We start from the raw sequence: 493,241 nt of genomic DNA, 5'->3' as shown, positions 1-493,241 counted from the left end.
TCCTTCTACTTTAATATTAAGTAGTTCTATTTCTCATTATATCTATTATATATTAAATGGTTCTTTAATAATATATAGTTGCTTCTTAATCCTCTATAGGATTCTAAGTTGATTTATAAATATAGGTATAATAAGGTTTATCTATACTCCTCTATCTATTAATATAAAGGCTTCAATCTTCCTCTATTATACTATAATCCAGAGCCTATTATCTGATTTAGTGCTTTATATAGCAGCTACTTTGTGTTTGTCTACTGGGAGGTTGTTATAAGGCTTCTACTTATGTTAGTTCTTCCTATACTATACAGCCTATCTTCGTTATTATAGAGTTAAAGATTTCCGGGCCCTTCAGAGGGCCCTAAGCCGTTTCCTAAACTCTTATAGTATTTCAAAGTATCCCTATCCGCACCTTGGCTTACAGTATCAATCGTCTAGTATTCTTAGAGCTATTAGGCTACCTATACCTTAATTAGGTACATCTTGTTCCTTTGAAATACTCTTATCCTCTAGTATAGCTTCCTCTAGGATTACTATTCTATATATCCCTAGATTTTCTCGTCGGTGTATAATAGGCAGTCTATACTTCGGTATTCGTCAACTCCTACACCTATTATATAGCATTGGGGCTAGGCTACTTTAGGCTTAACCTTTAGCCTACCTTTATAAGTATATTAGGTATCCTATAATATGCTTACGGGAGTGTTGCTACTATTGTATACCCATTTAATAGGTAGGGGTTATATTCCCTTTTCTTCTCTTATAGGCTAGAAACTATTATAAAATTTATCCTAGAAGTAGTACTAATATTTATATATAATATACTAGAACTAGAGTAGGTAGATATAACTTTCTTTTTATAGGTCTACCCACTTATAGTCTTCTAATAATAACTGGAATCCCTCTATATTATTCTCACCCTAAAAACCCTACTATTTAAGGTTGGAGGTTTATCGTCCGGTATATACGATATACTGATGTTGCATCCAGTATTCTTCCTAGTTCTACTGTTTTCTTCCTTTCGCTACATTCTATTCCTATATATAGTTGAAAAGTTGTTTAGGGTATTATACTCCGTTTTTATATCCTTCCGCCTCTTTAGTAGGTCTATCCTACAGTATATAGTATAGAAGTACCTAGTAGATATTATTCTATAAGGCCTATACCTCTCTTAATATCTTTTCAATGTAATCCCTAGCCCTATTGTTGGCCTTAGTAATCTCTTAGACTTATTCCTTAGTAAAATCGAATTCTATATAAAGTTGTCTATACTAGTTGTTCCTTCTTTAGAGAAGTTGCTTAAGTTGTTCTTTCTCTCTTAATAACTCCTTAATCCTTTACCATTAGCTTAGAACCTTCTATTATAGAAAAATAAGGTTCGGGCTAACTCCTCCTTTACCCTTATAGGTTTACTATTACCCATCCTCTTACTAAACTAAGGTAATACCCTAGTTCTTAACAACTTATCGGATATACTATAAAGGAGCTAGTTCTCCCTTATTATCTGTTTTAATAAAAGTATAATAGGTAGTATTATCTCCCTTCTAATAGTTACTACTTATTAAGTCTTCTTAATCCAAATTGGTAAGTTCATTATCTTATTCGATAATTCGGTTAATATCGATTTCAAGGTTGTTCTATATATAGCTAGCAGCTACAACCTCTAGAAATCGGGTTCTTCTTCCGACTATACCCTAGTTGATAGTAGCGGCTTCCTTTCCTAGAACTAGTCTCTACTCTTTCTTACTATAGTAGTCTCGTTTAAAGTATCCCTTCTTACTATAATTATAGCAAGTAATACCTAATTTATCCTTAATACCATCTCTCTTTCCTACCTACTATATCTAGATAGTACTAACATCTATAAGTTCTATATAAATGCTATACACTGTGACGAGAAGCAGATATTCCATGGGGTCAGGCCACCAGTCAATACAACTATAATATCGAAACTGAGACAAAGAGAAAAAGAGAGGTGGTGGGATCGCTAGCGATCGTTTCGTGGGGAAGTAGGGCGAGGCGCTATGCGCGCTAACCCCGATTGAGCCACAGTGCCATCACAGGCAACCACCTCTCGTGACAACCCCCCCCCTCCACGAAAAAGCTCGTCCGCGAGCTTTTGCTCGGAAAAGGTCCATCACTTTTTCTTCCTGTTGGATCGCCTCAACGGCGCGCCCACCATGACTGGTTCGTTGTCATCCTCATGATCCGCCGCGAACTCGTCGCGTTCGGCCATTTCCAACCATATTTGCAATCGTGTGGGCGGGCCAGACTTGTCGGGGTTCGCGTCATGGAACTGTTTCAACGCTTCCGGCGAGTTCTTGAAGTCGGCCGCGGGATACCATTCGGGGTCGGCTGCCCAGCCCTTCCAACGGACTTGGTACTGCAATTTTCCATAGTAAACACGGCTCGCCAAGAGTTGTTCGACCTCCCATTCCATGTCTTGATTCGGACCAACCTCTTCGGCATCCGGGGACTCGGGTGCTTGGCCAGGAAGAGGGTTGTTTAGGTGTAATCGTAGTCGGTCGGGAGGGAACGTGTCGGTTCCCTTCCACGAAGCTGGGACTTCCAAACGGTACGCGTGGCCAACCTTCTCGATGATGCGGAAGTGCTGCCGCGTAACGGGGAAATCGAGCTTATCGCTGGGTCTGCTCGTCATTTCGGTGCGCTTGATGATCACGACGTGGTCGTCGACGTCGAAATCTGGTACGCGGCGATGTCGATTCGCCTGCTCTGCTTGCTTCTCCTGCGCTTTAAGGATGTTGGACCGCGCGAAGTCCCCAAATTCCTGGATCTGGCGCGCCCTCCGCTGGGCCTCTTCGCGATTGAGACGCTCTTCGTGCGGCAGATCTGTCAGTCCGGTTCGTGATTCCCAGTCGAATGGTAAGGGCATCGCGAACCCAAACATCACTTCGTGGGGCGACAATCCGGTGCTGTCGTGCGGGAGGCTCGACTGTACCGCGTCAAGAGCTGGGATTGCCCGGGACCAGTTGTCTTGGTAATGGCTTACAAACGGTCGTAACCGTTGGTTAATATACTGGTTAAGGTTCTCGACTTGGCCCGCGGTCTGCGAATGACCGGGTGTGGCCAGTTTCCAATTGATCCCCAGAATCTTTGACAGTTCGTTGGTAAAGTCGGCTCGAAACTGCGGCCCCTGGTCACTGATGACCTCCATCGGGAGACCGTAGACTCGATACGGGCCTTCATAGTACATCTTCGCCGCATCGCGAGCCGTGGCTCCCTTCGTGCAGGGAATAGTCCATGAAGCTTTCGTGAGGCGGTCAATCATGACCAGAGCGTTGTCAAATCCGTACTTGTCTTTCGGAAGTTCGTTGAAATCCATCACAACGCTCTGCCATGCTCGCTGCGAGGGGGGGATTGGGTGTAGCAATCCGGGGGTCTTGTCTCTCGGGTGCTTCGCGGCGCGGCACACACAGTTAGCGATATACTGATCGATATCGCTGCCCATTCGGGGCCACCAGTACCGGGTGTTGATCAACTTGCGCGTCTTGTTTATGCCCGGGTGGGCGGTCGTCAAGCGCGAGTGTGCCTCAGTAATGATGCGGGTCCGCAGATGGTTGACGGCTGGGACCACCAATCTACCGCTCATCAACAGCAAGCGGCCATCCAGGAGCGAGTATTCGGAATCCTGCTCGCTGCGGGCCTTCTCACGGTATGGCTCCAACTCCAGGGCAGATTGGTTGTAACGGAGGAGCTCGTCGATGAGCTCGAAACCCGAGTCTGCGGGCGCCTCTATCTCCTCGTCAAGCGCCATCAACTCAACTTCAAGATCATCAGTGCGGGTTGCTGCGCCATCCTCCAGCACGGGGGTGAAGATTTGCAAGGTGCGATAGGCTTCCCTCTTCGCCTTCTGCGTCACTGTATCCTCGCTCTTGCGGGAGAGAGCGTCTGCCGCAGCATTCTCTTTGCCCGGCCGGTACGTGATTTGGAAATGGTACTGCGCGAGCAGCTCAGCCCATCCGGCTTGTCTAGCGTTGAGCAGGCGCTTCGTGCCAAAATACTTCAACGCTTCGTGGTCCGTGATGATCAGGAACGGGTCGTCCCCTTGGAGGCCAACAAGCTCGGCTCGCCAGCACTGCAGCGCGCGGATCACCGCCAGGAGTTCCTTGTCATGGATATGGTAGTTATGTTCCGCGCCGTGCATTGTCTCTGAGAAAAAGGCGATAGGATGCCATTCGCCGTCCGGCTGTTGCTGGGTAAGTACGCCTGCTACCACTCCCTGTGACGCGTCGGTTTCGACGCGGGTTGGCTTGTCGTGAGAGAAATGGGCTAAAACAGGCGCGTTAAGTAGCCGGTCTTTCAGCTCCTCGAAGGCACACTGGCAATCCGCATTCCAGTCAAATGGTACGTCTTTCCTTGTGAGGTTGTTTAGTGGGCGCGCTGTTCGACCGTATTCGCGAACGAAGCGTCGATAGAAGTTGCAGAAGCCAAGGAACGATTGGACTCCCTTGACAGTAGTCGGCTGTTCCCAATCCCGAACAGTTTCAATCTTCTTTGGGTCGACAGCGATGCCGTCGGTTCCAATAATGAATCCCAAGAACTTGGTGCTGGTGACGTGGAATTCGCATTTATCGATGTCGGCCTGTAAGCCCGCCTCGCGGAGGCGCTCCAGAACCTTCCCGACGTGCTCCTTGTGCTCCCGGAGGTTGTTCGAAAAGATCAGGATGTCATCGATGTATGCGCTACAGAAATCGTCCAAATAACCCATCAAAGTGTTGTTGATGAACCGTTGAAAGGTCGCTGGGCCGTTGGTCAAGCCGAACGGCATCACTTTGTACTTGTACGCGCCGTATCTCGTGCGGAACGTTGTGAGTTCTTCGTGTTCCGGGTTGATCCGGATGCGGTGGAAGGCTTGGCGAATATCGATCTTAGAAAAGATTTTGGCTTGGGAGACCCGCGCCAGAGTCTCGTCGATCAGCGGTAATGGGTACCGGTCCTTCCTTGTGATCGCGTTGAGCTTTCGGTAGTCGACGCAGAAGCGTAGTCCACCGTTAGCCTTGATCGCGAACAGGATGGGCGCGGCCCACGGGGAATCGCTTGGTTCAATGAAGCCTTTCCGCAGGTTCTCGGTGATATATTTCCGAGCGGCTTCCAATTCCTCCAAAGAGAGCTTGTACAGCGGCGAATATCCCAGATCCTCCGGCCTGCCAGTGACATCGATCTTATGGTCGACTTGCGGGCGGTATGGGGGCATATCGTCGGATTCCGCCTTGCTGAACACGTCGAGGAAGTCATGGTACTCGCTCGGGATCGCGTTGACTGCTTTCTGACGCAGGTCGTGATCATCTCGGGGCATCGACTCTGCGAGCTTGTCCTCAATCATCCTGTCGATCTCGTGAAGAGTGACGCAGCCGGTGGGCAGGTTGCGCGCAATCTGCCTGAATGCAATGGCACCGATAACGGCCATATCGGGTGGGCGATCCTTGTACCAGCCGATGCTATCCCTACGTAGAGTGTACGGTCCGTATTTATCTGTGCCACGCTTGTAGTCGATCGCGGGTTCCTTTCGCCGAACGCGTGGTTTAGGAGGCTGCTCCTTTGGCGGGGGAGGAAGGCCTTGCAGCGCGCGCTGCATCTTCTGCTGTTCAGGGGGATCGAACCGAACGGTCTTGGGTATCGGGTCGGATCGCGATAGGAGGTGGGTAATCGGGGACGCAGATGACGTCGGCGGCCGCGGAACAGGCTGGCGGCTCGCCTGCGCTTCCAGCTGTGCGATTCGCTGCGCGACAGCTCGCCCATCGCGCCTTCGTTGGTCTTCCTTTTCCATCAATGCTTCGCGGCGCTGAATGTCTTCCATTATAGCAGGATCGGGGCGTCCGGTCGGGGGTGCGCCGAGCTCGATATCAGCCTTCTTCCACCATCCTGGATCAGGGAGCCATTCAGTAGGGAAGATCAGTCTCCGGCGTCGGCTGTCGGTAAGGATGTCGTGATAGTCAAGCCACTTGTCACCAACGATCACATCGTGCTTGGAATCAATTACCAGCAGCGGTTCGTCGCGGAGAGTGCGGTTCTGGATGGTAAAATGCCCGACGAGCACCACGTCGACCAATTGGCACGCGCCTTTGTTGTCAAACCCGCCCACGGGTCGGGGCGTGAAGTCGGTTCGAGTCTTCAATTTCAACTGCTTCAACAGTCGTTCTGCATAGGCAACACTCACAAAGAGGTAGCCATTGGCTCCCGTATCAACCAAAACGTCGGTGGTGGTTAACGAAACTCCATTATTCGCTATGGAACAAGAGGTGAGAAAGGGTCTTCCTCCCAGCAACTTGCTAACGAAATCCGGTCGAGCTTCTGTCACACCGACTGTTGATACCAACCCTGAGAGGGAGTCGAGACTACCCAGGGTATCTAGTTTTCCGAGTCGGAGGCGCTGTCAGGCAGCTCAACCACCTTCGCAAGCTTCTTCTTGTTGGAGGCGGGTGCTCGGGGAGTGGCAGGCTCCTCAGCAGGCTCCTTCGCCGCCCAACGGCTTTGCAGGTTCGCAATGCGGGACTCGCGCTGCGCTTTCCAGTCTCCAGCTGCGGCTCCGCCGCCTGTCTTCTGCGGGCATTCCCGGGACGTATGTCCCTTCTCGCGGCAGACGAAGCAGCGGCCTTCATCATAGAGCTTGCGCACCTCCTCGGGTGAGAGCTGGGGAGCCGGGCTCTTGGCTTTGGGAGCTGCAGGTCTGGGATCCGAGATCTTCGGGGTCTTCGCGGCGCGTGGCGCGCCATCGCGGCGCGGGGCATGGCCATTGCCTGTCTGGCGGTAGGAATGCGAGATCTCTGCGCCAAGTCGGACATACTGATCGAACGTAACAGCGGGATCGAGGTACGACGGTGCCAACGCTCTCTGGAGGGTGCCGGGAAGTCGGCGCTTGAACTCAGCCTTCCACTCAACCTTGCTCTTGCCACATTCACCAGCAAGTCGTACAAAGTCGTTTTTAAAAGCAGTGAAGCTGTCACCCGGCTTCATCTCTAGCTCGATGAAGTCTGTCAGGGACTTCTCGGATTGGAGCGGGTCGTTGTATTCCGACCAGAGGTGAGCCATCAGCTTCTCGGACGTGTTGATTACGTCAGGGTGGGTTTCGCGGAGATAGGGAGCGAGCTCGCGAGCTGCCTTCCCACCTACCCTCCCCTCGATGTACCCTTGTCTAGCAGCATCGTTCGAGAAGTGGTCGCCATTGGCGGCGAGCTTATTCTGGAGGTTGCGGTACCAGGTCTCAAAGGTCGTAGTATCTTTAGCCCCGTCGTTGAGGAAGATAGGCGGGTCGGGTTGCTTTGCGCTGCGCCCCTTGCTCCCGCCAGATGCGGTTTCAGTGCTGCGAATAGAATGGTGGGTAGCGACCGTTCCCTCGCGCGCTTGCATCATGAGATCGGCGATGATCTGGTTAAGGCCCACGACCTCTTCGGTTCGGCTGTTCAAGTCTGCGTCATGGGTCGTCTTCAGATTGTCGGCGATGATCGGGACCCAATCGTGGATGTACTTCAAGTTACGGTCCAGGTCTTTGGCGATAGTATGGAGCTCTTCGACTTGCTCCGCGTATGCTGCGGTCAACAGTCCGCGCATCTTGACTTCCTTGAATACTTCGTCGGGGAAACGGGCAGCGAGATCCGCGAATTCGGTGGCATTGACTGTGCCATTGATCACGCCCGCGAACATGGCATCCGGTTTCTTGGGGTCGTCGTCGACCATCCGGGTAAACGGCATCGCAGGAGCCTTGTCCTTGTACTTGCCAGCGAAGTGGTCGGCAAATGCAACAAGCTTCGCACGCAGGTCTTCCACAAGGCTCTCGCGCGTCTCAGTGTAACGCACGTCTGGGAGTTGTGTAGTGACATCGCGGGTGAACTTCTCAATCGTAGCCGGCTCGGCGTCTTCGTCATCTTCGGCCACGAGGGGCTCTGCCTGGTTCAGCGGCACGTCGTGGATTGCCGACGAGCGGCGGCGCAACGGGGTATCTTTCTTGAGATCGTGACGATTGATCTCTTCGATCACGAACCGTACTTCCTTCCGGGCGCGATCGTCAGCGGCTGACTCGCGTGCCATCTTGGCGGTCTTCGGTATCCAACCCGGTTGGTTCGGCTAAACGCAGGTGGATGGATTTGGTTTGTCGGGTCGATTGAAACAACGCTTTCAATCTTTGATCTTCGGTTCTTCGGTGGGATATTAATTATACCTTCCCAGGTAAGAGAGATTGGTCTCAGTTTGTGACGAGAAGCAGATATTCCATGGGGTCAGGCCACCAGTCAATACAACTATAATATCGAAACTGAGACAAAGAGAAAAAGAGAGGTGGTGGGATCGCTAGCGATCGTTTCGTGGGGAAGTAGGGCGAGGCGCTATGCGCGCTAACCCCGATTGAGCCACAGTGCCATCACAGGCAACCACCTCTCGTGACATACACTATACTCTAGTATTGGTATTTCTTTTTATTATTAGGCTTATAATAGCCTACGGATTGTTAAATCTTAATACCCTTCTTCTATTATTTATAAGTGAACTATCGGTTGTTAATCCGAACAGCTATAGTAATAAACTTATTAAGTATATCAGGTCTATCTTCTTTATAGAGCTTATCCTTAACCTCCTCCTTTAACCTTCTATAAAATAGATATATCAGCCCTTCGTTATTAATCTCCACCCTTATCGAGTCTTAACGGAAAATTGTAGTATAGGCGGTAGCCGACTTAGTCTATCTTAGCCGTCCTAATCTATCTTAGGTGTATAGCTTTTCATCTGTATCCTTAAATACCTTCTAGATCTCCTCCTCGAACTAGGAATAGTTTATAAAGACTTTAATAGTAAAGTTATCCTAGTCCTTATCTTTAATATTATTAAGATAGTCCTTTAAAGTCGGTTCGAACTACCGGAGTACCTTATCCTTAAGACAGGAGGTGGTGAAACGAATCTTCATAGCTTTATTAGTAAATATACCGTTATAGTACTCTATATAGGACTTTATCTATATAAAGAATCCTATAAGGGCCTCCTTCTTACCTCCGTACTTCTTAGGTATATCGAACTTAATATTTTTAACTTAGAACTTTTAATATACCTTGTTAATAAACTACTATATAATAGTACACTCTTATTATAGGGTAGTATACTCCTATTCGAGGCTATTAATCCTCGTTTACAGTACGAGAAGAGCGGCTTACAGTCCCTCAGCAGTCGGAAATAAAGTAGTCGACGGGGTTGCTGTCACGAATATGCCCACAAGTGGGACCCCCGAGGCGCGGGACGCCCCGAGCCAGTCGTTTAACGAACCAATCACAGGGTGCTCTATGGAACACCCGGGAGCCAGGAAAGGGGGCGGCCAGTCAGGAGCTGCTCTCATGGGCTCTCGAGAGCTATCAAGAGCGGCGAGCTCTAGAGGGCTCTCGAGAGCTGTCTAGAGCTCAGGAATTAGATAGTATATAGTCACTCGTTCTGGAGAGCTCTGGGAGTTCTCCAGTTAGCAATCACAACTACAGTTCGCTACAAGCTCGAGAGCCTACTGTTGAGACAAGTCTTTGTTGTGCACCCTTTGGCTGCACCGAACCTAAGCACCCTTGAGAGAATACCTTCGACCGATACTGAACCCTAACAGGACGGGTCCAGAGACAGGTTCGTCACACGTTGCTAACTCCCTTTGATCTGTTACAGTTCAGGCTCGAAGGTAAAACGACATGGCAACTCAACCGACGCCGGGCCAGATCACGGCCGCGCTTCAGAGAGTCACCGAACGACTCGACGAAACTGAAGAAGAGCTTGCGAAGACCAAGGCCAGCAACGCGGCATTGGCAGCCCGACTTGCGGCGACCGAGGTCCACACCAAGGACCCGGCCAAGACGAAGGTCAAATTGGAGCAACCCGAGAAGTACGGGGGCGACCAGGAAGCCTTGCCAGGTTGGATCACGGAGATGCGGAACTATCTCGACCACAACTCGCACCAGTTCGCCACTGAGGAATCCAAGACCAGATACGCCGCCACCCGACTCAAGGACAAGGCCCTCAAGTGGTTCACGGGAACACTGAGTGATTTCCTCGGCGGAGCAATCCACAAACCCTTCACCAAAAAGGTCTTCGAGAACTACTCCGAGTTCGAGAGTGAGATTCAGAAGGTGTTCGGTGACAAGGACGAGAAGTTACACGCCCAGGAACGGCTAGGACGGCTGAAGCAGACTAGGTCAGCCACCGCCTACGCCACGATTTTCCGACAAGACTCCATGAAGGCAGAAATAGACGACGAGGGGCTGATGCACCTGTTCTACGGAGGACTGAAGGAGGAGGTCAAGGACGAGCTCTACAAGGAGAGCCGACCTGACACGCTCGACGAGTACATCGCCATGGCTGTCAAAATTGACGACCGACAGTTCGCCCGCAAACAACAGAAGAAGGGCAGCGAGATTCAGCGATCCGCAGGCTACCACAAGCCCAACGACAAAAAGAAACGCCAGCACCAGAGCACGTCATACGGCACGCACTCGGGACCCATGGACGTCAGCGCTGCCCAGGCACAATGGGCAGGAAAGAGAGATGGTGCCAAGGACAAATCAGGCATCACTTGTTACAATTGCGGCAAGAAGGGGCACTTCAAACGAGACTGCCGCAGCAAGAAAGAGTGGAGACCGGTTCCAGGGAAGGAAGCTGCCACCATCGACCAAAACACGGTCGGAAGAAGAACCCGGTTTCTGGAGGTCGCAGCCGCCAGCTACACGCAGGACGACCTCGAAATCGACATTGACCGAGTCATCGAGCAGGACGATGAACTCACCGACTCGGATCAAGAAGACTTGATGAGCAGCAACCACCAGGAGGGAAACGACACCGCCCACCATGCTTTCATCGAAACGAATGACGAGGGAGAACTGGCTCCCCCGCGGCACATCCGACAAGTCGCTGAGGACTGGGGCATCACCCTGGTTCAGCAAGAGGACGGGCAATGGCGAACCCACGAGGGTGAAGGAGGAGTCAGCCCGAACCTCATTTTTCTGCAACAGAAGGTCCTAAGCCAACGACAAAGGATCGAGGAGTTGTCAAGAGAGAAAGAAGAACTCGAGCAACTTCTCCAGAGAAGGAACGACCAGTACGGACGACTTTGCGCGGAACTCGATTTCGCCAGGGAACGAGTCCAAGAGATCACCGAGGCCAACAACAGGGCCGGGGATCACGTCGAAAAGACATTAAGAGAGGCACAGGCCTTGCAGGACGACATCCGCCAGGCACTTCCGCACCACACACCGTGGGATGGACCCACCGAAGAGGCGGAAGGATACGAAAACGGAGTACGATACCCCGAGCAACTTTTCGACTACGCACAGGAACAGAATGCGGCGAAAGGAAGAAAACAGCAGAGCTGGGAAGAATACTGGACGCGACATCAGCACATCGTGCGCGCCGGACGACAGACCTCCGACCTTGAATGGTGGGGTTTTCGGGGCGAGAACAACACGGAGGGATTCCAGTTGTTATCAGAAGACCACGAGCGGGTGGACCCACGAAAAGAAAGTCACATCTACCTGCCCTGGTTCCAGTGCATCACGCACGAATGTCGGTACCACTTCCAGGACAAATTTCGCAACAGTTTCTGGCCCACAAGAGAAGAAAAGGGAATGCAACCCCTGCCCATCAGATGGGTATACGACAGCGGCGACGCTCCCGCAGGCATGTTGTGGGACACCCAACGCACTCACGAGGGCAGGCTGAGGGTTAAACCCAAGGCAGCCTGGCCTCGACGCTGTATGACAGGCGTAGGAGTCGACGAATGCCGAAGCGCAGACTGCCTATCACACGCCGACGAGAAGATCTGGGGATACATGGAACAGCAATCCCAGAGGAAGCCACACCAGAGGACGAGAGCATCCCGAAGGAACGAGAGGCGCCCAGTTGAGGCATGGGCGGCCCAATGGCTCCAAGAACACCAGACGATTGACGCCGCAAGCCAAGGTGCGGACAGGGACGCCTTGAAACACCACGAGAGCTTGGGAAACGGCTCAGGGCCCTCCGAGGGGCCCGGAAATCTTTAACTCCACAACAACGAAGACAGGCTGCGCAGTACAGGAAGAACTGGCGCAAGCAGAAGCCTTACAACGACCTCCCAGCAGACGAACATGAAGTAGCTGCTGTACGAAGCACCAAGCCAGACAACAGGCTCTGGATCACAGCGCGATGGGGGAAGATCGAAGCCCTCGCGTTAGTGGATGGAGGAGCGCAGATGGATCTCATCTCGCCCACATTTGTGAATCAACTCAGAATCCCATGGAGGATCAAGAAGCAACCACACGTCGTCAAAGGACCATTCGACACACAATGGGTACGACGAGAGACAGAACCACTCGACATTGAGGTGGAAGGGAAAACCACCCAAGTGGTATTCGACATCGTGAACATGGGGCCGAAGAAAGACATGATTCTCGGACGCCCATGGCATGAGGATTACGACCCAGACATCAGCTGGAAGGGAGATGGCCATCTGCGACCGCGGAAACAACGGGAGCATCCGACCAGCTTGATGGGAGAACGCGCAGAACAGGAGCCACGGAAGAGCAGCGGGTCAGAACGAACCCCCTCTACGGGCCCACCGCAGGAAGCAGCCAGTGCAGAACCACGCACTCTGGAGTCCGGAAGAAGCGGCACACGACGAAAGAAGCAGGCACGGGAGGAACGAACCATCGCCGTCGTCTCAGTCGACGAGCACGGAATGCTCAAACATGAACAATGGGTCAATCAGCTCGAAGCGGCAAGCATCGAGCTGGCAGCAGAAGAAGTCAGGGAACTCGAAGCAGCAAGCATCGAGCCTGGGAACAACAAGTTCGCGTACTACGAAGGTACGGCGAAGAACGCAAAGACGGGGCAGATCCCAGACGACTACAAGGGGCACCCGGCGTTCACGGCAAAACATCTTGCAGGGCTACCAGACCACGGACCTTGGGATCACGAGATCAAACTCAAGGAAGGAGCCCAGTTGAAGTTTTTCAAGGTGTACCACACCAACGAGAAGCAAGATGCAGAGTTGAGGAGTTATCTCGAAAAGAATCTCGAGATAGGACACATCAGACCATCGACATCTCCAGCAGGCTACCCAGTCCTCTTCGTTCCAAAGAAAGATGGGAAGCTCAGGATGTGTGTGGACTACCGACAGTTGAACAACGAGACGGTGAAGAACCGATACCCGCTGCCACTGATTTCGAGGCTTCGAGATCAGCTGTCAGGAGCACAACACTTCACACGACTCGACCTTCCAACAGCGTACGCCCACATCCGCATCAAGGAAGGAGACGAATGGAAGACGGCTTTTCGGACACCCTACGGGCACTACGAGTACCTCGTCATGCCGTTCGGGTTGACCAACGCACCAGCGACATTTCAAGCCGCTATCGACCACGCAATTCGACATTGCCTCGATAAATTTGCAGTCTGTTACTTGGATGACATTCTCATCTACTCCAAGACACTCGAAGAACACAAGAGACACGTGCGGCAGGTGCTGGACGCACTGCACGAGCACAAATTGTCAGTCAACAAGGACAAGAGCGAGTTTCATGTCAAGAAAACAGTGTTTCTGGGTTACGAAATCTCCCCGGGATGGGTCAAGATCGAACCCGAGAAACTGGAAGCTGTCAAGACGTGGCCGACACCGACGAACGCCACGGAGGTCAGAGGATTTATCGGATTCGCCAACTTCGTCAGAATGTTCATCAAGAATTTTGGCGACTTCGCGAGACCTCTGCACGAACTTACCAAAAAGGATGCCACATTCCAGTGGAAGCAGGAGCACGAGCAGGCTTTCCAGCGGATCCGCGATGCGATCATCGCCGACCCGGTGCTCATGCTGCCTGATCCAAGCACACCTTTCGAAGTCGAGGCTGATGCTTCGGACTTCGCGATCGGAGGACAACTTGGTCAGAGGGACAAGGACGGCAAGCTTCACCCAGTTGCGTTCTTCTCCAAGAAACTCGAAGGACCAAGGCTTAACTACCCGATCCACGACAAGGAGCTTCTCGCAATCATCGAAGCATTTCAGGAATGGAGACCATACCTCAGCGGCACGACACACGAAGTCCAGGTGTACACGGACCACAAGAACTTACGGTACTTCACCACCACCAAGGTGCTGAACGGACGACAAACTCGGTGGGCAGAATTTCTGTCCGAATTCAACTTCACGATCCACTACAAGAAAGGCTCAGAAAACGCACGAGCGGATGCCTTGAGTAGGAGAGCGGATCACCACGACAACACGTCTGAAGCCTCACCACCATTGCTACATCAACAGACAGACGGATCGCTACGGCACGCTTCCCAACCGACTGAAGACTACGAGATCGCAGCACTTCAGCAGCAGTCGGAAGATCCCGAAGCCAGGCCTCTGCAACCGTTTGTAGAATGCTGTGCGGCCTTCAGAGAACAAAGATTGGAACAAGACTTCCAAGGAATCATCGCGGACGACGAACGCGATGCATGGCAAGAAGAGCCAGAATCCAAGATCGCGGGATTGCGACTTGAAGGAACGAGACTCTGGTACCACGACAAGGCCTATGTCAGGCTGGGTGACCAAAAGGAGCTCATTCGAAAGATCCACGAGTCGAGACTCGGAGGACACATGGGAATCAGCAAGACAATTGCGAAAGTCAAGCAGAACTACGACTTCCCAGGAATCAAGCAGACGGCAGAAGAGGTCCGGGCGGAATGCGACCTCTGCAAGCGGAGCAAGCCAGGACGACACAAGCCGTACGGGCTACTACAGCCATTGCCAGTTGCAGAACGACCATGGAGTTCGGTGACGATGGACTTCATCACCAAACTGCCAGTCTCCAAGGACTCAGTAACGGGAGTGGAATACGACAGCATCCTCACAATGGTGGACAGACTCACCAAGTGGAGTTACTTCCTCCCTTACAAGGAGACATGGTCAGCAGAACAACTCGCGGACGTGATCTATCGCAACATCACCTCGGTCCACGGATGGCCGGAGGAATGGATCACAGACAGAGACACGAAGTTCGCATCAAAGTTTTGGCAAGCTCTGATGACGAAGCTGGGTACGAAGAGTAAGCTTTCGACTGCTTATCACCCACAAACGGACGGACAGACGGAACGACTCAACCAGATCGTTGAACAATACCTACGGTTGTACGTCAACTTCCAGCAGGACGATTGGGTCGAGCTGTTGCCAACGGCACAACTCGCCTACAACACCACCGTCACGGAGACCACGAAGGTCACGCCATTCTTCGCGAATTACGGCTACGAAGCAGATTTGCGACAAGGGCCCGAAGTCTCGGTGCCCAGAGCGGCAGTCAAAGCCGACAAAATGAGCTCGCTACACGCGATGCTCAAGGAAGAACTCGAATTCGTGCGAGCACGCATGAAAAAGTTCTACGACAGAACCAGGCTCGAGGGACCTCGCCTGGAGGAGGGGGATAAAGTTTATCTCATTTCTCGAAATCTTCGCACAAAACGACCAAGCAGGAAGCTCGATTTTCGCAAAATTGGACCGTTCAAAATCGACAAAAGAATTTCGGAGAACAATTACGCACTCGCGTTACCCTCAACAATGCGACTACGGACCAACGTTTTCCACATCTCGCTTCTGGAACCAGCGCCCAAAAACGCACGACTCGGCAAGGACGTCGAGGCAGAAGACGAAGAGGAGGAATGGGACGTTGAGGAAGTCCTAGATTCACGCATCACGGAAGGACAGTTGGAGTATTTGGTCAAATGGTTGGACTTCGGCCCAGAAGACAATTCATGGCAACCAGCTACAAATCTCAACTGCCCCGAGAAGCTTCAGGAGTTCCACCAGAGGAACCCGGACCGGCCAAGAAGGGCCCCGCCAAAAGGTCAACTCCGGCAAGGAAAAGGTCGTCGGAAGAACTAAGCAAGTCAGCGGCAGGGACGGAAGGAGGTCAGGGTAGGACAAACCCCTGAACCCAAGCAGGATCAAACAAAGAAGAATCGGCGCCCGAGGAGCTAACGGGTGGAACGTCGGCGGAGGACGGAGGGCCCGAACTGGAGGATGCCTCTTCCTGCGCCACCTCCGAAATGTCCCGCAGTTCGCGAGAGACGGCTTTCTGCACGCGCTCCTCCAAGGCACGCTTCTGCTTGCGCAGACGCAACAACTTGGCTAGCGTCTCCTCCTCTTCAAGGTCCAGTTTACTTTTCTCCGCCACAAACGCTCGAACTGGAAGATGGTCAGAAACCAGAAATCGGCGACAAGGAACACACGTACAAGCACCCGGATCAATTCCCCAGACGTCGCAGGACGGACGGTTGAAAAGGTTGCAGGGACCACAGCGCTTGGAAGTGCCGGAGACACTGCAGTCCAGCCCCTTCTCGAGACAATAAGAACACTTGGGCATTAGGAAGGAGGAAGTGGTATTGGCGAGACGGACGCGGCGTTCAGTACTCGTTCCACTTCCGCGCTTTCGTTTCTTTACACTGTCAGTCATGATGAAAGGACAGAAGTGGGGAGGAGAGGAGGAATTACCAACCAGATTGGACCGGGGTTGTTGGCACTATTTCAGAAGAAGGCTGGGAACATGGACGACGGGACGTCGACCCTGGAGGGGGGGCATCGTGTCACGAATATGCCCACAAGTGGGACCCCCGAGGCGCGGGACGCCCCGAGCCAGTCGTTTAACGAACCAATCACAGGGTGCTCTATGGAACACCCGGGAGCCAGGAAAGGGGGCGGCCAGTCAGGAGCTGCTCTCATGGGCTCTCGAGAGCTATCAAGAGCGGCGAGCTCTAGAGGGCTCTCGAGAGCTGTCTAGAGCTCAGGAATTAGATAGTATATAGTCACTCGTTCTGGAGAGCTCTGGGAGTTCTCCAGTTAGCAATCACAACTACAGTTCGCTACAAGCTCGAGAGCCTACTGTTGAGACAAGTCTTTGTTGTGCACCCTTTGGCTGCACCGAACCTAAGCACCCTTGAGAGAATACCTTCGACCGATACTGAACCCTAACAGGACGGGTCCAGAGACAGGTTCGTCACAGTTGCTATAACGTTATAGTACCTTCAATCCTAAACTATAACAGATCAAAGGGAGTTAGCAATATATAACAAACCTATCTCTAAACCCATCCTATTAGGGTTCAGTATCGGTCGAAGGTATTCTCTCAAAGGTATTTAGGTTCGGTACAGCCAAAGGGTATACAATAAAGACTTATCTCAATAGTAGGCTCTCAAGCTTATAGCAAACTGTAGTTATAATTACTAACTAGAGAACTCCTAAAGCTCTCCAGAACGAGTAACTATATACTATCTAAGTCCCTGGGCTCTAAGCAGCTCCCAAGAGCTCACTAGAGCCAGCGGCTCTCGGGGGCTCTTGAGAGCCCTCAGGAGCAGCTTCTAACTAGCCGCCCTTCTAAGCTCTTAGGTACTCCTTGGAGCACCCTGTGATTGGTTCGTTAAATGACTGGCCCGGGGCGTCCCGCACCCCCGGGGTCCCACTTGTTGGGTCATTCGTGACAGATATAAAGGTATAATAAAAAATATTATTATAAAAACTAGGATATCCTTATCCTTATAGTAGAAAATAATATCTTTAAATACTATACTAAGATTAAGAAAATAGTAAAGAGGTAATATAAGAGGAATAACTTCCTAGTATTTAGGTTAGGTAAAATATCTACTAAACTTAAATAGCTAACTAAGCTATATTTTCCTAAATCTTAGATTAATAAAGGATATAATGATTAATATACTATATAATTAAATTTAAAGGCTTTATATAGAGTAAAAGAGTATATATAGCCTTTATTAACCTATAATAGAAAATAGTTTTCTAAATATTTAATATAATAATAGAAGTTTATAGAAAACTAATATTGTTATTATCAAATATTATTAAGATATTTTATAATAGTAGAGGTTTAATTAGCCTAGTTCCATCTATATATATTTAGGTCTAGATTTTAGACTTTATATTAATTTAGTATTATATTACGTTTCTAGTAAAAGGTTTCTATAATAGTTATACTAATAGTTTCGAAGTTATTTATCTATTTAATTAAATGTAAAGAGAATCTAATTAAAAACTTAATAGTAAATTGTTAAAGATCTTCTATAAATATTTACTATAAATCTTAAAGCTATTCTTTTTTATCGGTAATATATTATAGATTTAGTAAAATATATAAGGTTTTTTACCTTAATAGTATATCTATAACTATAAAAACCAAATAAAAAGTTTAAACTTTATATTTATTTTATTAATTACTTATTTAAACATAGCCTAAATTATCCTTATAACTTCTATTATTAGGTTTATATCTATTATAGCTATTATAAATCTTAAATTTAATGTTAAACTTATTCTAAAGGCAATGTAGTAAATAGTAAAGGAAAAGGCTATTTGTGACGAACCTGTCTCTGGACCCGTCCTGTTAGGGTTCAGTATCGGTCGAAGGTATTCTCTCAAGGGTGCTTAGGTTCGGTGCAGCCAAAGGGTGCACAACAAAGACTTGTCTCAACAGTAGGCTCTCGAGCTTGTAGCGAACTGTAGTTGTGATTGCTAACTGGAGAACTCCCAGAGCTCTCCAGAACGAGTGACTATATACTATCTAGGTCCGTAGGTACCTTCGTACCTATGCCTCCTGGATCGTCTTATCCTCAAGACGATCCATCCTGGATCGTCTTATCTATTCCACGATCCCATGGATCGTGAATTCTCCCACACGATCCGCTTCTTATTGGCTGACGCTCCCATCCTTGACGATTGGCTCGGGGCGTCCCGCGCCCCGCTTCCGTGCGTCTGGCACAGTGATCATGACACGATGCCCCTCCTCCGTGCCTTTCGACCCGAAAGGCCCCAACAACCTTTCTGCTTAAGTAGCGCCAGTCAGCCCATCCCTGATGTGCGTGGTTCCCTGTCCTTCTTTCTGTCCTCGCCTTACTGCCGCGATGATGCTGACAAGATGTCGAACCGCGTAAGCAAAACGAAACCCAAACCCTCTACGCCTCATCCCAAAACTATTAAACGTGACGAGTTGCTAGCGCGTATCTTGCGCCTAGGAGTCATTATGCACAAGCCTTGTTCTCGGTGCGAGGAGTTCGGTATTGAGTGCAAGGTGTCCTCCGACGATTCTTTTTCTTGTTACGAATGCACTCGTCGACACGAACCGTTTTGTGATGCCTTGGGTGTAACAGCCCAAATGTTTCAGCGTATCGTGGCTCAACATGATCAAGTTGAGTCGGATCTGGAGCAGGCGGAGGCTCTGGCGGAGGCAGCCAACGCCAAAGTGCGTCGTCTCCGAAATCTGAAAAGAACGTGGCTGGTGAAGATGCAGCGCGCCATTGCTCGGGGGCTCGATTCCATCGAGGAGCTGGAGAAACTGGAGCGCAAGGAGGCGGAGGAGGCGGCGGCAAAAGCAGCTGCCGGTCCCCCGTCGGCAGACCCTTCTTCCGTCGGGCTCCCTCACGACCCTGCGTGGCTTTCAAGGTTCGTTTCTCTTGTTCCCCCCCGTTGTTGGTTGCTGACGATTGACTTAGTTCCTCTGGCGACCCTTCCTCCGGGTTCGATTGGTCCTTGGGTGACCCTCTTGCTGGGGTCGACCTGTCCGTGGGGTTCCCGTTGGTCGATCCGGGTTCCTCTGGTGGAACTCCTGAAGTTTCTCGGGGCAGTTGAGATTGGTAGCTGGTTGCCATGAATTGTCTTCTGGGCCGAAGTCCAGCCATTTGACCAAATACTCCAACCGTCCTTTCGTGATGCGTGAATCTAGGACTTCCTCAACGTCCCACTCTTCCTCTTCGTCTTCTGCCTCGGCGTCCTTGTCGAGTCGTGCGCCCTTGGGCGCTGGTTCCAGAAGTGAGATGTGGAAAACGTTGGTCCGTAGTCGCATTGTCGAGGGTAACGCGAGAGCGTAATTGTTCTCCGAAATCTTTTTGTCGATCTTGAACGGTCCGACTTTGCGAAAGTCGAGCTTCCTGCTTGGTCGCTTCGTGCGAAGATTTCGAGAAATGAGGTAGACTTTGCCCCCCTCCTCTAGGCGAGGTCCCTCGAGCCTGTTTCTGTCGTAGAACTTCTTCATCCGTGTTCGTACGAATTCGAGTTCTTCCTTGAGCATCGCGTGCAGCGAGCTCATTTTGTCGGCTTTGACTGCCGCTCTGGGCACCGAAACTTCGGGCCCTTGTCGCAAATCTGCTTCGTAGCCGAAATTCGCGAAGAATGGTGTGACCCTGGTGGTCTCCGTGACGGTGGTGTTGTAGGCGAGTTGCGCTGTCGGCAGCAGCTCGACCCAGTCATCCTGCTGGAAATTGACGTACAACCGTAGGTATTGTTCGACGACCTGGTTGAGTCGTTCCGTCTGTCCGTCCGTCTGTGGGTGGTAAGCGGTTGAGAGCTTACTTTTCGTACCCAGTCTCGTCATCAGAGCCTGCCAAAACTTTGATGCGAACTTGGTGTCTCTGTCCGTGATCCATTCCTCCGGCCAGCCGTGGACCGAGGTGATGTTGCGGTAGATCACATCTGCGAGTTGTTCTGCTGACCATGTCTCCTTGTAAGGGAGGAAGTAACTCCACTTGGTGAGTCTGTCCACCATCGTGAGGATGCTGTCGTATTCTACTCCCGTTACTGAGTCCTTGGATAGTGGCAGTTTGGTGATGAAGTCCATCGTCACCGAACTCCATGGTCGTTCCGCGACTGGCAATGGCTGCAATAGCCCGTATGGCTTGTGTCGTGGCGGTTTGCTTCGTCCGCAGAGGTCACACTCTGCCAGGACTTCTTCTGTCGCCTGCTTGATTCCTGGGAAGTCGTAATTCTGCCTGACTTTTGCAATTGTTTTGCTGATTCCCACGTGTCCTCCGAGTTTCGACTCGTGGATTTTCCGAATGAGCTCCTTTTGGTCACCCAGCCTGACATAGGCCTTGTCGTGGTACCAGAGTCTCGTTCCTTCAAGTCGCAATCCCGCGATCTTGGATTCTGGCTCTTCTTGCCATGCATCGCGTTCGTCGTCCGCGATGATTCCTTGGAAGTCTTGTTCCAATCTTTGTTCTCTGAAGGCCGCACAGCATTCTACAAACGGTTGCAGAGGCCTGGCTTCGGGATCTTCCGACTGCTGCTGAAGTGCTGCGATCTCGTAGTCTTCAGTCGGTTGGGAAGCGTGCCGTAGCGATCCGTCTGTCTGTTGATGTAGCAATGGTGGTGAGGCTTCAGACGTGTTGTCGTGGTGATCCGCTCTCCTACTCAAGGCATCCGCTCGTGCGTTTTCTGAGCCTTTCTTGTAGTGGATCGTGAAGTTGAATTCGGACAGAAATTCTGCCCACCGAGTTTGTCGTCCGTTCAGCACCTTGGTGGTGGTGAAGTACCGTAAGTTCTTGTGGTCCGTGTACACCTGGACTTCGTGTGTCGTGCCGCTGAGGTATGGTCTCCATTCCTGAAATGCTTCGATGATTGCGAGAAGCTCCTTGTCGTGGATCGGGTAGTTAAGCCTTGGTCCTTCGAGTTTCTTGGAGAAGAACGCAACTGGGTGAAGCTTGCCGTCCTTGTCCCTCTGACCAAGTTGTCCTCCGATCGCGAAGTCCGAAGCATCAGCCTCGACTTCGAAAGGTGTGCTTGGATCAGGCAGCATGAGCACCGGGTCGGCGATGATCGCATCGCGGATCCGCTGGAAAGCCTGCTCGTGCTCCTGCCTCCACTGGAATGTGGCATCCTTTTTGGTAAGTTCGTGCAGAGGTCTCGCGAAGTCGCCAAAATTCTTGATGAACATTCTGACGAAGTTGGCGAATCCGATAAATCCTCTGACCTCCGTGGCGTTCGTCGGTGTCGGCCACGTCTTGACAGCTTCCAGTTTCTCGGGTTCGATCTTGACCCATCCCGGGGAGATTTCGTAACCCAGAAACACTGTTTTCTTGACATGAAACTCGCTCTTGTCCTTGTTGACTGACAATTTGTGCTCGTGCAGTGCGTCCAGCACCTGCCGCACGTGTCTCTTGTGTTCTTCGAGTGTCTTGGAGTAGATGAGAATGTCATCCAAGTAACAGACTGCAAATTTATCGAGGCAATGTCGAATTGCGTGGTCGATAGCGGCTTGAAATGTCGCTGGTGCGTTGGTCAACCCGAACGGCATGACGAGGTACTCGTAGTGCCCGTAGGGTGTCCGAAAAGCCGTCTTCCATTCGTCTCCTTCCTTGATGCGGATGTGGGCGTACGCTGTTGGAAGGTCGAGTCGTGTGAAGTGTTGTGCTCCTGACAGCTGATCTCGAAGCCTCGAAATCAGTGGCAGCGGGTATCGGTTCTTCACCGTCTCGTTGTTCAACTGTCGGTAGTCCACACACATCCTGAGCTTCCCATCTTTCTTTGGAACGAAGAGGACTGGGTAGCCTGCTGGAGATGTCGATGGTCTGATGTGTCCTATCTCGAGATTCTTTTCGAGATAACTCCTCAACTCTGCATCTTGCTTCTCGTTGGTGTGGTACACCTTGAAAAACTTCAACTGGGCTCCTTCCTTGAGTTTGATCTCGTGATCCCAAGGTCCGTGGTCTGGTAGCCCTGCAAGATGTTTTGCCGTGAACGCCGGGTGTCCCTTGTAATCGTCTGGAATCTGTCCCGTTTTCGCGTTCTTCGCCGTACCTTCGTAGTACGCGAACTTGCTGTTTCCAGGCTCGATGCTTGCTGCTTCGAGTTCCCTGACTTCTTCTGCTGCTAGCTCGATGTTTGCCGCTTCGAGCTGATTGACCCATTGTTCGTGTTTGAGCATTCCGTGCTCGTCGACTGAGACGACGGCGATGGTTCGTTCCTCCCGTGTCTGCTTCTTTCGTCGTGTGCCGCTTCTTCCGGATTCCAGAGTGCGTGGTTCTGCACTGGCTGCTTCCTGCGGTGGGCCCGTAGAGGGGGTTCGTTCTGACCCGCTGCTCTCCCGTGGCTCCTGTTCTGCGCGTTCTCCCATCAAGTTGGTCGGATGCTCCCGCTGTTCCCGCGGTCGCAGATGGCCATCTCCCTTCCAACTGATGTCTGGGTCGTAATCCTCATGCCATGGGCGTCCGAGAATCATGTCTTTCTCTGGTCCCATGTTCACGATGTCGAACACCACTTGGGTGGTTTTCCCTTCCACCTCGATGTCGAGTGGTTCTGTTTCTCGTCGTACCCATTGCGTGTCGAATGGTCCTTTGACGACGTGTGGTTGCTTCTTGATCCTCCATGGGATTCTGAGTTGATTCACAAATGCGGGCGAGATGAGATCCATCTGCGCTCCTCCATCCACTAACGCGAGGGCTTCGATCTTCCCCCATCGCGCTGTGATCCAGAGCCTGTTGTCTGGCTTGGTGCTTCGTACAGCAGCTACTTCGTGTTCGTCTGCTGGGAGGTCGTTGTAAGGCTTCTGCTTGCGCCAGTTCTTCCTGTACTGCGCAGCCTGTCTCCGTTGCTGTGGAGTTAGCGGTTTCCGGGCCCCTCGGAGGGCCCTGAGCCGTTTCCCAAGCTCTTGTGGTGTTTCAAGGCGTCCCTGTCCGCACCTTGGCTTGCGGCGTCAATCGTCTGGTGTTCTTGGAGCCATTGGGCCGCCCATGCCTCAACTGGGCGCCTCTCGTTCCTTCGGGACGCTCTCGTCCTCTGGTGTGGCTTCCTCTGGGATTGCTGTTCCATGTATCCCCAGATTTTCTCGTCGGCGTGTGATAGGCAGTCTGCGCTTCGGCATTCGTCGACTCCTACACCTGTCATACAGCGTCGGGGCCAGGCTGCCTTGGGTTTAACCCTCAGCCTGCCCTCGTGAGTGCGTTGGGTGTCCCACAACATGCCTGCGGGAGCGTCGCCGCTGTCGTATACCCATCTGATGGGCAGGGGTTGCATTCCCTTTTCTTCTCTTGTGGGCCAGAAACTGTTGCGAAATTTGTCCTGGAAGTGGTACCGACATTCGTGCGTGATGCACTGGAACCAGGGCAGGTAGATGTGACTTTCTTTTCGTGGGTCCACCCGCTCGTGGTCTTCTGATAACAACTGGAATCCCTCCGTGTTGTTCTCGCCCCGAAAACCCCACCATTCAAGGTCGGAGGTTTGTCGTCCGGCGCGCACGATGTGCTGATGTCGCGTCCAGTATTCTTCCCAGCTCTGCTGTTTTCTTCCTTTCGCCGCATTCTGTTCCTGTGCGTAGTCGAAAAGTTGCTCGGGGTATCGTACTCCGTTTTCGTATCCTTCCGCCTCTTCGGTGGGTCCATCCCACGGTGTGTGGTGCGGAAGTGCCTGGCGGATGTCGTCCTGCAAGGCCTGTGCCTCTCTTAATGTCTTTTCGACGTGATCCCCGGCCCTGTTGTTGGCCTCGGTGATCTCTTGGACTCGTTCCCTGGCGAAATCGAGTTCCGCGCAAAGTCGTCCGTACTGGTCGTTCCTTCTCTGGAGAAGTTGCTCGAGTTCTTCTTTCTCTCTTGACAACTCCTCGATCCTTTGCCGTTGGCTTAGGACCTTCTGTTGCAGAAAAATGAGGTTCGGGCTGACTCCTCCTTCACCCTCGTGGGTTCGCCATTGCCCGTCCTCTTGCTGAACCAGGGTGATGCCCCAGTCCTCAGCGACTTGTCGGATGTGCCGCGGGGGAGCCAGTTCTCCCTCGTCATCCGTTTCGATGAAAGCGTGATGGGCGGTGTCATTTCCCTCCTGGTGGTTGCTGCTCATCAAGTCTTCTTGATCCGAGTCGGTGAGTTCATCGTCCTGCTCGATGACTCGGTCAATGTCGATTTTGAGGTCGTCCTGCGTGTAGCTGGCGGCTGCGACCTCCAGAAACCGGGTTCTTCTTCCGACCGTGTTTTGGTCGATGGTGGCAGCTTCCTTCCCTGGAACCGGTCTCCACTCTTTCTTGCTGCGGCAGTCTCGTTTGAAGTGCCCCTTCTTGCCGCAATTGTAACAAGTGATGCCTGATTTGTCCTTGGCACCATCTCTCTTTCCTGCCCATTGTGCCTGGGCAGCGCTGACGTCCATGGGTCCCGAGTGCGTGCCGTATGACGTGCTCTGGTGCTGGCGTTTCTTTTTGTCGTTGGGCTTGTGGTAGCCTGCGGATCGCTGAATCTCGCTGCCCTTCTTCTGTTGTTTGCGGGCGAACTGTCGGTCGTCAATTTTGACAGCCATGGCGATGTACTCGTCGAGCGTGTCAGGTCGGCTCTCCTTGTAGAGCTCGTCCTTGACCTCCTCCTTCAGTCCTCCGTAGAACAGGTGCATCAGCCCCTCGTCGTCTATTTCTGCCTTCATGGAGTCTTGTCGGAAAATCGTGGCGTAGGCGGTGGCTGACCTAGTCTGCTTCAGCCGTCCTAGCCGTTCCTGGGCGTGTAACTTCTCGTCCTTGTCACCGAACACCTTCTGAATCTCACTCTCGAACTCGGAGTAGTTCTCGAAGACCTTTTTGGTGAAGGGTTTGTGGATTGCTCCGCCGAGGAAATCACTCAGTGTTCCCGTGAACCACTTGAGGGCCTTGTCCTTGAGTCGGGTGGCGGCGTATCTGGTCTTGGATTCCTCAGTGGCGAACTGGTGCGAGTTGTGGTCGAGATAGTTCCGCATCTCCGTGATCCAACCTGGCAAGGCTTCCTGGTCGCCCCCGTACTTCTCGGGTTGCTCCAATTTGACCTTCGTCTTGGCCGGGTCCTTGGTGTGGACCTCGGTCGCCGCAAGTCGGGCTGCCAATGCCGCGTTGCTGGCCTTGGTCTTCGCAAGCTCTTCTTCAGTTTCGTCGAGTCGTTCGGTGACTCTCTGAAGCGCGGCCGTGATCTGGCCCGGCGTCGGTTGAGTTGCCATGTCGTTTTACCTTCGAGCCTGAACTGTAACAGATCAAAGGGAGTTAGCAACGTGTGACGAACCTGTCTCTGGACCCGTCCTGTTAGGGTTCAGTATCGGTCGAAGGTATTCTCTCAAGGGTGCTTAGGTTCGGTGCAGCCAAAGGGTGCACAACAAAGACTTGTCTCAACAGTAGGCTCTCGAGCTTGTAGCGAACTGTAGTTGTGATTGCTAACTGGAGAACTCCCAGAGCTCTCCAGAACGAGTGACTATATACTATCTAGGTCCGTAGGTACCTTCGTACCTATGCCTCCTGGATCGTCTTATCTATTCCACGATCCCATGGATCGTGAATTCTCCCACACGATCCGCTTCTTATTGGCTGACGCTCCCATCCTTGACGATTGGCTCGGGGCGTCCCGCGCCCCGCTTCCGTGCGTCTGGCACAGTGATCATGACACTATTAATTTAATAAATGTTAAAAGAATATATTTAAATAGCTTCTTAACTATAATTAAAGTTTAGAAGAGAACCTTCTCGGTAACCCTTTATTACTACTTCAGCCAAGAATCAGTAGTATCTCATTTAGTAAGGTAAGAAGCATCGGAACTTATTATAGAACTCTAGCTAAGAACTAAACTCTATAAAGAACTATTAAATAAGATACTAATATATATATAGACTATATAACTAAGGTAAATTATAACCGAAGACAGATTGAATTCCTAGCTAAAGACTCTTATTCAGACCTTATATTAGGTCTGGAGGATAACTGAAACTAATCCTTGGGGAGCTTCCCCAGGATTGGGCTCGCCTACGTTTAAGAACCTTCTTGCCGAGCCTTGTAACATTATCACTTTGAAGTCTGCAGCTCTGGGGCCCTATTCTGTAACAAAGACCATCTATATATATAAGTTTAGATAACTATCATTATATTGCTTAGTATAGGTAATTTAATAGCTATTTAAAAATAGTTATTTTATTTTATTTACCTTACTTATATATATAAGTATTATATTCTATACCTATATTCAAATAACTTATATAACTTTACCGGCCGCAACATAGTTTATTATGATATTCTAACAGCTTACATCGTTGTATAGTCTATGAGTGTGGTGTATGAGGGCCCGCTGCTGCTCTTGTTAGGCCTTGATGCCTGTAATCTCGGCCCTTATATGGGCCTCGCGCTCCCCTTGTTGCTCCCTCGGCCACGCAGTCTCTGACCTTAGCAGGGTCTCGCGCTGCTGCTACTAGGGTCTCGCACTTTCCACCAACCCCTTAGGCCATTGATCTGCTTCTTCGGATTCTCTTTAGTATTAGCCTAGCGGTCCTCGTATCGGCAGTGCTCATTTCTTTGCTAGTACTGGTAAGAGGGTGTTCCACTGGCACACTGTTACACTGTTAGGGGGGTGCGTACGCTATCAAAGGTAGTCCAGACCATTTCAAGGTTGGCGGGGGGGGGGGGGGGGGGGGGGGGGGAGGACAGGATGTGGCTGCGCCCTGCAGGGCGGAAGCGATGCTTTATCACACCAGTTTCTAACTATTGATTAAGACTTAGTGATAGGGCGTAGGTATGCACCGATAATCAGCGGAACGGCGAGTAATTTGGCCGAGTTCTGCTCGTTGAGGATGTTGCGCGTCCCTATTCTTTTGGCTAGGCCCACGACGCACACTTTCGAGGCGCATTTCCCGCCGTTCTAACGAGACCTGGTGGTACTGCGGATGTCTTAAGTTTGCAAGGTAAGCCTAATGCTCTGAACCCGGACTGGAGCCTAGGGATGTCCGGGTGATAGGTAACTGGTCGACTAAGCAAATCGTGCAGCTGATTTTGCAACGTCCGCACTCGACCGAATGGCCGGTGTGGTGTGTGTGTGTATCACAAATGCCCGGAGAGGCGTCTACAGTATAACCTGTGCTCAGAGGTGAGTACCGCTGGGCGATGCGCAGAGGTGCGTCAACGGTGACCTGGTGCCAACACGAACCTCGGCGAGGGTTGATTCCTTATGAAACATGTGATATATAGTTCTGATAAGAGCAAGCTAGACTGAGTATGGTAGCTGCGCTGTTCTTCCTCGGGGCAAGCCGAGTGCTACTAGTGAGCGGCGACAAATGGCACCCACAGCGTGTTAGGGATATTTCATATCCTGTAGGTTTCACGTAGATGGTCCGGCCTACACGCCGAACAATTCCAAGCGTCCACACTGCTAGGTACGGTAGCTGAGTGGTCCCCGTGCGCCTATAAGTCCCCGCTTGGGCGTATGTGCGTGTGTGTGTGATTGACAATTGTCGACTGGGTTTGGACCTCTCAAGGGTTACGGACACCCGTGGTCAGATACCCCAAGAGGCCAAGAACCGTATGACATGGAGGCGTGGGTTGTGTATTATATTCCCGAGAGACCGGGAACAGAGGGTTTGCAGGCTTCAATGGATCCGACTGGTACCTCATCGTCGCGGGCTTGGAAGCAGGAAAGGACCTAGTTAAGGTATCCGTACCGAGGGTACTTTCGTACATGGTACTCGGGGTGTGCAGCCCGCTTCGCGGGCTGGTTGATTGGATTTGTTGTTTTTTATAGCGTTTTATAGCGTTTTGAGAGTTTTTGCGCGCAACGTAATTAAGCGATTTTAAGCGATCGCTAACCATCCCACAATTCAATTCCACAACCACGATCGCCCACATCTTGGAGTCGTGTTTTCTCCCGCAACCAAGCCCGCAGAACCCATAAAAATCCAGGGTACATCCGGTAAGTATTGCTGAGATCGGTTTAATTTTTTTTTTAATTTTTTTTTTTGGCGGCGTTCTGACGACTGCGCGTGCAGCGTGTAGATGCCATTCTTCGATACCGAATACGACCTGCAGAACCTCCAAGCCGATATCGCTGAATCGGCTGCTGCAGACCACCAAGCCGGAGACCCCCAAGCCGCAGGCCCCCGAGCCGCAGACCAAGCCGCAGGCCCCCGAGCCGCAGACCAAGCCGCAGACCCCTAGGCCGCACTCTCCCAAACAAAGACAGCAGGCGTCGATACGACGAAGGAGCGAGGGTCGGCATCAACGGCTTCCACGCCTGCGATCATCCACATAAATATCTCACGTGATAGCAGCCCCACACCACTTTGTCGCGACCTGCGATTTTCGCCAGCTCGTCAAGACTGCCGCGCTTCAGCACGACTTTGCGGCATCAATAACGATTGTACCGTTGATTTGCCCATCATGCAGCCGACACGGTGTCTGCTCAAGCGGTCGGTCTGGAAAGGTAATGTGTCTTAATCCTCTTCCTTGTTTCGTTCCCCACTGCTCGGGTCGGATGGCCCTCCGTTCTAGTTACTGCTGGCTTCGCAACTAACCCCATTGTCTCCAGGGCCGCACATCGTTCCGTAAGAGCCCCCTTCCATCCTGGCCCGAATTGTGCTCCCGACCTCGCCCCTTTCTCCTTCCCAGCCCCGTACCGTCCGGCCACCCGACTACCGAAGCGCTCTGACCATTTCCCGCGTTTAGACTCCCAATTGTACGGCCCGAACCGGGAAAGAGGATTGCGCCCATTCGGACGCAGGCGAGGTCGGCAACCATTTTGCCGAACTTCGTCGGCCTCAAGTTCCAGGTGCACAACGGAAAGGTCTACCATGACGTAACAATTACCGAGGAGATGGTGGGCCACAAGCTGGGCGAGTTCTCTCCGTACGCTATATCCGTCGCACCGCCCAGAAGCTTTAAAGTACATACCAACTGACACGGTGGATCATAGGACACGGAAGACGTTCATTTGGGATAGGAAATAAACCGATCCGTAGGGATAAAAATCGGGATGTCCCGATCATGGGGGTACTCGCGGCGCCATGTACAACAGTATAAGGATCTGAGACGAGGGTGTGACCATTTGCGCTGAGAGCGTAACGCCCGGTGTCCGCTGCCAAAATAGGCAGAGGGATAGATACTGCTAGCGGCCAGCAAGGATAGCCCTGAAATTGACGGCTAGGAAGTTCTCCGGCTGGAGATATAAATATAGATCAAGATAATGGGGATAGTATCCGATAAGTAAGAATTCGGATCCAAAATGAATTATAAGTCTACGGAGAGCTCTGCTTACGTTCTCTGGAACCCGGACCCCGAATGAGACCAACCAACGCCATTGTTGTTGTTGTTGTTATTGACCATGCGAGGCCTTTCCATGTGACCAACCAGCCCAAGAGAGAAGGAAAACAAGAACAATACTATCTTGTCATGGGCAACCAAGTACCTAACCACCCAGTAACGCCAATAGGGCCGCCCCTCCTAACGGGCGCGGTGCCAGCCCTCCTAGTAGAGGAAATGAAGATTGTCCACCTTGTGACAGACACCATCTTGCGAAAGGGAGTCCCGTTCCGCCCCCCATCCCTCGCTTTAGCGGTAGAATTCGCTCCGCTTTACGTTGACGCCAAACTCGCCCACGGCCATGCCCAGATCCTCCATGGTCAGCACCGTACGATTCTGACTGCCGCCTTGTCCGCCACCGCCATAGCCAGGCCGTTGGATACCCAATGGTCCACCGCGGCCTTGGTCTTTGTTACCGGGCTGGTTGGTTGGTTGTCCGGGGATGGGAAACCCGGCCGCAGCGCCTAGGTTGCCCATTGGGTTGTTGGCATTAGTGTTGCTCGCGCGGATCCGACTATATTGGTAGGCGTCGGCGGCAATGTCGGCGATGAACTTTTGCGTTGCTAGGGCCAGCAGCCGTGCGAGGCGCTGGTCGGTCTGCGGCGGCGGTGGGAGGCCGGCGCGTGTCATATAGTAGTTGGTAACTGCGTCGGGGATCTGTGGGTCGCCTTTATGTTAGCATACAACCGGATGATGCGAGAAATGTGGCATACTATCGGCGCATAGTCGTCCATCTTGTTCAAGAATTCCTTTAGCGACGCATCTTTGCGCGTCGGCAATCTGGGTTCCGTAATGGGCGGCGGCGCCGTGTCGTCGTCTGCATTTGCTCCCGTTGTCTCGTTCGGCTGCGCGCCGTTTGGATTTGCGACTGGAGCCGTCATTTGCTCTGCGTTTTCCGCCGCGAGATTAGCTGCCATTGTTATGGATGGGGTGGGGTGATGTTTGCGATTTCCTCGCCTAGCAGGATGGTGATGCAGGAAGTCGGTCGGAGGTTCGAGGTGAGGGCGGGTTGCGAGAAGAGGTAGTCACGTGATATTGAAGCAGGTTGTGGACTGGCGGTCTTTAATGGTCATTCCTGGCTTTCACGGCGATTCCGCTCGATCCTCTCTCTGATACTGCTGTTTACTGGTTATAGGTAAACCGGGAAAACCGTATACTACGTGTTCGAGTACGTAGTCAAGGCCAGCCGCCGTTGTCAGGCCACGGGGTTTATTCACATTATCTGCTATATGGGAACAGACAACCTTAATAATGGCCGGGATGCATTCAGAAACCGCAAATCAGTAGATTTTAACAAATCAAGAATCCATTATCATCTACAATGGTCATTTGCTCCTAGTGTGTAAAACCCTTTCTGCCACAAAGCTCATGAATGAGTTGCTACCAACGTGCTACTTAACCACGACGATGCCCAATTCCCAGACGGTCGTTCACCGTCGCCGGCTTCGTGTAGCTGGCATCGACTCGAAGGCGTCATCCTCAGAGATCTCGTCATCGCTAATCTCAACGGGCTTCTGTGACGCCTTGGGCTTCTGAGACTGAGAAAAGTTGATGGTCGTTTGCCGCGCTTTGGTAGCACCACCACGGCTCCGAGTAGATCTTGCCGGTGCCCTTGCGGGCGGGTCTGGTTCCACGTCGTCTTCCATAATGACATCTTCCTCCTCTTCCCCTTCCTCCTCCTCGCTGTCTTGGAACGGATTCGCTTTCTTCCGGCCCCGTGCCGGAGCTCTCTTCGGAGCGGCCGCCTTCTTGGCTGGGGCTGCCTTCTTAGCTGGGACCGTCTTTTTTGTGGGCTTTGTTACTTTTGCGGCCACTCGCTTGGCTGGTGCTTCGTCATCCGGTAGCTCTTCGTCGCCGTCGCTAAATAGGGCTCCTGGGTTCGGTCGTGTGCGCCCCCGTCCCTTAACAGGCTCCGGGGATGCCGGGACTTCCTCGATAGCACCGGGCTGCGCTGTCCAGTGGCCGTCCAAGTCGGAGTCCCAGCCGTCAGGCTTCTCCTTAAACCGCTTCTTACGTTGGGCCTGTTTCCGCTGCCCCGAAACAAAGCTTTTCTCCATAACCTTTCGGAAATCGTCGATGTGGGCGTCGAGGCCTTCTGTGATCCTGTCGTCATCGAGCTGCAGCAAGCCCTTGACTTGGGAAGAGAGGGAATCTATCACAAACATCTCGACCGCGTGTTTGTCGTCCTTGCTGACGAACTGGTTGACGGCATCTCCAAATGGCGCCTGCGGGAGGATCTTGAGCGATTGTTGCGCGAAGAACTCTTGCACTAGCGTGTCGACCTTGACGGTGTCTACGGATTCAAGGGTTTCTGCCACGCCACTCGGGAGTGTATTTCCATCCTTGGCTTTCCCTGCAGGTCAGTGATGTCAGCGTTGTTGTCCCAATGTCGCAAGCGGAGACATGTGCCTACTTGAAGTTCCCGTTTTCTTCCGGTAGAAATACACAACGTCGTTTTGGTTTGCTACTTTCCCCGCGAACCTGTTAGAGAAACGCTGCGGATTCTCGACCTCGTATTTTGACCCTTCCGGGGCCGTATACTCCACCTTGAGCCGGATCAAGGGCAGTGGCTGCCCCTCGTCTTCGTCCTCGTATGCCTCGCCTTCGCTGTGGATGGACCGCCATTTCGCGTTAGCCTCCTCGATCATATCGTCCACAATTAGCATGAGCCGTTTCGTAATATCTTGACGGTTGTCTTGTTTCTTTTCGAGTCCCTTGAAACGCTTGTCGTTGGCCAGCGTGATTTCCTGGGTGACGAATGGTCGGACCGTCTTCAACGGGATCTTGTCCACCTCAAAAGACTTGCCCGTAATGCTGAGAACCGCAACCTGTTTGGTTACAGCCTCGCCAGGTACGAGGGATGTCGCCACCGACGAGCCAGGTTGCATGACGTGAAAACCCGTCTCTGAATTCCGCTGGGGGTCAATCAGACATTCGTGTTCGTGCCCCCATAGCACGAGGTCCAGGAAATCCGGCAGCATGTTCTCAGGAAGGTAACTGGTCGGCGTGTGTGCATAATGGTTCTGGTGCACCGCCAAGAGGTTGAAGAAATCGGCCTTCTGCTGGCCCGGTCGGTAAAACCTGACCTTGTTATCCCTGAATGTGCGGTGCATACGCTCGTCGCGGACATTGCTTAGCCCGTAGAGGGCCAGTTTCGTTTTCCCCTTCTGGAGGAGGATGGGTTTGACCTGAATATTGTCCGCCTCGGGAACGCGGCCAAAGTAGTTGACTAATCCCGCTACCTGGAGCAGGTCGAGTGAACAATAATGGCCATCGCCGCTTGGGTCGTCATGGTTCCCATGAATGGAGAAAACAGGTGTGGATATGTTGATGTCGGGGTCCTGGTAGTTGACATGGGGAAACGCGCCCTCGAAGACTTCTGCCGCGTCGCTTAGGAACTCGAGCTCACAGGGCTTCATGCCGAGGCAATTCTTCCGAAGTGAACGCATAACTTGATACATGGACTTGCGCGACGGCTTGTTGTCGTGGAATAGGTCCCCACCGAGGAGGACCATATCGACATCGCGGGTGCGGGCGAGCTGCATGATCTCATCGAAGGTGCGCCAGCTGTCATCCTTCCGGATAGGGTCTCGCTCCTCAAATCCGACATGGTTATCGGTTGAAATCAGAATACGGATAGTATCGGAGTCTACAGACATGACGTTAGAGTCAGGGCAAGCTCCGCCGTTGGTTTGGATCGTCGTGCAAAGCGGTGGCTAGCAAGGCAAAAACGAAGGCACCTACCAGAATCTTGCGGCATCTTGCGGAACCCCAAACTCGACCAAACAATCAGGGTTGTGCTTTGTAGGTGGGGATACTGGAGCTTGCTACCTGATGTACAAACTTGTCGGCGGGGTGGTGGTATCTTGGAGTGTGGAGCTGCAACGCGTTGGTTGCGTCGCGAACGAAGCACGCGGTCACATGGGTGCCGTTGATGAGGAGAGCGGTCAAGCGTGGCGGAAATGAGCTGGTGGGCGTGATGCGGGCAGGGCTTTCTTGGCGTTCTGGACGGCTGTTGCCCTGCACGAATATCAGCTCCAGCTTTGTTGCATGCCCAGTCAGCAACCCTGGGAATCCCAGAAACACAACCATATCCGATCTTCACATGTGAGGGCTAAGTCAAAGCTCCTGGAATTCAGAGATCGCACCCTCCAGGTGTGGAAACGATTTTCATCGTCGTTTTTGTCTGGCTCACCCTGAAGGCGACCTTCAACCAAGGGTCCAGTCCAGAGACCGGATCGACCCTGTGCTTCGCCATGCCCCGTTGTAAGTCATGACCTCAACCCCAACGATCTCAACGAACTCCTAGGTCCGTTACATGTCTCTTACTCTGATGTCGGACTACCTGCATCGTGGTTTCATTTTCCGTTATTTATCTAGCCACCTGCGAGCTGATTTCAACGAATTCCTTATGTTCGTCGCAATTCCGAACTATCTTACTTCAGGTCACCTCTCTTCTTCCCTGCTTAAGCTTTTGCTTTCGGGGGACTCGATTACAGGCTATGTTTCTGTGACCAAATTTACTCTTCTGGCGGTCTTCAGTTCACAATACCGCCTCCCCCGCCCAAATGTTTCCTGTGTCGAGGATCCCGTTGGATCCTACAGGGGTTTAATCCTTTGGGAAGGGTTAAAACACCCCTCGTGGATCGCGCAAGCGGGATCCCAGGGTGTCTAACACCAGGAAACTAAAGCCTCTGCCCTTACGCCTAGCTACATGCATGACTTAAACGAGGTGAAGGCACTAACTAACTTTCGTTTTCTCCCCCCTGCAGCGGCTATGACAGACCACGACTTCTCAAATGACGATGACGGCCATTTTGCGAGTGGTGCATACGAGCACGGCGAAATAAGCGACGAGGAGCTGATGGAAGGCCTGGGGGAAGTCGACGATGAGCTGCTTGGGGATGCCATAACCGAAGACCTGGGCGACGAGATGAGTGATGGCAATGATGAGGATCCCCATTCCGAAGACGAACTGGACGGCGATCCCTTCAATCCTATGGACCTAGGCCTAAAGGAGATCAACAACCTCGCCCACTTCGGCGTCAGCAGCCATCGCCCCGGAAATGGGGTAGCCGAGTTGCTCAGCGACGACCTTGATAAGTACTGGCAGTATGTAACACCCCACCTACCGTAGCTTCTCGAGCTGCTTGTTTACCAGAAGTCGATAGGTCGGATGGTCAGCAGCCGCACCTGCTCACCATTCACTTTTTACGCCGCGTCGAGATCCGGGCAATCCGCTTTTACGTCGACTATAACCAGGACGAGTCCTACACCCCGACCCATATTGTCTTCTACGCCGGCACTGGCCACCATGACTTGATCCAGTTTGCGGAAGCCCCCCTCACCAACCCGGCTGGATGGCAGGATGTCCCCATCGCAGACAGCGGCGGAGGTGCCGACGGCCACTCACTGTGCTGCTGGATGGTGCAAATGCACATCAAAGAGAATCACCAGAACGGGAAGGATACTCACATTCGCGGCATCAAGGTTTATGCCATGGACGATCACTCGCTGGGCGGCACCGCACATGAGTCGGCTCGCGGCCCGAGGACCGATCTCGACGACGACCACGCCCGCGCGCGGACAGCACAGGGCCTAGACGATCAGTCTCTGCAAGAGCTTTTAGATGCGTTTGAACGTCACCCTATCACCCCGTCTAACTTTGATACAGTACGGGAGCCGACCATCCGCTAAAGGAATGCCCCGAGGAGGGGATCATAAGCTAGGGGGGGTTGTGGCAGGTATGGAGCCTAGCAGCGGCAGTTGGCGACGGAAACGGTGGGGAATGGCGTTGTTCTATTGAAATGGACATAACGCCATCATGATTAGGAAAGGGTGGGGGGTGCTACGTGATTAATCGTGCATGGTCGTCCGGGCGTTAGGGAATGTACTCGTGTGGTGGATTGGTTGACGGGTTTGAGAGAGACTTGATACCCATTCTTATTCGGCATTTACTGGTAGGTAGTTGAGGTAGCGTTTCTGACCCATGGCAGGCGCGGAATCTACTCCAGCATCCAAACCAGGAACCTCATGTCTCTCCAGGTCTGGAGGGGGCGGGGGGTCGGAAAACTGCCTTGAAACAGGACAGCGAGGGCGAAGTGCTTGTTATCGGTACATCTTTCACCACCTAACCAAAAGCTACCTTACATTGTAGGTACCTAGTGTACGAGACGGATCGTTTTCGGAAAGTGGTCTCAAGAACCGGACCGAGCCGTGCTCGGACCATCGTTGGGGAAAGGGGTTGGGGACCACGTGGGGGCGTTGGGTGAAACCCCGCCCCCTCTTTCTTTGCGCCCACTCAGCCATTCCCGTCCGCTCGTTGATACCGGAGCCGCATGCCGACACGACAAATAGGAGAAGACCCGACATGTGATCTGATAATGCAATCCAACGAATCGCCCGTACCCAAGCACTCGATGCCTCCCAATCCATCATTTTCAGCTCGCCCCGCTGCTGCCTTCTTCAGCCGAGCCCTCTCGTCATTCCAGAGCTCCGGGTCCACGATCCAAGTCATCTGCACTGCCGCTCCGGCACTGCACCACAAAAACCACGATCATGGCCATCCAACACCGCTCCCTCCCCGTTTCCCACCACAGAGCTTGGTTGTGCTCGATTCTTCCTTCAACCCGCCGACGCGCGCGCACCTGCGCATGGCGACATCCGCGATACAGGAACTCATGCACAAGCAAAGCCAGAGGCCCGGCGCATTGCGACTGTTGCTGTTGCTCTCGATCAATAACGCCGATAAGGACGCCAAACCCGCCGCTTTCGATAAACGGTTAGCCATGATGTGGGCGTTCGCAGGAGACGTGCAGCGCAGTTTGCAAGCGGACCCTGGGGAGGAGCAGGCGAGTTCGGAAGTAGAGCCACTGAGCGTCGACCTGGGCCTCTCCACGGCGCCTTATTTTTACGAGAAGAGTGCCGCGTTGGCCGAGGGCGGTTTCTATAATGGGGAACGGGGCATGGGCGGTAGCACCGAGACAGAGCAGGTCTTCCTCGTCGGGTATGACGCCCTGGTTCGCATATTCGACCCGAAGTATTACGGATCTTTCGATCCAGAAGACCAAGTCTCCACGGCCGGGACTCCGCCGATACGGAAGGCGCTCGACCCGTTCTTCAACCGTGCCAAGCTGCGCGTGACAATGCGGACAGGTGATGAATGGGGCGAGGCCGACGAACAGGCAGCGTACGTCGATGACTTGCTGCATGCGGGAGGTTTGAGTGATATAGGCGGCAGCACGAACTGGGGTAGTAGGATACACATGACCGAGGGACGCAAGCCCGGGGAGGATGTTATTAGTAGTACTTACGTGAGGGCCGCGGTAAAGGCTGGGGACTCCGAACAACTTAACCTAATGGTTACCCCAGAAGTGAGATGGTGGATAGAGCAAGAAAGCTTGTATACAGAGTGAGATAGACATGTTACGGCCAGAGTCACCCGCGTCTGTAAACTCCGGTCGACCTTCATCCGCGGCCATGGTTTAGGTTCGCCGGCGATATTCGGTATCTAGGGTCTCAAATATCAGATTCGGTTCCTAGAAGCAACTGAAACGGGCCATTCCACAGCTCGTTCGGGCAAATGCACACTGCTCCGCGGTGAGGCACGAGTTATGCTTGAGTTTCCCGGCGATCTATGTGGTGGCATCGGGGTAGTTCATGAGGCATCGTCGTTCGACAATCAATGCCGGTTCTACAGACGTTTACTCCAACTTGCAGAGTTTCGAATCGAAGCAGTAACCAAATAATACTGCTATCACCCACTCTCTCCTTCACACCCCGTGTGTTGCTTGGGGGCAGAGGCTGGCCCTCGCAAGAAATTTTGGCGGTCTTGTGCGGCAGTACTGTGCCCCACGTTTCCTGCCAAATCTCAGCAGAAAATGTTGCAGAGCGGGATCGGGGTCCAGGTGGGGCCTTGCAGAATGGCGTCGTGCACAGACCCCTGACCAGTGCCTATATATTGAGCGCGCTCCTCCCACCATTTCGATTTTCTTTTCTTTTTTTCTTCATGTCGACAATACTTCAGAGAATCATTTCTATAGTATTCGTCCTCTTTTGTGTTCCCTAAAGGAGCCACAGATCCCACCCGGGTTGATGAACGATATCCTCGGCACCCTACAGTGAGAATCCTTTTTACTCTCGTCCTGCCTGCAAAGGCGGCGGTCGCTGCTTCGTGCTGCGGCTGTATAGAGAGTGGCGATGATCTGTACCCCGGCTTTCCTGAGGACTTGCCCTCGGGCGCTCAGGCGGGGTGGGTGTCGATGGAAGTCTGACCGGCCTTTTCTTTTTTTCATTACGATCTTGGGGCTAGCTCCCGGGACGTGAAGAAGAAATTTCTTGACAGAAGAGGCATCTTTGCTCGTGACACAGTAACAGCAGTGAATCACTAGTGGCTTGTCTTAAATTAAGCTGTAACTAGATGCCGCATATTTCAGTGTGGCTTTGCTGTGTTGACATGCGCTGTCGTGAGACATCCCAGTACAAGGACGCCGACACCAACGTCACCGGTTTGCTTCGTCGGGTAGCCAGCAATGCATGCATTGGAATGGCGGGTCGTTCTGGAGAATCTGGCACTCAACCCGCCCCCCCCCCCCCCGGGCCCCGCCCGTGGTACTGAAATATGGTCCGATTCCAGTTCCCCTTGAATCACTCAACAACGTTGCCGTTCGGAAGACAAGGCCCTCTTCGACATGACACCCCGGTCACGGCATCCGGACAAGCCGAATTGCGAGCTCTTCTCCGCCGTGGTCCAGTCGGAGATATTCGGCATCTTAGATTGCCACCAACCCCGTCCATGGGGCAGCAGCGAACTTTTCACGAGTGGTATTGAGCACGCAGTTAGCTGAGCAGTACGAAAGGTTAAGCAGGAGAGACAAGGTGAGAGAGTCATTCGCTTCGTTGAATCAGCTAAATAACTATCTCGTTACAATTAACACATGCCACCACACCACCTCGCTTCTTCATCCCCCCCTCCCTCTCTCCACCTCGTGTCAGAGGGCTGCTAAGAAAACTCGAAACGCCGAACTCCATACGCGATCCCATCACTTCATAGTCAATCCCCTTACTGTTTCGGTGACATCATCATTTCCTCGTTTTCTGCGATCGGTGCCGGCCTGTTGATGCTCTTGTTGAACTGGTTCTCGCCAACGACGTTGCGGGTACCTTCCAATTCCAGGTGGTAGTCCGTATCCGGCTTGTTCGTGGTTACGACATACTCCTCGTTGTCGATGTGCCGGAAGGTAACGTAGAAAACGATGGTCATGATGCCGCCTGCAATGGCGGTGCCACCAAAGTCCCACAACAAATACGGGTCTGTGATGACGGACGAACAGGCCAGGCCAATAGCGTATGCAATGGCCGTGTTGAACAGGTTGAGGGCTGATACAAGACCACGCATGTTGACGGGGGCACGGGAGTAAGCCAAGCCGTATGCTGGGACGTTAACGAACAGTTCCGAGATGCCGCCGATGGCGTAAGGAATGGCCATCCACCAGATGCTGATGGGGGCAACGCCACTGCCCTTCTTGCAGTCGCTCGAACCGTACTCTCCGCACGGAGATTGTTGGTACGCGTAATAATTTATAAGGGTGTAACCGACGCCTCCGAGGCTAGACATGGCCAGGCCGGTAGTGATGCGCGCGACGGGGCCATAATGGAAATTGAACTTCCGCAGAAACGGGTACAGGCCATAGTTCAGAATGGGCGCGAATGCGATGATACTGAGCGAGTTGAAGTTGGAAATGACGTCGTTGGGCACACCGTTGGTCTCCAGCATGGTTGTCAGGAAGCTGGCCGCGGCACCAATACCATTATCGTTGAGATACTGGATCGGGAAGAAGCAGAAGATGCCCGTTGCTTGGAAGGTCCGGCGGACATCCTCGACGAATTCGTCGTTCCACGGTGTCGGGTAGGTGCTGGTAAGTCCCGCAGCAGCAATGTCGGAGGGCTTAGCAAGGTCCCAGAAACCATGGCGGCCGACCCTCTTGATGCCTCCACGGCGAAAGCATATGCCGAGGATCTTGAAGACGTTGGGCAGATCACTACCGCCAGGAGGGTGGAGGACGATGCGCTTGTGCAGGAACCAGAGCAGGAGCGGAAGGGGAAGGTATAGGATGAGGGGGATCACGAAAGCGAGCCACCACTACACGCCGTCAGTATCTAGTCTGGGGACCGCGTCGGTATGCAGCGAGAAGCACTTACGCCGACATATTTCTCCGAGTACGCCGTAGCCACACCCATGAAACCGCCGATGTTAATCATGAGGTAGAACCAGAGCATGACGCGCTCCGTGGTGGACTCGGGGTCTTCAATGACCCGCTCGCCAGTTTTGAGCGTGATCACCTTGGGCACGGTGGTTGTGACCTGGTCGAGTAGCAGGGGCGAGACGTTTGGCTTGAACATGGCTGGCGAGCTGATCAGAACGTGGCTACCGTGCGCGGATGTGGAACGGAATCGGGGGCGGGGTGGGGGCACTTACCGGCACCGATGGAGAGGACGTAGACCGAGATGAAGTAGGGAGCCTTGGCCGTTCCGTTGGCCAAAAGGTCCTTGGAACCGGCGGCGACCATGAGAACATGGGCAATGCCGAAGACACCAACGCCCCAGCAAATGAGCTTGAAGCGGCCCGTCTTTGCGTCGGCCATCCAGCCGAACAGTAGAGGCAGGGCGTAAGCAAGCATGCTGAAGGACTGCGTCACAGCATTGGCAACAACAGTTCCCATACCGAGGGCACCAGCGGTGTCTTGGCTGCCGGCGCGCGGGGCACCCCAGCCGTTTCCGTCCGTAGGAAACGGCCGGTTGACGTAGTTGCTAATTAGAGGTTGTACGCCGTAGTACGATGCTCGCTCGCAGAACTCGACTACGCAAATGAGGTAGGCGAGAACGGGAATCGAGCCAGGCACACGACGCAAAACGCTCAATTCCTCCTCGGTCGGCTTGCCCTCGTAGTCTTCTTCCATCACGGAAGGGTCGAGGTATGGCGCATGGCTATCGCCGGGAGGGGTGTGTGGCTGCTTCTCCAAGTCGCCCATCGTAACGGAAGGGGAGGCGATCGAGTCCGCACCGGACGAGGGCGGTTTCTCCGCTGTCAAACCATCGAGTGTAAGCCACAGACTCATGGATGTGCCCGGTCTTCACGAGCACTTACTCATTTATATTTTAACCAGTCGGTTACTTTCGCGTTGGCGATGTCGGTGACGGAGTGTAAACTCGGAGGCTCCTTCAGAGTTGTGCGCAGATCGGGAAAGGGGAATGAGAGCGAGCGGCTGAAGCAGCGGATTCACGATTCGGGCCCTAGTTTTATGGGGGAGGGGGGGATTTAGTGCGGGCTACTAGTGAGAGATACAACCAAGTATATGCCCGTGTGCAGGTGGCCTTCCGTGGCTTTCCGTGGCTCGATGCATGATCCATTTTGTCCAAAGAATGGCGTTTTGTGGAGTGCATACTTCGCATGCGCTTCCAGGGACCGGAGCTGCAGCCAACCCGGCTACGGGCCCGGGGTCTTGCTCCCTCTCGAGGCTCCCGTACCTTACTATCCTGTCTTAGTGGCCGTCATGGCCGATGGTGCCTTCCCTCCTCGGTGCCCCTGGCCACACATCCACAGCGCAATCGCGCAACAGGAATCCTTTCGGTACGCGAGTAAGGAGCCTCCATTTTGTCAGCTCAATTCGGAGGAGGTGGGGCCAACTGTAACTGTCTTTTTTCTCATCCTCCCCATCCTCCCCGCTCTTCTCATTTGCCTAGGCATCTTTTTACTCGCAGCGATGCGCTGAGTGGTGCCGACTGTTCCGCGGCTCCGTTCCGCGGTGCCTTTCGCCTGTCTCGGTTCGACCGAACCGTCGCTTTCGATCTAGTGAACCCGGAGCGCGCCGAAACGCCTCTCCATCGACGGCGAGACTGGGTGGCTGGTCAAGGATGTTGCCTGCTTCGGGAATATTCACCACAGGAAGAGCGATACCGTGTGCGCGCGATAATGCTGGTATCCCCGGGAAGACTCGAGGAACTTTCGATAAGGGACGAACTCCCCGCACATGGCGTACTGCGACACTCACAGGGACACTACCCAGCGGGCCTGGCTGCCACGGCGATCTCTGCCCCTACCCGAGAATTCTCGTATACAGATTACAATGCATCGCATCGCCCGCCGCTTATCCCGCGTATCGCGGTCCCGTTTACCCGCCGGGGAATCGACCCTCGGGGGGCTGTTGAGGCTCCCTCGCGCATACCGACGACCCGGACGGCAAATGTGGACAAATCGGACGGATGCCCAAGTAGGAAGGTCGCAACAACCCCGACTCCTGGAGCTTTCGTTTGTGGGGGGTCGACATACGCCCTCGACCAGTTTGCCATGAGTTTTATAGAACACCTGTGAGGTTTGTTCATTCGTTGTTGAGACATCACAGCCTTGCCAAGTAAGAGACGTTCGACCGAGCCCATGCTTGACGTCGCGAGTTGGGCGGGAAAAGGCTTGTCTCCCTGCGCCAAGTCGTGCCGCGACCTTGGCCGCCGCCACCGTTTATCTTGGCGCCTTCCCCTTCGGGTAACTTACACGGATTCACATTTTGGCCGTATTGGTCCAAGCGTCGGCCCCAACTCGGGCAAGCACGCGCCTGATTCCTGAGAGCATCCAAGTACCTTCCATTCTCTCATCAAATCAACTCCCTACCTGGCAAACCCGAAAATCCCCGCTGCCGGATTCCCGGTCCCCGCATTCTTATCATTGACGCCGTTTTTGTCACGTGCATTTCAGGTTTTGATCAATGATCTGCTCTTGCTGATTATCTTCTGGAACTTTGGCACGTTGCGATGATAGGGGGAACCTCCTCCGCCCAGCCAGGCAGGTCGTCCCGTTTGGGTTTCGACCACAAGGGGCGGCGAACTCGCCGATGTTACCCCCAGACACCGCCAAGCAGGAAGAGCGTTGATATCCCACGCCGGGGACATCAAAACGTGATGTGCCACTGTGGACTGTGGAGATGGGATTCAGGCATGAAGTATGTACCTACCCAGTCACCCAACCATCATAGAAAACCCAGCGAGGTTCAGCTTCCATCTCATCTCATCTTGTTCCTCGCATCGGTGTTTTACGGGCCTGTTCATTTAGTTCTCTCAAACGGAGCGGAGACCAGAATCACGAATGGGTCTCTCAGGTGTTCAACTCAGTTAACATGCTCAAACTATGGTACTTAAATAAAGCGGAAATGGCCATTAGCTGCTAATATACTCGAGAACGCAAGCCGTTGAAGCAACCTTTGTGATCTCACGCACTGCATAGGTAGGTAGGTAAGCAACGTCCGTGTTTCCGGCCAGCGCAGACCTCCCCAAAACCTATACGCCCTGTCACGTCATCGACCTTGAACCCTAAGCAGGAACACCTACCCCACTCATCACACCATTCTGGGATGCACGCCCATCGCTGCGCTCATCGTTATCAGGCACATCACTCTTCCAGAGGCTTGTTCGCCCACCCAATGGTCGGCGGCTCCTCGCCGTTGAACACGACAAACGCGGCCTTTAGGGCGACATCACCCCAGATATTGATACCGATCCCACTGCTGCTCTGGAGCCCGCCGAAGCATGTGGGCGACCCGTCGGTCACGGCCGCATAGCTCATGTACGACGGGGGGATTGTGAACTTGGCTTCACCGATGCCGAAGACGAAGGGCGGCAGCGTCGAGTTGCAGGGGAACACATACCCGCCGTAGCTCCGGCTGTTGGTCGCCCCCTCCACCTGGCGGTAGTAGGCTGTGACAATGGCCGTCGGCAAGTACACGAGCGAGGTGCCCGTGTCGGCGATGCCCGTGATCGGGGACGAGCTGAAGGTTCCCGACCCCACGCCATAGCCGGACGATGTGAAGGTCCAGTAGCCTGGGTCTGTGTCGACGGGCACGTAGGTGATCTCGCCCGTGTACTTGCTCTCGTCGATAAACCCAAAATCGTACGTGCCCTCTGCGTGAAAGGAAGCACGTTAGTACTGACCATCGGCCGACGAACCGAACTGATCGGCACGCTATCACCTACCTTTCATGTACTTCAGATCGGCCGTGAACACCGGGGCATCCAGCTTCGGCTTGGCGTTGTCGAAGAAGGTCAATTGACCCTCGGGACTGACCGTGTTCAGGGTGCTGAATCCAAGTCCCACGAGCCCATCAATGTTGTCCTCAGTGGTGAAGCTCGACGACACTTCCTCGGCAGTCTCGACCGCCTGGGTTTCCACCATGATGCCGCCAATAGCGAAGTTATCGGTATACACGTTGCCGCGGGACCCGGACCCGTCGCCGTATCTGATGCTCCACGTGTGCCCGTCGAGCAGCTTGGATGTCGTGGACTTGTCTGGCGAATATATCTGCTGACCACGGACCTGGGAGGCCGGCGTGTGGCTCGAAAAAACCCAAAGGTCGGATGAACCAGTGTCAAGGTCGAGCTGGAGCGTCTGAGGAGGGGTTCCAATGGTGACGGGGGTCACGTATGCAATGTCAAACCTCGGGTCGATCGGCGTTGCTGCGGCGCTGCCAGTGTCGCGTTTCACCGCGGCAGCATTAAGCGCATCAGTGTGGGCTACGGCCCTGACGAGGTCGTCGGGCGCCGGGACACCGTATTTCAGATACGTTCTGTACACTTGTCGGGCGCCATTGAAGCGGTAGTTCGGGCGGGGAACTTGGTTAAGAGTGGCTCTGCCGTTCCCATGGCCGATATTGGTGGCGCCGATTTTCGGGGGTAGGGCCGAGCCAAGGCCTAGTCCGGCGAGGATGCTGGTCAGTACGAGGTTCGTGATGGTCACCATCCTGGCGGTGTTGGGGGTCGGGCTGGGGTAAGACGCCGAAGGTTCGAAGGGGATTTGTCCGGGGGCCTTGTGTTTGCTGCTCGGCAGGAGAGGGGGTAGGCGGCAGAACCAAAAGGCGGGCGACTTTGATCTCCCTGGTCGGCGGCAGGGGAGGTGTTGCTGGGCGAGGACGAGCTTATCTACCCTCTTGCCGTCTCCGCTCGCTGGGCAATATCTATCGACATGGCGATAGTCGACCCTAAGAGCACGAATGGCGGGCCATGTCTTGAACGTTGGACCGGAAAACCGACCCGAAAGGCGGGTCTGCTAGTTCCCGAGGCCTTCAACACCCGAAGGGGTAATGCTCCAGGCCTCGTCGACTGGGCCGGTGGGGCAGGGAGTGTGACGCGAGCCAGATCCGGGCTATGTGAGATCGCTAGACGTTGTATTCGCCCCGGCAAAAGGTTGCAGTGTCGCTTTCGAGTCCCTTCCCCAGTTTGCCGCTTACGACAACGGGCCCCAGCGCTGCCGCCGGATCCAGTACATACTGTGTACATATACCGCCGCCTTGACTTGGGAATCCACGCGCAGCGTGGGCGATAGAAATGAGGTGCTCCGTGGGATGACCTGGGAGGCGAATTAGACGCCGCTGTTGTTTATTGCAGGCTTGCAACTCCCGTAACACGGCCTCGGCAGTTTAGCCAGATCCCACCCACCAGACCGGTAGTAGCCTATCACATGAAGTGGGAGCTTCCCCAGCTTGCTGATCATAGCTGCCGTGAAGGGAATACCACAGTCAATATCTACATTTCCTGGCTCCCAACGGCGTTGGTCGTGCCGTGCCCAACTGTTGGTGGTCTGGCCGTGTCTTGCATAAAGAGCCAAGACGCGCTTTGCGGCATTTGCAACCCCTCTCCCGCTCTCACATCTTGATACTGACGATGCCGTAGGTGGAATCGTCTTCACTTTGTTCGGTTGATATGAGGGGATAAGCGCTGTTATCTACACAGTAAGCGAAACAATGGCGATTGTTCTGGGTCCGTTCCCGCCATATTGTTGGGAGACCCAGGCGGAGGAGTGGCCGGGACGTTCAACCGGTCGAGCCGTATAATCTCAGAGGATTGTGCAGGGCCTCGATCGGTGTTAGGAGGAAACTCACTCCAACAATATGTCCGTGACACGGCCGAGTCGTCTGTGGCACAAGACGAATACGCTCTCTTATCCATCCAAGCCATTTGCTGCCGTGCGCCCAGTGATACGGCACATCCTTGCGGTAATGCTTCATCTCGAAAAGGGCCAGATTCAAGGCGGGGGTACCAAGTCTTCATTGACATAGAAACTAAACACGAATTAGTATGTGGTCCTCCGCTTTGAACCACAAACCGAAGCCAACACCGGACATAACCTAGGATGGCCAGATTCTAGGTTTATACACAATACTTTGCCAATCGTACATTCCGTTACACTGAAGTCCTGTCGATCGTGTCATTGGGCCCCCCTCCCCGGTTGACCTTTCGCCGGGCCCATCTCCCGAGAACCTTGTTGGCGGCGGCAGGTGAGACAAACGGCGTCCCCGCACCGATCATCCTCTAGCGCAGCCGCGCTGCTGATACGAGCTCTCGTGTAACCCGACCCCTCCCCCCTCCCTCCTTCTTAGCGGTATCAGCCCCCAACTCCGTTATTCATCCTCGACAAGCGGATGCGCGACACGGGTGCATCCCAACCCCCGCCCCATGAGCGATTCTCCGCAGAGCGTGACGTACGCGAAAACAGCACGGTAACCAGCTCCTCTTCCTCCTCGTAGCGGGGTGGTTGCGGAAACTATCGCGCAAAGACCTTGACCACTCCGTCGCCGCCGCCGCTCACCACCCATTTGCCGTCCTGACTCCAGACGACGGTGCAGACGCCCTCGCCACGCATGACACGGTGGTTGGTGATTTCCTGGGTGCAGGATCGCTTCTCCAACGACCAGAACCGCAGGGAAGCATCATGACCCGCGCTGACTAGCTCCCGACCGTCGGGGCTGAGCGACAGGCTGGAGATGGAGGCTGGGTGAGCGACCATGTTGTACGTGCATTGGCCTATTCAGGTGGGGTTAGTTTAGTCTCAGTGCGAGTCGGGGCGGGGATGCCACCGGGACAACTTACCGCTGTTGGCATCAAAGAACCGCACGTAACAGTCCTCGTGGCCGGAGATGATGACACCTTCGACCCCGGATCCGGCCATAGCTCGACCACCGCCGGTTGGCCCACCGCCAGCTGTGTCCTCCTCGCTCAAACCTTGATGGGGTTGATGATCCAGTCCGGCGGTCGTCGCAACGACTGCGTTCACGCTGGTCGACACTGTGCCGTCGTATGTTTCTAGGCTTGCCATGGTGCCGATTTCCTCACCGGAGCGTGTGTCATAGACAATAATGGCAGCATCTGAGTAGCTAACCACAAAGGTTTCACCGTTCAGGCTTAGCGGCGTGATGCATGTCGGGCTTGCTTTCGAGTTTTGGCGCGAGATGGTGTGGATCAGCGTATGATGGCACGGCGAATTCGAGGCTGTTGTGGGTTGCGGCGAGTTGGGGAAGGCCGAACCAGAGCTCATTGAGTTGCCCCTGACACGACCGCCTTGTGCGCGGCGTCCACCAGTAGGCTGCGGCGAGGTAAGCTGCGGAGGCGAGCTGACTGCCCACACCTTCACGCAGCCATCCGCCGCCCCGGACACGAGCAAGATGCGGTCTGGTGTCCCGTATGCGTTCGACTGGCCGAAGATGGCCCCCAAGTTTGCCGGGAGAACGCAGAGCCCCCAGACAGCGTCGGTGTGGCCGTCCAAAGTCGACTTGGGATCTACCCTCCCGCGCTCCCAGATCCGGATCGTTGCATCTTGCCCGCCGGAAAAGATCCAGCCGTCGCCCTGCGCGCGGCCTCCTGTTGCGAAGTTCGGGGACGGCGACCAGGATGTCAGTGAGAGGACTGCTCCGGCATGGCCACGATGTGTAAAGTCTGCAACGACGTCAAGGTCGGAGCCGCTAGCACCCATGTGCCCGGGATGCCGATCGGGAATGTGGAACCGCTTGATCGTCCCGTCATCCCCGGCAGTGCAGATCTCGGGTTCGCCGGGGCTTCCGCCGCCGGAGAAGATCACGGTCCGGACCGTGTCTAGATGACCGCGCAGACCAAACTTGAGCTTGAAGTTGGAGCTTTCAGCCTTCGGGCCTAGGGCGTTGAGGGATAGCTCGTGGTCTGCGCTCCTCCTACGGGCCATTGAACTTGAGCTCTTCCTCCGGTGTGCGAGCGGTGCGCGGTTTGGCGATCGCGGAATGTTCTCCGCCGTCGGAAATACATCGGTATCTGGGCGGGTGGTTGAGGCCTGTTGGGGCTGATTGGGCGCAGCAGTGTCTGGGAAGTTGCCATCATTAAAATCCCAGCTATCCGCCTCATCCACGGTGCGTTTCTCGGCGCCGTCTCCCTTCTCTTCGGTTTCGTTTATATGTTGGGGTTGGTTGACCAGCTCGGTCCCCTGCTCTGTCGTCGGCCTCACAGGCGCGGGCCCCTGCGCTGGCCACTCGGCGGAGTTTCCGTACCCTGCGGGAGGATGTTCGGTGTTCGAATTGCGGCCCAGTGGTGCGGGCTGGGTATCGAGCGGTTTGACCGGGAAGTTTCCGGACGCTGGAGGTGCGGGCGCCTGGCTGTTCGGGACTGGGGCTGGGCGCGACTGCGCTTGTGCCGTGACGTACTCGCGGACGTTGTTCTGTTGTTGCTGCTGTTGCTGTCGTAAGCCCTGCTGGTAGGACTGGTCCAAGAGCGGCTGGCCGAATGCGTCCCCCTCTCGTAGATCTTCGATTATCGGGAGCGGCGGAGACTCTCTAGGGGCTATCGGGTTCGCAGGAGTGATCATTAGGTAGGTAAATTCGGCTTGACACTGGTCGAGGAATGATTTCAGCTCGTTGCGCGAGGCCTCTTCGTCAGCGAGACCGGCTTCGAGCGAGCCGCCCTCCATCGAAGGCGCGCTGGGTTTCTCCAACGACGCTGCGTGTCCATGCATCTATTAGCTTCGCGATCATTGGCCGAGGCGCAGAGAGCGTGGCTTCAAACGGGACTTACGCCGTAGTTTCTCCTGGAGCAGCGAAGCGCGATCCAGCTTAGGATCCGCTTCGGTCGGCTTATCAGATTTCAACAAGGCCGACTGGTCCTTGACCTTCTTTTCGAGGATTGTGACATATTTTTTTAGCGCCTTTTGTGTCGCGTCGGCTCTCCGTGTCTGACCCTCGAGGCTGGCTATCCTGCTCTTCATTTCCTGCTTCTCGATTTCCCAGGCGTTGCGGTCGCGTTCGTGGCGGTGCCATTCTGTTTGGAGAAAGCGCATGACACCTGTGTGCCCCAGGTTAGCTCTTGACGCCCTCTCTCTGGCCTTGAACGCTGCACCGACCTTGTAGGGTGTACTCGGTGGTTGGCGGTTGGTTGGCGTTGTTCCCCATCATGCCGCCCGTCTCGCCCAGCCCGCTGCCTCCGTTTGTGCCCATGGCGGCGACCGGGGCCTAGTTTAAACGTCGCAAGCGTCCAAGTCGATCACTCTGGCCATGGACAGGCCGGCGTGGGATAAGAGTGTTGTTGGAGGCTGGGTAGAGAGCTCTGGGCGGGAGCTCCGACCTAGGTGGGTAGTGTTGTCGCTCAGGGGAATGAACGAATGTTCCTGTAGCTGAAGCAAATCCGGCGGGTGCGCTCGAGAAGCACAGCGCGCCGATGTCGTGGGACGATGGGCTCGAGGATCGGGACGTTGAAAGGGGGTCATGCGCGCGCGTAGGAATAAATTTTCGGGTCTGCCAAATCAGTCTGCAGCAGGGCGGCAACGCTCGCCTGTGCCTGGTGATGCTGGCCAAAAGTGGCAGGCCCGCAGGCCAGGAGCTTGTTGGGGCCCACAGATTGCTGGCACGGCTGGCGAATTACAGTTCTTTGTGCGCCATGAGGCTGCAAGGCACGCTAACCTGAAATTTCCGTTATCGGGTTTTTAAACCCTTGCTGAGAGTGATTCTCGAGTGTTCCTCTTTGGAAATTACAAGAGGAACACTTGAGGATTTGAGTCTGGTTACAAGTGCAAGTGCACCTGAAAGAACAACTTGGGAGTTCATTATCATGGGGTGCAAAGACAAAATGATAGTTCCCTTTCCAGGCCATTCATAACCTGCACCGTCCTGTCTTCCAAAAGGGGCAGTATATTGATTGCCATGGAACTTTGGCGCGTTGGTCTGTTGGCTTGATCTTAACTCAGCTTGACGTTCACTCGAGACATCAATTTACCAGACGGGCCACGCTACATTGGATAAAGATTGCCCAGGTGCGATTGCTGAAAGTTGGGTGGTTCGAAACAATGAGTTGTCGATGGATAACAACCAGAATCAGGAATCAGATTTCCAAGCGGCAACAGACGAGGAACTCGCGCGATGATTAAAATGTTATCCCTCAATAATTCTCCCTCAAGACGCTCCGAGGTGGCGTGATGTCTTCACAGCTCTAGCTCTTCGACTTCCATATCACAGGTCAAGCATGTCTTCACCGTCATTCCATCCTCGTTTTCGACGGTCCGCCCCCATTCATGCACATGTTTCCCGCCGCCGCCGATGGTATCCCCGAATTTAGTCGCCTTGCCTATCCCACCTCCCCCGGCGCTGCTCCCAGCCTTTGCATTGTTTCGGCGAAATGCATCTGTCCTAGTTTTTCGCTTCAGGTCCAGGAGTTTCTCTTTGAACTTCGCCTCCTTGCGCCTCTTCTTATCTGCCTCGCGCTTCTCGAACTCGGCATCCAGCGCTTCGGTCGAACCCCACTTCTGGTTGAATGCGTAGTCCTCGACCTGGTAGCGGAGGAAGAGCATCATGTCATGCCAGTGAGACTTGTGTGGATTCGGCTTAGATAGGTGCGGGAGGAGTTCATCGTCTTTAAGTTCGGCTGGAGGACGGTGGTTAGCGCTGCGGTGCATGTCAAGGCCTCCCGTTGCCAGATTCACTTACGCTCCGTCAACAAATAATCCTCCTTGCACTCTGTCTTGGTGAGCAAACTATATTTCTCCGGATACTTTTCCTTGCAAGTGTTGCACACGGCGCAGCCAAAAACCTCCTCCCAGACAAAGTCGATCTCCACGGTGCGACACTCGCGGCATCGTTTCTTGGTCTTCTCGTCGGCGAGGACGCTCAACGAGGGCTCAAACGGCCCTGACTTGTTGCGTTGCAACTTTCTGAGCAGCTGCATCCGCTCCCACTCAGCCGCCGACATATGCGCCGGCTTCTGCTCGGCACCCGGCGGGCCGGATGCGGAGACACCTGTAGACATGCTCTTGTTCCAAGGATCATCCTCTGTGCTTAGAAAGCCGCCCTTGGTGTCGGTCATGGCACTGAAGTTGTAATCGACATATTTGCTAAACTTGCGCGACATGGGCGGCAGCTCGGAGCCCCCTGTGCCGGCCCCATCTTTGGAGGCAGTTGTGCGCGCATCGCGCTTCGTTGTCGGCACCTCAGTTCGTGAGATGGATGTGTACGGCCGCTTCTTCCCGGCGGGGCCGGCGAGCCGAATATCGTCTGTCGCGACAAAGCCGGAGGCTGTTCGGGGTTCGGGCTGGACTCCAGCGGATCTTTGCTCTTTGTCGCGCTGGTCGCGAATGGCTTTGGCGCGCAGTCGCGACTCTTCCTACGATTCAAAATGTCAGCGTAAATCGACGGAAAGGGGAGACGAGGGACTCACTATCCGGCGGGTGACATCGGGTGTTGGCGGGGATGGTGGCCGTCTCGAGGCTGGTGCTCCTTGAGGTTGCGGTGGGGTGCCAGGGCGGTCCATGTCGAGGCGGGGATTTCTAGGTTGTTAGCCGATGCGCGCGAGGTGGTGACATGTCCTGTGTATATATAATGGACCCCAAAAAGAACCCAGGACACTGGGCCCAACTTTACTTGTCTGAATGCGCGAGAAGAATGAGTTGGCAAGATGGCTGGAGGTTGTTGAAATGCTAAAGTTCTGAACAGCCCGGACCCCAACCCGGCAGGCAACAATGTTGGGGAACTTAAAACTCGGCACGAACAAGTATCTCACGCACGACATATGTTGGGATTGAGGCGCACTGCACGTACATCAAAGAAAACCACTTTAGAGCGCAGTTTGGTTTCATCTTTCGTCGTGGTGGGCCATTGGGGTGCCCGAATTAGCTCGCCGTGGATAACCTTGACCGTTTCGCAGGTTCCTTGATCGTTCCGTGGGTTGTTATCGTCTAGTCACGTCTTCATCTATTAATTACCACTACCATCATGTCCGTAATCATGCGTTGTATTGTACAAAACTGGTTCAGGTTGTTGACCCGGCCCGTCGCCGCCAGTCTCGTTCTGATTACTCCTCCTTGGCACCGCCACGGCCAGCGCGCTCGGCCGCCTCAACCGCCTTCTTGTCAGCCTGGGCGGGGCCGCCCTGGAGTCCGCTCATCAAGCCGGCAGCCTGCTTAAACGGCCTCTTGAGATCACCAGAAGCCGGCTTGCCCCAGATGTGGATCTTGGTCAAGTTCGCCTCGAGGGCGCCCTTGAGAGGGATGATGCTCTGGATGAGGAGAGGGTTGGTGTACTTGAAGTAGATGTGCATGACGCCCATCATGAGAACACCCATACCCTGCGAGCGCAGGAGGGTCTTGAGCTGGCCAATGTCGTAGGCGTGGACGGTCGTGGTGACGAGCTTGCCCTCCTCGCTTGAGCCCATCGGCGCCGGCTCGACGTACTTGAGCGTGGTCATATCTAGGAGACACGACGGTTAGCATCACCGGATCGGTAGGAGCATGGTGGTTGTGCGCTGTTCGGGCCTGGACCTAAACATACCCTTCTTCTTGTCGATGACGACCTTGATGTAGATGTTGATGCTCAGGATGATCAGGTTGCTAGCGATGTAGATGGCGCGGCAGATGTTGAGCACGTTCGGATCCTCAAACGGGATCCTCTTCGCGACCTGCATCATCCCCAGGATGATGATCAGGTTCGTTCTGCGCGACGTCCACGTTAGCCATTCCGTCGCTGTCCACCTGTATTCTTCCGGCTGAGCTCGCGTGTCCTTACATCTGGGGGCTGAGACCGGCCATTGTGACTAATTGTGTCGAGCGTCGCGAAGAAGAAGCGGGTTTGTGTCTTCGCGATTTGGGCGCGACTGTTTTGCGGATGCCAGCGTGGAAGGTTGAGTAGGGGGCAACGCCGCGAGTTTTTTTGGATCTGGAAATGTCCCCACAAATGGGCTGCCGCAATCTGATTTCGAAGGAGGCAATTGACAGTTGAACTGACCGAACCAGCTCCACTTCTCTCCGTGTCCCCCGGTCCCTGTTGGCTTCAGCTTCAGGCCCAGTGCTGGGCACCGGCGTTGCGGTTCTTCCGTGGCTGATCCCCCCCGGAGACAAAGAACCCGGCCGCCTTACTGGCTCCAGCGCTGGCCCAGGCCCACCACGCACGCCCCAACAGCACGAAAAGGCCACGTTCGCGTTTGGTTGAGGGCTTCTTCCATCTTCCACGATCAGGGAACCCATCGTGGACCCAGCGCGTTCCCACGTGAGAACCACCCCATTGGTTTCTTTCGAACGGACGTTTGTCAAAAGGGTGACGAAGTACGAAGCACCTACTATGTACATACGAAGTAACATTAGACGAACTGCCTTCACGTTAGCAAGCGGCTTGAGCTGCCGAGGCTGCTCCCGTAGTTGCTCGACCAGATGTTTGGGAGGAAGTGCCGGAACTCTCGAGAAATACGGTACCACCGGTTTCTGGTGAGGTCCATTCCCGGGCTGTATTCGAGCTAAAATTCTGCTGAAAGGAAGGTACCTAAAGCCGAGCTTGGGGAAGGAGCAATAAGCATCAAGGCACCTAACGAGTAGCCTCCCGCACTAATGCATCCAAGCTCGAATGCCCACCGAGTCCATGGCAACCACATCCATCTGACTCTACTGGGTGCTAGTAGTTGGGTACCTGCCTAGGTGTATGCCACCCTACCTATCTCGTCGCCCTCTAGGTAAAAAAAGCCGAACTCCAAAAAGGAAAATAAGAAACTAAGCATTGAGTGAAAGAAATCGGGAAAACAAATCAAACAAATTGGGGGCATTTGGATGGCTTTCGTTTCGTTCCGACAGTCGACGGTTTGTCGACGGCTGCGCTTGGGAAGTGCTCGCGACCAAGACACCTCTCGAATCTTTCGTTACCGCTAATTAGTTCTTGTCTCAGTAAAGGGTAGACCTGCGGTTCCTCTTACACAGGGGGATGCGGCACTGAACCAAAGGACCTGGTCATTTCGTACCGTGATGCTCCATCGGTTGTGTGGTTTTCGAGAAGAATTTAGTAACGGGGCCAACATGAGGATACAACACTCCATAGACGAAGTAGCGGATTCCAGTTATAAGGGAGGCGCGCTACGGGTGCCCAGTCGACATCTAAACAGTATGTACATACATCGCCAAGGTGATGGTCTCGTTTTTCCTGGAGCCCATGGTGCTGCACCTGAATCACGGTTACACCATGATAGACCCTGAGTACCTAGACAGGGCGAACGGCTCCCCTGACCATCACTCTGATTAGATCTGCAAGCAGCCCGTGCCTGCACGGCTCGCTGCATCCCCGAGACGGGTTGCGGGGTCTTGACATCCCAGCGCTGAGGATCTGCCGTGATGTCGGTTCCCGCGTTCTTTTTCAGCCGGGAAGAGCCCGAGGAACAGACGACGAACCAGGAGATAGTTTATTCAGCCCGTACTCCACCCTCCACGAGCCACGGCATTAGATATAGATCCAGCCCGGGGCTCGACTTAATTCTCCGTAGGGTTGATGCCCAGGTACGCTAGGTTGTCATTCTAGACTCAGCTTCCTTCACGGCGCCTGGACAAGGTGAAATGTGCCGGACTGGTCTGAGATTCAGCCTATGATCCTCGGGATAAACTCAGAGGACAAATGAAAAAAGGGGCGCTCTCAAAGAGGCAACCACCCCCGACTTGGCTCCTCGCTGGTGGCTGCCATGTGCTATCACCCCTCTCGACCCCAGTTCCATCGTAGGAGCAATTGACCAGTGAATGTAATCCTGTTCCTGGGCCGGGGTCGCTGCTCGCCAATAGGAGAGATCGGAGGGGGGAAAGACGGACAGGCCGACATGAGAGAGTTCCTCGGTGGAACTTGGCATCACGAGCAAGGAGGGAGGAAGCTTGGTAAGAGATGTGGAATACCAGCATTAATATATACCCCAGCTACTTGGGAGGGTTCCCCGCTCGAATAGATTGAAAGGATGCACCCCGGACATGCTCGTTGGAGCGAGCCGCGCATGCTGACTGCCACGTTCTGCTCTCCCGCACTCTCGGCTAATAGAGTACCCCAAACTTGACCGAAGACTTTGAGGAAATCTCCGCACTCAACTCTGGGGAAAATGTGGGGGTCTTGACCCCGACGGCGAGCCCCTGGATCGGTCGGCCTTTGGGGAAGCCGGCTCGGGCTGGGGTTTAAGAAGTCCTGGTTCCTCTTGGATGGTCGGGGAAAGATCTGGTACTCTGTACTCGACCATCCACCAAGCCCCTTGCCGAGCCGAGTCCTCTTCCATCCATCCGCGTATTCCGACTTGAGTCGATATGCACGCCGTTTCCAAGTTGGTGGCGGCCGGGGGCGCTCTGGCGCTCTGTAAGTGAAACCCGCACCGTCAAGCCCCGGCCGCTTCGTCTAATGACATTTCCTAGGGCTGCAGCCGGCGGCCGCGCAGGCACAATGTGCCAACGTCTCTTCGACCGAGACGTACGACTACATTATTGTAGGATCCGGTGCGGGCGGCATTCCCATCGCGGACCGCCTGAGCGAGGCCGGCCACAAGGTGCTTCTGATCGAAAAGGGGCCGCCGTCGACCGGCCAATGGGGCGGAATAATGAAGCCGGACTGGCTGATCGACACGAGTCTGACTCGCTTTGATGTCCCCGGTCTGTGCAATCAGATCTGGGCCGACCCGACCGGCGCGATATGTACCGACGTCGATCAGATGGCCGGTTGCATGCTCGGCGGCGGAACCGCGGTCAACGCGGGACTGTGGTGGAAGCCGCACCCTGACGATTGGGACGTCAACTTCCCCGAGGGTTGGCACAGCGGTGATCTAGAGGCCGCCACGGAACGGGTCTTCTCTCGAATTCCCGGCACCATCGCGCCTTCAATGGACGGCGAGCGATACTTGTCGCAGGGCTTCGACATGCTGGGCAACAGCCTCGAGACAGCGGGCTGGGAGTACCTAGTCCCGAACGACCACCCGGATAAGAAGAACCGCACCTACGGGCACAGCACCTTCATGTATTCCGGTGGCGAGAGAGGCGGGCCGTTGGCCACCTATCTTGTGTCGGCATTCGAGCGCGAGAGCTTCACTCTCTGGATGAACACAACCGTGAAGCGGGTGATTCGGGAGGGCGGACATGCTACCGGCGTCGAGGTAGAGTGCAGCCGCGGCGGAGTAGGCCATGCTGGGACCGTCGCGCTCACCCCCAACACGGGTCGCGTGATTATTGCGGCGGGAGCATTCGGCTCCGCGAAGCTGCTTTTCAGGAGTAAGCTTTTCCATTTCGACTGCCACTAGACGACGTGTTGGACTGACCAAAAGTACCTAATCAGGCGGTATTGGGCCGACGGACCAGCTGAACGTTGTCAAGAACTCGACCGATGGCCCAACCATGATTGATTCGGAGCAGTGGATCAACTTGCCGGTCGGCCACAACCTGAACGACCATGTCGGGGTAAGCTCTTTCCTTCTCAGTCGTTGCGCGGTGACATGCAAAACAAGACAAAGAGGAAGCCGGACACCGCTGACTGACCGGGGTTGATCACCCCTTAATAGACGGATATCGAGATTGCGCACCCGGACGTGGTTTTCTACGACTACTATGGCGCCTGGGACGAGCCGATCATTCCCGACACCGAGTCTTACTTGGGTAGGTTGCTTGACGAATCCCGAGCCGTGACTAGGGGGCCGAGGAAGCTGACGATACGCAGCCAACAGGACTGGTCCGTTGGCCCAGGCCGCCCCTAATATTGGACCGATTGTAAGTCAAAGTCCTGTCGGAAAGGGGCCGCTATCTCTTCTGTTTACTAACCGCGTGACATAGTTCTGGGAGATCATCACAGGAAGCGACGGTATCTCTCGCCACCTCCAATGGCAGGCTCGCGTCGAAGGAACACTCAACAGTGAGTCCCAATGATGGCGCCGAGCGAGCGGGCAGCAAGGGCATACTAACTGGCATAGCGTCCATGACGGTCACCCAGTACTTGGGCACAGGCACTCTGTCCAGAGGCCGGATGACCATCACGAGACAGTTGAACACCATCGTCTCTACCCCCCCTTACCTCCGTGACGAATTCGACAGGGAGGCAGTTATCCAGGGAATCACCAACCTCCGAGAGTCGCTAAAGGGTGTGGCCAACCTGACGTGGATTACCCCTCCCTCGAACGTCACGGTCGAGGCTTTTGTAGACTCGGTGAGCAAGAGTCCAAGCCTGCCTCTGGCCTTCGGGCGGCTGGGATATATGCTGATACGGGTGCTCTATAACAGATACCGGCTACCCCTGCGAAACGTTGCGCAAACCACTGGATTGGTAAGACCTTCTCACCGGCTGCCGTTGTTGTAGATATAAACTGACAGTTTTTGGTGTCAGGTACGGCCAAGCTGGGCACCGACGACGGACGGACCGGTGGCACCTCGGTGGTGGACCTCGACACCAAGGTGTACGGGACTGACAACATCTTTGTCGTCGACGCCTCCATCTTCCCTGGCCACATCACAGGCAACCCATCGGCTGCCATCGTCATTGCGGCCGAGCACGCAGCGGCCAAGATTATGGCGTTACCGGCACCGGAACCCGCGGAATCTTCGTAGTCTTTTCTACTTGCTGTTGGCTAAGAGCCCAAGACTCAGCTCGGGCACCGGGGGGTAGCTTTATTATCTGAATCGTCAGTCGGAAACATGTATTCAGGTCGGATTTCCAGATAGCTGTATCCAAGGTACCGGTTTGTCGCGGGCTACCTACATGTATCTGGCTCTAGGTGAATATTATTCGTCTTCGCACTCCGCGCCACGCTTAAGTGGTGTTACTCCTCGTCGTATGTCGGAGAGCAGCATCGTAATGAGTGATGACCAGATCGGGATTACTGGTCGGTCGTAAGTTAGCAACGGCCGGCAAGACAGTATCAGCTCAGGACGAACCGTCTCCTGTGGGTGCCGGAATACGCCTTCGACAAAAGAAAAGGGATAAACAGGGTTTCAATAAGGACTGGGGGATTTGTTTTCATACCTTCCTCGAACTCGGTGCTGTAACGTGGCACTCGGGGGGAGGTATGCCAGTGTTCCTCGCCGTCCACCTAAGAAGGACAAGCGTGGAGTACCAATCTGGCTGGAGTATTATGGTCCCGGAGTCGAAGCACAGTGCCAGACCACAGAGTAACTTCTGTCCCCAAGTGACGCGTAATTCGTTGTTTGCGTTAATAATGGCAAATATTGCGCAACCAACCTGGATGGAGGTTTGAAAACAGGAAACCGGCACACTTCACACCCGCTCGCTATCACCTGGGGCCTTCGAATTAATCAATATACCACCTCATCTTGGGCTGCCTATCAAGGCCATTGGCTATTGGTCAAACCCGCCCTGTCGCGCAGAGCGCCTCCTTAATCGGGGAGAAAAGTACCTCACCAGACTCGAACCGCGCCAATTGCCAGCGTATACCCGCGGGGATGGCAGCTTGTGCCCAACAACGAGGCCGTGAAGCGGACGGTTGGTTTGACACCATCTCAGGATAAGTTCCCGGGAGCTCCGAGCCTGGCAAGGGAACGTTCTAAATCGAGCGAGAATATTCGTACCCATGCCCATTTTTATTTCATGGCCGGGGCATCAACGTGGGGGACAAGGGGGGGTATGACCGTGAACTTGACATCTCGAAGCCTCGGGGTGGGCACAATACATGTACATACACACGCCGGCAGAAAGATACCGAACGCTGGAGCCCCTTGTTGCGCCCTGGCGCCGATCACCAACAATGCTAAAGATAGCAATGTGCATACAGCGCGTCATGGCGGTCTAGCTGATCATGGAAGGGCGGAAGGACGGTCACGGAGACGTCTGGTATTCGGACCGTTTGGCAGTGATTCCGCGCCGCAGTGAAGAGGAAGGGGCTGGCTTTGTGGAGCGTCTATGCATCACCACGCCGCCAGCGGTCTGCCCAAGCTCTGGGCGGAGGTGCTCTTAGCCTGCCCGGGGAGTGCTGGGCCACCCATGCATCGGGGCGCACGCAAAGGTCTCGGCCCAAAAGCCAAGAGGTGACGCGAGCCCCCAGACTACTCGGTTCGAATCTTTTGGTTTCCAGGACCAGCAACCCCATGTCGCTTTGTGCGGGATTCATGCACTCCACAACGCACCCGCAGGGGCCGTGTTAGTGGACCGTGGGACAGGTGGACGCGGAGCGAAGTGCCGTTGTTCTGTTTTAGAAAGTCAACAATATCAGCACCTCTTGTAAGTGGCCGGAGCTGCACTTTAGCCGGCCGGGCCAAGGCGGCAGACGGCAACCGGGACCCAGGACGGGCAGCTCTGGATAGAATCCGGGAATTCCAGCTTTGCCAAGGAGAGAAATTCAGTCCATCGACGGAGCCAACCCGATCTGGGGAGGATGTGCAATACCGACGATGGCGGTCGGGGGTGGGGGGAGGGCGGCAAGGGTGGCAGCTGTGAGGCCTGGCAGTATTAGTATAAAACAGAGTCCTCATACCGATAACCCGGGAGAGAAGACCAGCCACTGACGTCGTGTTCCACCGCCAGACACTCTTCTTATTGTGAAACCCCAACACAAGGAGAACAGCGCAGTCTTCACCATGTTGACCACCACCTTCGCTCTCCTGGGGGCTGCCCTCGGCGCTAGCGCCCACTACACCCTCCCCAAGGTTGGAAGCGGCTCCGACTGGCAGCACGTCCGCCGGGCCGACAACTGGCAGAACAACGGCTTCGTCGGCGATGTCAACTCGGCTCAGATTCGCTGCTTCCAGTCGAGCCCTTCCGCCGCCCAGGAGGTCTACAGTGTCGCGGCTGGCTCCTCGGTGTCCTACTCCGCTAGCCCTAACATCTACCACCCGGGCCCCATGCAGTTTTACCTCGCCCGCGTCCCTGACGGACAGGACATCAAGTCGTGGAACGGCGATGGCGCCGTGTGGTTCAAGGTGTCCCACGAGCAGCCCAACTTCGGCTCCCAGCTCACGTGGCCCAGCAACGGTATGTCCCTCCCCTCCACCGAGTGGCCTGCAAGACTGCAAGCCCTGCGACTCGGTGACACGGCGCCACTGACAATTCTCCCTTTATAGGCAAGAGCTCGTTCGACGTCCCCATCCCGAGCTGCATCAAGGCCGGCAAGTACCTCCTCCGCGCTGAGCACATCGGACTGCACGTCGCCCAGAGCGCAGGTGGCGCTCAGTTTTACATCAGCTGCGCCCAGCTCGATGTCACCGGTGGCGGCAGCACTGAGCCGTCCAACAAGGTCGCCTTCCCCGGCGCGTACAAGGCTTCGGACCCCGGCATCCAGATCAACGTCAACTGGCCGATCCCGACCTCGTACCAGAACCCCGGCCCCCCGGTCTTCAAGTGCTAAGCTGCTATGCTGCTAAGCTGCTAGAGAGAATGAACTGGCAGGAAGAAGTTGGTGGGTGGTGGGTGGGCCTTGTCCACTCGCTGAGAGTGAAATAAGCCTTGGTTTTATTCCTAGGCGACGACACCCACTCGACGGGTGATCAGCTAGGTCGCCAACCCAATCTGTATATAGATATCTTCAACCTTGAACATACATCGTAGCATTGGCTCAAACACATTCAAAAATGACAGCGACCCAGTGACACCAAACCCAACCCCTGAATATTGCTCGGAACATGCGGGGCCTTGGTTATTGAACGCGTTATACACATTCTTACCATCCGCAGGACTAATAAAACTGGCTTACAGATACTGAAAACGTGTAAGAATGACACAAGCCCAAGAGCAGCTGGAACAAACTCTGAAAAACAAAGCAGGTTTGGCATCACGGCTACAGCGAAGTGTGATCTGAGCTCCGAGAAGAACTCTGAAGAGAGGCCCATGGTGGTGGTTAGGTATAGTCGGAGCCATGGGCCCCAGAGGCGTTGTTAGTGACTGTCTTCTGTGGTGACTGTCTCCTGTGGGATAAATGACCTGCGGCCATCTCGGGGGCACTCCTTGGGGGGTTGGGATACACCCTCCGGAAACCCTCGCGTGTGCCGAAGTGTTAATATAAGTTAATATCTGACTCCCTTGTGACCCGTGTTCCAAGCACCCAGATTTGACGTACCCCAGGATTCGGCAGTTGCACCCCGGGATTGGGTAAACTCACTTGGTTCGGTGGTCCAACACCCAGGGCACGGCATCCCGATGCAGTAATGTTGCAATGTTCAATGACACCAAATACACTCTATTTGGGGATCAACGCAGGGGACATGCTAGCATGGATTTGACCTGCCGATCAATGGAGCCACTGCCCTGCGAGCCCGCCAAAGGCTATAAGAGACGTCGATCTTGACCCTCCCCCCGACCTAGGTCTCATGTGTTTGTACCACTCGCGCCCATAGTCATCCAAAAAGCCTCCAACCCCCCGAGAACACCAAAAACAACTCCCAGGATGCAGCTTATCACTGGGTTGTTGCTCGCAGCTACGGCTGTCCAAGCACACTGTATGCCCCCTTCCCCCTTGGCCAGACACCTGGTTCAGGGCATACGGTTAATGCCTCTAAATAGACACCTTCCCAAGGCTGGTGGTTAATGGAAAGTCCGAGGACAAGGACTGGTCCGCCACCCGCATGACCAAGAACGCGCAAAGCAAACAGGGAGTCGAGAACCCAACTAGCGGTGACATCCGCTGCTACTCGTCGCAGACGGCGTCTAACGTGGTGACGGTGCCGGCCGGGGCCACTGTCAACTACGTCTCGACGCAGCAGATCAACCACCCGGGGCCGACACAGTACTATCTCGCCAAGGTCCCTGCCGGGTCGTCGGCCAAGACGTTCGACGGTTCGGGGGCTGTCTGGTTCAAGATCGCGACCACGATGCCGACCACCGAAAACAATCAGCTGGTTTGGCCGGGGCAGAGTATGGCGCGCCGCTTCCAATTCCTGTTTGGAACAAGCAGTTGCTGACCCCGATCACAGACACCTACGAGACCACCAAGGCTACCATTCCCGCCGACACCCCCGACGGCGAGTACCTCCTCCGGGTTGAGCAGATCGCGCTGCACATGGCGTCGCAGCCCAACAAGGCCCAGTTCTACCTTGCCTGCTCGCAAATCCAGATCACCGGGGGCGGCAGCGGCACGCCAGGCCCGCTGGTTTCGCTGCCGGGGGCTTACTCGAGCAGCGACCCGGGCATTCTAGTCAACATCTATTCCATCCAGCCGGATTCGTACACGCCCCCAGGCCCCGCCGTGTGGAGCAGCTGAGCGAGTATACAGTGTGGAGGGGAGTCAATGACCTGTGGCCGTGGGCAGTTGGACTCGGTGGGAGCAGGATGGTTATAAAATATGGCGGTGGATGAACGAATGAATCAATATCATCGGAAACCTGTTAAATAGCAACGAAGTGTGTATCTAACGTGGCTCGCTCAGCTTTTGATAGTCATCCGCCTGGTCGGGCTGGACGCCCCTGAATCCCTTTTGTTTTCCATTTTCTTTCCACTTCTCATAAGATGCACCAATGGTCAGCACTTCTCACCACATTCACCGGATCCCCCCTCACTATTTTGCTTCCCCGTCTCTGCCTCCGCTTCAATTAACACGTGGAGGTGGCGGCGGCACCGGGGCTGCCCTGGGAGGTGGTGGATAGCCCGTGGCGCCCCCCGAGCTGACCGGAGGTGGAAAGGGCGGTACAACCGGCGGAGGCGGCCCAAAGGAAAACGAGACAGGCGGCGGAACAGGAGGCAGCGGACTTGTGGTCGGTTCTAGCCCAGCGGTTGATGCACTAGACCCACTGCTCTCGTAAGTCGCGGACGAGCTCGGTGAAGAGTTCGATTTTGAGTGCCCTGACGAGCTTGTCGCGTAGCCGTGTAGCCGGCGGCGCATGGCGATGGCGAAACGGACGATGCAGAAGCAGACTACAAAGCCGAGAGCTGTATAAGCGAGTATAATCAGCGCGAGGGCGTCGTTGCTTTTCATCTTTGTGGCGGTTGGTTAGGTGCTTGGAGTTGGTGGTGTTTGTTGGCGACCTAAGTGTTGCCCATCATGATCATCTAGAAACAGAAAAGAAACGTAGGTCATTTGAACGGCAAATGGGCTAACCACGGAGAAAATAAACATCTAAAGCCACCCCCGTGACATATGGGTTCTGCAACGCATATGGCCTTGTCTCCTGGGGTAACGATGTGATGTGTACATCGCGCCACAGCAGTTCCACGGCGTCTACACAATTCCGATAAGGGAGCCGAAGTCGAGGCCACGCTGAGGTCGAATGCCAAGTGATCACGCGTCCAGAACGCGCACCAAATGCGCACAGGATACGTTTCTCTTTTTGTTTTGGTATCACGGCTTCGGGAGCATACATGAGCTACTTGGGTCGGAAGGAGAACCGCATAGCGTTGATGCTGTGCCACTTGAGGTTTGAAGACGCGAGAAACGAAGTGAGCATAGTAGCGTCGGACTACAATGTATTGCTCGAACCTCAGCTTCACCCAGTTTGTTTGGGTCCGCAGCTATCTGACCAAGGAAGTGCAGACCGGGAACGCCGAATGCAGGTCTCAGCTGGTAGCATGCGTGCGCTGCTGCGGGGGCGAGGGATTTAGATCTTTGGGGGCTTTAGAGGTTTGGGGGCGACATCCGCCGCTCGGTGCCTTGCCTCGTCACACAAACGTCTCATGTGTTGGCAAAGCGGTGCGGCGCCTGTACATGCATGTACGTACCAGGATAGGGGTGATATCGGCCATTCCGTCAGGAAAGGGTGTGTGGACGTGCCAGAACCAGCGCAGGACACCGACCGGTAAGCTACTATGTTTGACGAGCAAGGCCCCGTTCACCCAAGTCTGTGGCTCGAAAAACGGCCTTTGTCCTCCTATCAATTTAAGATCTTGGAAACATGGCTGGAGATGGTATGAAAGCGGATGGTAACTGCCTATACAGGACCTCATAATTTCCAATGCAATCAAAAAAGCATGACGCAATGACACCCCGAAAAAACCGGCCCCCAAATGCGTTGGAGGAAGGGGGGGGGGGATGGTTTTAGGAGAACTTGGTACTCAAACCGACTTTTTGACAATCGCGGCTTCCCACAGCGTCGCGCTCCTCAGCAGATCCTTGCCGAACTGCCGCTGCAAGCTCGTCATCTTGTCAATCAGATGACTGGTAGCAATCGATTTTGGCCCCCAAACAACTAGTGCTATCGATGCCGCGCGCTCCAGCCAGGTGATGCATTGCTCCAGGTCCCCGCGTCGCTGGTGAATCTCGGCAATATCCTCCATAGTGTGCGCAGCAATACCGTCCTGGTAGAAGGTGGGCTCATCCTGCGACGCTGCGGCTGAGGTTGGTGGTCTCGTAATCACGGACATACAGTGGCTGAGTGCCAAATCGGGCTCGCCGCTTAGCATGTAAAAGTGGGCGAGTTCGTTCTCGACTGAGCGCACTTGGTCCGAATTTGGCCCGAATACTGGGCGGGATGAGTTGAGCAGCTCCGTAATGATCTCCAGGCCCGCGTGATATTCGCCACTTCGGCGGAGAAGGGTAGCGAGCGAGTCGAGGAGTTTGAAAGTGATAGCCCTCGATCGTCCAAGCCGGGTGTTGAAGATGTCGAGCATGCACTGCAGGCTGCGTTGCGAGATCTCCTGGCAGCCTTCATCCTGCTGCAGCTCCTTGCAAATCTGGGTGATTGGGTGGTTGGAGGAGAGGCTGCTCTGGGCCTCGCTGCTGAGGAACCGGAGTAGGATGCCTCGGAGTTCTGGGCGGGCGCTGGTGTTGACTGGGGAGAGCGTAGCAAAGAGGTTCCGCAGGAAGTCGAACGGTTGGGTGGCCATGGCCCCCGCCGCGAGACAGCCTGCCTCAGAAAAGGCAGACCACGCTCGTCGGTCGGGGCGATCGTCGAGGTCTTCGATAGAACCGGAAGCCGAACCGGCCGAGATTTTAACGAGATAGATAGCGTCCTTGATGGTATTCCAATAGCGCGTGGATTCATCAGGGGATCTGCGCCCCAGATACTCATCAGGGAGGACACCTTCCGGGATGTTATTAAGTTGCCAGTCATAATACTCCCGAAGCTTCAAGGTAATGATGCCCATAGTTCGTGTTTGCGAGTCTGGGGAAATGGACTGGGGAGGGGCGTTGAACAGATGCTGGAGCTGCTCCTTGTAAGCGGCGATGCCGGGGCCTGGCGAGTCGGATACGACGAGGGCAGTCCGGTCGTCTTGCCCTTGGTCGCTCTCGGCCGAAGATCTGGGACTTGAACCAGTGGTAATGCTTGGGGTACTGGGTGGTGAGAATGGCGTGCGTGAGGATCCTCCTTGACGAGGCAAGCTGGAGGCGGCGCCCCCCTGCGGGTCATCTTCAGGCTTGATCAAGTCCGAGATGCTGATGCTCCGTCGCGGCGGCCTGTACTGTGGTGGTGGAGTTGCGGCCCGGGCGTCGACAGGGGTGGGGGGTGTGCTTGTTGATGCCATCGGCCTTCCCCCCTGCTGAATCGTCCTGGCGCATCGGAGGGTTCTGCGCAAGTCTTCCTTGCTAAAGTTCTCGCCGTCTTCCTGTCTCGGGGGCGACAAAGGTGCAGAGCCCGGAGCCCGCCGCGCAGCCCGCGCTCTCTCGTCGCTGTTGACGTTCTTAAAGACATGCCATTCCCGGAATCGCTTGTCATACATGCGCTTGCTGTCGTGGGAATCAGCGAGGCGGATCAGTGTCATGGTGGAGAGGTGAAGTGAAGTTTTTGGGGGCGAAACTGCGGGACAGCGTCTACACAGGAGAGCTAGGGAGCAGGACGAAGACCCAAGAAAGAGGAAGCCGACAAGTGGGTGGTATCCCCCTCCCCCCCCTCCTTCCCCTGGGAAGTCTGATTATAAGAAGAGATCATCGAAGAGATCATCAGGCGGCTGGGCCTACTAAAGCGGCCACCTTGGCCGGCAACGGCAACGAGGAAAAGAAGACGTCCATTGGCGGCCGACACGAGTCCACTAGGACCCTCGGTTGACTGAGTAAGGTGCAGCGTGGTACTTTGTGTGTGCAGGTGCAGGCCGCGATGACGGGGGAATGCGCCGAGCATCCCACAGACAACCACTAGGTTGTGTTGTGCTGTTGTGCTTCGGCCCACACTAGCCCGTGCCCTGCGGCGGGGAATCGGGGACTTCCAAGACTTGGTCAAAGAAGAAGAGCAAGAAGGAGATGAGGGAAAAAAAGGCCGACCATAACAGCGACCAGACGGGCATACCTTGCCGAGAAGCCATAATGTTTCCTCATGATCTCGCTAACCCGCTTCAACGGGTACTGCCTGTATAGGCCGACGATGGTCTCGCGGTGCCTTGCCCAGTCAGCGGCCGACGGGCCCTGGAGCGTGCGGGATTTCCCCTCCAGGCCCGCGGTGTCCGGCATGGTGGCTTGCGCTGTTGGCGTCGAGCTTGTCGGGTTCGGGGTCGGTCTCGGGGGCGTCGCCCCAAGATGGGGAAGCACAGTGTTTGCCGGGCCCGACGAGACGGGCGCTACTGCACGGTTCTCGGGCACGATCATGGTCGAGCGGTGGAAAACCCGTGGTTTTGTCTCATTTTGGAAGCCCCTGGGAGTAAGAAACGCACACATGTCAGATGTAAATGCTTATAGGACAAATCAATTGAAACGACTCGAAGCGCAGCGGAGCGGGGTGGCTCGTTGCAGATGGCAGTTTCGGGCGAAGCTGAGGGATTGCGGCACAGCAGGATGCGAACCAAGAAGAACCTTGCAGGCGCGTCATGGCACCCTGCCAGGCTGCCATCATCCGGCTGATCACTGATTGGCGTGCTGTGGTTACGGCAGGCCTGACCGACGCGATTCTGGGGCAGGTCCCATCCATCACCCGGCTTGGGTTCCTTCCCTGCAATGTGCGACATGAACCCTGCATCGACCTCCGAGTCGCCAGACCGCAACTTGGTCGGTGAGCGGGAGCTCGGGACGTTGGGGAACGGGTAAAAAGGAGAGAGTCCCATGTAGAGATCTGTAGATACGGGAAGCTGCCATCTGGCCTGCCTTTGTGGGCACACACCGAACGTGAGCTCGGATTCTCTGATTTCGGTAGTTAGAAATCACGGATATTCGTTAGGGCAACGGTCCCTGCATGGAGTCAAAGGGAGGCAGGGCGAGAGCGAGAGTCCACCGCACGTTGAGAGTAAAAAAAGGTCCCGGGCAACTTGAACGCAACCGACTTCAAGTCGTTGTTGTATGAATGGGGTCCACGGTCTCGTTCTGGGAAAGAAAAAAAGGAATCCCACCTCGGTGCGACCCTGTGCCTATGTAGGACCCGGTCCTGCGAGACCTGCCGGGCTTGCATCAATGAGATGCAGGTTCCGTGCATCCCCTCTGATCTTTGGTAGGAGAGCCCGTTGTAACCTCTTTAACTTTTATGACGAGTACCATGCGTACCCTAACCTTAGTTATCACGCTCCAACGTTCCTAATACGGCCTTGTAGAGACAAGAGTATCTAATATTGTGTTATTTCAAACCACTAGTACGCAAACCGACAGTTTGAACTGTCATCCGAGGTATATCGTATCAACCGGAAACGCCAAATCCCGCGAGGATCAATGTCTAACCTTCCGGCGCCACGAGACTCGGTGCTCTGTTGCTCCTCTGTATAGCGCCGGAAAAAAAAGAAAAAAAGAAACCCCAATAAAAATACTACGCCCACGAAATGAATTCAAATGATTAACGCCGCCTAAACATCATACCCCTCACGTTTAGTCAAGAAGGTCTTTGCCCTCTCTATAGTTCTTAACCGCATCGCAGACGGCTATTGAGAACACTAGCGGCCTGTAACTGGTCAGTTCTGGAACCTCTAAACGACTAAGATTCGCGGGGATCGGAAGCTGGGGAGTCAGGGACTAAACTTACGCCTGGACGTAGGTGCATAGTAGTGGAGCAAGCAATGCCTTAGAATCCGTCGCCTTGATGCCCAAACTGGCAGCCAGGCATACTCCTCCGCCTGCCAAAAGCAGATTGAGCAAGCAGCCGAAAAGCGTGACGATCTGCCTACGCCAATGCTGCTCGCCCTCGGTCAAGCTGATCCTGTTCGGCTCAACGACAAGGAGTAAGGCAAGGAGGATGATGTTGATCGTGAACCCGAGGGATCCCTGAGTGACGGAAGAGACCGATAACATCAGTAAGCCTTTTCTCCAATGGATTTTGTGGACAATGCCAGGCGAGCTTACCACGACGAGGCAAGCCTTGAGCAACGCTTGAGTAGACCGGTCAAACGTGAACCCGTTGTTCGAACCGGCCGATAGAGCAAGCCTACACGGCCCGGGGTTCATCTCGGCGGCTGTTGAATGGACCCAGGGTATTGACCTTGCGGTTTTGTCTAGATCGTAGATATAGCTAATGGCAACCGCGACGACGAGCCCTAGGTGGGCCAGGATACCCCAAAGGTGCATCATCTTCCATCTAAAGTTTTTGGTCCGGTACATGCTGGCGGGTTTAGACGCGGAGGATGATGGATCTTCGAAGGCTCGAGTCAGACGGGAAGGCGGATAAGGATTGCCAAACGAGCGGCCCGAAGGATGTGAGATGGTGGGCAGCGGGCCTTGTGGCCCTGGTCGACGTGGGAGGATTTGTAGGAGGGCGGCTTTGCGACAGAAGAGAGCAGAGGTGGTGAAGTTATCCTCGCTTGGGATGGATTAGAGACCACGGCGCAATGGTATGGCCGAGTGACTCTCCAGTTTCGGGGATAATTTGTATTTTCAATCCACCTTGGATATTTACGGATTGTCGCAGGATCTTACAACGCAGCTGTACATACATCGTTCGGTGACGCCCGGGACTGGCGTCAAGAAATACCACCCGCAAAGGGCGTCTTCAAGGGAGAATCCTTTGGCACTATACGGCTGGGTCCTGGAGGGCGAGGGCCCAGCAACTTAGGCTGCCACTTTTTTCCCATCGCGATACCACCGCCAGCCCCCTCCTTGTGTTCTGGCCGCCACTTGCTCTGCCATAACTGCTCGCTCGCCGCAGGACAAGCCACCCACGTCGTTCGCTTAGGCTGTTCCCCACTCACGTCTTGGGGGCAAAGAACACCGGAGGATCCGTGCCGGATCGCAGTTGGGCACGTGATACGGCTTGGGTCCTGCTGTTGGCTTCGGGTCTGGCCCCGAAGGACACGCTAAATGCTACCTTAGCCATGCCCAGTGAGGAGGATGGGCGTTTCGTGCTCCTCTGTCTAGCATCATCTGTGCCGGCGCGATCCGGCGCCATGGCAGCATCGCCCCCCGGAGACCCGTGTTCGGCTCATGCGATCGCCCAATCAGAATTTCTTGGGCCCAAATCGGTTGCTGATTGGTCGGTGAGCAATGAGATGAGATTCAGTCATCTCAGTCACTCGATCGACTTCGCATTCGTGCCTGTGTTGATTGCTCCAATCATGTTCAATAAAGTGTCGAAAGAGGAGACATTGTAACGAAACTTGTGGTTGCACACCGGAACTCGGTAAGCCTTTGCCTCGGTGCCTGCTTTGAGCCGAAATAGTCGAATTGGTGGATGCCCCAGGGCGTTGCTGGTGCAGGAGGGACGGAGAACAGAAAAAGCCCGAACAGGGAGTGCCGAGTAGAGTGTGACTGGAGGCACAGACTAAAATCGTTGGTTGAGAGCTGGGTGAGTGCGTGGTGGGGGCGAGGTGGACATAGGGCTGAGACCCCCGCGCCTAATTTAGCGCCATTAGCGCAACCATGCCACATCTGTCCAGATGCTGCCACAACCCTTTCACCTGTCCCTTCCATCCAAATTCAACCTGCCCACTTCCAAATCTGCCTGCTCTGTGCAACTGTCCGTGCCCAGCACAGGTTCCGGCTGAGAGTTTGCGACTGGGATAGTGACATCCCGGTTCCATGCCCGATCCGCTTCCCAACCTGGGGCGGTTTCAGGTTACCAGTACCCATAATACGGGCTAATTCGTCAAGCCGCAGTCAAGCTGCGACCGGTACACGCAACCGCGGTCACGGACTCTCCGGATACCGCTTCGGTTGGCGGTTCCCCACCACCGCCCGCGCGGCGACCGTGCCCGAGCCACACGGTTTTCATTTGGAGATAATTGTTTCGGAAATTTCATGAAACAGCATTGGCAACTTTTCTCCCTAGGGGCGGATAGGCGTAACGGTATGGAAGGTTCAAAATTGCCTACTGCCGCCCGCCGAGTCGGATCAACCCGCAGGCCCTGGAGGCGGAAGCAGGTGCCCGCAATGCACGAAATTGGGAAACGTTTCATCGTCGGGATTTTGGATGCTCAGGGGCCGATGGTAAAAAGGCAACCTTCCTTGGTTTGGCCCTTCCATCGGCGCCGAGCCGACGCCGGGTGGCCCTGAATAGCGCCTTGGGGTTTGGCAAAAACTGCCATCCGAACAAAAAGATCAGCTCGTGCCTATCACATTCCACAGCCTCACTCCCACTGGTGGGTCCCGCACCGTGCCGTTGCATAGCCGCCGCGGCCCGGACGATGGTGCCTCGGATCTGGATTCTCAGCCAGGGCCCGTTCCCGGGACCTCCTGATCGATCGTAATCTCAGCATTGTTTTCCGGGACGTTGTCACGTCACCCGAGTTGGGGTACCAAAACACGGCATCCTTCCCGTCGGAACAGGGCCCCTTGGTGTACCCGTTGGCTCAAGTTCGCTCACCTGCGGCTGCCGACGTTTAGATTCGCGCGCCTCGGCGAGTGACGCTACGGAGAATCCAAGCCCCCAAAGGGACTGGCTACGCCTGACTCCTACATCACAACCCGGCATGCCCTGAAGTTCTCTTGCACACTTAATAGGGCCGGGATGCCTTCTCCCCAGGGGCCCCTTGCACCAAGCTCTCATCCTTCCCACTTCTCGGGTAGCCCCTATATCCCTAGACGTTTGTGATTATGTTGACTCAATCAATGCCCGAACGCCATACGCGGCGTGCGATGGATTCGATGTGGGATTTGTTCCGAGCATCGATTCCAAGTTCTGGTCTTCTGTGGGCCATATCGGATGGAGATCCCCAACGCCAGTGCAGAGGATGTCGCGAGATATGCCAGCTCATCCGCTGGGGCGAGGTGCAGCGGAGACGGAACAGCGCTTTCCAAGGCACCTCGTCTTCTCGTATCCTTCACAGCAGCTATTCCGAACTCGACGTTTCCGCCGGCCGGTCAGGCTGCGAGTCCTGCCGTCTTATACGACGGGCTTTTCTCCTGGAGCATATCACTCGTCGAGACGCAGACCGACTGGCACATTCCAGCAATCAATGGCCCATCCATGCGGTGCTGAATCTCAGTTCATCCGGCGATAGTGTCTTGGAACTGGCCGTCAAGTCTCCCAAAGCCGTCCTGTTCTCTGCAACCGTCCACCTGAGCAACGATCCCCGATCATTACCCCGGAATCAGTCAAAAGGGGTTACCGGGGTGCGCTCCGATCTCAGTGCGCTGCGGCGGGTCATCGACGACTGCCACCTAAACCACGAATGCTCCTCGAGGTATCGCTGGTCACGCCGGAACCCCACCTGGCTCCTCAGAATCCTTCCTGATAACTTTGTTCAACTCGTGGAAGGCCCATCAAACCCCGTCGACTACGTTGTCCTTAGTTACACATGGGGCGATCCCGCGACTATGCCCACCGCCGAATGGGCGAGGATCAAGGGAGCAGGCACTAAAACAATCAACGGACGGCCTGTCCCTGAGCGATTGAGCCCTTTTCGGGTGTGGGAGCTACCAGAAACGATGCAAGACGCCATCACGATATCCGCGTCCCTTGGGGTTTTCTACATCTGGATCGACAACGTCTGTATCCCCAAGGGCACCAACTGGGACACGGAAGCCTCGTTGATGCACGAGGTATACGGCAATTCCGCCTTCACGCTTGTTGCGTCTTCGAGCGCCAAGGCCACCGACCGCTTGCTGCACGACCGGGTAGCATGGACGCACCCCAGCAAGGCATGCCAGCTGCGCGAAATGTGGTGGCTTCAGAACACCCAAACGCCTTTAGACCGAGTGCGGTTCGAAGCACCGGTATCGATGCGAGCCTGGACGCTACAGGAAGAGCGGCTCTCGCCGAGGATTGTGTACTGGGCAGGTCAGCGGTGGTATTGGTCCTGTCCCGAGTGTCAGGTTGTCGAGACCGGTGAGCTTGAATGGGCCCCTTCCGCAGCCGACGAAACACCCCGGAGCTGTCCTCAGCGGTTTTTGGAGCTTTGCCGGACGGGGGACGAACACCTGCTCCACGGGGAGTGGCTTGATATTGTTGAGGCTTACACTCGTCGGGACCTGGTCGCCCCCAGAGACCGGTTTCTAGCCATTGCTGGCCTCGCAGTTCGCTTTTACAATGCCAAAGCAGGAACCGGCGGGGCGGTTGTCACTGAGGATTATCTGGCGGGCCTCTGGAAGGACAACTTTGCCAGGCACCTTGCCTGGTCCGTAGCAGGCGCCGTCGATTCTCAGCATAACCTGCAGCACATTGCGCCATCGTGGTCCTGGGCATCGCTGCCACTCCGAGTACACACCGATACAAAGGCTCTATTCAAGACGTCGGAGCACTTTAAATTCATTGCGGTCAAGCACATTGACCCAGCTAGCGCCAGCACAACGTTCACCCGGCCAGAAACGGGGGACCGCTCTACAGACTACATTAACCGTGGCCGAGCCGTTGAAGAGCGAGGCAGAGGTGTCAAAGTGGTCGAAGTGCAAGGCCGCTTCCGCCGTTTTATTTCTCAGGACGCCATGGATGTTTCGTGGGACGACATCGAGTGGAAACGTGGTGAAAAGTCCAGCTTCAACTTTGGCGCTTTTCCGGGACAGGGAATTTACGCGCGTAATAGGGCCAGCGGGAAAATTATATCCAAGGACGCTCACATCGGTGAAGTTGTTGGACAGCTGGATTATCTCGTGCCGCCGGATGGCAAACCGAGAGATGGGCCCACGCCCTATATCCGGCCAGGCGGCGAAAAGGAGATTGTGTGTCTTGAACTCGGCGAGCTGGCTATGCTCTTGCTGGTACCCATTGAGAAATGCGGTCAGCCCGAGTCGTATCAGCGTGTTGGGGTTGCTATTGGGTACACCAACCGGAAAGGCTTTTTTTACGGCAGCGAGACGAGAAGGATCCTCTTAGCTTGAAGTGATTACGGCTCTCCTTGTGCTAACACGACGACGTATGTCTTGATTCTGTTTTTTCTCCTCTTTTTCTTTTTTTTCTGGAATAGGGGGATTAATAAGGCCAAACTTCCCCCTTTTTGTCTTGATAGAAAGAGGGCGAGAGCGATTACTTTTCTTGTAACACCGTGTTTGTATCAGTGTCGCCAATTAGGTATGCAATATGCACAGTCTTTCGATCAAGAGGCCACGGGCTATGAATCTCCGAGATGCGTGGAGAAGGACTTATTTTTACAATTCAAGCTTATCTCTTCTAATTATTGTTATTTCCGGAATTTAAATCCCAAGGTTTTCCGCAAACGCCTGATCGCATCATGGATCGATGGTACTGTACACTGTACTATGAATAATTGTACAATTGACACAGTTAAACGAGTTGGGGGCTGAAAAACAAGTTTCAGGTCCTATACTTATCTTTCTCGTATCTCGTCATCCTTCTGCCCTGAAACACTGCGCCGTAGGGTCCTGCGCGCGCGAAGGATACATGGAATCGACACTTTACCACAGCTTACGACCTCCCGAGGCGCATTGCATGGGTGTATCCGAGTCACCTGTGCCCTGCATAAACAGAGGCCTGTGGCGAAGCACGCACATAGGTACACAGCCCGCCGTCTGTCTTAACATCTTACAGGTAGCTAAATGGGTAACTCGGGGCTCCGGCAAATAAATGAATGCAAGGAAGACGAGAGGAAGTCAAGCACAATGAATGAGCCACAGCATACAACACCGGATTCGCTGGTCGTCGGGGCTCCAAGTACTGGCTCGGACCGAGTTTTTAAGGGGTGGCCGAAATTGTTGATTGCCTCCCTGACCAAGCAAACGAGCATTTACGAACATATCAGGATAGCAGCCGTTCTCCAGTACTCATTTTCACCGTCCCCGTCTCTGCGCCCTCGAGCCCGGTCCTCAACCACCTTTCACCGCCCGACCTTGAACGTACACTTGGACAATGTTCCTGTCATCCCCCGTCATGATGAATTTCTCAAATACAGTTTTGAGGTTGTCGTCTTCTTCGACGACGGTCATGACACCTTGGTCGGCTCCCCGAGTCCCAACGACAATCGCATCGAAGGCTTTGCCCACCTCGAAATTGCCAATCTTTTCGTTCAGACCGCAGACCTGAGCGCCGCCCAAAGTGGCCAAGTAGAATACCTCATCGATGGATAACCCTTTGTCCTCACCCTTGGACGTGACCTCGCGTGCGTGGCTTGCAATCATGGCCTGGCGCATCGCATCAAGGATGCTGCTGGAGAAGCCGCCTCCGCTGTCGGTCCCCAGCCCAACCTTGATCCCCCGCCGCATGAAATCGCGTATGGGGGCGGCCATGAACCCGCCGCCCACGGTCATGTTGGAGATGGGACAGTGCGCGACGCCGCAGTCGAGCGTCTTGAGTCGCTCCATCTCGTACTCGGTCATGTAGCAACAGTGTGCCAGGATGGACCGCTTGCCTAGCAGGCCGTAGTGTTCGTATAAGTCCGCCTCGTTGGTGAACTGCGGAAAGAGCTCCATGGTAGCTTTCATCTCCTGCTCGGCCTCGTTGAAGTGCGTCTGGATAGGCAGATCGGGGTTGTTGCGGGCAATGGCCCCCAGGCCCTGCAGCACCTCGGCATCGCAGGAAATGGCGAAGCGCGGAGTGAGGACGTGTTGGACGAGCTTCCCCGCGGGATCGATCGACCTGATGTGGGCAATACAATCCTCGGTCACCCGCAAACTCTCCTCAACCGACGCATCCAGATAATAATCCGGTGCGTTGCGCGTCATGTTACACTTGCCCACCAGCGCGCGCTGGCCCTTCTCGAGACAGAGGTCGGCCAGGATCTTGGTGGCCTCGCCGTGGATGGAGCCATAGTATGAGGCAGTGGTAATTCCCTGGCGCAGGAAGCCGTCGACGCAGCTCGCGTAGATGCGGCGGGCGTAGTCTGGGTCACGAAACCGGGCTTCGTTAGGGAAGGTGATGGCATCGAGCCAGTCGAGGATGTGCATGCCCTGGCCCAGGCCGCGCTGCGCCCATTGTGGAGCGTGGTTGTGTGTGTCAACGAAGCCTGGAATGAGGATCTGACCCGGGGTGAGGTGGTGAATCGTGACGAGGTCGGGAGAGAAGTTTAGGCCATCGAGTGTCTCTTTGATTTGTTGAGGATCGACATTTCGGACGAAGGCTGCAATCTCCCCGGAGTTGTTGACCGTGAGAAGAGCAGACGGAAGTATTTCGAGTTCGGAGGCCGAAAGAGAATGGATCATGGGACCAACAAATGCTCTTCCAGTTTGGGCCATGATGAGACGTAATTGGCAATACCCGACTATTACTCGTCCATTCGAAGTGTTGATGTTGTTAATTCGAAAGTTAGGTGAGGAAACGCAACGAGGTGACACCAAGTAGCAGCCCAACGCGGGGTACTGGGCTTGCCATGTCTCTCCTCTGAGTACCTTGCCTAGGTGGTAGGTACCTAACCTAAGGTATTTCGTCCTACCTAACCTTGAAAGATACCGCGGGTAATCCCTGGGGACCAATTCGCGAAGTCGCCCTTGACCACCAATTGGCTTTGCGACTAATAGGTAGAAAGCTTTGTGTTGCAGCCCTCACCCTAACCAAGAATTCAGACCCACTGGACTTCGTAGATTTTCTAGTTTCCGACTCGCTCAAGTCCAAGCGGGATGTTGGACACGCAAGATGTCTTGGAGGCATGAAAATAAACGACGCCTTTGTTCAGTGATGCTTGCGAATGCCATTATTTAACCTACCTAGGTATTGAGGTACGGGTACTAATGATTGACGTTGTGAATTCGAGACTGGCGAGCTGGTGCTGGTAGGATATCACGTGACCTTTCCCAACCCGCCATCGAAGATCGAGTTCAGTTCAGTTTCTGTTCTTCACCAATTCAAAGCTCGACTTACAGAAAGAACAACCGTATAACCAAAAAGCCCCAACAAAGCCGCAACCACCGCCAAACATACGGGATCAATCACCCGTACACGCGATCTCTTTACACTTTTATGAAACAGATGACTCATGAAAGCTTCCTCGCTGCTACCGTCCTGACGGAGGATGGGCCCACGGCTCGGGCGATTCTCTGCGGCGTCACCGAATCCCGTGAGCGGCATTACTACACCCGTGTCCAGCATTACAAACCCCAGAACTCGGCCACGCAAGGACTTTCCACCATCAAACAGCTACAGAAAGAGCGGAGGCCGACGGCCGCTCAATGGCACGAGTTGCATCAGATCCTCGCCAAGCAGCCATCTGTTGTGCAGGTGCGCACCGACATCACAGAGGAGGCCGAGAATGTCATGAATGCCGCCGCCATGGAAGGGTAAGTCCCAGATTCTAGCTCATTTTGGTGCGCGTGTTCCCTTTGTGTCCTTGCTTGTCGTCGCTGACATGTGTCTGCGATTAGGGGGGAAGCTGCATCAGCCAGCAGCATCCTTGCCAGTAAACCTTGTGCTCTCAGGTGGGTCGACATGCCCGATCCGCCGAGTCCGCAACGGCCCCCTTCAATCACCCAGCGCAGGGTTGTCGACATCGATGACCCCAGGGCCGCATCGATCCTGGTTGACAACGGTTTCGGGTTCGTCGGCCAAAATAATATCTCCTGTCTTGCCTTGCTTAACCGTTCCCGCCTAGGCTCCAATCGGACTTGATCGAGGAGTCATACTGCTGGTGGCTCGAGGGCATTGAATATTCCTTGACTCGGATGTTCGTGGCATCGTTGAATCCAGACCCGATGGTACCACAGCAGGTTCCCAACCCGGGGACACTCCAACCCGTTGGCAATTTTTGGATCCTCTATGTCCGTGCCAAGGTCGATTCTTTCCCGGCGGCCACGATGCCGGATCGCGTCAAACAAGCTCAGGCACAGCTGCGCCGAGTCCAGGAGCAATTCAGGGGTGTTTTCGACTTTCCCGTCTTTGACCGGCGTTGTCACGACACCCGGGCTCCTCCTTGAAGGGCGGTTGAGGAGCCTAGAAGCCGTGACAATATTACTCCGAAGCCCTGCCAACTAACTAATTGTTCACTCAGAACGTGAAAGTTGTCAAGACGTTGACGAAGGATGTGGATGAGGCACAGGGGTGACAAGACGCCAGGGGAAAATAATAATGGCCGCATTGGCTTCGGGCTAACTTTGCCGACCGTTATCACAACCCCCGCCACTGCAATGCTCCGGTCGTTGGCGGGAAGTTTACCAAACGGGAGAGCGATACGTTTGAACCTTTTTTATGGCTTCCACGATCCTCAGGAGTCGAACTCAACGGTCTGACCGTTATATCTGTGTTCTCTGTCCCATGATCTCTCCCGAGTCCCATGTCAACCCTTGTTTGCTGATCGACGCATCGACCGTGCTTGATTCCACTCTCTGGAAAGCCGGAGCCGCTAGCGGTAGGCGAGCGAGCCGATTGGTTTCCCAATTGAACCCCTGAACCGTGGTGGGGCTTGTTCCATTTCAGGATCGCGACGTCTCAGCCCGCGCGAATGTGTGACGAGTCCGCATCGCAACTCGACAGGTCATGAGACGACCCCGCAAGCCCAAGAAGGAGGATTAGAATTGCGCTCAAGCTGGCCGTTGGCGTCGGCAAACAACCGGCAGAGAAGTTGTAGTGTTCGCTACATATGCCCGCCCGAGATGGTCTACGGTGGGAAGCCCTCCCGGGGCTGTCGGACCTGCCGCGCACGCCGCATCAAAGTGGGTTCAGTTCCAATCTCTTGTCCTTGTGCTTTTTTTTGGCGGGTATGGCTACGGCGAGGTTACAAGTACAGCACTGGGGCAGTGCGAGGGCAGGTTTATCGCCATCAACTCATTCTGACCACACTCGACTAGTGCGACGAGGGCAAACCGACCTGCAAACGGTGTGAAAAATCGAGGAGAGAATGCGGTGGGTACCGGCCCGAGTTTGAGATTGTTCACCGTGACCAGACCGGGTCGACAGTGCGGCGGTTGCGCAAGGCCGGCGATGCCCAGCAGCAACAGCCCACGACTCCTCGCCCCTTTGTTTTCATTCAGGAAGAACCGCAGCCATGGCGACGGCGGCAGAGCCCAAGCCCGTCCCCAGTATCGGCACTGACTATTCCCCTCGCTCACCGGGCTTCATGTTACTTCGCCTCCAACTTCATCCTCGTGCCTGTCGGCGTCGCCCCGCACGGCTTCATGGAATACCTAGTTCCGCTGATGGACACAGAACCTTCAGAGAGCGCACTTCGTTACGCCTTCAACGCCTGTGCCTTTGCGCTGCTGGGCAACCGCGCTAGGGCCGACAGCATCAACCTCGCCCAGCTGTCCCTGAAAGAGCATACCCTGGCTCTGGCCCAAACGCACAAGGCACTCGGCCATCCCGCCGCTGCCAGTACTGATTCAACACTGGCAGCGGTTCTGCTGCTATGTTTGTACGAGGTAAGTCCTTTGGCTCTCCTAATACCCGGGAAATAAAGCGTGTGGTTGACGTCCATCCTCTCAGAGCATAACGGCCATTAAGGAGAGTAGGATGTTGGCGTGGCGCACACATATTGATGGCGCTGTTCACATTGTCCAGACCCGCGGCCGTGAAGATATGTGCCGGACCCGGCTAGGCACGCTTTTGTTCACGGCTGTGCGGCATCACCTAGTAAGTCCTGCCCTAACGTTTATCACTCTTCGGGCGAAGGTGGAACGTTTGTATCTAGACATACCTGGCCAGCACCCTGACCCACACCTATCAGGTCTCCCGCGTCTTATCTTCCGGCTTACAGCTGCCCTTCGGTGCCGACTGGTGGATGTCAGGAGGCGATACTGAGTCGCTCTTCGCAAATTGTCAGCGTTTCAACCTCAAGTTCAGTGAACTCAGAGCCGAGGCAAACCAGCTCCTAGCCAACGCTTCGAGGTCACCCGAGTCACTTGCGCAAATGCACGAGACGGCAAAGCGAATCCAAGGTTTAGACCAGGAGGTCGCCAGTTGGCTCGCATCCATTCCAGGCGAGTTTCGGTTCCGGACTGTGTGCTTGGTGCCTGCAGACGGCCCCGAGACGCCGAGCGGGAACTTTGGCGAGAAAGAGGCATTCCCAGGGCGCGTCGATGTCTATCCTGATTTCGTCTCCGCCATGGCGTGGAACATGGCGCGAGTCTCTCGCTTGCTCATTGCCTCGCTCAACATCCGGATCGCTGCTCGGGTCTGCGCGCCAGCAGACTACCGCACCACTCCCGAGTACAAAACCTCAAAACGTATCTGCGAAGGCACTATCACAGACATCATTGCCTCCGTGCCATATCATTTAGGCTGGCGCATGCATGGCAAGGGGTTAGGCGGGCCAGGGTTGTCAACCTTCGCCTGCGGTGAGGAGGGGACCTGCAAAGCTCTACCGGGTTTGTTTTTGATATGGACCCTGACATGCGTCAAAAATCACGATATGTCAACCGAGAAACAGCGTGAATGGGCGAAGGGCCGCCTTAAATTCATCGCCGAAGAAGTTGGTTTGAAATACGCCCATATCGTCAACGAGGTGAGCCTCTCCTTCGTTGTGTATAAGGTAGCCGGCGGTATCACTAACAACTCCTAGGCCAACCTCCGCTTTCCGTCCATGATGATTCGCAGGGACGGTATGTTAGCGACGGGTCTGGACCCGTTGCAAGTAATAAACGAGGCGAGGATGGCCAAGGCTGTCCCTCACACGCCAGAGAGCATGACTTCTCCATCACCAAGACCTTCTGGCTGAGAGCGGTCTAAGATCGATATTTTCTAAACGGAACTGTTGGTTGGCCCATCAAGACCGACACAATGCTGCGCTTCAACGTGCTAGCTCAGTTTGGAAGGGCTCGTATCGTGTCCGGCTGTTCAAGAACACAACGTGAAGCACCGCGTTTAGGTTATATCATGCGTCTCTCACAGCGGCCGGACTAACCTACCCACGCCACCTTTCGACTGGCTGCGGTGGTTAGGAAACCTTCCATCATATTCAAATCAACCAACACATGGCATCGGCGCAAGTCCCTCGCCTAAACGAGCGAGCCTCGAGAATTCATACCCACAGGGAGTCGATAGATGTCGAATACTTGAATAACATCACATACCTAATTGTTCGATCATGCCTCATCATTTGTTGTTGGCGTGTGGCATGACACTACATTTCGTGACAAGAACAGCCCCTAGCGTACACCCCCCAGATCCGTCTCGTCGCTCTAGTCAGAGGCGTCCCCATACTTTGAAATCAACTTCTGCATGATGGACATGGCGCCACTCCGATACCCCCCGCCAAATAACGCGTAGTGGTTGAGGTGATGGTATCTACAAAACTGTCAGCACATATTACCCTAGTGATCTCCCACGCCCCGGGAGACAAACAGGCACGGAGGAAACTCACAGTTCATACAACGCAATCCGGTCGTCCCACTCCTCCTTCGGCTCGGCCTTTGGAACCAAGCTCTCATACTCCCTCCAGAACGCGCTCCCAAACCCCCCAAACATGCGCATAATCCCCAGCTCATACTCAGAATGCCCATACACACAGGCCGGGTCAAACACGACCTCCTCAACCCCTCCCTTGCCGGCAATCCTCGCCCGCCCATGATTCCCACTCCACAAGTCCCCATGCACCAGCACGGGCCTCGCCCCCTTCAGATGGCCATCCCCAAGCAACCGCGGCACCACCACGCCCGCCACCTTGCCCACCGCATCGGCCAGCTCCCGGTCCCGACCGTTCCTGCGCGCCCCCTCGGCCAGCACGGCGCGCAGCCGGCGCTCGGCGTAGAAGTCGGCCCACGACTCGGTCCAGGCGTTGTCCTGGCGCGTCGCGCCGCAGCACGTCGGCACGGGGAAGCCGTACGCCGGCCGCGCGAAGCCCTCCGGCACCGGTGCCGCCGCCGTCGTGGTGTGCAGCCGCGCCAGCTTGGCTGCGAGCGAGAGGCCGGTGCCGCCTGATGCGGTCGATCGCATGTCCAGGAAGTCGGTCGCCAGGAAGAACTTGCCCGGTGAGCTGTGTAGGGCGCCGTGCGCGTGGGAGCGCGGGGCGAGGTGTAGGGAGGGGTCGGCCGCGTGGAGGGCGTTGAGGGAGGCGTGCTCGCCTGGTGGGTAGGGGGGACGGCGGGTGTTAGTTGGTGGGGATGAAACTTAGGCTGGGGGGGAGGAGGGCACGGGGAAAAAGGAAAAAGAAGTAAAAGGGGAAATAGGGGGGTTTTACCTCGAAACATGAGCTCGGCGTTGGGGCCGGTGCCGGTCTTGATGAAGAAAGTGAGCTCTTGGCCGTCTTTGGTGGCCATTAGCTTGTATGTGGAAGAGAAACCTGAGCCTCCGTGAGATACTAGCTTTGAGCTAGTTGCTTCGAGGCCTAGGGCCTCGAGGATGGCCGCATCAATGTTGGGGAGCATCGTTGGGAGTGAAATGGCGTGTGAACCTATCAGAGACCCCAAGGTTTGAAGTGACGTCAGTCGCGTTCGCATTCTGACATTTGTGACTTGAAAATGTTCAAGGGGAGCTCGCCAAACCTTACAGAATGTTCAGGGGGGTTCCGGATTCACAAAGAAGACCATGAATGACTCGAGGATATGGAGTGCTTGTTGTTTGTGCTTGGAAGTGAGTGAGGATCAGGGTGTGAGATGGGAGAATCTATGATGGGATGGATGCTCGGAAGTGGAGAGTGGGAACATGCAATCATTGGTGAACGGCCATAGACGAGCAATTCACACGGTGTATCATCTTTGGCTTTCGAAATGTTATTCCTTTAATTTCACACTGTGTTGTGATTCTATAGAAATTATCCTGATTTGAGATACTATCCATCATGGGAGCAATGAGGCTGCTGAGAAACGGAATGCAATTCGTAGGGTAAAGACTACACACCTATAAGTTAGGTTATAGTTTTTTTTCTTTTTCTCTCTTTCCTTCTTTTTCTCTCTTTCCTTCTTTTTCTCTCTTTCCTTCTTTTTCTCTCTTTCCTTCTTTTTCTCTCTTTGCTTCTTTTTCCTTTTTCTTTTTCTTCTTCTTTTTCTTATTTTTTGGTGACCTTAAGCTTTTTTTTAGAAAAGATAAACAAGTGACAAATGATTTAGTATTAAATAGTCAGCTTTATTAAGCTCGTGTCAGCAATGTCGTTGACTCTAAGCTCCGCCCTAGAAGGCGCCGGACCAAATTACACTGAAAGCTGGAAGCTGCTGAAGGGTGCTGCACGAGCCCGGAGTCCTCAGCACAAGGATCCAGAGGGGGACCAGAAGTCGGCGGAAGAAAGACGTGATCGCGGACTGTCTCGATGTGAGTCTGAACGAAGGTTACCCTCTTGACAGAGATGGACATCTCGGAGCTCACCCTCGGAATTCCCTATAATAATATCTTGTCTGAAAGCCATCTAATACCCTCCGCGTATCCCACTCTAGTGGTTACTGAGCACATGAATACCTTGATTGTTCGGTTTTCAATCTCGTGCACCCGAAGTCGATCCCAAATGTCCTGCGCTGACGTGACTATTCGATGCCATTAGGACATAAAGCGGCAATTAATTCAACAAGCGTTGGGGGATTATCACGTACTTGCGCCAGGGCGGTCAATTTTGTTTCCTAGCACTAAGAAGGGGACCCCGTCGAGTCCCTCAGCAGCAGATAGAGCATGGAGTTCTGCTGCGGCCTCGTCAAATCGCTCAACATCCTGGGCGTCGACCATATAGATGATAGCCGACGCCCCACAGATGCTCTTTGTCCATAGCTCCCGGTTTCGGTGGTGACCGCCGACGTCGAGAGCGGTGAATAAAACAATGCCCTTGGTTAGCGTCTCTGTGCCGGTGTTCGATGTGGCTACAGCGAAGCCTGGCAGATTGTCTGCACAGTTTTGAAGCAGGCTCGATTTCCCGGCGTTGTTGAGCCCAACGAAAACGAACTTCGCTGGCCGGTAAAGTCCAAGATATGAGAGGAAGGCGTAAAACCAGTCTGATACGCCCATTATGCGTGAGGAGGTCATTGCCTCGACACCCTTTGACCCAAAAATAGCGGAATTCGAAAAGAGCTCAAGAAATCAAGCAAAAAAGAAACGAATAAAAGGAATCGAGTGAAATTAATGCAAATAGAGTAAATACCGTTTGTTCTTTGGGATTCCTGATGTCTTTCGGATGGCTTCCGTTTTCAAAACGTTGCGAGGTTTGGTCGTCATCCAACCAGACATTACTTCGCGGCCATTGGCTGCAACGCAATGGAAACAGCTGTCGTTGCCGTATGACGTCTTCCACGGGTCACCCGCTCTAGCCTCCTGCGAGCACTCAGACCAAATCGCCCTCAGCCGACCGCAGCCACGTGGGAGTTCACTTTAGTGCAACACCATGAATTAGTCACCTCCGTCCGTTACTCATGTAACCATGAGTAACGTTCACGGGTGGCATGCGTCCTCGGGATATTGTCAACAAATTCCAAAGCTAAGGAGGAATTCTAACCAGGTAGGTTGGTATTAGGGAGGATCTAACTATCAAGCCACAACTTTATGAATTCGGCCGTTGTTTTAATGAGGTAGGATAGTTTCATAGCTGAGGATTCCAATAGTTCATTTCACGAATTCGGTAGTATAATACTCAGCCAAGTCTTGGGTCTATTCTTGAACATCAAGTTCTACGCTGAGCCCATCGGGTTAGATTTAAGGCAGCTCTAGGTCAAGAAGTCTGTTACCTATGCTGTTAGTGTTTAGACATTCAATCCATCAAGCACGCAGCTTTGTTTGGGTCGCAATTCGCCTGACCTTGGTACCCTCGGTTGCCAGCCGCATGGAACGAACTAAAGTGCTTGTCCACGGGTACCGGTACCCTCTGGCTAAAAAAGCCGAACTCGAAAGGAAACCAAAGGCAAAAATAAAAAAGAAAATAAAAAGAAATCAAGTAGAAGAAATGAGGTAAAAGAAAAGTAAATGGAGTAAACCTGGTTTCTTTGGACTCCAAGACGGCTTCCGTTTCGTTTCGACAGCCGAGGATTTGGGGTTTCCATGGTCGACCGACCCATGGCTGTTTTGGGCTGGCGGTGACGGGCACGACGGGGCACCAGGAACGAACAAAATTTAGGTGGGTACGCTGAGCTATGATTGGCGGGCGCTTTGGCCAGGCCAAGCGCGGCCGACCAGTCAGAAAACGGAAGCCTCGACGGCAGCGCATGGCTTTTGATTACGGCGCCCCCTGGCTGCATTCGGTTACTGCATCATGGCACGTTTCGCCGCGCCGGACTTAGTTAAGAACACCTGCAGCTACCAAGCTCTTTACTCTCCCTTTCCCCATCGCATAGCACCACTCAGACTACCGCCGCCGCGATGAATGGCCACTTTGCGGCAGTCGGCGACGGGCCGACAGCTCAACAATACGAGCACGGCATCCAGGTCATCGACGAGGAGAAAGCATTCAAGTTCGTGAAATATCCGCCACGCTGTCCGCTCGCTCCGGGAAGGAAGGAAGGGACGCAACGCAGCTAACCAAGCCCTCGCTTTGCAGCACGAATCTCAATGACTACCTCGGCGAGACCCGCGTCGCCGAGGCCGGCTTCAATTACCACCTGATCTCCGTCTTCGGCTCGCAGTCGACGGGCAAGTCGACCCTTCTCAACCACCTGTTCAAGACCGAGTTCAGCGTCATGTCCGAGTCGGCGCGCCGCCAAACAACCAAGGGAATATGGATGTCCAAGAACAAGCGCGCCGATACAAACGGGGATGCTGCCACCATGGCTGACAATATCCTCGTCATGGATGTCGAGGGTACCGATGGCCGTGAGCGCGGCGAAGACCAAGACTTTGAGCGCAAGAGCGCGCTCTTTGCCCTGGCGACGAGTGAGGTTTTGATCGTCAACATCTGGGAACATCAGATTGGTTTGTACCAGGGCGCAAACATGGGTCTGCTCAAGACCGTGTTTGAGGTCAACCTGCAACTTTTCTTAAAGGACAGGCAGTAAGTGTTTTCTTCCCTATTCCTTCGTCCCCATAGCTCGAAAATATTAACACCAACTCCAAGGTCGCAGACAAGGTCCCTCCTCTTCTTCGTCATTCGCGACCACGTTGGAAACACTCCCCTGGCCAACCTGCGCGACACCCTGGTTCAGGACTTGACCAAGATCTGGTCGACCCTTTCCAAGCCCCAAGGGCTCGAGAACTCTAGCATCGAGGACTACTTCGACTTTGCCTTCGCCGCGCTCCCGCACAAGATCCTTCAGCCCGAAAAGTTCTTGGAGGAGGCCAACAAGCTCAGCACCCGCTTCACGACCGGCCACCGCTCCGCCAAGGACCAGGAATTTGTCGGAGGCGTCTTTCTGCCCGAGTACCACAGGAGAATCCCGGCCGACGGCCTGTCCGTGTACGCCGAAGGCGTCTGGGACCAGATTGTCAACAACAAGGACCTCGACCTCCCGACCCAGCAGGAACTCCTCGCCCAGTTCCGCTGCGACGAGATCTCGCGCGAAGTCCTCGTCGGATTCGACACCGTCGTCGTCCCCCTCGAGGAGCAGCAAGCCGAAGCTACCCGCCTTGGCAAAGCCACCGTCCTGCCCGATCTCGGCGCCACCGGCGCCGGCACCCGAGAGAAGTGCGTCAAGGCGTTCGAGACGCAGGCTAGCAGGTACCACAAGGGTGTGTACACAATGAAGCGCGGCGAGCTCGAGAGCAAGATCGACGCGCGCCTCAAGGCGCTGTATCAAACACAGTTGTCGGCAGCGCACAAGGCCGGCGTAGCGGCTTTCAGCGACGCCGTCACGAACGCGGTGAAGGCGGGTCAAAAGGCCGGCGGTGTGTATGAGTTTGCCGAGATTGTCGACAACCAGAAGAAGAAGACGCTCGAGTTTTTCAAAAAGGAGGCACAGAGCCTGCTCATTCAGGGCGTCGCGTGGACCAACTTTAAGCCGCAGTACCGGCTGTTCGAGAAGGAGCTGGACGAGGTCAGTGCGCGCCTGCGCAAGGAGGAGATGAGGCGGCTGGCCAACCGCGTCGAGAGATGGGTCAAGTCTCGGCTTGGCGATGCTATCGGTGTTGAGTTCAACAAGATCGGTTCTGGCAGGGGTGGGTCCGGAGCGCCTGAGGATGGCGAGAAGCCGGCGACGGAGAAGGATCTCTGGGACCGTATCTGGAATGGCTTCAGTGGCATCGTCAGGGAGGCCGAGACAAGGTTTGCCGACAGGGCTAAGAGTTTCGAGGCGAGTTCCGAGGAGGTCGAGGTCGGCCTTTGGCGGCTCAGGCGCAAGAGCTGGGTCGCGCTCAGGGAGAAGATTGAGGAGGAGATGATGGAGAGCAATATCCTTATGAAGCTCCGCGAGAACTTTGAGGACAAGTTCCGGTACGATGAAGAGGGCGTCCCCCGCATTTGGCGCCCGACCGACGATATTGAGGGCATCTACACCCGGGCCCGCGAATCCACGCTGGGCTTGATTCCGCTGCTAGCGAGGTTCAGGTTAGCCGAGACATACGCCCCGCCGGACTTGCCAGCTTTCGTTGGCCCTCAACCTGCCGGCGCCGAGCCCGAGGACGAGGAGGACCTGGCCCCTATTGGCGGCGTGGATGAGGAAGAGGGTAAGAGCCTCGAGGAGGAGATGACGGTGCTGAGCGAAAGCAAGCGCCAGGACCTCGTCGTTCGGTTCAAAAAGATGGCCGATGGGGTTTACGTCGAGGCCAAGCGGAGCGCCATCGGGGGCATCACCCAGGTGCCGTTCTATTTCTATGTCGTCCTTTTGATCTTCGGGTGGAACGAGATCATCATGGGTAAGTCCTCCGTTATTGTTGACCTAAGAGCAGTCCACTAACATTTCCTAGTCCTGCGCAATCCCATGCTCTTCATGCTCCTCCTCGTCATGGGAGGTGGCACATACGTGGCTTACACTCTCAACCTTCTCGGCCCGATGATGCAGATGGCCAACGCGGCGTCTAACCAGGCCGTCGAGATTGGCAAGGAGAAGCTCCGCGACTTTGTTGAGAGCAACCAGACGATTAGACAAGCTATCGCGATGCCGCCGAGAGAGCAGCACAGAGGGGTCGGTATGGATAGGCTGGATAGCCGCGGCAAGAAGGTGCAGGAGGCCGAAGAGTACGATGATATTTAGATACGGTTAGGAATGGCGTAACGCCGGTGTTTACATAGCTGATTTGTTTGTTATTCTTGTTGTATAAGAGGCAGTGGTCAACTGCCACACAGGATATCTTTATTATTACTCCCGAACTCCAACGCCGGTCCCGATTATCCAACATGATTGCAAGTACAATTTGTTTACCCATGTTCAAAATGCTTCCAACCCGGCCGGTGTGCCAAACCATGTCCCCAGTTCGTCCCCGTCCTTCTCCTGGCCCGCGGAGGCAAAATAGTCGGTCAACCGTTGGGTGTCGGCGTCCTCGTCGACCGGCCACTCCACGTTGACGCCACCCCCTTTCGCCGGGGTCGCTTCCAGCATGTCTTTCGCCGTCCCCCAACTAAACCTGCACTCGGGCCCCCAGCCCCAGACAGGATGCATGTTACCCTTCAGCCATGTGACACATCTCCCGTCCGACGGGTAACCCGACCCCCAACCCATAGTTTCCTCCGCTCCCTCTCCCTCCTCCCCGCTGCCGCCCCTAGCCTTCCAGAGCGTCTCCAGGGCGACATCCCTCGTCACCTTGGCGCACACACTGGCGGCGCTGACGCTCGGGTACAGGCTGTCGGCCTTCTTGGCCACGGTGACCTTGGCGGCGGGGAAGATGCGGGCCAGCTTGGCCTGGTAGGCGGCCGGCTGGCCGATGGTGTCGACGTAGATCTCGCGCACGTTGACCCCGCGCGCGTACACGCCCTTGATCAGCTCCACCGTCGCGTCCATGGCCTGCGCGTTGAGGTTGTACGCCGCCAGCCCGCTCCGCAGCATGCCCGCGCCGATGTCCCGCGCCGAGAGCGCGTCCACCGCCCACCCGCACGACTCGTACAGGTCGCTGGTCGGCGTGCACAGCGTCTGCATCAGCGACGCGCGCACCGCCGGGGTGAGGACCTTGCTGTCGTCGAAGTGGTGCGTCGTGCGCAGGAGCGGGTCGGAGAGCGGGATCGGCAGGTAGAAGACGCCGTAGACCATCGGGCCGAGGACGGGACCGCGGCCGGCTTCGTCGACGCCGAGCGCGCACGGGGGCCCGGTGGCGGAGGGCGGGGAGTCGGGTGGTGGTAGGAGAGAGGGTGGGACGGGGGAGTAGTAGGAATAGGAGTCTCCGGCGAGGAGGGCGGTTTCGTTGATTGAGGGTGGGATGAAGACGGATGGGGGAGGGGTTTCGAGGGTAACATCCTCGGTTTGTTCTGAATTGTCCATGTTGCCGAAATGTTTTGTCTACCGACTCAATCCTGAGTGTCGATAACTCCAGTCCAAGTTCCTGTCAGTGTCAAAAAGTTGAAAAGTGCCTTGGACGGGTTTTGCGGCGAACATGCATGTGCAGCACCCACACCCCCTGTCATGTCTCCCTGGAGGGGCCGAGCTTGACGCGTGCCCGCCGTCGAAACGCGTCACGGGTTAAGCCAATCAGCGAGGCATTTCAGCGGCCATTTACACACAGTGCCGACAAAATCCATGGCAGTACAACACTGCAGCGACATCGCGCGCGACACCCACTCTCCATTCCCTTGGGCGAAGTAAACAACCACACCACGATATCCCACTTTTTCCGCTTATCGTCGACCCCTCGGCCGCCTGAATCTGCGCTGCTCGCATTTCCCTACGCGACGCGCCCGAGAACCATTCGAATTGCTGCCAACTTTAAGCTCTAACGCGTCTCGGCCCCGAAACTCGTCGCCGACGTCGCCGACATGGCGCCCCGACCGTCCCTGGCGCGCCGCACGCTCGCGCCACAGGGCGAACATATTTACGAACTCGGTGTGGTGGGGAGGTACGTCAGAGGCGCATAACGAGGGGAGGAAATGGATTCAGGTTGGCTAACACCGGGGCACAGGAAAACCGGCGTCACGGTTCCCGACTCGGGGGTACGCGATGAACATGGCATGGAGCCGATTGAGACCCTTTTTTCGTCGCCCGGCAAGTCGGACCACGAGGACCAGCAGGATGAAGGATCCGACGATTACGGAAGCGGCGAGGAGATGGATATCACTACAAGTACGGTCCCAGGACAACGCAGCCAAACAAAGAAAGGTCGCTAACCTTGGTTCTAGCATCTGGAATTGGCCCGGCGGCGCTGCTCAACGGCCAGGGGAGTAGGTTACCCGTGCCCTTGTCGCGCGTCCGGTCACCAGCCAAGCCGCTGCTCAACTCACCCGCCCAACGAAACCGATTCCTCGCGCGGAACTCCTCATCGCCAGCCCGTGGTGCCGTCATTAGAAATGACGGTCCCCGATCCAGTAGCCAGCCGACGGGCGATCAAACCGCAACCAAGCGCCGATTAGACTTCCGCAGTGTCGCAAACGGGGGTCCACACTCGTTATCGCAGCCCCAGGCTCACGGCAATCGCCTGCAGCCATTGCAACACGATTCCGAAGAGGAGGAGGAGGCGCAAAGCGAAGGTGGTCATGCAGCAGATGAAGACGAGGTTAACGACTTCGTCGAAGAATCCATGGCCATGCTGAACGAAGGGGAAGACTACGACCTTGCCGAACAAGAACCGGGACCAGCGCAAAGCGAGGCCGAAGAGGAGCAGGCGTCAGTAATAGAGGACGAGGACCCGCCAGCTCCTGCTGCCAAAAGGAGGCCGGGCCGACCACCGAAACAGAAGGCAGCCGCACCAGCTAAGGCGGCGAAACCTCAGAAGAAGCCTGTCCAGCAAGTCGTGGAAGAAGAGGAGGAAGAGGAGGACCCAGAAGAGGACGGCGGGCACTCGGAGGAGGAACAAGAGCCGACGCCTAAACCACAAAAACCAACACCTGGGAAACGCGGTCGGCCCCCCAAGGCCGGCAAGGCCTCAGCTGCAGCAGCGCAACCCCCTGCCCGCGGCTCTAAGAAGCGCCGCTCGTTAGACGAAGAGTCCGCAGCGGCCGAGGAGCCCTCACCAGAGCCACAGCCAAAACGCCAGCGCACATCCCCCGCCGCCAACGCGAAGAAACCCGGCCCTAAGAAGGCCGCCGCTCCAGGCAAGAAGGCGCCCCAACCGGCGGCGGCCACGGCCCCAGCCCCGAAACCCCGCGGCCGAAAGCGCAAGTCCTCCATCGACGCGGGCGACGTGTCCCAAGTAGCCATGGCGCGGGGCCCGCCGCTGCCCAAGTCGCGCGGCCTGCTGATCAACCGGCGCGAGGTGCCGGGCGACCCGGGCTCGTCCATGAGCCGCACGCGGTCCGGGCGCACCTCGTTCAAGCCGCTCGCCTACTGGCGCAACGAGCGCGTCGAGTTCGACAAGGACGAGGCCGAGGACGCTTTCGTCGGCCGCAAGCGCACCTCCCGCTTCGTCCTCTCCAGCGTCAACGCCGTCCACCGCGTCGACGAGCCTGAGCCCGAGGTCCGCGCCAAGTCCCGCCGCGGTGGTGGTGGTGGTGGTGGTGGGGTTGGGAAGAGGGGAGGTCCCGCGAAGCGCGGGCGGCGGAGGCGGAGTGGTGGGTTTGAGGAGGCTGATGATGGGGAGGATGATGGGCCCGCCGAGGTGTGGGAGCTCGACCCGGGGACGGTCACGGGCGAGGTGGTGGTGTGGCAGCCCGAGTACGAATTCAACCCCCCCGCGCCGAACGACCTCGTCAGCGTCATGGACAAGCAGCTCGCCATCAGCGGGCCGGCCATCAAGACGACCGAAGTGGTGGGCGGCGAGTTCCGCTACGCCAAGGTGTTCAGCGAGGGCTTCATCGGCGCCGGCGTGGTCGACCTGCCGCCGGGGGCCATCAAGCGGCTCAAGAACTCGCGCAAGGTTTTCATGATCTTTTTTGTGCATGCCGGCCGGGTGCTGGTAACCGTTCAGGAGACGAGTTTCCGCATCAGCAAGGGCGGGATATTCATCGTGCCTAGGTGTATGTTTACCTTCAACCTCCCTTTCCCATTCCCGCTTGGCTACTGATTGTTTGCTTACTGACTTGCGCTTCTTCCCAGACAACGAATACACAATAAACAATGACTACGACCAGCCAGCCCGCATCTTCTTCGCGCAAGGGCAAGAAATGCCTGTAAACGCGCCGCCCGAAGAAGATGTCGCCGAGGATGATGACGTGGACGAAGAGGTGGAGGTGAGCGAAGGCGAGGAGATGGAGAGCGAAGAGGAGTAAGAAGCGGCATGCAGCTGTCGGACTGTTGAATGGAAGAGTGTATGGGTCGGGAGTAAAGGGCAAATTTGCTGGGAGGAGCGTTTGCTTCACTCTTGTTAGTCTACAGGTAACTGGCCACATGGCCCGGGGACGGAACGGGGTGTCCAATAATGACACCACAGTCGCTCACCGCTTCAAAATATACCAGTGCTTGCTTGTATAATACAGCTTTCTTTCTAACTGAGGGGCTCCGGCTACAAATCGAAGTTGAGAAGGGTATCCAACGCCACCGCTATTGCTCGCGCGCTAAACACTTGGATAAGAAGCCCTCAAGCCTCCTCGGACAACACCTTTTTCAACCCAGCCATCTCCTTCTCATACGCCACGATCTTCTGCTGGCTCTTCTGCAGCTTCGCTAAAAGGTAGTTGATCCGGTCGGTAGTCTCGTACGGTTGCGAGGGCAAACTTCCAAGCACGCTGAGCTCCCCTTCGGCCTTGTCGATAATCTTCGCCTCGATCTTGGCCAGCTCAGTCAGCAACGCCAGGTCCATCCGCGCGTTAACGACTGCGTCGTTGAGCAGCCTATTGAAGGCTGCCTGGTACACAGGCTTCCCGGCACGAATGGTGGCGGGTCGGCCGTTGCGCGACTTGACCGTGATCAGCTCGGCAGTGGCGAGACTCTCGAGGGCAGCCTCGGCGTTGCCAGCGCCGGCGGTGGTGGACGAGGCAAAGGTGTTGGAGAGCAGAACTTCGTTGTAGCGTAGGTTTTCCTTGGAGGCAATCTCCTTGATCAGATACCAGGCCTGCTCGGTCGACCACTTCTTGTCGTCGGAGCCGGCAGCACCTTTGTTGGCGAGGAGAAACATGCGCAGGATCTCGGACGCGCTCTGCTCGATGATGTCTGAAACGGCCTTCTTCGGGCTCTGGCCAACTTTAAGTCTGCGGGCCAGGACTTGTAGGTCGGTTAGGCGGCCGCCCAGGGCGTCAATACACTCGTCCAGCTCCTGGAGGTCCCTCCGGAGTTGCTTCTCGCTGATGGAAGGAGAGGCATGGTTCACCTTCTTGTCGGAATCGTCGTCGGTTTCGAGTTGCGACACCACGAAGTGCTTTGCGACTTCGGGAGTGAGGTCACCTAGGGTAATCTGGTGGAAAACACGATCCGGAAGTGCCTTCGAAAGGGGCTTCGAAAACGATGTATCGGTAGTTAGGAAGATGACGTGGGCGATATTGGCCTGCACAAGGGCAGAAGCCCATTCCGAGATCTTGTCGTATACGATAGCCTTCTCCTCGCTCTTGTGTAAGAAGTTGTCTATCACGATGACGGGCCGCCTCTCCGGGTGGGCCTCTAAATAGGCATCGTCTGTGAGGCTCGCATCCCTATCGCTCTTCCTGCGAGCGAGCGAAACATCCTTGAGGGCTTCGGCGGTGGTCTGGAGGATCTTGGTGACTTGTGATTCGAGAGTCTCGGAAAACCCAGTTTTGACTCCCGTGGTGCCTTGGATGGCGAGGTCGACCATGCTGCTGAGGTTGTTGGCCCAGGAGAATACAGGGCGGTAGCCGACCTGATTAGCCAGCTTCCTGATGGTTCCCGCCTCGCCCCGTGCTTCCACCACCTGCCTGCAGTCTACCACCAACACATCGCGCCGCCCCTCAAGCACTTGGTCCATAACAAGTTCCCGGCCTCCAGAACCACGTGGTCCTTGAACGACGATGAATGTCCCCACGGTTTCAAGTAGGTTATTTTGTATTGAGTCGATCAGGTCCCTTCGGTGGGTAAATAGGGCACTGAGGCCCGCGTCGTCGTCTCCCCGCTTGTGGAAGGTGAGGATGTCGGAGGTTTGCCGTTTCAACCATTTGTACAGTTTACTATCGGTGAACTCGAAAGACCTTTGTACATGCACCTAAATATAGTTAGGTTTCGTGCTTCAACAATTAGCAATCCTTGGGGAGGAGCAGACGCACCTTGACGAAAAACTCGCGGATCGGGTCGAAGACGGCAACGGTAAAGGCGGCCAAAAAGGCAGCAATTATGGGGATGACGATCCGCGGGTGGTTCGTGACCCAGTTCCAAATTTGGTGAGCCTTTACTCGTTGTTCGTACGACAAGCGCAGGCGGGTTAGGCTCTTGCTCCCTTCCTCTTGGAGGACAAACCCATGGATGCAGTTCCGGGCTAGAATGGCGTCCCGGACCAAGACAAAGTCCACATATGCAAACTTGGGCAGAACCTTGGAGTCGGGGGGTTGAGAGGTAATGTCAGAGATCTTCCCATATCGGCGAAACAGGCTGTACAGGGACTCCTGTGATAATTCGGTTGGCGGTTCGGAGTTCCTGGCGGGCACAAACTCGATCCTGAGGCGGTTCTTCGGGAGGCGGTAGAGGTCTTCTAGCCACGGCCGGCCAAGGACAAGGCGCGACTTGATATGGCGGAAGGGGTTGAACCACGGCTTGATGGGTGTTTTGTCGAGAGATTTGACCAGTTGATCTGATGGTTTGTGTAAGCGTCCTGCCAACGGGGGTAAGAGCAGTAGGGTATATGTCCTGAGGGTGAATGAATACCTTCTATGTCCGCGGGCGATATGTTGTCAGGATAGGTAAACTTGACGTAAGCCCCGCCTTCTTTGAGCCGCGGGATGATCTCGGTGACCTTGATCGGGGCGCTTTCGGGGATTGCCCGCTTGACGAGGCCAATGGGGTCAAGGAAACTCAAGGACGCGCTGTTGAATCGCCTGAGCAGTTCATTCGTCTCCCAAGCTCTCCAGAGCAGTACTGAGCTGAGCTTGAGGGGGAAGATATCTAGAGAAGGTCAGAAGCTGGCGATGTTGTGAGATTGTTGCTTGTTTCTTTCTTGGAGCTTACTGTCAAAAAAGAGGATTGCCTCGTTGGGTTGTGTGTCGATATGTCCCGAGTTGTCGCTCCCAACAGTTCCCGATGTGCTCTCCCATCTCCGAATCAGACGCCTCGGCTGGCCCAGTCTTGTAGTTACCGGCGATCGGTGTCGAAGAGCGCAGGTTGTTGTAACCAGGCATGGCGGGGGCCTGAGCCCGTGCCCGCCGACCGGCCGAAACAAGACTCGTCCTGGTATCATTGCTTCATGGCAACACAAATGTCGTGAAATCAAAGGCCCCGGTGACTACGCGTGAAAAATGTCGTCCGATGAGAATTTAGATATTCCCGGGTTGGTGGTTGTTTAACAAGTCCCCCACGTCGGGTGCGACGACGAAGCGGGAGGTGGTGGCCCTGGTTCAATGAGGTCATTGGGCCCTGGTTTCGACTGACAAGACTAACGAACCGTGTTCTGGTTCATAGTAACTGCGACTTTCCGGTCTTGACAAATTTAAACCTCTCATTTGAATATCATATTTATGTAGGTATACACTGATTCAATCCATCCCTTTTCTCAAGACTCTGTTTTCTGTCCTCTGCGTCTTGTTTTCTCGGGAAGCACCGTCGACTTCAGGCCCTAGCTGGCTGGCCGCCAAGTATGGTGCCAAGCTACCCCACCACTGTCTTCGGACGGCGCGCCAATCACTGCCGGCCGGATGCAAGAGAATCTTTAACTGGCTGCAAGCCCTTTGACATCCAGACCACCCGGCGCGCTGGGACACCCTCCCGCGGAAGACCGACCTGCCCCTCACTTCCCCTCTCCTATCCGGTACATTGAGCAATTGAACATTGTTGCAACCAGGATTTCAAGCAGCAACGTGCATCTCCACCAAACATCCACCGACGTCGAAGCGATCATCACCATGGGCTGGTTCTGGCAGACCTCCTCGTCGCCGAAGCCCGAGGGCTCACGCGACAGTGCATCCCCAGCATCGACCACTCCCACACCACCAACACCGACTGCACCAACCCAAGCACCACCTGCCGAGGCCTCGTCTAACTCAGCCGACCGCGAGATGGCTATGTTTATGGACATGCTCCTGAAGGACACCCAATCGTCCTCTCAACCCAAGACCCAACAACCACCACAACCACCACCATCCAATTCCTCCTCCTCCTGGCTCCCCTGGTCATCCACAAAACCCGACGACACCCCCACCGCCGAACAACTTGCCCCCCCAAAAGAGACGCGCACCCCCCAATCCCTCGCCATGTCCGAGCACCTCCTCCCGACCAGCATGTCCTGCCGCGACGCATTCGACTACGCGTGGCACTGCCACACGCCCGGATCGCAATGGAACGCGGTGTACCGGTACGGGTCCGTGCGGGCGTGCTCGGAGCTGTGGGACGACTTCTGGTTCTGCATGCGGACCAAGTCGTACTCGCCCGAGCTGAAGGCGGCGGCGGTGCGCGAGCACTACCGGCTCAAGGAGGAGGCCAAGTACGGCGGCGGCCGGCCCAGCAGCGAGGACGTGTGGGCGAGCCGCGAGGAGCGCGTCGCGCCGGGGACCGCCTTCCAGCAGCGCTTCGAGGCGCCCGCGATAGACGATGCCGAGCTGCAGAGGATGGATGCCGAGCGGCGGAGGCAGATTCGGGAGATGACGGAAGGGGCAGAGGGGAATAATAGATAGTGATCATAGGAAGAAGGAGTGACATGGACTCGGCTTTGATAGTTTATTAGCGACCTAATTCCATCTCTACTACTGATACCCAACCGCACAATGATTCATGATCGGACACCAAGCGTCCATGTAGCTAGGGTGCGATGAATGGAAAGAACTACGGACTATGAACAAACTCAGCGTATGCATAAGGAAAGGAAACCCTCGCCGTTCTTACTACGCCCTATGAGAAAAGCGGACGGCTCCGCCAATACCAACTTAGACTCCGGCGCCCCAGCTCAGTTCACACGGAAGGAGAGGAACTCTCGACATGTCACAAGCACACATTATAGCAACTTGTGTAAGTATGAAATTTCCTTTGTTCATTGCAAGGAAACGGGAATCGTAACTAAAGTACAGTCCATGCAGCCTCCCACCTGCTTTTCCCCTGTATCATGATCATCAAAGAGAAACCAGATCTAGGTGTTACCCCATACCCCATATCCGCATCCCAAGAGAGCGCAATTCCGCAGCTCGTTGACGCGGATCCAATCTACTAGCGCATAGAAAAGCAGAAACGCCGGCCCAAATGTCAACCACCCGTTTAGTCGACCTCCTCGACGGTGGGGCCATCGTTGTCGTGGCCGGCACCGCCGGGAGCACCACCGGGGAAGCCACCAGGGGCGCCACCGGGCATGCCGCCGGGCATACCGCCAGGCATGCCACCAGGAGCACCACCAGCACCGTAGAACTTCATCATGATGGGGTTGGCGACACCCTCAAGCTCCTTCTGGTGCTCCTCGTACTCCTCGCGGGTAGCCTGCTGGCTCTCGTCGAGCCAGGTGACGATCTTGTCGATCTCGGTGCGGAGGGTCTCCTTGTCAGCCGCGTCGAGCTTCTCGTCGACCTTGGGGTCGCTGAGTGTGTTGCGAAGCGAGTAGGCGTACGACTCGAGGCCGTTCTTGGCCGAGACACGGCTGGCCTCGGCCTCATCCTCCTCCTTGAACTTCTCGGCCTCCGCAAGCATGCGCTCGATATCCTCCTTGGACAGACGACCCTTGTCATTGGTAATGACAATCTGGTTCGTCTTACCAGTGCCCTTCTCGAGAGCCGAGACGTTCATGATGCCGTTGGCATCCAGGTCGAAGGTGACCTCAATCTGGGGCACACCGCGAGGGGCGGGCGGGATACCAGTGAGCTCGAACTTGCCGAGCAGGTTGTTGTCCTTGGTGCGCTGGCGCTCACCCTCGTAGACCTGGATAAGCACACCAGGCTGGTTGTCAGAGAAGGTCGAGAAGACCTCGGACTTCTTGGTCGGGATGGTGGTGTTGCGGGGAATGAGCTTGGTCATCATGCCACCGGCAGTCTCGATACCGAGCGAAAGAGGGGCAACGTCGAGCAGGAGGATCTCGTTGGTCGACTTGGACGAAGTGTCGCCGGACAGAATGGCAGCCTGGACGGCGGCACCGTAGGCAACGGCCTCATCGGGGTTGATCGACTTGTTGGGTTCCTTGCCGTTGAAGTAGTCGCTGATGAGCTTCTGGATACGGGGGATACGAGTGGAGCCACCGACGAGGACGATCTCGTGGACCTGGGCCTTGTCGATCTTAGCATCCGTCAGGACACGGTCCACGGGCTGGAGGGTCGAGCGGAAAAGATCCTGGCACAGCTCCTCGAAGCGGGCACGAGTGATGGAGGTGTAGAAATCGATACCCTCGAAGAGAGAGTCGATCTCGATCGAGGTCTGAGCCGACGACGAAAGAGTGCGCTTGGCACGCTCGCAAGCAGTGCGCAGGCGGCGGAGCGCACGGGCGTTGGTGGAAAGGTCTGAGCAGAGGGATGTCAGTATCAGAACTTGAACTGCCGGCCATATGCCGTGGGAAAGGGGGGGGGAAATAACTTACCCTTCTTGAACTTGCGCTTGAACTCCATGACGAAGTGGTTGACAAGACGGTTGTCGAAGTCCTCACCACCCAAGTGGGTGTCACCAGCAGTCGACTTGACCTCGAAGATACCCTCCTCAATGGTAAGGAGGGACACATCGAAGGTACCACCACCGAGATCGAAGATGAGGACGTTGCGCTCGCCCTCGACCTTCTTGTCGAGACCATAGGCAATGGCGGCAGCAGTGGGCTCGTTGATGATACGCAGGACGTTGAGACCGGCGATGAGACCGGCGTCCTTGGTGGCCTGACGCTGGGAGTCGTTGAAGTAGGCAGGAACGGTGACAACAGCGTTGTTGACAGTGCCACCGAGGTAAGACTCAGCGGTCTCGCGCATCTTGGTCAGGACCATGGAGGAGACCTCCTCCGGGGTGAAGGTCTTCTGCTCGCCCTTGAACTCGACCTCGATGATGGGCTTGCCAGCACGGTCGATGATCTTGAAGGGGAAGTGCTTCATATCAGCCTGAACCTCGCCATCGGCGAACTTGCGACCAATGAGGCGCTTGGCGTCGAAGACGGTGTTGTGAGGGTTCATGGCGACCTGGTTCTTGGCGGCATCTCCAATAAGACGCTCGGTGTCCGTGAAGGCAACGAACGATGGGGTGGTCCGGTTACCCTGGTCATTGGCAATGATTTCGCAACTGCGGAGAGTTGGTTAGCATACTGTCCTTATTGCCATAGGGGGCCGCCCAAAGACAAAACCAGCTCGAGGGGCCGGACTCGACAACCCGGGGGCCAACTCATGGGATCGGTCGGTTGATGTCAACCAGCCAACCTATAAAGTGGCCCACCAAGCTGCGAGGCATGCCGATCACGAGCGATCCGTCTTCGAGAATCACTGTTGAACTTACCGATCCTCACGGAACACGCCCACACACGAGTAGGTCGTGCCCAAGTCGATACCGACGGCGGGAGCCATCTTGTCTGTGTGCTCGATCGACAAATCAAATGGGAATTAAGTAGTGTAGAGAGTTAGAACGTTCGTTGAAGATTCCCGGAAATGTGGTGGGAATTCGTGAATGGGTTGCAAGAAGAATTGGTGGGATGGGGAGTGTGGGAGTGGAAGGAGGGGCAGAAGAGCTTTTAGAATTTAAGCGCAGCTTGAACTTTGGTCGCTGTTTCCACGGCCTTCGGTGGGTTTCTCCAACCCCACCAACCAAAGGTACCGCCAGCTACTTCTCGATTGACCTGGCAACCTGGCGCAGCCTCTCGACCACTCCACACAGCACTGGAATGTTCTACCGGGCTCTTGCAGCATCAGCAGCCTTGCGTCCAGTCTCTTTGTGTTTCTCTCGTACCTCGACCGGTACTGTCCCTGCAGCTCTTTGACAGGCAAGGGGGGTTACCTTCTTGAAGTAAATACCTAGGTATTCATACGGAAATTCCACCGGCATGCTTCCTAGCAGGGGCGCCAATCTAGAGGCAAAGCACCTCCCCGGTGGCGGATGATTCTTGCAGGCACGCAGGATCGGAAATCATGGACGGGCAGTTCCATGTCCGTGGTCAGGCAGAAAGTCAGTGCCCGAGTTGGGAGCATCCATCATGATTGATGGGCGAAGCTGACCATACACACACATCTCACCCTACCTTTCGAGCTACCCAGCTTCCAACCATTTGAGGGCCGTTTTCATCAGAAGCGGTACCACAAACTGCACGCTCTGAGACGGGTTGAGGCGCGGCAGCCGCAAACCACCCCCTTTGGTGGCACTGCTGCATGAAATTTCACCCCTTTGAGTGTGGCCATGTACCCCAAAGTACCCCGCAGGACCCACTCGCGATCTTGCAGGGTCTTGGCTCAGCGTTCCAGGTTGCGGTCTGGGTGCCTGAAGCACCGCCATCGGCAAACCTCTTTGTCCACCAAGCCCCTCCCTGCCTTGAAGTGCCCAATGGGCCAGACTCGTGGACGCGTTTCTTTCTTTTGTTAAACGGTATCAAGCTGACTTTCCAACTGTACCTAGGTATTTTCAACGGTTTCAGAACGGCAATTTGTTCTTGCCCCCTAGGGTCCTCTATAGCGTCATTTCAGGGTTCCCCGCCACCGCCATCCGGTAATGAAGTCATGAGGCGATAAGATAATGCTCGGCTGCCCCGCAATCAGCTTTCCCCTCCAGATGCCAGAGAGCGGGGCATGGCTCAGTGATGCACTGGCGTGACTGGCAGAGCAGAGCTATTTTCAGGGGCAGGAACAACATCACCAAAAAAAAGTCCGTTTTGCTTGAGCCCTATAGACTCTTTTGTCGTCCATTTGAGAATAGCTTAACACAATTGCATGCAGTTTGGAAAAAAATTCACCTCTCCAACCAAATAACTTTTGCCCGCCATGTTGATTAAGGAGAGCTTTGCTGATGTGGAAACATTGGTCGATGGCAAGGAAGGCTCGATGAGTGAGTTCCCACCAACTTGGGCTCAAACTCAGCATTCAACTTGGCATTATCAAACTGACATGGTCAACTGCCAGGAATCTTCCTGTTCCATCCCACCATCGCCGGTTATCCCAACGCGTGAGTTAGGCCACGCCATTCAGAGCCTCACTCGCTTCCATGTACTTGACAGCTTACAAGCTCCATCCCCTAGCCGCTTCCCCGGAGTTGTGCTTTTCAGCGAGATCTACCAGGGTGAGATGTAATTCTCTCTTGCCAGTGACCAACAACTCATCATGAGCGGCGGGTTTGCGAGATAGTTACTGGTCCAGTTGCTCGGTTCGCAAGACAGATTGCCGGTCAGGGCTACATCGTGGCCGCTCCTAGCAGCTACCATGACTTTACCGGCCCCGAGCCTCTGGCATACGACGTGCCGGGAACCGACAAGGGGAACGAGTGGAAGATAACCAAGGTGGGGGAGCTCCAAGCCTTGCCTCTTTGTAGACCCCCAATTAATGAGAAACATTCAGACCCTCGAGTCCTACGATGAAGACTCGAACCGATCAGTCGACCACCTCCTCTCGCTGCCCACCTGCACCGGCCGTATCGGTGCAACAGGCATGTGTCTAGGTGGACATCTAGCCCTGCGTGCAAGCGTATGCCTTCTCTATTTCCCAGGTCTCTTAACCCCAAACTAACCCTCCACCCCCCCTGCTTTCCAGCTCGACCCCCGCATAACCGCCTCGGTCTGCTATTTCCCCACGGACATCCACACGCGCACGCTCGGCCCCTACACGGAAGCCAACTCGTCCGCCACGGCGCCCTCCCCCGACAGCCTGCACACGCTGGACCAACTCGCACGGATCCACGGCGAGGTCTCGCTGATCTTCGGGGTCAAGGACACGCACGTGCCCGACGCCGGGCGCGACCTGATCCGGCTCAAGATGCGCGAGGCCGGGGTCACGGCCAGCTTCCACGAGTTCGCGTGGGCGCAGCACGCCTTCATCCGCGACGAGCTCAGCAAGGGCCGCTACGACCCCGCCGTCAGCCGGGCCTGCTTCGAGGTGCTGCTCGAGGTGTTTGGCCGCGTGCTGCGGACCGAGCTGGGCGCGCCCGAGGGCGGCGTGCCCGCCGTGGTGCATGCCTGCTGAGCTACCGATGGGCGGCTCGCGCGCCGCGTTGGTAGTGGCGGGGTGGGGGTGGTACTGCTGCCAGTTGGCGGAGAGACGTTACTGATGATGGCTTGTCTCCTATCATAACTGTTGAACGCTGCGAAAGGGCATGGAGACCCGGGCAACCAATTCGGTCAGTTCAAAATGTCAAGTTGGCTCTCTAAAGTTTATGTTTATGTCTATACACACAAAAACAAGACCTGTTGTTGGCCATGCAACATGCAGATGCAACGTAATGTGAGCGCAATGTTTGTTCCCCAAACCCCCAAACCTCTTCACCAAAATCTGTAACAGAATCTCCAAACTTCTAAGCACCCAACTCCATTAGTTGTCTTTTAGAAACCCAAACGATCACTCCATAAACCGCGCACTAAATTCAGTTCGGATGTTCCCATTCTCATTCCCATCATTAATAAGATCGGCACCTGGCCCTAACTGGCCTCTCAATCATCCTTTTGGGTAGATGCTTTCCGTCTCTTCAATATACCTTCAGATCCTACCCGGGGGTCCTGAAGGCCCAGGCTGCCCTTGGGGCTGGCTCACACTCGACCCTCTTGGCCTCGCGCCAACCAGTGTCCTCCCGGACGTCGTGCCTTGGGGCTGCGCTCCCGGCTGTTGGACAGCCAGATGCGTGGGGGCTCCGGTAGGTGGGGGAGGGCTCCCGTATACGCCCTGCGGATGGGGGGCACCGGCGTCACTGGGCATTGGGCTGGGCGCCTGCGCGTTGTACGCGGACCAGGTGTTGTACGGCGACCCCGCCGGGGGTGGGATGCCCGCCTGTCTCTCGACGTCAAACGACTGGTTGTCTGGGCGGGTGGATGTGGACGTCCGCGTCAGATGGACAGCCGGCATGTTGGGATCATCACCCATTGAATGCGGAGGGAGCGTGTCGCCGGCCCTGCGGCGCCCGCGCTGGGATTCGCGAGCGCTCACACCGCCGACAGTATCGGAGCGGGATACGGTGGCCGCCGCACCGGCGTTCGCGGGGCGGTCGGCTGAGGGATCACGGCTGGCGAGCGTGTTTTCGTACCCCCAGTCGTCGAGCGCTTCGACCACGGGGTTGGATGTGTTAATGTTATCAGCTGCTCGTTTCTCGGTCGGATCAGCATTGGCATTGGCAGCCTCCTCGGCCGTCTGGTTCGCTAGCTTCTTAGCCTCCTTGTCCTTCTCGGACTTGGCACGGGCATCGGTGGCGAAGGTATCCGTGACGGCGACGCTGTATGTTGGGTTGGCAGGTCCGCCGAGGGCATCACCACCACCTCCCGGACCGTTGATTGGCACGCGCCTGAGGGCCATAGTGAGAGCACACATGAATTTGGAGCGGCGCGTGGCTCGGACGGCGTCGTTGTGCCAGTTGGACTTGTGCTTGATGGCGATCTTGAGTGTGAGTTTGTCGCAGTCGCCAACGCCGCCGACACCAATGGCGATGTCGGGCTGGAAGTCCCGGCTGTTGTCTGGTGACTGCACAAACTGCTCCAATTCGACGCGCAGCAGCTCAATATCCTCGAACGACGTGTCAAAGGCAACATTGACATCAATGACCTCCTTCATGGCTTTGCTTCGTGTCACGTTCTCGACCCAAGCGTTATTCAGCACGATGTTGGGAACCTAACTGGTTAGCTACCAATGTTGGGAGAAGGGGCATCAGGGGAGGCCTACCTGGACGACCTGCATCTTGTCGATACGGGTAAATACGGTGTAGAGGAGAGAGATCCTCTCAACGATCAACTGCTCCTTCTCCGGGCCGGTGATATCCACACGGTCGCCGACATCATACGGATGCTTGACAAAGAGGAAGATGCAGGAACCCAAGAACTCTTGCGTCGTGACGGCGAAGACGAAGGACAGTGAGAGAAGCGTGGTGCCAGCCGTAGCAAGGGTGGTAACGAAGCTGCTCTGGAAGACGATCACTGGGGATAGTTAGCGGGTGAACGTGGCCGAAAACAGAATTGAACGTACGGAAAATGATAATGACGATGATCAACACGACGAAGAGAAGGACCCTGTCGAAAACGGCGAGCGCCTGGCCAATATCCTTCATGCTGTGCCCAATGGCCTTCCGCTCCTTCCCGATCTCGACAATCTTGCGGATCATCTCGTCCAGACTGATATCACCATTCTGGTCGGCATCAATGGCGTTGAAACACTCTGTAGCTTCTTCGCGGTGGGCGGGGCCCATGACCTCGATAATGTCGTCCAGTGAGAGCGCGTCTTGACCTTCGACGACAAATGACATCCAGAGACGACGAGCCATAGCCTCAGAACTGCGGACCCTCTCCAGTGCTTCGAGCACGACGGAGTGGGCGGAATTAGGGTTGAAGACTTGCTTTCCCGTAATCTCAGAGGCGATGTTGCCGAACACAGACGTGATCTTGCCACCAAAACGGCCGACATCGCCAACGATCCTCATTGCAGCAGGGCCCTGCTTGCCGTTGCCCTTGGCACGGGCAAGCATGACCTCGATGCTGTCGGCGATGATGAGGTCCTCGTCGGCGAACTCGGGGCAGTACATGGGGAAGAGGGTCCGGGAAGCTTCGTACATGAGACCCAGGAGGAAGATGTCGCGCTTGGAGTCCTGGATGCGGTTCGCAAAAGATCGCTGGTGGTAACTGATACTAATGAGCTGCACCAGAAACTTTTCTCCTAGGAGGACCGCGGACGAGATGAAGAGCGACAGCAGGATGCGCACAATGACGGTTGACCACTGTCTGTCGGCGCCATCCCACATAAACTTGAAGGAGAGCCATGACGCGAGACCCCAGAAGAAGAGCGAAAGCGGGATTTCGAGGGCGCGTATCACGGTGGCATACTTTTTCGTGCCTGAACTGACGACACCGCTCAGGAACATGAAGACGTACGGCAGGGTGTGGGCGACCAGCTTCCCCGCCCAGAGGGTGAGCCATGAGATCTCAATCCATAGAAACAGCAGGAACAGGCTGTGGCGCTGTCCGCTACCCAGTCTGATGCGGTCCTTGTCTCCTGTAAGTGGGAGGACGATGATGGGGACGGCAAGCAGAAGGGCGACGGGGATGATGTAGACGAGATAGCGCATGATGGCGGAGAAGCCGACGACCTTCTGGTAGAAACGGCCCAAGGCGTTAAGTGAGGCATCCTCAGACGAGCCAGACGAGCCGGAGCGCTGCAGGTCGTTCCGGATGCGCCTCCTGCCCGCTGGACCACCGACGGCCTTGTCGAAGAGGGCATGTTTCTCATCCATGCGCTCGGTGTTGACTCTTCGGGAGCCGGTTGAGCTTGCATTGGACTTGATGGTGCGGAGGGGGATATCCTGCATCTCGGTCGCCGTCGACTCGCCTGTGATGGGGAGGAAGCCCCTGTTATGGGGCGACCTCGGCGACCTTAACGACATTGGTTAAAGTCCCGAGGGGGTACAACTTTGCGGACGTTGTCTTAGACGCAAACTTCAAGGGATGGGCTGAAAAATGTGGTTGGTGGCGAGTGCTCTCGTGGTCCGGTTACCTGGAATGGCGCCGCCGGACGTGACTAGTTATCCCCGTGGAACCGACGAGGGTCTCAGAGATCGAAGCAAGAAAGCTTAAGCAGGTTTCGAGGCCCTCGAACAAGGTGACGAGATGGGATGGGTGTCGACTCGCAAGTAACAATCAGGGCACCCAGGTGAGATCGAACAAAAAGCGGAACGAGTGAAGAAAGGGCCTTGTCTCTAAGAAGCCAACTAAGGACCGAACCGAGTTCTCTGTCGATGGCATCAGCCGGGGAGTTCGACGAGAAGGTAGGTCAACAACGAAAGGCAATGTAAAGGGACCGAAAGAGGGGCTCAAGATATCACATCAAGAAACGAGAGGGGGATGGTGACAAAGAGGGTGGGGGTGCAGAATGCAGAGCGCAAAGTTCTTTTTCTCGATCACTTCTCGAACATTTTGTTGGATCGCGTCGGGTCCATCCAACATGCCCGTCACGGAATGGGGGCTTGAAATTTCCCTGGGCCAAGCCACCTCGAAGCCCGGCGGCCTGGGGAAAGGGGAAAGTCGTCCTGTCGTCCACCGTGCCTGCCAATTGGGACCCCTTCCCTCCTGCCGCTCCCGGAAGGCGCTCTCACGAAACACCAAGCCACGGCTGGACCAGTCAAGTCAGCAGCCCCAAGAATTACCCCCCTGGATCATCACGGCGCAGGATCGAGGCGAGCGAGGGTTTGCAAAGCGAAAACTGCCCAAGCTGCGTTTCCCTGTTTCACATTGAGGACCCCTTGTTGGCGGGTCGCTTTCGAGCCCGGCCGATTGGCCAATGGACGGCGCAGGGTCCACACGCTTGGCTACAAATGCCTATCGTGGGGTCGTGGAGCTCTCAAGGAAAAAATGTGATGATGGCCAGAACACAGTATCGATCGATCCGTTCACCAGCGACGGTTTTGTCAGATCTCGTAACCGGAACTTGGCGAGTCAAGGGTCGAGAACTCTGGCAATGAACGACATTCCACACTGGAGAATAAGCACGGAATCGATGGCAAATCCGTCCTGCTAAGCTTGTTGTACCTGGCGAGTTTAGTTCATCCGATGTCAGTGACAACTTGTTCGGATGTCGCATTCTTTGTCCTGGCGGTTTACTTGTGTCCAATGAGCCAATGTCCATGGGGGTTCACGACACGAATTAACCGATCTGCCAGGCCTTCTGTGGGGTTGGAAAGCAAGCAGCACGTCATGGTCTGTGTCGGTCTCTTTAACTTGGATGAGATCTGCGTACAATGGCTGAAACCCCCTCTCGATCGCCTCGTACGACCCCCGCTGGAGGAATCACGGACCCAATCATGACAACTCCTGCTGTGCCCCAAGGAGCAGAAGTTGGCTGGCTGGCATGAAATATCAAGAGGTCTAGATTCCGTAGTAGAGCACAAACAAGGCCAGCGAAAGGGTCGTCTGATGATCAGGAAGAGTACACAGTGATTTTGGCACAAGTGCTTGAAACCAACCGGTCACGCCGCTCGCTGGTGCAATGGCCTTCTTTGTGTCTTGCTGTTGCATATCACAACCGTAAATGGTGGTGGGGGATGACAAAAAGTATTGAGGCCTCTGCATCATGACCACCGAGCCACCAGATACGAATAACTAACTATGGACGGTCACACACACAGTCTGGGACTCTGGGGAGGGTCTCATCGGTGGTCTCGGCAGGTTGTGGTTCCGGCATGCTGGATCGGCCGACTTGGCGACGGGCCGGGCCAGGCGAATGAACCGGTGCTAAATGAGAATCTCCACGAGAAGTCGAGGCAGGATCCATTCCGAACAAGGAAAAGCATTGCACGTTCGAGAGCGTGCTCCCAAGGAAAAAAAAAGAAAAAGGAAAAGTAGGGAAATGCGAATGCCAGCGACAACAGTCCCCGGGCGCAATATCCGCCGATGGTGGCTTTTGCCAAGCCTGTTTTGGTCCAAGCTCCCGCAAATCTTGGGCTTGGCGACGCTGAAGCTCCAGCTGCCCGTGGCCCCACCATCATCATCAAATTGAAGATGCACCACGGCAGTTTGATCATGACTTTTTCGACCTCCCTGGTCAAGGTCACCACTAGCCCGCATATAAAATACAATTGCGCGAAATGAGGCCGCCTGTCTTTGGCGCCAGGAGGCCGTCAAATTGGCTACGATGCCTCGGACGAGCCCCCGCTCGACGCCCTACCATCCTCTCGCTCCCCCGCCTGCAGACGCCGCAAACAACAATACCATTAGCCCTCTACCATAACACGCGGACCCTCCTACAAGATTCGATCATCTCCCCCGAACATCAGCAGCCGCCCGCGGCCCGACAAACGACCACAGGCCCCAAAGCTGCCCCCGACCTCAAACACATCCGCCAGAACATCGAGCTCTACGCCCAAAACTGCCGCGACCGCAATTACCACGCCGCCGCCGCCTACCCGTCCCGAATCAACGACCTCTTTTCCCAATGGCAAGCTAAGCAGCAGGAGGGCCGAAGCCTGCGCGAGCGCCGCAACCTCCTGCGCCGCCAGCTCGCCGACCCAGGGACAACCCGCGACGACGCCGACGAAGATGCCGCCGGGTTCCGCTCGCTGTCGCGCGAGCAGCTGCTCGAAGAAGCCCGCAAGGTCAAGACGGACCTGAGCGCAATCGAAGAAGCCGAGTCCACCCTCTCCGCCGAGATGCACCGCCTCGCCCTCGCCATCCCCAACCTCACCAGCGACGCCACCCCGCGCGGCAACCAACCGACGGTACTAAGCTACATCAACGACCACCCCGAACCCGGTCCGGCGCCGTCCGACCGCGTGTGGCGCTCCCACGTCCACATCGGCGCGGAGCTGGGCATCCTGGACTTTGCGGGCGCAGCCACCACCTCCGGATGGGGGTGGTACCACCTACTCGACGAAGCCGCGCAGCTGGAGCACGCGCTGGTCAGCTACGCGCTGACGGCGGCGACGCGGGCCGGGTGGCGGCAGGTGAGCCCGCCGAGCATGGTGTACTCGCACATCGCGGGGGCGTGCGGGTTCCAGCCGCGCGACGCGCACGGCGAGACGCAGATCTACGCCGTCGCGCAGTCGGCCGAGGACGCGGCGCGCGGCAGGCCCGAGCTCAGCCTGGCGGGCACGGCCGAGATCCCGCTGGCGGGCATGAAGGCCGACACGGTGCTGGACGAGCGCGAGCTGCCCGCCAAGCGGGTGGCGGCGTCGCGCTGCTACCGGGCCGAGGCCGGCGCGCGCGGGTCCGAGACCAAGGGCCTGTACCGGGTGCACGAGTTCACAAAGGTGGAGCTGTTCGCGTGGGCGGCGCCCGAGGCCGACGTGGCGCAGGAGCTGCTGGACGAGATGGTCGACCTGCAGACGGAGCTGCTCGGGTCGCTGGGCCTGCACTGCCGCGTGCTCGAGATGCCGACGGCCGACCTCGGCGCGTCCGCCACGCGCAAGTGCGACATCGAGGCCTTCTTCCCCTCGCGCCGCGACCGCAACGACGGCTGGGGCGAGGTGACGAGCGCGAGCATCTGCACCGACTACCAGACGCGCCGGCTGGCCACCAGGGTCAAGCTGGCGAGCGGGAAGCTGGTGTACCCGTGGACAGTGAACGGCACGGCGATGGCGGTGCCGCGTGTGCTAGCCGCCATTCTGGAGAACGGGTGGGACGAGACCGAAAAGACGGTGACGATCCCCGAGGTGTTGAGGCCGTGGATGGAGGAGAGAGAGAAGATCGGGCCGCGGCATCGTTAGGACACCCTGCGGCTCTTACAAAAAAAAAAAAAAGAAACATGTATCATATGTGTGTCACTGATTGCAATGTACGAAAGGCGTAGCCAAAGTCAACTTCATGTTCATCATCTGAGCTATCCATACAAAACAAAAATTACCAACCGCCACCAGCATGGCCTGCCAAAGCAACCCACGACGCCCTGCCGCAAACTATACTCAAACAACAAGGCCTCATGATCATCAACAACATAAGAAAAAGGAAACAAAAGAGAGTATACCCCGCCCACAGCAACCCTAGTCATTTCCCCGTGTCTCGTCCAACCATATCACACACCCATTCCATACCGAGTCCATCAATCATCGATCAACTCGCCGCCGCAACAGGCACGCTTCCTTCTGTCTCTCGCTCCATACCAACATCGCTCTCCCTACCAACCACACTCTCGGTCCAATCACTCGCCGCATCGTCAATGTCATCTCCATTCCCCTGACCAGCCTCGTTCTCGGACCAATCATCGTGGAGCCCCTGCTCGTCCGCAGGGGTGATCACCGTCGTACCGTGGCTCGACCGCCTGAGACTCCTTGCATCCTCCTCCTCCTCCTCCTCCTCCCTGTCATCATCCACATCGTCGCCGAGGTCACTGAACCGGTCCTCCTCGTCGGCAAGGTCTTCGCCGAGAGGTTCCCCGTCATACTCCTCCGTCGAGGGCGTCACGTTGACATCAACAATCTCAGGTTCCGTGGCGGTCGGCTCGGAAATCACGATCTCTGGCTGCGACACCTCCCTCTCGCGCTGGTTCTCATTGTACGCGTCCTCGTCCCCCTCCCTCAAATCCATCCCCTCCATTCCCCCATTCTCCTTATCCTCCCCGGCACCCAGGTCACCATACCCCTTCGACGCGGGAGCGGCAGCGGCAGCAGCAGGTGATGTCCAGCTGCTCTTGCGCAATCCCCTCGCCGCCGCAGCCCCACCAGCGGTCCTAACACTCTGGCTACGCTTCATGCCACCAGAAGGTACATTGTTGGTAATTTGGCTGAGCGATAAGATCCGGCGGTTAGAGGAAGACGAAGGAGCTCCGTTGGGGGCGTTGGCCTTGCTGCGCGCCGACATGGCCATGTTGATGGCGCTCCGTGGTTTGGTGGTATTAGCTTCGGACGCCGCTGGCGCGGGATCGGCCGGCCTCTGAGTGGAAGACACGCGCTTGCGGCTCATCGAGTCACGACCGCTATTGGCGGCGGCCCGGTTGGTCTTGGCCATGAGCAGGACCCGGGAATGGTCCATGACGCCTTCCAGGATGCGGCGCTCGAGGCTTTCTGCGCGCGCTTCCATGTCGTGGAGTTCCTCGCGGCGGAGGCGGAGGGCTGTGTCAAGGGAGGAGAGGTCCGCGGTGAGACGCGTCTTTTGGCGACCGAGGTTCTCTTGCTCGGAGCGTAGAGAGACAAGGCTGTCCTTCACCCGCGATTCGTCCTCCTTGAGCGTAGCAAGGAATTCGACGCGGAGTTGTTCCTGCTCTTCGCGGAGCGCAGCATTCGCGTCCTTGAGGCGGGCCTCCTCTTCCATTAGGTTGGCAAGCAGGTCGATCTTGAAGCGCTCTTGCTCCTCCTTAAGGGTAACCTTGATTTGCTCTTGCTCTTTCCTCAAGGCATCGTTAGCCTCGCGCAACCGCTCTTCCTCCGCCTTAAAGTTGGCCAGGAAAGCTTCCTTCATGTGTTCCTGTTCCTCTCGGAGGCCGGCATTCACCTCCTTCAGAAGCGACTCTTCTTCACGGAGGTTGGCAATGAAAGTGTCCTTGAGGCCTTGCTGCTCCTCGCGTAGGGTATCGTTCATCTCCTTGAGCCGAGATTCCTCGTCGCGGAGGTTGCTGAGGAACGTTTCTTTCAGCTTCTCTTGTTCCTCCTTCAAGGCGAGATTCGTCTCCATCAGGCGCGCCTGCTCCTCCTTCAGATTGTTGAGGAAAGCCTCCTTCATCTGGTCCTGCTCCTCCTTCAGGGCGACATTCGTCTCCATCAAACGGGCCTGCTCCTCCTTGAGGGTGGTAAGGAAGGTCTCCTTCAGGTGGGCCTGTTCCTCGATAAGAGCAGTAGTTGCCTCCTTGATCCGGGACTCCTCCGCCATCATATTCGCAAGGAACTGGTCATTGACCTTGCTCTGCTCCTCCGGAAGGGTGACGGTGATCGACTCCTTCAAGCGGGCTTCCTCTTCCCTTAGGCTGGCAATGAGAGCGTCGACCTGTTCCTTCTCCTCGCGGCGCCGTTCAAGAGCAATGGTGGCCTCCTGCAGCGTCTTCTCGCGATCCTCGTGCTCATCGGCAATCCGCTGAGTTTGAGCGGCAAGGAAGGCGGCGAGCTCTGCTGCCGTTGCCTTGACCTGGGAATGGACCTGGTTGAGGGTCTCGAGTTGCTCGAACGCCTTGTCGGCCACTTGAGTATGGCCAACGAGTGTGTCCAGCTTCTCGATTACTGCCGTGTCGTCATACTTCTCAGGTGGCGGCGGGAGCAGTGGGTGCTCGACCCGTTCCTGGATTGCCAAGGTAGACGTCCTGAGGTGGTCGTAATGCTGGGCCAGAACCAGCATGACCTCCTGGACGCTCTCGAGAATCTTGGGCTGGTACTCGGACACTTGACCCTGAAGCCCCTCCACCTTGCCAATGGCTTCCTGGACTTGCTCCCGGGTAAGCTGATGCTCGGCCTTGCCCTCGGTGTGGTTCTCGTCCGATTTGGTGACAAGGTCTTCGACGCGCTCAAAGACGGTCTTCGAAGCCTCCTCCATCTTCTCCATGGAATCGGTGACGGCAGTGCCGAGGGTGTCAACTAGCGACTTGAGCTCCTCGGCAATGACCTTTGTGCCACTAACGGCAGCCTCCATTTCGAGGTCCCTTTCTTCCGTTTTTGTAGCCCGGTCATCCTGGATAAGCTGGAGCTCCTCGTACTTGGTCATCAGCTCGGTCATCCGCTCGTTGAACTTGGAAAGCAGTGTATCGGCATTGGTCTGCAGCTTCTCGTCCAGCTCGATCTTGACACCGATAAGGCCGGTCTTCGAGTCCTCGAACTCGAGCTTCACGGTATCCAGCACCTCCTTAACATCCTCACTGATGTTGTCGTTCTTGCGGATGCTGTCGGTCAAGGTGTCGAGAATAGTATGAAGGGAGTCAATGCCGCGGGCGCCGTCTTCAAGCTTGGACCTCATAAGGGTCTGAAACTCTTCCAAGATAGTCTTCACCTCGGTCACGTTGACGCTTACGCCAACAATCTCGGCTTGGCGGTCTTCGAAACCCTTGGTGTTGGCATCTGCGTGGGTATCGAGTCGCTCCTTGACATCACCCAGGCGAATCTCGAGAGCCTCAAGATCCTCCTTTGATGGGAGGTTGACAAGGTCGACCTTCTGGATATGTTCGATGAGCGACTTGGTATCTAAGCACACTGCCTCAACCGCCTCGACATCCGTCTTGGTGATCTTTTCGGGGTCCTCGAGAGCCTTCTCGTGGCGCTCCTTCATATCGTCAAAGGAAGCGACGATCTGGTTGACGAGTGACTCAACCATGGCCACATCCTCCTTGCGAGAAAGAGTATCCATCTGCGTAGCCAAGCCGCCTAGACTCTGACGGGTGTCATCAATGAGAGTTTCCAGGGCATCGATGTGTTCCTTGCGCGAGATGGTATCAAACTGCGTGGATAGGCCGTTGACGCTCTCGCGTGCTTCGAGAATCAGAGTCTCCAAGGTGTCGATGTGGTCCTTGCGGACAGCCTGCTCCCCGTCCATGAGGTCGTCCAGGCGGGATTTCGTGTTCCGAAGAATTGTCTCAATCGCCTCGACGTCCTCCCTTGAAGCTGCATCAGTGCTGGACCGAGCGGGTCGGGGGGCTTCTGCTTCCTTGGTCGCCAAGTCATTCACAGTCTCTTGAATCTTGCGAATACTCTCCTCTAGAGCCTCGAATGGCTGCCGGTTTGGCATCCCGGAAACCGACTCGGCAACATCTTGAAGGGTCTTCTCCATGCCAGCCAGGTCCTCCTTCGAAAGAGAAGTGACGACGGGCTTTGGAGCCGATTCCATGGCCTCAACTTTGATGCCAAGCTGGGTGATCAACATCTCGAGGTTCTTGATGTCGTCGTGCTTCAGCGTCTGCTCAGTCGGCACCACGGCCTTTGAGTCATCGTCGACAGTCGTCAAAGCCCGATCGTTCTTGGATTCCTCACGGAGGGTGTCGATGTCAGTCCGCACGCTGTCCAAACCCTCTTTGAGTGCCTCGAGGATCTCGTCATTGGCTGTCAGATCTGCTGGCTTGTCGCGAAGGTTGTTGAGACTCGTGCGGATATCACCAAGACCTTCTTGCAACGCATCCAGGATTTCGGTGAGGCCGGCAATTGGCCGGGTGCTGATCTCTGACCGAAGGCTGTGGAGGCCGTCGTGGAGAGCCTCGATGACTTCCTTGCTGTTACCTTGTTGAGGGAGGGCAGGCACCATTGACGAGTTGACGATGTCGCGAAGGGAATCGACCTCTTCCTTGAGCATCGCGCGAGAGCTGTCGGAAGACCGCGTGACAAGTTCGGATAATTCCTTGCGGAAACCGTCGAGGGTAAGGAGAAGCTGATCCGTGACCTCCTGGGAGTCGGATTCACCCTTTGCGCGGTCAACATATTCTTCAATGTCTTGACGCAGCTTTTCGAATCCATCTTTGGTTGCGTCGAGGACCTGCTCCGTGCCCAGAGCGTTGGCGGCAATATTCTCCTTCGCTTCCTGAGACGCGGCCTTGATCTCGGTTTGCAAGAGTTCCTTGATTTCGTGGAGACGTTGCATGACCTCTTCATTGTTGCCTCCTTGGGCAACCAAGGCGGTAGATTGCACCGAGGAAAAGTCGAAGGCGTCGAGCTCCTTCTTCAGGATGCCTCCGATGTCAGCAGAAAGTTCCAGCGACTCGAGGCCCTCCTTGACGGCATCAACCACATCGACACGAGACAGGTCCGGGGCTGAAGAAGAGGTGGGGAAATCGAAGACTTCCAGAATCTGCTTCACTGCATCGGCGACATCTTGAGAGAGATCGGCGGTGTCAAGGCCCTCTTTAACGGCGCCAACGACATCGGCACGAGACAGCTCGGGCCGGGCCACCAGCGCGGAAGAAAAGGTGGAAAAGTCAAAGCCCTCCAGCGCCTTTTTGACCGCGTCGGTAACATCCTTGGTGATGTCGAGGGACTTGAGCCCCTCCTTCACAGCATCAGTCACGTTCCCACCGGGGACGTCTGCCGGGGGGACGTCTCCACGAGGCACCAACGCAGAGGAATGAGCGGACGAGAAGTCAAAGCCCTGCAGCGCCTGCTTGACGGCAAGCGTGACGGTGTTGTTGAAGTCGAGACCCTCGATCCCTTCCTTGACGGCGTCCGCTACATCGACCCTCGAGAGGTCCGGCCGGGGAATGGTGGCGGAGAAATCAAATGATTGAAGGCCTTGCATGACCGATTTTAGCACATTCGCCGGAAGATCGGATGTGTCGAGGCCCTCCTTAACCGCATCCAAAATATCAGAGGAGAGGTCGAGGGACTTGAGCCCTGACTTCACTGCATCCGACACGTCTCCCTTGGTTGCCGACTGGGGCACCAAGGCATTGGATTGGACGACGGAGAAGTCGAAGGACTGTAGGCCCTCGGTAACGGCGTCAAGAACATCATCCCTGGTAAGATCGGAGGGAGGCGGCGGCGCCTGGGGTGTAGGGAAATCGAAAGTGTGGAGGCCCTCCTTAACGGCATCCAACATGTCCTCTCGAGTAATATCGGTACCCATGCCGGGGGCGACGGGAAACTCGAATTCTTCCAGACACTCCCTTACGGCCTCGAGGATCTCGTCTCTCGACAGCGTCGCCGGGGTTTCGACCTTGGGAGGGACGTAGTGCTTGAGGCCCTCCATAACGGCCTGGAACACTTCGTCCCGGGTGGCACCGGGAGGCCGGTCGTCCCGGGGAGCATATGCGCGGAGGCCCTCCTGCAGACAGGCAAGGACCTCGTCCCGCTCTAGGCCGATCTGCTGGATCTCGATCTCGGGCTTGTACTTCTCCCAGGCATCCTTGACCGCTTGAACGACATCTTCCCTCCGGAGCTCGGGTGTACGAGGCTTGGATGCCTGCGTGTCCTTGAGAGCAGCTCGCACACTATTGTAAATCTCCTTGTAGTCAATCGAGGACTCGCGGGAGCCGACGGTGGCGGCCGACTGGTGGCGATGTTCGCGGAGAAGGCTGTTCATCTGCTGGCTCATCTCGGACAAGCCCTCCTCGACGACCTTGGTCATCTCGGCCTTGGTGAATGCCTCCGGGCTGCCCACGTTCTTTTCGGCGACCTCATCCAGTCGGCGGCCAATCTCGCGCCCCATACCCAGCACTTCGCCGCGGAGCTCCCTCACGAGCGCCTTGGTCTCGGCGGTGAGGCCACCTCCTTGGGCGACGCTGTCCTTAACGCTGCGGATGGCTTGCACGAGATCGTCATTGAGAACGTCAGCGCTCCGGGCATTGCGGCCTTCTTGACCTGGGAGCATGCGTGAAGCTTGCGAAGCAGAAGCAGCGGCATGGAGGAAGTCCAGAGCTCCCCGGCGTGACATGTCATCGTCGTCATCAAAACTCCAGTTCCTGTCTCGACCACCACCATCGCTGCCGCCTCCCCGGCCTCCACCGGCAGCTGGGATGACGGCTTGTTGCTGGTTGGACTTGACAAGCCGAGCAAGTTCCTCAACCTTCCCGGCCGTAGCCATACCGGATAGCCTCTCGGCAAGCTCGGTGAGGCGGTTGAGGAGCGTATCCTGGCCGTCTTTGGTGCCCATTTCTCGCATGATTTTCTCGAGCAGGGCAACTGTAGCGGACGACGGCGCTGGCGCGTCGGAGACGAGGGAAGGAGTGCTGAGCATGGACTCTCTGTCAAAAGACGCGGCGAAGCTGTTGGGAGACGGTATTCGCGGTAGCGAAAACGGCCGGGCTGACTTGGAGAGCGTCGGTGACGAGGGCGGGTGTCTCCCTTCCAAAAGCAGAGGCCCTCCATAGGGGTCTCGGGTGGTAGAGGGCCGCGTCTTGGCGTCCGTGATTAGTTCACGAAGGCTCTTGCGGATATCCTCGTCCCGCGCATTGGTGGCTTCCTTGAGGCTGAGCAGGTCTGTGGCATTGTCCCTGCTGCGTCTGCTCAACAGTGACATCTCTTTCTGAAGGGTGGTGGCAATATCGGTAAGGCTGAGGATCTGGCTGGAGAGTGAATCAAGCTGCCCCGGTGGCTTGCCCAGCGGCTTGGAGTTATTTGTGATATTGGCCAGGGGGGCCTCGGGCTCCCTTGGTGCGGGTGTGGTGTTGTTGCTCTGGGCGTTGCTCTGGGTGTTGCTCTGGGTAATGCTCTGGATATTGCTCTGAGTAGTCATGTTTTGCAGAGCAAGCATGGTGGCGGATTGGGGAGGAGTGTTCTCGCCCAGAATGCTGTGATTGGGGCGGCGGACAATCGGGCGGATGATGGGGGTCAGGCTAGGCCCTGGGGTTGGAGTACTAGTGGCCGACCGGTCTTGCCTGTCGTCCCGTGGCTCCATAAAGGGGTCCCGGGTGTCCTTCCTCTGGGGCGTACTTGGCCGCTCCATCTTCTCGGGCGATCTCGGTGCGGACTGGGGCGACTCCCGGCCACCTGACTCCAGCATAAGGCTCATGTCCTTGACCGAGGCAGGCTGGAGAGACTGCATGCGGCGGTGGGAGGATGGCCGCAGAGCTGACCGTTCTGGCGAAGCGTCGACGCGCTTGGGCACATGCGGCACCAAGGCGGCACTCTCACGGGCCTTCTCGGCCATGGCGGCATGAGCCGACTGAATGGCACTCGAAGTTCCCGCGCGGGAGACGCTGGGAGACTGCGGGTTGAGCGGGAGCGGAGGAGGTGCCCGCTCGGGGTCAGAGCTGTCCCACCTGTTCTTCATTAGCGTGCGCCAGAGGAGCGACATGGCATGGTCATCGCGACTTGCGAGAGTGGAGGTCTGAAGGAGGAGAATCAAGGAGTCTTACATGGGGACCAACGCGCGGTGATCGATGGAACCGGAATGCTGGTGTCTCATGGGCCTGTCCTGGTCACGAGGGGCATCCCTCTCTATGGGCGGCATTGTGGTGGAAATGGTGGCGGCGGTGGTGGTGGTGGTGGCGTGTGTTGAGGCGTGTGTTTGTGCGTGATGGTGCGCGCAAAGGTCGCAAAGTTAGGTAGGGCGGAATGCGACGAGGGGATCGCTGGAATGCGATGATGATGCGATTCTGCGGTGCTGCGATGCGGGTATCTCTCAAGTTCAAGTAGCAAAAATGCAGGCAGCCACTCTCGCTTCACCTCGAGTTCCAGACTCCCAAAGTACAGCAAAAACAAAAAAACTGAAGTTCAAGTCAAAGCAATGCTGGCATATGCTCCTCCTGCAGGGTATAATGAGGGTCTCGTTAAGACTGTCAAAAGAGGGGAGAAGGGATGTGGGATGTCAGCTCGATTTGACCTTGATTTGAGCCCTGCGTTGGCGCCCTGCGGGCCAATTGCCTGCGATTACCCTGTCGCATTGTTGATTTGTTCAGGTTCCCTGAGCAACGGGGTAGTTGCGACCGGGGTTTACCCTGCTGCCCCTCGATTGGCAAGCACAGACTGCGGGCGCTCCCGTAATCGATAAGCAAATGGGTCCAGTTTTTGTGATGGTTTCCAAGTTCATCACATCACATCTCAACTCCCTCCCTCCCACCCACTCACCTGCTGTTACATTATCGAATCCGTCCGAAAGCCGGAGGCGTGGTGTCTCACCGCCCCTTAACAACGTGAAAAAAAAGAAACCAGGGCGACGTTGGGGTGCAAAATCCCTTCTTACTTCGGCGGTTAAGCAAGCACACAAACAACCATAAATCAGCCAATTTGTACGAGTAATGTACATTAATCATTCAACAAGAGCTCCAGATTACGCTGCTCGCCAGTGGGTGTGCTTCTTCTTACTCTCAATATCCTAAAGCGAATCCCGTCGCCAAATTTATGCTAGAATCTTGGCCTCCGACTTGGCCGGCCGCTGCCCGAAGATGGTACTCCCGACGCGCACTTCCCCGCTGCCCATGGTAATGGCCCCCTCAAAGTCCTCGCTCATCCCCATGCTCAGCTCCAGCTCCCTGTTCAAGCCCAGTTCTTTAACAACCAAATCCCTCTGCTCCACCAACAACTTGAAATCCTCGTTCTCGTTTTCTGTCGTGGTAGCCACACTCCGGGCAATGGCACCAATGGTCATGAGACCGAGGAGGTGCAGGTTGGGGCAGTCGTTGACGATGGACCGGCAGAGTGACACGAGCTCTTCTCCCGGCGCGCATCCGGATTTAGACTCCTCGCCAGACGTGTTCACCTGGACATGGATATTGAGTTTTTGCGTCTCGGGCTCGTCCTTGATTTTCTCGCCCCTGTACTTATCGAGCAGCTGTGCCTTCTTGAGGTTGTCGACGCTAGACACGCACCAGAGGTTTGGGATCTTGGTAAGTTCTTTGCAGCGGCCTGGTCACATTTTAGCATGTATCTGATGTGTAGATCTTGGACCTCAAACGCATACCCGACTGGAGACCACCGATAAAGTGCCATTGGATGGTCCTGGGCAGCAACTCGGCTTTTTGGCTTAGCTCCTGCGAGTAATTCTCGCCAAAATGCAATTGGCGGACCGGCGACTCATGGAGGGCGAGGATGTCGTTGGCGGGCTTGAGTTTCGAGACAGCCACGAGCCGGACCTTGAGCCTCGGTTAGACATGATGACTGAAACTCTCAGACTCGAAGAATAACGATAAGGTAAAACTTACTGGACGGTCCTTGGCCACCGCGGCTACCCTCTCACTGACGCCCTTTAGTTGTGAGATGAGAGCAGAAGCTCGTGCTGGGTCAACCTTCATCTCTGTCGCGCTCATGATAAATTTGCCAAAATGGTGGTGATTTTTCGGTCCAGCGAGCAACTGTCCATCCACACTGGGCTGAGTCTGTGTCATACCCTGTTTGTTGACCAGTCACTGCCAGTCCAAAGCCACAGTCCCCAGCTTTTGGTAAGTGGAGCAAATGGACTCCCAAGACTCAGGTCCGAAGGCACAGTAAGATTTTAGAATACCAGTCAATTATCGTACTGTGCCACAGGCCTCTCTGAATCCCAGACCTTCAATCATCCACTTTCATTCTGCCCGCGACAGAACAAATCCGCTCTGTGGTCCAAGACCCAAGTTTCCAACATTCCAACACCGGGACATCGGGCGCTGGTCCCAGGTCCGCCGTCGCGAGAGAAAACTGGGATCCCACCACTCATGAATCTTCCCAACCGTGGGGCGCGTGCTAGCTGAGGCTCGGCCTGGAAGGACAGTGCCCTGGAGTGCCCTGGGGAGGCCGAGATTGGCTCGCCAGGATCCGAAACCTCGACCACGATTGGCACAGTCCTTGCCTGCCTGCCATTCTTCCTGAGCTGCTGGCTGTGCAGTCCATTGGTTTGGGACCAATCCAAGACCGTATCGGGGCACTCCGTCTCCTTTATTTCCCGGCAGCTTGATCAGCAGCCCAGCCCGGTACGGAGTACAGACATCCCTCTCAGCCTCATGTGATGCAACCTACTGAGGTACTCGCGCTCTTAATCTGTATTCGTATGTAGTTGCAGACTTTCCTCTCTCACGCACACTCACACACTCGTTTGTGACCACCTCATGCCAACCCCACTTCCACCGCAACTACAGTCCCTCAAGCAGCCCGCCGTCATGGATCCTGTCCCCATCCCGCACCTCCCCTCCGAGGTCTGGCTCATGATCCTCGAGAGCCTGCCTCCGTCCTTCTTCCAGCAAGATATGCGCCGCCTAGCCCTGTCCAAGCGCTGGTACAACCTCGCCTTCCCTACCTTCTACACGCGTATCGAGTTCACCCCGCGCGTCATCAGCCGCCTAGTGCACCGCAAGTCCAGGTCCCTCGACAAATCGCGCGCCCAGCTACGCAAGTCCCTGCGCTGCGTCAACATCGTCCTGGACGGGCTCCCGGGCGCCAATGGCAGCAAACGCAGCAGCGGCAAGGCGGACATCGCGTGCTTCGACACGCCCGCCAACCTGGCCCACTTCAGCCAGATGCTGCTCGAGTTCCGCGAGCTCAAGGAGGTGCGCTTCGCCGCGCGGTGGCCGAACCGCGCCTGGCTCGCCGACCCGCTGCAGGACGACTACCTGTGCATCCGCAGCGTGGAACCCTACCTCAGCCTGCTGACCAACGTCACCTCGCTGGACCTGGACCTGTGCGGCACCGACGTCGCCGGCCCCCGGGCCATGCACTTCTGCGAGTACGTCCAGCCGCTGCTCTCGCGCCTGACCACGCTCCGCCTGCGCATGCGCAGCATCTGCCACATGGCCGTGTGGCCGCTCGAGGACCGGCCCGTCACCCTCGGCGAGCTGAGCCTGAGCCTCTACCTCGGCCGCGTCTCCGAGAACAACCCCAAGCTCAACTCCAGCCGGACGTGCCCCTACTGGGGCCTGCGCGAGCGCACCGTGCCCATGGACGAGCTGCGCTCGCGGATGAGGTCGTTGGTCAAGCAGATGGTCGAGCCCAGGCGCGCCGAGATGCTGCACCTGGCCCCGAGCGGGGACGTGCACGTGTGGGATGCCGCCACCGACGTCTGCGTCAAGGACGAGTCCCAGAAGCCGATGCAGTTTCACCCCTATTTTGGGGGGAAACGCTCGCGGCGGTGTTTTTCCAAGCATGCGGATGATTGGGAGTTTGATAATGAGGTCGGGATCGGTGGTATATTTACTACGTACCCGGACGAAGAATCGAGTGAGGATGAAACATCATAAATCCGCGAGCTAGATGAGTTGGGTGGGGTTTGTAGGATGCGGACGGGGTGATCGTGGCTGGCATGGGGCGTTGCCGAGGATGGAGTTTCCTCGTGTTGTTTTCAAGGTCGTGTTTGTTTATATGGCCATTCCTGTTTGTTTTAGGTTCTGATACCCTCGGCCGGTGGCCTTCACCAAGAAGAAAGGGGACTCTCATCTCTGTGAGACTGAGAAGCCCTTAATCCATAGAGAGGCGTTGATCGTTTCAACATGTAGTTCAACATGGAGCTTCACAGGGAATCCGCCTCGTCGTTAAGTAGTTGCAAGAGTGATGGCCTGGGGAAAATCCGCAGAGGCACGCATACGAATGTTCCCAAAAGGTTTGTCCTTATTTACTCTCTTCCAGCTCATGCCATGTCAGCGCATTGAGAGATTATCGGTTAGCCATTGCAGTACATTGCTAAACTTCGATCCAAACCATTTTAAGCCCTTTCCCAGGCTGTTTTCGTTCCTTCCAGGGAACTCACAACCACCGAGGTAGACCTCGCCAGCATTACTTGATAAACCCTCAACATTTTCCAAACTCAAGTTCCCCAGCCCATATTTATTTTTGAAAGATCGTGGGCTTTCAACAAACTGTCAATGCGCGGGCTTTACTTTTCCCCTCTTGCTTCTTCGACAGCTACCGATCCTGAAAACTATCTCGCTTCTCTTTAGTAGCCTCAAGAAGACCTAGTCTCGAAAGGAAACGTTGGGAGCTTTCAAATAACCCGGAATGAGTACGATCTTTTCAGATGTCTTCCAGGAAGAAAACACAAGTCGCCAGTAAAGCGCCTCCTCGTCCTCGGAGACAGTCCATAAAACAAATGTCGCCAGCCAAGCAAGTCACACCAAAGTACCACGCCCGAGCGGTCGTTGGTCGCCGGGCGAACACGCTGCGATCCGTGTTGAGAAAGCTATGCGGTGATATCAAAGATGGAGAACAGCCGTCGAACCAGTCCAACCAAAGACAAGCCCAACCACCGCCTGCCGCAGAGACAGCCCCGGGGAATGTTGTCCCAGCCCCGAAGTGCCCCAAACAGCCATTACGTCGAAGACCGAGCGGGAGATTGAACAAACCCAAGACGCGCTTTAGGGGCTTTTTGGAAGACTCCTGTCCTGGCCCTTCTCGAGTTCGTCTCCTCAGCACACGCGAAAAAGCCCCGAACCGTTTCAAGGGCAGTTTTCTCAACTCGCCCTTCAACAACACTACCCACGGCACCCCAGACCAGCCTAGCGAACATGAGCATCCCGGTTCCGGCGGCAACCAAGGAGTCCAAGGGACCCAAGGGGCCGTCCTCGACCAAACCCACGCTCAATACCCACAAGCAAGCCCCGGACCATCTCCGCCTTCCACTCCGTTTGTCCTCGAGGAACTCAACACCATCTATACCCCACCCGGCAACATCATCGACTTCACGGACCAGTACTTTTCCGCCAACAGCCGCTTCACACCAACCCTGACCACCACCGCCGCCACCGACGTCCCAACACAAACCCAAACCAGCTACTACGGAACCCACCCCCCCGCAACCGCGACCGCATCCCCCCCTCATCCCACCACCTCCATCAACCGTGACCACAACAACCACGAACACAACAACTTCAACAACCCCAACCACAGCCACAACGGCCCCAATCACACCAACCACAACCACGTCAACCACGACTCAATCATTCACGACCACAACAACCCCAGCAACCACAGCCTCCCCCGTCCATTCACAAACCTACAATACACATCCATGCGCCTGGCCGTCATCACCGAGACCGTGCAGCTCACGCCCTGCGGCACCAGCGTGAGCGTCAACAACCATCGGGAGGCGCTTCTGCGGTCGCCCGAGGCATTGGTTCCTACTACCGGGGGAGGGGGGGTTTAGGTAGCCGAGGGGCGTGGTTGGGGTGGCGGTGCTCAGGGATGAGAGGGGATATATGGTGGCGCTGGGACGAGTGAATGGGGGGGGGGGGAGTTAGGGGTTGGGAATGGCGTTGTCTTCTTGTCTTTGAGAAAGGGAGGTTCGAGAAAGGGTTGATGGTGTGGGATGGTTTATGCTGAGATTTCTTCGTTGAGTAGCGGTGCGCTGTGGCAGTGAGCCTCGCTCTCTGGGATCTCCTCGGTTGGTGTTTTGGCGCGTTCATTTTACCCTCCTTAGATATCTCTCACATGTTTCTTTCGCGGCAGAGAATCTATCTCCATTAAGCGTAACGATGAGTTTCAGGTTTTCTGGCCTTGAATCGGCGGGAAGTCTTGCAGGAACTTCGATCGGCCATGGTGAGGGCGGCTTCGCAAACGGGGGATAAAAAGCCCTGCCATCCTCAATGGGGTTGCTGGAAGATTTCACCCGATAGACCCTGAAAGACATTTATATAGTAAGCAGCAGCTGTATACCTATCCCTCGCAATGCCCATGTCATGAATTACCGTGCCATACGCCCGGCTTCTGTTACCTACGCCCCAACGCCGTTTACCCCCACACAGCACCCCCAAAACACCACTACCGGCGGCCCTACCGTTGCGGGGGCGGCACGGGTGCGGGCGGTAGATTCCGAATCTGCTTGATCAGGAACTCGCGCTCGTCGATGAATTGCTCGTCCTCGGTGCGGTCCTCCAGAAAGTGGGACAGGAACTGCAGCAGCTTGTCCCGGTTCATGATCAGGATCTTCTGCACGGGCACCGACTTGTGCGGGTTGGCCACAAACACCTTGAAGACGTGGAAACCCTCGTACTGCACCATCTTGCGGTCGTCGCGCAGCAGGTTCATGCAGATCTTGAGATGCTCGCCGCGGTCGACGTAGGCCGTCATAATGTTGTAATTGGCGCGATCGAGCAAGATCTCGCCCAGCAGCTTGATCGACTGGCGCTTCGTGACGTAGCTGTTGGACTGGACTAGTATGTTATTGTACCGGTCGAAGAATAAGTCGAAGTTGACGGCCAGGTAGCGAGGGACCAGATCTTTGTGCTTGGTGATGAGTTCCTGAAAACGTCAGCTACGCGATATCTACGGGGCCTGGCGCTGGGTTGGCTCACCCTAAAGGTCGTGAACGCGTCCGCGCTGACCTCGAACGAGCTCTTGTCGATCCAGTCAAAGAAATTCCAGAATACCCCCCTCCCACTCTGTGTTCGATCCGGGTTGATTCCCCCGACCCCCCTCACGCTCGACCCCTGTTCCTCGCCGTCATCGTACAATATTATCGCGGCGGCCGCCTCGTTCTTCAGCACCTCCCTCAGCACAGTGCCCGCTGGCGTAGCGCTCTCCTTGTGATCGTACCCCTTGCACAGTTCCACTAGTACTTGCGGCCGCTTCTCGACGACGTAGGCTAGTGCAAGCGGCTCGGGCTTTTGGGGTCCTGTTGGCGGGCGGAAGCGGAAGATGTAGGAGAAGATGACCTGCGTATCCTTTCGTGACTCAAACGGCAGGCGGTGCAGGTGGACGGCGAGGAGGTAGAGGAGGTCTTCTTCGATCATGCTCGTCACCAATTGGTAGATCTGCTCCGTGTTCGGTTCGGCCTCTGCTGGGCGGTCAGCGGGGGGGTTGCCGTCGGCGTCGGGTTCCCCGGGGATCGGACGCACCGTGTGTGCCCTGTAGGACCTGCTTCATCTGCGCGAGCACCTTTGCGAGCTCCTCGGCCTGGGCTAGGAGTCAGTGGGACGGATCGAGGCGCACGCCCGGCGGGGTATCGTATTGTTGATGTTTACCTTTGCGGGCCCCTGCGGCCCGTCCAGTAGTTTCGTGACATGGTCCCTTGCCTGTTTGGCGAGATCGGTGGTGTTTGTCCTTGCGCGGGTTCTCCCAAAGAAAAACGACATCTTGTCGGGTACCGACGTCGCAGCGGGGTCGAGGGGGGGGTTGGCGATCGATGCAGCCCCAGTTTGGAAGTCACTCGAGTGGGATGGTGCGAGTTTAAGGCCGGAGGATGCAAAAGCCAGCCGCCCTTGGCAGGGAAGCCCGGGTACCCAAACAAATCGCGAATGCCAGCCCGGATTCCTCGAATCCAGCAAATAACAACACAGCGGCGCGTATCAAGCGTTTTGGTAGGTGGATGCTGTCGTCAAGCCCCAAGTTGCAGGATGGAACTTGGTCAAAGGGAGCGGTTGCCGCCCCAGGAAGGTACATGCAGGCGCCCCTGGCAACCACATTTACCCTGCGACACCCAAACAACCAACTTGGAAGACCTCTTGACGGCCTCGATGATATCAATCGGGAGCGCAGAATTGGTATGGAAAATCTCATTACGTTCGATACCTGCTGCGATGTATAAAAGCGCCCAAGTCAAGCAGACAAAAACAACCAAGGGCCACAAGATCGCCAAGGGCCTGGCGTGGTTCCTCTCGTTCTGTAACAGCACGCATTCTCTCAAACACGCTATTCGGACTCATTGGTTGCGGAATCCAGTTCATTGATTTCATTCCCCTGCCTCCGAGGGCTTGTCTTGGGCGCTAAAACCGGCGATTCATCTGCCGGGCCTCACCTTGCCACATGGCGCCTGACTGGTGCCGTCTACATTGACATTGCGAGGACGCTCGCTGTCATGTCCCTCGACATCAAACCTCCATTCTCATCGAAAAATCTCCGTGGAAGTCTGCAGCCGAGAGCAACGGGGAACTGGTGATCCCCCATTGCTGGGCTTGCTCTTCGCCAGTCGTATACCTCGAAAACCATCGGTCTAGTGGTCAACGCGGAGATATCCTAGCGGTTGTTGTCCCTACCTTTTTCAGGCATTAAGGGATGGAAAACGGCCAATGCCGAGCTTCATGGTCACTCTGACGACCGAATGCTCATGTGGCTATTGATCCCGACGTCCCTGTGGTTGTTAGTACGCAAACACATGGTCACCAAGTCAACGGCAATCTAAAGCCTCTGCGGAACCTGCGAGAGGCGTGGGCTTCGGGAAAACCTCCCATGGAACATTTCACAGCGCGCGCGAAGCGACTGGCATTGTGAAATGGCCATTGAGAACAATGTCTCGATTCGTTGACTCTGCATCTAGATCCCGGGGTCCGTCCCGTGGAGTCGTGTCATGTCAAGTGGCAGACAGACAGCCGCCCAAAGTATGCACCCGTAAACCGAAGCCGCAAAGACGCCAGGTGCCGACCGGGTAACCCTTCGACGAAAAGCAATGCTGGGTATTTCTCCTCGTCGCAACCGAACCGAGTTGTTCCTTTTTGTTGTCCTTTGTCATTCCTCCAACGCCGGCTCAAGTAGTTCAAGCCTTGTTCTTGCCCTGGGACCGGGCGACCTGGTCGCGGCCGGCCTTGATGCGGGCCAGGATGTCCTCGCGGTCCTTGTCGAGCTTGAGCTTGGTGATGACAACGTTGCTGGGGTGGATGCCCAGGGGGACGCTCTGGCCGCTGGCCTTGTCGCGGGTAACACGCTCAATGTGGATGACGTATTTGAGGCGGTAGACCGAGGTGACCTTGCCCTCCTTGTCCTTGTTCAGGCCACGGACAATCTGGACCTCGTCGTCCTTGCGAACGGGCATGCTCCGGACCTATGCGCGAATGCGTTAATTAAATTGTGCACTTTGACGCGCGATGTGTAGACTGGCAACATACGTTGTACTTCTCACGGAGCTCCTTGCTGAGGGGAGCGCTCATGATGTTCCGGCGGATGCTGGAAGGCGCACTGAAGTGAGCCTTGCGAGACTTGCGCCTCGAGGCGGAAATGTCTGCGGGTGGCGTGTTAATTATCAAATTGTCCGAATAGTAGATAAGAGTATTTTGGTACTTACTTGCGCTGACCTTGGCCATTGTGATTGATCGTGCCGACAGAGGACAAGGAGTTGACTGTTGGATCGCCGTGATCTTGAGGAGGGAAAGCGAAAATAAATTGCGGTTCTGTGGGTTTGTGGAAAATCAGTGCGCCCTGGCAGAATCTGATCCACCGCCTTCCCGTTTTGCGCAAAGCTTCCCGACCGAAAGATAAAGTGGGTCCGTGGCTGGGCGAGGCGTGATGGCCTCTGGTTCCAAACTTACTGGTACATACATACCTTAGGTAGTATTACTGTCTGTTCTTGGGCAGACGTAGAGTCACCAGCTTTGAGCCACCGTTTGATTCAGACTTTCGTCTTATTCCTGTCATAAACCACGCCACATAGGCCGGGCCTATCGCACCCCAGAACACCAACCCCAATAATACAAACCGGGACCTCAGCCCCAAGAATCCAAACGCCTATTAATGCTTGATGCACGTCTTGGGTATATCCAACGACCCTAATGAAAACAACCGATGCAGCCCATTTTCCAATCCCAATGCAAACGCCAGCAGATATGCTTAAATCCAACGTCTTCCCCATGCAGTGTTTGAGCCTGTTCCTCTTCCGTTTCAACCAAACTCCCTATGACCAAACCCCTCCCAAAAGGGGGGGAGAGAAAAAGAATCATCATCCGTACAAGTCCTCTGCTGACTCTTCATTAATATCGGCGAACTCCACTCTGGGCCTCAAACCCCCAGTACCATACTGCCGCCTCAGCTCTCGTTCATGTGGTGAAGGTAAAATGGCCGATGGCGTCGAAGTCGGACGGTAGGCTAGCGTCCGCGTGCTGCCTGTCCACCTCGTCGGTGTGCTCATAAAACCGGGGTCATCCATATCAGGTATTAAAGGATCTTCGTCGAATTCGGGCATGGGGCCGAGAGCAGGAACCGAATCGCGTGGGCGGAGAGTAGCCAGCTGACTGGCCGTGTAGAAGCCTGTTGCAGCTGTGGATGACCGGGCAAGTTGCTGCCGGACGCTGCGTCGAGCAGAGAGAGTGCTGAGGTGGGGGTTGTTGCGTGCCGCTGCCTCGGGGACGGCTTTCTGTTGCCATTCGCCGAGGATCCGACGGCGAACGCGTCTTTCGTTTTTGTCTTTTAGCGTGCTGGCCATATGGCGCTTGCTTTCGTTCTGGAGGTTCTGGAATTCCCATTTCTCCCAGCAGCGCTTTCGAGTCTGCTCTGTGTCGTATTCGACGGCGTCCTGCATGTTCTCCTGCGCTTCGTGGAGCTGCGCATGCCATTTCTCGCAGTAGATCTCGACTTCGGCATCTGCGGCGATCTGCCGAATGTTTTCTGACTTCTTTGCCGCGCGATTCCAGAGGTCGAGGCAGTCGTTGAGGTCCTCCCGCTTGTAGTGGAGATTTGTCTGGCGCGCATCGTGGTGCGCATCAAATGCCTCTGCGGTGGCATCCAACCACCTCCCGAGACATTCTTGGGCCAGCTCAACTTTGTAATTTCGCCGAAATTGACGAAGTGAATTCATCATCCGCTCCCTCCGCGTAGTCTCGGCGACAGCTGGCCATTTGTCAAGCACATTGAGCACGATGGATCTGGCCCTCTGTTTGTCCGCTTTTCTCCGATAAAACCCGTCGCGCGCCTGGCTCTGCTGGCATCGCTCTCGCCAGTGGTCGACACATGGTCGGGCTGTGCGGTAGAGATTCACGAGGTTGGCGTTTTGTCGTTGTTTCCACATTTCATCGGTTTCTTCAAGCCAAATGTCGACCACCTCGGTTTGAGTGTAATATGTGTCAACGTAATCCGCCTCCTCCTCATGCCGTTCGCGCTTGCCCCGTGCTTGCCTGGAAGCGGTGAAGAGTGTCTCAAGGGTTTGTCGTTTGGTTCTGGTTTCCAAATGTCCTCTGTACCAGACAAGTTTCTCTTCGAGAGCCCAGTACCCGAGAACAGCAGCCTTCGTCTCGTATTCATCGCGCTCAATGAAGAGTTTGAGCTTCATCTCGCGTTCCCAGTGACCGATGGGCTCCTTGAGCAGGAAGGCGTCGGCAACAGCGGTTTCGCGTTTTGTCTCGCCGAAGACGTTACTCCACGTTTCTAGGGCTCGGAGCTTCGTGTCTCGTTCCTGTTCGGCGTTGTACTGCTTCAACAAAGCCGAAAGTCTGGCTTGCTCCCGCCAGTAATCCAAGTCTCGACGACAACCCAGGACCAGCCACTGCCGCGTGCACTCGTAGGCATTGTACTGCTGCACGTCCACCTCTTCGAGCCAGATGTTAACTACCTCGTCGAGTACGAGTCTCTCGTCTAGTGCAACCGCCACCTGGTACTCGTCCCGAGTATCGCGTGCCTTGTCAGCCCAAACGTCTAGGCATTGTCCGGCCAAGCCGGCAGCGTAGAACTCGTCTGCGAGGCGCTCCTTGGATTCTTCCAACATCACGTGGAGGCTTTTCTTGCAAAGTTCTTGCTGGTGCCACTGCGCGGCGACTTCACGGCGAACTTCGTGGTGCAGGGCGACTTGGCTCCATTTTTGGAGGGTGTTGCTCAGAATGAAGTTCTTGACCTTGGTCTCGTCTTCGACGTGTTGCGCGTGCCAGCCCTCGAAGGTTCGCTTCCGCACGAGATGCCTGCGTGCCACCGCCGTCCGCTCGCGTTCTTCTTGGGCCCGCCCCTGCCACTCCGCAAAAACGTTGTGAATGGTGACGATTTCGTACACTCTGCTGGCACGTTTCTCCATCGTTGCAACGTATGCGTCGTATTTGGCCGCATCTTCGGCCTTGAGCCTCAGTTCTTCCGCCGCGGCAGCCTCCTCGCTCCAGATGTCGAGCACCTCGCCAAGGAGATCGTTGTTATCGTACTCGGCGGCGATTGAGTTGAGCTCATCGTTGTTCCGTTTTGTTTGGCAGGCGTTCGCATGCCACATGCCGAAAACTTCCTTTGCGAGTTCATGGTCCTCCTGCGATCGCAAATCCTGCAGTTTTCGTTCCAGTAATTCCATATCCACATCCACCACGGGTGCGAATCCTGCATCAAGGTGTGGGGGTTCTTGAGCAGCTCGAGGTCGAGGTTTTGACTCAAGGCCGAGTGGGACTGGGGTTTGAACGGGAGAAGGGGTCCGCCCGGTATCTCCTCGATCAGAATCGCTTCCACCATCGGCGCGATCCCTAGTGATCTCCCGTGGAGGTTCAAAGGCTCGTTGCGGGTTGAGGCGTGTGTCGTCGGTGTTTGTGTAGCTGGGCGCGAGTGAGGAGCGGGAGTCGGGTCTTGCTGATGGGCTGCTTGGGATGAATTCAAGTTGAATACCAAGTCCTCCTAGGACAGATCTGAACTTGTCGCTGAGTGTGTTCCCAGTTCGCTGCCCTCCAATCTTAAAGATGAGCCGGGCGATATGGGACGGCGTGTTTTCCGGGTCGATGCCATGGCGGGGGAGAATTTCTTCGGCGGCGAGAAACAAAGAGTTGGTGGGGAGGCGCTCGCGCTCCGGGAGATTTGGATAAAGGGCTTCGGCGAGTGTGACAATCTCGTGAACCAGCTCAATGTCTGGAGGCATACAGGTCAGCTTGTGGCTAGCAGATAAAGTGGAGTGGTGGGCAACTCGGGTAGAGTGACAAAGGAAGTGGCGAGGGATGCTAGGGCGTAACTCACCTTCGTCAGAGTACGCCTCATTGCGACCACTGATGTAGTGAAAAACAGAAGAGGTAGTAGAATCGGCGCGAGGAGGAGGAGAATCGCCACGAGACGAAGCAACATCATTGGGATCGCCATGATGGAAAGCAGACGATTGGTGTTGCATAACGTATCGGGAAGGTAGCTCCGGGGCATGATACCTCTGGGAGCAAAAGCCGAAAAACTAGGTTGGGATTGAATTGGTTTGGGGTTGCGAATCTACGCAGGCGCAAGTCGAATCTAGAGCTTCCAGTGTTTTGAATTTGAAAGCAAGTGCGATTGTACGCGTCACAGTGTTCGAGACAAAAGTCGCGAGAGTTAGGAAAGAGCTTTGATGAAGTAGTAAGCTTATTTGTGAGCAAATGAATCGTTTTGCAATTCGCAAACTGGTGGTTGCCCGCGAGGTGAGGAAGCTGGGAGCGTGCGACGCGTCTCGCAGCGCGTAGAGGGAGCTCGAGCTCGCGGGGCATGTGAAATTTGGGGGAGCCCGATCGCTTCGGGGATGTCGGTCGGTGGCTGGGAGCTGTTGTGGGGCATCCATTTGCGCTGTACTGTGTACTTATCTCCAATAACACTGTTCGCTCACACAGTGTCTTCCCAACTGAAGGTCAAAGTCGAAAAGCCACTGCAATCGGTGATCGATTCAAGCCAACAACTTCGAGGTTTGTTGTTGTAGGCTCCAAGCGGCTTCCCGTCTCAACAAAGACCGCCGCTTCATTTTAAAATCCCGAATATACCGTCTCCCAACAGGAGAGTCGAGTTCCTTCCCGCGACCCGTACAATGCAACCAAATTTGAAAACCCGTCCGATTCAGCGGTTTGCCCAAGCTGTCTCAAAATGCAGTGCTGAGGTGGGTTGAGACCACTGTTGGGTCAAGCCTTGGTGTTTGCCTTGTACCCTAACATAACTATAGGCCGCCGTCTATGGCAAGTGCGTCTTTGCGGACTACAACTCCGTGCACAAAGATCAGTGCGCGAAGGAGTTTATGAAACTCAAGAACTGCTACCTGGTATGACCTTGATCTCTGCGTCTCTTCTTTGTGCTCAAAACCTTGAGGGTATATACACCGTCTTACTCATCCAAGCAGGCCGCAGCAAAGGGTGGAAGGTGACATGTATAATTTCAGCTTCTCGAGATAATCCTCACACTCATCAACGTCTATTTTCTTTGCTTGGTCTACGTCTACGTAAGGACCAGCCAGACAGCGACATCGACCTCTTGCTCCACCCAACGCGCTACAGCTTCAGCAGCCGCAACAAGAAGGTGGCCTTGCTCACCTCTTGCTCCTCTTCAGCGATGATGCCCTCCTCCTTCTCCGCTGCGATCTGGCCCTCTACATGTGTCACGTCGTGCTTATCCAGCGGCCTCCTCAGTGCCTTGGCAATGGTTGGCTGGTGCGTCTCAAACACCATCCCAATACCGGTCTCCTCCGGATCAGTCAGTACCTTGTACTCCATCTTGACATCGTCTGTCGGCTGCAGGCCGGCCTTCTTGCGTAGGCGCTGTACCCGGTTGATAATCTCGCGGGCAAGGCCCTCCTCGGCGAGGCCGGGGTAGATCTCCGTGTCGAGGATGGTGAGGACATCGTTGTCCGTGTTTGTCTCAAGGTTCTTGAACGCCTCGCCCCCCTTAAGCCCACGTTTGACGACTAGGTCACCTTCCAAAAGCGTGATGCCGTCAACAACAATCTTGCCGTTGGTGGCGTACTCATGAGCTTCATCGCTAGTGACATTTGGGAGGGCCTTCTTGACGCGGGCCATGTCCTTCTTCAACTTCTTGCCGAGCACTGGCCAATCAGCGGTGACACTGTATTGGACCCCATATTTGGCCTCGTCCGACGTCAGCACCAGGTCGCGAACGTTGAGCTCCTCGGTGATGTATCCCTGAAGCGACTCCACATCTTGCAGGTATTGGGGGTCATGGTGGATAACAATAAGCGTCTTCAAAGGCTGCTTGAGGCCAATGGTACGCCTCTCGCGGGAGTATCTCGCGAGCTCAATGACTTTCTGCATCCGTTGGACCCGGCGCTCGATGTCGACGTTGAAAAGCTCCTGTCGCACTTCGGGGAAGGGCAGGAAGTGGATGCTGCGAACATCTTGCCCCTTCTTCTCGGGGATGTGGGGTAGGAGCCGCAGGTAAATGGTATCCGTCAGGAAAGGCGTAAATGGCGCGAGACCGCGGCACAGCGTGAACAATACCTCGAACAGAGTGTTCAGGGCGTGGAGGGTATCATCGAGCCCGTTCTCGCCCTTGAGACGCTTTCGGTTGAAACGGATGTACCAGTTTGTCGTGTTGTCAATCAGTTCGAGTAGCTTGGGTACGACCGTGTACAGACGGTAAGCTATGATTGCGGTCAGCGCCATAAGGCCATTGTCAACATCCGGGGGGGCTATGACTCACCTGCCATCTCCTCGTTCACAAACTTGAGCAAGCTCTGGCAGCTGGCCAGGATCCACTTGTCCATCACGTTGGTGTTCGAGGCCTCCATGCTCGGGTCGAACAGGTAGTCAATGTTCTCCACCTTCTTCAGCAGGGTGACCTGCCCCTCGAAGAACTTGTAACTGTTCCAGAGCGGGAGGAGCACCTTCGCGACGACCTCCTTCACACCGGTCTCCTTGAACCGGAGAGGCTCGGCGCGTACCACGGGCGAGTTGATGAGGTACAGACGAAGAGCATCAGATCCGTATTTGGCCATCACGATGTTCGGGTCGGGGTAGTTCTTCAGACGCTTTGACATCTTCTTGCCGTCTTCCGCGAGGACAATGCCGTTGACGACACAGTTCTTGAAGGGAGAGACACCAAACAAGTGTGTGCCAAGAACCAGAAGAGTGTAAAACCATCCTCTCGTTTGGTCGAGGCCTTCGGCGATGAAGTCGCCAGGGAAGGACTTCTCGAATTCCTCGCGGTTCTCGAAAGGATAATGTTTGCTAGCATAAGGCATGCTTCCGGATTCGAACCAGCAGTCAAAGACCTCCTCAATTCTCCTCAGGGTGCCCTTGCCTTTCTTGCTGGGGATGGTGATGTGGTCGATTTTGTCGCGGTGGATATCGGTGATCTCGCCCTCGTAGCCACTCAACTCCTTGAGCTCGGCGATACTGCCAATGCATACTCGTTCCTCCAAGTCGTCGCTCACCCATAGGGGGATGGGAGTGCCCCAGTACCGGTTCCGCGATACGTTCCAGTCGCGGGCATTGGAAATCCAACTAGCGAAGCGCTTCTCTTTCACAAAAGAGGGGACCCAGTGGGACCCCTCAATGTTCTCCAGCATCTGAGGGATGATTTCAGGGATGCGTACGAACCAGGAGGGCACCGCCTTGTAGATCAGGGGGGTGTCGGAGCGGTAGCACATGGGGTACGAGTGCTTGAGTTGCGACTCCACCACCAATCTCCCGGAGTTCTTTAGGTGCTTGATGATGTGTTTGTCGGCCTCCTTGACGCCCATTCCGGCGAAGTCGGACACCTTGCTGGTAAAGCGGCCAGTGTCATCTACCGGATCGGGAGGCGGGCGCTGCTCGGTGACAATACCGTGCTGGATAGCGACGTTGTAATCGTCTTCACCGAATGCCGGGGCTTGGTGGACAATACCAGTACCGCTGTCATCGGTAACATATGTCGCGTTGAGGACTCTGAACGCAACGTCCTTGTACTCCTCGTAGAAGTAGTTGAACGGCGGCTGATACTTCCACCCAAGCATCTCCTTGCCCTTGAGCTTCTGGACCACCTTAAACTTGGCCTTCTTGGGATCCTTGTACAAAGTCCCAAGGAGCTTCTCCAATAGGATATAGTTCTTCCCGGACTTCTCGTCGTGGATCTTGATGTATTCGAACTCTGGGTGGGCTGCTAGGCCCAGATGGGAGGGCATCGTCCATGGTGTTGTCGTCCAGGCGAGAAGGCTGGTCTCGGGGTCGTCATCGAGAGGGAACGAGACAACGATGGCGGGATCGGTAACGTCTTGGTAGTTTTGATTCGCCTCGAAATTGCTGAGGGCAGTCGTGAGGGAAGTCGAATATGGCATCACCCGGTACCCCTGGTACACTTGCCCCTTGTCGAACAGCTGCTTAAACACCCACCACTCGGACTCCATAAACGTGGGGTCCATGGTCTGTTACTGTCAGTGTCTTGTTTAGATGTTTTGACCCCCCTCCAACCGGGACGACCCACCTTGTAGTCATTGTCGAAGTCAATCCAGCGGCCTAGCCTTTCGACCGTATGCCTCCATTCCTCGCTGTACCTCATCACAATGGCTCGGCACTCGGCATTGTACTTCTCCAGGCCCATCTCCATGACAGCGGCTTTGCCCGAGATGCCCAGCTTCTTGTCGATCTCATGCTCAATGGGGAGGCCGTGGGTATCCCAACCGAACCGGCGCTCGACGTGGAAGCCCTTCATGGACCAATACCTCGGGATGATGTCTTTGATGGTAGAGGCGAGAAGATGGCCATAGTGGGGGAGACCAGTCGCGAACGGTGGCCCATCGTAAAAGGTATAGTTGGGGTTCCCTTGAGAGAGCTCGACCTGATTTCACCATCAGCACGGGGGCATGCGACCAACTGAGGTTATGTAACTGGCGCGTACCTGCCGCTCAAATGCCTTGATCTCGCGCCATCTGGCGATGATGGCCTCTTCCTCCTTCGGAAAGTCGATCGACATGCTGGGCAATTCGTTCCGGAAAGGACTTGATGAAGAAGCTGAGGTGAAGCCGTCGAGGGCCGGGATTCTCGACAATTATATAGTCCCGGCGTGTGTTATTTACTCGGCAGGAGTTGGGCTGACCTTTGACTCAACCTTGACAAATTTCTTGACTCAACGGGGGATACGCTCGCGTGGAGGGGTAGCGGGGTTGCGGGCTGTAATATTACCATCTGCCGGCTGAAACAATGACTCGAACTCACCGCCTTGCGAACAGCCTTGGCGTGGCGCACCTGGAAGTACCATTGTATTGGTACCAACCGTATTACGTTCGCCGCGCGTACCGCCGTACGAGCGTTGTACTGTAAGATTGGAAGTGCACAGACCCGAAAGATTGGGCAAGTACCGCGTAATGATACCAAACAATTTACGTGTATTTCTGCGTACTGTGTATTTGAGTCTTCGAGCCCACTCGTTGAACTGATACAACACGACCCTGGCCTGTTAGTTCCCCGATGCTCGTCCGCAAGACATGGCGGCGCAGCTGAGGATGAAGCACAACACAACTCGACAAAACGCCAACCTTTGCCAATTTTGGCACGGCACTCTCCCACCACGCCGATCAACATGGCAGAAACATCCATGAGCTTTTTAACCAGCTAGCGGATATTTTGAGCGAAAATATAGCAGTCATCCCGTACTAGGCCAAGGGGTTGAGGAGGACCTACGATGATCCTGTACCGCTGCGATGAGAGTGACTGTCAAGGTCAATCCCACAATCTGAAAAAGCACTATTCACCTCGCGACTTCTGGTTATAACCCATAGTAAGGGATTTGCATACAGGGTTCTGATGACCGTCTTATAAGTAGCAATCCAAGAGACATCAACCCCCCCACCCACCCCACCAGACTTGTCAGAACAAAAGCCAGCATAAATTGCATCCTATCCATCAACGGGTATCCTCAGACCATGCTTATCCGTTCGTTACATCAGTCATCATATATATCGTAAGGAAAACACGCCGCACGTCGGTGGCATCAACCACGGCTCGGCCCCAAAAGCAAGATACCGTTCCCGGGACACCAGGTCCCCGAAACCTCGTCTGGCACTGCCGCCCCCCCCCGACCTCCAGTCCCACGCGCCAAAAACAACAACCCGTGTAGGCCACCCAAGCACCACGACACGGCCCCTATTAATCAAACCCCCACGGCAAGTCCCGATCCCTCACCTCGGTGCACGTCAGGTACGCGATCCCCGCGGCCCCGGCGCCATGGATCAGCTCGAGCTCGAGACCGCTGCCCATCAGGGGCCGCACGACCTCGCGGGCCATGGCCTTGAGCTCGTCGACGCGCTTCTCGAACTTGCGCAGGTTGTCGCGCGTGTACAGCTCCGGCGTGAGCTTGAGGAACCGCTTGCACTCGTCGTGCCCGAGGTAGCCCTTCTCCGGCCCGCCGCCGCCGCCGCCCGGCCCGGCCCCGAGTAATCGGTAGGTGCGCCCTAGCGATGCGAGGGTTGGTATCGGGGGTGGGAGCGCGACTTGGAGGTTGCTATTGGTGTTGTTGTTGTTGTTGTTGTTGCCGTGCCCGCCGCCGCTGCCGCTGTGGTGGCTGTGGCTCCCCGACCGGCCGTTTGTCGCGCTGCCGCCGCTTCCGCTGCTGTTGCTCCCTAACCTGGCCCTTGGCGCGGCCGCGTTGCGGGCATTGCCGTTGACGTTGCCATTACCGCGCTCGGGAACGGCCGGCATTGGTGGGGAGGTATTATCCGCTAGCCACTGGCGGAAGAGGCTCACGGCTAGCCACTCGAGGTAGCCGGTCGCCGGGCTGATACGCTCGCCGGTGCGGGTTGTGAGCGTGAGGCGGAAGAGGCGGGCCTCGATGCGGCTGACCGTCTCCTCGAGCTCGTCGACCTTGTCCTCGATGATGTCGACGACTGTCTCGGGGAGGGCGGCGCGGATGGAACGCTCGCCCGCCGGCCACTGGCCGACGACGTGGATGAGAGCTTCTTGGAAGATGACTTTGGACCGCGCGAGGTAGCCGAGGCGGAGGTAGCTGATGGGGTATTTGGCGATTTGCTTCCACAGGCGCGACTGGAATTGCAGCATGTGGTGGTCGACGCGGGGGCCGACGACCGCGAGGGCATCGTACTGGTCTGCGAGGTGGAGCAATGACTTGCATTGGACGTAGCCGTCGGCAATGTTGACTGCGTCGAGCAAGGGGGGGTAGTTGTACATGATGCGGAACAAGTTGTCGTAATCTCGTAACAAGTCCTGCTCTTCTAGTGTGGGAGGCGGGAGTGACGGAGTGTGCGTTGAGGAAAGGCTGAGGTTGGCGACGGATCGGAAGAAGGAGTGCGACGTTGACTTGCGGTTGGACTGGCGATTCGAAGAGTGGCTGTTGGAAGACCCACCGAATATTGAGTTGTTGGTTACCGGCGGCGGGTTGCTGTTTTCCTCCTTTTGCACGAGCATCGGTACGTCGTTGTCGTCAGACCCATGGTCTAACTCATACCGCCACCTCCTCCTAGTTTGCGCCAACGGCGTCGAGCCAGGTTTGCCGCCCTCATCCCCGCTTGCCCCTCGGTCATCTATCCGCGCCAGCTCTCCCCCATTTGCGCCGACCCCTTCTATCGCGCCAGCTGGCACGGATGCCACAGGGCCCGACACTATTTGTGCGCGCGACCATTCGTTACTTGTGCTGGCCTCGAAGAAGCCGGAGCAGCGGGTGAGGATGTGTCGATGGAGGAGATAGCGGTTCTCGTGCCCGGTGGCTACGCGCACGACGATCTCGACGTCGCCACTGTGGCTGAATATCGGGAATTCATTCTGCGGTATGAAGGAGGCGCCGCCAGCGTGGGAACGGTTGTACCGTCGCGATCGCGACGAGCTGTGTAACCCGGTCCCCCGGCCGCTGGAGCTGGTTCCCACTACCGACGACGATCCCCGCACCATCAACGAGGTGACCCCGTCGCTGTGATGCGACACCATGAGTGCGCTGGTTCGATCGTCGCGCCCGCCCAAAATTGGTGTCTTCTTTGTGTTCGGTTCCCCTTTCGATTTCTCCTCGCCGCGATCTGGTGTCGCGCCCGGGCTGCCTCCTGCTTGACGGTTCCTAGCTCCTGGCACGCGCACGTTTGGCAGCTGGCGGCTGATTGGCAAAGGCGGTTGTCGCACGAAGAGGGGTCAGCACATCCACATCCCCGAACGGCTCGTCGTCCAGGATTGGGTCCAAATATTATGGTTGAATATCAACAAAGCCGCTCGTCAAAAATATGAGGTAGTCGTAGGGAAGAATCCGTTTCCGGCCCAAAAAAGAAGAAAGTCGAGGCTGAGAGTCGGGCGAGGCTGTGTCCCGGCTGTCGACGGCGAACAAGATACAACTGCTCTGTTTTCGCCACTCAACAGGAGCTCGGCAGACCAGGGCATTTGTCCGCTCCCCTGCTGACAACGATTGGCGACGAAGGTCCGGGTTTGTGTTGCAGGAAACAGGAACAGAGGAACCACCATAGGCGGCAGCGACGAAATAGCGGGGAGTCCGAAGGTGAAACGGAAGGGAAAGCGAACAGGCCTCGAGTTTCTCGGCAAACAAAGAAAACAGGGCCATGTTCACCAAAATGCATACTGCACGTTACCTCCTAGCGCAAGGCCTCGGTGCAAGCTCCGACGCGTCTTCGCGTCTTGTCCACAGATCCGGTTTTTCTTTGTGCCATGTGTAACGGGTGCCGGATTTCTCGATGCGATTTGAATCGATTGGCTTTCCCCGCTCGAGCTGTGTCGCTTCCGGCAGAACTTAGCAAAGGGCAACGCCCGCAGACTGAGCTCACCGACACTCTGGCCGTCCTACCCTACGAGCTTGTGCTTTGCTCGGAATGAGACTTCTTTGGATAAAACAAAGACAAGGCCGAGGGTCTTTTGGCAGCACCAACTCCATGACCAACCCGGCAGACCAGCTGCGAACGCTGCATGGTGGCTGAGACCCCACGCCGAAGCGAGAGAGCCGCTGCTGTGGTTGGCTCGACCCAAATTAAGAATCGCACCACAGCTTTCAGGACGAGTCTTTGTGTTCCTGAGAATGGCCATTACTGTTGTTTTTTCCCTTGCACGCTGGACTTGAGATTTAAAAATGCAACAGGGCGTTGATTGTTTCTACCTATTCGTACACCTATCATGGAGAGCAAGACTGCCCTCCCGTTTCTGCAAATCCCGAAGAGCAAGGTTACCTTTTGCCCAGACTGAAAGACCTTTGCCCGAAAAACCGAATGAAGTCCAATCGTGTCGACGCTGCCAATTCAACGCCATACCGACCACTGGCTGCTCAAAAAAACTGCGCCCAAAAAACAAGCACCTTCCCGCAAACGCCTAGTCCAAATCCCAAAAAGCCGATCAGCTCATGTCCATGTCAGCTGAGGTGATAGGCCCGATCGAGTCCAGAGGCTTGGCTGACTCGGACGCATCCATGGTGTTGAGTCCATCAAAAACGGGTGGTGAAATTTTGAGGTTGTTGAGGGTGCCTTCCGGAGTTGCGCTGACGAGCCGGCCTTGACGGAGATTCTCGGCGAAGAGGAAAAACCCTTCGGTTGCTTCAACCAAGTACGACTGGAGGCCGCGGCTTTCCAAGAGGATCTTGACGTTGCTAACGGGGTAGTGATTCTCGATGTACCGGGCCCAACCACGGGCGGCGGCTTGGATGTGGCCGTCGTCGCTGATTCGGCTCCAGCCGATGCCAAGATGAAGCGTGAAGTCGTCCACGATTGGTTGCGCAAGTGAATCCGAAGACGATGTCATTGGGTTGGTCGCCTCACGGGTGGGGCTGGAACGGCGGCTTGGAAACCTCTCTTCTGAATGCGTGGGTGGCGTCGTCATGTCTAACCGTTGAGATTTATGGCTCCTGAGAGAAGGCCGCGACTGGGCCAATTGGTCCCGTGCGAGAAGGGCCTCTTCCATTTTGCGCGCGTCTTCTTCAGCGGCTCGTTCTTCAACCCAGGTTCCGGACTGGTTGGCGGCATCGGTGATATAGCCAGTAGACTTCTTGATGAGCGTCATGCCGGGGCCATAGATCCATTCATCATCCGGTTCCGACTTGACGGGAGTCTCGGCCAGTTTCTCGGGGGCGTCGAGATTGACTGCGGCCTCGTCTCTGGACCGCTTGCGACCGGCGGCCGTGCAGGTGCGCGCCAGTTGCGATCGCCATGAGGCTGGTGGACTAAAGGGGTGGATTTGGTGTTGCGGGAAGGGCTTGCCGAGCGAGACCTGATGAGCTGCCTGTGGCGGCATGGCGAGAACCGGCGACGAGGCATAGACACGGTCAAACGACGGCATCTTGAAGACCTGTTGAGTACTAGATGAGAGGAAGAAAGGGTTGTTAGAGGTGCAGGAGGTTAGTTCAGGATGTGTCAAGGGCTTGTAAGTGCAGTGGAGTGTAGATGACGTTGAGGGTCGGGGAAAACAAGGCTGGGCAGTGAGTATGGCCGGGAACGGGAAAGAGTTGGCCAAAAGAGGGTGACGGCAGAGTATCGCGACTCAGTGCGCTTGATAATTGAGGATGGCAAAGGTCTGAGGGTTCGAAGGGCGGAAAGGTGGCGCGTTGATTTGGCGAGAGGTCACGACTTGGCGCGCAACGAGAACGGGCGTCGTCGTCTCGTCGTGTAAGCGGAGGGGATGGGGGTGAGGTGATGGGCAACACCAGTTGTGAATTCGAAGGAGTAAGGTAGGTGAAGGCTCGCTTGAGGTGGGCGAGAGTGAGGTGAAAGGAGGGAAAAGTGGAAGAAGAAGGGGGGAGGAGCAGGGAGGGCAATGAGAGACAGTGAGGCAGAGGCTGAGGGAGGACCGGCATGCGAGGACCTGCGCGATCTGGGCGAGGCAGTCAAAAAGGCGACGGAGAGCTGGAGCTGTGGGTGCCGGCATGGGAACCTGGAAGTGTCTCGCTGCCATCCCATTGGCTGCGGCAGAAGGTGGGGTTTGGGTCCACAAGCTTTCGTCTGACTGGCCAACGGGTCCTGCAGCAGTTTGAGGGAGGCGCACAGGCGGCGGAACATGCCAGGGCCCTGCAAAAGGTTAGATCGGCTGTTCTTGTCCCCTGGCACCCTGGCGTGCCTGGTTCGAGCCTTGGTTGTCAGCATCCGCCCCCGCTCCGTGCTTCTTCCTCCGATCTGGGGTCCGTGTCGTGCCGCTCGGGCGGCCGGCAAATCCATGAATCCGTCCCTGCCGCCCTGGTGCAACCCTGGAGCTGCAAGAAAATCCGTTCCTGTCCAATCGGTCTCAGCGCAGCCAGCCTTCGGTTCCGTCACCACGACGCCTCCCTCACGTGCGCAAACAGACGCCTGCGAAACGGGACCGGCTGGGGTCTGCTCCAGTCTCACTCTCGCCCTCGGCCGGTTTTTTCCCCCTTCCATCCTCCAGAAGCAGCGAGATGTTCGAGGGGGTTGAACTTGGATTCGTATCACTACCTATGTTGCGAGCAGGTCGACGGTGCGTCTAACGATATTTGGACCTTTGGAGTTGACACATCTTCCAATTTCCATTCTTTCGTCCACACTCCGTCATCAGTAGGGCCACCTCCCCGCCTGTCATGGTCCTCCCTTTAAAGCTATTCTGCTGAGTTGCGGGGCTGGGATGGACTTGCCCAGCTTCGCGCCATGTCCTCAGCCAATGCCACGTCGTCCAAGTTCTCCGTATCGCCATACAAGCCCTCAAGTCCCGGCGTTCGTAGCTCCAGCGGGCTAGGCTCCCTCCTCCCTCGCCAGACTCGCCGCAAACGAATTGTCGTCCGGCTCCGGGTCGGTTGCGGCGACGTACGCCGGGCCGGTGCCGTGTATGAACCCTGCAGAAGACTTCGACGGCGGGCCTCAGGTAGATTTCGTGGTGTCTGCGGTTGGGACCAAGCTGGCAGGAAGTCGTTGTAGATCCGGAGCCGCCCCGGGCTCATAAACGCAGGAGACGGCGACGAACCTTCGGACGAGCTCCCCTACGTACCGAAGTCAGTTACGCCAACCCCACGGAGCCGTCTCGGAACCTACGTCGTCTTGACAAGTATCAGAGGCATCAAGTGACAGCCGCGAAATCTGATACCAAGTCAGCAATTGTTGCCTCTGGGTCCGGCACCTCTGGCTAAAACGTACTCGATTGGAAACATTCGGAGCGGTCGGGGGGCTGCCGGGCGAAGTTGAAGGCAACGCGCGCCGGGGGGTGGAGGGGCCTGCACCACTCTGCAGCCTCACATCTGTGCTATCTTCTGAGAGGCCGCCCTGGTCACTGCGATTAACCAGGGATCGTATAATTCTTGGGGCTTATGATGGCTACAAACTTGGCGAGTAGGCGTTGCCTCGTTTGTCTCTCCTCCTCTCATACTCGGCGAGTCCACATCCGACAAGCATGGCGGTGATAGTCCCGGCTTGTGAATCATCGTAACACCGCTTTGTTTCGTTTTCTGACTGTTATCAAGCGATTCCCCCGCCCCCGTCAGATCCTCGCGCAAGTCTTGCAAACCTGTTGAGCCATCATCTACAACGGGAGCCGTAGCGACATGCGGACTACGCTTGGGCCGCAGGCACAGCTGCAGTGTCCAGTCGGGGCCTTGCTGCGGTCTGCCTCGTGTTCTCGAGTGTCGCACTTGGCTGCCGGATACTTCAGGCGGCGGAGACATGTCTTTCCCAACCTCCTTGTCCGAGAGCAGTAGTAGTGGCAGATCCGTTACCCAATGACAGATCTCGCTGCGCATAGTAGGAGAGCTGCTCTGGGTGCTATCGTACGCCGTTGGTACGGTTTTGCTCTGGGCGGTACGCGACGGCGAAGTCTCGGGTCGGTCTAGCTTGTATGTAATATTTGTCTCGGCCGGGGCCAAGTCAACACAGATATTGTCCTTCTCGCATTCAAGATATCTGCGGAACCGACGGCGGTGAACAACCTCGGTAACGTCTGCGCGGGTCAAGGAAATCACTGACGGCCTGGGACGTAGCATCTTGTGAGCACTTTGATGTTGGTGTTGTGATATTGGTGCTGGGCAGATGGGAACACCAACAGGCTAGAAGTCTAGGCCACCAAAACGGGTGGGACAGGATCTCTATATCAGGCATTTGGCTTGTTGGGTTCAGAGAAGGAACGAGGCAAAGTCAACCTAGGTAAAAAGGCAATGGCGAGGGAACATTCTCGGGATGGCAACCGCAAGACCAGCTTGTGTAGGGGCTTGGAAGGCTTGATGAACAATAAAAAAAACCTGGAACTTGCATTGCGCCCCCGATGTTCAAATGTAAGGCTTGAGTCTTCTATGCTACGATATAGAATGGATAATGGTGCGAAGAACCCCTGTCAACAAGGTCTTATTCTGTTTAACTTTAGACATCCTAAATCTGTGAATCGCCGGATCGGCTCTTTATAAATCGTCCGATATGTAGAGGTGAAAGCCTCGCATCTTTCGGCCCGGGCTTTTTGAACAGCAGTTTGAAGGAAGGAGGTACATAGTTTGTGTTTGTCGTGACCTTGCAGTTTCCTCGGCAGAAATGTAGGCGACTCTTAGAAACAGAAAAAAAAGGGTTCAACAGTCTAGTTGTCCGTGTGCCGCAAACAAAATAAACAAATAACCCCCAATTACTGAATGCAAAGCTTTCGTCGGTTTATCAAGTATAGGCTATGGCAGCACACAAAGCAGGATTGAAACTTGCACACAGTAGCCAGGTCGTGAGTTCCAACCGAAATGAAGACTGTCTGTCGGGTTGTGTCAATCTCGGGGGCTGTCCGTGTGTCGCCACAGTGTATGCATACAAGCGCACGGTTCCTGAGACCTTTCGGGTCCTCTCCTCCACGCAACACAAGCCATCAACTGGTAGTTGAATGTTCGACGAGATCACGTCCCAGTCCCCAACATCCCTTCGTCATCAACATCGCTCGTGTCTGTCCGGTTACCACGCCGTTTCTCAATCATTTGATATTGTTTAGGGGGGCAAGCGGACCACGAACCCTTGCATCTCTGATGTTTTTGAGTAGGAGACGGTGAGCTGTGGTACCTCCTCGATGCCCGACACTCGGTAAATTCACGGGCCGGGTCTGCCACGAACAAGAGGCGTCCACCCGTTGCACCTCGACACGAAACCGTTTCCCAGAACCCGGCGGTACGGCGACCTCCACAGCCACGCCGATACCCATCGTCTGCTCATTCGACGCCTCCTGTCCCTGGCTCGACCCCTGGCCGCGCGTTCAGCCACAGACGGCACGTCCACTGTCGATAGCTTGCGTCACTCGCTGTTCTCGACCGTTACCCGCCGCCGTACCCCTTACTGACGCCTGCCGAACATACCGTACCCATCATGAACGGCGACATCAGTCTCTCCCAGGCTCTTGGCGGCCTGCGCATTGCCAATCCCGACGACTCCCCAAATCTCTCACAGGGCACCTCGACGAGTCACGACGACAGTCACACGACTCAAGCGGGCGTCAGGGCGGAATCTGAAGAGAGTAGCGATTCCAAGGCCCTTCAAAATGCCGAGCCTGGATTAGGGGCTCGAGATACCCCTCCCCGACAGCCCCACACATACGAATCGGCCGCGGCTATCCTCAAGAACGCACAAAACAGCTTGAACGCCACACGTGGAATCACCGGCTCAACAGGTTCCAGCGACCCCCATCTAGCAGCACAACATGGCGCCTACCCGCCTGCAAACGAGGTGCACCCACCGGCGTCAGCGCCCTTACCCGGTCAGGGTCGGGCAATGGAACACGAGGCGCAAGGGGATCCGTATGTGGGCCCTAGGAATGAGCAGTCTCGATCTTCCGTCTACGGGATAAGGAGCGATCCTCGGTTTGACCAGCCCAATCCCTCACAGATTCCGTCGCGTGAGGGGAGCCGGTCGCACCATGTTGGCCGGCCAGGCCCGCCCCCGCCAGGAGCCGGTCCCAACGGCATGCCACCACCGAGGAGAAGCTCAAAGGCAGTGGGAGGAGGAATTGCCGCAATCCCGGGCATTCCGCAAGCCCCGACCGGGAGTTATGGACCAGAGATGCCAATACCCGCAAGCAGCGAGGAGTGGAAAGACAGGGGCGCGGCTGTGAGTTTGAAAAGAGAGGTTGATGCCGAAGGGAAGACAATCGTCAGGTCTGTCAAGAAGGGGGTTCGGGACTTTTCGTTTGGGCGGACGCTAGGGGAGGGCTCCTACAGCACCGTCTTCCTCGCCACTGACCGCCAGACCTTACGAGAGTACGCTGTCAAGGTGCTCGAGAAGAAGCACATCATCAAGGAAAAGAAGATCAAATACGTCAACATCGAGAAAAACACGCTGAACCGACTTACCGACCACCCCGGAATTGTCCGGCTCTACTATACTTTCCAAGACGAGGCGTCGCTTTACTATGTTTTGGATCTTTGCAACGGTGGGGAGCTTCTGGGCGTTTTGAAGAAGACGGGGACCTTTGACGTCGAATGCACGAGATTCTATGGCGCCCAGATCCTGGACGCCATTGCCTACATGCACTCCCGAGGTGTCATTCACCGCGACCTCAAACCCGAAAACGTGCTCATGGACGACCAAATGCACATCAAGATCACTGATTTTGGCACGGCCAAGCTATTGCCGGACCCTCGAGACCCGAGACCACCAGAAAACCCGTCGACGCTCGCCGCCTCGCCAGACGAAAAGAGGAATGCTTCTTTTGTGGGCACCGCAGAGTACGTGAGCCCCGAGCTCTTGACAGACAAGGCCGTGGGGAAGCCAAGTGACCTTTGGGCTTTCGGCTGCATTATCTACCAACTCCTCGTCGGCAGGCCGCCTTTCAAGGCTGGGACAGAGTACTTGACCTTCCAAAAGATCGTCGGTCTTGAGTACGAGTTCCCCCCGGGTTTCCCCCCTGCGGCGCGGGATCTTGTCGAGCGGTGCTTGGTACTGGACCCGGCCCGGCGTCTTACTGTGGAGCACATCAAAAACCACGAATTTTTCGATGGGCAGCAGTTTGGTAAGGAGTTGTGGCGGACGAAGGCACCGCGCCTACGGCCCTATGTACCTCCAGCACAGGAGCCCCACATCATCCAGCTTAACGGGGGCGGCGGATCGAGTCCGCCAAAGCCACCTAATTCTCGAGGAACCCACGGCCCGCCCAACGGCTCAAGACCGGCCAGGATCATCACGGAACTCCCACCACCAACGCAATTGGACATCGAATGGTCGCCGGTTCTGACGAGAAACAACGAGCGGATATTGAAGCTTGGCGACCTGATGGTAATATCTTCCCCAATCCCAAACAGCCCGCATGGACGCGGCGACGGTGACGGCCACAAGAAGCTATCGCGCTTCTTTGGTGGCAGCACCACTAAAAAGAGGCAACGGCTCGTCATGATTACCTCTGGCGGGCGCATTGTGCTCGCTCCGGCCGGTGGAGAGGAGAAGAGAGCGAAGCAAGAGATCTCGCTGCTGGGATCTGATTGTGTGTGGAAGACTCAATTAGACGCCAAGGGACAGGCAGTGTGGTGTGTCGACACGGTAAGTTCTCATGCCTCTCGTCATGCCTCCCAACATAATACTCGACACCCTTCGGAGAGAAGACAGCCACTGACATGGCCCCAGAACGGTGTGCACTACACGTTTGAAGAACCCAAGTCGTCGCAAAATAGCGAGGCCAAGTTCTCGGTTGACGACTGGATCGAGTCGCTGGAACGAGCAAAGGACTTGGCCATCTCCCAAACCTTGGTTGGCCCCTACAGCAGCGACAACGGATTTGGCGACATGTCATCGTCCATGTCGAGCCCGGAAAGCACCATGGGGGGGAGGACGAACTTTGCCGAGGGATACAGTGTCAGCGACAGGTCGGGCCGCAATCAGCTCAGCAAGAGCCAGGCGAGCCTGCCAGAGGAGGTAAATGTTAAGCGCAACCGCTTCAGCAAACGGCAATCCAAGAACGGATTGGGCGCGGCATTTTGAATTGGATAGGCGCTTCGAGATGCCGGTTTGACGCATCCCCCCGTAGTATACCAGACGGGGGGTGGCAGTCGGGCAATTGGAGGACTTGGACATGGAGCATGGAATGCATGGGGCGGTCCGAGGGCCGTCTCGGGAGGTTTTTGGGGGGATGGCATAGCATTTCAACTGCAACTACTACTACCTTTAATGGGCATTTCTGGGAGCGTGGCGTAAGCTCTACCCGCATCATCTAGCCAGCCACCCATCTCGCTTTTGGGCTTTTTTTTTTTTTTTTTTTTTTTTTTTTGCGTTTTTGTAAATGATTTTCCTGGGATGTGTGGGAAATACAGGCTGCGCTGTTCCTGTGTCTACTCCAGTGTATACTAGTTTGTTTCAGTTCCAAACCGCCATGTTGACGACGCGCCACCCGCTTGCTTTCTTGAGTATGGCTGGTGATCACTATGGGTATCACATGACGCGAGTGCTTGCGACACAAAAATAGGCTGGTTGGCAGGAGGTGACTTCCAGATCAATGATATGAGATGGATCTGTTAAGTAAAATTATAGACCGTAAATATTGTACACCTTAAAAATGCCCAACTGATACTTCGCCATTGAGATGTTCTCCCCCCGGATTGCCAGGCAATATTGTTGGTGGGGGTTGAATGAGATGTGCAAGATGGGTTGTTTTTTGTAGCCCCAACTTCGCTCTCAACTTTTTGCCAAGAGTGAGGACCTACCTGTGTGGGGCCCTGCATGTGCGATTGCTTTGCCAACTTAACTCCACCAATTTGGAAACCACGACGCGATCGACGCGCTTGTTCAGCGAAACCCGGACCGCCGGACCTGATCGCATCACGAAAAAAAAGAATATCCATCCAGTGTTCTTCCACTTTTATCCGTCCAATCACTGCAGGAGCGAGCCAGCCGATTGAGACAATATGCAGCCGCAGTACCGTGGCTACGCACAACAACATGCGCCCCCGCGGGCAGGAGGGGGAGGACAGCATGTCCCACAACGCCGAGGCGGCATCGGTATGTGAATCACTTGGCTTCGTCCGATTCTCTTCTGGAACCCCGGCTTGCCTGGCCCCGACGCGCTCCGCTTTTCCTCGCCCCCGGCACCTTCCCGGGCTTTGCGTTAGGTGGAGCTAGCTCTGCGCTTGGGATCTCAGACCGCTGCGCGCTCCGGACTCCAGTCTCTGAACCTTAGCGCATCGCGAACCACAAACCGCAACATACAGCCCCAAGCCGCCCCAGTGCAGCCGCGCCCGCATCCATCCGGAGAGAGAGAGCCGCAGCCCCTAACGCTTACCGTCGCAGGCCCCATGATGTCCGCCGGCCCTCACCACTCGGTGCCCATGACGCAGGCGCAGATCAACCAGCAGCACCACCAGCAGCAGCAGGCCAACCACCTAGCGAAGTTGAGGAGCGGCAAGCCGACAGACAAGAACCTGCCCGATGGTGTCGAGGAAGGGTTATCCGCAGGGAGCGATGTGGCCGCCTGCTACACGCAGCTCCGCGACTTGGAGCGCCGGCTCGATGCCACCATGACGCGCAAGAGGCTGGACATCGTCGATTCGTTGAACCGAAACACGAAGGTATGGATATCATATTAGGAAATGCGGGGTTGGGGGGCGGGGGGGGTGTGTGAAATGTCTCTCGATGGCTGACGTTGGTTGGTGTAGCGGTACAAGACGTTGCGCATCTGGGTCAGCAACACCGTCGAAGACCAGTTCTGGCAGGGTAACGGCCTCAACGTCGACACATTCGACTTTTCGTCCAACCTTGAATCCTCATACCGCGTCAAGATTGAAGGTCGGCTACTCGACGACGAAGACGAGGTGGAAGCGGACGAAGACCAGCGCAAGGGTGATGACAACGAGGCAGAGGCCGACAAGATGGAAACGGATAGCCCGAGCAAGACCAAGGCCAAACCCGCGCCTGCCGCCAAGCGACCGCGGCTGTCGCACTTTTTCAAAGCCCTCACGGTGGACTTTGACCGTCAAAAGCCCGGCCGCCAGGGTGCGGACACCAGCGTGGAATGGAAGAAGCCGGATAGGACACCCGCTGGCGCCGGCAACCTGCCCGCCATGGCTGACTTTGACGAGTTCACCTTCAAACGCAACGGCGACGAGAACATGAACATCACTATCAACCTGTTCCGGCACGAAGACCCCGAGCGCTTCGAGCTGACGCCTGCGCTCGCCGACATCATCGACATGCGCGAGGCAACGCGCCAGGAGGCAGTCATGGCGCTGTGGGAGTACATCAAATTGATGAACCTACAAGAAGACGAGGAGAAGCGCAACTTCCGGTGTGACGATCTCCTGCGAAGGGTCTGTACCCCGCTCCCTGTCCCCCCACTGTTATACCACACCACATCCGTCCCCCTACTGACATGGCCCCCCCCGGCTAGGTAATCCCCCGCGAGACGGGTTACATTCCCCACCTGAACGACTACCTCACGCCGCACCTGCGGGCGCTCCCGCCCGTGAAGCTGGCCTACACGATCCGCGTGGACGAGGCCTTCCACAAGGACGCCCAGCCGACCGTGTACGACGTGCGCGTGCCGGTCGACGACCCGCTGCGCTCGCGCCTCTCGCCCTTCGTCCACAACCCGCAGTACGCCGCCATGCTGAAGGAGGTCGCCGGGCTCGACGACCAGCTCGCCGTCCTCATCCAGGCCGTCGCCCAGTCCAAGGCCAAGCACACCTTCCTCGCCTCCATGGCCCGCGACCCCGTCGGGTTTGTCAAGGGCTGGCTGAGCTCCCAGAAGAGGGACCTCGAGGTCATCATGGGCGAGGCCACCCGCGGCGGCGGCGAGGATGCTACCGGGGACGAGTGGCGTCGCGGTGGTCGGGATAGTGTCTGGGCTACCACCAACGCCCGCGAGAGTGTGAATGTCTTGTTGGCGAAGCAGCCTGCAAGGGCATGAGAGGGTTGAAGGAGCTTGGGGAGGACTGAGGAAGGTTGGTGGGATGGGGTGTGCTATAAAAGGCGGCGTTGTTAGGTAGGACAGGGAGGCGGCGTTACCCTTCTTTTTTTACCCCCTTTTTGGTTGGTTATGTACTTTTACTTTCCATACCTGCCTTACGTCGTGGCGACCGGTGGTCAGCCAACTATACCATCCGTACTGGATCCAGTGCAGGATAATGGAGCAGTATCACTGTGCGCGAGTAGAACGAAGAGTGTCCCGTTGGAAACCGTGACTAAATTAGATCTAAGGGTATCATCATCTCATCACCCGGTCGTTTCTATCCCCCACCCATCTGTATATCGTTCATGTCTATAATATCCCCAAACCCGGTTAGGTATGCAATGCTCAGTCCTCTCCTGTAAGATCTAAAACCGGAATCTCACTCCGTCGCCATGCCCGTCTGCTTGGTGCCTTGCCCTGTCGAGGGGCGTTGTGAGCAGCTTGCACCCGGTCTGCTTCGTCACGGTCGACCTCCAGGGTGCCGATGTAGGCTTTGCCCTTGAGGCTCGTGTCAAGGATGTAGAGTTCTGTTGATGCACCCTTTGTCGTGGAAATGGTAGCGGTGCCAGTTGTGTGATCATTGGCCGCATTCGTACCCTTCATATCGGGTCGGGGGTCCGGTCCCGGCTTGCGCTGGGCTGACGAAGCCGGCGCATCGGCGTGGATCGGAAGGGAACATGGCGACATTGCGCGGCGAGGTGCCGGTGGTGAGGCGAATGGGTCGTCGTCACTGACAAACCCAAAGACACTATCGATACAAGGGGCATTCTGGCTTATTATGCTCGTAGCTGGCGGTCTCGTCAGTGGTGGCAGCGGGACATCGTCATCGTCGGACAGGATTTCGATCGGCTGTGCGTCGGAGGTGTCGGGCTTTGAACCAGCTTGCGAAGAGTCTACGTTCTTCAGCACCCGACCAAAGGCCTTGATCGACTTCTGCGTTGAGGTGTTTGTGGAGCCGTCTGCGCCACTCTTGACCTTCTTGAACGATCTCGCTTTCCTCGTCGGTTGTGTCGCCGCAGCAGGTTGCTGGTTTTCAGCTGGCTCTTCGAAAACCGGGAACTGCGGTTGTCTCGGGCTTGGAGACGGACCGAATAGCGACGCCGGTGAGGAGGCCTCTCCTCCCGGAGAACTTAGACGCTTTACCCTCGTTGGCGTCGTCTGGGTGTGCCTCACACTCGCGCTAGAGGTCTCAGGCGACGCAGGGGCGACCGGGCTAGATGAGATAAGAATTGCCTCCCGTACAGAGCTGGGCTTGGGTTGAGCCTGTGAGGCGGTAGTTGAAAGAGACTTGGTAACCCTAGGACTAAGTTGTGAGTTTGCGAGCGTCCAAGGGTTGATGTCGGCGAATGGTTTGGCCTGGGAAGAGGTAGAGGTCTTCTTAGACTGCTTACTTCTTCCCTTCGGCGGGGGGGGATTGCGCTGGCTGCTGGTCCTCAGAGGCGATGATGCGGGTTCCAAACATGGCACGTCTTTCGCCGTGCTGCTAACCACGTTCTTGGTCACCTTGACATATTTATCCAAGGCCCCATCTGGCATGCCCGCCTTTTTGGTCCTCGGCTGCCTAGTACCCTTGGCGGCTACTCGTTGCTCCTTCAATCGTTGCTTCCCTTCCCAGTCCTCAACTGTCAAAGGAATTCCCAACTTTGCAAGTGTCGCTGGGATCCAGACCAAGTCTGGCTGCAGCGGGTCGAACGGCTTCTTGGCGCTCGATTTCGGCTGCTCACTGCCCAGTTCCTCCCCAGCATCTTCGTCGAACTCGTCGTCGCTGTTTAACGCGATGCCACTACGGCCGAAGGCCTCGACCTCCTCTTCCGGTTCCTGGCCCAAGTCCAGTTTGACAATATTAGCTGGAACAAAGGAGACTCGTACCTCGAGCGTAGCATCTGTGCTAAAATGCGCGCGCTTGCTTGAGATTGCTTTAACGAGCGCTGACTCCTCTTTTTGCTTCAGATCGAGGTTGTCGTCATGTGTATCCGCGGACATGGACCTGTCGAGAAACTGCTGAACCATAAGACTCGGGGCCAAGACGCGAATAAGCTTGACGGCGCCGATCTTGAATGCCCAGTCGAACGTTTCGCGGGTAAACTCTCTCAGCCCCACGACATCCACGCCGCTCGCCGGAGGAAACCCGCTCTTGAGTCGTTGGACGGTAGCCTTCTGCGACACAACCGGGTGCGTATAGTACCGCAGGATTTCCATGTTCGGAAAGCTCTCCGGTATATCCAAGGCCTTGTGCCTCGTTCGAAAAATTCCACTCTCATTTGTCCGCAGCTCATGCAAAAGCCTCGCCTTCCATGCCGCCAGGCCGTCCCCGTCCGCTTTCTTAATCCGGCACAGGTCCCGCCCAAATCCACCCCTCGCCGCCTCGCAGGCAACCTTGACGCCGCACCCGGGCACGCCCTCGGGAAGGTAATCCCCCCCACTCATCAACGCAACGAGCACCATCCCCTCCCTATCCAGTTTGCTCGTCCCCGCAGCCACAGCGGCGGCGTCATACATGGACACGTGCGTCGGCGTCTTGGAGCCCTTTGTGCCCTCAGCAGACCAGTTCCGTAGCGTCTTTCGACAGCCAAACATGATTGTGTCCACGTCCTCGCTGAGAACGGCGTCGACAACGCCCTGCTGCTCGAGGAGCGCGCACTCGGCCTCCGCTTCACCGGGGGCGTCGTGCATCGCAAAACCGAAGAGTCGAATGAGGCGTTTGGCCATGGCTCTGGCTACGGCATCACCCCGGCCGGATGAGCGCTTGTTTCGTTTGAAAGCGGGTTTGTTCGGGCCGTCGAAGACAAAAATCGGGTGGATGGCATGGCCGAGGAGGCGGACGAGGCGGTAGAATAGTGTGCGGATTGCGGGATTGGCGCCACCTGGGTGATTAAATGTTAGACTCTACCTCGGTGACAGAAGGAAAGACGCACCCCGAGCTGCTTGCACCTGATATTGCCATATTGAGAAGTCGATGGCTAACCGGAGCGGTCGGCCGGTTTGTTCGAGGGTATCGATGGCGAGCTTGCAAAGGGAAATGCGGTTTCCAGGGCCAATTTCCTTGTAGATTCTGCCATTCTAGTAATTAGTAACTCGATAGTCGATTTGAACCACGCAACTGGCTGCCCGCACCCTTTAATGCCCATCGTGGCGGTTTTCGTGCTCTTGCTGCTCCAAAACCCAAAAAGACTGGCTACTACCGAAGCATGGTAAGCAAGGTAATTGAACAATTCGAAACCAAATTTCCGAAAATTCAACGGGGAAAAGTAATGTGGCGGTAGAAGGCGCTCAAGATCAAAATTCGAACGCACTTCGCCGTTGTTTAACGTAATGTTGACGTTCTTCCGTTTTGGGCGGGATTGAAGGTTGTCACAGGCACCGACGTCAAAATTCCTTTTAGTTGAATGGTGTTGTCAATACCATATATGCACCTAACGGGTACCGGGCCTGGCCTGTCAAATGCGAAGAATGATGGTGCGCTAACACGAGCTTAAGTGCTGATGTTGATTGAGATACCAAACACGGGAGCAAACAGCACAAAGAGCAAGCATTTTTCTTACCTCCTGATAAAAACTTAATTTGCAAGTATTGCAGATCATGGAATCCTAAAATTTTGTTCCCCAAAAATGACAACACCCGCGGGTTCAGCACCGCTTCCGCACCGGTCGGTCGCTAACATCCGATCACCAACCGGAGCCGGTCATCACCAGAGCGGGCCGTCCACACCACTGCGGTCCATCTCCTCCCTTCCATCCAACTTTGGGTCCCCATCTAGCCTTCGCGCCGACGAGGAGATTATTATCATCGAGTTTGGTACCCGGAAATTGCAGGTTGGCTTTTCCGGCGATTCAGTTCCCAGAGGATGCGTTTGGTTTGGGCCCGACCAACAACGTAGGGCTGGCGACTTCAGGGCCTGGCAGACGGACTACCGCTACGATTGGAAGGCAGCAGCCGCCGGTGGATCATGGGGGAAGGACCACGAGTTGTGGCAGTATGACGTCCGGGGTGCTGATCTCGGCCTGGTCGGGGACAAGATCGAGCGGGCACTGAGAGAGGCGTTTACCAAGTAAGCAGACGGCCTTCAGCCATCATGCGCCATAATTCTTACCGTGTCTTAGGTATCTCCTCATCGACTCACGCCCGCGGAGGTTGGTCTGGGTTGTTCCCTCCACCCTACCGATTCCCTTGCTGTCAGCCGCTTTGGACAGCGTCTTCAGCCGCTTCATGCCGCCTACCGTCTCACTACTCTCATCTCAGCTTACCCTAACTGTTGGCGCCGGGGTACGCTCAGCACTCGTTGTCGATCTCGGCTGGAGTGAGACCATTGTCACCAGTGTCTGCGAGTACCGCGAGGTAGCCTCCAAGCGAAGCATCCGCGGTGGTAGGATGCTTGTTGAGCAGACGCACAACCTGCTCGCCAAGCATCTCCCCGAAAATCAAACTGGCTCTGGTGATGATGGCCGGGAGCGTGTCATTACTTTTGAAGAATGTAGCGACATCACCACTCGCATGGTCTGGTGTAAGCCTCGCCAGACCTCGGCCCCCGCCCAACAGTCGTCCGATGATGCCCTGGCCACCGTTCAGGAGCAGGACGAAAGTGAGCCCGGGGAACCCATAACACCTAGGGAGCCCGGCTTGGTTACGATACCCGTAAAGACTTGCCGGTCGCCAACGACGCTAGAGCTCCCCTTCGACGCGCTCGCGGAGCCGTGCGAGAACGCGTTTTTCGACTCTCAATATTCACAAAGCAGCTTCGACGACCACGAACTACCTCTACATTTATTGGTATACCAGAGCCTCCTCCACCTACCCGTGGATGTACGGGCACTTTGCATGTCTCGCATCATTTTCACCGGTGGATGTGCCAACGTCCTCGGCCTCCGAGGCCGAATCTTCGATGAAGTATCCCACCTCGCCCAGGAGAGAGGGTGGGACCCAGTCCAAGGCAAGGCTGTGGACCAGCTGCGCACCAACCCCAAGTTGAAAGGGAGGGAGGCGGGCCAGGCTGGAAATGGTTCACCTGACAACGCGCCACAGGCCCATGAGGGCGAGGAAAAAGACGGCGTTTGGCACGACGCAGCCAACACCATACCCGAGGTAGACACCGTCGAGGAGCAGTTGAAGAGAGGGACCGACAGGAGACCACGAGTGCAGGGCGAGATGAGAGCCATTGAGTCACTCGGCGCCTGGAGCGGGGCGAGCTTGGTTACCCACCTCAAGGCCCCAGCTATTGCCACCATTGATCGAGAGCTTTGGTTGCAACACGGTGCTTCCGGAGCGAGTAAGGCCAGCGAGGTCGATTACAAAACGCAGAGGCAGAGCTTGGGAGCAGGCGGCTTAATTAGGGGGTCTGCGGCTGGGTCGGCCTGGACCTTGGGTGTCTGGGGAACTAGCTGAAGGGGGGGTTAATCAGGGTGGACGGGGTCAAGACGACGCTGGGGAAGTGAACACAATCCAGCAGTATAGATACCCTTTGCAGTAACATGAAGTAAGTTTTTACGCCTCGTTGTTGTAATTCTGGTCTCGGCTAGTGTTATGACCATAGAAGTGGTACCGACTTTTCATTCCCAACCTCAGCTCAGGTAAGACACCTGATGGCATGGTGGCATATTTGAAGGAGCATCGTATGTTTACACCCCTGAATCGCATGGGCTAAAAACTCACTGGCAACAACAAAAGAAAATGATATATTTCTAGCCGAGGTTGGAACAAAAAGGCCCGGTACGATAGCTACATGTACCTCTAATATTCGTCTGACACTTCCGTCTGAATATTTGCTGACTTCCTCATTTCACCCCCTAGTGTGGGCGTGCCTTCCTTCCATCGTCACATTCGTGTTGAGTCTTCTTTCTGACCGCGTTCCTTCCCTCGCCATAGCCCAGGCATTACTCGCTCCTTCCAGCTTCAATCACAAACTCCCTACAAGCAGCCTTGTCAAAGCTTGCATTCTCCCGCCGGTTTCTGCCCGGCCCGCCTCTCTTCTTCCCTCCGCCACCATCGCCGTGTCATTTTGCATCGTCCCTCTCTTGTTCTCTGTCCAGGTCTCTATTCAGGGACACAGCAACACGACGTGCCGTTTTGCTGCATCCTCTTCCTGTCCTTTTGGCAAATTTTGCTTTTTGGGCGCGACCACCTTGCCTCACTCTTCTTTCTCGTTCTTCTTGTTCTTCTTGTTCTCCGCTTCAACGCTCCTCTGGAGCTATTCTACCATTGAACCTTAGTCTTGCCGCGGTGTGCACCAGGCGATTCCCGGGTCGCCCATCTTTCACCTCGCCCTCAAGTCCAACCCAGTCTCGTAGCCCCATCTGTTGGCACTTGGTAAGTGATTCTCTCTCGAATTTCCCATTCACTCTTAGCCTGCCCCAAACACGTCAAAGTACAACATTCTCCATCACCAACCGACCTATATATCGCAATCCCATAAGCTCGCTGCCTTTTTCCCTCCAACGCAATGAGGCAACCATCCATCCGCAAGCGCGCTCGTCGCCTTCTTCAGCACCTAAAAGACCTTCAGCACGAAGACTACACAATCACTCCCTCGACAATATTTGCGATCAAGCATCTCCTGCAGTTACACAGCCGCTGCCGGTTTATCGAGGTCAAAATCGATTCTCTGACAGCAAACGCTCCTTTTGAATCTCACCGCTCTCTTCTACCACGATTTATCGTGTCACAGCTCGAAGAGCAGAGACTAACAGACCGGAATAGTGAGAAGGTTCTAGTGCCACCCATTGCCGCCCTCGTCATTCAGTCACTGCCGTCAGCATCCGGCTACAACAAGCTTTATCCTACCTTGTTACGCTGGCACTACGCACCCCGGCATCGAACGTACTACATCTTTGCCCATATCGACCACAGCATGGCTCGCCGGACCTACACTCTCACTGAGCTACTGGGCCTCCGTACAAATCAGATTCCGGATGAGATCTTGCCTATGGCTCGGAACCCCGAGATAGGTACGTCTTGCGGTTGTCTTGCCTTAATGGGGTGTAGCTAACAGAAGGACACCAGCCGATATCATTCGCCGTCCCGGAAGAGAGTCATCCTCTGCTTCCAGTGTCAGCTGCAAACCGTCAATCATCAGACACAAGGATGATTCCTCCGTGACCTCAGATGAGCTCATATTCAAGGGCACCGTGAGCCGGCGTATGGGTCGTGAGCTGGCCCGAGAAGCTTCTCATAATTCAGTGCGCGCCTCTGCCCGGGAAACTCCCAGAGACACTGCCCGGGATATCGTCCAGGATCCTTCTTACGACCCTTCGCTCCCGATGGAGTGGAAATACCGTGGACGGAGCGAAACCGAGGCTGCAACAACGGAGCCTATTCCTGCTCCCACGGGTGCCCCAGCTCAGCGAGACGAAGGTTTCCAGCGTTTCTATAAGGCCGTTGTTTCCCCCACTCATGTTCGTGTCACCGCTGGTGGCCGAATCGTCCCCAATACCCGTGGTCCGCCGTCGCCTACCGCCAAGCGAGCGAGTGATAATTCTGTGATGGATGGTCAAGGTACCACTGACAAGGCAGCGTTGAGCAAGCCACCGGTTGTCCCCGTCAGTCTCAGTCAACCGGCCCCGGCTTTGCCCCAGATTATGACTGGATACCCGCCCGGATTCCAGCCGCTTCAGGCCCCGGTCTCTTTCGTACCTATGGCATTAGGAACTCATCTTCCTCCGGGGTTCTCTTTCCCTCAAGGTGCCACGGCGCCGCTTGAACCCGGCAATGGCCTGAAAGACATGCACAACACAAAAATGGCGGACGACGACAAGCAAGGCAAGGCCAAGTCTTCACTGCCCGAGCCATTCTACTACAACGGCCAGATCATATACCCTGTTGGGGCATTCCCAGCCTCCATGGGCAATCCGATGGTCCCTGTCCACGTGGTTGGCATCCCACACGGCGTTTCTCCCCAGGTTCCCGGGCAGTACATGCAACCACAGCTAGCCCAACCCAGCGCGGCCGCCACAGGGTCGTCTTATGCTCCCTCCAACCAAAGTCTCTCCGGAATTCCACCCGTTGCCCACCACATTGTCCCAGCTAATGCCAACTTCAATGCGGCCGCGGCGCCGCCGATCTCGTCAATCAGACCCAGCGACATCACCAAGAAACAGATTGCTTCATTCAAGCAAAACCTCAAGTACCATGAGGACCAGCTGCAGTACAATCGGCACCAGATTGACGAAAAGGACATGGAGCAGAAGATTCAGATCATCAAAGGTCACATCCATAAATTTGAGACGACCCTGAGGACCCAACTTGAGTACGAGGACGCGCATTTCAAGACAACTCAGGGGAAGGAGGATAAGAAACTGTCCCAATCCTCGACTGTTGCCGAGGAAACGAGACCCTCATCGCAGTCGCCTGGACAGCCTGGACAGCCTGCGCCGCTTGGATACGGAGCCCCGGTCACCAGAAAGGAGATGGACGAAGCAATTAATCGGCGGCTTGCTCTTGCCACCTATGGCCTCAACACTAACATCGGCGAAGGTGCCAAGGCCATGTTTAGGAGTCCCATGGAATCGGCATTTCAGGGGATGAACGGCTTTCCCAACGCCGCAGGTCTTCCAAGCGATGCAGCCCTAGCTCCCGTCTTCCAGCCCCGTGGCTATGCCTCTACCTGGACAGGTAGTCAGTATGCCAGAGAGATGAAGGTTTATGAAGAGGCAGAGAAGAGGCTCCACGCAGCAGAATCCAAGAGCTTGGAGCACCTCCGTGTTGGCGAGCAGCGGTCGGTGTCCCAGCCCTTCGCCGCACACATGGCCCTCGCCGTGCAAGCTGAGAACAACGCCCATGTTTCTGATGAGTCGGGCCGCTCCATCAGGAACGGCACCAAGCCGGCATTCAATCTTGGAGTGCCGTACTTGCTTGGCACGCTTCCCAAGGGCGTCAATCCCCGTACCGCTAGAGACCAGGACTACTGCTACAAACGCCCGCTGACGGAAGAGGAGCGTCGTGCCCGGTTTTTGTATTGGGGGAAGGCGCCCAAGTCTGCCGTCAAGGGTTTGCCCAAGTATGACGGGAAGCACTTCTACCCACCGTCCCCCGTCAAGGAGCGTTCCGTTGAACCTTCCCAGGAGTCTGACTACCGCGGGACGGACTCAGATTGCGACCCATTTCGCCCCATGACGCCGATGCAGCGGGCCGACACCAAAGGGGTGTCGGCTAGTGAGGATAACTGCACTGCAAGTCGCCTTACCAGGACTATCTCCTTTGAAACTCAGGTCAATGGCGGTTCCGAGGACTTCATTGCAGGCGGAGGACCCCTCAAGTTTGAGGACAGTGCGGGTCACAACTCAGTTGGGCCGGCCGATCGGCGCCTGGAGAACACAGGGTATGATCCTACGCCTACGGATGCCATGCAGGATACTGACGATGCTTCGCAGCGCGAAACTTTGGCAGACGATGCTGAAGAAGGGACCGACCAGCAGCGCCTTGTCTTCGACCACAGCTCAAGGCCTTTTGCCGCACTACACAGGCAATGCTGCAGCATCTTTGACTCCTTCGCTTGCCACGAATCAGCAGCCGTCTGCCAGGGCTGTGTCTACGGGCAAGCTCCCCGACATTCACGACCTGAACGAGAATGGAGGCGTCGTCCTCTCCAATGTCCCAGAGAAGCGTGGTGAGAACTGCCCACCGGGTGGGGTGAGCTCCCTCGAGGACCAGTTCAAACACCTGGCCGTTGATGTTGCCGCCCGACGTGATTTAACTACTGCTTTCGGAATGTGAGGTGCTAGACGGTATTGATGAGTTGTTGGCAGGTGTCGGCATCATGACACAATTACTGGCGGGCAAGGATGTATAGTGTTAGGGTCTTTCTCACATCGATATGTTGTTACATTCAGGCGCTCCGCCGGCTTAATGATAGATGATGGCTGTTGAAGGGATCTGACGAGGTCCGGGAACATGTTATACCGAGGGCAGCTTACTACTAGATGATGTAGAATAGGGCTTTCATAAAACAGAAGAAGTATACGGGTTAGATGCAGTACCATTGTGCTTTGAGGTGGCTGTGATCTCTTGTTTACCTCGCGGCAATGTCCCAAGCTCTTACGATTAAATGCTTATCCATGCCTAGCAGGCTGTTCGGGATCAAGCTAAATATCACAGAACTCGATGTCATTTGCAACACGCTTTTGCCTCGTCGGAGCTCCGCGAGATTCCGAGAGAACTTGGGATAGCAACTGTCAGCCGTCGCCCCCGGTCAAGGTCACTTAGCACGAAGACACGCAAATTGCTTCTGAAAGGTGGTATAAAGATGACCGCTCCCATTGAAGAAAATCGGCTAGATGGCAAACCCATTGCCGAAACCCAATAACGCCGTCCATGCACATGCATGGGAAAACCTAACAGAACTCCAGGCACTGACTACTAGAACAGTACAACTTTGAACGCCTTTCCGCTTTTCCCCGCTCCACAAAACAAGGCAACACCACATGTCACATCCCAACCCTCATCTTCCAAACCCGTAAGTACACCCTCCCACCAAATGTCAACATCGAAACGCATGTCATGTCATGCCATGCCATGCCATGCCACGCCACGCGGTATACACTCACCCACCCACCACTCACCCACGCACCCAAGCGGAGCAAGAAGGCCCCCAACCCCCCCAAAAAAAGGAAAAGAAAAAGGAAAGACAAAAAATCAATCCCGATCCAACCACCGATCCCAAACCTTCCCCCCACCCTTTTTCTTCCCACCAGCCCCCTTCTTCCCACCCTCCCCCCCGTCCCCCCCAGCCTCTGGGCGGTGCGACTTCTCGGCCCCGACCCCGCCGGCGTAGCGGGCCTCCTCGTCCTCCCACTTGGCGCGCTCGACCGACTTGCGGGCGAGGTAGGCGCGGGCGAAGCGCCAGGCCTCGGTGTCGGCGAGGTTCCAGGCCTCGACGGCGTTGCGGAGGGCGAGGTCCTCGGCGCTGGCCTTGGCCTTGAGGGTGAGGCGGGAGGAGCTGGAGAGCACGACGGCCTGGGCGCGCGTGAAGAGCGCGGGCTCGAGGGCCAGCTCGTCGGCCGTGGGGACGGGGCCGTCTTTGGGGGTGTGCAGTGGGACGACGGTGCTGGGGGGGTCATTGGTGGTGTCGCTGGCGGTGTCGGTGGAGTCGGGAGTGGAGTCCGGAGTGGATTGGTCCGCGGCGTAGGTGGCTCGGTCGGGGAGGGCGAAGCCAAAATGCCAGTCGAGGTCGTCGGGGAGGGTCTGCTCGGCGGGGAGCCAGAGGGAGCGGTAGGCGCCGCCTTTGGTTCCTCTTACCGTTCCTTTGGTTTCGGTGGTGTCGTCCTCGTCTGAGGCGACGGCTTCTTTGAAGCTGATGAGTCGCGGGGTGGTGGAAACGGAATCGGTGAACAGGGACGAGGTCAAGGAGGTTACCCAGGCGTCGCGTGGCGAGTCGCGGCGGATCCAGGGGATGGAGAGTTGGGTCTTGAGGTAGTTGAGGGTGGATGAGGTGTAGGGGTGCGGGACGGTGCCGATGGTGTAGAGCGTGTCGACGCCCGAGTAGGAAGACGGAGTACCAATCTTCATCGGCTTGGAGTCGTCACAGGGGCGGCATTTGGGGCGGTTGGGTGGGCAGGTGTTGGGGAGTGGGCTTTCCGGGCAGTGAGCTAGTCGCTGAGCCAGCTCGTAGGCGGGGGTGATGAGGTGGGTGGTATGGTGCGGCAGTGGCTTGACCACGGCGATCCCGCTGGTGAAAATGTTTTGCCAGGTGAGGTGTAGGTGAGCGCTGATGAGCTGTGTAAGGCTTTTTAGCCCCGCCGCGTGGGATGCCGCGATGTCGTCGCCGAGCTCGGGGTACAGAGTCTCGACCTGGTGCGCCGAGTAATAAGCCAGGGCTTTGGGTGCGTTATCGACGGAAAATGGGTTCTCTTTCTCGCCTGACTCCAAGAGCGCCACGATACCCTCGGCCTGCTTACTTTCCGGGCTATTCATAACGGTCTTGATAACGTCGGTCACGTCAGTCATGGACCCAACGAATAAGCCGTCATCTAGATCCTTGAACCGTGTCAACTTGGGGAATTCGCCGCGGCGGAGGTAGGCAAACAAGGGGTCGTCGTGTGGCCCCATGGGGAAGACCAGGTGGTGGGCAAGCACGCCGTCGCCCATGTTCTCCCAGGCCAGCCAGCGCATCAGGTCCTCTTTGAGCTTCGGCGTCATGCCATCCAGCTTCTGTAGCTCCTCGTATAGCGGGTTATTCATGGCCTCGGCGGGACTGAGAATGACGGGCTTAAACCCCTGAGCCCACCAGGCACGGCGCCAGGTCAGCAGCAGGGCGCTCTCAGCGTCGCTGCTCGAGCGGTCTTTCTCGACCGTGTTGTCGTAGTAGCAGTAGATCGGTGTGCGGTCCTTGAGCATGGGGAGCAGGGCGCGGTTCTCGTCGAGGGTGATAGAGCTGCTGAAGGGCATCAACAGCCAGTTCCAGTCGGCGTGCCATACCGAGTCGCCGTCTGTGTCGGTCTTCTGGACGCGGGGCGGGCGCGTGGGTTGCTTGAACGGGTTGAGCTTGTTCATCCAGGGGCTCTTGAACGATTTCGGGATGGAGAACCTATTGCCGGCGGCTCGCAGCTTCGGGCTCGCTTGGATGGAGCCGGGGAGGGTAAAGAGTAGACTGAATACGGCAAAGATAGCGAAGAAGACGAGGAGCAGCGAGATGCGGCGGGTCCCGAACCGAGGCAGCGGCCGGCCGCAGAGGACGTACTGCTTCGGCATGGCGTAGGAGTTCGATCGAGGGTTTAATGGGATACGGATTGTATCGGGTATCGTACTCGAGTCAAAAAGACGAAACTAGGAGGAGCGTCGAGTGGCAAGACATCGAGGTCGAGGAAGGAACGGACAATGCGGGACGGAACGAGCGAAAGGCTGATGAAGCAGTCGGATGAAGGTAGCTAAGTACCTGTAATTAAATCATTCTAGCTAGAATCAGAGAAACTTGACTACCGTTTGGGGGCCGGCTGTCTCGTTTGTTTCTGACCAAGAAGGCCAGGATAAGTCGAAGGGGGAAGAAGGAATTGGGGAGTTTGCTTGGGACAAAGTGTCCCGCGTCCTAATCGAGAAAAGAGAGACGCGCCATTGTTAAGTGCCCCACCAATAGTTATTCAGGAATTATCTCAATTCGGGGTTAGGGGTGAGATGGCACGAGACGCCAACCAAGACAGGAACAAGAGATAATGGGCAGCGGCGAAAAGTTTGTTTGTTAACTATGTACGATATGTAAGGTAAGGCAAGGCGCAAAAATAAGAATTGTATGTTTTAGTAGATCAGTTCTACATGGGTATCTAACTACGTTTTACAGTCCTCAACTCCTCGCCAAACAGGAGCTTGGCTCAGCTCTTCCTCGCCGACTCGACAATCCTCACTTTGAGTCGCACCACCTCCTCATCGCGCCGCTGTAACGTGGCCGCCATCTCCGTGTACATCCTCTTCCAATTCTCCGCTTGTGAACCGCCGGCCCCGGTGGGAGTCGCCGACCCTGACAAGGGCGCCGCCCCGTCGTCCTTTTTCGGCTTCTTCCACTTCTCGTGCAGAACTGTCTCCTCCATGTTCCAGTCCCCCACAATGCCTCCATACTGCAGCTGCCAGATGACCGAATACCGCGTCCGGTCGGCGAGTTCCTCGACGCGAGTGACGCGCAAGCTGCCCTTGCGCATCAAGGCCTGGCCGCCCGCCAGTCCGGACAGGTTGATCAGGAAGGTTTCGTGTGTGGGCGCCGCGTTGCGCAGTGTCTCGACGACCGTTTGCGAGAAAGCCAACGCTTCTTCGACGCTGCAGGGAGCGATCGGCTGTTGATTGGCGTCGTACCAGTTGGCATCTAACAAACTGGACACGAACAAGGCATCGACCTCGGCCACGTTGGTGCGGTCTGTCGGGTCCTGTGTAAAGGCGTTTAGTCCTCCTGAGATAGCGGCTTCCAGTGGTAGAGAACCATTTGCATTAACCCCTGGTATCTGAGCATGCATGGGTCCAACTTGGTCGACACCGAGCGCTCCGGGCATCGGCTGGCCGTGGGGTTCGGCTGTTTGCCCGTTTATCATTACAACCGGCGCCGTTGCCGGCTCTGGAAGCGGAGGCGTCGCCAGCCGAACCTCTCCTCCCTTTCTTTCGGGGACCTGCAGCGACAACATTCTCCGCTTGGCTGGCCGAGCGGGCGCTGACTCCTGAATTGGGGAGAAGTGGTTGAGCGTCTGTGTAGGCTGGGGTGCGGGATCCTGAGGAGGGGGTGGCGCGAGCGGCGCGGGAGGAGCCGCATTGCCAATGGGGACGGGGGTCGCCGTCCCTGCAATGGGGTTGCTTGTAGGAGCGGCGGTAGAGCTGTTGGGTAGATTGTTCTTGCCAGGGGTGGGGGATGGGAATCTGAAAACAGGCCCGTCCGATGTTGGAAATGCGGAAAACGGCCCTTCGGCGTTGGCTCCGCGGTTGATAGGCGGTCTGCCTCTTGTCTTGCCAGTTGCGCCGATGCCACCGCTTCGCCAAGCAGATGAGACCACCTTGGCGCCATGTCGTCTGCTCGCGGATCTGGGTTTTGAGGGAGTCAGGGCCGACCTTGGCTCGTCCGCCCAGAACGCATTCCTGGTAGAGGGCGTGATCGCAGACTGCGGTATTGGATATGCTGTCATCGGCGTCTGCACAATTTCGTTTGTCCAGGAAGGCGCGGATGGGTTTAACCTCGATGGGTCGGGGACCGGGGGAAACAGGAAGACGCTCCCTCTCCCATCCGGTTGCGCCGTCCACGGCTCTGCCGTGTTGGCCGGCCCGCCGGTCCCGTCCTCCTCTGCCTGCGGCGATGGACGCTGGGAAGGCGACTTGCCGGTTTCGTCATCCTCGGGTTTCCTTTTACCCCTTCGGGGCTTGATCTGGGGTAAGAGTGCCCGCAAGGCCATGTCGTCCTCTGCCGCGACGCCATCCCGCTCCAACTCAGCGACTGGGACGTGCTCGGGCGGTATTTCCGTCCAGTACGGAGACTGGCGGCCAATTAGATACTCAAAAAAAGCATCGACATGCATAGAATGCATCCACCTCTTGGTTTGATGTCAGCAAAACATGACCCAGCACGCGGAATGGGATAGATAGATAGATGCATACCTTGAGGCGAACAGCATACTGCTGGATTTTTTGTGAGCTCTGGCCCTTTTCCTGATCCGGCGGCTCGACGCCCAGCTTCAAGGCCAGCTCGGCCCATGTCTTGAGCTCTTTGGTCTCGAGTTTCTTGATCAGCTCAAACAGGGTGTAGGTGCTAAAGCTCTTGCCTCCACTCTTGGGTGGAGTGCGGAAGGCCTCACGCAAGGCTGTCGAGTCCGTATCGATGGGGACGCCAGGGTTACAGTAAAGGACGAAGGCGGCATAGGCATCCTCTATCGAGGTGCTGCTCACGCTCCTGTCCGGTAGCGCCCTTTGTGCTGATGATGGCTGGGTGGGAGGTTGAATAGGGATTGGCGAGGCCGTGAACACGGGTTGAGGTGGGTGCTGCATCGTGGCCATGGAATCTCAGTCGTCCGAACTGCACCGGTGCTGAGAGAAGGAATCGACAGTCGATGGACCGAGCGGCATGCCCATTGCCAGCCAGTCAATTGCCTTGCTTCTTCCACCTTTTCGCCTTCCGCCTTCCTCCTTCCACTACGCCGGCGGTACCGTTCGGGCGGAGAAATGGAGATGGTGTGTTCCCAAAGGTAGGAAGGAAGCGATGTTGAATTTAGGGCATCGGATGAGATGAATTGACGAGTTCAGACGAGAAGGCAGAAAGTTCAAAATCGCCAATTCCAGAAATGTCTCGCGGAAATCTGGAGATCAAGGCCACTTATCTCGCTTCTTCACCAATAACCTCGACAATCGCGTCTGATGATGGACCAGGCTGGATCGGTGAGATGGAGCGGGCGAGACTTCAGCCATGCTGTCCATGCTTTTTCCTGGACCTGAGCACGCTCATCGTCTGGGCCGCGTCCAGGCATCTGCAGCGTGGTCTGGGGGTTGGGGAAGCTGGCCAAAAATAGACTGCCAAGCATCGGGGGGAGACTGTGCTGGAAACTGTGGTATGCACTGTAACTTGCCCCGCGACGGTCACATGCGGTCCCGTCTCGGCCAGTTGGAACCGTTTCAAATTTCCCCAGCTGCTCTGCCCTTTGCCCGCCAGTCTCAGCCAGTGCCCGCCAACCGGTACCGAATTCCATCGAGGACAGCCTCGAGGCACTCGAGGAAGCACCCGATTCCCACTTACGGCTTTGGTAAAATATCTCGAGAAACCTGCGTTTCGACTGACTTGACCGGTTAAGAAAGGGCACAAATACATCTCGAGACAAAATACACTGCCAGGTATGTTAGGACGTACCTCGTACACATCTCAATCTGTTACGCACAGGGTGCACTTCCATCCTGCTGAGCTACGTGGGACGAGAAGAATGTTGAAGCTTTCGATGCTCGCTAGACTTCGAAATCAAATGCGCATTGCTTCCGCACTTTGAATGCACCTAGATCCCTGACTACACGTGTATTATCTTGGCCGGTTGCGACAGTCGGGCATCTCGCAATCTTCGAAACGCTTTCACATGATTCCAACTGCCGCAACAACCCGCCCGGCGTGCGGCAGTGAGCGAGTGACGTCGCCGGCCCGCCGGGGCCATACCCTGCCATTTCCTGGGGGTCCCGCAGTGATCGGACCTCGGCAGCGGCACTATCATCGCAAGAGCAACTGCACCGAGATCCAGGAGAAGCGCAAATGAACGGAATGGAGCGAGCATATACCCTAGGCATTGCATCTCCATAGCTTGATGTCGGAACCTCTTCTATACATATACATAATTGTTCATTCCAGCTGTTGCTAGTGGCGGAATTCCTTAGCCATTCTGATTCAACCTTCCCCAGACTCTTTGACCTCGGCGCATTCGAACCCCGCCGGCGCCGTCATTGAATAGCGCCCGCCTGTCACTCCATTCAACCTGAACTGCTTTCAGTTCACATACACACCAGAATCGCCCAGAATGTCCCACTCCAAGCCTGTGCTCCCGCAAAACGACAATGTCGCCCACGCCCTCGCCGGTGCAGGCGGCGGCGTCCTGTCCATGGCCCTGACGTGTGTTATTGCTTTCCTTCTCCCGCTGTGCTCTTCAGCTCCCATCGCCTCCCCTTGGCTAACACGCGGTGCTCCAGCTACCCGCTCATAACCCTCTCGACCCGCGCCCAAGTCGAATCCAAGCGCGCCGAGACGGCCTTCCTCGCCGCAGTCCAGAACATCATCGCGCGCGAGGGCGTGGCGGGCCTCTACTCGGGTCTGTCGTCGGCCCTCTTCGGCATCAGCGTGACCAATTTCGTGTACTACTACTGGTACGAATGGACGCGCGCCTTCTTCGAGTCGGCCGCTGTCAAGGCGGGGCGAGCCTCCAAGAAGCTGACCACCGTCGAGAGCATGATCGCCGGCGCCATCGCCGGCTCCGCCACCGTCATCCTCACCAACCCGATCTGGGTCGTCAACACGCGCATGACGGCCCGCAAGCACACGACCGAGGCCGAGGAGGGGGACAAGGACTCCCTGCCCGGCGGCGCGCCGCCCAAGCGGGAGAAGAAGCCGAGCACCATCGGCACCCTGCTCAGCCTGCTGCGCACCGAGGGCCCGCAGGCGCTGTTCGCGGGCGTCGTACCCGCGCTGGTGCTGGTCATCAACCCGATCCTGCAGTACACCCTGTTTGAGCAGATGAAGAACACGGTCGAGAAGAAGCGCCGCGTCACCCCTACCGTGGCCTTCTTCCTCGGCGCCGTCGGCAAGCTGTTCGCCACCAGCGTGACCTACCCGTACATCACCGTCAAGAGCCAGATGCACGTCGCAGCCGCGGGCGAGAGGAAGGAGGGCGTCATGGAGGCCATCAACCGCGTCATCAAGGAGGAGGGGTATGCTGGACTGTACAAGGGTATGTCTCCCGCGCTGGTTACCGTCTAGGTTTTGGGTTATTCACTGACATGCTGCCCTAGGTATTGCCCCCAAGGTCACGCAGAGCGTGCTTACGGCCGCTTTCCTCTTCGCCTTCAAGGACGTGCTCTACGAGCACTCGGTCCGACTTCGGGGTTCTATGGCCAAGAAGGCCCTCGCTGCTTAAACCAACGCAGCGGATATGGATAGACCGCGGGTGATGAGATACTCACCCCCATCCAGGACACCCGAAAGCCGATCAGGGTTATAGGAGAAAGGCATGCAGCTATAGCACCCAGTCATCGCTATATTGGGGTCAAACGTAACGCGCCGATAAAATCTCGACACGGGGTAGGGAGAGAAGGAACCGAGGGGGAGAGTTGACGGGGAACCGACGTGCACCGAGGGGACCATGAATAACACAACATTGTATATTAAACGTCAAACTGTGTAAAGTTAACCGGCGGAGGGAGGCGCATAGATTGGTCGGGGGGGCAATATCATTTTCTTTTTCATTCAGAAACAGATCTCATTGTTCTGATACCCTTCCCGCGTACCCCCCTCCTCGACGACACCACCATCCCATTCCTGCCTCAGACCTTCTCCCTCTCCACCACCTTCGGCACAATCCACCACTCATGATACCCCTCCTCGGGTTTCGGCACCAGCACACTCAACCGCTCCTTGACCCCCTTGACCCCCTTCCCACCCTCACCACCCTCACCACCCCCACTCGCACCACCACCGTCCCCAACCTCCTCCACCACCCGCCTCACCACCGCCACCGCCAACCCCACCGCAATCGCCGCCCGATTCCACTCCCTCACCCCGCCCCTCCAGCGCTCAAAACAGCCCACCGCAAACGCCTCGTCCGCGCCCAACCTTGCCAAGCCCTCCAGCGCGGCCCGCACCCGCCCCGCCGCGCGCCCCGCGCCCTCCAGCAGCTGCAGCGCCGTCGGCACGTCCGGCCTGTCGACGGCGCGCGCGAACTCCTCGAAGGAAGGGAGGGTGGGCAGGCCGATGGGCGCGAAGGGCTTCATGCGCACCTCGTAGCGCAGCGCGTCGGTGGAGTAAGGGCGGGGCGGGGGGGTTATGAGGTCGAGGCGGCGGAGCGCGGTGTAGAGTTGGCTGAGGGCGTCGGCGAGGTCGGAGGTGGCGGCGGCTTCGCGGGTGGCGAGGTGGAGGTAGGACTTGGAGCGGGTGAGTTGTGGGGAGGGGGCCGGGGGGCGGGTTTTGCTGCTGCTGGCGGCGCCTGGGGGTTCGAGGCGCTGGGCGGTGAAGAAGTTGATGCGTTCGAGGTGCAGGACCCGCGTGTGGGAGAGGTGGCTGAGGTACCAGTACATGCCGGCGAGTTCGTCCGGTTGGTAGATCTCGAGCTCGAAGCCGAGCTGGACGGTCCATTCCATGAGGCGGAGCTTGTAGTGGTACGCCCAGGAGGAGAGGGGGAGGGAGTGGCTGGGCACGCCGCCCAGGGGTGGGTAGGTGACGGGCTTTTCTTCGGTTTGCAGCTGGAGTAGCTGGTCGATCTCTTCGGCGTCGACCTGGACCATCTCCCAGTCCTGGAGGGAGTGGAAGAGGGTCCGGCGGACGCGGCAGCGGTTTTGGCAGAAGGCGCGGAAGATGTCCAGGTAGGACTGGGCTGCTCGTTGGCGGAAGAGCTCCATCTGGTGGGCTATCGCGTAGCGCGGGTGATGGGGTGCTTCGACCGAGTCGTTGTCCCGGTCGAGGAGGAGGCTGCTTGGCAGAACGACGATGGACAGGTCGTCGTCAAGTACTTGGCGGATGCTGAGGTGGCCGAGAATGATCATGTCGTGGAAGAGGAAGTTCTGGAGGATCGCCCGGATATACACCAGCGGCTGGGGCTTTTGAGCCTGGAATGTCAAGACGAAGTTCTGTTACAGCGTTAGGGCTGACTAGCTTCGTATCACCAGATGAGAGTTTGAAACCCACCAAGAGACTTTGTGAGTCGGAGTAGTGAAGAACGTTGAGCACGTTGATGCCGTCCGCTATCAGCTTTTTGAAGTGCTCGTGCGTCTCCTCCGCGCTCGGCTGCACGATGGGGCGTGGGGGCATGGTACTGGCGAGCCTGCGTTGTATCTTTGTGCTGAATGCCTCCGGGACGGGTTTCCCGAGGTGGCGAGTCTTGTTGACAACCTCCCATACCCCCTGCATCTGTGACCATGGCAGGCTCAGCGACTCTGGGTCACTGCGCAGCTCGGATAGCTCGATTGCCCGCAAGAAAGCCGACCTTAGCTCAAGACGGAAGCCTAGCGCATGCGCTAGCTCATCTGTTAGTGTATGGCTGACGTCGTGAATAATCTTCCGAGCCACCATGATCTCATCCCGAATCTCATATCGGTCGATAGTCTCTAGCAGCGAACGATTGTATGGATTTGTCACGAAATCCTCCTCCTTTTCGGGGACCTGTCAGTATTGCTTGCTATTCGGGACGTCATCTGGGAGCTATTCACCTCATAAGAGTGTTCGAACTTAATACGCTCGTTAACATAGTAGCATGACTTTAGCAAGCCGAGACAGTAGGCTCTGAGAACGGCATGCATGGGATCTCGCGGAGAATCAGCGGTGCGGTCTCTGATGAAGTCGGCGCCCTCAAGTGTTTTAGGGGCCGGGTGTAGCATCTTTTCAACGTAGACGCTTGTAAAGAGCGTCTGGGAAAGCGGATAACCGAGATGCCATGCCATCTGTCACACCTTGTTAGAATTACCCTTGCTCGACCTTGCGAACACATGGCAGGAGAGACGACGGACCTCTAGTGATAGCAGCTGGTCGATAATTCCCACCACCTCGGCTGGCAGAAGTGGCCGTGTCACGTCATAGTCGTCATCAAGGGACTCGCCAGGGGCTAGACAGCCGCTGTCCATCTTGGGATCCATGATCTGAGGGCAAGTCAGTGAGAAGCCTAGACAATAGAGTCGGGGAAGACGAACCTCGAGAGCCCCGACGGACTCGAAAAGAGTAAAAAAGTCATCTTTAACGAGCTCACCGGGCTTCAAGGCTATGAACCATTAGACGTGGTGACGTGGTGGTGAGCAAAAGTCGACTTCAAGAACGAGTTGTGGTCCTTGGCTGAACTTACCGGTAGTGGCGGATAGGAATTTCTGGGTAATATCCGTAGTCACAACGCCCTCACTCGTTATCATGGGCGGCGGCGGAGGTTCTTCGAAGGCATCGAAGTGCGGTCCGGGGTTGGGGTTGCTGATGCCGAAATCCATGAGCTCTGAAGCATTTCATTAGTTAGCGGGCTTTCTTCGCAGGTCGGGTTTGAGCCCCCGCCAAAATGGAATACCTCACATACCCCGAGACAAGGTCGCTTCGGCGTCATGAAGCGGATTCATCGTTGGGTTGGATGAGGTGATTTTTATTTCTTGGTTTTATTTGCGAGTTGTTTGGTGCAGCCCGGCAGCGGAGCAAACCTGGAACGTCCGATGTGTCGTTGCCTTACTGAGCTCTAATGACCAAGCGCCGGCAAAGAGCTCGAACCTGGAGTGGATAAGCCGGGTCGTTGATGTTTCTCTCCAACACGGGGGGTCGCATTGCAACCTACTGTAGCGCATGGATTAAGTTTTGTAAGTTTTGAATATTGGCAGATTCTGGGTTATATTTTAAGACGAAGCTGCATTAAAGAAGTCAAGCAAGGCTGGGGCGGGACACTCCTCGGTACGATGCTCCAAGCAATTTTCAGTTTGGCAGCAGGCCGGGCCTTGTCAAAGTCCTCTATTGAGTCAACCCCCCAATATGATACAGTCCCAACGCTCGCAGACGCCAGAAACGAGATTCTGTTGTGCTTGTCCGCCTCACTTTTACACTCCGTTTCTGCCCATCCTCCTCTGCCCCCCCCTCAACCCATCATCATCTCGTAGCTTAGGCGGTGCCACCGGTCGCAGCGCTCTCGACGGATGCCTGGGCGTTGGCCTCGGCCAGGTTCTTGAGCTCACCCTGCTTGCCGTTCTATGTCCAGAAATCAGCCCGGGGTGTTCCATTCGTCTGCCGTCCCCATTTCCACCAGGGTCGATTTCCACTCACCGTCCACTTCGCGAATCTCAGCTCCTGCTGGCCCCGGCGCTCGGCCACAAGTCTCTTCTCCTCCTTCAGGCTGCGGCGCACGACGCGCGCGGCGACCGCGAGGTAGCGGTTGTAGCTGTGGGATTCGAAGAAGGGCTGCGTTAGTTCTCGTTTCGCTATCGCTCGTGCGTCTTCCAATTGTTCCTCCGCTTCTTCGTAATATCGTAAAACCCGTCGAGAGGAGGTAAGAGGAGCAATTGACTCACGTAAGGCCAGCGGCTTTCCACGCGAACGTCATTTTGGCGGTTTGGCAGGACGATGATGGTTGCTGTATCTGCTTGAATATGGACCCGTTCCTGGCGAGAAAAGGCTCGCCCAGCCGAGAAGCTCCGCGCAGCTCCGCGTCACGTGACTTGACAGCACGACCAATATCAGCTTCCCGCTCTCTCCCGAAGCCCAGTGTGGGAAGGTGACCGGCATTTATGTAGAACAAGGGGTGGGGTGCTACGGTGGATGTACACAGTAATTATTTCACTTGGTATTTAACGGCAATTCAGGGGCTTGGTGATAAGCAGGCAAAATGCTTTCCATGATGCAGTTCCACAACCACTACCCATGCTTCAGACATACCAACAACCCCTTCCCCCTTTTAAGCTCCTCGCTTGGTCACGAACATAGGAAAGTGAGTTAGGTCTAGAATCACTATATGCACAATGTGGTGGGCGAGCCGCGAGTCTATGACGGCGGAGGACTGTTGGTACATTTTCCTCTTTCCCATTCCCCCGTTCCCCCATTCCCCTTTCTACAACTCCCCGTTTATACCTTGAGTCCAAGCTCCTCGGCGAACGGCAATACGTGCAGGTCACCAACCGACGCCACTGATGCCTTGCCCTCTAATAGTGTCTTGGCCGCCTGTTGAATTTTGTCAGTCGTTATTCGTTCCACTGTTTGTAAATGGCCACCTACAGCCTTGAGCTTGTCCGCGTTCACGCCCTCCAGAGCCTTGATCGTCTCGGCGATCTGTAGCGGCTGGCCGCCGTGGATCAGGTTGGCACCAGCGTGCACGAGGCCAGTGCCGCTGACCTCGGTACCCGAGAGCAGGTTGAACTTGGCCTTGGCAATGGCCTTGACTAGGTTCTCCTGCGACACGCCGCCCTCAACGACGCTCCTGAGCGCCTTGACCGACTCCTCGGCGGCCTTGCGGACCGCAGTGGCCGAGCCGTTGATCTGGATGGTCAGAAGGCCGGCATCAGAGTAAGCGAAGTTGGTGGCGTTGGCAGTTGCGCCGGGGGCGGCAGTAACGGCGTTGGACAGAAGTGAGAAGCCGGGCGACCACTTGATGGTGGACTCGCCGCCGAGCAGACCGACGAGGACGGCCGTCTCGGGCTGGTTGGCGCCAAGGGCAGCGCCGGGGAAGGCAAGGACCATCGAGTTGCCGCTGGTCTTGGCGATACGCTGCTCACCACCGTAGTACTTGGAGGCAGCAGCGGGCAGAGCGGACGAGGGCTGGGCGGGGACGGCCTTGAAGAAGGGTTCGATCCACTTCGAGAGACCGGTGTCGCTGGCGCCGTCGGCCACCACGGCGATGGTGCCCTTGGTCAAGGTAGCGTCGGCAAAGGCAGCGACGGAGTTCTCGTCTAGGTAGGAGGCGATGGGCGTGCTGGGGGTCGGGTAGAGCGGGGCGCCGAGCCCGTTGTGGAAGGCAACCGAGTGCGCGGCATCGAGGGCGATGGCGGGGGCGTCCAGCTTGGCCTGCTTCTGGTGGATGACGTTGACGACCTCCTCGTGGTACTCATGGGCTAATCATAACGATGAGCACGGCCTATCCTCCACAAACCCCAGACACACACAAAGGAGAGCTTTTTAACGCACTGGTATACCGCGTCTGCGACAGCACCTCGGCAAGGAGCTCGGTGAAGTAGGGGAGGTCCTCGCGGAGGAAGTTGGCCTGGAGGACGAGGGCTTCCCGGGTGTGGTACGCGTTCAATTGACCGCCGAGGAGCTCGGTCTCACGGTTGATGCGGAGAGCGGAGCGTTTTTGGGTGTTCTGAAGACGAAAAGCAAATTAGCTCATCCGTTGTCGATGCGCCGCAACGGGACCTCCTCCGCCAACACCCGAATAACAACATAATAGCCGGAGAAGACCTGCCTTGAAGGCGAACGCCTCCAAACCGACCGTCAGGCCTGGGAGGGGCTCGTAGCGGGTGCCGGCTTTGGCGACGATGGCGAGGCGGGTGGTCGGGCCATTATCGTCTCGGGAGGCGACCTTGACGCCGGCGATGGTCGTCGGTTCGTATGATGCCTTAGGCGATGCAACAGCCGCATATCCGCGCTGCGCAAGCTTCGCAGCTCCCTGGCGACGGAGAGCCAGCTGGCTGCCCCTCGACAGAGCCGGTCTGCAGATCATGGTTGGGAGGGGCCGTTTGTCGTCAATTGACACTTCTGTAGGTGGCAGCACACTGCGTGAGGGAGCTCTTCCTCGCTTCGACCTTAGCACTGGTTCCGAAAATTCCCTGGGGGGTTCCCGGTATGGCGGAAAAATTGGCTCTGCCGAGACCGTGCTTCCGGCTCCAAGGCTCGCTCAGTGGCTCAGTGACTCGAACGCACCGGGGCAGGTGTCAGCACTGAACGGCGAGTGGCGATTGGTCCGCTCCCCTTTTGGAGCTGCCCCGCGCCGACCGCCCAAATTTGCCTTTCCGATTGTGACTCTCCGGCCGCCTGCGACTCAAAAATTATCGCCCGTTCTCCAGTCCCCCACCAGAGAATCATTTCCTTCCGGCGCTGCACCGTGCATCACCGTCGGTATTTTTCAATGAGTCTTCGGTAGCAATTGTGACGGCTCTAGAGATAGTGAGAGAATCTCTAGACGCTAAATTCCATCAAACGCATCGCCTTTCCAGCACCGTCATCATGTTGGTGGTAAGTCGCATTATCCCCTTGCACTGCTGTCGCATGCTTCCTTTTGGCTGCCGCGCACGACCGGCCATTCGATCGTGACTCGACGGGGCTAATGTGATACCCAGACAAAACCAGCCGCAGAACTATGCGCTTTGCTAATTGACGAACTCCATGGCGAACTTCCTTCCGTATGTATTCTGCTGCCCCCGCGATGAGGCTGCACGCCTTGCATTGTTGCTGGCGCTCCCCGGCACTAACCGAACCACAGCGGATCTTCGCGATCCTCCTCAGCAAAGGCCGTTCGACCGTCCCCCAGCTCGCCCAGTACACATCAATGACCCCGCGGCAGGTGCGCCATGGTCTCGCTGTTCTTCAGCAGCACAACCTGTTGTTTTACCATACCGATCCCGGCGCCGAATTTGCCTCCTACGAGGCCAACCCCGACAATGCCTACAACCTAGTCCGCACGGGCAAAATCCTCGAGATGATTGATACGTCATTTGGAGCGCCGGCAAAGGATGTCATGCAGAGCCTCCTGCTGTCGGGCCAAACGAGGGTATCGGATTTGGTCGCTGCATACAAAGAGAAGCTTGGGCATGGGAACCAAACAGAGAGTGCCGTTGGGGATGACCCCGATTTTGGGGTCGAGGCGAACGGCGTCAACGGAGATTCAAAGCCCGACAAGAAGGCCGGGCCATTGGTTAAGAGCACCGCCCATTTGAACACCATCATATGTCGGCTGGTGGAAGCCGAATTGATCGATGTGGTTCATGCCAAAACCTTTGAGAGCTCGGAAGATGTTCTGAAGACCGTTGAGAGAGAAGTCATGCACAAGTATTTCCCTACCGGGGTCAAGGGAAACAAAGCCAAGCAGGAGCTGCAGGAGAGGATCGCCGAGGGCCTCCGTAAAGTTCGCGGCGAGTCCAAGTCGCTCAAGCGCAAGCTGGAGCAGAATGGCTCGGCGGCAAAGCGACGGAAGCTTCTTGCCGGGATTGGCATGGCGAATGGCATCCAGGACGAGGATATGGACCCTGCTCTAGACGTGAGTGGGGTTTTCTTTTTCCCCTTGAACTTTAGGATCGTGATGCTAACCCTCATTAGCCAAGACAAGTCATCAGGATAAACTACGAGAAGTGCCTGGTCGATCTGCGCAACCGTCGGCTTGTCCAGTACGCAACCGACATGATTGGAGAGACCACGGCATATGTGTACGGCGTCCTGCTAAAGCTTCTTACCAAGGACCTGCCCCGCTGCCGTGCGGATCCTGTGATGGATGCCGTGGCAGAGAAGGACGAAGAAGACGAAAAGGGCCCGGGGTCTGTGACTACCGAACAGATTCTCGACAGTCTCAAGACATCCGTCGACCTCTCGCTAGGGATAGGAAAAGCAGAGAGACGGCAGGTGTCTTCGACGGCCGCGGAGAAGATCGAGCTATACCCACCAAAGAAGAGGGTATTGATCGAGGAGGCGGAAGTGGATGGCGAGGCTAGCGCGGACGAGGATGAGGGAGATGATGAGTCCAGCGAGGAATCAGACTATGACTCGGATTACAAAGCTCCGACTACAAACGGAACCAACGGTATCAATGGCACCAACGGCACGAACGGTACGAAGGTCAAATTCGACGAGTCGGCAGCGCCCAAGGAGCGCCGGATGGATCGACCAACCCAGTTGCGGCAGCATCTACTTATGCTAGCCGAAAGCACCCAGCATTTCGTGCGACACTGCGGGCCGAACGAGTGGACAGTTGATTTCGTCCCCGTGATGAAATCGCTTCGCGAGGTCGAGCTCGACTCGGTAATTGAGCGCACATGCGGCCGGCAAGGCCTCCGGCTAGTGCGTATCCTCCGCGCCAAAGGAAAGCTCGACGAGAAAGCACTCCCCAACGTGGCACTCATGCGCAAGCCGGAACTACAGCAGAAGATGCTCGAGATGCAGACGGCCGGCTTCGTCTCAGTGCAGGAAGTGCCGCGCGACCTAAAGGCCGACGTCAAGAAGTCCTTCTTCCTCTGGTTCTGCGACGTCGACCGCTCGCTCAGTCGCCTCCTAGACACCGGCTACGTCACTATGGTGCACTGCCTCCAGGTGCTGGAGGCGCTGCGACGGAAGGAACAGGACGTCCTCGAAACGACCAAGCGCACCGATGTCCGGGGCCGTGAGAAGGACACGATGCGCAAGTCATACTATGAGCGGTATTCCAGGTTCCTGGAGTGCGAGCGGAAGCTGTTCGCGCAGGTTATGCGCGTGGATGATCTCGTTTCGGTGCTGCGAGACTTTTAAAGGGGTCGAGATGGGGAGGCATCTCTCCGTCCGTGAATCCGATGGAGGCGATTTCGTCTCTGTCCGATAATTTCTAGGTGCCCGGTTCATGGACACAAGATCATCACATTGCATTGGCGGCGTAGCTGGCTTGAATGGGGAACAAAATGTAGGAATCTTGATTGCATTTGGCAGGCGTTTCATGGAGGGTGCTTAAACCACTTCCTGAGGCAATGTCCCAGGGCTCAACATGTCCTTTCGAGGTGGGAGAGAGAAATGGACCACTTTCCGAGGAAGCCGGTTGTTTTGCTATGTTGTATCATTGTACCGGATAGAAATTGGATGATGAATCTAGCTGTTCATCCCATCAACATCCAGCCCAATGTGTGCTTGTATTCGGTTGTTGGGGTTCATCCATTAACCCCACGCACCCCTGCCAAAACCCCCACCATCCGATAAACGATAGTTAACCGCCAGGGCCCTGTCGCGCGACTCGCGCCGGCCCCCGCTGTCGGAGACAGGGCGAGCGGGCTCTCGAATTTTTTTGCCGGCCCGGGCGGTGACTGACCGAGAATAAGTCGGACGGACTTCCTTGCTCGACTTCACTACCTACCCATCCTTCATTCCACCCCCGTCGGTTCTGCTCGCTGCGTCAATTCGAGAGTCTCGGTTTTCTTTTTCGGAGTTCCGTTCCGTTTCGACCTTTTTCCATACACCATAAAAAAAAACGCACACGATGTCTCCTCCGATGGCTGCCGCGCGGGAGAAGGAGTCTAACCTTGCAAGGTTGTTGGGGTCCGGTATGTGGCATTAGAGGATTTTTGAGTGCTCAATGGACCAGTTGTTGACTTTATGTGTGTCTACAGGTTCTGCCGGTATCGCCGAGCTGGCTATCTTCCATCCCGTGCGTTCTCCTACCGATTGCGACTCCGGAACTCCGATGGCTGCGTCACTTATGGTGGAAGAAACAGAGCATGGGGCTGACGGGGCTGCGGCGGACAGGTCGATACTATTGCGAAGCGCCTCATGAGCAACGAGGGGAAGGTACGCGGGCTCCACTCCCATCCTCGAGGAAGCAACTGCTTCGGGGACCCCAGGAACTGACAAGATTCGCGCTGGGATTAGGTTGGCAGCATGTCGAACCTCAACTCGATCATCTTCAAGGACAAGGCGGGCGCCTCGTTCGGGAGGAAATTCGTCTCGCTGTTCCCCGGCCTCGGGTACGCCGCCGGCTACAAGGTGCTGCAGCGCGTGTACAAGTACGGCGGCCAGCCGGTGGCCCGCGACTACCTCACCACCCACTACGGCAAGGACTTTGAGGGCGCGTTCGGCAAGAAGACGGGCAAGGCGATCATGCACTCGACTGCGGGAAGGTGAGATTCGGTCCTGGGCGGGTGCAAGAGCGGCTTGAAGAAGAGGGGCTGACAAGTGGTGATATTTTTAGTCTCATCGGCATTGGTGAGATCGTTCTCCTGCCGCTCGACGTGCTCAAGATCAAGCGCCAGACCAACCCGGAGGCCTTCCGTGGCCGTGGCGTCCTGGCGATCGTCAGGGATGAGGGGTTCGGCTTGTACAGGGGGTGGGGGTGGACAGCGGCGAGGAACGCCCCTGGATCGTTCGCGGTATGTTTATTTTCACCCGGTCTCTTGACCGGCTCATAATATGCGTACTAACCCGGCACAGCTCTTCGGTGGTTCGGCTTTCGCCAAGGAATTCCTTTTCGGGCTGCAGGACTACAACAAGGCGACGTGGTTCCAGAACTTCATCGCCTCCATCGCGGGTGCGTCGGCCTCGCTGGTCGTATCGGCCCCTCTCGACGTCATCAAGACGCGCATCCAGAACCGCAACTTCGAGAATCCCGAGAGCGGCTTCCGTATCCTGAGCAACATGGCCAAGAACGAGGGCGCGTCGGCTTTCTTCAAGGGCCTGGTCCCCAAGGTTAGTCGTCCCTGTCCGAAAATAAGCCGGGGAAACGAGCACTCTGACATTCGCATCTAGCTCCTCATGACCGGCCCCAAGCTCGTCTTCTCCTTCTGGCTGGCGCAGACATTGATCCCTGCGTTTGACACGGCCTTCAAGAAGTGAACGAGAAGGACGGAGCTCGGGCGGTAGTGATAAAAAAATACGGAGGGGCGAGGGTACGCGAAGGCGGCCCGTGTACAGTATATGCACGATATCAAGCGTATGGTCGGAACGGAATCTTGCTTTTGGCGTTGTGGGAAAACCGACGACGACTCTCAATGCAGCGACGGCCGGCGGGTGGATGGATAGAGCGCTTGTCCGGTTGCTGCTCGGGACGCTTTGTGGCTCGGGCAGACGGGCGCATTTGCCTTTGATATCGGCGGGCGACGATTTCCTGTCGATCGGCTTGTTTATGGGAGGGAGCTAGATCATTTTTAGTAGATAGAGTATTATATCCCTTCTCTCTTCAAGCAGTTGAGTCAGCTAAGTTGCCGGCAGGTCACCCCTCACTCTGTGTTATAGCGTATTCCGGGGACCGAGTAAGGGGTGGAAATAGGAGCAACGGGTGATCGGTTCGTGTTCTGTGCTCTAAATGGGTATTTGATAGCTATCAGTCCAACAGAACAATCACACCATGGCTGAGGTATGTGATTTCTATATATTCAATCCCCGACCTAAACTGCCCTCCTCCACGGTAGAATGACTGACATATTAACAGAGATAGTGAATACCCCCCTCCCCCCCATCGGGCATGACACCAACCCACAGGAATATCAACAATAAAAAGATCCTACCGCCAATACCTCGACTGATGAACCGCCCCCGCCCCATCCACCTCCACCTCCAGCCTCCCACCCCAATGAAAATGCGGCCCCCCCAGCTTCACCTCCCTCCCACCTCCCCCCCGCGCCGCAGCCTCCCTCTTCACCCCCTCCCACGCCCGCCTCGTCCCCACCCGATACGCCTTAATCGCCTCCACCACATCCCTCATCCCCCTAACCTGCGCGCGCGTCGGGAGCGTGGGCTTGGCCGCGAACGACAAAGCCTCCCCCCCACCCCTTCCGAACCTCTCGTTATTATTGCCTAGAGTAGGCGGGCAAAGCAAACACTCCCACGCAGCCGAGAACACCAACCGCAGCGGCGTACCCTCCCCCTCTCCCGCAGCAGCAGCAGCAGCAGCAGACGATGGCACGCCGGCGGCCACGTGGCAGGGGGAGGCCGGGACGGGGTCGGTCTTGAGGCGGGGGTGGGCGCGGACGAGGCGGGTGTACTCGCGCACGGCGGCCGGCGCGGAGTCAAGGTTAGGGGTAGGGATGGGGACAAGTGGTTGTTGTTGTTGTCGTTGTTGTTCCCGGGGAGATGGGCTGGCGGCGGGGCCTGTCCAGACGTGGGCGGAGTGGGCGGTGCCATTCCAGAGCCAGGTGTGGGGTTCGCTGTCTGGCTGTGGCCGGTCTGGGCGTGTCTCGGGGGAGGCGGGTGTTTCAGGGGAGGGGGTGGTGGTGCTGGCGGCGTGGGAGTAGGAAGGGGGGTGTGGTGGTGGTCGTGGTTGTGGTTGTGGTCGGGCCGACTGGGGCTCGGGCTGTCGCCTTGGTTCTGGCTCTGGATCGGGATCGGGGGTGATGTGAACGGTAGGGACGGGAGGTTGTCTCTGTACAGCTGGCGTCGCTGACGAGGGTGGCTTGGGCTGTGGCGAGGGTGACCAGGCGGACTCGCCAAAGAAGCTGAATTCATTCGTGGCATCATCCATCACGGCGGCCGCGTCAAAGTCGAATTCAGGATCAGAGTCATCCCCGAGTTCGTCCCGCGGGTCGGGCTCGAACTCGAGGCGGATATGCCGCAGACCGAGCAGGGTCACCGGGCCATGCCGGTCGGCAATCTTGATATCCTGGATCGCGCGCTCCTGAATAGACGCGAGCCTCAAGAAATTGATCAGCTTGTCAATCAGCGGCCCCGCCGAGTACCGAGGAATCCGGGTCAGGACGAGCGACTGCAGGCGGGGGTTCATGTCCGGGACAAATGCCTCGGGATATGCGAGCTCGGCCCGCGGGAGCAGCTGTGTCTCAGCCACCCACAGGTTCGCCAGGGGCGACAGGCCGTCCAGCTCGAGGGACAGCAGCTGTGTGACTAGGGAGTGGTGGATGCGTAGCACCTGCAGGTTGGCTGAGAACACGGGACGGAACACGTGGGCCCAGCCGAGGGTGCCTGACAGCTTTGCCCTGGAGAGCCAGGAGGGAGGGGCGGCTTCGGGAAGTTTGAAGGTCATGGAGTCGCACTCGAGGCGCTGCAGCTGCCCCGGGGACGATCTAACCATACCGGCAAGCCCTGCGGCAGATATGTTGTTCCCGTTTAAATACAGGTGAGTAACACCCTGATGCCCACGACATGTGTCTAGGGCATGTACGGATTCTGTTGAGGGGGGATGAGAGCCCGAATTCCCAGAGAATAGGGTCTTCATCGCATCTGGCGAGTCAGGACGGATCTTCACTCGGCCGTTCAAGCGGGGGGTAGAGCTCGGCTGATACCCGTCCTCGGCATTAAGGGCGTAATTCGGAGCATCGGCAACATGTCTGTGAGGATGGCTGAAAGTTGCGCTCCAGCTCGACTCGCGGATGGCGCAGAACTTTCCAAACGACACGGTTCCTGTCGGATGCTCCAAGAGTCGGCCTTCGACAGCAAAATGGTCTGATCTTGAAGTCTGCGAAGGGAATGAAAACTGATGCATGACATCAAGAATATCATCGGTAAGCTTGTTTCGGCTCAGGTCAACGCTCCACAACTGCTCCCAGAACGCCTTGAATAGCAGGGTCGCCGTGGCATTATCCATTTCCCTCCCTTGAGCCTTCAGTATACGCAGGCTCGGCAGGTTGGCTGCACTTAGGGTCCGCTGGGCCAAGGGGGACTTCAGAGAACCAGGCATATCAGACGCGTCCAAATACACGAGGCTTCTGAGATATGGAGTTGCAAGAAAAGACGAGGGCAAATCGACTCGACACCGCGCAATACTTAAGAGTAACGGCGGCTCCAAGAGCGGTACCCGATCAGAAGCCAGCGAGTTTACTGGAGGTTCAGGCTCCAAGTCGGGGTGGTCATCCAGGAAAATGCACCGCAGCCGGTGAAATCGGGTGGCTATTCTGGAGAGCACAACGGAGAGAGGGGTGGTACCGCCAGCACCGGCGTGGTGGGAAACGGCATCATCGGCGCCAGCAAAGAAACGGCGCGTATCGCAGGAACGGACGAAGCTGCTCAGCGTGGCTGTTCGAACGTTTACGGCATGCTTTATAAACCGGAGGAGCCACTTGGGATCTACACAGTATACGGCGGTCAGACTGCGGGCGTATGCACGATGGAAATGAGATAAAGTAAAGTCGGGGAAACTAGCCGCAATCAGGGTGAAGCAGGCATATAATGGCGAACGGGTCATTCCAGAGACGCGGGGCGAACTGGTGGTAGAAGCGCCTCGAGACAAGGCAGAGACGTGAGTATTCCCTCGGGGGAATGTACGGCGCCACAAGATCGAGCCAGTCTGGCCGCGTTATGGCATCTTGGTAAGATGGCAGGTCGGCGATAAGGCCGTTGGTGCCGGTGTGCTCCATAGTGTAGATGCAGCAACGCCAGGTACACCAGATAAGGCTAGATGTGGTTCATGCGGGCTTGATCAAGCATGGGCTGAATGAAGCACAGGATGCTGCTATTGCTGCTATTGCTGCACCACTGCTTGCACCGCTTCCGTATCGGTTCAGTGGCTGCTGCTGCTGCTGCTGCACTATCGGCGGAATCAGACAGAATCCAATGTTCGGGCCGGCGACGTATCGGGCCAGACCCATCGTGTGCGACTCGGACGTGGTGTCGAGTCAGCTGAGGTGACACCCGGGATGGCTGCCGTTGACCGGATGCATGAATGCATCCACAGTATTCGTAAGTTCCAGGTGGTTGTTGACATGTCTCTGACTTCCATCTGAGGTGGGAAAGTGGAGGAGTGGGGAAGTGGAGGGGGCTTGTCGATCTGAGCCTTGGCAATCGCTTCTGAACCCCAGCACCCAGTTTTGGGAATTCATCCCCCGATACATGCAAGCATCAGGGGTGAAAGAAGCCAACGCCCCGATTGAGCGACACCGTGGTGACTGGGGTCAACCGACCGTAACCGGCATCCCGGAGAACCACTGTGTGAGTTGCCCAATCACCATCTTCCATCACATTTCACATTTCAAATCCATCACTTCCCAAAAATTCCACCGTTGATAATGAGAATTATCTTTGCCTGACGTAGGGTCGATACATACTGTGTTTGTAAACGAGGGGTGCGGGGTTGGCAGCCCCTCGCTCTCTACTTTCTGGAGCGTTTCCTCCGCGGAAAGTTTCCTCCACCATGTCGACACAATGTCTCATTGTCTGCAGTTTCCATACTCCCGGGGTAGGGTATCTGTCTGCTGCAGGCTGGCTGTAGGCGAACGCCTGCGTCTTCTGGCTCGCGGATGTTTTCCCCGAGTCACGGCATTGGCCAACGAGGAGAGGAGGGGCGAGGCCGCCTTCTTGACGCGGGGTCGACCGGACTCCCTCCACACTCGGTCAAGCGCTGAGTGCCGGTTTCCGGGTCGGAAACTACCTCGCACTTCCAGTTTCGTCCATCGAGACCGAGAGGGTGTGTGGTATTTACCAGGTTCAGGGGATTAAAGACGGCCGCTCTATTTCCAGATACCCAAAGTCCGGTTATCATCGCCAGCGCTTTCATCGCCGGCGCCATGAGCTAACACGCTAAGCCTTGGGCTAAGCATGTGCCTGGCTGGAACCGGCCTGGGCCAGGAGACATGCATGCCGGTGTAAAAGGATGTACATGTACATGGCCCACGCTTCTGACACACTACCGCCCGAACCCCTCTTCTCGTACTCTACTTTCCATCTTTTTACACACCCTCACAACACCATCACATCATTGGCAGAGGGTACGATTCCCGGGGCTTGACTGGCTCCCGAGAGACATAATCTTGGCACGCTATGAGGTCTCGTCGAAACCGAGATATGACCATCATTGGTTCGGCATATCCCCCGAGGATCGTAGAAGCCCAAGGCAGATATTTGTGTAACGTAACCAGAATAAAGGCTTCCTCCTATGAGAGAGTATATCCCGCTCGTTTTTCCCATCACGGACAACACTATCGACAAGATGGAAGGAAGATCCTGGAAAAACGAGGGCATGGATGATGGCGTAAGCTGGCTCGAACGTGGGCGGGGCTGGGAAAAAGCACCAGGCAACCCCCAGCTGCAAGATCTCGGCGGCTTGTCTCGCTCAAAAACGCCCGCGACATGCTCGGGCTGAGACATCCGGCCAAGACAAAGAAACGAACTCGGTACTATCACACTAACACCGGCATGCCGGCTGTGATTGCATCGAGATCTCTTCAGGCCCGGGCTTTTTGGGGAGAAACAACACGGACTAAATGATATGGAAAGCCTCGGTGATGATAATACCTTGGTGTAAACTATGGTTGCTATTTCCCTGTGCAGCTTTAGAAGCCGATAGATCATACATTACCGTGTTAGCCAAATCCTTCCCCTTGCTTTCACTCAGACGAGCCCATAGATCTTACATGCCCAATCGCCTGCCATCCAAATACATCAAACGCGTCCCAGTGACTCCCAATCCCATCCCCCAGCCCAGACCATATCCAAAACCCTTCCTTCCATTTCCGGTAACGTACATTAGCATTATCCGTCCAGTATCGTACTCATCGAAACATCCACATCGTATTTTCGGGCCCCTCTCCCACCAATCTCACTTGGCCGAGTTGGAGCGTGTTTTGGGCTTCGCGCCTCCGCCCCCCCTTCGTTGATTCTGGACCATCTTCTCCCACTGCAGCCTCGCCGCGGGGCAGTACTTCACCCTCGGCTTGGATCCCGGGTGTTCCCTGGGAGCCCAGTGCAACTTGATATGGGCAGTCAAGTTATCCAACCTGTTGGATGTATGGGGGCACCAATCGCAACGGAACAGTTTCTCCACCGACATCTCATGCACGCTGTATCGACGTCAGTCTTAATCTTGAGATCGCAGACTTTGGAGCTAAACTTACCTCTGAATGTGCCGTTTCATGTGCTCAGACCTCCGGTACCGCTTGTCGCACCCCTCAACAGGGCATTTGCATTTGGTAGCCGGCTCGACAGCGTCCATGGAAAAGTTGTCGTCGCCCGCCGCCCCTGTGCGACGCTTTTTTGCTCTCTTGGCCCGCGTTCGTGATTTCGATGGCGAGCATTGCTGCATTTGCTGTTGGAGCGCCATCGCCCTATGCCGCGTCTCGTCCATCAGAACTCGCTTTTTCGTTGCGACCGAGGGCGTCATTGGTGTCATCATGTCCTCGTCGAACTCCTGCTTGATTGACTGTACTGACTGAGCGGCCCCAGCTGGAGAGTGCTGGTCGAAGCTGATGGGGCTGTCCGGGTATGTCCAATGAGACACTCCGTTAGGCAGGTGGTCGTACTGCCCCAAGGCGGACGAGGCTGCCAAGTATGAATGAGAATCAACATGGTTCATGGGGAAGCTGCAGTCCATGTTTTGCGAGGGAGTCAGTTGAGCCGTGTAACTGCTGAGTGGGTCACAAGAGAAAACGAGCTGCCCCCGGGAGGGCGTGGCAGGGAAAACGGGATAAACGAAGTTGGAGACGTTGCTGCTCTTGGGCGTCATTGGAAAGTAGGTCGATGTAGCGGAAGAAGGTGGGCTGGGATCGAAGGGGACTACGCCGGTGGAGGACGCGAACGAGGAGCTGAAATCGAAGGAGGCCGAGTAGTGCGGAGTCGAACGACCAGAGGTTGGCGTATGAGGGCCGAAGCTTGACGAGGCACACGAGGAGCCGCTGACGCTGCCTGATGGCCATCCAGCCCCGAGACTGTTAAAGTCGAAATCGGCATCGTTCCCGAAGTCGAGAGATAGGTTCAACACGGGCGCTTCAGTGAGTTCCATCGTTTCTTCGGCCGCGTGGCTGGTTGTGCGGAGGTGACGAAGTGTAAACCGAGATGTGAAGACGAACCTCGCCCTGGGGAAGAAGGAATGGAGGTGGATAAGTACACAAGAGTTCAAGAAGATCGTCAGATGTGCGGCGTCCCTCCTCAGACAAGAAAGACAGGGCGATTCTCGAACGGGCAATAGGGTCGCCAATATAAGGGACACTGAGGAATGGCGCGGCTCAACTCGCCGAGAAGGAGGACAACCAAGGTGGGTTCCATCTGGGACAAGCCCCACCACACCGTCGCTCACGAAATAAGGCCGTCTCGGGATCTCCAGGGCAGCAAGTCAAACGGCCGTGCGGAGGTGCCACGGCTGCGGTGGGTGCGTCTCAACCCTGTCCCCGACTGCAGCAGCAGCGCCGCCCACGCAGGAACCAACAGGGAGCCACACCGGTGGTCTCCACGCAGGATAGCCAGCCCACTCAGGGTGCCAAACATGAGGGCTGAGATGGTGTGCCCGTCCAGAAGGCCCCCAATCGGTCGACCAAGCACACCAAAGCGGCTACCGTTGGAGCAAACTGGGGAAGCTGGATGGCGACAGGGGGCTCCGACACACGTCAGTCGGCGTCCCACCCCGTCTGCTTTGCAGCATCGGAGAAAAGCAACAACGTAGGTAGATCAGCCGAGCCCAGAGTTTGGGACCGTTCTCCTCATCTCAGCGCTAGCGTGAGATTTGGCCGAATACCTGGAATGGTGAGAACACACAGTAGGAATGGAGTTGTGTTGCCCCTCGCTCGTATGCGCCGCTGAGACCGCGCAGCGTGCATTCTGGACACTTTTTGCGGTGCCCTTTCAATGCGTAAATTGAACCGAGACTCGGATTGGCAGGGGAGTTCCGTTCTCGGGTCTCCATAGTGGCCCATCCATGTGTGAGGAAAGTACCAGGTTGTTGTGCTCCCTGTGCCGAACCCGAGAAAGATAGGCCGACCGTCCTGGGCCGGATGGGAGAGAGAGAAAGGGCGAAAAACCGGTTATCCGGGCACTGCGTCAACACAGGCCGGGCCGGTCGAGTCGGAGACAGAAATGGAAAGGCTCGGCACTGGCAAGGGACGCCACTCCCAGGGCTGCCAATGCAAAATCCAGCTCGTCGGGGCAGGAACTTGCCAGGCGTCCCGCCAGGGTAGGAGGTACCTGAGGTTCCTGGCCGTTCGGGGAGAGGGCGCTTCCCGGGGGGGGAAGGCGTCGTTGGGTGGTCCGGTGACTTCCATTGACAGGGACCCACTTGCGATCATGGATCTCGGCGTGTGCGCCAGGGTTGGAAGGACCCCCATGGTTGCCGCTAACACAAAGTGGGCACCTGGTGCGACGTTTGTGGTACGGGTGGACTTCGTACTCAACCTTATCTTAACGTCGAGTGGACTTGACACTGTCCGAGATGCCCGTTCATTGCACCAGTGGGTCGTTGTTTCCAAGGAGGCCACGCCCGGACATGCCCCTTCCTCCGTTCGGTCGCAATTGCCCTGGCGTCCATCCATGACAGTCAACGTGCCTTAGAGAACCAGGAAGGGACAGCCCAGACGTCAGGATTATGGTGCATTGACCGAGCAAACAAACCGAGATTTCTTTCAATCTGGCACTGCACCCAGCCTGCATCCGTTGCCGCTGCGGGTGAGATCCAGCAGCCGACTGCCACGCTCGCCCCGCCGGCCTAAGTTTTTCTGATCCCCGTTTGAACGTGTCCCGCCTTATGATATCGCCGCCATCCGGGCCCACGCCTGTTGCTGGGGTAAGAAGTAGGAAGGCATCTTTCTAAAGTAACGAAGCAGTAATTTAACGACCCTATCGTATCATTTTATCTCTCCCTCGTCTGTCTCAAAGTCATCAAAAGTTGAAACTGTCTGTCTGTGCGCTCCCCCTCAGGCTGCACCTCGGGCTAACTCAGGTGATTCAGCAGCAGGCTGGCTTCTGCGATGAAAGGGGCACTCGATTTCTTCGTTCTCCCACATCCAGGCAATTCAATTCCCCGCACTTGAACAGCGTCTCACCGTGCTCATCACCGTGCTTCCTCGAGATGCCCTCATCGGAACGCCACCGAAGGACTAGCGCAACAGGTTCGACTGTCAACTGGGTTCCTGGCAGTCTCCGGGTGCATCTGACCCAGCTCATGATTCGACATCACATCACACCTCAGGCCTCCGCCTTGGGCCACCGGTGTAAAGAGAATGTCTAGGCCCCCCTGGGAAAATCAAAAACGAACGATCAGTGGACGACCCCGCAAGTGTGTCGCAAACACTTTCTGGGCGGTCAGACTTTGTGCTCCACCCCTCCAGGAAGGCTCGTTATCACCCCACAGAAATTCGAAAGGCAAGAAGCAGGTGCAGCCCAACTTCCCTACGGTCTGGCTTCAGACCCTCTCGGCGACCTTCCGGCGACTCTCCGGAGTCGAAATCCCCAGGGTGATTGTGCCCTTTCAAGGAGCCATATTTACCAACGCAGTTGCATAGAGCCCACTCTTCCAAATTTGGGCACACAATGGCCTTGACAAACTCCTCGCGCTCTAGGAGGCACAACAAGGTTGCTGGGAGAAATCACTATGCTTTCTATTACTGGAGGCTTCGCCCGCATACCCTTGAGCCGCAGCTGATTCACGCCGTGTTTGGCTGCTTCAGCCCAGCGCTCGCTTCCCTGGACCCGACTACTGGGGGCAAACATGGGATGACGGTGCCAAGGTGACTTGGGCGTCCCTGTGCATCCTGTGTAGCGAATGTCCCCTGGCACGATGCCAGTGTTTTAGGTTTGGTCGGCCAAACAGAGAAACCTGTTCCCGATGCTTACCTCGCGACATATCCCTCGATACCAAGAGCTTCTATATCGGAACTGGCCGATCATCGCCATTCAGCTGCTCCCCCCCACGAAACGGTATGCTTTGCCTCCTTACAGGTACTGGGCGGCACGGAGAGGCGCGGTAAGCGCAAAAAAGCCACGATCCGAAATCGGCGCGCTCGTTTACGTGTTGGCGCCAACGGCCAGGCCCTGGGTAGATTTGCGGGCCAGTCTCGGGACCGGGATGCTTCACTCGCCGACGGAAGTGATTTGAGCTACTACGTTCTGTTACGCGGCGAGATGTTGGTGGTTGCGGCGAACTCGTACGATACGGCAGGGCCTAGCGACGGGAAGGGGAGCCTTTGCGCGCACGCCGCGCCTTGAGCGCCTTGGAGGGTAGAACACAACGCGCCGTTCCCGACGTCATGCAAGCCACAAACTGCTGCCTCTGGCATATCTCGACGCCGTAGGCCCCGCGCATCGCTGACCGCTTATTGCCGGGCTTGCGTGGACCGCCGTAACCGCCAGAGATTCGTTACCCATGCAAACCACCTGCTTGTCGTATGGAAACAAGTCGCCACTCGGCTGGAGGGGGTGGGGGAGTCAGACGAGAAACAGGGACAAGGGGAACTTTGAGCCTCGCCGTTAAACCGTGGTGGGGACCCACACTTGTCCAGTGCCGACAGACAAGATGGGTGGCATGGGTTGTCAGGTGTGATACCAGTGGTGAGGTCCCCTGCTGCTTTCGTCCTCTCGCCTGTGTATTCCAAGTCCGGCGCGGAAGCTACATCACTTGATGGGGGCCACGCATACCCTCCTCACACGACAAGTACAGTACATGGCAAACCGCTAGATTGCTACGTAGTATGCGAGTGACGTCCCGCCGGTTTCTTTTACGGCGGGCGTCGCAACCGCACTCTGCAGAGCGGCAGGGTCCTATTTTGGGCGTGGGACTGACACCGTACCCGTCATCCACCAGGGGTCGTTGCATAGGTACCTATCCATACAGGTACAGCCTCAGGAGCGGGCCGCTCTGAAACTGCTAGACATCAAACATCCCCACCATGCAATGCCGTGGCAGACGGAACTGACTTGTTTACCCGACGATGATGGGGGCTATATGTTCAGCTCGTCTAACAATAGATAGACTGGGTTCTACCAAGCTCAGTCTACTCGTCGGAATCCTCGTCGTCTTCGTCCTCGTCGTCTCCCCCGTCCTCGTCCCCAAAGGCATCGAGCTCCTGCTGGGTTGCTTCGAGGCCTGAAGAGGACATGAACTTTTCGTCTTTTGCTTCGGCTGTAACACACGCGGGTAGGTTAGCTTATGTCCTTGGCGAATACGTTCCATAACCATCTCAGCCAAAGTAGGGAGGTAGTCAAATGAGGAAAGAGCGTGGGACGAAAAAGGGGACCAGTGAGTAAATGGCAGAGACTCACTCTTAGCTTCGACCAGCAAATTCTCCTGCACCTCGCACTCGGTCAGCACGCAGCCGTCGCCGAGCTCGCTGCGCTTGCCCAGGATGCACTTGGTCAGCTTGCAGTTCTTGCCGACGACGACGCCGTCCATGAGCAGGCACTGCGACAGCTTGGCGCCCTCGCCGATCTGGCAGTTGGCGCCCACCACGCACTCCTTGATGGACGTCTTCTCCTGCACCGTCACGTTGTCCGCCACCAGGCTGTCCTGCTTGGTGATGGTCGTGCGCGACTTGACCCCCTCCGGGTACGCCACCTTGCGCGCGTGCGCGAAGGGCGACGCGGGGCCGTCCGGCCCCGTCTCCTCGAGCGAGGGGAGCTTGGCCAGCTGCAGCGATATCTGCAGCAGCAGCTGGGCCGTGTCGACGCGCCGGATCAGAGGGTCCGACGGGCCCGTCGGGTGGATGTAGGCGAGCATTGGCGGGATGGGGGCCTCGGTTTCGGCACGGGCGCGGTTGTTGTCGTCGCTGTTGTCCGAGTGGCTGTCGCTGCCATCGGAGTCGTTGGCCGAGACGACTGTGTTGGGCGCGTCGGCGGCGCGGGAGTCGACGCCGAGTTTGCGCGTGCTGGTGGGTTTGTGTTCGCCCGGGCTGGCGTGCCCGTCAGCACTGCCGCTGTCGGGCCGCTGGAGGATACTGTCGAGGCCGAGCTTGGTGGAGAGACCCTTTTGCCAGCCGGCCTTGACCCACCATCCGATGACGTCCTCGCCGATAGTCTCGAGCCGCTCGTTCTCCTTGATAAATTGCATGACCCAATGCGGGAAGATGTAGATGTGGGCGTCGCGGTGGGTGGTCAGTATTTTTACACGGGCGTGTTGTCGGAGTAGCCCGTGCCGTACAGGGAAGCCCTTCTTTTCTTCCACAACGTCCTTGAGAGAATCTGTTGGCATCGAGTAGACCACCTTCGCCATGTCGGGGAACAGAGAGCCCTTTGGGGGGAGGACCGAGGTCGGTGGTAGTGGGATAGTCGCCACAAAGTCCGTTTCTTCGCCCTTAATGGGCGTGGCTGTTTTGGTTTGGTAATACACACCCAGCCCGCCACTTCGCGCGCCGCGAGATGGCGAATCCCCGACGAGGTCCTCGAGGCTAGCTGATTTGACCATCCATGCCTGTAGTAGCTTGTCTGCGCCTAGCTCGCAGACAAGATCGCAGGGGAGCACTACGAAGTCAGACGTAACGGCGGTCTGTAGTTCGGGAAGGCGGAGTATTTCGGCTGTTCCTGTGTTCTGGTCTAGGTCTTTTGGCGCCAGGAGGTCGGGCCGGGGGAATGGCAGGCTAGTCAGAAAAGGGTTCGTCTTCAGAGCAGTGGTGATAGCCTCTGCAGCCGAAGGTGGGCAGACCAGTGTTATATCTACGGCATGTCAGACTAGAATAGTTAAAGGTATTAAACAAGGTAGCATGAAGATAATATTCAGGCCCAGTTGGTATATGACATCCCAACTGGATACCTCGGCCACTCACTTGTTATCCCTGCCCGATAGCAAAACTCAAGGGGATACCAGACCATGGGCCTATTGGCAATAGGGAGAAGAGCCTTGGGGTTCTCATCGGGATTTGATGTGAAAGTTGGGAATGAGCTGCCCGGGCCGCAAAGAATCAGGGCCTGGAGCCCCGGGGTCGCGATACTGACTGCGTGGGGCATCTTGAAGCCGGATTCTGCCCCGCAATCGAGGAATTGACTGCGGTTTTGGTGGATTTGTGACTCGGAGGAGGATAGATTTTTGAGAATCTAGCTGTGTATTGTATCACTAGTGACGTTGAAGCCGTAAATTGGCGTAATTGGTGTCACCCGTTAAGGCGGTTGCTCTGTGAAGCCGTGGTTTTCGATGACTGACTCACTGAAAGTGTTTCTCAAGAAACCCACATCCCACTTTCGAAGGGTTGAATGGCCCGTGCGTCACATGCATCTCAAAGAAACTCGAACGTGCCAAGTTGCGCGAGACTGCTGAGCACGCTCTGTTCCAGGTTTAAAGCGGGGCGCGTAAAAACGGGGCGTGCTAACCTTGTTCCCTGTTACGGTCTGTCTTGGCATCAGCTCCTGCTGTTGTTTTCCTCGCCCGGCCAACCACCTGCCTCGGTTTTGGCCCGGAAATGGAGCTCGGCTTGTGGAAGGCTGGGGGGGTGTGCATCAACAATCGGATCCCCAGCCATCCAGCCATCAGAACCCCCCGACACCAGCCACATGATTCCGAGTTCCTGTCGCTTTGCCGAAGGATTGAACTTTTTCGATTCTGGCCGGCGAAGACTGACTGACGATAACACTTGCACCTGTTTAATACCCGGCCGACGAAAAGACCCCCACACAGACAGGCACAGACAAAACATAGGTACACGCCTACACACGCAAACCAGGTACACACGCACGCACGCACGCACCAGGTAGCTACCTCCCTCCTACGCTTCTTCCATCCTATTGCCGGCAACGCAATGATCGATTGCTGCGCCGTCAATGTCGCCGCCCTATGAGTCGTCCCGCCGTCGCGGGGTATGGAGCCACTGGGTGCCCCTCGCCGTGACCGTCACGGTTGCGACGGCCGGGGTCGCCGCCTGGATCTGGAGCCTGCGCAAGGATGACGACCACGAAGACACCGAGCAGCCCGCCGATGTTCAAGACCTCGATTACGACAACGCCGACTACGGCGACAATCCCGCCTACGGTGCATCCCGAGACGGCGCCGTCGGCCCCAAGACCCCCACCTTCGGCGGCGCGCAGCCGCAGGCCGAGTCGTCGAGCTCTGGCTGGGCGGCACTGCGCCGGAGTCCTAGCCCTCAGCAATTCTTCGACAACGCCAGGAGGACGGTTGCTGCCGGCGTGACTGCTGCCGGCGCAGCTGTGGGAAGCGCGCTGGCGGCCATTAGAGAGGAGGACAAATCTGCGTACGCCGACCACGAGACTTGGTCGGAGGAGGCAGATGCCAAGCAGGACAGGGCTGCCGGGCCGTCTCAGAGCAAGGACGTCAACAAGCGCCGGAAAAAGGTTGCCATCGTCATTTCGGCCGACAGCCGCTTGGACGATATCGATGCCGACGGGTTCCATGAGCATGCTGTAAGTGCCGACAAGCCAACATGTTATGTTGACGCGTATGCTAATAATTCTCGACAACAGTCCATCCTGTCCCACATCCCCCGCCAACTGGACTTCTCCAAGATCAAGCTTTATGTGCTCATCTACGCACCGAACTTGAAGGATGCCAACCTGGAAGCAACCACCACGCTGCCGCCCCCGTCGCTGAGCTCGTCCTTTTCAAACATTGATCATGCTCAAGCGCAGGCGTCCGAGGAAGCCCGGAGCCCCTTGTCAGTCTCACCTGCTCTCGCATATTCTCTTTTTCTTGCTAACCAAATTTACAGAGTCGGCGCGTCGTCATCAGACCCTGCGTACAACGCCATCTACTCGCAGGCGCAGGCACTCGTCGAGAAGGACAGCATGATTCTGACCTTCACGTCGCCCAACGGTCACTCGCACATCCTGCGCCACATTCAGCCCGAGATCATCTACCTCCAGGAGTCGCTCTCGGGTGACAATGGCAGTGCCGTCACCAACCTCCAGACTTGGCTGCGACATGACGTGATCTTGGTTGTGGGCGCCGAGAGCGGCCATGGCGGGCTCGCGGACAGCGAGTCGGAGGCCGAGAAGCCGGGCAAGGAGAAGGAGGTGTGGTGGCATAAGGAGGAGCGTGTCGGGAGAGGCCGCGGAGTGGTGGTCGTGGACGGCACGAGGGTCCAGGATGATTGGGCACGGAGGGTGCTGGGCAAGGAGTAAGGCAGCCAGCGATGGCGGATATGATGTGAAGATTATGAGTATGTGTTGGTGATGATTGATTCCCCCACGGTGGTTGGTTTTCCTTGGTTCCATATCTTGCTATATAGTATCCGTAGGACAAAGACACCGCCGAGCCCAACCAAGGGGGTTGAGACGGCGTTTCTTTCTATATCCATATCTTTTTGTATTGTGGAATCTGTAAATACAGACCTGTGGACATACGTCATGTCGTCAAGTCGGGCTCATCGATTTGTTTACCTGTTCGCCTCGCAGGCCCAGCACCCAACACGTGATGCGGCTCCCCAGCCAAGACCTTTATAACCCCCACTCGTGTCACTTGACAGGGGTAAGATCGCCGAAAAACGCACCCCACACAAAGACGGGAGCCGACCTCATCAAGCGACCGACCAGGACAACAAGAAGTCATCGCGTCGACAACAGCGCTCCAACAAATGTGATCCAATATCATGCGGAGGTGACTGGGGAATTGATTGCGCTGCACCCGCAGTGTATTTTATCGCCCCGCGTCGCACCGATCAATCGACAATAGCATCCCGGCGCAAAACAGCGCCAGTTTGCCTCTGGGCTGTCCATTCCACTGCTCGACTTGGCGCAACACGCTCTCGGCAACCCCGAACCATCTGCTCTTGGTGGCCCTACCTACCTCACTACCTACCTACATACCTACCTAATCTCTACCGTCACGGCAGTTGCCTCAGTCGGACCCAATACTGCTTGGAGTGGCGCCTGGATCGAGACAAAACACGGCGAAAACACCCCAATTTGGTGGCAACAGCGATCGGTCCCGAGCATCCTGAACCATCCCTCCCAAGTCGCTGCCGTCGGCGGCAGCCGGCCCATCAACAATGGCGCCCTCTGCCGTCACCTCCCCACCGGTTACGGTCTCTACCAAGATTAAACGCCCTATCCCCCCTGGCATCCAGACCAATGGCGCCGCCCTCTCGCGCTCATCACCGTCGCCCTCCATGTCGGCCAAGCGCGCTCCCCCTTCGGCCGCCGGTCAGCCCTCCAATCCGCCAACCGCGAGCGGGAATACGCCGACATCCGCCCGCACACTTAACCGCCAGCGTAGGGATACTTCGGGGCACGTACTTGGTCGAGGTCAAAGAAGCGCCGGCCTGAGGTCCGCCAGCATTGCCCCGGATCCTGCATCGTCTCCCGCGACCGAACCGCGACCTTATGGTGTGTATAAACCATCGCCGCGCATAGGCTTCATTAATTGCTAACACCAAAGTCAATAGTGGTCACCGATAAATACATCCTTAGCAAGTTCGTCGGGAACCCGCCATCCCTAATCATCCACCTACACAAGACATACTTCCGTTTCGACAAGCAGGAGGGCATGTTTCCCTATCATTCACCCATGAGGATATTCCTGGAGCATGTGAGGAGTCGGACGGTACCCCATGAGATGCTCGACTATCTCACCCAGGCCGAGGTCCCCTTCTACGAGGGTTGCTTGATCGTTCAGGTCCACGACCATAAATCCGTTGCACAAGCCCGAGATGTTGCCCGGCCCACATCGGCTTCGAGCAAAACGGTCCCCTTTTCTGTCCACAACTACAACCAATACATCACTCCCTCGTCTCACGTCCCCTATCCCAAGGAGAACCTTCCGGCTGCTGGCACCCCTGGCCCGGCTGCAGAGAAGACAGCCGAGGAGAAGGATAAGGAAAACATGCCGGCCCCCAGCGCGCCCGCAGATGGGCAGAAGGGGAAGGGCACCCCCAAACCCAGGATATTCACCATAGTGCTCCATCCTACACAACAGAGCCTGCAAATGGATCTCTCCATCAAGTCTACTACGCCCCGTGGAGCGTCCGATGCCCGTACGGATGGGACTGTTCCGCCCCCGACACCCCATGCTGCTGTACCGCCCACGCCGACTGCCGCGAGCATGCCGCCGCCCGCCAAGAAAATAAAACAGGAACGGATGGAGCTTGACGCCAGCAACATCTACGAGGCGGAAGCGCAAATCTTGCTGGCCACAACAGCACCGCTGGACTTGGAACCTACCAAGAATGCCGAAGAAACAATAGCTCTGCTCGAGAAGCAAGCGCATCCGGATCACTCGCAGAAGCCACCCGAACCCAAGATGCGGAAGAGAACAGTAGCCGAAATGGAGGCTGCCGAGGCGCAAGCTGCCGAACAGGAGCGGTATATGCTTAGTCTGGATGAGCGGCTGTTCTCCAAGCTGGCTGGCGCACAGGCCTCCGGCAATGGCGCAGATGGGGACGGCCAGTCCGGGGCATCGACTTGGGAGCCGAGGTTTGAGCGGTTTAAGGTTATCGCCGAAATCATGCGAGAACGCGAGGAAAAGAGAGAACTGGAGAAGGCCAAGCAGGCCGAGAACGAGCGGAAGCTGCAGCTCCAAAAGCAGCAGCAGCAACAACAACAGCAGCAGCAGCAGCAACAGCAACAGCAGCAGGAGGCTGCCATGCTCGCCGCCAAGCAGGCCGAAATGGAGCGCCAGCGGAAGGAACAGGCACTTCGCGACCAGCAACGGCAGGATCAGCAACGACGGATGCAGGCTGCTCAAGCCCAGGCTCACCAGGCACAACAAGCGCAAGTCCAGGCTCACCAGGCACAGCAAGCGCAAGTCCAGGCTCACCAGGCACAACAAGCGCAAGCCCAGGCTCAGGCGCAAGCCCAGGCACAAGCGCAAGCACAAGCGCAACAAAATGCGAACGCCTCGGGCATGGGCACTCCCCACGCACACCCGGTACACCAAAGCCCTCTACCGGTGAGCATGCCTGTCAACATGCCTCAAAACCAAGCACGATTCCCTCAGGTCTCGCAACCACAGGCATCATCACCAATCGTCCGGCAGAACACGCCACAGACGGCGTCGTCCCCCATGGGCATGGCGGGGGTGGCTATGCAGCACTCCAACTCGAACATGGGGGCGGCAGGGAGCCCGGCAAGGCCGTCTTCGGTGGTTCAGAGCCACCCTATGGCCGCGCCAATGGCACCCAACATGTCGGCTCGCGGAAGCCAGCAGAGCCACGCTGGCGGGACACCGAGGATGCCCAGCGCGACTCCGAATATGGCACACGCCACGCCTATCTCGCGGCCCCAAGGGGTGCCGACCCCACGCATGACACAAGCCAGCCCGCCTCCGGGTATGATGTCGGGCGCTCAGATGGGGCATTCGATGATGATGACGCCGCAAGGGATGATGCAAGTGCCAAACGTTGGGCTCACGGCGCAGCAGATCGCCCAGCAACAACGTATGATGCAACAACACCAGCAAATGCTGCAAATGCAGCAGAACGGTATGATGAACGGCGGGGCAGGCGTTCAGCATCAACTCGCCCAGCAGCGCATGATGCAGCAGCAGTTGTTACTGCAGCAACAGCAACGAGGGGGCCAAATGGGGAGCCAGCCGACACAAGCCCAGCTAGCCGCGCAATATTCGCAGCATATCAACAACATGCAACAGCAGGTACAAATGGGGCAAATGACTCCTATGCAACAACAAGTTGCCCAAAGACAATTTCTAGCTGCTCAGCAAGCTGCTCGAGGCCAAAACATGATGGCGATGAGCGGCATGACGCCTGCCCAGATGGCAGCCATGCAACAACTGCAGCTGGCCCAGCAGCAACAACAGCAACAAGCCGCTGCCGCTGCCGCTCAACAACAACAGCAGCAGCAGCAACAACAGCAAGGCCACCCGCACCATGCACAGCAACAGCAGCAGCAAGCACAGCAACAACAACAAGCCCAGCAAGCAGGAAGCCACATCGGTTTCGCCCATCCCGCAGTACAGACACAGGTACGCAACCTCACAAACGCGTTCATCACCAAGAACCTGCCGCGGTTTTCGGCACAGTTCAACGGCATGCCGATTCCCGAGGACCAGTTGGCCGAATTCAAGCGCAACTGCAACGCGCAAGCGCGTAACCATGTGTTCACCCTCATGCAGCAAGGCCGCTTGGGCCTGCCGGCCCAGGGCCAGGGCCAAACGCAAGCTCAATCGCAGGCGCAGCACATGGCGGCTATGCAGCAGCAGCAACAAGCCCAGCAGATGGGGGGACAGGGAATGTAGGGTCTTCCCGGCTGTGGAAGTGCACGGCGGGCCGCTTGGGTTTGCGGTCCGCTGGATGGGCTGGAGTCGAGCAGGGGTAGTCGGTCGTGGTTCAGCGATTCGTACTCGTCGCTATCGAGCGCCACTACCCGAATCGCTGAGCGTGAGCGCGGAACACGGTTTCAAAGGCATGCTTGGCACTCTGTGAGGAGTGACTGGGTTGGGCTAAGCATGTGGGAGCGAGGTGTACCGGCTGCTAAAGGGGGGAAGAAACTAAATTTGGGGAAAGATTTGGTGTCCGGGGGTGCATGGGAAGATTTCTTTATTTTTCAACGGCCACTGCGGCGCCAGGGCCTGGCGTTCAGGGGGGTAATTAGGATCACGGTGACGAAACGAAACGGGAATGGTTGACGTTTTGGGTTTGGCAGCTGTTCCCATGGGACAGTTCACCGGTATTCGAGGGCGTGGTTTCTCTTTTTCTTTTTTCCTTCTTTTTCTCTCGTCCACCTATATATACCCTGGGTGCCTGGGTTCGAGGTGGGGTTCAGCGGTTGTTTGGGTTTGTTTTTGGGTTTCTTCCTCCGTGGTCTTGAACCACGGATATATTTCTGGCGTCCCGGGCCATGTCCGTTGTATTTGTATGATCTAGCGTAACGTGAACAATTTTCCTTTACAAACGGTCCCAGTTGTGAGTGTGTGAAGATGGGTATGTCCAGATTATGGGAGAGTGGTGAAGCTCAGGGTCCCACGTGACCAGTGCCTGGATCTTGCATGCCTGAAATGCACGGACCCCAATGTGCCCTGGCAACTTCGGAAGCTGATGACGGAACCGGCCAAGCCTGAACGAAGCCAGGCCAGACAGTGGCAGAGCTCGTTCCAACAAGTCTGTCTCCTTCTGGAACTTCCCGAGCATCGAGCGCCCATCTTTCCATTCTTCGACACTGCGCCAGAACATCCCGATAACCGCCTACTCTGTGCACCTTCTCGCTGTCGTTAATAACTAGATTGTTTCCTTCTCTTCCGGTCCTCGCATTTTCCTTTTTTTGCCGCACCCGTCCCGTCCGATCCCGACACGCGACAGCCAGAAGCAACCCCTTAATAATCCCAACCGACGGGCTGTCTTTTCTTGCGCACCCATCCCCAACCCGACACCACCGCCCAAGCCGCAACCGAAAAATCACACACCACCATGAAGACACCATCAACCTGGTGGCCCGCCATCCTCCTCCTCTCCCCTACCGCATCCGCAATCACAACCACCCCCTCCGCACCAGCCGCAGCCGCAGCAGCAGCGGCGCCCGCCCCCCTAACATGCGACAACATCCTCGTCCCCGCAGCCAACAACAACGCCAACAGCAAGGGAGAGGGGGAAGAAAAGGAGCAACATAAGTATGACCTGCGCGCGCTGGCGGGGCCGCACGCCGTCGTCACCCACGAGTTCACGCGCCCGACGTACCACAATACGACGTACGCGATCGATTTGTGCGCGCCGCTAAAGAGGAAGGGCGAGGTGGAGCCGGGGGAGGCGTGTCCTGATGGGACGAGAGGTGCGTGTTTTCTTTTCTTTTTTCTTTTTCCTTTTTTTTTGGGTCTCCTTTTCTGGTTCTCGGTGGGGTTGAAGAGGAGTGGGAAAGGAGTGAGATTTAGGAGAGTGCGGCGATACTGACTGACTGACCATCACAGTGTGCGCGATCAAACACCGCTGGGACCACAAGGAGGATAAATCCGCGGGCATCGACCAGGTCATCCCCATCGTGGTCGGCGACGAGGACAAGGCGATAACGTGGAGCGCGAAGCAACTGCCGAAGACAGGGGCGCAAAAGGGCGGCAAGAAGGAGGGCCTGCGGCTGACGCTGCAGGGGCACACGTCGTACCAGGAGCGGGCGCAGCGTACCGTCGTCGAGTTCAGGTGTAACCCCGACCTGGAGGGGACCGAGAACGAGTGGGAGAGCGTGGATGTGTACGAGCCGGGTGAGGAGAAGAAGAGTGCGCGGCGGGCGGAGGAGGGAGAGAAGAAGGACGGTGATAAGGAGGGGGACAAGAAGGGTGATGGCGAGGGCGATAAGAAAGACGACAAGGGGGACGACAAGGGGGATGATGACGAGGAGAAGAGCACGCCCGAGAAGCAGCTCAAGAAGGACGGTGCGGCGCTCGTGTGGGAGGGCTACAAGCGGGAGAGCGAGGACGGCGTGGAAGTGGACACGCTGTATCTGACGTGGTACACCAAGCATGTGTGCGATTCGGCGGTGGATGAGCCGGAGCCCGCCAAAGAGAGCTCGCATTGGGGGTTCTTTACCTGGCTGGTCATCCTGTGAGTCTTTCTATCTCCATCCTCTCCCGGGTCAAGCGCACTAACAAGCCCAGGGTCTTCCTCGCGACTGCATCCTACCTCATCTTCGGCTCGTGGCTCAACTACAACCGGTACGGCGCACGCGGCTGGGATCTGCTCCCGCACGGCGACACGCTCCGCGACGCCCCCTACCTGATGAGGGACCTTATTCGCAAGGCGCTCAACACACTGCAGAGCACGGGTAGTCGCGGTGGGTACTCGGCTGTCTAGGCGGGCAGTCGGCTTCTAAGAGTGGATGGTCTACCGAAGCTAGGATCACGCTGAAACATTTCGTTGCCGGGTACAGATTAGACATGCTCGTATAGTTTTGCGGTTGTTATTGAGTTGGATGATAGCGCTGGGTTTGTGCTAGGTTCCATTGGGGGGGTCGGACATGGCATGGTCACGTCATAGTTGGCACTCGAGGCGTTGGGGTTTGTCTGTTGGTGCGTCGCTGACCCGGTAGTTGTATCATTAAGTGTAGCTTGTAAGGATACAGCGTTCTCACCCCTTGGGTGCCAGGGTGCCTCGCTGGTCCTCGGTTCTGCTGTGTATGTACATACACAGTAAGTGGTGGAGAAGAATCCGGGGGTGGGGCCGTTCAATCACCGAGGGGCTCGGACTTGGCTGTCACATGGCCTTGAATGTGCACACTGATTACTACTATGCCAAATCAAGCCGTGCGCCGGACAGTTCGGGAGGCTGATGCGAACGCAGGAACCGGGAACCTAGGAATGTGGATACGAAGTTGGGAGGAAGTGGCTCCTGGTTGCAGCCGAGGTAAACCTGGAACACGGCATCCATGTTCGCCATGTTCTTTGAGCCGGAGGGGCGCCGTTTGGGCTTACACAATCCACGCGCATACTTCATACACCAAACTCATTCTTGTCATCTTGGTTGACGACAATTCACTCCTATTCGACCTAGGAATCAAATCAAATAAAATAAAATAAAACCAAATCCAACAATACACATAAAAGACGAACGATATGAGTACCAAAACCCTCTTTCAACTCCCCATCCCCCCGCTGGGCGACCATGTCGGCGGTTCCATTGTGGTCACTGAGCCCGAGCCGGCTGTCTACCTGCTCACCATCAACTCGCCGCCCGACAACCGGTTGACGACGGCATCATGCACTGCCATACTCGACGCCCTCGACCTGATTGAGTTCGGCGGGTACAAGCCCGGCGTGGTCATCACCACCAGCGCCCTCCCCAAATTCTACTCGAACGGCCTCGACCTAGAACACGCCCTTTCCAACCAGAACTTCATTCCGGGGGTGCTATACAAGCTCTTCAACCGATTCCTGACGTACGTTCACCCATCCTCCCCATCCCCCCACCCCACCCCCACCACTAAACCCCCACATACAAACCTACCGTGATACACACACCAAACTAACCCCCCTCCCCCCAAAAGCTACCCCATGCCCACAATCGCCCTCCTCCCCGGCCACGCCTTCGCCGGCGGCCTCATGCTGGCCATGCACCACGACTACCGCATCATGAACCCCACGCGCGGCTTCGCCTGCGTCAACGAGCTGGACTTCGGCGTGCCCCTGAAAGCCGCCATGAGCAGCATCTTCCGCCTCAAGCTCCCCGCCACCACGTACCGCGACCTGGTGCTCGAGGCGCGGCGGTTCAGCGGGCCCGCGGCGGTCGCGGCGGGGTTGGTGGATGGCGTGGGGGATCTGCAGGCGGCGTTGGGGCTGGTGAGGGAGAGGGGCCTGGAGAGGAAGGCGGGGACGGGGATTTATGGGCTGATGAAGGCGGAGATGTATAGGGAGAGTGTGGCGTTGTTGGGGAGGGAGGGGTGGGAGGAGGGGGAGGAGAGGGATCGGGCGCTGGCGGAGGGTGAGGGGAGCAGACGGGAGGAGGGGGAGAGGAGGGTGGGGGAGTTGAAGGGGGAGATGAAGGCGAGGTTGTAAGTTTATGTTTGTATTTTTGGGAGGGTGTGTGTATTTAGTGGATGTGTGTATGTATGTATCTACGGATCAGGAGGGTCTTGTGTAGTTCGCCCTTTAACGATGCGACATGTAGAATCCAAGTTATAACGCAATGCAACTCAGTTCGAAGACCTTGACCTGATTTTGTCTAGCTAGTGTCTATGTACATACATCACCCGTGCATACCCATACCATACCCATCTAGTCCCTCCCATAGACACGCTAAGCCCGACTAGCCCCAGCAACCGAACCAACCCTCCCAAGAAATCCCATGCGCTCTCTCATACGAAACAATCTCTGCGCTGAGGAAGAGGCGAAAGCCAGGAAACGAATACGCCGCTCAATAGGCTATGCAGGGTATGTCTGACCTACTCGACCTCGAACACTAATAAAACAACACACCCAACCCAACCCCAACCAACGCCCCTCATACACCGCCACCCCGGCATCCCCCAAGCCCTAAGAAAGTAGCAAAGCAGCAAGCTTCAAGGTTGAAGAAGCCAGCCCAAAAGAGGAGAATAATACACCATCATCACCCATCAGAAGAAGAACCCCCCACCCAAACTCACTTCACACACTCGTGAACCCCTCATCCTCCTCGTCCACCTCCGCCTCAAACCCACCCACCCCATTGCCATTATTCCGCGCCTGGCACGCCAGCCCCATCTCGGCTCTCGTATCCCTCTGGATCTGCAAGAAATACCTGCGCAGGCTCCTCAGGCCCCTCAAGAACCCGCGGTCCGGCTCGTCCGGATGGCGCGGCGGGCACGGCCTGTCGCGGGCGGACAGGTCACCCGCCGTGACACAGTTGGCGAAGTCGGCCATCTTGAAATCGATCTCGCGGGGGTTCTTCCTCGACCGCCGCGGGGCCTCCTCGGTGTCGGTGGCGAAGTCGGTGGTGGAGTCGTCGATGTAGTTACCATTATTACCATTACTGTTGTTGGTGCTGCTGTTGTTGTTGTTGTTGTTGTTGTCGGACGAGGTGTCGCCGTCGTAGAACATGAGCAGGCTGGCGGCGTAGAAGCGGTACCCGCGCAGCCGCTTGATGATGACCTCGAGCTCGTCGAGCTTCTGCAGGACGGTGGGGATGTGCGCGAGGATGCTGGCGCGGTCGACGCCGTTGTACAGGAAGCGGGTCAGCGCCGCTTGGAATTCGGCGCCCTTCTTCAGCTCGCGGCCGTAGTACTTGTCCTTGAAGACGTAGCTCTGCGCCTGCGCGTCCCACACCTGCAGGCCGCAGACGCGCACGCCGAGCTCGCGCGACGTCGTCTTGGCGCACTTGCCCTGCTGGGACTTCTGCTTCTTCGCGTTGGCATCGACACCGTACTGGCGCGTGCCCATCTTGAGGTCCATGATGCAGGGTCGCTTCATCCCGGCCGTGAGGTCTTCGAGGAGGAGGAAGTACTCGACGCGGGAGTCGCGCTGGGTCTGAGCTTCCTTGGGGTTGATGGGGCGGGGGATCTTGCCAAACTCGAGCGGACCGACGGGCGGCCCGAGGGCTTGCTCTTCGACCGCTTCTCCCTCGCGGATTGGTTCACGCTCGGGCGACGCCTGGAACACTTCCATTGGCGCATGGCTCTCGCGGTCGCCTTTGTAAGTCGCGTCGTCGGCCTCCTCAAAGTACTGCAGGTCGCCACGACCCTCCCGGACATCCGTCGGCTTCCTACGCAGACCGGTGCCGGAGTAGCGGCGCTTCTTCTTTTGGGCCGGTGACGCTCCCAAGATCTCGGGCTCGGGGGCACTAGTCCCGGTCACGTCCTTGGGGTCAGCCTCGTCCTCACAGAACCCGGACACCTGACCAAGGTCGCTCTGGGTGTGCGCGTGGGAACCGCCGTTCAAGGGGGGTGGCGGGTCGCGGGCGGGCCCGGCTGATTGGGACCGCTTCTCGCGTGATTCTATCAAACTCGGGTCCGACCCGGACGATCGGAGTGATTGATGGAGCGCCCGGCGGGCCACGCGTTGGTGTCCCTTGCGGTGGCGGTGGATGGCTACCGGCTGCTTTAGGAACGCGTCATTGAAGACCTCGTTCCTCAGCTTCTTGTTCACCGTGGTGGCACCCCAGCTGTTGGCGTGACGGTCCTGCAGGCTCGGGCGCGATGGATCGACCCGACTGTTCACAGGGCGCCCCTCCTGCCTGGCGCATAGCACCCCCTGCATGGACCCGGACGCGCTCCTAAAGCGCCCAAGGATGCTAGGGGAGTTGGTGGTCGGCTGGAGAAGGCTTCGCGGCAAGATGTGCTGATTATCGGCGAAGGTTACAGTCGGAATCTGGCCTGAAGACTGCTTAATCGACTGGCTGATGACTCGAGGTGCTCCCGGGGTCTGCGGTGCCGAAGACTGCTGGCTTGCCTCGCCTTGGTTCGCCGCATTTTTCAGGTCTGCAGACGGCCCGTTCAATACTGCACGGGAACGTTCCACAGCGGCGTCGTCCCGCTTCATGGTAGACTTGCGCCGAGGTTGTTTTTGGAAAGTGACATTGAGCACTCCGATATATCTAGACAACTTCCGTTAGCACATTGCCAGCCTCGGGGACGAATCAACGGGGGCCCTTACCTGGGCAAGAAAGCCAGCAAATCGCGATGGTACTTCTCGATCTTTTCGTAGAATTCGTTTTCACGGTTGTTCAACTGCTTGCAGACAGCACGGCGGGAAAACCTCCACAAAGTGGTGTGGCCCCCAACTTGATGCTTATAAGGGATCAGCTCAATGGCGTCCAACGGCTGCTTCGGTGACAATTGATGTTCGTGGATGGCATCCTCATGATACTGCGAGACCGGACGAGACAGGCGGGAGGAGAGAACAGCAGGTTCACGTTGGGCAACAGGGGAGGATTCTTCAACCTGCCTGGAGGCTACCTCGGGAGCTACACTGGGATACTCGGTAGCTTCTGGCCCCATCTTACTCTCAAAATCACGGCTTTCCCGCTCGCGATCGGTCTCGGGCTCGTCAGCTTTGACAAGCCAGGGGTGGAAATCACCATGTCGCGATTGCCTCCTCGAGGGCACAATTCTCTGCGGAATTCCAGGCATCGGCGAATGTTCCGGGGACTCATCAGGGGCCTGATGTGGCAAGAACACGGCTGACGAGATCTTCTCTTCCCCGGACTCCTCGCCCTCCTCGGTACTCTCTCCAGTCCCGATGCTGAGGTCGGAAACCCGCCGCGGCTTGACCTGACGGCTCTCGTCCATCGGATCGGGCTCCTGTGGCTCTTCTTCGTCCAACTTGCCCTCAGACGCCTCTGGTTCGGCTTCAACGTGCCGAACGTGCTCAACGGGTTTCACGGCAAAATAGTCTTCGGGCGAACCTTGGACAGTCTTCACCTCGGGGGTTCGCGTCGGAAGGGAACGGGGCCAGTCTTGCCGGTCAGTCGTCAATGCGACGTCCCCAATTGCCTGAGCCTCCGCCGCCTCACCGCCCAATTGCTCTTCAATGTCAGCAAGCTTCTCCCCGCCGGAGGGTGACCTCTCTCGCGAGGGTTGTGGTGGGCGCTGATCCTTGCGCTTCCCTTTCTCCTCTGGGAGGCCCTCCTTGAAGAAGCGTAGGCTGTGGCTAGCCTTTCGGCTGCGATTGTTGTGCTCGACCCCCGCGAGAACCTCCGAGATGGATTTCTCGACCAGTCCGTCTTTGCCGTCTCCAGAATCACCCGAACCAATTGACCACGCTTTCTCAGGTGCCATGGACACGCGGTGATCTGTCTTCCACGTTCTGGGTTGGGGGCGGCCGTCCGTCAAGCTATGGTCGCCGTCGGCTCCATCGTGTAGGGCAGCGGGAGAATCGGCAAGACGTGGCGAGGCGAGAGAAGTGGTGCTGGTCTTGTCACCCGAGTAGGTATTCCATCGCCCCGTTCGCTCCCTCTCAGGAGTCTCGGCTGGTCCGGTTCTGCCCTTGGCCTTGGTCAGGAATTCGCGATGGCCGCTGAGCATCGAGTTGACTTCGCCGAGGTCGAGCCTGCCGTAGACAGGGGGGGCCACGGTGGTGGAAGTGGCGGTAGAAGAAGACATGGCCGTCTTTCGAGGAGAGAGTGGTGCTGTCAGGGAATCGCCATCGCCTTGGGACCGAGAGCCATGGTGGTGATGGGAGTCTCGCCTTTCGGGGTCTTGGTTGGGGGATTCTGGGAGCTCAGACGAATGCTGGGCGGGGTGGGAAGAATGTGTGTTATGAAGGTGCGTCGGGTCGGAGTGATTGTGTCTCGGGATACCGCGAGCTGTTGCAAGAGCCTGGGTCAGCAAGGAAGGGCCGTGGGGCCTTTGTAGGGCGGCAGGGCCCCGGGCATATTTAACGGGATCAGCATGGGCCGCGGCAGAGATTCCCGTGGCTTGAGCGGTCAGGGGAACCGAGCCGGGCGTGCCTTGCTGGGCGGCAGGGGGTGATTGTGGTAGTGGTGGTGGTGGTACCGACGAGACGGACCCTTCTTCTTCTACCGCCGTCGCCAGAGGACGAGGCGGCGGTGGCGTTTGCGTCTGGGCTTTTGGAGGAGAGGGCACAGCGTCGCCAGTATCGGCAGCCCGAACGGGACTCACCGCTACAGCATCATCTGCGGCTGCGGCATTTTCGGGGATACGGGACGGGTTAGACATGAGTAAAACATCTGGCGGCGCATAAAGGTATGCGCTGCTGGAAGTGGTGTGGTGGTGTCGGGGGTGGTTTTCTTGGATGGAGGGGACCGGGAAAGAGGGAGGATTGACAGGATGTTTTTTCGGGAAAACCGTGCCCAGTAAATTGACTAACACAGTACTGCGTCCCGCTGGTACGCCACACGATGCAATCCCTTGGTCCTGCTGAAATATACTGTGTGGTGTGAGATTCGGTTGCCACACTGGTGTTCCTCGATCAACTGCATTCAACGAGCGTGGATGGTTGATTGGGTTTTGCGGGGTTCTGAGAGTGTTCGCAAACCCAGGCAGGCACAGTCCAGGAGGAAAGTTAAATCAACAAGATAAGGAAGCGAATGGAAGCGGCGAAAGCAGGCAAGGTGCGCGCTGGCTTGTGGGGACTTGGCAAGCTCTGACGCAAGGGACCGGAAGTGTGGCCATTTGTTTGTGTGGTGGATACCCGACCCGGCGATTGGAGAATGCCTCCTTGGCAGCCTGGGGAAAAACCCACAACAGAGACAAAGTGGAAGGTCCAGCCTCTGGGTCGTGAACACTAACACTGGACCGGGTGCAACAAAGCGCAAATCATGAGCTTCTTGTCAGCTGAGAGAGCGGCCATGGGCTAGCGCACCTTGATGGCCTCTCGGCCTGAAACCGAGCTGAATTCTCTGCGGAGTCCGGTCAAATTTTCTCTTCCTCTCGATGGCTTTTGGCGTGCTTTTGGGTTTATCAACCGGCAACGTTATTGCAGATCGTCTGCAAATTCGTCGGCTGAAAAACTGTCAAAACAGGACAGGCGCCATGATAAGAACGGTTTAGGTTTATGCAAGCCCACCACCCATCTTCGAGCGGTAAGCTAAGCCTTGCAGTCGGAGTGTGTCGCCTGTCCTACATTGCACAGAATATCTAATGAGAGCCCAGCTATCTTTCCTGCAGCCCGAACCGTTCCAATGCCTGCGTGCGTGCGTGCGTGCTTCGCAAGAGAGCTCGCAACGGCAGCTCCGATATTGAGGGATCCACTGCGCAGTCCGAGGCCCCATCGATTGGTGGCTGTTACGCAACGGAATCTGCCATCGAGATCACGTTGCGCTGCTTCGGAAGATGACAGGCTTCTCTGGGCAGGAGGAAGCTCCCCCATTGGATGCCGCGGCTCGCACACACAGACGGACCTCAACCGACAAGAGATATCGCCAGAGATGCCGTCGCGCCGAGCTTCTGCCAAGCGATCAGTGGCACAAAACAGTCGGACCGGCCGATCTGGAAGTCTGGACAATTAATCGCAACCTCCGCCAGAGGAATGTGGACAGATTATACGGTCTACGACATCGTTATCTTCACAGTATCTTGGGCCTCTTTTGCACGGTAAACTAACGTTATCATCTTGTCAACTCGACCGATGGCGGAGTCTGCCCCCAGTTTGACGGCACGGCACGTTGCAGCGCGCTAATGGTCCGATCACGATGGACTTCCCTTCCGCCCGCCTATCAACCGCAACGGTGCTCTGACGAGGTACGGGATCATCTTGTCATCTTGTCATCGTGAGGTCGTCTCATGCCGAAATGCGGAGGCCCTAGGACCCGGAAGCTGCTTCCCTGCATCATCATCATGGAGCCGAGCCTTCAAAACCAATCAGCCGAGAACGTGCTCTCTCGGACCCTTGACCGTTTGGTCCCTCTCTGCCCTGGCATCGCTCCTGTGTTGCAGTCCTCCATCGATCACCGTTGGGAACATGTCATGGCGGTACAGATTCCAGTGCCCGCTTGGCTCGTCAGCGGCTTCGCTTGTGCTTTCCCCTCTCTCTCTCCGGGGCTCGTGGAGAAGTTAAACCCAAGTCTGGGTCGAAAACAAGGGGCATACATGACACGGCCATGGCATTTTTGGAAGCATGCCTGGACCATGAATATGTCATTTTCCGGCACACGCCGGTCGTTCGAAGTGACAGACATGTTGGGCTGCAGGCGCCACGGTCTCGGAAGTTCGGAATTGTCCCAAGCTGGTGGGTATCATCACACCCCTTCAAGTTGAAGCCCCTTTCCCCGCTGTCCTTCTACTCTTATTAGCGAAAAGAGCAATCGCCTTACTCAAAGGTCGAGACACGCCGAGATACCCTCAGCGTCGCCGATGAGGCTCTGTGCAACAATGCAACAACGCCTCCCGCCCCCTTTTCCCCGGCAATCTAATGTGGACGGCGACGAAAGCAACCGCACCGCACGACTCGGCGCTGGGACGGTCTTGGCGCTCTTCCTCGCAGAGACAAAACACAACCTTTAGACACGCTCGAGTTTGCCTTCTTACCGCGGTATCCTAGCGAAACACCAGGGGTTACACCGCATGCTGCGTCTTGCTCGCAGCGCTGGGTCCTCGGGCTCGTCTTTCCACCCAGGCATCGTCTCGAAAAGGATCCAGCCCCTGGAGAGCCAATGGCCAGCCCATGTGTGCCATTTTCCCTGCTGTGAGACGTCGACCGGGCCCTTAACTTTCACCTTTCCAACCGCATGCTTTGATCGCCCCGGGGGATTGGGCTGTCACTCTGTGTCCGGGACTTTCCCTCGTCGTTCATACGACGAGGGAACCCAATCTCACCTTGGAGGCCTCTTTTTGCTCTTGACGGCAACAGAACACGTGTCGACCTACCGGGTTAAAGGGACAGTGTTGTCGTGGTTGATGTCTTGCATCTCATAGGTGAGGAACCGTCAGTGCAAGAGCTCCTAGACAGACATCTTGGTACGCAAACGATGAATCCGGGGCTTCAGCGGACGACCGGTACACCATGCTATTAGTCAGAAAACAACATACCGAGTGTCCTTAGCTAGGCTCTGATGGTGTCATCCGGAAAATCGCTCTCCTCGAGCGGTTCAGGACCCCGTACGTAACAAAACTATCGGCCATGCAGGACCAAACGACGATCCACCAGCGCAAGCCGGCGGGGGAAATATACCAGAAACATCACCCGCCTGTTAGCGGTGCGGCTTCACTTGTTGATGTTCGTACGTGCAGGTGGAGGGCCTACGGTCTATCAATATCCGGAAAATGTTCTCGGATTCTAACAAATGAGGTGTGACCGAGGGATATATGACGCGTAGGAACCGGCTAGACGAACCAAATTGAGCTAAGGATACTACATCCTCTAGAGGCGTTCTTTATGTGACCCATATTTCCAGCTAAGCCGTTCCGCACTTCTAATCGCCGGTTTGAGAAACAGGGAGGAGTATGGTGCTTCGAAGATATCGAGCTGGTTGGAATAAAAAAATAACTCGACCCTCCTCGATGATCACTTCACATTGACTATATCGATGTCATTCGGTCAACTTCACATTCGCCGTCCATTGAAGTGACTTGGCCGTCATTGTAGCTAGGTGAATGCGGATGAAGTATCGTCTTCTTGTTAAGCAAGCAAACCCAACCAGCCCAAAGAATGTACGAGTGCGGTGCCCTTATGTAGAAAATATCAACTCGGCATAAGAACCAGTTCACCATCAAGTCTGAGTCTCGGCTTGATTTTGATATGGTTATTCGCTTGCCACATGTGAATACAGGGTCTCACTTTAGGATAAACTGAACGTATTGTTGAAACAACTCAACCTTTCAACGCCCTCTCATATATGCTTCGACTCGCCGACCTTCCAGGGTATAATAACAATAAACACCAGCTCCAAACCAAACCACCCAGCAAACATAGAGAGAGCCATGCCTGGAGAACTCTCAGTCCCAAACACCAACATCCATCAACCCTGACAGCCTAGGCCCGTCACTGTCCATACTAACATGTTCCCGACTCTCCCTTGCTTGTTCTGTCCTCGCTTTGGCAAGGTCAGCATCGAGATCCCAGGTCCCCCCGAGAAAATCATCCAAGTTCTCCATCACCGCACTGACTTCATCAACCACCATCTCCTCTTGCGTCTCCTCTTTTACTTCCTCCTGAGTTTCCATCTCTGCCTCTTCCTCCATCTCCCCTCCTTCAACTTCCTCACTCTCGCCCGCTGCAGCACCCTTTTCCACACTCGCCCCTTCCAACTCAACCTCACCCACCCCCTTTTCAAACACCACCCCAGACTCTCCATCTCCATCCCCATCGCCACCACCACCACTACCACCACCACTACCACCACCACTAACATCACCACCACCACCCTCCACAACCCCCTCCGCCCTCAAAAACGCCTCCGCCATCGCCTCCACCCCAGGGCTCTCACAAACCTGCTGCGACGCGCTCGGCAACAACCGCACCATCGGCCCGCCACAACCCGCCCGCTTCCCACCACCACCAGTACGGGGAGTAGCAGCACCGCCCGCAGTAAGCGCAGTAACAGTAGCAGCGGCAGTAAGCCGTTGAAGAAGCGGCGTGGCGCCGACCCGCCTGCCGGCGACGGCGGCAAAGTGGCGGCCGAACTTTTGGTTGGCGGCGGGGAGGCTGGCGGTGGAGAGGATGCTGGGCGGGGGGGAGGTTGCGCGCGGGCGGTGGGTGGGGTTGTTGTTGCGCTTGGGTTGGGGGTTGGTTTGCTGCGAGGATGAGGATGGGGGGAGGGGGTTGTTGGTGCTGGGGGTGGAGGGTGTGGTGGTGGTGGTGGTGGTTGTTGGCATGTCTGGGTCGAGGAAGGGTGAGGGTTCTGCTTCGTTCGGGAGGGGGGCCCAAGAAACGTGTTTTGTTGCGCAGTGTTGTCGTGATTGTTTTAGTGTTGGCTTGTATTTTGTTGCCTTTACCGTGGGCGGCCGGGTCCATGGGTTGGAGATGGTTGCGTCGACGAGCGCTTGGGTGCTGGGTAGGTAGCCGTCGGTCGCGGTCGAAATGCGGCGCCGTTTTGCAGCGGGTTGTGGGGAGGGAGTCATGAAGTTCTTGAACGACTTGACGGAGAGGGTGAAATCAGGTGTTGGGAGGCTGGATTGCTTTGTCTCAGGGGTCGATGGGGGGTGAGGATATGGTTGGGAATCGCACATGTCGATGTCCTCGCCGTGGGTTACTTGGGGGTGAGGTACAGGATCCGCGGTGGGTAGTACGTGACTGTTGGCGGGTGAGGACAGATGGTTGAACAGCCGGACCTCCGGCAGCTGCATCTGCGAATCGCCTCGTGCCCAGGGACTTTGTGTTGCCTTTTGCTCAATTGTCTGGCTTGCCATGAAGGATAGTCTTGTCTTCGCGTGGTGGGGGTGAGGGAGTGGTGTGGGGATGTCTAAGGCGCCAGGTACGTCATCAACTGTCTTAGTCCACGGACTCTGGGTGGACTTGAGCAAGTTCGGTTGGGTGTCCACTGTTCCTGTGTCCTCGGTATTTTGTGGCAGGGAGTTGTGTGATCTCGGACGGAGCGGTGCGTCGTCGGTTGCCCACGGGCTTTGAATTTCTGGAGGTGGACAAGAGGAGGCGGGTTGCATGTGTTCGTCTCTGTTTCCCCTGGGATCAGAATCAGCGGGTGATTCAATTTGCAGCTCCTCCGTCCCAGGTGTATCCTCGTCTTCGGCCTCGCTTGCTGTTTCGCTATCTGTCTTCATTTCCACAGCAACGCCTCCCACTTCCACAACCACTTTATCAACCACGGAGGAGTTCTCTTGAATGCGATTATTAATCTCGTCTGTTGACTCTTGGGGGACCTCGGCTTCTTCGAATGGGTGTATGCATTCCTTAGTTTGAATCGAACGATTCGACAACACCGAGTGGGAACGCCCAGACCTAGAGTCCGACTGAGCCGGCGCTGGAGTATGGATCGATTCCCGTTTAACGACGGGGAGGAAGTCGCCCCTTCCAGCATTCCGCCGCTGGTTGGGCCAAAGTAACCTTCGGGGCATTCCAACAGCTTCTGAGATGATGTCCTGCGAGAGCTTCTCTGCTGAAAAGTGTCCGAAGCTGGGCATGCTGGGGTGCTCTGAGCTGGACGGGGATGCCGAAGGAACCAGCGTGGGTCCGTCAATTTGCGAGGCAGTCTCTGTCATATCCTCGTCCTTGATCTGACTCTGACTTTGACTCCGATCAGCTGCCTCTTCGGCCTGTTGCAGAAATTGTTGGGAAGTTTCAGTTTGAGGCGCGTCTTCATGTATGCCTTGCTCTTGAACTTCCTCAAGCTTTACAACGGTATCCGGACTGATGGTTGCAGCATCGACTGAAGGCGCCCTGGCAAAACCCGGCCCCGGTGCTTCTTTATCTGCCGCCGTACTTGTTGTCCGGGATGATCGGTCGCTAGGGTTTTGGCGCTCTGCCGTATCGCTCGGCGCTGATAGGGGATGCGCCAGCTTACTCCTGCCCGAGGACAACTTTTCCCCCCTGGCGTCCTTGCGCCTGTATCGAAAGCTCCCATCCGTCCGGGCGCTCGCCTGCGTCTTTATCTGGGCAGAAGACGCGGTTGCGTGCAAGAGGGTACCGTTGGGTGTGGCGTTACCGTCCCCCAATCCATTAGCGGCTGGTGGCTTCGATGAGGAAGACCGCTCCGTTGACGGATATAAATATGTTCTCGCGGGCGGGTTTAAATGCTGGTGAGTCCTGACAGGGCGCAAAGAAGGACTTGACGGCTCCAGTAGGCTTATTGGTGGCGATGAGAGACTGGAACTAGGGCTGCCTTGGTTGATTTGGGCGTAGTTTGGAGCAACAACAGGCCCGGTCTTAACCCATAAGGGCGGCCCAGAGCTCGCAGGCGCATCCTTTGGAGTGTCCATCGTCATGTCGGATTGTCTCCTATAGGTTTGTTGTGTTGCTCTCCTCGAGTCGGCCGAAGCAGGCTCCGACTGCGACACCTGCCGGATGGAGCTCGTAGGGGCATCGCTTTCAGCAACCACATTGTCCCGCCATGTCCGTACCCTGTAGAAAGCATCGCCATCCATATACCGCGGGAGTGTGTAGGTAATTTCAGGGGGCGCGGGCCTACGCTCTGGGGTGGGTTGTCGAAAGCTGCTTGAGTCGAAGAGGCCGCTTGGATCGATTTGCGGTGCGCCTCCCCTCGATGCTGCCAGTCTTTTCCTCCGAGCTGTCTTTTCCCGGGAAGCTGATTTAGAACGCCATGGATTCACCCAGCCGGATTCCCTGTTGAACGGTCCACGCAAGGAGGCCGACAGTAAAAATACCGGCTTTCCCTCGAGGAAGCGCTCTGCCTGAGTTTCGCAGCGAAGACGGCGCTCGGTGGGGCTGCTGTATTCCTCATCGTCTGAGCCATGGTAGAGGATTTCGTCGGGATTCTGAGGGGGTTCGCAGTAAATCGGCTCGTCGCAGAAGTTGTCGGGGTGCAGCCATTCCAGGTCTGCAGTTCCAAAACGGCGCTTCATGGTTGTAATATTGGATTCGTTACATTGGCATTTCGATCGGCGTATATTCGGAGTTGTCGATTTGGGATAGTGTTGAGGTGTTGTTGATATTAGGTTGGTCAATCAATGGTTTGTGGCACTGCACAGCATGTCTCTGTTTGTTCGTCTGTTCCCTCTCTCCCACATCTGTTAGCGTTGTGGAATGGCCGGGGTGGCTGCAGGTTGCCCCGGGCCCCCCAACAAGTGGAGCAAGACGCGTTTGAGACGCGCTGCTTCAATTAAAATGGCCTCGCGCAGTCAGCTGAGATCATCTGCAAGCTCTTTCGGCTGGCGGGGTCAATGCTCGGCCGGTTGCCTGGGGAATGAGACCATGGAAAAACATCCGCCAATCAACAGAGTCGCTCGTGTTTACCCCCAAAACGCGGATTGGATGCACCCAAATTCGAATGGACTGAGATTGACCAATCTTGACTGACAGTGTCGAAAACTAACCCAAACCCGCATTCCTTTCGGGTAGTGTCTTGACTGGTCCAGTATCATCTCTTTTCTTATTCATTGTCGCATTCGAGTGGCTTTGCGACAGCAATCAGGGGTACACTTATCTTTTGCGGCCCTGCCATTTCCAGCTCCGCAGAATGCCGTGACAGCCCCAAGAACCTGACAAACCGACAACCCGACAACCCCGCCAAACAGTGCAATCGATCATAATTCGCCAAACAACAGCAACCCCTTCCATCCGCCCCAGGATCCCACGCCTTCATGACGGCCTAATACCAGCATCTTCGCAACCCACAACACCCGACATTCACCACATCGATATCCACCCCGCGCCACCATGGGGCACGCCTGGTTGGACTCCTTGTCGGAGGACTGGGTGTCGCAACCTGGATCTGCCGACGCGTCCTTTGCCGAAGCTGCTCCTTCCCCCGACCCGAAGCTGCCAAAACCTCAAACGCCGAGTAGGATACCGCGTTTGAGTCCCCACACCAGGAAATTCCACAATCCCCCAGGTGGAAGTGGCAACAACGCCAACAGCGGTGGCAGCAACAGCGGTAATAACGCTAGTGGGAATATCCTCGGCGAACGAAGCATTAATGAACGACTGGCCGCCCTGCGTCGCACCCCATCCAAGCTCTCACAGGAGCTGAGTCCCAATGGCCGCGATTGCCATGCTTGCCGCTCCGCCTCAGCCTCGACTACTAATTCCGTCGTCCGCAAGAGCTTTCTGCGTAAGTCGCTGAGCGCCTCACAGTCTAAGGGGCAAGGGGGCGACACACCCGAGTGGAAACGGCGTCTCGTCTATGGGGACTTGTCATATGGGGAACAAAAAGACCTGTTCACGTCTGCAGGCACGGGACTGGAGAATATGTTCAAGCCCCCACTGGCGATGTCAGGAGGCCCTTCACGAGACGGACCAACCGGGTCCTCCTACCACGAACACGACTCACAGTTGGATGTCGCCGTCCCATCCAGTCCTCCCCCATATCACTACCAGCGCGATCCATCGACAGTGGAGATACATGTAGACGAAGCACCACAAAATTCTGGGTCGGCACGAACTCGACACACCGATGCGCCCGCCGATGCAAGGGGGGAATCTGGGTTCGGCACCCACCAGGAGGGTTGTTCGCATCACTCGTCCAACATGAACCAGACGGCACTGTCGGCCGACGGCGAGTCGCGCAAGGTCAGTGGCCGGAGCGACATACGCAACGAAGACTTCAGTCCTATTATTCTGGAGAGGCGCCAAGCTAGCGACGGCGCGACGACTTTCAGTCCCGCCGACCTGCCTCCCGATGAGCTCCGCAAGCGGCTCGAGATGTTGCGACGAAACCAAATGATCGTCACGGGCGATGCCAATGGGGGCTCGACCCAGAACCGAACTGCACCACGTCATCTTGAAATCACACAAGACCACTTTAGGTTAGACGGGTTCGTCAACTTTCAAAGAGGCGGTCGGTCCGGGGAGGGTTCTTTCCGCAACCACGTGCTGAGCTCCGCTCTAAACGACAGCTCCGAGCTGAACCCGGAGGAGTCCCTCCAAGCGAGCACCCCGAAGCAGTTTCCGAGCGTAAGGGTCGAACAATGGGACACGTCCGAGCACGTCCCCGTCGATAGCCCAGACTTCCCACGGGCCCCGGACCCGAGCCCAGAGAAACGGCGGGTACCGGTGCATCTCAGCCCTGACAGCCCCCTGAAACTCTTCCAACCTTACGATACCTTTACCAACCAGACCCTCCTCAGGCGCCTAAGTCAGATGCATGAAGAAGCAGGGGATAATTCCTTCTCGATAGCCGTAGACGAGAGTCGGCTACAGGGTGACAGCCCATCAAGGCTACTCCTCCCAGCGTCCCACGATGGGGTTGAGGATCATTCTTCCGCTTATGCCAACAGGTTTGGCGCTGGAGAACTTGACGGGTACGAATTCAACGATGAGTTTTCCCACATGACCCACGACGCCACTGGTATGGACGGGGATAAGGAGAACCGCGAGCCGGACGAAGACTCTATCCTTCCGTCTCACCCACCCATTTTTGACCTCACCCACGACTCTTCGCCGTTGGAGACACCGGAGCTCGTGGTAGATCGGCGGCGGAAGTCTACGACCTCCCATCCGTCGCGACGTTCAGGCAGGGCTTCGTTTCCCGCTTATTTCGACCTCTCTCCACCCGGGGGACGGAGGGACTTGTCTGGTCCGGAAATCAAGCGGCCCCGCACATCGCCCACAAAAGACCCTACTCCCAAGCGGCGGAGGACCTTGCACAGATCAGACGTCTCATATGGGACCGAAGAGTTTAACTCGGCGGCCGACTCTGCCCAATTGTCCCACCACCAGGGACGATCGGGTCTGGGCCGGTTCAGGGAAGACGCTTACAGCAGCAGCCACCATGGCACCGCGGAATTTGACGGCCGACAATCGGTACGTCCCCGGACGCCGACACCAAACCAGAGGTCTTCAATCCAGCGGGAGCGCCAGTCCCTTGCCCAAATGGAGAGGTCGCCTGGCCGTTCAAGTAGGCACTCGCAGCCTCCGCTCGCCCACCCGGTGGGTGCCACAGTTGAGACACACCGGAAACCATCCATCAAGACCGAGGACTTCATCAATGAAGCAAACAAAATCATGGCCATGATCCGCAGCAAGGCCGGCCTAGCGAGCGGTCTTACCAGCGTCGAAGAATCCGACGAAGAAAAGGGCCAACCCTCTCCAGAACTTGACGGATCCTTTGAGGAGTCTACTCAGGAACCCTTCTCCCGACCGCCCAGCCGGGAGGGTCGTCCTCCCCTCACGCGTATGTCCACGAAGCAGGAGGACCCTGTTCTTGCCGAGCAGCTCAAGAAATACGAGGAGGCCAGCGACATGGGTGACCTGATTCCCTCGTCGGTGCGCTCAACTCGGCTTGCCCAAGAAGCGATTTCCGTAACAAGGGAGCAAGCGACGGCGGAGTGGGCTAACAGCCAGAGTCAAACATCCGAGCCCCATTCCGATTTCGTCAGTGACCCTCCAAACATTCGCATCTCGCGGAACCCCGACTGGCAAGAGCAACATTCTGCCCATGGCCCCGACGATGCCGTACCCTCCCAAGACTCGGCGCGCTTCAATACCCATAGTACGGGCGTTTCCATTCCGACTGTGTCATCTGGCGGGTCATCACGGGGATCTGACGCAAGGAAAACAATCATGCCGGAAAGCGTCTGCCACTTGATTCCGGACCAGGTCGGGAACATGATTCTGGACAGGCAGCGCAACATGTGGATCAGGAGGAAGGGATCCGCCGAGTCGAAAGAGAGTTTCATACAGTCCGAGATCAGCGAGGACGACCCGTTTGCCGATATTCCAGATCTATCGGTCGATGTGACGAGGGAGATGCAGAACCTCCTCTTGACTAGAAAGAGAGAGGATGCGCTCCAAAACCGCGATCCAAGCGCCGCACAAATCAGCCCGACGAAGCCGCATAGGGTGGGTTCACTTACAAGGGCGGCCCTTGATGCGGCCGTCGGGTCGCCAATCAACCAATACCCGGATCTGGGCGGCCGTGAAGAGTTCGTCGAGCATGAAATCAGCGTCAACGAAGAAGGAGTAAAGGAAACCAGGCGACTCACCATCAGCTTCTCGTCTCCCGTCGCATCCGTGATCCAAGACGTGGCCGGCATCAATGATATGCTGCCCGGGGACAACATGCTCGACCAGGAGACCGACTCCCGGGACCCACCGGCTAGGGGTCGGAGAATAGTCTCGGTTCACAAAACGACGAGGAGTAGGTCGGCCAGGTCACGCAGCACCTCGCGCGGCCCGGCGCGCCATCTCTCTTTCCGGGGCAAATCTCTGATGGCACGCCCCGTGTCCAGGATCGACGAACGAGATGAAGATTCTGCCGGGGGCCATGACCAGGGCCATGAGCCAGTTTCGGGTATGGAACTAAGCGTCCTAGGGGACTACAGCCTGGCCAACAGGGACGACAGCGGGGGCCACGGCAGCCTCAGTTTCGTGGTCGGGACTCCAGTGAGGGCTCCGACTTGTCCAGTCCCCGGTGCCGACGCCGCCCCCATCATTAGCCAATACGTTGGCACGTTCTCTCTCAGCCCGCTTCCGGATTTCACGATGCACCGTGCGGAAGAAACACTGGCCCTTGAAGCCAGCTATGTGGTTGATGACCATCGTCTTGTTACGGGCGATAAGTCGAGACGGGTCATGTCAATGAGCATGCGCGAGCTGGTTGAGAAGCTCGCCGAGGTGGAACCCTTCGAGCCGTACTGGGAAGACATGCGGGAGCTTGAGCTGCGCGGGAAGGGACTCAGCGCGCTGCAAGCGCTTGATGCGTATTGTGGGCAGCTCGAGAGTCTCGACGTTTCCAAGAACATGATTAGGAACCTTGGTGGCATCCCCTCGTCGATCCTGCACCTGCGGATAACGGACAACCAACTCTCCAGTCTCACGGCCTGGAACCATCTGATGAACCTACAATACGTCGACGTCTCAAACAACGGGCTTACTACCCTGGCGGCTTTCAAGAGCCTCATCCACTTGCGCAGTCTCCGAGCGGACAACAACCAGATTACCAGTCTGGACGGCATCAAGTTCCACAAGGGGCTGCAAACTCTCCGTGCGCGAGGGAACCTCATCGAGCAAGTCGATTTTGACGGCAGCACGCTGCACCAGCTCACCGATCTCGATCTGAAAAACAACCAGATCAGCCACATTACCAATATCGATCAGCTTCCCTCCCTCAGCTCCCTCAACCTCGATTCCAACCAGCTCACCTCCTTCTCGGTCGACGCCGTCCAGCCAGTGACCGCCCTTCGGTATCTCCGTCTCGACGACAACAACATCACCACGCTCAACGTGCGCGCCCTCCCGCACCTGCGCCTACTTCACGCAGATCGCAACGCGCTTGTCCACATATCCGGCTTCTCCCGCGCGCGCCGCATCGACTCCCTCTCCCTGCGCGAACAGCACGGTACCGCACCACTGGACCTCCCCCACCTACTCTCGCGCGCGTACGAGGTCCGCAAGCTGTACCTCTCCGGCAACCTCCTCGAGTCCTTCTCCCCGCGAACCGACCTGCTCAACCTCCAGCTCCTCGAGCTCGCCAACTGCGGCCTGTCGGCCCTGCCCGACGAGGTCGGCCTCGCGATGCCCAACCTGCGCGTGCTCAACCTCAACATGAACGCCCTCGCCGACCTCGCCCCGCTGCGCGCCGTCCCCCGCCTCAAGCGCCTCTTTGCCGCCGGCAACCGCCTCGCCGACCCCGCCCGCGTCGTCGGCACCCTCGGCGGCATGGCCTGTCTGAGCGTTGTTGATTTGCGCGATAACCCGCTCACGCAGGGGTTCTACGCGCCCGTGCAGGTGGTCGTGCGCCAGCGCAAGGGGGGCGATCGTGATCAGGACAAGGATGACGGTGTGGATGGTGAGGAGGGGGCCGAGCAGTTCGCGCTGGGCGACCAGGACGCCGAGAGGGATGCGCGCTACTGTGCGCGGCTGGACATGGACACGCGGGTCAGGCGGCGGTTGTACGAGACGATGGTGCGCAAGAAGTGTGGGCGAGTGAAGCGGCTGGATGGCCTGGTTTTGGGGAAGGGTCAGGGTGTTGGTGGTGGTGAGGAGGCTGGTGCCGATATGGTGTGGGCGGCGATGGCGGAGAAGGGGCTTGTTAAGAGGCGGGCGCCTGGTCAGTCGGAGAGTGGGAAAGGGGAGGGGGGTGAGAAGAAAGTGGTGGCGGCAGCGGCGGATAGGAGTGGTCGGTGGCCGGCGGAGGACAGCTTTGCTTGATTTGTTTTGGTTGCCGGGCTGCTACCTTTTTTCTTGTTTTGATTGAGGGTGTGTGTTGTTATGGTGTGTCGGTAGGGGGTTTGGTGTTTTTCGTTTTTCTCTAGTCTTCGGACTATCGGTTTTGCTGGTGTTTTATTTGGGGTTAGGAGGGGAGAGGGGGGGTAGACAAACGCAGGGGGTCTGGAACAAACAGAGCAACAGGTGTTACGGAGCAGAGGCTTTGCGATTATTTGTAGGGTTTTAAGGGGCGCGACGCGATCCCACGAGGTTGTACACTACAGTACAGGTCTGGTGTATGGTTTTTAGCATTGTATGGGTGGCGGTTCAGAAAGGGGAAGGGGATAGGATATGAGTTTATGATACCATTCGATTCATTCAGACAGTTCGTTTGTTGTTTACGGGGGTGATACGAGTGCTGTTGGTGGTGGTTTATGATTACGCGTGAGTTTAGGTTGTGGGTGTGGGCGAGGGTGTTTAGAATGCGGCGTTTATCAATCAGCATTCGGCACGTCTATGGTAATGGAGGAACTGAGGGCATACCCGACTGGGCTCTTCCTATCAACGAACCATTGGTCACACTGGAAAATATTGCGTTTGCCCCAACGGGCCGGAATGGATGCATGACTTTTCTGGTATTGATGGGTATCAATCTAACCGCCCCCCTTGAGCCGTGACTGTTGAGAGCCTCCGTCTAGAATAACGCGAAAGAAGGAGAACGGGATGAAAATGGAAAACAAAATCGACCGGTATCAAGCCGCCGTTGCGCCCAACACCCCCTGCAACCGAACGCCCTCCGCAACCGGACCAAAAACCAAATCCCCCATCGACCCCCAATCAAGATGTAGCAGGCTCAAGCTCAAGGCGCCAGGTGACGGGCACTCCGCCTCGACTCGCCGCTCAGCCTCCTCCGATCCAACCGCTTGACCACCGCACCCAGCACAACCTTGAGAATGGCATCCGCCGACAGCGAATGTCCCGACCCAGCCCAAGTGACGGTATCAACCATATCACGGACGCCGCCACCCTGCTCAGCGAGGCCATCGTCCAACTCCTTGAGGGCCTTGGTCGCCTCGGCGTCGTTGCCGACCTGGAAGAACTGGATGCCGAGCTGGTGGGGCGGGGCGTCGAGGTTGTCGAGCTTCCTGGCCAGGTTGATGATGACGGCCTCCGGGTCGTCGGTGGGGACGCCGTCGGTGATGACGATCATGTTGACCGGTTTCACGCCGCAGTCGTCCGGGTTGCCCGTGCGCGCGGCGGCGCGCTCGTACTCGCGCAGGTAGGGCTTGAGGATCGCGTTGATGCGCGTGCCCGTCGGCGTGGCCCCCTGCGGCCGCACCCGCTTGAACAGGTCCTCGACCTGCTTGGGCGTGGTGATGTTGCGGAAGCCCTGCGCCGGGTTGTCGCCGCCGCGGCTGCTGCCGTACGAGGTGTCGCGCGCGTTGAGGAAGTAGACGTCGATGCCGTTAGCATCGTGCGACGTGCACACGGGCGCGATGCCCGAGATGACTTCCTTGACTTCGCGCCACGAGCGCCCGGCCATGGAGCCGCTGTCGTCGATCAGAAAGATGGTGTCGAAGGAGGAGAGGAAGGCGTAGGGGTCCTCGCGGGAGGTGATGCTGGGGTCGGAGCGGGCCGAGGCGAAGGAGGGCGCGGGGGACGCCTGCCGCGGGGGGGCTGGGGCGTTGAGGGTGATGATGGGGGTTGACGGCCCGGCGACGTTGGCCGGGGCGACTGCCGAGTAGGGCGGCGGAGGTGCATCATTGACTCCCGGTTTGGTGCTGCTCGGCGGCGGGGCCGGAGTGTAATTCCCGGTTTCTGTCGCGAACGGGTTCGGGCTGGGCGACCGAGAGCGGCTCTTCTTGGATGACAATTTGTCCCTCAGCGACCCGAAAAGGGACCGGGTGGGTGATGTCGGCGACATGGTCGATGGTTTGAGAGTTCGGGTGGTGTTCAATCGACGGTTGACCGTTGACGGTTGTCAAGGAGATAGATTCCGATTGCGGGAGGGGTAAGCAATCAAAGGGAGGGGTCGGTGCGTTGGACGGGTTTGGACTGTTAACGAAGTACGGAGTACGAATATAAGTTATTTAGTTATAGCAATCGTGGGTGCCCTTTTAGGTAGTCGGTATGGCCACCCAGCACAGGCAACAACAAAGAGTGCCTGATTGTTTTGTGAATTCAACAAGGTCTAGTGAAGTGGCACAGGAATTCCTGGTTCCTTTAACCATCATTCATCTCTTATTCTTTCATCGCCATCGCATTCCTCCCCGAGAACGGCCAAGATGTAACCGCCGCCTCTTGCCGAGCCCGAGAGAGCCCCAGCGTTTGCCTTGGAGCTTGGGGAGCACAGATCGGGGAAGGCGATGATTGGCGACTGGCGCAGCTCAGTGAAGTCACGCAGCGGGAAGCACAGCCACGTGGGTCCACGGGATGTTGGCCCCGCTCTGTGAGAATGATTGGTTAAGTGTGTGGCGGTGCCTCGCACTGCCAAATCAATGACTTTCATGCCACGAGAGCACGGGCACGCACGGGAACCAAAAGTTTGGACCAACCTCGGATCCAGACCTCTGGGATATGGCTGAGCATGGGGATCTAATCGGGAATGCATGCTGTGTATGGTGATGTGCCCACGGGCTAACAGGGGAGGCCACGAGGTGCGAGCATTGCCCCTTTTCGAAGCCCTCGAGAAGGCCTTGACAGACGACAGATGCTCATGTCGCATGGACAGTAGACCGAATAGACGCCCCTTTTCGACCTGCAGTTGACCCTCCTAACACATAGTCGGCGTTACCAACGGCCTTTGAAGGCACACGGTAAGGCGCTCTGGCGCGAGTGATGCCTGGTGCCTGCTGTTGTGTGGCCTTTGTCGGGAGTCACCCAGGTTAGTCGCCGCTTTGTGCTGTTCAGTATCAGGGTCCGGAGCTATAAAGGGCACCTAACAAGAATCCAGGGCCTAAGGAATGGGGGATCTTTAATAGAAAAGTCTCGTGTAACTGCAGCCCTACGAGTTGACAGATTCGGGTCCAAGGCTGGACTTGGGGTCCAAGAAAAAGGAAAATCGAGGGCCCGATGACATGACCTGCAGCTTCCGCTTCTTGGCAGGGGAGCAACGGGAGCCGGGTGCCGTTGCCGGCCGGGGGGTTTCTCGACTGCCTAGCCCCACCTGCCTCGCCCCGGTGCCCCGCTATCTGGAGCCCAACGGCGGGGTTGCTGAGCGATAGGATGGCATTGCTTGAACGCAGCTTCCTGGCTTCCTTCCTTCCATTGAACAAAACTCAACCCAAACTGCCAAGTTTATGGACCGCCCAGACTCAGCATCACTCGGATACTGCCGAGTGATGCTGTTTGCATTCGGGAACCTGACGTTGCCTGAGCACCGAAAACTAGAAACCTGCCTAATTCCCGCTGACCGTTACATGTCTCAAAAGTGAGCTTACCCAAGGTTGCACACCGAATCTGGCGATTCCACACATTTGCAAGCTCGTGTCCCAACGAGGGTGCAGCGCCGCGGTCATCCCAGATCCTAGTTGGCGCTGGCCACTCGCCTTGACATATACCCCCCGAGCTGCATGAACTGCGACGAGGAAGCCATTGCGGTGAGACGCGAGCGCGCGGGGCACTCCGGAGGGGCGAAGAGAACTCGCCGATGGCATTGGGCAGGATCGCGAAAGAGCTTCCTTTTTTGTTGGGTCGATTTGCAGTTGCGGTGAGGCGCCTACACAGTGTACACAAACAGAGACACCCAATGAATAGAATCTGCGCGTATTTCTGTGCCGCCACTGCCTCCCTCAGCTGGCCCGAGTTGGTGACGCCGTTTGCAATCCAAGTCAAGTCGTTGGGTGTTCCCCTCATTGGCTTTCTGGCTTTCCGACTTTCTTTTATTTAACCATCTTTTATCGTTTCCCCTCATTTGACTTTGGTTCAACAACAACAACAACAAAAACAACATTCACCACCCCTGCATCACACCCGGCCTCTCCTGCCACCCACTGCCCATCATGGCCGAGGGCTTTGCGAATCGCAAGTTCAGCATCAACCGCAACACGGGTGTCCCTAGACCCGCACGCCGTTTCTCTATCGGAGAGCCGGGCCTGAGTGGTATGAATATGAACCGCCTTTCAAGCAACGTCTTGCTCTACGCAGTACACAGTACTAACCGTGGATTTTAATTTTTAAGAGGCGAGCAGTAAGATTCATCGCCAGTTCAGAGCTGCCCATGAAGGGTATGACAACGTCTCCTATCTCTCTCACTTTTCACTCTCGATCAAATCTGACCGACATTTCCCAACAGCCATCTCCCCCATGCCGGCCTAGACGCTAGCAGGGCGTCGACTGGTGTAGTATGGTGCACTGAGCGTGCTGCCGAGTTTGGCTTTCTCGAAGAACCCGAAAAGTGGGCCAACTTGGGCCGTAAGTACATGCTAAACTCACTCTCACTTCCCCCCTTGACCCTCCTACCAGAGCTAACATATTCACAGAGGGTGCCCCCGAGGTACGTAAAACACACACACACACACGCATACACCAGCCGGTGTGACATGACCTATTTTCTGACAAAACCCAGGTCGAAGATGACATCGAAGGCTGCTTCGCCCGGCCTACCCACATCGACATTAGCGCCGCCAGCCGCGAGTATGGCCCAACTGCGGGCATCAAGCCCTTGAGGGAGGCCGTTGCTCATCTTTACAACGAGATGCACCGCAAGGGCAAGCCGAGCCAGTACACCTGGGAGAACGTCGCCATCGTGCCTGGTGGCCGTGCTGGTCTCATCCGTATCGCTGCCGTCCTAAACAACGCCTATGTCGGCTTCTTCATTCCCGACTACACGGGTACGCATCCCTCATCTTGGTGCTGAACGAAGGTCGACTAATCATGAGAGACAGCGTACAATGAGATGCTCTCGCTGTTCAAGAACGTATGGTGCCTCAACACCCCTGAGCCGGAAGCCCACACTAACAGTGACTAGTTCGCCGCCATCCCCGTCCCCCTGTCCGAGGAAGACGGTTACCACATCCACCCCGAAAAGATCGCCGAGGAAATCTCCCGTGGCACCGGCGTCATCCTCACGTCGAATCCGAGGAACCCAACCGGCCGCGTCGTCCAGAACCCGGAGCTGGCCGAGATCCAGGACCTCTGCCGCGAGCGCGCCACCTTCGTCAGCGACGAGTTCTACTCGGGTTACAACTACACCAGCGACTGCGATGGCTCCACCATCAGCGCTGCTGTAAGTCTTGATGTGTTGGCCTCTCGTTGATATTAAAACTGACAAAGGGTTAAAAGGAAAACGTCATCGATGTCGACGAGGACGATGTGCTGATCATCGACGGCCTGACCAAGCGCTTTCGCCTGCCCGGCTGGCGTGTCGCCTGGATCATTGGCCCCAAGGAGTTCATCAAGGCGTTAGTCCCCCTTTTCCCTTCCAACCCCAACTCCCATCAACGGTGTGGTTGGTGTATATACTAACAAACGACATCCCAGCATCGGCTCGTGCGGCTCCTACCTCGACGGCGGCACCAACGTGCCCTTCCAGGAGGCGGCCGTCCCCATGCTGGAGCCGTCGCTGGTGCAGAAGGAGATGGTGGCGCTGCAGCAGCACTTCCGGCACAAGCGCGACTACGTGGTGGGCCGGCTGCGCAGCATGGGCTTCGTCATCCGCCACGTGCCCGACTCGACCTTCTACCTCTGGCTCAACCTCGAGGGCCTACCCGGCCCCATCTCGGACGGCCTCAACTTCTTCCAGGCCTGCCTCGACGAGAAGGTCATCGTCGTCCCCGGCATCTTCTTCGATCTCAACCCCGCCCGCCGCCGCGACCTCTTCGACAGCCCCTGCCACCACTTTGTCCGCTTCTCCTACGGCCCCCGCATGGATGTGCTCGAGATGGGCTGCGATGGTATTGAGAGGGTCATCAACAAGTGAGTTCTTTCTTCAGTTCTATGAGGTTGTGTACACGTGTGTGCTGACTTGGTGGTGATAGGTTCAAGAATTTGGTGAGCCACTAGGTATAGCGGCGCCAGCTTGCTGATATGGGGCGCGTCGGGGATATGGCCTGTCGTCTTGTTTTGCATACACAGGCAGGACTGACGAACTGCCCCTTTTTGTTGTTTCTTTATGTTAGGGGGGACTGGATAAACAAACGCCCCTGAGTTGCTTGGCTTGGCATCTTCCACCCAGGCACGTCCGTTGCTTAGAGAGATGGGAAACAGCTCAGTTCAGGAGTTACCAGTACCTTGCGAGATAGACAACACCACTCCCAGCACCGGCTATATCGTCGCTTAACAATCTCAGACTCTCTTCTTCTCATCCTAACTTCCTCTACGCTTGCTTTACTGATAGATATGATCCCTGGAGAGAGACAATTATGATGGATTTGGATAGCCGGGGCGTGATGTCAAAAACAGCAGTTTACAGTCACCAGTTCAACCCGGTCCGAAGCGGGTGCCAATCTGCTTGCCCTCTCGTCCATCCTCGCCCGTACAGCCCTCCCCTTCCCTCTCCCTCTGTCATGGTCTGGGCTCGCGCTGCCTGACCATGCAATACGAGGACCCCCAAGTCAAAAAGGAGAGGCAGGGTGGGTCAGCAAAAAGTCAAAAACATACAACACCAAGGATTCGCTGGTCGTCACCGACCCAACTACTAGTTTGGCCCTCACGAGTCTAACGAGGGGAGAGCGGACGGGATCCCGTGCTTTCTCGTGGATATGGTCGTATGTGGTGGTGTCAGCCGTAGGTCGGGTTTATGTTGTGTCGGCTTGGGAGAACGAGGGGGGGGAGGCGAGCGAAGACGAAGCAGCCCGATAGCCTAATACCTGATGGCTCCAGCCTCTACGTCCCGAGAATCTGCGGAGAACGGCGGCAGCTACTTCCAACACCGGGAGGGTGGGTTCTGTTGTCCTGGGATCGCCTTTTTGAGGCCCCGGCCGCGCCTTGAGCTGCCAACCGTGTTGGAGCATGGATGGACCATCTCCCTCGAAGTGCAGCCCGGGAATGGACACAAGCAGCGCTCTTTGACGACGTGAAGCGAGGATGTACCGGGCGGTGTTGGCACTGAAACTACTCCGTCCCTCAACCACGGCGTGCTGGCACTTCCAACCAGACAGTGCAGCGGGTTGACACCCCTCTCCTTGTGTATTGTCCCAGATTTGAGGTCGTTGTCTCATCCGACTGCATGGCAACTAACAGTTGATTCAACATGGTGGGTTATTCTCCAGCCCGAGGAGAGCGAGTCGCGCTCTGTGGTCCCATCGGCTCGTACGGGATCGGATAAGCTGGTATAAGTCTCGCGAGTGGTGGTATCATGCGAAGCACATAAATTGGCGGGGGGTGGCGGACTGAACTTCTCCACGGCATAGGTCCTGGGTCCGTCGGGGCCGGTGTTAGACTTGCACAACCTAGATGGATCGATACCGCTTGGAGAGGGCGCAATGGCTTTGCTCAGAAGGCGAGCATCATACAAAAATAAGTTCGGGGCCGTTCTTTGGACCGGGCTGTCTTGGAGAGGAAAGCCCGTCATGGGAGAGGAAGAGGAATTGTCCTCGGGGTCGGACACAATCGGAAGCCGAGCCCAAAACTGGGGATGGCCGAGGAAGACGAAAACACGGATAACAGGTAAAAGAGAGACAAGAAGTCGATGAAGTTGACAGCTGCCTTGACTTGGCAACGGTCCTCTCGTGAATGCTCAGGCACTTGTCAGAGTCAAACCAGGCAGGGAGAGGAGACCGGGAGGCACCCCACTCCCACCCCGGTAGCTGAAAGGTGAATTGGGGTAAACGGGCACGTGGAACGTGGGAAGCTTACCCCCACGGGCCGCGGTGCGACTTCAGTGACATATCGGAAAGCCGCGGACAGAACCGCGGGAGGCATGGTTGCAAGACACGGGAGCTGAAGACAGTCGGGTGCTTGTCCCGGGTTTCTTTTACCCCATATTATTCCCGGCCCCTGATTTTAAGTTCCAATTCCGGACAGACTGGGATGGAAATCCGTGGGGGAGGGCGGGAAACTGGTGTTCTGGCCGCGAGCCGTGGACGGGCTGGGAGCAAGACCTGCCGAATCGGGGGTGGGTAGACAAGGCAGATTATGGAACACCATGTCGTACTCCCGGTCCGGCCCTCAAAGGGAACCTGGAACCTCGTCAATGGAACGGCGGGAAGTGGACAATGCCAACCATCAAGTGGGAGGAAGGAACTGGTGCCGGGGTTCGAGCTATGGCAGTGGGTTGTGGGAGGAAAATTCTTTGGCTGGAGTTTTAGGAAGCTGCCATCGGAAGCGGGACAAGGATCAAAGGCCTGATGGTGACGCCTCCCGACAGATGAATTGCGTGATCAGGGCTTCGGTTGTCGTCGGCGCCAAACAAAGAGGGACACAACAGCAGTCGCAACGGAGGATGGCAATTGTCCACTGCAATCGCAGGTTTTCTGCACGAGTAATTTACGATTATACGGAGAGAAGGGTTCGGATATTCTGCCGATGTGCAGCTGCAGGCAGTTCGTGCGCTGCGTACAGGTTGACCGCTCTTGCCATTGAAGAGGAAGTCCGGTTTAGCGCCAAGAAATCAGGGGCTGCTGGTGTTGACATTCGTTGCTGGAACACTGCTTGGAAGTTCTTGGCGTCGAGCTTGGGCCAGCAGGTGAAGGTCTCACCGTGGCAGACCGAGGGAAGCAAGGAGAAGTTCTAGATCTTTCTAGCCAAGCTTTTATGCCATCTCTCACGTACGGACATATTCACATACAAACTGAAGAGGCTCTCAGCCACAAATATCGGTGGCATATTTAGTAGACCGAGTGAGCTTCACAGGGTTCAACGGCAATAAGAAGGAGTTGCCAATTGGAGTGTCTCTGTCCTGCAAGATCGATCGTTCATCAAGCAACACACCCACAATTTCACTTCGCACACCGAAAAAGGCATCCCAACAACGAACTTTGAACAAATCATAGCCGCATCCGCCTTTTACCCCAGAAACACCAAAACCCCTCCACGGAAAGTCGGCAGCTCACCGACTGCACACGCGTGCCGTGCCGGTTCACCAATCCCAATGCCCACCCGCATCCCAGCAACACGACTCCAGGCGGCCTGCTGCAGACCTTCGGCCATCCTCAGCCGAGCCCTCCTCGGCACCGTACCCCCACGAACGACCAGGATACGCACACCACAGGTTCAGCTCTCGGCTCAATCGCTCCTCCTCCGCAAGATGAGCAGCAGCAGCAGCAAGGCCGGTTTCAGCCCAGCCACGACCACCACCACCACCACCAGTACCACGGCGGCAACCAGCGGCACCAGCAGCGGCAGCCCCGCATTGGAGTCGAGCACGCCACCGCGCCCCGGCAACTCACCATCCACCGCCTCGGCGAGGGCAGCTCCAGCAGCAGACGCAAACGCAAACGCAGACGCAGGCTCGGACTCGGGCGCAGACTCAGGGGGCGCCGCACCCGCGCCCGCCCCTCCATCCCAGCACAGCGAGGCAGAGACAGAGCCAGAGCAGCAGCAGCAGCAGCAGCAGCAGCAGCAGCAGCAGCAGCAGCAGGAGCAGGAGCAGCCCCAACCCGAACCCACCGTTGATGCCACCACCGCCCGCAACAATGACACCACCACCACCCCAAACCCAACCGCAACCGCAATCCCAGCCCTCCCCGAACCAGACGGATCCCCAGCAACAACAACAGTGCACGTCAACGGGCAGTCTGTCGCCCTAGACGCGCTGGGGCCGATGGTGGTGAACCGCGACGGGACGGTGTCGCGGATCGGCAACTGGCACGAGATGAGCGGGATCGAGCGGCAGAACACGCTGCGGATCCTCGGGAAGCGGAACCAGCTGCGGCTGGGGAATTTGAGGGCTGGGAGGGCTGCTGATTTGGCGCCCGGGGATGGGGAGGGGGGTGGTAAGTGGTAGGAGTAGGTGTTGGGTAGTTGGGTAGGGGATTGTAGGTTTGATATCGAAAGGGGAATCGAGAGCACGTTAGTTACGAGTAGATATGCGTGATGACGATCAGACGATCAGAATAGAGCAAGACCACACATCTCATCATCATATCAAACGCCATCAAGCCAGCTTGAGATGGAATATTCGTCAAGTATATTCAGGCCAACACGCAATCACTCGCGCAAGCAAGCAAGCAAGCAAAGAACGCCGTCAAAAAGAAGCCAGAAGCCCCAAGCCAAAGCCAAAGCTAGCCACCAGCCCGCTGCCATTCAAAACGCAAATCGGTCCTCCCATCGGGCTTGCTTCGTACCCTCCCCCCCAAGACCCTCCGCGGCACCAGCCACGCAAACGCCGCTCCGATGACGAGATCAATCATGTTGCTTCATATCCCTGAACCTCATTTTCGTTTATTCAATCTTTCTTCTTGGACTTGTCGCCAGCCACCTTGATGCTGTCCTTCCCATCGTCCTGCGACGACGACAAGGACGACGACGACGCGACCTCCTTAAGCAGCTTGTCGAGTATGTCGTCGCGGCCGCCGTGCTTCTCGGTGACGAGGCTCTTGAGCCACTTGTTCTCCGTCTCGAGGGCCGAGATGCGGCCCTCGAGACTGGTGACCTTGTCCGTCATCTCCTTGGCGCTCTTCTCGAGGGCCTGCTCGCGCTGCTTCTTCTTGATGCGGAACCGCGCACTCGCCGCCGTATTGCGCTTGCGCTTGTCCTCCTCGGCCGCCAGCCGCGACGCGTCCTCGAAGCTCAGCACCCGGCCGTTCGGCGCGTGGCCATGTCCGCTAATCGTCGACTCAGCCTCGCGTTCCTTGACCACAACACTACCCGGGCCGGCTCCCCCCGCGACGGCCCCGTCTCCTGGTACGTACCCTGTTGGTTGGTGGTGCTGCTGGTGCGGGACCTGCGCGGAATACGCCGCCTGTGGGCTGGGCTGGATCGGCTGCAGGTTCCCTAGCGCGTCGGGGAAGGCCGGGCCCGTGGGCGAGGTGAAGTTGCTGCTGTAGTCCCCGAAACTGAAATCGCCTGGAGACATTGTGCCATGGTCAGCGCACGGAAACGATAGACAACGAGGGTCGAGCCAATTTCGTGATAAGCCAAGACAATTTCAAGTCAACGGCGGCGCCGCCGGCGGGAAGAGGCGGAGACCGGGGATATTGAGGGCCATGGTCGGGCGGTCCATTGTTGATGCCCCATGGTCGATGGTGCAATCCCCCCCAGGTCACGAGAAATGGCACCATCGTCGGCAGCGACGATCATTTGTCAGACGCCATTTAGGCGGGCCCAGAGACTTGTGCTCCCCAGGCGCATGCATTCGACCGCCAGCCTTCCAATCATGACCTGGCCCGGAACTTTGGGGGTCATCATCGGGGGTGGGGTGGAACGCTCTGTTTCCCGATGCGTGATAAGAGAACAGACGCTCCTTGGTCCGTCTGCCTGCGCCCTCCCATGGGACTGACGCTGAAGGGTGTTGATCTCATGTGCTGCCGTGCCGCCACGACGCACTTGCTCGCTACGCGTGCGTTGCAATGGCTTATGCAGGTAGAGAGAGAGTCCGTTGAAACCGGCTCATAGTGGTAGGAAATAAAGCAAAGCAGTAATATGAGAAACGCCAACAACTCCAACACACCAGGAAGAAACTTGCAACTGAAAATCATGAAAATAAATCAGAACTAACCTGGGATTGGAAACTCGTAGCCCGCTGGGAAATCGCCCATGATGGAATCCGTCGACGTCGCATCTTCGGTGGGTGATGTTATCGCATCCGGCTTGACGGGAGGCGCTTGATAGTCGGTGTGCTGGCCCGTCTCAAAGTCGAAGAACTGTGTGTTGGTGAAGAGGGCGAGATCCTTCTCGAGGTCTTCGTCGGTCAACGGCTCCTCCACCGAGGGTCCCTGCACATTGAGGTTGCGCAGGTACTGGGAGACGTTGACCCTGCCCGTGCCGTAAGACGACATGGTTCGTCCGGTGTGCGCTCCGTCGAGTCGCCGGCCTTGAACAAACTGGATGTTTTGGTTCGAAACTGGCTGTGTCCCCGAGGCTGGGTTTCGAAGTGGTCGAGTTTCGGGGGGAGGCGGGTGATGTGGGAATCCGTCTCGCGATGTCGGTGCGGTGATTAGAAAGCAGGTGCAAGGACAAAGGGTGCTAAGCGGGGTCCTCCGGAGGTTGACTCGGCTTTAACTTCGGCAGGTCGGGTCAGAGGGCGAAGAGATGAAACAAAGAAAGCGAACCACCGTGTTGTGAGATGATTTGCAGAGCGGGTGTTGGCGGTGATGGCGTCGGGAGTTTCAGTGCACGAGGCGAGGCGCGAGGAAAGTGAGGAATATGGACAGTTCAAATCAAGATCTGTCTGAAGCGAGGGCAGTCGGAAGGACCGAGAGCGTGGTGCGTGGAGCGTGGTGTGTGGTGCAGGTGTGCAGGTGCAGTTCCCGCAGACCACCACCGCCCGCGGACCGATGCCCCCAATTAGTCAGATCAAACTTGATCCCACGTTTTCGGTAAATCTCGAAATTGCCCCTCCATGACCCACCCAGCGCGAGGAAGAGCCAATCGAAAGAGGAAAGCAGCCCGCTGGCCTTTTTCCATCACCAAGTCGCGTTACTCAATTGACTGCTGTTCCCGTCAACTTCCAGCCGAAGCTTTGTTCTCCACGATGCGCATGTCTTGCGCGACTGCGCAGTGTCCCGATTGGATCGTAACGAGACTTCGCTGTTCGTTCGTCTTGTGGTTCCGACCTTGATACTTGATCTTTGATCCTCTCGACTCTGATGCAACGGTTCCGCCTTGTGGGGACAGCTCGCCACGCCCTTTGGCCGTTCTGTCTCGGATCTGCAGAGTGGTGATGAATTGACGAGTGGGACAGCGCTCCTTCTCGGGGCGAAGCTTTTGCTATGCGGCTGGGCGGGACTTCCAGGAAAGGGAAAACGAGAAGCGGGTGGCCCAACGCCGAACTCGGCAGGGCCCGCCCTGCCAGCGCCGGACACGCTCGGCAAAACAGTTCGCCCGTTGGACTCGTCCGCCCTTTTGTCTCCGGCACGTGCTTTGCCCAGCGCGAGCAGGCGTCAATTAGAAAGCTCTGCTGTCGATTCCAACCACGGCGGGCCATCACGGCTGTGCAACAGGACGAAGCTAGGTAGCCTTTGGAATCAGGTTCGCTCACATGGGAATGAGTGGGGGTAGTTAATATGACGGAAAGCGGGCGTGGGGTTGGGGAGTTCGTGTGCATGAAGTGTGCATGAACTTCCGGCTAACTGCATGTATTGCGCATTCTTCCGGGAATCTTCGTGTTCGTGACAGACAGGATCTTGACTTGACAAGACGAAGAACTGAGCACCCTCTGGCTAAAAAAAGGCGAACCCCAAGGGAAATAAGTCTACCTAAGCAAAAAGCATCAGATGAAAAAAATCGGGGAAAACAAATCAAATGAAATCGAGTGATAAAACGCAAAGTAAATTGAGCTGATGTACGGATAGCTTCTTTGGCCCTGCGGTCGACGTTTGGTCGACGACTACACTGGGAGCCCAGCTTTTTTTCTCCCCGAGATGCTAAGCTATCACATATTATCGAGTATCTTGTTGCGTATGTTTCATGGGTTATCTTTTTCTTCAATTATGTATATATATTTATCCCCTTTTACCCCTATTCATTGTGACGTGCAGCTACATTCGTGTGCATTTTCCGGTCTCATCCTAGTTTGAGGTATTATTTTGTAACGCACTGAAGCCATCTGAAGGAAATAATACCATACTGATCTAGTTATGGAAATCCCCAGCCATCCATCCAAGGACCCTTTGTAGAACCGCGGTAGTCATATACATGCCAGCCATAATCCTAATGTCGTCTGTGAGCATGTCGGTAATGATCCTCCCTCCTCCCTCCTTCACCCAATCCCAGAATCCCCTTCCTCTCCCCCATCATTCTTCCTACTCCTCCATGGTGAGCAGAGGGTTCCTCGGGGAAGATAGAAATACCTGGAGGCCAGCTTGACGATGTTTGCAGACCCCTTGGCTTCGCTGAATACACCGCACCAATTACCAGATTTGAGGCCTCTGCTGAAACCTCTCAGAGAGCGGTTCCGTGATTAGTCACATAAATACCGTGACATCAACTCACAGAAATAGAGAGTTCTGCAAGTGTTCAACTGAAGTCGTGCAATTTTCTCATTATCTGTCCTGGTTCGCCAAATCAAATGGATGCCATTGTCCCGACATAACTACAGGATAAAAAACCGCGCCCCGACCTACCTGCCTTTGTACCTACCTGCCTACCTACCTACCTACCTTCCGCGGCCTCTTCAATCATCGTGGATAATACCGGGGACTGGAGACGGCGGTGTGCTTCGGCGGCCGAGATGCGTCGGTTCGGTTCCCAGGTCACCATGTCACGGAGCACGCGCATAAGCTCGTCCCGCTGTGCTGCCGAGAGGCAAGGGGCTTGTCTGGCGACGTGCTGTTCGACCGACTTTGTCGGCTGCTTGTCGTCATACCACCAGTCCGGCTCGGGATGTACCACGGGTAGTTGTCCCGGTTCTGCGACGCCATACTTACTCCAGACAAAGTTTCCCCTCCAATGACTGGGTACCGGGCTATAGTGCTGGACGATAAAGGCGACCAGCAGGGTGAAGACCTGGAAACCGGGTTGGAACATGTAGGAGCTGGTGTAGGTGAAGTAAACAAGGGCTGCGAGCTGCCAGACATCGGATTGGGTCGAAGCTGGGGAGCCAAAGAGGAGTTCTGGCGGGAAGAACTCGACGGGGCATCCCAGGGTCGGTGGCGGGCTGGTACTGAGAAAAGCGCAGCCAAAGTCGATAATTCGGATACTTGTCAACGATGAAATATCAAATCCGGAAAAGGAGGCGGCTGCAACTACCCTTTTTGGGCCGTGTTTAGAGTGACGTACAGGGCCTTCACGGAGTCGAAGTCGTCCGTCGTGAATCGGGCCAAGAAGTTCTAGAAGATAGCTTTCGGTCATGGACTGTATACCTGGAATTACAAATGCGATGTTTGAAGGGGTTAGGTCTGGGATAAATATGGGTTAGTTAGCGAGAATTTCTTATTGTAAGAAGTATACACTGGACGCAAAAAGTCTTACCACCGTGACAGATATGATGGGAGTGGAGAAAGGCGACGGCGCTTGTAAGCTGCTGGCATATATGATGTCGTTGGGAAGGAGTCAAGCGCTCGACACTGATCGAATGAAGGCTCAGCCCGAGGAGAGGCGAGACGAGGCAGTGATGCTGGCCGTTAGGGCCCGAGATAGTAAATGAATCCTCGACCACGGCGATGTTTGGGTGACTAGACTCGGAATTACCCACCTGGCCGAGGCGTTGGAGAAAATTCAGCTCATGATCAGCGCGGGTATCGCCGAGGTCGGCTCGAAGGATCTTGAGGGCGTGGAACGAGACTGGAGGATAGTCTTCTTCTTGCTGTCCAGCAGGGTGCTTGCGTTGTCGCTTGAGCAGCCACACGGTGGAGTAACCCCCGTGTCCAAGTTTATGGATGACAGTGTAGCTATCCTGGCCGTTCGTGATAGTGTCGCCAATATCACTTGGATGATAGCCACCTGGCGTGTAGCACTCGACATTTTCGATGTGTTCGCGCATCACGAACCCGGTGTATCGATACCGCCAGGCGCGCGGCCCGACCGGTTCTGGCTCGGACATGGCGGCGACCTTTTCCTTGTCTTGAACGGGCGAGGACCGATGAGCGTTTGAGTACCTAGGAGGCTAGAGCAACTTGGCGGGCAAATTTCACACGATGGATGAAAAACAAGAAAATATAATCCAAGAAACGATGGATGGATTGGGGGGAAGATGAAAGGTTCCTTTTATGGAAGCTGGGAGGGAGTCACACAGAGCTCTTCCGTCATTGGTCCCTGAAGCGACTGGCTTTGGGCGACCTACGTTCCGTGTTGGTTGTTGGTCCTTTGGGACAAAGATCCTATCATCAGTCGTCCGGAGGCACGACCTCTAATGTCTGGATGGTCTCCTACAACAACGGCACCTTCTGGTCTTCATCCATGATCGTTGTTCAACGGTGGCGGCTTCTTATCCCTATAGCTACACGTACTGGTTCTTGACCCTCAGTTTTCCAGGCAAACACAGAACTACCTACTAATACTCCAAAGGAACATGAGAAATCAAGCAAGAAGTAAATTAAATGAAAACGAGCGCAACAAACTTGACCGAATAAAAGATATCGGGTAAAATAAAAGTAAATTGAGTCAATACAGCTGCCCTGGGCCCCGGATGGCTTTTGTTTTTCCGGCCCAGAAATCAAGTTGAGCTTTTGCTTTGGTTGGCACGTCTTGAAAACCAAATAGTCGGAAAAGGGCTCGTAGAATCTCACCAAACGGTACACTGATGACGCAACGTTCTTTGGCGGGGGCGTGTAACAGGCATACAGCTTGCACTGCAGCTTGAGAACCATATGCCATTGTCGCGGAACTCGTGGTCGTTTCGCGGGGACCTGCAGTGTGGGTATCGGCTGTTGCGGTCGTTTAAGGGTCACTCAAATGACAACTCCAATCTGTAGGTTACAAAGACTGACGTGGCTACTTGGGGGTATGTACACTCGCAAAGAGAAGACAGTCAGATATCGAGATATCCGCTTTCCAAGATCTCCACGGTCGTGAACCTGCCCCCCGGGAGCGGGTTCAAGGTATTGGCCAGAAACTGGATGTCCTCTTGTGAGATCCCCTTGTTCATCATTGCCTCTGCCCATTTGTACGCCATCTCCGGCCGTGCGGGCGGGAGCATCGTTTGGGACGTGGGGTCGTCGGCGTACAGGGGCAGGGAGTGCAGGTCAAAGTCGATGGCCATGGCGTCGCGCACTGCCTTTGTTTTCTCGTCTAGTGACCCGACTGCGATCGAGTCGTACATTCCGGGTGAACTGAAATCGACCTGGGCGAAGAGGAGTTGCGCAAGCTGTAGGTATATGTGAGAAGAGGGAGCACTAGAGGGGGGGTTGGGTGCCACATACAATAGTGCCCCACGACCAGATGTCGGTGCTCTGATCCCATGCCTTTCCAAAGTGCACTTCTGGGCTTCGGTATGTCAGGGCCGAGATCTCTCGGGTGCCTGGGTTGCTGACTGCGTCAAGGTTAGCCGTATTTTGCAATGTACAGGAGACAAGATGCGGCCTTACCCGCGCCGAGATCCGCGAGCCTCACTCTAATCTCGCGTGGGTTCTCATTAGGCTTCTCGTTATCAAATCCACTAATGCCGACATTTTCCATCTTGAGATCTGTCTCGGGAGTCAGCTTAGAGAAAACTGGAAGGGAGTGACGACTAGCCCGTAAAGACCAGGCCCTTTTGATGAATATTCAGCAAGGCTATCAAAACTCCATGCATGATCCACTTGATCTCGTGTGTACTAAAAGGGCGCGTCGTTCTAGCATCCCACAGCGTCTTTCCGAAAGGCTCCAAGATCATCATGGGCCTCATTGTATCGGTCCCAGGGAAGAAATCAAGCATACGCCGGATCAAGGGATCCTTGGAGAAGAGACGCTGCATCTTGGTTTCATGTTGAAAGGCCGGCCAATTCGAGGCTTCGTCGTCGTCCTTCGAAGGCCCTTTAGCCACGACCTCGGAGTGGTCGTCTGACTCGTGAACGGCCTTCCACACGTTTGCTGTTGGTCTTCCCAAGGGGTGGACGAGGCGATATCCGGCACCGCTCTCGCCGCGAATCGTCAGTCCTTTTGAAAACATTCTTCGTGGTACTCGGGAGGGCGCCAATTCGGAGGGGAGTATCGGGCATCGTGTCGCCCGCCGTGACAGTCGTTGCCTCAGCGTGCCCGCAACGAAAAGGGAGGGTGGCCGCAGGGAACACCAAAGAACCATAACGCAAACTATGTCGAGCGAACCGGCTCGATTTACGAATACTGCCAATGGACATAAAATGCATGGGATAAAACACGTCTGGTACAGTTCCGGGATTATATACGGTGAAAGTTACTCTTCTGGGTCGGTTACCCCGGGTCTTTCTCCCTTGCCATGAATAACCCCCGTCTCACTGCGGCGGATCAGCGACACGGAATCATCAAGTCAATAAACAACAGCTTTAGGCGGCTGACCAGTCGATGTTGATTTGAGAGAGTTGTGTCGTGGCTTCCGTCAGGAGGAAGTGGTTGGGATTGGTGTATTCCGTACAGATCTGTAAATACTAAATACTTCCATCGTACCTGACCTCCTTCGGTTGCTTGGCATGAACCCGTCGCGCTTGTGGAACCGAACCACACAGTACGGATATCAATTATCAACAACTCAAGCAACACCGACAATCTCTTAATAAACACATGGTGAGTTTGAGACTCATTCAAGGCCATCAAAATAGCCTGATGACGGTCTGAGACCCAAGGAGATCAATTCCCATCTGAGCCTTGACCCTTGGATAATGGCCCGTATCTCAGTACCCACAACGGCGCGTCTACCGTCGACATTGCGCGTCGACCCGACCAACCCAGCAGCCATCAAGATCCTCAGCCGCCTCTCGCGTTCATCTCTCCTCTTAGTTGCCCTTGACTGGCTAGATCAAAACAATTTACCTCTGGCCTTGCCCTATCTACGCGAGAACGAATATGAGGACGAGGACGAGGATGATGAAGCTGGCGACTTCTACCCCCCAGCCCGTTCCCCGGAAGCCCTCCGGGAACACTACATCTCCCTGCAAGCCCGCAAGGGGTCAAAACGAGAGGTTCTCGACCGCATCACCGAGGGTGATTGGCGTCACGGCCTAACCCTATACCAGCTGGCCATGGCCGACCTGCAATACCTCTACGACCACCCAACCTCACAAAAATGGTCCGCCTACCGCATCACCCCGCTAAAACCGCCCCACGACCCAGATGGCGAGGAGCCGCCCGAGTTCGACGACAAGTCCCTCACCATCCCGCGCTTCCACCCCTCCACCTTCCTCCGCACCCTCCAATCCCAGGTCCTGCCCGACGTAAAAGCCCACTACAACTTCGACACGCACAAGACCCTCCCCTTACTCATCCTGCGCATCTTCATCCTCGACTCCCCCTACAACACCGAGCACGCCCTGCAAACCACAAAAACAACCACCTTCGACACCTCCCGCACCGTCTACATCGCCTTCCCCAACGCCTCCCCCCACCTCTTCCTCACCCAACCCACCACTACCACCCTCACTACCCCCCTCCCCAACAACCCACCCTCCCTCGCCCACAACAACACAGCAAGCGAATCCAAATCCCTCCGCCACCTCCTCATAGACGGCCTCCCCAAAGCCCTCTCGCAGCCCCTGCAGCGCCGCCGCGTCGCCCTGCGCCCGACCAGCCTAGTCACGCGCAACCTGGCTGAGCTGGTCGCGCGGCGGGGCGGCGGGAGGACGAATGCCGCGGGGGGCGGGTGGAGTGTTTACGCCGGGGAGGGCAGGGGGGCGAGGGAGTCGCCGCTGGATTTGGGGCTGCCTGGTCCGGTTTTGGGGGTGGATGATGGGGGGGAGGGAGAGGGAGGGGTGGTGGGGGATAAGGGGGTGGAGGGTGGGAAGAGGGTTGCTGCTGGTGGTGGGGATGAGGAGGGGAGGGCGTTGAAGCGGGCGAGGTTGGTTGCTAAAGCGCGGTTTGGGGGGACGGGGTTGGTGGGGGATGGGAAGGGCGTGGAGAGGGTGGATGTTGTGGTGGAGGATGCGTTTCCGGGGGGTGAGGGGGTTGAGGACGGCCCCCAGGAGGAGGATGACGAGGAGAATGATGAGAAATGGCGGCCGCGGGTTAAATTGACATTCCATGGGTCGCATGTGTTTGCGGGCATTAGGCAGCTGGTGGAGAGCGGGATCATCGACGGCGAGCGGATGCCCGGGTGGATGACGGGGGAGGAGGGTGTGACGGTAGGGGCTGTCAGGCATGGGAGGATACGCGGGCACAAGGGGTCGGGGTTGTAGTGCTGGTTTTGGGAGGTATGGTATGAGTCCATTTGTATCAGGCTGCGTATGTATGAAAAGTCATCTCTATATACCCCGAACTTGTTCGCTGGACAAAGCCTGGAAAAGAAACCAGTCTATCAGCAAGAAACAATACCCCCCGGGAACCAACGAGTCTATGAGTCTGAGTCTACTCCAAACACCTTGACCGTATTCGCCCACGCTGCCTCGCACACCTCCTCAACAGAGACCCCCTTGATGCCCGCCACGATCTTGGCGATCCGCTCAATCGTACACGGCTCATTCCGCCCCTTGACCATGGCACCCTCCTCCCACTTCTCCTTCTTGACCACCTTGTACCGGTCGGGAACCTCGGACTCTTTCTTCTGATTCTTTTTCCCCTGCTGCTGCTGTGGCTGCTTTTTGGGCCTCTGCCTCCGCCCCGGCTGTCCTGTCCCTCCTTCAACTTCAGAGGCAACCGGAGTGTCTGCATCCGCAGGGGCCGCAGCTGCAGCCGCAGCCGCAGCTTCCGCCTCAGCAGCAGCAGCATCCGCCTTCGCCTTCTCCGCCGCCTTCGCCTTCACCTCCCACTCCACCAGATACTTCCACCCCTCATGCGTCGGCCTAACCTCACACCACGGCCCATCCGTCTCAATCATCAGCCGATCCAGCCGCACCTCGCGCACAACCTCACAATTCTCCGCCGTCTTGAAACTGCACCCATTAATCCCAATATACAGCCCCAAACCCATCAGCTCCCTCATCTCCTCCGCCGTGCCCGTGAAGCTGTGCACCACGCCGCCCTTCTCCAGCCGCTCCAGCCGCGGGCCGAACGCCTCCTGCAGCAGGCGCACAAAGTCGCCGTGCGCGGCCCGCGAGTGCAGGAAGAGCGGCAGCTGCGGGGCGAGCGACGCGGCGAGGGCGAGCTGCGCGGCGAAGGAGTGCAGCTGTACCTCTTTGGAGCAGTAGTGCAGGCGGTCGTAGTCGAGGCCGAACTCGCCGAAGGCGACGAGCTCGGGGGTGTTGTTGTTGCTGCTGTTGCTGCTGCTGCTGCTGCGGGCTTGGGTGATGAGGTCGGCGAGGTCGGTCATGATCTTGGCGCTGCGGGCGTGGTCGACGCCGTCGCCGTCGAGGATCGGCTTGGTTGGGTCCGGGCCGCAGGCCGGGGTGTGCTCGGCCTCTTCTCCCTCGCCCTCGCCCTCGCTCTGGCTCTCGTCGTGGTGTTTGTGGTGGGAGGGGCTGAAGATGGAGCTGCTGCAGGGGTGGATACCTGCGGTTGCGAAGACGGTGCCGGCTGGGCCAGGGGAACAGTGTCAGTCAGTCACTCAGGTTGTGATGCCCGGGGGTACGGAGGGACGAACGGAATTCCTTGGCGAGTTTGAGTGCGTCCCTTGAGCTCTTGAATGACGAGCCCGTAACGATAAGTTTTGAGCACCCAACCTCAACGGCCCTCCCTATGACCCCCTTGAGGTCATCCGGATGGCGTGACTTGCCATGGTAGCGGCCCCGAAAGATGGGATCTGCCAAGTTGATGCCGATCTGGGAGACGGAGTTGAGAATTAGGGTGTATTTTGTGAGATGTGATATGGATTTTAAAGTCTTACATCGATGTATCGAGGCATGTAAGTGCTTGTGGGGAGAGGAGTAGTCGGATTTGTCGAGGCGCCGTTTGGCTGGTTGGTATTCGTATTGGGTTCAGCCATTTTGGAGTTGGTGATTGCAAAACGGGACAAGTTGCCCAGAGTCGATGGAGTCGATGGACTGGCGAGTGAAATCCGTGATATCCGTGATACCGAAGTGAAAGGTCTCAGTCTCATACTCAGTCAGGTCTAGTATTTATAACCCCTTTCCTAGCCCTAAAATGCCCTGATGTTGAGAGTTTGACTCACAAATGTCCTCACTTGAACTTCTCAAACTCCGTCCTCAAAGGCGCCGTTGGGGGCATGGAGGCTTGGCATCTGGGCGTTTAAACGCATTTAAATATCGACAGGGGCAGCAGCCACCATGCCACCCCACAAGCAGACAACTGAACCAACCCAACCAGGAACCCCACACTCAAGAGGACGGTTACATAAGCTGATTTTGCGATTTGTAACCTCATGAACCTGAGACCAAAACAGCGGAGAAGAACAGATGGAGTTAGAGACAAGAACCCAAATCTTGCCCAATGGCTCAGAGCACTTGCCGTGCATGCTCGCTGCTGCCTGAGACCCCAGGTCCAAATACAGGGATTGGTAGGAGTTGATATGGTGGGGCATTGGGGCATCAACGGCACAGTGACATGGCCCGAGCTGTTTGTTTAATAGGCGGGGCTGTGGTGACGCGCCAAAAAACTGATGGCACGCGTCGGACGCGGTCCACAACCCAGCACCTTTAAAAGAGTGCAGAGCAGGAACGTGTTTTCTCCTCCCTCCCACATCACATCCTCCACACAACATCACCAAACCCCCTCACGAAAAGGCCTGACTCAAAGCAGCCTTCTTTAATTCTTGGCCTCACCCAGAGCCTAGACCAACAGGAGACAGACAAGTCACTCCAGTTGCTGTTTGACGATCCTTCCCCGCACTCCCATTTCCATCACCGCCTTTCTTCCGTACCTTGCTCCGACACATCCGACACCATGTATGTCAGAAAGCGCGGTATGTATTCACCTGATCGTGATAGAAGGCTTGGTAAATACTGACTTCACTCTTCAGACGGGCGTCAGGAACGTGTTCAGTTCGACAAAATCACAGCACGTGTCTCACGTCTCTGCTATGGCCTTGATGTGGACCATGTCGACCCCGTTGCCATCACCCAGAAGGTCATCTCTGGTGTGTATGGTGGTGTGACAACCGCCCAGCTCGATGATCTGGTATGCTCACCCCGGAAAACCAAAACCCCCTTTCTAAGTCCGACTGCTCACACCTTCTTTCCAGGCTGCCGAGACTGCCGCATACATGACAGTCACCCACCCCGACTACGCCATTCTCGCTGCCCGTATTGCCGTCTCCAACCTCCACAAACAAACAAAAAAGCAATGGTCCTCCGTCGTGAGCGACCTCTACCACTATGTGAACCCCAAGAATGAACGGCCGTCTCCCATGATTGCCAAGGAGACGTACGAGTGTGTCATGCGCCACAAGGAGGAGCTCGACTCGGCCATTGTGTATGACCGGGACTTCAACTACCAGTACTTCGGCTTCAAGACCTTGGAGCGCTCATACCTGCTGAAGCTCAACGGCAAGATCGTCGAGCGGCCACAGCACATGATCATGCGTGTTGCCGTCGGCATCTGGGGAGACAATGTGGAGCGCGTCATCGAGACATACAACCTCATGTCCTCCAAGTTCTTCACACACGCTTCTCCCACCCTCTTCAATGCTGGTACCCCTCAGGCCCAGCTCTCGTCATGCTTCCTGGTTGACATGAAGGACGACAGCATTGAAGGCATCTACGACAGCCTCAAGACTTGCGCTATGATCTCCAAGATGGCAGGCGGTATCGGCCTCAACATTCATCGCATCCGTGCCACCGGATCATACATTGCCGGTACCAATGGTACCTCCAACGGCATCATCCCCATGCTCCGTGTTTTCAACAACACCGCGCGCTATGTTGACCAGGGTGGCAACAAGCGCCCCGGCGCCTTTGCCATCTACCTTGAGCCTTGGCATGCCGACGTCTTCGAGTTCCTTGACCTCCGCAAGAACCACGGCAAGGAGGAAATCCGTGCCCGCGATCTCTTCCTGGCCCTCTGGATTCCCGACCTCTTCATGAAGCGTGTCGAGAAGAACGGCGAGTGGACGCTGATGTGCCCCAACGAATGCCCTGGCCTTGCCGATTGCTATGGCGACGAGTTCGAGGCCCTGTATGAGAAGTACGAGAAGGCTGGCCGTGGCCGTAAGACGATCAAGGCCCAGAAGCTCTGGTATGCCATCCTCGAGGCCCAGACCGAAACCGGTAACCCCTTTATGCTCTACAAGGACCACTGCAACCGCAAGAGCAACCAGAAGAACCTCGGCACCATTCGCAGCTCCAACCTGTGCACGGAGATCATTGAGTACTCGGCGCCCGATGAGGTCGCTGTCTGCAACCTGGCGTCGTTGGCCCTTCCTCAGTTCGTCGACTACAACCAGGGTGTGTACGACTTCCAGAAGCTGCACGAAGTCGCCCAAGTCGTCGTTCGCAACCTGAACAAGATCATCGACGTCAACCACTACCCGGTCCAGGAGGCTCACAACAGCAATATGCGTCACCGCCCCATCGGCGTCGGTGTCCAGGGTCTGGCGGATGCTTTCCTGGCGCTCCGCATGCCTTTCGAGTCTCCCGAGGCCCGTGAGCTGAACAAGCAGATCTTCGAGACCATCTACCACGCGGCTCTGACTGCCTCGTGCGATCTGGCAAAGGAGCAAGGCACATACTCCACCTATGAAGGTTCGCCGGTATCCCAGGGCATCCTCCAGTACGACATGTGGAACGTCAAGCCGACCGGCCTCTGGGACTGGGACGCTCTCAAGGCCAAGATTAAGGAGCATGGTGTCCGGAACAGCTTGCTCCTCGCGCCCATGCCGACCGCCTCAACCTCGCAAATCCTGGGTAACAATGAGTGCTTCGAGCCCTACACGTCCAACATCTACCAGCGTCGTGTGCTGGCTGGCGAGTTCCAGGTTGTCAACCCCTGGCTCTTGAAGGACCTTGTTGACATGGGTCTCTGGTCTGACAACATGAAGAACCGCATCATCGCCGATGGTGGTTCAATCCAAAACATCCCCAACATCCCGGCCGATACCAAGGCCCTCTACAAGACGGTTTGGGAAATCTCCCAGCGCACCGTCGTTCAGATGGCTGCCGATCGTGGTGCCTTCATCGATCAATCCCAGTCGCTCAACATTCACATGCGTGAGCCGAGCATGGGCAAGATCACCAGCATGCACTTTACCGGCTGGAAGCTTGGTCTCAAGACGGGCATGTACTACCTCCGCACCCAGGCTGCCGCCCAGCCCATCCAGTTCACTGTGGATCAGGAGGCGCTCCGCGTCCAGGACACCAACGTCGGCAAGACGTCGTCGGGCCTGAAGAAGCGCGGCCCTCCGGCCGGCAGCTACATGTCGTCACCATCGGCGGTGCCACGTCCCATGGCGTTTGTCAATAAGGAGAGCACGCCCAAGAGCAATGGCGCCAACGGTGTTGCTACTCCCAGCACGCCCCCTCCCCTGTCCCCTACCGTCAGTGACGTCAAGGCTCGCATCCTCGCCTCGCCGTCAAAGCCGCCTGCCTTCAAGGCTGACATTGACGAGGGCGAAAGCCCCAAGACTCTGCCCACCGAGCCGACTGACAAGCCCAAGCCGGAGGACATTGGGTCGCCCGTCCTCACTTCCAAGAAGGACACTGAGGACAAGGAGGACGAGAGCAAGGAGCGGGAGTTGGATATCTACTCCGAGGCCGTCATTGCCTGTGAGTTCTCCAACACCGACCCCCGTTTTTCATCCGAGAACCATGCTAACCAAGACGTTACAGGCAGCATTGAGAACCCTGAGGAGTGTGTGATGTGCAGCGGTTAAGTGTGGTAACCCGAATGTGGATGAGGCATGGCGCAATGTAGTGTGACGATGGGATTAATACCTGGCATGATTTGGTTTTACGGTTTATGTTTTCCTTTTTATGGATCATTATTGGCATATGCGGACACCCTCACGCCGCGGGCCGTTCATTGCATGGACGGGCGTACACGGCGGAGAGGAGGGGCGTCAATAGTTATGCCCGAGGCTTTTTCTCGGGGCGGGTGTTGGATCATGGGTTTCTCGGTCTGTCTTCGACATGTTTGTCCGAGCATGTTTCTCTAGATGTACCACCACAGCAACGGGCAGCGCATGCGCGCACCGTTGCTTAGCCATGCTGCGAGGTTGTCTATTCAATACCCCTTACATAACAATGTTCCACCGGCGGCAGCGGATTTGATGAAGATGACGGTCTCGCACGCAAGAGGGGAGATGGCAAATCGAAGCAAACGATAACTCCGTCCCAGCGCGCGAGGCGTGGGATTAGTAAGACGGCGCCGCTCGTTGCAGGTCGGGCGTGGTAGAACCCCAAAAAAACCGCACGGCATTTACGAAGCATAACTGTATGCATGCATGCAAACTGCATACCAGAACCAACGGAGTGGTTTCTTCTCTCCGCAATGGGAACCGCAGAGTGATTGCGAGGGACTCAATAAAACGAATGCGTCTCACCACCTGTCCGTCACTCATGTCACGCCAGGGGCGTTGGTGATCGCTGTGCGATGCTTCCAGGCGAGGTTGGCGTTTCATTCTGCATGTCACCCCGTCGCCGTGATTGACGCAACGGCAGTCAAACTGTGCAGAGAGTCAAACAAACCGTGCTGTGCTGGTTGTCTGGCCAGGCCTTGCCATTCTCCACAATCAGTCTCTCCAGCTGGAGCAGGTCTCGCTACCGAGGGTGACGCAGCACACAACACACACAACAACAGAGACACATCAAGGGAGATTTTGTGAGACAGTCGTCCCAGAGGAAATTGGGAGGCCAATTCGTCACAGCTTCGCTAGCTTGCCCGCAGCGCATCGCATCGCATTGGATCGCGTCGCATTGGATCGCGTCGCATCTCCTAACCGGAAGGGGAGCGGCAAAGCCACTTGTGGCCGCGCAAAGGGTACAAGTATGTCTCACCTAAAAAGGACGTACGGACGGGAGGGTGATTGGGGCAAAAAGATGGCTGGTGCTAGCGACGCTAATGCAGGTAGTTCGAAGAGAGGTGCGAGCGGCGAGAGGCACGGAGGCTGTTGGTGGGTGCGATTGGGGGGATTGTTGAAATGGCAGGAGATGGGCTGAGATGGGAACGTTGCTTATTGGTTAGGCGCGGTTTCCGGGCCCTGGGTCGCTGTGATCCGGCGATTGGGGCGGGTGGTTGGGTAGTTATTCAGCTTCTTGTTTTTGTTGATGTTGTATTGAGAGATTGATCGATGTGCGCTGACGTCGATGATAGCCGTACGTCTGCCAAGGGCATTTTTACCATACCACACAATAACCATGTATTGCGTATGGCCATACACCGTCTGTCAAGCCCAGAGCCGAATGTGGGCCAGATCGGGAACGTCCCCGATCGTTTCCTGTTGACCGCTGATAAATAACTCGTAGCTATCATCGCCTGCTGATTCGGAGTTCATCGGACAAGGATGATGAGGCCCGGCGAGGTGTTTTTCCAAATGAACCGCCGGATTAGTGAACCGTTTGTACCGGTCTCGCCCCTGAATGTCGGTAAGAAAAAGTCGACATCGTCGATTTGGGTTCCCGGTTTTGCAGCGCCAAGTCCCATCCTCCCATCGTTTCCCAGCGAGGCCAGCTGCCCCGGGGTTCAGTCAGACAGGGGGTTCCTTGCCGCAGCCAGGGAGCATGCAGAATCAATCCCGTCAGCCAATGGGATACTGCCACCATCGGGCCCGACCAAGATCTCGACGACGTCCTGCGATTTCAATGCGTCAGTATGGCCCGAGGATGAGAAAAACAGCGGGCTCAGTGCTGGCTACCGAAGCACGTGCAAAGCTAAATTTCCTTGCTTCAGCCGTAGTGGAGAAAGGTTATTTGAGCTGCATGGATTTTGCCTGTCTTGGCCGTCTCCTCTCCGTGGCAACGATTTTACCATGCTAGTGTACAGAGAAAGCTGGCGGGCAGTGGGGACGCCATCCATATCCGCGGACGAACACCACCTGCGCAACGTCAGACCAGTTACACCCAGGAACCAGGCCCCAAGCCGGCGAGCCGAGATCATCAAGATCAAGAGGCAGCCGGCGAGCAAGCCGTCGAGGAACCATCCAATGCATTACGCATGGCCCGCCACAATCCCCACATCGTCACTCGATAGCGGCGGCCAGCAGTGAACAGCTGGTTTCCAGGGCACTGCATGGATGGCCTTTCTCAGTGGTGCCCGCCCAGAACTCACAGCATGGTCCCCCATGTGGCTGCATATCGGGCCGTGATGTGGCAGACGGGATCCCCAGTCCCGTCATGGCAACCTGCCGGACTCGCCAGCGCGGTGTTGCCGAGCTCGATTGCTCTTCCAAACAAGGCATCGGACGGAAACGTACCTACCAGGGGCGCAATGAGGCGAGTTTGGGTGACGCCAGATGCCTTCAGGTACCTTCCAAGATGGGCTGTAATGCGAGAGGTTGGTTTGGTTCCATGCCCGCCTATCTGAGCCGAGAATGGCTCGAATGGCCAGGCGTTCCGTCGCACTTTCCCGATATTGTGGAGAAACGAGCTACAACAGCTTGGGGAAGGTTCGGTGAGATCATGGTCCACTCTTCCTTAGTGAATTCTACCCGGGAAGGAGCGATCGTCCTCCCTCCCACGAGAAACCTCGTTGCTGTGACGCGACTTCCTTCGCAATATAAGCCCTGACAATTTCCCTGTGTGCCCTTCCACCCGTTTCCCTCTCCCACTTTCCACCAATTTCTTCACGCACCGACTTTAGAACAGGGTCCTTAATTTCTCCCAACCTCACTCTCACCTTCTCGCGTTTACAACCCTTCAACCTGCATCGCCGATTCAGTTGAACTCGTTCTCGCGACTCAGATAAAACAAACCCGACTCTCGAAACTAACAAGTCTTTTCGTACCGACTTTCACAATGAAGACCACCATCACCGCCATCCTCGCCCTCGCTGGCGCTGCCACCGTGGCCGCCGCCGATTTCCCTTCCAACATGCCTGCCTGTGGCGTAAGTAGTAATCCTTCCTCGCGCGTGTTTCCCCCGCCGCGTGCGCTTCCTCGCCCGGTACAACCTCACATACTGACACTCGCAATAATAGAGAACTTGCGGCACGGCCATGCTTGGAAAGGCTTCCGAGTTCAAGTGCAAGGCCGAGGACATTGCTTGCCTGTGCAAGGACAGCAACTTCGTCTGGGGTATCCGCGACTGCTCAATGGAGTCCTGCGGCAGTGTTGATGACGCCAACGTGGCCATCAACTGGGGCAACAAGATCTGCGCAGACGCTGGTTCCCCTGCCGGTGTTCCCCCCGCTGATGGCGTTGCCGTGAGTATTGCCCTTTCGGCGATTGATTAAAGTTTAGCCCACTAATGCTCCGAATTAGAGCTCCACGGGCGGTTCGGGCGGCTCTCCCACCAAGACGGGCGATGGTGCTGCCACCACTACCGGCTCCGGTTCCGACGACGGCGACAACGGCGACGCCACCACTACCGGCTCCGGCTCCGGCGACGACGCCAACGAGACTGGTGATGCCACTGCCATTACCACCAGCACCTGGACCTCGACCTTCACCAGCGACGACGCCACCAGCACCGCCACTGGCACGACCACCATTTCGGGCGTCAACGGCGGGCCGGATGATTCCAGTGACGCCCCGGAGAGCACCGTCACTTCTCCCATCGTCTCGACCCACACTGGAGAGTCGACGACCTTCACAACCACTATCGGCTCGACCACTATTGCTGGCGGCGATGATGCTGAGGGCACCCAGCCCTCTGACAACAACGGCGCGACGAGCACCAGCACCGCTCTGGTAAGTTATGAAAACCGGTCTTGATTTTCTTGGCCCAATGCTAACTCGATTTGTAGGGTGCCCATATGACTGCGGCCCCGGCTTTCGGCTTCATCGCCGCCGCCGGTATCGCGGCTGCCTTCCTCTAAGCCTGCCCCGACTGTGGGGTTTGGCCAGATATTCCGACGATTTCTTGATCGACACTTGACGATTGCACGAGGCTGGGGCGGACGGACGGACGGTACCGATCTTAATGACTATTGGGACATGGTTACGTATGGAAGCCCCGAGTTTATGGCTGTTCTTTGCTTTGATATCCCGCCGATATGTCCACCGTTTTGTGCTGGGCATTGTTTCATTGTACATAGTATGTAGAGCCGGGCGTTCCGAGATACCGAGAGATACCCACGACGGGTACCGTATGGTGGTGGTTTCTGCTCTGAATGACGGACCCGGGGGTTAATGGTGAAGTTAGGTGCCGGGTACCCGAATTACAAAGGCATTTTCATCAATCTTGGCGATTTTCAGGCTGCGCAGTGATGTGTTCTGGACTGGCTTGGCTTAACAAGCTTTTTGGCTAAGACCTCAACGAGGAAGCCGACACCATGAAATAAATGCACGAGGGACTGGTACCCTTCACTTGGCGGTGGCAGAACCTGGTTGTTTTCTCATGGCTGTCTTTCTACACTTGGGAATTTATGGATGGGACGGCTTGAAACATGCCTATTTATCACGTATCAACCGGTTCATTATGGCATCTCAGAACTTTGGGTGGTTGTATCGGTCTGTCTTTTCTTTTGCTTGACATATGATTGCTGTGTTTACCTCGCTATCCCCCCAACCAAGACCAGCGGAATCACAAGCCCAACAACCGCCACCAGCCCGGCCATCAAAACCGACACCCCAGACACCCCCGGCGCCCTCTTCATCCCTTCAAAGATCCCTTCCAACCTCTCCGCCATCTGGCTCTCAGCAAAATTCTCCTTCACCCTCTCCACCCCGGCCCTCCCCATCGCCTCCAACTCCTCCGCCGGCATATCATTCAGCACCCGATCCATCACGGCGCTCCACGCCTTGGGTTTCTCGGGATCCCTCAACCAGCCGGTCACGCCCTCGACGACGGTCTCGCGCGGGCCCCCGCTGTCGGCCGCCAGCACGGGTACCCCGTCCAGCATGGCCTCGAGCGGCACGATGCCAAAGTGCTCGCCGCTCGGCGTGTACACCAGCAGCCGCGCCGTGCGCAGCAGCATCGCCTTGAGCGTCTGCGGCACGCTCAGCAGGAACACCACCTCGGCCTCGGCCGCGCCCGCCGCGGGGCCGACGGCCGAGACGACTGTCTTGGCGGTCGCGTGTCGCAGCCCCAGGGAGGAGGCTAGGGTGGTCAGTTCGGAGTGGTAGCCTACGTTCTCGGCTACGCGGGGGTCGTAGCCGCCTGCGAGGACGAGTTTGGCGGCGCCCCGGCGGGTGGGCGGGAGTTGGGCGAAGGCGTGCAGGGCGAGGGCGATGTTCTTTTTGCGCTCGAACCGGTTGATCGAGAGGATTACTCCGTCTTGTTTCCAGGGGAGTGGTTCGACGGCGGGGCGCTTGTCACCCGTGGGGGAGGAGGTGGAGGTGTCGATGCAGGGGTATACGACGTGCAGCTGCCTTTTATCCTTCTCCTGCACCAGCCCCGGCCAAGTCTGCCTCACAATGCCCCGGGTGAACTCGGAATTCACGGCGATGGCGTCGGCAAAGCCCATGCTCCAGCGCTCGAGCGCGTCGAACGGCACGCGGTAGAGGCGCTTCACGAGGCGGGCGCGGCCGCGCGCGAGCAGCAGGTCGGGGAAGTGGCAGTAGAAGAAGATGGGCGCGGCGGTTAGGGTCTTGAGGAAGGGGAGCCCTGCGCTGAGCTGGTCGACGAAGAAGGCCGAGGGGCCGAGATCGGCGAGTTCGCGGGTGAGGAGGGTGATCTGCAGGATTAGGTGCAGTTGGCGCAGGATGGCGCAGAGGATTGCGAAGCGGCCGAGGAGGGTGGGGGGGATGAGGGTGTTGCCGCGTACGCGCACGTCGAGGGTGCCTATATGGGAAGGGGAAGGAGATGGTTAGTTGTTACTCATGTGGTGCGGTGTGTTGTGTTGGATAGATGGGGAGTGGGTGGGTGGCATAGCATAGGTAAGGTAGCATACCATCGCGGGCCTCGTCGAAGCAGTGGGCGGGATCGCAGTGGCTCGTGAAGATGACGACTTTGTGCCCGCGCTTCTGCAGGCCTACCGCCGCGTCGACGACTAACCGCTCTGCGCCCCCGATCCCTAGATCCGGGTGCAAAAAGACGATTGTCTTGCCGGGTTTCTTGTCGGGTTTCTTGTCGCCGGCCATGGTGATGAACATCCACGGACAATGACGTGGGTTGCTGCGGCAGGAGGGCAGATGTGGTCAGAAGAAAGCTCCAATTCAATTATTGGCATTAATTGGCATGCGGGTCCCGGCAGGCAAAGCGTAATGTAATGACAGGGGGCCAAGAAGCATCCGGCAGATGGTAAGATACCAACAGAGACGTATTACAATACACACATATTCCCATATTCCCAAATTATCAACAACCACCCTTGGCAATGCTTGTTCTCCCTGCCTGACGACTCAGACACGTCCCTCCCATTCCCCCGGATGATGCCCGGGCCCAGATCCGATCCGGGAACGGAACCGCCCCCCCACAGTCCTCCGACCCGGACCGGCATCAGACCAGGCCACCCGGCATACCCAACTCGGAAATCCCCCCGGGTCACACAATTCTGATTCGCTCCATTGCATTTGCATGTCCTTCTTCCTCTGTACATCGGGACGTCCCCAACCGTGATTGATCCGAACTGTGCCAGCCAGCCAGTCAATTCAATGTAAGTACCAAGAACCCAGACCCAATCTGTGTAAATGCAGCAAAAGACCCCAAGCCCAATGTATGTATCAACACCGAAGGGGTAAGCCGCGCCGACAATCACAAATGCCTAACTATCTGCTGTGCAACGGCGGGAACAAACAGCACTGGAGCAGACACCGGCATACACCAAGCAAAAACTCAAAGACCAACATGACCCAAAGCAAACCAGACGATGATCCCAAAAAGCCCACCACCCAAAACATGGGGAAGTGCAGTTTAGTTGAGTAGTGTGTGTGTATGTCTGTGTGTGGTGTGTGGGGTGTAGTAGTGTAGCGTAAGTGCAGGATAATCAACAACCTAACCAACAAACCATATCATAGTTAAGGTATCAGACTCAGACATAGCCAACGCCCTAACCCGCGCCATTCCGACTCCCGCAAACCCCCCCACCGAGAATGTAAATGTGGTAAGTAAATGATCAGACCAGGAACATTGAAACTCCTCCCCCGCCATCCGCCCTCCCACCAACCAGCCACCCTTCGCCAGCTAACCCCGTTCCATGCATGCTCCCAAACCGAACCAACCAAGTAGAACCATAACCCCAACTCCCACCTGCGCCGTTATGATATGATGATACACGCATGCATGCCGGCGTCAAGCATGCTTAAGCCAGTGGTAGACAGTCTACCCGAAGATGACCGAGCGACCGGGCGTGGTTCATCGATGATAAGGTGTAATGTTTTTCTTTTTTTTTTGCTCAGACGCAGTTTAAAGGCGAGTGGGCCGGCTAGTCGCTATCCACAAACATCTTCTTCGCTGTTTCGGTGCTGCCCACGCTCGCGTTCGTGTTCCGCCGCCGCGCATTCCCAATCAGTCTTTCCACCCCATGCGTATGTGCTTGCGTTTCCTTGGGAGGCGTGGTAGCGGCCGAACTCGAAGGCCCGGTAGACTTCTTCTTCGGCCTGGCCATGGTCAAACCCTCATCGCTATCGCTGTTGTTGTCGTTGTCATCATCGTCGTGATGGCACCGCGAGCCCCTCCGACTAGCAGGGAGTCTGCCGCCCACTGGAGTGCGGACACTGGAGCCGTCAAACCTCGTGGATACGGCACCCTCGTCCCGCGCTTCTAGCGGGAATCCCGACATGGGCTCCTTGGAAAAGGCCGGTGGTGTGAGCGAGTCAGTGGTGTCAATTACCGACGGCCGGCCCACGACTCCTGGGTTCCCGAGGAACTCGCCCTCCGGGTCCGCCGAGACGGAACTCGTGCTGCTGAGCAAGGCAGGCAGCGACGGGTCCGACTGGAACGCAACCATCCGGTCGGCTACCTCCTTAGTCATCTGGTTATTGAGCCCGTAGATGGGGCTCGCTGACTCGCTCGGGCTGGTCAACGGGGTTGTAAGCGCGCCCATCGACGTCGAGCTAGACGATTTGCCCGTCGCGATAGTCTCACCCCTGGACAGGGGCATCGGCGGGAATGTGTCGTCATCCGGGGATGACGGGCAGCGGGTGAATGCAGGCTCAGGTGTCGATGGTTTTCGCACCGCTTCGGCACGATGGGCCGTCACCGGCCTCTCCTCCAACACCACGAGGCTACGCTGCTTGTTGTGCATATTGGGATCCGATTTAAACTGGCCGCGGGGGTATCCAGAGAGGGAGCCCGCCGCTGGAGGCACCGTGGCCGAGGAAGCGTGCTCAGGACCTTCCGTGAGCTCCGTCGACCGTACAGAGCGAGTCTGCGGGTCGAAGTGCACATTTCCCGGGGCAATGGCGGTGCTCAGCGCCACCCTAGCTTCGGCACGTTTATCGTTGCTGACAAACAGGCCACGGTCAACCGATCGGGCTCGGCCGAGATCGTCTGCGTTTGACTTGATATCCCGGGCTTTTCTGAGCGCGCTACTCGGATCGTCCACAGGGCTATCGAAGAGAGGTGTTGGCGGAAGCGTCTGCGTTTCGATCGGAGTAGGCGTGAGAGCTAAAAAAGCGTTCGTGATGGACCTGGATTGCCCGTGTCGAGTTGGTGCTCGGTGCGGGGAGGCGGATGCCTGTCGATTCCAGTGGTCGTCCCTCCCGGTGAGTGTTGTGAGCAGCTCGAGCGGCCTGCGAGATCCGCGGCTGCCGATTGATGACGATTGGTGCAGTGGAGAAGAGACGGGAGGTGACCCAGATACAGGGCTAGCTAGTACGCTGTGCGTGAGGGGATGCCCGCTTGTTTGTTGTTGCGAGGGGTTGGAAAAGTAATCATCGGGGCGTAGGCTTCTTCGTCGGGTATCTCGTAAATGGGGCGTGATCAGATTGGTTATGTCGCCTGCCGAGCTGGCGGCGCTGCTGGCAGCGCGCCGCCGAGACGAGACGCTCTCTGTACGGTCCCCGCGAGGGTGCATCACCTTGCCCACCGCTTTCTTGACCACGGATCTTGCGCGCTCAATCAAGCTCAGCGGGACAACAGCACGAGCCATGTCCTTCTCATCAACTTGGATCTTCTTGCCCGACGCCTTCCTCGAGGGGTCCGTGTCGTCAATCCACGACATGATATCCACGCCCCGCATAACCCAAGGGTGCCGTTTCACGTCGCGCAGGCGGATCCTCTTTTCCGGGTTCTTGGTGAGCATCTTCTTGAGGAGGTCCTGAAGTTCGAGGTCGATGTCTTCGTATGTGAGCTCGTCGTCGTCTCGGTACGGTGGCTTGTTCACTCGTGTGTATAAAGACTTCTCGCTAGGCTTGGTGGCAGGGTCGACAGGTCGAAGTCGCCGATGCGGTATGTATACCTCCTCGTTTGCGATCTTTTTGAACATCTGCCACTCGTCCTCGGCCAAGAAGGGTAGCCGAGCATAGATCAGGCAATAAAGCGTGACACCCAACGACCAGACATCGATTTGCTCGGTAATCTTCGGCTGCTGCCCAGGAGGGGCATCGAAAAGGTCGGTAGCGCAGAGTTCGGGAGCAAAAAAGGCGGGTGTGCCGACCGTCTTGGCAAGCTCGAGGTCGTTATCGAAGTCCCGCGCTTCGGACTCGGAAATGGTATCGTCGGGTTCTCCTTCGCGGACGGGCCGGCCAAAGTAGGACACGCCGAAGTCGGCGATCTTGGACCTCTTGTCCTTGGTCCAGAGCAAGTTTGCTGGTTTGATATCTCGATGAACCACACCTTCGTAATGCAAGTACTCGAGGCCTAGGACAGTATCGCGGAATGTATTTCTTGCTTGCTCCATGGTAAAGCAAGGCACGTACGAAAAGTCGTCGACGTACGGGTCGTGGACCTTGTTAAAGTCGAAGGAGGACAAGTGGGACATGAGCGAGTCTGCCATGCTGGGAGACCTCCCCCGCAGGGCGGGATCCTCGACATAAGGGCCGTACATGGTTCCGTCCAATACGGTCGACGAGTTGGGCTTGGATTTGATGGGCAAGGCGCCGGGCGTCTCTGCGTCATCGTTGTCGGCGGCTGGCGCGGGATTCGGCTCGGCAGGGTTCGTGAGGGATTTGGTCGACTGCGAGCGGGACGGAGCCCGGGAAGTCGCTCTTGATCCAGCAAGAGAGCTCGTGTTCGATAGAGTCGGACGGATAGCCGACAGACCCCCATCGTCCCTCCCGAGCGAACCGACGTGCGAGTCGAGCTCCTCATCGTCGGCGGCGCCGTACTCGAGACTCCAGTAGTCGGTTGAAGGCCTCTGAGCGCGGGCTCGCAACCTCTCCCGTTGTGCATCCTTGGCGGCCTGACGCTGCAAGAGAAGGCGTTCGAATCGGTCCTCTTCGGGGGTCGATTTGGCGCCTCGTGTCTCACGTTCGATGCGGCGACGTTCGTATTCACAAATATGAGGAAGACCCTTCTTTCTCCACACGACCTCGCCCAATTCGACATGTTCCAACACCATGTAGATCTTTTTCAGCTCGGGGTCATCGATGACCTCGAGCAGGGCGACGACATTTGGGTGGCGGATCTTCTTGAGGATGGCGATCTCCTTCTTGCTCTTGTCCTGAGTCGACATGGCCGTGACCTTGCCAAGCCGCCGTTTCTTGGAGAAGCGCGGGATGATCTTGATGGCGACGAATTCGCCATTCTCCACATTCCTGGCAAGCTTCACCTTGCCATGCACGCCGCGGCCAAGCTCCTCAATGATTTCGTAATTATTGATGTGCTTCCTGCCGGTTGTGTAGTCATGTTCGACGTTTGCTTTGTGTGTCCTGGGCGAGCTGTTAGCGGCAGGCATGGGAATTGGGACGACCTGCCCCGCTTGTCTCTTCTGTGCTAGAACCGGTGGGACACGAAAGTCGGGACGACAAAAAAAAAAAAAAACTTACTCTCGGACCTTGTGGCCCTGCAGCGGATGCAAATAGGGGCTGTGACCATTGGAACCGCCGGGCGTCGCCGTCTCGGAGCCGGGCTGTGACGACGAGAGTATGCTGGGGCGGGGCAGGACCGGGCTGAAGAGCCCCGGCGAGGACACCGGGGTGCTACTGGCAGTTCGGGACGGGATATGCGAGGGCGGAGGAGGGAGGATGTTGTGAAGACGAGGGTGCGAAGGCCGATGGAACGGCTGTCGTGGTGGTTGAGGCTCCATCGTGGTGGCAATTTGGACGAACACGGCGTGGGAAGACCCTCATGCTGGAGAGCGTTGCCGTTGTGCAATCTGCGGGGACTGCGTTGCAGACGTCGATCGACGATTCAAACTGTATTCAAACGGGCATCTTCGTAGTTCAGAAAGGCGGTGCCTATAGAAGCAAGAGAAAAAGAAAACTGGAAAACTCTTGAAACGAAGTGGTGGTGACGGCGATGTGAAAAGTGGCTGATGTCGAGAGGGAATGAATGCAGTTCAGGAAAGACCCGCAGGCGCTTGACGTCCTCTTGAGCGGCGATGCACAGTTTTTGGTCGGCTCCGGTCGTCCATTGCGGCTGCCCGCCAATGCTGTGGGCAACCACCTGCAGCGCTGCGGCGTTGGCTGGTCGGGCAGCCTCCAAGTACTGTGTACTGTGCCAGTACGAAGAAGCAGCGTTTCCGGAGCGGACAAGGCACACACAGTAAGTACATAGTGTGCACACGTTAACATCCTTTTGGCCAATGACTCCCACCCACATGATGCAACCATGAGAAAGCATCAGCCGTTGAAGGGGTCCGGGGCAAAAATTGGTACATATGATAGTTACGCAAAAGAAGTCACTATCGTGGGTTTTGTCTTGCTTTGCCGATCAGGCCTCATTAGAAGTAACGAGCTAACTATTGGTGCCCATGGATCCCTTTTGCCATGGTCAATCATGGCGCAATTGTAACTTTTGAAGCAGAGGCGACAGAAAAGCTCGAAGCCAACACGAAGCCAGTGCTTTGGAGTTTTGAAAACCATGCATCATCAGAGCTGCGAGACCGGCACGCCACGGTGATACCATTCAATTCGAAGAGACATTGGCCAAGGGAACTGGCATTGCATCGAAATCGCCAAGACATACCTCGAGTGGAGACCTGGAAGGGAGCAAAAAGGAGGGCCGAGCTTATCGCGACTAGCCGATATAGGCAATGATTGGCGGCACACTTCTTGGCTTGCCCCTCCTGCAGATCCATCCTGTGAGAGCGCGGTGGCCTGTTCCGTCTGTCATGATGGGCGAAGGAAGAAAAAAGACGGGAGCTGTGAGATGAGATATGGATCCCGATGGCAGAGCAGACGGGTTTGCCCGCTCGGGGTCCAACGCCGGCTTTGGTTCAGGTGGGTAACTGGCCGAAGAGGGTCATCTAAAATAACTTCGTTTGCGAGAAGCGGCCAAGTGCCAACTCACGACACAGTTCAAGCGCCCGGGATGTGGCGTGCCAGTCCAGTCCATGCTCAACAACGCAGCGGCATATCCTTGTGCGACGGAGATAGTTCATATTAACTATTATGCGTGGCGGGTACCCGATGTCGATAGCCGGCATCCATTTAACAAAACTTGAAGGCATCCGTGAAGCTGGAGATTCTGTAGTCCGAGCGGCTGCTGTGGTCGTGGTGTCGTTAACCATTGATGGAAACCTCCGTTCCCCGTGGGTCGGAAAAGCGGCAAGGGCTCTGGGCCGTTGCATCCAGCGGCACAACTCCAGCGCAGAGATGCAGCTGCAGCGTTTTGTTGTCGCGTTGGAGAGGCCAGATCTTCACGGTGGGTGGAACTCGATAAAGGTTCTGTTTAGGCATCGTTCGCCTGCCCACGTCAATGTGGACTGGAGGCGAGTACTGTGTACTTCGTACTTTTGCAACTCGCGAAGAATCGTCGCCGACGATTTCCATGGGTGGTGCGGGACCCAATGGGGTTCCGTCTTGTGAGACGGATCTCGGCTTACCAAAAGTGGGCTGCCCCTCGTCTTTTTGGAGTGACCCGCGACGAAGCGTTCCATCCTGACCGGCTCGAGCAGAAGGCCCTTCGTCCAGCCGAAACGGTGCGTTTGGATATTGCATGCAGCTATACTGGGTTGTGAGAGGGAAGATCCTCACAACTTCAAGGTGGGAATAACTCACGACGCGGGGCATTGATGCTCCACGATCGTGACTCCTGCCGCCCCTCCTGCTTAGCATTCGGGTTGTTGAGCTCGTTATCCTCGGTAAAAACACCGAGCAAAAGGGCCGCGACCATCTCTGCTGAGCCGACCCGGAAGCCAGTCTTCGGATGACCGAGTTAGGGATGGAGCCGGGAGCGATGGAGCCGGGAGCGATGGCATCGTGGAATTGGTTGGACGGTCCAGACCGTTCTCTGCTCCTTTCCAGACTGCTGCAGTTCTGAGTGGTTTAAAACCTCCGTTGCTGCCCAAGGCATCCCCGCGTTAACAAGAGTAACCCTTGGCATTTGGAGAAGAGAGATACAATCGAAGAGAAGCCGGCCAATTTGGTGACCGGTCATTATATCGGCGACTCTACCTGAGGAGCTGAGACAAGAGCATGGTGGCGTTGTCCCCAGTCCTTGGGGGCGGAATTGTCTGATGTCGTTTGTAGTGCGAGTGTGAATGCCGCGAAAACCCGAAGACAGACGGTGAGTCCCAGAACGCCTCCAAGAGGGGCAAAATCTCGTAGATGGATTACCCAAGGAGTTGCGACGGATTAGTGCGCAGGACATCATCGCGCATCCGACGTGAGAAGTGACCACGAGCTCACCACGCGAGGGCGACAGTGAAGGCAGCATCCGTCTCGCCGGCAACCCCTCCAGAATCCCCAAACGGGAATCGCCTCAACCGCCCCAGCCCGCCCAAGCCAATCATCAGGCTTGGTGTCATGCAGGTCTCACGCACCAATTCGTGCACTCTCTCTCAAGGCAGTCAGAGATTCGGAGCGCAATGGAGACGTCAATTGCGATTGCATGGGAAACGGACGACGTCCCGCCGCCGTTCACGGTCGCTCCTGCTGCACCGGAGCGCTTCCACTTGCCTCGATGGATAATGCCATTTTCTTCAAGAACAGCGACAACGACCGAGTGCTCTTTCTCGTTTGTTCGTGACTCGGGGTCCTTCCAACCCTCGTCACATCAGGTCCTTCTTTCCCTCATCTTGGCCCGCGTTTTGCCTTGGGATGGCTCGGCGAACACAAAAGCGGCTTCGTGCTTAGCCGTTGCTCGAACCGCATGTGCTTTCCCGGTTGAATCAAGCAGGGCTTCGAGTTCCCTTCTCCTCTTTATTCGCCGTCTGCAGGGGAAAAGGAGACGGTTTCTGCAGGGCGAAAACGGCTGCACAAGTGGCTTGAATTGCACCGATCTGGTTACAGCCCAGCGCGACACAGCACCGCTTTGGAGCAAGCGATGCAACCCTCCTCCAACCCCTCCTCGCCGTGGCAGCGTGGGCAGCAAGCGGTTTCTCGTTCCTCAGGCTGGTTGAACTGCTCCCTTCCCGTCGTCCCAGCAATATCGACGACCCTGCTATCGCCAGTCCCGTTGCCATGCACGTCATGCCCGTAATCGTTCGGGGAGTGGGGAACGGAGGATGGAGGACGATCACTCTTGGTGCACTCACTGTGCCGCAAGCTCGCATTCGAGGAACCTCATGTGCATCAGACGGTGATGCTGTTGCTGAGGTTCGGCCGTTGGGCTGGCTCGCTCGCCCGTTGGTTGACACTCCGCCGGAAAGTTACAAGGTACCTCGGTAAGAAGCTTCACACCTTTCCATTTTTAGGCCGTCATTCAGACTGTCACCTGCCTGGACATGTGACGAGAGCTGTCGCCAGGCTAGCGTGGATGGATGGCGGGATGCCAGCCGTTTCCTCTCCTGGCACGAAGGAGTCCTCAATGTCTCAAACAGCCTTGCTCGCGCCCGGGGCTCAGGCCAACCGTTTCGCTGAACGAGGCACCTTTTGCCCCGATCGACCATGTCAAGAACTGAGCCAACACGCAAGCCCCCGTGGTCCCTCTTCCAATGAATGGGAGGCATCACAGGCCGGGCGATTCCACCGTTTTCTTCTCCGGCCCCAAGGAGCTGGGAAGCACACGGCCTTCCGCTCGTGATCCTGGACTCTGGTTCGTCACACCGGTAGCGTGGTTCGGCCTTGACCACAACCATGGAACTTGTCCTGATGCCACAGAACAGTTTCATGGACCCCGGGGGATCACAATAAGCAAGAGCCCGAGAGCTGACACCAAGGAACCAACCCCCAAAACTCCTTTACGGAGACGATGGGAATTCGGTCAACGCAGGATGGTATTGTCCAGTTCGCCAGATACCCGTCGTTACGAATACAGATCTGTCTCCACGACTGCTTCTCTGCTTCTCCGGTGTCTCCGGCGTCTCCGCGCAAGCTGGAATCGACAAGAACGCCATTGGCTACCCGAAAAGCAGCGCCACGGCGCCCACGCCCCCAGTCATCCCGACGATACGGTTCTTTCACCCCGGATTTCACGCAGCGCGGCGTCGCGCCATCAGCCGCCATCGCCTTGTCCTTCCCAGCTCCTCACCACCAGGGCGGAGCCCTCTCGCGCCCGGACACTGTCACCTCGTACAGATGTACAAAGTGATAGTCAGTGCTTTGTTCGCCTCCCCATCGTGCTTCGCCTCGATGGATGCCCCATTGTCAGCCACCACACCTCCTACTGTGTTCGTCGATGACAGTTACTTGGGCAAGTCACAATCGCCGTAATATCCCACAATCACACTGTGCAATCGTGCATTATCTCTCCCCCCCATCTCTTTCTCTTTTCTTTGGTGCGATTCCCTGCCGCTTCAGCCTGGATCTTGCAGAAACCCGCCGTCGATAGCGTCGCATCAGCAGCATGGCTCAAGAAAGCAAGCAGACCGCACGGCACGCACGGGTAACCGAGCGCGCCTTCGCTTCGGGCAGCACAGGCGCCGGAGACAGCGGAAACATTGAATAACATTGAATAAGGACAAGAACAAGAAAAAATGACGGAGACAGTCTGGGCTTGGCTTCTTGGCTATACCCCCGGTTGACCCGCTCGACCCGCTTCCCACCATCGCCAAGACATTACACAAGGAGTGGATGGCAGCTCTTGGCAAATGCGGAGACTGCTGGAAAGAGGGTTTTGTGAGGAGGTGGGGAGGGGGGGATCCACGCATCGAACCATGCTGAGGGTTCTGGAGGTTACGAACCGGCGCACGCACTGTGTGTCCTGCAAACCCTCCTCCACCATCCACCTCCACCCTTTCCTTCAACAATCCAACCAACAACTTACGGGCCAAAAGGTCCTGCCCGTCCTGCGCGCCGCTATCTGATCAGTGGCGATCGGCCGGTAAGTGTGCAGGTGGACATGGATGCGGAGAGAAGATGAGCACCGGGATTAACAAGGTTGGTTGTTGTTGTTGTTGTGTGCGTGTGGGGGAGAGGGGCACTTCCCATGGAGGGTTACTTTTGACGCTTGCTTGTGTGACGGTTCATGGATGGCGGGGGTGTTTTAGACTCTCTCTAGTGCAGTTTGTTGTTGTTGTTGTTGCGACATGTTCTGTCCGTCGAGCCGTCGAGCCGTTTCGTGTCTGTGTGTCTGATGTCCGTCATATCTCATGGGGATACGAATATTGTGGTGGTAGTGGTGGTGGTGGTGTTCGGCGTGCGCTAACTATCAACTGCCATCCACCACAAGAGTCGGCTTTGCTTGTTTTCGATATTCGATCAGAGCCCCCCTCCGTCCAATCCCGAGCTGAGCATGGCCGGCTGCCTGTCTGGCTGTGAGACATGCAAGGGGAGCACTGCTCGTTTTGAGCTGCGCCGTGGTGTGCTCAGGGGGGGAACCTCGGGGTTTTTCCCAACGCCAATAACTAGCTCTGTTCTATCTGTTCTCGGCGGGCCTGGTGTGGTTTTGGTGTGGTTTTGGTGTGGCAGACCCGGCGGAGATCACGGGGTGGAATCGGGCCAGATCGGGCATTGAAGGGGGGGTTTGGTCGGGTGGTGAGGGTTGTGCGGGGGAGTGGTCTCCTGATTCTGAACGGCGGGGGAGTGACGGAAGGGAGTTATTGTCTCCCTGATTCTTGCCGTCTTCGTGTTGAATGTCTTGTCTTGCCGTCGGCTTGTCGTCGGCTTGTCTTGCGACTACACCACCACCACCACCACCACCACCACCACCACCACCACCACCACCACGGTGATGTGGTTCACGGCGGCGATTATGCAGGCGCAGAGAGACAAGGAGCGGGCATTGCGCGGCCGGGAAACTTGGCAGCGGCTCGGCCTTCTGCCCCCCAACGCGACACCCTCCGGCCTGCACGGCGCAGATCACCCGGCTCAGTAAGTGGTATCCTTACAACCCCATCCGCGTCGACTGCCGCTGATCTCGGGCATATCGGGGGACTGCTCCGCCATCGGGGTCGTCGTCATCGTCCCCTATCCTCTGTACTGCTTTGGCTTGTTTTGGCTCGAGATGTGTACCGGTTACCTCGACCTCGTCGTGATCCGCTGGCCAGCCTCGTATCCCCGCAGTTGGAGGACCTGGGCAACTGGGTCTCCCCTTTCCCATCATGCACGCGCCGCTCCCGCCGGTGCGACGTGAGGGTTACAACTCCCTAGTTTCAACGTCAGACGTCATGTTGTGGCATCACGCAGTTGCAGTCAGCCAGGTCAGGAGAGCAGAAACGAGGATTAATAATGTATTAACTGGGCCATATGGGCTGATCCCTGGCAAGTGGTTGTTGTGTATTCTACATGTGCAAGTCGCAAGAAGAAAGAAGTCAGTTCCGTCTAGCAAAGGAAGCAAGGTCCACCAGCAACTCCTAAACCCTAGTCGCTTTCCCTATACCCGAGAGCAAAGAGAGGGCCTGCTTGTTGAGAGACTTCCTCCCGCCGGTGGATGCCAGTAGCAAGTAATAGCCCCCGGGTTTCGTACTGGCTTCCTGTGACATGCTGCCCCTCTGCCCCAAGAACCGTGGCCTGATCTGAGGCCCCAAATGCAACTCCCTAGCCTGGAAACAAAGAGGGTTCCAAGAACAGTGACCCAAGAGGGGTGTGATCCTGAATCCCGAGCCTTCCAAGCTAACCGCCGTCCGGGAGCCGGGTTCCAAGAAGGTCGAAGCCAACCAAGTTGGACGGGCTCTCTCTCTTTCTCTCTCTCAGTCCCGTCCCTCCATCACCATTTTTTGTTTGTGTCGTGTCGCATTAAGCCGTCGGCCGAGGTTGATCTCTCCCAGCCCGGAAACGGTGTCGAAATAGTTGAATCAATCTGAAGATCGCGCATAAAGTTGTAAAGTTGCGTTGCGTTGCAAGTTGCCCCCGTCCCAACATCTCCGTTTTCTCTCTTCCCCCCTGGCGGGCATCCCTCTAGCCACCTGCCCACACTCACTCACTCACCCTTCCCCACCCCCTCAATACCGCATCACCAACACCCCCGCCTTGAGAATATTCCTCGTCCGAATCGTCATCGCCTGATCATTCCTCACCGTAACCGCCGGCGTAGCACAGAACCGCACCCGCGCATGATCCTGCTGCAGCGCCAGCAACCTCTCCGCAGCCGCAACCCCCCCAGTAACACCACCACCAGAACCACCCCCAGAACCACCCCCAGAACCACCCCCAGCACCCCCACCCCCAGAACCAGAACCAGAACCAGGTAGAGATGGCAAATCCAACGGCTCGTGCGTGTCCGCCGCGAAGCGCACGCCCGCGTCGTTCCACACGTACTGGAAGGTCAGGCGCGACCGGAACAGCTTGGCCGACAGCTCCCAGGCGCTGGTGGTGATGCCGAAGAGGTCGTAGAGGGCCTCGTTGGTGGTGTTGGCGTTTGTGGAGGCCGCGGGAGGATGGGTAGGGGGGTGAGTGCCTGTGGTGGTGTTGTGGGTAGTGAGGGAAGTGGAGGTGTTGGTGTTGTTGTTGTTGTTGTTGTGGGTGGTGGGCCGGCTGCGGCGGGTGAGGAAGGGGGCGACCATGGTTTTGAGGTATTGGTGGTGTTGGGTCAGTTTGAAGTTCTTGAAGGCTGCCGCGTTGCTGCCGGAGACCATCTCGCTTACGAGCTGGGCGCGGCGGTCAATGAGGGCCTGGCGGTCGTAGGCTTTGGAGGCTGCGAGGGAGGGGGTTTGTTAGTGGGTGTTAATAAATAGACAGAGGGGGCACTCACGATCCATCTTCTTCAACCGCATGTCCAGCTTCTCCATCTCCTCGTCCACATCCTCCGAGTAGTCCTTCCAGCCCTCGTAGCTGCAGATAAAGACCATGATGTGCTGCAGGATGAGGCGCTGCATGAGGTACGGCCGGGAGTCGCGGTTGCTCAGCAGGCGCATGGCGTGCTCACCGTGGGTCTGCTCCTGGTTGGTCTGGCAGATCTTGCAGATGTAGTCCCAGAGCTGGCCGTTGGCCTCCGACTGGATCTGCCGTTTCCAGTTCTCGTCGATCGGAGGCAGGTCGTGGAAGTACGAGGCGCAGAAGCCGTAGATCAGCGCGAACAGCGACTGGAACTCATCTGCCCAGCTCAGGCAGTCCGAGCCCTCGAGGTCGGCCCTCACGAGAGAGCCCGGCGTAGCGCGCTTCCGCTCCTTGGGGCTGCCGGTCTCGGTGCTCATCGTAGTAACCCTGGGGTTCCGTCTGGGGCCGGATGAAGGGCGGCTGACCGCGAAGCTGGCATTAGAGCGGCCGCTGGTGGCCGTGGTGTTGGACGGACGGCGCTGGTGGTGGGAGTGACCCTGGTAGACCACGGGCCCAGAGAGTGACGAGGGGATAGACTGGAAGGGAGAATATCCACCGGCGAAGGGGCCACCAGGTCCTTGGGGAGCACCGCCATAGTAGAAACCGCTGGGGTTGACGTTGCCTGGGGTGCCGTTGCCCGAGCGGTCGATGCCTGTGTGAACATTGGCAGTGAGAGAGCTGCTCGAGCGGAGAGTGGGAGGGGGAGCCCTGACACTCGGGGCATAGCCTTGCTCCGCGGGGGGCAACGCAAAGGTTTGACTGCTGAGAGGAGTCGAAGAACGAGCGAGGGTATCCAGAACGGCAGCCCGGTCCTGAGGGTCATTGTGGACGTTTAGCCACAGGTTTCGCTTGCCGTTGACCTGGTCCTGGAGGATCTTATGTCGACTATTAGCAACCGTGTTTTACTGAAAAGACGAAAGAAACCTAAGTGAGAGAAAATACTTACCGTGCGAGCCATATCATTCTGGCGAAGTTGCTCATTGAGAAACTGTGATTCGCTATTAGCTACTCTTCCGCCCCAAAGAACATGAGATGAGTGGACATACCTGAATCGTCTTCATGTCCTCATCGCTGCGCCCTGCGAGGCTCGCTAGGGTTTTCTCGGCGTTTTGACAGCGCTCCTTCCACTCTTTGAGATCGCTCTCAAGAGTGCGAATGGTAGTCTCGAGGATACGAACGCGTTCCTGGTCAGCGAACGCCTTCTTGAGCTCGGCCGTCAGCCGGTCAACCGCCTGGTTCATCTTGACGGTATTGTTCATGAGCTCCTGCACGTCGTAGTCGAATGACATGAGGAATTCCTGTGGAATGGCACTCTGGCCATACATGCCCTGGCGGAGGCCCCAGACGCGCGCCTGTAGTTTGCAAGTCTGGTCGCGATGCGTCTGATGTTTGGATGGTTAGCATGGATGGAAGTGTAGAAGGATTCGGCAATTGAGATGATCTTGGGACAATTTACCTTTTGAAGGGGATGAAGATTATCCTCTGCCGCGTTAATGTTCATGGCTTGCATGGCGTTGATGAAAGAATGAGTGGTCGAGCCGGGGATGAGGGAGCGACTCTGCGTCTGAGAAGCAGAAGACGAAAGAGTAAGAAGCATTGGGAGACTGGGCTGGCGCTGAGCAGTGACCCCGGGGCCTGGATAGGCAGTCAGGCTCAAAGATGGGGAGACACCACCGACTGAGGTGCCCGTCGGGTGAGCAAATGCCTTAGCCGCAGCTCGGAGAGTCGACTTGGAGAACGACCGGCGCGGCTTAATCGGCTCAGGTGTTTGGATTTCCTGGTCCGACGGGGTTCTGGGGTCTCGCTTACTGTCGAGAGCAGACTCGATCGCGAGGTGCTTGCCAGTGGAACTGTCCGACTGGGCGGCCGTGGTGTTGGTTTGGGAAGGAAAACGCTTGTTTTCCTCGACGCGCGAGGCGCGATTCTCCGGAGACCACGCGTAGAGAGGCGCGCCGCCGGAGCCGGCAACACTCTCGTCGTCGCTGCTGGAAGGGCTGTCGCCGTCCAAGCGAGCGCCGGCCATGGTGTTGTCGGTATGATGAGGTTATTCGAGAGGATGGAGAAGAGAAGAGAAGCAAGGCAAGGAATACCGCGGATGGCGGGGTCGGGTTGCGGAGGTTGAAGAAAGAAAATGAGAATGAGAAATTTGGAAATGGGGAATATGAAGGAGAAGGGAGAGAGGGAGGAGAGAGCGCGGGAATTGGGAAGCGCAAGAGGGAAAGGGAAGAGAAAAAGAAGGGAATGGGAAGAAGACTTGTTATTGGCTGCCTGGCTCCTTCTGGATGTCCCCAGAATCGGCGAACTGGAAAAGGATGCTGTTATTAGTATGCTGTGGTAGGGGGGTTGGTATAAGACTAGGAGCTTGATGATAGCGCAACGAACCTGTTCTAGGGTAGCAGGAGGCGAGCCCCGGGATTCTAGATGCTGCCTTCGAATCAGCGCCGATCCTTGACGTCTAGACAAAGAAAAGAGGCGCTGGCCCCTGCTACAACTTCTCGGGAGAAAAGCTAGGGGCTGTGGAAAGTTGAGAGTCCGAGTAGAGGGCGAGCAAGGGAGTGGAGAGAGCGGCAAGGGATGACGAGATGACGATGCCGAAAGGGGAAGTAGGCGGATGGACAGTGGAATAAAATTTTCAAAGGGAAGAGTTTTTTCTATGGGTAAAACCAGGCTGGTATACCTTTAGTGATGAGTTATTGGGCAGGGAGGTGAGGCAGAAGGCCGAAACTTCAAGACATTTGTGGGTGTGACTGGCATTGAACCTATGGCAGGGCCCAGCCCCCTTCACGTTAGCTTACATGTCCTCAAGTGAATGGCACTAGGCCGTGTGTGATGTGAACAGGCGGACTGTATTGTGTTCCCTTATCTTCAGATGTCGGACGGAACATAGTGACTAGAACTTATTAACTGATCGTTATTAGAAGAGCAAGTGTCTAACCCGGTGTCTCTTTGCAAAACATTGAGAGCGCCCTTTGACCATAGCATTTCAAAGCCTCCCTCAAGCTAGCTGCTAGCCATTGAAGGTCGGGTGACGGAAGCATGCGAGTATTGCCCCTGGCGAAGAGTAAACAATGGGGTTGCTGACGATGGATGTTGGTAGCTCGTCTTCCCGAAACATCTTTGGAGTTTCTAGGAAGAGTGGGCGATCACTAAAAGGGGTTTTCTCATTCTCGAGCACCGAGGCCGCAGCGCTCTCCCAAAGAAGCAGACGCCGCTAACGATGGAAAGGAGAAGAGTGGGAGAGGAAGCATAAAAAGAACGAACATATATGCCGAAAGGGGAGGAGGGTCAGTCTGTCCCAGATGGCAAGTGTGCGGCTCACATATGGAGTCTGCAGTGAGGACTCAGTTCTGCCCAGTGAGCGGCGAGCTCTGGAATAGGGGCTCAGATTGGACCTAGGTCTAGAGACCATGAAGATATGGACAGCAACAATGAAAGGGGCAATGTCAACAAAGTGGGGAACAACAACAACGGCAACGGGTGTGGCCGGACGATGAGAGAGAAGGGGGGAGTGCCGGATTTAAAGCTAGGACAACCATGCTTACTCGGCAATGGAACGGACAAGCGGGGGCCGGTTGGTAAAACAACACCAAATAGACAAAGGTCAGAGAAAACCTAGATATTGACAGCGTCAGGGCAAGCGGAACACGAGCTCACGACACTAGTCGACAAGTGAGCATCCTCTGAATGAGGAACGGCAAGGTAGCCCGACACAACGTCAATGACAACAGCAACTACACTGCAGCAAGTTGAAGGAGACGGCATTTGGGAGGACTCCCAAAACAAAGCATAGCCATTAATAGCCAGTATATAGAGTCAACAACAACGCCCCAGCAAGAAAGAATTAGGAGGGAAGAGGAGCCGAAGAGAGAAGACAAGGAAAGCGGAACCATTTCCCTGCCTGTACCTGGCTGCTAGGTAACCAAAAGCAACCATCTCGACCAAGCTCGACCGAGACTTCACAATTAGGATCAAGGAAGGGCGTAGCACACTCGGGGCGGTGGCTACCATTAACCGAGTGGCAGCGGGCCTGGTGAGTATGGTTAACACAATAAGGTATGTGTTATACGATCACTTGATTTAAAGGAGGAACACCCGTGTCAGGAGACAACGGGTAAAAGAACGAAAAAGGTAAAGTATGGAAATATGGTGTATATATGCTACTTGACAGCAATGACATCTCACACTTCACCCACTGGATGGGAACGTAGATGGGAAGGAGAGGATATGCACCTAGGCAGCCTAGGTTAGCTCTTCTCGTTCATAAAGGCATCGCAATCACGATAATAGCAAGGGTATAGCAAGGCTCAAGGTCAAACTCTATTTCGAAAACTACCTAGAAGAATTAAGCAACTGGTCAAACACACAGAGGGACCGCTTCACCTCTGGCGGCGGAACCGCCATCCTCTGTTGATGCGAGTCTGTTCTGCCTAGGTACAAAATCAGCAACGCCAACGCCAGACGGGAGGCTTCGTGATCGCGCTCTTGCCGAATTCGGAAAGGTGTAGAGTTGATCGAAAATGAAGCGGAAGGCTAGAGCGGTTCTACGGGCGTAAATCAGTGGATATCGACGGTGCCTACCCGGGCCGCTAGGGTGGTCAAGCCGGGGATGATGCTGGCGAGAACGACGTCGGCTCCTAAACTTTTGGGAAATAATCCAACAAATAATCGACATGGAAGTGGTGGTGGGTGATGATGAAGCCTTTCTATGGCATGGCGGAACGGGAGTCTGATGACATGTCAAAATCTATTGCAAGAAGACGCCGAGGGGAGGGCAGCTAACCATGTGGAATTCCTATGCAGACAGCAGGGGCCCGTGATTAGTGTCTTAGATCGCCTTGGTGCGAGAGAACAAACTGCTGTAGACCGCGTCCACAACCGGAGCAGCAGTGATCATCCGTCCATCAAAGTAGCGACCGTTGAGGCCCTTGATGGCGTTCTCTCCGCCGGAAACCTTGTCGAATTTAAGGTAGATGTCGCCTTGGGAGTTGGGGTCGAGCGAGATGTGGACGACGTGACCGTATTTCTCCTCGGCTTCTTGCCGGACTTCCTCTTCCAGCTCCTTAGCCCAGTCCTCACCCACTTGCCTGGCGGATGTTAGCGACTCTGCTTCTGTTAATGGAGAGCGGAGAACGTACTCAGCGGGGTCAAACATGTTGTGGAGAACCACGCAGCGGCTCGCCATGCTAACGTTGACGGGGAGGGGTTTCGTCTCGGTCTTGGGCTTTAAAATCTGTCGCTCGGGTTGGCCGTTGGTTGGCTCGTCAGTTCTCGCCAGCTTCCGCATGAGGGCGTCTCGGCTGTAGTTGTTAAAGTTGACACCGGCGACGTCGGTATCGTCCAGGGCACTAGCGCCGGTACCCTTCTCGTTGTCTCGGCCGCCGGCACGGTCAAAGTTGGACGCCTGGGGGCCTCTGCCCCCGGCACCGGAGAATGAGGATCCCTGGAACTGTTGATTCTGATTCTGGCCTTGGAATCCCCGTAAGAGGTTGGCAGTTGACTCTGGGGTAAACTTATCGTTTCCAAGCCCGACACGAATTGGACGACCGGCCAGGTCGAACCCGTTCATCTTCTCAAGAGCCTCACGGGCTTGGCCAGCATCACGGAACCTATTATACGAATGTTAGAAATGACCTAGCGACGAGGGGCAGGGCGGATACGTACTGGACAAAACCGTAGCCTCGGCTGCGACCGCTGTCGTCCTTCTGCAGCTGCACGAATTCGAGTTCGCCAAAGGGCTCAAAGACGTTCTGGAGGTCTGTCTCGGTGATGCTAAAATGGATGTTGCCGACGTAGAGCCTGTGGAAGGGGACCGAGTTGGGATGGCCGGACGATTCCGAGTTACGGACTTGGCGGTTCTTCTCGGCCTCGGTGGGTTGAACGATGACGGGAATACCTAGGAGTTTTTGACCAGTGAGCTGGAGGGCGGCCGCAACGGATTCTTCACCCTTGAACTCGACGTAGCCGACACTAGAGACGGTTAGCTTCGAGATGACTAGCAACGAGGAACAGAAAAGACGTACCCTTTAGACCTGTTGCTAACACGGTCCTTTACGATTTGCGCCTCGGCAACGGGGCCAACCTTTTCAAAGAATTCCTTCAACTCGCGGGTACGGAGGCGAGCGGCCAGCTGCTGGACGAAGACGGTGCGGCGATCGCGCTCGTCTCCCGTCGGCGAAGTATCGCGGGGTGTGCTGTTTCCGGCGGCACGAGGTTCTTCATCGCGGCGGCGATAGCCGCGATCCTCGCGGTCGCGACGCTCTTCTCCAGGCGGGCGGTAGTAACGGTTCGGTGAGCGGGAGCGGGAGCGGCCACCACGACCGCGGTTGCCACGGTAGTAGTCTCCGTCGGTTCTATGACGACGTGAGTGTCGGCCAGAATCACGGCTCCGGCTCCGGCGCCTACTCTTGTGGCTCCCGGCCTCACTCCTCGGGGTATTCCGACCGCTGGAAGAGTTTCGGTGGCGACCGGTGCTACGATCACGGCGGCGATGGCCTCGGTCTCGGTCGCGGTCACCTTCTCGGCTGCGATCGCGGCTGCGGCGGTCTCTATCGCGCTCGCGCTCGCGCTCGCGGTCGTATTCGCTACGGCTTCCGGCCTGAGGTGAGTCGCCATTAGCGATAACCTTGCCGGTTTGCTCCTTGGAGGAAGCAGTCGAGTCAAGGAGGGCTTCCACGTCCAAGCCTGACATTTTGACAACTGGTTCGATGGCTTAATCACTATTTCTTTTTTCTTTTTTTATTGCACTGGAATCTCTCTGGGGCGCAATTAGGAGAGCCGGGACTTGTCGCGATATTTGCAACTCAGCGAGCGAAGTTGGTCGACGGCGGGTGCCTGAAAGAGGAGGGAGGCAGGCGAAAGCGGAAATGGCAGTGGGCACAATTGAATCGAAAATGATGGATCACGTGAGGGGCTCGGGCTAATTGCAAGTGGCGGAGAGTTCCTCTCTACTGTGTAATTACAGTGTGGGCACGGAGTCTCGTATGATTCAGGGCCGAGAGCGCCTTTGTGACAGTGAAGGCGGTCATGTGGCCGTTAACAGGTTGAGCAATGGCACGGGTGACGCGGCGAATATGGAATCAAAAACAGTCACAATATTAACATTATGTATTTCAAGGCCAATGGCCTCAACAGTCCACGCGAGAGGAGAATTAAATCCCTGAAGACGGAAAGATCCCTCATCCCTCACCCCAAAACAGTGAGCTCAGACACTCGGTGACCACCTACAGGGGAGAGAAAAGACCGGAGCCCATCGAGAGCTTCAGCGAGAATACCTGCTCGAAGATGTCGTGATGTGTGCGTGCCCGCCTCATTACAAGATATATGTCCCCATCTCCCGTCATTAGCTCATATTCCGTCCATCTAAAACTTCTTGGGCTTCATCTCAAGCTCGGTGCCAAAGACCTTGTCCCAGAGGGGGCTTGTGACGCCAAAGCCATTCTCGTAGTCGAGGAAGTGGTGTTCAAGGTGATACTTCTTGAGCTGCTTCCACCACAGCGGAAGGTTTTGGTGGTGCAGGAAGTAGTGTGTCATGTCGTAGCAGATGTAGCCGAAGACGCCGCCGCAGTAGGCGGCCGTCCCCATGTACCAGTCCCAGAAAAAGATGCCGTGCGCCAGCTTCCAGAAGGGGAGGGCCAACGCAATAAACAGAGTTGGGGGCATGACCAGGCGGTACTTGTCCATGGGGAGGTAGTGGTGGATGCCGTGGAGGGTGAAGTGGAGGGTGATGCCAACCCGGTTGTCGGGGAGGTAGCTGAGAAGTGTTAGCAGGTGGAAGGCCAGGTAGTATGTGGGCAAGACGGGACTCACTAATCAAGATGGAACAAGAACCGATGCATAAAGTACTCGATGAGTGTCCAGGCGAAGACGCCAAATGCGAAGCAGCCCGCTTCCCCCAGGGGGCTAGTGAACCCTGGGCTCGCAATGTAGAGGCCGTAGGTGACACACGGCAGCCAGATCGTCGGGACCACCCACCACGCCGTCTTGGTGAGAGGCTCGAGGAAGTTGCCAAACAGAGGGGCCGACTCTCCGCCCTTGTAGTGGCGCGGCCGGTGGACCTGGTCGAGGTAGAAGTCTTTGGAGAAGCCGCCAAACCAGACTTGCGGGAATAGCGGTCGGCCCAGGTCGAGGAACTTGTGCGTCTTGTAGTCGGAGGAGATGTCGGTATCTTTGCTCAGATCCTCCTCGCAGGACATGCCCGTCCTGGGATGCACGTAAGTACCGTTCACACCATTCGCTGCCCCATTGGCCGTGCCATTGCCATTTGTCTTTCCGTTGGCAGATCCGTTGGCGGAAGCGAGGAAACCGACGTGGGAATCTTCGAGAACCTCGTACGCCGCTTGGGAATGCTCATGCGACGCTTGGTCTTCGAGGATCTCCTTGATGTCCTTGCCGGCGTACTCGAGCACCAGGTCGCCGCCGCCGGGGTGCGCATCGACGAAATCGGTCACGTCGTAGACATTTCTCCCCAACGTGACAAAACAAGACTTTGCCGAGTTATGCGCCTCAACCTCGGCGAGGGTGAAAGTCGGGAGCGTTCGGCCGGGCATGCTTGCGTTTCCCGTTTCGGGGCAGTCGAGCTCGATCAAGTTGGAGGTCCTGGCATGCGCTACGCCCGACAAGTGTAGCGAGACGGAGCACGTTGACGAGGGACAGCGACAAGTGTTGTGCTGGGAAAGAACAATAATAATTCAAGGGAGAACAAGACTCGGACGAAAAGAAATCTCCAGGCCGCTCCCAGTCAGGGGAGGAACGAACGAGTCCTGACACTTGCGGAAAAGGCGGATCAGATTTGAGCCAGGGTCCCAAGAAAAGCGCGAATCAGAGACGCGAAATCTTTCGGATCCGCGTGAAACCGCATCGAATGACAATGGCGTTACTGCCGGTACGTAAGCTCGCCAAGCTTTGCGGGCTGAATCACCCTAGCGGGCAGTTTTGGAAATTTGGAAATCGTCCGACTTGGGCATCATCCCGTATCGGGTTGGTTCCGCAGCCGGGATCCGACGACTCGGAGCTGGAAAGAGAAAACGACGGGGCCCGCGGAGCGATGGCTGCTTTCTTAAAAATAGAAAAGTGGAATTAGGTTCTCAGTCACAGGCGTGAGAGGAAAAGCATATGTACAAAGCACAAAGTAGGAGAATGCCTTGGAAATTGCTCGTTTCAAGTTGGTATTGTATTACATTGCGTCGGCTGAGCGTTTCGTCCTGACTGAAATATGCAAGTATGAAATATCATGGTGCATTGACCTCCTCTTAACTGAATGTTGATAACAAGAATCGTTCTAACTAGAAAATAGGACGGAACAGCGAGCCGAGACTTGGCGCCTAGGGCTGCCGAGCATGGCGGGGTTCAGCTCTGCCCCTCCTGGAACCCTCTCGGGCTTCGGATTTTAGTTGAAGAGGACGAGTCTATCAAAGGATTAAATTCTCAAAATGAAAGGCGGTTTTCGCATGTTACTACAAGCTTGGAAATATACTCCTAGTAGGTAGTCCTAAGGTGTTACCGCCGTGGTGTGTTAAAACTTCCATCGGACAAGGCAGCCCTTGCAAGCAACAATCATAGATAGAAAAAAGACAGAAGGTTGGATCTGACATCTGACGTAAAAGGATCTCGGCTCTTGGCGCCATGAGACCAAGCTCACTCACCTCCAACCTCCCTCGAGCGTTTCCAGGTTGACCCATACCTGGCTGAGCCTGAGCAGGTGCTTCAAAAGAGGCCGCCGTCTGTGGGTTATTTTGATCAGCTGTTCGACTTAGTTATCTGCCACTCGGGCACTGGATACTCGCAACTCAAATTTCATTCCTGCAGCCTACGACCGACTTCCGGGGGAAGGAACCGTCGAATCGCATTCTGCACCGCAACCAGGATTCTCGGATTTTTATTTTCTTATTCATTTTTGATACAAACAGTCAACATCATGGCGGGCTTCAGACCAGGTTGGGGCAATGCGCTCCTGGTCCTCGCCTTGCTGCTTGTGGTCCTTCCTGGAAAAGCTGCAGCGTTTGGCGCCGGCAACATCCCGTCTATCGCCCAAGTCGAAGGTCACAATTGGAGGCATGGAGGTCAGTCATGATAGGCTCGTCTTAAGCCACGGCGCATAGCTGATGCCATATTTCAGATATCGAGGATATGCTCAAGACGGTCGCCTTTCTGCACGGCAAGAAATGGACGACCATGATGATCGGGCGCGTCTACTTTGGCAACTGGCTGAGGGACTACTCCCAGGCAGTCGATGTCGGCAGCTTGAAGGGTATCAACGCGGCCACTATCCGAATCATTGTGAGTCGCTCACGGCAAGCCTATGCGCCATGAATCAACCTGTTGACATCCCAGGTCTGGGTGCTCTCCTTCATGGCCAACGGCTATGCGACGGAGGAGTTCGAGGTCACCGAGGAGCGATTGGGCGTCTACCGGCCCGAGGAGCACATCGACAACCCCCGCGGCTATGCCGACGACACAGACGCCCGTGAATATGATCCCCGTCTGCGAGGGCCCATTAACCCCAGAGAGCTCGAGATCGACCCCCGCACTGGCATGAAGAACTACATCGCCAACGAGAGCGGCGGGTGGGCCACGAGCGCTGGCTATCTGCGCTGGAGCTTCGCTCGCAGCATCCACTTCGCCCGCGTTTACACCAGCGGCGCGAGCGGCACGTCTGGGAAGGAGGCCGATTTGTGCGAAGCTCTGCGGTGCCTGGGTCAGGCCCTGCACTGCATGGAGGTAGGCTTTACCGGAGCGGGCGTAAACACAGATGGACTGACTGTGGCTAGGACTGGGGCGCCCACACCAACTATTGCGAGCTCGCCCTCATCGAGCTGGGTCACCGCGACGTCTTCACCCACTGCGGCAGCGCGACCCAAATTCACCTGAACGGGAAGACGGTCTATCCTCTCGTCACTGGTACGTGAATAGGGGCAGGCGGGGCGGTACACATGTCGTGTGAGCCGGAACTGATGGAAATTGCAGGCACTTTCGGAGCTGTTGACTTTTTGCACTCGGTTCTTGGGTATGCATGCCTGATCCCCATCCTCCCATTTTACACTAACACAGACCAGCGAGGCCACCGACCACTTCACCCAGTCCGAAGTCGATGAGATTGACATCGCGCTCAAGAACGCCGAGCAGGCCAACAGCTCTAGCGGCGGCCAGCGCGGCTTCTTAGGGTCCGGCTCAGGCGGCGGCGGCGATTTCATTTCGATGCTGGGCCAGCTCCCTGGTGTCGGTGACGGTTTCGCTTCTCAGGCTAGAGACCTCAAGGCTGCGTCGGCCGCCCAGGAGAGGGAAAACGCGCGCGACGCTAGCAACGTCAACATCATGCCCGGCATGAGCCCCAACTTCGACCCGGTCAAAGTCTCGGGGAAGATCTACCCGATCATGCAGTTCCGCGATAAGATCGTTCGGTCCATCAACAACATGATCTCCAAGATCCCCGGGCTGGAGAGCCTGCTCGAGCACATCAGCGAGACTCTAACGGCCTTCATCCTCGGCCTTCTGTCGCCCTTTGTGCGGCCCATTATTAACCAAGTCAGCAAGGCGCTCAAGGAGGGCTCGTCGGGCCTGATCGCCACGAGTGCCCAGCAGCAGTTCGAGCCGTGGACCAACCCGCGCTGCTCTGACCCAACCCACTCGATGTTGTCCAAGGACCACTTTACCAACATCCTCAACTCGTGCGGTGGCCGCGTCTCCGTGACCATCCTGCAATACGTTGTCCCGTACGTTTCTCCTCTCTTTGTCCTTCTCGTAGTCAACCCTACCTTCTAACACCCCTTGATACACAGACGTATCATGTACGCGTGGGAGAACCCTGGCGTACCCGTGGATGAGGTGGTCGACGACGTGCTGCGCGCGTTCCACCACCCGGCGGCGCGCAACGAGCAGATCGAGATCCAGCGCGAGATGTTCGAGACGGTGCGCAAGTGGGCCCAGGAGACGCCCTACCGCAGCCGCCTCGATCACATGCTGTCGTCAGAGTCGGTCAAGAACCACGACAACCACATTCTCAGCGGTGAATCCGGTTCGCGCTCTGTTTCTGGTGGTCATGCCGGCGGTTGTGGCCACGGCTCAGACGGCGGACACGGCAAACCGGCGGGGGTCGTTGTGGTCGCACATCCAGAACGTGAACCGCGACGCGAGGGAGCTCGGCGCGAGCCCGGCGGGCGGTGGGCATCACCCGCCGCCGCAGCTTCACGGCCAGGCGGCGGCCTACTACACGGGGAGCTCGCCCCACACGCCGCAGTCGTATGCGGGCACGCCCGGGTCGACGGGGTACGCAGCGAGCTATGGGCAACCGACGCCGCCTCCTGCGCAGCCCCCGTACGGCGGCCATCAGGGGTATCCTGGGCAGGGGGCCTACGGACAGCACCAGCACCCTCAGCACCAGGCGCCGCCGCCGCAACCTTCGTACGGTGGTCACCCCCAGGGGTACGGCCAGCCGCAGCAGCATCCGGGGGCCTACCCGCCGCACGGCCAGCAGCCGCCTTCGTGGGGGGGCCATTACCCGCGGTATTGAGACAGGAAGGGGTGAGTAAACAAGTGTCATGTAGGGAAGGGAAGGGGATTGTGGGGTATTCTGTCGTCCATAGTTCAGATTTCAGACCGGTTTTACAGACGGACGCCCGTCGTGATTTGCAAAAATCTAGGTAGTCTAGCCGCCCATCCACCCAAACGCCGCCCGCCCCCCTTCTCCATGTTATGAGCGTCTCTTTTTGTTTGCCCAAAATGCCTCTCACCACCGTGCTATGCAGAACCCGCCATACCCAACGCAATGCCGTCGCCAACCGACCAACCAAACAAAATAAGCGAGGTACCTAGCTAGGTACACCGGAAAAGAAGAGCGCCCATATTACGAACGGTACGTTTTCAACAACAAAAGGAACAAGAACCAACCAACCAAATTAGCAGAAAGAAAAAAAAAAACACAGGCGACAAGAAGAAAAAAAAAAAGGGCGAAAGAGAAAAAAGAAGGACATCACCGCCGCCCCCTCCTCCTCGGATCCGCCGCCTCAGCCCTCCTCATCTCCCTAACCTCCCTCGTCCCCAAACTCCCCACCCCGCCCTCACTCCTCCTCTCCCACCCGCCCAGCCTCACCACAAGACACGTCGCATTATCCCCATCCGCCGACACCTCCGTGGCATACTCCACCACGCGCCTCGCCCCCTCCTCCGGCGTCGCCGCCTCCTTGACCACATCCACGATCTCCTGATCCCCCAGCGACCCACTAACCCCATCGCTCATCAACACGAGGAACGAAAACTCGGCGGGGCGCAGCGCCAGCCGCGCAACGTCGGGCTCGGCGGAGACACCGATGCGCTTGCTCTGCATGTCGCCGAAGGCGCGGCTGTTGGCGAGGCCCTGGATGCGCTCCTCGCCGAAGGAGTCGGTCACGACCGAGTCGGTGACGTAGCGGCGCAGGCGGCGGGATTCGGCGGGCGAGGAGGGGTGGTGGTCCGAGGTGAGCGGGTAGGGGCGGCCGGTGGCCGTCTCGCAGAGCAGGATTCGGGTGTCGCCGACGTGCGCGACGACCAGGGTGGAGTGCGCGGCCGGGTGCCAGAAGGGGGAGGGGGTGGGCGTGGAGATGAGCGCGACGGAGGCGGTCGAGCCGCCTTTGAAGCGGGCTGGGCCGCCGATGCCGTGGCCGGAGGGGGGGAGGTGTGGGGAGCCGAGGATTTCGTCCTCGTTGAGGGGGATGTCGGAGACGTAGGGGTCGTCGGGGTCGGGCTTGCGGGCTTGGGCGGTGACGAAGTCGAGGTCGGCGCGGAGGAAGGCGTAGGTGAGGACTGATTCGAGGGATGCTGCTAGAGAGGATTGGGGGGGTTGTCGAGAGGAATGCGAGGGCTCGGATAGGGAGGAGGAGGAGGGATCGGATAGCGAAAAGGACGGGTCGCGCGGCGCCATTGGGGCGGTAAAGTAGTTGGGGCGGAAGCGGCGGAAGTAACCGCCGATTGTGCGCTTGTATTCGGCGAGGAGGTCGGATTGTAGCCGGGACGCTTCCGAGTTGGTGTCGGCCGCGGCCTCTTGGTTTTGGTTCTCGCCCGCGAATTGTGGCGCGGGATCCCGCTGGCCGAACACGGTCTCAGGATCTCTCATTGAATCGGGCGCCCCGGGCTCCCTCTTGAGACTGCTCTCTAACCCAAACTCGGCAGCGGCCTCCTCGATATACCCGTGCAGCTCCTCCCGTAGGAATTGGCTGCACTCGCTACCGCCGTGGCCATCGAAGACGCCGAAGTAGAAGATCTGCGGATCCCCCAGGGCGCTGTCGGCGCTGGTGCCCTCCCCGGCGGTTCTTGCGGCCTGGTGGCGCACCAAACTGACGGGCACCCTCTTCGCGAAGGCGGGGATCCGAATTGTCCCGGCCTGGTTTGTGTCCTCGTTGTAGCAGCGCTGTCCGCGGGATTCGGAGACGCCGAAGTGGTGCTTGGCGCTCCGGAGAGGTATTCGGACGACGGTCAGGTCGCGGCTGGGCATGTTCGGAGGGGCCACGGCCGGAGCGGACCCCGGCGCCGGGGTGTGGGGTGTTGAGGCGGACCTGGGTAGTTTGTGGCCCGGACCGGCTGACGACCGGGAGTCCGGGTGTAGTGATGACGAAGGGAGGTGGGTCACGAAGTAGTTGTGGAAGCTCCGCTTGAAGAATTGGCTCCCTACTAATGACTGTCTGTGCCCGCCGCGAAGGTCCGTCACAATCCGGAGAGCCGTTGCCGATGTTCGCGCCGGGGCCGGGGCCGGGGCTCGGAGGGGCCGTCGCAATCCGGCGGCTTGTAATGCGCATACCGACATGCTAGCGCTTCTTGTGTGTATTTTCCGGTGGACTTGAAAAAAGGTCGCGACATAGCCCATGAAGGCATCAAGCAGGGCTTCTGGTTGTGTTTCTAGCTGCGTCCAGCTCGCTCGTATTGTGGCTCGGGGAAGTCTGGAGGTCCGACGACGGAAGGAGGGCATTCCTCAGGCGACCAATTCATGCAAGTTCCCGACCAGTAGTACGGAGCAGCTGAGCAGTCGTAAATCTACGGCCATGGCACGGCAGGCGAGCAGTTCGGTGGTACGTGTACCACTAGCTTATTAGGGGTTTCGTTGTTGTTGGTGTTGGTCGGGGTATTTATTGGTCGGGGCATTGGTTGGGGTTGTTGTGTTGAGGAGGCAGTCTCACAGTGTGTGTGTTGTCCCACCGTCGCTGCCAACACTGGCACTCGCCGCTTGGCCAGGCGTGAATTCAAGAAATGCGGTCTAGGTCGCAACGATTGGTGGAAGCCGTCAGGGTGCTTGGCAGTCAGGGGCCAACATTGCTTGCCCCCGAGCCCCTTATCGAGTGGCACGGTGGGGCAGGGACGTCATTTCAACATTCATTTCAGTATTTACATATAATTCTAAAAAACATACAGATTACGGATACCGGGGGGCTCTTGGCAGGAGCCTGACTTGAACATCACAACCCAGCAACATCACTTAACTATCGATTATGTTCGGATTCACTTTAATTCCATAGTTGACTCGCGGATTAGGCTACTTTTGCCAACACCTCTCACTACCTGCCTACATGACCACCACGGCACAAAATGGACGACACGGTCGATGGCCAGGATGGTGAATCGACCGATTTGACCAACAAGCTTGGGTTCCCGATCGTTGACATCGTGCCCGATGGAGATATCGTGCTGGATGTAACCTTGGACACATCCAAGGAAACACTGAAAGCGGCGAGGAAGGCGGCAAAACCGAGACCCGGACAGAATGTTACTCCGCCGGTCTTCAAGGCCCGGAGTCGAGTTGGGTACAGAGTACAACTTGCTGTTCTAAAGCAGAACTCAAAGTACTTTGACAACCTGCTTAGCGACACGAGGTTCACCGAGGCCAGATCGATAGAGGAAACCTTCCAGAAGCTGTCGCTCAAAAATGTAAAACCGTCAGAGGCAGATGCTGCCGATCTCCCCATGGTGAAAATCCACGAGGATGACGAGGCGACCCGGTCGGCGGGCCATGGCTCGGTCTTTGAGTACCTGTTGCGGATTCTGCATAGAAAGCAATCCATCGCGAAAGCCGTGTCGATGCAACATTTGGCCGTGTTAGCCCTGCTTGCTGACCGGTTTGACTGCATCGCCATCGTATCCCGGTATCTGAACGCCTTGAAGTACAAATGGCCCGCCACGCAAACCAGAGTGTCCCGAGACGACGGCCCTACCCTTTCCAGAGCGGCCGAGGAGAACCTCCGTCAAAAGATTCTCGTTGCCTGGCTGCTCGACCAACCCCCTAAGCTGCAGATCGCCACCCGCGAGCTTATTATGTACGGGTCACGAAGGTGGAGTGACTACTTCGACGAGGATCAAGATGAAAGCTACGCCGCCGCATGGTGGGATCTCCCCGATGATCTTGAGCGTGAGTCTCGCGCCAGCCACCCCAATACCTTAACCCTCACCCACGAGACACACACTAACCCCCCAAAAAGAAGAACTTCATCACCGCCGCGAATGCGTCCTCACAACCATCGCCTCCATCCAAACGCACTTCCTCGGCCTCTACACCTCACGCACGCGCCAATGCAAGCTCGGCTACGACTCCTCCGCCAGCTGCGACTCCTACCAGCTCGGGGAGATGGTCAAATTCCTCTGCTCGCGCAACCTGCTCTTCCTAACCTCCTTCGCCCCCTCCCCATTCCCCCCACCCCCTTCAACTTCCTCTCCCACCCCAGGCACCACCCCTTCCACCACCAACACCACCTCCGAGATCCCAGACATCAGCACGATCGACATCGGGAGCATCCTCGCCACCCTCAAGCAATGCCCAGCCTACCAAATCGACAAGAACCACACCCACTGCGGCCTACGCGCGCGCGCCCTGCCGGCCGTCGAGTATGTACAAGCGATGCTAGCGTCGGGGGCCGTGTCGATTGCCCGGCAGGCGTGGATGCGCGATCGGGATGGGGCTGCGTGGCTTCGCTCAGGGGGGTTGGATGGCGGGGGTGTTGGACATAAGGGGGAAGGGGAGAGGAAGGTGTTTCGGTTTACGAGGGGGTTGGCGACGGATCAGAGGTTGAGGATGGAGGGCGCCATGGCTGTGGATCGGTCGGCGAGGGCGCTGTTTACGGCGGATGAGTGGGATTGGTCGACTGAGGATAGAGATGAGAGTCGGGGGGTCGAGTTTGGGAGGTGGCCGGCCGCGAGGTGATGTTGGGAGGGGATATAGGGCGGGATTTGGGAGGCGAGTGTGACGAGTGAATTGGAAGCTTGGTGTGAGAGACGGCCGTGTTCAGGCGTGGTCTATTCGATACTGAAGACAGACAGGGTGAGAAGCGGTTAAACGTCGCTCGGTACTCAACCTCAATGCGGTCAGCGGGCCTTATGATTGACCATTCCCAGACGGCCTCGTGAGGAATTCTCATGTTTTGAACCATAATCTACCTAAGCAGGCAATGGTCAGGCTTCTTTTCACGGTATTTTCTTTACACCACAACTCGGGTCGCCGCCCCCCTCGCTTCCCTCTTGTCTTCAGAAGACTCGCCCGCTTGGCTTGCGGTTTGACTTCTTTCCTCTACTTCCGAGTCTGCCGCCGGCAACTGTGAGCCCTTGCTCTTCCTCAGCGGCCAGTGGCCTTTGACTTCGCGGTACCTCATGATGAGAAATGAGAGGATCACACAGAGCCAGTACAGGTTGTACGAGACGACGGAGCCATAGGTGGCCGAATTGGTCCACCCAAAGATGGCGTTGAAGAAACCCCAACCACTACCACCGTCGAATGTCGGGCTGCAGCACTACACACGGTCAGCTCAACTTGTGGAAGGAAGCCTGGAGGAAACCTACGTTGACATGCCACACGGACTGGTCAATATCATACGACCCCGGGCCCATGCCGAGCTCTGCAGCATCAGCTCCTATCAGTTCTTGCCAAGTGTGTTGCTCAAAGGCCCATACCGCCCGCGAGAAGAGGCCGGCAGCGACAAGGTAGAGCAGACATGTCGAGATGACCAGAAACAGTTGCAGCTTGGCCGTAGACCCGCCCCTAGACGACAGTCAGCACCACCAACCACCCCCTTCCGGTAAGGAGATACTCACTTATACAACCCAAACCCGACCACCGCCCCCGCGGCGAGTCCCACAACGACGGCCAACGGCACTGCGCTCACGGGCGCCGAAAAGGTCACACCCGCAATAAACACCACCGCCTCGATCCCCTCCCTCAAAACAGTCACAAACGGCAGCGCAAACATAGCATACCTCTCCATCCACCTCTTCACCCGCCTTCCCACACCACCATTTCCGTCACCACCACCCCCAGATCCCCCCTTCTCCATAACCCCCTCCAACTTCACGCGCCACTTATCCCGCATCTTACCAATACGCAGCAGGGCGGCGCCCACCAGGCTGATGATGACACATGCGACCAAGGAGAAGGCGCCCTCGAAGCGCAGCTCTGAGGCTTCCCATGTGTTGGCGCCGGCCGTGTAGAAGACGGCGATGAAGGCGGCGGCAACGATCAGGGTGAGGAGCATGCCTAGGGTAGTGCCGAGCCAGACCTAAATGGGGAGTTCGTCGGGGTGTGAGGGTTGGCTTTTGGTTAGGCTGGGGTTGGGGGTTTACCTGGCGGGCTAGTCTCTTGTGTAGGGGTTTGTCATTGTCAAGGGTTTGTTTGAGGAAGGCGAGGAGGACCGAGACGATGATGACCGTTTCGAGGGCCTCGCGGAAGGTGACGAGGAAGATGGGGACGGAAAAGACGTTGGGCATTTTGGTGCCTCTTTTTTCCTTTTTTTTCTGTGCTCACGCGGGGTGTCTGATGAGGGAGGTTGATGGTGAGGAGAGAGGGAAGCGTGGTTATCTGATCGACGATAAATCTACGGATCTGATAAGGATTTGAGAAGCCACCGAATGGTGCGGTGTGTGTTTTTTACTATCACACCAACATGTCGGTTGATCTCCGGGGTGCAGGGCAAGAACCTTTTTCTGGCTCTTTCCCGCGGTTCTGATCCTGCTCGATAAGGGCACAGTGCCGAGCTTTGGAGGTATCCATAAGGTACCGCCTACCAACGGTCCTACGACCAACTGAAGATGTCATAAAGCTGTGAGGCGGTTAGAAAGTGAGACAAGTCTGAGCTCGCAACAACAACATGATGAACATCAAGATGGACCACCACCTAGGCCATAACCGCTCCGGATGTCACTATGGAGATGCTCTTGTGGGTTATTTGCGGCTCACTTTGTTGGGATGCCTCCTCTGGCACGCCCTCCCAGCGAATGCTGCCACCGTGACCTACGACTTCAACATCACCTGGGTCACAGCAAACCCCGATGGCATGGCAGACCGCCCAACCATTGGCATCAACGGGCAGTGGCCGGTTCCCACCATCCGAGTCAACAAGGGAGACCGCCTCATCGTCAATGTGCTCAACTCTCTCGGAAACCAGTCCACGTCGCTGCACTTCCACGGCCTCTTCATGAGCGGTGCTACCCATATGGATGGGCCTGTTTCCGTGACGCAATGCCCCATCGTCACATCTGACCTGCCCTTCACATACAACTTCACGGTGAGCTTTTTTCCCCTTTTTTTCCTTTCCTTTCCTTTTTTCCTAACGGCTCGGCCAGGTCGATCAACCCGGAACCTACTGGTACCACTCACACATCCACGGCCAGTACCCTGACGGCTTGCGTGGCCCGCTCATTGTCCATGACCCGGAATCACCCTTCAAAGACATGTACGACGAGGAGGTCGTCATGACCGTGTCGGACTGGTACCACGACCAGATGCCCGGCTTGCTCGGACGATTCATGAGCAAGGCCAACCCAACCGGCGCCGAGCCTGTGCCGAACTCGGCCTTGCTCAACGACACGCAGAATGTGTTAGTCCCGTTGCAGCCGGGCAAGACATACCTCTTCCGCATGGTCAACATTGGCGCTTTTTCCGGTCAGTACATTTGGTTCGAGGGCCACAACATGACCATCCTGGAGGTCGATGGCGTGTACACACAACCCGCTGAGGCAGCCATGATCTACCTCGCTGCTGCTCAAAGGTGCAGTTTTCTCATCACAGCCAAGAACAATACCTCTAGAAACTTCCCTATCGTTGCGAGCATGGACACGGTAAGTTGGACCGGGTCGGCCTCGGAGCCTACTAGCTGATGATATGATAGGATCTGTTCGACACCCTCCCAGACGGCCTGAACTGGAATGTAACTGGGTGGTTATTTTACGACACCGCCGGACCTCTCCCGCAACCCGCCGTTGTATGTGACCCTTTTGAGCCCTTCGACGATATGGGCCTCGTCCCGTGGGACAACCAAACCATCCTCGGCGAGCCAGATCAGACCATTGCTCTAGACGTCATTATGGACAACCTCAGTGACGGCGCGAACTAGTGAGTCTGCTACGCGCTTCCTACCTGCTCATGGATCCATACTCAAGTCAACGCAGTGCCTTCTTCAACAACATCACCTACGTCGCACCCAAAATTCCAACCCTCTACACAGTTCTCACCGCCGGCGAACACGCCACCAACCCCACCGTCTACGGCACCTACACACACCCGTTCATCCTCGAAAAAGACCAGGTCGTCGATATTGTGCTCAACAACCTTGACCCGGGCAAGCACCCCTTCCATCTGCACGGCCACAACTTCCAGGTTATTTGGCGCTCCCCCGCCAAGGCTGGCACATCTGCCGGCTCCAATGTCACGGCAGCTGACTTCCCGTCCATCCCAATGAGGAGGGACACGGTGGTCCTGAATCCAAACGGAAATATGGTGTTGCGTTTCAAGAGTGACAATCCAGGTAACTCCCTCCGACCCCGTATTCTCAGTTCCCTCTCATGTCCCTCTCTCACCCCCCCCTTCCCCTGGCTCCCCATCACAACAACCCCCCCAAAAGCTAACCCAACCCCCAAAAAACACCCAGGCGTCTGGCTCTTCCACTGCCACATCGAATGGCACGTCCAGTCCGGGCTCATGGCCACCTTCATCGAGGCCCCGCTCGCCGTGCAGGACCAGACCCTGGACACCCTCGATACCCATGTAAGCTACTGTGCCAGAACGAGCGGGCTAACGGTGGGGAATGCCGCGGGGCATGGGGACCGCTATGGGAAGGGGGAGTGGCTGGATTTGACGGGTGAGAGGGTGCCGCCGGGGAGGTTGCCTGAGGGGTACGTATTTTCTTCTGCTTCTATTTCCTGCTGTTGTGTCTGTTTCCTAGGGGTGACGGTCGGTTTGTATGGGGTGGGCTGCTAAATCGAGGCATACGGTGCTAACCAAGGCGGGGAGTGTAGTTTTACGGCAAAAGGGGTTGCGGCGTTGGTGTTCAGCTGTGTGGGTGGGATTCTGGGCGTGGCGGTTGTTGCGTGGTATGGGTTTGCTGGTGCCATTGGGGAGGAGAGCCAGGAGGGGCCACAGCAAAGGGAGGCACAGGAGATTGATGGGGCCGGGGGGGAGGGGGAGAGAAGGGAAAGGGAGGGTGTAGCTACGGGTGGAAGTGTGGAGGTTAGTGTAGATGGGATGGGGAATGAGGCGAGGGGGTGATATGTCAGATATGCGCTGCGAAGCAACTTGGGTTAAGGAACGACTATGTGGATAGACCCTGGTTTGACTGAATAGGCGGTTGCTTGGATTCCTCAGCCGGCACCACCATCATGGCATAAACTCGTAATGTCTGGCATCTATTTCCTTTGTCTCCAGTCTCCAGTCTCTTCACCCGCAGCCTAATGTTCAGTGTCGATGATAAGAATAACAGGGAAGCTACACCGCGGGCATTTTCAGACCCAAACATGCACCAACCTCTACCACTCCTCGTCCTTGACCTTATTCGACCCTCCAGAAGACCGTAAGGTCGCAGTCCGCCCCATCCACTCCTCCAACCTCTCATCCACCCTCCCCAACACCAAATCCGGCACCATCATCCCCAACTTCTCAACACCACCACCAAAACCAACCCCCCTCAAAACCTCCCCCACCTCCCTCCTCCTCTCCCCCCATAACACCCCCTCCGCCTCCCCCCTCCTTAACCGCACCACCTCCCCCGCCTCAGCACAATACCGCCCCAGCGCCTCCACCACCACCCGAAACCCCTGCGCCGCCGGATCCCCAAAGCGCACCATCCCGCGATGGTCCGCCGCAATCCCCGCCCTCTCCGCCTCGTCGTCCCCCGGGGGCACGGCGCTCGCCATCGGCACGACGTAGTCGCGTAGTAATGGGGTGGGGTGCATTTCCCAGAGGTAGAGGATGCGGAGTTGCGAGGTGAGGGGGGTGAAGGCGTCGGTTATGTTTTGGAGGGTTTCGGAGTTGAGTTGGAGGTTGGGGATTAGGTTGGAGGTGGGGCGGTGGAAGGGGGTGAGTTTGTGGAGGGTGGCGACTGCGAGGGCTTTGGTGAGGTGGTGCAGCCAGGTGGCTTTGGGGGTGCCGTGGTGGGGGGTGCCGAAGAAGAGGATGGCGGTGGTGTGGGTGTAGATGGCGTGGTCGTGGGTTATGTTGGGGGCGGTGCGGGTTTGGGCGTAGGTGAGGGCCTGGTTTGAGGGGGGTTGGTTAGTTAGGGGTGGGTGTTGCTGTTAAGGGGAGTTGTCTTACCCGTTTCACGACGATGCCGCCGAGGGAGTGACAGAGGAAGATTATGGGCTTGTCTGCGGTGCCGGAGAGCTAGGCAGTTTATTTGTTTTATTAGCAACGCGCCAACGCCTGAAGATAGGACAGAGGTTGGCGGCAGTAACACTCACCCGCCTGTCAGCGGCCAGGTTGGCGACAAGAGTGTGGGCGTGGTGGTGGATTCGGTCATTGGATGGAACGTGGCCGGTCAGAGACGAGAAGCTGGCGTTGTATCCCCAGACCATGACTCGGGCGTTCTTGACGTATTTGGGTAGAAACTGAGGGTCGTTTAGCCAACAGACCCCTGAGTCGAGTGTTGTCCATGTCCCGAGAGCGCTTCCGTTGAGGCCGTGGACTGCAACGATGCTGAGTAAGAGTCAGCCAGCCTGAAACTGGCCGGAGATTGGTAGATGCTGTTGTTGGCAACTCACTCGACTTCCGGCTGGATGGGGGGTGGTGGACAGTATATCTCTCGTATACCGAAGATCTTTTCCTGCTTCTGCTTCTGCTTTCGTCTCATAGTTCGTGGCTACTACAAAGGTTGGGGAAACAGGCTCGATGGTCTTTGAAGGGGAGGAAACCCGTATATGAGATGGGAAACAAACGGGCCGAGGCTTCGAGGGTAACTCCCGCTAAAAGTGGCCGCGGTTCGGGTTGTCATGCAGCCAGCTCAGCTCCAGCCAAGGCAGGCCTCCGAGTTTCCCGTCTCATATGCAGGTCGCCCTGGGTAGGTACTGGGCAGTGCGAGTACCCGCGGTCCCTCTCAGACGAAACAGCTAGAAGGCGACGACCTGTGGGCTGAAGGACGCGGCCAACGGAGGTAACGGCGCCTACACCAAACAAGTACAGCATTACTAATGATATATATCTAAATGGTGCCCAATATCGAACCCTAGTCTGTTCTCATCAGGCAACCGAGCAGCCAGCCTGGCCGTTCCCGCCAACGGTGACTCTACACCCGTCGGCGCTTGAGAGCACAAGCGTCAGCTTCTGTCTCTCGGTCCCGACTGGCTCTATAACCTCCCCTTTAGGCAACTTGATGATGGGAAATGTCTGGAGTAGCCGCACAACCGTGTACGAGACCTCCATCAGGGCAAAGTCCTCCCCGAGGCACTGCCGGGGACCGCCGATGAAGGGGAAGAACCCCCACCCGATCTTGTCCAGCTCCCCCGTCTCCCACCGCTCTGGGCGGAAGTCGTCTGCGTCGGGACCAAATATGTTCTTTCTCCGCGAGTTCACGTACTGCGAGAACACGACCACTTCCCCTTTTCTCACCATAATCGGGCTAGTCCCGTCCGGACCGCCGCCCGTAGGGAGCAGGGTCGTCTTCACAGCCTCGCGGTTGTTAAGCGGAACCGGGGGGTAGAGCCGAAGGCTCTCCTTTACGACGCAGGCCAGGAAGGGCATCTTCCTAATCTGTTCTCTTACGGGGTTTGTCAAGTCTCCCATGACGTCCTTGACTTCGCGACGTAGTCGCTCCATTACTGCTGGGTAGCGCACTAAGAGACGGCTGGAGCATGTGAGCTGGGTTTGCTTGTGTGTATCAGGGGCTGAATGTGCGCCAACACTTACAAAGTCCACGACAGGCAGCAGGCACTAGTATCCCGGCCAGCAAGCAGGACATTAAGGAGCTGGTCGCGGAGTTCAGTCTCGCTGGCGGATTCTTCGGCCACCTGTTGGATAAACCAGGAAGCCGAGTCCTCGCCTTTCTCGGCATCCGCTGCCCGCTTTTCCATGAGCTTCTGTTCCCGGATGTACCTCTCAACAAAGCGGTGGACGTTGCGGCAAGCCTCGCGGAAAGAAGCGGGGTTGTAGACGGCATGGAACGGGGCCAGTCGGAAACGTTTGGCAAGGCCCTCCTGTGCGACATTGAAGCTCTCAGCGAATTCCCTGTTCTCGGCCGCCTGGTCGACGCCGGCGCGGAGGCTGTAGACGGACCGGCCGAAGAGCAACTCCGTAGCCACATCCATGGTCAAGTCGAAGAACAACGGCTGAAGGTCGACGTCCCCGTCGGCAGGCATACGGTCGATCAGGTTGCCGACGTGTTCGTGGAAGTACCGGAGGTCTTGGTACTGTGCGCGAACAAACTGCTTCCTAAGCAGCTCTCGCGAATGTTTCCAGGCAGCGCCCTCCTGAGTGAAGATTCCATTGCCTAAGAGTGGCGCAAAAACGGACGGACGGCAGCCAAACCCGTAGTCCTTGAAGTTGGTCGAGAGGAGGGTCTCGACGTTGGCCGGGTGCAGGATGTGGTACGCCCGAGGCCCAATGAGCAGATACTGGCACAAGTTGTTTCCGGGCTCATAGTCCTTGGCGATGAAGCACAGGAAGGCGAGGAGTCGACCGTCTGCGTTGGACTCCCAGAGCTCCTTGATGCGGTCGATCCCCAGCGGCCACCGCTTGGTCAGCTCGGGTGGAAGTTGGCACCCATGTTGACGGCCAAAGATAGTATCGTTCTAGTAGTACCATTAGCGTCACGGCGGTGGTGTTTGGTTGCTAGAACTGGACTGGAGACGAGAAAATAGTTGACAGCATTTCTCACCCTATATTCTTTTACACTTCTGTAAACTATTCGAACCAAACGAGCAACAGCAAGGCCCACGACGCCGAGGAGGAATGCTTGCAGGGCCCAGCCCCTGGTCGACAGGGGGCCCTCGGGGGATTGGAACAATGCATTGTCCATTTTTTGGTACTTATAAGACTAAGACAATGGGATAGCAAAGACAGGATAAAAAAAAGGAAAAAGAGAAAAGTAAAGATATAAACAAGACAGACAGCACACATTCGGGTTTTATTTCACCTGCCCCCTCATTTCCAAGATGTTAGAGCTCCCAACAGTACATCTGTGACACCCGCTCGTAACCTGGTTCCCCAATATCCCCGTGCGAGCACCCATTTCTGCCCTGGTTGGCGGCTTAACGTCGATGCTCATTGGGCTGTGCCTCGTTGATATGCGCTCCGGGCCGGTCCCCCAAAGCCCCCCGCGAACGCCAAGACGGGTTCCCATCTGGACAGGAGTGGACTACAGACTGTACTCTCCTTTTCGTCCGTCTTGCACTGTCGACAGCATGTTGAGCAGCCCGACTCCCGCCTTGACAACGGCCGTACTATGGTTTGCTCAAACTTGGGCCGCAGTACGGGCGTATGTAGTTGGTACTACTACCGTAAATAGTTCTTTTCTCTAGGAATATTGGGTTCCTCCCAAGACATGAGCCATTCATGATTCGCCCATCCCCTGTATTGTCGTTATCGTCCCATCGGTAATGATGCGCCCTCGACGCCATCTCGATCTAAGAGCATGCCGGTTGGCCTTGAATGCCTCCACGACGCTAGTCATGGCGAAATGCGTGATGGACAACTAGTTGAGTGAGTCTGCTTCCACTGCCTGTCCCCGCATTGCTTATTGCTTATTGCCCTGCCTGACTTCTCTCCTGCCCCTATTGTATGGTCTCAGGGGCTTTCGAGTCCTTAACACCATGTAAGGACATGAACTAATAAACCCCTGAACAGCATCGTTGCTGTTCACGATGTCCACCAAGACTCCCCCGAGACATGGACTCATCAAACATCCGGCATAAATTGGCTACGCGACCTCCTCCCACAGGATGTCCGTGTCGGCAGGGTATTATCCTATGGCTACGATTCGTCAGCCTCGGCCTTGCTTTCCGACGACGGCCCCGAAACCATGCAGCGGATGGCTGAGTCGTTCGTCCAGGAGCTTCGCGCAGACAGGCAGTTTGCGGGTGCGCTGAGGCGCCCCATCATCTTCGTATGTCACGGTATTGGCGGCGTGCTCGTGAAGAAGAGCCTGGTCTACGCCTCGACGCGGACTGCTCCCAAAGTCGCCCATCTCTGGGACCACTATGTCTCGACATTCGCCATTCTGTTCTTTGGGACCCCTCACCGGGATGTGGACAAGTCAAGTTGGCTAGAGTATGAAGCCATGATGTCCAAGTCGACACGGCGTCAGGTCGGGGCCTTCTTCCGGGCCACCGCGGGCAAAGGTGACTCTCAGATGCCTCGATTAGTCGACAACGATTTTGCACCGCTTGTCAAGCAGTTTCACTTGTTCTTCTTCTGGGAGCAGCTCCCAACTCGGTTGGGGAGCCGATCAGCAATGCTCGTGGACCACAACTCGGCGGCCCCAAAACTCGACAATACCGAGGCAGCGGGGATCCATGCGGCGCACCCGGATATGTGCAAATTCAGTTCTAGAGCATCGTCAGACTATCGCACCGTCATTGCCGCTTTGATCACGTACTGCGAGAAGGCCCCCGGTATCATCTCTCGGCGATGGAGACAGGCAGAGGGGGCCCTCAGGCAACTCAGGCTAGGGGAGGTCGAGGAGATCGGAGGCTTCGGTTTCGACGTACATCTAGAACAACCATACCGAAGCCAGGATATCCGCTCAAATGGTAATATGATCCATTTCCATATACCTGAAGAGACTTCACCTACATTCGTAGGCCGCGAAGACTTGCTGAAGAGGATACGCTTTGCCTTCTTCCCTGGTAACGGCCCAACAACTACCCCCTCCCGGAAATCGTTCGTCATCTTTGGCATGGGAGGTTCTGGAAAGACGGAACTGTGCTGCAAGTTTGCTACCGACAATAGATTTGAGTAAGTACCCACGTCAGTTCCGTCAACCGGCCACACCCTGGCAATTGTTGTTAACGAACTACAGATACACGGCCGTTTTTACCATACGCGCTGCCTCCCCTGAAACGGTTAAAGACTCGTACTGCAGCATTGGGCAACTCGCGGGCCTAGAACCGACAGAAAGTGCTGGACGACACGTCCTGTCGCAGCTAAAGGAGCCATGGCTCCTCATCATCGACAACGCAGACGATCGCTCCATGAAATTAACGCGCTTATTCCCCACCGGTGGCTCTGCGCATATAATCATTACAACAAGAGTCCGGGACTTTAGCCAAGAAGGGACACTTGGGTCTCTCGAACTCAAGGGGCTCAAAGAGTCAGAAGCCCTCCAGTTGTTGCTCACAAAAGCCAATATCCGGCAACCTTGGGACTCTTCAGTTACTAAAACGGCGAGGCTCATTGCTAAGGCACTCGGCTATCTAGCACTGGCCCTGATCCAGGCCGGGACTTGTGTGTATAGGGGAGTATGCGAGCTCGGCGGTTACCTCGAGATGCATTCCGTGGCGAAACGGAGACAGCGGGAAAAGTCGCGCCGGTCACAAAACGACGCTATCAGCGGCGATGTAATCGAGGTTGTCTACTCTACCTTTGACGTTTCTCTCAGTCTCTTCGAGAAGCCCAAGAGTGTGGTGAGCCAAGACGCAACCGAACTGTTGAAGATGATGGCCTTTTTCCACTTCGAGTACATCCCCCAGGAGCTATTCACTCGGGCGGCCACAAACCGGGACAACGCACCCAGTTCCACGAACTCGGCGTCGTGGGCATCAAACCTAGCAAATAGCTTCATGCGCCGCCTGGAGCCCCCGACCCCTTTGCCCGGCTTCCTCAAAGTGAAGGACCGAGAAGTGGGAAAGCAGCGGGTCAAACTCGCGCTCGCCGAGCTTGGGACGCTTTCCCTCGTTCGCCAGGATGGGAAGTACGTCTCGCTACACCCGTTGATCCATTCGTGGGCGAGGGACAGCCTCACGACCACCGAGGGTCCTCTTTGGGCCTCGATTGCGCTGCACACCATCATACGATCCATATCACTACCACCCATTAGCAATACAAAAGATGATGGCGAGTTTCACAGGGACATTCTCCCACATCTCGAGGCCTGTCTAGCTGTCACCGGCTACCCGATATCACCGGATAGACGTGCGGTAGGGACGTACCGTCTGCGGGTTTCCATGTTCCTCCAGCCGACTCTGCTCATCATACTTCGCGACCAAGTCCGCATGCATGCCAAATTCGGTTGGGTGTTCGCCGAACGAGGTCACTTCGACAAGGCCGCTGACCATCTCCGGATCGTGAGGGAGATGCTGGTCAAGCTCGCTGGGGAGGAAGACGAGAAGACAATGAACGCAACCCTCGGCTTGGCAGGGGTATTATGGGGCTTGGGCCGTCTGGAGGAGGGCATCAACCTGGGGCGCTCCGTCGTCGAAACAAGAACACGCATTTACGGACCGAGGGACGAACGGACCCTCGGCGCGATGAACAAACTGGGACAGTCCTACTGGCTCAACGGCCAGTATCGCGAGGCGCTCGAGCTGCAAGGAACGACCTCGGGACTAATGAAGGAAGTACTCGGAGAGAGCCACCCAGCCACGCTCGAAGCGCTCGACAGCCTCGGCGTGACCCTCGGGGCGTGGCACCGGTTCCAAGAAAGCCACGACGTACACCAATTCGTCCTCGCCGCCCGCCTCCGCGCCCTCGGACCAACCCACCTCGACACGCTCACCACCAAATGCAACCTCGCCATGGCGCTGCTCGACCTCAACCTGCCCGACGCCGCCGAAACCGCCATGACCGAGGTCTACACGCAACGCCAAACCCAGCTCGGCAAAGAACACCCCTGGACGCTCTGGGCGCTCAGCTACCTCTGCAAGATCCACATCCACCGCGGCCACCTCACCACCGCCGAAGCCCTCCTCAACTGGGGCCTCGCCGCCGCCACCCGCAGCCTCGGGCCCAACCACCTCGGCGTGCTCATGGGCCGGGGCCAACTCGCCCTCATCTACGCGCGAACCAACCGCCTCTCGCAGGCCGAGCACCTGAGCATCGACACGGTGGCGCGGGTCGAACAGTCGCGCGGCGCCGCCCACCCGGACTGCGTGTACGCGCTGTGGCGGCTGGCCCGCCTGTATGTGCTGCGCGAGCCCGACTGCGACGCCGGCGCCGGCTCGGGCTCGGATCATTACTCGGATCATTACTCGGATGACTCGGATGACTCGGATGATGTCTACCGGGCCCGGCGCGCGCGCGCCGCAGAGACCTGTGACTTGGGCCTCCGCCGTGCGGAGATGCGTCTCTCGCTGCGGCACCCGCTTGCGCGCCAGCTGAGGCGGCTGCGGGAGGGGTTGGGGGATCCGGAGGCTAGTGCTGAGGTGTTGTTGGCGGTGAGTGAGAGGGAGGGGGAGGGGGAGGGGGGAGGGGTTGGTGTTGGTGTGTCGTTGGTTGGGAGTGGGGGGTGTAATGATGAAGATGATAATGGTGATGATGGGAAGATAGGTGAGGGTTGGGAGTCCCCGGTTTCAGGGAAAGGTTGGGACAGGGAGTCGGGGCAGGCTGGGGGGTTGTTTGATGGCGGTTCGTTGAAGTTGAGTAGGGAGATGGCGAGTTGGTGATGGGGGTGTGGTATTGTCTATACGTGTGTTTGAGTTCAGATACCCTGCGATGTTTAGGTACACCTCGACGGTGGACTGCGATGAATTGGTTTGGAGGGGTTATATTCTGGATCGTAGGAGAGAGTGTTGGTGAGACTACCTTAACACCGCTTGCTCTTACGTCCACGGTATTGAGGGTTGATGGAATGCATTTCACTCTCTAGCCAAAAAAGGCGGGCTCTAGTTAAAGAGAGAGAGGGAGAGAGGGAGAGAGAGAGGGAGAGAGGGAGAGAGAGAGAGAGAGAGAGAAATGAAAGAAATCGAGAAAAGCAAAACAAATAACTAATAGATATCGAGTAAAAAAGAAAAAAAGAAAAAGAAAAGAAAAAGAAAGTAGTTAAATACAGCTTCTTTTGACTCGGAAAAATAAAATAAAAATCAAGGAAAAAGAATGAAATGAGAGAAATTGAGAAAAACAAAACAGATAATGAATGTCGAGTGAAAGAGTAAAAGAAAAAAGAAAATATATAATAAATATCGAGTAAAAGTAAAAATAAAAATAAAAAGAAAACAGATAATAATATCGAGTAAAAGAAAAAAGAGAAAAAATAAATAATTGAATACAGCTACTTTCGGCCTTTGGATGGCTTTTGTTCGTTCCTGCAGTCGAGGTTTGATGGGTCAAGTTAGTTGTCGCTCCCACGGTTGCATGAGTGACACAACCCCGCCCTCTTGCAGCAACACCAACTGCATCCCGAACCGCTGTCGCTGCACCCTAATTCCGCCCCCAACTATGCCCGCCGACCTCAGCCTGCCCGTCCTCGGCGGCGGCAGGCGGCATTCGTTGTCTGTCCTCCATCATGATCCTCCGCCGGTTCATTGGCGCCGTCGATCCTGCCCAAGCCCTGCGCGGACTTCAACATCATGGGCGGCACCAACACCAGCGGCTATCTTGGTGACGACTTGCGACACGGTGTATACGGATTGGGCAGCCTTGCTCGACCTGAGAGCCCGATGCTACACGTGGCGCCACCGATCTGCTCGGCTGCCTCCCTCGAGATGGTCGGCGGTATGGCTGCGCTATCAAGTCTGATGTTCTTCTTCTGCCCCGACTTCTGTCACTCCCGACTACTTACAGCCGACTTCCTCGATTGGTGTTGATGCAAACCCCCTGCCATGAATCCGAAACGGACGTATCGAGGCGAAGAGCGGCAGCAGCCCGCGAGCTCTCCGAAGCGGCCAAGAACCTTCAATGCGGCGTCCAATGGGGGCACCTACCTCAACCACGACACGTACTCTCCGCTTGCGCATGGAGAATACACAATTGCCTGGATCTGTGCGCTTCACTTAGAATTGAACGTGTCGCGTGCCATGCTGGACGAGGAACACCCGCTGCCACCCAACCAACCCGGCGACGACAACATCTATGTGCTCGGACGCATCGACCAGCACAACGTTGTCATGACATCCTTACCGGGGAAGTACGGAACAACCAACGCTGCAATCGTCGCGACAAACCTGAAACGAAGTTTTCCCAACATCCGCGCTACTTTGATGGTCGGCATAGGCGGAGGATCCCCCACCCAGGCCAACCTGTACCTAGGCGATGTTGTCGTTGGCACGAGGGTCATGCAGTATGACATGGGCAAAATGGTTGCGGGCGGCGTGTTCCAAGAAACTGCCGACGCAAAGACTCCTGCCCGGCTGCTGGACTCGGCCGTGTCCGCTTTGCGGTCGAAGCATGGGTCGAACCGCTCCAGTAGTCGAATGACGAGCCTCCTGCGAACCCGACTCCCGAACGTCTTGCGCCCGGATCACCCCGATCGCCTGTTCCAAGCGTCTTATGAGCACCCTCTCGGAGCGGCAACATGCACTAACTGCGACCTAGAGAAGCTACAGCCGCGAGCCGCACGCCTCTCTGACCAACCTAGCATCCATTACGGAGTCATCGCTTCGGGTAACAGGGTTATGAAGGATGGGAAAGCGCGGGACGGCATCGCTCAGCGACTTTCGGCGCTGTGCTTTGAGATGGAGGCAGCCGGCATGATGGATAATCTCCAGTGCTTACCGATTCGCGGAATTTGCGACTACTCGGATTCCCACAAAAACAAGGAGTGGCAGGGCTATTCTGCGGCAACTGCAGCTGCATACGCGAGGGAACTGCTGGAAGGGCTTCCGCCTTCGTCCAGGACACTGGATCGGGCTCCCACATACGTCACCGGCGTTTGCCAGCCCGATGCCGCCGGTAATACCCACCCGTTTCCCCCTCCCTCCTTTCTCCTCCGGTATCATGCTAACTGGGGACGTTAGCAGTCGACAATGCTTTGGAACGGCGGAAACTCTTGCTAAAATGCCTGGAATTTCCGCAGATCGATGCCCGCAGAACCAATATTCGGGCCGCACATACCAGAACCTGCCGCTGGCTTCTAGGCCACTCCGCATACCAAGATTGGCTTGACCCCGAGAAGCAGTCGCAAAATCATGGCTTCTTATGGATGCGAGGCAAAGCAGGTGCCGGAAAGTCAACCATGATGAAGTTCATGTACCTGGAGACAAAAAAGGTCAAGAAGCACAGCATGGCCGTGCTGTCCTTCTTTTTCAACGCGCGAGGCGACTACTTGGAAAGGTCCATCTCCGGCATGTATCGGTCACTGTTGCTGCAACTCTTGCAGGAATTCTCGGATTTGCAATCCGCCCTGGACAACACCGACATCGTTCCGCGCAACCAAGAAAACTGCCCTGGTCTGAACGTTCTGAAGGAGCTTCTCAGCAACGCCGTCATGGCCCTTGGCCAGCGCTGCCTTACCTGCTTCGTCGACGCCCTCGACGAGTGTGACGAGCTGGAGGTCCGGGACATGGTCCACTTTTTCGAGGAATTGGCAGAGAATGCCACCGACGACGGCATCCAGTTTCGAATCTGTTTTTCGAGTCGGCCATACCCATACATTGATATTCACCGGGGGATCTTGCTCACCCTCGAGAAGGAATCAGGACACGGAGAAGACTTGGCGCAGTATGTCAAGAGCCGCCTCAGGATCGAGCACCCTCCGCATCTCGAAGAATTACAGTCCCACATCCTGAAAAAGGCTGCTGGCGTTTTCATGTGGGTCGTGTTAGTAGTCGAGATCCTGAACAATGAAAGCAGTCGCGGCGCTCTCGCTCTTCGGAAGAAGCTTTCAGAAATCCCGGCCGAACTGAGCAAGCTCTTCAGGAGCATGCTGGCACGGGATCAACACAGAACTGAATCGCTACAGCTCTGCATCCTCTGGATCCTCTTCGCAAAACGGCCTTTGAGTCCGGCGGAGTTCCGCCATGCGCTGTGGGCAGGCTTGCTGGAGCAGCGTCTGGTCGATCCCGAGCTCCCAGATCACACACACATGGATGCCGTCAAACTGGTCGCGAGTTCCTCGAAGGGACTTGCTGAGATTACTAAATCTGACCAGCCAGTCGTGCAGTTCATCCATGAATCAGTACGGGACTTTTTGGTGAAAGAAAAGGGCGTCCGTGACTTGTGGCCTGAACTTGGATTCGACTGGGAGGGTCACAGCCACGAGATCCTCAAGCGTTGCTGCACCACATACCTGAATCATCCAAGTGTACAGGCCATCATCGTCGCGCGTAAGGGCGGAGACGCCAAAAGGAACGCCACGGACGGAAAAGGCCCGTTCCTCAAGTACGCCGGCCAGCAGGTTCTCTACCACGCCGATGCTGCGGCGCCTGTCGCTCCCCAAGAAGGTTTCTTGATCCGGTTCTTTGCTTCCGGTGGCATCGAAGTGATCTGCCACGTCGAAGGTTGGCGGTATGGCTCTAGTGCAACTCCGCTCTATGTTCTGGCGGACAAAGGGCTCGGAAACCTCATTCGCTCACAGATGGAGAGAGATCCGGCTACCGACGCTCCCGGGGAGAGATACCGGTATCCGATTTTCGCTGCAATAGCAAACGGCCATAAAAGTGCCACAGCCGCACTTTTGGGCTTGTCATCAACCGTCTGCGATGGCGTCGATATCACTGAAGGTTTGAGCTACAGGGGGGGCCAAGGCCGGACCCCATTATCATGGGCTGCCCAAGAGGGCAGACTGAGGATTGTGGAGTTGTTGATACAAGGAGGGGCAGATCTTGATGAAGTTGATAGGCGAGGATATACGCCACTCTGCCGAGCTCTAGAACATGGTCACGGGGCGGTTGCGCGGCTTCTCATTGATGAAGGGGCGGATATCGAAGTTCGAAATGGTTCTGGATTCAGAGCACTACTTTTAGCCTTGAGGTATGGCCATGCAGCGATCGCACACCTTCTCATCTACAAAGGGGCAGATGTTGAGGCTCGGGACAACACGGGAGCGACGGCATTAATATGGGCTTTGAGGTATGGCCATGAAGCGATCGCGCGGCTTCTCATCGATGGAGGGGCAGATATTGAGGCTCGGGATAGCGCGAGGTCGACGGCACTAATATGGGCCTTAGAGGCAGGCTATGAGGCAGTTGTGCAGCTTCTCGTTAATCGGGGGGTGGATATCGAGGCTCGAAACTACGGTGAATTAACAGCACTGCATTTGGCCTCAAGGAATGGCCACGAGGCGATTGTGCAGCTTCTCATTGATGTAGGGGCGGATATCGAGGCTCGAGCTCGTTATGATCTAACAGCACTGCATTTAGCCGCGAGGAATGGCCACAAGGCGACTGTGCAGCTTCTCGTCGATAAAGGGGCAGACATCGAGGCTCGGGACAATACGGGATCGACAGCACTAATATGGGCGTCAGAGGCGGGTTACGGCGCAGTTGTACAGCTTCTCATTGATAAAGGGGCGAATATCGAGGCTTGGGACAACAGTGGATCAGCACTAATTCGGGCCTCACAGAAAGGCCACGAGGTGGTCGCGCAGCTTCTCATCGATAATGGGGCGGATATTGAGGCTCAGCACAATACCGGATCCCCGGCACTGATATGGGCCTCATGGAAAGGGCACGAGGCGGTTGTACAGCTTCTCATTAATAACGGGGCGGACATCGAAACTCGGGACGAATCTGGAATGACGGCACTGGGTTGGGCTTCACGGCAAGGCCACGAGGCGATTGTGCAGTTTCTTATTGCCAACGGTGCGACTGGCGACGCTTAGAAGAGTTTCATCGACGGCACTAGCCGTTCTTCCAGCTTACCTCCAGCGATTTGTGAAGCGCCTAATGTGTACTGTGATGGCGCCATTCGTGCTACCAGTTAGGAGTCATTGGCGGCTTACAACCAGAGACCCTTGGGTTGTCTAGCTTTCATTGCTGAAACACTCTCTCACTAAATACCCAGTTGTAACTTGTATCTTTGAGAACGAGGGCTATCCAAAACCGATCTTTCCTCTCTCAGCATGTTTCATTTGACCGACCAACTCCGCGCCCCGCTCCCTCCCCCCGTCCCTCCCCTGATATCGATGGTAGGGACGCCAACAGATGCACCATCCCTCTCCTGTCCAAACCCCCTAGGTATTCATGCCCAACAATGCTCAACGCTCCCTTTCCCATTGCCCCCTTTCCCCCTTTGCCCCTTGGCCCCTCGACCCCCTACCCCCTATCCCGCTAAATCGACCCTAAATAGGCGCATACTGATTCAGCAAATTCCACAAACTATCATCCCCAAAATCCCCCCCAAACTGACTATACGAGGGAATTATCGCCCCTCCCTCGACGGCCGGCACATTCGATGCCCCTTCCACAGCACCCAACCCCACCTCACCCCCTCCTCCCCCCGCCGCCAAACCTACCCCATTCCCATTCCCATCAGCAACACCCCCACTCCCCCCATAACCACCCTGCTGCTGCTGCTGCTGCTGAGTTTGCTGCTGATGCCCCTGATACCCCCAACCACCAACCACCCCACCCGCACCCGCACCATCCACCCCAGGGGCAGCCTTGCTCAGGTTGTGGTAGACAAGGTCGCTGGTGGCATAGATGGGCTGCAGGCTGGACCAGTCAAAGTCGCTGGGGGGGTTCCAGTCGAAGGGGCTGTCGGCTACGGCCGTCGTCGGGGGCGGGAGGGGGAAGAGGTCCGGGTCGAGGGTGAAGCCGAAGTCGTGGGTGGGGTTGCACAAAGCGGTCAGAGGGAGTGGTGTGGTGGTGGTGGTGGTGGTGTTGTTGTTGCCGTTCTGGTGGGAGTGGCCGTTTAGCGGGGCGTGCTGAGGTGGTGAGAAGCTGTCGCCGCCCGCGCTGGGGGTGGAGGTGGCGGCTGTGCTGAGGCTGGTTCTTGACCCCGTGGAGGGGGACGGGTGGTAGCTTGTGCTGGTGCTGGGGCTGACGGATATGGAGGAGCCGACGCTGCTGTTGTTGGCGGTTCCGTTCGGGTAGGCCGGTGAGGGTTCTGAGATTAGCATCTTTTGCACCGCTCGGCATGTCAGTCCCAGCGACCTCGTCATGCGCTGGCAGATGGCGTGGAGCACACCGAGTGCGGCTTTGGCGAGCGGGTTGCGGGTCGACATGGCCTCGAAGCGCCTGACGGCCCAGTGGAAGTGCTGGAGCGCTTTCTGCATCAGGTCGGGATGCTCTTTTGGGAAGAGGATGTAGATGGAGGCCATCATGACGATGGCGTCAAAGGTGCCGAAGAATAGGGAGAACCTGGGGTTGTTAGTCTCGTGGAAAAAAAGGACGCCTAAGAAAGAAGACGAGAAGGGAAAGAAAGAAGAAAAGAGAAAAGAACAGAAGACAGAACTCAAAAGAAGACAGAGCTTACGTCTTATACATCTGCGGCCTCAAAGCCAGAAAATGCAGCCTCTGCGCATGCAACATATCCAAGCTCGCCTTCAGCGCCTCGGTCCTGCTCTTCGGCCGCGTAAAGATATACGGCCGATGCAGCGCCATCAGTTCAAAGGTCAACAACTGCGGCAAGATCACCCTCGCCAATGGGAGCCAGTGACACTCAGGCAGGGCATCGAACCGGGTGTCCGGGTTCTCGAGGCGGAAGAAGGCAGGCGTCCTGGCGTCAATGTCCAGCAGCTCGTTGTGCAGGCGATCGACGCGGGCAAAGTCCTTGGGGCAGGGCCCGTCCTTCTCCATCTCGATGATCTCCTTGAGCGGACGCAAGGTGTGGTAGGACCAGAGCGCCCTCGTCAAGGGGGTGGGCGGGTCGTTTTCCCCCCTCGGCAGGATGGGGGTCTTGGAGCGGTTGCTGGGCGTGGGCGCGTCGACGGGCAGCGAGGGGCTCGCCATGGTGAGGTCGGTCGAGGTCGGGCGGCCGAGCACGCTGGCCATGTGCAGGTCCCACATCACCAGCACCATCCACATTACCCTCCGGCGCTGCACCTGCCACTGGTTTTCCAAGACGGCCTCGGCGTCGCCGCCCACAGGCTTGGGGTCGAGGTTGTCGCGGTGCAGACCAATCTCCTGAGCATCGCGGATCGCCGCGCCGACGGCATGCCACTGTTTCCATCATCAGCCACACACACACGGACACAGAAAAAGAAGAGAAAGAGATAACCCACCGACTCGGTAACCAACCCCACATATTTCAACCAGCTCGCCCTAATCCAGCCCGCCGCCACCGTATTCAACCCCATCCCCCTCTTCCCCAACACGGCCAACACCTCCATGGCACAATCACTATACTCCCTCGCCAGATCCTCAAACGTCATCCCGCCCGCATACTTCAACCCCCCAAACCAATTCTCCCCCTCCTCCACCCCATGCCCACCACCACCACTACCCACACCACCACTCACCCTCCAAAAATGCTCATCCCCCCCCGTCTCATCATCCAACACCAACAGCCCGACCGCACAGACCTGGAACACCACCGCGGGGAAAGCGCGCATCTCACAATCCAGCGCCGCGGGGCCGGCGCCCGTCGAGAGCGTGCTGAAGGGCAGGCGGTACCAGGTGGCCAGCTGCTCGTCGAAGACGTCGCGGTCCAGCACGGCGTAGTGCGGGTTGAACTCGGCGAAGTAGAGCGCCGCGAGCTTCTCGACGGCGCAGCGGGCGGGCAGCTGGCGGACGAGGGTCTTGTAGCGGTCGCGGGTGGTGGTGTCGGTTGGGGGGTCGGTGGGGGTGGTGGTGCTGCTGGCGGTGATGGTGGTGATGGTGGTGGTGGAAGGGGGTGCGGAGGTGGTGAGTGGGCTAGTGAGGGGGTAGGGGTTGGTGGTGGTGTTGGTGTTATTGTTGTTGTTGGTGTTGTCACTGCCGTTGGGAGGGTCGCCTGGGTGGGATTCGATGCGGTGCAGGAAGCCGAGGGTGCTGGCACTCGCGTGGGTGTAGCCAAAGGCTGCGGCTGTCTTGGCGGGGAAGGGGAGGGTGGTGGGGCTGGGGGTGGGCGCTGTGGTTGCTACTGTGGTTGCTGCTGTGGTGGCCGCTACATCATGGGGATGGTTTCTGGCGGTGGTTGCTAGCCTTCCATTCTGTTTGGGGGCTGGTGCACCTGTCTCATAACGGCATGCGCTCTCCTTGCTACGGGAGACGCAGTTTGTGCAGGGGAGTTTGCGGTCACACTAGAATATGTGTTAGTTTAGAAGCTGGCCAACTAGAGAAGATAAAAGAGATGTGTCTGGAACAATCACCTTTTGCTTCCGGCGGTGGCACTCGGTGCATGAGATGACTATCCGCCTCCGCTTCCGAGGTGGTGGTCGGGCTTGTTCCCTCGGAGCCGGGGCACCCGTCCAGTCGTCACCGGTACCGGGTGCCCCATCTTCGGGGCTTTCCGTGGTTGACATGAATAGGTGCAGTGAGTGTGGTTGTTGTGTATGTGCGTGTGTATGCCCGTGTATGTGAGGCCGTGTTCCGCGTATTGCGGAGCAGACTGCCTAGCCAGGCACGCTATCCACTTGTTTCACTGTTCCCTTGATGGTAGCAACCGTTGGAAGAGACTCAACAACAAAATAGTTAATCTGCAACGGGATAATCCGAAACAACACTTCATGCGCAAGCTGATCGCAAGCCGTCAAACACGGATCGCGTTTTCGGCACGCTGGACCCTGACAAACTGCCTGCCTACCACTGCTGCTGACTTGGGGTGATGTTGCGGTTAAAGAAAGATTGGTCAGCTCTCTCTCGATCCGCAAGAGGCACAGAATGGAAAGGTGGGGGTAAGAGACAACGGTCCCATGTCGCCAAGCCTTCCTGTCGCAAGCATGGAACTTCATGCCGTTCTCCCCCGCGCTATGGCCGTGCACGTATGTACCATTGCACCATTATGGGAATGATGGGATACCTGACATTGGGCCGCTCAGGGCCGTTAACTCCAGGGCCACCCACCCGCCTTCGCCCCCCCTCACCAACCCTTTTCCGGTTATCGCCGGACCCCAAAATGCGACTCGGGCCGCATTGGTCCCGGTGAATGAGTCTGACGGGAGCCGGCTTCGGGTACGCGACGCGGGATATGTAAGACAGAAAGGTAACTACCTACCTACCTAACTATGCAACGTGCCGCAAAGGCTTTGGTCCGTGTCAGGTCTCGCGGCAGATTGCACAATGGAGACATCCATCTCTTCAAGTCTATTGACTCGGAAACGCCCTCGATAACTGAAATTGATTACGCTTCATCCCCTTGTAGAAAAATACAAAACCCAAGCTCGCCGGAACATTTACGGCTCACGGCGCTTTTAGACAGCCTATATTCCCCCGGAATGGACCGACCGCCTTTTAGCGTCCTCTCTGCTGTTCCGGTGAATTCACGTTAGGATTCGCTCAACCGAAAAAGAGAGGCTCCTCCTCACCCTTCACCCTTCACCCTTCACCCATCACGCCAGACGCGCCAGGTAGGCCTTCCAGGCTTTCCTCCTGTACCGCTCGGCCTCGGAGGGCGGGTCGTCGGCCGAGATGATGCCGCGGCCGACGATGACGATGTCGGTGCCGCAGACGCCGATCAACTTGGCGGGGGTGTTGTACTGCTGGCCGAGGCCATCGCCCTCGACCTGGCCGTTCTCCTCGCCGCCGGGCGGCGGCAGCTTGCAGCCGGGGGTCATGTGGACGAAGGTGTCGGCGGGGTCCGCGTTGAGGGCCTCCTGCGAGACGAAGCCCATGACGAAAGCCTTGTGGTCGCGCGCCGCCTCGACGCAGGCCTGCGTGTAGTCGCGCGTCATGAGGCAGCCCTTGGACGACATCTGCGCGAGCAGCAGCAGGCCGCGGTCGACGGGGGCCTCCTCGATGCCCGGGAAGACGGCGTCGTCGCCGTGCTCGTTGGTCTTGGGCAGCCGCGGCGAGTCGGCGGGCTCGAACGACTGCGTCACCGTCGTGATGGAGACGATACTGCCTTTTCGGCCGTCAACGTCTCTGCTGTCCTTCTTCTGGTGCTGCTCCATGGCCTCGAGCCTGCGGGGCTCACCTTTGTCATCTCGCTGCTCCTGCTCCTGCTGCCCTTGCGCTCGCTGCTGCTGCTGCTGCTGCTGCTGCTGTTGCTGCTGCTGTTCCTGCTCCTCCGCATCGTCGAACTGGTCCGAGAGGGGGGTGCCCACCGTGACCGACGTCTTGACCTCGTAGTGGATGCGCTCCTTCCACTTGGCCGCCGCCTCCGCCATGGCGCGCACCATGTCCTTGCCCGCGTCGATGTTGGCGTTGGTGATGTGCGCCCACTCGACTATGCGCGCCGTGCCCGCCGTGTACTGCATCTGGACCGTCTTGCCGATGTCGACGAACTTGCGGTCCTCGAAGATGAGGAAGCCGTGCTTCCTCGCGAGCGCCGCCAGCTTGGCCCCGGTGCCCGTCTGCGGGTTGTAGTCCCATCCCGAGATCAGGTCGTAGTGCGTCTTGAGCACCACGATCGACGGGCCGACCTTGTCGGCGAGCGTCAGGAGCTCGCGGGCCGTAGTCACGTCGGCGCTAAGGCACAGGTTCGAGGCCTTGAGGTCCATCAGCCGGAAGAGGTAGCGCGTGAGCGGGTGGCTGGCCGTCTTCGCCCGCTCGGCGAAGGGCTGGCCTAGAGTGGCATGACGGGTCGCCATATTTTGTCCTTGTCCTTGTCCTTGCTCGTTGGTGAAAGTCGGAAGAGGTGCGAGGAAACGCCAGCACGAGGCGGTCGCGGCGGCGGCGGCGGGGGGGACGGGGGAGGGCCTGGCTAGTCGGTTTTGTCGCGTATCGCACTAGGACGAGTGTGGCGACCGGTATTTACCGGCAGCTTGGATGCGACCCACGGGGATGATGCAGGCGTGCCCAAGCGACTGATGAGCTGGCGACTAGCGGCGCCACGAGGGTAACGTCAAGCGTCGTTGCTCGGGTTTTGTGCTGGGACCGACTTTCTGTCCCTCTCCCTCTCTCTTTTCTCCCGGGATGTACTGTATGTACGGTCGAGGTGTTTCACACGAATCGGATCGGGGAGACGCCAATGCGCGCGGTCGCTGATGCGTAAATGTCTACGAGTGTCGCTGTCAGCGCAACGGCAAAAAAAAAAACGTCGTCAAAGGACGCAAGAGTAGGCTTTTACCTCTCCGAATCCGCGTGGGTGCAGCGCGGCGGGTCCGGTGACTCCAGGAGAATAGGATGTGTGGGTGCGAAGTTTTGAAAAGAACCCCGCAGGCGGAGGAAGGTACATGTACTACTACTATACTTGCGACTTTCGGAGAAGGGGGGTCGGCGCGACGAGCCTCAAAAATGAAGTAACAACCTGGAAACCTACAAAGTATGTCCCTCGTACCTGGGTGGTCTTCCGCCGTAAGGTTGAGAGAAGAGAGAGAGAGAGATACGGAGCTACAAAAGGAGGGATTGCAGGTCAGGGGCATCCCTCTTATTTATATGAAAGGGATCACTATGAATTACACCTGTGTAGAAATAGAAGAGGCAGCTCCAGATTGTCCAGACCGATGGGTCGAGGCCCATGGAGACCCGACTTCCATGTTCAGACCAGCAACCAAAGCGAGCAGCAACAGCACAAGAGCGCCCGCAACGGCAGACGGATCTCATCCCGGCCAGTCGATGCAGCCTTGGCGTAACCCGAATTGGGCAATGGGACGATGCAATGCAGTCGGGGCTGAGACGAGCGGCAAAGCAGCAGATAGGTACATAGGAAGGAGACGAGAAAAAAGAAAAAGGACAGGGTGCTTGTGTTTTCCGATACGGCAGAGCATGTGCTTGTCCCATCAACAAGAGGGACGGTACCAGACTGGACTGCGCGTGCTGTGGTACCCTCCAATTGCAGATTTCGAATTGCAGCAGGCTGTGCCGTCCTCCAGTCGGCGCACAACCGCCCGGCCGAACCCCTGCAAGTGCAGGGTCCTTTTTTTGAGCCCTGGTCTTCGTGGGGTCAACGCACAGACCGATGATACTCAACGCGCTCTTGCCCTGCAATCTCAGAGCTTCATCCGAGCTTCGGAGCAGAGTCGCTCGATGAGTGCGACCCCGGGACAGCTGGATCCCCGCGCCGAAGCGATGCAATGCTGTCTCAGAGGGGCTCGGTAGCCAGAACTCGGTAGTTTGTACAACAGGAGATGGAAGTATCCGATCCGTCAAGAAAAAAAAAGAAAAGAAAAAAAGGGGAGCGCACTGTTCCATTTGCAGCGGCTGATCGCCTTTTCCGGGTCCACGATGCGGCTGCTGCAACGTCGTCTGTCTGTTGTGTTGGCAGTCCGAGCAGCCTCCCACAGGCAGTCAAGGGGGTGATGGGGGAAGGGGGGTTACATGGCGGCATGAGGCGCCCGCGGAGAGCTCGCTTCAAGCCCAGCCTGGGGTTCGTCTGCTGTCGCCAGGATGTATGGATGTACATATGTACATAACTAGTGTACTTCGTCCAGAAAGGTGTGAGCTCGATGTGATGCACAAGGACTGCACTCGCGCCTCATCGCCGATCGAGAGCTTGTCGAGTGCTGCGCTCTGATTTGTTTCGAAGCGCCCGGAGCGCAATCCGGGCGGGGCACTCACAATGCCCCTCGGGCATACTTTCCTAGATGGAGACAATGCAGGATGCTGCACCCGTCGCCTTTCCCAGCAACGAGAGTCTTCAATGAGGTTTGGCCCCCGATGCCATGCAATCACGGACTGCACCAGACCATCGCAGACACACAAACATGAACCAACGGTCGGCCGGCATGGAGCGGTGGGCGTGATCGCCGCCTGGCAAATTCCTCCTTTTCCGAAGCGAGGGAGCTCAAACCGAGGTGCGATCCGCGGTCGACCGCCAACATGACCATCGGGTGCCGTGGTTCCATTGAATGATGTGGCCATCATCCCGCAGCATCTCAGTACCAACAAGTATGAACAAATATGGATATAGCACGGCGACCCACTACCTGTACCTACCTGGGTACACAGCAGTTATGTTATCTTGACATAGCAAGTGTATTCGTAGTTGGTGACAAGGGGAGAGCTCCGACGCGGTCCGAAATTCGAACACAAGCCAACGGCCCGGAAGTGGATGACCTGGCTGTCGAAGGGTCCCGATCCAAGAAAACAATTCAAGAACGCGGCAATAGTAATCCGACAGCACCTGGGGAGATCGGCACATACATAATTACTCTGTACCCACCTCCCAGTATGGACATTCCAGTTCCAGTTTCTCTCCCATAGCAAAGAAGGTTCTCACCGCGAGGCGAGGAGCTGAGCGCGAAATTACATTGTAATGACGAGATTCCGCCTCAGGGGTTCTTATCAACACCCCTGTGGCCTGCTTATCTCTCGCCCTGGCTTTGAGTGGAACGCCAAAAATTCGGGCCAAAGCAGAGCACCGTCATCGCCATGTCGCGTTTGTCCAACCAGAACCAGACCCAGTCGTACTGCCTCACAGGCCTCCGTACTGCCCGAGACTCCGAATAATCCATCTCTTCGTCCCCGGCCCGGCTTCAACGACGCTGCTCTATCGCGCTCATTCATCATTCATCACAAAAGCCACTCCGCAATTACGAACGAGATTTGCAAAGTGCAATAACTAAACCTTCCCTACGACGACCCACACGGCCAATTCGCATTTCCGCACCATCCGGATCGCTCGGATTTTCCGACTCGCATTGCCACTAGACAGACTCGACCGGTGCCGAGAATAATCGATATCGAAGGAACCCATACCTCTTTGCATCTTTGGATGATTGCATAGTTGCCAAAGTAAACAACAATGGCCGGAGCAAAGAACCGACGCCAGGGCACAGCAGCCTCCCCCGAACCCAAGGGGCAAGATAAGGAGGTTGCGCCAAGCGTAAATGGCAACGGGACGGCCGCTCATGGCGCTGCCGCGAGGGACACCGTCGAGGAGGGGCCACAGGAAAATATCTTCTTGCTATGGCCAAACATCATCGGTACGACTTGCGAAGTTCCCTATCCAAGCCTAACCGAATGCGCTCCATACTGACAGCGTCACCCCGCAGGCTACTCGCGCATCGTCCTCGCCATCGCCTCGCTTTACTACATGCCCCTACACCCGCGCACCTGCTCGCTGCTCTACAGCGTATCCTGCCTTCTCGACGCCCTCGACGGCTATGCGGCGCGCCTCTTTGAGCAGTCGACGCGCTTCGGCGCCGTGCTCGACATGGTGACGGACCGGTGCACCACCTCCTGCCTGCTCGTCTTTTTGTCGTCGGCCTTCCCCCGCTGGGCCATCCTGTTCCAGGGCCTGATCTCGCTCGACTTTGCCAGCCACTACATGCACATGTACGCGACCCTGGCCATGGGCGGCGCCGAGAACAGCCACAAGAACGTCGACAAGTCGCGCAGCTGGATCCTGTCGCTGTACTACACCAACAAGGTAGATCCCTCCTTATCCACTCCCCGCCGTCCTCCCTCCCTCCCTATCCCATAGTGCACCCCGACTGACCCAGAATCTCCCCTCTCCCAGACGGTCCTCTTCATCGCCTGCGCCCTCAACGAAGCCTTCTTCATCGCGCTCTACCTACTCTCCTTCTCCTCCCCGCTGCTCTCCCCCTCCCTCCTCGAGCGCGTGCCCGACCACGCCGCACAGGCCATCATGAGCCAGGGGGCGCAGGTCAACTCGTCGCTGCTGCGGCACCTGTTCGCCAACCCGCACAGCGCGGGCGCGCTCGAGCTGGCGCGCGCCAACAAGATGGACAGCTTCTGGCCCTGGGTCTTTGCGGGCGTCAGCTTCCCCGTCATGGCCCTCAAGCAGATCATCAACGTCGTCCAGCTCGTCAAGGCCAGCCGCTGGCTCGCCGAGGGCGACGTCCGCGCCCGCCGCGCCCAGGGCCTGCCCCGCAAGCGCAAGGCCGCCTGATCGGGGCCCGGATCTGTGTATGGGGCTGCCGCCCCTGTTGTGTGTGGCTGGCGGCTGGTCTTGGTTATGTTGTTGGGGGAGGCTTGGGGTGGGGTTCGTTGGTCTGGTCTTTTGCTTCTTACTTTTCGGGATGGTGTGTGTGTGTGTGTGTGTGTTGGGGGTATTGTGTAAGGATAGGGAATCGGTGGTTTCTCTTAATGACACCAGGCACGGGGGAGAGGCCGGAGTGGCTGCTGGACGGGTCTGAGGAGGATTGGTCCTGTGGGAGCGGGCATGGTTGGTTTGCTGGGGCGGCGGGGCGGTTTTTGCATGGGCCTGTGCTGCGCGAGGTCTCTTCAGGCGTTTATCGGACGGGTTGCTACTACTTTTACCGCCTTAGGCGGGCGGGCAGGCGGGCGGGCGGCTGGGAAAGGTGGGCAAGGCGGACAGCATCAAAGGACGGACAGGGACATTGTCCGGGATACATATTTGAGGGGGACGCGCGAGGTTTGTCGGCTCGCCTGCTGGGGGTCTACTGGACTATCTAATCCTGTCTTTTCGACTTTCTTTTCCTTCGGTCATTTGTATTCGTATCTAGAATTCGGGTTAAATCTTTATTGGCCTGGTCGTACGCTCAGCCCTTGCCGTCGTTAATAACCGTCCGTTTTTGCTTGCAGAATCACATTCGCCTCTTATCGGACATTATGGCACCGGCATGGCAATGGTGATTTGGTCTTTTCTTGGGTCGTGGTCAGAATGTTCAGTGTAAGTACGGCTTCCATGTTAACCAGCCGCAAGACGACCGCTATGTCTAAAAACGAGACAATCTATCTAATCGCCAATGTTTATCTCCCTCCAATTCCCGACATCTTCATCCTCTCGTCGCCTCTGGATAGGAGTGAGACAAGTGGCCCCAGCGGTCTCTCCACCTAGTACTGGCCTCTCGATCACCATCCTGCTCTTGATCGTCGTCGACCGGGCCTTCGCCTGGTTATCTAAACTGGTCCAGTACGGGCGGGATCCAGATGTCCATGTTGACTGCACAGCACTCACCGTCAGTCGCGCCGACTGGTAGGTTTGGCCTGTTCCCCTACGCCCCAGGTTACATAACCGTAGCCCATACCGAGACCGATGCCGATGGTCAGAGCCAATCCCGCATGGATTGCGTTACGGAAATTATAATAGGACTCCATTTCGCATAACGTGTCCCACATACGCCCCCATTCTTCTTTGAGTCTCTTTTCGGCGGCCTTGGAATATGCCTCCGGGCGGTCGAGAGTCGCCTTGTGTTCTCTAGCTGAGCCCTTGGGGAAGTTGGCGTGGTGGCGCATTGTACGGGAAAACGTACGAGGGGCGAGGTTGAGTCGATTATCCGCCATCTTGAATATATCTCTGCGGAGCGCCTGACGACAAAAGTGACGATAAGCCATTTTGATGAGATAGTGATGGGAGTAGTGTCGGTGACTGAGGTTATTCTGGGACCGGAAATTGAACGGTGGGTTGATTGAACTTTTATAGACATCTGGGAGAAGAAACACTATGCCACTCACCCCTTGTCTTCACATACTACCCACCTAAAGATAGTGTTACGTTGAAGTTCGTTCATCACACTCTGGCCTGCACAGCATTGATCTTAGTTTAAACCACACTTTGTTTGTGGAACGACCCATTTAGTGTAAGGAAAGGGCCAGAAGAAGGAGCTTTGAATGGTTATTAACTCCCATGTTGCACATATCGGTGTTATATAATTCATCACCAGTGCCTTCCAAACCCCTTCTCACATATCGGGGACCAGAAAGTCGACTACTATAAAGGTAGGCGACTCCCCTTAGCCGCGCATACCGGAGGTCCACGAGCCGGGATACCTATATTCGCTCACGGCCCTGGACCTTTATCTTCTGGCTTACGATCAGGGAGCGGCTCATTGAGTAAAGCTGTTCCATCCTTCCCTAAGCCGTAGAATGAGGGTTCAAAGGGGTAGGAGCGGTCCGAGTCAGCTTCCCGCGATTTAAGCTGCTTGTAGGCCCTAAGCCGGAGATCAACCGTCAACCAAGAGCTCAACGGCCTTAAACATTTGAATTGAACAAGCGGGGATATATTCGCTCAAAGGGTGAGCTGTTGTACGTTTTTCAGTCCGGTGTGGACGGGAATCGGATTCCTTGGTGTGAAGTCCCGCGCACGTCCCACATTACCACTTACGGCCATCAATCACCGCCACCAACCATTACCACAAAGAACAAGCATTCTAGAAGGATCAACAACATTAAACAACACAACAAGCAACTTGTTCAGTGGCCCGCCTACTGACTCGACCCGCCGAGTGACTGGTCCAGTGACCCGCTGGCGTATTCACTGGACCGACCTTATTAATTCGCACACCTATTTCAAGATGGCTCTTCTCCCCTCCTTCCAGTTCTCTCGCCAACCACCTTCCAAAACCGCATTGTCAGCGTCAAATCAATACGACAAAATTATAATGAGCTTCGTGAAAAATCTCTGGGTGAATGTTGCTCCGAAGGTTGCTCCGAAGCGTACAGTTGCCCCCTTCTTCCTCTGGTCCTTTGCTGCACCCATCCTTTGTTCGAGGCTGACAACAGAATTCCCAGGCCCTCCGTACAATAGCGACAGGCACTTTAAATGGGTTTTCAAGTCCCCTGCTTTGACATTAAAATGCGACGATATCAGCGACACCAACCTGGAGATGCTCCACAATGGCGCTGTTGCGCATCAGGCAGCAAAAACCGAGGCCGTCAAGTCTGTCGCGTCTCTCGCTGTCGTGACAGCCGGTGTCTGCGTATCGTTCGCCGTCTAGGTGGCGGCGAACGATAACAAGGACCACACGGCGGCGACGGTGAAGGCGAAGGAGAGCGAAGGCGCCACAGTGACGGCGGCCCGGGGCCTGCTCACGGCGGCGAAGAGTCGGGATGGCACAGATGAGACGGACTAGGGTTCCACGGAGCTGGCGACCCGGGACATGGCCACGACAGCGGAAACCAACGGTACGTTTTTGAATCAAATCATCCCGTGCCTGCACTTGTGCATCATCAACACCAGACGCTAACGCTGCTCTTCCCAACGAAGTCGAGGGCAAGTAATCGCGCAAGAGCCCGACGGGTCGGCCTAAGTCATTCATGTTCTCAAGGGTCAGCGCAATTGATAGGTTGCATTCGTCCCCCCGTCCCGAGAAGTGGTCGGAATTTTGGTTCTGGGAGTTGAGAAGGAGAAAATTGATGGAGTGTGGCGGGAATGTGAGCGGCTACGGGCATACCTTGAGGTACGGCCTTGAGTCAGCCAAAGACCAATGAATATACCATACTTCTATCCCCATTTCGACTTTCATAGCATAAGCAATATATTAAGCATTGCGATCTTGTTAAATTAAGCATTGCGATCTTGTTAAATAACTTCGAACAAAATATACCCCTGCGGCGAGCCTGACGACCAAAGTCTAATGGGTGTAGTGTTGGCGGCTGAGTTACAGTTTAATCTGAGGTTCAGAACTGAACGGCTGGTTGATTTCAAAGCTTCGTTGCTGTCAGTGTTTCGGATGGCTGTTACTCTGTCCATCCAAAGTCGTGCTGTCGGTCCCAAGGATCAATGTCCATCCTAAACCCTAGCGTCCGTCCCAAGACCTGGTATCTGTCCGAAGGGCGTCCTATCCGTCCTAAGAGTTGTAGTCTTCCCTTTCATTTAGACATATGGGGGAAGAAACGATAAGATGCTACTGGCAGTTCTAAAGACAGTGCCACCTTCAAGGTTCTTAACTGTGAATACCTGAGTTGTCGCACCTGTCGGTTCTATGTATTTCCTCACCGATGCCGTCCGAGCCCTTCTTATTCACAACAAGTGGCCAGAAAGGCGACTATTATAAAGGAGCCTGCCGTTTGGGACGATGTGGTTTGACGTGCGGGACTCTGACACGTGACCTTTCCCATACATAACCCCAACCCTGGAGTGCACGCCTCCCGAGCCCAGCTTACCAATTCGATGCGCGCATGCAAATATACCTATATACGCGCATTCGAATTTGCTCAATTCTTTGAGAAACGTGGTTGGATTTAGCTTATTCAACTTCTCCAGCTTGTTTCATACGGCTATCGTCAAATCCGCTACTATAGTTCCAGTTATAGCCGTCGCGCAACTTTCTTCCAGATCCAGTGGCACCAACAGCTATTGGGCGTATGAAGGAGGACTAGAGCTACAAAACTAGAAAGAAATAGATTAGTCAAGGTCTAAATTTTATTACATTTTCAGGTGATTTAGCCGGTACCAAATTGATAAATTTGACTGTATTGTTGATTGAACTTGGTTGAACTCATGAATCTGATTGAGAAAAGGCGCGCGCGCAAGGGTTGGGGTTATGTATGGGAAAGGTCACGTGTCGTAGTCCCGTACGTCATAACCAGCGAGTCCCAAACGGTCGGCTCTTGTAAAGGGAGGCGATCCCTGGAACCCTGTGCATTCCAACTGTTCACCACCACGACCACCACCATCACCATCACCAGCCATCGCCGGCCACCACTTCCAAAAACCAAGACCTCGGAGGGGTCAGAGACATCAGACAAGTTACAACAGAACTAGCACATGTGCCTAGGGACGCGCTTAGTGACCAGTCCTAATTAGATCTGTTCTGCTGTTCGAGCACGCATTTTCCAAAATGGCTCGCTTTTCCTCCTCCTTCCGCCAATCACTTTTCAAAACCACATTGACAGCCTTGAAGAGACAGCGAGACAAGACACTTAGAGGCTTATTTATAACGGCGGTCACGTCGGCCGCTAGGAGTATGTTGAATCTTATTTCCTCCTGCGTTTCCCTGTATCCCTTCTTGGGGATTCTAACGATGAAACCCACAGGCGAGCAGCACTACAAGATCACCCACAAGTCCGCGGTCCAGACCATCAAGTGCGCGGATATCCCGGCTCCTGATCTAGAAAAACTAGACAAAAGCGCCAACCAAACTGCTCGGTTCCGGGCTGCCATATTTGGCGGCTCTGTCGCTGTCGTGACACTGGGTGCTTGCTTCGGGATCGCCACTTAGGCAGCGGCGTCCACAGGCAATGGTACCACGATGGAGTCGACAAAGAAAGAAGCTGCTGCGACGACGGAAATCAGCGGTGCGCGTTCTTTCCCTGTTTCCTCATGATTAATCCCCGACGCTAATTCTTTCTGCCCGCCGCAGTCGAGCGCAAGTAATCACGGAAGAGTCCGTCGAGGCGGCCCAGGTCATTCGCCACGAAAACCACAACAGGTTCTCTCGGGTCAGCGCAACCAAGAGGTGGCATCCGCCCACTTGTCCTAAGAAGTGGTCGAAACCGGGATTTGAGGCTTATGGCTGGGAGGAAGGAGAGTGATGGGGACCGGTGGGAATATAGGCAGCTGCCGACATGTCTAGAGGGCCTTTAGCCACCCAAGGGCCAGTGAATACACCATACTCCTCTCCTCATTCCGGCCTACCGGCCTCCACGACGTGCGGCAATCTCTTGACCATTGCGATTTTGCTGAGAGACTCTGAACGAAAGGTCGTGGGCAGTAATTAACAACAACAGATCATGGGCTATACCTCAGTCTTGTCGTGCTCCTCGAGTCATGGTGATTCGAGCCATCAAAAAGTGACGAGAAGGCTTTAGCGCTGAGCGACTGGCCGTCGTCGGCCGGAGAGCCTCCTCAACCCGTAACGCCGAAACGAGCACAGTCCCGCGGATGGTTCTCCGCTGGTACAAGGTGGAACAGGCATTCTACATTGATCGCTAGGTACCGATTAGGCTATTCTCACGCTGTCCCATTCACGGTACAATTTACATTTTCCAATTTGCCAGGCGACCATGCCCCGCCTCGTCCGCTCAGTCAATCACCAAAGCAACAGCTTGGTACCTATCTCTATACGCCGTCGAGCCTTCTCCGCCCTGCTCTCAGGCGTCTCCAACAATTACCGATTTCATGAGCTCTGGATCGCCTTCCTCCCACAGTCATACCCATCACAACACCCAACCGACCCAACCAAACCCAGTCTAGCCGACAGAGACCGCCCAATCGATCAACCCCACGACTTGTGCGCCTTGACCTTGGTGCCGGGAGGATGCTCCTCCTTAACAAACTTGCAGAGCGAATACGGTGCACACCCCATTCTCCATACTCGGGAACGAAGACGTGGCCAGTAGCAACAATCGCCGCTCGGCCCATCTCAACATCTCACCGCCCCCTGTTCACCGTCCTTGCTGGCCCGAAGGGAGGAGTGCGGGAGGGCCAAGAGAGTGGGTACCTCGTCGCCGGTGGCTTGAGTTAGCGATGATATATTCAGAAAGTCGTTATTCCGCACATCAGCCCGGCGGGAGACTTCAGGTTGTTGAGTGGCGCCCTCGAGGTCAAGTTCGGTGTCTGGAATCTGGCGAGTCAACTTAGCCCGACTAGCCGCCAAGGGGCCTAGGTAACTACGAAGGAGTTGGGTGAAAGTACAAGTACTAATCTGTAGTCGTACCCGACTCCCCCTTGCCGGCTGGCCGGATCGCCGCTTTTACAACGGCGAAGGCTGGAAAGGGGAACAAAAAAAGAAGACTATTCGGGCCTATGATAGTCCCTGCCATATACGCGCACCGTGCATACGTATTTTGGTGTACTATCTGACCCTGTAGAATCTCAATCCTTATGTGATGAAGGATGTGGGTACAGTAATTTAGTGTTGCTGTGCAGCCATTATACGCTAAAACTGCTGCTTTGCTACTATCAATTCGCAACAATATCGACCCCGTGCCACGCACGGACCGTACCTTATTTTGGCCCCAGGACCCCACTATTGACCTCCAGTCCTTGCTCCAAGCTCTCAGTTATCAACTTTCCCCACGCTCCTCCCACAAACCACAAGTTCCCACATCCACCACGACCACCACACTACCTACCTACCGACCGCCCACACTACTGCCCACCATGTCCCACCCGCGGGTAGAAGAAGTCTCCGAGAGCGACAGCGACGCCGGCATGTCAGACCCTTCCGAGGGGGACATCGACGACTTTGTCGAATCCGACATCATGCGACGAGTCGACACCCAACCCACCCAGCAGCAGCAGCAGCAACAACCACCCCAACGACAACAACAACAACCACCCCAACGACAACAACAACCAGCACACCAACACCCCAACCCCCTCTACCCCCCGCCGCCGCCCCAGATGCAGACCACGACGGACGAGAAGGCCTACAAGGCCTACCAGTGCCTGTACCCGGTCTACTTCGACGCGACGCGCACGCGGGCCGAGGGGCGGCGGGTGTCGCGGGCGCTGGCCGTGGCCAACCCGCTGGCCATCGACATCGTGCAGGCGTGCGCGGGCTTGCGGCTGCAGACGGTGCTGGAGGCGGGCAAGATCCACCCCAAGGACTGGGCGAACCCGGGGCGGGTGAAGGTGAACCTGCGGCAGCCCGTGGCCGGTGCGACGGCCGTGGCAAATAAGCACCACCTGTACGTTCTGGTGGCGCAGCACCTGCGTTCGAACCCGACGACGGACGCGTCGCTGTCGCTGCGCATGGAGGTGCGCGGGGCGCCGATGCCGCCGCAGGTGCAGGAACCGGGGGCGGCGTGGCCGCGGCCGGCGGTGCCGCGCGGGTGGAAGATGGGGGAGCTGCTGCCGTACTACAGCCCGGCCATGACGGGCGGCGGCGTGAGCGAGAACTTCCTCAAGGACATGATGAAGGAGATGCAGCAGGGCGGCGGCGGCGGGCCCGGCGGCATGCCGGATATGGCCAGTCTGTTGGCCGCTGCGGGCGGGGGCGGTGCTGCCGGTGGGAGCGGGAGCGGGAGTGGCGGAGGAGGCGGCAAGAGGGATAAGAAGGGCAAGGGGAAATAAATGTGCGTAGAGGCGGGGTAATAAAAATTCGTTTATTTTGAGAGTCTTGTCTGTGCGTTTGCACGCTGGTCTGTTCCGTTCGGCGAGACGTCATCTTAGACAGGGTTCGGAAGTTGTATGGTTTGTATCCGGCTGAAGACCTTGGGCTGAAAGTTTGCCACGGCCAGAACATTCACACTGCATGTAATCAACCAACCATACTGATTTGGCGTCACTCCCATAAAATATTGGACCGCAAAAGCCCCAGACAATCCATTTCTCATCGCTCACTCTAAATCTATCCCCAACCTGCAACATACCCACGGTTGTTGGTGAATATAGGATACCATTACGAGAATCACGTCACGATATGAACCAGGCAAGATAAAGCGCGCTCAACCACCATCTTCTCCACCCTCTAAACCTGTCGGGGGTATCTCGAAAACAAAACGCCTCGCTATGCCACAAAAACACTGTGGTTGATCCAAATCCCAAAAGCCAACCGCTGATCTCTCCTGAGAACAATAATACTCGTCTCTCCACCACCCAGACACAAACCAACGCTCGTCTCCCTTTGGCAATAACAATGCTCGTCCCCGACATGAAAAGCAACGCTAGTCTCCCCAGAAACCAATACAATGCCCATCTCCCGCTGAGTAAAAGGACAAAAACAACCAACGCTCCTCTCCGTCAGACAAAACAACGCTTGATTTCCTCATCACCGAAACAACCACTGCCGAGTTCCCTCCAGCGCGTCCCATACCTGGGATTTGGCAATCTCCAAATCTCTCTCCGTCGCCTTCATATCCCCATCCATCGACAACTGCAGCTTCCCCAGGGAATTCATGCTCCTAGCCAATGCGCTGTCTCCCATCTTCACAGCGAGTTTCCCTGTGACTGCTTTTCCATTCTTCATGGCTTCCGTTCGCCATGCTTTCCATGCCACGAAATCTTCGAGTTGCTTGGCTGCGTGGTACTGTGGAGTGTCTCTGGCAGGCTTCCACGCCACCTTGTCGGCGGGCAAGCTTGCCATGTCGTAGACGGTAGCACCGCTCGCCAGGTTGACCAATTCACCGAGCACAGCCCTACTCTCGCTGGCAACGTTGGCTTTGCGCTGCTCGGCGGGCGGGACACTCTTGATGAGTGGCTCGGCAAGCCAGTCGTAACTCGGCTGTTCGCTCGTACGTGCGCGGCGGTTATCATCGCGTAGGTAGCGCACGCTGGATCGAAGACCGTCGATTTCGGTCTTGAGGTTCTCGATCTCGCGTGCTGTGGCCACCGCACGCTCTTGGTTGGCTTTGACGCCAGCTTCGCCCTCTTCGGCGCCGCCACCGGTGACGACGCGACTGCTGCTCGCGACCTGCTTCCACTTGTCGCACTCAAGCTCGAGCGCTTTGAGTTCGCGATCTTGTTTTTCGATGCTCTCGGAGAGGGTGGCGGCGTGCTCCTTGGCGGTTTCGATTTGTGATTCCAGCTCGGAAATGCGCGACGTCTTGGCTTTGGCGTCGCGCATGCGGGATTCGAGGGTTTCGATTTTGAGATGGGCCGTGCTGAGATCTTCTTCGCGAATGGCGAGGTTGCGTCGAGCACTGGTGAGGTCGTCTTTGAGACGACGGGCCTCAGCCTCGACTTCGATTGGTATTGTCTTGAGCACCTTGAGCTCTTGGCTCCGCAGAATCCATGGAGCCGGGTTGCGTTCAAATTCTTGGGTGTGTGATAGATCGGTGCTGAGGGCGGCGAGATCCGAGATTTGTGAGGTGACGGATCGCAGTTTGTTCAGGTAGGTGGAGAAGAGCTCCGAATCATCTGAGCTGAAAGCAGTCATAGCCGTCTTCTGTGTGCATGACTGGACATCCGAGTAGGTGTATGGGTCGGTCCTGCCCTCTTCGTGCAAGAAATCGTGTAGGTCGAGGCCGATTCTCCGTGCCATGTCGGCAAGCTCCGCAGTTGCAGTCTCGCATTGCTCAAACGCGTCCAGGGTCTCGGGGAGCAGAGACAGTGATCTCGACTTCAGATCCTCCAGCGCGCGGACCGTCTTGTTAGCAATAACCTTGGCGCTGCGCGTATGGGTGATAACACCCTCGGTCTTCTTGGAGAAGTGCTGGCCAAGTTCTTCTTCGTCTTGAGTGACAACCCGCTGGACCATGGTTGCCGTGGCCGTAAAGGAGACGGCTGCCGACTCCAAGTAGCTTTGCATCAGGGATGCTTTCATGTGAATGTCGTCTGCAAAGCTTTCGAGGTCGGATGAAATGTGAACCTCGCCGAGGTGGGTCATGAGCGCAATGGTGCGCTGCAGTTCGGCAGAGCACTTCTGCTCTTTCAAGTCGTCTTGTTTCAGGCCTTCAATCCAGCCGTTCAGGGCACGTTCAACGGGCTCCAGCTCGTACAAAGCCCCCTCGTACTTTGCGAACTGCTCGAGCGAACAATGGCTGATGGAGTTGATGAAGCGGTCGCACATGCACGAGACCCAAGCAAGCTTGTCCATGGCGCCGCAGCCCTCGAACAGCTCGTTCTCGTGACCCGGATGGGGTTGACCATTGACTCGCTCCTTGATGAAGCCGTTGAGGATGCCGGCCTTGGACGCCAGTCTCTTGAATCTCAGCAAGGCCAGGACAGAGTCCCTGTCGGTTTGGTAGGTGTCGGGGAGGAACATGGTAACGATCTCGAGGTGCTGCTCGGCCTCCTGCGCCTCCATACGGCGGAGCTCGAGGTCGATGGTCTTGACTTGCGCCTTGGCGGCTGAGATCTGCAGCTTCATGTTCAAGTCCAGCATGGCCCTGGACCGGGTGTTGAGTTGTTCGGATTCGTTCTCAGTGACGGCCCGAGAAGCGTGCATGTCTGCCAGGTCGCCTTGCAAGCTTGTAACAAGCTCCCGGAAGCGGGACAGCGTGTACTCGTTGTCTTCGGTGGCCTTCTGCTGAACGGCTGCCAGGCGTGCCTGCTCGGCGATGACGGCATCACGCTTGTCGATTTCGTCTTGCATCTCTTTCTGGTTGTTGACGTGGTTAATTTCGAGTTCGTCGCTGACCTCCTTGAGCTCCTCGAGGTCGAGAATGGTAGCCTTGAGTTCCTTGATCTCCTCTGACTGGTTCATGGTCTGCTCCGTTAGGGTTTCGATGATGTCCTCGGCGCCGAGGGCATTGTCAAGCTGCTCCCGTAGATCCTCGACGGCACTCTCTTTCTGGGCCAGCTCCGCTTCACAAGCATGGAGCTTGTCCTTGAAGACGTCGCTCTCGGCGAGGGTGTCCTGCATCTCCTTGATCTGGTGCTTGAATTCCTCTTCTTGTTCCCGAGAGATGTCTCGGAGTCGGATCAAGGCTCCCCGGAGACGCTCGTTATCCTTCTCCATCTGGAGCCAGCCGGTGCTAGCGATGTCATCGGATGACATGCCTTTGGTGAATTCGGAGTTTTCCTCGCGGAGGATGTCAACTTCAAGCTTGAGCTCCTCGGTCTTGTGCTTGAGGGCATCGAGCTCTGTCTTATAAACATCGGCCATCTCTTCTGCCATCTCGCGGTCGAGGGTGGCAAGTTCCATGGCCGACTCATGCTCCTGCTGAATATCCTCGACATTGTAGAGGCGAGACTCGGCTTCTTTGAGCTGCCGCTTGAGGTCGGCAATCTCCTGCTGCTGAGGCTGATACTTAATTTGCAGCGTCTGGATGATCCTCTCAAATCTGTCGCGCTCGCTCTTGGTCTTCTCGAGTGCGTTGAGCTTCTCGCGGTCCTCGATTCTCTTCTTCTCGATAACGCGAAGCTTCGCCTTGAGCTCCTCAATCTCTTTCGTGGCAGCTGCGTTGCTAGGCGCGGGTCGTGGCGATGCCACAGCGGTACTTGATGGTTTAGTGGTAGTTTGCGATTTGGTGGTAGTGGCCGGTTTGGTGGCCGTTGAGCCGGTAAGCTTTTCGAGTGCCATGGTCCTCGATTGGACAGGGCTGGTGAGCGGGGGCGATATAATTTCCTCATCGCTGCTCTTTGGGCCGGACGCAGCGCTGCTAGAGCTGGAGCGCTGACCAGCGGTGTGAAACTTGGTAGAACCCGGTCGAGCGGCCGAGGAGGTTCTGGTGGCGGATGGGCGAGCAACACCTGGTTTAGTGCCAACGGTGAGTCGGCCACTCAGAGTGCGTGCAGGGGCACCGGTGGTCTTGGGTGGGCCAACGGCTGCCTTGGGAACAGTGGCCGATGAAGCCTGCCGAGCCTGTCTAGTCGGCATCGGAGGTGGTGCCATGGAGGGTCGGGGCGCGCTAATGGACGGGCGGGAGCGAGCCCCAGGAGTTGCTTTTGCATTGGAAGGGGTGGTGGTTCGGGACGGAGCTCCGCTCGAAGGCGCAGTGCCCAGCTGCTTGGTGGGTGATCTGGTGGGAGACTAAGGCGAAAATGTCAGTTTGGTGCTCTTGGTCATATATGAAAAAGAAGAAGAAAAAAAGAAGAAAAAAACGACTCACCCTGATCCCACTGGGTGTGCGGGACGGCTTCTGGCCCGGCGTCGGGCTTGGGGCGTTCAAGCTGATCCGTTTGTTCATGGCAGGATCGGCCGGCGTAGAACCCCGAGAAGAGGCGGATGAGAACATGCTGCTCGGGCGGCCCTTCTTCTTGGGCTGAGGCATGAACGGCGCGGGCGGCTCGGCAAGCAGCTTTAGCGCGGTGGGACGGACGAACATTCCATAACCCATGGTGCAGTCAAAATAGCGCTCGTCATTGACGCTTCCGTCATTCTTGCCCGAATCCTCCTCGAGCTCAACACCGACCCACATGCCGGGTGCAAAGCCGGTGTGGCCAAGAAAGCGTATGGTTCCTGCCCGTCAATGTTAGCTGCATTCTAGCACAAGAGATTTCTTGGGGCGCCCGGGAGTCACGGGGAGGCTTCAAAAGCCCAAGGCGCGCAAATACCACATACCATAGCGCTGGTCAGCCAGCTGGACTCTGCGTCCTTCGGCCAACTCCAACACAGACATATTGTCAGAGACAGATACCTAATGCTGAGACATTCTGTGGTGTTGTTCGTTTAATTAAGTGTGTGGTTGCTATGCGCAAGACAAAGCAGACTGATTCGGTGGCTGAAGTGGCTTGTGGCTGAAAGGAGTGGTAATGACGTTTGAGGTGTGGGGTGTCCGGTGGTGTTGGGCTTCGGACTTGCGGGGCGGACAGGACGCGCTGGTGCTGGACGCGTTTGGTGAGCAAGTCGTGTCGGGTGCGGTTTCTGAGCAGAGTGGTGGACGATGCGGTGTCTGCGGTTGCGGAAGCGGTGTCGAGTGGTAACTGGTTTGATGAAATGGCAATGTCGTTCGAGTTCGAGAAGCTGCTGTGCAATGCAGAGCTAGCTGGTGGTTAGCGGTCGCGGTTGCTCTAGACTGGTGGTCGAGGCTGCCGGTCGAGGACTGTCGTCGGGCAGAGCAAGTGGTTCCGGGCGATCGCGGTTGCTGGGAGCGAAGAATGGATGTCTGGGTGCTTTCTTTGTGTGTTCTGGTTGCTTTTGTTTGCTTTTTGATTGCTTTCTGAATGCTTTCTGATTGCTTTGAATGCGTTGATGCTTCAATCGATCAAAATGCTCTTTCTTCTGAAGAAGATGGAAGTGGGAGGAAGGAGCCGCGACTGGGGACGCGTTGAAATAGTCAAAATGCCCCACTTTTCAAGCCTCCTAAACAACACCTCCCTCCCCGCTAAAGGGACACACCAAACATGCCATTTGGTGAAGGCCGATCACTCAAAAATGGAAGGAACGGCAGCACGGAGGGAAGGAGCAAAGCTCAGAGGGGAGGCACGACCCCTCCAGAGGGAAGGCACGACCCCCCATGGGGAAGGCACGACCCACGACCCCCAGAGGGGGAGGGGGAGGGCTCTGGGAACGAGGACGGCCGTGTCGTGACTTCCAGGTTCTTCGGTACAAAGGAGGCACCTAATTCTTTGGATGCCCCCCAATCTCTCTTCCTTTAACCCCAAACCCGGGCCGGTTTCTCGAGTTGCGTTTGCAAGCCGCTGCCGCCGCCAACAAATCTCCGGCATCTCAAGGCCGTTACACCAAATTTCTCGAACCATTAGGCCAATCCAGACACTCCCCGGATCTAATGCAGCTTCCCGAGACACGCCCATGCCGTGACGGCTGTCTTAGATTACGGATCGGGTGGCTTGACGGGATGTCGTGACCGGTTGTTTCGTGTTCCGTTTACCAACTTCCTTGCCAAGGTCAGTGTACTCGGGTTGCTGCGTAGACCCGGGATGCCAATCCATCTGATGGCAAGGCGGTAATCAAGGTCGACTGAGTAGCAGGAGATACCACATCCAGTCGGGCAGGGACATTGGAAGATGTAGATACTGTGCAAGCCTTTTTACTTTCCATCTTACCACCGCATACCATCACCGACCATAGCAAACCATCTACACAAACAAATTACCATCCCAACTGCCTGACATGCTGTAGAACCTGATACCTCCTAGATGTTATCCAATCTAATACTCCATCCCCATCCCGCCATCCACCCCGCGTCCAGCATTCAGCCAACCCCCAGCACGCACCCACTCCACGACCTCAAACCCCAACCGCCGCTCCATCTTCTCATCCACCACCAGCTCACCCTCCCTCTCCCCATACACACCCCCCATCCCCACCCCAGAACCAGAACCAGACCCAGCACCAACACCAGAAACCACCCCCGGCACCTTAACCACAATCAACCCCGCACTCTTCACCTCCACCGTCCCCGGCCCCATCACCACCCCATCACCCCCACCCCCACCAAAACCCGTAGCAGAAGAAGAAGAACCAGCAGAACCCGAAGAAAACGACGAAGAAGAAGAAGGAGACACATAAACCACCAGATCGGACCCGACGACGCCGCGCCACAGCGTCGCCATCCACTGCCAGTGGTCGACGGGCGCGTAGGCGTCCGAGATGGGCACGGCGCAGGCGAAGCGGTCGGCGAGGGTGAGGGAGAAGCCCGAGGGGAGGAGGGCAATGGGGAGGTGGGGGAGGGGTTGGGCGGTTGCAGAGTGAGTGGTGGTAGTAGTAGTATTGGTGGTGGGGGTGATGTTGGTGGTGTTGCGGGGGCTGGAACTGGTGGGGAGTGGGTGGCGTTGTTGGGTTGTTGTTGTTGTTGACGTGGGCTTGGACGGGCGCGGGGTGGAGTCGGAATCGGCTTCGGTCTTATTGGGGTCTGTGGTGGTTGAGGAGTTGGCGGCCGAGGAGGATGAGCTTGAGGTGGAAAGGCGGGTTTGGCTAGGGGGGACGGCGGAAGCCGAGGAGGACGCCGGCGACATGTTGGTGACGAAGTCGACGATCTCGGCCGACTTCGCGTGCCAGTCGCTGATGGTGCGCAGGTAGGCCGTAAAGGGGCTGGCATCAGCCACCGAAGCAGCGATGCTGCCATGCCGCGAGCCACTCCCCTCCCCAGCGCCAGACTCACCCATCACCACATCCTCCTCACCACCACCAACCGACCCCCGCTGCTGCTGCTGCTCCCGCTGCCGGCGCGGAACCGCCACACCAGCATCCTCCCAGCACCGCACATCCCACCCACCACACCCGTCCCCCACAGGAGGCGACACAGCCTTCAACGCGCGCTCCACAACCGCCGCCACCGCCCTCACCAACCGCGCATCCGGCCCCTCCACCGCAATCACCGGCCCCCTCCCACCAACACCACCACTAACACCACCACCACCACCACCATGACGCTGTGCCACCGTCTCAGCAGCGCCAACCATCGGCCCCAACGGCGGACTAATCCGCTCCAGCACGCGCAGCTTATTAATAAAGGGGATGCTCATGACCATCGCCTCGACAGAGCGGGCATGCGCACGCTCGGCTGCGTCTCGCTCGCGTCTGGCTGCTGCTGCTGCCGCCGAAGCCGAAGATGCTGCTCCTGGGCCGGTGTAGTATGATGATGATGATGATGACGAGGCCATTGTTGGGGTGGGGTGGTTCATGATTCCTAGGCCTGTTGGGCCGGTCGTGCCGGTGGTGGGGTCGGTGTTGTGGTGATGGTTGGTGGTGGTGGTGTCGGTGGGGAGGTGGGTTTGGAGGGGGGGTAGGCGGAGGGATTCGTCGATGTCGGAGGGGGCGTGGTGGCGGGGGTGTGATGATGGGGGAGGGTATTGCTGTTGTTGATGTTGTTGATGATGTTGTTGCTGATGGGGGACGGACGGGGCCGGGCCGCTGGGGGTGAGGGGCACTGAGTGGGTGGGCCGCGGCGGAGGCGGCATCATCGGGCCGGGGCTGCTGCGCGGGATCAAGACCGACTGGCCGGAGTGCGGCGGCGGCGGGTAGTTGGAGGTTGGGGTTGGGTTGCTGAGGGGGGACTGGCGGGGGTAGGAGTGGGAGGATGAGGTGTGGTGCTGCTGCTGCGTGAAGGGGATCGGGGGCGACGGGAGGGCGTGGAAGTTGTGGTAGCTCCCCTGGGCGTTGTACCGGCGCCGCTTGGTTTCGTTGGGGGACAGGGCTCTCTCGTAATCCTCGTTGGTGTCGTACAGGCTGGCAGTGCTCTGCGGGCCGGCCCAATGAGAGTATGCTTGGGTGCGGCTTTGTCGGCTCATGTCACTTCTTGATGAAGGGAGGCCGTGATACGGGGTGCTGGCCGGCTTGGAAACCGTGGGTGTCACAAAGGGTGTCGAGGGCGTTCTCGGGGTGACAATGTACCGTCCGCCGCACTTGGGGCAGCGGTTCGGGTCCTCACCCGGGCCGACTGCAGGCCGGGACGACTGTGAGCTTCCGGACTTGTTCCCGCGCCGCGGCTGGTATCGGTAGTCTGGATACTGACGCTGGTGGCGTTGCTTCTCCTCCTCGGCGAGGAGCTTCCACTGGTTCTTGCGGTCTTCGGGCTCGTCGCGCCACTGTTCACCGATGATCTTGGAGATGTCAGGATTGGCGAGCCCCGGGTTCTGCTGCACCACCTCGGCTTGGTAATGCTGGCGGTAAAGAATAAAAGCTAGGTAAGCAATCATGTCAGTAACTATCTGGCAGTGAGGTGTCGCTCCCCCTTGCCATTTTTCTCTCGCCCGCCCCTCCCCCTGCATCAAACGGCAAAGGAAGGGGCGTGTGTCGGAAATGACAAAACAGAGCGAGAAGAGACAGGTAAGAAACATGACAGTGGCTCATCCCCGAAACAATCACAGTGAAAGCGAAAAAGAAAACAAAAACATACCGTTTCGAGGCCGAGGTACCTTTGGGGTTGGGGTACAGAGACAGATAGCGTCAATAGGCCGCGGGCTCGCGGTGCTGGCTGTGGGTGTGGTAAGGCTCAAGTTCTCGATCTTGGACCGGTTGGCCTCCTCGATGTTGATGGAGGCAGCACGCTTCCTAGTTATAGGCCGCCGAGGTGGTTCCTTAGCGGGCTCCGGGGGTGGAGCTGTGCCAGCAGATGAGGAGGATAAGGGGGCTGCCGGGGTGGTGGTCTCGGAGGATCCGTGTTGTCTCGCAGCTGCTGTCGGTGTTAGTCCGCCCGGCTTTGCAGCCACGGCTGAGCGAGTAATGGGGCCAGTCGACGCCGGGTGGTGCCGCTGCTGCGAAGAGGCGACTACCACGTCTGTCATTTTTTTTGTTTTTGTTTTTGTTTTGTTTTGACCCTGGGAAAGCAGTGTTGGGGTCCTGGACAAACGGAGGAGTGAGAAGAGAGGAGCAGGAATCCACGCAGCAATAACCGAGAGGGGGCTTGTTTCCCAGTGGTTGACGAGAGACGTGGTGATCTGTGTGTCTCTGCTCACATAGAGGGTGAAGAGAAAGGAAAGGGCGGACTTGGAAGAGGAAGGGGGGGGGCAAAAAGTGGTCTGTTTCAACAGTCCCCCCAATGAATAATAATAAATCAGAGCGTGGCTGTTCGGGGCGGATTGTCTCCTTTGTGACCTATCTCCCCATCACACTCACTCAGCGGCCGCACAATGACCCCGGCCAACAGAAGCCGAATGTATGTACTTATCCCATTGGCAACCAAGGCCGCCATCGCTATTATGACGGGCACGCGGCAGACGGGTCCCAGCTTTCCATGGGGCTAACAGAGTGGATGGCCCTTCAGATGTCTCGGGAATGCGCCGCAGGGTGGTGGAGTGCCCGTCCCATGGTTCTTTGTCCCCAGCGTTTGCAGAATTCCGTTCGCAGTTTTGCACCTTGCGGAGGCACTCAATCGCCAGGCCAGCCACCCCTGCTCTAGCCAACGGGACAATGTCAAAGGAATTCCCCCCAGAATGCCGCCCTCCCTTCTGTCTGGAATGCGTCTGGAATGCGCAGCACTGAACAAAGACCATGTCAGCCAAATCGGGCCAAGCCACCGCCCATTTGCTTGCTTCCACTTGTTCGTTTCCATTCAGGTGCCCTGCACCGGCCGTCGGAGGGGTGACTGATGCGGGAGAACAAGCTGTTGGGCGCTGTGTGTGGTGTGTGGTGTGTGGTTATGGGAAATATCAACGGTCTTTAAAAGGGCGACAACTCACGCAGCCAACCGCCCGCCAGCCAGATCCCGCGGGAGAAAAAAAAGGTTGCCAACATGAAACCAAAAACCAGCATTCCGCGCCAACTCCGATCCGCAACGCAGTTTTCCCAAACCTGCCTGCCCGTGTCCTCTCTCATTCTATCATACATGAGAAAATCAGAAAATGTGACAAGTTGCGCCCTTAACCCCTGTCAACCCCCCATGTCTAACCGACGACCAATGCAATTATGAGATAAAGCCGGCGCCAGATTCGCTAGCCAGCACGTTGGCGCTGCGTCGGGCGTCCAGAAAGAGGTCCTCGCACTCCGCAACATCCGGCACATCGATCTGGGCGCGGCCATTGACGCGTGCGAGGATGCTGCCAGCAAGTTAGCACACTTATCCCCTCGCATGCTCTCCACACACACACGGCGGGCACCCGAGACAACATACCTCGCAGGGGTCAGCAGTTGGAGGCAGTAACGAAGGCTGATTCGCACGCCGTGCTCCGCAATCTTATCGATGGCGGCATCCGTGATCTGGACACCTTCGGTAGAAGCCCGGATGCGCACAATACGCTTAATCTCCTCGGGTTCATACGGGTGGGTGGGGATAATCAGGAGACGGGTCAGGAAATCGGGGGGCACGCCGTGGGCCGCTACGAGATCATCAGCGCCACGGATGGCGCACATGCCCCGGTTGGAAGCGAGGACGACGATAGGCGAAATAGGTGACTCTAGGGCCTTGTTCAAATAGGTAAAGCACTCGACGTCCAGCATGTGTGCCTAACGAGGCGAGGGGTAGTCAAGTCAGCTCCACAGTTCCCGCCGCATATCACATTTTTTTTGAGTGATACATACCTCGTCAATAAAGAGCACGCCGGGCACAAGCTCAGCTACACCCTGGTTGATGTATTTGCTGACCACCTTGTTGATCTCACCCCGCAGCTTGTCGGTGATCTCGGTCATTTTGGGCTTCATCAGCTGGCCCATCATGGACATGATATCCTGGCCACCCTGGGGGCGGGCGTTTGCCACGTCGAGGTCGTGCAGCGACACGTCCTGGACAATTTCCTTCTTCTTGTGGACCTCGCCCTTAGGAATCGGCACATACTCCTCAGCCTCGAGGTCAAACTCGGTGGCGTAGGCGTCCGACCGGCCGACGCGTTTGCAGGCGCCCGTGTTTGTCTCGATGTAAATGACGTCGCCGACCTGGACGCGCTCCTTCTGGATGGCCTCGTATATGCTGGGATCGAGGCGCAGCTTCTTTTGGCCGCGAGCGCTCTTGAGCCCGATCAGCAGCGTGCTGATGGTCTTGCCGTAGCCGCCGAGCGGGTTCTCGGCCTCCTCCGGGGTCAACTCGGTGACCTCGCCCTCGTAGACGTCCTTGGTCTCGCGGACCTTGAGCCCGATGGCGCGGCGGAAGTTCTCCATGAGCATCTCGGTCTTCTTGACTTCGGTCGAGTAGACTTCGCTACCGGTGATGGGACAGAATGGGATTTTCGTGCCAAGCTCCTGGCTGATGGCGAGAGCCAACGCCGTCTTGCCGGTGCCGGGGCCGCCCGCTAGCAACACACCGCGGCCGGCCATCTTGTGTGCTTTGATGAGGTCGACGACAACACCGCAGGCCTACAAAGACCAAGAACAAACACAGGTTAGCCATGATTCATCTACCACATCATCCAAACAGCAGCAGTGCATACCTCACGGGCACTCGACTGGCCGACAAACCCGGCAGCCTGCTTCTCAGCAATGCCATGGGAATTGAGACCGAGTCCCTTGATATGCGTGTGTGCCGCAGTGCGGTTGTCGCGACTGTTGCCGCGCACCTCGCTAATCTGGACCATCGTGGCTTGTTACAGTGTATATGGTGGTTCGATTGGGTTCGTTTTGGGAGTGGGTTGATGCGAGATGGTGGGATTCGGGTCGGTGCTGGTGTTGCAAAAGAGAACGAACGACAGCGCTGGATGGAGCAAGTGCTGCTTGGTCGTACAGTGGGACGCGAGCTCTGGCAGCAGCTTCCAGGTTGCCCGCCCCAACTAAATTTCCAAGTCGCGAAACCCATGTGCAGTGGGTCTGTGCACTTCGGTGGGCACGGCTCACCTTGCACCTTGGATGTTCACCGAGGTGTGGGATGAAGCAAGGGGTAATTGAATAAGGGAATTGTGATTTTTATTATTTTAGGCGTTGGGTAGGATACGCTGAGACCGGAGAATACTCTTGAGGCCCTGCTCGGTACTACTAGTCGGGAACTTGCAAGTTCATTCACATCGGGGTGCCCCTGTGTTATTTCGCTAGGTACTGACTTCAACAGCATGTATATACCTCCTTACTTCGTAGGTGCCAGTGCTCGGTCCTGTTTATAGGTTCATAGGTCTACGGGGTGCTCTGTATCACCAAGAAGAGCCAGGTTCACACACTCCCATCACCTCCCAGTTCCAGCCCCCCTCTCTCCCAACCTCTCCTCCTCTCCATCCTCCTCATCCCCATCCAACATCGGCACCCCTTCCACATCCCCCTCCTTCCTCACCTCCCCACCACCCCCCTTCTTCCCCAGCGCCGCCCACAGCGCACTCCCCACAATCAACCCACACCCCAGCAAACTCACCACGCCCATCTCATGCCCAAAAACCCACTTATCAAACCCGGCCGCAAACAGCATATGCGTATACACCATCGCCGTCGCGCGGTTCGACTTCTCCCCGCCGATCCCCGCCGTCAGCATGAACTGCATCACGAACCCGCACGCGCCCAGCGACAGCAGCAGGAACCACTCGTACGCCGTGGGCGGCAGCAGGCCGGCGAAGCTGACGATGGGGGGCGCGGCCTGGCCGATGCCCAAAAGGGGGCAGAGCACGAGGGCGGCGGTGCTGACCAGCGTGCTCCACACGGAGAAGTAGGTGACCGTGATGAGCGCGTGGGCGCGCGTGCCGATGTACCGGATCGTGGTGTAGGCGCCTGCGGCGCCGAGGACGCCGAGGAGGGCGACGAGGATGGCGACGAGGCGTTGGGCGGGTGTTGCGTCCTCGCCCGCGCCGGGGTGTGGGGTGGTTGTTGTTGTTGGATTGGTTTGGGTTGTGGGATCGGTTTCGGGGTTGATGGGGGCGGTGGCGGTGCCGTCGAAGAGGGAGGTCGGCCTCGCAATGAGGACTACGCCGGCTAGGGCGATGAGCGAGGCTAGTTGCTCTTTGCGGGTGAAGGGGTCTTTCATGAGGATGTGGCATATGTACCCCGCCAGCATCGGTGCGAGGAAGGTGATGACGGTTGCTTCGGCCAGCGGGAGGTACATCATGGAGAACCACATTCCGTAGATACCAAACTGGGTAAAGTTAGCGCATTTGTTGGTATACTTACAGATGCTGTGTAGGTTCTTCTACGGCAATGCGGTTTCCAAGACGCTTGGGTGCCAACAGGAAGAATGATTGTAGTACTTACGAATCCGGAGACGCCTCGTATAACCAACACGGTTCTGATTCCTTTCGCGCCGAAGGGGAAATCAGGTACCTGCCTCCACCACATGTACAAACAAGATATGACGGTTGTCATGCTCATACGAGCAAAGAGGATTTGCAACGGGTGCATTTCTGATTCCAGCTCCAAAAGCCTCGCTGACAGATTCATCAAAGCCCCAAAGAGCTGCGCAACAGCCACCAAAACCACACCTCGGTTTCTACCCCAGAAGTTGCCCAACGCCTCTAACAATGTTGCTCTCCGTTCTAGGCCATTAGAATTAGGGGCTGGGGAAAGCCCTCTCGACTGGCTTGGCGAGCGTAGACCATACTCGGACACGGGGCTGGCGGAGAGTGATCGAGAGGCACTCGGGTTGAGGAGGGGTGATGATGGTTTGCTGTTCCATTCCGCCGTGGGAAGATGGCTAGTAGAGTCCCCATCTTGATGATCTTCAAGCCTCGTCTTCCCTTGAGAGGCTCCCCGTGGGTCCAAGAAACCAGCCATGGCTGCCAATGACTCCAACAAAGTGAGGCTGCGTGAAAGGGAGGGAGGCTGCTGCTGCGAGATGAGCAACCAACTGCTATTTACACAGAGATCCGTTGGTTTGGCTAGTTGTAGATGTTTCCGAGAAGAACGAGTGTGATGCGATGACGGCTCCAGAACGCCCCAAAAGTGGAGAGAAGGGGACACTGGGGAGAGAAAGGCGTGCGTGCTATTCCCGAGAGCGTGCCTCGAGGATGCCGCATTAACACGGACGACGAGAACCAAAGGGTCGTTTTGGGGCCAGTAGAAATCGTTCTTGATGCATCCTTTCCGTCACCGGGCCTTGGCCCCGGGGATCGGGGCTAGAACGTCGGATAGAGCCCTAGTCGGAGGGCAGACGGCCGGTCTCGCTGCAACCTCGCGCACACCTCCCGCATTCGCCCCTCGGAAAACCCGGTTCCATTCATAGCGAATTTGTGGGTAATGGTTGGCAACGGGGGTAATGGCGGGCGAGATGGCGTAGGGGGTCTTCTCCATGTGCCGGCGTAGGTAGTAACGACGTAGATGGCCGAGATGGTGGGGTGAGACGGCGGGGTAAGGCTACGAGGGAGTGGAGGATGGTGTAAATGTCCCAAGTATGTATGCAATGAAGAGCGTGTGGTTCGTGTGATCCGCTGTTCCTTCGGGAAACTCGAAGGTACAATATAGATAATTTGTAAATGTGCTTGCTCTATTTGTTACTTTGTTCTTTGGCTAAGGCGTTTGTGATGTGACAAGGATGCCCGGCTAGGTGGGCTGCTTGGGAGGAAGTGCCGCTGCAGGCTGACCGGGGAAGGCGGGGAGTGGATGCAGCAGTCGGGGCTTCCACGAGCAAAGTGAACCTACAAAAGACAATGACCATCAAATCTTGACGTGTCGATAAAAACATTACCGTTGTAATCTGGAAGGCACATCTGAGACTCTGTGAAGTCCTGCGGCTGAAGACTTCAAGTTGCTTGGCAACGGTTTTCCTCTCTCTCGTTGGTCTCTCACTCACAGCACTGTTTCCCAGCTCACCTGCGTCACTCGCCCAACATCGATCGACTCCTACCTCTAAAAAGTATTCGGACTCGGTGGGATCAAGATTTGCAAACAACAGCAAACAAATTACCAAACCGGACGTACCCGCCATCCTAAACATCAGACACAGCGTTGCTCCTGCTTGCGGTACCATGTCTGGCAAACGTCTAGCGACCACCGGCGATGAAACAGATGGGCCACGCCAGTTTAAGCAGACCAAGTTGAACTTCTTCACTTCTGCTCCAAAGAAGCAGCCACGAAAACCAAACGTCGCATCAGAGGAGGATAGGGCAAATACGGAGGAAGAGAAACCATCCGAGGAACACAGGCCATCCAAGACCACAGACCAAACCCCCAACACCAACACCACGCCAGACTCACCCCGCGAATCCGACCCAGAACCACCAACGTCATCACCATCGTCACCACCCACAGCGACCAACCCAACCGCACGCACCAACCCAACAACAACGGCAACAGCAACAGCAACAACACCAACAACAACAACAACAACAACAATGACCCCCACCCGACTCCGCATCACCGACCGCACCGGCGACCTGTTTGCCGCCCCCGCCAACACACTACTCATCCACGCGTGCAACACAGTCGGCTCGTGGGGCGGCGGCATCGCCCTGGCCTTCCGCAAGCTGTACCCGGCCGAGTTCCGCGTGTACCGCGCCCACTGCGCGCGCTCGTCGCCCAACCAGCTTGCCGGCACCGCGCTGCTGATTCCGCCGCAGGGTAGTGATGGTGATGGTGGTGATGGTGGTGGTGATGATGGCGGTGGTGGTGATGATGGCGGTGGTGGTGGTGGTGGTGGTAGCAGGCATTATATAGGTTGTTTGTTTACGAGTCGGCGGTATGGTGCGGCGAGGGACCCGCCGGAGAGGATTCTGAGGGCGACGGCGCCTGCGATGCGCCATCTTATGAGGTTGGTGGCGGAGGAGGAGGCGAGGGCGGGGGTGCGGATCGCGGAGGTGAGGATGTGTAGGATTAATTCGGGGTTGTTTGCTGTTCCGTGGGAGAGGAGTAAACGGGCGCTGGAGGAGATGGAGTTGGGGGATGGGGAGGTGCCGGCGTGCGCGGAGGGGGACGTTGTGGATGTTGTCGCTTGGGAGAGGGAGTAGAGTGCGAGATGGTGGCATGGTTGATACCCCGGCAGGCCTCGTGGATTTACGTACGGCAACGTAATGCGATATGAGAGCCATGTGTTGGCTGCTATGAGTAATAGTATTGTGTCTGCCTCATGTAAAAGGGGCCGCCATAAACGCCGTCCATGTGTTCATCTGTGATTAACCTAGCCCGATAACCCAACTTGACGCCATTGCTATGCACCCAAAGTCCCCTCTAAAACACCAAAGGAAAGAAAGCCCCAACAACAAAACCATCAACGAGACGACCTCATCGCGCTCCACCCTCCAGCTCCAACTCCAACTCGTCATCCCCCTCCTCCAAGTCCTCCTCCCCAATCTGCATCTGCGACATGGCCTTGCGGCCCCTCTTCGACGGCCCGCCCCTGTCGCGGTCCTTCTCGGCGGCCTTCTCCTCCTTGTCCGTATCCTTCATCAGTTGGTCTTCGATGTTGAACCCCTTGCGCGCGGCCTCGATCTCCTTCTTCTTCTCGAACATCTCCTGGATCTTGCCCATGTAGTCCGGGTTGCGCCGCATAGCAAACTCAAAGTCCTCGAACTTGACCTTCTGCCGCCCCGCGTGTTGTGCCGCCCGTGTCGCCTCGAAGCTCACTCCCTGGATGAACTCGGTCAGGATCTCGTCCAGCACGCGCACCGTCTCGTTGAGCGGCGCCCGCACGTCGCCGTGGCCGTAGAGCAGCTGCGCTACTGTGGGGATGTTAGATCACACACATGCACCCACTAGGAATGAGGGAAGAGGGGAGTGAACGTACGCTCGTTGTGGCCAAAGTTCATCTTGCCGACATTCTTGCCGGCGCGCGCACGGGGCTCCATCTTGGTGGATGTGGCAAATATCGGTGTAAGTCGTGGTTGTTTTATTGATGATGAGAATAGGTCGGGTCGAAGTTGAGTTGGAGAGACTTCGATGCCGTGTAAACTTGGCCGAGAAGGCTGAAGAGGTGAGGCTGCGAGATGGAAGAGAGCTGGACTTCCTTCCCCACAAAAATAGCAGGGTCCGCGTTGAGCCGCCCCACCGATCGTTCTTGGCAGGCCATCGCGACCAGGAAATGGAAGGTGTCAGGAACAACAGCTCTAATTTACGGTTCTTGATGAATTCAACACCGACGCCGAAAACACTAACGAATTCCAACACCATCGTCAACCGGTGATGACCAACAACCCACACATTGGATACACACCATGGTCCGTCCTCCAATCCTCTGAAAATAAACTACCACCACCAGCAGCAAACCGCGTTCCAAGCTAACACCGCCTCGCCCTCCTTTTAGACGGCCCTCTTCAATTTCACGAGCCTCCTGCTCGTCATCCTCCTCCTCGTCTGGTACGATCCCCCGCGCACATTACCGCATCCCCCGACCGTCGGCGCACAACCAACACCGCTAACCACCCCCTTTACAGCACGTGCACCTACCTCCACCAGCTCTTCCCCGCGATCCTCGACCGGAACAAGACAGGGTTAGTCCTCCATCCCACCCGCCGCCCAGGAAGATATTGGGTGGAGGGGGGTATATATCTCGATGCTGACACCACCGACAGCATCATAGGCATCTTCTGGAAGTGCGCGCGCATAGGCGAGCGGTTGAGCCCCTATATGAGTCTTTGTTGCGGCGTCATGGCGGTGAGTTACACAAGCGCTGGCTGGCACGGTGCTTCCCGGGTCAAGGGGTATGAAACGAAGGGGTGGTGTGGAGTTTGCTGACGAGGGGGACAGATCTCGATGTTCTTGGGCATGTAAGGTGGCCCCGACTAGGCGCGGACTTTGATATTACGGTGCTGTGACGATACGGGGGGACTGCTACTACAAACGAGCAAGCGGCTGGCGCGGAGTTTGGGAGTCAATTCACGGGCTTTTTTTCGGTGGGGTTGGGGGGTTGGGGAGGCGTTGGCACGGTTTGTTGTTGCCCGAGCACGACGGGAGCATGCAAGAGGGGGTTGGTTGTTTGCTCGGACGGCAACGACGGAAATGGGGGTCTGGACCTTTGATTGCGAACTCGGTTTGCCCGCATGGGCCATGGTGCTCCGCCCTCGACGGACCCGACGGATAAAGACTGCGGCTCCGGAATCAGCGCAAACACCGAACCGAACCAAACTGCCTCTATCTCAAGCCGTCGACGCCCAACTGCACCGCGCCGCCTTTCCTGACTAGAGCTCGGCTTGTTGCCTGTCCGCTTGCCTATCAATGTTACACGACTTCATTCTTCGCAACCGCCAAGCAGCCCCGCGGGGTAGGTGAAAAATCCGAGTCGGGTTTGGAGTTACGGCCATTGGGACATTTGGCCGAGTCCGTATGCCATCGGGTCGAGATATGACATGACATTGATGTGGGCGAGGTTCGGCTCATGCGCGAGGATGGCCGGGTAGGACAGGCCAGGTCAAATTCGCAGGCAGGCTGACTTGAGGGAATATGTACATATGCCGCGGGCCGCGGCCGGTTACACAGAGGACTGAGCGCGGGGCATATATTCTGCCCCCGCCATTTGCAAAGATGCGCCGGGCCGTTGAAGGAGGGGAACGTGGAAGACTTAATATCTCAGCGCTGGTCTGCCTCCCGCTCGGTTGCCTTGTTTCGGTGCTGCTGTGTTTGTCTCGATTTCATGAAGGGGACATGATGATGGGGACTTGGCCGGGACGGCAGTCTGCAATTCCGCCACCTCAACTATTTTACGGCCCAGATTCCGATGACATATTGTTTCGAGTGTCCAACCTCCGACGCGAGACGCGGACCAGACTCCCTACCCCGGACCGCCCAGGACTCTCCCAATACAGCCCAGCAAGGCGTCAAAGCGGGAACCGTGCTCATGCGATGCCGCCTCCCGGCCGGCCGGTCAGCCAGCACCATCGGCCGGGGCAGCGCAGTATAACTCGCTGCATCTACATAAATACCGTGCATTCCTGCATGTGCATATCTTTCACCGTCCGAGACCTCCCATCACATAATCATGACAGAGCATAGTTTTAGTTAGTTATACAGACGGCCCGCCGCAGGGTCGGAAGCAAAACCGCCACCACCACCGCCCACCAACACACCGGGCCGAGAGTGGCATTGTCCGACAGCCACTTCACTTCACCAGAGTCAGACACGGTCCTTCTGGAAAAGGGCCGGCGGGCGGGCGAGCGAGTAGCGCGCCAACCACGAACGCCCTTCGTTCCGTCGTCGTTGGTTAACTCCAAGCGGTTAACGTTGTGACTAACTATCCCACATCCGCGCCCACGTGCATCCAGGACAAGGGCGTTGGGTTTTGGGTCTCGGCGGCGTGGCCTCGCCAGGGAGGCAGCAGCAGCTCCTCATCTCACGCAATTCAACTTCATGGGACTAACTCGTGAACTAACGATGTCACTCACTAGTTACCGTGTGTGGTGGTGTGGTGGGTGGTGGGTGCGCGTGCACGCGCAAAATAACCAAGGGAGCAATGCAACGCCGGCGGTGGACAATGGGCGCGCGAATCTCCCCTCCCCCCTCCTCTCCTCTCCTCCAGGGCGGCGGCGGCTCTCTCCGCGTCGAGTGGACCGGGTCCGGTTGGCCGGCTTGTCGATCCCGAGACTTGGGGAGATTGGGAATTTGGGTGGTGGTGATCGACTTGACCCGCCTCCCTCGCCTCGCTTGGGGGGGGTGCAGTTCCGTTTTGCGGGCTGGTTCCGTCTGAGTTTACGGTGGCTGGGCGAGAGTGACAGCGAGAGGTGTGTGAATGTCTGGTGTGGATTTGGGCAGCACGGCAGGAGGCAGGTGGAGTCTCTTGGTTGAGTCTATTGGGTTGGCGACAATGTAAACAATTGATGTGTCGCTATCCTGGTTTTGCTGTCAGAGTTGCATGCAGCAGCAGAGCGGCGGTTGGCAGGGGCTCTGCCTGGAAACAGAGCTGCGGCTGCGACTGCGGCCGCAGTAATCTGTCTGTATACACAGTAACTACAGTGGTGTAAGGAAGAGCCTTGGGTGCTTGTGGTATCCAGCCTCAACTAGCGAGTCGTGACTGGCTGAAACGGGTCTCGCAGGATTGCTGGCTTGCTTCAGGTAGCGAAAGTCATGTGCGTATGCGGCGCTCAGGAGTTGCTGCTCGCAAGCTGTGAGAAGGTAAGCGAGAGGTGAGGCGAAAGCTTTCTTGCTTGGCTGTTGCCTCACCGCTTAGCTGAGTCCTCGGCTCGGCCCTGACTCGTTAACAGGCAGCTGAGAATGCTCCTGACAAGTGCTGACACAACGATTGGTCTGTGGACTTGTTCGAGAATATTCCGAGCGCTGTGTCTGGTTGGACAGGTCTGGTCGGAATTGGGACGATATAAACAACAAACACGGGGTTTACATGAAACAAGCACTGAGCGGGCTGCCCGTGGTGGGCGCCGAGAAACAACCGCACGACTGGCAGCGACGGGGTTGAGGCTCTCGGAGACGCCAGCCGCGATGTTACGTTGATACCTGGATTCATGCAGAGAGGATTTGTTCTGGCGAGTTTCATCCAAACACCGTGCCTCTGCCAGCCACTCTCCCATTACCCGTCGAGCCCCACAGCGAGGCGAAGAGCCTTTGTTTGAGAAGACTGGATGAAGAACATGACAACTCACCAAACTCGGACCAAATTCAGATCTGACGTTGAGATCAGCAGTTTGTAGAGGCGGGGGTGGCGAGGGGGAAATCGGCCTGGGGAGTTCCGGGTCTGTTGGTGCTAGGTTGGCATTGTTTGGCCAACGGTGAGGGAACGACTTGACTCAGGGGCAATAGCTAGTTAACAGATGTCAATGCAGAAGCGTATCGTACGGTGGGAGGTCCGCGGACTTGCTTGACAAGATGGCGATACCACCGCATCCATGTCTGTCTCTCGCGCTCTGAAGCTGCCCGGGCGTCGAACCTTTTTCAAGGGGCAGCTTTCGAGATCTCGGCATGTTGGTTAGAAGAGTGCTCAGGTGGCAAGCAGGCAAACCCAATGACCGCTGCATTCTGTTCTTTCATCACGATGATGACTCGTGAGGTCGAATGTACAAGTACATTGAGGGTGCATTGATCCAGGATGTGTATTGTATGGTGTGTACATATACATACATACCACAGTACGAAGTACATGGTCAACCGAAGCTTTGACACGCTTCTTCCCAAGCGCAAGCCGTCGACCAGTGCTGCCAGCAAAAACAGCCTCGGCCCGATTTTGTTTGCTCCGAGACGGCGCCTCTGGCGTGGTGGCACCATAACGTATGAGACGCTCATGATAATATGCCAGTGCTGCCGAACGCGGCGATGGCAAACGCAAGAGCGCTTGTGTCAGCTTTGAGTGGTCAACAGGTCGGCAGAGAGGTGGATAGAAGCCCCGGTGAAGACTGTGTATGCAAGGTAAATGCAATGCAGGCCGGTGTTGCTAACCGCCACCACCGTCGCCCCGATGCCCGAGTCCGCTGCCCTTTGGGGCCGTGGCAAGCTGCACCGTGACGGAGCGGCGACGTGGGCGAGTTAGCGATGGCGGGTTTCACATGATTGATGTGGGAGGGGATTCAGAGGACCTCGTGCCGTCTTGCTGCTGCAGGCCCTTCACCGCCCTACTGCGAGGCGAGGGGTCATGCGGCGACTCTTTAACTACTGCGTATACATATTAATTAGTTGGATGGAGTGAACACAGATGGGTGGTGTTGGTTAACAAACTCGCACAAGAGGAGACATGCTTCGAGCATGCCTCTTGTGGTGTCGACTTATCACACACGAAGATCACTCATCTCCCAGGTCATCGCGTGCCCCTTCTCCGGGGCCGTCCCGAGCCCCTGGCAGCCCCGACCACGACCCCCGGCAGCCTCGGGATGGTGAATGGTTGGATGGTGAGATGGTGGGATGGTGCAATCGCTAAAATGGCCGCCAATCTCGCCAACCTTGGCGACCCGCGGGCCACATGGCCGCGCTGGGATCTGGATCCGCCCGTCTGGAAATCATCCGGGTTTTGAAGAAATCGCTAACGGCTTTTGCTCCTTCTGCTCGTCTGCCCGGGCTCGGTGCGAGGTTGCGATGGGGTTTGCATTCGTTTGTTTCAGGTCGATTGTTATGTTTCGATAGGTAAGGTACTGGTATTCGTAGATAGATTGCAGTTGTTTGGGAAAGTCACGGCAGAGGCGGGGCACTGGGAATTGTTCCCTGTTTGGGGCTTCAAGCGTGCGGCTGAGGCACTGGTGCTGGTGAGTTGGAGTCTGAGTGCAGGGCGAACAGATTGGGGACGGCAAGTACCATCCATGGGGCACCAACCTCTCCCTCAGCACAACCTTAACCGTGCACCAAGTCACCGAGCTCGCCGATACCAACCTGCGAGCCAAGCCAGAGCTGCACCATATTACCGGGAATCGTGCCGAGTAACGCACGACAACTGGCGACGGGGACCGCTTAAACCTCCTAGCGTCGTGGACCGCCCGACTTTCCTCGCGTCGCTCATGCCGTCGCGTCACTGATCTGCAACTAACTCGCCGACAGGAGCAACAAGAAACACACCCACGCCCGAGTCTGGCTCGAACCTCGTGTAACTATGTACAGAGTTATTGTTCCTGGCGGCCGAGACACGGCCTCGGAGTACAGGATCGTGGGGCGAGGCTTGCAGTGGCTGGAGTCAGCGTGCGGGATGATTCCAGTGGGCCGGAACCCCTAAAAGCTGGTACCTACCTAGGCAGTTATTAGTTAGTTAACTAGCTCAACTTGTCTCTCTCTCTCTCTCGCCTCGACCCGTGCGATCCGTAATGGGAATTCCGCATTGATGAGACCCCCATTCCCTGACGGCCTGGTAATTGCGATGTTGCTTCTCGCTCGAGCAGTCGAGGGGGCTCGAATGGCGCGGCAGAGCACTGAGGTGCATGATTAGCCGCTCGCCCTCTGCAGCTCTTCATTCAGCGTGCATTGGATGTCCAAGGCGTCGAGGGCAGTCATCGGAGAGCCCTTCTCCACCAGGGTCTCGTCATGCTTCTTGCCATCCGCGGCCATCCCGACGGCAACGTGGATACGAGCCCGCGAGAGTCCCTCCACCCCACCGCCAAAATCCGGAGGGCCAAGGGAGAACGAGCCAGCCATGCCGAGTTGGGATGTTGGCACGATTTGATGTTCAAAAAATCGTCGATCGCATCCACGATGATCAGGCGAGCGATACTCCACCCCCTTGGCCAAGAGACAGCTGCCGGCGCGAGAACCGGCTCGTGCTTTTGATAGTGAGGCAATGGACGGCGATACTTCGTACTTTGTCGCCCGCTTTCGTGACTTTGTTGCCGCGAACTCCGTCCTCCCTCCTCCCTCCCCACTGCTCCCCCATCAAGGCTCCAAAGGGAGCCCGCAGAGGATCGGATCGACATGGACCGACTCCAAGGTTGATCAACAAAGCTCGAGCCGCGCGCGGCGCTTTGGCGCACACCCGTCCTGGACGATGGATGACATGACATGAGCAGCAGCCCGAGCGTGGCACTCGAACTCGCCGTGACTCGCCGTGACTCGCCGTCCAACTACAGCAACAGGCTAATCCCGACCGTCGCCGCGACTCTCCGCCGAGTACAGAATAGAAACGTTTCAAAACGCTGACCAAAAGCTGCGTGTTGCCGCAGCGCAACCTGCCGTATGCAACCCTGCCCGCCCATCAGGCGTTTCCACCCAAGGGGCGAGGACGAGGGCAAGGCAATGAATCATGCCCCGACAGCGCATAGACAAGGAGACGAAGCACGGCCAACTCGACGAGTCCAGCAGCAAGCTGCCCGTTTCATGGATGCCCAGCCTGCGGGCCAGCAATTAGCGATGGTGAGGTGTGTGGACTGTCCGCGACTGTTGTATGGTGAACAAAGCGTGTGCTGCTTTTTCTTTGGTGTTGCGTGTTTGCTCCCTCCACCGTGCTGACCGCCAGCCAAACCCAAACTTGGCCACGGTGAGCGAGTCGCATCCCGAGTAACCCGCTGCGAGGTGACATGCAAGAGATAATTACGACGTCGCCACCCCCCACGTCTCGCTGCCTGACTGCGAGATGATGATGATGATGGTAGGTAATCTGCAACTCGCTTTGCTTTCCTCCTCCCGCTATCGGCTCGCCCGTCTTTTGGAAATCGCAGCTGGAAAGCGAAAAAACGAAAAAGAGAGCGGCCATGCTGCCGGTCGTGGTGGCATTTGAGCGGGCTCGGGAGGCATCACAATTTACCACCCAATTCCCCGTACCGGTACAAAGGTAAGGTACCTTTTTCTTTCGGTGTGCCCAGAACAGCAACCTGCATCTCGAGGCGAAGGCAGTGCCTGGCGTGAATTCCGTCCGAATGTGGGGTCTTGTCCTGGTACCACTTTTTTTATTTTGTTTTTTTTTCGTCCGTGGGTGGAGGGGGTGACTGTATCAATCCTGGCCTCTTTTCTTGGCTTCCGATCCATGACTGTGCGGTGCGCTGGCACAAAACTCTTCCTGCCCAAAAAGCAGTGCTGCAGTGCTGCCGCTTGAAGGGGACGCTGGGGCATTGGGGCACGCACACACCCTGCGCCGGCAACGGCTTGTTGCTCCCAAACAGCGCCCCCTCCCAGCGCGACCCAGCGACCCACAACCATGTTCCAGAGGGCAGCTGATGGCGGTGGCATGGCATGGCACGCCCCTGCTTCCTTTCTCTGGGTCCCTTTCATCCACATCCCATCCAGGCATCCTGGTCCCTCCTTTTGCCATCCCTTTGCCGTGTATTGAATAATAACTGACGCCGCACCCACTGGGCACGCCACTCATTTTCTGGTTTTTCTTTCTCGTTCCTTCTCCTGCTCCTTCTTATTCATCATAATCATTCATGATTGTGGTCTCTGCCACACCCGCTGCTTGTTCATCACCCCTCGCCAGTGCCCGACCTCGCATCCATCCCAATCGACCCTGTCTGCATCGGGCCTGCCTCACCGCCGATACACCCTACGGTCTCCATCGTAACCCTTGAACTTGATCTTCGGGACTTCACCGCAAACCACTATCGACCTAGAGCTCCTTCCTGTTGTGTCTTGAGCTCGTTCCTTTTTCAACTCGGAAACACAACACCCTCACCTTCGGAACACCCTTCTCGCAACATCGACGCTCCTTCAGCTCGGTACTTTTGTTGTTCGACGCATAGTGCTGCGAGTTCCCGTCAGTACTCCAAGAGATACCTCTTTTGAGACAGGCCGCCGGAAATATTGCAGGTAAGTCAACCACTCGCTGGCTTGCCGCCTTGCACCAACGCCCATTCATACACCACACACCACACACACCACACACCACACACCACATGAATCCCCGTCCACTACTGCCCCTCGAGAATATCCCCCCCCCCCCCCCCCCCCCCCCCCCCCCTCTCAACCACAGCCCGGCTGCGGCTACAGTGCTTCATGCGGCCAGCCGCTCTCACGAGACCTTGTCTCCGGATTGTGTTGCCCACCGCTTTGTTTGCCCCTGCACCTTTCCCGTCTCATTCCCCGTTCAAGGTCTTTGCATTGGTGCTGACCAGGGGCCTTTCAGCTCCCATTCGTCTCTTTATATACGCCAGGGAGCCAACCTACTTTCCCGCTCGTGCCGACCTTCCTGCTCCCGGATCATCCTTCGAGCACCAACGTTCGATCGACGCAATCCGATTCCCAGCCACGGACCGACACAACTAACTTCACCTTGAAAATGAGTGATCAAGGTGCCGGCGGGGGGAATGTCGACTCACAGGAGACAGGATTCTGGGGAGGAGCCGATACCCACCGAAACCGCCCCGGAAACACGGGCGCCGCCTGCCGAATCAGAGAAGGTTGAGCTGTCTCGGCCGCCACAAGACCTGCCCAGGGGATCTCGGAAGCTCAGTCAGAGTGCATCAGAGCGGGGCACGCGGGTAGTCACCCCTACGCAGGGGCTTTCGAGGAATCCGTCCACATGCTCAAACAACAGCGCGAGCGCGAGGCCGCAAGCGGAATACCTCCCCGCACGCACACCAGGACTGGAACAGCGCCCGCCACCGCCCACATCTCAGCCCAGCCTACCTGAGAGCTTCCAGCTTGAGCCCCCAGTCACCAAGGCGACCCTCAGCGAACTGGACGTACAGAAGATTGTACACAACCCCAAGCTTCGTCACGATATCAACTTTGATCCCGAATTGCACTTCAGGCCGAATCTGGATGGCGACAAGGGGAGGAGGAAGCAAGAAAAGGCCAATCAGTTCTGGAACGCCCTGTATGACCAGCTGGTCCTGTTTGTCATGGACAGGGAGACGTTCCACGCGAGGTACGGCCACGGGGATTGGTGCCTTCCGGTGCTGCTCAGGGCAGTTAGGGAAATCATCGAGACGTTGGTGCCGCAGCGGGATCGGAATCTCCTCAACGAGGGGTTGAACGTGGACCTGCTGATGCAACAGTTTAACCGGGGCGTCGCTGATCTCGAGAAGCTGGCGTCTTGGTTGGCAAGCGTTCTCAAGCTCCACTGCGCCCCAATGCGCGACGAGTGGGTCGACGAGATGTACCAGGAGCTGAGCAACGGGAACCGCAACAACGACATGACGGAGCTGGTCAAGGGGATGCGCAGCCTGCTCAGCGTGCTGGAGGCCATGAAGCTCGACGTTGCGAACCACCAGATCCGGTGCCTGCGCCCGGTGCTCATTGAGGATACCGTCCACTTTGAGCAGCGCTTCTTCGTGAGGAAGATGGAGTCACGGAAGCTGAGCATCGCGCCGTCCAGGTTGTGGTACCGGGCAGCCCTCGAGTTCACCGAGCGGCTGTACGAGGGCGCCCCCATGCCTTACCTGGCCGCGTTTGGCGAGATGTCTGTCTTCTTCGAGGCTCTCTCGAGGCTCGTTCTCCCGTCGACCTGCCACAAGGCGGTCCCGCCCACGTTCGTCTTCGACGACGACCGGATCCTCAAGCTTCGCTCCGATTTGCACGACAGCATCTGCCTGGAGGTCTGCATGCGAAAGTTCGAGGAGCTGGAGCGCCTGTCGAGGGCGACACAGATGTGCCTCCGGGTTCCGTCGTACGTCAACGAGGACTTGACCAACAACCGGTCCTCGGGCGACTTCAACTTCATGGCCGCCGGCACATCCCGCCCCACTAGCCTGGCCTTCAGCGACGGCAGCTCCAACTTCTCGTCGCCCCGGAATTCGGGCGGTCTCTTCGCACAGCCCGCCTCGGACTCGGCCGACTCTCGTTCCCGGGGGTCGGAGCTCTACAGCTCGCTCCTCGCTCTCCTTCACACCGCGCCCAGCGCCTGCAGCCCCGCCGAGCGGTGGCAGGGCCTCGTGGGGCCGATGGCCCTGCAGATCCTGCGTTACGCCAACGCGCCTCCCTCGTTGCCCGGATTCGAGAATCAGCTAGCGGCGTGCCTGGGCGATATGAACTCGGACCTATTCCGCGAGGTCGAGTCGCACTTCCAGCAGCGGCTGATTTCCGAGACGGCGCGCCGTGTCGTCGAGCTCAAGGGCTTGTCGGGCGTTGCCCTGTTCTCGCACGCGACCGCGGGACGCGGCCACACCTGCCGCCACATGGACTCTCGGAGGAGTGACAACGGCCAGCGCGCCAGCGGCCTGCTCGGTGGTGACGCCCCGCGCGAGCCCCGCGATGATGCCTGCGTCGACGATATGGCGCTCCGGCTCGCGCACATGGGGGTGCTGCACTGGCGCGTGTGGGCGCCGATTGCGTACGAGGGCGATATCGAGAGCGAGTTGAGCGCCATGCAAAACTCGATGATCTAAAACCGCGACGGGCTCCGACAACCTCCACCCACAACCACCACTTATGATTCTTCGACAACTGGCCAGTGTTTCATCCTCGCGGGCATGAAACGGTCTTTTGCAACCACTACTACCTACCTATTTAATCATGGCCCTCGGGCACGCGGAGAAACTGGGTTACCGCATCTGCTCAGGAGCTCAGCTCTGCACGCTCACTCGCTTCCATACATACCCCTTTCGCCTTGTCTCTCATTACTACTATCTCTCTCTCTCTCTCTCTTATCAATCATCATCGGAATACCCGTACCATACCCATACTTCACTCATCTACGAAGTTTAATCTGCATTTTCTTTCTCGAGGTCCGCATACCCACCCATTCTGGTGTTGTCTTTGTTTTCTTTTGCATTTTCTTTAGCGCCAGATGGGAGGCTCGAGATAAGAACACGGCGTCTTACCTGGTTTTGGAATTGGGTTTAGTTTTGCGAGCACACGGCATGGCGTTCTCTTTGCATTTCTCTTCCCTTTTGTCTTTGGGGCGGTCTCAAAGACAGGGAGGATGACGGGCGGGTGGAGAGGCAACAGTGGGTTTATTGACTTCAGGTGGCTGCTTCGTTGGTTGGTTGGTTGAGTCTTTATTCCCGAGTCCTTGTTTGAGTTGGCTGTCTGTCTGCCCTGATATACCAACATTGGTATTGGCATGGCGAGACTGGGGAGGAGGAAAGGCAAAGGAAGGGAACCGGGAGGGAAGGAGTGCAATAGAACGATGGCTTTCGCTGAAATTAGACGGTTTGGTTTGGGGTTTGACTTTGGGATTGGCTTAGCTTTCACTTTGAGTCTATTTGATATACTAGACAGAAAAGAGAAAGAATGGGAAATATACCCATGCCCCGGTGGTCGGGCCACCGGGCAGACTGAACTACAATATCAAAGTCTTTGGGCAATAACTCTCGTGCAAAATGTGCTGCGTGTGTGACCAAGACTTATTTATTCGCTAACTTCACTTTGACTCTACAAACCTATCAATACTAAGCTAGTTGATACGTCCTGAGTTACCGTATGCTTCCGCTTCAACTAAACTACCTCATACCTGTATCTTCCCTCCCCCCTTCATGAAAGCGGCTGTGGTTGTTTCACCATAGCCGGGTAAACAAAGTAGCAACCAACAACCACGACAAACTAACTTAACTAGACTGCGCATGACAAATGTTCCTCGAATGAGGCTTCTCAAAACTCACAACGCCTTATTCGTACAGGGCACCTTAATTGGCTGCGGCATCAACCCCGGAGCTACCCGTTTGTTTCGTTTGCTGAACTCCGTCCTCCCCGCCTTGTTGTTTCATCCCAAGCAAGAAACACGGCGCAAGAAGAGGCTCGTACGTGAGTTGTATTATGAATGCTGCTGCAGTGAGGCGTGAAGAATCCCTCCGGCCTACTAAACCGCGGTCGTATCGTATGTATCATATTGTACATACAGTTCTCACCCGCTTCCGATACAACAGCCATTGGGTTTATAGCGAGCGGGGGGGCAATGTGAAATGGAATCATTCTCGTTCGTACTCGCCTGTAGTGTGTACGCTGAGACGGACTTGGTAATACGGAGACCTAAATTGTTTCATGGTGGGGACTTTGTAAGCTATTGGCGTGAGGCACGGAAGCGTACCGGGGGGAGGGCGTGGTGTTGTGTTGTGTTGTGTTTGACGTGAGCTTGTTGCCGCTGACTGACTGACTGGCTGACTGTTTGGTATTACACACATGACCGTTCGGAAGCAGTAACCACCTACTAATCTTTGTCGGGCTTAAGGTCGGGGAGGTGTTGCAAGACTGTTCTGACATGCATGGCTGTGTTGTTTCGCTCTGCCGTCTCAGTGCAGAGGGATTCGGCTTCTGCGTCCGGGGAGCGCAATCGCTTACTGGGGCCTGGGACGTGGGCACTTCTTATTTGTGCCTTTGCGAGTGATGCGGAACTTTGTTCCTGGGATGCCGGTCGTGGATCCAGACTCCAGAATGTTGAAACGCGGCTATGGCGTCTAGGTGCTGCGAGTGTGCGGCGTGGGAGGGGGGGGTTGGGGCAGATCTGGTTCCATTCTTGGGGGCTATTTTAGGTTTTCCTGGGTCCCGGGCGAGTGGCTGAGTGGGGAATAGGATCGTGGGGATATGAGTTGGCTAGGCATTAACAACAAAAAGGTGTATTGTGTTTTGGCCCCATTGAGATCGTCGACGCGCATAGGGAGGTTGGTGGTGGTTGGTGATGCTTGCTCTCCTGGGAATAGAAACCATCCGGCCGGCGGCGGAAATAGAAACGGCTCCTATCGTGGCCCCCAAACACTCGATCGGCGTCGGCACGGAAAGGAAGGAAAGGAAGAAAGTCCCAAGGTCAAAGGGGTTCGGATGAGGCGAAGCTGGTGGTGGTGGTGGTGTTTTTACCCCTGAATCCCGACGGTCGGTGTTCGCCGGGCATCCACCCTAAGCCCGCCCGGATTTTAAATCTCGGGTTACACGACATGCAAGCGCCGGACCGGCCGAGGAACGGAGGTGTAAGTGCCGAGATCTGGTAGAGGGTGAGCGTAACGGGGTGGCCGTATCAAGCCCGACTCCGCCGTCCACGCCTGGCGGAGTATTTTCCTCAGCGCACCGGCTTTCAGCTGGGGCGATGATGCCCCCGTCTTCATCACATCATCGAGCATCCGTTTTGTACTGGTACTCTATCCGATGATGGCCGTTGTAACTCTCGCCGTAGATCCCAGACAGGAAAGTCCATCAGGAGAGGCACGCGAGGTGTGGTAACACCAGATCGAGAACCCACTCTCCCACGTTGCCGAGTCAAGATAGGTAGCGAGGGCGTGATAGCTGACGATAACTGGCCCGTTTCTGTGCGAGAAGTGCACCTTTAATCCCTCCCCCACCACACCAAGGACCTATCAGACAGCCACAACCTGTTACCCGGGTTGCCCGGGTTGGGCGTCAGGCTCTTGGATACACCCAAACGGAACCTCTGCTGTGTACATACATAGCACACTCAACCCTATGTAGGTACTGTACCTACCAATAGTTTCCCTTGTAACTCCTAAAATACAGTTCCCAGAACAAGACCGGGAGGAGACCTGGAGCCCACGCAGCCAACCCCACGAAACAACCCCACGAAATATCATTTCCCAGAAGAAGGCATCCCGTCCGGAGATAACCGAATGCGGCATTTTAACCCCCCACGCCCAGGACAACAACACCCTTCCTCACCGAAGCAAGTCAGCTGTTGTCTGTGTACATATGTACTTGCGGGACATGTACCCCAAGCGAAACGCCACCGCCGTTACCCACCTACAAGTATTTCAGCTTTGGAAGGACGAACTAACATGAGGGAAATGAGATGACGCCTCCGAGCCCGCGACGGGCAGGGGTTTCCGTTTCCCTGACCGGTCACCGGTGTACCAAACAACCGACCGTGTACACACATATACCGCTGGGGAACGCCCGCTGTCGTAGTGAGCAAGTCTGGCTGTTTGAATACCTCGTTAGTGGGGCAGGGGAGGCGGTGACCTTCGAACTCACCGTGCCGACTAGTATCACGCAGTACACCTTTACTTAAACCTTCCATCAGACATCAAAACACAACAAAACAAACAAACAAACCAGAATCCGCCATTGATCTATGCATGCATGCTATACTATACAACACACCCCCGTAAAAGGGGGTAGTCTCCAAACGGCAACCCTATCATCCCATATATTCCTTCAACTCCTCCGACTCCTCCAGCAGCTGTTTGAACGAGAAGGGCGCAAACGGCCACCCGCCAAACTCGGCAAACTTGGAGAAGGACTCGACCCACGCCAGACGCAACGAGTGAAGCTGTGACCCATTATTGTCAGCAACAAGAATACACCGACCCGGCGGGATAAACAAATAAAAAAGCAAAAAGGGGACTCACCATAGCAGAAACACCCTCCATAATGATCAGAATGATACAGCTCAGACAAAAGAAAGCGGCAAAGACGATGACCAAGAAGATGGCGCCGCCGATGCCCGACCCGGCGAGGGCGGGGGCCCATGGTCATGGACCACAGCACGGCCGAGAGCTGCTGGTGGGCGAGGGAGAGGGCCCAGAGGCGGAGGTACGACGCCGTGTGCGAGACACAGTTGAGGCAGAACTCTGTTTGTTGCGCGTAAAAGCGGGGGTTAGCAAAAAACAGTCCATCGATTACGATTGGGTGTAGGAAGTAGATAGGGGAAAAGGGAGGTGCAACGTACCGATGGTGTGAATGACCTGGTGGATCATGACCTCGCTAAACTCAAACTCCTCGCCATGGCCACCATGGCCGTCGTCATCATCCCCATCCAGGTCCTGCGCGATCATGGCGGCGCCCTCGCCGGCGCTGTCCACGCTGTGCCTCCCGTTGGCAGCACCGGCATCGTCGTCCTCGTCCAGGGCGCTGACGCGCGAGCGCTCGCCGATGCCGCGGTAGCCCTTGGCGCGGGCGCGGTTGTGCTCCCAGCGCAGATAGAAGGGCTTGAGGAACAGGAGGATGGGCACCTGGGCGAGGGCGATGAGCAGCAGGCCGATCTGGACGTACTTCTGGCCGGGGTACAGCGGCGTGTCGATGAAGCCGGGCTGGAGGAACATGTAGATGAGCATGTTGAGCAGGCCGGGGGGCTGCTGGCCGATGGCGAACCAGTCGACGGTCCACTTGTAGATGATGCAGATGACGAGGTAACCAAAGATGGCCTGGAAGAAGATCATGCCGGGGAGGAAGTTGCCCCAGATGTCGACGGGCCGCTTGAAGTGGCGGGCGTTGATGTAGGCGAAGCACAGCGAGTAGGTCATGTGGGCCCAGCCGAGGATGATGCTCATCTTCATCTTGTAGCTGTTGCTGAACAGCAGGTCGTTCTCGGTGCCGTGCCAGCGCCAGTCCAGGCCGAAGGGGGTAGCGGTAGTTGGGGTCCCGGAGCTGCGCCGTGACCGTCTGGCCGGTGTGGAAGTCGGGGGGAACATCCCACTCCCAGGAGCTCTTGAACAGCGTCATGGACTTGGAGAAGATATCGTTGTAGATGAGACCGGTATAGATGGAGAAGACAGCCATGACCAGGGCGATGTAACGGCCGTAGTAGACCATGGCGAAGAGCTCAAACGTGACCTTCTTCAGCGGCTTCTCCCAGTAGATCATGGCCAGAGAGGCGCAGAGCATGATGATGGCGTGGCCGAGATCGCCAAACATGACGGCGAACAGGAAGGGGAAGGTGACGATGACGGGGATGGCCGGGTTGACTTCCTGGTACGTGGCCGTGCCGTAGGCATTGACGATGGTCTGGAAGGCCTCGGTGAACTTGTTGGTCTTGAGGTACGTCGGCGGCTTCTTGTTGGTGCGGATCTCGTTGATGATGGACGGCACCGACAAGCCGGCTCGGTTGGTGACGTCTTGCAGAGTCGACCGGATGAGCGGCAGATCATGGGTCGGGCACCAGCCCTCGGCGATCAGCGTGCGACGGGCGCGGTCGTAGGAAAAGTTGTTGAGCGAGTTGTAGACAGCCTTCTCCTTGCCGACGAGGATCATCCAGGCCGACAGAGAGCGCGAGATCTGGGTGAGCTCGGCCTCGAGGGTCTGTTGGGTGTTGCGGAGGACGCTCTGGACGTCGTTGAGGCGGGCGTTGACCTCGTGCACCTGGTCCCTCCGCAGATCGCTGTTCTCATCGACGTTGTACACCTCGGCGCCCATGGACTCGGAGATCTTCCGGATCTTGGCCAGGATCTCCTTGCCGTGGGCGAAGATGACGAACACGTTCTTCTGCACGGGCTCGTTGTTGGCAGGGTCGACAAGCGGATCGGGGATCTCGGCCTGGTTCATGTACAAGTTGCCGCGCAGGGTGCGCCACAAGATGCGCTCGAAGGCAGCCACGCGGTCGCGGGCAATCACACCGGCGACGAAGCCGATGTTCATGCCAGAGAACGACCGCTCGACCTCCGGGGCCGAGATGTGGTGCTCCACGTCCTGCAGCAGCGGCGCGTCATCGTTGTCGGTGGACGCGCGGATCTCCTCGACGTTGCCGTGGGCGCGGTCGAAGAAGCCGCCGGCCTCCCGCAGGACCCAGCGCCACTCTGTCAGCTCGACCTCGCGCTTCTTCAGGGTCTCGTAGCTCTCGTTCAGCGAGGACACGCGCTGCTCCAGGCTCTGGCTGCGCTCGGCGAGCTCGTCGATCTCGGTGGTGGTAGGGGGCGCGAGGGTGTCGACGTCCAAATCGAGCTTGCGGAGAGCGATGCCAGCCTTGTCCATCTGGGCGTGGAAGTAGCCTACACGCATGCATGCCGGCGGTTAGCGAAGGGATTGAGGGGTCCAATTCAATGTTTGTGCAGCGACGTACGCAGCTGACGCTCGACATTGTCAAGACGGCGGATGTCCTGGGTGAATGCACGCTGGAAAGCACTCAGATCGCCATTGAGGTCTCGGAACTGGACCAAACCGAGTTCGCCGAGGGCATTGACGACTTCGCGACCGATTTCGTTGGAAATGTAGAGCTGCACCATGCTCATGTCCGCCGAGCGGAACGGCGTGTCTCGTGCCGGAGCCATCGCGACGGTTGGGCGGGGGCGATGACCGCAGCGATGGTGGTGGTGATGATGGGTGTCGTTGTGGTGGACGGGTTGTGTTGATGGAGGATGGGGGATGATGGTGTTGTGTCGAATGGATCCAACAACCAACCAACTCGGGGCGGCGTAAGAGGTCGGAGCTGGCCTGAGGCTGGCTTGGCTTGGCCCTGTGGGATTGGCCTCCAACTGTTGGCTTGCGCTCGCTGCCTTGTTTGAGCCGCGCGTCGGCAAAGCCTCGGCGGCATTCGACCCCTATAGTGCAAACACTGTAACTTACACGGAGTAACGAAAGATACGCACCTCCCGTGTAAGTGCCCCTGAGAGCCCGTCGCAACTACACCATGGTCTCAATCTCTGCTGTCTAAATAAGTGTCTGGACGGTGAATATTATATTCCTCGTTATGATATCATCCTTAATGGCCCTTGTATTGAACCCCCTTCCTCGGCACGTTCTTTACCAGCCGTTGCCGTGATAGTGATCTCTCTCCCAGAATATTTGCTGCTCAACTTCTGGACATAGAATTTGCACCCAAGTCTTAGCAGTTAATCTTTACGAGAAAGCCGCTCAGTTTCTGCCCGCCTGATGTAAAATATCTCGAGAAACAAGGGAGAAGTGGATTTCCCTCTTCCCCGTATCTTCAGTTTGCGCATCTAACTACCTGCAATGCTCAAATAAAGCAATAAAGTTTTGGTTTTGGTTATGTTAGTCCGTGCCGTACCCTAGCAGTTGAAAGCTACAGCAGAAAATCACTTGAACTTCTGATTTCTAGCTTACCGGGGCCGTCCACCGACGAGAGGATCGACTCTACATTAAAGATGCCAAAGGAGCACTCCCCAAGAGCCTCAAGGGAAGTCAGCCTTCTCGAAGTGCTCGGCAAGCCGGCATCAAGATAAGCTGCACAGCCCATTCCCCACCAGCGGATGGATGTTTTCGTATCGACTGATGGAATTCGGGCTTGTAGAAAGGGAGCAACGCGCCGTAGTAAAGGAAAGAAGTGTCGGATTGGGGCCGCACCGAAGTCGAAGCGCCGAAATCGACCGACACGGGCGCTTGACGAGTCGATAGAGATCTCGCGCGTTACCACAGTACATTTTTGTTATGGGGAGCTTTGCTACCATGGTAATCATTCTGGGGCCCAGGTGGTCATGCGTTTGCAGAGGTAGGCAATTGCAGTTCCTGTGGCTGTGGCTGAGGCCTCCCCGAGTCCATTGGTATCCAAGGACTATGACCGTCAGCTCAACACTCAGGTTCACCAACACACCAAACGTTAGCTAGTGAGTTTTGGCCGGTGCAGCGAGGGAGGATGTGCAGAAGTTGAAATATACGTAAAATTAACATCGGGTTGGGTGAGCGAGAAAGGACAAGGAAAACGTGACAAGGGGGGCCGGGGGGTTGTGAGACTGGGAACCGAGAGATTTGAGAATGTCTCTTCGTTCCCATATACCAAAGAGATCGGATAAGAAACCCGGACTTAGAAACGGAATTGTGTAAGTCGTTTTCGCCTCGACCACACTTGCAAGCATGTGATGCTGCTTCGCCATGCAACTTCCCCGTCTTATCCGGGTTTGAACAACTGCCAAGTGCAACGGATTCAACGTGGCTGTTTTGACCCAATCCCAGTAGACTTCCAATCCTCCGCGTGACCTTTTTCCCACTTCAAAACCGGACTTCCGCGCGGGTTGGTTGTGAACGGCGAGCTTTCCAAAGGCCCTAGCAGGATGCAGTGCCCACTCGGCGAGACGTTGCCCTTTTGTTAGCATCATCAACCTGCCCATTCCGTTGCCAGGTTTGTAACACGCTGGATTGGTAACTCAAAGAAAGAACCAAAGTCGCTGTCGAACGAGAAGCAGTGGCCGGTTGTTGGTGGGGTGATACACGAACTGTCACACCGCCTCCATGTCAGCCAGCCTCTGCCGTTGAAGCTCAAAAACAGTGGACATCCCCCTACAAATCCGACCACCAGGAAGGAAAAGACGAGGAGGGATCCATGCAGCAAAACCAAATTTGCAAACGACCGTCAGTGCCGTCCCACACGGGAGGGAGCGAGTCGTCAATCGTTCCTTCCGAACCCGTCGTCACCCCGCTCTCACCTGCATGCCGAGCTTCCCCAATCCGGGAGGCTCACCCGGGCCCTGCGTCGGCCGTGGGGGTGATTCCGTAATCCTGACCGCTAAAACCTCCCATCTTATCTGTTTCAAGGTCTCAGCTGCGCGATATAAAACTGCCCCGGTTCCCTTGGAGCTTTTCACGATTTTGAGATTCACAACCATGGATGCGTGGCTATGGCAACTACTTTACTGATTCAATTTCAATCTCGATCAAACAATACAGTGTCGCAAACAAAGACAAAACTCGAGACATCAATCCACAGCACCCATCATCAGTCCCTAGCGGGATTCGTTCTCAACCAGAGCGCAGCAATTGCAATAATCAAACAATTATCATCAACTTTCGCGTTCCCGTTCCTCGCTCGTCCATGCACGCACACAAACGCGATATTTGCCTTTGCCCTCCATCCTTGCGCCATGTGCTTCTCATTTTTTTTTCCCCCAACGTTTTGTGCTCCATGATATAATTCCCGGTTTCCCGACTTCGCTCCCAGAACTCCATGCAGATGCAACCGAAAGACATCCAGAGTTGAGTAGGGAAGAAGCACAACAACAGCCCCGTTCCCTAAACCCCGTTACCGTTCGTCCAGTCTCGGTGTGATAAAAAAGAACGCCAAAGAAGAAACGCCGCCCGGTTCGCTTGCCATGGTATCGAAAAACCCCGGGCCGATGCCGAACAATGCTCCAGCGACTACGCCGAAAAGAAATGTGCAGAAAAAGCAAGCTCGGATTAGAGCTTCCGCGAAAACATGAAGTTGCCGTACATGCCCCCTACCTCGGCATGAGCAACGGGTATCTTCCTCATCCCCCATGACTCGGCCCCCATCTTCCAGCCGCGGCGCCCGTCGTCACGGGGCCCCGTGGCGTTCTTGTTGGGCTGCCGCACCATCCAGCCCCGGCTTCCGCACTCGGAAAGCTGCCAGCCAATGCGCTGCAGGGCGGTAGTGGACTTGCTGACACGGCGACAGACATCCTCGGCTAGCTCCACAACCTCCAGCGGCTCCGAGAACGATTTGAGGATGGCGCAACCGCTTCCGAAGAGATACACCAGGTCGAGCTCCTGTCCCCAGAAGTCCGACAGATCGATGTACCGGAGGCTGTGCGGCTCCCAGTCGACCTCCATCGCCGCGTCGGCGTTCTCGTCCGGAACAAACAGCCGGTTGACATCCCGTAGGGTTAGAGACCGGCCGACCGCGAGCTCCTCAAGATGCTTCGTCAGCGGCCGTAGAAGGTCGATGTGAGACGACGCCATCTTGCTGCCCTTGAGGTTGAGCGACTTCAACGTCTTGGGCAGGATGGGAAGCAGTTCCGTGATGTGCTCGGCATCAAAAGATTGGTGGCTTCTGGCATCCGTTGCCAGGCTCAGGAACTGCAGCTCCTTCACGGCCGGATGGTTCGCCAAGAAGTCGATCACGTTCCTCGCCGACAGCAAGGTGCATTTGGCAAGGTTCAAGTGCGTGATCGTGGCGGTCAACGGGATCGAGGACAGAGCCGTGTCTGTGATGCGCGTGCCGGCCACATCAAGGTGCGTGAGCCGGGTCAGTCGTGGGAGAATCACCTCAAAGACCGACGACGGCAGCGTCAGGCACTTGTGCAGCGACAGCCGTTGCACCATCAATTCCCGAGGCCAGTTGGGCGAGACGATGGACGTGAACGAGTCCTTGAAAGCGTTCGAGGTGCACCCGCAAAAGTCGATGGCCTTCAGCAGGGGTAGCCCCAGGAACAGCTTCTGCAGCACTGCTCCATCGAGATCATCGTCGATGTACTCCTGGCCGAGGAACTCTTGGAGGTGGGGCGTCAGCTCCAGGCACTGAAGGAGCGTCTCGGACGTCAGGTTGCGCGCCTTGGAGCGCTCGGCAGCCGTCAAAAAGAGCTGCGAGGGATTGAAGTGGCAAAAGTCAAGCCGGCGCACGATGGTACCCAGGTTGGGGTGGGCTGAGATGTGGGCGAGGAATTTTTGAAAAATTCTCGAGTGGGGTATGGTGATCCTGCTGTACAGCGTGCTCAGGGTCGCAACGTGCAACGTCCTGGACGTCAGCAGCAACGACATCAAATCGATATTACGTCTAGTGATGCCATTGGGAGGCACATCAAGAGCGAGGAGGTTTATGATGGCGCCTGGTGAGACGTGTTAGCCAACGACACACACAACGCACAACGCACAACCAACCCACGAGGCGGAGGTGGGGGGAACACGGGACGCAAGGGAAGGGCTTACTCAGTATCTCGGTGGGCAACCGCTCGATGGGGGCATCGCCGGATCTGTTCTGACCGCGCTTAGCCGGGCGAGGCGGGGGATTGCTAAAGACCTGGTGCAAGACCTGAAGATCACCAAAGCTCTTGCTAGCGAGCTTGCCCCTGACCTGGATGCCCTTCCAGCCCTGAAAGCTGTCGGCCGGCGTCCAGTAGCCGAGGAGTTTGCTGTTAGGGTTGGTGACGGGAGGCTGGAACTGGGTCTGGATCATGTTGAGGGCCCGGGCCGACGAGGTGCTGGAGGCGCTGGGTGTGACGGGCGGGCTGTTGGTCGTCGTGGGGGTTTCGTCGACGATGGCCTCGTCACTATCGGCGTTGAAGTAGGACGAGACTTTGGACTGTGAGAAGGACTGAGGGATTGGGTTGTCGTGTTCGCGGATGGATGAGAAAGAAGAGCGAGAGACCCGGTCCGGGGTCCCAGGCCGGGAATTCTCCTCGGCCAGCATGGCTTTGTAGTCCGGCGAGGACCGAAGGGGTTGCAGGCGGGCTGGCTGCTGCGGTCTTGGCTTGGAGACCGCCATCGGGGGAGAGTGAGCCAGGGGTGGTGCTGGCGGATGGGACGGGGCTTGGCGTGGCCCCCGGGCAGAAATTACAAGCGGTTGCAGGGCAAGGCGGTCAGGTGCGCGATGCAGCAGTGGGATGGCGACAAGCTGGCCTGATGAAGGGAAGGAGCACACGGACGACGATGGATCCGTGATTCGATGCGGAGCTCGAGCCTGGGGGGGTTTGGGCCAGTCGGCAGGTGCGCTGGCGAACGAGGCCCAGGCAATGGTCTGGTCTCACAAGAACCCCGGAAGGAAGGCGGATGGCGCCGGTGTCTTTCTATTAGTCAAGGAACCGGCGTTTTAGGTAACAGGAAGGTTCGCGACGCCGCCGTGCGGGGAAGATGCGAGCGATGGAATTTGGATCCGCAAATTGAATCGAGAACCTCCCGTTTGGCGATGCGCCGACCCTCGATTGCTGGCGTGGATTCGAGGCAACGGTCCCAGTGAATAAAAAAAAGCGCGGTCTTGCAGGGGTCGTGGAGTGGAAGTTGTGCTGCTGTCCGAATTCCTCGCGTTGCGGTTGGCTTGCGGGGTGCTGGCGAGCGGGCGAGACCGGGTGGGTGAGTGGGCGGCGAGCACCCCTCGGTGGGTGTGACACGGTGGTTCGGGGGTTGAGTGAGTCAAGCGACAAAGACCCCGCGGAGAACAACGGACGGGAATGTTCGGATTATTTGGCGATGTTGTCAGACGAAAGCAACAATATTACGAAGTAAAGAGATGCGTGCTGGACAATGTACTATTCCGGAGGTAGGAGTCATCGGCTTAAGCGGGCGTTTGGAGCTAAATACCAAGTACGTCAGGTGCGGGCAACTCCGATACAGGCCGCCCGAAAAATAACCTGGAAGCTGGCGAATTGACCACAGCTGCTGCCCGAGCCAGACCTCAAGAGCAGGCATAGCACAGATCAGCCCAATACACAAGCTGGCAAATCTTTGTCAACACACGAGCTCCGACTGGGCGGCTGACCGCAGACGTGTTTGTCGCCTCCGCGGGGTTACTGCACCACGACAACCTTTTGAATGCTGAAATGTGGGAATATCCTGGCGTGGCAGATGGAGCGCGAAGAGCGGAGGCCAGTCACAGGGTCGGCCCGTTGAAAATTTTCGCCTCGTGCACCTCCTCGTGTTTGCTGTCAGTTTCTCGGCAGCGCAGCCCATAAAAAGCCCGTCGTTGCCCAACTGCCTCGCTCACGCCCGCTGCGCTGCGGTTGATCACAAGCGGCGGTGCAGAGCAGGAACGCGCGAAACGGCGCGGAGTTGACGAATTCGATGCCAAGTTCGATTGGTCCGGACCGGCCATTCGAGATTACCACCCTTGCCACCCTTCTTTTCAAAAAATGAACCGAGCTTCAATGACACGCCACAAACATCATGTTGCATGGTGGGAGCTGAGAGCGCAGCAGCTTCGAGATACGTAATGGGTTGCACCTCTCCTCCACCCATCACGATTGGACGTCACATCGGCAAACTGCAAAATGCAGTTAATCGCCCACTTCCGAGAGGATTATGATGATCCCATTGACGAAGCATGCACGACATGCGAAGGCTCGCCGCTCCTTTCCGCAAACAATCGTAGTTGGAGGCAAGCAGAGCTGTGGGAGGTTTCGAAGCATTGCTCTTACCTAATCACTGAAACCGCAACCCATTGTTCGGTATCCGTTTCAATCTTCTCGATGACATCAAAAGACAAGAGCTCTCGTCTGATGAGGGCTTGTTCTAGCCTCTCCATCAATGATGCTGGAAGGACCACTCCGCCACTGCCGCCGGCCACGTGCTTTGCGATGCTGATGTTGAATGCTGAGACATGGAATGAAGGCAACGCCTCAACGCTGACAAGCTGACATCCCCCTTTTCGATCGGTTTCCGAGACAGCCCTTCTTACACAAATATTTCTCCTCTCCAGCCAAGGCGAACATCAGGCGGCGTTGGCCCATCCCGTTCTCACCAAACCGTTCACGTGGTGTCTGATCACCTGGGCCATTGGAGCCCGGCCTGGCCCCGCCCATGCGGCAAGGGTGAGCGAAGTCCGGGGGAGCCGCTTGCAGCCGCGCCGCACTAGCGAGCCTTTTCCCCTGCTGCTTGTTTTCGTGTCCCTTGGACCCCCTGCAATGACTTTTTCCTTTTTGGCACTTTCTGCTGGGCTGACCCTGGCATCTTTGGACCCCCAAGATTCGGTCGACCAATCTGGGTTCGGGGTCGCATCGGGGCTGGGTCGGGACCCGGCAGGTCACTAAACCGATCTCCGACTCCGGCCCGTGGATTGGCCTGGCCCATTAAAACATTTAACTTATCTGATCGGCTTTGAACAAGGCGGTTGCATGTATTTCAAAGCTTGTGGTTTGAGCTCCAACAAAGGTCGACTATGATCCGGCGAGAGGGGATCACCCCCCAGACCATCCTCCCCTCCCCTCAGAGCTAGCCCAAAGTTTTCGCCGGGGATGCTGAAACTGCAACGTGGTATTCCAAAGCTCACATGACCGCTTTCTGCATGCCACCTCAGCAAAACCGTTCGTCCCGCCCTTGCTGATCGCGTCTCGGCAGCATGCAGCAGCGAAATGCCCAACAAACCGACGGATTCTCGTCTCGGGGGGGTCGCCAAGCGAACCGCCAGGCCCAGGCGGAGCCGAAATCGATGATCTCCATCTGAAAAGCACAAGCTTCAGAACAAGGGCACCCACAAGGTTCACAAGCTCGGGGAGCATGAGCACAGCTCAAACGGGAGCACAGAAACCCGCCGCCAAGCGCCTCCCGTGCCATCGAAACACAATTCGTGCACCACCAGCACATGGAAGAGGATGGAAGCTGCAGCATCTGCAAGCTGCAGGCAGCTGCAAGGTGCAAAGCAACCCAACCCCAACGGAAACGAGGAGGGAGAAGCAGCGCAAAAACAGGGTTCTGTCCACACCACAGCCGCGGTCCCGATGTGCCGTGCATCTTGTGTCACCACACCCTTCACCCAGATAGGTAACCAACCACGGATCAGTGTCAGATAAAATGCATTCAGACCCCTCTACGGATGACATCCATCCATCCATCCACCCAGCCTGCGTGACCAGCCACGACGCGGCGTCCAAGCGCCCTTCTTCAACCGATCCTAAACTCCGGAAAAGAACGAAAACAATAACTCCACGTCAAGCGACTGCTACGTCCCCCCCCAAAAGTTCCAACCCACAACACCCGCGGTTGCTAAAGCCAGCCTTTCCCCGGAAGTATACGGATAACTACCGAACAATGTGATGACAGAGACAACGCAACAAACCCAAGGGAGCGGAGCGGCGAGGAAACCCGACGAAGAGGAGAGAAGGCGGTGAATAAGCCAAAAAAAGGATGCCCAGATGCCCAGCCCGTTCACCTCCGGTCGGGGATCTTCAGCCGCTTCTTGCAATCCTCGCAGTACCATTTCGCTGCAAGACACCAATCGTTAGTGCTGACCGTTCGTGACAAGCCAAGAGAGGGAGGGGAGGGGATCAAAGAGATGTGGAGGGGATGGTTCGGGGGCGGACGGGGGGCGGGTGTTGCTCGGGACGGGACGGGATGAACCATCACCAACCAGCCTGGCAACCCACAAGCCGAGTCGAGTCGAGGCGAGGCGAGTCGAGCTCGATCGGGAATACGGCGGCTCAGTTCCTGTAACCACCACCACCACCACCACCACCACCACCACCACATAGAAAACACAAACAAACAAACGCAAGAAAGGAAAAAAAAGAAACAGAAATAAACAAACATACCATTCCCCTTCGGCGCGACCTTGAGCCCCACACACTCGAGGTGGAACCACTCGCGCGGGCACCCGTCGCCGTCGCACGCCACCATCTCCCCGTAGCTGACCTGGTTGCAGTAGCAATAGAGGTCCTCGTCCGCCACCTCCTGCTCTTCCTCGTCGTCGTCGTCGTTAACGGCAGCAGCGGCGCCGCCGGCAGTGGTGGTGGTGGTGGTGGCACTCTTGGCGTTAGCCGCTGCTGTTGGTGCCTTGCCGCCGTCCCTTTTGTGGGTGCCTCCGCCTCCGCTGCCACCGCTGCCGCCGCCGCCGGCGACGCTGACGCTGTTGCCGGCTGGCGCCGAGTCCTTGTCTTTGTCCTTGTCCTTTTCTTTCTCCTTGGTGGAGGTGGCTGGGCCGGTGGTGGTTGAGGCGGCGGCGGCGGCGGCTTGTTGGGCGTGCGCTGCGGCCGTGGCGGAGATGGAAGCGCCCTTCTTGTGGCTCCGCTTCGTTGCTGGGGCGGCGGCGGCGGTTGCGTTGCTCGAGGGGCCGGTCCCGGCGGTGCCGGTAGTGCTTTCGGCGTTGCTGTTGTTGTTGTTATTATTATTGTTGTTGTTGCGCGAGGGCCTGGAGCGGGCCGTCGTGGGGCCGGCTGTCGACGAGGCGGCCTCGGCAAAAGTTGCGGTGGCCGGCGTGGACGGCTTGCTTGCTCGGCCGCTTTTGGTCTTGACCATCGCTACCGACGCGGGTTGGATGGCGAGGGGCGCCGTTTCCTTAGTAGGTGGGGCGGACTCGTCGCTTGGTTTTACCACGGTCTCCTTCTTACTACTGTTTTGTGCCGGCTCTGGCGCTAGCCGGGGCTCTTCGGTTTCTGGCTTTAGCGGATTTGGTTTGTTCATAATGGGAACAGTGGCCTCCTTTTGGGTCTTTGCATCTGTGTTTGCCCTCACCCCGTTGCTCGCCTGACCTGGATCAGGCGTACCTTGCGGGATCACGCTCGGCTTGTTCGATGCCGCTGACGGGAGATGATGCCGCGCGCTCTCGGCGTTCAACTGTGTAGAATTCTGGCGCGCCCGAGAGGAGGCAGGCCTGGGTGCGGTAATCGACGGCGCGGGTGAGCCGCGCCCAGGCCGGACGGGATCCGGGAGTGATCCGATTACGGGGGAAGATGTGACGGACGGCGACATGGCGGCTGTCGTCCTGCTGTTGAGTTGGTCAGCCATGCCGATGAACGAGAAATTAGCTAGAGCAAACCTACCTCTTCTTTGCCTGGCCGCTTGACGAAGGAAGTGCCTTGCGTTTCTTGTTGCCGCTCTCCGGAGCAGGCGTCTCCCTCGGGCTCGTGGTCCTTTGCTTCGTGGCGTTCGTCCCGAATACGGACCCCATTGCGCGCTCCGCAGGGGCTCCTCCGTTAGGTTTTGCTTCCACCTTGCGTCTCTTGGTGGTGGGTGCGGTTCCCGGAGGCCCAGGGGTAATGCCGAGGCCAACTGGTCCAGAGTCCGGAAGAGGTTTTCGCGACTTGCCCCCTGACGTTTTCTTCCCGACGTCCTGTGCCTTCTCGCCGTCCCCCTCGGCAGCCTGGTTCTTCGCGCTCTTTTTGGCAGCCATGGCCTGCTTCCTGTCGCTACTACGAACAGCGGCGTCGTCGGCTAGGGCCTGGGCGGCCGCGGAGAGGGTAGCAGCACCTTCGCGACGCGACCGCTCTGCCTGCTTATCGTTGGCCTTAGCCTGCCTGTTTTCCACGTATGCCCAGTGTGTAGCACTGCCCCATTTTGCTTCCTCGCTGAACTCGGCCTCGAGGTGCGGCCAAACGTCCTCGATGCGAGACAGTTGTTTCTGTAGGGCGTCATTGGCAGTGGCAATGACGTGGTTCTTTTCTTCTAGAGATACTAGCATTTCTTGTATCTTTAGCGCGGTGTCGCGGAAGACGGTGCGACGGGGGATGTTGGCGGGATCGAATACGCTGCTGGCCGCGCCATCGGAGGACGGTGCCGAGGGGTTGGCGGGCTCGGTGGTGCTGTTGTGGGCGCTAATGGGCGCAGATACCGAGGCAACGCTGCTCGACGCATCATTGAGCGGCCTGGCAAGGTCTAGGGCAGGAGTGTTGACAGCGCTGTGGAGGAGTTGTAGGAGTGCGGCTTCGGGCGCGAAAATCTTAGCGTCAACTTCTTTGAGCAGTGTAAAGTGTCGAACCAGTTCTTTCGGAAGGGCGGTGATGGCATCGGTGAAGTGGGTAACCCCCGGTAGAATATCGATGGGCTGTTCCGCTGCAGGGGCGTTTGCCAGCGAGTTGGCGCGATTGAGAGAGGATGTGCGTGGTGGGTTGACTCGCGTCTGGCGCACCGGCTGTCTGCGACTCGAACCGGTCGCGCCCTCTGACGCTGGTGGCTTTGCCGTTTTCATAATGGGCGAAACCGAGTGAATTGCGCTCGTGGTAAAGGTGAAGGTGTCGTGAATTAGAGGAAAGCTAACAACGGTCTGTTCGAAAAGACGAGGAGGATGGAGGGAGGAGGGCTAGGTCTAGCGTGATCGCCCGCCGTCTCTGTCGGGCGCCCTGGGAGCAAGGAATTAGAAATTCAAATTAAAGTTATGTCAAAAGATGGGAATGGTTGCGAGGGCATCTCTCAAAGCTGGCGGCATGCCGAAAACCACAGACGATACGGTGTGTTTTGCTTTTCCATGTGTTCTGTGTAAGTAGAGAAAAAAGGGTGCTCTCGAAGCGCGGGATCTTTCCCACCAGCAACCGGGCCGGGAGCACCAGCACCGCCCACCAACGAGCAGCGGCTTTCTCGCGGCTGTGGGGAGCAATTTTATGGGGCTGCCCTGAACAGAGCGCTTTGATACGTCACCGCTCCCTGTTAGAGATAAGATAAGAATGAGGGCAAGCGACGGACCTGGATGCTTGAATGCTCGGGGGAGCATCTGACCACATTGGCTTGGCCGTATGCATCATTACATTTGATGACTTCTTGAACTCTTAGGATTTTGGATGCGGCCCAACATGAGGGTCTCGAATATGTAAATAGAGAAGAATATCCGACTTGCCGCTGTCCCAAACGCCTCGCCCCGTGTAACTAATGTCTATGGTGGCACTTCTATTACATTAAACAATCAATCAGAGCTTCATGCCTCCTTCACTCTGCGCCGTGGGCGCTCGTCCCTCGCCTTCTGCTTCTGTCGCCATTGCCATTCCACCAGCACCGGGAGGAAGCTCCACAGGTCAAACTCGGGCCAGAAACACTTGAGAAAGAAGATATCGGTGTTCTGGTGGCATTGCCACAGCATGAAATCGCTCAGCCGCTCAACGCCGCTGGTCCTCACGAAAATGTCAAGCGGCGGGCAACCAGCCGTATACATGTGGCTGTCGATGGTCTCCGGGGTGATGGTCTCCGCGTTAGGGTATATGGCCACCGTCTCCTCGTCACCGCCGCTCTTGACGGCCGTCGAGTCGGAGTGCAGGGTCGTCGCGGTCGACACGGCGTCATCCTGGTCGTCGGACTGTGTCGAGGAGGGGGTTGGGGACGGCGATTCCCTGATGGGCTCGAGCGGGTCCGGCTTGCCGGCTTGCTTGGACAGAATCTTCTGCGTTATCCTGCTCTGAGAAAACGGGGTGCTGTGCGGGCGTGGGGTGGTCGAATACTCCCGAACGGTGGTTCGGATCGCAGTCGTCATCTCCTCCCTTGACGTGTAAGGGAAGCAGATGTTGAGGACGCAACTAGGAAGGTTTATTAGTATGTCCGTGTGACGTCTGCGACGCGTGGTGGGCTCTTACTCCGTGTTGTTTTTGGTCGTAGCGGCGGCCCTCTCCACAACTTCCAGGACATCCGGGGGGATCAAATCGAGGCGCCCCAGCACCTTCACACGCGCGCCATATCGGTCAAGCAGCTCTCCGTGCTGTATGAGCTGTTCTAGTTTGAGTTTTGCAAGCTGCATAAGCCCGTCGACCTCGTACTTGGGGCGATGGAAGTTCTCGAGACTGAAGGCGTAAACCGTCACGACCTTGACGCCACACTTGTAACAGACCTCGAGCACCTGCCGATCCGAGTCAGTTAGCGCGTCAAGCGGGGGCGGGTGCAGAAAGAGACGGGCGCACACACCCTAGCAAGAGCTTCAAAGCCCAAATGATGACCCTCGATTGTTTCTATCTTGTGGCTCCGCGCGTACCGGCGGTTGCCGTCCATCTCAAAGGCGACATGCTGAGGGATGGGCCCCTGCGAGAGGGCACCGATGAGGGTCGAGCGGAGGCGGTTGAGGGCCCATTCAGCGGGGGGCGAGCTCATAAACCAGCTACGTATCCGGGAAAGATACAAGTCGGACATGGTGAAGCTGTAGTCCGGGGTTGATCTGACTGGGAAGATGCTGTGGTACGGCGTGGTCTGACCGGGAAGGAAGAGGCAAGATGGGCGCAATTAAATTACAAGATTTCTGGGAAAGCGTGTCGTGTTTAAAGAACAGTCGCCATGATACGAAGTCGAAACCAGATCACTGCAAACGAAAAACGAGAGTGCGCAGGCTCAGCCAGGATTACGGGACGGGGTTGATGATGAAAGAGTGGTAAGCCAAGGGAGAAATTGTGGCTCTGCGAATGACGAACCTGGCACTTGAAAGTCAATTGCGTGTCGTGAAGGCCGTGCGCCTCCTTCGAGGTGGGTCCTGTTTTCCTCTCTGATCTCACTGATCGACGGATGCCACAGGGTTAGGGTTGCTATGACCGACCCATCCGGCCAAAAAAGCTGAACTCTAGAGGAAGATAGGAAATCAAGCAACGAGATTAAAGGACAAGAATTGAGCAAAGCAAGTCAAATAAAATGGATCAAGTAAAATAAAGCTAGATTCAGTAACACCGGTTTTCTTAGGCTCTCAGATGACCTCCCTTTCGTCCCCGGAGCCGAGGATTGGTCTTAATCTGCACTTGTCGTTCGGTTTTTCTGTCCATGGAGTCGGAGTGGGTCCTTGGCCAGAGACCAGTGCATTGAGGACACAAGGCAGGTGTCAACAACTTGAGCGAGGCTGACTTGTCCGCAACTTCATCCGCCATCCGCAGAGTCGGGCAACCCGCCAACTTCATTTTCTTCTGCTAGTTCCCACACCGTTTTGAGCGATCGAATTGCTTATTGGCTCTTTTTCCCGGTGGATGTTTAACTGAAACACATGCGGTTGGGATTCAGTCACTCGCGAACGAGCGTATTCAAGTTGCTCTAGACATCTATCATGTCAACGTAGCAGTATTCAAAGTTCGGACCCAAAAGAGGAGAGTCGAAGAGAGATTGGCAACCATGTCGTTTGCGAGTACGCCCGTGACTCGGGTCCTGGTGATGGGGTTAATCGGGGCTTCGATCGGGGCCACCCTCTTCGATATCAAGCACTACTTTTACATCTCGGTCGGGACGCACATACTACAATATCGCCAGACATGGCGCGCGTTGACATGGCAACTATGCTATACCAACTCATCCGAGGTGTTATTTGGCGCCATGGCTCTGTACAACCTCCGCGTCGTTGAGATGCAGTGGGGCTCAAGGAAATACGCTGTAGGTTACGCACTCGGGCAGTGCAGTGAGTGTGAGGGGTCAAGAGGACAGCTTGTTAACAACACAACAGTCATTTGTCTTGGTATCTGGACTCCTCACGTCCATCATCCCGCCGATCATCTTGACGGGAATTCTTCGACCCTTGAGCTGGGGGATCTTTGACTTCCTGCCGGCAGGGCCCACGCCGCTCATCTTTGCCATCCTCGCGCAGTACTACGCCATGGTTCCGCACATTTATCAGTACAAGATTGCGCTCTCCACGGGTGCCCCGACTAACAACGACGAGGTCAGCGGGGTGACGTTCTCGGACAAGTCGATTAAGTACTTTATGGCATTCCAGCTGGCGCTGTTCCAGTGGCCAGGCTCGCTCCTCGGAGCGGGTGTTGGCTGGCTCGTGGGCCAAGCTTGGCGCAGCGAACTTATCCCGGGAGCCTTGACCCGCTGGCGTGTGCCCGCGTGGGTTGTGGGGATGAGGGATCAAAAAGGGAGCGACAGGTTCGAGGGGATGCGCAGGAGACTCGAGAGTGAAGGGGCGGCTACGGGGGCTACGTCGGGAGCCCAGCACCAGGCTGGGGGTGATGGGAATAGACGGAGGACCATGGGGCAGCAGCTTTTCGACGAGGTACGCGGCGCCTTCTGATGTTGACGGCAGCGTATTGGGTACTATGGTAATTCACCCTTTGTGGTCATCAACCGAGCCTCTATCTAAGAATGCACTTTCTGGTTGTCGAGAGGGCCCGATGACAAACATCTTCACCGCCGCCGTTTCAAGGTAGGTACCTACCTATCATAGGATATAGGATTGATTCAGCTCGGGCCTCGAACCATGCGGCCACACAGCTAAGTTGGCCAAGCGGCTTCTTTTTATAAACCGGCACCGCATGTGTTTATTCTGCGTAGTATGCAAATGCAAGTCAGTCAACCAACTACGAATTTCTACAGGACGACGTGGAAGTCTGGAACCCAACTCCTGCTCAAATAATTCCTCACAGATGGATGCCCTGCAGGTGAACTCAGGTCGTTCCCTTTATCCACTAATATGTGACCTGAGAATCTGCGCCACGATCCCGACAAACAAACAGACGAATTACAGATGGCAGGAGCATTCAAACCTGGACCCGATTCGGTGGTGAATAGACGCATGGTGGCATTCATGTTGGTTGAAGCTGGCCACCACCGCATCATCCATGAGCTGGCAGGAAGGAAGGCCGCATAAACAGCCCGGACCCGACCTAAAAATACAGGCCGACCATCAACGGCACAGCCCAGCACACCGAGAGCACAGGCAGTTTCCCCAGGATGCCAAGAATTTTATCGCGTGCCATTGGCTCTCCGGACCGTCAGGCTGCCGGCTCTCCCAACGCCCCGGATCGGCTGAGCCCGAGCATAACCACAACGCCTCCCAACGCAATTTTGGGGCGAGGTCGGCAACCAACTCATCCATCCTTGCGTCTGGGCGTCCTCATTTTTGCGACAATCATCCAAGTCCCGGTCATCCAAACACAGTAATTGCGGATTACATACACAGTAATCAGGTACCCCGGCCTCAGCCTTTAACTATACTTGTACATCAGATCGGCCGTCTTTCGCGCCCCGTTTGTCTTTTTTTTTTTTCTACACGAGACGAGATCCCATCTCATCGACCGAGAGTTCGACCCGCTTTCCCTCCATCCTGCAGGGCCTAATTTCCACGTGCGCGACGTCGGGTGCGAGTCCAACACATCCCTACCCCGTTTGACAGGACAAAGCACTTTCGAGTGTGACCTGGTTTCAGGGACCGAGAACTTCGTACCCACTTTCGCGCTGCATCCCCTTCTTTTGCCCCAGACATCGCGCTTGCTCCCGAAATTGAACTCGGTCCGCCCGTCATTTTGCCCATCATCCACGCTCCGGTCCCTCCGAGTCGCAGACACGAACACCCAAGCTCCGACGACGCGCAGAGCCAGGCCTTTCCGTGACGCATGGATTCATAGTTAGGCTGGAAGCGCTCGGGTCCAACTGCACAAAGCGAGTCGGACTTCGAATTTCCTTTGCGCCTGGGTTGTTTCTTGCATAATGCTTTCCTGGAAAATCCATTCTTAATCTTCAACTTAATCTTCAACTTACGGTTTGCACACACACACGCACGATGAACGGCGCGACTATGAGGTTAGGCAGCCCGGCGGGAGGGGGACTGAGACAGAGGGGAAGTGGGAATTCCTTTGGTTCTCCAGGGAGGGTGCCCCCTCCTGGAATGCCGCCCGTCGTGACGCCCACGGGGAAAGCACTGGTGGAGGGTTATAGGAAAGATATTCTCAATGGCTTCGGGGGGGAGAGGCCAAGATACAATCCCGTACGAGACTCCAAGCTCCAACCCCGGGGTCAAATCTGTGTTGGTGTCGCTGTCTAACCGATACTTATTTACTGTGCAGTCGAACGAGAGCCGGCCGCAGAGTTCCGCCCTCGTCGATCTAAAGGACCCGATCCAGGTTCACTTGCTGACTGAGACGGCCCTCTCCGACAGCAGAACCTACGAGATTTTGTCGCAGGAAGAGGTGGATCATATCAAGAAGCAGATGCAGTCGCTGTCAATGCGTATCGAGCAGGCCCGTACGAACCTCGCTATCCAGTCCAAGTACCGCGATGCTGCAATATCCATGGCCCGCCTTTATTCGCCATCCAAGACCGAAGGCAAGAGGAGGAGTCTGCTGGGCAACCGCATGAGCGATTCCGCCAAGGAAGCCGAGATGGAGAAGCTGGCGAGCGAGCGTCGCTGTGAGGAACTTGCGACGGAGCTGTTCTCGCTAGAGAAACGCCTCATGGAGCCCCAGAGGCGCCTTCTTCAGCACACAGCCGGGATACTCCAAATGACGCATCGCGCCTCGTCCAAGAAGTCGGGGCAGGTGCCAGCTGGGCCCATGATGAACGGCATTCCCGGGAGCCCAGAGAGTCTCTATACCTACACCAACACTCGCAATAGCATGGAGATTCCCAGCGGCGACCTCGACTTCGACAAAAATCTCTATTTGCATCTAGACCAGGCAGACGGACCGGCCGCTCCCCGCAAGAACGCCATCGAGATCCCATTGAAGTCACCCATCCGGGAGCAGAACGCTCAGCTGAGGGAGCTGCGTGAGGAAATTGAGAAAGTGAAGGAGGAGAACGAGCGCATCCTGGAAGAGAACATACAGCTGAAGACGGCGGAACAGCAGTTGAAGAAGGAATTCTCCCAGATTCAAGATCAACACGCGCAACTGGCGGCTGCGGAAGAGCAACTCAGGCAGGACCACACGCGCGCTAGGGAGGAGATCGCACAGTTCGAGACAAGGGAGCAGCAGCTCAGAGACGAGCACGCCAAGGCCACGGAAGAGAACGACCGCATCCGAGGCGAGACGTCGCGAATGATGGACGAGACCAACCGGTACAAGGACGCCGACTCACGACTCAAAGCCATCGAAGAGCAGATGAGTGCCGAGACCGAGGCCCTCCGGGCTCAGAGCGCAGGGCATGTTCAGGCCATCTCGGACACCGAGGCGAGACTGGAGGCTCTAAATCGCAAGCTTCGGGATCTGGTCGTGGGCTCCAATCCAGAAAAGAACGATGGATTCAGCGGCCCCGAAGCAGCCAGTGGCTCCGGCGAGACACTTACGGCACAGTTGGAGTACATGGAACGGGGTCTTGCTACGGCTGCGGAAGAGCAGCAGCAGCTCGCAGCTGAAGCATCAACAACATCGGTCGAAAACGCGACAATCGCATCCTCGCTTAGCCAGGTGGAGGCATCCCTCGACCAGGTTGGTGTGCGCGTCCAAGCACTCGCCCAGCAAGTGCAAGACGTGCTGCAACAGTCGGATTCCAGCCTCCCGCCGGCTCCTGAGGGCGACGTGGACGAACAGCTCGGCTATCTCGAGAACGCTTTCAAGACAGTCGGTTCGGAGCTCTCGCGTGCACTCGAGGCGTCGTCATCCGTTTCAGCCAAGAGGCAGGACATCGACCAAGTCGACGCGGTGCTCATGGGCCTGTGGGAAATCATCCAGTCGGGCTACGCCGAGATCGAGCAGCAGAAAGCAGCCCGCCGGCAAAACCGCGCCCTGGGCCAAGGCGGCGCAGACGACGACGACGAGCTGTCGAGCAACGAGTTCGACGGCGACACCAACGAGCCGTACTCCCTGCAGGCCTTCTCGACCAAGGTTCAATGGCTATACGCGCAGGCGACCGGCCTCCGGGAGCAGAAATACATCCTCCAGCGGCAGATCAAGCAGCAGCGCGAGCTCAACAACCGCAGCGAGTCGGAAAAGGACCGCGAACTCCAAGCCAAATCCGACGAGCTCGAGCAGACCCACCACATCCTCGACGAGGCCGAGCGCACCGCCGCCGACGCCCAAGACCAGCTCCAGAAGGTCCTCTCCGACATGGACACGCTCCAAAAGACGACAGCCGCCAACGAAGCCGCCTCGGCCTCCTCCACCAAATCCACCCAAGACCAGCTCCAGGCCCGCGCCGCCCGCATCGCCGCGCTCGAAGCCGAAGTCCGCGAAGCCGAGTCCCGCGTCGCCGCCGCCGAGGCCGCCATCGCCGCAACCCAGTCCCAGCTCGCCGACTCCAACACGGCACGCGCCGCCGCCGAAGCCGAACTCACCGCGCTCCAGACCCAACTCAGCACCGCCTCGGACGCGTCCGCGTCCGCATCGGCCGACGCCTCGGAGCTGCAGCGCGCGCTGCAGGCCAAGGACGACGAGCTGGACCGCATGAACATGATGGTGGTGGAGCTCAAGACGGAGGTGGCCTTCGCCAAGGCGGAGCTCGACGGCGCCTACGGCTCGCGCAAGCAGCGCGCCGCCGAGGCCGCCGCCCTCTCCAACTCGTCCCAGTCCGAGGAGCTCAACAACACCATCGTGCGCCTGCGCGCCGAGCTCGAGAACGCCCTGCGCGACCTCGAGGACATCACGCGCGAGTCGATTGCGGCCGAGCGGGAGAGGCTTGAGATTGAGGGGCGGTTGGATGAGGTTATGGGGGTGAAGGGGGAGTTGGAGGCTGAGGTGGGCAGGTTGGGCGAGAGGTTGGGCCGCGTGCAGGAGGAGTTGGATGTGGAGAGGTTGAAGGTGCCGAGTCCGGGCGGTGCTGCTGGTGGGGGTGCGAGCAGGGCGGGCGCGGGGGCGAGTGAGTTGAGTAAGCAGTTTAGGGGGGTCATGAAGGAGGAGCGGAAGAAATTCCAGGAGGAGATGAGGGTGAGTCCTGACTTTCTTTTTTTGCTTTTTTTGTCTTTTTCCCCTTGTTCCTCGTGCCTTAGGGCCATCTATCCCTGAAGCGACCACGATCGGAAAACTAACGATGCTGCAGGAGGAACAAGCGAAACGGAGAAAGCTGGAGGAGGAGCTGCGGACGCTGAGGAGGGGCCAGAGCAGTACCGCGTCGACGGCCAGGGGGGGCGCGCTGAGCCCGAGGTGACAGGGCTGACATCGCCTGGCTCACGAGATTGGGGTCGAATGGCTGCGGATGGGTTGGATGATTTTATGAAGCGAGCCTCTACTTCTGGAACACCGGTTTTCTTTTCTTCCCTGCGGGGGATTCGAAGTTTTAAGGGGGACTTGGAACGTTTTGCGGCGTGCTCCCGGGGTGGGATGGTCGGTCGTTACCGGTTCTATCGGGTCATATCGAGGTTTGTTTTCTTGCGGGGGGGTTGGATTCAAGTTTCTACGGCGATTCATTTTCTGAGGCAAAGGTTTGCTCATGCCGAGTATTTGGGGCTATTCCCGGTTTATAATTCGCTTGGTTTACGGGCCCTGCATTTTGGAGGCGGATGTCAGATATAGATAGATACCTTGTCGAATTCACGGATGGTTTGGTTTGAAGGCCTACTATTTATCTGTTGATCGAAATCAAGCCCTCAAGTTGGGGAGAAAAGTAACCAACAAGAGAGTAATATCAAGGCTGCCCTGCATAATATCTGTTGCCGAGATTCCCGATGACAAGCATGCATTCACTTCGGACTAACTAACTAGCTACCACGACCAAGATACGTAGGAATAATAAAGATACAACATATGGTGTAGCGAGATACCTCCAAACAAACAGAAAAACGCCCGCCCATCCACCCTCACCATCATCCCCCATCATCTCCCACGGCCCATCAATCATCTCACCCACACCACCATCCAACCACCACCACCCCTCACCCCAACCCAACCCCCTCCCTCCAAACACAACACAAAACAACAACACAAACACCCTCACCTCACCCCCAAAGCGGCGCAGTAACCTCCACCGCCCTCTCCACCACGGCCCGCACCCGGTCCGCAAACACGCGGTTCCCGCACTCCACCTCCAGCGCCTCCAGCCACACGCTCGCCTCCATCTTGTCGACCTTGACGCGCACCCCCGGCACGGGAATGCCCAGCTTGTGCAGGCGCGCCAGCTCGGCCCGCTGCCGCTTCTGCTGGTCATCTTCGCTGTCGTTGTCGTTGTCGTTGTCTGAAGAGGAGGAGGGGGGGGAGACGTCCATGGCGCTTTCGCCGTTGGGGTTGGGGTTGGCGTTGTTGTTGGCGTTGTTGTCTTCGGTGGTGGGGGTGGGTTTTTTGGTGGTGGGTGAGAGGGGTGGGAGTTTGGGCTCGGCGATGGGCGAGACGTTGTCGGCGCCGAATTGGGCTTCGAGGAACATCATCAGGCGCTCGAGGCGTTCTTCGGGGGAGAGGGTGGCGTGGAGGTTGCGGTGGGGCAGGGTGAGGATGTTGGTGTCGGCGTCGGCGTCGGCGTCTTGGCCGTGGGAGTGGGAGTGGGAGTGGGGGTGTTTGGTTGCGGAACCTGGATGAGGGTGGTGATGGTTAGATGGGAGTGTCTTGGAATTAATGGGTGGGGAGGGAGGTGGGCTTACGCTTCACTGCTGCAGGGCTGCTTTCGATGCCGAGGAGGACGGCCATGACTGCGTCGGCGATGCCGTCGTTGAGCATGTTGCCCTCCCACTCGAGCTCCACCTCGCCGCTGCTGCGGTAGCGGACCGCCACACAGCCCATGACTAGGTAGGCGGCGACGACCTGGTCGATGGGGAATTCTTCGTCAGCATCCTCCATCTTCGTGTCGCCATTATCTGCGCCGTCGCCATTCGTGCCGTTCTTGCTGAGTTGTTTTGCCTCCGGCAGCTCCTCGATGCTGCCAAAAGTGCCCTCGAGACCCCATTTGATCAGGTCAACCCCCGCCGCGCTCAGCTTGAGTCGCTGCTTGCAAGCGATGGTGGTGGTTGTGAGACCAGCGTATTCTCGGAGATCCTCGGGTGCCATCAGTGACATCTTGAAGTCGTTCTGGACCAGCACGCCGGTGATGAGCTGTGGCTCTTCCGAGTCGTCGGCGGGTAGCTTCATGGGCTGCGGGATTGACGCCAGTTTGCCGACCACCTTGGCCGTCTTGTCTGTCTTGAAAGGGATGCGGAGCTCTTCGCAGTTGCGCGGGCTGAAAACCTTTACCTTGTCCGTCTTGCTTGCGTTGAGGGACAGCAGCTTCGATTTCAGGCGCATCATATTGTGCACCTCGCCGTGGACAAGAATCTGCGTTGTGTCAGACGTCTTCGGATGGTTTCACGAATACAAAGCATGCTTACCACGACCGGAGCGGAGACCTCCTCAATAAACTCTCTGTTCTCCGTGCCATCGACATGGGCGGCAAACGAGTACTCTTGAACGGTGCAGCGACGAGGGATCATGACCTTCTCAGCGTCACCCCCAGGGGCCCGCCTCCCTCCGGCGGAGCTTCCTTGTCATGACCGCCTGGATCTGTTCGGGCTCCTGCATGATCTGCTTGGCCATAGTGCCCTCGACGCTATAACCTGTGATGATGACGCCGTTCTTCTCGCTGGGCGCCCACCTCTCGAGCAGCTCTCGGCTCACACCATTCTGCAGCATACCAGGACTGGCCAGCATGACGCAGCCGCCGACATCTTCGAAACGGTCGATGCTCTTGAGCGAGCGGATGAACTTGAAGTCCCAGGGCCCGCCCTTGCCGGCGCCGTCGCCGGATGCCTCGGCCTCGGCCATGCGCTCCCGGAATAGCCGTTTGATATTATCGTTCATGGCACCGACGTATGTCTGGTAAACCAACATGCACTTCCGGGCGAGGTTGCTAGCGTAGTAAATGGGGTATCTCTGGTAGTCCCTGTGTTTGCCCCAGTACTCGTCGAGAATGAGCAGCAGCTCTTGGGCACGGCCCAGGGCAAACACAGGCATGAGCACCCGGCCGCCGCGGTTGAGAACACCGGTGATCGATTTCATCAACGCCTGCTCTCTCTCCAGCCGGGGGACGTGCGACGCGATGCCGTAGGTCGACTCGGTGATGAGCACGTCGACCCTGACGCCCTTGGGCACTTCGGCCGACACCAGATGCCGATCCTGCTCCCGAGAATAATCACCCGTGAAGAGTATGTTGAGGCCGGCGATCTCGATTAAAAACATGGCGGCGCCGAGAACATGGCCGGCTGGGTAGGGGGTGATGCGGATAGATGAGATGGTGTGGGTGGTGTGATAATCAATGGCCTCGATCATTGGAAAGGTGTTTAGGTGATCCTGCTCGGTGTAGACGAGCTGGGTTGTCGGATTTGACGAGGTGTTACCGACTCGCACGCTGTCCTGGATCAGCCACTTGTAAATGGCCTTGGTAGGGTGCGTCATGAAGACTCGGCCACGGAAGTTGGTCTTGGCCAGGACGTAGGGTAGTGAGGCCGCATGATCGATATGGAAACTGGCCCCGTCAGTCAGGATAATGTCAAGGAGGAGCGGAGAAGGTATATGGGCTTGACGAGTGCTTCACATAGGGGCATGCAGGGGTGCATGGCGGGCAGGCGGAGAGCAACGGTGGGCAAGGCGACAAGATATTGTATTTTGATATCTCTGAATACACACATGACAGCATGGATGATACATGCTGCGGAGCGGCAAAGAAGCCTCGGGGCCTCTGCGGCAGCCGTGGTGACTCGACAGTCCAACCTCTGGGTGAACCCGCCTCTACCCGTAGCCGTTGCCCAAAGCCAGATGCCGCGAGACTCGTGCTAAACATGGGAGGTCACACAAAATACTTACTGGCTGATGAGGAGCACGTCTACAGTGCTGAGGTCAAAGTCGTCAAAGAAGGGGAGGGCCGCCAGTCCATCGTAGGCGGGATGTTGACCCGCATCAAGCTATGGAGGACGTGTTCATGTTAGCGGAACAGAACCAGTTGTTGTTTTCGAAACACCTGGAAGTGACAAGGGGACCACGCACCATGACTGTCTTCCCCTTGTACTGAATGATGTGACAGGACCGGCCGACCTCGTTGCCGCCACCCAGACAGAGGAACATGAGCTCATCAGCCGGATCGACGGGCTCTTCCGGCGCGGCTGCTGCCATGGCCGACGCCTTCCGCTTAGAAGCCATGGCGTGCGATGCAATTCTGGGGTGTGCGTGCTAGTCTGATGGTTATCTGATGATGATCCGAGTTGGCCCAGTACGCGGGCTCAACAAATCCGGTCAATCAGTTAGTCGATCAATCGGTCAATCGGTCAAACAAGCGGTCGCGTTTCTTTGTATGCGACTTAGTGCCAGCGAAGCGACGTTGGATTCTGCAACTTTCAGTCAGGCAGTTAATTATTTTTCGGATGAATAGTCGATATCGCAGTCCGGAACACCGAAATTTAGAAATCCACAATGGCGGCACTAGCAGTTGTTTCTGCCATTCACTGAACCCATTCAAAGTGGAAATCGACGGGAACAACAGGAAGGGAGAGCGATGCGGCAGGTTTGCATCGAGGTCAAAAAGACTGGCCGTTGCAACCCTGCGGCTCTTTCCTTTCACAAACACGGTTGAAAGCCAAGACCATGAAAAACCCCACCCGCAACCGACCAGGCCCCACTGGCAGCTCGCCCAGCACAGCAACAGAGCAGCCGAGCCTTTCACGTAGCCTTTCACGTGACCAATCCGAACGCGACAGACTCGGCGGCGAGGCACCTGTTTCTGATTTTGAACCCGACCGCAGCAAGAGCGACAGGCCCCATTTCCGCCGCGCCTGCCCTCGCAACCCCATCGATTCCACCGAGTCAACCAGCGCGCGCTCAGCGATTCTACGAAAATACCGTCGATTCGATTAGCGCCGATTAGCGAAAGGAAGCCACCGGATGGGCTGCGCGAAGAGGGAGCTTTGGCCGGCAACGCAGGGTGCGCCTGCTCGGGTCTAACAACTTTCTCTAGAGGCGGGTGGTCGTTTGGCCTCTTTGGGGTTCAGAATCAAAAGGTCGATTGCTTTTACTGAATTCACTTCAGTTCGGCTTTCAGAAACAGTCGATTATTCTTTTTCCAACTCAAAAGTATCGGCGTTTGCCTAGGTTGTTCCCAACTTCTCGACCGGCCGACCGACCGACCAACTTCGCCTTTAGTTCTTTACAACCATTAATCACCCTCCAAACTTTGCTCCTCCATTAAATCACCGCCCGAGAAAACGACGAGATCCGATCGCGCATTGCCCACCATGGCGCAACCACAGTCACAAGCGCCCCAGGCGCCACCGCATCAAGTTCCTCACATGCAGCAAATGCAACAAATGCAGCAGATGCAGCAACAGATGCAGATGCCCCAGATGCAACAGCGACCCTCCTACTCGCCGCCGCAGCACTCGCCGTCGCCCGCCACCGTGCCCCAACCCCAGCCTGGCTACGCGATGCCTCCAAATAAGCGACCGCGCACTTCTCCAACCTCCCCTCCGCCCGCGCTCCAATCGCCATACGGCGGTACACCCTACGCGGCCAGTCCACAGATGCCCGCCGCATCTCCGACTCCCGTTGCCTCGCCTGGTTACTCGAATCTCGCCGCGCCTGCAGCAGGTCCGCAGTATACCACCCCATACGCGAATGGCAATGGCGCGCAGGCACCCGTGCAGACACCGGTCCTCTCCCTCCCCGAGACTCGGCCTTCGTATCCTACGTCCCCCGCGCCCCCGGGACCGCCGGCCGCGCCGACTCCTCCTGGTTCTCAGCAGTACACGACCGCGACCATGGCGCCCATTGCACCGCCGCATCTTCCCACCCCCGGCACGATGGGACCTCCGTCGAAACCTCCGGCGAAGGAAATTGAGTACGACGTGGCGGACTCGCTGGCCGGCACCGGCATCGACCTCCGCGCCGAAGAGCAATACCTAGCCGAGTTTTACGCCGGCACATTCACCCAGGAGGCGAGAACCGGCGCGCCCGCCAATGCACCAGGGAACAAGGGCTCTTTCTATGGGGCCGGTTTGGCAAATCAGCCTGGCGAAACCGTCGCTTCTCTCAGCCAGGAGGCTTACGAGGCCGAGGTGGCCCAGAAGGTTTGGGACGATGCAGCTCATAGGCTTGCGGCCCTGCGCAGCGCTGAGATCATGAACCCCTTCCTCATGATCGCTAACCTGCACCACCGCGTCGAGAGGGTTGCTAAAGAGCATGGACTGGGTGTGAATCTCGATCTGAAGAACGCAAACCCTGCCGGCAAACTCAGGCCCCCTCAGGAGTTCCCCCCTCCCAAGGTCACCGTGGGCACCAAGCCTGGCCCTGAAGGCACCGCGATGGTGACAACCACGGGCTCGTTCATCCCTCATGATGCCTACCTCGTTGATCAGTTGGCGCTCATGTCGGTTGCCACCAAGCATCGGGTGAGAGAGTTGATCGAGGATGCCAACACCGTTGCCATCCATCGGCAGACTACATCCCATGGTGAGATACCGGCCGAATGGGCCGATGTCGCAGTGCCCCTCCGGACCGGTCTGGACTCTCTTCCGGACGACCCCGAAGGCGCTGCGGCTTTGAATCCACGAAAACGTACGGTACCAACGGCCTTGTTTTGTCTGTGCTCTTGTTAACATGCTGTTACAGGTTCCTTTGACGCATATGCGGCTCAGGGCTCATCGTCGCTCAAGGGCGTCAAGCACGGTCCGAGGAACCTCATGGAAGCCGTTCGTGACGGCGCAAAGACCGACCGCGATGTGGAGGAGGCAAGGCTCCAGAAGCGCCAAAAGCGGACTAATCCCGAGCCCGCGCCCGCCGGATCTCGCGCCGGCTCTACGGCTCCCGGCACGCCCGGCGCTGGAGCGGCGCCCGAAGCCGAAAGTGCAGCCAAGGCACCGTCCAAAAAGGAGCTCAAGAAGGGTGCCGCTGCCGCAAGACTGGCCGAAGCCTCCAGCACCGCCAGCACCAACCAGACCCTGAGTACTCTCATGGGCGGTTTTGGTCGGAAGAAGAAGGAGTACTCATGGATGAAGAAGTCGGGCAGCGGCGCCAACACGCCGAGAGCCAATGCGGGAGAGGCCAGCTCGACTTCGGCAGGCGACGCCGCAAAGGTACCCGAGAAGACGACGCTTACATCCGATCCGAGATACCCCCGGCTCGGCACCTGGCGCGAGGACAAAGAGAAGGGGAGGAACATCCAGCTGAGGGATTGGGTTACAGCACTTGAGCTCGACGGCATCGAGGCAAAGGCAGTGCAAGACGCGTACCTGAAGCTAGACTCGTCAGGCCCGAAGGACAGGAGCTAGAAGGCCTCCTAGCACGCAACTTCGCCCAACTCCGGGGCGCATTATCAGGGCGGAGGGGCTTTTGAGGACCATTCCCGGCACTGGACCCCCATCTTGACTTGGCAATCTCCAGAATGCGATTTCCCCACTCGCGCGTGACATACGGGATGACGGCAGCTTTCTGTTGGGATCTCGTCCTCTTCGGCCACGCAGCAGGAAAGGGACGACCGAGTCCTCCCTCCATGGGATGAGACACGATATGACGAAAAACGAGATTGCCTTCTACCATGGGACACGGGCAACGAATGCGATTGGCGCCCTTCCATGTGCGGGATGCGACGCGTGGGACGCCCACGGGCAGAAAATGCCGCTTTTTAAAGAAGGCTTGACCGGAAGGCTTGAGGACTGGACATGAATGGGCCCCCGCTTTTCGTTTCCATTTATCATCTGTTTTAATTCGTGTATTTACTCCTTTTTGAGCTTCATCAGCCAGGCGTTCTGACACTTGGGTTTGGGGGGTTCGGCATCCGGAAACGAAGGGCAAGGGACAAAGACGGTTTTTTACACTACCTGGGAGGTTTCAGTTGACATTGCCTCGATTCCCCCGATTCCCTCAATGAGATAGCACTGCGCCAGTCCCATATGCCCCGTCCTGTCATCTATTTATGATGAACAAAGCGTTACATTTTAGTTGCGCGTCTTTTGGGATCGTGGGGAGGGAGAACGAAAATGAATATTTGTGAGAGGCACGTTTTACAACCTGACTCGTGCAATGTGAGGTCTAAAAGAGTGCGTTCAAGCTGATGATGGTGTTCTTAATTCTCTCGGTCTGCCTTGGCCCCACGTCCATTGTGAATATCAACTCAAGGAATGCAGCTGTAGGGTGACAGTAGGTGTGATGATAACCGCCTACTTTCCACGAGACAACCATCTCGTCAACTTCTTCTCTTTGACGCTTCTAGGGTATCCCGCTCTACTCTCACCTTATTATAGCCGAGAAAGCATACAACCTCATACCTAGTTGCTCGTATAACACAAGTCTTCTATATCTGTTCTCCAACAATTTAACGACCGTGAAATAGGTTCCATCACTTAACTGAACACCAGCAGCCTGAATCACCCACCCTCCTCACCACAACACTAAATGAAGATATATACAAGTCTTCTATTCTCCGTCAAACACCACACAGCCCGGTGCCATTCAAGATCGTTACAGCCCTATCTCTCCATTTACATCGGCTCTTCGGAGATAGTTTTACACCCTCGCTACAGAAACAACGATATCCACCTGGAACAACTGCTCACAGCCAACACCAGAGTGCGTTGTGCATCCCATGGACATGAACCGTAACGCCGCGAGGTCGCTACTGTTGCTGCTGCTACGTTAATGGACGAGAAACCGAATGTGACTTCCCAATCAGGAAACATCTCCTCCACAGCGTCAGTGGTTTAGTGGTAAAATCCATCGTTGCCATCGATGGGCCCCGCGTTCGATTCGCGGCTGACGCATTCCTTTTGCTTCCTTACCTTCTACTCAGGTGTGCTTGAGTGTATTTTTGGCCGTGAAGAGGTGTTAGTGTTCGTGTTACATGGGCACGAAAGGGATGGAGGTTGGGTGGTTGAGGATGGTCTGTTCAGGCTGCATGCACGGTTGATATGGTTGTTTGGACTTGGACTCTGGAGGTAGGGCGATGGTTCGCAGCGGGCGTTCTTGAGATGTCACAGTCTCGAGGAGCGTCAAGATGATACAACAATTTGTCGGGAGGAATGTCTGTTTCATTGCCAAGGCCAGTCGAGATGTCAACTCCGGCTCTCTTGTGATAACAAAAATCCTCCGCGCGGCTCAGCCTCTCGGGAACCCGTTCTTGCATGAAGACCGAATCCAGGAACTTTGCTCTTTGGCTCACGCCCGTCTTAACTCTAGGTCTGGCACCCGAAGCTTCCGAGACGGGCATGGAAGGAAGGGCCATTCTCAAGCCGCCCCAACACAGCCGTCAGCTCATCCTCCTCGCAACCGGCAAGTTCTTTACTGTGTACACACTGACCTCCCTGCTGCCGGTACCGCGAACGCCACAGTCCACAAACCAACAAACACGATCCTCTCGGAAATGCTCCCGATTGCTCGGGCCGTGAAATCGATCGGTCTTCACACCGGTCCAGAAATTTTCACTCATCACCCACCACCAAAGCCACCCACCGTGCCACGGATCTCGTACCCAGGCCAGGGTTCCGGAGGGTTCAGCTGACCCGACCGGACCGCCTGGACGAGATGGGAAAACCCGCCGGGCGGTGATCCCGTCTTTGGGATGTCCGAGCGCGCGGCATCTCCAGAGCAAATTTTTTTCTTCTCTCAGCAGGCCAGCCAGCCTATTAGTGCGGTCGACGTTATGGCTGGCGGGATTTCCCACTGTGTCTTGTCCGAGGAGGGATTTTGGATTGACGGCCAGGGTTATGACTCGTTCTGCCTACCGAGCGTACCGGGACAGGGCTTCGGCAATCGGTCGTGGGTTGTTGTTTGTTGGGCCAACGGCGGCCAGATGGTCGTTCGTCCCCGCCGCCGTCTTGGGGGCTAATTATGTAGTTACGGGGTTCATGCAATCGATAGCAATGACGATCCCCATGTTCCCGGAGCTATAGTCAAGCACCGGTACACAGTAGTTATACATAGTTATAATGCGAGCGTCTGCGCTTCGACCCTCTGAGGGTTTTTGCGACAAGCCCGGGTAGGCCGGGAGGGCTATCCTACCGTTCAAACGACAAGGTCGTGTTGGCCAACGAGTTAGTTAGTTAATGACCGAGGAGAAAAAAAGAGAGAAAAACAAAGAAGATCGTTGAAGCGAAACACAGGGGTCGTGATGAGATCTGCCAATTCTCATTGTTTTCCTTGTTTTCGCTCGCCTTCCCGCCGATGGCAACGGCGACGGCAACAATAAACGGGGCAAATCGGCACGCTAGAATATGGATGGAACCAAACGACCGGCAAGGCTGTAGCCTACCTAGGAAATAGTAAAAGGGATAATAAAACGTGGCCGGTGACCATCACCCTTGGCACGGCGGCTTCTTTGGGCCTGAATCAGCCGAACCCCAGGTTTTCCGGGCATTCGGGCCTTTGGATGATCAGGAGCGCAACTCACTAACGAACGGACGGCGAGCACTGCTGGACCGCTTTGGGATGAAACGCGTCATGGGTGTCAATTTTTGTTGGGCTGGGATGGACGAATAACTGGTGGTTCGTCTCGAATTAGTGTAACCCGCCGAGCCGGGTGCTCGTTCCTCGCCTGGCCGACCGGGGCGTGCCATCGCCCAGCCCAGCAGGGAAAACAACATCCTTGGTGAAGACGGAAAAAAAAGCAGAAAAGTTTAATTAACGAGCGACGAACGCAATGCTCGGCAGAATGTTCATGTGGGTTGACATGGTTGACGACGAAAGCGGAATCCTTCCCCGGTTCCACGCGGCGCCGTTTGACGGTTGGGAACGCTCAGAATGCGACGTTAGGGGGTTGGTGGATTCGGTGAAGCAAGGTGAGGTCACAGTGCTTTGTTTGGGCCGGGTCTGGAAACTGTGACCAAATCAAGTCGGGACCTGACCGGTGAGGTGAGTGGGCACTGATGGGTGAGCCGTGTGTGGCACAACCCCTGGGCCATCCTTCCAAACACAAGGCTTCCAGAAATGTTCTCTGCGACGCGCCGCACGGAGTACCTGCAGCTCTTGGTACCCGCGGCCGGCCCCTGTCAGTTCATCTCGCCCGGGCCGTGCGTGCCTGCGTTAGCGTGAACGGTGCGCAATGCGTCCGTCCAGCCGGAAGCCTCCCGTCACATCACTTTGGGCTTTTTGCAAAACGCGCAACCAGCTGCTGGGTGCTCCGTCGTGGATTGGGAGCGCTGCAGCGCTCAGGCCAGTTTCATCGATCCATGCAGCACCTCCCAGGGACTCTCCCACGTCTCCTAAGGCCGAAGCCACGTTGCAGACATGCCCGGGATCGCGCCCCTAGTGGAGCCTTGGTCGCCGAGGGCCTGGGAGCGAGCTCCAATGAGCCTAGTCGCATCGCCGCGTGATGTTCCGTTGGGTCTTCTGGAAATTTGGATCTGAGCTTACCGAAGCGACACGGTGGGGTCCTGCTCATTACCCGGGCCTCCGTTTCCGTAAAGTCCAAGTGCGTCTTGTGTAATAAACGTTGTAACTAACGGCCGTTAGCCCCGATGCATGGCCGTGTCCTGAAGCGGTATTCGTATTGCTGATGGGTATGCGTGAGAACATTTGGGCAACGGCCGTCGTCTTTGTTCGTCCATCTTTACCTGAATCGGTAACAAAACTGATTGCCGACATGCACGATCTGAGACGACAAGTTGGGGCCGCGATCGATCCATCGTTTTTTTCGTCTCTGTTATATCTGACGGCGGCGATATCAGAGACATGGCTTGCCAAGGTCGGAAGCACCTTGCCGTTTTCGAGCCGGTTGTGCTGTTTGCTGAGTCCGAAGCGCCTCCTGTGTGTGGCATGTTTCGGCCGCAAAGCCCAACATGCGAAGAAGGTCCTTGTGAGTGGCCGTTGGGCGAGAGACATCGAGAGGTCGGGCGGCCGATTATTCGCAGACGCAAGAGCAAACCCATATCGTCACATGATGTGATTTGAATGCGCCATGGAAGCCTCGCTGCACCCTGCATGGTGACGACGGCCGTTTGTCAGTGGTTGGCCGTGGATCAATAAGAAGATCTCCTCAAGCGCCCGCCTCGTCCGGCCTCGCCTTGAGAACCTTGGCGGTTGGATCCGCACAGGGTGCCGGGCTGTCCTTGGGTTTCAGGGGAGCTGTTTGGGTTTTGCAATGTTCATACATGGGTGCAGAGACTGTCCCGGCCCCGAAACTTAACAAACTGCAGGCAGCCCAAGCCCCCATTGGAGCTTGTCGCTTTTGGAAAAGGAGAAGCAAACTCTTCGTCCACAGGAAAAGAAACTACCTGGCCGAGGTGTGGAACATGAGAAGGGTTCGGATCGGAATCGGGATTGTTGAGCTTCTTTCTGAGGTTGATGGGGCTTGGGATCCGAGGTTCAGGATGCACTAATGCAGGTACGACTTCTTCTCTCTTCCATCGGCAATGTCGCGGCTCCGCCTGCATGGTACGGCGTGCGGTGCTCCGTCAGGCGACGGCCGAAACCGTTTCCGCCGAACAGGGGGGTTGAGATCCTGATGAGCCTGTGATTCGATGTTAGCTGTGCCCCCTCGTCAACTCTTTGCACGCCTGCCTGGGCTCACCTTTTTTTCTGATTTCTTTGACGGCGCACGAACGCTTCGGAGTGGCACGATGGCACGTGGGGCATTACCAGAGCCGGATGGTTGACCCGTGGGGCTGAGGACGAAGCACGTTTTCATGTGCCATCGCCCTTAATTTGCCATGCCGGCCGGGTCCATCAGGCGGCGTGCCAGACTCGTTCGGTGGCTTGTGAGGGAGGCAATTCACTCATCAGAATTATTAGCCAGAGGCCTCGCGTCGATAACGAGCACGCGTGCCAGAACGCGATGCCATTGGGTTTCTCGGCCGCCGCGTCATCTTCTGCCGTGCGCCGGGTGACAGCGAGAGGCTGTTGAGTTGAGGAACCGGGTCTCAAAGGCGATGCTGGTCTGTGTGCGTTGAATGAGTGCCTGTTGCATGACATGAGTGTCAGCATCGGAAAGGATGCGGATGGCCCGACCGAGGGAACCGAGTCCAACGTTTCTGAGCAACATTACACAGCAGCAGCTATTTCGAGACGCCCGAGCAGAGTTGTTTGATTGTAGCAAATACGGCGCCTGGCGACACCAATGTTCCCTTCTGCCGAGTAAACAACGCGAGAGGCCAAAGATTGCCATCTCTTGTCTCAGTGCCGAGTTCTGGGTCTCGGACCCGTCTTTCTGGACGCGAGCAACCCGAAGATCACGGCCCTTTCTCGTCGCGTGTTGTCCTCGCTGATTGCATGCGGGGATAATTAGTGAGGTGGTCCACTTCGCCTTTCCGATCGCCTTGGTTTTCCTGAACAAGCCAGGTTAGCAGGCTTCGAGAAGTTTTCTCCCGCTGCGGAGCTGGGGACGGGGACCCTCTGGACGGAACAGGCTCCGTCGACGCCGCCCTCTGTCAGATTTGTTAGTGAGTCCCCACCAAGCTATGTATTCTGCGAAATGCAGCATGATCCGGCTTGTGTGGTGCGAGGCGGGGCTGCTCCTCCTTTTTTGTTATTTTTTTCTTTCCTTTTTTTTTCCCTTCCTTTTGCAAGAGAGCGACTGTTGCTCCGTGCACAACCTGGTATCGATCGCTTCGGCCATCGCGGATACCGACAGGTTGGGAAAGACGGGAAAGGTAAGGGAACTACTGACACTGACGTCGAGGAGGAGCGCGTTTGTCGCAAAGTCCTGCGGTCTGCAGTCGCTGTCTCGGGCACGTGTTCCCTTTATAATATTGATAAATTCGGATCCGTTCAAAAGCACGCCCGTTGTACAGCCTTAGGTCGGCCTAATGGCGGTGTTGGTGTCGTGAGACTTGGCGGTTCCGATTAACTCGGCCGGGGTGACCCAAAAGCCTAGAGCGCTCGCAAACCTCGCAGATACCCGTCCGAGAACTGGTCGGACAAGATTTCAGCTCGCCTCGTTTTCGTCGTGTGGATGGTGCGTACGGCCTCAACGCTCAAGCCCCAGCGAGAGGGGGTTTGCATGGGCTGAGAAAGGGCTCGAGGGGAGCTGTCGTGTCCGGACGCGACCCAGACGACTGCGTGCGTAGAGCCCGTGACACTGTCGCCTGAAACACTACGCGGGGACCCCAATCGAAATGCGATTTTCGTGTGTCAATGTTCCTTCAATGGCCCGCTCGTTCGGGTTCTCTTCTGTCGGCCTGGGCCCTCAGCCGAGTTGCGGTGGGATTCTGAGACGCGCGGATATGCATCCCAATCGTTGTTTCCACTGCCCTACATGCAAACGTGGGATATTGGGCATCATCGCATCGGTCTTGTCATGTAGTGTGCCTCTTTCGCATGCCTCCGCGGCCTCTTCACCTTGGTTGGACGGCGCCAGCAAATCGGTTGCATGCGGGGGCTTAATCTGAATTGGCTCACCGCCGGCTTGCCGACGACGATGTTGCCATCCGACCTGGGCATCGGATGACAGCCCCCACACCTCGGCCGCTGCCGCAAAGCAGGTTTTCACTGTACCCGGCACATGGTTGTGTGTGTGTACTTGGTATTTGCATGAGAGCCTGATCCCGGGTCGAGTCCCGCTGCCGCCGCCCGATACCTTGCTCGGTTTGCTTAACGTTCTGGAAACGGACCATTAACTGCGAGTTGGCAGATACTTGGTATTTAGACAAGCTGGCCGGCGACGCATGCGACGTCTCGCCCGGAAACCAACCATTGTTTTCTTGTTTGGATGTTTGGGTACTCGTTGAGACACCGCAGAATCCAGCTGTGCCAGACTTTCCGTTCGGTCCGCCCCGCACCGGCCATGGCCGGTGTTACTCGGGGCCCCAGGCAGCCAATGAGTGTTTTTGCTCCCAGAAGTCTGCGGCTTTGGCCTGGCGCTGCAGATCACAGCCTCGGTTGAGTCATCGACGTTTGGTTTTCCGGACGGGCGCGTGTTGGGTTGAACTCCACGGATTCGGTCGAGACTATCAAGGTGGGCGTGTTCAACATGTCGCGGGCGAGGGCTTCCTCATATCCGCCAACAAGACGGCAGACGCATTGGGCAGGGTGCCTATTAGAGTTGCCATCGCGCAGACATAGTTTTGTACGATGCTATAGGGCAGAGTTGCCCCAGGAACGGACTAGTGGTCAGATCGGAGCGAGCGCTGCATGCAGCATGGTGTCCAACGTCAGGAGGTTCGCGGCTGCAGGGCATGCAGACTGAGATTGACGATGTTTGGGTGAAACTTGCTTGTCAGTACGCCAACGATGCTAGGTGGTGCATGCGAGTCTCGACTCTGATCTTCTGGCCCGAATGGAGGAGGCCGCTGAGTTAATAGATAACTCGGTGTCTCCTAACTTGTGGGCGAACACCGAAGAGGCATCGACGAGCCGGATCCATGTGGCTGACTGCCTTCCATCGTTGTTGCGTACATGTACCCGGAGCCACTGATCCGGGGGCCCTCTTTAGTGAGCCCCAGCGTGCGCGGCGGACGACACGAGACGTGGACTCTAGTTAGCCAACACTGAGGTCGACGGGCGCCCTTGCTATCAGGTGGAGCCCTAAGAATAGGAATGCATTTGATGCAGTGCCACGACAGTCCTTAGAGGGGTCCGTCTCATGTCGCACACAGATGCATGGATGGATCTTCCGGGCGATGCGCTCAGTGCGAGAGTGTGTGTGGCCGGGGCGTGTCTCGAGTAGTTACGTCTCGCACTTCCCGGTGTTTCGATGTCCGGAGCTGGCAGCGCACCCGGCTTGGCCTTCCGAGACCATGGCTCGTCGATCCGGCCGTGCAGCAGTGCAGTGGTGTCGTGATGTCTGGCGGATGCAGGACCAAAGGTTGCCGTGCCAGTTGGGCACCCAAATCACGGAGGGAGTTAGGAAAACGGACAAACGGGCGCTTTTTAGATACTGCATACCTACCTGCCTACAGTGGGATTCGGAACTGGGGTGGAGTCGGATGCGGATTTCTGTGACGTGACGTATGGGACGGAAGCGAAGCCGTAAATGTGCGCCGGAACCTTATGTGTGTTTGCCCAAGCCAAATGCGGAACTTAGGTCGGGACGGTTGCCGGTTCAAAATTCGGATCACACAGAGCCTGAAATGCACAGACAAACAACCCGCTTGTTTTCGTCATGGTGCTTTCATTGCTTTAGTCCTACAATAAGTTTGCGCTGGAGACCGAAGTGGCGTGCGTGGCTTGGTGGGCGATGACGACTTTGTGTTTTCGGTGCTTTTTTAATTTGATAATTTTTTTTAGTTTTCTTTTTAGGGTTACCAGTCCCCAACGATCTGACCGATTGGGAGGACTGCGGCTCGTGTGTGTCCAATCTCAGCCTGGGCGTTGGTGATGCTTTCCGTTTTTATCGAGCGTGCCCTGCAGCTGCTTCCATTTTGGAGGGTTTTGGGGGCTGCCTGCCCTCCACGTGTTTTGTGAGTGGTGCCTGGTGTTTGGATCCCTCCTTTCCTTCCAGGCATGGAGGTTCCTTCCGTGGTCCCCAAGCAGGCAGTCTAGGATGAGTTTGTGATTTACGACTCGGGCTGTTTTTCCCGCCTGTTCCCCGTCCCGGCCGGCCGGCGGTCTCCTTCATTAATCGCGCTGATCTGCTGCGAAAAAATTTCTGTCCACCGCACGGGCGACATTGCGTCCATGGTCGGCTGTTCCGAAAAGAGAATTCAGGTCCCGGCGGCTTGGTTTTCACATTGACAGATGGACCCACTCCTGGGCACATTCTCAACTGGAACTCATTTTGGGACACCGGCACCATCCATAACGAAGGGATGCAGAGCGACGATAGGGTTGGCCGAGCACCGAGCAGCATGAGCAACCAATGACTACCGTACATACGTGTTGTCTGTCGGGTCCCGAGTTGTGGCCGTCGCATCACAGAGTAGGCCGAGGTTATCACAGAGCGTGGCTTTGACTCTCTGCCTGGCAGGTATTACCGTCTCATCGACACAGTGTGCATGCTCACATCATCCGGCCTTCACGAAGCTCTGTGTAAAGCTGAAGCTGAAGCGCACGCAGGTACCCAGGAACTCCGTACAAGCATGCTCATCAGAGCTCCGTTGTGGGACAAGCAGGCGCACCCATGCCCCGGTCAATCCGCCGAAGCCGTCCGCCCGGCCCTGAAATGGAATTGTCCTGGTGGAACACAGCCTGGGCTGCGAGAAGAGAGGAGCTGAGGAGGGCAGTTTGCTGCCCGTCTGGGCTTGGGCAAACGGTACCACCCCATGCCGCCAAGACACGTAACGGAGAGGACCCCAGGGGTAAAGTACATTGCGGCTAGGTACCGTACCTGAGGACTCGACGCCAACACCAGGGTCCGGGGTGCAGGAGCAGGGGCAGGGTAAGAAAAAAGATCTCTCCCATTTCGTTTCCCTGGTCTCCAGCAATCCCATCCCTTTATTATAAGCCCGACGGCTCCCCTTCCCCATCTTGTCCTTTTCCTTGGTTTCCCATCACAGCTCCTTCACCCTCTTCACCGGGTTCTTCCTTACGGGTTCTTCTCCTGGCAGCCTTTGGCACAGCAGCCTCCTCGATCTTGTCTCTTGTGACGTTATTCTCGACTCCTGACGCTGTACCTGAAACTACACGCAGGACCAACACCCAGGCCACAATTTCCGACCTTGAGAAGAAAAGGCCCGAAGGTACATCAGACGCCTACACCCAGCACCAGACTCTTTTACCTTCCGTCACATCGGCTGCGCCTCATTCCGCGGACCCCCAACTGTTGCAAAAATAATTCGTGCGAGTGGTCATCACGGGATCCATAACTCGCCCTCGGTATCGCCTTCAGCTCGATCCACAGCACCGCCAGGACCGCGCTTATCGGGCCCTGCATACGATTCGGCAGCGCTCCCTTGCATCGTCGCCTCCGGGTTTCACCACTCCCACACTTGTTCCGTCCTTGCTTGTCGCCGGACGAGGTTTCTCAAATGTGAGTCACGGTGACGACCTGCTGAGCTGAGAAGCAATTTCGGCTTGATTGACGGTGCCTTTGGCTCCGGGAGATCAGCCACCTTGCGCTTGTGGCACTGCATCCACATATCTATATATTAGCGCTACGGACTCGGCCGCTAACATGTATCCCTTTTCCGTTCCAGCTCCACCACGCGCACCTGCATCACATCCGTCACCATGATGGTCACATCGTCAGAGCAATTCTTCAACTTTGGGAGGGGAGCGTACGACACAACCGGGGTCCCCAAGCCGCCGCCGCCCAAGCCTCGGTAAAGATGTTGTCGAGTCCCCCATCGGAGCGCAGCACCGCGCCTCCCATTGTTTGCGCCGATGCGGATCATCGGCGCATATCGGCCGATCTCGGTGCGGATAACACCAATACGAGATTGCGTCGGTTGGGCAACGACACAGCTGCAGACTGATCGTCGACAAGCGTCTCTTTTCAACATCTTACGATACTCGATTTTAATCACGGCTACAACACTGCGCCATCGACCTTTGTCCACGATGGCGCTCCCTATTCGCATTCCGATACAACATTTTAATCACCATTCCTCACACGATAAACATTTTGGCTCGCGGCCACTTGCTTCCCAGTAGCAAGGAAGGGAGGCTTCATTCCGGCGGTTTTATTTTCCTTTTGATTCGATTGCACGGCGTTCAGAGATATAGACGGGGCGGATTTGGAGGGGCTTTCGGCGGGGTGACTTGAGTCACTTGTCACTTTGCATCCCGTTTCCGCGCACCGCATCAACATTGCGGTGCCAGCGCAACTTCCAGCTGGCACGACACCTGGATCCGAGCCATCGACACCCTGCTACAACGATCCTGACCTCCTAATTTGCCTGGCTCGGTGCCACAGTTCCCGGGGTTCCGTGGGCTCCGACGTCTCGCCGCCATAATCGGTCTCGATCGATGATTGCCTTAAGGGCATGGGTCGTCTTTGGGCTAGGATTGAAGCCAGCACGCGTTTTCCTTTTTGCGGTTCAAGGGTTGTGGGATTTCGGCTCTACGGGAAAGACTTGGGCGGGCAAAAAAGAACTGATTTGATTTGGCATATAGACTCTTTCCTTGTTTTCTTTTCTCTTACACCTGTAACACTCTTCTTTTTCCCAGGTGGCGCGTTCTCCTCGCGGAGACGAGTCACCGACACCACGGCAATGACCCCTTTCCTTTTTCACACCATGTTTTCAATACTGTACACAAAGACGGTTGGAGCGGAGGAGTTTTTTACCATTCAGGCCACGAAGGGTGCTGGGCTGGAACCAGGTACAACGAAGATACCCCCTGGTGTTTAGACAAGATGTACACTATAAGACGCGCGGTGGCCGCACAGCTCAGAGCTTAGCTTGAAGTGATGGATATTCGAGATTCGATTTCATTTGCTCAAACATGTGCGCAACGTGGCGAGTCCCCGCTCATCTCCAGGCTAGTGCCATTCGCCCCAGCCAAAAACAACAAGAAACAAACAGCTGAGTGGTGAAGGAGTCGATCAGGTGGCAGACCATGGCAGCACGTGTCACGGGGAAAACAGCCAGGCTTGTTGGTTTTCGTGGCGACGACCGACTGCGAATGGGGAACCCGGGTCCATCCGGGTGGTGACTCCTCAGGCTCGAGGTATCACATCAAGTGCTCGCACCGAGCCAATACCCGTAGAATAAGCAAGCACCAAGTTGGCCCAACTAAGAAACTGGACTAGACGAGGGAGTCATGCCGACTTCACGCTCACCAAAGGTCCCGGCCTCATCGCGGTTGTACTACACTATATCACGGACGTATGTGTCATCAGGGGCTGCGCTTCTGCGGTAAGGTAAGCACGACGGACGACCCGCGCCGTCTTGGGCCATCATGATTCATGGGACGGACGGGACGGGAAGCGCCAGCTTTGAAACGAGGGGAACAACCGTCTACATACATTAGCGAGTCGTCTCCCGGATATCCCCGGCAGGATTATGAGTGCCGGCACTATGTGCGCTACATAGGTGGGGGGAGGGGGGGGGGGAGAGAATCGCTTAGCCCTTCTTCTGGAAGGCCCGGGAAGGCCGGAGCTCGCTCCGGGTTGTCTAAGCCGGGTCATGTTGCCGATTTTGGCAATCTCAGCGGCGAGCGAGCACACCAAGTGCGAATAAGGTGAGACGAGTGGGTTAAAGAAGGAAAGTGTGTGTTACACAGCGAGGCAGGCTCGGCGGGTTACCGAGGCAGATAACGTGATAGCGTGACAATCGGCGAAACTTGAGGGTTGCGAGGCAACGCACAAGACGGTGATGAAAGAAAGAAATCCCACATCCCTTCCCGCAGGACCGCAGCAACTGGGCTTTTGCCCTTTTGCCCTTGGCCATGCATGTAGCTCTCCAGTAAGTAGGTAAGGATCTTTTGTCGAAATCTGATCAACCTCTTCGACGGCCAAGCCTCAAGTTTCAGGGGCGCGGAAACACCACAGGCAGGAGAAAGCACTAATGCACGCTTAATAAAGGGGAGCAAAAATCGGACAGGTCTCCCAGGGCTGCGGTCCCGGGTCGTCTCTGCTGCACCGGGAACGGCCGCCGGGCGGGCCCCCCAGAAAATAGATGTTGCCTGGCAGCCTGAGTGCCTGGGTGCCTGGGTCGCCGACTGGGCCCACCATCCCAGGTCCTCCAAATTAAATTCGCTCTCAACAACGTGCTCGCACCCACGAGACATGGACACCACCACACTTGACACAATTCAACACTCTCGGGCAATTTACCCCACTCGCACCACGCTTTGGGATACCGGGATCCTCCCCTCTTCCCCCCGAATGGGCCAGAACCAACCACCCAACCGAGCCAACCTCCCCAACGCAACACGCGCCGGGATGCTATCATCACGATCCGCGGGTCCGTCGACGTTCATTATCAGCTTCATTATCAGTTCTGCAGTCATGCTGCACTGCCACTGCGGCGGGAGGGCAATAACGCGCCGTTGCGTCGTATCTGTGCCGCCATGTGCAGCCTGCCGCGTGGGCTGGGCAGGGCAGGAAGGAGGTGAGATGATGACCTGGTGCAGCAGTGGACTTCCTCCGTCGTAACTGTATGGACGGGCTTGGTACCTCGGTACGCCATACCCCGAAATTCAGGCAGGTACCTATGGAGGCTGGTAGGTTAGTGACAGCGATGCTGCCATTTCCTTCACCGAGCGTCTCGGCATCATCCATGGTGGACGGCGTTTCCGTTCATCCCATCATTCATCCCTCCATCGATCCGTGCATCCATCTCCCCCCGTTTCGCATTTGGCTGCGTGGGGGTGTGGAGTGCGAGAGAACGTGGACCGAACTCTCCCTTTCCGTTTTAAAATGACATTGACCACGGACCAGGCTCTCACTCCATGACGCGGAAATACCAAATTTCAGAACTCATCACGGACGCACTGGGCAACAGGGCAATTGTCTCGAAATGACGAGTGGTCTTTCCACGCTTGCCGCCATCTCTTGCCACCACGCGCTAACGCACTGATCTTCCCCTGAGCGATCGCTCGCGTCCCTGGCGCCCCATGCGACCGCCGGCTTTAGCACGATCGACGACGCCGCGGGGTCCACTTTAATCCCGAGCGCCATCCATCCCATCCATGACCATGGCCGGACCCCCCAGCCGCGGAGCGATCCGGTGGGATGGGTCAGTCGCAAGTCGCAAGTCAGCGCCCCCAGTTAGGGGTCCCGTGTTTGATTCAGAGGACGTGCCCGCCCGCTCAACAATTGCCAATCCCGTCTAACTAGCCCACCCGGGGATCTCACAAAGACGGCGCGTTCGTTGGTGTGCGGTGATCTGTCACAATCCATCCATCCGTACGACCGTGCGACCCATTGCGTTTGTTGTTGGCGTCGGGCTTCTGTCTTTGTCTTTGCCCACAAAAGCATCCATCTGCACTCCAGATGCATCCCCGGCAGGCAGATCCTGCACGTTTCATCAAAACCGAGAACCCCTTGGGGCTAGTGGCTCTCAGGGGTGTTCCTCTGAAGCAGCTCAGCTGCTTTTGTTCTAGAAAACCCCACTTCCTTCCATCCCTTTTCCTAATCGGTATCGAAATTCCCCGACTTTCGGCCTCGCACGGTGCTCGGCAGGAGGCACCCTCCACCGCACGCCTTCTCCGAACGCAGGAGCCGTCTTCCGTTTTTCGATTTCCTGAACGAGACGGGCACAGATGCTTTTCGTCCCAGGGATCTGGCTCAGACCTTTCCGCTTTTGCTTCTGCCGAGAGGTCAAGTTGACGGGCAACACATCATTTTTTTTGCCCACAACAGGCCGTCCTGCCTTTTCTTATTTGCCCCTTGGCAACGGAGCAAACACCAATCAACCCAGCAAAAAAGAAACACGAGAAAAACAACAGAAAAACAGTCCAAACCAGATAGTTAATTTGTAATTTACTTCTTTTGTTCCCGACGCAGGGAGGTACATGTACAACCAGCCCAAGTCACCCCATCCCCCCCACCACAAAACGGAGGGGCCCCCGCCTCCCCTCCCCTACCCGATGGAGTGTAGTTATGAAGTTATCTCACATCGGAAACCAAACCAAACCAAAGCAGCAAAGGTAACATCCACCACCGCTCACGTGGGAGCAAAGCATGGTCGGCTGCCCTCCCCGAAAGTGCGATCCCCCCCAACCCGCCCTGCAAACCCCATTCTCCCTGTCTGTCCCTCCCCCCAACCGCGAACCAACGTTGAACTTACCGCTCCCCCGGGTACGAGCCCCCCATCCATCCATCCCGGCTCCCACGCCCGCCCGCACCCGCCCGCCCCGTTCGGGAAGGTCACTCTCCCTTTCCATGACCCCCCATCCGGGTTTGGTGGTGGTGGGGGGGGGGGATAGGCGCAAACTATCTCCTATGAATGTACACATGCAGTTTAGCTCCCAGCACCGATCCGAGTCTCGTGCAGTGCGGGTGGCCCACCACGTGCCGCCTCGCCTTGTCCTTGGCCTGGCGGCCAATCATGCCCGCGGTGAGACATGGCCCGCCTCGACTGCTGGACTGGGTGGTGTGGTGTGGTGTGGTTGTCTGGGATTGGGATTCGCGGCCGGGTTGCGTTGGCTAGGCTGGTTGTGGATGTACATACATACATACATACATGGTGAGTGGGTATTGTACATAGTTTATCGGTTGGGGTGGGGTTGGGGTTGGGTTTGGGGGGAAGGGATTTCCGCTTCTTCTTGATCGGTTGGGGATGATGCCACGAGGGGCGGAACGGCGGGTTCGTTCCGTCGGTGTTCTCGCTTGCCACTGTGGATGGGATGTACATACACACATAGGGGTCGGCATGGGTTGGGATGGCGCGGGCTTTTCCGCGGTGTTTCTTTTGGAAGGGGCTTGTTGCGGGTGTGATGTGACGGACGGTTTATGTGCCGAGTTGGCCGGTGGCTGTTGGGTTGTGCTTGAATAACGAACTACGTATGGAGGGAAACACTGACATGAGGAATTGCTGACAGCGCCACCGACGATGGGGGTCGGTCGACGGAGCGGGGCGACGGTGAACCCGGAGAGCTGGGTCACGCTAGTGCAGGATTTACCGTGCATAAAAGAACGGGGCTGGGCTGATGGCGAGCGCCGTGGCGATGGCTTCGGACAGGGACTGGGTCGCGATCAGAGCAAGGGGCAGAGTTTTCGCTCGCAGGCATGGGGCTCGGGCACGGTACCAGAAGGGAGCCAGCCGGCTGATCGGTCTCCCCGGGTTGGGGTTCGCTGTCGAGTGGCTTGTGCGGACGGAGTCCCTAGCTGAATAGGTAGGTCAAAGCGGCCGAGAGGACGCGAGACGGAGAGGACGCCGGGGCAAGCACTCGGTGCTGAAGCTCTACCGTTGAGTTGTCAGGTGCTGTTCAACATGAGAAGAAAAAAAACGGAGAGAGGTATGAGATACGGAGATAGTAGAGGGGAGAAGGCAAGCAGCAATGAGTAACTAGAAGAGAACACTAATCGGGCTCAAGTCCGTTCTCTTCTTTGTTCTGGTCATAAACAATATTGGGCAGGGTTATAGTAACAACCCGTGATAAATGGTAGTGTGACGTTGTTGAGTGTTTGTGACTTGATAGCGTACCTTCTGAGTCTGGTGATGCAGGGTCCCGCGGGAAACAATGTAGGAAGCTGTGGCTGATATGGTCACCGCATCTGTGTCATTGCGCTCATGCAATTGGCTGGGCCTGTCGACTGGAGACATCTGAAGGGAAAACAGTAAACACAGAAACTGAAAACACTTTAGAACTTTTGGTGGTTCGGTAAACTGGATGTTCAAGTTTGGGATAACATGATCGGGGTGGTGACACCCGCCATCTCAATAATGTTACGGCAATGATCACAACGAGGTATACTTGAGAGCCTGAGACGTAACCCGGTCGAGATTTCTAAGACGGACTATAAGACGGTGTAATGACATGAAGCTGTTGCTCGTGAAAGGGACGAGCAACGGAGTAGAGTGGTAACGATATGTGGAGGATAATATTCCACACATGATGTAACAAACTTGGAAGCAGGACCGAATATGACTTATTTTATCTAACAAAGCTCATGAGCTAAAATGCTCCCTTAGTTTGTTAATTGGCGCCTCAACCCTTGATTCTCGACTCTTACAGCTGGGCGTATACTTGTATGGACACAGGGTCCGCATGTAGCTCTGAGAACCTCATCCGTAGGCACCAGAAACAAGTAACGTAACTCATAGCCATTCAAGCCGCATTTTCTCCTTCAACCTCAAACCGGCTCTCGGCTCCGTGTCTAGCTCCGACTCCGGCGCCGGCACCTGCCCCTAGCTGCAGTGCGGTCCGGGTCCGTATCCGAGGTGGGGCCGGTCAAACCCCACACACAGCTGCAGTGCGGGGCTGAGCAGCTGCTTGCAACGTCAACCAGCAATTGCGGACTTGTCACGGCTGGAACCCAACCACCAGCGGCAGCACACATCGACGAGGAGCAATCGCAACAGCGCAGCTTAAGGTCCAACACCCGGAATCAGCAAAGCGTCAAGCAGCAACACAACCCTTCCTCCCCGAATAGAACGCGAGCTTCCACCCGATCGCGCACACCCCACCACCCAAAACCTCGATTCTCCCCCTCCAACGAAGTCCACACACACGCACCCAAAAGCAGAGCACCCACCCCCACACCACACCATGTCCATCATCCGCGAGCACACGCAAGCGACGCTAAGCGACGCCTGGCGCACGATCAACATCGACGCGCTGGAGGAGGACTCGTCGGTGAACTTCGACACGGCGACGCTGCACCCGAGCACGGCGGACGAGAGCTCGGCGCTCACCGAGGCCGACGTCCGCCAGCTGACGGGCCAGGTGCGGCAGCTGCTGCGCGGGGGCGACGCCGAGGGCGCCCTGCGCGGCTGCCTCGAGTCGCCCGCGTACGGCGCCGCCGAGCCCGCGCGCGAGGCCGCCCTGCAGACGGTGATTGAGGTGCTGCAGAGTATTAAGGCGAGCGAGATGACGCCGATGCTGCAGCGGGTTTATGCGAGTCCCGGGGGGAGTGAGTGTTTGGATGTGTTGATGAAGTATTTGTGCGTGCTCCTTTTTTTTTCTCCGCTTTATTCTTGTTTTGTTTTGTTTTCGCTTTTCCCATTACACTCGTCTTGTCCTCCCGACCTGTGAGACTGGAAGCTGACAGAGAGGAAACAGATACAAGGGCATGGCGGCCACGTCGTCCGCCTCTTCCGGCAGCGCGCCACGCACACCGACTCGCATGACGCCCCAGCAGACTGGATTCAGCCAGATTGGCCCGCGGCCCGGCGCCCCGACCGAGTCGACCGGCGCCGCCATGAGCGTGCTGCTCAGCTGGCACGAGAAGGTGGTCGAGGTGGCGGGGCTGGGATGCATAGGCCGGGTCATGAGCGACTGGCGGAGGGTGTAAGGGGAGGAGGGGTTATATGGCGTTGGGGAACCTGTCTTAAGGTGACGTTTAGAGCATCAAAGCAAGTCGGGGTTTATAGACATGGCGGCGTTTTTCTGTGAACTCGGGCGCCTGCCAGCCATTGAACGGATGGTTCGGTGATATGGCTTGGGAAGTCTTCCTGCCTGTGGTATTTCGTTGTTGAGGAGGCTCCCGCCGGACTTCTGAATCTTCCCTGTCTGGCAGACCACGACCTGTTTAAAACGGTAATATGGGATAACCAACATGTTTTTCACACTACTCCTACAGCCAGCCCGACTCTTGGGCCCCCTCTATTTCGCCTCCAAGATATCCTTCAGATTCACCTCCCCGCTACCCCTCTTCAACGGCTTCGGTTGATTCCCCCCTTCCTTCCACCCGATCATGTGAATAATTCTAAACGTCGCCGGCAGGCTCCCATCCTGATTCCCATGCAACGCCCGATATATTCCCTCATTCGCCAGCAGCACATCCCGCCCGATCGCGCCCATCTCCCGCCCCAGCACGGCGTTCCCCTCCCCCATAGCCTGCAGGTCCTGCATCAGCGCAAAGGTATCCGGATAGTCAACGACAATATCCTCGACATCCACCGTCAGCATCTGGAACCCGGCGCGGCCCAGCAGGCCGCCAACATCGCGCACATCGGCCAGGGGCGAGACGTGGGGCGAGATGCCGCCACGGCGCTCCTGCTCGGCCAGCTGCAGCGACGTGCGCAGCTCGAACAGCGTGTCGCCGCCCAGCATCGCCCCGATGAAGGGGCTGTCCGGCTTGAGCACGCTGTTGATCTGCGCCAGCACCCCGGGGAGGTCGTTGATCCAGTGCAGCGACAGGCTGCTCAGCACCATGTCGAAGGAGGCCGGCTCGAAGGGGAGCGTCTCGTCGTCGGCGAGGACTTGCCGGGTTAGGTCGAGCTCGCGGTTGAAGGGCAGCTCGTCGTCGCGGTGCAGGAGCGTGGCGGAGGAGTCGGCGGCGATTAGTGAGGTTATTTTGTTGGCTAGCGGCGGGGAGGTTGGCGTGGCTGGGTCCGGGTCGGGGTTCTCGCGGGTCAGGGCGCGGGCGATGTTGCACGAGTTGGCGCCGAGGTCGAGGACGCGGGGAAATTGCCGTTTGATGTCCTGTCGTTTTTGGTTGAGGTTAGATCTAACTCCGTCGCATTGTTCTCGAGTGCTGGCTTACCAGTAACCTCTCACACACTCGCATGGCCACCTCATCTTTGAGGTAGTCGGCCTGGCGGCTGAGCTCGGGATTGGCGGCTGCCCGCTCCTTTTGGTGCCATTTTGAGCGGCTGTTGAAGACCTTGAAGACGGCGCCGCCCGGGGCCTGGAACGCGTATGACCGTCGCGTGCTGGGGGTTGCAGTCTGTAACCGTATGTGTTGCGGCCGACAGGCTCGGGGCAAGTTCAGCCGCATTCTCGGGGTGTTGGCAGGCAATGGCCTGGCATTTTTGAAGCCGGAAAGTTCGTGATGTCAGGACTGGTTTTGGAGATGGATGGATGGATCCCACCTCGGTACCCTTGTCAATCGATTAATTGGGATATTTAGGCCGAAGGCGGATTAGCGCCCGGGCGCAACTGCCACTGAGACAGAACACAAGCACGGCCCATGCGGGGACTCGGGGGCACTGGGCGCCATTGAAGATCAAGGGGATGCAGCAACAAATGCGACAGTGCTGTCTTTTGCTCCATCTTTTTGTGGACAAGGCGACAAACACGTCCCACAGCAACCCCTGAACCAACATCATTGTCGCCGACCATCTCGACGACTTGCCGCGCGCATTTTCCGGACCCGATTCTTTTCGAACCTCGAACCCACGACGCGTATCGATTTCCTCGGACGCCGAAAGGGAGATGCAGGAGGTTAGGGCGACTTTTGCTCGGTGACCTTGCACGCGCAACTCGACAAGGAACAGGTCTTCCGTTGCTCCGCCATCCTCGATTCTTCTTCTGCTCGACGTGTTGATATTCCCCGACGATGACGATGATGTGCTGAGAGATCCGGTACATCTACACCACGTCGTCCAGCTGTATTTTACACGCCCGACTCGACAGGTTCCGAGGGGGGAAAAGGGCGGATATCGAGAGGGGAGACATTCCTTCACCCTGGGGTCAGCACAAATTCGGAGATACCTCTGAGCTATCAGGCGGGCAGGCTTTAGCCATCCATACAACATGTCGTCCTCAGGCCCTACTGGCTTCCTGGGCCGGTCCAGCAGCAGCAATGCGAACATGCGCGGACTGGTCCAGTTTATTGCCGACCTCAGGAATGCCCGTGCCCGCGAACTGGAGGAGAAGCGGATCAACAAGGAGTTGGCCAATATTCGGTACGTCTCTCACACCCTTGGAGCGTTGTCGAAGTGATACTGAACCGCCGCGTGTTTAGTCAAAAATTCAAAGGTTCGCGACCTCCCGTAACTGTCCGCGCTGGGCAGGATGCTAACGCAATGTAGATGGTAACTTGAGCGGATATCACAAGAAGAAATACGTGTGCAAAGTGGGTGGCCCGATGCCGTAGGATAGGGACGTTGGCTGATGCGGAACAGCTTCTCTACATCTACATCCTCGGCTGGAACGTCGATTTCGGACACCTGGAGGCCGTCAACCTCATCTCGGCAACCAAGTACTCGGAGAAGCAGATTGGCTACCTTGCCATGACCCTATTTCTACACGAGAAGCACGAACTTTTACATTTGGTGGTCAACAGCATCAGGAAGGACCTGCTCGACCACAATGAGCTGTTCAACTGTCTTGCGCTGCATGCCATCGCAAACGTCGGTGGGCGGGAGATGGGAGAGGCGCTGAGCCCCGAGGTTCACAGGCTATTAATTTCACCGTACGTTCTGGGACTCGGATTATGTCGAGCAGACCATGGCTGACCCGGGGTAGGACTTCAAAGGCGTTTGTGAAGAAGAAGGCGGCACTCACCATGCTGCGCCTTTACAGAAAACACCCGGGCATTGTTCAACCGCAGTGGGCAGAACGAATAATATCCCTACTGGACGATGTCGATCTCGGTGTTGGTGTATCTGTGGCCTCTTTGGTCATGGCCTTGGCCCAGGACAACCCGGACCAGTACAAGGGCGCATATGCCAAGGCTGCCGGGCGACTGAAGCGCATCGTCATTGACGGGGAATACGCGCCAGATTATTTATACTACAAAGTGCCATGCCCATGGATCCAGGTCAAGCTTCTCCGGCTGATGCAATACTTCCCCCCTTCAGGTACGCCGAGCCATGCCCACACCCAACGCAGGTCATCTGACACCACGCAGAGGATAGCCATGTCCGCGGCATGATCCGGGAGTCTCTGCAAAAGACCTTGGATCTCGCTTTGGAGACGAATAAGAACGTGCAGCAAAACAATGCTCAAAACGCGGTGCTGTTTGAGGCTATTAACCTCATCATTCACCTCGACACAGAGCATGCGCTGATGAAACAGATCTCGTCACGCCTCGGCCGGTTCATCCAGTCGAGGGAGACCAACGTCCGGTATCTAGGGCTGGAAGCTATGACTCACCTGGCTGCGCGGGCGGACACGCTCGACCCGATCAAGCAGCACCAGGAGGTCATCATCGGGGCACTTAAGGACAGAGATATCAGTGTCCGGCGGAAGGGCCTCGACCTGCTGTACAGCATGTGCGACTCGTCAAATGCCCGGGTTGTCGTCGGTGAGCTTCTCCATTATCTGCAAAATGCCGATTTTGCGATCCGGGAAGAGATGGTGCTCAAGATCGCCATCCTGACGGAGAAGTACGCCACCGATGTGCAGTGGTATGTCGACATATCCCTCCGCCTCATTGCCATGGCGGGCGACCACGTCAGCGACGAGGTGTGGCAGAGAGTGATCCAGATCGTCTCCAACAACGAGGAGTTGCAGGTTTACGCGGCCCAAAACATCCTCCAGTACTGCAAGCAGGACCACGGCCACGAGACGCTGATCAAGATTGGCGCCTATATTCTCGGCGAGTTCGGGCATCTCATTGCGGAGGAAAAAGGGTGCAGCCCGATCGAGCAGTTCCTGGCACTCCAGAACAAGCTGCCCGCATGCGGCTCGAGCACTCGGGGCATGATCCTGTCGTGCTTGGTCAAATATGTTAACCTCTTCCCCGAGATCAAGCCGCAGCTCATCAACGTGTTCAGCGTTTACAGTCACACCCTCGACCCGGAACTCCAGCAGAGAGCTTGCGAGTACCTCAGCCTCGCGACTCTGCCGACAGACGACCTCCTCAGGACCGTCTGCGACGAGATGCCGCCATTCCCAGAGCGCGAGTCGGCTCTGCTCTCCAGACTTCACCAGAAGCACGGTCGGACGAGCGACAAGAGAACATGGGTGGTCGGCGGAAAGGACGCCAATGCGGACGCGGCCGAGCTAACCATGGCCAAGCAGGGAGGTCTTAAGAGGACCTTCACCGTGAACGGCCAGGTCGACGGCCGCACACCCGCAGCCAACGGGCACTCGGCCGCCAACGACCTCGCGGGCCTCGACATGAGCAACCTCGGGCCGGCCGAGGCCAAGGCGCTCAAGGCGCCCAACCTGGCCAGCGCGGCACACCTGTCACCCAACTGGGAGCGCGGCTTCAACCGGCTCCTGATCAAGGCCGACGGCGTGCTCTACGAGGACGGGCAGATCCAGGTCGGGGTGCGGTCCGAGTACCGCGGGCAGATGGCGTGCCTGATCCTCTACTTCACCAACAAGACGCCCGCACTCATCTCGTCCTTCACCACCACGCTGGACCTCGACGAGTCGGAAAAAGCCAACCTCACCTGGGACGTCAAGGGCCTGCCCGACACGACCATCGCGCAGGGCGCGCAGGCGCAGCAGGTCATCATGTTCGAGGCCAAGCGCGTCTTCGACAAGAGCCCCACCATCCGCATCAGCTACCTCGCCGGCGCCCTGCAGGCCCTCACCCTCAAGCTCCCCGTCGCCGTCCACAAGTTCATGGACCCGGCCGACCTGTCCGCCGAGGACTTCTTCAAGCGCTGGAAGCAGATCGGCGGCGCTCCCCGCGAGGCCCAGCACATCTTTGGCCTGGCTGGCACCGGCGCTGGTTCGCGCGCTGGCGAGCGCGAGATCACCGAGGGCTTTGTGCGTGCTGTTGTCGAGGGCTTCCGCTGGGGTTTGCTGAATGGTGTTGATCCCAACGGCAAGAACCTGGTTGGTGCGAGCGTTGTGCATACCTCGGAGGGCGGCAAGTATGGGTGTTTGTTGAGGCTGGAGCCGAATTATCAGACCCAGGTACGTGTTTTGTTTTCGGCTTTTTGGTTCTTGGTTTCATCCCTTTGGGAGGAGGCAATATGGTGTGTTGACTTGTGTGTGTTTTGCAGATGGTGCGTTTGACGATCAGGGCGACCGAGGATGCCTTGCCGCCGCTGCTGCTCAAGATGATGCAGGAGCGGCTTTCCAGGGGCGTGTCGACGGCGCCCGAGAGGTTTACGCCGCCTACGGTGAGCGAGATCTCGGACGCGTTCAGGGGTATCATGGTTACCACGAGCAATAGGTGAGGAGCCTGGCTTGGCTAGGTGGAGTGGGGTGGGGAGGGGTGAACGGGGGAGAAGAGAAAATACATACCCTGTTCCTCTGTCTTGCTCGGGGGCGCTTGTTCTGGGATCGCCGTGTTGGGTCAGTCAGTTGGTCACTCACTTGCTCACTCGGGGGAAGAAGAGGTGGCTTGGGATGGATGGAGATTGATGCGACAAAGTGTCTGCTATCATTCGCTGGTATATCTTGGCTGGTTGTTATAGCAACTGTAATGGATTACTCATTGAAGTCGATGATGACGCTACCATATGAGGGATTCACGTATCTATGATTCAGACGAGAAGCTTCAGCACTGAGCTCGCACGTAGGTTGAGAAGGACGTCCTCGGGCTTCATCTGGTAGTTACGGGTTAGGGTCAACTAACGGGCTGCCATGCATGAGAGCGTCAATGGGATCGATCCAGCATGTGCCAAGACGGCTCAGTGCCCCGCAGCGATGATCAGGCGGCCCAAGCTCCTGACCAGGACTCGGCAGGGGTGCCAGGGAGCTTCCATGTCGGAATGTCTCCCGCACCCGGAAGGCAGCAGAGAGCTCCGCCTTTCATTCGACAGCATTCATCCATCTCGAGTAAACTTGAACTTGGAACATTCACGACTTTCAAAGAACAGGCCAGGCTGCCACAAGCCCCGGTTGCCTCTATCAATTGTTGTTTCTAATTATTTATCCTCTCTCTATCGCAACGCGAACTCGCAAGGGCAGACGCATCTCCCTCACGGCAGACCTCCGACGCCATCGTCCCCGGTTCCCCATTCATCCTCCTCCTCTTCCGCACCACCAGACGCAGGCAGCCCCGCAATCGAGAACACCCTTCTATCATACTCGGCGCACACACCCGTAGATCGAGCAGCCACCATGTCGGGCAACAAACTCAACTTCGTTACCTTCAACCAGGACCACAGCTGCCTGGCTGTCGCTACCAACAAAGGCTTCCGAATCTATCACACCGACCCCTTCAACAAGATATTCAATAGCGATGAAGGGAACGTCACCATTATCGAGATGCTCTTCTCGACCTCGCTCGTCGCCATGGTCCGCTCGCCGCGCCATTTGGTAATACAAAACACCAAGGTAAGTCAGACACGGCTTCTCCTTCTACCACAAACTGGTTCACGCTGACCGACTCGTAGCGCGGTTCCGTCATCTGCGACCTCACCTTCCCGACCGCCGTGCTGGCCGTCCGCCTAAACCGGAAAACGCTGGCTGTAGTGCTGGAAGAAGAGATCTACGTTTACGATATAGGCAACATGGCCCTGAAGCACACTATTGCGACGTCGCCGAACCCGAACGCTATCTTCGCTCTCTCGCCCTCGTCGGAAAGGGGCTACATTGCATATCCCATGCCGAAGCCGCGCGAGGACCAAGGCGAGAGGCGGCCCGCCCACGCGCCGCCCCTCTCGGAATACGTGCCGCCCACCTCCGGTGCTCTCATGGTCTACGACACGGCGTCCGGGAAGGCGGTCAACGTTATCGAGGCCCACAAAATGCCCCTATGCTGCATCGCCCTGAACAACGAGGGCACCAAGGTGGCCACGGCTTCCGAGCGCGGCACCATCGTGCGAGTCTATTCCGTCCCGGAGGGCAATAAGCTCTTTGAGTTTCGCCGCGGGACGATCCCCTCCACCATCTACAGCATGTCGTTCAACCTCAGCTCCACTCTTCTGTGCGTCTCGTCTAGCACCGAAACAGTCCACATCTTCCGTCTGGCCAGCGCGCAAAACACTACTGTGGGGGGCGCTGCCCCACCCCCGCTCGAGACACCAGGAAGCCCTCGTGCCAACCGCTGGTCGCGATCGAGGAGCATCGACGGTAGCGAGTACTCACCTAGCGGCGATTCCGACTCGTCGCCTCGAGGCGAGACGCCCGAGGCCGGGCCCAGCGGTTCCTCGGCGGCCAGGAGGCAGAGCGGAACCTTTGGCAGCATGCTCCGGCGGTCGTCGCAACTCGTTAGCCGCAGTGTTGCCGGCGCCGTCGCGCCCTATCTCCCACAATCCATGACCGAGATGTGGGAGCCGCAGCGCGACTTTGCGAGCGTCAAGATCCCCAAGCCGACCAACCCGAGCGGGGGCACCGTTCTAGGCCCCGTGTCTCTACCCAGCGTGGTGGCCATGTCCAGCAATTCGCCGCAAGTCATGGTCGCCACTAGCGACGGCGGCTTCTACGTCTATACCATCGATTTGCAAAACGGCGGGGAGGGCTGTCTCCTGCGGCAATATAGGTTTGTTTTAATTCTCCTCCCGCACTCTGCTACCCATGCTAATCTGTGCCCTCTAGTGTGTGTGACTTTGGGATGAACGCCTCTGGATACGGTTCATAGGCATCGACCGACTCGTCCGACTTTTCAGAGTCCCATGCTGCGCCTTGTCATTTCGGACAGCCGGCACAGGGTCCCCCCACCGATTATGTCCTCGTAGAGGTCCCGAGTTCCGAGGATAGGTCCCTCGTTGCCGATTTGTGCGATTCCTTGGAGAGCTCGATTGACACAATGGATCAGGCGTGCGTGTTTGCACCGTCATCCGCCGGGTTCCCTGTTGCAGTGGAGAGCTCGGAAACCGCCGAGGAAGAGAAACTGGGACATGACGACACGGCCCCTGCGGTTCCAGATGCGAATGGCTAGCCGAGGTGATGTGGGCTAACGGGGAGTTGTTGCCTTTTTCCCGCCCACGTTAAGCGGCGTGTGAGTTGGTTATATAGGTCTTGATTTTACGGAGTATGGGTGGATGGGCGAGCGTCATGGGTACCTCGGGAGTCAGGGCTATGGGCAACTGGAACTGGAACGGGGACTCTCCCAGTGCATAGCGTTTGGCGTTTGGTTTCTGCCTTGGCCGATATTTGTATTTTCGTCAAGGGTCCGAGTTGAGAGCGGAATATTAATACTAGTCACTTTTCGAAGAGCAGTCGTTGCCATTGCTAGAGTGATCAACAACTCGAGTGACAAGGTAACCAGGGCCACGGGGGTCTTGTGGCGGTAAAATCGATGTTCATGGTAGGGTTGCCTCGGGATTGCAATCATTTTGTTGTCTCGTCACTTTTCGATCTCATACATGGCAGAAATCACGTAGGGGACGCCAGGGCGACATTTCGAAGGCAGCTGGGATGGATGAATTCATTTGAATGCTTCACCGTCGCCCCGCTTTGATACCTAGAAAACAATGAGGATAAGAATCAACACCCATTCGTTATACCGAACACATCAACGAGACACAAGAACAAGGCGTGCTTCAATTTCACAAAATAACCTCGTTTTCCGTGGTTGGCCCACAATCCCATCCAGAGCCTCCCCAGCCCGCCCATATCCAAGAGAAGACCGAGAAGTAAACAGAAAGCAAACAAACGCATAGCGCACTGAGAAACAAGCCTTGGACGCCAGGTCATCAACCGAATCAAACCCTTCAAATCGTAACAACCGCCCATCCGCATATCCAATGCCATATCATACCTATAAGAACATTCCGCCAAAGGATAAAGGCTAATAATTCGAAGATCGAGCCCCAACAGAAACAAAGAAATAAGGAAGCCGGAGATTGCTTGCGTAACTAAAACAGTATATGGAATGTCGTAGGGAAAGGAAAGAAAGGGGAGTGTGTCGTCTTGACAAACAGGCAAGGTGAGTGAGCCAGAGGCTAGATAAAGTAGGAGTGGAAGAAGGAAAGCACTCCCACCGGGGGAGGTGCCCACCCCCTTTTTGCTCATCCAGACAGCCAGCCAGCCAGCTCATCGAGCATAAGGCTTATTCATGAGGGCGATCTCGCGGGCGATCTCGCCCCACTCCAGCTCGCGCTTGAAGCCGCCATCGGCGTAGTCGGCGGCGTCGAATCCCCCTTCTCCGTCACCATCACTACCACCACCATCACCGTCACTACTACCACCGCTACCACCACCACCACCACCACCACCACCACCGCCGCCGCCGCTGCGCAAAAGCTCCTCCCACTTGAGCAGCTCGTAGGCGAAGCGCAGGTGGGGCTGGATGATGACGTTGAGGCGGCGGGCGCGCACGAAGCAGTAGGCGCGCGGGAACGACATGCGCCGGCTGCGCATCACCTCGGCGATGCAGATGGTGGCGCTGCGGGAGACGCCGACGCGGCAGTGCACGAGCGTTGCGGTGCCGTTGCGGCGGCCGCGGTCTGTTTTGGGGTGTTAGTGTTGTTGTTTATGTTTTGTGTCTCGCTTGGAAAGGGGGTTAAGGGGTGGGGAGGGGGACGGAGGTGTGTAATAAACACAAGAAAAGGAGAAAGGGGGATATCAACAGAGAAGCAAAACAAAACTCACCAATAAACTCCAAACACCTCCCAAACTCCTCCGTCAACGGATCGATCCCATTATCCTGCACCCCTTTAACCAGACACACATTCCCCTCCCCCCACGCCTCCAGCTCCCCATCCCGCCACATGGCTGTCTCGCCCACGCTCAGAATCTGCCCCACCCCCAGCGCCCGCAACAGATCGGGGTTATTCGCATGCCCCAAGTTCCCCAGATACATGTACCCCAGCACGCGGCTCGGAAACGACCCGTCAAACCCCGCCCACCACCGCGGCTCCTCCACCTGCCCCATCACCCCCCCTTCCCCCACAACTCCTTCCAAGGACGACGCTCCTATCACAGGAGAAGCAGCCAGCAGCCGCGGCGCGATGGCGCCCAACAGGCCGACGTCCGAGGGGTAGGCGAACAGGTTGCGCTGGCGGGCGGTGTGCAGGTCCAGCCAGGCCTGCGGGACGGGCTGGCCGGTGGCGAGGGAGTGGTAGGCGACGGCGAGGAGGGTGGATTCGGTGTAGCCGTCGTTGCAGTGGAGGAGGATTTTGCGGGGGCGTGGGGTGGGTGTTGGTGTGGGTGTGCTCATAAGGTCGGAGGGGGAGGGGGAGGGGGATGAGGGCGGTTGTGGCGTGGTGGTGGTGGTTGTTGTGGTTGTTGGGGGCCGGGTGCCGTGGGCGAGGTGGTAGAGCCAGGTGCAGGTGTCGAGGATGCCGTCGGCCTCGGCGTGCGACCAGGTCGGTGCGAGGATGCTGCCGGAGGAGGGGAAGTCCAGGTGGTACTGCTTGGTCTCGTCGTCCGGGCCCTCGGCGATGGTTTGCAGCGCGGTCGGGTTCAGCCGGCCCAGGTCGTTGCACTCGATTAGGACGTCGTAGAACTGTTCCTCCTCTGACCCGGCGTCGGGCGTTGGCCCCAGCCACACGTTGTGCGAGATCTCGGACGCCCGCGTCATCTCGTACATCTCGCGCCGCTCCTGGTGGAAGAAGTCGAGCACGGTCCCCGTGAGCAGCCCCTCCGAGTTGACCGACACGATCTCGGGGTGTTTCTCCTCGAACTCGGCGAAGGGGCTGACGCAGATGAAAGTGTTGTACCGCGGCAGGTGGTGCCGCATGGCGTCGTGCCGGTCCCGCCACCTCTGCTGGGCGGCAGCGACGTCCCAACCCAGCTTCCGCACCGCCACGTTGTCGTTCCCGTAGACGATGATGTCCGAGGTCATGGCCGACTTGGCCGCCTGGATCTGAAAGTTGCGCACCGAGAAGCCCTCCCTGGGATCGGCGTCGATGAACTCGGAGATGGGTCCCCCTAATTGCAGGAACTCGTCCGGCGAGATGGCGCCCTTTAGCCGGGAGACGTTGAGATCTCCGTCGGCCTTGACCACGGTGATGCCGCGGAGGCACGGGGGTGTCCTCCGCAGGGCGCGCTTCCGGGCCATGAAGAAGGCTTGCTGGATGGCGTTGGACGGGTGGAGGCCGTGTAGCCAAGGGAAGACCTGGGAGGGTTCCGGGAGCGGCTGGCGGGCGACATGGTCCAGAGCGGCAGCTACGCCGTCGGCGTCGACCTTGTAGAGAGATAGACGGCCCATGTCCACTCGCGGGTACTTGTCCGGGGGGTACAATAGTGAGCGGGCCAGCTGGTCCTCCTCTTTAATCGGGGACGGCGGCGGCGTGGTGGGCTCCTCCTGGGGAATGGGTCCTGGAGGGCACACGGGGATGTGCTTGTTGGGCACGGGAACGGGGCATTGCGAAGGGTGGGTGTCGAGGGTGATGGTCGAGGTTAAAGAGGAGGGGCGATGTGGTGCAACGGGTCGAGATAAAGCAATGGTCGCCATGATGGTGGTTCACGGGCGTTGTGGTCGTTTTTCTTTTTTACGGAGGGGGATGGGCCAGCATCGACACGAAGGTAAGACGCGACTGGATTGGGGACCGGGGACTCGAGGGGATTCCGAGGTTCGATCAAAGGACGGGTAGAGATGGGAGAGGAGGATCTCGGGATCGACACAATAATATGGGTACGGCTTAAGATGAAATAAGGTGGGAATCAATATTTCGGGATGGGAGAGTAGATAATCTGGGCCCTGTCTGTTGAAGAAGTCCCAAAGAGGGGATGGGGGTCTTTGTCAATTCCCAGTGTTGATCGGGATCGAGAGGAGGGAGGAAATGTATTGGTCCCCAGAGTCGAGGAGGAGTGAGGGGGAGCAGCAAAGCAACACAGCACTGCAGTCTGCAGCCCGCAGCACAAGCAGCACAGCAGCCTTATCGCTGATCCCTGTTTTATGTGAAGCGAGCTGGATCGAATTGGCTGTCTGCTCTTAATAAAACCACACAGTGCAACTGCTGGGCGGCTGATAAGACAGCTGTGGAACGGTAATGGCGTCAGTCGGCTGCCCTTTTGCACGCGCGATGCAAGGGAGAGTGGGAGAGGGACCGTGGTGCAGGTGCCGAATTGCCCACGTGGACCTGGGCCTGAGCGTGCTTGCTGAGCTAGAACAAAGAAGATGATGGCGGGCAAGGTGGGCGTTGACGATGAAGAAAATGGAAATAAACAGAAAAGGGAAAAAAAGGCACCGAGGGAGGGGCACCCGGGCGCTGAACCGACTTCCCCAATTGCCAATGGCGGGGCTAGGTAGGTCCCCGTCTGAGCCCATCGAGGTGGCCACCACCAGGGCGATGATGATCTCTTAGCGACGATCGCATTGATCAAACACGCCCGATGCATGGCCTCCTCCTTTGCGAGCAAGGTTCGAGTCAGAGATATTCGTAGGACACGCGTACGAATGGAGAGTGAACAGCATGGAATCCACCTCCGTTTATATGCGAAGCATGAACAACTCCCGCTAGTGAGTTCCTCAGGTTGTTGAATCACAGAGCTAAAGTAGGAAGTCAACGGTCCAGATCCGCGGGGTCCTTCTTGATTAGGTGGAACCGTTGAGATGCTCCACTCGAGAAAGATTGTATGTAAGAGCCTCAAACAAACCATTGAGCATTGACGCCGTGGAATATGAGACTCTCGAACACTAGTTTATCCAGCGCACTATCCCCCAGCCCGTTGTCAACGACCACCTGCAAACATCATGTTGAATTGGTGGGATTCATCAATGAAGAACGTGGAGTGTGGATGGTTTTGATGAGCTCACGTTCACAGTGTTTGTCGATTTCGAAGAGGAAAGCACACTGGGCCCGCGCCTGCCACTCGCGGCACATGGGGTGCACGGCCATGTATTGCTATTGGCCAACACGTTTGTTTCGGCCTGGGCAGTCCCACATCCCGCTTTAGCCCCGCGTCTCCTCAGTGCTCCTCCAGCATGGGGCGAACCAATCTCGAGCAAAGAACTCCACACTGAACTTTTTTTGCATGCCTGCCTGCACATTGCACACCACAAACTCCTCCCACTTGTTGGTGCAAGTCTCCGACGCCGACGCGGGCCATGGCCGTTTTCTCTCCGAGTCTTGGGTAATGGGCCACCAAGAGTCCAGTGACATTCCGAAACTTTGCGCCGTGACGCACGCTCCATCCCATTCCTCCGGAACTGCCGCGATCCCACCCAATTGCTTATTATTATCGAGCCGGTGACAAAGACCTTTGTTCAACTGCTCTTGTTCCATCTTCACTCTCGAGAACGGCGGCGGCAACAAGCCTCCCAAGCTCGAGCCTACTCAGTACACGAATGAGCTTGATGTTCATGGTTTGGAACTCGGCCTCGTTACAGGCCCGGTGGTCTCCCTGCCCCGAGCAACAGGTCGATCTCGGACCGCTTGGGTGTGTCAGCTGCCTGCTCCAAACCTAGGTACTTATCGAGACGCTGTGGTTGATGTGCGGTCGGGTACGCATGCTGCCTCCCGAACCACGGCTCCGACGGCACGCCAGAACATTCCTTTGCAGCGGAAGGGGATAACGTTATCTTGGGTTCGCGAGATTCCCTGGTACAACCATCACCTGCGACATGGCCCACAGTTTCTTGCTCTCGGGATGCAGACAGACAGTGTGTATGGAATACCCGGACAGGTTCCGGACCAGCAGCGCTGCTGGAATCCGACGCCATGACACCTGACCATGGCTAATACCAAACCATGCTTCTCCAAGCGGTTTAGTATAGTTACGCCCTGAACGGGAGCCTCGGGGTGGCGGGGGAATGCATCACGGGATTTCGTCCCTTTTCGGGGTCACCGGTTCCCGGATGGGTGAAGCCGTTCGAGGTCAACATATGCATCAATTGCGTCAATTTTGATGGGTTGAGGCGCTTTTTGGCTCCCTTGGCCCCTGTCCATTGACGGGATGGACTGACACAAGCCTGAGTGGAAAACAGGGCCCTGTTCATTCCCCCGCAGTCTGGTTGGCGCCGTGTCAGTGCGGGGCAAAACTCGAGCAGCTTTTTGCGGCCCCGCTCGCCGATGCTCGGCACCGCTTTCCGTTCAGCCTCTGACTCCCCCTTCTTCCTTCTTCGGCCGTCTTTTTCGTTTTCTGTTTGTTGTTGTCCACCCATCACCGAGCAGTTGGGTCCAACCACAACCCGCAACCACCGGCCGCCCTATCACCATCCTCGATACACCATATTCGCGCCACCATGTCCAACGGCGCTGTTCCCAACGGGTCCCCCGCCCCGACGCACACCCAGTCGCAGCGCTATCTGAGCACACGGGGCGATGACAGCGGTGTAGGTCTTCCCCCTTCTCTCCTGACCCGGCACGTTGCGCCGCGCCGCGCCGCGCCGTTTATCGCCCGAGAGGATGTCGTCGCTGACGGTCTAAACCACACACCAGCTCTCTTTTGAGGATGTCGTCCTGAAGGGTCTCGCCTCCGATGGCGGCCTCTACATCCCCGAACAGGTCCCCACCGCGTCGCAATGGGAGTCCTGGAAGGACCTCTCCTTCGTTGACCTCGCCTATGAGGTCCTGTCCCTCTACGTCTCTCCCTCCGAGATCCCCGCCGAGGATCTCAAGGACATCATCCGCCGCAGTTACTCAACCTTCCGCGCCGACGACGTCACCCCCCTACTCCCACTCCAGGACAACATCCACCTGTTGGAACTCTTCCACGGGCCGACCTTTGCCTTCAAGGACGTGGCCCTTCAGTTCCTCGGGAATCTGTTCGAGTACTTCTTGGTGCGCCGGAACGAGGGGAAGACGGGGCGGGACAGGTATCACCTCACGGTGGTGGGCGCAACAAGCGGTGACACGGGCTCGGCCGCCATTTACGGCCTGAGGGGAAAGAAGGATGTTTCAGTTTTCATGCTCCACCCCAAGGGCCGTGTGAGCCCGATTCAGGAGCTTCAAATGACCACCGTGCTGGACGCCAACGTCCACAACCTGGCCGTGACGGGCAACTTTGACAACTGCCAGGTCGGTACCCTACCTCCCTCCGTCTTGAGGATATAGTAATGCTTACGCCCCGTCAAGGATATTGTCAAAGCCCTCTTTGCCGATCCCGACATCAACTCGACGCACAAGCTCGGCGCCGTCAACTCGATCAACTGGGCCCGCATCCTGGCCCAGATTGTCTACTACTTCTACTCGTACTTCTCCCTGGCCCGCCAACGGCCGGATTCCTTCAAGATCGGCGACAAGGTCCGCTACTCGGTCCCCTCGGGCAACTTTGGCGACATCCTGGCCGGCTACTTTGCCCACCGCATGGGGCTGCCCGTCGACAAGTTCGTCATCGCGACCAACGAGAACGACATCCTCGACCGCTTCTGGAAGACGGGCCGCTACGAGAAGCAGGCCAGTTACGGCTCGGCGGCCGAGGGCGGCCTGGAATCCGACGGTGTCAAGGCCCACGAGGACGGCGTCAAGGAAACCCTCTCGCCTGCCATGGACATCCTGGTGTCGTCCAACTTTGAGCGCCTGCTGTGGTTCCTCGCCTACGAGTTCGCGTCGAGCGCGGGCATGGACGACGAGTGGAACAAGAAGCAGGCCGGCCAGGAGGTGTCGTCGTGGCTGGCCGACCTCAAGAACAAGGGCGGCTTCGGGCCCGTCTACAAGGACGTGCTCGAGACGGCCCGCCGCACCTTTGAGAGCGAGCGCGTCAGCGACCAGGAGACCCTCGACACCATCCGCGCCCTGTACAAGGACGTCGCCTACGTGCTCGACCCCCACACCGCCGTCGGCGTCGAGGCCGCCAAGCGCTCCGCCGCCCGCGCCGCCCCCGGCGCCCCCCTCATCTCCCTCTCCACCGCCCACCCGGCCAAGTTCGCCGGCGCCGTCACCCTCGCCCTCAAGGACGAGGTCGGCTTCGAGTTCGACTCCAAGGTCCTGCCCCCCGAGTTTGTCGGCCTCGACAAGAAGGAGAAGAGGGTCAGGGACGTCGAGAACGACTGGAAGGCCGTGCGGGAGCTGGTGAAGGAGGAGGTCGAGGAGGAGCTGAAGGGGAAGAGGTAATGGGGCCTTTTGGCGGGGAAGGGTAATGTGTGTATGATGGGGGTTGGTTGGTGGAGGTAGCAAGGGGGCGGGGAGGATGGATGGACGGATCATGATACCTATCTCTCTGGGTCGATCCGTGGTGCAGGGGCTTTTGCATAAACACTCTAGAGGTGCTCCAAGAATGGGCTGATGAGTTGATACATAGACGGCGCGCGACATATACAGGTAAAAAAATTCAAAATTTCGATGCTTAGCTCAATTTGTTTGGTGTATCGAGCTGCGTCGCGAGCGATTTCATTTATTGATGATACCTTGTTGCCATCAAACAGCCCTCAGCGAGATAACAACCGTGTCGAAGGACGATGTAAGGGGGTATCAGAATGCCTGCCGCTCATTCCTCATTCGAAGCCATGCATAATATACAACAACAACCCATCGGAACAACGACAAAACAACCGCGCGAGGTCTACCCATCCGACCAGCCGTCTCTTTCTTTCCCCTCCCCCGCCATCAACCCCTATACCACCAACCGAACCATCCATGCCCGCAGTAACAAAAAAAAACAAAAGACAGCCCCCCCCCCGCCACAGAAGTAAGTACGCAGCCCCCCCCCTCCCAAACTACAAAAAGTAGTCGCCCGCCCCGCGCCGCCCGCCGGGGATGTGGCGCTGGTCGTCGGGCACGGCCGAGAATATGGAGAAGCGCGTGCCGGCGTCGAGCGGGCTGTTGCTGTCGGCCGTCGACGGGACTGTCATGATGGAGGCCACGTTGCCGCAGCGGTAGCAGTAGTTGGGGGCGGACCAGACGGTCACGACCGACTTTTCGGGGAAGTGGAACTGTGATGGCGTTAGTCTTTTTGGTTTTATTGTTGGGAGGGGTGGAGGGTGTTTTGGGGAGGGGGAGGGGGGGGGGGGTGGGTGCTTGCAAGGGCTGGGTCGGGAATGTAAAAGGGGGGAAAAGCCTCACCTTGTACCCCTCGTTCACGAGCTGGTGGGCGCGGGCGATGGTCTGCAGCCCGTTGACGTGGTTGAACTCGGTGGCGACCTTGTGGCCGAACAGCCAGCCGGCGCCGCGCGGGCTGATGGCCCACGTCTCGATGTCCTCCGGGTCGCTCCAGACCAGGTCGCAGAAGGCGCCCTCGTGCGGGATCTCCTGGGCGCGCGCCACCACGCGGATCTGGTCGATGGTGCGGATCTCGGGGCTCAGGCCCCCGTGCACGCACAGCACCGTCCCGTCCACGATGGCCGCCAGCACCAAAAAGTCGAATACCTGGCAGCACGCCTTCCACACCGACGCGTTCCCGTACTTTTGCTGGCATTCCTCGTAAAAGCCGTACACCTGTGTTATTTGGCGCGACTCGTGGTTGCCGCGGACGAGAACTATCCTGTCCGGGTATCTAGGCAGGTGTTAGTAGGGGGGAAACCCATCGACGAAGCCACTGCCAAGCAGGAGCCGTGGATATGAAGTCCCTCACTTTGCTTTCAGACACATGAGGAGTGTAAACGTCTCCAAGCTGAAGTAGCCCCGGTCGACAAAGTCGCCGAGGAAGACGAAGCGGGTGTCGGCCGATTGCACGCCGGCATCGGCGGGCGGCGCTGTGTGTGTAGTTTCCTCTTGTGGCTCTGCAATGGTGTCGTCGCCGTCGCCGTCGCCGCCGCCGCCGCCGCCGCCATCCTTGCCAGCATCGTCCTCCCCTGCCGCCCCCGCGTTTTTGACTTTGCCTTTCAGCTTCGGGTCCGTGATTTCCGTCGGCGGCTCGATGTCGTCGGATGTGATCACGGTTGTGCTCGTCATGGGCGCCTGCACGTTCGACTCGCCGGGCATGCCGCCGGCCACGCGGAACAGTTCCAGCAGGTCGTAGAACTGGCCGTGGATGTCGCCGCATATTGTGACGGGGGTGACGACGGGCTGGATGTTGGACTCCTCCATCAGAACCTCCTTGACCATCTCGCAAAGCTGCTTCATGACGTGCTCGGGCAGGTAGTGGCATTGCTTGGCCTCCTCGAGCCACTCGTCCAGCCCGGCGCCCGGCCGGAGGTTTGCCGGACCTGGCTTTGGTACGGTGGCCATGGCGCTGGTGTGGTGGAGGGAGGCGGTATTGTTGGTGCGCCTGCGGTCGTGGTTCGAGGGAAGGGGGGGGGTGGGAGTTCGGTAGGTACTGTGGAGGTGGGGGGAGGGTAGGTGGTGCGTGCGGGTCTTTCGAGATTCAAGGACAACGACGACGAGACGAGGGGTTGGTGGAGTGCAAGCGGGACTTGACGGATTGATCGCTCGATTAATATTTTGGAGGAAAATATATAGAAGAGAAATGCCGCTCGTTTCTGGTATTTTCCGTCTTTTGAATCTCTAATATTTTACACAGCGATAAACAATTCGGAAATCATCAGCAGCAGATCTAAGGTAGTCTTGGGTAGGGAGGGTGCAGCAGTGCATTCGTATGTTTGAGCCGAGATTTATGCGCCTTAACAGCGGTTCGAGACCCCTCTCCATCGCCTCGTGCTTTGGGTCATGCCAAGCATTGCGGGCGGCTCGTGGGTTCGATAAGACCGCCCCACAGCCTTATCGCATTCTTCGCGTCGAGTCCTCTCTCGGAGCTTGGATGACTTGACGTGCTGCATGCTCTTGCACTCATCATTTCCCCCGGCCCGTTCACTCTAGTACTCTACCATTACCAAACTCTCGCTATCCCACCCGCAAACGGAGATTTCATTCCTACACGGTAATAAAAGAGCAATCATTCGAAAGCGGAACAAAGGCAGCATTGTCGAAACCGCTTCACCCAGTTTCCGACCCCGCCAATTTCCAGGACGACGACTCGATTGAGAGAGGGTCGGCAACTTCACGCCACACAACCCAAAACTCCGGCGTAGCCGTCGGCGTTTCCGACCGACGATATACAGAACCAACCAAATCAAACACACAGAGCTGCAGAGCGGGACTCGACACCGACATGACGACCCCCCAGCTGCTCTCCAGGAAGACGAATGGCGTAGTAGGTGGTCAATCCTCCGCCGATACGCCGAAAGCTGCAAGGACGAAGGCGCCAGCACAGGGCGAGAAGGTCGTCATCAGGCGTTTGCCACCGGCAATGACCGAGGAGGAATTCATCACCATCTTGGGAGACGAATGGAGAGCCGGGCGAGGCAAGGTCGACTGGTTCTCGTACTGGCCCGGGAAAGTATCGCAACAGTTAGTCGGACCCATATTGTCTCTCGTCTTCTTTCCACTACTAACTCACATTCCCCATAGTCCGTCAAAACCATCACAGCCCTCGCGCGCATATCTGCACGTGACTCGGAGAGACGAGTTGCCAGCGCTCGTGCAGCACGTGCAGTCGGCAACATGGGAGGACGCCAAGGAGACCTACAATGACGTCGCCCTGGTGGCGCCACCTACCATCGAATTTGCCGCGTACAAGAAGACGCCCGGCGAGAAGAAGCGCGTCGACGGGCGACAAGGCACCATAGACCAAGATCCAGAGTTTATGGGATTCCTCGAGGCCTTGGCGAACCCCGATGCGCAGAAGGAGGCTCTGGAGGGTGATCAAGCCGCGGAAGAACTCGGCAAGACGGAGAAGACCACAACAACACCATTGGTCGAGTATCTCAAAGAGAAGAAGGCGGCTAGGGCCAAGGAGGTGGCGGCTGCGAAAAGCGCAAAACATGCGCGCCAGGACTCGCAAGGAACGAAGGGCAAGGCCACCGCTGCGCCATCCGAAGAGCCCAAAAAGAGATCTCGGGATGGCAGGGCTGAGAAGGAGAAGGGGGCGGAAAAGGGGGCGGAGAGACCAAGAGAATCTGTTAAGATCCTCACCAAGAAAGCCGCCGCCGCTGCGGAAGCCGCTGCCGAGGCTGCAAAAGCCGTCGCTGCTCAGATGAAACCGACGCCTTCATCCGGCTCGCAGCCCGGTGGCCAGGAACCGCCGCCCAAGAGCCGTCGAGCGGGAATAGCAGCTGCGGCGCGGATTTTGCAACGTGATCTAGGCCTTAGTCCGGGTAACGCACATCGCAAAGCCCGGCAAGAAGCCGCCAAGGCAGATTCGGAGGCAAAGACCGCGACTACGAAAGAGAATACAAAACCAGGCCCGCAGGCCGCTCCCGAGCCCGCACCACCTCCTACTCCGACCGAGCCTTTGGCATCGCCTGCTTCGTCAAAGACGCAACCGTCCACTTCAAACAGGTCTCGGAATAGAAAGCGTGGTGCTGGTGAGGACGGCACAAAGGGTAAAGGGGAATGCGGTGGCGGGAAAGCTGCGGAAACTCCGGCCCCAACACCAGCAAAGACGCCTATCGCGGTGTTGAAAAGGAAGGATTCCCAGCAAGCTTCGTCTCCACAACCCGCCGCAGCGCCTCCCCCCGCGGGACCTTCCAAGACAACACCATCTTCTCAGGCGGCGACAGTAAATCCTCCTTCGGGGCCCAAGTCTGCATCCCAAAAACAAACCGGGGCTTCCAAAAAAGCCAATGCCCCGGCTACACCAACCTCAGGCGCCACTCGCGCCTTCATCAAGCACGCCAACCATTCCCAGGGCGTCACCGACGCCCTGCTCAGGGAGAGCCTACAGGTATTCGGCACCGTAACAAACGTAGAGATGGACCGCAAGAAGGGGTTCGCCTACGTCGATTTCGCCGAGCCCAGCGGCCTCGTCAAGGCCATGGCTGCCAGTCCCGTGTCGGTTGCACAGGCCACAGTGCAGGTCCTGGAGCGGAAGGAGATGGGCAAGAAGGGGCCGGGACCGGGTGCGGGATCCGGCCCCGCCCAGGGGAAGAACAACCCCCCTTCATCTGCCCCTGCGCCGCCTCCTGCCCCGGCTGCGACCAAGACCCAGGCCGCTCCGCCCGCAGAGCAGACTTCGGCGCCCGCGACCCCGGTTTCCACCGGACCCGCAACGGAGAAGGCGGGCGGGGAGCATGGCAAGCGGGGAGGGAGGAGGCGCGGTGGGAGGGGGAGGGGGGACAAGGACGCCAAGGAGGGCGGCGCGAAAAAGGGTGATGGAGGAGGGGGTGTGTCTACCGCGCCGCCGGCGACTGGTTGAGGGGAGGGGGGTGGTCGTGTCCCCCCCCGTTGGGATCTACACTACGCACGGTGTGGGTTGGGACTTGTCATGAACCGTGGGTTAGAACTTGTCATGGTTTGACGCGTGATTTTGCGTTTGCGGCAATTATTCGTCCATCTGGATGTATGGAGAACGAGCGATTTGATTTGCGTGCGAGGGCACTCTCTCACTAGGTAGCTCACCAAGCTGAGCTAATAATACACCCTTCACTGAGTTGCCCGCCTCCCTTCATCTTACATAACAAGTGTGTTTCCACGCATGGCCTGGGGTGTGAGGAAGTACCCGAGGAGACACCAGCTCCAACCTGAGGAGAGCACCTCCCTGTCACATCATGCCCATGCCTGGTAGTCAGTTGGCTGCTTCTCTGCCGCAAAATAGCTCTGGTATCAGCCACTAACTAGCACCAAGACGAGACGAGACGAGACGGGACGAGGGGGAAATATTGGGCGCTTGCACGCACGGCGAGGCTGAACTCCGAAATCCTTGTGCCCGGATGGAGGAATTTCCCTCGTGTGTGGCGCCCGACGAGTAACTCGGGTCTCCACATATATGTCGGTTCTTTTTTTTTTTTCTCCTTCGCGACTGAGATGAGGAACCCTGCTTGCTCCCTGACGCCGTGCGGTGATGCCGGGCTTGGGGAGCGATGGCTGGGTTGGGAGGTGGAGGAGGGGCGTTCGGGGTGTTGTGCTGTGTTTTGGGGGGGAGTGGTTGGATCCGATGGGTTAGTTTATTTTCAGTCGCTCTTTCTCCGTGCAATACATGTGCTAGTAGTTAGCTCCCTGGCAGGGGAGTGTTTGTCTACATGGATGATTGGTGTTGATACTCCGTTCGGGGTTTCCGCTTACGTCGAGTTCATTCCATCTCGGCGAGGCCGATCCGGGGGCATGAATTCGGGAGGAACACGGAGACTTATCAGGGACATCCTTGGTTTAGTTATGATCAAGATGAGTGGGATATAGCCCCGGAAAATGCGGGGGGTGTGAGGATGCAAACTCTGGCGTGTGAAGAGGAGGTTGTGCTTTAAAACGCCCGCAATAGCATTGATTAACCCAGGGGCACAGCTCGACATGATCATCCATCCACATGGCAATGTCAGCGGCGAGGAGGGCAAGGACGCCACGCCCCATCTTTCGGGAACACGGCATCAACACGGATGGCATCGAATTGGATCTGGTTGCTTTCAAAAGTGCATTTCAACTCCTGCGAGTCGTGGTCGCATCTATGATCCCAGTCCCATGTTCCAACCCGCCCAATGCCAGCGGCATGATACATAACAGAACAATGTTGATTGTCGTACAAAACGCAAGCCGTTGCCGTGGGGACAAGACAAGACAAGACAAGATAAGGAAAAGTCTATCTAAGGTCTATTCGATGCAACCCAAAAAAAATGATACCGTTTCCCCCGCCCCTGCGTGTGATCCATCCATCAATGCCTTGCCCAGACCCGATGATGTTGAACCGATTCCATCCCTTTCGTCCCGTCTTCTCCACCGTACATGCCAAAACGTAATTGTGGTTGATACAACACAATAAACAACAACAACAAAGGGGGTATATGCAGGAAGAAACATCCAAGAAGAGAAAAACAAAGAGTAACCAAGAGCAAGAAAACGACATGTGACAAAAGAGAACAATGCCGATGATGAAACCTGCAGCGAGGTGGACTCGGAACCCACGTTGTGGAAACTGCGGGGTGCGGCCACACCCGCCGGATGGAGTCGGTGGGGCTCTCCCGAGCCGCGCCGACGCCAAAAACATGGACGTTCCCGCCCCGAAAGTGGAGCAGGGAACGGTGTCCGCTTAGCTCAGCCCAGCGAGGCGCGATCTGCCGATTTTGGCTCAGAAGGGTTGTGGCTGACGGCCAGCTGAATGCGGCGCAGAACTAAGCGCCATCCCCAGTCGGGTTGGTTGAATTTGTCCCGAAAAAAAAAAGGGGGAGGCCGCTCGGGGGGTTTCCATTTTTTGTGTGGTGTGGTGTGGGTGTGTGGTAATGTGTGATGTGACGTTGGGGTTCCGGATGAATGTGGGGCTCCGTTGGGCAGCGACGAAACAAGAAAAAAAGCGCGGCCCGATGGGAAGCAAACCGGAATTGGCGGGAATTGGTCAAATCTGCCACGCTTCGCAGCAGCCCATCGCAGGGCTGCAGGAGGGAGCTGTGTCTGGTGCAGGTACCGCCAATCGGCGCCTCATTGAGAGGAATGCAAGGCCGGGACCAACCGAAGGTGAGGTTTGCCGCCGCTTTTGTCGCGTGCTGGGTCGTCGGTTGCGAGTGCTTTACCTCGCGTGGCGCGTAGACCGGGGGTGCGGGTGGGCGTAGGCGGCGTCCTCGTCGTCTGCCGCGAAAGAGGTGTAATCATCCGCGACGTAGACGGCGGGGTGGAGCGACCGCGGTGTGGTCCCGGTGTAGGACTCGCGGATGCTGGAGTATGCAGGAGTGGCCGAGTAGGTGGTTGGCGCGGTGGAAGCCGGGTACGCTGCGTAAGGGCGTGACGGCGAAGCGGGGACCGGGGCCTGTGGCCTCGGGGCGCCGAGGCCGAGGGGCTCAATGTAGCTGCTCTCGTGGCGGCCGCGCTGGCTCTTGGTGGCCGTGGTACTGCTCTTGGCGTCGCTCTCGTCGCCGCGCGTGTCAAAGCGCTTGCGCAGGCGATCCGTCTCCTCCTGGTGGGCGCGCTGGCTTTCCTTGCGCCGCTCGCGGTCGCGCTCCTTGTCCCGTTCCTTATCGCGCTCTCGGTCGCGCTCCTTCTCCTTGTCGGCTCTCGAGGACGGGTCCTTGCGGCGCTTGCTGGAACTGCGGCGCACCTTCTTCTCGTCGGAGGATTCGGAGGCGGTGGCGCTGGAGGCCGAGGGCGAAGAGGTGCCGCTGCTCTTGCGGTTGGCCTTCTTCAGGTCCTTGACCGTCTCCTGGAGCTGTGCGTTCTGCTCGACGAGCTCCTTGTTGGTCTTGGTGAGGGCATCCTTGGCCTGGTTGGCGATTTCAATCTCGTTGGTCAATGCGCGCATGTGCGCCTTGGTCTGCTCGAAGTCGTTGCGGACCTCTTTGAGCTTCTCCTCGGCCTCCTCGGCGCGGGCGCGCCATTTCTCGCTCTCCTGGCGGGCCGTGTCGAGGGCCTGGCGGATGCTGTAGAGGCCGTGGTCCTCGAAGCCGGGGGTCAGGTAGTCGTGCTCGGGGTTCGAGGCGCGGCTCTCGCAGTCGCTGAACCCGGAGTCACTCCGTTGGTGGTCGTAACCGTTGGGCGAGGCCCGCCGGAATTTGACGCTCCTGCTGCTCATGTCGGCAGAGCGCTGTCGATGCGCGAGGCTGGGACTGGATGTAGGCTAAAGCAGCTGGAAAGATGTGTTGTGTGCTGATTTGACAGTGGGTGTGAGGAGCGCGCTGCACAGGTGCCCGACTGGCAGGGAGGGTATATAAGTGAGAAAAAAACTTGTGCGGGCTGGGCCAAGGGGTAAAATTGGGCTGCAGCCGGGAGCGACAGGGGGCGGAAGGACGGGGAAGCAAGGCTGGGCGAGGAATGCTAAGTGGTTTCGGGTTGGGCGTCAATCGTATGGGTAGAAAGAGAAACAAGGTTGGTATCACCCTTGGGCGGGGAACGAATTTCGCTTGTTTGGGAGAGTGCAGCTGGAATGGAATGCCCGGTGCGAAATCCGGAAGTCGGGGGGAATGAAGAATATAAAGGAGCAGAAAGGCAGACCGACTGTCGGATCGTTGGACAACCACCAGCTTTATTACAAGTACGTATTTGATCCAAGGACTGCTCGGGGGCTTGGAGGATGCGGCTGCTGCCTTCGCAACAATGCGAGGAGGGCAATGCAAAAAAAAAAGCGGCCGCCAGAGAGAATGTGAGAACGCCGGAGAGGGAAGGGGGGAGGGGACAGGGCCCAGAAGGGGGGGGGGTGTCAAGATATCAAGCCTTCCGGGATGGAAACATGAACGGGCGAGCGAGATGCGTCCACAGGCACGCGGAGAGCAATTGGAGTCATACTCTAGGCACCCCGGCCGCCGCAAGGCTCACCGAGGACCTGAGGCCTGGAACTCCCGTCAATTCTGGCAGCTGCCATACGCGTCCCCTCGAGCAGAGAGAAAGAGCGGACGACTGCGGCAGTGCTGCACACACTGGCACCCCCCTCAACACCTGGCGCCTCTGGCTTTCACAAGGCGTCCTCGGGGATTCTGGGCGGGAGCCCCACACACAATGCCAAGATTCCATCCGGATGCCTCCTTCCACCGAAAAATTTGTGTTTTGCCGTAAAAACTGGGTTGTGTGGAAATTGCACCCTTGCGGTCTCGGCAGCACCTCGCTGTCTTGGGAAGAATGGCCCAGGGTTGTACGACAGTTCTTTCTGTTTCCCGACGTTCCCGCCCGTCGCCATCCGCAACAAGTTGACAAAGTGGCAGACAACCTGGAAGGTTGCTGCCAGCAATGCTCGATGGTACACAGTAATTGAATCTAGACAACCACATCAGATTCTAGACGACCACATCAAAGCGTGGTTTGCAAATCCCGAAACGGGGTCCCACAGTCGAACGAATAAACGTGTCCTGAACTGCTCACCTGGCGCTTGTTGGCGGTCGCGGGCCGGTGAGTCACTCCCTGCTCTGCTCTGCGTCTGTCCAAATTGAGGTACCCAAGGGGGCTTACCCGATGCCGACCGTCTTCGAAGTCCTGGCTCTTCAGGCAAGGACCGAAGCGCGTCTCTGGTGTGGGTTCCCGACCATTCATCGGATCTCGTCCACCACACCACCACCACAAAGACGGCGGTTGCAGTCTTGTCGTCCACCCCATCCTTCCCGCATTTTTAGTGGTCTTGCCGGTGAGGCCCTCCATAGCCAAAACACACCCTGTTTTGATATCGACACTCCCAAGCCGCCACACCTGAAACTAGTTGGAGAGATGGTGCAAGCCGTCCGTCATGTTCTCGCAGCTTCGTGAGACTTCGACAGCAGTGGTGCCGGTGATCTGGTAAACCGATCTGGCTGCTGCTGCCTTGATGCGCGGTCCACCTGATGCGAGAAATCACGCCATCTGGATCCGGGCAAGCTTCTTGAATGCCCTGCTGCTGCAAATCATGGCGGTTATTCAAAGCGCGTGTCAGTGGACGAGGTGAGGCCCGGTACCTATTCATCCAAACAGGCAACATCGAGAATGGAATGGGACGAACCTACGATTGCGGGTCCAGCCCTACCACACAAGCATCCCCAACTTCTCCACTGTGGACAAGACAAACTGGAGTCGGGGCCACTCAAACCCACCACCTTCGCCGAGAAACTCGAAGCATGGCGGCATTCTGCACCACGGGCCGGTGGGGTTGCCCGCCATGGGATCCACCATGCTCGGCCGCGATGCGCAGACAGTCTCGTCCATCGGTCCACTCACGAGGGGAGCGCCGACCGGTTGAGTCACGAAACCGGCCAACCCACAGCAAAATCGAGGGAGCCAAGTTCGGGGAGCTGCCGGCTTTGCTTGTTCGCCGCCGTCGCAGACGATCATTGTGGGTTAGCGCTACCTGCGGGGGGGGATACGGGCAGTCACCCCGTCGCGGTCGCCCAGTCAGGCATCAACCTCGAGACTGCGGGGCAGCTGCAGGCACTTTACCTCCCCGAGGTTGTGCTCAGATGAGCATTTGAGTTTGGTGTGGAGGGGCAGATCAGTCCCGCGACGGCAGCACGGCAGGCAGCCGGGAGACTTGCCCGCCGTCCGCTCTTGCGCACTCATGGAGGGGCGACGGCACCGCACCGACAGGATGCAGAGCCTTGGGAGCATCTTCCTTTACCCGGCTGGCATTATTGGACAATGGCAATGTCTCGATAACGGAGGTGGGAGGCCGAGGACGGGGCGGCAGGCGGCCCGGTTGCTCGGTTGATGAAGGCGAGAATTTCCCGTGATGAAGCAACACCCTCCGACACCACCCACCACCCCTCAACACCATAACCCGTGACTGCGGGGGAGACCGGAGGGGAGTGGGAGGGGCAATTCCGAGAGGGCGTGTGTCTTGGCATACGGAAACGGGCATCCCTCCGCCAAGCTTCGTCGCCAAGGGCCTGTCCAGAGACTGCGCAGCGGCGCATTCAGTGCGCAAAGTGCGCGCACCACTGCCGGTTCGGTGCCGTCGCCATTGGGGGGGATCCTTAAACCCGGCGCCGGAGAGCGCCAAAGCAACGGTTTGACACGCGCCGGGGTGAAGGCAACCCCTGCGCCCCTGCTTCGCTCATCGCCAAGACCCGCGGCCATCTGTCGTCATACCGTCCAGGGTCGAGAACGCCAGGGGCCGATGCTGCGGCGGAGCATATCTCATCGAGTGGACGAGAAAGCCATGCCGTGGAGCAAGGTGAACCAAGACAGTGCCGTGGGCCACGGTGAACCCAAGACAAAAACCCAGACAACCGGGGCTCGGAACGGCTACTCGGTTAGGTCACGAGACACTGCCGACAAGTGTGCACAACACACATACACACACACACACACACACACACACACAGTTAGGCAAGATAAGGCGGGGCTGGAGAGCTGGCAAGGCAACAGGAGGCAGTGGGTTTCTCAAACCAACCAACCTAGCACAAGAACTCTGCATCCAACTCGTCGGCGATCCAAGGCCACACAACTCGGGCCAACAACCAGGAAAGGAAGGGAGAATCGCCAAACCGATCAATTTCGCTTCCGCTCACCTGAGCCAGGCCGCCAAGCTGATTCCACACCGCGGGAGAAGGCAGGAAAGAGAACAGGCAGAGCCGGACCGCACGCCTGGCCCCGCTTTAACTAGGTACCTCGTTACCCGCCAAGGAGAGAAACAGCTGTGGGCGGGATTCAAGTTGCCCAAACAGGACGAAGCCCGACTTACACGGCGGCACACGCACACACCACCCAAACAGACCTACTTCGTACTTGCCACCGAAACATGAAACGGGGACGTAGACCGATGCCAGATGCGTCGTCATCGCTCGGCGAAGGAACAAAGGCCACCACCTATGGCATTGCATTGCATTGCGCGCGCCTTTTTTTTCACCCCCTCATCACTTACGACAGCCACGGCGGATCAGGCTCTGACCAAGCAACCAAGTAACCAAGCAAAGTAGGCAAGCCAACCAGCCTGCAAACGCACACGTGTATCATATGTCATATGTCAACAGGGGCGATGCACTGGAGTAAAGGAAGGATCCGATACCCGCCGCATTCCGTAATCACCTTATTTTTATTTATTTATTTACTTAATTTGTATTTGCCACCAGCCGCCGCTCTTCTCGCCAACAAAAACCAACCCCGGAGATTGGGGACCTCGGCAAGTGGTGTAAGCAGCAGGTAGTGGCAAGGCTGCTGCTGAGTTGCCCTTCCCCGGCGTTGCACCGCTGTACATACTCCCTACCCAAGGTACATATGTACTATGCCATGTAATGTATAGACCGGGGCCCTGCAGCAGCAGCACCGCCCGCATATGTGTCTGTGTTGTGCGTATGTATGTATGTATGTATGTATGTATGTGCGCACCACATACCCCCTGGTCCCTGGCCCCTAGTCCGACCGGAAAAAGCAGCAGCAGCAGCAGCAGCAGGTTGGATGACTTGCATGCACGTGGTGAGGGATACCTGTCCTGCGGCGGCCTGCCCTGTTCTGCCCTTTGAGATCCTGGCGAGAGGATTGGTGTTGGGCGGGTCGTCGGTTTCGGACGTGTGCATATTCCATTCTGTGCGGACAGACGGAAATGCCGCAAAGGGGCGGCAACGTCGTCGTGTTGGGTGGGGATTGTGAGGGAGCATGGCGGGCTTGGTGATGGAAATGGAAATGGAATGGAATGGAATGGAATGGGGGTTGGCGGCGGGTATTTGTTTTTTGGGTTCTGCTTTGTTGGGTTTGTGTCGGTTTCTTTTATGTCTCAGCGGATGGGTGTGTTTCCAAGTGTCTGGGAGCCCCTGGTCACAGTCCCGGTTGTCTTAGTGAATGTTGTTTGATGGAAATGCTTTGTTGCTGATATGAATGGTGGCGTGCGCCGGTAACGTAAAGTAAAGTAAAGAAAATACACCTAAGGATTCCAAGCCAAAGCAGAGTACCGCCCATATCCCAGTATTCTATCCCAAGAACTCCCAGTGGTATCGCTGAACCCCCCAAGCATTCGCCGATGCTGTTTGCTTCCCAAGATCGAATCCGGAACCCCCTCCCCTTGGGAATCCCCCCAACCGTGCCCATGCCGTGAAGTGAAAGTTGAAGTGATATACAGATGGTCCCGAGTCTGGTGTCTAATCGTTTGCGGACACCAGGGCGAGACAAAGGAAATGATGATAGAATCTCGATTAGAAAGGGGCTTTTTTTGGTGATGGTGATGTGATGATGGTGATGTGATGGTGATGGTGTCCAAACGCCGTATCCGTATGCTGGTATTTTGTGCGTAACTCGTACAAGCCGTGAAGAGGAAAGAAATGTTTTTTTTTCTTTTTTCTTTTTGTTGTTGCTACTGCCGTCGTGCTGCTCGTTCTCAACCCCAGAGTGGGAGCTTGGGTTGCTCCAGGGTCAGACGGGACCAGGCGAGGGTCGCGATGTTGTTCTGGTCCAAAGAGAGAGGCTGACCATGATGAACGGCATTGGTGTGCGTGTGTAGTACTCAGTAGTGCCGGCGGCGGAGGCGCTCCTCGAGCTCGCGGCCTCGCCGGAGCGTGGCGTTCTCCTGCTCGAGACGGTCCCTGGCGGCCTCGACGAGGGTGATGTTCTGGCGCATGATCTGCACGCGGCGCTGGACGTCCTCCTCGCGCCGCTTGGTCTCCTCGTAGACGCTCTTGACGTCCTCGTAGAGCTTGCGCCAGTTGGTCGCCTTGCTCTTCCACTCGGCCAGCTTCGTCTTGAGCTCGCTGACCTCGACCTCGAGCTTGGCGTACTTCTTGCGCAGCTTGGAGTCCTTGCGGGCCTCGTTGTCCGATGTGTAGTCGCTGGACCGGCGCAGCTCGCGGTTCTCCCGCTGGAGCTCCGCGTTCTCGCGCCGGAGCTGGTCGGCCCACACCCGCGTGGACTCGAGATCGCGGAGCTCGATGGTGAGGTACTGGTTCTCCCTCAGCAGCTGCTCGTAGGCCTCACGCCCGACTACACGCTCGCGGCCCTGCATGTCGGCGTCGTCGTAGATGCTGTGGACCCTGTCCGCGCTGAGGCTTCGCCGGCGGCTCTGGCTGTGGCCTCTGGTGCGCCGCGTCTGCGTTTCCGTTTCCCGGATCTCGTCTTCGAAGTAGACTCGGCGGGAGCGGCCAGTCATGTGAAGGCGTACCAGGTGCTCGTCAGTGCCGGGGTCAGTGGTTGCTTAGGGTACTGGCGATGGCTTCGGTGGTGTCTCGGCGGCTGTTGGTGTTTGCGTGTGTGGTGTGTGTGGTGTGTGTGCTCGTGTGTGTATGTGGGCGTATGTGTGTGTGTGTATGTTGCAAGTTGTATAATGAGAGGAGAGATATGGAGAGACAAGGGGAATGCCTGGGGTATTAAGTAGACAGAAGAGCAGTCGCAGGAGGCCTGGTAAGGCTGAGTGGAGAGGTTGAAGTGTGGGGGGGGATCCCAGTGTGCCTGCAGCAGCTTTGCATATGATGTAGGGAGGTGACCATTAACACATTGGAAGTAGACCGGGGTTTGGTTCAAGCGGCCGGGAGAGGCTTGATCCAAGCAAGGTACCCAGGCACGAGTTATGACGAGACTTCTCATCGACGGGAGCGTGGGTACAGAAACCCGCGGGGGACAGCCAGCGTGTGCGTGTAACGACGGCGCAGAATACTTCAACCACGTGGGGTGCACTAGCACGGCCACGCCAGGTTGAATTCGAGATTTCTCAACCTGAGGAAGCCGGAAGGACAGAGTTAGTCATGAGAGGGACACAACCTCAGTCCTAGACGCAGCCCGAGCGGCCGCTACTAGACAGACACCACCCACCCCCTGGCTGCCCCAGTTTTCGGAAGGAAAGGACGACAACGTCCGCTATGTCGGTGCCTGCTGCGAAAACCGGGCTGGTAGAGTAAGCCCAAGTTATGAGGGTTAACTCGGGCATCCTAGTGACGGAGGTGAAGTTCTCCCTCCATGGCATCCCAACCATCGCCCCGTGGTGCGCGGGCCTTACGAGTGTTTCCGGGGTGAGGTCGCATGGGAGGCCGCGGGTACGGCACAGTCAAGCGAGGAGAGAGAGAGAGAGAATGGGTGTGTGTGTGTGTCTCAAGCATCTTAGGGTGCCATCGAGTGAGCTTAGCCCGATATTGTAGCGTACTGTGTCTGTAGTGTATGGGCAACGGAGTGGCAGAGCCCTAACTGACTACAGAGAGCAGCCGGTTGTCCTCCGGAGACGGTCTCACGGTGTAACGGCGCTGATAGGGTAGGTGTAACGAGGAAGAGGGAGGGAGGGAGATGGCGGCTGTGCGCTTGACGGAGTGGGGAGGGCGCGGCAAACCAGTCCACCATCCCTTGAAAGGGAAATGCTTAACACAGTAACCCCAATCACGCCCTGGACCCCCCTTGACAAAGCTCCACAAGCCTGAGTGCGGTCCATTCGCCAGCCAGACGCCGACAACGGTTCAAACTCGGCAGTCTGAGTTCGGATTGGATGGGGAGGCCTGCTCTGTGCACCGCCAAGGGGGATCAAGGAGTCAGGGGTCATGGGCTCTGGGGTCAAGCAAAAAGACAGGGGGGTCAGGGGTCAGGGGTCAGTGTCCAGACTCTTTTTTCTTGAGCAATGTGCCCCACTGTTGCTTCCTTTCCTCTGCTTTCTCGGACTTCTGCTCTGAAGGAATCCTGCCTTGCGGCTTTCCTTGTCGGCCGCTGGTGTGTCAGCGCCCCCCGATCCGGCAATACGCCATTTCTTGAGCGCGGCTTTCTTTGTCTTCTTCCATCCCGCCGGGGTCACAGTCCGAAAAAGAAGAGAGATCATGCAGTAGGCATTCCTACTCAACAGATTTGCTTTACTGCGTCCGGACGGCATGGATGCAGACATTGATTGTGCCGCCGGGAGGATTTGGGGTTGGGGGGTTGGGTGAAGGGGGGCATGGACTCGGCGCGAGGCTTTGGTTCAGAGCTTGACATGCTCAGCCTCAGCCGCGGCTGGACGTTAACGTATTGGGCCTATTTCCTTTGTTCACGCTCCTTTTCCTTGGTTCATCCGACAAGGCTGCGTATGCCCACAACGTCCGGCAGACCTCTAGAGTCCTGCCGTGCCGCTGCCACACATATCCTCAGCCCAGCAGGGAATCAGAGAAAAAAGAAGAGGCCGCCTCATCGGTTTCCGCACGTGCTCCCGCCGTCTCCGTCTCCGTCTCCTTCCTCCCTGCCACGGGTGACGTCGTTTCTCCATGGGCAGGAATTGTTTCAGGACCCCGACAATTCGGTCGTTGTTTACGACCCGAAGACGCTCACTGGTCTCTGATCCCGTTGACCGATCTCACCGTGCACAGCCCCTCTCTTCTCTTCTCTTCTCTTCTGTTCTCTTAGACTCCCCGGTATTCTTTCCATACCAGTGCCTGGGCCTTGTGACTCCTGAAGTGGACCTCACGACGTTGAGTTGCCAAAACGACGAGCCCTGATCGACAGCTGCCCGGTTTCTGTCCCGTTGCTCCCCGACCGTTTGTCGTCTGGCATGTCGTGCCGGACCGGACAGGCGTGGAATCGCACCCAGCCTTGCTCCTTGACGTCAGGCGACTTTTTCGGTTTTCAGTTTCTTGCTTGCCGTTCCGTCTTCCCCCGCAAGGCGGAACGTCGGAGTAGGGGCCAGGAGGAGGGGGGCGGGAGTGGATGGATCAATGGCACCAGCTAGCTCGGCTGCGTGGAAACCGTCGCCCAGAGTTATGCCAGGCTCGGGAAACTAGACACTCCAACTGATCACCAGCGGCTTCGGCCCCGTCGATGAATCCTGCCGTACACAGGGCCTGCCGCACCAGACTAGCCACGCCGATGGTCCCTCCTCAAGCTCCTCTTAGCACATACCGCCCGAGTCCCAGACCATCCCATTGCCTCCGTCACCCTAGAGCATGACAACTGTGACCCGCACCCGCCACGCACCCGGTGCACCTCCTCGTTGCCTGGTCTGGCCGGCCCTTTTCCACACCCCGTCCGCAACGGCCAGGAACGCTAAGGGGGGTACGGAAACAAACGACATCCGGTCCATTAACCACTCTGGAGGGGAGTGTGGAATCCCCGAGGGCATACCACACCCCCATTCCATCCCCATCCCCATCCCCATCCCCCGCCTCCACTCCTCTGCGCGAGCAGATGGTCAACGCGCAAGGCAACCGCCCACCCGTCATGCCTAGCTACCTAGTTTGCCGGGGCGTGGCGTGGGCCCAGCAGCAGCAGCCTGAGCGGGAGCGAGCAGTCCCCACCCCATCGTGCTACCCTTCCCCTTGCCCACCGTCTTGTTCTTCTTGACGGCGTGGTGTGCATTGGGACGCGGGTGGTAAGGGAGCCAACTCCCAACTCACTCCTCGCTCGCTGGCTGGTGGTATCCCTCTCTCGGCCAACCCTGGCGCTGCGTCGGTAGGCATGCTCGCCAGGCCAGGCTCTTCGCGGCCGGCAACGGACCTCGTTCCGTTGCAGACCCCTTCACCTCGATGGGAGGTTTCTGTTTCTGTTCGGGTGAGGGGGGAGTTGCCGACGGTCGCCCGCCAGTTCTTTTGTTAAGCACCTGTCAGATGTGTGTGTAGGCAGCACGGCTAGGCGGCTCGACGCGGTACCCGAACGAGCCTCGGCGGGTCGGTCCACGCCAGGCAGGTATGTAGCATGTCTGAGCTGGACAGATTGCAAGCCCCCCCCCCCCCCCCCCCCCCCCCCCCCGCCTCCAACCCTTGACTCGCGGGTTGGGGAGCCAGAGGTTGGCCCATTGAGTCACCCGCTACTCCGTGCTTTGGAGGACGCCGCAAGTCCCTCCTCACGGTTGTTGTTACATGTGAGCTGAACGGAGTCAAGACCCTGGAAAGCGGAACAGCATGTTGCCACGGCTTGTATTCACCGTTGCCCGAGCTTTGGCGGTGTCGTCTTATCGTCTATGAGAACAGTCTAGATAACCCCTTCCCCACCTAACTTACGCGATATGTGTGTCGCTGGCACAAGAATCGTCCTACTGGACATCGGAAATGACCGTATCCCCCTCCCCTCCCCTCCCCGCCCCGGAGCCTGACTCTAACATGGCCCTGAGCCTTTCCGACCTCCCTCCCGGCATCGAACCCCAGTTGCCAGCCTCGACGCGTAACCACCATGAACAACACACCCCGCCTCCCTTTTTCCAACGCCTTGGTTGACAGATGGTGGTCTCCCTGACACGATGGCATGTGCGTCCGACTATCGTCGGACTTTAATCACGGTGAAATCCCTGCTCCGACAGGGCTGCTGCCCGATGGAGACCCCAAACTCAACGGAAGTACCATGGATGTGCGCAGCAATTTCCCACTCCATGTTATTGTCGAGGAGCGCCGGATCACTGCACTTGATCACACGGATCGGAGAGACGTTGTCGTCGTCCGCTGGATAGTTCAGCGGCCCGCCCATCTTGTAAATAGTTTTGTAGATGGTCATGGCGAGGGGAAACTGCGCCGGTCCGCGTGTGCGTCTAAAGGCAGCCTGAGGGGGGAACGCGAGGTAGGTCGGAGACATTTTGGATTTGGAGATCATGTCGTCCTGGTGTGATCCATTGAGTTTGGTAAGCTTACGGCCTTCCGGGAAAGGGAGCATGCGGAAGATGAAGAGGGGAAGTGGGGAACAGGGGAGTTGAAAGAGCAGCTGGGGACGGTAGTAAATTGTAGGACATGTTAGCAGAGACGAACCTTGCGAATAAACCAGTGGATCTCCGAGGATCTCGCGTCAGGACGGTAACCGTAGCTCGCCCGGGCCTTTTTCCTCATATCCATGGGAACGCCATCCTGCTGAACTAGATGATCCTGATCGTCGGCACCCTGATCAAGATCGTGATCGTCGGCACCCTGATCAAGATCGTGATCGTCGGCACCCTGATCAAGATCGTGACCGTAGGCACCCTGATCAAGATCGTGATCGTCGGCACCCTGATCAAGATCGTGACCGTAGGCACCCTGATCAAGATCGTGATCGTCGGCACCCTGATCAAGATCGTGACCGTAGGCACCCTGATCAAGATCGTGATCGTCGGCACCCTGATCAAGATCGTGACCGTAGGCACCCTGATCAAGATCGTGATCGTCGGCACCCTGATCTTGATCTTGATCGTCGAGGTTGTCGTGGACATCGTTTTGGATCCTCGCCATCCCCTCCAAGCAGGCGCCATTCTTGACGGACGTTTTCCTACGAAGGGCGCGGTCAGTATAGAGCACCCTAGCCAACCTCTCCCCCAAGAAGTGCTCACCCGGCATCTTCGGTGAAGAAAAGAAGCTCGTGTCCAAACCGGCGCTTCAGCTCATCTTGGACCACCGCATTGCGCCCGAATCCGCCCACGACGATGATCAGCTAGGTGGTAGACCTGCGTTAGCTGCTGCACGCGCATAATAACCACAATGGCCAGGCCACTGGGTTGATGTCAATTCGAGACGTACCGTTACTTGATCATCGGCGGCCAGCACTTGCTTTTCAGCAAAATCCACAATCCTCCCGGCAAAGGTTTGAAGCGCCTTATGAGTATCATGCCTGGGGCACGGTGGTGTTAGAAAACTTGTAAGCAGATGGGGTTTTGTAGGAGTGGAATGGACCATTGACGCGGGAAGAGGGGGGCTCACTTTTGTAGCGTCACAGACTGGGCGTAGGTCCCGTCTGTACGCTGAACGCTTAGGATGCCGAATACGCCCTCTTCCGTCAAGTCCTCGATGGTGCCTTCCTCGACGGCTGTCCACGCGACTTCAATCTCGGAATCCAGTGCAGTCTGATTGACGGATTGATAGTCACCACCCATCTGATTCTCGACTTTGCCCCGGACGAAAGAGGAGAAGGCGCTTTTCATGAAGATGGCCCCAAGGAACCTCCCTTCCGGGGACACCCACTCATTGACGGCCACCGGCTTGAGCGAGGAGATCTCGTACACAACAGTATCCTGGGGACCACAGACAGAATTGTTAGCGAATCATCCAACCCAGAATATCAGAGGATGGCCGCGGAGGGCGGGGAGGGAGGCAAGGAAATAGACCTACAACGGTACCGCCGCCGCAGTCTAGAATGAGGATTGTGTTTCCGACCTGGGAGGCGCGTCAGCATTTCCCCGACAAAGCCGCTAAGTACATCACCTTCTACCGGTGATGAATCAAGGGGAGAAGGGAACACGTACGTCGAGCCCACGGCCCTGGGCCACACCGGGGATTACGGCCATGGCGGCAGCCTCTGGTTCCTGGACGAAGTCAAGAGCGGCGGGCTGACGACGTCCGAACGCAAGGATGCCAGATTTCCCGATGGCTTTGCGCATTTCGCGGATAGTTTGCTGCTTCCAGATAGCTGGGACACCGAAGACGAATCGTGCCTCCACGCCACTAGGCTGGAGGTCATTGAAGGTACTCAAGTACTTCCTCACACCCTGGGACCCATCGACCCACAGGCGATTTATGTACTCGGTTATCGCATCGGTCTCGGGGTAGAGAGTCATGATCCTGTTAAGCTCCCGTTGTATCATGCCACGGTCATGCGACTCTAGGTCCTTGAGGACCCAGGGACAATCCTTAGGATCCGTCATTGAGAGTTTCAGTAGTGTGAGCCTGGTTTCGTTGGCGCCGATGTCACTGCCGTAGGTTTGGCTCTTCACGCCCAACTCGGTCGGCTCCAACTCGTGTGTATTTCCGTGTAGCCTTATTGATGTCGGCTGGCAGGGGTTGGTAGCACCGGGTTGCAACAAGCAACAGGAGATGCCGCTGGTTCTGTGTAGGAACGAGAAGTCAGCTGCAGGGCTCGGGGTGATGACCGGCACCACAGGCGGTTAGGTTCGAGATGGAAAGGGGGTGCAGCTTACGACATGCCAATGTCGACACCGACGATGAGAATAGGGACCGGTTCCATCTCGCCGTGGGGAGGGCCGCGTGTGACGGGACGAAGGCGGTCGTCGAGTTTGCGTGGATACCGAGCGAGGTGCGGAGGTTAAGGGGGAGCCCTGAGAGTGGTATGTGTCGAAGGGTGAGTAATGCTGAGAGTCAAGATGGCCGTACTAGGAATGAAGGATGTTTGTGGAAAGCCCTGACGAAGAGGCGAGCACTGAACGATAACTCGGATGGCGGAGGAGCTTTGAGATCAGAATAAGGGGGCGCTGAGGGAAGCTTGTGCCAAAAGCGTAAGCAATGACTGTCAGTGGGACTTTGAAGAGAGAGAGAACAAGAGCGTCTCTAGCAGAATTCTTGATGAAGGGGGGGCGGGGGTTGAGACGGAGGATGTAGGAGGGGAGAAAACAGAAAGGACTGTATGCGTCCAATGGCAGCCCACCGCCCGTTTGCACTTCCGTTTGTATAAGCGAAAGGATAAACAGTAGAGCAGGGCACGACGGCGGTGGTCATCGCAATAACGATAAGGAAGTAAACAGGCCTCCCAAGGAAGTAACTAGGCCTCCGCGCAACAATTACAGGCACATTTCGATTTCTCGTGGACCTCAGATTAATTCCACCCCAAACCCAAGCAGAGGCAAATTGAGGTTGACTCCGCCAAATGAAAACTGACCGACTGGCACAATCACAGCACCTGTGGTCTGCGGAAGCAGGCGTCCGTTGGAATATTTCCGCCCGACCCCTGAGCGACGAGACCGGAGTTGCTGACCAACCCGCCGTTCTACGGCGAATGGTTGGCACCGTCTGTTTTCTCTGGAACGGCTGTCGCCCTGCAGCCTCCCGTGATCTCCGATGTGGCGCCAGTGGCGTCGCCGGAACCGGTGACCGGGACGTCTCGTTTTTGTTTTGTGATTGCAAGCCGCGCTGCTCTGCTCGCGGTCGAAGTGCTGGGCCGACGCAACAAAGGCGAGAAGGAGCGAGCCATCGCACAAAGTCTACCGAGGTCGCAACTCTGAAACTCTCAAGCGCCTCCCCAGTTTCCATCACCCCCAAAGGCCCAGCCTCAGTACCAAACACTGGGTCCCGTCGCGGTTTCATCGTTTTCCCGTTTTGCTATACCCTTCCGTACAAGGACGTCATGCCTCGCGGCGAGCACCAAGAGCCCGCGTCCGGGCCGCCGGGTGATACGATCGACGACGAAAGGACTGGGGCCACCCTTCCAACCATCAGCTCGAGCTCCCGCTCTGCACCTAGTGAGAAATGCGATGCGGCGTGTTGCAGGAATGGCAGTGGCTGGCTTCGCTACCAGCACGCGTTGACAGATTACGCGAATGGGCCGGGCGTCGACACTCTGGTGGGCGCATGGTCTACCCTGAAGGTAAGAATCGATATCGCAGCCGAGCGGCTCGAACGCTTTTGTCTCGCGCGTTGGCGTGATCTGAGCCCCAGCGTTCGCGAAAAGCTGGAGTCGTGGTCGCCAGCGGCCAGGGAACTTTGGGAGTCGGACTTTGCCAAGCACCAAGAAGCTCTTGTCCAAGTTTGGATATGGCGCTATGTTGAGGAAACCCTTTTCTTCTTCTCGAATAGCACTGCATCGCCTGACGGCGACGCCGCGTGCTGCTCCCCAGTGTGGGAACACGTACGAACTCTCACACGGGACCTGCAGCGTAAGTCACCAGTCACACATGTACATCCCGACCGTACCAACAGACCCTAACACCCTGCCCGCTAGCTGTGCGTACTCTGAAGCATGACGAATACCTCGAAAACGTCTGCCGCATCCAGTTCAACGGATGGCGTCGTATAACCGAACATCTTGTCCGGATGGGCCTGGGACTGAAAGAGTTTGCCACGCCGGCGGTCCTAATGGCGCACTGCAAGAAATCGCTCCGTCAGCTCCTTGTCGACGGCGAAACTCAACTCCCAGATTTGGCCCACGATGCGGACTGGAGAGCTAGGGGCGATGGACATGACGCCATAGACAAGATGAGCTTCGCCCTCAAGAGGGTGTTCGAGTCTGCGCTCAAGGTTCAGTACTGCATTCATGGCTTGGAAGGAACTTACAGTCTCCGATTTACCCCTATCGACTCGGACTCGGACCAGCCTTGGGGGTTCCCGTTCGAAGATGGACCAATGCGGTTGTTTAACCCCCCCGAGCTCAACCCCTTGAAGGACGACGGTGGGCTGCCATCCGTGCAGCTTGTCTGTGTACCAATGTTGACGGTTAACAAACGCTACGACGAGGGTTTCGGCAAGGTCTTCACTCAAAAGGCTCCGATGTCTGTCGTAACACCCCGGGTTTTCGCTGGGGAAGAGGCATGGTCCAATTGCAAGGAGTACGTGGAAAAACGCCGTGCTAAGAGGCGTCGGATAGAAGCCGATACTAGGAGGGCGGCGGGGCAGCCGGCCGAAGGGCAGCTCAAGGGGGTCCGGAGATCAGGGAGGAGCGGCAGGATCAAGGTAAACCGGGAACGAGCGGTGGAAGCGCAGCAGTCGGCGCAGCAGAAGGCAATGGAAAGGCTACAGGCCGAGCAGCAAGCCGAGGCGGACGAACTCTTGGCCAAGCAGAAGACGGAGGTGGAGGCGCTGCAGGTCAAGCAGGCGGCAGCGGGAGCACGTCTGGCCAAGAAGCAGGCGAGGGCGAAAGCTCTTTTGGCCAAGGAGCAGCAGGCGGCAGCAAAAGCGTTGCTGGCGAGGTAGGGAGACACTTGGATAGGGAGCAGGCCAGAGCAGACGAGGAAATTTCAAGAGGGAGCGGATGCGGGTAAGGTTGCGGAAAGAGCGAAAAATACAACCAAGGGGAAGGGGAAGGGGAAGAGGAAGGGACGGTGTGGACAACAGGAGGTTGTGGGGGTTTTGAAATTTTAAAGGGTTGGTGAAAGGGGTGCCGTGGAGGTAGGCAGAGGAAGGTGCGAACCGTGTTGTCTTCTTCGTAGTATGCCATATGGACTACTGTGTAAAGAAACTCTCGACGATGGCCGGGTTCACCGATTGGAGTAATTCTCCGAATGAACGTATTGTAACATACTGTAACTAGGTACCTACCTCAAGCTTCCACGTAATCTGTACTCAATACACAATTTGGTATGTATGTTACAGATCCTCCCGTGCCCACCCTCCAGATCTGCGGCGGGCGCTGCTTGGCACTGGGCGGATAAGATAACGTTTTCTGGACATTTTCTTGGTGTGATGCATCCAACCCGTCTGCATCGAGGGGAGCAAGTTGCAGCACCGACGATGCCGCCAGAACAGGCCCGCGCGAGGAAGACGCCACGGTCGTGGGGTGCCCTCACCCCGAGCCTTGCGCCATGGATCCTCGATTACCTTTCGTCAATGGGCTTTGAGCAGCCCACGCCGGTGCAAAAATCATGTCTCGACATCTTTCGCGGGAACAAGGACGTGGTCGTCGAGGCGGTCACGGGGAGCGGGAAAACACTCGCTTTCCTGATCCCGGTGGTCGAGGTGGGTTCATCCGCAATTGCCGGAACGTTTGGTGATTGATTGCCTTGCTGACCGGATTTGCGACAGAGACTTCTACGATCCGAAGACCCGCCAAAGAGACACCACGTCCAGGCCATCATCATCTCCCCCACCCGAGAGCTTGCGTCCCAGATTTACAACGTCCTCGTGTCCTTCATCAAGTTCCACGCGCCGTCTGCCGATCTCCTGCCGCACACCAAGGGCGACGAGAAGCGACCTGCGACGACGGACCCCGTGGTTGTGCCGCAGCTCCTGGTGGGAGGCACGACGAAGGCTGCCGAAGACCTGAGCACGTTCCTCCGTCTGTCGCCCAACATCCTCATCGGGACCCCTGGCCGGCTCGCAGAGCTGCTGTCCAGCCCCTATGTCAAAGCGCCCTCGTCTTCGTTCGAGGTCCTGGTCATGGACGAGGCCGACCGCTTGCTCGACCTCGGCTTCTCCCAGGAGCTCACACGGATCTTGGGCTACCTCCCGAAGCAGCGCCGCACCGGGCTGTTCAGCGCCTCGCTAAGTGAAGCGGTAGAGAGGCTCATTACCGTGGGCTTGCTGTACCCACACAAGATCACCGTGCGGGTGAAGAGTCTGAGAGACGGCGGCATTGTGCAGGAGAGGAAGACGCCCATGTCGTTACAGATGTCCTACCTCGTAACACCCACAAGCCAAAAGATCCCAGCATTGTGCCAGCTCCTAGAAAGGCTCGAGCCCCGACCCTCCCGCTCCATCGTTTTCTTCTCAACGTGCTTCGCCGTCAAGTACTTTGCCCGCGTCCTGCATGGTGTCCTCCCGCCGGGGTTCTCGACAGTGTCCCTCCACGGCAAGCTCGAACCCCAGGTCCGCGAGAAGAACTTTGAGCGCTTCGTCAACGCCACCTCCCCGACCGTCCTCCTCACCACCGACATCGCCGCCCGCGGCCTCGACATCCCCCAAGTCGACCTCGTCGTCCAACACGACCCGCCGACGGACACCAAGGTCTTCATCCACCGCTGCGGGCGCGCGGGCCGCGCGGGCCGCCGCGGCCTCGCCGTCGTCATGCTCCAGCCCGGCCGCGAGGAGGGCTACGTGCAGCTGCTCGAGGTGCGGCAGACGCCCATCACGCCGCTCGCCAAGCCGGCCGTCTCGGTCACGCCCGCCGACGCCGAGCTGGCCTCGGCCCGGATCCGCGCCCAGGCCCGCGCCGACCGCGAGGTCTACCAGCTCGCGCAGCGCGCCTTCGTCAGCTGGGCCCGCAGCTACCTCGAGCACCAGGCGACCTCCATCTTCCGCGTCGCCGACCTCGACTGGGCCGACCTCGCCCGGGGCTACGGCCTGCTCGAGCTGCCCAAGATGCCCGAGGTCCGCGGCCTCGACCGCTCCCTCGGCCTGGCCGTCGACACCGACGCCATCCCCTTCCGCGACCCCGCCCGCGAGAAGAAGCGGCTGGCCGAGCTCGAGCACTGGAAGAAGGAGAAGGCGGCGCGGGAGGCGCTGCGCGCGGGTAGTAACGGTGGTGGTAGCGGTGGTGGTGACGCGCCGGACGCGCTGCTGAAGCGCAAGAAGAACGACGCGTGGAGCGGCAAGCTCGAGCACGAGGACGCTAGGGCCGCGAGGCGCGACAAGAAGCGCAGGAAGAGGGAGGCCCGCCGCCTGGGGGACATGTCGGAGAGGGAGAGGGAAGACCAGCGGAAGCTGGACGAGATGATCGCGGAGGTGCGGAGGCGGAATAAGGATGCGGAGGAGGGGGCGGTTCGGGCGGGTGGGGGTGGTGGTGGTGGAGGAGGGGATGAGTTTGAGGGGTTTGATGATTAAGGGGGTTTGTTGGTTGGGGGGAGTACACGGCGGGGGGCAAAAGTTTCCCACTCGATGATGGATACCCATGTTTCGTGGTTGATAAGGAGGGAGAGACGGGAGAGAGGCCTGAGAATAGATACCCTACCATGCCATCATTGCCTAGGTCTACCCGCCTAACTGCCTGCCTGCGTATCCCATTCAACTCCGTCCCATTTCACCCGTCAGCCATTCCGCTAGGCCATATCTTCGCTGACCGGTGTTGAGGGAGAGGAGGTTTGGTGTTGGTGTTGGTGTTGGTTGTTGGGTTTGCCGAGCGAGATGCATGACTGTGGGGCCGCTGAGTGCTCTTGTTTGGTTCAACCACCCATGGAACACAAGATTGATGGCTCAACACTCACTCATGAGCAAACATGAGTACACGGAAAAAGGGCCAGCTTTGGAAACACAAAAAACGAAGGTGGTATCATCAGGCACTGGGTACTTTCTCATAGGCTAAGCCAAGAACGAGCAGCAACAACAGCAACAACAACAACAGAAATCCTCCAGCAGCCTGCGAGTCCGCCCCCTTTCCCGCTTCCCCATTCGTGTCCGACAAAACCAGTAAAGAAACAGGGTATCCCTCATGCCGCCTTCATCCTCTCATCACTCCACCCCGTCGTGTTCGCGATCGCCGAATATCTCATTACTGTGCCAGACCTGGCGGTATTTGGAGGGGTATAGTTGTTGTGTGTGGTATCAAAAAAAAGGGTTGGAAACAAATCCGCTCGCTTGGTCCCGGGTAAGAGGGCGCGCGCGCTGGGTGGGAATCGCAAATCAAGGAGACGGCGGTGAAAGATTATGTCCGTCGAGAAAATTAAAACCGGCAGTGGTGCATGGGTGTGTGTGTGTGTTGTGTGTGTGTGGTGCAACGAGCGGTCAAGTGTCGGGGTTGCTTGCTGCCCCCCCTCCACTAACAAAAATCCCCTCAGATGTTCTCAATCACCCGGGCGTTCATGGCCTGCTGGAAGCCCTGGTCGCCGCCGTACTCGGCGCCACCGGAGCGCTCGGCGGAGCTGCTGCCCTCGGCAAAGGGGTCGCTGTTGTTGGCCATGGCGGCGCTCATGGCGGCCGAGTTGGGCATGGTCTGGCTGGCGCCCGGCAGGAAGATGACCTTGCTGTTGGCGCTCTTGGCCATGGCCTGCATCGCCTCGAGGTAGCGGATCTGCATGGCCGGCGCCGACGACAGGATGTCGGCGGCCTGGCGCATCAGCTTGGCGGCTTCGACCTGGTCGGGGGTGTTAGTCATCGGCTTCAATATCTCATGGTGGTGTGATGAAGGAGCGTACCTCTGCCCTGGCGGCAATGATCTTGCTCTCTCCGATCCGCTTGCTCTGGGCGGCCATGGAGAGCGACTCCTGGAGCTCCTGGCTGAAGATGATGTCCTTGATGAGCATGCTCTCGACCTGGACGCCCCAGCCGGTGGCGACATCCTCGATGATCTCGCCGATGCTCTGGGCAACCTCCTCCCGGCGCTCAATCACGTCCTGGAGCACGCGAGCGCCCACGACGTGGCGGAGGGTCGTCTGGGTCCGCTCAATCAGGGCCTGGCGGATGTTGGAAATGCCGAAAGCGGCCTTGTGGGGTGAGACGATGTGGTAGTAGATGACGCTTGTCAGGTGCAGAGTCACATTGTCCTTGGTCATGCAGGTCTGCTGGCCGACTGTTGGATGGGAGTTAGCTCCGTCTCAGCCCTGGATGGCAGGTGGAACTGGGGCAGGGGACATACCTTCGACGATTTGGATCTTCACGTCAACAGACGTCAGATGCTCGCTCAGCGGGTTGATCTTGACGAGGCCGGGGTCGACAGCCTTGTAGAAGCGGCCGAACTTGGTGACAAGGCCGACGTTGCCCTGGTTGACCTTCTTGAAGGGGTTGGGGCAGCAGATGCAGCAGGGAATGGCTCCCAGGGTGCCGACAATCTCGCCCAAGCAGTTGATCATGGCGCCATACCAGCCCGGATAGTGAACCTCCTCGACGACGCTGGCGTAGCTGCGCTGCAGGTCCTCGGGCTTGGGGGGTTCGACCTTCATGTTTGCCTGGGCCCGGAAGCCGCCATTGCCGGAGCCGGGGGCCTTGCCCTTGGAAGCGCCCGGGCCTTGGTCTTCGGATCCGTTCATTGTGGTTGATGATTTTTTGACGTGGCAGTCGCTCTGATTCGAGTCCCTGATGGTTGGAAAACAATCCACAGTAAGGTGATGGAGCGGGATGTGAGGTGGGCCGTCGTCTTGTTTTATGTTGTTTCGTGAGCGCGAAACATGGATGGGGGAGCTCCAAGTCAGGCGGGTGCCGGGTGGATCCATGCCGGGGCAGAAACTCGTGCATTGCAGGGCTGCAAGGGTTCTGTGAGAATCCGCCAAGGTGCCCCCGCAACGGCAAGTGGAGAATTGATTGGTCAAGCCCAGGACCAAGCCCACCAAGCCAGTGCCGAGACAATACGGTGGATAACTACGACCGGTCACTGTGCACTGCTGGCCGTGCTGGCTTCCAATGTGAAATGTTCCAAGCCCCAATGGACGCAAAAACCATCACTCTTTTTTGGGGGTTCCATTGCTAGAAGTGAACTTTACCGCTTCCCCGATAAAAGTGGCATTTCCCTCAATCATGCGACAGAATGCTGCTGCGACGAAACTACCTCGAGAAACTGCCTCGATCAAATTATCTCAACTCATTCCACGGGTTCCTCAACAAAGAAATAATCAGGTGACTGTAGCCCGACTGTGTGAGTGAGACTGTGTCGGAAGGCTTGGGGGGCACGGGAGTGCCACTCGATCGGCCCGCTGTCACCTCTCGGGGGCTGTGTCTTGTCTGGCGAGCCTTGGTGCCTTTGATGGCCATTGACGGTTCCCGTCCGTCTGTACCAATGCCCGGGAATACCGGCTTCTGTCTCGTGGCAGTTCCCCGCTGAATTTCCTGGTTAGGAAAGTATTGACATGATGAGAGTTACACGGCATCGCCCGTTCGGTTCCTGGGCTTCCCAGCTTGGTTCTTGTGTGTATCATTGTATGTATTATCCAATACAACAAGACAACACAACAGAACAACTGGATACTTGCAACCGCAAGGATGAAACGGCACGGCTGTTTGGACTCGAAAGGCTTTGGACTGAAAGTTTCAAGAACCAACATTCCTGAAAAGCCTGACGTCGATCGCCCAAGATGGATCGACAAACAATCAGACACCAAGGCATGTCAGTCATGCCTCTCCACAGAAGCAATCCAGAATCCTTCTTCATAAGAAATGGGGGCTGTGTCTCACGGGACAATGTGAATGAGTGAATGGGCCAAGTGATATGCGAGGCATTTCGGTACTGCAAGGCTAACCCCGAGGCAGTCTTGAAATCATTTTTGGCTCTCAGCGGGCCCAGACCGCACCTGCAGCAACCGAAACATTTTCCGTCGACTTACCACAGTAGCTCCGGCAGAGAGTCGAGTGTTCTGGAAATCGACGTAGCGAGCGCCTCCGATTCGGCAACGCTCACGACGTCACCAGGGTTATCCTTTCGGCCCCCAAATGCTCACCATGCTGGGCAGCAACCTGGAATTCTGCCCAACACGCCTTCTGCAAATGGCCTGGGAAGCCGGGCGACAGAAGATGCGCGCCGTCATGCCGGGCAAAGCTGATGAGGAGTCGCGAGTTTCTCGGTTTGTTGTATGGTGATTCTCATGACACCCTCTTGCACTACATCTGTAAAGTCACGACTTGCGTCTGTTGCGTCCTAACCCCGGCCTGTCGAACGGAAACACCGCCGTTGGTGAGGTGGGCGGAGAGACGCGGCTGATGTTCCAAATCACCGCCATCAGTGCAGGGGATGCACTATACTGTGTAGGCAGGCACGGCAGGGTTCATCCATCTCGCGCCGTCGTCCGATCGCTTTCCCCGCCGCCAACCCAGGACATGCGCGCGCACCCGCCAAGCCTGTCCGGGACATTTTATCCAATTAAAGTTCCCGGGCGAAGAACTGGTGAGGCAACGGTTAGGTGGTGCGCCTCGATCGGCAGGTTTGACTGTGCAGTGTTCGGGAAGGGACTCGAACCCTGTGGGCAAAAGAACAGGTAATCTGTACATACACCAAAGCCACCTGCACACAGAGCTATCTTGATGCACTATTTATCAGCCAAATCAAACCCAAATTTGATAAAACAAAGTGCAATACAATCCCTGGTTGTTGCTCTTTCTATTTTCAAAGCATCACTGATTCATATCACTTGGTGGCTGGTATACAGCTTGTTCGAGAACAACTTCCCCAAAACCGATTTCGGTGGGCCCACCTGCAAGTTCCGTTCACAAACGCAGCACTGCCAGATTGTCGTCGGGAGTGCCGTGCCACGCCTGCCAAGGAAATGACATGGGATATTTATGGCGCGCGATGACGCGCAGCCGGACGTTGGCTTCCGGGGGTTGTCTGTCAAAGCCGGAGGAGAGATACTTTGGAACAGGGGTCTGAATGTAGTGCAGGGCAAGTCACTGTACAAAGGGCTTGAAGTTCGTGGTCGAATTGTCTCACGTCGGGTTTGGCGATGGTTTCTTCAACTTGACGAAAAAGGAAACCAGCTGCCCCACCCCGCAATTACAAAGTTCAACCCAATACCCCCAGCCCATCACCCCCCCCTCGGATCCAAAGATCCAGACAAACACGTTTATTGTTCGTCCTTAAAACCATCTAAAGCCCCCCGAGAGCCAGTATTTTTGCTCTTTACTCTTCACTTTCCACATATTCTCTGGGCCTTTCTTTACCACGTCCATACACAGTACTACTTGGTACCTCTTTCGCTGACTGAGAGTTTGCGTCGCCCGCTTCCCTGCGGATCCCTTCCTCGTTGCTCGCCGAGATGCCGACTGCACTGTTACCCCCGGGAGACGGCCGCACTCGGATGGAACCCGTCCTTCGCCGAAAACGACACAAATCGTCCAGGAGGAAGCGCTACCCTCAGACAAGTAATGCGACGCCGCCGCCTATTCGCGCCGAGCACCCTCAAGTAACCGGCACCACGACCACAAATCTACAAGTCGTCCCTCGCTCCAGAGAATACATCAAGCTTTCTGAGAGACCGTACAACAAATTGCTACGCCTACGCGGCTTTCCCGATGAGAGCACCACCACGCGGAGGCTCCGCGTCAGGGCCTTGAATCCGAAGGCCCTCTGGGACATGGGCCGCACCGATCGCCTCTTGCTCCTGAAGAAGCTTGAGGAGATGCCCGCCGTCATCCGCTTCGACGTCGGCGGCGAGATGCTCACCGATAAAAACGGCGACACGGCCAACCTGGCCACCGTCTTGATCCTTTCGGTCGCCCGGCGAGGCGGAGAGCACAGCGAGCTGGTGGGCGAGCTAATCGGCCTGTCGGGCCCGGGCACCGTCCAGAAGATCAAGAAGTACATGCGGCCGTCGCTGGCGCGCCTAGGCATGATTGTCCCCCTGGCGCACGCAACGGCCCGCCACATCACCCAGCCGCGCAAGCACAACGGCGGCCTGATCGGCTCGGAGAGGGTCTTTCGGGACGTGCCCCACATCATCGCCACCTGTCTCGACCGTCTGGACAAGAAAAAGGTCAAATGGCTGCAAAGCAGCATCCTGCGCCTCGTGACTGAGTGGGGAGAGGACGACCACGACAGGGGAATCCGGGTCGGCTTGGTGCTAGTTGGAATCAAGGTCTGGCTCCACAGGGCTATCGAGGGCGGCCACTTCGGACGTGCCGTCCTGCTCGCCAAGGTCGTGTTCGGCGGGCTCTCGGGCGTCCCGGGCTTCGGATGGGTCTTCTCGACCACGCTGCCGTTTGTGGAGACGACGATCATGCATCGACAGAAGACGAGAAGGCAGAAGTTTGAGGCCGTGTGGGACCAGATATTGGGTACGGTGCGGGTGGCGATCGACGACCTTCCCGGGCGCCGGACTGCTGAGGGCGAAGGACGTTACAGGGAGTACGAGACTTATCTGCGGAGGGTGCTGGATTACCAACTGCCCTTATAAGGAACCCAGGGTGTCAAGTGACACATAGACACGTAAAGGATAGAAATAGAGGATAGAAATAGAGGATGGAAATAGAGGATAGAAATAAAGGATAGAAATGGAGGATAGAATATAGTGGGCCTATGTATTTTGCCGCCTTTACCGTTCATGCAGATGTCTTCCTTCCACGTGGAAATTCGGTGTATTTCGTAGTTGAGAAGGGAACCCCGGTTGAGGAGCCGCTTCGCGTCGTCTGACGTAGTAGGTAGGTAGTTATTGACTGTGACCCGGAGGCAGCTAGTCTCAGGGTTCCTTTTTTTTAGACTGGAAGCCGCTGGCCTAGGTGATAATTAGTGATATTGGCGATGTTAACTATTGGCTCCTTGTGGAGCTCGGGAAGGTTACGCGTGAGGACCTTAGCGTTAATATTCCGGATTAATTACCACCTTCAAGAAGCTCATGGGGCTCTCTATTGCTAGCTTACCATCATAAACACCAGTCTTTACGCAGGATATGCCCTCAACAGAATTCCTTATCTTCGCCCTCAATCAATGTCCTCTATTGCGTCCCACACTGCAAGTAGGTCCAGCCTGCTCGCGGCCGACGAAGCTCCACGCTTCCTCATTTGAATCGAAAGTCTACAAGACAAAGCCTTCTCGGCAATCGAGAAACCACCTTCCCCAAGCTCGCGGAATCACCTTGTCGGGGTGTCCCCTGGGGCCGACCCGAGCTTGCCGCCGAAATGACGGGGTGGAAATCATTCCACTGGTATTTCCCAAAGTCCTCGACATGATTAGATGGCTCGTGTTGGATAAGTAGTGTGTAGTTGGGTCGAGCGGCCATGATAGAATGGGAGCTGTCGTGGATCCCAGAACGAGAACCGGCTCCCGTTGGGGGAACCTTGAAAGTAGGGAAGTCTAGGGTATTGTATACCCCGAAACAGCAGCTGAACGAGATGAATTGGCCATCATATGTTTGGCGTCGGACTAATGAGACACGCCGCCCGGGTAGACGACACACGCGAGCCAACCTTTCTCCAATCTGTTCTCGACTCCGCCTTAGCAACCCACCCCCCTAATCCGCAGGTATTAACCACGGCCTTAAGCCGTCGCATTTGTCGGCAGCTCATAGCACCCTTCTGTGGGGAACCTTTCTCCTTGGTCCCACTAGTAACAGTCAGTACCCAGACACGTCGCACTCTCCTTTCCCTAGCCGGCTGGTATCACTTACATGCTCGTGAACACACCCGTCAACCCAGCGCCACCTGTCGATAGTCGAGTACCGCGCGTACGACATGTTCGTAGCCGCATCAAAACACCAGTCCGTGCCCTGCTCATTCCCAATCTTGCGGCCGCTGCAAAACAGGGGCCAGATGGCCTGCGGGCCGCTCGCATAGCCCGGGTTGTGTTGCTAATACCACCATAAGTCTCAGCCCTCGATCCACAACAACACCATCACCACCACCACCACCAACAAACCAGACAAAACCACAAGACAAACAAGGACACAAAAGACTCACCTGATACACATCATCAATAAGCGAGAACATGGTCCGCGGATCGCCATCAACAACGAAGGCGCGATAGAACTGGTACGCGCGCCGCGCCGTCTCCTCGACCGAGACCGACGGGTCCGGCGTGCACAGCTGCGGCGGCGTCTGCAGGTGGCAGAGGTTCTCGCGCGCCTGGAGGGACTGGAACAACTGCGGCACCGAGGAGGCGTCGCCGGCCGGGGCGGCCAGGCTGCCGAGGGGCGCCGCTAGGAGGGCGGCGGCGGTTAGGGCGGGGAGGAGATGCATTTTTGATTCTTCTTTCTTTTGGAAGGGGGGGGGTTGGTGGTGTGGTGTTGAGGTTTGGGTAGTGTGGTGGCCGGGGTGAAGGGGTGATGTGGGAAGGGGATATACATGTATTCTGTATATGGTGCTGGGTGCACCATGCGCTGGTGTTCAGGGGGCACCGTTCCATCCGGAGCTTGTCGGGTAAATACTCAGGACCAAGAAACCTTGATCGCCAGACAATTTGGGTTTAAATCTCCGAGTAATCTATATGGTTATGTGAGTGCCAGGCCTAGCTGCCGTTTCGTGCGGGGTTCATGGGTCGTTGATACGGGTGAACCTGGTGAGGAGGATAAGCAGGCGATCGTCAACTGCCAGTGCCACGGTGCCAAGTTCTCTCGGCGTGTATTTATATAAGGTACGGAACCTTATGGCTCTACCTTCGCCCTCCCTTTGGGATAGTTGCGGGGTCGCCTAGCTGGCAAGCTTCTGTCTGCTACCATGGCTCATCCGTTTCGATCGGACGGATGTCTGGACTTGGCCGTATCAGCGAACTGCGTTGCAGTCGGCAGTTATACGCGACACCTGCAGTACGTTCCCGGAGCGCGCGCTTCTATTTCCACCTCTCACGCTCTTGGAGTCAAGGAAGAGGGCATGATCTTCCGGGTGGTCTCCGAGGATGAGCCTGTCCTACGAAGTGCTCGGTAGTCCAACGCGGTTCGGCTAGATGGCCGGGATAATGTGCAGACGTATAGACCATCACGGAACCCAGGACCCATTAACCGGGGACGGTCACTTCAAGCAACAAATTTCTCCCAAAGATCTATTCCCCTACCGACCCCCAACATCCCCCACCTCCAATCACCCCCTCAACCCACCTCCCTCCCCTCCCCACGAAACGACTCTGAAGACCACCTCCTCCCCAATCTCGACCCCAACCGGTCCTCCAGCTCAATGGTGTCGTTGCTGCCGCCCTTGAGCGACCCTCCCACAATGTGATGCTCATCGCTCCTACGCGGCCCCGCCCCGCCAGACACGGCCCGCTCGTGCTTTGACGGGGAGTGCTTCGACAGGGAATGGCGCCAGAAGCGTGGGTTTGGGGAAGGCCGGTGGGTTGGGGCGGTGGTGGGCCAGTAGTCACCGATGCTGCTGTTAGGGTGGCGATCGGGGTTGGTGTTCGGCGCCGTAGTGGCGTTGGCGGTGGTGTTTGTGTTGGTGTCGGTGTTCGTGGTGCCGAAGAGGCGAGGGAAGAGGCGGGTGAGCGGGTGCTTGAGGATGGGCAGGCAGGCGCTGATGATGCCGAGGTTGGCTTCGAGGAGGGTCCAGACGCCGCGGTTAACGAAATAGTAGGTTGGGTCTTCTCGGTTCTCCGGGGAGTTTGGCACTGAGGTGGTGCGGAGGATGGCGGCGATCGTGACGCTGGTAGGGAAGGGTAAGATTAGCCTTTTCTCTTATTTTCGTTTCTTTATTTTTGCATCCGAGGATGGCGTCTTTCAAAAGACTAGACTGGGAGATAGGGGCACTCACAAGGCGGCCACGACGAAGACTCCGCAGAGCAGCAGACGATCCCGCAGACCCAGTTGCAGGTTCAGGATGGGCCAAACTGGTAACACCAAAACCATGACATCGGTTGTTATGTTTAAAACAGCATACGCAACCCAGAACTTGTCCGGGTCGATGCAAGTTGCGCCCGAGTCCGGGAGCCATGCTCCTTGGATCGGTGTACACTGGAAGACGGTGGCGGCGATGCTGCCGATGCTGTACCCGACAATGATGAATAAAAGGGTGAAGGCGGTAGTGCGGAATGACTTGGATACAAAGATCCGCAGGCACAGTAGTATGACCGAGACCTTGTTGAGGCATACCGTCACCTTGTAGGGCGTGAGAGCGATGAAATACCACTTCAGAGCCGCCTCTAGCTCCGCCTGAGTAAGGTCGGCCTTGTGCATGCCATAGCCATGGCTTACAGCCAACTGGATTGCTATGGATAGAACAATTGAGAAAGACTCGAGAGACGGTGTTAGCATCCTTGATACCGCATCATAGACTCATGTGGCATCTCGGCCTGAAAGGAGCTTACCAGAGAGACGACTATGGAGACATCATCCCATCCAGGGTTTCGCCTCACCAGCCTTGTGACTAACCTTGCAATCACAAACAGGCCGGCGACTAGGATGGTGACTAGCGAGGTGATGTACAGCTTCCAGCCTTGATCCTCAGACCCGTCTTTGGAAAAGCCGACCGCTCGGTCGGGCATCCTAGGTTTCGGGAATGCTGACTAGGTACCCCGTTGTGTTTGGGGCTCGAACCGGCACAGGACTGGCGGAATTGGACGAGATCATGCATCCGTGGAGCCATGGGGGTTCGATACTGTCCTTTAAAAGGAGGCAGCGGCAGTGGTGCGGCGGGAGAGCTGAAGAGAGTGGCGTCCGGAAAGAAGAGGGATTTATTAATTTATTTACCGGGTATCCTTCCTTCGTCCCTCCTGTACCGCAGTCCATAATAGTACAGGGTGTGAACTGATCTCGGCAGGATGTCCGCTCGCGGCACGGCAAAAGCGGGCTGGTCTTAATGCAAATCCCTGCTTTTTTGATTTCCTCCGTACCTAGGTACCTACCTACATACATGCATACAGTTCTACAGCTTGAAATCTCGCTCTGTTCTAACAATTTCAACCTCAACCATATCACACCCCTTCTAAATGCAGCCCTTCCCGAGCATCGAAGCGGAGTAGCCACTCCAAAAAATATAACTCTCAACAATGGAATGCCTTCAGGAGCCCAAAGTTAAGCCAGAGAGTTACATGTTGGGCCCCCTCATGGAAATGCTGTAGCATTTCAAGACATTTCGCGAGTTGCGCAATAGGCTCCCAGCTATGGTGCCCGTGCCCGTGCTCTTTTCACCAGGTACTCCGTCCCTTCTTCGTCGTGTGAACCCAGGGCAGGATCTCCTCAACCTGAAATACTCGCCTTTTTCAAGGCGACTCTTCAAGGACTGTTTGGACGGCGGCAACCCCCTCTTTGGCAAGAGCTGAAGGGGTTGGCCTGAGGAAGCGAAGCAGGATGATGTGCTGAGCTGGTTTTGCCAGCTTCACCGCGAAAGCTGGCGAAATTTCCAGAGAGAGGCCCCACTGGCGGGTGTGTGTGCAAGGAGTCGTCGGGTGGTTCCCTGCACATACATCCAGCCCCAACCAACCCAACCCGAATCATATCCCAAACTTGTCGCTCAGAAACTGCCTCACCTGCGCATTCCCGCCCTTCCCAACCGCCAAGCCCTGCGGATTCCCCACCACCTGCAGCCCCTGCAACGACGTGACTCTCGACAGCGCCACATACACCTGCCCCTCCTCAAACGCCCGCGACAGGTCCACCACCGCCCGGTCCAGCGTCATGCCCTGGGATTTGTGTATGCTCAGCGCCCAGGCCGCCGCCAGCGGGATCTGCGTTCGGCACAGCAGCGAGTACGGCTTCCGGTCGCCCAGCTCGTGGACTGTGGATTCGGGATAGACGGTGCACGTGATGCCGTTGAGGAAACGTACGATGGGCCAGACGACTTGGGTGCGGTCCCGAAGCTGGTGCTTGGCGAACCGCATTCTTTGCGCCTCCTTGAGTATGGTGTACTCCCTGCTGCGGGTCGGAGCCAGGGGTCTTTCCGGGTCGTACCGCTCGAAGCCGATGATGGTGCCCTGGCTGCCGTTGCAGAGGCCTTGAGACAGGTCGAGGTTGTGGAGCAGGACGACGAGCATGCCGATTTTGAGGTCGACGTGACGTTCAAATTGGTGGTCGTTGAGGGCGTGAAGGGAGTTATCTGGGTTTCTTCGGCATTTGGGCTTGAGGTGCGGGTGGAGGTCCTCCTTCCAGACGAACTTGTCTCGGCAGGTGTAAGCGTGCGGTGGACTCTTGAGGCGCGCGAAGGCTTCTTTGTTGGTGCGGCGGACTTCGTCGCGGGTGGGAAAGAGCTTGATAGCATCGGCGGTTACGGAGCGGCGAGTCATAAGGGTGTCAATTTCGTCCTGGGTAAAGGGGATACCAAGACGGCACTTATTCAGCATAGAAATGAAGCCGGGGTCGCTCTGGCGGTGGACGGTCTTGAGATAGACGTGCATAAATTTGGCCTCGGCCCAAGCTTTGCTGCGAAATGCCCACTTGTCGCTGTCGTTGTACTGGCTCTTGCAGCTGGGACAGCGGTGAACGGTGTCTTCCTCTTCATCTGTCGATATGAGATCACTGCCGCAGGTTATGCAGTGCTGAAAGGCTTTTACGGGAGGAAGCTGGCAAAAGTCTCCGGTGACAATGACCTGGACGCCGCCGAAGGGAGAGTCGTTATCGCGGCCGCTCTTCATGACGGCATTAAGCCGCTCTAGGTGCAAGTTCTCGATCATGCTGATCTCATCGATAATGAGGGTGTCAGTTCCCTTAAAACGCTTGCGTGTAATCCGGCCGAGCGCTGCCTCTTCCAAGGATTCGAGTTCCTGCTTGTGGTGGTTAGGCGTCCACCCGGCATAAGTCCAGGTGGTGGTACCGTTAATAGCCAGGGCAGCTTTGCCCGTTGGTGCCACGACGCATACATTCTTTCCCATATTCCGTAGGCGTGCTCTGATGGCATGTAGAACGGTGGACTTGCCACAACCTGCGGATCCAGTGTAGAAGATATTGCGGCCGCTGGCGGCGAGCTCGACCACCTCCAGCTGCTCGGGACAGAGGACGGGCTCACTAGCTGGCTTCAGTTGCGCCGGCAATGTTGGTGCTGCGGCAGCTACGTCAGCTGCGGCCAGCGGCCCGACGTACGGAGGTTCGTAGGTGCGAGCGCCAGACTTGAGTTCTGCAAGGCCAAGTACGTGGCGCGTGTATGTTGTCCGGATCTGGAACAGCTGTCGCATGAGGTCGATTGGCAGATCAGACTCATCAGAGTGTTGGTGGGAGTCGAGCTGTCGCCGGCAATCCCAGTACTCCCACGCCGTAGCAAGCGCAGCCTCGGAGAGCGGACGTCCCAGGTGGTCGACGGCGGCGGCGTCAGTCGTTAGCCATTTTGGTGCACCAACGTTCTTTGGGGCTCCCCGGTGTCGCCTGGTCAGCGCGCTTGTCGTTCCAGGTGCCAAAATTGCCGCTTTTCGCCGCCCGAGAAGTGGTGCCAGTCTGTGGAATGGTCCCATCTCGCCGATCCCATAGAACTGGGATGTGATGGGTGTGTACTGGTATTTAATTAGGCAGCAAGATGCGAGGGAATGACCCTTCCGTTTGGGCGCAAAGTCAAAAGTCGGTGGTGCGTTGGGAAAATAAAAGGCTGGTAGCTGTATTTAAGGCTCGGAGCAAATCAAATATTTTGGATTGATTTACTCAAATTCAATCAAAACAAGCCAAATCGGCCCAGTCAAACAAATAAGACCGTCGATTTGATCAAATCCACCTACAAGTATTCGTATTTGACTTACTTGGAGCCAGCCACAACTAGCCACAAAAGGTGGCTGGGCACTTTGAAATGGCCCCAGCGCCCCAACAGCCACCATAACCTGTGCCCTGTGAAACCCTCAACCCTGTGGCGCCACAACAGGGTTTGTTTTACAGAGATTCGTATTACATACCACTTTCGCCGAATATTTTATGTACCGAGTTTTATGAATTTGATGGCTGTTGAATGAGAAAGAGCACGGCGAGCGTGTGTAGAGGGTTAGGGTTATATATGGCCGTGAGATTTATTGGACACAAGGGAATCAAAACAAATCCAATTAAATAATACAATCAAATATTGGCTCGACCAAGGTAAGTACGCCTACAAATGGTTTGTTTGAGCTGCAGAGTTCCCAGCGCTAATATATTTCTTTCCCAACGACATCATTCCGAACAATATAAGGTACGCTGCAGGGCGTTAAATAACTTAATAAGTGTATGACCTCAGGACCTGAAACTTTCACCATTTTTATGACCCTGTCACAACCGAAAGGTTCACGCTCGGCACGGTCAGGTCGACCCCTCCTGAGCTCATAACCGATTCCAAGCACTGTCGGCAAGATATCTGCCAGCTTGACCTGGCTCCGCTACTGGCTAGGGCCCCTTCGTTGAACACATTCGACGGTGGCAGCTCCAGCTTGTGACTCTGAAGATTGCCATCCATGCGGTAGTCAAAACAGAGATGCGTAGAGTTTTGGAGAATCAAAAAGATTGCTCCGAGAAGGGGCGGAGGGGGGTTGCGAGTATGGAATAGAGAGAATGCATCAGCGATGACATCAACCGTCGCTCGGGTTATGACTGGATGCGGCACAAAGAGAGATGCTGCCATTTCAAGCAGAGATGGTCTCTCGAACCTCATATATCCCCCGCGCGCAAACATCATGAGGGCCGACGAGCAGCCGGAAAGTATCTTGGCTTCGAGGGTGAGTACCTGGGAAAAGATCCAGAGCAAGCACCTCGCCCTGAGGATGGAAGGGTGGAATGGATACCTGGACTCGCCAGCCCATTGGCCATAGATATAGAGGGCGACGATAATGCGCTCGAAAAGTCGAGTTGGGCCTATCCTGGACCTGTATTGCGACAGGAGCGACTCCAGGACTTCTTCAACGTGTTCGATCCAGGTCCGACCTCCGAGCCGAGAGCCGATAGCTCTCCCAATAATCTCGTCGGGAGCAAGCCCTGCCTCCACTCGCAAACGGGCTAGTAAGAGTTCAATGCCTTTCATGGCCATTCCAAGTTTTCGCTCTGCAGCCTTGTTTGTCAAATGCATCTCAATGCTGGGCCAGGGAGGCGTGCACAGAGCGATCCGGTGGAAGTGCGCGATTGCCTCCCACCGTGCAGGGGGGAGCTGCTAGAACATGTCTGGGGGCTCTTCGACATCTAGTATTTTTGGGTGTATTATACCGTCCAACCTTTGGTCTGTCTTGCCTGGAGTGAATGGCGAACCCCCGTCGAGGTCTTTGAAAACTTCCGAGACGAACTTCCGGAGTCCGGTTTCATGGAGATCATCCAGAGCGAGCTGGGTCAACGGATCGGGTTGGCCGTCAAAGGAATCATAGAAGCGGACCGGGAGGCCGCATTGAAGACTAAGTAAAAGAGTCGTCACGGTAAGCAAGACGGTTATGGCAGCATTCCCCTCAAGTTCACATACCAGGACACCTCAAGAGAAGAAGACCCGTCTGCCCCTCGTTCTGTCCCGCACCGCGGACACAAATCGGTGTCCTCGTCGTCGTAGGGAACGATGACATTCATCTCCATTCGGTCGTCCGGGTTTATCACGCCGCGAAGAAGCTTGACGCCCGGGCTGCCGGGCAAGATGTTCTGAGAGGTACTGATATTACGGAGGACGTACGACTTGGAGTTGATGAAACTATGACCACGGTCTTGTTTGGGGAATATCTGTTCTCCGAGGAGTCGATGGAAGTGCTGCCATGCCGAGAGCCGGGTCAGAGCCGTACATGTAATGGACGCTTCACCATCCCTTGATGACTCACATTCCAATCCGGGGCGTCCGAGAAATAGACTGCCCAGCGTATACGGCGAGCATCCTCGAGAACGAAGTGATTGCCACGGGGCACATTTCCGGGCACAGTCGGCGTGCCGTGAAGGATGCGGATGGTACAGTTAGGGCTTGACATCCTGATTCAGCTTCCAGTGTTGTTGTTTCTGGGAGGTCACCACCCACCTAAACATTGCCACGAAAGGGCTGACCATAGCAAAACGGAACTCCAGCTCCTCCCGAAGTTCTTCAAGCATGTCGGAATGGCGAACCCATCGCAGCTTGGCGATCGCGCGGAGCAGCCCCTCGTCAACGCGTCCGCGACCGAGATACCGCTCGAACTTCCGAATCCCCTTGAAATAGTTGCGGAGCATCCGATCAATACCCCTTCGTGCATTGTTGAAGAACTCGTTTCTCTGGAGGCTTTCGTTGTTGTCGATGAGCTCATTCAGCGAGCTGGACAGGAGGGCAAACCGCTTGTATGTCTTTGCGCATCGTCGAAAACTTTCCTCAGCCCCGCCCTGTAGGATTTCGGCTAGCTTCCACAGGCCCTTCACGAGCATGACCAAGTCGCCGGGCCCGACGGGAATAGACATGATGGTTGGATGTGCTGTCGACTGCCCTAACGACTGGTGTTTCGATTCAAGGACTCAGGACTTTCACGCAGCGCGGGAAAGTGACATGCTTCAGGACCGGACCATGTCCCAAACATGAACTCTTAGAGAGCAAGAGGACTTGGGCTTCTCTGCAAGGAAAGGCAAGACTTAAGTTCCAGCCTATTTCAGTCTCCACAGAGCCTGCCCGGCCTCGATGTCGCCCATACAGATTAGAAGGCTGTGTCTCCCTCTCTGCTGATAGGCTCGTCCGTCACCTGATGTCACACAGCAGAAAAGCCATGGTAGGGACCAGTCCGTTCTGCAGCTCTTGCATTTCCAAGGGGGGGGCGGCATGCAAAGCAACTGGTCGTTATTAGTACCAATCTGCCCACAGACTGGAATTCAAACCCGCTAGGCTGTTTGTTAGGCATTATTTGTCTGCTGCATCTCGAGCGCCGACGTCCAACCATCTCAGCGCATGACTCACAACGCTTGGGGAAAGCCTTGCCATTATGGGCTGCTGTAGTATGCGCTGCGCCATTGGTAGTACAAAGTACAATCATCTCCCGTTGCTAATACACGGAGGAGGTCCTCCTCACCAAGTGTCTGGGCTACCTTAGCGAGGAGGAAATGGCGGGAATCATGGACCGGGAGGGTTTGCGTGTCCTCCGGATGACAGTCAGACAGTGAACGATCCATGATGTTGATCATTGAATATCGCCTCGTGCCCAAAATGTAATTCAAGTCTTCGATGGGGAGAACGTTGTCGGCATGCAGGTTTGTCATCTCGTTGGACGGTTGATATTCAAAGAAGGATTCGAATGCAGCGGTCATCCTTAACACAACCATTTAATCACCATTGATTACCACCTTATTCGATCGCAGAACATTCAAGGTTGAATATTCTAGACCATATAGTAGCAAGTTAGCTCCTAAGCAACAAAAAAAAAAGCAGTAGTAGTTCAGTTCCTCTCCCGCTACACAGGAGACTTTTCTCCCTCCCGAGTAACCGAGTACTTTCGCAACACGCCCAAGATAAAACCCCCAAAAAGATAAAGACACGAAGCCACAACCGCAATGGGAAGAGAGATGGCCCAGAATACATAAAACTTTCGCTCGCCGGCAGCATAGTCTCCCCCCATGGAGAACACAGCGGCAATGAAGGAGACAGGAATGAAGAGAGTCGCGAGCGATGTCAGGTATCCCACCTGGCGGGCCTGCGCGTTGGCGACAATACTCTCCCGCACAGACACGGCCAAGGTGTATGCCTCGGACATGATATCGACTCTCGTCTTGAGAGTCAGCAGGGCGTTTTGCAAGCTTTTCCACGCCGCTGTCTCCCATTCCTCGCCCATCTGCCTCTCTCCGCCGACTCCGAGGGCGTCCAGGTTGTAGAAGAGGGTCGTTTTCGTGCCTTCGAGGACTGACTTTGCCCGCACGAGCCGGCCGAACTCTTCGTCGGTCCATGGATGCGTCCAGGCTGGAGGGGGCCGGGTGCGAGGGTTGAAGGTGGGCGTTCTCGGGCCGATGCTCATCTCGTACTGCTTCCGGATCACCTCGGCTTCCAGAACGCGGAGTCGAGCTGTCCATGCCGAGAGGACTAGCTGTTTGCAGATATCGGTGCAGGTGATGGGATCTGCGGTTGATTGATACTGCTGAGATGGGTATAGACGGACCAGGTCATCAAACACGGACTTCATCCCAGGTGCCTCGCCGGCGCCGCCAACGGGAAAGGGAGGATACCAAGATCCGTCTTGACTCCACCCATCTTTGGAGATACCCGGGACGTTTCCATTCTCCGGACTCTCATGAACGACGAGCCGAGGCCGAGGATCGTCTGTCCACATGACGGAGTTTCCGAGGGGTGGGTCAACCAGTAGCAGGGCTAAGCAGGTAAATGGTCGGCGTGAGTGAATGTTCCCGACATGTATTATTAAAGGAGGGATCTGACTTGCCATCCCAGGACCCCCGATCACACGCGCTCCAGAACGATACAATTTCATAACTCCAGAGGGGGCCTTCGAATTCCCCAAACAAAGAATCGCGGCCTAGCTGGCGGGTAATGCTTGACTGCATGAAATACACTGGGTCGGCATCATCGCCCGGTTCTCCCTGGATCTTTGCACGATGCAGTTTTGGGGATGCCAGCGTGAAGCGGGTCTGGTTGTCGTAGGATCGCAGCGTCTGGTTCAACAGGCTGGCGACAAACTTCCCTGGCTGCACCCAATGCGCGGCAAAGAACGAAGGGGGAACTCGGAGCCTGGATCCCAGAAGCTGTATAAACTTCTTCGGGAGCCCCTCTAGGACAAACATTCGTCTGCATTCGGGTACGTTTGGCGACGATGGCGGAGGAGAGTTACTGTCCAGGTAGCGACGCAAATCCTTTGACTTGGTGAAAACCCGGACGTGTGGCTTAACTCCATCTTGAAATGTGATGACGGCCACTTGCCCTTCATCTTGCTCGGCCCCGAGTTGGCTAGATACCTGTTTAACAAACCCAGGGTACCACTGCCGTTGAGTGGACTCGAGACGTGACCAGTACTCTGCCTCGTCGTCGTGCATCTTGGTGATTCGAAGTCGGTATAAAGTTCGGTGGATGGTCTTTCTGTCCAGCTTTTGAGTTCGCTCGCGTCAGTGCTTACTTTGCAGATGAACAAGCATGAAGTCAGAGTCGCACACATCGGCACGTGCTGCTTGATGATTCGTCGCCCTGACTGGGTGACTGTCGTGCCACCCAAGACATCCCATCAAGAGGGAGGGGACGGGACAACTACTACCCATGTTCTGGACCATGCACTCAGTCCCATAAAGTAACCAGGCTCAGAGCCCGTGTCTTCCAAGGCTCTTCCACTATGTCTTTACTTTCTCTTCCGGCTTTTGCTTACCGTTGCCCTCTCAGCTTTCCACAATAATACATTGTATTTGCTCAGCCATGCATCATCCATTCGGGCTCGATTTCAAGGACGCAAGTCTTGCGACAATCTTCGCCACGTGCGTCTCATGCTTCGAATACGCCTTAGCCGGACAACCTGCCGGTCAAGCGGCCCTAAAGCTCAGCATCGCTAGGCTTCGCCTTACCCGTTGGGGCGAGGCGGTCGGCATCTACCACGATGGAAACCTTGGAGAACCTGAAGCTGACCCTGACGACCTCAAGGCAGTTGAAGCTGCCTTGGTTCAACTCATCGGCCGGTTCGAAGTCTTGGCTACGACCAATTCCAACGACAAGTCGATATTAGGCTCCGTCTTCAACCAAGCCAGGCGTTCGGGGCAGCCTCTAGGCCCTCTGCTCAAGAAGCTTGACGAGATCGCATGCAGCCGGGGCGATCGGCAGCAGAACCCTGGCCTTCTCGAGAACACCCGCGTGCTGAAACTCGGCGAGCGGACCGACTTGCTGGTTCAAGATAGTTCAGAGTGCGCTGACACGCTTGAGGAGGCTTTCCCGCCCAACGGCCTGCGGCAGCTTAGCCGGGAGGAAATGGCGGGAATCACGGACCCGAGGAGCTTGCATGTTCTACGGGTGGCAGCGAGCGGTATTGACCATTGGATATCGCCTCGTGCCGGGAATGCGATTCGTATATATGGTGAGCAGAACCTCGGTTTGCAGGTTGGTCAGCTCGTTGGAGGGATCAGTGGTTCGATGAGGTTCACTCTTGGTGATTGATGGGTGCTCAAAGATTGAGAGACGGTTGTAGTCTTGTAGAGGTGTGCGGGCTGGGCAGGGCAGTGTATAGTAGGCGAGTTCAGGAGAGTGGTATCATAGAACGAAGAAGGATGTATTTTGATTGGCAGGTATCCTCCCTGTATCGATACTATCTATAGTGAACTAATCTTGGTAGAATATAATTAGCTACCTCTTCGTAGCACGGTCAAGGCAGGCTACCTAAGTACGTACGTTTCCTAAAGTCTCAATGCCAACCGCTGGTTCTTTTGAGTACCTATGTTGGTAGGTAAGCAATGAGTCTCTCTTCAGGGCATTTGCCAACAAGTTCTAATAGATATCGCAGTCAACGCCCGTCACAAACCAAGACCAAGGCCACGGGCACGTCCTCCTCCGGAGTCGTCCCTCTACGGCATCCACTCCGTATACGCCCGATCCACCACCATCTCCTTCACCGTCGGCAGCGGCCCCTCCCCCTCCCACCCATCCCCAAAAGCAACGCACATCCGCACGAGCTCCCGCCACCTCCGACCCGGCGCAATCTTACCCACAATACCGTTAGGCGCTAGCGAGTCGCTGTTGACGGGGACGAGGGCGGCACGGCCGAGCACGGCCTCGACGGCCTGCTGCGCGAAGCTGACGGCCTCCTTGGCGTCGGCGGGCACGCCCGTCTCGTCGAGGGAGCGGATGCGCGCGCGCGGCAGCTCGCGCGCCAGGTAGGCCACGATGTGCGGGTTGCGCGCCCCGCCGCCGCATAGGAAGATGTCGTCGATGGCCGTGTCCGGGTTGATGTTGTAGCTGGGTAAGAAGGCCCGGTACTGCCGTACGATGTTCTGCGCCGTGATGCGTGTTATGGTTGCGACAGTGTCGTATTTGTTGCAGCCGGCGGCCTCGCATGCGGTGATGATCTGGTGGCACTCGTTGTCGCCGAAGACTTCGCGGCCGGTGGTCTTGGGGGGTGGGTGGTTGATGTACTCGTTGGAGGAGAGGAAGGCGTCGACGATGGCCTGGTTGACGGTGCCTTGTGCCGCCCACTGGCCGTCCTTATCGTACTCTTGCTCGCCGTTGGTGTAGTGTCTCATGGCCGCGTCGATGAACATGTTGCCCGGCCCGCAGTCCCAGTCGACCATGGCGTCGACGCCGCCGTCCCGGTCGGCCGGGATCAGGCAGAGGTTGGCGATGCCGCCGATGTTCTGGCACAGCCGCGTCCTGGTGGGGTGGTGCAGCAGCAAGCCGTCGATCAGGGCAACCAGCGGCGCGCCCTGGCGGCCGACGGACTGCTCGGCCTGTCGGAAGTCGGTGACGGTTGTGATGCCCGTCTGGGCGCTGATGATGGTGCCTTCGCCGAGACAAAATGCCGAGCGTGTCTCGCCCTCCTTGGGCATGCTAAGCAACCAGATGGTCTGGCCGTGGGAGCCGATGAGGTCAATGCTGCCCATGTCGACGTGGTGCTTGTCGCAAAACTCGCGCACGGCATCTCCGAACATCTGACCAAGCTGGACGTTCATCTGCGACATGGCGCTGGGTGTTGTTCTGGTCTCGCGGAGCATCTTCAGGATAGGCTTCTTCATCCGCTGTGGCACGGGTATCTCGTCGTACTATTTCGTTTATGGAGTACATTAGCGGACTGTCCAACCCGCCGGTGCTGCGAGAGGTCTGTAACTGTTTACCTTGAGAACCTCCATGTGAAGGGGAGCGGTTGGGGACTCTTGCCGGTACCGGACGAGTGCGCAGTCGATGCCGTCCATGGCGGTACCGCTGTTCATTCCAAGCACCTTTAGGTCTAGAGACCCGTCGGGGCGCATGTGGACGCCATCACTTGCATCCCCTGAGCACCCGTTGCCGTTTGTGTGAGCCGCATTCGTCGTATGGCCGTTGAGGCCAGAGTGGTCTGGTACGGAGCCCATTGCTATTGTTTGTTTGCACGGATGGAAGACGTCAAAGGATTGCTTGATCACTCTCTGGGTGTCTCTCACAACACTCCCTTGCCGATTGTCATATTATTGTTATTATATACCCATCCCTGGGGAACCAACTCCTTAATATCTCGGGCCTCTCGGTCCCTGGTTGCGTCGAGGTGGACGGTGGACCTGATCCCCCGCATTCCACATCGTTTGATGATGTTGAAACCCAGACCAACAACAGATGTCGTGCCGAGGCGGCTCGAATCCAGAGTGGCAATATGGTCGAGACGAGTTGAGAAATAGTGCCAAGGGTCCCACAACAGCAGGTTGCTCGTCTCGATGGGCTTCGACACGAGTTTCCTAATCGGGATATGGAGTATTATACCGTGTAAGTGATCCACACCACCGAAGCACCGGGGTACGGGCCGGCGGTTTCCTGACGACCTGGCTTCATCTGCATGCCTTACATACAAGTTAAAAGTGATGCTGCACTTCTCTCACGGTCCTACTTGGAGGAGAACGATAACCGACCTCTCTCGTTCTCCTAGCTTGCAGTTGGTCCGCACACTTCACCCTTCACAGACGACATATTGGGAAATTCCGATTGTCCGATCGCAAAGATGCCCTCTGCCACCTGTCCTGAGACTTTAAGAGAGGTCTGGACCTCGGAAAGGGGCTCCATGGCTCACGAAACAGCGACAACCAGGTGGCCGAAAATAGTGCAAAACATGGTGGACGACTTGGAACAGTCTCTCGGCCAGTTGAACTCGGACAAGACAGAGCATATTGAGGAGGGACGGCGTATACAAGCCAGCCTGAGAATCATTAACGGCGAGATCATGCAGGACAAACAGTTGCAGTAGGTAGCATCACACCTGACAACACCTTGCTACAGAATCTAAGGGATGTTGACCCGATATGTTGTCAGTCCATTGAGTTCGGATGGCTGCCCTGATATCGACAGTTACAACGCACAGCTCGAGTCCTTCGGCAGCATGACCTGGCACAATTGTCCCTGGCTCTTTTCCGAGTGCTATCTCTACAGGTATGCCAAATCCCCCCAAGCCCTCCCTGCTCGTTCTCACCGTTCCCCACCACAAACAGGTGTGTCCAAACCCTCTTCGCGCGGTCCCAATTCTGGCGCGACCACGACATCTTCGCGCGGCAGAAGCTCAACGCCTTCGTTGCATCCCACGCAGCCGTTCAAGAGCTGTGCGAGCGGTACGCATCCCTCACCGAAGCGGGCGCCCTCACGAAAGCCGCCGCCGCCGATGACGACGACGACGACGCCGCGCGGCGACTGCTCTTCTCCGAGATGACCGAGATGGCGCTATGGGGCAACGCGACCGACCTGAGCCTGCTAAGCACCCTCGGCAGCAGCAGCAGCAGCAGCAGCAGCAGCAGCCACAACCACAACCCCGACGACATGCGCGCCCTGCAGGGCAACGCGGCCATCTGCGCGGGCCGGGCCCGCATCGTCGGCAACGACGCGCGCGCGGCGTGGGCATACCTCAGGTCCGAGACCCACCGGGGACGACGAACAGAGCGCCGCGTCGACGTGGTCCTGGACAACGCCGGCTTCGAGCTGCTGACCGACCTGGTCTACGCGCTGTACCTGCTCGACTGCGGGCTGGCGTCTGCCGTCCGGCTGCACGTCAAGTCCATGCCCTGGTTCGTGTCCGACGTCACGCCGCGCGACATCGACGTCCTGCTCGCCGCCCTGGCCGACCCCGCCGTGTTCCCGGCCGCGGCGAATCCGAGCGTGCGCGCGCTGGCCGGGAGGCTGCGGGGGTGCTACGAGAGCGGCCTCGTTGCCGTTGCCGAGCATCCGTTCTGGACTACGGGGTTTGATTTCCAGGCGCTGCCTGCCGTCGCGCCGGAGCTGTACCGGGATCTGTTGGACTCGGCGCTGGTCGTTTTCAAGGGCGATCTCAACTACAGGAAGCTGGTGCGAGACGCGAATTGGCCGCATACACTCCCGTTCAAGGACGCCATTGGTCCGCTGCGTGGGGGTATGAAGATCCTGGCGTTGAGGACGAACAAGGCGGATGTGTGCGTTGGTCTGAGCGAGGAGACGCTGGAGAGGGTTGAGAATGAGGCGCCGGGAAAGGCGTGGGTGAGGAACGGGAGATATGCGGTCATTAGCTTTTCTGACGGTGCTTGACGGGATCTCATTCTCGGTCGGGCTATACTGAGAGCAGACTCGGACATGATGAACTGATATATTTCCGCCCTCACGGCTGCGGCTCAGAGATTCCCCATTCCTTCTCGAGCAATGATATGATCCATGCTGTTGGCCAGGCGTGGTCGTGCTCGACCTCTTGAAGCAGCTCCAGCAAGCATGCCCTCTCGCGCGGATCGTCCAACAGACCGCCCCAGAGGAAGAGACTGTGACACAAGGTTATTCTCGCCGGCACGTTGCCGGGATCGCTCTTGCAGGAACCGCACATGGCGCGGGCATGCACCAAGATCTGCGCCTGGGGGGTAGAACGCTTCAGCTCAGCTCTATCTGCATCGCGGGGGTACCTGAATAGTGGACTCACATCTTCTTTTCGCAGCCCCCGCGCCTGGGCACTGCGGATGGCGAAACGCGGGTTAGGTTTGTATATTATCAGCAGAATGCAGGCGAGGTTGTAGAAGCCGAAGGCAACGGCGTGCCAGTCGGCGGCGAAGTAGTATTCGGGAAAGGGGTTGCCGTCGCAGGACCCGTCGCCCTGCCAGATCGGGTCGAAGCTGGGCGGCCGAGACCTGGCCCAGTCCTCCACCGCCTCGTTCAGTTCTTGCCACCTCGGCATCTTGGTGCTGTGGTCTTGGGTGTGCGGGCCGAAGCAGAACTGGACAATGGTGGCGCAGATCCACGTCATGGTGTTGGCCCATGCCGTTTCGCATCGGAGGTTGTCGTCGGGGCTTAGGGGGCTAGGAATGGGGAGCAGGGTCAGGGAGAAGTCCACGTTAGGCGCCTGCTGGTTGATGCAGGCGTTGTACAGACACTGGCGCATGTAGACCCAGAAGGCCGCGTCGCGCAGCCCGGGAGCGGATGGGTCAACGCGGGGCCCCTGGCAGGCCCGGAGGAGGGCGCTGCAGCCGGCCAGGTGCCTCTCCCGGTCGCTCCCGTTGCCGAGAGCCGTCAGCTGCTCGAACACGCGGAGGATGACGATGGCGCAGAGCAGCACGTCGTCATCCACCACCCGCTCTGAGCCCAAGAGGACGATGAGCATGGTGATGCAGCGCTCGTGCGCCAGGTTCGCCGCCTCGGCGTCGCCCATGTGCCTGGCCGCGAACGACATGACGGCCTCCAACAAGACCGGGCACGTCTTGGCGAGCGCGGGGATCTTGAGCGTAAACTGCCGAGACGCGTCGGTGCAGTCCAGCCACCGGCCGAGGTGTGCCGAGTAGTGGTGCAGTAGGGCGGCCTCATGGCGAGCCAGCGCCTTCGGAGGAGAGCTTGCCGGGATTGCCGGAGCCGGATCCACTACTGACGGCCATGGACTCGAGACGAAGAAGTCTGGAGAAGCGGGTTGCGGGTGGACCAGCTGGGCGATGGAAATCATGGGAGCGGCGGTAAACGGGGGCGAGGCCACCACCTGTCCAGGGGTCGACCTGCCGCCCACGGAATCGGCCCGTCGCCCACGGAGCCTATGGTCATGTCCGTTCTCACGCTGGATTGGAGATGGAGGGCTCCTCCCGCTGCTGTTGCTGCTGCTCTCCGGCGTCTTGGACCCGGACCGCGACGCGCGGGCATACCTCCTCATGTCATGGAAGCGAATTGGTGCCTCCTGATGCTCTACCTGCCGACAGTCACGATTGGACTTTTGACAGTTGCCGCAGATCGGCCGTGCTTCATCGCCTAAGACTTGTCAGCAGCTAGACAAAGGCCTGGAAAGGTCACAGCAGACGAACATTTGACATGTCGTGACCGGCAGGTGAGACTAGACTCGAGGCGAGGGTTAGTAATTCCGGCTGCAGGTTTGCAATCCGGGGTAGGATACCGACCAGCCGTTTCTCGAGCGGAGGTTCCCCATGGGGAAGCAAGTAAGCGTTGTGACGGAAACTCGTCTCGAGACTCGAGTCGAGCGGGAGGCCCCTATCTCCCTATTCCGTAGAAAATACGGGGACAGACAGAGTCGTTATACTCCGTGGATCCACAGCACTACCTGTCCGCTCGGCAATAACACTTCGTGCGTGTGATCGACATGTCCTCTCAAGGCTATGAATGGTCTTGTGGCGAAAAGGTGGAGGCAAAATCTCCGAGTTGCCGGCGACTAAAAGATCGACTAGACTGGGACGGGAAAGTCGAGACGAGACGTCGACACGAGACCCCACAAAGCCTTCCAAGTCCCTTGGCCCCCCTTTCCCCGGAACTCGGCCTGCCCGGCTCAGTGATCCATTCCACCGGTACTAGAGTGGCCCCTGGAGTGGCCCAGGTCTGCGGGCGTGGAGCTTCCCCGCGTGGACGTTCCCCGGACTTTCACCACTCTCCCGGGTTGTAAACACCCACGGGAATCAAGACATGCATATAAGATATGCAACTCTCCACTATCTCCAGCCACATGCATCCTTCACTTGAGAAGTCTTGTGACACCTTTCTCCTCGCTGTGGGAACCCGATTCCAGTCACATCCCCAAAATGCTCCAGCTCAACCACAAGTACTGGAAGACCCTCCCCGGGCCGAGGCTGCTCAACCTGATCATAGCCGTCTCTGCCTTGGCTATCTCATATGAAGGTATGAGTCAAGGCGTAATGGGCGCCGTTAATGTGGCGCCCGAATACGGTGTAAGTCTTTGCGTACTCCGTACTACCGACCCGGAAACCAGTCGATCCACGTGGCCTAACCCACAGCTCTTCTCAGCGACGCATGGGCTTTGCCGACGAGCATGGCAAGGTCATCAAGCCTTCACTTCAGGGCGGCATTGTCGCTATATACTATGCCGGCTCCCTTCTGGGGGCCTTCTGGGCTGGTCATTTCTCCGACAAACACGGACGTATGTGTTCCATGGTTTCCTCCACCCCCCCCGTTCCATCACGGCGGGCAACCCGTTCCATCACGGCGGGCAACCTTGAACTAACAGACGCGTACAGGAATCAAGGGTCTCTGGCTAGCCATCTTCTGGTGCATGCTCGGCGTCGTCCTCCAGGCTTCGGCAGTCAACCTTGCCCACATGCTCGTCGCTCGACTCTGTGCGGGTTGCGGCGTTGCCTTCATCATCGTCATTGCCCCGGCATGGACAGCCGAACTGTCACCTGCAGCGCACCGCGGCAAGAATATCGCCCTGACCTTTCTCGCAAACTTCGGCGGCATCAGCTTGTCCGCGTGGGTGGGCTTCGGAACATCATTCACGGAGCTGGGGGGCGGCGCCTTCCGGTGGAGGTTCTGCTTCGCTTCCCAGGCCATCCCTCTCTTCTTGCTCTTTATCGGATCCCTCTTAATCCCCGAGTCGCCCCGGTGGCTCATCAAGGTCGGCCGCCGCGAGGAAGCCCGGGATATCATTACCAAACTTCGCGGCAACGACAACCCGGACCACCCCGACGCGCAGCGTGAATTTCGGGAGATGGTCACCGTCATTGAGATGGAGAAGGAGGCCGAGAGCATGAACTACGTCCAGATGTTCCTCGGCATCGGTTCGGGCGACATCCACATTGGCCGTCGCATTCAGCTGGCCTTCTGGCTGCAGGTACTTATGCAGTACGGGACCGGCATCGCCGCCGTCGTCATCTACTCGGGTACCATATTCCGCACGGCCGGCTTCGACGACCTCAAGTCCAACTGGCTCTCGGCCCTGATGAATATGGTTGGCATCCTTGGCACTGCCATTGCCGCCTTCACCCTGGACCGCGTCGGCCGGAGGCGCACGCTCTACTGGGGTGCCGTCGCGCTCGGCATCATCCTCTTCACCATCGGAGCCCTCAACCGCGGGGCCCTCGACCACCCGGGCCGGAAGGAACAGTTCGGCACCGCAGCGGCCGCCATGGTGTTCGTGTACGTGCTCGTATTCAGCTCGTCCTGGCTCATGATCCCCTTCATCTACCCGACCGAGATCTTCCCCACCTGGCTCCGTGCGAAGGGCAACGCCTTCGGCGTCGCCGGCTGGGCTGTCGGGTTCGGCGGCGGCTCGCTGCTCGTGCCTATCATGTTCGCCGGCATCGGCGAGAACACCTTCCACGTCTTCGGCGCCGCCATGTTCGCCTACATCCCTATCATCTACTGTTTCTTCCCCGAAACCGCCGGGCGCACGCTGGAGGCCATGGACTTTCTGTTTGCGAGCAAAAGTCCCTTCACCTGGCATGAGGAAGCCGAGTTCAGGAAGCGTATCGACGAGCTGGAGAACCGCGTGCAGGGACACGGCAAGGAGACGGATTCGTCTGAAGAGAAGTGCAGCGCTGTGAATGTAGACGTAGTATAAGTCTTTGTGGTTCAGGGTCAAGCACACTAAAGTCGTACCCATAATACCGTCCATCCATCTTTTGCGGATTGCATCCCAGGTGTTATTCTATCCCGTCAGAGAACGAGTCAGTTGCTTTGCATCACGTACCTCAGGAGCACAGCTGTAAACAGGTATCTCCCTACCTATGCCAGACCCGTACGCAGTGGCGCAGCAATCGTTAGGTAGTTCGTTGGCGAACGAGTGTTGAGGCGCCACCAACAGCCCGCCCCTTTCCCCGAATCAAACATCAGAAGCCTAAATCCCAACCAACTTCGGCAATCCAGGCGTCCAACACACAGCCACTGAGCTAGCTGCACGTCGCATACTAATCATCTTTTCACCGAGCCTACACCACCCCTCTTCCTTTTCGCCAACATGCCCTTTTTTGCTCGTCACCAACCAACCGCCCCAGCACCGACATCCCCAGCGCGTGCCGTCCGGCACCACACCAACGTGACCAACCTTCAAGCACCACCATGTCGTCGAACCCCTCGCAAGTCCCCGAGACCCCCGCCGCCGACGACGACGACGACGAAACAATGCGCACCGTCCTCGACGAACTCAGCAACATGACCCCCGGCGACGCCATCCACGGCCACGTCCTCTACAGCTACCACTCCACGCCGCGCGTGTTCGAGCACACCACCTCCCACGGCAACGTGCTCGCCATCAAGCGCATCAGCCCCCGCGGACCCACCTCACCGAAGCCGACATGATGCACTACGCGGCCACGCACGGCGTGCTCGCCCCGCGCGTGCGCGGCGTCTACGAAGTCATCGTGGGCGAGTACTCCCTGGCGCGCATCATGGTCAGCGACCGGGTCCCCGGCGTGCCGCTGGTCGACGTCTGGCGGGATATGACGACTGCTGACCAGGCCGCCGTTAAGGCGCAGCTGCGCGTGCAGCTGGCGTGCATGCGCGCCTGCGCGGAGCCGGCCATCGGCCGCGCGGGGGGGATGCCCACGCGCAACGTGTACGACGGGCCGCGCGGTACGGCCTTTGGGCCGTTCGCCGACGAGGAGGCGTTTGATGACTGGTGTCTGGCGCGCGTGTGGAGGATCCCGCTCGTGCGGAGTGTATGGAGGCGGCTGCTGCGCGGCGAGCGGGAGAAGCGATGTGGTGGTGGTGGTGGTGGTGGTGGTGACGCGGGGGCTGGCCGTTTTGTGCTCACGCACGGAGACCTGACGCCGAGGAATATCATGGTCCTGGGCAACGTGGTCACGGGCATCGTCGACTGGGAGCTGAGCGGCTTCTTCCCCGAGTATGCCGAGTGTGCGTTCGCCAGGATGTGCTACGCGCACGAGGAGTGGTGGATCCCCGTGCTGGAGGAGCTGTTGCCGGCGTGCTCGAAGCGGAGGCTTGCGTTTACGGCTTTGGTGGAGGACGGGATGGCATTAGCTGTGCTATAGTTGCTACCGGGAAGGATTCGCAAATAGGAGGGTCTGAACAGGGGAAGGAGGCGACAGCAGAGAAGGTCTGACTTTGGCACAGAGAACCGAAATTATGCCTGAGGGGTTTCTTAGACTCAGCTACCCGATATCGTACACATTAACTATTCCAGAACGCCGTTCAAGGTGGTAGGTAGGTAGTTGATAACAACGCATCTTAAACGTGCTCGCCGTGGACAAGTTCCTTAGCCTTCTCCGCTTCACTCTCATTATCGATGGCAGAAGAATCCGACTGTCTCGTCTCACGGAGGACGTCCCCATGTTCGCGGTACGCCCGTTCCATATCCCAATTGAATGGTCTTTTGGTTGAGAAGAGGGCGTCAATCGACTCGAGGGATCGATGGGCCGTCTCGGGGTAAACTGTCCGGATGGAGATGATTAGTATCCACCTTTGCTATCATTCACCTTTGTCAAGGGCAGCCAGCTTACAGAGATAAATAATAGGTATCCACAACAGATTCAGGCCGGCGAAGAGGAAGTAGGTCCTGTTCTCCAGCCTGTCGAACATGATGGGGTTGACCAGCACCGTGCCGCCGACGCCGATGGCCCACCCGGTGATGCCGAAGCCGTTGCCCTGCGCCCGCATATCCGACGACCAGATCTCGGTCGGCACCAAGAAGGCGACGGTCCCCCACGTGGCGGCGTAGCAGAGGTTGAAGAGGAAGAGCATGGCGACGGCGGCGGGCGCGAAGGACGAGGCGCGGTCCGGGTGCGCTCTGGACGCCTCGTAGACGGCCGCCGCGACCAGATTCACCACGAACAAGCCAAGAGAGCCGCCCATGAGGCAGGCGCGGCGGCCGAGCCGGTCGACGATCTGCGCGCTGATGACGGTGCCGACGATGCCGACCGTGTTGAGCCCGCCCGCCAGGCCGTTCTGCGTCAGCTCGCTGTATCCGGCGGCCGAGAGCAGGACGGGCGAGTACGCCGTCACGGCCGTGATGCCGGTCCAGGAGGCCATGATCTGCAGCCACATGCAGAGCCATGCCCTGCGGCCCAGGTGATGGCCGGGCTTGCCGCCCTGGCCCGCGAGGATCTTGGCGAACTGGATGGGGGAGCTCCTCTGGCTGTCTTTAGCAACGGCCGCGATTTCGCGGAACTCCTGTTCCACTGCGGGGCCGTAGCCGCCGCGGACGTGTTCGAGGACCTCTCGTGCGTCGTCGAGCCGGCCGGCCGACGCCAGGTAGCGAGGGCTGTCGGGCAGGAGTTTGATGCCGGCGAGCAGGAGGAGGGCAGGGAAGCACTGAAACGCAAGGAGAAAGCGCCATCGCACTTCCGAGTAGCCGTTGTCGACGAAGGCTAGCCCGAACGAGATCCAATAAGCGACCGCGATGCCCAGGTAGTTGGCGATGAAGACGTATCCCAGGTATCCGCCTCGGTGCGCTGCTGTCGACGTCTCGGAGACGAGAACGGGGGTGATGCCGGTTAGGGCGCCGGTGCCTATGCCTGTGATGACGCGCGCTACGAGGATGAAGTCGCTCGACTGGGTTGCTGCCTGAAGGGCGCCGCCTATGAGGGCAAAGATGGATGCGAAAAAGAGACTGGTTTGATTGTAAGCTACGACTCTACGAAGGACCGACGGTTGCCCCGATGGCCCCAAGAATCAAGATCAGATGCTCACCCGTTGATCCGCCCTATCCTGTCGGCGGCCCAGCCGCCGGCAAAGCAACCGAAGATGCAGCCGAGGTAGTACACCGACACGATACCCCCCTGATGAACGGTGTCTGTGACGGTACCATCCGGCTGGCCGATGCCAACCTCGGTGACGTAGCGAGGGGAGGCGTTCACTCCTCCCATAACGCCCTGGTCGTATCCTTCGAAAAAGATGCTGATCAGGGAGAAGGTCTGGATGGCGACATTGAGCTGGGAAGGGGATAGCCTCTTCCAGAGGCTGGTGAAGCCCATGGTGACGGTGGTTGGAGTTGTCGACCGAGTTCAAGCAAGTTCGCTGGCACTGAGCAGTACGACTGTCTGGTAGGACAGAGCGAATATGTCCGTCTACGTGTGCAGAGCAGGGCGACCAAAACGACTTATATCTCCCGCCCTCACAGCATCGCGGCGTCCTTCAGCCAAGAAGTCGAGGTGCGTCGCCCTCCGAGTAAAGTTCCGGTAGCATGGCACGCTAGCACAAAACCAGGTCGGCACGAGTCAACATGGAACCTTCCTAACCAACTACGTGCCCCAGACTGAGACCCCGGACCCCGCAACCCCCAGATATCTGGGTGTCTGGGAGATGAGCCTTTGTGGAGCGTGTCGAAGTGGCGATGGGCCAACGGTAAAGACTGATGTTTTGATTCGTCCATGCCTGAGACAGGCCGCTTAACCGTGGAGCCGTGTAAGCGTGTAGGCGTGTATCCGTGTTGCCTTGACCGCTTAGCCGCTTAGCCGTCCTCGGTACTGCCGAAAAGACGTCTTATCCCGAGAGAAGGCAATCCCATGATTGCAAAGCGGTCAATGCTTGACCACGTCTGGCTCGGAGTAACGATGCCGAAAGTGGCGCCTTTCTTTCTCGAATGACTCGGGCATTATCTGAAGCTTCCTGTCCTAGAGTGCTGAAATAGCAGCCCGGTCCGCACTCGCAGCTACCATGGCTTCAACACCACCAGTCACCTTCGTCTTCGATTTAGAGCATTGAAAGAATGGCTCGCGCTATTCAAACAAACGGCCATGCTGCGGAAGATGGAGGGCCAGCAGCCGGTATTCCACTGGAGCTCACCGTGCTGGGCATGAACAGCGGGACATCAATGGTGAGCGCCTCGCAGCAGGTTGGGAGAACGGTAGCTAACCGAAGATACATGTAGGATGGCATCGATTGTGCATTATGCAGCTTCCGGCAGGAAACACCAGACTCACAAATGCACTTCTCCCTCCTGAAGTACGGAGAGGTGCCAATGGACCTCGCACTAAAAAAGCGTGTGCTGTCCATCATCAAGTACGACAAGACATCGGCGTCCGAGCTGTCCGAAGTCAACGTGCACCTGGGAGAGACATTCGCCGCGGCAGCCATCAAGTTCTGCGAGGCCAACGGCGTCGACATCAAGAGCATCGACGCCATCGGCTCCCACGGCCAAACAATCTGGCTGGCGAGCATGCCCGACGCGGGCATCCCCAAGTCGGCCCTGACAATGGCCGAGGGCACCATCATCGCGTCGCGGACGGGGCTGACCACCGTGACCGACTTCCGCATCTCGGACCAGGCGGCAGGGAGGCAGGGAGCACCGCTAATCGCCTTCTTTGACGCCCTCCTCCTGCACCACCCCGGCAAGCTCCGCGCGTGCCAGAACATCGGCGGCATCGCCAACGTGTGCTTCATCCCGCCCGAGGGCCTGGACCGGGCCTACGACTTCGACACGGGCCCCGGGAACGCGCTCATCGACGCCGTGGTGCGCCACTACACCGACGGGCGTCTCGAATACGACCGCGACGGCGTGATGGGGAAGCGCGGCCGGGTCAACCAGCCCATGGTGGACCGGTTCCTGGCCCGGATCGCCTACTTCAGCTGGGACCCGCCCAAGACGACGGGGCGGGAGGTATTCCGCGACACGCTGGCGGACGAGCTGGTGCGGGAGGGCGCCGAGCTGGGCCTCTCGGCGGACGACGTCGTGGCCACGGTCACGCGGATCACGGCGCAGGCCATCGTCGAGCACTGGCGGCGGTACGCGCCCCGGGACCGCCCCGTCGACGAGGTGTTCATGTGCGGGGGCGGCGCGTACAACCCCAACATCACGGGCTACATGAAGGAGCAGCTGCCCGGGGTAAAGATGTTCATGCTCGACGACGCGGGCATCCCGGGCGGCGCCAAGGAGGCCGTCACCTTCGCCTGGCAGGGGATGGAGGCCATCGTCGGGCGGAGCGTACGGGTTCCGGACCGGGTCGAAACGCGCAGGCCGTACGTGCTTGGCAAGGTCAGCCCCGGGGAGAACTACCGGACGGTTATGAGGAAGGGCATGCTATTCGGTGAGGGGAGGGCGAAGCTGGAGCCTGTCAAGGAGATGGTGAACTATGTGAACGGCACCGTGTTTGATAACAAGTGGTAATACTCGAAGGCTGGAGTGTCAAATAGATTGTTTAAATGAATGTGTGCGACCACGTCAGAATGACAGATAAGTGTTCGATGTAGCAAATGGCCAGGTCCAATCCCGCAGGAACTCATCAGGCAGCTGAAACTGGGGTGACAAGTCCGGCATCGCGGTCTCACCCCACCCGTTTGAGGGAGGAGGGGCATCTTCGAAAGAGGGGCCAGCGGATTCGGTGCCAACTTGGCTCTGGACGAGCCGCTGGTCCTCCCTGTCCTCCATGTACTCCTCCAAGCGGACAACCAGGTCTCGGAGCTTCTGTCCTGCCCCGGCACTCCGGTAGAGAAACGATTCGAGGCTTTCGAGCAGCTCGGCCATGGAGAGCAAAAGGTCTCTTACTCGTCGGCACGAGCTCTCAGACAGGGGACCCTCCATCACGGAGCCCAAAATGATGCCGATGCCGCCGATGTGGTAGATAAGGGGCGTGCTGATGGCCCTCAAGTACGGCTTGGGGACCTGGTGGAATGTGTCGAGCACGTCGCTCACCACGGAGCACTTGGTTTCTAGATCGACTGATTCGACTCCACCGCCTTCAAGGGAGAGGTAGACCATCCGCAAGAGGGCCATTGTGGCCTGTATGTTCGCGGCTTGGAAGCCGTAGATGTCCCTTGCTGGATCCCCGGTAGCGGGTTGAAGCTGCTTGAAAGCGGGCGGAAGTGCCGAGTAGAGCTCGGCGACGCGGTGTTGGCTTGTCAGGGGTAGCGAGACGCTGCTCGCCACGTCGCCTAGGAGGTTGAACTTGGAAGACCGAGACCGTAGCCTGGTAAGATTATGTTCCAGTATTCGATAGAGGTCGGTGGTGAAGTTCCAACCCGTAATCCAGTGAGTTGCATCGTTCGAGTCCTGGGTATCCGTGTCGCTTCTTCCCGAAGGATACTCGACCCTCGCTTGGCTCTCTTGGTAGTGTATGCAACCGTCCCAAACGATAGACGAGTAGACGTCAAGCGTATACATGGACCAATACTAGGTAGGTACGTGTTAATATGTCTCAGCACAGGGTACTTCTGAACCTGGAGCTGCATATCATGACCACTCACTAGTCTTCGCCATTCCTCCTTCTCTGACGCCTGTATGCCTTCTGGCCAGTTCCATTCGTCGTGCCACCGATTGATGGCCAGCATGGTGAAATAGTGAGAAATATACATCTGCATCGCCCGGATCTTGGCGTCTTGCAGACTTGCTAGAGCCAAAAGCGCGTAGCCGCGGAGGCAGTCGAAGTCGCGACAGGGAAGAATGTTGGTCGGAAGAGCTTTTTCGGCCGCAGCAAAGAACATCTCTGGGGACATGGCGGGGGGATACTCTGAACCTGACTGGGATGATGCTAGCGCGCCATCCCGTATCCTCGCGGAAGCAAGAGCGCAGGCTGCCATGACGGAGCAAAAGAAGGCACGATTCCGGGTGTGTTCGAGCGTCTCGAGTCTGCGCTCAAGCCTGATGGGGTCGAAGAACGGGAAGCTGTGGGAGTGTTCCAGTTTGTCAGCTATTGTGACCGTCATACCGAAGCGCGACCCCATCCGGAGAGAGGCTCAAACTCAATCGCTCACATCGGGTAGACGGTTTCGTGATACACAGAGAGCAGGCTCCGTACGACGGGGGTGGCGGTCCGCGCAAAGCTCTGCCAGGCTGGTCGAAGAGACTCGGTCCACCCTCCCTCGGCTGTGGACTCAGAGCCGGTCTCTTCGGCATGATTGAATTTTCCACGGTCAACCCCGGGCCCCGGCTCATGCGGGATAAGCGGAGCCGTAGTGCCCCGGGCTAAATTCAGTGGATTGCCAGGTGTTGATGGATCCGTAACCGCTTGCTGCCGCTGCTGCTCCTGCCGCTGCTGCTCCTGCCCCTGCTGCCGCGAAGCTGCGGCGGCGGCGTGCAAGGAGCCTGCCACGGTCCCTCTCTTGGATGGCCGCAAGTAGGTGCATCGCACATCAAAATCGGCACAGTTCTGGCAGCGGCTCGAATTCAATGGGCTGCTTTCAGTGCTCTCAGTGCTCTCACTGCTCTGGCATTTGATGCGACGCTTGTGGCAAAAGTCACCTGAACGAAGACTATCATTAGCCGCGGCCGAGAACCATGAATCGTGACACCGTACATGCTTTAGAGTTGCGGAGCAGACGACGTGGGCGAGCGTTTGGCATTTGTCGGTCGCGGAATACCACCTGGTTAGTCGGGACCTAGGCGAACTGCAATGGTACCTATCTTGCAGTGAAGTTTGAGAGATGGGGCGCGTGGGGGCGCACGGCTGCAGCGCTTGGTGTTCGGTTCCTCACCGTGATGGTTTACTCGATTCTGGATCGCAATTATGTCCCCAGCATGTGTACCTCTTTGGATTTCTAGCCCGCGTACATGTCCTTCTCTCGCGGAGGGGAGTGGAATGAGGGAGGAGGAAGGAGGAAGGACGAAGTGGAGTCTGCCTCGTCCCTTCGTCGACTTGGCCGATGTTGACTTCCTTTACTCGGATAGCCTTTCTAATTCAATAACTAGACTTGGGCAGCCACGAAGTACACGTGCCGGGTATGAATGTTTGCCAGCTTGAGGGAGTCGGTAGATTTGGATACACGGAGCAATCCCCTAGGCCAAAGAGTCTCTAACTGGGGCTTCCATGGCAGCTACTGTGTAGCTTGCGGGACACGGGTGCGTGCACTCACAACCTAAGGCCCGCATAGGTGCATACCTGTACTTGGTATGTACATACATAACCACGTAGCCTGCAGTTTCCACAGAAGGCGAGACTACGAGGTGCGTCATGACGACAATGGTCTCTCAGGCACCCAAATGCGTCGGGTGCATTCCGCATCGACCTCAGTTCTTCGCCGCCTCCGTTCCGAATTTACTCCCCAATTCTGCCTTCTCCCATTCTAAGAATAGCTGACTTGTGCTTCCCGGCGACATCCATTGCATTCGCATTGACAAGCTGGCAACGACAAACGCATTAAGTCATTAACTACACGTAACCTGCGGCACCTCCATCGCTGCTCACCAAGTGCTGCGGGCAACCTACTGTGTTCGCGAATTGCCACACCCAGCATTTGCCCCGCGCCCACAAGTGTGGCCACAACGCATGCTCTTAGCCTCTTTTCCTTCTGCAACCAGCCAGCAATATTCCCGACAGACTTACATCACCATTATCATCACCCCCATCATCATCATCATAACCATCACCATCATCATCAATTTTCGTGGCCCGTTGCGCTGCAACATAAACTGACAGTCTATTATGGCTGGGACGTTCGGCAAAACATCCCCCCCGACAACCCTATACCAACATTCTGCAAGTGCATCATATCAGCTCGAACAAATCAGCCTCGCGGCACGGGAATCCCACATAACGAACCTGCTATGGTGTCGCGCGCTGGTTCCTTAACTGCTAGGGGCAAGCTCTCCCGGCCGATGACGAACAGAAACTCCCGTGATACCGAGTTTGTCCGCCCCTCCAGCGAGGAGGCAAATCACTGAGGCCGCGTGTGGGATCTGGGGGATAAACGGGAGGTGTCAGCCGAATGGCTGACATTGTGGGCAATCTCCCCTCATACAGTTGTTCTTCAACATTGCCGTACGGCTCCGATGACAACGGATAAAATCACTGGGGGTCCTCACCTTTCTGTGGCACCTCCTGTTCGAGGCCTGTGATGAAACAGCTCTTCGTATCCGGTTAAGCCCCCTGGGTTGCTGGTGTTGATGGCTGCTGACGCTGTCTCTCGAACCTGGGAGATAGACAGGAGGTGCCAGCCGAATGGCTGACATTATGGGCAATCTCCCCTTATACAAGAGTCTTTCTCATCATCACTACGTGGGCTCCGACTGAACAAATGATAAAATCACTGGGGGTCCTTACCTTCTGCGATACCTCCTGCCTAAAGCCTGTGATGAAATAGCTCTTTGTATCCGGTTAAGCCCCGGAGGCTGCCGGAGGTTGTTGCTGAGGCCGTCTCTCGAACCTGGGGATAAATAGGAGGTGTTAGCCGAATGGCTGACATTGTGGGCCGCTCCCCTCATACAAGAGACTTTCATTATTACTACGTGGGCTCCGACTGAACAAATGATAAAATCACTGGGGGTCCTCACCTTTCTGCGACACCTCCTGTCCAAAGCCTGTGATGAAACAGCTCTTCGTATCCGGTTAAGCCCCCTGGGTTGCTGGTGTTTATGGCTGCTGAGGCTGTATCTTGAACCTGGGGGATAAACGGAGGTGTTAACCGAATGGCTGACATTGTGGGCAGCGCCCCTCATACATACAAGAGTTCCTCATCATCGCTTCGCGGGCTCTGACTGAACAATTGATAAAATCACTGGGGGTCCTCACCTTTCTGTGGCACCTCCTATTTATGGCCTATGATGATAACCAGCTCTTCACGTCCGGTTAAGCCCATGGGGCTGCTGGTATCGATAGCTTCTGAGGCCGCGTCCGAGGCATGGGGGAGGGAGTTTCTCGTGCTTGTTGCGGATCGGAGCGGAAGTGCACTTCGGGATGACTATGATACACATGGAGAGAAACGAGGGTCCGCGCTTGTTGGCTTTGGAGAAAGTGCTGGATTAAGCTATGTTAGCCGGCGTGGTGGGTGGTGATAGAAGCAGGGGACTCACTGTCTTCGCAGACATATCTGAGACTGCTGTCATCGAAAGGAGTTTGCACCGCAGCTAAGCTGGCTGAGGAACCGAGGTCACATGCGGAATGCGCAGGTTGGCATCACACAAGCGTGTAAACCAAGGTGTCTCTGACGCTACGCGGGCGGCAACCGGGAACGTGACGGCAACCGGATGGACATCAACAGCGAGGGTTGGTGGTGAGATTTGATGGCCGGCGTTGGTGGCGATGAAGGGGAGTCCAAATGGTGTGTGGGCAATGCACGAGAAAAGGAGAGATGTGAGAGTTAGAAGAGTTGGGGAGATGGAGAGAAGAGAGCGTCAAGATCCGGTTTAAATTCACATTCGACAGAGATGCGTCTTTACAAGGCATGAACGGTGCAGTCTGTCTTGATATGGAAGGCTCGGCATGTTTGAGGGTTCAGTGACGGATAGGGGGCAGCTACGGGTGGCGTGAGCAGTCTACTAAGGATGCAAAAGCCGTGCCTGACAATACTGTCTAGTTTGAACGCCAGGACCGGTACCTAATGCCGCATTTCGGTCGCTGACAGGGAGGAAGGCACTTGAGAGGACCCAAAGTTTTGGAAAGCCCGCCCGCCCTGAGCTTAGATGTCGTAGGCGAGGGGCAAGTGCGAATATCACGGCCGATTCAGACCCAAATAGTAACACGAACAGGGCGTGTGGTTACTGCTTCTGTACTTCGGACTGTGGGCTGGAGACCATCTGCAAACACTGCCTTCCAAGGTTGTCGTGTTGCAAACCGGTCAGACCCTGAAGTGGTCAAAGGCACCTACCTACCCTTAATAATACTAATATACACAACTCCTCTGTCGAGGGGAAGGGATGCCAGACGGTTTACTGAGCTACACGGTCCGACACCGATACCGCAGCCCGCAGTATAAGGAAACTTAATTACCGGTGTGATGGTAGTCTGTCTTGTCGTCTCGATATTGGCTTTTTGACGCCGTGCTGACCAGGCCCAGACCCGGTCGAGATCACCTTACCAGCCGCAGGCGGCCAGAACATCAACGTGGCACCCATATCCGCCGACTTGCACGAGGCAGACCTACACCCAGCGTACAAGAGTTCGTTCCTCGTGTCCAACGCCTCGGCGACCTCGCGCCACATCATCACCGGCTCCGGCATGCTCTCCAAATTGCTGCAGAACCAGGCCGACAACTTCACCAAGAATGTCCAGCCGAGCGCCAAGCCCATGCCCTTCAAGCCCGCCACGGTGGTAGGTAAAGCTGGTGGTTATGTGACGACCAGCTCCGAGTCACGGTCAAGTTCGAGTGCTCGTTAAACCCCGTGGGTATCAGGGTTGAAGCCAAGGTTAATCTCCACGCTCTAACCAAGACGGTTGGCCCCAATATCCAAGTTGCCCAACGCGGCCGTATCCGTGACCTAGGGTCGGTAGTACCATTCCGGTCAAGCGTATCCATTTCCATGCCTCCGGCTTCTAAATCCGAGCTTTTTGGCTGAGTTGTGGTGGTTGCAATGAGGGCGGAGCCAGCGAAGGCCGCTTCTTAGCTCGGCATGCTAAATATTAGCTGGGCCATCAAGGTTCTCGAGGTGATGCATATGTGTTGAAAACTGCGAGGATCCCGTCATCGTGTCGTCCCTTCCATGCCCTTCTGGTCAAAGTTGGTTCGTAATTCGTGGTTCAGAGTCACTCGACAGGACAAACCGGTCATGATTGAAGCGCTAATTAGTTGCTTACAGTACCAATAGTCTAAGCCAGGAAGACTTGAAGATGCTGACATGTTCAAGAATCCAAGACTGCCTCAGTTTGGCGAGGGAATTTCAGAACTTTGCTAGCAACGGCAACATGCAGATGATCCATGCGAATGCCTTCTGACTGGAGAAGCACAGGCTGCACAACCAATGGAAGGGGCCATATTCCAAAGCAGACTCGGCCGACCTTAGATTGACCAGGGGTTGCTGATGGGCCCTTATGCAAGACATCCCACCCCCTCGAGTACCTTGACGGCTAGGCCCTGACGGGGTCGGGACCCCTGGGAAATGTGAGCTTGACTATAAAGATCCTAAGAACTTAAAGAGCCCTACTTGACCCCTTCACTCCCGGCCATCCGACCCGCCAGCGGACCTCGAGAATCCTGCGAATAGTGAGATAGTACTTACACACAGGATATCATGGCAGTTGGAACGTCCAAGAGGAACGGCGGCCAGCCGAAAGTGAAGGCTCAAACACCGTCCAAGGCCCTTCCAGTCACTCTTCTTTCTGGCTTCCTTGTACGTCACGTCATTCTCGCTGTCCGCACTGGAAAGCTCTAACGTGGGACGTCAACTCCGTAGGGAAGCGGTAAAACAACACTTCTCCAGCACATCTTGAAGACCGAACATGGCCTCCGGATCGCCGTCGTTGTCAACGACATCGGAGCGTACGCACCCCGTCGCCTGGCAGGCTACCTAGCAGATACAAAAGATCCCAAGTCTCTAACGCACACCGTCATAGCATCAACGTCGACGCATCCCTCATCAAACAAACGCACCGCCTCACCAGGACGGAAGAAAAGGTAATCGCCCTCCAGAACGGCTGCATCTGCTGCACCCTCCGGGGCGACCTTCTCGAGGAGCTGTTGCGCCTCGCCGAGCTCGAGCAGTTCGACTACATCATCATCGAGAGCAGCGGCATCAGCGAGCCCGAGCAGGTTGCCGAGACCTTCGACAAGCGTCTGGCCGAGCAGATGTCGGCCGTGGCGGGTGGGCCGGAGGGGCTGGATGAGGATATGGTCAAGGTTCTTAAGCGGCTGTGAGTGGGCTGTCGTGGCGGAGGCTTCCCCGTTTTCTTGTTCTCTTGGACAGACAGGTGCTGACTGGATTAAAGTAAGGCCGCCGGTGGACTCGAGAAGTTTGCCCGCTTGGACACCACCGTGACGGTGATCGACGCCTTCACGATATACAACGACTTCGAGACGGACGACATGCTCTCCTCGCGTCGCGAGGATGTCCAGCCGGAAGACGAGCGCACCGTCTCCGATCTCATGGTGGACCAGATCGAGTTTGCCGATGTCATCGTCCTCAACAAGATGGAGATGGTAGGTACCCACGTCCTTTGCAAGTTGTGGCAATTACCATGTTGCTTACCGTTACCCCCGGCGCGGCAGGTCGACACCAAGATGCGGGCTCGTATCAGAGACTTGCTTAGCAAGTTAAACCATCGAGCCAAGATTCTCGAAACCAGCTACGGAAAGATCGAGGTCAGAGAGATCATAAACACGGGCATCTTCAGCCTGGAGAGGGCACAGACTGGGTACGGATGGCTCCAGGATCTTCACGCCATGACCCTGAGACAGGTACGAGGATGCGTTGCGGTACCGCTGACGTCTAACTGGCCGGTGTATACTTACCCACTCAACAGGTCAACGGCAAGAAGGTCATCACCCCCAAGCCCGAAACCGAGGAATACAATATCCGTAACTTCGTCTACACACGCACCCGACCGTTCCACCCCCGCCGCCTCTTCAAGCTGCTCCACGACAAATTCATCATGCAACTCGAAGTCCCCGACGACGACGACGACGACGACGACGAAGACGACGACTCAGACTCCGCAATGGACTCAGACGCCTCCTCCTCCTCCTCCGACTCCCCATCCGACACCGACATGGCCGACGACGACGACGACCCGCTCGACATGCCGCCCAACGCCACCATCCTGCGCAACAAGCGCGCCAGCCCCATCTTCAGCCGGCTCTTCCGCTCCAAGGGCGAGTTCCTGCTCGCCACGCGGCCCCACCGCGCCGGCGAGTGGTCGCAGGCCGGCGCCATGATCACGCTGGCGGGCGGCCGGCCCTGGTTCTGCACGCTCCCCGCGGAGCAGTACATGACGGGGGACGCGGAGGTGGATCGGCTGGTGCGGTTTGATATGGAGAATGGCGGGGAGTGGGGGGATCGGAGGCAGGAGCTGGTGTTTATTGGGGAGGGGTTGGATGTGCGGGGGTTGGAGGCGGTGTTGGATGGGTGTTTGTTGACGGATGAGGAGTTTGGGGCGTGGGAGGGGGTGATGAGGGATGGGGGGTTGGATGATGGGAAGAGGGTGGAGAAGATGCAGGAGTTGTTTGATGATGGGTTCCCGGACTGGGTGGAGGATGGGGAGCTTGAGGATGGGGACGGTCATGATGGACATGACCATGGCAGTCATGCCCATCACCATCGCCATTGAAAATAACTCTTCCAGTGTGTAGTCAGCTTATGCTTTTTATTAGCTGCGGGCCATTGATACACCTTGCTCTGCCGAGATTTGCTGCATCCCCTTTGGCGGTGGTGGGTGCTCAAGTCGAGAGATATGTTAGCTTCGGATGACTATAACTCGGCCGTCACGAAGGTGATCGTTTTGTTAATCATGAGGATCCTGCTCCGATATTTGTATGATCGAAGCCAACATGAACAGCCACAGGCACGGGCTGGAACCGGGATTGGTTGAGCTGTGTGTATTTCAACCTTTTATGAGCAACTGTAGAACTGCGTAATGCTTAATCCTTTGCCACCAAACATTTGAAGCGGCGTGTTGAACCCGCTTCACTATCGACTAGCATTCCCATTCCTTCAAGGCATCCGAGGTGTGAGGACCGCAAGATCAAAGCTGTGAGTTGTCAGCGTCACCATACCTACATTGTCTAAAGGAGGTCAGAGGTACTGACACAAAACGGTTGTAAACTAGGCAGTATGACCGTCGCAGTGGTAAGGGTCACTGCCGGCAGGGCACGTGAACTCGCCCGAGGCTCCGTGGCAAGCCTGCGGGTCGCTATAGGCCGCCGCAAGGTTGAACCAGGATTCGCAGCAGAACTGGCACGAGCCAGCCGTCACCTCGACACAGGGCCATCCGTTGGCAGCAATGGCGTCCCGGACGCCCTGGCAGCCATCCTGGCGGGCGTAGAGGCGAAGCGCTGGCGAAGCGGCTGCCACGGTGGCAAGGGTCGCCGTGAGGAGAGTGGTGAACGAGACCATTTTGGCGGGATTGATGGTAGATAAAGTTGATATCGAGATAGGAATTGAGGTAGCTGGATTGCTGATATCAGGGGAATGTAATGCTGAGAAGTGTGAGCTTTTGGTACAGAGACTCGATACAATTCCGACGGAGACTGTCTCTCTCTTTATACTCGATCATCAGGCTGTGCTCCCAAATCACCCCGTTCTCCTCCCACAACCATTCCGTCATTATCCCGCTATCACCCCGTGGCCATCCCCTCCTCATCCCGCTCTTCATCTCTTTTCGTCATCACTTGCAAGCCACCCGCAGTTGTGGACCGCCAGGGATAGGCAAGGCTTGTTTCGACTACTGCGGAGCGAAGAGGATAGAGCGAGTGTGCTACAGAGCGAATAATGCAGACTTACAGCGCCATGTCTTATTTCTCTCTAGTCGAGTACCTCCTGTGGTAACCCGCGGGCCCGTGGCTTATACCAAGGAATGAGAACCTTGACGACTCTCTGGGGCCGTCTGGCCAAACGCCACAAATACAACCCCCGCAGACTCAGTGAAAGAGTCTCATTAGCAAATAATTCCTTCCACTAGTTTCTCCGTTCACAGGCTTGGGGGAACTCCCCCACGGCGACCAAGCCATAGACACTTTCGAGGACTGGTCGACTTGGTCATGGTCAGCCACATGTGGGCCGAACCAGTCCTCAACCACTCCCCCGGGCAAGCTTGAACCGGCGAGGTAATTTAACAGACGAGTCCCCCCGTGCCAAGTAACTTGAGGACCTTGACGGCTCTCTAGTTCTTAGTATTAACCGTGCCCCCAACCTTCAGCAGTCAACATGTTCTAATACCATGTCGACAATCAATAGTTTGCGCCTCATCCCCAGGACCTCCGCTGTCATCATGGCGTCCCAGCCCGGTAACCCGGCCAAGTCGGAGGCCGGAGCCCAGAGACAAAGCTGGAGAGGCGCTCGGCGATGCGGGGAGTCTAACTGTGACTTATGAGGACTGCGGCCATCCGCGAGCGAGTCACCCCTGGTCCTACAGGCTACGGATGCGGTCCACGCAGCTCCCTCCCTGGCCACCCAGCCCCAACCTGATTCGAAACGAGGGCCACCATCGGTCACCCAATCCCTCTCCTCCTCCTCATGCCCCAGACACGGTGGCGCGTCGTTGAATTGCCCCGGGCGGCGACGACGCTTAGTTGATGCTTGTAGGAAGCCTGGCTGAGATGTATCCTGGCTCCCAGAAGATGCCATTCGGTTACCCCTTACCAGCTGGCGTGCAGATGCATATGGTAAAGTCCTCAGACGGTGGTTTGACTTTGACATCCGTCAAGCATGCCAACCGCTGAGTTTGGCGCGCTGGGTTCGGGGCTGTGGTTGGACCTGGGTAAAGTTCACGACATGTCGGAGCGTCTTTTAGAAAGTAAGGCTACCTATTGTTGAAACCGTGGTCTAAACCGTGAAATGAATCGGTAATAGAATATACGGCCGCTTTTCCGGAATTAACTAAGTTAGACAACTCAATTCTTGTCCACCACATCCTAGACCTCAGATGACTTTCTCCCCGATTGTTTGGTTGGATTAAATGTCTAGAAGAGATGGCTAACGCGTAACTAGTAGTACGCGATCCACACGCTGTCGGCAAGCTCCGAGTCTACGACTTTGTCCAACGCGCGTCGGCGCTCCGTACGTGGATTTAAAGATATGGATTTAGTCGGACGTGAAAGGAACAACACCACGACCACGCATAGTTGGATTAAATAAGGATACCTACGTCCACGAGACTGAGTGCACGACGGGGATTATCGCAGCACTTATAAGGGTGATAAGTGTCACAAATCAAACCTCACAGGGCTGCCCCTGGCAACATAGCACCTATGTAATTACGAAACAGATGTCATGGCACCAGGGGTAACGGAAGGATGGAAGGTTTAGAAAAAAGGAATAGACTGGTAGGGACTTTGGGGTAGGAATTACTTAGGTAGGTAGTTTCTCAAAGTGCCAGGCCCTTTTTGTTATTTGGCACCAGAAGAGACATCCGGTAATATTGAGCGCTTCCTTATTTTCGAGTCGCTACCTGGTAGGTACCTAGGTAACAACCCAGGCCCGCTTACATGTTGACCCGTTTGGGCCTCTCCCTTGAGACCGTAACTCGTTCCGAATGTCTCCACACGACGACACCTTGGACTTTTAGTAGAGCAAAGTTGGCCCGGCATAATAACTTCAAATGAGCAATACTGGTTCAACGAGTTTTGGAGGTTGGAGACCTTTGCACGCTGTTACAAGGAAGGGAGATGGCTTTGTCGTCCGGTTTCCCTTTGAGAGCTCTGATACGGTGGAAAGCTATTGAGTCTACTAAGATAACAAGAACACGGCCGATGACGAGGTTGGGCCATCAAGGTGTCGAAAGAGGGGAATGGTCAGCTTCTAAAACACCGGAATCAAGGACCGGTGGGCCGAGTGGATGTGAGACGTTAAAATCCCCACACTCTAATCCTTGTCAGGTAAAGAGGTCATCTTCTAAAACTACCGTCAAATGGGGACATGGCGTTGCTTAGTATCTGTTGCTATTGGCGAGTCAAGATATAGGTACTGGTATACGGTATCTGGGATTTGCTAGCGATGACATGACAAAGAACATAGACGATACACCAAAATTGGAAGTATGATGGCGTGATCAGGGATGGATGTATGTACCTGTATAAAAATGTATTACACCTTGTGCACCTTGTTGGACAATGGACATCAAGGTACGCACACACATAAGCGCCCTTCTTAACAACCTTTTAGTTGCCTCTCCTTCCCAGTCATTGAGTTATTTTTTGCCCTTACAATCCCCTCGATTTCCAGAATTCCTACTCTCACGAGCTTCTTGTTTTATGCTAGCTACTTGCTCTCGGAGTTTCAGTGGTTATGTTATGTTAGCGACCGAATATCGACAGTTTCGTCTATCCCAGCCCCCATTCTTCAATACACCATCTCCACCCGCCCGCGAGCAAAGAACCCCGAGCCACGACGACCGAGAACATGGCTCTCATCAGCTACGACCTTGCCGTGCTGGTCGCTGAGCATGTCGACATGGATTCTATGGCCTCTTTCATGCTCAGCTCCAAAACCAACTATCAGCTCATCAGGGGCCACGAACGGTCCATTGTCAAGGCCAAGGTTGGAAGAATGGTTCAAGATCCCATGCTCCAGCCCCCTCTCGGCGCCCTTCTGTCATCATTACCCGCTGCTCCGGGGCGGCCCGGTCCGGATCGTAAAGTTTTGGAACCAGCCAGCTTTGCCGTCGCTAACGAGTTGGAATCGCGAGAGCGCCGGATCAACAGGCTTTTCAACTCTAGATCGACAAGTGGTCGCAGCCCAGCACTTACGGAGATCATCAACAAGCTTGCCCTTTTCCAGAACCTCCCGCCCACCCAGATGGAGCACTTGATCGACGGCTTTAAAGACGCCTGCAGAGTGGCCGACCGCATCGCCGACTGCGCCGCGTCCGTCCATCTCGAGCAGAAACCCAATACTGGCCATCTGAGGGACACGAAATGGGCCATCGACTATGACATCCATCTCGCTCGCCAGAGATATATTCGCTCGCTCCCGCCCATCCGCCTATCCTTCCTCACTCTCCTGGCGAGTTTGATGGGCATGGAATATGCAAAACAACTCCAGTCTCCCCACTCGGACCCATTCCAATGGGAGCGGGTCACCGCATTCAAAGAGACCTTCCTCCGCCACGGCACCGTCGTCCTATGCGCCCTGCTATGCCCGCCCGAGACGGAAGCCACGGATGCGCCCTCGCCCTCGCCTTCGCCGTGTGCTCGGAGCGAGTTGGCTGGGTACTACTCGTCACAGGTCGCTGCCGTGCTGATGGAGCTGCTGGCGTACGAAGGGGGGCACTGGGGCTTTCCGCGGCCCGCTGAGCATGACGGTGAGGCGAGGCCGATTCCGGATGGCCTGCACATGACCATGCTGCAAGCCTTTCAGGGTCTGGAGGAAGAGGAGGCCGAGGAAGAAGAGGAAGAGGATGTCGATGGGGATTGGCTGTTCAACATCAACGTGCTGGATGGTGACATGGAGGACGTTGAGGATGATCCATCATCATCGCTGCCGGAAATCAAACTGGACCCGAGAGAGGCTCTGATTCTCAAGTGGATTAAACAGTGCTAGCCCGACCTAGAATACTTGTCGTTTTTAGTCTTTGGTCTTAGAATAGATCCCTGAGCTAAATATATAGATCTGTACATGAATTAGTCTTTCAATCCTGATCTCAACAGCTACTTGGTCAAGGGCAGCCGAGCCTTGTGTGAAACCACTTACATCCCCGGTCCCCTCAGATTCGGCTTGTCCTTTCAAATCATCACCCCCCCCCGCCCCCTGAACTCTTCAGGGGTAGAAACCTCATAAACTCATTTGATGGCTACCAGACTACCTAGGTACAACAAGAGATACTACTCCCACCCATCGCTGGAACAACTGACTCACCCCCCAGCCGGTTCTCACACCATTGCTCTCTCCACAATGCCCTTGCATATCTGGCCCACAGTCTCAATCTGAACACAGCAGGCAGGTTAGCGGGCACCATACACAATAAGAGACGGAGACAGAAAAAAGAAACTCACCATCGAAAAGTCCAAAAACATCCCCTCTTCCACCTCCGCCTCACACACCTCCAACCCCGGAACAAGCCGTGCCCAACCGCCACCATCACCACCATCACCACCACCAGCAGCTCCATCCTCCCCACCACTGGCGAGCACCTGCACCGCAACCTTCACCCCACCCTCCACCGGCAACGGCACCAACCCATCCCCATCCCCCGGTGGTGCACCACAATCCAGCAGCACCAACAACCCCACCTGCTCCCCCACCCCCACCAGCCCCCTCGCCACCTCATACGCCAACCTTGCCCCCACCACCCCCGTGCCCGCCAGCATGTACGGCCCCGCGGGCTGCTCGGCGCGTATTGCTGCGGTTGCTGCTGCTGCCGCCTCTGTTTCCAAATCGGCCTGGGTGTGGTGGGTGTGGATGTGAGTGTCGGTGTCGCTGTGGGTGTGAGTATCGGCGTCGGTGTGGGTGCCGAGATGGGGCAGGTCGACGCCGTACACGCCCAGGTCGGTGCCCATCGGTGGGAGGGTGATGTAGGCGAAGGAGGAGCCGGTGTCGTCGGGGAGGAAGAACAGGTTGTGGGTGGTGGTGGGGGTGCGCGGGCCTTGGTAGTGTGTTATTTGCGCGGTGATGGTCGTGGAAGGGTCTTGTGGCGGGTTGTCCCCGTCGGTGGTGGAGGGGAGGAGGAGGTTTGCTTTGGTGAGGTCGGGGGTGGGTGGTGTGTTTGCTCCGTCGCAGGAGGCTAGTTCGGGTGGGGTGGATGGGGTGGAGTGGCTGGTGGTGGTGGTGTGGGAGTGGGAGGGTTCCGACCATATGATGGAGGAGGGTGGGAGGGGAGGGGTGGGTTCTGGGCCGTTGTCGTCGGCTTCTTCTGAGGTGCTGCCGAGGTGTGCTAGTAGGGACCTCTTGGAGTCGCCGATGGTTTCGTTCTCGAGGAAGAAGGCTGCGGGTAAGTGGAGGTCGAGATCTTTGCTGAGCTGGGCCAGGATGTTGATGGCCATGACCGAGTCGACACCGAGGTCGGAGTAGTGGCTCTCGTCGCTGACTTCCTCGGCGCTGCAACCGCTCTCGCTGATGATGATGGCGAGTAGGGCTTTGATCATGTTGTCAGGGGTGTTGCCCGACTCGGCGGCTTTCGTCGGCAACATTCTTTCAGTGGTGATGTCCATGTCCGAAGTGGAAGACTTGGTCTGTAGTGCCTCGCTGCGGCCTGTCACGCTCGCTCGGCCACCGCCTAGAATCATATTCAAGGCGACCTTCTTCAGACGCAAGAACTTGATGCCAAGAGTGGCCTGCACCAGGTCGGCACCAGCGAAGACATAACAGTCACCACGCACTACGTGGCCCCCGTCGGCAACGTCTTGGAGGCAGGTATAGACCGTGTATGTCTCCCCGGCTCGGGGTTCTCTGAGCGAATGCCAGTCGTCAAATCCAACAGCGAGGCAAGCAATATCTTCTGGATACCGAAGGCCGCAGTTGAGGACAAAACCAGCGAGATGGGTGACGGCGTCGAGCCAGTAGGGGCTGAAATGAAAGGTACCCTTCGTGGACACATCAGCGAGGCGGACGGTACCGACAGCGTCGGCGTAATCAGCTCCCAGGATGACATCCTGGATAGCTTGGTACGGAGCTGCGTATGATACCACGCCAGAGAAGAGTTCGTAGACCTCCTGCTTGAGAAGATGACGCGCGTTGCCAAATTCGGCTTGCTTCCGGAGTAATTCGATCCTCGACTTGACGAGGTAGAGCGTCTGTGGTAGGCTTGGCTGCCAGGAGGCGGTTGTATCAAAGGCGACTTGGCACTTTCCGTGCTGCTTGAGCTGGCCAGGGCGCTTGGAGGTGAATTCGATGCCGACGGCGGCATCGGCCACCTTATAAGACCCTGTAACGGACAGTATGGTGCTTGCAACGGTTTCAGGGTCGGTTATCAGGCCTTGGTCGAGTTCAACCTGTCTGATGGACATGGTTGGAAGTGTGGAAGCGTTGCCATGGGTGCTGTGGTAGAGATATTTTCCCGTGGTGAGAGCAATATCCTGGTAGACGGCCAGGGGGCAGACCTCGAATCCGCCCACCACATGGCCCCTGATGGCCTCGAGCAGACGTTCATCAGAGAGAGTCGAAGTGAAAGTCACGATCTTGGCAGTTCCCTCAGTCCTCTCGCTCTCGACACGTTGGAGGCTAGTTGTTGGGAAGCCAGGAGTGCTGTTGGCCATTGCTGGTGCTGCAGAAGGGCTTTCTGTCATATAGGGTGTCCAGAAGTCCCTCGAGTCGAATGCGTAAGTTGGTAAGTCAATGAACGTCAGTGAGCTTGTGAAGGGTTTGTGAAACTCAGGCCAGTCGACGTCGATGCCAGCCTCGTACGCCCGTTTCAGGAGGTCAGCAACCGTGGCCCAGTTATCTTTGCCTTGCTTCAAGGACGGCATCAAGCTGGTTGGCTTTTCGAGACAGCGGCGGACAAGCCCAAGGCAAACAGGGTCAGGTCCCATCTCCAACCACAGCGACTGCTCACCGAAGAGATCGGCCTCAGCGCCAGCTTCAATGGCTCCGGTAAAGTTAACCTTGTCTCGTGCTTGTCGGACCAGATACTCAGGAGAGAAAGAGGTAGCATCACGTTCAACTCGGCCGGTCAGCGTCGATACGACGGGAATGCTGGGTTTGGCGAAAGGCACCCCTCGAGCAACCCGCAGATATTCGTCCAGAACAGGCTCAACCTGACTCGAATGAAAACCGTAAGGCACTCGTAGCAGGGTGGCTCGCTGGCCATCCGTCTCGAGGGCAATCTTCAGCGCGTCTATGTCCGCTACGGGGCCACTAGCCACCGTCAAAGACGGCGCATTGGCACAGGCAACCGAGCAGGAACTCAGCCCGAGTTTGTCGATCATGTGAGCAAGTGCCTCCTCGGTAGTGCTAACGGCGAGCATGGCGTACGCTTCCGCGACCAGGTGTTTCTCCATTAGACCCGCACGCTCGCCGACGAGCAATAGGGCATCACTGATCGACAGAACGCCCGCAATGCAAAGCGCTGCGTACTCCCCCAGGCTGTGCCCGATGACGACGTCGGGTGTGATGCCCCAGGATTCCATCAGGCTTGCCATGGCAATTTCCAAGGCCACGATGGCTAGTTGGATCTTGACCGTCGACTGCCCGGCCACGTCTTCTTCGCCCGAGATCAAATCGACAAAGCGTGGCAGCCCCACGGAACTGGCCATGTCTTGATACGACAGGAGAGTAGCTCGGAACTGTCGTGAAGTGCGGAATAGAACAGCACCCATGCCGGCGTATTGGGAGCCCTGGCCGGTGAAGACGAAGACACGGCTAGGCACCCGGGGCTTCTTCGTTTGCGACGCATCGGCCGGCTTGTTCACATCGCTGCGCAGTTGACGGATGATGGAAGAGACGGTGTCCCCAACATAAGCACGCCGGAGCTGCTCGTGCATCCGCCTAGCCGTCGTCGTGTAGGCGAGGTCTGCGAGCTTGGTCTCCGGGTGCCGCTCGAGGAAATCGAGCAGCCTTTCACAGTTCTGACGCAGCGAGATCGGCGTGCGGGCAGACACTGCCACGACGTGCCAGGCCCGGCCGTCGGTTGTTTTGGCGCTTGGCTTGGGCGCTTCTTCGAGAGCAATCGAGACATTACCGCCCTGGTTGATGCCATATGGTAAGTCTCACAACGAGGAGAGATGGTGCCCGGGGCCAACAACTTACCGAGGCATCAAAACTGTTCACAATAAGTTTGACCTTCCCGCCACTCTTCGGGCTCGGGACAAGCGCGGTGGGTTTGGTAGGGATACTGATGTTAGACTTGGCCAGGTCGGGGAATTTGTGGTTCAGCTTGAACGGCCACCCGGGCTGCGGAGGGATCTGGTGGTCGCGTAGCATCATGATCACTTTGATGAGGGAAGTGATGCCGGCAGCCTAAAACCACCAAGGTCAGCATCTCATCCCCAACTCAAACTCATGGCAGTTACTCACCCCCTCACCATGCCCAACCGCCGCCTTGACAGCACCAACAGTCAACGGGTTATCCCTCCCCCTCTTACCCACCAGGCCCCCGATCACCGAGCTCATCTCCTCCACATCCCCAGCCTGCGTCCCGGTACCATGCATCTCCACATACGCCAGCTCCTCGGGCTCAACCCCCGCCTGCCTCAGCACCCGACCATACGCCACCTCCTGGGCCGGGGCAAACGGCCTAGTCATCGACGACGCCCCGACGCCATACGCACGCACCGCACCCCTCACAACGGCCAACACGCGATCATTATCCGCCACCGCATCCTCCAGCCTCTTCAGCACCACCACCCCGGCCCCCTCCCCCCTCGCATACCCATCCGCATCATCATGAAACGCCCTACACCCCCCCGTCGTCGATAACATCCCCGCCCTGCTCAACCCAGCATACGTCGTCGGCGATAGCAGCACACTCACCCCGCCCGCCAGCGCCATATCACACTCCCTACTCACCAACCCCGCAGCCGCCATGGCGACCGCCGCCGCGCTGGTCGCGCACGCCGCATCGAGCGCGTACGACCCGCCGCCGAAGCCGAAGTGGTGGTTGATGCGGGAGGGGGCGAAGGCCCGGCTGAAACCGGGCACGTAGTAGATGTCGGCGCCGCGCTGGTTGAGCACCTCGCGCCACTCGTCGGCGGCCTGGCCGAAGTAGGTGGCGACGCGGGCGTTGCTGGTGGGTGGGCCTGCGGCGGTGGGGTGGTAATAGCCGGCGGACTGGAGGGCTTCGTAGGAGGTGGTGAGTAAGAGGCGGTGGCCCGGGTCGGCTTGGGCGGCTTCGCGCGGGGAGAGGTTGAAGAGGCGGTGGTCGAAATGGCCGGGGGTGGCGAGGAAGGCGCCGTGGCGCGCGGTGGTGGAGTTGGGTTTGGTGGCGGTTGGGTCGAAGTGGGCGGAGATGGCGAAGCGGGTGGGGGGTATCTGGTGGGTGGGAGTGGTTAGGTACTAGCTAGGAGAGCGGAAGATGGGGTTGTGGGTTGTCGGACACACCTCTTTGATGTGGCATTTCCCGTCCAGGAGGTCTTCCCAGAATCCTTCGATGGTGTCGCTGCCGGGAAATCGGCCGGCCATACCTACGATGGCGACGAGACCTGACCCGCCGCGGTTTGTGTTACTGGCCGCGGACGTCTCTCTGCCGGTCTGCTTAACCTTGTACTTGATTCCCGAAGATTTCAGTGCCTGTGTAGCAGCAGCCTGGTGATTTGTTGGGCCCATGACGGAGAGCGTAACATGCTCGCTACCGCGCAAGCCAACCACGGTCTCCTTTATTGTGTCGGTAATGTGAAGCGGCTTGTGGGCAACGTCGTCGACGATCTCTTCGAGGAGCGAAGCAAGGGTCGAGTGGTCGTACCTCGCACAGGAGCCGGCAGGTGATAGCATCCGGGCCTTGGCCGGATTCAGGGGCTGTTGGAGGAGTGTCGAGTTCCCTACAATCCCAGCCGCATCCACCTTGGGTGACCAGCAGCTGTGCATCGGGCCATCCACATCTGTCTTGATACCCGCAGCAGCCTGGATTACCGGGGACCAGGATGTCAACTGGTCCATCGACGACGGCGGCCCAATCAACGTCAACCAACCCTGTGCAATGACCCCGATGGTGATCCTACGGAATCTCGGGATGTTCTACGTTGCATGTTAGCTACGGCCTTCTGTGATTGCGCTACGTATGGTAGAATGTAAAGCGTTGTGCCGACGGACCTGACTCTCGTGAAACTTGTCGAGGATGTCTTGGACTTGGTCCTTCGGGAGGCCGACGTATGTCTTTCCCCAGCTTGTTGGCGTATCATCAATCAGCCTCTTTCTCTGGGCGACCTCACAAGCCAGCCTGAAGCTTATCGAGACGATTTCGCGGCCCAGTGCAAAAAGCTGGCTTGTGTCTTGGGCCGCCAGGGCCACGGCAGCAGGGAGAAGGCCGCCACAGAAACCGATGATGTCGACGGGGCTGGTAGGCGAACCGAGAATGGTTGGGTCTGCATCCGCGTGTCTTTGAACCAATACAACATTAGTAACCATAACACACAGAGAGGATAACGGGCTATGCATTACACTACTAGCTGACCCAGCCTTCCAGCACATAGCAGCACGGTAGAAACGGCGAGGTTGTTGCCGCCTGGGTTGTCCACGGCCTCTGCCATCTCCAGCAGAGACCCGAGTCCCTTGTCCCAGCCATGAACGGCTCTGTCGGCTCTGCTAAACTCCAGTTGGATCACATCGGTGATCTCGCGAAGAAATCTCTCGGCGGCGGGTACTGTCCTGGCATGTTGGGCCAGAGCCTTGATGGCGGGGAGTTTCTCCACTGAATAGTCGCCAAACAGGAGAACATGTCTAGTGGAGGATGATGATTCGTCCATGATTAGGGAGCTCAATGGGGAGGTAAAGAGTGAGGGCTATGGCTGCTAATCCCAGAACATTAACAGTGCCCTCTCCATTTTCAAGATTGAGTTTTCGGGCGTCTTAGTCTTTTTCATGGTCACCCCCCTTCCATCGCAGCGATGGCACAGTCAGATTCGTGTCTTCGTATTCTGAACAGTCAGCCCACGTTGCAATACGCACGCATTGGATCGTTCTGTCTTGAACCTCGGGCAGTTCACGATCGGCGCCCTGCATGAAAACGTGCCGCCACTGCCGATGCTTCGGCTGATCCAAGCCGGAAATCGGACCCTTTCCACTGCCGGACAATTCGAGGGACCACCGCCGGGCAATTCCCTTGGGGGCCACAAATTGATCCCGGGATCGGTTGCTTAGGTAGAAATGAGATTTAGTCGGAGTATTCAATGTGGCTGCGTACCAGGTATGGAGGTAAAGGGTTCAAGTTAATGACCAAGGTACTCCTCGTCTTAAACGCCATTTTGAGAATTGCACCTAGGCCCCCCAATCTCTCTTCCACTCTTGACCTCGTTGCGTTGCCGCGCTGAACATATTCTTCATGTAGCACCAGGTTTCCGCTGTGTTTGCGCGCATTTGCCAGAGCATAGGTAAATAAGTTTTGCGGGATGGTGATTTAGGGTGGCACTCACAGCTTGACGGAATGCCAAGTGCTTGCTCGTAGAATGGGGCTGTTGAGGGTCGAGTGTCCGGGTAGGTAGTTAGCGGAGGGTAGATTCAATCGGCAAAAGGAACAGAAATGCCCCTTAGTTAGGTAATTACCTGCGCA

At 56.9% G+C, this 493,241-nt stretch overlaps 154 protein-coding genes and 1 non-coding gene across 155 annotated transcripts; 67 read left to right on the top strand and 88 right to left on the bottom strand.

Annotated features, from left to right (window-relative positions):
* Positions 1-28,883: 28,883 nt before the first annotated feature.
* Positions 28,884-29,449, top strand: B0H64DRAFT_441471 (uncharacterized protein; the record flags this gene model as incomplete). The annotated part of the gene is made up of 4 exons (XM_062806573.1): positions 28,884-28,926; positions 29,032-29,047; positions 29,169-29,348; positions 29,416-29,449. 4 exons carry the CDS (start codon positions 28,884-28,886, stop codon positions 29,447-29,449), a joined length of 273 nt encoding a protein of 90 aa, XP_062661587.1.
* Positions 29,450-29,705: 256 nt separating this feature from the next.
* On the bottom strand, positions 29,706-30,863 carry B0H64DRAFT_393771 (transcription initiation factor TFIID 23-30kDa subunit-domain-containing protein). The gene is made up of 2 exons (XM_062803668.1): positions 30,515-30,863; positions 29,706-30,458 (listed from the first exon to the last, which is right to left on the bottom strand). The coding sequence occupies exons 1-2, from the start codon at positions 30,716-30,718 to the stop codon at positions 30,051-30,053; spliced, it is 612 nt and encodes a 203-aa protein (XP_062661586.1). The 5' UTR covers positions 30,719-30,863; the 3' UTR covers positions 29,706-30,050.
* A 211-nt stretch (positions 30,864-31,074) lies between these two features.
* Positions 31,075-33,727, bottom strand: B0H64DRAFT_431876 (Mre11 DNA-binding presumed domain-containing protein). The gene is made up of 3 exons (XM_062805988.1): positions 33,546-33,727; positions 32,215-33,450; positions 31,075-32,154 (listed from the first exon to the last, which is right to left on the bottom strand). The coding sequence occupies exons 1-3, from the start codon at positions 33,559-33,561 to the stop codon at positions 31,232-31,234; spliced, it is 2,175 nt and encodes a 724-aa protein (XP_062661585.1). The 5' UTR covers positions 33,562-33,727; the 3' UTR covers positions 31,075-31,231.
* An 851-nt stretch (positions 33,728-34,578) lies between these two features.
* Positions 34,579-35,498, top strand: B0H64DRAFT_373332 (galactose-binding domain-like protein; the record flags this gene model as incomplete). The annotated part of the gene is made up of 2 exons (XM_062802280.1): positions 34,579-34,913; positions 34,973-35,498. The coding sequence occupies 2 exons, from the start codon at positions 34,579-34,581 to the stop codon at positions 35,496-35,498; spliced, it is 861 nt and encodes a 286-aa protein (XP_062661584.1).
* A 546-nt stretch (positions 35,499-36,044) lies between these two features.
* Positions 36,045-37,392, top strand: B0H64DRAFT_393765 (uncharacterized protein). The gene has a single exon (XM_062803667.1). The coding sequence runs from the start codon at positions 36,140-36,142 to the stop codon at positions 37,214-37,216; it is 1,077 nt and encodes a 358-aa protein (XP_062661583.1). The 5' UTR covers positions 36,045-36,139; the 3' UTR covers positions 37,217-37,392.
* Positions 37,393-37,795: 403 nt separating this feature from the next.
* B0H64DRAFT_393764 (uncharacterized protein) lies at positions 37,796-38,396 on the bottom strand. Its single transcript, XM_062803666.1, has one exon. It carries the CDS (start codon positions 38,093-38,095, stop codon positions 37,838-37,840), a length of 258 nt encoding a protein of 85 aa, XP_062661582.1. The 5' UTR covers positions 38,096-38,396; the 3' UTR covers positions 37,796-37,837.
* A 380-nt stretch (positions 38,397-38,776) lies between these two features.
* On the bottom strand, positions 38,777-41,053 carry B0H64DRAFT_137096 (POT family-domain-containing protein). Its single transcript, XM_062798229.1, has 4 exons — positions 40,948-41,053; positions 40,279-40,884; positions 40,002-40,204; positions 38,777-39,942 (listed from the first exon to the last, which is right to left on the bottom strand). The coding sequence occupies exons 1-4, from the start codon at positions 40,949-40,951 to the stop codon at positions 38,863-38,865; spliced, it is 1,893 nt and encodes a 630-aa protein (XP_062661581.1). The 5' UTR covers positions 40,952-41,053; the 3' UTR covers positions 38,777-38,862.
* A 2,061-nt stretch (positions 41,054-43,114) lies between these two features.
* B0H64DRAFT_137092 (aspartic peptidase domain-containing protein) lies at positions 43,115-44,694 on the bottom strand. Its single transcript, XM_062798228.1, has 2 exons — positions 43,821-44,694; positions 43,115-43,748 (listed from the first exon to the last, which is right to left on the bottom strand). The coding sequence occupies exons 1-2, from the start codon at positions 44,581-44,583 to the stop codon at positions 43,240-43,242; spliced, it is 1,272 nt and encodes a 423-aa protein (XP_062661580.1). The 5' UTR covers positions 44,584-44,694; the 3' UTR covers positions 43,115-43,239.
* Positions 44,695-46,205: 1,511 nt separating this feature from the next.
* On the bottom strand, positions 46,206-49,436 carry B0H64DRAFT_393759 (WD40-repeat-containing domain protein). The gene is made up of 4 exons (XM_062803665.1): positions 48,979-49,436; positions 48,654-48,920; positions 46,710-48,578; positions 46,206-46,643 (listed from the first exon to the last, which is right to left on the bottom strand). The coding sequence occupies exons 1-4, from the start codon at positions 49,070-49,072 to the stop codon at positions 46,384-46,386; spliced, it is 2,490 nt and encodes an 829-aa protein (XP_062661579.1). The 5' UTR covers positions 49,073-49,436; the 3' UTR covers positions 46,206-46,383.
* Positions 49,437-49,993: 557 nt separating this feature from the next.
* Positions 49,994-51,783, bottom strand: B0H64DRAFT_393756 (XPA protein C-terminus-domain-containing protein). Its single transcript, XM_062803664.1, has 3 exons — positions 51,282-51,783; positions 50,555-51,227; positions 49,994-50,492 (listed from the first exon to the last, which is right to left on the bottom strand). The coding sequence occupies exons 1-3, from the start codon at positions 51,372-51,374 to the stop codon at positions 50,053-50,055; spliced, it is 1,206 nt and encodes a 401-aa protein (XP_062661578.1). The 5' UTR covers positions 51,375-51,783; the 3' UTR covers positions 49,994-50,052.
* B0H64DRAFT_358305 (inorganic phosphate transporter Pho88) lies at positions 51,784-52,990 on the bottom strand. Its single transcript, XM_062801643.1, has 3 exons — positions 52,625-52,990; positions 52,391-52,551; positions 51,784-52,309 (listed from the first exon to the last, which is right to left on the bottom strand). The coding sequence occupies exons 1-3, from the start codon at positions 52,645-52,647 to the stop codon at positions 51,915-51,917; spliced, it is 579 nt and encodes a 192-aa protein (XP_062661577.1). The 5' UTR covers positions 52,648-52,990; the 3' UTR covers positions 51,784-51,914.
* Positions 52,991-54,805: 1,815 nt separating this feature from the next.
* B0H64DRAFT_136979 (cellobiose dehydrogenase) lies at positions 54,806-57,645 on the top strand. Its single transcript, XM_062798227.1, has 9 exons — positions 54,806-55,201; positions 55,258-56,103; positions 56,168-56,289; positions 56,391-56,484; positions 56,546-56,595; positions 56,659-56,737; positions 56,796-57,028; positions 57,103-57,145; positions 57,206-57,645. Exons 1-9 carry the CDS (start codon positions 55,153-55,155, stop codon positions 57,424-57,426), a joined length of 1,737 nt encoding a protein of 578 aa, XP_062661576.1. The 5' UTR covers positions 54,806-55,152; the 3' UTR covers positions 57,427-57,645.
* Positions 57,646-59,332: 1,687 nt separating this feature from the next.
* B0H64DRAFT_393745 (glycoside hydrolase) lies at positions 59,333-60,507 on the top strand. The gene is made up of 2 exons (XM_062803663.1): positions 59,333-59,803; positions 59,893-60,507. The coding sequence occupies exons 1-2, from the start codon at positions 59,410-59,412 to the stop codon at positions 60,174-60,176; spliced, it is 678 nt and encodes a 225-aa protein (XP_062661575.1). The 5' UTR covers positions 59,333-59,409; the 3' UTR covers positions 60,177-60,507.
* Positions 60,508-61,144: 637 nt separating this feature from the next.
* On the top strand, positions 61,145-62,078 carry B0H64DRAFT_136961 (glycoside hydrolase). Its single transcript, XM_062798226.1, has 3 exons — positions 61,145-61,263; positions 61,328-61,678; positions 61,738-62,078. The coding sequence occupies exons 1-3, from the start codon at positions 61,212-61,214 to the stop codon at positions 62,022-62,024; spliced, it is 690 nt and encodes a 229-aa protein (XP_062661574.1). The 5' UTR covers positions 61,145-61,211; the 3' UTR covers positions 62,025-62,078.
* A 1,730-nt stretch (positions 62,079-63,808) lies between these two features.
* On the bottom strand, positions 63,809-66,272 carry B0H64DRAFT_416870 (uncharacterized protein; the record flags this gene model as incomplete). Its single annotated transcript, XM_062805201.1, has 4 exons — positions 63,809-65,416; positions 65,500-65,504; positions 65,652-65,739; positions 66,018-66,272. 4 exons carry the CDS (start codon positions 66,270-66,272, stop codon positions 63,809-63,811), a joined length of 1,956 nt encoding a protein of 651 aa, XP_062661573.1.
* Positions 66,273-67,367: 1,095 nt separating this feature from the next.
* On the bottom strand, positions 67,368-68,198 carry B0H64DRAFT_474068 (uncharacterized protein; the record flags this gene model as incomplete). Its single annotated transcript, XM_062808030.1, has 3 exons — positions 67,368-67,545; positions 67,627-67,865; positions 67,944-68,198. The coding sequence occupies 3 exons, from the start codon at positions 68,196-68,198 to the stop codon at positions 67,473-67,475; spliced, it is 567 nt and encodes a 188-aa protein (XP_062661572.1). The 3' UTR covers positions 67,368-67,472.
* Positions 68,199-68,428: 230 nt separating this feature from the next.
* B0H64DRAFT_393737 (uncharacterized protein) lies at positions 68,429-69,312 on the top strand. Its single transcript, XM_062803662.1, has one exon. The coding sequence runs from the start codon at positions 68,909-68,911 to the stop codon at positions 69,182-69,184; it is 276 nt and encodes a 91-aa protein (XP_062661571.1). The 5' UTR covers positions 68,429-68,908; the 3' UTR covers positions 69,185-69,312.
* A 995-nt stretch (positions 69,313-70,307) lies between these two features.
* Positions 70,308-72,921, top strand: B0H64DRAFT_136927 (heterokaryon incompatibility protein-domain-containing protein). The gene has a single exon (XM_062798225.1). The coding sequence runs from the start codon at positions 70,626-70,628 to the stop codon at positions 72,846-72,848; it is 2,223 nt and encodes a 740-aa protein (XP_062661570.1). The 5' UTR covers positions 70,308-70,625; the 3' UTR covers positions 72,849-72,921.
* A 494-nt stretch (positions 72,922-73,415) lies between these two features.
* Positions 73,416-75,289, bottom strand: B0H64DRAFT_393734 (uncharacterized protein). Its single transcript, XM_062803661.1, has one exon. It carries the CDS (start codon positions 75,153-75,155, stop codon positions 73,791-73,793), a length of 1,365 nt encoding a protein of 454 aa, XP_062661569.1. The 5' UTR covers positions 75,156-75,289; the 3' UTR covers positions 73,416-73,790.
* Positions 75,290-75,885: 596 nt separating this feature from the next.
* On the top strand, positions 75,886-76,826 carry B0H64DRAFT_373319 (mediator complex, subunit Med18; the record flags this gene model as incomplete). The annotated part of the gene is made up of 3 exons (XM_062802279.1): positions 75,886-76,193; positions 76,278-76,448; positions 76,505-76,826. The coding sequence occupies 3 exons, from the start codon at positions 75,886-75,888 to the stop codon at positions 76,824-76,826; spliced, it is 801 nt and encodes a 266-aa protein (XP_062661568.1).
* A 494-nt stretch (positions 76,827-77,320) lies between these two features.
* B0H64DRAFT_136845 (uncharacterized protein) lies at positions 77,321-79,842 on the top strand. Its single transcript, XM_062798224.1, has 5 exons — positions 77,321-77,561; positions 77,697-78,266; positions 78,331-78,477; positions 78,572-79,348; positions 79,406-79,842. The coding sequence occupies exons 1-5, from the start codon at positions 77,502-77,504 to the stop codon at positions 79,559-79,561; spliced, it is 1,710 nt and encodes a 569-aa protein (XP_062661567.1). The 5' UTR covers positions 77,321-77,501; the 3' UTR covers positions 79,562-79,842.
* A 72-nt stretch (positions 79,843-79,914) lies between these two features.
* On the bottom strand, positions 79,915-81,544 carry B0H64DRAFT_393728 (Fructosamine/Ketosamine-3-kinase). Its single transcript, XM_062803660.1, has 4 exons — positions 81,327-81,544; positions 81,023-81,235; positions 80,207-80,906; positions 79,915-80,130 (listed from the first exon to the last, which is right to left on the bottom strand). Exons 2-4 carry the CDS (start codon positions 81,207-81,209, stop codon positions 80,025-80,027), a joined length of 993 nt encoding a protein of 330 aa, XP_062661566.1. The 5' UTR covers positions 81,210-81,235; positions 81,327-81,544; the 3' UTR covers positions 79,915-80,024.
* A 161-nt stretch (positions 81,545-81,705) lies between these two features.
* B0H64DRAFT_393721 (ADP-ribosylation factor family-domain-containing protein) lies at positions 81,706-82,945 on the bottom strand. Its single transcript, XM_062803659.1, has 3 exons — positions 82,365-82,945; positions 82,144-82,298; positions 81,706-82,079 (listed from the first exon to the last, which is right to left on the bottom strand). Exons 1-2 carry the CDS (start codon positions 82,786-82,788, stop codon positions 82,156-82,158), a joined length of 567 nt encoding a protein of 188 aa, XP_062661565.1. The 5' UTR covers positions 82,789-82,945; the 3' UTR covers positions 81,706-82,079; positions 82,144-82,155.
* Positions 82,946-83,993: 1,048 nt separating this feature from the next.
* B0H64DRAFT_358283 (protein SEY1) lies at positions 83,994-86,998 on the top strand. The gene is made up of 4 exons (XM_062801642.1): positions 83,994-84,203; positions 84,290-84,739; positions 84,803-86,535; positions 86,587-86,998. Exons 1-4 carry the CDS (start codon positions 84,112-84,114, stop codon positions 86,871-86,873), a joined length of 2,562 nt encoding a protein of 853 aa, XP_062661564.1. The 5' UTR covers positions 83,994-84,111; the 3' UTR covers positions 86,874-86,998.
* B0H64DRAFT_431858 (ribonuclease H-like domain-containing protein) lies at positions 86,999-88,238 on the bottom strand. The gene has a single exon (XM_062805987.1). It carries the CDS (start codon positions 88,089-88,091, stop codon positions 87,048-87,050), a length of 1,044 nt encoding a protein of 347 aa, XP_062661563.1. The 5' UTR covers positions 88,092-88,238; the 3' UTR covers positions 86,999-87,047.
* Positions 88,239-88,355: 117 nt separating this feature from the next.
* Positions 88,356-90,967, top strand: B0H64DRAFT_474061 (kinetochore CENP-C fungal-like protein; the record flags this gene model as incomplete). The annotated part of the gene is made up of 4 exons (XM_062808029.1): positions 88,356-88,662; positions 88,726-88,886; positions 88,943-90,715; positions 90,795-90,967. Exons 1-4 carry the CDS (start codon positions 88,583-88,585, stop codon positions 90,965-90,967), a joined length of 2,187 nt encoding a protein of 728 aa, XP_062661562.1. The 5' UTR covers positions 88,356-88,582.
* A 159-nt stretch (positions 90,968-91,126) lies between these two features.
* Positions 91,127-94,362, bottom strand: B0H64DRAFT_136598 (RNA12 protein-domain-containing protein). The gene is made up of 4 exons (XM_062798223.1): positions 93,804-94,362; positions 93,504-93,740; positions 92,909-93,429; positions 91,127-92,847 (listed from the first exon to the last, which is right to left on the bottom strand). Exons 1-4 carry the CDS (start codon positions 94,030-94,032, stop codon positions 91,276-91,278), a joined length of 2,559 nt encoding a protein of 852 aa, XP_062661561.1. The 5' UTR covers positions 94,033-94,362; the 3' UTR covers positions 91,127-91,275.
* B0H64DRAFT_136597 (uncharacterized protein) lies at positions 94,363-95,774 on the top strand. Its single transcript, XM_062798222.1, has one exon. The coding sequence runs from the start codon at positions 94,694-94,696 to the stop codon at positions 95,459-95,461; it is 768 nt and encodes a 255-aa protein (XP_062661560.1). The 5' UTR covers positions 94,363-94,693; the 3' UTR covers positions 95,462-95,774.
* A 19-nt stretch (positions 95,775-95,793) lies between these two features.
* B0H64DRAFT_393705 (heat shock 70 kDa protein) lies at positions 95,794-98,431 on the bottom strand. Its single transcript, XM_062803658.1, has 3 exons — positions 98,226-98,431; positions 97,336-98,015; positions 95,794-97,258 (listed from the first exon to the last, which is right to left on the bottom strand). The coding sequence occupies exons 1-3, from the start codon at positions 98,291-98,293 to the stop codon at positions 96,036-96,038; spliced, it is 1,971 nt and encodes a 656-aa protein (XP_062661559.1). The 5' UTR covers positions 98,294-98,431; the 3' UTR covers positions 95,794-96,035.
* Positions 98,432-99,570: 1,139 nt separating this feature from the next.
* On the top strand, positions 99,571-101,127 carry B0H64DRAFT_136557 (Alpha/Beta hydrolase protein). The gene is made up of 6 exons (XM_062798220.1): positions 99,571-99,758; positions 99,833-99,875; positions 99,949-99,989; positions 100,055-100,206; positions 100,265-100,390; positions 100,457-101,127. The coding sequence occupies exons 1-6, from the start codon at positions 99,695-99,697 to the stop codon at positions 100,883-100,885; spliced, it is 855 nt and encodes a 284-aa protein (XP_062661558.1). The 5' UTR covers positions 99,571-99,694; the 3' UTR covers positions 100,886-101,127.
* Positions 101,128-101,157: 30 nt separating this feature from the next.
* B0H64DRAFT_136591 (Mechanosensitive ion channel-domain-containing protein) lies at positions 101,158-104,515 on the bottom strand. The gene is made up of 3 exons (XM_062798221.1): positions 102,866-104,515; positions 102,566-102,816; positions 101,158-102,514 (listed from the first exon to the last, which is right to left on the bottom strand). The coding sequence occupies exons 1-3, from the start codon at positions 104,271-104,273 to the stop codon at positions 101,396-101,398; spliced, it is 2,778 nt and encodes a 925-aa protein (XP_062661557.1). The 5' UTR covers positions 104,274-104,515; the 3' UTR covers positions 101,158-101,395.
* Positions 104,516-106,360: 1,845 nt separating this feature from the next.
* On the top strand, positions 106,361-108,160 carry B0H64DRAFT_393692 (uncharacterized protein). Its single transcript, XM_062803657.1, has one exon. It carries the CDS (start codon positions 106,470-106,472, stop codon positions 108,084-108,086), a length of 1,617 nt encoding a protein of 538 aa, XP_062661556.1. The 5' UTR covers positions 106,361-106,469; the 3' UTR covers positions 108,087-108,160.
* On the bottom strand, positions 108,161-116,489 carry B0H64DRAFT_358263 (uncharacterized protein). The gene is made up of 2 exons (XM_062801641.1): positions 116,069-116,489; positions 108,161-115,972 (listed from the first exon to the last, which is right to left on the bottom strand). The coding sequence occupies exons 1-2, from the start codon at positions 116,161-116,163 to the stop codon at positions 108,430-108,432; spliced, it is 7,638 nt and encodes a 2,545-aa protein (XP_062661555.1). The 5' UTR covers positions 116,164-116,489; the 3' UTR covers positions 108,161-108,429.
* A 273-nt stretch (positions 116,490-116,762) lies between these two features.
* Positions 116,763-117,874, bottom strand: B0H64DRAFT_393685 (uncharacterized protein). Its single transcript, XM_062803656.1, has 2 exons — positions 117,591-117,874; positions 116,763-117,538 (listed from the first exon to the last, which is right to left on the bottom strand). The coding sequence occupies exons 1-2, from the start codon at positions 117,608-117,610 to the stop codon at positions 117,052-117,054; spliced, it is 507 nt and encodes a 168-aa protein (XP_062661554.1). The 5' UTR covers positions 117,611-117,874; the 3' UTR covers positions 116,763-117,051.
* Positions 117,875-118,420: 546 nt separating this feature from the next.
* On the top strand, positions 118,421-119,988 carry B0H64DRAFT_136500 (uncharacterized protein). The gene is made up of 2 exons (XM_062798219.1): positions 118,421-118,672; positions 118,763-119,988. The coding sequence occupies exon 2, from the start codon at positions 118,784-118,786 to the stop codon at positions 119,855-119,857; it is 1,074 nt and encodes a 357-aa protein (XP_062661553.1). The 5' UTR covers positions 118,421-118,672; positions 118,763-118,783; the 3' UTR covers positions 119,858-119,988.
* Positions 119,989-122,197: 2,209 nt separating this feature from the next.
* B0H64DRAFT_458756 (Mo25-like protein) lies at positions 122,198-123,682 on the bottom strand (the record flags this gene model as incomplete). The annotated part of the gene is made up of 4 exons (XM_062807424.1): positions 122,198-122,849; positions 122,903-123,387; positions 123,446-123,503; positions 123,572-123,682. The coding sequence occupies 4 exons, from the start codon at positions 123,680-123,682 to the stop codon at positions 122,382-122,384; spliced, it is 1,122 nt and encodes a 373-aa protein (XP_062661552.1). The 3' UTR covers positions 122,198-122,381.
* A 1,397-nt stretch (positions 123,683-125,079) lies between these two features.
* Positions 125,080-125,623, bottom strand: B0H64DRAFT_441439 (translation protein SH3-like domain-containing protein; the record flags this gene model as incomplete). The annotated part of the gene is made up of 3 exons (XM_062806572.1): positions 125,080-125,364; positions 125,429-125,541; positions 125,605-125,623. The coding sequence occupies 3 exons, from the start codon at positions 125,621-125,623 to the stop codon at positions 125,080-125,082; spliced, it is 417 nt and encodes a 138-aa protein (XP_062661551.1).
* Positions 125,624-125,876: 253 nt separating this feature from the next.
* B0H64DRAFT_358253 (Sfi1 spindle body protein-domain-containing protein) lies at positions 125,877-129,707 on the bottom strand. Its single transcript, XM_062801640.1, has 2 exons — positions 129,222-129,707; positions 125,877-129,116 (listed from the first exon to the last, which is right to left on the bottom strand). Exons 1-2 carry the CDS (start codon positions 129,367-129,369, stop codon positions 126,256-126,258), a joined length of 3,009 nt encoding a protein of 1,002 aa, XP_062661550.1. The 5' UTR covers positions 129,370-129,707; the 3' UTR covers positions 125,877-126,255.
* A 770-nt stretch (positions 129,708-130,477) lies between these two features.
* B0H64DRAFT_321125 (tRNA synthetases class I-domain-containing protein) lies at positions 130,478-133,892 on the bottom strand (the record flags this gene model as incomplete). The annotated part of the gene is made up of 4 exons (XM_062800494.1): positions 130,478-131,583; positions 131,643-133,344; positions 133,404-133,757; positions 133,818-133,892. The coding sequence occupies 4 exons, from the start codon at positions 133,890-133,892 to the stop codon at positions 130,478-130,480; spliced, it is 3,237 nt and encodes a 1,078-aa protein (XP_062661549.1).
* Positions 133,893-135,064: 1,172 nt separating this feature from the next.
* On the bottom strand, positions 135,065-137,471 carry B0H64DRAFT_416852 (uncharacterized protein; the record flags this gene model as incomplete). The annotated part of the gene is made up of 2 exons (XM_062805200.1): positions 135,065-137,008; positions 137,286-137,471. The coding sequence occupies 2 exons, from the start codon at positions 137,469-137,471 to the stop codon at positions 135,065-135,067; spliced, it is 2,130 nt and encodes a 709-aa protein (XP_062661548.1).
* Positions 137,472-138,098: 627 nt separating this feature from the next.
* B0H64DRAFT_136404 (uncharacterized protein) lies at positions 138,099-139,326 on the bottom strand. Its single transcript, XM_062798217.1, has one exon. It carries the CDS (start codon positions 139,184-139,186, stop codon positions 138,251-138,253), a length of 936 nt encoding a protein of 311 aa, XP_062661547.1. The 5' UTR covers positions 139,187-139,326; the 3' UTR covers positions 138,099-138,250.
* B0H64DRAFT_136403 (uncharacterized protein) lies at positions 139,327-140,356 on the bottom strand. Its single transcript, XM_062798216.1, has one exon. The coding sequence runs from the start codon at positions 140,257-140,259 to the stop codon at positions 139,468-139,470; it is 792 nt and encodes a 263-aa protein (XP_062661546.1). The 5' UTR covers positions 140,260-140,356; the 3' UTR covers positions 139,327-139,467.
* A 653-nt stretch (positions 140,357-141,009) lies between these two features.
* Positions 141,010-142,190, bottom strand: B0H64DRAFT_136417 (uncharacterized protein). Its single transcript, XM_062798218.1, has one exon. It carries the CDS (start codon positions 141,822-141,824, stop codon positions 141,081-141,083), a length of 744 nt encoding a protein of 247 aa, XP_062661545.1. The 5' UTR covers positions 141,825-142,190; the 3' UTR covers positions 141,010-141,080.
* A 976-nt stretch (positions 142,191-143,166) lies between these two features.
* B0H64DRAFT_321073 (kinase-like domain-containing protein) lies at positions 143,167-145,767 on the top strand (the record flags this gene model as incomplete). The annotated part of the gene is made up of 2 exons (XM_062800489.1): positions 143,167-145,329; positions 145,414-145,767. The coding sequence occupies 2 exons, from the start codon at positions 143,167-143,169 to the stop codon at positions 145,765-145,767; spliced, it is 2,517 nt and encodes an 838-aa protein (XP_062661544.1).
* A 714-nt stretch (positions 145,768-146,481) lies between these two features.
* Positions 146,482-148,958, top strand: B0H64DRAFT_393663 (uncharacterized protein). Its single transcript, XM_062803655.1, has 4 exons — positions 146,482-146,781; positions 147,070-147,347; positions 147,435-148,085; positions 148,166-148,958. Exons 1-4 carry the CDS (start codon positions 146,688-146,690, stop codon positions 148,682-148,684), a joined length of 1,542 nt encoding a protein of 513 aa, XP_062661543.1. The 5' UTR covers positions 146,482-146,687; the 3' UTR covers positions 148,685-148,958.
* Positions 148,959-152,054, bottom strand: B0H64DRAFT_340108 (uncharacterized protein). The gene is made up of 3 exons (XM_062801224.1): positions 151,841-152,054; positions 151,642-151,778; positions 148,959-151,590 (listed from the first exon to the last, which is right to left on the bottom strand). The coding sequence occupies exons 1-3, from the start codon at positions 151,852-151,854 to the stop codon at positions 149,072-149,074; spliced, it is 2,670 nt and encodes an 889-aa protein (XP_062661542.1). The 5' UTR covers positions 151,855-152,054; the 3' UTR covers positions 148,959-149,071.
* Positions 152,055-152,213: 159 nt separating this feature from the next.
* On the top strand, positions 152,214-154,266 carry B0H64DRAFT_358235 (uncharacterized protein). Its single transcript, XM_062801639.1, has 2 exons — positions 152,214-152,774; positions 152,827-154,266. Exons 1-2 carry the CDS (start codon positions 152,335-152,337, stop codon positions 154,103-154,105), a joined length of 1,719 nt encoding a protein of 572 aa, XP_062661541.1. The 5' UTR covers positions 152,214-152,334; the 3' UTR covers positions 154,106-154,266.
* A 1,301-nt stretch (positions 154,267-155,567) lies between these two features.
* Positions 155,568-158,681, top strand: B0H64DRAFT_423893 (uncharacterized protein; the record flags this gene model as incomplete). The annotated part of the gene is made up of 3 exons (XM_062805624.1): positions 155,568-155,664; positions 155,720-158,033; positions 158,086-158,681. 3 exons carry the CDS (start codon positions 155,568-155,570, stop codon positions 158,426-158,428), a joined length of 2,754 nt encoding a protein of 917 aa, XP_062661540.1. The 3' UTR covers positions 158,429-158,681.
* Positions 158,682-159,346: 665 nt separating this feature from the next.
* Positions 159,347-164,620, bottom strand: B0H64DRAFT_423891 (ARS binding protein 2-domain-containing protein; the record flags this gene model as incomplete). Its single annotated transcript, XM_062805623.1, has 5 exons — positions 163,772-164,620; positions 163,152-163,707; positions 162,049-162,965; positions 161,523-161,551; positions 159,347-161,456 (listed from the first exon to the last, which is right to left on the bottom strand). Exons 1-5 carry the CDS (start codon positions 164,165-164,167, stop codon positions 159,347-159,349), a joined length of 4,008 nt encoding a protein of 1,335 aa, XP_062661539.1. The 5' UTR covers positions 164,168-164,620.
* Positions 164,621-165,547: 927 nt separating this feature from the next.
* B0H64DRAFT_136292 (mitochondrial carrier domain-containing protein) lies at positions 165,548-167,113 on the top strand. Its single transcript, XM_062798214.1, has 3 exons — positions 165,548-165,752; positions 165,830-166,584; positions 166,646-167,113. The coding sequence occupies exons 1-3, from the start codon at positions 165,661-165,663 to the stop codon at positions 166,768-166,770; spliced, it is 972 nt and encodes a 323-aa protein (XP_062661538.1). The 5' UTR covers positions 165,548-165,660; the 3' UTR covers positions 166,771-167,113.
* A 1-nt stretch (position 167,114) lies between these two features.
* Positions 167,115-170,169, bottom strand: B0H64DRAFT_136262 (Mak10 subunit, NatC N-terminal acetyltransferase-domain-containing protein). The gene is made up of 7 exons (XM_062798213.1): positions 169,900-170,169; positions 169,681-169,821; positions 169,532-169,599; positions 169,352-169,480; positions 169,055-169,285; positions 168,534-168,995; positions 167,115-168,475 (listed from the first exon to the last, which is right to left on the bottom strand). The coding sequence occupies exons 1-7, from the start codon at positions 169,937-169,939 to the stop codon at positions 167,177-167,179; spliced, it is 2,370 nt and encodes a 789-aa protein (XP_062661537.1). The 5' UTR covers positions 169,940-170,169; the 3' UTR covers positions 167,115-167,176.
* A 296-nt stretch (positions 170,170-170,465) lies between these two features.
* B0H64DRAFT_441426 (mitochondrial ATP synthase epsilon chain-domain-containing protein) lies at positions 170,466-170,904 on the bottom strand (the record flags this gene model as incomplete). The annotated part of the gene is made up of 3 exons (XM_062806571.1): positions 170,466-170,552; positions 170,628-170,742; positions 170,873-170,904. 3 exons carry the CDS (start codon positions 170,902-170,904, stop codon positions 170,466-170,468), a joined length of 234 nt encoding a protein of 77 aa, XP_062661536.1.
* A 270-nt stretch (positions 170,905-171,174) lies between these two features.
* B0H64DRAFT_393646 (ubiquinol-cytochrome C reductase complex CORE protein 2 precursor) lies at positions 171,175-173,149 on the bottom strand. The gene is made up of 4 exons (XM_062803654.1): positions 172,756-173,149; positions 172,479-172,653; positions 171,573-172,405; positions 171,175-171,518 (listed from the first exon to the last, which is right to left on the bottom strand). The coding sequence occupies exons 1-4, from the start codon at positions 173,011-173,013 to the stop codon at positions 171,423-171,425; spliced, it is 1,362 nt and encodes a 453-aa protein (XP_062661535.1). The 5' UTR covers positions 173,014-173,149; the 3' UTR covers positions 171,175-171,422.
* Positions 173,150-173,350: 201 nt separating this feature from the next.
* Positions 173,351-176,129, top strand: B0H64DRAFT_431832 (RNA polymerase III subunit RPC82-domain-containing protein). The gene is made up of 4 exons (XM_062805986.1): positions 173,351-173,525; positions 173,630-173,692; positions 173,773-174,546; positions 174,606-176,129. Exons 1-4 carry the CDS (start codon positions 173,517-173,519, stop codon positions 175,782-175,784), a joined length of 2,025 nt encoding a protein of 674 aa, XP_062661534.1. The 5' UTR covers positions 173,351-173,516; the 3' UTR covers positions 175,785-176,129.
* A 39-nt stretch (positions 176,130-176,168) lies between these two features.
* On the top strand, positions 176,169-178,182 carry B0H64DRAFT_136225 (putative mitochondrial carrier protein YHM1/SHM1). Its single transcript, XM_062798212.1, has 7 exons — positions 176,169-176,563; positions 176,630-176,667; positions 176,766-176,807; positions 176,889-177,136; positions 177,208-177,385; positions 177,447-177,701; positions 177,762-178,182. The coding sequence occupies exons 1-7, from the start codon at positions 176,500-176,502 to the stop codon at positions 177,846-177,848; spliced, it is 912 nt and encodes a 303-aa protein (XP_062661533.1). The 5' UTR covers positions 176,169-176,499; the 3' UTR covers positions 177,849-178,182.
* Positions 178,183-178,515: 333 nt separating this feature from the next.
* On the bottom strand, positions 178,516-181,318 carry B0H64DRAFT_416838 (uncharacterized protein; the record flags this gene model as incomplete). The annotated part of the gene is made up of 2 exons (XM_062805199.1): positions 178,516-181,028; positions 181,156-181,318. The coding sequence occupies 2 exons, from the start codon at positions 181,316-181,318 to the stop codon at positions 178,516-178,518; spliced, it is 2,676 nt and encodes an 891-aa protein (XP_062661532.1).
* Positions 181,319-183,371: 2,053 nt separating this feature from the next.
* B0H64DRAFT_136209 (uncharacterized protein) lies at positions 183,372-184,780 on the bottom strand. Its single transcript, XM_062798211.1, has 2 exons — positions 183,791-184,780; positions 183,372-183,736 (listed from the first exon to the last, which is right to left on the bottom strand). Exons 1-2 carry the CDS (start codon positions 184,672-184,674, stop codon positions 183,496-183,498), a joined length of 1,125 nt encoding a protein of 374 aa, XP_062661531.1. The 5' UTR covers positions 184,675-184,780; the 3' UTR covers positions 183,372-183,495.
* Positions 184,781-188,464: 3,684 nt separating this feature from the next.
* B0H64DRAFT_136127 (nucleotide-diphospho-sugar transferase) lies at positions 188,465-190,687 on the bottom strand. Its single transcript, XM_062798210.1, has 3 exons — positions 190,415-190,687; positions 188,919-190,304; positions 188,465-188,778 (listed from the first exon to the last, which is right to left on the bottom strand). Exons 1-3 carry the CDS (start codon positions 190,593-190,595, stop codon positions 188,651-188,653), a joined length of 1,695 nt encoding a protein of 564 aa, XP_062661530.1. The 5' UTR covers positions 190,596-190,687; the 3' UTR covers positions 188,465-188,650.
* A 255-nt stretch (positions 190,688-190,942) lies between these two features.
* B0H64DRAFT_340079 (uncharacterized protein) lies at positions 190,943-192,981 on the top strand. The gene is made up of 3 exons (XM_062801223.1): positions 190,943-191,999; positions 192,060-192,250; positions 192,305-192,981. The coding sequence occupies exons 1-3, from the start codon at positions 191,403-191,405 to the stop codon at positions 192,714-192,716; spliced, it is 1,200 nt and encodes a 399-aa protein (XP_062661529.1). The 5' UTR covers positions 190,943-191,402; the 3' UTR covers positions 192,717-192,981.
* A 996-nt stretch (positions 192,982-193,977) lies between these two features.
* On the top strand, positions 193,978-196,976 carry B0H64DRAFT_136107 (Spt20 family-domain-containing protein). Its single transcript, XM_062798209.1, has one exon. It carries the CDS (start codon positions 194,080-194,082, stop codon positions 196,783-196,785), a length of 2,706 nt encoding a protein of 901 aa, XP_062661528.1. The 5' UTR covers positions 193,978-194,079; the 3' UTR covers positions 196,786-196,976.
* Positions 196,977-197,836: 860 nt separating this feature from the next.
* B0H64DRAFT_136095 (autophagy-related protein 27) lies at positions 197,837-199,703 on the top strand. Its single transcript, XM_062798208.1, has 3 exons — positions 197,837-198,311; positions 198,448-199,075; positions 199,129-199,703. Exons 1-3 carry the CDS (start codon positions 197,954-197,956, stop codon positions 199,322-199,324), a joined length of 1,182 nt encoding a protein of 393 aa, XP_062661527.1. The 5' UTR covers positions 197,837-197,953; the 3' UTR covers positions 199,325-199,703.
* Positions 199,667-201,021, top strand: B0H64DRAFT_458718 (ClpP/crotonase-like domain-containing protein; the record flags this gene model as incomplete). The annotated part of the gene is made up of 2 exons (XM_062807422.1): positions 199,667-200,405; positions 200,514-201,021. The coding sequence occupies exons 1-2, from the start codon at positions 200,083-200,085 to the stop codon at positions 201,019-201,021; spliced, it is 831 nt and encodes a 276-aa protein (XP_062661526.1). The 5' UTR covers positions 199,667-200,082.
* A 313-nt stretch (positions 201,022-201,334) lies between these two features.
* On the bottom strand, positions 201,335-205,616 carry B0H64DRAFT_458712 (uncharacterized protein; the record flags this gene model as incomplete). Its single annotated transcript, XM_062807421.1, has 2 exons — positions 201,335-203,533; positions 203,593-205,616. 2 exons carry the CDS (start codon positions 205,614-205,616, stop codon positions 201,610-201,612), a joined length of 3,948 nt encoding a protein of 1,315 aa, XP_062661525.1. The 3' UTR covers positions 201,335-201,609.
* A 3,534-nt stretch (positions 205,617-209,150) lies between these two features.
* B0H64DRAFT_474026 (uncharacterized protein) lies at positions 209,151-213,114 on the bottom strand. The gene has a single exon (XM_062808028.1). The coding sequence runs from the start codon at positions 212,871-212,873 to the stop codon at positions 209,334-209,336; it is 3,540 nt and encodes a 1,179-aa protein (XP_062661524.1). The 5' UTR covers positions 212,874-213,114; the 3' UTR covers positions 209,151-209,333.
* Positions 213,115-213,591: 477 nt separating this feature from the next.
* B0H64DRAFT_135971 (uncharacterized protein) lies at positions 213,592-219,267 on the top strand. The gene has a single exon (XM_062798207.1). The coding sequence runs from the start codon at positions 213,688-213,690 to the stop codon at positions 219,118-219,120; it is 5,433 nt and encodes a 1,810-aa protein (XP_062661523.1). The 5' UTR covers positions 213,592-213,687; the 3' UTR covers positions 219,121-219,267.
* Positions 219,268-219,732: 465 nt separating this feature from the next.
* B0H64DRAFT_393614 (uncharacterized protein) lies at positions 219,733-221,486 on the bottom strand. Its single transcript, XM_062803653.1, has one exon. It carries the CDS (start codon positions 221,039-221,041, stop codon positions 219,977-219,979), a length of 1,065 nt encoding a protein of 354 aa, XP_062661522.1. The 5' UTR covers positions 221,042-221,486; the 3' UTR covers positions 219,733-219,976.
* Positions 221,487-222,897: 1,411 nt separating this feature from the next.
* On the top strand, positions 222,898-225,532 carry B0H64DRAFT_358191 (pyridoxal phosphate-dependent transferase). Its single transcript, XM_062801638.1, has 10 exons — positions 222,898-223,218; positions 223,298-223,343; positions 223,412-223,530; positions 223,599-223,612; positions 223,685-223,949; positions 224,004-224,035; positions 224,087-224,344; positions 224,401-224,519; positions 224,599-225,033; positions 225,096-225,532. Exons 1-10 carry the CDS (start codon positions 223,119-223,121, stop codon positions 225,118-225,120), a joined length of 1,413 nt encoding a protein of 470 aa, XP_062661521.1. The 5' UTR covers positions 222,898-223,118; the 3' UTR covers positions 225,121-225,532.
* A 3,058-nt stretch (positions 225,533-228,590) lies between these two features.
* On the top strand, positions 228,591-229,153 carry B0H64DRAFT_393608 (uncharacterized protein). Its single transcript, XM_062803652.1, has one exon. It carries the CDS (start codon positions 228,821-228,823, stop codon positions 229,001-229,003), a length of 183 nt encoding a protein of 60 aa, XP_062661520.1. The 5' UTR covers positions 228,591-228,820; the 3' UTR covers positions 229,004-229,153.
* A 291-nt stretch (positions 229,154-229,444) lies between these two features.
* B0H64DRAFT_373271 (uncharacterized protein) lies at positions 229,445-230,996 on the bottom strand (the record flags this gene model as incomplete). The annotated part of the gene is made up of 2 exons (XM_062802278.1): positions 229,445-230,064; positions 230,717-230,996. 2 exons carry the CDS (start codon positions 230,994-230,996, stop codon positions 229,445-229,447), a joined length of 900 nt encoding a protein of 299 aa, XP_062661519.1.
* Positions 230,997-231,590: 594 nt separating this feature from the next.
* B0H64DRAFT_135886 (uncharacterized protein) lies at positions 231,591-232,422 on the bottom strand. Its single transcript, XM_062798206.1, has one exon. It carries the CDS (start codon positions 232,262-232,264, stop codon positions 231,641-231,643), a length of 624 nt encoding a protein of 207 aa, XP_062661518.1. The 5' UTR covers positions 232,265-232,422; the 3' UTR covers positions 231,591-231,640.
* A 746-nt stretch (positions 232,423-233,168) lies between these two features.
* Positions 233,169-234,861, bottom strand: B0H64DRAFT_393603 (kinase-like domain-containing protein). The gene is made up of 2 exons (XM_062803651.1): positions 234,130-234,861; positions 233,169-234,056 (listed from the first exon to the last, which is right to left on the bottom strand). The coding sequence occupies exons 1-2, from the start codon at positions 234,698-234,700 to the stop codon at positions 233,311-233,313; spliced, it is 1,317 nt and encodes a 438-aa protein (XP_062661517.1). The 5' UTR covers positions 234,701-234,861; the 3' UTR covers positions 233,169-233,310.
* A 766-nt stretch (positions 234,862-235,627) lies between these two features.
* B0H64DRAFT_474018 (uncharacterized protein) lies at positions 235,628-236,746 on the bottom strand (the record flags this gene model as incomplete). Its single annotated transcript, XM_062808027.1, has 4 exons — positions 235,628-235,963; positions 236,019-236,128; positions 236,184-236,282; positions 236,515-236,746. The coding sequence occupies 4 exons, from the start codon at positions 236,744-236,746 to the stop codon at positions 235,628-235,630; spliced, it is 777 nt and encodes a 258-aa protein (XP_062661516.1).
* Positions 236,747-237,270: 524 nt separating this feature from the next.
* Positions 237,271-238,999, top strand: B0H64DRAFT_458694 (centromere protein Chl4/mis15/CENP-N). Its single transcript, XM_062807420.1, has one exon. It carries the CDS (start codon positions 237,432-237,434, stop codon positions 238,938-238,940), a length of 1,509 nt encoding a protein of 502 aa, XP_062661515.1. The 5' UTR covers positions 237,271-237,431; the 3' UTR covers positions 238,941-238,999.
* On the bottom strand, positions 239,000-240,720 carry B0H64DRAFT_135833 (uncharacterized protein). Its single transcript, XM_062798205.1, has 3 exons — positions 240,524-240,720; positions 240,281-240,458; positions 239,000-240,213 (listed from the first exon to the last, which is right to left on the bottom strand). The coding sequence occupies exons 1-3, from the start codon at positions 240,620-240,622 to the stop codon at positions 239,096-239,098; spliced, it is 1,395 nt and encodes a 464-aa protein (XP_062661514.1). The 5' UTR covers positions 240,623-240,720; the 3' UTR covers positions 239,000-239,095.
* A 479-nt stretch (positions 240,721-241,199) lies between these two features.
* On the top strand, positions 241,200-244,830 carry B0H64DRAFT_340057 (ribonucleoside-diphosphate reductase large chain). The gene is made up of 4 exons (XM_062801222.1): positions 241,200-241,558; positions 241,616-241,773; positions 241,838-244,355; positions 244,419-244,830. The coding sequence occupies exons 1-4, from the start codon at positions 241,540-241,542 to the stop codon at positions 244,460-244,462; spliced, it is 2,739 nt and encodes a 912-aa protein (XP_062661513.1). The 5' UTR covers positions 241,200-241,539; the 3' UTR covers positions 244,463-244,830.
* A 2,711-nt stretch (positions 244,831-247,541) lies between these two features.
* On the top strand, positions 247,542-248,562 carry B0H64DRAFT_441402 (uncharacterized protein; the record flags this gene model as incomplete). The annotated part of the gene is made up of 4 exons (XM_062806570.1): positions 247,542-247,631; positions 247,723-247,947; positions 248,006-248,434; positions 248,491-248,562. 4 exons carry the CDS (start codon positions 247,542-247,544, stop codon positions 248,560-248,562), a joined length of 816 nt encoding a protein of 271 aa, XP_062661512.1.
* A 606-nt stretch (positions 248,563-249,168) lies between these two features.
* On the bottom strand, positions 249,169-250,808 carry B0H64DRAFT_393591 (glycosyltransferase family 4 protein). The gene is made up of 2 exons (XM_062803650.1): positions 250,579-250,808; positions 249,169-250,469 (listed from the first exon to the last, which is right to left on the bottom strand). The coding sequence occupies exons 1-2, from the start codon at positions 250,778-250,780 to the stop codon at positions 249,235-249,237; spliced, it is 1,437 nt and encodes a 478-aa protein (XP_062661511.1). The 5' UTR covers positions 250,781-250,808; the 3' UTR covers positions 249,169-249,234.
* Positions 250,809-251,713: 905 nt separating this feature from the next.
* Positions 251,714-256,083, bottom strand: B0H64DRAFT_358179 (uncharacterized protein). Its single transcript, XM_062801637.1, has 2 exons — positions 255,557-256,083; positions 251,714-255,439 (listed from the first exon to the last, which is right to left on the bottom strand). Exons 1-2 carry the CDS (start codon positions 255,814-255,816, stop codon positions 252,052-252,054), a joined length of 3,648 nt encoding a protein of 1,215 aa, XP_062661510.1. The 5' UTR covers positions 255,817-256,083; the 3' UTR covers positions 251,714-252,051.
* Positions 256,084-259,429: 3,346 nt separating this feature from the next.
* On the top strand, positions 259,430-260,373 carry B0H64DRAFT_135710 (uncharacterized protein). Its single transcript, XM_062798204.1, has one exon. It carries the CDS (start codon positions 259,609-259,611, stop codon positions 260,293-260,295), a length of 687 nt encoding a protein of 228 aa, XP_062661509.1. The 5' UTR covers positions 259,430-259,608; the 3' UTR covers positions 260,296-260,373.
* A 2,622-nt stretch (positions 260,374-262,995) lies between these two features.
* Positions 262,996-265,832, bottom strand: B0H64DRAFT_320475 (uncharacterized protein; the record flags this gene model as incomplete). Its single annotated transcript, XM_062800470.1, has 5 exons — positions 262,996-263,687; positions 263,745-264,684; positions 264,756-264,797; positions 264,856-265,191; positions 265,266-265,832. 5 exons carry the CDS (start codon positions 265,830-265,832, stop codon positions 262,996-262,998), a joined length of 2,577 nt encoding a protein of 858 aa, XP_062661508.1.
* Positions 265,833-268,634: 2,802 nt separating this feature from the next.
* Positions 268,635-270,497, bottom strand: B0H64DRAFT_441398 (uncharacterized protein; the record flags this gene model as incomplete). Its single annotated transcript, XM_062806569.1, has 4 exons — positions 268,635-268,893; positions 268,945-269,415; positions 269,471-269,776; positions 269,830-270,497. 4 exons carry the CDS (start codon positions 270,495-270,497, stop codon positions 268,635-268,637), a joined length of 1,704 nt encoding a protein of 567 aa, XP_062661507.1.
* A 671-nt stretch (positions 270,498-271,168) lies between these two features.
* On the bottom strand, positions 271,169-272,355 carry B0H64DRAFT_320363 (uncharacterized protein; the record flags this gene model as incomplete). The annotated part of the gene is made up of 2 exons (XM_062800460.1): positions 271,169-271,559; positions 271,616-272,355. The coding sequence occupies 2 exons, from the start codon at positions 272,353-272,355 to the stop codon at positions 271,169-271,171; spliced, it is 1,131 nt and encodes a 376-aa protein (XP_062661506.1).
* Positions 272,356-273,604: 1,249 nt separating this feature from the next.
* B0H64DRAFT_135615 (heterokaryon incompatibility protein Het-C-domain-containing protein) lies at positions 273,605-276,844 on the top strand. The gene is made up of 7 exons (XM_062798203.1): positions 273,605-273,867; positions 273,924-274,084; positions 274,139-274,525; positions 274,576-274,705; positions 274,772-274,811; positions 274,861-275,517; positions 275,584-276,844. Exons 1-7 carry the CDS (start codon positions 273,723-273,725, stop codon positions 276,446-276,448), a joined length of 2,385 nt encoding a protein of 794 aa, XP_062661505.1. The 5' UTR covers positions 273,605-273,722; the 3' UTR covers positions 276,449-276,844.
* B0H64DRAFT_416820 (phosphatase 2C-like domain-containing protein) lies at positions 276,774-278,639 on the bottom strand (the record flags this gene model as incomplete). Its single annotated transcript, XM_062805198.1, has 1 exon — positions 276,774-278,639. One exon carries the CDS (start codon positions 278,637-278,639, stop codon positions 276,774-276,776), a length of 1,866 nt encoding a protein of 621 aa, XP_062661504.1.
* A 553-nt stretch (positions 278,640-279,192) lies between these two features.
* On the top strand, positions 279,193-281,229 carry B0H64DRAFT_423867 (uncharacterized protein). Its single transcript, XM_062805622.1, has 2 exons — positions 279,193-280,172; positions 280,243-281,229. Exons 1-2 carry the CDS (start codon positions 279,356-279,358, stop codon positions 280,959-280,961), a joined length of 1,536 nt encoding a protein of 511 aa, XP_062661503.1. The 5' UTR covers positions 279,193-279,355; the 3' UTR covers positions 280,962-281,229.
* Positions 281,230-281,235: 6 nt separating this feature from the next.
* On the bottom strand, positions 281,236-282,514 carry B0H64DRAFT_319274 (iron permease FTR1/Fip1/EfeU; the record flags this gene model as incomplete). The annotated part of the gene is made up of 4 exons (XM_062800422.1): positions 281,236-281,544; positions 281,594-281,792; positions 281,846-282,306; positions 282,371-282,514. 4 exons carry the CDS (start codon positions 282,512-282,514, stop codon positions 281,236-281,238), a joined length of 1,113 nt encoding a protein of 370 aa, XP_062661502.1.
* Positions 282,515-282,894: 380 nt separating this feature from the next.
* Positions 282,895-284,914, top strand: B0H64DRAFT_441392 (Cupredoxin; the record flags this gene model as incomplete). The annotated part of the gene is made up of 6 exons (XM_062806568.1): positions 282,895-283,311; positions 283,370-283,864; positions 283,915-284,138; positions 284,195-284,550; positions 284,674-284,789; positions 284,891-284,914. The coding sequence occupies 6 exons, from the start codon at positions 282,895-282,897 to the stop codon at positions 284,912-284,914; spliced, it is 1,632 nt and encodes a 543-aa protein (XP_062661501.1).
* Positions 284,915-285,293: 379 nt separating this feature from the next.
* On the bottom strand, positions 285,294-287,063 carry B0H64DRAFT_474003 (uncharacterized protein). Its single transcript, XM_062808026.1, has 4 exons — positions 286,778-287,063; positions 286,478-286,712; positions 286,332-286,400; positions 285,294-286,270 (listed from the first exon to the last, which is right to left on the bottom strand). Exons 1-4 carry the CDS (start codon positions 286,864-286,866, stop codon positions 285,548-285,550), a joined length of 1,116 nt encoding a protein of 371 aa, XP_062661500.1. The 5' UTR covers positions 286,867-287,063; the 3' UTR covers positions 285,294-285,547.
* Positions 287,064-287,171: 108 nt separating this feature from the next.
* On the bottom strand, positions 287,172-289,259 carry B0H64DRAFT_340030 (cytochrome P450). The gene is made up of 3 exons (XM_062801221.1): positions 288,886-289,259; positions 287,919-288,799; positions 287,172-287,856 (listed from the first exon to the last, which is right to left on the bottom strand). Exons 1-3 carry the CDS (start codon positions 289,024-289,026, stop codon positions 287,253-287,255), a joined length of 1,626 nt encoding a protein of 541 aa, XP_062661499.1. The 5' UTR covers positions 289,027-289,259; the 3' UTR covers positions 287,172-287,252.
* A 145-nt stretch (positions 289,260-289,404) lies between these two features.
* B0H64DRAFT_431799 (uncharacterized protein) lies at positions 289,405-293,893 on the top strand. The gene is made up of 4 exons (XM_062805985.1): positions 289,405-289,709; positions 289,854-290,963; positions 291,028-293,380; positions 293,666-293,893. The coding sequence occupies exons 1-4, from the start codon at positions 289,642-289,644 to the stop codon at positions 293,690-293,692; spliced, it is 3,558 nt and encodes a 1,185-aa protein (XP_062661498.1). The 5' UTR covers positions 289,405-289,641; the 3' UTR covers positions 293,693-293,893.
* Positions 293,894-294,763: 870 nt separating this feature from the next.
* On the top strand, positions 294,764-298,701 carry B0H64DRAFT_416813 (ankyrin repeat-containing domain protein; the record flags this gene model as incomplete). Its single annotated transcript, XM_062805197.1, has 3 exons — positions 294,764-295,832; positions 295,901-298,362; positions 298,444-298,701. The coding sequence occupies 3 exons, from the start codon at positions 294,764-294,766 to the stop codon at positions 298,699-298,701; spliced, it is 3,789 nt and encodes a 1,262-aa protein (XP_062661497.1).
* A 459-nt stretch (positions 298,702-299,160) lies between these two features.
* Positions 299,161-302,651, bottom strand: B0H64DRAFT_358150 (uncharacterized protein; the record flags this gene model as incomplete). Its single annotated transcript, XM_062801636.1, has 4 exons — positions 302,113-302,651; positions 301,045-302,043; positions 300,297-300,982; positions 299,161-300,181 (listed from the first exon to the last, which is right to left on the bottom strand). The coding sequence occupies exons 1-4, from the start codon at positions 302,263-302,265 to the stop codon at positions 299,161-299,163; spliced, it is 2,859 nt and encodes a 952-aa protein (XP_062661496.1). The 5' UTR covers positions 302,266-302,651.
* A 166-nt stretch (positions 302,652-302,817) lies between these two features.
* On the bottom strand, positions 302,818-303,911 carry B0H64DRAFT_393551 (humps family-domain-containing protein). Its single transcript, XM_062803649.1, has one exon. The coding sequence runs from the start codon at positions 303,850-303,852 to the stop codon at positions 303,292-303,294; it is 561 nt and encodes a 186-aa protein (XP_062661495.1). The 5' UTR covers positions 303,853-303,911; the 3' UTR covers positions 302,818-303,291.
* Positions 303,912-307,586: 3,675 nt separating this feature from the next.
* B0H64DRAFT_416811 (CDP-alcohol phosphatidyltransferase-domain-containing protein) lies at positions 307,587-308,696 on the top strand (the record flags this gene model as incomplete). The annotated part of the gene is made up of 3 exons (XM_062805196.1): positions 307,587-307,767; positions 307,837-308,213; positions 308,304-308,696. The coding sequence occupies 3 exons, from the start codon at positions 307,587-307,589 to the stop codon at positions 308,694-308,696; spliced, it is 951 nt and encodes a 316-aa protein (XP_062661494.1).
* Positions 308,697-313,332: 4,636 nt separating this feature from the next.
* B0H64DRAFT_441383 (uncharacterized protein) lies at positions 313,333-313,713 on the top strand (the record flags this gene model as incomplete). The annotated part of the gene is made up of 2 exons (XM_062806567.1): positions 313,333-313,456; positions 313,529-313,713. The coding sequence occupies 2 exons, from the start codon at positions 313,333-313,335 to the stop codon at positions 313,711-313,713; spliced, it is 309 nt and encodes a 102-aa protein (XP_062661493.1).
* Positions 313,714-315,390: 1,677 nt separating this feature from the next.
* On the top strand, positions 315,391-316,745 carry B0H64DRAFT_393535 (signal recognition particle, SRP19 subunit). The gene has a single exon (XM_062803648.1). The coding sequence runs from the start codon at positions 315,597-315,599 to the stop codon at positions 316,509-316,511; it is 915 nt and encodes a 304-aa protein (XP_062661492.1). The 5' UTR covers positions 315,391-315,596; the 3' UTR covers positions 316,512-316,745.
* Positions 316,746-322,755: 6,010 nt separating this feature from the next.
* Positions 322,756-326,257, bottom strand: B0H64DRAFT_135395 (uncharacterized protein). The gene is made up of 2 exons (XM_062798201.1): positions 325,625-326,257; positions 322,756-325,408 (listed from the first exon to the last, which is right to left on the bottom strand). The coding sequence occupies exons 1-2, from the start codon at positions 326,010-326,012 to the stop codon at positions 322,935-322,937; spliced, it is 2,862 nt and encodes a 953-aa protein (XP_062661491.1). The 5' UTR covers positions 326,013-326,257; the 3' UTR covers positions 322,756-322,934.
* An 853-nt stretch (positions 326,258-327,110) lies between these two features.
* On the bottom strand, positions 327,111-328,884 carry B0H64DRAFT_135393 (AAA family ATPase-like protein). Its single transcript, XM_062798200.1, has 4 exons — positions 328,587-328,884; positions 327,745-328,512; positions 327,338-327,669; positions 327,111-327,263 (listed from the first exon to the last, which is right to left on the bottom strand). Exons 1-4 carry the CDS (start codon positions 328,728-328,730, stop codon positions 327,131-327,133), a joined length of 1,377 nt encoding a protein of 458 aa, XP_062661490.1. The 5' UTR covers positions 328,731-328,884; the 3' UTR covers positions 327,111-327,130.
* A 394-nt stretch (positions 328,885-329,278) lies between these two features.
* B0H64DRAFT_135363 (uncharacterized protein) lies at positions 329,279-330,993 on the bottom strand. Its single transcript, XM_062798199.1, has 2 exons — positions 330,319-330,993; positions 329,279-330,202 (listed from the first exon to the last, which is right to left on the bottom strand). Exons 1-2 carry the CDS (start codon positions 330,835-330,837, stop codon positions 329,309-329,311), a joined length of 1,413 nt encoding a protein of 470 aa, XP_062661489.1. The 5' UTR covers positions 330,838-330,993; the 3' UTR covers positions 329,279-329,308.
* Positions 330,994-331,690: 697 nt separating this feature from the next.
* B0H64DRAFT_135361 (uncharacterized protein) lies at positions 331,691-333,106 on the top strand. Its single transcript, XM_062798198.1, has one exon. The coding sequence runs from the start codon at positions 332,028-332,030 to the stop codon at positions 333,003-333,005; it is 978 nt and encodes a 325-aa protein (XP_062661488.1). The 5' UTR covers positions 331,691-332,027; the 3' UTR covers positions 333,006-333,106.
* B0H64DRAFT_340005 (transcription initiation factor IID, 18kD subunit-domain-containing protein) lies at positions 333,088-333,965 on the bottom strand. The gene is made up of 2 exons (XM_062801220.1): positions 333,782-333,965; positions 333,088-333,716 (listed from the first exon to the last, which is right to left on the bottom strand). The coding sequence occupies exons 1-2, from the start codon at positions 333,840-333,842 to the stop codon at positions 333,280-333,282; spliced, it is 498 nt and encodes a 165-aa protein (XP_062661487.1). The 5' UTR covers positions 333,843-333,965; the 3' UTR covers positions 333,088-333,279.
* Positions 333,966-334,022: 57 nt separating this feature from the next.
* B0H64DRAFT_135215 (uncharacterized protein) lies at positions 334,023-334,752 on the top strand. Its single transcript, XM_062798196.1, has 4 exons — positions 334,023-334,211; positions 334,298-334,350; positions 334,428-334,484; positions 334,566-334,752. The coding sequence occupies exons 1-4, from the start codon at positions 334,209-334,211 to the stop codon at positions 334,726-334,728; spliced, it is 276 nt and encodes a 91-aa protein (XP_062661486.1). The 5' UTR covers positions 334,023-334,208; the 3' UTR covers positions 334,729-334,752.
* Positions 334,753-335,234: 482 nt separating this feature from the next.
* On the top strand, positions 335,235-336,159 carry B0H64DRAFT_135261 (uncharacterized protein). Its single transcript, XM_062798197.1, has one exon. It carries the CDS (start codon positions 335,434-335,436, stop codon positions 335,980-335,982), a length of 549 nt encoding a protein of 182 aa, XP_062661485.1. The 5' UTR covers positions 335,235-335,433; the 3' UTR covers positions 335,983-336,159.
* A 6,485-nt stretch (positions 336,160-342,644) lies between these two features.
* B0H64DRAFT_416807 (T-complex protein 11-domain-containing protein) lies at positions 342,645-344,666 on the top strand (the record flags this gene model as incomplete). The annotated part of the gene is made up of 1 exon (XM_062805195.1): positions 342,645-344,666. The coding sequence occupies one exon, from the start codon at positions 342,645-342,647 to the stop codon at positions 344,664-344,666; it is 2,022 nt and encodes a 673-aa protein (XP_062661484.1).
* Positions 344,667-348,358: 3,692 nt separating this feature from the next.
* On the bottom strand, positions 348,359-351,203 carry B0H64DRAFT_373238 (vacuolar ATP synthase 98 kDa subunit; the record flags this gene model as incomplete). Its single annotated transcript, XM_062802277.1, has 6 exons — positions 348,359-348,490; positions 348,570-348,609; positions 348,701-348,791; positions 348,890-349,602; positions 349,637-350,924; positions 350,996-351,203. The coding sequence occupies 6 exons, from the start codon at positions 351,201-351,203 to the stop codon at positions 348,359-348,361; spliced, it is 2,472 nt and encodes an 823-aa protein (XP_062661483.1).
* Positions 351,204-353,928: 2,725 nt separating this feature from the next.
* Positions 353,929-356,194, bottom strand: B0H64DRAFT_135113 (uncharacterized protein). Its single transcript, XM_062798195.1, has 2 exons — positions 355,549-356,194; positions 353,929-355,448 (listed from the first exon to the last, which is right to left on the bottom strand). Exons 1-2 carry the CDS (start codon positions 356,102-356,104, stop codon positions 354,061-354,063), a joined length of 1,944 nt encoding a protein of 647 aa, XP_062661482.1. The 5' UTR covers positions 356,105-356,194; the 3' UTR covers positions 353,929-354,060.
* Positions 356,195-358,584: 2,390 nt separating this feature from the next.
* B0H64DRAFT_135065 (uncharacterized protein) lies at positions 358,585-359,331 on the bottom strand. The gene has a single exon (XM_062798194.1). The coding sequence runs from the start codon at positions 359,059-359,061 to the stop codon at positions 358,624-358,626; it is 438 nt and encodes a 145-aa protein (XP_062661481.1). The 5' UTR covers positions 359,062-359,331; the 3' UTR covers positions 358,585-358,623.
* Positions 359,332-359,475: 144 nt separating this feature from the next.
* On the bottom strand, positions 359,476-362,230 carry B0H64DRAFT_319556 (uncharacterized protein; the record flags this gene model as incomplete). Its single annotated transcript, XM_062800435.1, has 3 exons — positions 359,476-359,531; positions 359,859-361,030; positions 361,086-362,230. 3 exons carry the CDS (start codon positions 362,228-362,230, stop codon positions 359,476-359,478), a joined length of 2,373 nt encoding a protein of 790 aa, XP_062661480.1.
* Positions 362,231-362,757: 527 nt separating this feature from the next.
* On the bottom strand, positions 362,758-364,411 carry B0H64DRAFT_339992 (Decaprenyl diphosphate synthase-like protein). The gene is made up of 3 exons (XM_062801219.1): positions 363,925-364,411; positions 363,600-363,859; positions 362,758-363,542 (listed from the first exon to the last, which is right to left on the bottom strand). The coding sequence occupies exons 1-3, from the start codon at positions 364,144-364,146 to the stop codon at positions 362,951-362,953; spliced, it is 1,074 nt and encodes a 357-aa protein (XP_062661479.1). The 5' UTR covers positions 364,147-364,411; the 3' UTR covers positions 362,758-362,950.
* A 411-nt stretch (positions 364,412-364,822) lies between these two features.
* B0H64DRAFT_135006 (uncharacterized protein) lies at positions 364,823-366,119 on the top strand. The gene is made up of 2 exons (XM_062798193.1): positions 364,823-365,358; positions 365,429-366,119. Exons 1-2 carry the CDS (start codon positions 365,104-365,106, stop codon positions 365,996-365,998), a joined length of 825 nt encoding a protein of 274 aa, XP_062661478.1. The 5' UTR covers positions 364,823-365,103; the 3' UTR covers positions 365,999-366,119.
* A 1,146-nt stretch (positions 366,120-367,265) lies between these two features.
* On the top strand, positions 367,266-370,792 carry B0H64DRAFT_134985 (Up-regulated during septation-domain-containing protein). The gene is made up of 3 exons (XM_062798192.1): positions 367,266-367,690; positions 367,770-370,562; positions 370,675-370,792. Exons 1-3 carry the CDS (start codon positions 367,487-367,489, stop codon positions 370,780-370,782), a joined length of 3,105 nt encoding a protein of 1,034 aa, XP_062661477.1. The 5' UTR covers positions 367,266-367,486; the 3' UTR covers positions 370,783-370,792.
* Positions 370,793-371,296: 504 nt separating this feature from the next.
* Positions 371,297-374,729, bottom strand: B0H64DRAFT_393495 (beta-lactamase-like protein; the record flags this gene model as incomplete). Its single annotated transcript, XM_062803647.1, has 6 exons — positions 371,297-372,135; positions 372,206-372,872; positions 372,926-373,030; positions 373,089-374,058; positions 374,397-374,494; positions 374,577-374,729. 6 exons carry the CDS (start codon positions 374,727-374,729, stop codon positions 371,570-371,572), a joined length of 2,559 nt encoding a protein of 852 aa, XP_062661476.1. The 3' UTR covers positions 371,297-371,569.
* Positions 374,730-375,634: 905 nt separating this feature from the next.
* On the top strand, positions 375,635-377,870 carry B0H64DRAFT_134846 (uncharacterized protein). Its single transcript, XM_062798191.1, has 2 exons — positions 375,635-377,135; positions 377,190-377,870. Exons 1-2 carry the CDS (start codon positions 375,818-375,820, stop codon positions 377,846-377,848), a joined length of 1,977 nt encoding a protein of 658 aa, XP_062661475.1. The 5' UTR covers positions 375,635-375,817; the 3' UTR covers positions 377,849-377,870.
* A 1,395-nt stretch (positions 377,871-379,265) lies between these two features.
* Positions 379,266-379,336, top strand: B0H64DRAFT_t56. Its single transcript has one exon. It is a non-coding gene; the product is annotated as a tRNA-Gly (tRNA).
* Positions 379,337-386,609: 7,273 nt separating this feature from the next.
* Positions 386,610-387,461, bottom strand: B0H64DRAFT_134784 (uncharacterized protein). Its single transcript, XM_062798190.1, has one exon. It carries the CDS (start codon positions 387,355-387,357, stop codon positions 386,836-386,838), a length of 522 nt encoding a protein of 173 aa, XP_062661474.1. The 5' UTR covers positions 387,358-387,461; the 3' UTR covers positions 386,610-386,835.
* A 5,793-nt stretch (positions 387,462-393,254) lies between these two features.
* On the top strand, positions 393,255-394,455 carry B0H64DRAFT_393473 (uncharacterized protein; the record flags this gene model as incomplete). The annotated part of the gene is made up of 2 exons (XM_062803646.1): positions 393,255-393,517; positions 393,873-394,455. Coding segments are annotated over exons 1-2 (530 nt in total), but the record flags the coding sequence as incomplete, so codon positions are not given.
* A 1,088-nt stretch (positions 394,456-395,543) lies between these two features.
* On the top strand, positions 395,544-396,288 carry B0H64DRAFT_441366 (actin-related protein 2/3 complex subunit 5; the record flags this gene model as incomplete). The annotated part of the gene is made up of 2 exons (XM_062806566.1): positions 395,544-395,938; positions 396,057-396,288. The coding sequence occupies 2 exons, from the start codon at positions 395,544-395,546 to the stop codon at positions 396,286-396,288; spliced, it is 627 nt and encodes a 208-aa protein (XP_062661472.1).
* A 144-nt stretch (positions 396,289-396,432) lies between these two features.
* On the bottom strand, positions 396,433-397,842 carry B0H64DRAFT_134722 (S-adenosyl-L-methionine-dependent methyltransferase). The gene is made up of 2 exons (XM_062798189.1): positions 397,483-397,842; positions 396,433-397,421 (listed from the first exon to the last, which is right to left on the bottom strand). Exons 1-2 carry the CDS (start codon positions 397,714-397,716, stop codon positions 396,600-396,602), a joined length of 1,056 nt encoding a protein of 351 aa, XP_062661471.1. The 5' UTR covers positions 397,717-397,842; the 3' UTR covers positions 396,433-396,599.
* A 632-nt stretch (positions 397,843-398,474) lies between these two features.
* B0H64DRAFT_320139 (adaptin N terminal region-domain-containing protein) lies at positions 398,475-401,803 on the top strand (the record flags this gene model as incomplete). The annotated part of the gene is made up of 7 exons (XM_062800452.1): positions 398,475-398,626; positions 398,686-398,699; positions 398,753-398,796; positions 398,846-399,135; positions 399,189-399,523; positions 399,574-401,537; positions 401,627-401,803. The coding sequence occupies 7 exons, from the start codon at positions 398,475-398,477 to the stop codon at positions 401,801-401,803; spliced, it is 2,976 nt and encodes a 991-aa protein (XP_062661470.1).
* Positions 401,804-402,692: 889 nt separating this feature from the next.
* B0H64DRAFT_319196 (WD40-repeat-containing domain protein) lies at positions 402,693-404,131 on the top strand (the record flags this gene model as incomplete). The annotated part of the gene is made up of 2 exons (XM_062800418.1): positions 402,693-402,908; positions 402,968-404,131. 2 exons carry the CDS (start codon positions 402,693-402,695, stop codon positions 404,129-404,131), a joined length of 1,380 nt encoding a protein of 459 aa, XP_062661469.1.
* Positions 404,132-404,916: 785 nt separating this feature from the next.
* On the bottom strand, positions 404,917-405,789 carry B0H64DRAFT_393463 (uncharacterized protein). The gene has a single exon (XM_062803645.1). It carries the CDS (start codon positions 405,528-405,530, stop codon positions 405,003-405,005), a length of 528 nt encoding a protein of 175 aa, XP_062661468.1. The 5' UTR covers positions 405,531-405,789; the 3' UTR covers positions 404,917-405,002.
* Positions 405,365-408,020, bottom strand: B0H64DRAFT_134700 (uncharacterized protein). The gene is made up of 2 exons (XM_062798188.1): positions 406,110-408,020; positions 405,365-405,964 (listed from the first exon to the last, which is right to left on the bottom strand). Exons 1-2 carry the CDS (start codon positions 407,914-407,916, stop codon positions 405,552-405,554), a joined length of 2,220 nt encoding a protein of 739 aa, XP_062661467.1. The 5' UTR covers positions 407,917-408,020; the 3' UTR covers positions 405,365-405,551.
* On the bottom strand, positions 408,021-409,200 carry B0H64DRAFT_134695 (uncharacterized protein). Its single transcript, XM_062798187.1, has one exon. It carries the CDS (start codon positions 409,062-409,064, stop codon positions 408,126-408,128), a length of 939 nt encoding a protein of 312 aa, XP_062661466.1. The 5' UTR covers positions 409,065-409,200; the 3' UTR covers positions 408,021-408,125.
* A 1,188-nt stretch (positions 409,201-410,388) lies between these two features.
* B0H64DRAFT_134691 (threonine synthase) lies at positions 410,389-412,573 on the top strand. Its single transcript, XM_062798186.1, has 3 exons — positions 410,389-410,739; positions 410,846-411,424; positions 411,482-412,573. The coding sequence occupies exons 1-3, from the start codon at positions 410,650-410,652 to the stop codon at positions 412,457-412,459; spliced, it is 1,647 nt and encodes a 548-aa protein (XP_062661465.1). The 5' UTR covers positions 410,389-410,649; the 3' UTR covers positions 412,460-412,573.
* A 456-nt stretch (positions 412,574-413,029) lies between these two features.
* Positions 413,030-414,871, bottom strand: B0H64DRAFT_393456 (Metallo-dependent phosphatase-like protein). Its single transcript, XM_062803644.1, has 3 exons — positions 413,916-414,871; positions 413,408-413,837; positions 413,030-413,277 (listed from the first exon to the last, which is right to left on the bottom strand). Exons 1-3 carry the CDS (start codon positions 414,509-414,511, stop codon positions 413,062-413,064), a joined length of 1,242 nt encoding a protein of 413 aa, XP_062661464.1. The 5' UTR covers positions 414,512-414,871; the 3' UTR covers positions 413,030-413,061.
* Positions 414,872-415,040: 169 nt separating this feature from the next.
* On the top strand, positions 415,041-417,816 carry B0H64DRAFT_393455 (Smg-4/UPF3 family-domain-containing protein). Its single transcript, XM_062803643.1, has 2 exons — positions 415,041-415,630; positions 415,691-417,816. Exons 1-2 carry the CDS (start codon positions 415,392-415,394, stop codon positions 417,474-417,476), a joined length of 2,025 nt encoding a protein of 674 aa, XP_062661463.1. The 5' UTR covers positions 415,041-415,391; the 3' UTR covers positions 417,477-417,816.
* An 855-nt stretch (positions 417,817-418,671) lies between these two features.
* On the bottom strand, positions 418,672-419,478 carry B0H64DRAFT_393453 (uncharacterized protein). The gene has a single exon (XM_062803642.1). It carries the CDS (start codon positions 419,253-419,255, stop codon positions 418,851-418,853), a length of 405 nt encoding a protein of 134 aa, XP_062661462.1. The 5' UTR covers positions 419,256-419,478; the 3' UTR covers positions 418,672-418,850.
* Positions 419,479-419,771: 293 nt separating this feature from the next.
* B0H64DRAFT_373221 (uncharacterized protein) lies at positions 419,772-420,767 on the bottom strand (the record flags this gene model as incomplete). The annotated part of the gene is made up of 1 exon (XM_062802276.1): positions 419,772-420,767. One exon carries the CDS (start codon positions 420,765-420,767, stop codon positions 419,772-419,774), a length of 996 nt encoding a protein of 331 aa, XP_062661461.1.
* A 590-nt stretch (positions 420,768-421,357) lies between these two features.
* On the bottom strand, positions 421,358-422,430 carry B0H64DRAFT_134603 (uncharacterized protein). Its single transcript, XM_062798184.1, has 2 exons — positions 422,048-422,430; positions 421,358-421,942 (listed from the first exon to the last, which is right to left on the bottom strand). The coding sequence occupies exons 1-2, from the start codon at positions 422,318-422,320 to the stop codon at positions 421,472-421,474; spliced, it is 744 nt and encodes a 247-aa protein (XP_062661460.1). The 5' UTR covers positions 422,321-422,430; the 3' UTR covers positions 421,358-421,471.
* Positions 422,431-423,130, bottom strand: B0H64DRAFT_134666 (uncharacterized protein). Its single transcript, XM_062798185.1, has 2 exons — positions 422,655-423,130; positions 422,431-422,546 (listed from the first exon to the last, which is right to left on the bottom strand). The coding sequence occupies exon 1, from the start codon at positions 422,981-422,983 to the stop codon at positions 422,675-422,677; it is 309 nt and encodes a 102-aa protein (XP_062661459.1). The 5' UTR covers positions 422,984-423,130; the 3' UTR covers positions 422,431-422,546; positions 422,655-422,674.
* A 2,953-nt stretch (positions 423,131-426,083) lies between these two features.
* On the bottom strand, positions 426,084-426,722 carry B0H64DRAFT_373219 (uncharacterized protein; the record flags this gene model as incomplete). Its single annotated transcript, XM_062802275.1, has 1 exon — positions 426,084-426,722. One exon carries the CDS (start codon positions 426,720-426,722, stop codon positions 426,084-426,086), a length of 639 nt encoding a protein of 212 aa, XP_062661458.1.
* Positions 426,723-431,576: 4,854 nt separating this feature from the next.
* On the bottom strand, positions 431,577-433,747 carry B0H64DRAFT_134495 (uncharacterized protein). The gene is made up of 6 exons (XM_062798182.1): positions 433,383-433,747; positions 432,711-433,290; positions 432,577-432,621; positions 432,169-432,479; positions 431,989-432,079; positions 431,577-431,902 (listed from the first exon to the last, which is right to left on the bottom strand). Exons 1-6 carry the CDS (start codon positions 433,427-433,429, stop codon positions 431,798-431,800), a joined length of 1,179 nt encoding a protein of 392 aa, XP_062661457.1. The 5' UTR covers positions 433,430-433,747; the 3' UTR covers positions 431,577-431,797.
* Positions 433,748-434,542: 795 nt separating this feature from the next.
* Positions 434,543-436,373, top strand: B0H64DRAFT_458567 (uncharacterized protein; the record flags this gene model as incomplete). The annotated part of the gene is made up of 2 exons (XM_062807419.1): positions 434,543-435,071; positions 435,137-436,373. The coding sequence occupies 2 exons, from the start codon at positions 434,543-434,545 to the stop codon at positions 436,102-436,104; spliced, it is 1,497 nt and encodes a 498-aa protein (XP_062661456.1). The 3' UTR covers positions 436,105-436,373.
* A 242-nt stretch (positions 436,374-436,615) lies between these two features.
* On the top strand, positions 436,616-438,669 carry B0H64DRAFT_339965 (ATP-dependent rRNA helicase SPB4; the record flags this gene model as incomplete). The annotated part of the gene is made up of 2 exons (XM_062801218.1): positions 436,616-436,866; positions 436,933-438,669. Exons 1-2 carry the CDS (start codon positions 436,642-436,644, stop codon positions 438,667-438,669), a joined length of 1,962 nt encoding a protein of 653 aa, XP_062661455.1. The 5' UTR covers positions 436,616-436,641.
* A 712-nt stretch (positions 438,670-439,381) lies between these two features.
* On the bottom strand, positions 439,382-440,981 carry B0H64DRAFT_134444 (stomatin-like protein). The gene is made up of 3 exons (XM_062798181.1): positions 440,417-440,981; positions 439,977-440,350; positions 439,382-439,915 (listed from the first exon to the last, which is right to left on the bottom strand). Exons 1-3 carry the CDS (start codon positions 440,805-440,807, stop codon positions 439,616-439,618), a joined length of 1,065 nt encoding a protein of 354 aa, XP_062661454.1. The 5' UTR covers positions 440,808-440,981; the 3' UTR covers positions 439,382-439,615.
* Positions 440,982-443,519: 2,538 nt separating this feature from the next.
* B0H64DRAFT_441352 (uncharacterized protein) lies at positions 443,520-444,656 on the top strand (the record flags this gene model as incomplete). The annotated part of the gene is made up of 1 exon (XM_062806565.1): positions 443,520-444,656. The coding sequence occupies one exon, from the start codon at positions 443,520-443,522 to the stop codon at positions 444,654-444,656; it is 1,137 nt and encodes a 378-aa protein (XP_062661453.1).
* A 970-nt stretch (positions 444,657-445,626) lies between these two features.
* Positions 445,627-446,714, bottom strand: B0H64DRAFT_473964 (uncharacterized protein). The gene is made up of 3 exons (XM_062808025.1): positions 446,155-446,714; positions 445,866-446,045; positions 445,627-445,801 (listed from the first exon to the last, which is right to left on the bottom strand). Exons 1-3 carry the CDS (start codon positions 446,431-446,433, stop codon positions 445,736-445,738), a joined length of 525 nt encoding a protein of 174 aa, XP_062661452.1. The 5' UTR covers positions 446,434-446,714; the 3' UTR covers positions 445,627-445,735.
* A 564-nt stretch (positions 446,715-447,278) lies between these two features.
* B0H64DRAFT_423839 (uncharacterized protein) lies at positions 447,279-448,709 on the bottom strand (the record flags this gene model as incomplete). The annotated part of the gene is made up of 3 exons (XM_062805621.1): positions 448,490-448,709; positions 447,937-448,415; positions 447,279-447,828 (listed from the first exon to the last, which is right to left on the bottom strand). The coding sequence occupies exons 1-3, from the start codon at positions 448,664-448,666 to the stop codon at positions 447,279-447,281; spliced, it is 1,206 nt and encodes a 401-aa protein (XP_062661451.1). The 5' UTR covers positions 448,667-448,709.
* A 3,447-nt stretch (positions 448,710-452,156) lies between these two features.
* Positions 452,157-453,253, bottom strand: B0H64DRAFT_134425 (uncharacterized protein). Its single transcript, XM_062798180.1, has one exon. It carries the CDS (start codon positions 453,124-453,126, stop codon positions 452,326-452,328), a length of 801 nt encoding a protein of 266 aa, XP_062661450.1. The 5' UTR covers positions 453,127-453,253; the 3' UTR covers positions 452,157-452,325.
* A 201-nt stretch (positions 453,254-453,454) lies between these two features.
* On the bottom strand, positions 453,455-454,696 carry B0H64DRAFT_393425 (uncharacterized protein). Its single transcript, XM_062803641.1, has 3 exons — positions 454,042-454,696; positions 453,851-453,986; positions 453,455-453,782 (listed from the first exon to the last, which is right to left on the bottom strand). The coding sequence occupies exons 1-3, from the start codon at positions 454,449-454,451 to the stop codon at positions 453,477-453,479; spliced, it is 852 nt and encodes a 283-aa protein (XP_062661449.1). The 5' UTR covers positions 454,452-454,696; the 3' UTR covers positions 453,455-453,476.
* A 578-nt stretch (positions 454,697-455,274) lies between these two features.
* On the bottom strand, positions 455,275-457,100 carry B0H64DRAFT_393421 (uncharacterized protein). The gene is made up of 2 exons (XM_062803640.1): positions 456,407-457,100; positions 455,275-456,336 (listed from the first exon to the last, which is right to left on the bottom strand). Exons 1-2 carry the CDS (start codon positions 457,011-457,013, stop codon positions 455,429-455,431), a joined length of 1,515 nt encoding a protein of 504 aa, XP_062661448.1. The 5' UTR covers positions 457,014-457,100; the 3' UTR covers positions 455,275-455,428.
* A 121-nt stretch (positions 457,101-457,221) lies between these two features.
* Positions 457,222-458,311, top strand: B0H64DRAFT_134396 (uncharacterized protein). The gene is made up of 2 exons (XM_062798179.1): positions 457,222-458,236; positions 458,288-458,311. Exon 1 carries the CDS (start codon positions 457,384-457,386, stop codon positions 458,110-458,112), a length of 729 nt encoding a protein of 242 aa, XP_062661447.1. The 5' UTR covers positions 457,222-457,383; the 3' UTR covers positions 458,113-458,236; positions 458,288-458,311.
* A 205-nt stretch (positions 458,312-458,516) lies between these two features.
* Positions 458,517-459,914, bottom strand: B0H64DRAFT_358086 (UPF0075 domain protein; the record flags this gene model as incomplete). Its single annotated transcript, XM_062801635.1, has 2 exons — positions 458,517-459,707; positions 459,780-459,914. The coding sequence occupies 2 exons, from the start codon at positions 459,912-459,914 to the stop codon at positions 458,517-458,519; spliced, it is 1,326 nt and encodes a 441-aa protein (XP_062661446.1).
* A 719-nt stretch (positions 459,915-460,633) lies between these two features.
* On the top strand, positions 460,634-462,177 carry B0H64DRAFT_320441 (uncharacterized protein; the record flags this gene model as incomplete). Its single annotated transcript, XM_062800469.1, has 3 exons — positions 460,634-460,872; positions 460,942-461,058; positions 461,118-462,177. 3 exons carry the CDS (start codon positions 460,634-460,636, stop codon positions 462,175-462,177), a joined length of 1,416 nt encoding a protein of 471 aa, XP_062661445.1.
* A 70-nt stretch (positions 462,178-462,247) lies between these two features.
* On the bottom strand, positions 462,248-464,035 carry B0H64DRAFT_458548 (uncharacterized protein; the record flags this gene model as incomplete). The annotated part of the gene is made up of 4 exons (XM_062807418.1): positions 462,248-462,490; positions 462,557-463,860; positions 463,914-463,942; positions 464,007-464,035. 4 exons carry the CDS (start codon positions 464,033-464,035, stop codon positions 462,248-462,250), a joined length of 1,605 nt encoding a protein of 534 aa, XP_062661444.1.
* Positions 464,036-464,546: 511 nt separating this feature from the next.
* B0H64DRAFT_431754 (general substrate transporter) lies at positions 464,547-466,414 on the top strand (the record flags this gene model as incomplete). The annotated part of the gene is made up of 3 exons (XM_062805984.1): positions 464,547-464,786; positions 464,863-464,995; positions 465,093-466,414. Exons 1-3 carry the CDS (start codon positions 464,640-464,642, stop codon positions 466,412-466,414), a joined length of 1,602 nt encoding a protein of 533 aa, XP_062661443.1. The 5' UTR covers positions 464,547-464,639.
* A 497-nt stretch (positions 466,415-466,911) lies between these two features.
* On the top strand, positions 466,912-467,843 carry B0H64DRAFT_373205 (uncharacterized protein; the record flags this gene model as incomplete). The annotated part of the gene is made up of 2 exons (XM_062802274.1): positions 466,912-467,064; positions 467,118-467,843. The coding sequence occupies 2 exons, from the start codon at positions 466,912-466,914 to the stop codon at positions 467,841-467,843; spliced, it is 879 nt and encodes a 292-aa protein (XP_062661442.1).
* Positions 467,844-467,941: 98 nt separating this feature from the next.
* Positions 467,942-470,259, bottom strand: B0H64DRAFT_134351 (general substrate transporter). Its single transcript, XM_062798178.1, has 3 exons — positions 469,501-470,259; positions 468,312-469,420; positions 467,942-468,242 (listed from the first exon to the last, which is right to left on the bottom strand). The coding sequence occupies exons 1-3, from the start codon at positions 469,782-469,784 to the stop codon at positions 468,040-468,042; spliced, it is 1,596 nt and encodes a 531-aa protein (XP_062661441.1). The 5' UTR covers positions 469,785-470,259; the 3' UTR covers positions 467,942-468,039.
* A 259-nt stretch (positions 470,260-470,518) lies between these two features.
* B0H64DRAFT_416785 (Anhydro-N-acetylmuramic acid kinase) lies at positions 470,519-471,916 on the top strand (the record flags this gene model as incomplete). The annotated part of the gene is made up of 2 exons (XM_062805194.1): positions 470,519-470,626; positions 470,681-471,916. The coding sequence occupies 2 exons, from the start codon at positions 470,519-470,521 to the stop codon at positions 471,914-471,916; spliced, it is 1,344 nt and encodes a 447-aa protein (XP_062661440.1).
* Positions 471,917-471,943: 27 nt separating this feature from the next.
* B0H64DRAFT_134349 (uncharacterized protein) lies at positions 471,944-474,258 on the bottom strand. The gene is made up of 4 exons (XM_062798177.1): positions 474,042-474,258; positions 473,500-473,986; positions 472,993-473,410; positions 471,944-472,918 (listed from the first exon to the last, which is right to left on the bottom strand). Exons 1-4 carry the CDS (start codon positions 474,085-474,087, stop codon positions 471,971-471,973), a joined length of 1,899 nt encoding a protein of 632 aa, XP_062661439.1. The 5' UTR covers positions 474,088-474,258; the 3' UTR covers positions 471,944-471,970.
* Positions 474,259-476,942: 2,684 nt separating this feature from the next.
* B0H64DRAFT_373201 (uncharacterized protein) lies at positions 476,943-478,015 on the top strand (the record flags this gene model as incomplete). The annotated part of the gene is made up of 4 exons (XM_062802273.1): positions 476,943-476,986; positions 477,037-477,053; positions 477,511-477,770; positions 477,803-478,015. The coding sequence occupies 4 exons, from the start codon at positions 476,943-476,945 to the stop codon at positions 478,013-478,015; spliced, it is 534 nt and encodes a 177-aa protein (XP_062661438.1).
* Positions 478,016-478,687: 672 nt separating this feature from the next.
* On the top strand, positions 478,688-480,719 carry B0H64DRAFT_416783 (P-loop containing nucleoside triphosphate hydrolase protein; the record flags this gene model as incomplete). The annotated part of the gene is made up of 6 exons (XM_062805193.1): positions 478,688-478,786; positions 478,850-478,935; positions 479,010-479,306; positions 479,382-479,592; positions 479,662-479,868; positions 479,916-480,719. 6 exons carry the CDS (start codon positions 478,688-478,690, stop codon positions 480,717-480,719), a joined length of 1,704 nt encoding a protein of 567 aa, XP_062661437.1.
* Positions 480,572-481,504, bottom strand: B0H64DRAFT_473954 (uncharacterized protein; the record flags this gene model as incomplete). Its single annotated transcript, XM_062808024.1, has 2 exons — positions 480,572-481,139; positions 481,228-481,504. The coding sequence occupies 2 exons, from the start codon at positions 481,502-481,504 to the stop codon at positions 481,030-481,032; spliced, it is 387 nt and encodes a 128-aa protein (XP_062661436.1). The 3' UTR covers positions 480,572-481,029.
* A 2,802-nt stretch (positions 481,505-484,306) lies between these two features.
* Positions 484,307-485,745, top strand: B0H64DRAFT_393399 (uncharacterized protein). Its single transcript, XM_062803639.1, has one exon. The coding sequence runs from the start codon at positions 484,508-484,510 to the stop codon at positions 485,645-485,647; it is 1,140 nt and encodes a 379-aa protein (XP_062661435.1). The 5' UTR covers positions 484,307-484,507; the 3' UTR covers positions 485,648-485,745.
* A 141-nt stretch (positions 485,746-485,886) lies between these two features.
* Positions 485,887-492,438, bottom strand: B0H64DRAFT_458531 (beta-ketoacyl synthase; the record flags this gene model as incomplete). Its single annotated transcript, XM_062807417.1, has 8 exons — positions 485,887-485,905; positions 485,981-486,030; positions 486,100-489,723; positions 489,788-489,997; positions 490,055-491,008; positions 491,078-491,710; positions 491,786-492,057; positions 492,147-492,438. The coding sequence occupies 8 exons, from the start codon at positions 492,436-492,438 to the stop codon at positions 485,887-485,889; spliced, it is 6,054 nt and encodes a 2,017-aa protein (XP_062661434.1).
* Positions 492,439-493,241: the final 803 nt, after the last annotated feature.

Source organism: Chaetomium fimeti, assembly GCF_033439085.1.
Source record: "Chaetomium fimeti strain CBS 168.71 chromosome Unknown B0H64scaffold_3, whole genome shotgun sequence".
In the NCBI taxonomy this organism is placed as follows: Eukaryota; Fungi; Ascomycota; class Sordariomycetes; order Sordariales; family Chaetomiaceae; genus Chaetomium; species Chaetomium fimeti.
This window is presented reverse-complemented; position numbering and strand designations above follow the sequence as displayed.

Excerpts from the sequence above, each read along its gene's own strand:
- B0H64DRAFT_135393 (XM_062798200.1), bottom strand. The coding sequence starts at position 328,730 with ATGGTCCAGATTAGCGAGGTGCGCGGCAACAGTCGCGACAACCGCACT. Across the intron at positions 328,513-328,586 it reads GCCAGTCGAGTGCCCGTGAG|GCCTGCGGTGTTGTCGTCGA; the intron begins GTATGCACTGCT and ends TGGTCTTTGTAG. Across the intron at positions 327,264-327,337 it reads CAACTGCTGACCCCTGCGAG|CATCCTCGCACGCGTCAATG; the intron begins GTATGTTGTCTC and ends ACTTGCTGGCAG.
- B0H64DRAFT_340030 (XM_062801221.1), bottom strand. The coding sequence starts at position 289,026 with ATGGACAATGCATTGTTCCAATCCCCCGAGGGCCCCCTGTCGACCAGG. Across the intron at positions 288,800-288,885 it reads GAAGTGTAAAAGAATATAGG|AACGATACTATCTTTGGCCG; the intron begins GTGAGAAATGCT and ends TGGTACTACTAG. Across the intron at positions 287,857-287,918 it reads TGCTGCCTGTCGTGGACTTT|CCGTCTCTTAGTGCGCTACC; the intron begins GTAAGTGTTGGC and ends CACATGCTCCAG.
- B0H64DRAFT_393591 (XM_062803650.1), bottom strand. The coding sequence starts at position 250,780 with ATGTTCATCACCATGGCCGGCGACAAGAAACCCGACAAGAAACCCGGC. Across the intron at positions 250,470-250,578 it reads CTTCGACGAGGCCCGCGATG|GCACCCTCGACGTGCGCGTA; the intron begins GTATGCTACCTT and ends CTTCCCATATAG.
- B0H64DRAFT_136262 (XM_062798213.1), bottom strand. The coding sequence starts at position 169,939 with ATGAATCCGCTTCATGACGCCGAAGCGACCTTGTCTCGGG. Across the intron at positions 169,481-169,531 it reads AGTCCGTCGGGGCTCTCGAG|ATCATGGATCCCAAGATGGA; the intron begins GTTCGTCTTCCC and ends ACTTGCCCTCAG. Across the intron at positions 169,286-169,351 it reads ACCAGCTGCTATCACTAGAG|ATGGCATGGCATCTCGGTTA; the intron begins GTCCGTCGTCTC and ends AAGGTGTGACAG.
- B0H64DRAFT_393463 (XM_062803645.1), bottom strand. The coding sequence starts at position 405,530 with ATGAGCAAAAAGGGGGTGGGCACCTCCCCCGGTGGGAGTGCTTTCCTT.
- B0H64DRAFT_135886 (XM_062798206.1), bottom strand. The coding sequence starts at position 232,264 with ATGCACACGAACTCCCCAACCCCACGCCCGCTTTCCGTCATATTAACT.
- B0H64DRAFT_136107 (XM_062798209.1), top strand. The coding sequence starts at position 194,080 with ATGTTTCCCTATCATTCACCCATGAGGATATTCCTGGAGCATGTGAGG.
- B0H64DRAFT_393756 (XM_062803664.1), bottom strand. The coding sequence starts at position 51,374 with ATGGACCGCCCTGGCACCCCACCGCAACCTCAAGGAGCACCAGCCTCG. Across the intron at positions 51,228-51,281 it reads CCGATGTCACCCGCCGGATA|GAAGAGTCGCGACTGCGCGC; the intron begins GTGAGTCCCTCG and ends TTTGAATCGTAG. Across the intron at positions 50,493-50,554 it reads GGATTATTTGTTGACGGAGC|CCGAACTTAAAGACGATGAA; the intron begins GTAAGTGAATCT and ends ACCGTCCTCCAG.
- B0H64DRAFT_340005 (XM_062801220.1), bottom strand. The coding sequence starts at position 333,842 with ATGGAGCCCCGTGCGCGCGCCGGCAAGAATGTCGGCAAGATGAACTTT. Across the intron at positions 333,717-333,781 it reads GAACTTTGGCCACAACGAGC|TAGCGCAGCTGCTCTACGGC; the intron begins GTACGTTCACTC and ends ACATCCCCACAG.
- B0H64DRAFT_135215 (XM_062798196.1), top strand. Across the intron at positions 334,351-334,427 it reads GTCATCCTCCTCCTCGTCTG|CACGTGCACCTACCTCCACC; the intron begins GTACGATCCCCC and ends CCCCCTTTACAG. Across the intron at positions 334,485-334,565 it reads CTCGACCGGAACAAGACAGG|CATCATAGGCATCTTCTGGA; the intron begins GTTAGTCCTCCA and ends CACCACCGACAG.
- B0H64DRAFT_134985 (XM_062798192.1), top strand. The coding sequence starts at position 367,487 with ATGAACGGCGCGACTATGAGGTTAGGCAGCCCGGCGGGAGGGGGACTG. Across the intron at positions 367,691-367,769 it reads AGAGGCCAAGATACAATCCC|TCGAACGAGAGCCGGCCGCA; the intron begins GTACGAGACTCC and ends TTTACTGTGCAG. Across the intron at positions 370,563-370,674 it reads AATTCCAGGAGGAGATGAGG|GAGGAACAAGCGAAACGGAG; the intron begins GTGAGTCCTGAC and ends ACGATGCTGCAG.
- B0H64DRAFT_134396 (XM_062798179.1), top strand. The coding sequence starts at position 457,384 with ATGCATCATCCATTCGGGCTCGATTTCAAGGACGCAAGTCTTGCGACA.
- B0H64DRAFT_393737 (XM_062803662.1), top strand. The coding sequence starts at position 68,909 with ATGCCCAGTGAGGAGGATGGGCGTTTCGTGCTCCTCTGTCTAGCATCA.
- B0H64DRAFT_136557 (XM_062798220.1), top strand. The coding sequence starts at position 99,695 with ATGTTGATTAAGGAGAGCTTTGCTGATGTGGAAACATTGGTCGATGGC. Across the intron at positions 99,876-99,948 it reads ATCGCCGGTTATCCCAACGC|CCGCTTCCCCGGAGTTGTGC; the intron begins GTGAGTTAGGCC and ends TCCATCCCCTAG. Across the intron at positions 100,207-100,264 it reads ACGAGTGGAAGATAACCAAG|ACCCTCGAGTCCTACGATGA; the intron begins GTGGGGGAGCTC and ends AGAAACATTCAG.
- B0H64DRAFT_393421 (XM_062803640.1), bottom strand. The coding sequence starts at position 457,013 with ATGCACGACGACGAGGCAGAGTACTGGTCACGTCTCGAGTCCACTCAA. Across the intron at positions 456,337-456,406 it reads TGATCGGGGGTCCTGGGATG|CCCTGCTACTGGTTGACCCA; the intron begins GCAAGTCAGATC and ends TTACCTGCTTAG.
- B0H64DRAFT_358263 (XM_062801641.1), bottom strand. The coding sequence starts at position 116,163 with ATGCCGCCCATAGAGAGGGATGCCCCTCGTGACCAGGACAGGCCCATG. Across the intron at positions 115,973-116,068 it reads CACCGCGCGTTGGTCCCCAT|GTGGGACAGCTCTGACCCCG; the intron begins GTAAGACTCCTT and ends AATGAAGAACAG.
- B0H64DRAFT_135361 (XM_062798198.1), top strand. The coding sequence starts at position 332,028 with ATGTCTGGCAAACGTCTAGCGACCACCGGCGATGAAACAGATGGGCCA.
- B0H64DRAFT_358179 (XM_062801637.1), bottom strand. The coding sequence starts at position 255,816 with ATGGAGCCTCAACCACCACGACAGCCGTTCCATCGGCCTTCGCACCCT. Across the intron at positions 255,440-255,556 it reads CAGGGCCACAAGGTCCGAGA|GACACACAAAGCAAACGTCG; the intron begins GTAAGTTTTTTT and ends CAGCTCGCCCAG.
- B0H64DRAFT_136845 (XM_062798224.1), top strand. The coding sequence starts at position 77,502 with ATGGTCTACGGTGGGAAGCCCTCCCGGGGCTGTCGGACCTGCCGCGCA. Across the intron at positions 77,562-77,696 it reads GCCGCGCACGCCGCATCAAA|TGCGACGAGGGCAAACCGAC; the intron begins GTGGGTTCAGTT and ends ACACTCGACTAG. Across the intron at positions 78,478-78,571 it reads CGGCTGTGCGGCATCACCTA|GTCTCCCGCGTCTTATCTTC; the intron begins GTAAGTCCTGCC and ends CACACCTATCAG.
- B0H64DRAFT_393705 (XM_062803658.1), bottom strand. The coding sequence starts at position 98,293 with ATGGCTCCCGCCGTCGGTATCGACTTGGGCACGACCTACTCGTGTGTG. Across the intron at positions 98,016-98,225 it reads GGCGTGTTCCGTGAGGATCG|TTGCGAAATCATTGCCAATG; the intron begins GTAAGTTCAACA and ends AACTCTCCGCAG. Across the intron at positions 97,259-97,335 it reads CAAGCGCAAGTTCAAGAAGG|ACCTTTCCACCAACGCCCGT; the intron begins GTAAGTTATTTC and ends CCCTCTGCTCAG.
- B0H64DRAFT_136127 (XM_062798210.1), bottom strand. The coding sequence starts at position 190,595 with ATGCCCCACGCAGTCAGTATCGCGACCCCGGGGCTCCAGGCCCTGATT. Across the intron at positions 190,305-190,414 it reads CTATCGGGCAGGGATAACAA|ATATAACACTGGTCTGCCCA; the intron begins GTGAGTGGCCGA and ends GACATGCCGTAG. Across the intron at positions 188,779-188,918 it reads TTTGCTGGTCGAAGCTAAGA|CCGAAGCAAAAGACGAAAAG; the intron begins GTGAGTCTCTGC and ends CGTGTGTTACAG.
- B0H64DRAFT_423867 (XM_062805622.1), top strand. The coding sequence starts at position 279,356 with ATGGACGACACGGTCGATGGCCAGGATGGTGAATCGACCGATTTGACC. Across the intron at positions 280,173-280,242 it reads TCTCCCCGATGATCTTGAGC|AAGAACTTCATCACCGCCGC; the intron begins GTGAGTCTCGCG and ends CCCCCCAAAAAG.
- B0H64DRAFT_393692 (XM_062803657.1), top strand. The coding sequence starts at position 106,470 with ATGAGGCCGCCTGTCTTTGGCGCCAGGAGGCCGTCAAATTGGCTACGA.
- B0H64DRAFT_136961 (XM_062798226.1), top strand. The coding sequence starts at position 61,212 with ATGCAGCTTATCACTGGGTTGTTGCTCGCAGCTACGGCTGTCCAAGCA. Across the intron at positions 61,264-61,327 it reads TACGGCTGTCCAAGCACACT|ACACCTTCCCAAGGCTGGTG; the intron begins GTATGCCCCCTT and ends GCCTCTAAATAG. Across the intron at positions 61,679-61,737 it reads GCTGGTTTGGCCGGGGCAGA|ACACCTACGAGACCACCAAG; the intron begins GTATGGCGCGCC and ends CCCCGATCACAG.
- B0H64DRAFT_135833 (XM_062798205.1), bottom strand. The coding sequence starts at position 240,622 with ATGGCTGAACCCAATACGAATACCAACCAGCCAAACGGCGCCTCGACA. Across the intron at positions 240,459-240,523 it reads ACATGCCTCGATACATCGAT|ATCGGCATCAACTTGGCAGA; the intron begins GTAAGACTTTAA and ends TCCGTCTCCCAG. Across the intron at positions 240,214-240,280 it reads CAAACTCGCCAAGGAATTCC|CCGGCACCGTCTTCGCAACC; the intron begins GTTCGTCCCTCC and ends CCCCTGGCCCAG.
- B0H64DRAFT_458694 (XM_062807420.1), top strand. The coding sequence starts at position 237,432 with ATGGCCCGTATCTCAGTACCCACAACGGCGCGTCTACCGTCGACATTG.
- B0H64DRAFT_134722 (XM_062798189.1), bottom strand. The coding sequence starts at position 397,716 with ATGCGGCTGAACTTGCCCCGAGCCTGTCGGCCGCAACACATACGGTTA. Across the intron at positions 397,422-397,482 it reads GAGTGTGTGAGAGGTTACTG|GACATCAAACGGCAATTTCC; the intron begins GTAAGCCAGCAC and ends CAAAAACGACAG.
- B0H64DRAFT_339992 (XM_062801219.1), bottom strand. The coding sequence starts at position 364,146 with ATGTCCGACTTGTATCTTTCCCGGATACGTAGCTGGTTTATGAGCTCG. Across the intron at positions 363,860-363,924 it reads GCTTTGAAGCTCTTGCTAGG|GTGCTCGAGGTCTGTTACAA; the intron begins GTGTGTGCGCCC and ends TCGGATCGGCAG. Across the intron at positions 363,543-363,599 it reads ACGACCAAAAACAACACGGA|TTGCGTCCTCAACATCTGCT; the intron begins GTAAGAGCCCAC and ends AAACCTTCCTAG.
- B0H64DRAFT_393685 (XM_062803656.1), bottom strand. The coding sequence starts at position 117,610 with ATGCGTTTGAGGTCCAAGAT. Across the intron at positions 117,539-117,590 it reads ATGCGTTTGAGGTCCAAGAT|CAAGATCCCAAACCTCTGGT; the intron begins CTACACATCAGA and ends CAAAGAACTTAC.
- B0H64DRAFT_136225 (XM_062798212.1), top strand. The coding sequence starts at position 176,500 with ATGTCTCCTCCGATGGCTGCCGCGCGGGAGAAGGAGTCTAACCTTGCA. Across the intron at positions 176,564-176,629 it reads TGCAAGGTTGTTGGGGTCCG|GTTCTGCCGGTATCGCCGAG; the intron begins GTATGTGGCATT and ends GTGTGTCTACAG. Across the intron at positions 177,702-177,761 it reads TCAAGGGCCTGGTCCCCAAG|CTCCTCATGACCGGCCCCAA; the intron begins GTTAGTCGTCCC and ends ATTCGCATCTAG.
- B0H64DRAFT_431832 (XM_062805986.1), top strand. Across the intron at positions 173,693-173,772 it reads TCCATGGCGAACTTCCTTCC|CGGATCTTCGCGATCCTCCT; the intron begins GTATGTATTCTG and ends ACCGAACCACAG. Across the intron at positions 174,547-174,605 it reads ATATGGACCCTGCTCTAGAC|CCAAGACAAGTCATCAGGAT; the intron begins GTGAGTGGGGTT and ends AACCCTCATTAG.
- B0H64DRAFT_393764 (XM_062803666.1), bottom strand. The coding sequence starts at position 38,095 with ATGAAAAAAAGAAAAGGCCGGTCAGACTTCCATCGACACCCACCCCGC.
- B0H64DRAFT_134666 (XM_062798185.1), bottom strand. The coding sequence starts at position 422,983 with ATGATCGTCTGCGACGGCGGCGAACAAGCAAAGCCGGCAGCTCCCCGA.
- B0H64DRAFT_358253 (XM_062801640.1), bottom strand. The coding sequence starts at position 129,369 with ATGCAACACCAATCGTCTGCTTTCCATCATGGCGATCCCAATGATGTT. Across the intron at positions 129,117-129,221 it reads TGAGGCGTACTCTGACGAAG|ACATTGAGCTGGTTCACGAG; the intron begins GTGAGTTACGCC and ends GTATGCCTCCAG.
- B0H64DRAFT_136417 (XM_062798218.1), bottom strand. The coding sequence starts at position 141,824 with ATGCTACGTCCCAGGCCGTCAGTGATTTCCTTGACCCGCGCAGACGTT.
- B0H64DRAFT_393734 (XM_062803661.1), bottom strand. The coding sequence starts at position 75,155 with ATGGCCCAAACTGGAAGAGCATTTGTTGGTCCCATGATCCATTCTCTT.
- B0H64DRAFT_134695 (XM_062798187.1), bottom strand. The coding sequence starts at position 409,064 with ATGGTTTGTTTGAGGCTCTTACATACAATCTTTCTCGAGTGGAGCATC.
- B0H64DRAFT_136927 (XM_062798225.1), top strand. The coding sequence starts at position 70,626 with ATGTTGACTCAATCAATGCCCGAACGCCATACGCGGCGTGCGATGGAT.
- B0H64DRAFT_136095 (XM_062798208.1), top strand. The coding sequence starts at position 197,954 with ATGAAGACACCATCAACCTGGTGGCCCGCCATCCTCCTCCTCTCCCCT. Across the intron at positions 198,312-198,447 it reads GTGTCCTGATGGGACGAGAG|TGTGCGCGATCAAACACCGC; the intron begins GTGCGTGTTTTC and ends TGACCATCACAG. Across the intron at positions 199,076-199,128 it reads TTTACCTGGCTGGTCATCCT|GGTCTTCCTCGCGACTGCAT; the intron begins GTGAGTCTTTCT and ends TAACAAGCCCAG.
- B0H64DRAFT_393608 (XM_062803652.1), top strand. The coding sequence starts at position 228,821 with ATGGTGGTGAACCGCGACGGGACGGTGTCGCGGATCGGCAACTGGCAC.
- B0H64DRAFT_393771 (XM_062803668.1), bottom strand. The coding sequence starts at position 30,718 with ATGGCAGCTAATCTCGCGGCGGAAAACGCAGAGCAAATGACGGCTCCA. Across the intron at positions 30,459-30,514 it reads TGGACGACTATGCGCCGATA|ATCCCCGACGCAGTTACCAA; the intron begins GTATGCCACATT and ends GGCGACCCACAG.
- B0H64DRAFT_134351 (XM_062798178.1), bottom strand. The coding sequence starts at position 469,784 with ATGGGCTTCACCAGCCTCTGGAAGAGGCTATCCCCTTCCCAGCTCAAT. Across the intron at positions 469,421-469,500 it reads AGGATAGGGCGGATCAACGG|TCTCTTTTTCGCATCCATCT; the intron begins GTGAGCATCTGA and ends CAATCAAACCAG. Across the intron at positions 468,243-468,311 it reads GATACCTATTATTTATCTCT|TTTACCCCGAGACGGCCCAT; the intron begins GTAAGCTGGCTG and ends CCATCCGGACAG.
- B0H64DRAFT_134700 (XM_062798188.1), bottom strand. The coding sequence starts at position 407,916 with ATGGCGACCATTGCTTTATCTCGACCCGTTGCACCACATCGCCCCTCC. Across the intron at positions 405,965-406,109 it reads GAGGTGTTTGGAGTTTATTG|ACCGCGGCCGCCGCAACGGC; the intron begins GTGAGTTTTGTT and ends ACCCCAAAACAG.
- B0H64DRAFT_393455 (XM_062803643.1), top strand. The coding sequence starts at position 415,392 with ATGACGACCCCCCAGCTGCTCTCCAGGAAGACGAATGGCGTAGTAGGT. Across the intron at positions 415,631-415,690 it reads CCCGGGAAAGTATCGCAACA|TCCGTCAAAACCATCACAGC; the intron begins GTTAGTCGGACC and ends CATTCCCCATAG.
- B0H64DRAFT_136404 (XM_062798217.1), bottom strand. The coding sequence starts at position 139,186 with ATGCCGTCGTTTGACCGTGTCTATGCCTCGTCGCCGGTTCTCGCCATG.
- B0H64DRAFT_393456 (XM_062803644.1), bottom strand. The coding sequence starts at position 414,511 with ATGGCCACCGTACCAAAGCCAGGTCCGGCAAACCTCCGGCCGGGCGCC. Across the intron at positions 413,838-413,915 it reads CTCATGTGTCTGAAAGCAAA|ATACCCGGACAGGATAGTTC; the intron begins GTGAGGGACTTC and ends ACACCTGCCTAG. Across the intron at positions 413,278-413,407 it reads TCGTGAACGAGGGGTACAAG|TTCCACTTCCCCGAAAAGTC; the intron begins GTGAGGCTTTTC and ends ACGCCATCACAG.
- B0H64DRAFT_136979 (XM_062798227.1), top strand. The coding sequence starts at position 55,153 with ATGCACGCCGTTTCCAAGTTGGTGGCGGCCGGGGGCGCTCTGGCGCTC. Across the intron at positions 56,290-56,390 it reads ACCTGAACGACCATGTCGGG|ACGGATATCGAGATTGCGCA; the intron begins GTAAGCTCTTTC and ends ACCCCTTAATAG. Across the intron at positions 57,029-57,102 it reads TCGAGGCTTTTGTAGACTCG|ATACCGGCTACCCCTGCGAA; the intron begins GTGAGCAAGAGT and ends GCTCTATAACAG.
- B0H64DRAFT_135971 (XM_062798207.1), top strand. The coding sequence starts at position 213,688 with ATGGGGCACGCCTGGTTGGACTCCTTGTCGGAGGACTGGGTGTCGCAA.
- B0H64DRAFT_393663 (XM_062803655.1), top strand. The coding sequence starts at position 146,688 with ATGCAGCCGCAGTACCGTGGCTACGCACAACAACATGCGCCCCCGCGG. Across the intron at positions 146,782-147,069 it reads ACAACGCCGAGGCGGCATCG|GCCCCATGATGTCCGCCGGC; the intron begins GTATGTGAATCA and ends TTACCGTCGCAG. Across the intron at positions 148,086-148,165 it reads GTGACGATCTCCTGCGAAGG|GTAATCCCCCGCGAGACGGG; the intron begins GTCTGTACCCCG and ends CCCCCCGGCTAG.
- B0H64DRAFT_473964 (XM_062808025.1), bottom strand. The coding sequence starts at position 446,433 with ATGCATCTCCTCCCCGCCCTAACCGCCGCCGCCCTCCTAGCGGCGCCC. Across the intron at positions 446,046-446,154 it reads TTATTGATGATGTGTATCAG|CAACACAACCCGGGCTATGC; the intron begins GTGAGTCTTTTG and ends TGGTGGTATTAG. Across the intron at positions 445,802-445,865 it reads ACGGGTGTGTTCACGAGCAT|TGGGACCAAGGAGAAAGGTT; the intron begins GTAAGTGATACC and ends GACTGTTACTAG.
- B0H64DRAFT_340079 (XM_062801223.1), top strand. The coding sequence starts at position 191,403 with ATGTCGCCGCCCTATGAGTCGTCCCGCCGTCGCGGGGTATGGAGCCAC. Across the intron at positions 192,000-192,059 it reads ACGGGTTCCATGAGCATGCT|TCCATCCTGTCCCACATCCC; the intron begins GTAAGTGCCGAC and ends TCTCGACAACAG. Across the intron at positions 192,251-192,304 it reads GAGGAAGCCCGGAGCCCCTT|AGTCGGCGCGTCGTCATCAG; the intron begins GTCAGTCTCACC and ends CCAAATTTACAG.
- B0H64DRAFT_393765 (XM_062803667.1), top strand. The coding sequence starts at position 36,140 with ATGCCGACACGACAAATAGGAGAAGACCCGACATGTGATCTGATAATG.
- B0H64DRAFT_136597 (XM_062798222.1), top strand. The coding sequence starts at position 94,694 with ATGGGCTGGTTCTGGCAGACCTCCTCGTCGCCGAAGCCCGAGGGCTCA.
- B0H64DRAFT_358235 (XM_062801639.1), top strand. The coding sequence starts at position 152,335 with ATGACAACACCCGCGGGTTCAGCACCGCTTCCGCACCGGTCGGTCGCT. Across the intron at positions 152,775-152,826 it reads CTGAGAGAGGCGTTTACCAA|GTATCTCCTCATCGACTCAC; the intron begins GTAAGCAGACGG and ends ACCGTGTCTTAG.
- B0H64DRAFT_136209 (XM_062798211.1), bottom strand. The coding sequence starts at position 184,674 with ATGGAACTCACTGAAGCGCCCGTGTTGAACCTATCTCTCGACTTCGGG. Across the intron at positions 183,737-183,790 it reads ATGAAACGGCACATTCAGAG|CGTGCATGAGATGTCGGTGG; the intron begins GTAAGTTTAGCT and ends ACGTCGATACAG.
- B0H64DRAFT_136500 (XM_062798219.1), top strand. The coding sequence starts at position 118,784 with ATGGATCCTGTCCCCATCCCGCACCTCCCCTCCGAGGTCTGGCTCATG.
- B0H64DRAFT_136598 (XM_062798223.1), bottom strand. The coding sequence starts at position 94,032 with ATGATACCAGGACGAGTCTTGTTTCGGCCGGTCGGCGGGCACGGGCTC. Across the intron at positions 93,741-93,803 it reads GGCAATCCTCTTTTTTGACA|ATATCTTCCCCCTCAAGCTC; the intron begins GTAAGCTCCAAG and ends GACCTTCTCTAG. Across the intron at positions 92,848-92,908 it reads TCCGCGAGTTTTTCGTCAAG|GTGCATGTACAAAGGTCTTT; the intron begins GTGCGTCTGCTC and ends AACTATATTTAG.
- B0H64DRAFT_393721 (XM_062803659.1), bottom strand. The coding sequence starts at position 82,788 with ATGACCTCCTCACGCATAATGGGCGTATCAGACTGGTTTTACGCCTTC. Across the intron at positions 82,299-82,364 it reads AATTGACCGCCCTGGCGCAA|TCACGTCAGCGCAGGACATT; the intron begins GTACGTGATAAT and ends GGCATCGAATAG.
- B0H64DRAFT_135615 (XM_062798203.1), top strand. The coding sequence starts at position 273,723 with ATGGCGGGCTTCAGACCAGGTTGGGGCAATGCGCTCCTGGTCCTCGCC. Across the intron at positions 274,085-274,138 it reads CGGCCACTATCCGAATCATT|GTCTGGGTGCTCTCCTTCAT; the intron begins GTGAGTCGCTCA and ends TTGACATCCCAG. Across the intron at positions 274,526-274,575 it reads AGGCCCTGCACTGCATGGAG|GACTGGGGCGCCCACACCAA; the intron begins GTAGGCTTTACC and ends GACTGTGGCTAG.
- B0H64DRAFT_135113 (XM_062798195.1), bottom strand. The coding sequence starts at position 356,104 with ATGGCGGTCTCCAAGCCAAGACCGCAGCAGCCAGCCCGCCTGCAACCC. Across the intron at positions 355,449-355,548 it reads GTTGCCCACCGAGATACTGA|GCGCCATCATAAACCTCCTC; the intron begins GTAAGCCCTTCC and ends ACGTCTCACCAG.
- B0H64DRAFT_474003 (XM_062808026.1), bottom strand. The coding sequence starts at position 286,866 with ATGAGACGAAAGCAGAAGCAGAAGCAGGAAAAGATCTTCGGTATACGA. Across the intron at positions 286,401-286,477 it reads ACCTGGCCGCTGACAGGCGG|CTCTCCGGCACCGCAGACAA; the intron begins GTGAGTGTTACT and ends TAAACTGCCTAG. Across the intron at positions 286,271-286,331 it reads GCGGCATCGTCGTGAAACGG|GCCCTCACCTACGCCCAAAC; the intron begins GTAAGACAACTC and ends CCCTCAAACCAG.
- B0H64DRAFT_135261 (XM_062798197.1), top strand. The coding sequence starts at position 335,434 with ATGTACATATGCCGCGGGCCGCGGCCGGTTACACAGAGGACTGAGCGC.
- B0H64DRAFT_135065 (XM_062798194.1), bottom strand. The coding sequence starts at position 359,061 with ATGCACGGCACATCGGGACCGCGGCTGTGGTGTGGACAGAACCCTGTT.
- B0H64DRAFT_137092 (XM_062798228.1), bottom strand. The coding sequence starts at position 44,583 with ATGGTGACCATCACGAACCTCGTACTGACCAGCATCCTCGCCGGACTA. Across the intron at positions 43,749-43,820 it reads CGATCTGAAGTACATGAAAG|AGGGCACGTACGATTTTGGG; the intron begins GTAGGTGATAGC and ends CCTTTCACGCAG.
- B0H64DRAFT_134495 (XM_062798182.1), bottom strand. The coding sequence starts at position 433,429 with ATGGAACCGGTCCCTATTCTCATCGTCGGTGTCGACATTGGCATGTC. Across the intron at positions 432,480-432,576 it reads ACTGCGGCGGCGGTACCGTT|GATACTGTTGTGTACGAGAT; the intron begins GTAGGTCTATTT and ends TGTGGTCCCCAG. Across the intron at positions 431,903-431,988 it reads CCGCCGATGATCAAGTAACG|CTGATCATCGTCGTGGGCGG; the intron begins GTACGTCTCGAA and ends TCTACCACCTAG.
- B0H64DRAFT_134784 (XM_062798190.1), bottom strand. The coding sequence starts at position 387,357 with ATGCGACGGCCACAACTCGGGACCCGACAGACAACACGTATGTACGGT.
- B0H64DRAFT_134691 (XM_062798186.1), top strand. The coding sequence starts at position 410,650 with ATGTCCAACGGCGCTGTTCCCAACGGGTCCCCCGCCCCGACGCACACC. Across the intron at positions 410,740-410,845 it reads CACGGGGCGATGACAGCGGT|CTCTCTTTTGAGGATGTCGT; the intron begins GTAGGTCTTCCC and ends ACCACACACCAG. Across the intron at positions 411,425-411,481 it reads GCAACTTTGACAACTGCCAG|GATATTGTCAAAGCCCTCTT; the intron begins GTCGGTACCCTA and ends CGCCCCGTCAAG.
- B0H64DRAFT_137096 (XM_062798229.1), bottom strand. Across the intron at positions 40,205-40,278 it reads CGTCCTCTCCATCGGTGCCG|CCATGTTCAAGCCAAACGTC; the intron begins GTAAGTGCCCCC and ends TCAGCTCGCCAG. Across the intron at positions 39,943-40,001 it reads ACTCGGAGAAATATGTCGGC|TGGTGGCTCGCTTTCGTGAT; the intron begins GTAAGTGCTTCT and ends GACGGCGTGTAG.
- B0H64DRAFT_393745 (XM_062803663.1), top strand. The coding sequence starts at position 59,410 with ATGTTGACCACCACCTTCGCTCTCCTGGGGGCTGCCCTCGGCGCTAGC. Across the intron at positions 59,804-59,892 it reads GCTCACGTGGCCCAGCAACG|GCAAGAGCTCGTTCGACGTC; the intron begins GTATGTCCCTCC and ends CTCCCTTTATAG.
- B0H64DRAFT_393425 (XM_062803641.1), bottom strand. The coding sequence starts at position 454,451 with ATGTCTATTCCCGTCGGGCCCGGCGACTTGGTCATGCTCGTGAAGGGC. Across the intron at positions 453,987-454,041 it reads CCTTTCGTGGCAATGTTTAG|CCCTAACTGTACCATCCGCA; the intron begins GTGGGTGGTGAC and ends CAGGATGTCAAG. Across the intron at positions 453,783-453,850 it reads CGGACGCCCCGGATTGGAAT|CACTTCCATCGACTCCTCGG; the intron begins GTGAGTCATCAA and ends TCGGCATGGCAG.
- B0H64DRAFT_358191 (XM_062801638.1), top strand. The coding sequence starts at position 223,119 with ATGGCCGAGGGCTTTGCGAATCGCAAGTTCAGCATCAACCGCAACACG. Across the intron at positions 223,344-223,411 it reads TTCAGAGCTGCCCATGAAGG|CCATCTCCCCCATGCCGGCC; the intron begins GTATGACAACGT and ends ATTTCCCAACAG. Across the intron at positions 223,950-224,003 it reads CTTCATTCCCGACTACACGG|CGTACAATGAGATGCTCTCG; the intron begins GTACGCATCCCT and ends CATGAGAGACAG.
- B0H64DRAFT_393551 (XM_062803649.1), bottom strand. The coding sequence starts at position 303,852 with ATGGAGCAGCACCAGAAGAAGGACAGCAGAGACGTTGACGGCCGAAAA.
- B0H64DRAFT_393399 (XM_062803639.1), top strand. The coding sequence starts at position 484,508 with ATGGCTCTCATCAGCTACGACCTTGCCGTGCTGGTCGCTGAGCATGTC.
- B0H64DRAFT_134349 (XM_062798177.1), bottom strand. The coding sequence starts at position 474,087 with ATGCCAAACGCTCGCCCACGTCGTCTGCTCCGCAACTCTAAAGCAT. Across the intron at positions 473,987-474,041 it reads GCTCCGCAACTCTAAAGCAT|GTGACTTTTGCCACAAGCGT; the intron begins GTACGGTGTCAC and ends GTCTTCGTTCAG. Across the intron at positions 473,411-473,499 it reads CACGAAACCGTCTACCCGAT|CTTCCCGTTCTTCGACCCCA; the intron begins GTGAGCGATTGA and ends ACACTCCCACAG.
- B0H64DRAFT_393728 (XM_062803660.1), bottom strand. The coding sequence starts at position 81,209 with ATGCTCCCCAACATTGATGCGGCCATCCTCGAGGCCCTAGGCCTCGAA. Across the intron at positions 80,907-81,022 it reads CGCCGAGCTCATGTTTCGAG|GCGAGCACGCCTCCCTCAAC; the intron begins GTAAAACCCCCC and ends CCTACCCACCAG. Across the intron at positions 80,131-80,206 it reads CGGATTGCGTTGTATGAACT|ATACCATCACCTCAACCACT; the intron begins GTGAGTTTCCTC and ends ACAGTTTTGTAG.
- B0H64DRAFT_134425 (XM_062798180.1), bottom strand. The coding sequence starts at position 453,126 with ATGCATTTGACAAACAAGGCTGCAGAGCGAAAACTTGGAATGGCCATG.
- B0H64DRAFT_358305 (XM_062801643.1), bottom strand. The coding sequence starts at position 52,647 with ATGGCCGGTCTCAGCCCCCAGAT. Across the intron at positions 52,552-52,624 it reads GCCGGTCTCAGCCCCCAGAT|AACGAACCTGATCATCATCC; the intron begins GTAAGGACACGC and ends GACGTCGCGCAG. Across the intron at positions 52,310-52,390 it reads CGTCATCGACAAGAAGAAGG|ATATGACCACGCTCAAGTAC; the intron begins GTATGTTTAGGT and ends CGTGTCTCCTAG.
- B0H64DRAFT_393453 (XM_062803642.1), bottom strand. The coding sequence starts at position 419,255 with ATGTTTTTGGCGTCGGCGCGGCTCGGGAGAGCCCCACCGACTCCATCC.
- B0H64DRAFT_134444 (XM_062798181.1), bottom strand. The coding sequence starts at position 440,807 with ATGAACGGATCCGAAGACCAAGGCCCGGGCGCTTCCAAGGGCAAGGCC. Across the intron at positions 440,351-440,416 it reads GAAGATCCAAATCGTCGAAG|TCGGCCAGCAGACCTGCATG; the intron begins GTATGTCCCCTG and ends CCCATCCAACAG. Across the intron at positions 439,916-439,976 it reads TCATTGCCGCCAGGGCAGAG|GTCGAAGCCGCCAAGCTGAT; the intron begins GTACGCTCCTTC and ends ACCCCCGACCAG.
- B0H64DRAFT_135395 (XM_062798201.1), bottom strand. The coding sequence starts at position 326,012 with ATGACAGACGTGGTAGTCGCCTCTTCGCAGCAGCGGCACCACCCGGCG. Across the intron at positions 325,409-325,624 it reads GGTACCTCGGCCTCGAAACG|CTTTTATTCTTTACCGCCAG; the intron begins GTATGTTTTTGT and ends TTGCTTACCTAG.
- B0H64DRAFT_431799 (XM_062805985.1), top strand. The coding sequence starts at position 289,642 with ATGCCGGTTGGCCTTGAATGCCTCCACGACGCTAGTCATGGCGAAATG. Across the intron at positions 290,964-291,027 it reads GCTACCGACAATAGATTTGA|ATACACGGCCGTTTTTACCA; the intron begins GTAAGTACCCAC and ends AACGAACTACAG. Across the intron at positions 293,381-293,665 it reads GTGCTGAGGTGTTGTTGGCG|GTACACCTCGACGGTGGACT; the intron begins GTGAGTGAGAGG and ends TGCGATGTTTAG.
- B0H64DRAFT_136292 (XM_062798214.1), top strand. The coding sequence starts at position 165,661 with ATGTCCCACTCCAAGCCTGTGCTCCCGCAAAACGACAATGTCGCCCAC. Across the intron at positions 165,753-165,829 it reads GTCCTGTCCATGGCCCTGAC|CTACCCGCTCATAACCCTCT; the intron begins GTGTGTTATTGC and ends GCGGTGCTCCAG. Across the intron at positions 166,585-166,645 it reads GTATGCTGGACTGTACAAGG|GTATTGCCCCCAAGGTCACG; the intron begins GTATGTCTCCCG and ends ATGCTGCCCTAG.
- B0H64DRAFT_340108 (XM_062801224.1), bottom strand. Across the intron at positions 151,591-151,641 it reads TCAGGTGCAAGCAGCTCGGG|GTGGCGCCAATCCCGCAATC; the intron begins GTGCGTCTTTCC and ends TTAATCACCCAG.
- B0H64DRAFT_135710 (XM_062798204.1), top strand. The coding sequence starts at position 259,609 with ATGAATGGGAGGCATCACAGGCCGGGCGATTCCACCGTTTTCTTCTCC.
- B0H64DRAFT_393603 (XM_062803651.1), bottom strand. The coding sequence starts at position 234,700 with ATGTCCGAGCCAGAACCGGTCGGGCCGCGCGCCTGGCGGTATCGATAC. Across the intron at positions 234,057-234,129 it reads CCATCATATCTGTCACGGTG|ACCTAACCCCTTCAAACATC; the intron begins GTAAGACTTTTT and ends TATTTATCCCAG.
- B0H64DRAFT_393759 (XM_062803665.1), bottom strand. The coding sequence starts at position 49,072 with ATGGGCACAAACGGAGGCAGCGGGCTGGGCGAGACGGGCGGCATGATG. Across the intron at positions 48,921-48,978 it reads CACCGAGTACACCCTACAAG|GTGTCATGCGCTTTCTCCAA; the intron begins GTCGGTGCAGCG and ends TGGGGCACACAG. Across the intron at positions 46,644-46,709 it reads GTTCTTTGATGCCAACAGCG|GCCAATGCACGTACAACATG; the intron begins GTAAGTTGTCCC and ends CCACCTGAATAG.
- B0H64DRAFT_431876 (XM_062805988.1), bottom strand. Across the intron at positions 32,155-32,214 it reads GAAGAAAACGGGAACTTCAA|GGAAAGCCAAGGATGGAAAT; the intron begins GTAGGCACATGT and ends ACTGACCTGCAG.
- B0H64DRAFT_135006 (XM_062798193.1), top strand. The coding sequence starts at position 365,104 with ATGTCGTTTGCGAGTACGCCCGTGACTCGGGTCCTGGTGATGGGGTTA. Across the intron at positions 365,359-365,428 it reads GGGGCTCAAGGAAATACGCT|TCATTTGTCTTGGTATCTGG; the intron begins GTAGGTTACGCA and ends ACAACACAACAG.
- B0H64DRAFT_134603 (XM_062798184.1), bottom strand. The coding sequence starts at position 422,320 with ATGGAGGGCCTCACCGGCAAGACCACTAAAAATGCGGGAAGGATGGGG. Across the intron at positions 421,943-422,047 it reads CGACCGCCAACAAGCGCCAG|ATTCAATTACTGTGTACCAT; the intron begins GTGAGCAGTTCA and ends GTGGTTGTCTAG.
- B0H64DRAFT_474026 (XM_062808028.1), bottom strand. The coding sequence starts at position 212,873 with ATGAAGCGCCGTTTTGGAACTGCAGACCTGGAATGGCTGCACCCCGAC.
- B0H64DRAFT_393535 (XM_062803648.1), top strand. The coding sequence starts at position 315,597 with ATGTCCCACCCGCGGGTAGAAGAAGTCTCCGAGAGCGACAGCGACGCC.
- B0H64DRAFT_393614 (XM_062803653.1), bottom strand. The coding sequence starts at position 221,041 with ATGTCGCCGACATCACCCACCCGGTCCCTTTTCGGGTCGCTGAGGGAC.
- B0H64DRAFT_135363 (XM_062798199.1), bottom strand. The coding sequence starts at position 330,837 with ATGGCTGGTTTCTTGGACCCACGGGGAGCCTCTCAAGGGAAGACGAGG. Across the intron at positions 330,203-330,318 it reads TACGAGGCGTCTCCGGATTC|TTTGGTATCTACGGAATGTG; the intron begins GTAAGTACTACA and ends AACTTTACCCAG.
- B0H64DRAFT_136403 (XM_062798216.1), bottom strand. The coding sequence starts at position 140,259 with ATGGAAGGGGGAAAAAACCGGCCGAGGGCGAGAGTGAGACTGGAGCAG.
- B0H64DRAFT_136591 (XM_062798221.1), bottom strand. The coding sequence starts at position 104,273 with ATGTCGTTAAGGTCGCCGAGGTCGCCCCATAACAGGGGCTTCCTCCCC. Across the intron at positions 102,817-102,865 it reads CATCGTCATTATCATTTTCC|TGATCGTCTTCCAGAGCAGC; the intron begins GTACGTTCAATT and ends AACTATCCCCAG. Across the intron at positions 102,515-102,565 it reads ACAAGATGCAGGTCGTCCAG|GTTCCCAACATCGTGCTGAA; the intron begins GTAGGCCTCCCC and ends CTAACCAGTTAG.
- B0H64DRAFT_431858 (XM_062805987.1), bottom strand. The coding sequence starts at position 88,091 with ATGGACAATTCAGAACAAACCGAGGATGTTACCCTCGAAACCCCTCCC.
- B0H64DRAFT_340057 (XM_062801222.1), top strand. Across the intron at positions 241,774-241,837 it reads CCGCCCAGCTCGATGATCTG|GCTGCCGAGACTGCCGCATA; the intron begins GTATGCTCACCC and ends CCTTCTTTCCAG. Across the intron at positions 244,356-244,418 it reads CTCCGAGGCCGTCATTGCCT|GCAGCATTGAGAACCCTGAG; the intron begins GTGAGTTCTCCA and ends AAGACGTTACAG.
- B0H64DRAFT_134846 (XM_062798191.1), top strand. The coding sequence starts at position 375,818 with ATGGCGCAACCACAGTCACAAGCGCCCCAGGCGCCACCGCATCAAGTT. Across the intron at positions 377,136-377,189 it reads GGCTTTGAATCCACGAAAAC|GTTCCTTTGACGCATATGCG; the intron begins GTACGGTACCAA and ends ATGCTGTTACAG.
- B0H64DRAFT_393646 (XM_062803654.1), bottom strand. The coding sequence starts at position 173,013 with ATGATCTGCAGACCGGCTCTGTCGAGGGGCAGCCAGCTGGCTCTCCGT. Across the intron at positions 172,654-172,755 it reads TGGAGGCGTTCGCCTTCAAG|AACACCCAAAAACGCTCCGC; the intron begins GCAGGTCTTCTC and ends TTTCGTCTTCAG. Across the intron at positions 172,406-172,478 it reads GTCGCAGACGCGGTATACCA|CCCATGAGTACCACGAGGAG; the intron begins GTGCGTTAAAAA and ends CGTTATGATTAG.
- B0H64DRAFT_358283 (XM_062801642.1), top strand. The coding sequence starts at position 84,112 with ATGAATGGCCACTTTGCGGCAGTCGGCGACGGGCCGACAGCTCAACAA. Across the intron at positions 84,740-84,802 it reads CTTTTCTTAAAGGACAGGCA|GTCGCAGACAAGGTCCCTCC; the intron begins GTAAGTGTTTTC and ends ACCAACTCCAAG. Across the intron at positions 86,536-86,586 it reads GTGGAACGAGATCATCATGG|TCCTGCGCAATCCCATGCTC; the intron begins GTAAGTCCTCCG and ends AACATTTCCTAG.